General features: G+C 38.2%; 2 protein-coding genes and 1 pseudogene across 7 annotated transcripts; 1 reads left to right on the top strand and 2 right to left on the bottom strand.

Moving 5' to 3' along the window:
- Window positions 1-34736: 34736 nt before the first annotated feature.
- Window positions 34737-80717, bottom strand: NEDD1 (NEDD1 gamma-tubulin ring complex targeting factor). 6 transcript variants are annotated; one of them, XM_063694224.1, is made up of 16 exons: window positions 80491-80588; window positions 79934-80189; window positions 77886-78029; window positions 74965-75059; window positions 70568-70684; window positions 68182-68322; window positions 53050-53279; window positions 51449-51650; window positions 50869-51064; window positions 47774-47902; window positions 45688-45735; window positions 44550-44752; window positions 43503-43659; window positions 42449-42605; window positions 36796-36862; window positions 34737-36368 (listed from the first exon to the last, which is right to left on the bottom strand). In XM_063694224.1, exons 3-16 carry the CDS (start codon window positions 78019-78021, stop codon window positions 36264-36266), a joined length of 1983 nt encoding a protein of 660 aa, XP_063550294.1. In that variant the 5' UTR covers window positions 78022-78029; window positions 79934-80189; window positions 80491-80588; the 3' UTR covers window positions 34737-36263. The 6 variants fall into 6 exon arrangements, with proteins under 6 accessions (XP_063550294.1, XP_004053768.2, XP_018894951.2 ...); XM_004053720.5 differs by having other exon boundaries at window positions 80169-80189; window positions 80491-80579; XM_019039406.4 differs by lacking the exon at window positions 79934-80189 and having other exon boundaries at window positions 80491-80717.
- Window positions 80718-84775: 4058 nt separating this feature from the next.
- On the top strand, window positions 84776-86780 carry LOC101130202 (elongation factor 1-alpha 1-like; annotated as a pseudogene).
- Window positions 86781-125976: 39196 nt separating this feature from the next.
- Window positions 125977-498924, bottom strand: CFAP54 (cilia and flagella associated protein 54). The gene is made up of 68 exons (XM_055357441.2): window positions 498575-498924; window positions 488185-488290; window positions 485112-485255; window positions 482046-482217; window positions 476130-476188; window positions 470097-470240; window positions 467205-467318; window positions 466986-467087; window positions 461736-461934; window positions 449161-449342; window positions 448908-449073; window positions 447472-447557; window positions 444687-444821; window positions 442211-442361; window positions 435220-435296; window positions 428964-429092; window positions 428472-428598; window positions 418469-418555; window positions 418258-418379; window positions 406247-406423; window positions 402310-402402; window positions 401895-402080; window positions 393470-393606; window positions 390715-390862; window positions 388910-389065; window positions 384578-384700; window positions 361658-361789; window positions 359509-359623; window positions 357583-357672; window positions 356453-356579; window positions 353194-353305; window positions 352754-352854; window positions 339025-339255; window positions 335416-335558; window positions 333370-333551; window positions 331634-331861; window positions 325636-325859; window positions 325396-325531; window positions 319799-319901; window positions 304819-304971; window positions 302233-302427; window positions 299833-299920; window positions 299330-299539; window positions 295563-295629; window positions 293236-293418; window positions 290730-290816; window positions 284467-284589; window positions 279787-279840; window positions 275783-275978; window positions 266076-266155; window positions 264038-264198; window positions 244612-244717; window positions 242085-242232; window positions 241112-241269; window positions 240761-240940; window positions 240524-240650; window positions 230761-230916; window positions 228105-228210; window positions 227084-227177; window positions 220437-220535; window positions 219468-219609; window positions 199804-199977; window positions 197792-198015; window positions 192174-192344; window positions 172729-172835; window positions 166666-166804; window positions 158020-158094; window positions 125977-126298 (listed from the first exon to the last, which is right to left on the bottom strand). Exons 1-68 carry the CDS (start codon window positions 498889-498891, stop codon window positions 126179-126181), a joined length of 9486 nt encoding a protein of 3161 aa, XP_055213416.1. The 5' UTR covers window positions 498892-498924; the 3' UTR covers window positions 125977-126178.
- Window positions 498925-539701: the final 40777 nt, after the last annotated feature.

The raw sequence follows: 539701 nt of genomic DNA, 5'->3' as shown, positions 1-539701 counted from the left end.
TGAAATGGAAGAGGGATACATGCATGGATTTGCTAATTACACTTCTGCTCCATACAGATTAGCTCTGAAAGGTTCATCTATGGCTTAACTTGACTTCAGGGATATTTCTTCAAGCCCTCTCTTGATTCTTCTACACATATAGTGAACACCATTCCCAAAGCATGGTTTCTTACAGAACACACTCTGTCCTGGTGGCTGCTCTCTCTCTTTCCCATTTTAGAAGACACAAACATGAAAGTTAAACACTTTCAACACCTACCCTGTATTAGTTTCCACAATTTTCCACGCCAATATGGAAATTAGCTTCCAAAACCTAAAAAGCTTTTTCTTATAAATAGACGTTAAACAGTTTTAAATACTTACAAACAGCCCCTTTCACACCCTGTTGCCAGCTTCTTTGTGTATATGTTAACAGAGGGAAAAATAAATAAATAACAGGAAAAGAAAAATAGCCCAAAGTGGGCAGCAAGTGAAAGCTAGGAAGAAAACATAGGAAAGAAATATATGTAAATCATTGCCTGAACCCTTCGTGCTTTCTCTTCTTAGATTTTAGCTTTACACAATTCAATTTCACACTAAACACAGCAGAGATGGCTGAGACAAAGGAGGGAGACAGTGAGTTGTTTAACATACATTCTGGAAGAAAATAATGCCATTCTTTTCTGAGCAAATTCATATCAACTTTCCCACCTCTATAAATGAATAAAATCATTTTTGAATAAATAGTCATCACAAATTTAAATGTTGCAAAAATAAATCCCCCAGATGTTTTGTGTAGCTTCAAAAGTAAAAAGCTGCAAAGGCATTTACTCTGAACATAATACTGTACTCTACAAGAATACATTGAGCACCAAACACAAAATATTATTATACAGAAGATACAGCATATTTCATACTTTTTAAGGAGACCTAAGGCCTTGAGTGCAACCTCTTGGAAATATAAAGTCAGGCAAATAAACTTTTGAATACATTTAAAAAAATAATGGTTGCTGTTTGCTGGACTCTGGAGTTAAAACTGAGGAGAATTAGAGATTTTTAAGTCAGGGGCAAATTAACAACATTGGGTTTAATTTTTCATTTTTTTAAATAAAATATTATAGATGTTAAATAGTTGTTTGCAAATAATAGATTTCCATAACATCTAAATAAATATTAAATATATTAAATAAAAGTATTTCCAGTTTGGAAACCAGGAATCACAATTATAGACTATAGAGACCCCTTACTCAACAGCTTGGGTAAAACTGTAGAAACTCAAAAAAAAAAGAAAAAAAAAACCAACAAATTTTTTTGAGACAGCTGTGCCCTCTGGAGGTGGCACTTGGGAATTGAGTAAATCTCCCTAAACCAACAACAATGACTTTCCTAAAGAACTGAACACGCACTTGGAAATGCAAAGAAGGCTTAGAAGGTTTCATTCATGATCCTTTCTTTGTGTCAAACCAGTTTTCAATGAATACTAATTTAGAATTTCAATTTAAAAGTGTTCAAATGGGCACAAAACATTTTGGTAGACGGGATTAAAAGCTTGTGTTCAATATCTGGAATACAATGATTAGGAACATGCTGAATATTATGAAAAGAAAGAACAGTGGTTCCAAATCAAATATCCTCAAAACTGCTTTCGGTGAAATGCGTGGAGCTATGGCCTAGCCTCTTCCCATCCCACTTCCCCCAACTCTCAGAGACAACTTATTTTTTTTGTCCTATCTTTTTAGAATAATTCACCACCTCTGTTTTTCTGTTTTTTTATACCTGATTCCTAATAAATGGAGCTATATTTCACCATCTAGGGAATATATTATTCCAATGGGAAGAGTAAAAGATAAATATTTCTTGATGGAGTTTTAGAGAGAGAAATTAATAAAGTTGGCTTTGTGTGCTCAGAATTTCAATAGGCCAAATAAAAGATAAATAATAGAAATAATTATGCGGGTGGGGGGAGCGAAAAATATTCCCCAAAGTAGATTTTACTTGATGTTAAAAGCAGAACAAAGCCGCCACTTTTAAAGAAAGAAGAGATCTTCTTGATTGTAAATTTTGCCTTGGATGTGGGTGAATGTTGTGTTTTTAAAGAAATTAGAAGAATTAAGTAAGGGTGCCACACCGGTGGAGAGTCTAATTACTTCGGCATGAAGGAGAATAACCCAAATATCAGTGGGATGCGATTATCTTAAGCAAACAGGTTCCCGGAAGCGCGGGGAGTGCACGGCCTGCGCTGCCAGGCGGGACTGGAACAAAGAAGGTTCGGAACGAAGGATCGCAGGTTCCGGCTTCCCAGTCATTTGGGCCGCGCTTGCGTCGCAGGCTCTGGCCGTTGTCCCACAGGCAACTTCAAGCCCCAAGGCCCCTTCCTCCCTCTTCCCCAAAGGCAAGCGGTGGACCTAGAGTTCCTAGAAAGAGCCTCGCCCTTGCTGGCTTCCCGCTACCTCTGGTTCCAATCCGGGGGGCAATTCTTAACTCAAGTTCTCCTGCTCCTTCTCCCCTAAGTGCGCCGCCGACCCCTGGCTCCTTAAAGAGGCCAAGAGGTCTCCCGAGGAACAAGAGGTCTCAAGGATGACTGCCCTGAAACCACAGGTGATATCCAGGTCGCACTGAAGTGCCCGCTCAGCACTTCCAAATATGAAAGCAAACATTTAAAGACAGGCAGCTAGTTTGGAGCCGACGTGGTTAGCCCTCGCCCCTCTCCCCCTCCTTGTCCCCCAGGGCCGCGCACCTGCCCCGCACCCCAGCGCGGGTCCGCTCACCTGCGCGTCTGCTCGCGGGGCCGCTGCGCCTCCAACCGAGCGCCGACAGAGGGCGCCCACGGCGAGCCTCGCCGCCCGCAGCCCGCGCTGCTGTGGGCTTCGGTTCCAGGTGGGGTGCCCGGTAGAGCCTGGGAGATGGCAGTGTGGTCTGATGGGGGAGAGAATCTGGGTTTTGGCTATCGAGGATGAATTATTTAACTGGTCTGAAGCCTCAGGTTCCTCATCAAAGGAAATTGTCATAACACTAATATCTAAGCCAAAGTTATCAGTTATGATCGTATATTCATTCATTCATTCATTGGCAAGAAATACACTTTGAGGTCTTCACCGTGTCCCAAGCATAGTGGAGACACAAGGTGTCCCTTAGCAATCAAATTAGACCCAGCTTCTGCCCTTTTGGAAAGTACATTTGAATGGGATTCACCTGGGGTAGCATAAACGGGGCTTGGCATGTGGGTCCTCTTAGCCCACCTCCTAGGACACGCTCAGCCCTCGGAAAATGTTGGTGCTTATTAATTATTATGACGTGCTAGTGTCGACATCAAGTGCTTCCTCCTTCTGCAATACAGGGGTTTAGTTCATTCCTGGTCCCCTAGAGCTGATCACAGCCTTCTTTACGTTAATAGCTCAATGAGAGTTTGATGAATGAATGATGTGGTTGAATAAGCGCGTACCTTGAATCCCTAGAGGAGGGTGGAGGTAATGGAAGGGACAAAACCTTGCCACCTATAAAGCAAATAGCACTGGGGCTGGAGTGGAACCTTCAAGGTAACTTTCCTTCTGGAAGGGGCCTTGCATCTTTGAAAGACTGGCCACTTTCCCAAGAAAAATGAAACGTCTTTCAGCTAAGAGAGATGCGGACCTGCTCGGGGCCAATCTCCAGCACAGATCTTCCTCATTAAAAGCTTTCAATGACATTCTCGGTGTTAGCTTCCCCCTTCCCCCTTTTTAGGTATGTTTACGGGTTTCCAATGGTTTCAGGAAACCAAAAAGCTTTCCCTTGGAATTCTCCCTCAAAGGAACTGATCAGAGATGACAACTTAAACTACTGAAGGGAGTCGTATCTTTGTAAAAACAGACCCTGGACAAATGGGAATGTTCCTTTCAACTCACTATTAAGTGTTTTAAGGTATTAACTTCTCAAACAGCGTCTGAAGAAAGACAGAGTCTGTCTCCTTTTTCTATCTAGCCCAGCTGAGACTGATTTTTTCTTTAAAATAAATTTTATAAAGACGTATTCGTCTTCCATTGCTATGTAGCAAATTACCACAAATTCAGTTTAAAATACCACATATTAACTATCACACAGTGTTTGTGGATCAGGTATCTGGGCACCAGGTTCTTTTTGCAAGGTGTCACGAAGCTGCACTAAAGGTGTTGGCTAGCTGCATAGTCATCAGGAGGCTACACTAGGTAAATGGGCACTTCTATGGTCCCTCAGGTTATTAGCAGAAGTTATCTCCTTGAGGTTGTATGGCTGAGGTCTCACTGTCTTGCTAGCTGTTGGCCAAGGATTACTCTCAGCTCCAGGAGGCCACTCTGGTCCTTGCCATATGGTCCCTTCTATAGACCCTCTCACACTCCCAATCTCTCTCTCTCTCTCTTTTTTTTTTTTTTTTTTTTTTTTTGCTTTTAATGTTTTATTTTATTTTTTATGTTCCAGGGTACATGTGCAGGATGTGCAGGTTTTTTACATGGTTAAACTTGTGCCATGGTGGTTTGCTGCACCTATCAACCCGTCACCTAGATATGAAGCCCAGCATGCATGAGCTCTTTTCCCTCATGCTCTCCCAATCTCTCTTTTAAAACTCATCTGATTTGATCATCTCCTTTTTGATTAGTTCAATCCAAAATCCACTGATGAGGAGCCTAAGCATGGGAGTGGTATCCCATCATATTCATATGGGAGGGGATTACATAGGTGGCTTAGTCATTTCAGACTGCTATAACAAGTGTCATTCATTGGGGGCAAAAGAAACATTTCTTTCTCACAGTTCTGGAGGATGGGAAGTCCAGGATCGAGGTTCCCTAAGGGCCATCCAGTTGGGTTCTTATTGAGGGCCTTCTTCCTGCTTTGCAGAGGGACCTCTTGTCACTGTATCCTCACATGACAGAGGGAGAGATTCTCTCTCTCCCTTCTTTTCTTATAAGGGCCCTAGTCCCATCATGAGGGCTTCACCCTTGTGAACTAATTGCCTCCCAATGACTCTGCCTTCTAACACCATCATATTGCATATTGGGGCTTCAATATATGAATTTGGGGGTCACAAATATTCAGTCCATAGCAACAGGACAGGCACGCCAGGGGCTGGGAATCTTGCAAGTCCTCTTGGAATTCTTCCTACCACAGAAGAAAATAGAGAAAAATAAACCAAGAAAATAGAAAGTTCTAGGGATGTGCTAATTTACAGATGTCAGATTTCTACCTAAAATAACAAATGTCTGAAAGCCAGGCTGCCCGCAGGACCTAAAGTACCCCTGCTTTCTACCTGGTCTCGAGCCCCCTTGGCACCCTCCAGCTTCTCGTTCCCCTCCTCCAGGCCTGTGCATGACTGGGAGTAAGAGCCAACGCTGGAGCTCAGAGGAAAAAGGCATTTACTGGGGACCAGAGGGAAAAAAGGCCACTGATCTCCACCCCACGGTGCCTCTGACTCCAAAGCACAGCAGCAATGAAAAGTGGAGGGCTCAGGAAGCCATGCCTGGGCTCAGAGCCCAGCTCTGCCACATATTCACCATGTAACCTTTGAGGCCTAATTTCTGAATCTTCATTTCTGCATCTGCAAAATGAGCAAAAGATTTCCCCCAGGGTTGTTGTCAGCTTTGGGTGATGTAATACACCATGCTTAACACAGCACCTGTATGGTAAGAGTGAAATCATTGGGAAAAATTAAAATCCACTAAGGAAGCAGCTTAGAGAAGGAGGAGCTGCTGTTTCTCATTGCATCTACTGGGTGCTCAACACAGTGCTGGAAAGCATGAATTAGGACCTTAAGACATGTATGATCTAGTTGGAAAGACAAGGCAGTTTACCTGGTGAACAGCTTAACTTTCACAGAGAGATGGATTGTGAGTGCCAAGAGTTTTCTTTCTCAGGAAGGACTTTTCACCCAGGACCTGGATGTGCTAGGCCTCACCAGGTGTTCAAGCCAGGACTGTGGAGGCCAGATGTGCCTCAGCAGCTTGCCTTGCCATGGCCAGAACCTGTATGGTGATCAGACCTAAAGTCCTTGAAGTATCACACAAAGAAAGACCTACCCAGGAGACCCTCACAGACACACAGCCGGCCAGAAGTGCTCAGCCAGCAGTCAGGGGATGGCTCCGTTTACCTCTGCTGGGTAAGAAGGCATCAAATCAGGCTGCCTTTGAAAACCTGGTGGGACCAGAGCTGGCTAAGGATACTATATTCTTTTCCTACTACCACTGTAATAAATTGCCCCAAATTCAGTGTCTTGAAACAACATAGATTTGTTATCTTACAGTTCTGAAGAGCAGAAGTCAGAAGCCAGTTTCGCTGGGCTAACATCAAGGCATCCGCCGGGCTGCATTCTTTCTGTAAGCTCCATGGAAGGATCTGTTTCCTTGCCTCTTTCAGCATTTAAAGGCTGTTTGCACTACTTGGCTCTCGGCCCCACATCGCTGGGACCTCTGCTTCCTTCATCACGTCCCCTTCTCTGACTTTGACATTCCTGCCTCCTTCTTGCAAGGACCCTTGTGATTACATTGGGCTCACAAAGATAATCTAGGATATTCTATCTCCAGATCCTTAACTTAATCACATTGGCCAAGTCCCTTTTGCTGTAAGGTAACAGTCACAGGTTTCAGGGACTGGGATATGGACATTGCGGGGACTCATTGTTTTGCTTAGCACAAGTGCCAATTTCCTTCTTTGAGTCAGATGCCTTCCCACACTCACCGCCAATTGATTCTAAAAAAGAAAAGAAACAACTCACCTGTAGCCATTTACCTGATCTACCCCCTACAAACAAGCAAGTGAGGGATTCAACACATTTTCAAAGAACTAGGTTTGTTGAAGTTTTCAAGAGAAAAAGATGCTGTGCTGCAGACGTCACAAAGGAATAACTGATCACTGAAACCTCATTCTCAACGCACCTGGTAGGGCACCATTTAATAAGATTTGAAAACAGAACCATATTTTAACAGCACTCTAGCTTTCTTCACTCCAATGTTTGCAAACAAGTGTGATCATTGCTAGCACCTATGTTTCCCTACCCTGCTTTCTAACTGTTCTCTAAATTGACTTGATACTGCTTTTTTTTTTTTGACAGTTCAGCAACAGGCACAAATTAGTTCACTGTTACCATAGTAACGAAGGCACCTCAAAACAGAGGGAAAAAAATAAGATTACAATAAAAGGAGGAAAGGACAGTCCAAATTGGCATTCATGAGTCATTGTCCAAGTGTATTCCAGCTGGCCACGCTTTGGGAGCTGTTTCAGTAAGCACCCCCTGAGTCAGTCAGTCTGCAGGGGAAGCCTCCCACGTGAACAAGAATGCTTTTCTCCCGCAAGAAGCAATGGTTCAAAGTTTCTCGAACCTTCTACTCTCCCTTACTTATGCATTTCTGTTATTTGGATTGTCTCCTTTGTTTTTCGTCTCCTCCTGCTCTTCCCCTTCTGAACACATTAGTTACTATGGAAACATTGGTGTGAATGTCAGAAGGCTTGGCTCAGAAATGCTTCATAAAGTCAATTTATAGAATGGTCTGACATTTATCTCATGTTCAGGAAATTTAGAGAATTTGTGATATTCATACCACGGACAGGGGTGGCTGGGAAACACTGTGCTATATGTGGATTTAAAATTTTGTTTTATATACACTAAGAAAACATTAGGTTTTGTCTTTTAGGAAAAGAATAGCAACAAAAACAGGAGCCTGGTTTGCTATTTGAAATTGGACTCATTTTCCATCAGTTTGAGAAGGATTTCCACTTTCTAAGTTTGTAAGGCTGACAGGAATCTCTTGTGCCTAAATAAAGGCCTTTTCAAAAAAATGTGGTTAGTTTATTTTTTAAAACTTTAACTTGGCAATAAAACAAATGGTATTATCCGTAGTAATATACACAGGGCAGCCACACACAGAAATGTTAGTGTTCGTGCTGTAGAAATTCTCACTTTACTAAGGGGAATTTTAGGGTTAGTGTTATCGTAAAGAATAATAATTATAGCTGACAATTACAGCACATTTACTGTGTCAGGCTCCTAGGTAATTGACGTGTATTAATTCGTGTTCTCTTCATAATAAACTGAGGAGGTATGTGCTATTGTTATATTATTTTTACCCATGAGGAAGCTGAGGCATAGAGAGGGTAAGTAACTCATCGAAGTAAGCAGTGGAAACAAGAGTCACACCAAGGCAGCCCAGCTCCAGAGCCTGTGTGCTTCACCATTGTGCACAATTGCTTCTCCATGAAAAAAGTAAAATAATACTAACACATCCAGAGAGAGGGCTTTGCGTTATCAGTTCTGGACCAAAAAGACAATCTGGCATGGGCTTTAAGTATTGCATCTCTGAAGCTATTGCCCAAAACCTTAAGGCGTGCCACGTGGTAGCTGAAGATACGATGGGTTCCTAACGAATGATGGTTTGATGATGAGTACAGTTTAGGTTCAATTTGGTTTTAGACTCGCAGGCTCTTACATATTTTGTTATATAAAAGAGTAAAAATAGTTTGCTACAATAAGCGGGAAAGCTAGAAATAGCTTAAAATATATTGCACGTAATCCCGTTGTATTCCACCAGAAGAATTTTAATTACAAAGAAAATCCAGGGTCAATCTGGATCAAAAAATTTCCATTTTTTGCCACCCAGTGTTTCCCATTTCCTCTCGCGGCAGCTTCTGGTTTGTCTGAGAAAGCTCCACCTGCTCAGTTCACCTGCTTGGCCTGCCTGGTCCCAGGATGAATCAGGTGGCCCAAGCCTAACCCAATCAGGACATCACATACCCCTGACCTCAGTGACTGGTTCAAAGGTGGGCATGTGACCCAAACACAGCCAATAAAATGCCACAAGATTTTTGCTGGGAATGTTCAAACAAGAATTAAATTGAGGCAGGTCCCAGTGCTGTGGTGTTTACAACTAATTAATCACAACCAGTTACAGATTGCCTTGTTTCTTCTCCACTCCCACTGCTTCACTTGACTAGCCTAAAAAAAGAAGAAAAAAAATTGAAATGCAAAATGAGCTGCTTTAGCCATCTTTGCCATCACAAGGGGTGACCTAAAGCATACAGAGGCCATTCGACAAACAGACTGAAACCCTGGGAACAAAAGGTATGTGAAAGATTAAGAAAACCCCAGCCAAAGGCATCATTAGAGGCCTAAATACAACCGTGTCCAAAATCTGTGTACTAGACTTTTAAATTATTGAGACAGTTAGTCACATCCACTTTTTAAAAATTTAAATCTGAGCTAGTTTACAACACATTTGAGCTAGTTTACAACAAATAAAAAAAGGCCAAATTGACACAATATGAATCAATAGGTGAACTTTTAGAGCAGACACTACGTCTTGTTCACCTTGTTCACAAGCCAGTAAACCCGTCCTTATCTGAGATTCCAAAATCCATACTCTTCTGAAAACCAAAAATTTTCTTGCAACTCATTTGATAACAAAACAGATATGACAAGTATAAATATGAGGAATCTTTATCCCACTTAATGTCACTATTCCTATGTTTTGTTGCTGAACAATTAATGTTTCTGATTACAGGCTGCTGCATGGATCCTATCAAAAGTGTCATGGTGCTGGCTGAGCATGGTGGTTCACATCTGGAATCCCTGCACTTTGGGAGGCTGAGGCGGGAGGATTGCCTGAGCCCAGGAGTTTGAGACCAGCCTTAGCAAAATGGTGAGACCCTGTTTCTGCAAAAAATTAAGAAATTAGCTGGGCATAGCAGCACATGTCTTTGATCCCAGCTACTTGGGAGGCTGAGGTGGGAGGATTACTTCAACCCAAAAGGTCGAGGCTGCTGTGAGATGTGTTCAGACCTCAGCACTCCAGCCTGGGCCACACAGAGAGATCCTGTTTCAAAAAAAAAATGTTTAAAAATTGTCGTACTGTACAAGATATATAAACTCTTATCTTTAATAAATCCCCCAAAATTATAAATCTGAAGCTGCACAGACTTCAGATAAGACTGTGAACTTCTAGCCACATTATAAATTGAATGAGTTGATCTAATAAATAAGCTTCTAATTTCTAAATAGGATGAAACCTGAGTTAGCTAATGACATCATTGTGAACCACAAGATGAAGGCACCCTTTATTCCAAAATCATATTGAAAGTCAAATTGTGCTTGCATGCCAACTGACATACATCAAGCCAAACATCAGCTTGATAAATACCAGGACAAAGTGAAAATTCTTAAGTTCAGGACAAAAGCAAAAGGAATCAAATATCTCAAAGAATAGTATCAAGGAAGAGCTTTGAGAACAGATAATCTGGAAAAAGAAGAGAGCCCATTGCCTGACTCCACACCAAGTTATACCACGCTCTGCTGACACTAAATCTAAAATGGAAAAGAATTATGGGCCCGGCATGGTGGTTCACACCTGTAATCCCAGCACTTTGGGAGGCCAAGGCAGGTGGATCACCTGAGGTCAGGAGTTTGAGACCAGCCTGGCCAACATGGTGAAAACCCGTCTCTACTAAAAATACAAAAAAATTAGCCGGGCATGATGGCGGGCACCTGTAGTCCCAGATACTCAGAAGGCTGAGACAGGGGAATTGCTTGAACCCGGGGAGGCAAAGGTTGAAGTGAGCTGAGATTGCGCCATTGCACTCCAACCTGGGCGACAGAGCAAGACTCCGTCTCAAAAAAAAAAAAAAAAAATGATGATGCTGAGTGCATGTGCTTATGACATTAACTAAACTTTGAAATCCATATTCCATGTCCATGTGGGATTTACTCTAAGTCCTCCTGAGTTCTCATACTATAAGTATAAAAAATGTTATTTACTTTTTATTTGTATCTGCAGCCAAGAAAACTATCACGCTAAGTAATATCAAAAAGAGTACTGGAAATTAATTAAACATTAGGGTCATAACTCATGTGTTATTCAGCACCTAAAACAGTAGCTAGTACATAGTGTGTATTTCATATGTCCTTTATTAATAAATGAAATAAATGCTACATTCTGATACCTTTGCCGTCTGACAACATGGATAAATTGTCAATGGGACAACTGACACAGGGAGGAAAAAAACTAAAGAAGGAAAAAGACTCTCAGGGTTGGTGACTCCACTAACACAAAAGATCCTTCTGGGTCAGCCATCGTTGTAGAAAAAAAAAAAAAAGTTTAGATCAACGATCCCTAAGTTGCCTTCTAACCCTATAATCACATAATTTTTTGCATTAAAATCTAAAAGGGTACAGATAGAAGTCTATGTAACTTACTTAAAACATTGACTAATAAAGTATGGCATAATCCCCAAATTTGGAAAAGACTCTTGAAATTTGGAAGAGAAATGCACACACATACACACAGACACACACACACATATGATAGATATCTATCTTATCTATCCATATATATTTATATATAAGAAAAAATTTCTTGCATTTAGTATCTTACTACAGCTGAGAAATGCTACAAACCTGATAATTTGTCCAGCTCAAAATGGCCCACACACTGGTCTGAGAAACATTGAATCCTTATCTTCCTGTTCATGAAATTTCCAGTGACCAAACCACCGAGCTATAAGAGCCCATCTAGCTTTAAGACCTCCTCTCTCTCTAGCCATCCTCAGCACCCTGCCAATTTTTCTACCTCCATGACATTGTTCCAATCCAACCTCTCTATTTCCATAGAATAGTCCTTAAGGGCCACACCATACTCCAGTTTTCCAATCTTCCAATCTTTCTTGCATATAATTTTTTCCTCCAATCTTCCTTGCACGTGATTGCTAAATTGATTTTCCTAAGCAAAAGTTTTTCCTCCAATCTTCCTTGCACATAATTGCTACATTGATTTTTCTAAGAAAAAGGTTTGATCCCACCACTTTGTTTCAAAATGTCCAGCAGCTGCCCATGACCTCCACATTTTCCTGTTTTCTCTCTTACCTCTCCAGCTGCCCCTGTCCAATGTCCAGTACTGAAGCACTCTCCTCTACCTGTCCTTAAATTGTTGGAATCCCTTAAACCCTGGTCATAGCTCCTCTTCTTATTCTATTCTGTCGCCCTAGGTGACCTCATTACAAGGCCTTCATCAACATCTAGATGCCACTGAATCTCATTATGTATTTTTTAAATTATGGTAAAATACACACAAAATTTACCATTTGAAAGTGAACTATTCACCAGCATTGAGTACATTCACAGTGTTGCGGGACCATCATCAATATCTAGTTCCAAAATTTTGTCATCACCCTAAATAGAAACCCTGTATTCATTTCAGCAGTCACTCCCTATTCCCCCACCTTGCTAACCACTAATCTGCTTTCTGTCTCTGTAGAATTGCCTATTCTGGGTATTCTAAATACAATGTAAATGGAATAATACAATATATAGCCTTTTGTGTCTTACTTCTTCACTTAGTAGAATGTTTTCAAGGTTCATCATGTTGCAGCAGGTATCATCACTTCATCCTTTGTATGACTGGACAATATTCCATCGTATAGATATATCATTTTGTTCATTCATTCATCTGTTGATGGACATTTGGGTTGCTTTTACCTTTAAACTATTGTGAATAATGCTGCTATGAATATTAGTGTACAAGTTTTTGCTTGAATACCTGTTTTGAATTATTCAGGGTATATGCCTAGCAGTAGAATTCCTCAGTTACAATAGCATTTCTGTGTTTAACATACTGAGGTACTGCCAAATTGTTCTCTACAGTGGCTGCACCATTGTACATTCCTACAGGCAATATATGAGGGATCCAATTCTTCACATCCTTGCCAACACTTGTTATTTTCTGCTTTTTAAATTGTGGCCATTTCAGTGATGTGAATTGGTGTCTTGTGGTTTTGATCTGCACTGCCTTAATGACTAATAATGTTGAGCATCTTTTCATATGTTTGTTAGCCATTTGTATATCTTCTTTGGAAAAAATGTCTTTTTCAATCTTTTGCCCATTTTTAAATTAGGTTGACTTTTTGTTGCTGAGCTGTAAGAGTTCTTTATAAATTCTAGATACTAGACCCTTATTAGATGTATTATTTGCAACTATTTTCTCCCTTTCTACGGACTACCTTTTCACTCTCTTGATAGTGTCTTTTGATATACGTGATTTTAACTTTGACAAAGTTCAAATTATCATTTTTGTTGTTGTTGTTGTTACTTGTGTATTTTGTGTCATATATAAGAAACCATTGCCAAATCCAAGGTCATGAAGATTTGCCCCTCTGTTTTCTTCCACGAGTTTTAAAGTTACAGGTTCTAAATTTAGGTCTTTTGAATTCTCATTTTGAGTTCATTTTTGTATGTGATGTGAGGTAAGGGTCCAGCTACATCTATTTGCATGTTAATATCCACCTGTCCCAACACCATGTGTTAAAGAGACTGCTGTTTCCCCCACTCAATGGTCTTGGCACCCTTATCACAAATCATTTTACCATTGATGTGTGGGAAATGTCATTTTCGCTCACACAGACTTCTCCTCTGAGCTTAAGACCCACGTGTATATAGCAAGCCATTCAACCTTCCCCACTTAAACCCTCCCCTCATCTCCAAACTTTCCAAACATGCCCATAATTCATTGTTCTTTCTGAGCAACACCATTCATCTAGTTGTGGAAGCTAGAAACATTCCAATCTCCTCTACACTCCATAGCCAATTCCAATCAACCTCATCTCCATAAATTATCTTGAATCTGTCCAGTTATCTCAAGCTCCTCTGCCATCCATAGATCAAGTTACTGTAGTCTACCCCCTTGCACCATTAACATAATCTCCTAAGTAGAGTCATCTCCCTGGGTCTATTCTGGTGCTCTTTTAATCTATTCTCCAGACACTTTTTTTTTAAAAGATAAATTATTTCTGTCTCCTCTCTCTCTCTGTGTGTGTGTTTCTCTCTCTCTATCTCCCTCTTTCTCTTATCCTTTCCCCAAGTCTACCTGGCTTAAACTTCTTCAATGTCCTTCCATTACTCTAGGATAAAGACCAAAATGTCAATAACAGTGTGAAAGGCTCCACAAGACCTGATTCTGACCTTCCTCTCTAGCCAGATCATATACAACTCTTTACACTTCCACTTGGTAACTCCTACTCAACCTTCAAGTCTCACCTCAAATGTCACTTACTCAGGTGACCCCTGCTAGATCAGGGCCCTTTGCTAATTATTATCACAGCATATGGGACATTTTCTTTACAGAGCTTTTCAAAATTTGAAATTATATATCTATGGGATTCTTTGGTTTATATCTGTTCCCCTCTGGATTCAAACCTTCATGAAGTTCACATTTTCTAGCCTGACAAATTCAAGATGGTTCATAATCTAACCTTTCTCGTCTTATTCACAACTATTCTCTTTCGCATTCTCATCCTCAAATTCTGATAAAACCCTGTAAAATTCTGTCATTGTATTCTATTCACGCTGTTGTTTACCTGTTTCCTCTAACTCTCGTTTTTCCTGTAATTATTTTGTTATCACTCTAGCCCATTCCCATTCTTTATTCATTCATTTAAATTTAATTTATGGAGTATCTACTCTGTACTAAGTCCTGTGCTGGCGATACAGGACTGGAGATACGGAACAGAGTAAACCTTGATTCCTGATACAAAGGAAGCAGGGAATCAGGCCTACAAAAAAACAGCTTCAACCTCAGAGAAAAGCTGGTATGAAAATGACTTCTGCAAATGATTATGAGAACAAAGAAGGTAATAGCTATCTCTGCCTGAGAAAGTCGGCAAAGTTCCAATATAGAATGTGTCATTTTCGCTAGGTCTTGAAAAATGAGTAAGAATGGGAAAGGGAAGATGTTCATGCATAAGCATTCATGCAATGGTAAGTCGTGATGAAACATGTCCCCAAACCTGATGTGTTTGGGGAAGAGCAAATGGTCCAACGTGTCTGGCACAAAGAGCCTGGGCAGAGGCAGGGGGTCCAAACAAAATGTCCATGGCATTATCCCTGGACACAATTGATAGGTTCAGCCCCAACTGACTATTCTCTTCCTTCATACTAAAAGGAAACATGTAACTTCGTAATCAAATGTTACCGTATTGTAAGATAAAACAAGAGGAGTGTCTTGTAAAGTAACTCCGGCTGGATAGATCCTAGGACAGCCCCTCTGAATCCTGCTCCCTGTGTTCATGCCCTCCCTTGATTTGGGGTGGAACCTGTGACTTACTCTTAGCCAAAACAATATGACAAAGGTGAAGGAATTTTCCTGATGTAATTGCTGTCATAAATCAGTTGCTTTTGACTTATTGAAAGGGAGATTATCCTGGATGTAGGGATTGATTTATTCAGGTATGAGTCTTCAAAAGAGAAACTGGACCCTCCCAAAAACAAGAAACTCTCCTTACAAGGTTGATAATGTAGCCAGCCGTGTTGGAGAAGCTCAAGTGTCAAAAACTTCAGCCGGCCTCCAGCTGACAGCCAGCAAAAATCCAGGACCCTCAGTCATGCAGCCATAAGGAAATGAATTCTGCCAACAACCTGAATGACCTCAGAAATTAATTTCTCCCCAGTCGAGCAGCCAGATGAGAATGCAGCCCTGGCCAACACCTTAATTGTGGCCCTGTGAGACCCTGAGTAGATCGTTGAGCCATCCCAGACTCTTGATCTAGAGAAACTGTGTGATAATCTATGTGAGTTGTTTGAAGATTCTAAGTTTTGCGTGATTTATTATACAAAAATAAAACATGAATACAGACTTTAAGTTAGATCAGATGTTTTTACTGTTGTGTTGTCATGTGTTTTTTACATTTTGTCAAAATGGCTTAAATAACTAACCCTTTAGATATTTAACTGACAGAATACACTAGTTAGAACAAAATTTAAATGTGTTTCTAGCCAACTCCCAGATAATGTAAAGCGACAATATAATACTTCACCTTGATGTGCTTTACTTTACAGTAGGATGTGTAACTTTTGGTTATTGTTGTTCAGACACATTCTTAGCAGGTTTTTTCTTTTTGTTGTTGTTGGATTTTAATGAACCAGTTGCTCTCAGATAAAGAAAAAAACAAATCATAAATGTAGCAGCTTTAGGGATCAAAACACACCCATAACGAAACAAATAGGAGAGCACATTTACTGCACAACACACGATGGCACATAAAGTAGTCAACAGCCTGTTTTTATCGCAGTGTGGTCCTTGCCTTTGCAATCTGAGTCAGTATCTTCCCATATGAATAATTTTATAATAGGGAGTTGATGACCCAGTATCAAATAAATCATTGCTATGACTGATATGATCAATTTACATATAATAAGAGCAAGAGGGGATTCAGAACCTCTATGATAATTTTAAATGAAAATATTATGTTTCAGGTTATATTGCTCATCTTGATTACAAAATGAATTCACAAGTAGATAATAAACACATATGTTTACATACGTTTATTTTATAACATTATAAGTTTGTAACATTCCTTACAACTTTATGACATTATTTTCATCTTTCATAACATTATAACATTCTTCTCAACTAATACTCTAGACTTGATAAACATTTATTGTTTAAGATAATTTTGTTAAGAAGCTAATACTCCCTGTACAAAAACCTGGCAAGGGTAATTTGAAACCTAGATTGCTTATGAAAAATGGCATTGGAACTCTGAAATAAAGTACCAGAGAAAAAGATGCAACAGTAGAAAAGAAGGCTAATCCTCTCCAACCGTGTTATAGTTTAACCCCCACACTAAAAGATGAGTCAGTAGTCAAAAATAAGTAAGTCATAACAACTCACATCTATAGGTTCATAAAGGAGAGGACAGCTCAATAGATTTTCGAAGCTGTTATTCCTGTACATATCTTTAATGCTTAAAACTCTGAAAACTAGAGCTAGTGGGAAAATTATTAAGCATAAAAGTGACTTCTCAAACCAATAGACCACCTGATGTTTAACAGGTGGCTTCTAGATGCATTTCAGTTTATTCACTATATTTATCCACTATATTTAATCAGGGTCTGCTTATTTTATCTTCTAAACATTTGCTCCATTGTTTTGCTGGTTCAGGCCCATTTCTTACCTGGTCTATTGAACAATCTCCTCCCTGCCCTTGGTTTAATTCCTTTCAAATCCATTCTCCTCACTGTGGTCAGAATTATCTTTCGAAATTTGATCATGTTACAAACTGCTTAAAACCTTAGATTGGTTCCTGTTTGTCCTCAGAAAGGAATCCTAGTGCCTTGGCCTGCACCAAAGGCTGCTGGTGAGCTGACCTGGTTCATCTCTGCAACCTATATCCTGCCCTCCTGGCTCTTGCAGATCCTGTGCGTGACATCTCCAGCCTCCTCTCTGAAATAGCAACCTTCTTCCTCTCCCTCTTCACCAGGCCTATTTCTACTCATCTCTAATCCTCAGCTCACATCTTTTACCTTCTATTTTACCTCCTACTGCCTCTATAAAGCTTCGCAGATATCACTCTGCCTTTTCGGGTTGCATGTAATATCCCTCTCTGCTGCCTCCATGACACCCTGTGTGTATATTCATTCCCTGCTCCTAGCACGTTTTTATTTTATTGATATATCTGTCTTCTGTACTCAATGGGCATGCTTTTCCGTATGATCCTCAGTGTTTAGCACATAGGCGGTGACTACTGTCCACTAAATGAATGAACGAATGATGAAAGATGAAGGTGAGGGAACAAAAGAGGGCCCTGTCAGTTGAAACATGTCTACTGACGCATAGGTTGAAATAGAATCTCCTGCAGGCATTGCCCAAACTAGGGGAAAATGCTTTTGAATATTACCTACCATTAATCTTGAAAGAAACTCCAACAAAGCCAACCTTACAAATCTCAGATATACTACTCACCTACCAAAATCATTTTATACCCGTACTCAGAGGATATGCTATTCTCCTTTCAAACTTAAAAAGCCAAGCCTGGAATACAAAATGAGTGTCAGCTACATTTACCTAACAAAGTTGAAGATGGTGGCCCTATTTAAGAATCTGCTTATCTTCTAACAAGAAGAGTGAGGACAGAGATAGCTGCTCTCCTCATGCTGTAATGTACAAGCAAATGTGCCTCTGCTTAGTAGATAAAGTCTAAACTTACCCATATCATACAAAACTTGTTCTGATCTGCTCGCACCTATATTCCCAGGCTTCTTTTTCACAGGGTCTTTTGTGTGGCAGATGTTCCAGCAATTTTCTACTATTAAATTTAGACAACTTTGTTCTTTGTCAACTTTGTAAAAGAGAGTTCAATCACTACAGCAATATTTAGACATTCTGATATTCTTCAGTCTCATTTTGGCAGATAAAGATTTAGTATGATGATCATTTTTAAAATGAGAAATAAAATGTTCTCTCATTTTACTAGTATTCAAAAAATAGAGTAGGTGTCTTTTGACATAAGATGTGCTTCAAATAAATTTTGAAAAGTTCAATTTGTCTGAATGCAAAGTGAAGCATAATTGATTTTTGACATTTTAATTTTAAGTGTGCTGGTTGTCAGATTTCACTTCAATGTATCTACACATCGCAATATCTACACATCAAGGGCATGTCAACTATCTTCAAATATTGTTGTCATTTTTCTATGTTCATAATTTATTCTACTACTATAAATGCTATTATTTGATGCATAAAGAAGGAAGGATTATGATTAATCAAATTTCAGGTTTATCAAGAATACCATATACACCGCACAGAAATCAATAATTTACAACAATCTTTACATGTGTTCAACATTATTCAATAATTGATAAAATTAGATCTATATGAGATAATATTGCACCTCAGCAGAGGTCAAAGCATCATACTAGACATTGTACACATAGAGAGAATTCAGAGACAGCCCCTGCCCAGTGAGACAAATCACCCCGATTCTATAAGAACTATAAAAATAGTAGAAAATAAATGGGTGCAAAGAAGAGAGCACAATTGCCTTTAGGTCAAGGAAAAATATCACAAAAGAGGTGACATGTAAGAAGTGTCCTGAAGGATTTGTAGAGTTTTCCAGGCAGAGAAAATAGGGAAGGTGATGGCTCAGAGACACGAACAAGGATGACCTTCTCTGGAACCTGAGACTGGAATATGAGAGCGCAGGGTATGTAGAATAGTAAGAGATACATTTTCAAGGAAGGATCAGGAGGCCATATACCAAGGACCATGGATGTTTCTTGTGGACAATTACGTTTGCATTTGAAGAAGACAACTCTAGTAAGGTGTACACAACAGACAAGAAGCTAAAGGGGAAAATAGAAAATCTAGTTAGCAGGCTCTTGGAAAAATCTCAGTAAGATATGATGAAGCTCTAAACCACAACAGCTGGGATAGAGATTAGTCAAGAAGTTTACCTATTTCTGCATAAAAAAAAGGCTACAAAAAAATCTTAGTGGCATATAATGGTGTGTTTATTCTTAGCTGGACTGCTCTGGCTGGGTTTGGCTTAGCACCTTGGCCGAGACATCTCTGCTTCACTTGTTTCTCATCTTCTTTGTGGGACCAGCAGCTAGCCAAGGGAGCTTAGTGTGTATGTGTGTGATCTTTTAATGCCCATGTCAGAAGTACAAGAGAGCAGGTGATACGTACAAGACCTCATCAGTTCTAGGCTTGGAACTGGCACACCATCATTTTTCGTTTATTGGCCAAAGAAAGCCACATGACCAAACTCAAAGTCACAGAGTGGAGAAAATATATTCCACCTCTTTAGTAGTAGAAACAATAAAGTCAAATGGCAAAGGACAGGAATACAGTAGGGATGAAGGACTGGAGATAAAAATGCAACATAACACAGTCTGCCCCACAGGCAATGACTATTCATGTTCCTCCCAAATGCAATATATGCCCACTCCCATCCATCAATTCTCAAAAGTCACACCTAATCACAGCATTAGGTTCAAAGTTTAGGATCTTCTGATCTATAATCTACGTTAGGTCCAGTGGTCTCTCATCTTAATGAGAATGATTGCTGGCAGTTCTTTATAGCAGCATGAGAATGGACTCGTACAAGCCACAAAACAATGGAATAATATTTTTCAAAGTAATTAAAATAAATGATCTATAAATCTATATCCAGTGAAATCATTATTTAAAAATTAATTTAAAATAAAGACATTTTCAGATAAAAGCAGTGCATTTACCATCAATAAATCTATATTAAAGGCAAAAGAAAAATGTCCTGATGGAGGCTCAGGCATCTATGAAGAAATAACAGCCTCCACAAAGGGTAAATATGTGTTCAAGTCTAAATGAATATTGACTGTATACAACAAAAACAATGGGTAGCAGGGTATGATATATAGAATTAAAGTACTTGACAACAGTAATATCTAAGTCAGAGACATATAATTAATGTTAAAGTTTTTTAAAGTCCTTGAATTGCCCAAGAAAAGAAATATACCATTTATATTAGACTTTAAAAGTTAGATACACATACTCTACTCTCCAGAGCCACCAATTAATAGAGAAGTTTATATCTAAACCTTAAAAAATTTGTATTTATAAATAATATATACAGTATATACTACATATATATACAAAAAACTATAAACTTCTTATACAAACATACATATAGAATATATATATTCTCTTAATAGTAGGGAACATGAAATAAAATAATTTTTTATAAAAGTAAAGAGAACAAGAATAGACAGCATAAGAATTTCTGCTACTAAAAGAATGAAGTTGCTTGCAGCAGACCAATGCTGAGGAAAACTAGAGAAGTTGATTTTTCAAAAAATAATCTGTTTAAAGGCATTAGATTGATCCATAACCAACAAGGATTAAAGGAGATATGATTCTTGAGAAAATCATGAAGAACTAATAACGATCTACAGTTACTTTTTCCCTGGGAAATTTTCTAATTCTAGGCATGGACAAGAAGCTGAGAATCCTAGTTTTGCCTAAATAACAGAGAAACCAGCAAAGCTTTTAGCATTTCTCAGGAACAGAGACAAAATTGAAGACTTGAGGAACCTCATACACATGGCTGGTTTTTCCTTAAGACAGTTTCTGAATTTTGAAGCTAAAGCCTGGATGGAATAATATTTTTCAAAGTAATAAAATGTTCTGCCGTTAATGATGCTGAGAAGACAAAGATTAGAGTTTAAGACCCACCAGTAGAGGGATCTCAGAGAAAAAATTGAGTTTTTAGTTGACATCCTTAGAGGGCTGTATGGAAACAGGGTGAACTAGAGGTAGAAGGAGCCCCACCAAAACCAAAATTCAGCCTTGGCTCACCTAGAACTAAGGGTAAATCCACTCTTGAGAAGGATAAATCATCTTGAGCCACTAAGTTTATTATGAATATTGCATCTTTGTTTCTAATAGCATAGCCTTGATACCCATACTTGATAAGGATATTCTAAAAAAAAGATTAATCTCTTTCATATACATAGACGACATAATCTGAAATAATAGCAAAGCAAATCCAAGATAATGAGGATTATTCAAAGAGTGCAAGGATGATATAACATTCAAAAATCAATATGTCACATTAATAAATTTAATATATCTCAGTAGATGCTATAAAAGCATTTGATAAAACTCAGCACCCACTCATGATTTTAAAAAAAACACCAAAAACCTCTTAGTGAACTAAAAATACAAGAACATTGAATATTCCGTGTCTTTCTTCTATCAATTACTTAGATGTATTAAAATTTTCCACAAAAATTGTTGTGAAATTTGTCCTTTTTTCATGGCTATAAAATCTACTTTATTTATTTCAAGGCTATGTTATTAACCGCATGAAACATTAGAATTTTTGTGTCTTCCAGGTGAATTTAACCTTATAGCATTATGAAATATCTTCTTTATCTCCAGTAATACTGCTTGCCTTAAAATTTAGTTTTCTATTAGTGCCAGCTTTTTGCTAGTTTTTGCATGGTGTACCTTTTTCCATTATTTTAATTACTTCTTTCTGTAGCCTAGTATTTCAAAATATGTCTCATAGTTAGCACTTAGCTTGGTTTTGTTTTTTATCTAGTCTGATGACCTTTCTCTTTTATTTTATTTATTTTTTATTTATTTATTTTTTGAGACGGAGTCTCACTCTGTTGCCCAGGCTGGAGTGCAGTGGCATGATATATGGGCTCACGACAACCTCCGCCTCCCGGGTTCAAGTGATTCTCCTGCCTCAGCCTCCTTAGTAGCTGGGATTACAGGCACGCATCACCACGCCTGGCTTATTTTTGTATTTTTAGTAGAGATGGGGTTTCCCCATATTAGCCAGGCTGGTCTCAAACTCCTGACCTCAGGTGATCCGCCCGCCTCGGCCTCCCAAAGTGCTAAGATTACAGGCGTGAGCCACTGCGCCCGGCCTTGACCTTTCTCTTTTAATTGGAGGGCATTTTATTTACATGTAATGTGATTACTAATGTATTAGATTTAAGTAGAGTACCTTACCATTTTTTCCTATTTATGCAACCTATTCTTTTGTTTTGTTTTGTTTTTTGAGACGGAGTTTTGCTCTTGTTGCCCAAGCTGGAGTGCAGTGGCGCGATCTCGGCTCACTGCAATCTCTGCCTCCCAAGTTCAAGCGATTCTCATACTTCAGCCTCCCTCGTAGCTGGGATTACAGGCAAGCACCACCACACCTGGCTAATTTTTTTGTATTTTTAGTAGAAACAGGGTTTCACCATGTTGGCCAGGATGGTCTCGATCTCCTTACCCCACGATCTGCCTGCCTCAGCCTTCCAAAGTGCTGGGATTACAGGTGTGAGCCACATGCCTGGCCCCTATATCTTTTTTTATTATTAAAATATTTTTAATTTTATTGCCTGTGCTTTTGATGTCATATCTAAGGAATCGTTGTCAAATCCAGTGGCCCAAAGTTTATCCTCAATATTTTATTCTGGGAATTTAATAATTTTCTGTCTTACATTTTGGACTTTAATCCATTTTAATTTTTGTATATGGTGGAAGGTAAAGGTCCAGCTTCATTGTTTTGCATGTGAATATTCAGTTTTTCCAACACCATTTGTTGAAGAAACTGTCGTCTTCTCATTTTGTAGTCTTGGCCCTATATTTGGCCATATATGCAAGAGTTTATTTCTTGGCTCTCTGCTCTGTTCCACTGGTTTATATATTTTTATGCCAGAAACACTAAATACTGTTGCATTGTAGTATGTTTGAAATCAGGAAATGTAATAGCTCCAACTTTGTTCCTTTTTTAAGATTTTTTTTTTTTTTCTATTCAAACCCTTGAGATTCCATATGAATTTTAGGGTAACTTTTTCTATTTCTGCAAAAAATTCCATTGGGATTTTCATGGGAATTGTATCAAATCTGTACATTGCTTTGGGTAGTATGGACATTTTAGCATTTATTAAGTCATTAAATCTGTGAGCACTGTATGTCTTTCCATTTATTTCTATACTCTTTGATTTCTTTTAGCAATGTTTTGTAGCTTTCAGTATACAAGTCTTTTGCTTCCTTGGTTAATTTATTCCTAAGTACTTTATCCCTATTGATGCTACATAAACACAATTGTTTTCTTAATTTCCTTTGTGGATTTCTTGGTGGTGGTGTGTAGAAAAGCAACTGATATATGCACGGTGACTTTATATCCTACAATTTTGCTGGAATTGTTTATTAGTAATGATTTTTTTTTGTGAGATCCTTAAGGTTTTCTACATATAAGACCATGTCATCTCTGAACAGAGATAATTTTACTTCTTTTTCCATTTGGATGCCTTTTATTTCTTTTTCTTCTCTAATTGCCCTGGCTAGAACTTTCAATACTATGTTGAACAGTAATGGTGAGAGTGGGCATTCTTGCCTTGTTTCTGATTTAAAGAAAAATCTTTCAGTCTTTCATCAATGAGTAAAATGTTAGTTATGGACTTTTCAAGGATGACTTTCATTATGTTGAGGTAGTTTCCTTCTATTCCTAGTTTGTAGGGTATTTCTATTATGAAAGGATGTTGGATTTTGTCTAGAGTTTTTTCTGTATCAATTGAGGTGAACACAATTTTGTTCTTCATTTTATGTGGCATATTACACATTGATTTTTGTATGTTGGACTATCCTTGTGTCACATATAAATTACATTTGATCATGATATATGATACTTTTAATGCATTGCTGAATTTGGCTTGCTATTTTTTAAAATTTGGTTTGCTATTATTTTGTTTAGTATTTTTGCATCAACATTAATCAGTTTTGTTGGTCTCTAGTTTTCTTGTCTTTGATTGGGATATCAGTTTAATTCTAGCTTCATTGAATGAGTTTAGAAGTATTCCCTCTTTTTATTCTTTTAAAAGAGTTTGAGTAGAAGTGATACTAATTCTTTAAACGTTTGGAAGAATTATCCAATGAATCCATCTGGTCTTGGATTTTCCTTTGTGGAAAGGTTTTTGATGACTGCTTTAATCTTCTCACTAGTTTTACAGATCTATTCAAATTTTCTGTTTCTTTATGAGTCACTCTTGGTAAATTTTATGTTTCTAGGAATTCATTTTTTCTAGGTTATTCAATTTATTGGTGAATAAAACCCAACTCTTGGCGTCATTGATTTTTTTTCTATTTGATATTACATTTATCTCTGACCTAATCTTTATTTCTTTTCTTCAGCTAAATCTCGGTTTGGTATGCTCTTGTTTTTCTAGTTCCTTTGGTTATAAGGTTAGGTTATTGATCTGAGATTTTTTTTTTTTAACGTAAGCGTCTACCACTATAAATTTCCGTCTTAGAACTGCTTTGCTGCATCCCGTAAGTTTTGGTATGTTGTGTTTTCATTTTTATTTGTCTCCGAAATATTTCTTTTTACATTCCCTTGTCATTTTTTCTTTGACCCATTGATTGTTTAAAAATACGTTGTTCAATTTTTGTTTCCATATGTGTATTTTTTTTACTTCTGCTATGGATTTCTAGTTTTATTTCACTGTGGTCAGAGAAGATACTTTGTATGATTTCAGTCTTCTTAAGTGTATTAAGACTTACTATGTGATCTATCTTGGAGAGTGTTTCATGTGCACTAGAAAAAAGTATGTATTCTTCTGTTGTTAGGTGGAGTGTTCTGTATATATATCTGTCACGTCCAGTTTGTCTATAGTGTTGTTCAAGTCCTGCTCCTTTATTGATCTTTTGTCTAATTGTTCTATTCATAACTGAAAGTGAAGTATTAAAGTTCCTTGGTCTTGTTTTTGTTGTTGTTGTTGTTGTTTTTGTCTAATTTCCCCTTCAGTTCTATCAATGTTTGCTTCATATATCTGGGTGTTCTGTTAGGTGCATGTATATTTATAATTGTTATATCATTTGGGTGAATTTAACCTTTTATTATTATATAATATCCTTTTTTATCTCATTACAGTTTTTGTCTCAAAGTCTGTTTTGTCTAAGTATGGCTGTCCCTGCTCTCCTTTAGATTTCCATTTTCATGGAATATCTTTTCACTCTTTTACTTTTGGTCTGCATGTCCTTAGATCTAAAAGGAGCCCCTTGTAGACAGTATAAAGATCTTGTTCATGCATTCAACCAAACTATTGTTTTGGGGATTGTTTGTTTTGGGGTGCTTTTTCTTGAGAGAGGGGAGTCTCACTATGTCACCCAGGCTGGAGTGTAGTGGTTATTCATAGGCAAGACCATGGCACACTGTAGCCTTGAACTCTTGGGCTCAAGTGATCCTCCTGCCTCAGCCTCCCAAGTAGTTGCAAACTATTTCTTTTTAACTGATACATTTGATCCATTTACATTTAAAGTAATTATTAACAGAAGAAGACTGACAATTGCTATTTTGTTAATTATTATTACACTGGTTACATAAAACATCTTAAAGTTATAAAAATGTATTTTAATCTGATAACTTCAATCATATATAAAAACTCTTACTTCTTTATATCTCTGCATCCCTTTTTATGTTATTGATGACAATTTCCTGTTTTATATTGCAAATTCAATAACATTAATTTATGATTACTTTTCTTTTTAAATTTTATTGTGGTAAAACAGTTAACATGTGATCTACCCTATTAACAAATTTTTAAGTATATAATACATTATTGTTTACTATAGGTACAATGTTGTGCAGCAGATCTCTAGAGCTTATCCTGCTTAACTAAAACTTTATAACATTTTTGTGCTTTTTAAAAAAGATGTTATGCCAGATTTAAGTGATTTACGTACCTACATTACTACACTACAGAATTCTATATATGCCTATGTATTTACCTATACCAGGAAGTTTTAATTCTCATATGGTTTTGTGTTGCTGTTTGTCGTCCTTTGCTTCAACTTGTCAGACTCTCTTCAGTACTTCTTGTTGGGAAGGTCTAGTGATAATGAACTCCCTCAGTATTGATGAACTTTTTGTCTGGGAAAGTCTTAGTTTCTCCTTTGTTTTTGAGGGACAGTTTTGCCAGATGTAGTAGTCTTGCATGGCAGGTTTTTTTTTTTTTTTCCCCCCCTCCAGTACTTTTAATATATCATCCCACTCCCTTTTAGCCTGCAAGGTTTCTGCTGAGAAATCTGCTGATAATCTAATAGGAACTCATTTACATGTAATGAGTTACTTTTCTCCTTCTGCTTTCAAGATTCTTTGTGACTTTTGAAAATCTGATTATAATGTGCCTTGGTGTAAGTCTCTTTAGATTTATCTTAGTTGGAGTTCTTTGAGCTTCTTGAATTTGTATGTTCATTTCTCTCCTCAGATTTGGGAAATTTTCAACCATTATTTCTTCAAATAGATTCTCTGCCACTTTAGCTCTCTCCTGGGACTTCCATAATGCATATGTTTTTTCACTTTATGGTATCCCATATGTCCCTTAGGCTCTCTTCATTTTTCTTCATTCTTTTTTTTTCTGCTCCTCTGCCTCAGTAATTTCAAAAGTTTGCCTTCAAGTTTACTGATCCTTTCTTCTGCCTGGTTAAGTCTGCTGTTGAATCAAATTTTTCAATTTGGTTATTGTATTCTCCATTTACACAATGTGTTTGTTTTTTCTTCATCATTTTTCTGTATTGCTATTCCCATTTTCTTTATGCATTGTTTTCCTAATTCTGTTTAGTTGTTTATCCATGTTCTAATTCATTGAGTGTCCTTATGATGATAATTTCGCATTCTTTTTCTGGCAATTAATACCACTGTTTTAAGGAGTCAATGTCTGAAGATTTAATTTGGTCTTTTAAATGTGCCATGTTTCCATTTCTTTGTGTCATTATTTTTTGTTGGGATTTTTGGCATCTGAAGAATCAGTCAACTTTCCCAGACTGCTTTCACACAGGATAGGCTTTCTCCACTCATTCCATATAGGGATTCTGAAGATCTCCCAAGCCTTTCTGGGTATGGATCCTCTCTTGGTTTGTGTATGTTATCTCCTAGTTGAAGAGGATTGCTTGTTTCTTCTTCAAAGTTCACTCTGGATCTGTCTACTGCAGCTTCTTGAATACCATAGTGAGCCATGGCACTGGAGCTTCATCTAGAGTATCTCTTTGGTAATGCATACTCCTGAGCATTTTGATAGTCTGTTTTCAGAGCTTCAATATGAGGCCTGGTTCTTGTCAGTACTTGGATTTAGGCAAGACAGAAACCGGTCCTTGGGCAGCCACCCTAAAGGTCAGAATACTGGACATACATTCTACTCATTTCCCTCCCAGAGACAAGATGGGAGTTGAGGGGTTCCTCTCCATCACACAGTACCATGCTGGAAGAAGGGGCTCTGGTGAGAGTGTCGCCAATTTATTTTTCTACTGGGCTTTGATGTGCTTGGCTTCATGCTCTCCTGGGTTGCAGGAACATTTTAAATGGTTCTTGGATTTCTCACAGAGGCATTTGGCCTCTTTACTATTGTTAAATCCATATGTGTGTGGAAAGGAGAATTTGGTGCTTCCTCTTCTGCCATCTGGCTAACATCACTCCAACTCTTGCTTTCTTAAACCCTCCAAAAATCACCAAACACAAGCCAAAATCTTATAACAAGCCTCTCCAAAGCTCGTCTCACTGAGATGCCCCACAGTTACTTTTGGTGTGTGTTCTCCATAATTTTGACTACAGGCATGTTTCTGGTGGTCTTTGACTTTTACACTTTATTAAAAAGCTAGATATAAAGTTTTTAAGGCCACTAGCTTGAAGGATATTCAAGCAATCTGATTCTATAAGATACTGCAATTTCTGATTTTTAAAAGTAAGAAAGAGAACATGTTAAGAAATCAGTAACTTGGGAGGAGGGAGTTGAGGCACTCCTCATGAAGAAAGACAAGAACAAAAAATAAGACATTAAGTAGAGAATAATATCAGATAATTCCAGCATATCTGGCAAATCACATTATTCTGGCAACATTAAAACAGAGAAAACAAATAGGAGACTGAGGCAAAAGTTCAAATAAGAGATACAATAGGTCCTAAACCAAGATAATACATTTGTGAAAAGGAAGAGACTTGTTTCCTGAATTGAAATGCTATTAATTACTTTCTCTAGCCTAGAGGACATTATACTGGCACCTTAATATTAAGATAGAGCATTTCTACCTTCAAAACTTTAATCAATATGTTGCATAACCCTCATTAAATACTAAATTACATGTGAATTACTGCTGCAGAATGTCTCCAGAAAGAGAATGGTGAATTATTCTTGTTAACTTGGCTGTATATTTGTACTTGTTTTTAGATCATAGGGAGGTGTAGATATCAATTTACATTAATTCTTCACATAAATGTAAAATTTATGGAAAAGCAGCAGGGTAAATACACCATTAAATTTATCAACACAGTTACACAAGCAATCAATTTTGACCTATCTTTACCTTTTTATCAAACTTTGTTTCAAGAATCAGACATTTTATGACTTTTTTATCATTCCAAGGTCAAATTAAAAAGTCTGCCTAATGTATTGATCAGTACTTTCAATTTTAAAAAAAATTACATCTGAATTTGGTAACTTCATAAAACAGAATAAAATATAGTTTGATAGACTACTGGGAGAAATATATGCAGGTATCATTCAGATGACATCAGGAGATAAAATAGACAATAATGCTTGCATTTTGTGTAACTTTATGAAGTATTCTCATTTCATGCATCACTGAAGTCTGTAATGACAGTGATGGACAGTAACAAATAGATAAATCCATGCTTCCCTAATGTTACCACCACTCTTCCCCCACTCCACCACCAAACACCCAATTTATAAATGCTTGGAAAGTTTTTGCACTATGAAATGTAAAGTAAATTAGGTAGTTGTTAGTGAGAGTGCTACAGCCCTATTATTTGCAAAGGATCTTTCCTTCCAAAAAATCCAGTTTTTTATTTCTGAAATTGGATCTTGTAAATTTATGAATAACAAATATGTGAATTTTCATGTTCAAAATTTCATGTTTCATTGGTCTAGATAATTTCAGATACCTTCCTCAGCATATCTGTTACAAATGGAAATAATATTTACTAACATGTAAACAATTTATTTCAATAACTGATCAAAATATAATCAATAATATCATAGGTGCTTAAGCTTTTTAGTCATTTTTAAGTTGTTGAAACCGTTCTTCAATCTCAAAGTCAGGTCTGGTCCAAAGTGATTTTTTTTTTCTTGAAATATATTTTGAATGTTAAAAATCCACAATTTACTGGATAACAAAACGTAATAATAAGATGATCTCCACTAAATAATACTCTTATCTTCCTAACAAATGTCATTATCTACAGTGCCAGGCATTCAATAAATATGAAAAATAAGCTTTAGTAAGGGCACTACCATAGTTTCTTGCCTTTATTTCTCCAACAGTGTCTTTAGACCACACCTAGATTTTACCTTTTGAGAAAATATTGCCTTTAGAAATGTAAAACTACATTTGATAGCTTTTTCTCTTTAATAATTATGTGATCAAAGAAATTTGCTTATTTATAAATATCAAGCATCTGAGTTTCATAGGAAAATATATCAACTTCATATAGAACTTTGTAATTTTCTCTATTCAAAATATTCACCTATTAACTGTTTACTTATAAATATATACCAGGTTAGCTCCAAAAAGAACTTAAGGAAACTAAAAATTGATTAACTATAGAAATTATTAAACTAGATAAAATGTTCCAAAATAAAATTTTAAGTAAATAGAGGACTCTAATATAAAGTGCTATTCAAATTTTTAGAAACCAGAAAAAAGGTTTTCATCATAGTTCAGTTTCATATTTCCAGATGATCCCATTGTGTTTCACATTTCTTTAAAATCAAAGATTTAGGAATGTTGAAGTTGTTTACATACTCTGTATTTGTATGAGTATTAATGAAAAATGAGTAAGAGTAGACATTATCTGAATGTAATACTTACAAGTTCAATATTGATGACCCTCTTACACCTTAGCAGCTATAAATGAAACATGTAGAGCGCTACATTGAAACCCAAATTATCTATTTCATATTTTGAAAAATATGAAGTATATGAGACATAGGGAGAAAAATGGTTCCAACAAACATATAATATTAGAAGTGGTCCCTCTTTTATAGAAAAACAGACTGACACAAAATAAACGACACATATTTAAGGCACACAATTTGGAAAATTGGCATGCATACTCTAATGAAACCGTCATCACAATCAAGATAATAAACATAGTAATCACCCACAAGTTTCCCTGTGACTTTGTACAACTTTCTTCCTGCCCTTCCTCAACTGTTTCCAGGCAAACTAATGGCTGTCTCTGTAGTTAAGTTTACATTTGCTAGAAAACTAGAATCATATGGTATATACTCTTTATTGTCTGGCTGCTATTAATCAATATGATAATTTTGAGATTCATTCATGTTGTTTACATACTATAGTTTATTCCTTTCATATAGCTGGGTGGCATTACACTGTATATACCACAATTTGTTTATCCATTCATCTGCTGACAGATACTGGATTATTTCCAAATTTGGGCTATTACAAATATATCTGCTATGACCATTCATGTACAAGTCTTTGTGTGGATATGTGCTTTTATTTCTTGTAGATACATATTTAAGGAGTAGAATGCCTAGTGTGAATGGTAGGTATATGCTCAATGGTTGAAGAAACTGTCAAAACATTTCCCAAAACGTTTGACCATTTTATATTCCCAGAGTATGAAAATTCCAGTTGCTCCACATCATAGCCAACAGTTGGTATGGTCAGGCTTTTAAATTTTAGCTATTTTAATAAATATTCAGGAGTATCTCCATGTGGTTTAGCCTGCATTTCCCTAAGTGACGATGATTACAAGCACCTTTTCATTTGCATTTACCATCTTCATGTCTTTTTTTTTTTTTAGTTTTTAGCGATACTCTCACTCTGCCACCCAGGCTAGAATGCAGTGGCATGATTATAGCTCACTGCAGCCTTAAACCCCTGGGCTCAAGCAATCCTCCTGCCTCAGCCTCCTGAGTAATTGAAACCACACCACCACACCCAGCTTCATAACTTCTTTGGTGAAGTGTCTACCTCAGTCATTGTCTATGTAAAACATCGGGTTATTTTCTTCTGTCTTGAAATGCGTTTATATATTCTGAATACAAGATCTTTTTATTAGATGTATGATTGGCAAATATTTTCTCAAGGTCTGTGATTTGTCTTTTAATTATCTTACCGGTACCTTTCCAAGACTATACTTTAATTGGTCTTTGAAAATCCAATTTATATCAATTTTTACTTTTGGAGATTATTCATTTGGTGTCACATACACAAAATCTACCCCAAACATACAAAGATCTTTGTCTTATCTTCCAGAATTTTTTTTTTTTTTAGTTTTAAGTTTTACATTTAGGTCTATGATCCACTTTGAGTTTATTTTTGTAGATGGTGTGAAATATGCATCAGGGTTTTTGTTTTTGCATGTGTGTTCCAGCACAGTGTTTTGGAAAGTTTATCCTTTTTCTGGAAAGGATTACCTTTCACGTTTTAGGTTTTGAATTAGCTTTACACGTTTGTCATAATCAGTTGACTATATATGTGTGGGTGTATTTCTGAACTTTATTGTGCTACACTGATCTATGTGACTACGTTTATGCACTTTTGCATTATCTTAATAGCTTTGTAACAAGTCTAGAAATTACAGTGCTGTAATTTCTAGACCTCTACTATGCTGTTTTATTTTCCCAAAGTTGCTTTGGTTATTCTAGGTCCTTTATATATTTCCAAATTTTAGTAGCAGCTTAACAAGTTCTACCAAAAAAACCTACTAAAATTCTTATTGGGATTTTGCCGAATCTACAAATCAATGTGGGGGAAACTGATGCTGAACAATATTGAGCCTTCTAATCCATGAACATGGTATCTCTCAAGTTTACTTTCTCAGCACTGTTTCGTAGAATTCAGTGTACAGGTCTTGCATGTATTTTATCAAATTTACACTTAATGATCTCATATTTTTATGCTACTATATTTTTAGTTCCATTTTCTGATTGTTGCAAGTATATAGAAATGCAATTGAGTTCTGTAGATAGACGTATCCTGTAACGTTATTAAACTTATTAGATATTTTCATGTATTCCATTGGATTTTCTATAGTAAGAGTGGAGGCTGTTTAAAAACTTATTCCTTTGTAATCTGGATGTTGTTTCTTTTTCTTGCGAATTGCCTCAGCTAGAAATTCTAATAGAATGTTTAATAGAAGAGAACATCATATACATTTGCTTTGCCTCTGATCTTAGGGAAAAAAACATTCAGTTTTTCAGTATTAAGTTTAATGTTAGCTGCTGGGGGTTTTTGATGTCCTTTTCGTTCTCTTTTATTCCTACGTTGCTGAGTTTTTATCAAGAATGAACGTTGGGTTTTATCAAATGCTCCTTCTGCATCTATTGAGGTGATCACATAATTTTCCTGTTAGTCCGTTTAATATGGCGAATTACAATTGATTTTTAATGTTAGCCCAAATTTGCATTCTTGAGATAAACCTCACTTGGTCATATGTGTTCTCTTTTACCCATCACTGGATTCAAACTGCTAAAAAATCTCGTTTAGAACGTTTACATCTGTCTTCATGGCAAATATTGTCTAGTTTTCTTGTCATGATGCTGCCTTATTTTGGCATGAGGGTAATGTTGGTCTCAAACATTGAGTTGGAAATTCTCCCCTCCTATTTCCTGGAAGCTTTCGTAAAATATTGGGATATTGTCTTCTTTTAATCTTTGAAAGAATTCATCAGTGTAGCCATTTAGGTTTGGCATCTTATCAGAAATGTCTACAGAAATTGTGGTGATGTCAATTCTCTCATCCCCGATGTTGGTAATTTTGTCTCTTTTTCTCATTAGTCTAGCTAAAGGTTTATCATTTTTCTTGATCTTAAGGAAACAGAGGCGAAGCAGGGTGGCTCATACATACAATACCAGCACTTTGGGAGGTTGAGGTGGGAGGATCACTTGAGGCCAGGTTCAAGACCAGCCTGGGCAACATAGTGAAACGCTGCCTCTACAAAAATAAAAAAAAAAAAAAAGTTTTTAATTGCACCGATTTCCTCAACTGATTTTTTATCTCTTTATTCTCTTTTTATTTTGAAGTTCATCTGCTATTATTTTTCTAACTTCTTAAGGTGGATGCTACGCTGGGCATAGTGTCACGTACCTATAGTCCCAGCTTCTTGGGAGGCTGAGGTGGAAGGATCACTTGAACCCAGGAGTTCAAGGCTAAAGTTAGCTATTATATAATCACTTCAACCTAGACAACAGAGTGAAATTCCTGTCTCCTTAACAGAAAAAAAAAAAGGTGGAAGCTGACATCTCTGACTTGAGATCTTTCCTTTTTTAATATATACATTTAATGCTATAAATTCCCCTGTAAGTACTGCTCTAGCTGATTCCTACAAATTTTGATATTTTGTTTTCATTTGCATTCTGTTCAGTATAAAGTGGGTTTCTTGTATTCAAAACAGGTGGATTAAAAAAAAGCAAGACTCAACTGATTTTAAAAAAGGATAACCGACAATTTACATTTAATTGATACAGCTATTTAAATCTACTATCTTAGTGTTTATTTTCTATCTGTCCCATTGACTCTTTGTTCTTCTTTCAGATTTTTTTTATGACTTCATTTTATCACCTTTACTGGCTTACTAGCTATTTATTCACTGATTTTCTTTTTGTGGTTGCTTTAGGTCTTATAATACACATTCTTATCAGTTTACTCTCAGGGAATGTTATACTGCTTCACGGTCAGTATAAGAACTTTAGAGCAGTATACTTTCATTTCCATCATCCCAATCTTGATATTGTCATATATTTCACTTTACATATGTTAACCACACAACACCCTATTATTATTACTATTTTGCTTTAATCTATTGTCTTTTAAATAAATTTAAAATAGAAAAATAATTTTTATATTTACTCACATATTTACCACTTTTGGTGTTCTTCATTCCTTTGTATAGCTGCAGATTTCTATTTGGTATAATTTCCTTCTAAAGGCATTTTTTTAAATCATTTCCTGTGGTGCGAGCCTGCTTGTGATAAACTCTTAGCTTTTCTAAGTCTGAAAAAGTTATTTCATTTTTGCTTTTGGAAAATATTTTCGCTAGGTATAGAATTCTAAATTGAGCTTTTCTTTCAGTACTTTAAAGATGTTGCTCCAGTGTCTGACATTCTCTCTGTCCTTCTATGTGTTTTTTCTCTAGCTACTTAAAACAAATTCTCCCTTGTTGCTGGCTTTAAGGAATTTGATAATGATGTGCCTTGGCATAGTTTTCTTTTTATTTCTTGTGTTTGGGGTTCATTGAGTTTCTTAGGTCTCATTTGTTTCTTTCAAGGATCAATATCTGACAACTGTTTCACATATTTTCTAATTTCAGGTGGGAAGGTAAATCTCTCATATCATTTTGGCCAATGATGAAATTTCAATTTCATGTTTCCTATTTTTTGGATATAACATTCTATTTTTTATACTTACTTAGCTTTTAAATTCCATGACAAAAATGTTTCATCTGTACGCATAATTACTAAAATTATTTCATCCCACTTCTTTTAATATACATTATGTGTATTTATTTTTTTAAAAAAGCAACAGGGAAATATTAATAGATTTAAATACACCATGTAGGCAAAACACACTAATATTTATGTCTTCTAAACCTGTTAGTGATATACAAGGAAACTTGTTACAAGTCATAATGCTTTCATAATCTGTCAGGAAAAGATCACATTAACATCCCTATATGCTTCAGTACAAATGTATGCTATAAACCACACTGGGTAAAAGTAATATTCCTGTTTTTATTTTTGGAAGTAATTATTAGTGAGTTTATGCTTATTAAATATATCCTTAAAAATTTCCATCACTTCAGAAACCCATAAAGTTAGTGAGCTAAAGTTTTGTTTTTCTTTTTTTTAAATTTTAGTAAATACTTTCATCTCAGAAGACAAAATGGGGCAGAAGAGCTATACAAAGATACATAGTTTAAATCTTTGGGACAAGAGACAAGAAGGTAACCAAGTCAGTAGCCCCCCCAAGCTTCACTTAACCTAAAATTGTAGATCACAGTAGGTAGATGTATACATCTATCTATTGCCAAAGAGGTATAACTTATTTTGACAACCTTTCTAAATAATTTTATGGTAAGGCCAATAATATAAAAATATTATACACAGTACAGAAAGAATTAAAGTTAATGATAAAGACCACAAAATAAAATAATCCAAGCTTCTTACTTGGAAAAAGAAAATAGCAATAATACTATAATATTTAGTACCTAATATGAAATCTCCACTCATTATAAGTTGTCATGTTGATTGAAATTTTGCAGTACAACGTTGCATGTTACTAATGAGAAAATCACCAGATAGCTCTTGTCGAGTCCTATGAACCTTAAACATTTTTTATAGGTAAAGATATCTTAAAAATACCACCCAGGAATAAAGATTTGTCAGAAGTACAATATAGTAACATAAATGCAAAAGATATCATGTAATTTGTGCAATTCAAAATTCCAAAAATTGTCTTATCAAATGTACAATAAATAATAGTCATATTTGACTTCATCAAGTTAACAAAATAATTACTAGCCAACCCTATGTTTTATTAGTCAATGGCTTAGAAATACCAATTGCCATTTTAAAATTACTTTCTCCATAAAAATAGAAGGCATATCAAACTCTTTAAATCTCAACTAGCCCCAAAAATTTGAAAGGCAATTTGTCAATCAAGAATATATGTTAAAAAAGATGACTAAAAAACAAACATAACCAATTTTTATGCACAATTTTCTTCTCTTATGAAAAAGGGCACTTAGTGGATGGCTAAAGCTTTCAAAAAATAAAGATCCTGTTGACTTTCCTATTGGGTAGATGACATACTGTACAATTTTTAATATAAAAATATACATATTTTTAAGATGAAACAGTTGTTGGTATAAAATCCCATCACCCTTTTACTCTTACTTGAAAAACATTTTTTCCCTGGAGGCCATGAAAATAATACTGATTCTATGTAGTTCTGTGTTGCCAGAAACTTCCCAAATTACAGAACATTAAGGTATTCACTGAAATTTCAAAAGTGGGCCCGTAATCTTTTGTTTTCTTCTCGTAGTCTTTCAATTTCAGCCACTAAACTTTCATTCACTGAGTATCTTTCCAGCAAAGAATGCATTTCATTCTAGAAAAACAGGAAAATGCTTTTTAAATTATTGATATTTCACATTTATTTGGCAGGCTATGTTTAATAATATACTTTCAGCTATCATTTCTCTCATGTTCAATTAACTAGGTGAATGATATTTCTTGTACTTAACAACTTACTAGTTTGTTAATATAAATGGAAGATCGTTGGTGAAATTAGTATATTTGGAAAATTTATATTTGCACATTTAAAATGCTTTTTGCTTACTTATCAGGAAGAAAGCCATGGAAAAAAGAAGGCTTAAGTATCTCAGAGGTTAAAAAGGAGGTGACCAGTTAAAATCTATTTTACTTATTTAGTTTATAAAACTCCCTATTTATCCTAGAAACCTTTCATGGATTTTTAAAAGTTCACACAACTCTACTTTCATTTAAAATATTAAAATAAAATTTGCCATACATACCAGTTGCATATGAAACTGTTTAATCATCTCCACTTGCAAATTCACAATGTCCCTATGGCATGCCTCTCTAGGAAGAATGTAAAATACTTTTTAGAATTACAATAGTTTAACCAATTCTAGGTCATTCAAGAAACTCACTAAACTTTTTCATTTGCCAAATTACTGAATGTTAATAATTACTATAATAATAAAAATACCAATGCACTGAGCATTTATTTACTATGTGCTAGGCACTGTTTCCTTTACTTTAAATGTAAGAACTCGTTTAAAATATCTTCACAAGTAGATGCAATTATTACCTCCATTTTACAAAAGAAATAACTTAACCAGAGTAGATATAACTTGTTCAAAGTCACGCAACCAGTAAATGATGGAGCTAGGATGTAGACCCAGGCTGTTTAACTCCTGAACTCTCCGATACTATATTCCTTTATATAGAAATTGTCATTAAGACACAAACTTATCTCACAATGAAATACAGAAAATTCACTAGGTTAGAAAGATCATTTTATTATTATCAGTTTAGCTACTGAAAAAATGTACTTTCAGTACAAAGTGGCAATTTGGGTGGATATAGCATGGCTTAATAAAATGCAATTAATTCATGCCTACAAAAGAATATGTAAAAATTATGAAGTATAATAACAAAAGAAACACTCAGTCACCCACCACACAACTTATGAACTAGAACGTTACCAAATCATAGAAGCTTCCTGTGTGTTCCTGTCTGATTCTATCACTTAACTCTTGGGAAGAAGCCCAAGAAAGAAGTCATTACTCTCCTGAATTTTGTTGGACAAAGAAATGCTTTTGCTTTTTTAATACATTTGTACAACATATAATCTGTAGTCAATGTTTTCATTGTGCATGTTTTTGAGCATTACAAAAAAGGGTACCATATAGCTTATATTTAAGAAATAATTCAATATTGTTTTGAAGATTCATGTTTTATATATCTGTATATCATTGGTTTGTACTGGTGTATCTATTTTCCTGTTAATATTCTGACTGTTTTCAAGTTTTTACTATTCCAACGTTGTTATAAACAATCATGTATAATCTCCAAACCCACATGTGCCAATGTCCATTGATGATATAACCAACTGTAACTCAAGTGTATACTCAGTTTTACAAAATCATGCAAATTGTTTTCCAAAGGTAGTTATCAATGGATGTCACCAGTATAACAGAGTTCTTCTCGCTCTATATCATCATCAAGACTTAGTATTACCAGATTTTTTATATTTTCCCATTTACTCAGTGTGACACGGTAGGTATCTCATTGCATTTTTAGTTCTCTGATTAATTGTGAAGTTGAATATCTTTCCTGTGTTCATATACCATTCCTCTTCCTTGAAATGCTTTTTCATATCTTTTTCTTATTCATTTATAAGCATTCCTTACATAATCTGATCCTTTGTTATTTATATGAGAACTGCAGGTATCTTCTTATCCCTTCACTCTGTGATATGGTGTGATAAATAGTTCTTATTAATGTGCTCAAATATACTAATAATGCAGTCAAATTTACCAATGTATTTTTATAGGCAGTGCATTATTTTATTTTTAATGATTTCCTACCATGAAGTTATAAACTTTTATAAAGTCAACTTTTAATCTACATGGAACTGATTTTTCTCAATAGCATGGAATCTATACTTATTTTTTACAGGAAAAAACAAATGTCACAACACAACTTACTGATTATTCCATTTTTTGCACATAAATCTGCAATGCTACCTCTCTATTATTTCCATATATGCATAGGTTTCTTTCCAGCTTATTTCATTCCTTTGGCCAGTATGTCCTCCCTGTGCCATGCTATATATCTTAATTATAATTTAATAATTAAGTGTATTCATCTGACAAATAAGTCCCCTTCAACCTTATTCTTCTCTGAAATGTCTTAGTTATTCTTAGATTTTTTTCCTTCCATACATATTTTGGAATCACTTCATCATCTTCTTCCAAATCCCAGCTGGGATTTTAATTGGAATTGCATTCAATCTACTGACCTATTTAGGTGAACTAATATCTTTATAATCTCTCCATTTATTTAAATGTTAATGCTTTTAAACAAAAAAAATTTTTAATGTTTTTCTACAAAAATCTTCACTACCTTTGGTAGATTTATTCCCAAGTAACTTATTGTTTTTTCTGTTCTAACTATGAGGGTATTTTAAAAAATTTCCTCTTCTACTTTCAATTATAGTAAAAACGGTATTGAAAACAAACAAAAACACTGTATCAGGGAACCATTGAGGTAGCCAGGACTTGAAGGGCCATGATCTTGCAAACAAAAGACTACTAGGTAAGCTCTTCATTTACCTCTGTTTTTCCTTCTAGAGTATGTGCTGATTCCACAGTGTGGAGAAGAAACCCAGCTGAAGCAGTGGCCTGGAGGTTGAGATAGTCTCGCTGGGTGGGGGAGTATTAAGAGTTTGGGCCTACCAAGGTAGCCAAGGCTGTAAGAGCCAAGGTCTTGAAGAGGGGAGGCCTGCAGAAAACTAAGCCTGAAACTGTGCAATTTCCCCTCAAGACATCTGTTGACTTCTAAGCAATGCTCGCCCTGGGTTAGATGGCAGGAAACCAACCAAAAAACAAGTAACTAAAGAGCAGAGAAAGTATTCTGGAAGTCTTGTGATGCTGGCAAAATAGAGGCTGAAGTTTGGGACCCACCAAGGTAAAAAAGACAGTGAATACTCCAGACATTCAGCTGATGTCCTAGAAAAGACTACACACTAGGAATAAAGGCAAACTGGAAACAAACTAGTGCTAAGAAAACCTGAACCTAGTAACCAAAGGATCAAAGGGATCTGCTTGCCAAAAGAAACTTAAATCGTCTTAATAGACAACAGAAACAGATGCACAGATTTCCACTTAGGATGTATTAGGTTGGTGCAAAAGTATAATTTCTCAACTCTAACAACGAAAACAAACCTGACAACCTATAAAATCATATTGTTTTAAATTCAACCGAGAGCTGAGAATGGAAAGAAATCTAAATGAACTAAAATCCAGAAAATGAGGAGTTCCTCTTAGGAGAAAAGAGACTCATGACTAGGAGAAAAGAGACCCATCTTCATGCCCTTGACAGAGTAAAAAGAACTAGCTGAAATTTTAATAAGATTTTTAAAAGCCAAGTAAACACTGCTTGATAGTTTAGAATTCCAAGGGGTCCCAGCCACAAAGAGAGTCTCAATTTACTCACCAACTTTTTCCCACAAGCCTTCATTCAGCGCTCATGTAAAAAAAAGTAGGGACAAGTGTAACAGGAGGGCTGAGGGAGACTCCCTAAGATACAGATGCACAGAGCCTGGTAAAGCCTTAGGGCAGCAGAGAAGAACTGAGAGTAATCCCTCTAAGGCACTCCAGGCTCTCACGGAGAAGATGGCAGCCACGGGAGGATGGCTGAGAAAGAGGACCTCAATACCCTCTCTGTCCTGCCAATGATAGGTATAGATGAACACCTAGTCTGATGAACACCTAGGCAAATGGCAAAACAAGTGAATTTATGGAAATCCTCTGAGCCACTCTGGGTCTTCACTGCGTCCCAGGCAGAGGCTGCCTATGGTCAAAGGGCAGAAGAGCTGAGAGAAGTCCCTACCCACCACTCCTAGGTGCAGACATGCAGCACAGGGCAGCAAAACAAGAGGCACTGACTGTATGCCTTCACCAAACATGCTGCAGCAGCTCTGCAGGGCTGGAAGTGGGATAGACACACTTCTCCTGAGGCACAGAAAGCCAGGAACAGCTATGATAGTGAAAAACAAGCTCCAGCCACCCCAAAAGCTGGCAGCGGGGCAGAAATGCACAGCGATTTCAGAGTTGCTCCAGCACTCAGATCCCTGGGTCTGCTGAAGGAAAGGCCCTGAGCCCACTGTCCTCAAATCATCTGAAGCCAGTGGTGAACTGACACCCAAATGCTTGTTGAATAAATGGGTAATAAATAGACAGCACCCATTACTCCTGTGCTTAAAAACTCTGATGGCTCTCCATTACCTGTGCGTTAAGACCTTCACAACTGTCCCTCAGGCCTGGTCTCTTACCACGGTGCCTTCTCTCTGCAAACATTCCTAGAATGTATGATCACGTCTCTGCTCAAGCTGTTCCCACACACATCAGTATAAAATAAAATCTCTTCAGTGTACCTTTCTAAATCTGCCCCCACAGAAGAACTGCTCCCTTTCTGTGATTTCAACATCACTTTGCTCACACTGTATTATAGTCAGCTGTATCCAGACAGTTCTACTATTATGCCATAAATATTTATGCACTCCTGAAAAAAACGTATATTCTTTAACACTGTGTAATAAAAATAACAGAACTTAGGGAAAAAGGATTAGGGCAAAGCACTCAAAAACCTATGCAACTTTGTAACCAGAGCACAACAAAAACAATTAAATCCTAATAAAAATACTAACATAGTTAAAAAGACATAGTAAAAATCTAATAGATAATTATTGAATAATACCCTTACTGTGAAGAAGTGATGGTCACTTAATGGAAGAGGATAGAAGGATTGCGGCTATCAAGTTACAGAGGCAAGAGCAAAATGCCCAAAGATGGGAAATAATCACAAAATAAATACTTCTAACAGAGTACACAGCCAAGCCAAGAGGAAGTGAATAAAAAGAGATGGATGCTGACGGTGTTTGCTGCATTCAGCTGTGTTCAGGTGTACTTTATTTTGGCTGCTATTACATGAACAAACAAAATTTCCTCATCATATTGTCAACACTGTTCTATTTTACTGATCCCAAATGAATTAATTCACATTAAGAGAAACACACATGGCAGAACACACTGCACCTAGCCCAACTACATCACAAGGCCTTTGTGGCAGATCATTTGATGTATCCTTAGTATCTGGTACATATACTAGGCAGGGTAAATGCCAAAATTATAATTTTTCTTTAAAAAGTATTTTTCGACATTTAAAAATATATTTTAAAAGTATTTTAAAACATTAAAAGGAAGCATGCACCAACAAAAACTGCACATTTTCTCCAACATTCTTGCTTACGGTAATCCAAATCTGAGCTACAACATTAACTATAGGTTAGAAAGGGAAAAAGGCATCAATGATTTTAATAATTGAAGATAGCTTCCAAAAATATTGAGATGATAAAAGAAAGCAGCATTGTAGAACACATTCTTACAATGTTCACAATTCGAAGGATGAGAAAGACAAGGATAAGTCTGAGAAAGAATTTTTTTTAGATTAAGTATTACATTCTGATGCATTCTATTGGAAAATATTCAGAATTGTGCTTTAAAATATCTTTTTCTACTACATTATTGCACACAGCATACCTAATAGATCTATGAACATATTGCAGGTAAGAACCCAATTTAAGCTTACCAGAACTTGTCCACATTTTAATAATAAAAAAAGTTCACAATGGCAGTCTGCCTGCTAGACTGCCCTGCTGAGTTACCTAATAATTGTCCTAGGTAAATGTGCCTTTTCCTGGCTCATAATCAATAAATGCAGTATGAAAAGATCAACAAAACTCATTATGTTTTCTATGGCTTTAGGGTTACCAGAACCTAGACAATAGTAACCAACAACATTATCTATAGTTCTGGTTTTACATCTAAAAAAAAACAAGTAAGGTCTAGATAGAAGGAGCAGTTTCTCAATTACTACCTAAAGTCATCCAACGTTTCCTGTATCATGTTCTGAATAAAACGAATTTGAATGGAAGTCAATGGTGCATTTTGCCGGTTATTTCCAATGCTGTCGGCTATTTTTTCTGAGAGTGAACTGGCAACTCCAGCAGTGACAGAAGATGCTATCTTTGGATCTAAAATAAAGAATGAAGAAAATATTAATAGTCAACTTGGACTGAGAGACATCAAACATTTCTAAATAAGATTTGGCATGTGGAAACTTGAAAAACTGGCAAAGAAGAGTGTTCCTGTGACATTTAGAAAAATTCACTGTCTGGAATACAAATCTTAGAAACTTTCTATAACATTATTTCTAATAGTCATTTATCTATATATATAAACTGCCAGCTGTCTAATGTAATACCACATGACAGAGGGATTAATCTTGAAGAATCTATGAACCATTTCCTCTTATAAAAGATGAATGTGACAAGCTGCACCATAAACTAGATAAACCAAGACTATTAAAAACAAACAGAAGGAAAATAGGAGTAAAGTACTGCTACAGGAAAAGCCTTAGAGTTTAAGCTAATGCAATATATATCCACAGAAAACTTCAAGTAAAATATAGATATTTATATAAGAGTTGATTCTAAACAAAGGGTTGCTTTGTGTAGATAACTCTTAGAGTTAAACCAAATATTCCTTTAAATGTGATGAAGTTTGTATGGGTCTGTAGCACAAACTCTAAGGATAAGACTTTAATATGAAAGAGAAAAAGACATTTTCAGGTAGTTAACCACCCCTTTTCAAAGGGTCCTACATAATAATTCTATCTCTACCATATTAAAAACACATATTACACTGAAAATATAATTCACACCAAAAGATCAAATCAACGTACCTGAATTTAACGATTCATATCCATTTCATTGTCTTTAGTAACACTCACACAACAAAAGTGTCCATAAACTTTATACACTTTGAACATTTTTAGTCTATGATTACTCTATTTCTCCTTTACAAGTTAAATAATGGGGATGATTTTTCAATCAAACACTTTCAAACATCAGGAAGTTTCATGTACTTACTTGGAGTTGAGGATCCATTGATTGGGGGTTCACATATCAACTGGGCTTCAATTTCATTCTCTGGCTTTTCAAATTTCTCAGAATTTCTTGTTTGGTTAGATGATGGAGAGGTATTTAGATTTCCACTTTCAGCACCAGATGTGACCAACTTTGCTAACTTTATATTTAAAATAAATAATGACTTTAATATACAATTTTTTGTTTTACTCATATTACCCATATAATTTTTGCCTACTTTTCTCTTTTGTCCCAGTATGTATGTTCATAGAAATGAAGGAAAATAGGAAGAGATATAGAAGAAGAAAAAAAAAAATGAGAACTGGAGGCAAAATAAAGTAACACTTACTAATCAAAAACAATCTCAACAATAACATGATGAGGAAAAGCTCATTTACTAAGCACCTGCTGTTAAGTATCATTTAAAATAGAGATAACTGGCAAAACAAAAACAAAAACAAAAACACCACGCATGTGGTAACTAGTCAATAATATTTGCAAAATAAATCAAAAGATGTTTTTGTACTTCTTACATGGTATCTTTTCAATATCATTCTAAACAATAAATACGAAAATACAGACATATTGTACACCCAACTGGCTTGGCCTTCCTGGTAATTTTTGATCATTTTGAACCCTTACATAAAAAATTAAATTCTATATTATATATATGTATTTTAGCAGAAAGTAACAATGATAAATTCCATTCTCAGTACCATCAGTTTGCTCTAATGATTTAACCACCAACTTGATGTTGTATACTGCAATGAAATACACTTTAAAAGGATTCAGGGATAAAGTGTTCTTGCACACTTTATCAAGATATATCAAGTATCTTATCTTAGAAAAATACTGCAGCTTTCCATCTGCTGTAACCTTCAACATATCCAAGGCGAGATTTCAAAGTATTCTGTAGTTATTAAAACCTGACATCAAGACTTATGAATAAGTGCATAGCACTGCTAATAATTAGGATACATACACTGGCAGCCACCCACTTTCTACTGATAAACACATACAGTGAGTTCAGTATCATTTTCAGGCAAATACCTGTTTGAAGGAGTCTTTAGATTCCTGTTTTCCCATATATATTTTCTTAGACTCAGCTGTCAGATCACGGTTTTCATTTTCCTCTTTCCCTGGAGATCCCATAAAGACATTAAGAGGACTAGAATGCAATACTGAAGTACTTGAAGTTACTGGATTTTTTCTTGGAGGAAACACTGAGTTCAACTGCGGTAGAAAGTCAAAGCCTGGAAAAGGGAAAAACTGCATGTGCATATGGTGTCCTCCAATCTTGGACACTGAAGAAAAGCGTTTAACATGATAGGCAGATTAACATGGGAGAAGATACGGATCTGCATTCTGAAGACTGGTTTGTTTCTCAGATATACCCCGCAATTGATGTGTATTTTTGGGCAAAAGTCTTAAACTTTCTGTGACTATTTCCCGATCTACAAATGTAAATGATGATATCCATCTCCCAGAGTGGTAAGGCTTCAAAGATATTATTTGTGAAAATACTTTGAAAACAGCAAAACACAATGTTTTAGTCTGTATTAGTTCTTGATAACTGAAAACTGTTAATTTGGTATGTATCTGTGGTATGTATCTTGGAAGGCAATTTCTGAGATGTCTCCTAATGACCCCTGCCTTTGGCGTCGCTATCCTTGGGTAATCTCCTCCCTTTGAACGTGGCTTGGACCTAGTAACTTGCTTCTAACAAAAGTAATATGAAAAAGTAGTGAGATGTCACTTCCAAGATTAAGGTTATTAACATAATCTTAAGAGAGGGCTTCCATTTTGGATGCCCTCTCGAATTCTCTTGTTCACCAGCTCTGAGGTAAACCAGCTGCCATGTTGTTGGCTGACCCATATATAAAGAAGCTCATTGGCACGGAACTGATATCTCCAGCCAACAGCCATAGGAATGAGCTTGGAAACGGTTCCCTGCCCAGTTGAGTCTTAAGTTGAATGAAGCTCTGGTTGACATCCTGATTGAAGCAGGAAGATAGACTTGAAGGCAAAGGTACTCAGCCAAGTCATGCTCAGTTCTTAATACACAGAAATTATGAGATGATAAATGTTTGTTTTTTTAAGCCTCAAAGTGTTGGAGAGATTTGTTACACAGCATAGATAATACAATTCACTTTTCATTTTCACGAAAATACTTCTAAGTAGTTCTTACCATCTCCTTTGCCTATGGACTCATCACCTCCCTTGTTAACTACAGCATCTATAACAAATTAGAAAATCAAATTTTAAAACTAGTGAAAAAGAAACCATATCAATTTAGGCTTGTTATTCATTCCCCAAAGAGTTCAGAGACTAACAATCTTAAAAAGCTAAATATGAGTGAGGTTAAAGGTAGGAGAGTACTGATTTAAATTTCTCTTTTACATTATTTTAGCTTCATTCACACTTTAGCAGCAAATATGAACAGATAATTCTATAGTACAGTCATTTAATGAGGCAGCAAGGTATAGTGTAACAAGCCCAGGGGTAGGGGGTAGGTTATGGAGAGCTATAATCCAGTTCTGCCTATACCACTTAATAGCTTTGTGACCTTGGACAAGTCTCAAATGCAATTAAGTTTCAGTTTCTGCATCTATAAAATGGGGATAACGTCCCGATAAGCTCACAAAATTGCTTTGAGGATCAACTGAAATAATACAAAAATATTTTGCAAAGCAGAACGAAGTTTTATTAGTGTTTATTTCCATGGTAGAATATGTATAAGATTATTTTAATCCTGTAATATTCATTTGCCAGTCCATAACAAAAATTGTAAAATTCAAATTTAACAGGTCAATTAAAAATGAGCCAAAGTCATTAACGAATTTACCAGAAATTCAAAAGGCCAATAAACACACAATTATATCAGGAGAAATATCATCTATGTGCATGTGTGTATATGTACCCAGTAATTGCACAGCATGTACATGCACACTTTTAGAAGTTATTAGCTTCCTTATCGATACTTTGGAACCATAATGAATCTGGAGGGCGTATGACTCAAATGCTAGTAACATTTTTAAACATAGCAAAAGTAATTAAAGAAAAAAGTAATTTATTCATTTGTCTTAAAAACTATTAAAGAGAATTTAATTTATAACTCAAACACTTCCAAAAAGCCCCTTTGTACATTCTTCAATGCAAAAGTTCCTCCAGAGGAGTCTCACTGGCCAAAACTCCCAATTCAGCACTAATCCCAGAAACCTTTCTCAACTCCAGCACTAGTCACTTTTCTCTCCACCTACATCCGTCCTCTGTTTACCCTTTACAATGTAGTTTGATGTAGTTCGAGTTCTCTTCATCCTGAAAGAAAAGAATCCTTCCTCTTTCAGTTTGACTTAGCAACTTAAATAGAAATTTGCAGGCCAGGGTAAGGCAGAAGATACTCAATAATTCTGTACCACCACGTATGTATTTATTCCTTCGACTATAAAATTGTAGAAAATTTGGAAAGGAGACAATTTTAAAGTAAAAAATGAAATTGTATAAGATAATGAGTGGATGAAACAACTTCGAGATCCTGCTGTTGACATGGTACACTTATAATAATAAATACACAAATCTTTGCGGGCTTCTCTGAGTATTTTCTGAGATAAATTTGTAGAAATGGAATTACAAGGCCAAAAAGTATGAATATATTAACTCTGTCAAATTACCCTCTAGAAATGTATCCATGTTATTAATATTGCTGTTAGCAATGAGGTAACTCCATTCCACTAAGAAAAACATTATGGATGTTAGTACCAAAAAGACACACCTAAACAATGTACTTAGTTCAGACACTATGAAGAATAACAAATAATGCTTTTATTTATCAAGCTGGCAAAATTTGCTTTTTATTATGCCAACTTTTTTATGGGGTGGTGGGAGGTGTACACCTATACACACACAATTTTTTAAATTAGGAAGACTTTTTTGCATATCAAAACATCTAAAATTTTAGGAACATTAATTTAGAAGTAGATACAAGGGACAGATTGCCTATGAAGGTAAAAACTTCCTTCAAGAAACTTTTGTGGAAATTAAAATGCTAACTTGAGAGCTATTTGCGTAATTCCCAAGTGAAAATTACCAGCATATATTTTACAATGATAACATTTGAAATATCAGGGCAAAGAAAAAGATACCACCCCATGGATGGATAAAATTAGCAAACTGATCCGTGAATAGAGTTGGACTGAAGCTATTATTCACATCTTTTAGCCAGAATAAAAATATTAACTACCAGCAAGAGAACAGGATCCTCTGAACAGACTTACCATCTCTGATAGGTGAGAACATGTCACCTAAACTACTTTTCCCAGTATCATCAAAGCTGGAGAAATCCTGATTTTTTCCACTGTCTGTTTCCTTAGATAAAGTGTCCGTGTTTATGCTTCGAGGCAAACCTTATAGGAATTAGATATAAAAATCAATGTTATTACATCTAAATAAATTTTATCATAAGCTAGTTTGTAAAAATTAATGTATCACTCATATTGTTGGTAATATTACAACTATGAGCATAAGGAGAATAAAACAGAATATGACAAGAGCTAAAGTTAACCAGTATTTTCATGGAACAAAAGGTTCCTCAAAAGAAAACAGCTTATTTGTTCATACAGTAATACCTTATTTTAGCCATTTTGTTGGAATTTTTCTAAAATAATTTATATACTTTGCTGCTCTCTTAAAGTACACTGAACACAACTTACTTTGGCTATTGACTGACTCATGATCATCTACAAATGTGATTTTTTTTTGGTCTGTAAGGCATATAGAGCGATGCCTAACACACAGCAGGATTCAATTAATGTTACTTTTCTTCCCTGACTTGCAGTGAAGGGGTTTTCTGTCTTTTCTTTCACTAACAGTGGGAGCTTAACATTGCCCTCAGCATTACAGATCTCAAATGACTTCACTAACCTCCATAGTTTCAAAGAGGAAGCAAACCAGAACACCAAACTCATAAAGAATAGTAAGGTAGACGACAATAAAGAGACGGCAGCAGTTTATTTTTTCTGGCAGTGTATAAACACATGGCTTTAGGGTAGGGACCTTTTAAGAGGAGCTCAGCAGGCTCAGAAGCTTCTGTTTCATTACTGGAGTAAGGACAGTTTTAGAGGTTCAAAAATTTTGATTAAAGTCTGCCATCAGGATTGGCAGCACGTTACTGTATTACATTTTAAAAAGTGCTTTATTTGGCATCTCAGGCCCAAATGAAAAACTGAAAAGTCTGAGATGAAAACAAAGAACAGCCTGCATATCCAAAAATGCCCAAGACTGGCTAATAAATTAAACTTTTCTAATAACACCTGCTATAAAGTTAAAATATTACCAAATCATTTGTACTATTGTTGAAGAGTGTCTATAGCAAGAGTTCAGTTGTTATAAAGAAGAAATTTCCTCTCCTTTTTTCTAGGTCCTTAACATGTTTGAATGCATAACTCAGCCTCTGAAACTTTAGGAAACAGAAGTTTGGTATCATTTGAAAACAGCGCTAAAGTCCTATTCTTTTCTTCTTAAATGGTGATTTCCTTCTAAAACTAAGTACCAATAACAAGTTTAGAGAAGTTCTTTGAAATAACTAAATCAGGACAACTTCAATAGAAGCAACAGAATTTTTTTCTGAACTTTAATTTTATACAAAGCTTAAAATAATAATAGTGATGATCATGATGACCACAATGATAGTATCAACACCATAGTGTACTGAGTGCCTACCATGTGCCAGGTACTTCCAATACATTTTCTCTGATTTTCACAATAACCCTAACAGTTAAATGTCATCTTAAATGTGTACAGGAAAAAAATGAGACCCAGAAAGGTTAAGAAAATTGCCTAAAAGCATCCTGGCCGGAAGTGACAGATCTGAGACTGTGTCTACTATTCTCAATGTTTCAGAGGCAAAGAAAAATGTGTGTGTGTGAGAGAGAGAGAGAATGAGAGACAGAGAGAGGAAGAGAAAGAGAATGATGAAGCAAATGTGGCAAAATTTATAAAGTGCATCTGCCAAAGGGTAATGCTCAGGAGTTGTCTGTACTATTCTTAAAACTTTTCTGTAAGATGACAATCATTTCAAAATACAATTAATACACAAACATTGTTAATTTTGTGGGAGCAGAGCACTCACTTTGCCAGAAACATTGGGAATCTACCAAGAGTTATCGTTAATCCATGACCCTGAAAGATCCAAGTCTTTGATTTGCAAATTAATGCTGTCTTTGTTAAACAAGAGCCTTCTTACTATAAAACTAAATGAATAATGGAGAGACTTCAGAGAGTTTACAGTGAATGAGAGAATCTTTATTTTGTTTAATTTTTGAAAATTTTGAAAAAAGATAATTTTCATAATATAGTTAATTCAACATGTTGGCAGACATTACTCAAAGTTGTATTTCAAAAATAATTTCTTCCTTAAGTAGATATCAGTTGTCTTTGTCTCCAGGAGTTCCTAAATAAGAACCTAATTATTTTCCTAATATATAATGGCTCTTATATAAGGATGATACAGATGTTCACAGGAAATTTATAGTGAATACACTGACTTTAAAATACTACTCCACACTATTAAGATCAACAAATTAAAGTTTTGCTTCTACTTGGAAATAGCAAAATCATGCTAAAAAAAACACCAATAAATATTTTTGCCCAAGTATTTATCCTGAAAAATTTAAAAGACATGGATATATGTATTTCTACTGAGCACAATATTTCAGAAACATACTAGTATACCATGTAGACTTTCTAAAGTATTTGTTGCACGTTGACAGTATAGCATAACTTCTTAAAATAAAAATGAAAAGGTTTTCAGGAATTTACAGAATATTTTCTTTATTGTGAGCAAGAAATATTTGCTACAATAAGTATGAGAAAGCTTATCATATAACACATCAATAAAGTCTAAATGAATCCTGTTTCAGAACTGTTTCACCAATTACATGAGAGAAGAAGAAATCATTAAAAATTGCAACATTCTCATTTATTTTTATTTAATGAGGAGATCAAATCATAAGACAGTGTCAAAGTTTCATATTTTCTACTGGTTAATCTGAAGACACAATGAAAAGCCATTCAGTCTGTAGTAGTATTAAGGATGAATAATTTCTGAGTTAGCCTCCTTCCATTTTTAAGATAATATTTCTCACAAGAGAAGTTTAGCTAAACAATAAGGGCCTTTTAACATTTTCGAAATTAATAGCCAAAGTTACTATTTTCACTTCTTCAATGATTTTCATTTCTACTAATTTTACCTAAGTACTCAAATAAATTTGAGTTCTAGGTTCTTGAAGAATGTGCTAATTATATGCAAGCCAAAAACAAAAAACAAAAAAAAAACAAACCAACCCTCCAACAATATATAAGCAACATTTACCTGCTTTTTCTTGAACAGCAACTGTTCCTTTCCCCACAGCTGATGTCATAGGTTGTGGTAGAACTGTGGCAATGGACGTGGCGGGTGCTTCTCTGACAATTCCGGAATTCTGAACTCCTCCACTAGCAGCATTCACATTAACACTTCGTTTGTTCACTGTTGTGGGCTTATTTGAACAGCCTTTATTTAAACTTGACTGAAATGTAATGGAATATTTAAAAGCTCAGGTTACTAATGTTTTATACTATACATGAATATTTTATAAATTCCCTGTTAGATTAAAAAATATATTTTTTTCCTTGCAAATCTTAAGCTTGCTGGTGGACCTGAGTTTCCCTCTAAATCAAAATGTCTTTTAAAATACTTTTAAAAAGAGAGATATATAAGAAGAAAAAAAAAGAAAAAAAGTTTTAAAACTAAATATCAAATGGCTTTGTACTAAAATTATTATACATTACATGTAAAATCATTATGTAATTATGAAACAAAACTATACTGTTTAATTGACCACATATAATTTCCATATTCTGAGTTAGATTTATTTAATAAAATAAAAAATGCTGAAAAGAAAATGTCTCACCTTAGTAAGAACAGTGGAGTACTGAAATGCTATACACTGCACAGATGTCTTGTGAGCACTGATGGTCTTAACTGGTGATTTCAACATTCTTAAATCATATTGATATATTTTCCCCCGGGAAGATCCAATAGCCAAAGTGGCTCCATCAGGCATGAAATCTACCGCAGTTAGAGGAGTGTCAGCCACTAAAGTTTTCACTAGCCTTTGGAAAGGAGAACAAAGTATGTGTAGAAATGTTAGTGTGTACAGGTATATTAGCTTATATAAGTAACTATATACCAAAACCAGAGTTATTAACACTTCAAACTGGTCAAAGAGCACACATATCCCAAATATTTGTTTAAAGCATAATTTCAGAATTTGACTTAGAGACATTTCTAATAAAATGGCATATAGAGAACTGCTAAACATTCCATCTTACTTTTCTATTCACTTCCAATAGGTACATTCCGCATCTTATAGAAGCAGCACCTGTTTCTTTAATTATTACTCTGACAGTGAATGTAGCAGAACTGTCTATTACGCCACAAACAGGGGCTCTGGACTCAGGGTTGAGGAGGGCCTAAGTATCCACTTTCCATTTATTGACTTGCTTAGGCCTCATGAGGACTATGACCTTTCACAGGGGAGCAGCTGTTACTTTGTTCTTAGTTATATAGTCTTGGCCAAAAAGCTAAGAGGAACACAGTTCACATGCTTGATCCTTAGGAAGCTAATAAAGAAATACGGATGGTGATCTGCTGAAGCTGAGCTCTTTACTGGTGTGTCTAGTAGAAAAGAAGAATGGCTTACTGGGCTCTCAGTAAATTGTTCCATAAAAGAAGACAGCAAATAAGTCCTAACAGTAAAAATTCTAGTATCATAATAAAGGCTGACAGTGGGACCTTCCCTTGTAGTAACATTCATACTCCACATGATCTACAGACAGTGGTAAGCATCTTGAATACAACTCTATCACTCTTGCATTCTTTTGTTTTTGTTTTTTAGCTAACTAAGCATACCTAAATTTAACAAGAAGAGGGTACAGTGGGCCCAAATGCTTAGAAGATTATGTACACCAGTACATAATCAGTATTTCTCAAGTGGGTGCTCCCAGGTTGTCCCTGGTTACTACCAGGGGACATCTGACAATGTCTGGACACAATTTAGGCCATTGGTATTTAGTAAGCAGAGGCCAGGGATGCTGATGAATATCCTACAATACCCAGGACAGCCCCTCACAACAAATAATTACCCAGTCCAAAATGTCAATTGTTTCTAAACCTTCCTCTAGATAATTAATCAGTTTTAAAGCAAATTAATCATCTGGGTTAAAAACATATGCATTTTATCATATTGTGGAAAAGATGCTAAAATTAAAATGTGAAATCATTAAGATGTCATCTCTCTATGTTCATGTTTCAGAAGTACTCTAAATACTACCTGCAACCCATCTATTTTTTTCTGCATGAGAAGAAAATTCTTTCTTACTAGATTCATCAACTGTACAAACTTTAGGACCCCTGGACGTTAATCAGAGGTCTATATAAATCACAAATATGCCTGTTAATGGAATAATAGGTATTTGTTACTAAATTAAGAAATAAGCATGTCACACTTACTTCTTACTCGAAGTGTCATAGAGGATGATTCTTTTATCCAAGCCTATGGTTACAAAGAGCAATTCATTGACAGGAGAAAAACAGATGCCTGACGCTGGAGCTTTGTGTACACTGTCAAAGTTATGGTATGGACTCTGACTATTTACATCCCAGAGAGTTACTATTCCATTATCCGAAACACTGCCCAGTAGTGATTTCTTAAACAAGGAGTACTTCAAGTGCCGAACAGACTATAAAAATGAAAGAATACATTTTATGTAATTATAAGCATTCATAAGGACATTTGATAAAAGCCATATAAATTATGGCCAACCAAACTATTCACATGGGGTTTAGGATTTCTCTGATGTGTAAGAGTGACAGGTTTCAGCCAGACGTGGTGGCTCACGCCTGTAATCCCAGCACTTTGGGAGGCCGAGGCAGGTGGATCATCTGAGGTCAGGCGTTCAAGACCAGCCTGGCCAACCTAGCGAAACCCCATCTTTATTAAAAATACAAAAATTAGCTGGGCATGGTGGCAGGCGCCTGTAATTACAGCTACTTGGGAGGCTGAGGCAAGAGAACGAACCACTTGAACCTAGGAGGCGGAGGCTGCAGTGAGCCAAGATCACACTATTGTACTCCAGCCTGGGCGACAGAGTGAGACTCTGTCTTAAAAACAAAACAAAACAAAAAAACCCAACTCTGTCTTAAAAAAAAAAAAAAAGAAAAGAAAGGGTAACAAATTTCAATCATGACAACTACGGTGTCATTCAGTGGACCATAAGATGACATACCAATACCTGAAACATACCAATCAATAGCCTATTAATATTTGTCATTTTATTATCTTGGAGTATAGCTACCTCAATCTTCTCCTTTCAGAGGAAAAATATAATACATTGAGATTATCTACATTAATTCATCAGGGTTAGAACATCCATCATATATAAAAGGCCTAGTCACAGTCAAATCAACAAGTATAAGGGAATACTGGGAGAAAAAAAAAAAGCAATAATATTTTGTATTTGTTTTCTATATTTTAGATATTTTGATACATTTGTTTGAATCTGAGCGTCTGATGCACTGACAATTCAACACTTGAAGCATAATTTTAAAAAAAATTAAACCACAAAGGAAAAACTGGCAACACTCTAGACTGGGGATGGACTATATCCATTGTTTCAAAACCATTAGCCTGAGGGCAATGCTGGCCTTTCTCTAAACACAAATCCCTGCAGGTAGTGGAGATATTCTCTCTTCCTAGTTTCCATGGACCAGAATAAACAAAGATCTAGTTTGAATAAACTGATCTTAGATTAAAACTAACTGAATTTTATCTACTTTTCTTTTTTACTAAAATGTTACTGTCAAACTTGTATTGATGTTGTCATTTACTAGGCGGAGAATTGAGTACTTTACATTTAAGCTAATTTTTCCCTATGAATTTATATTCTACTTAATTCTAAAATGTCTCAAATAATATATATTAGCTCTCAACAACAACAAAAAATGTCTAGGAAATACAGAAACCAAATGCTAAGAAAAAAAAACAAAAAGGAGTTATTAGTCACCTGGCACCTAAGTTAAGACAACATGTTAACCCATTAAATTTGCCCATTTTCATATGGCTAAAGTACAAAGAGAAAATGTTGGTTTATATAATTTTTATTTTTGTTGGGAAAAAGTATATCCACTTGAATAGTCAAATCTTTTCTCTGGTCCATATTCAAGAAAAAATAAACTACATGAATGTTAACTATATAAAAGACACAGACCTACTTAGTGCATTATGTTAATGATTACAGAGTCATACACAACGTATCAAAATATAAGGCAAAACATGATTTCTAAAAAGATTTCTACAGCACTTTAGGAGTTCATATAGTTATCGTCCTTCACATGATCTAAATTTAGACTAAATACACAAGTAGAATTTTTAAAAACACCATAAAAATCACAGACCTGGTAGATTCTCAAAGTTCATAAAGTTTAACCTCTTAGCAACAGCAGGAATTTTCCTACAACATCCTTAAAACATGGTTATCCAGAATCTGTTTGCATGTATCAAGCAACAAGGAGCTTACCACTCTCTATAACACAACTTGATAACCAGTTAAAAATGTATTCTTGATCAAGACAAAACCTAAATTCTGTATCTTACTTCAAGTTCTTGGGACCTACATGGCAGCCTATTTAAAAAAAAAAAAAAAAAAGGCTAAAGATAATGATAAATGTTCCTTTCAGATAAACCTAAGTTCAGTGGACGCTCAGCAAACCTCTGTATGATTTAGGTGAATTACTTAAACTCTCCAAAACTCAGCGTTCTCATTTACATAATAGAAAACACTCTTGTTTTCCTGACACAATTATTTTGAGGATTAAATAGCATTTCTGTACAGAATCAGGTACACAGTAGCCATCACCATTTCCAGAAGTTCATAACTTACTTGCTCATCATTGCTTATGTACCCACCATTCAACCATCTTTTACATATTTTTTAAAAGACCCTTAAGTAACCACATTGAATTCTTTAAATGTCTCCAATTATTTCTGTGATAATACTAACAGAATTTCATTTCTTAACTTTCTATATCTGTTAAATCTTCTCTTTAGAATATCATTAAGATATTAGCTAAGAATCCTGGATAAACAAAACACTGATTTACTAAATTATATATATATAATTTATATATATAAATATATTTACTTGTGCGTGTGCATTATATATATCTATACATATATATATATACACATATATACATATATACACATATATATACATATATACACATATATACATATATACACATATATATACATATATATATATATATATATATATATTTTTTTTTTTTTTTTTAAGAGACAGGATTTTGCCATTTTGCCCAGGCTGGTCTCAAACTCCTGGACTCAAGCACTCCACCTGCCTCAGCTTCCCAAAGTGCTGGGATTACAGGTGTGAGCCACCGCACCTGGCCTCCAAATTATATTTAAAATAAATATTAACTTATTTCAGTATCAGCAGCACTTAAGTCATTAACTCCCTATCTTGTTCCAGACTAAACTATTTATAAGAAAAGAATTAAATCAAGAAGCTTATGGGGGGAAAAAAATCCCGGCAGTATAAGCAGCAATGCTATTTTTTCTTATACCACATTATTGTGTTAAGAATGTTGCATGTTTGTGGAGGAGGGAGATTGTTTCTAAATATAAAAAACATACCACTCATTAAGGTGGGGGGAAGGTTTCGAAAACTTATTTAGAAGTAGTTACAGACAATATATAGATGAAAAGCATGTCTGTGTTCCAATAAACTTTACAAAAATAAGTTGGCTAGACCATAGGTTATAGTTTTTCAGTCTCTACTAAGATAATTATTTAATAGAAAAAAATTTTTTTTATCACAAAGAAGAAAAACCATCCATAATCCCACCACCCAGAGAAAAGGTGGTTGACATTTTGAGGGGGTATCCTTTAAGTATTTTTCTGTGTGTATGTATGCTTCTGTGTATTCAGTAGAGTATCAACAGAAAACCTGGAATCATACTTCATTATAAACAGCCATGCCAATGTTTTCTACTTGATTTTAATAGCTGTTTAAGATATGAATGCATGAGTATACTAATTTACCTAAATAATATCATGTTAGACACTTGGGTTACTTCTGATTTGCAAGTACTCTGATTACTATCCTTTTTTAAAATTGTTAATTTATGAAAAAATTGTAATTCATTGATGTTCATGCCTTAAAGGTTCTCAGTTGAAAATATGAAATGACTATTTGTCTTTCTTCTTTTGCAAACTGCTCATTATTCTACTTTGCCTATTTTCTATTGGGCTATGAAGATTTTTAAAATACTAATTTGCAACTGCTCTTACATTGCAACTGCTCTCATACATTGTAAATACCTTCCCTATTTCATTTTAATTTTGTGAATTTTTGTCTTGCTTTTTGTCAGAAGTTTTAAATTTTTATATATTTAAATTTATCAAACTTGTTGCCAGTGACTTATAACTATACTTCTTTATATTTATGCTTAGAAAAGCCTTCCCTTTGCACGGATAAGAACATACATTCACATCATTTTCTTACTAGGCAATATAAAGCAGTAAGAAATTAATACAAACATCTTAACATACATATGAACATACACACATATATATGGCCATAAATATACATAGTATTCCTTTGACTCCATCCTATCTTCTTGATTCCCAGGGCCTTATATCAAGCACAAATCATCTGTCACCTAAGCCACTACATAGTTATCCCATTTCCATTCTCAGTGGCTTACTATCCATCCTGCACTCTGTTGCAGTAACTAACATCTTCAAACCTGAAAAATCTCAACATATTTGTCTTTTGCTTAAAATCCTTTCAATGGGAGGTCTCTGAGAAGTTACTGGTTATGGTGGTGGCAGAGTTTCTGAATGTCCGTCAATACTGTGAGTGCATGCGTACATGTGTGTGCATGTATGTGTGTGTATGTGTATGTAGAAAAGCAGGCCTGAGACTGTCTATCTTTAAAAAGTCCCACACTCAGGGTTGGTCCTTGGCTAGCATCTGCGAACTTGGGTTTTGGAAGGGGTCCCACCGCCTTAACTCGTAAGAGTGGCTCACTCACTCTGCCTAAACTTATTTGTGATAGATATGGTTTAAGGCTGAACCACAGCTGAACACCTAATTTCCTTCTGGGAGTTTGGAATTTTGGTATGTGTTAGGCAGTGGACTCCTAGATATAACCAGCCCCCCCCCCCCAATAAAAACCCTGGGCACTGACGCTCTAACTAGCTTCCCTGGTAGACAACATTTCATATATGTTGTCACAATTTGATCCTGGAAGGGGTTAAGCACATCCACTCTAGGAGAAGACCCTTGGAAGTTAACATCTGGTTTCCTATGGCCTTCACCCCATGCACTTTTCTCTTTGCTGGTTTTGCTTTGTATTCTTTCACTATAAAATAAATCATAGCCATGAGTATGACTATATACAGAATCCTGTGAGTTCTCCTAGAGAATGACCAAATCTGGTCTTAGAAATCCCCAACACAGCATGTGAGAGAGAGAGAGAGAGAGAGTGTGTGTGTGTGTGTGTGTGTGTGTGTTTTACAACAGATAATAAACTAGATGACCAAAAACTAAAATCCCACAGACAACATTTACAACAAACTAGATGATGAGGTATCCCCATGAACCCCCAAACACATGCTGAGAGGTCAAACAATTAACAGCCATAAGTCCTTCATGGTACTGGTGACTGTGCAGAAGGAAGCAGAAGGAATAACAAGGAATCTGTGACAGATCTGAGAACAGAAGCAGCCCATAACAGCCAAAAGGTATTCACAGAAAAGCATGGTGGCCAATTTTACAACCTCAGTCAAAACCCAGAATATCCACTTCATTAACAGGTCTGTGCTACAGGTTTGCAGGAAGGTCAGGACAAGAGCAGTTTAGCCCGAGAATTCCAAAACTGACCAGCCAAAGTGTGTCCCTCTCAGGTCAGAGCCCCACACTGAGGAGATCTGCTAGAAGTGGAAGCAAATCTGAACAGGATGGAGGCAACAAAGGTTCACAGACAGGTGGAAAAGTAGAGCAGAGTCAGGGAACCCCAGAAAGCAAGCAGCCATTAAAAAAAAAAAAAAAAAATATATATATATATATATATATATACATATATGTGTGTGTGTGTGTGTGTGTGTGTGTGTGTATATACATGAAAACAATAGGGAGCTCTGTGAAGTTAGAAAAGCCACTTTGACCTCCTTTTGTCTAGAAGTTCAGGGAAGCTAAAACTAATTTCACAGATATAACCCACACAAACTTATGAAAACAAAGAGAACAAGGAGAAAAACGTTCTCAACAGATGATCAGAAAGAAAAAAAAAATACAAGACATTAAGAAAAAAACATAAATTTAAAACTCAGAAAAGAGATGTCAGAACTTGGGAAAGAATTAGAAATTTTTTAAATCTCTTCAAAAATGAAGGCTAATTTAGAAGGAATTCAAAAATGAATAAACACAACAGACAATACCTTAAAGACAGGTTAAAAAGAAATTTTTTAAAATCAAAAAGAAATAACAAAAAAGTTTAAAAACACTTGAGAAAAAATGATAAACCACTGAAGATAAGCAAAGAAAATGCAACAACAAAAAATCCAAAGAGAGAAAAAGAATACTAAAAATTATAATTTAAGAAAAATTTCCAAAAATAAAAAAAGACTTGAAACTACATATTAAGAAACACACTATGGGCCGGGGGTGGTGGCTCACGCCTGTAATCCCAGCACTTTGGGAGGCCGAGGCGGGCAGATCACGAGGTCAGGAGATCGAGACCATCCTGGCCAACGTGGTGAAACCTCCATCTCTACTACAAAAACTACAAAAAATTAGCCAGGCGTGGTAGCAGGCGCCTGTAGTCGCAGCTACTCGGGAGGCTGAGGCAGGAGAATGGTGTGAACCCAGGAGGCGGAGCTTGCAGTGAGCCCAGACAGTGCCACTGCACTCCAGCCTGGGCGACAGAGCGAAACTCTGCCTCAAAAAAAAAAAAAAAAAAGAAACACACTATGTACCTAACAATAGCAATACATAATGACCAACATCAAGATATATTCTAGAAAAATTACGTGGCTTTAAAGAAAAAAAAATTTCTTTGAATAACCTAGGAATAAGAAACTAGTGACTTAAAAGGGTTTCAAAAGCTATGAAATCACATCACACATTTGAGACCAAAGATAATAGGGTAACACTTAAGCTCCTTAAAGAAAATGTAAGCCTGCTACTAAATTACGTTGAAAGAGAACTTGTACTCTCAAAGAAAAGAATCAAAAATCAGAAGATACATACTTATGAAAACAATATTAACATGTGCTCATTTTTATTATAAAAATTTGGAAAATAAAACAATAGAGGATTTTTAGGTAAATGATGGCATTGAATAATGAAATACGTCCAGTCATTAAAAATTATGGTTATGAAGACTAATAATATGAGGATACCCAGGGTAGATCACTAATGAGAACAGGCAGAAAACATGATTGGACAAACAGAATGAGTATAACTATGTGGACAGAAGACAGAGCTATACATAGAAACACTGTTAGAAAACATCTTTCAAATAGCTTTCTACTGAAGAAAATTTAGAAGAGAAAAATAGAAGGAGAAAAGTCTTTAAGAAGAAATATACAGATTATCCATTTATTTTATGCCTACACGTCAATTATAAAATTGCTCAAGAACATATTATATAGGCTAGTCAAGTGTATACACATACTACAGAAATATATAGAGAATCAAAGAAATGTTATCATATAAACATTTTATACCAATGCTCCTATATAACATAAAAAAGACCACTTCTAGATAAAAAGTCTTTGTAGTCAAAGTTTTTGAGTGCTGCAATTCTGGTATAAATATAACCAGTCAATGAAATAAACCAATTTAGAATAGATTCATTCTTGAGAAAACTATTATTTCTAAAAATGTAATTAATATTTACATTTATCAGATCTCCATACTCAAGCAGACTATTAATGCTTACAAAATCTATACATAAAACATTTCATTTAGGAAAAGCAAATGGATTTAACATATACTGAATAACATATACTGAAATGTCACAGAAAACCTACATTTAAAGATCATTTTTTAATCTAAGGAATCAATGCAATAGATTGACATTTGTAATTGCTTTGGAAAAGGCTGCAGCTTGAGAAAGGTAACACAAGTTAACCTATTTGTGAACCTAAGATGCTAAACTTGCTAAAGAGTGACATGCAATTATAACCTAAGTAGTCTGTCAGCCCAGGAGTTCTGCAGAAGCAGCAAGGCTCTTTTCCCCTGTAGAAAGACACTGTGATCCACATAAAGCTAATAACTTTAATTCAGCTCAGACATTTCAAAGTTGGATTCTAAATATACTCAGGAAATCTTATTTCAATATATACAATTCAGTATGATGCAGATTCTGTGAGATTCCACATTCCTATCACTTTCACTAAGACATTAATTTGATCATTTTTAAAGATTTGAAATTCATGATTGTTCATAGAAGCAAAAATACAAAAATTTTTAATTTAATCATAGATGTGCCCTATTTACCATTTTTCTCAATAAGTAAAATTGATCACAGAAATTGGCCTAAGTAACAGACTGAATTCAATTATGTCAACTTTTTGACAGATTTGAAATTTTTATGAACACTGTTTAAATGAACATGATATATATTACACACACACACACACACACACACACACACACACAATTTTTTTTTTTTTTTCGCTCTGTCACCCAGGCTGGAGTGCAGCAGCACAGTCATGGCTCACTGCAGCCTCAACCTCCCAGGCTCAATCCCTTCTCTCACCTCAGCCTCCTCAGTAGCTAGGACTATAGGCACGCACCACCACACCTGGCTAATTTTTGTATTTTTTGTAGAGATGGCGTTTCACCATGTTGCCCAGGCTGGTCTCCTGGGCTCAAGTGATCTGCCTGCCTTGGCCTCCCAAAGTGCTGGGATTCCAGGTGTGAACCACTGTGCCTGGCCACGATATTTTTAAACTGAACTGAATTTTGAGAAATCTTAACAAAAGTTTTTTTTAATTAATAAACATTCATTAAGTAGCAATTCGATGCTTTGGGCCACAATCAGATAAAACAGGCAGTACTGCTTGCAGGAAAAAAAACTAATTTGAAAAAAAAAAAATTCCAAAGGTTTAAATTATGCTGCCCATAAAAGGAAAACATAAGTATGTAAAATCATGAAAACTGTCTTTCCTCACTAAGAAAACTGGGACTGCATCCTTACCAGCAGAAGCCAACTTGCATTTCCTAGCCCATGTATTCTGTTTTAATGGTATAACTTATTGAAGAAAAATGAAATAAAATGGTACACAAAACAAATATAACCATTTGTTCCAGGGAAAGGGGAAAAAAACCAACAGACTCTAGTCAAATTTTTCACCCTCTTTAATGCTCTCATTTTTAAATCAGTCTAAAACACAAAATATGATCACGGGGGTCAAGTTGCAACTGGGTTTGGAGGGAACACATTAAATCTAAAGATGTTCAAACCATTTTAGAGAAGTAAATCACAAAAGGTATTTTAATGGATTGGTATTCATTAAAAGCTCACAGTAATAGCTAACATCCACTGACCTCTTACCAAATGGTAGGCAATGTGATAAACACACTCACCATCTCATTTAGCCATCAAAAAAAAAAAATCCCTTTGAAAGTATATTATTCTCACTTGAAAGATAAGGAAAAGGAGGCTTGAGAGTTAAGTAACTTGTTCAAGTTCACTGAGCTAGCTAAGGTGCTTTACTCCTAGTGCTCTCCAAATAAATGTGGGACTTACCACGTAAAGCTACATCAGAAGATCCTACAGAGATGCAGAATGCCCAAGCAGGAGGCAGCAGGCCCATGAAGATCTCAAGTTCTAGTTTATCTGATCTTAGATAAGAGATAAGCTTTGAGCATTACTGTTTTCCTAAACTAAAAGATATATTTAATTCAGTTCCCTGTGCAAAGTTATCAATGAAAATCCTTTCAAAATTAACAATACAGCAACCTATCACATAGAATTTTAAAAGATACTGGTGTGAGGAAGAGGTATAGGTACATGTTGGACTCCTGCACAAAGAGACAAGAAAATAGTGTAAAGTTTCCAGAAGCTTTTCACCCTCAAACCCTTATATATTCAGCTGCTCCTGAGCTAGATATACAAAAGAAAATGCTACCACTTCTGAAGAGCTGATATGTAAAATAGTCAATTAAGAGTTGTATGATCTGAAAGTCCTGGAATCTGTTTTCTCATTTGTAAAATGAGAACATATACCTCACAAGTTAGTAGCAAAGATTAAACGAGACAATGTAATTCAATGCAATGATCACAGTGCTGAAACACAATAAATGGTGGTAAGCATTCTATGCTGTGATAACCTCTGCTTACAATGCTCTCCAAATCCTCTCACCACATTCTCTGGTCCCTCCCCAAAAACCCAGGTCTGAATAACTTGGACTTTTCCTCAGGCTACCACTGAGACATCATTTCCTTTAAAATGCTTTTCCATTCTTCCCAAATGGCTTAGGTGTCTCTCCTTTAGGTTCCCTTGGAACTCTGCAGTTTATTGCTTTCACAGCACTCAACATTCTGTTTGGTTAACTGTATACTTATTGCTTATTGCTACTTTCATCTAGGATGAATAAATATGAATTATAGGAGCTAAATGATGTAAAACTTCCAACATAAATAGTAAAATCTGCCCATAATATACAGCACCCTAATAAGATAAAGGATATCTACAAAACAAACCTTACAATGACTATCATGCTTGGTAGTAAATTGAATGCTTCTTCCAGAATTTGGGGACAAAATAAAGATGTCCACTATCATCACTTCTATTCAACACGGGATTGGAGAGCCTAGTCAACGCAATAAAGAAAAAGTATAACATATATAAAGATTAGGAAATAAAATAAAAACTTATCATTCACAGATGACAGCCATGATAGCCTATAAACCGTAAATACAAAAAAAAAAAAAACTACAAATTCTTTCAAAAGAATCAAGACTGTCCAAACTATTAAGTGAATTTAGCAGAATTTTTGGATAAAATGACAAGACAAATATGAACTGTGTTTCTCTCTACAAGCCACAAAGAATAGGAAAATAAAATTTAACAAAAAATGCAATTAGAAACGTATCATCAAAAAATCAAATGCATGGTAATAAATCTACTAAAAGATATGCAAGCCTTCTACAGTAAAAACAAAGCACTGCTAAGAAAAATTAAAGGCTTAGATAAATAGATAGTTATACCATGTTCATGGAAGAATCAATATTGTTAAGATAGTAGTTGTTCCTAAATTGGTCCATAGATCCAATATAATCTTAATCAAAATGAAGCAGATTTTTTGTTAGAAATGGGCAAGCTGATTCTAAAATTCAGCTAGAAACGCAAAAGGCCCATAGTAGTCAAAGTGAACTTAAAAATATCACGATCTACCATAAAGCTACAATAAGCAAAACTAGTAACAGTCAAACTAGACCAAACGGAACAAAATAGAACGACTACAAACTAACATATACAGTTACCAGTTTTGCAAGAAGGCATTAATGTAATTCAGTGGGGATAGGTTGGTCTTTGTAATAAATAACATTGGTACAATTAGATATCTATAGGACCCTCTTTCACACAATACACAAAAATTAACTTGAAATGGATCATAACAAACATAAATAAGAAAAATAAAACAACAAAGCTTCTAAAAGAAAACACAGAATAGTATCTTCAAAATCTTGGGGCAGGCAAGATTCTTCAAGAGAACACAAAAAGCAACAAACATAAAAGAAAAGACCGACATATGAGACTTAACTTCATTAAATTTAAGAACTTCTGTTCACTAAAACACACACACACACACACGCAAACAGGCATACAGTTTCACACACACACACACACACACACACACACACACAGGTATTAAGGAGTAAAACAGCAAGCCATGGCTGAAGGAAGATATTTGAAACATGCATATCCCCAAAATGAATCTACCTGCAATACATAAGAAATTATAAATAAATTTTAAAAACACGAATAACCCAACATAAAAATGGGCAACAGACTTGAACAGTCATTTCACAAGAGGCATATAAAAATATACTTAACATCATTCAACATGGACAAATGCAAATTAAAACCACCATGAGACAGCACTACATAACCATCAAAGTGGCAAAAATAAGACAGATAATGCCAAGTATTAGCAAAAATGTGGAGCAACTGGATCTCACAGCCAGCTGGATTTCACTTTAGAAAATGTTTTGGCAATTTTTCATAAAGTAAAACTGTATGCCTATGCTACAATCCTGCAATTCCACTCCTAAGTATTTACTCAAAATAAATAAAAACATGTATCTTAAAAAAAGACTTGTACAAAAATATTCACGGTAGCTACCTTGTAACAGCTAAAACAAGACAATTCACTGCTCATCAACAAAAGAATGGATAAATGGTGGCCCATTCATATAAGGAAACACTACACAGAATTAATACAGTATGAACTACTATTCCATGCAACAAAGCAAATGTAATGATGACTAAAAGAAACCAGACACATATGATTCCTTGCTTTTTTTTTTCTTTTGAGACAGGGTCTCACTCTGTCACTCAGGCTGGAGTGCAGTGGCACAATCAGAACTCACTGCAGCCTCAACCTCCCAGGCTCAAGTGATCATCCTGCCTCAGCCTCCCAAGCAGCTGGGACTACTGGCATGCACCACCATGCCTGGTGAATTTCTTTATATTTTTAATAGAGATGAGGTTTTGCCACATTGCCCAAGGTGGTCTTGAACTCCTGGGCTCAAGGGATCTGCCTGCCTCAGCCTCCCAAAGTGCTGAGATTACAGGTAGCCACCGCGTCTGGCCCACATATGATTCCTTTCATAAAATATGAGGTAGAGGTAGTGACTGGAAAAGACAAAATCAAGTCCTCTGGTGTGCTGGCAATGTTCTATATCTTGATTTTGTTAGTAGTTACACCAATGTATTTACGTATACATAAAAATTCAACAAGCTGTACACTTAAGATATATGCACTGCACTTTATTGTAAGTTACACCTCAATTGTTTTAAAAAATTTAAATCTTTTACACAAAATTAGGCCAAAAGGTATAGTCAAACCTAATGTTTTCAGGAATATTCCTTCATGTCTGATTTTAATAAGAAAACTCTCTAGCAAGATACAATAAGCATAAAAATTGAAGTATAAGAATATACATAGTAGTATCTGGTCTAATTTTTATGGTATTGAAAAGTCAGTCCAAAATTTATAAATTTGTCATGCTTCTAACACACACAAAAAAAGAAAGTTACTCTATGTCCTTAAAAAAGATATTTGAACATTAATGATTTTTTTCACAATAGTTCCAAAGTTTATAGGCTTAGACTTTATGTCTCTCCTTTATCAAAATATAAATAAAAAAGAAATCACCAAAACAAAATATAGTAAGTTCCTGCTTTTATGACAATATTAGCACATTCTAAAGAGCATCCCTTTGGCAAATCATTTATCTTCATCCATAAAATGCAGAAAGCGAGATTACCTCTAAAGGCTATTTTTAATGTTCAAGGATTCTATGATTCTGACATTCAACTAATTAAAAACTCTGATTAATTTCCCTAAATACCTTCCAAAACAAGTCTTTTGTGTGACATTCAGTCTTACATCAATACTATATTCATATTTACCCTTTTCCAATCTTTTCTCACATTGGTCCTATATAAAGCCCATGCAATTTTCTTTCTCCTTATTTTTGTTAATGTGATTTCCTCCATGTAAAACATCCCTCTCCCAGCTGGGTGTGGTGGCTCATGCCTGTAATCCCAGCACTTTGGGAGACTGAGGCAGGAGGATCACTTGAGGCCAGGAGTTAAAGACCTGCCTGGACAACATACTGAGACCCTGTCTCTAATATTAAAAAAAAAAAAAAAAAAAAAAAAATTAGCCACGCTCCCACTTGAGCCCAGGAGTTGGGGCTGCAGTGAGCCATGATCATTCCCCTGCACTCCAGCATGGGCAATAGAGTAAGACTCTCTAAGAAAGAAAAAAAAATCCCTCTTCTAAAGCTTTATATTTGCCTAACAAAATCTTTGTCATCTCTAAAAATATTCATACATTCAAATATTTATTATACATCTTCTCCATGTAAGGCAAGAAACTAGAAAATAGACTGAGGACAAAGAAACAGGCCATGGTTCCACCAATAATGTGGACACGTAAAAAAGACTAACCCTGGCCGGGTGCAGTGGCTCATACCTGTAATCCTAACACTTTGGGAGGCCGAGGGAGGTGGATCACCTGAGGTCAGGAGTCCAAGACCAGCCTGGCCAACAAGGTGAAACCCCATCTCTACTAAAATACAAAAATTAGCTGGGCATGATGGTGGGTGCCTGTAATCCCAGTTACTTGGGAGACTGAGACAAGAGAATCGCTTGAACCCGGGAGACAGTGGTTGCAGTGAGCTGAGATTGCGCCACTATACTCCAGCCTGGGCAGCCGAGCGAGACTCCGCCTCAAAAAACCAAACAAACAAGCAAAAAAAGAGTAATCCCAATACAAGTTAGAAACAAATAATTGGCAAAGAGGCCAGTTTATATTGTCATAGTAAAAACAAAATCAATAAGCCTTAGACGTAGCTGAAACTCCCCAACCCTTTCAATTTTCCCTATTTTATTCCCAGATAGTCTTCTCTCAGCTGTTCTGAATCACCATAAGACTGTTTTATATCACTTACTCATAATACCATTTATAGATCTGTATTATTCCCCAATATATATGAAACTTAAAAAAGACTTTTTCCTGTATGCTTTTCATATCCACTAAATTTTTTAAGCACTAAATACTATTCAAGTAATAATTTAAAAAAACTACTTCCCAAAAGTGAAGATCTCCCATATTTTATAATAGTTATGGCCAAAGAGATTACAATTAAGTAAAAATTGAAAGAACTTGCACCTCATGGGAAATTTCTATGGCAAATTTTATGGAAAGTCAACCAAGAGTTAGGTTCCTTGAAAAACTGAATTTATTCTTTTGAACATTTTTTATAGAGGAAAAAAATTGACTTATTTTCCTTTTAAAAAGTTTCCCAAAACACTCTTATATTAACCTGAAATATATAAGCTTCGATACTTTATCATATACCTACAAAAACAAAAATACAAAACTTAAATTACTCTCTGCCTAAACACACTCAATCATTCCATGTCCACAAAACAGTATTTATGAGTGTATCTGTCTTGCAGCTGACAAAATCTGAGCTATGTGACACATTTCTATAACAGTAATGCTGTAGAAAGATTAATACCCATTTTTTACATTTAACCTATTAACAAATATTTGTATTTTATTATGCTGTATATAGTTATAGTCTAGAAGGATGTGACTATTTGATTACATAATCAAATTTATATAAGCACCATAATCTAGTATGAATTAGCTTGCTATCTGAATATTTTAAAACACTACCATTTAAAAATAGCTAAAGTTTTTCAATCAAGCATTTCAAAAACTTAAATTCACAGTCTTATGTAAGATACAATTCAAAATCTATCTTACCAATTTTACTCTGAATAAACTCATACTGTACCTGGTTACTACCATGGCCAAAAGGAGTACTAGATAAATTAGTGGTTACACTGTGTAAAATAATTTCACCACTAAGAGATCCAGAAGCAATGTAGCAATCATTCCAATTGTATGTTACACAAGTTACTTGATCTTTATGATCCTGAAAGAGAGAAATGAAAGTAAGTACACTGCCCCATAATCCTCAAACAGCCCATTTTCATGTTTCTGTAAATACCATACATTATGTATTTATCAATCTAATATTTGCTTTAACATTTTCCTCAAATATACAGAGAATTATTTTCAATAATGATAAAAATGGTCCAGGCACTTTACGAGAGAGAGAGATTATGGACAGGTAATTTTCTACATGGCATTATGTCTTCCTTAAAGAATTCACTTCCTCTGACAAATAACAGGTATTGCAAGTTGACTATTTTGAGTTTCTGCTTTAACATGAAAATGGCAGAGAATATGCTAAATGAATGATGGAGGCAAAGTGTCAGAGGAAAGAGAAAGAGCTACTGTGAATGAAGTTGGCAGAGGAAACTTTATGGAAGTCATAAAGCTGGAGTTCAACCTTAGAGAAAAGAGAAAAATCATGGGAAGGGGAAAGAAACCAGACATTGCAAAACGGAGGAGTGGGAAAAACAAATGAGCAAGGCATCTGTGAGATAACAGAAACTGCTTCCATTTGCTGAGAACCTACTAGTGCTGGGAGCTTTATATATTATTTAATGCTTAGAAAAGCCTGAGGGGCAAGGTCATTTTGCCCATTTTATAAATGAAGTACATGAGACACTGAGAGGTTAAGAAACCTGCGCAAGCTCACGTAACTGCTAAGTGACAGGGCCAGGATTCAATTCCATGTCAAACTCCAAAGCCTCTCTTCCTTCCACTATACCAGGCTGCCTCTCAAATCCAATTAGGAATACACTTTGAGGAAGTAAAACTTTCAGGTTTTAAATAAACTGAGTTCACAAGGACTATGTTTTCCAACATCAAATTAGAGATGTCTAGCAGGAGAGAAAAGTGACCAAAATTGGGAGAAGAGTTTTTAACAGGAAGATGCCATATCTCAATAATACAAACAAACTAAGCCCTGTATCTAATAATTATTTATGTAATAGCAAGAATAATAGCTATGATATTCCACTTATATTACAACTTTTTCAAGTGGTCCTTCAAGTATTTTCAGAGATTTCTTTACCTATTATTCCTTTCCCAAAACCAAGGAACACTTGCTATCTTGAGGAAAAAATGTTTGATGAAAAGAAAAAAGGAAGAGCAGACATTCTGGGTATCGTTCCTATTTGGGAAATTAAGAACATGGGGTCCAATGTAATTTCTATGACTTTATAAAGAGGCAAGTGTCTTCCTAATTTCAACTGTGGAGAATAAGTCATTCAGCAAACATTTACTAAGAACCTACTAAGTGCCAGAAATTATGTTAATCACCAGGGAGACGACTGTAGAGATCCAAAGGTAAAATATTAGATTTCCCACTATCACAAGTAGTCAAAATATTCATTAACAGAATGAATGAGGGAGCTAAACATTACGAATTTCACACCGAAAAGACAGAAAACCATCCAGAGTAATTGAGAAAGCTGAAAATGGAAAAAATCATCAAATTTTGCCATGCAGGGATGGGGTAAGTGAAGCTTACATGGGAGATGGATTAAAGAAAGTTCTTCCTCTGTGTATGTGTGTAGATATAAATATGTTTATATTTTTCATATTAAAACTTTTTTAAGACAAAAATTAATTTTAAGATCAACTTCTAAATATTAAAAAGACAATATAATGAAAAGTAGAATTCCAAAAAAAAGACCATAGACTTTCTTGTGCTGAATATTTTTATTTTCTGAAACTACAAAAAGCTAATTATTAAAGAAACATTCATTGTAAATAGTAAATTAGTTTACAAAATATTACCAAGTTAAAAATACAAATACACACACACACACACACACAAAACACAAACAAGAGCAGCCAAATATACTATGTAACTAAAAAGCTGACCCAACTCTGATTACTGTATTGAATACTATCATCACAAAACAACTCTCATTTTTTCCACCTTGCCCTGAGGAAAGATCCCTGATAACCACAAACCATAGTTTAGAAAAAAATGAGTGAAGTGGTTCATTCAAATAAGAGTAGAACTAAATAAAAAACAAGAAAAAAGTTGTAAATGTTGATCATTAATGCTACACATGTAAGAAAAAAGACATAAAAATAAGTTTTTGGCTAAATAGCACCTTTATTTTCCCTAACAAATCTTAGTTCAATTCTGAACCCTCTTATTTTTATCATAAAAGCTCAAAAATAAAAGCTTGGTAAGTACTCTAAATGCATTAAGACATCCATTTTTTCGTGAAGATTTTTTTTAAATTGCTTACCTTAAGAGATCGATGAACTCTTTTTGATTTTAAATCCCAAATATTAACAGTGTTATTTAGGCCTCCGCTTACCAAATACATAGATGTAGAATTTAAATTGACACATGTCTGTTTTTGCTATTTAAAAAAAAAAAAAAAAAAGTTACCTTAATTTAACAGAGCCCAGAGCTGACTTTCAGGTCTCATCCAACACTTAGTAAGCATATGATAAATATTGGTTAAATTAAATACTATAAACATGCTAATTTTGTACTAAAGAGCCACTCTCTCATTGTCTTTCTTCCACATGGATCCAACAGCTTTTAAGGGGGTCAAAAATGCTTCAAGGAAATCAAATAGATTTGCATTCACTTCTGTGGACCGGTGACGACACAGGAAGCTTAGAAAACACTGGCAGTCCTGGTCTCCCATCAGGGCTTGTTTGCCCATCCTATCTCCCCTTGATAAAGCCTGCTCTTGTATTTCCACAGAATATCCTACATTAAAATCAATCCCCAGCTCAAAAATGCTAAAAATAGAAGAGACTTTAAAAGAATTTCCAGTGTACAGCCCTCATTTTACCGATGGGATAAGCTTTTTTTTTTAAAGAAGTCAAGATACTTGCCCTAAGTCTTCCAGCAAATCTCCGTTAAGGAGACCAAGTCTCAGACATCAGGTCATCAAAGCCTGACTTCAACTGTTCCCCATCTCTGTAAAGACACCATCCAGTTTCTCAAGATAAAAACCCAGAATAACCCTTGATTTCTTGTTCTCCCTCCCCTCCAATCTATCAGTAAGCTCTCTAAACTCCAACCCAAGAATGAATCCCACATGGGCTCCCCTTTATCTATAGCTACTACTAACACTAACCCAAACCTTACCAAACTATGACAGCAGCTTCCTAACTGGTTTCCCTGTTTCCACTCCTGCTCTCCTATATTCCATCCTTCATAAGTAGGGTGGACTTTAAAAATGTAAATCAGATCATATCTCCTTCCTGTTTAAAAATCTTCAACGGCTTCCAATCACACCAAGAATAAACTCCAAACATTTACCTGGCTTTCGAAGTCCTATTATTTGGGCCCTACCTCATCTGTTACCATTTTCTTCCTCATCCACTAATTCTCCAGCCATACTGACCTTCCATTCCTTAAATATACAACCCTATATTTGCCTCAAGGCTTCTACACAGCTATTCTCCTTGCCTAGAAAGCTAAATTCGCTGAACCCTGTTTGAAAGACTTTCTGGTCAACAGATATCAACTTAAGTGCCACCACACTTCAAGGGACCTCCATCGGCTGGCTACCTAATGTAACTTGCTATCACAATATCTTATTTTTGTTATCTGCATGATAACTTACCAATATCTGGGTATTTTTTGTTTACTAGTTTACTGCCTGTCCCCCACCAGAATGTCAGTTTCACTAGCACAAGGCCCATATCCATGCTCCATCTTTATAGAATGGCTAAAATACAGATGTTGTCAAGTTCTTCTCAGTGAGTATCTTTGAGTGTCACCAATTTGGTGGTGCCATCAGTAACTATGCTACACAGAACAGTGTTGCATTTTTTTCCTAAGTAACCTTTAGATGCACTACGAAGTCACATTAGTTGGAACTTCCACAGTGCATCCTTGGATTCTTCAAATTCAAAGGAGATATTTCATGACTTCAAGAAAAGTTAAAAGGCAAGCTATGTAGGTTTAGGAAAATCATCTCACCTTTCTGAGCCTATGTTTCTGCATTTGAGAAACGAAAGGTAAAGACTAGATCTACTGTTCTTACTTTGAGAATCCGTGCTTCTCAGAAATATCCTCTGCTCAAAAGAGATTCTTTAAAGGGTGCATATGATCCCCTTCCTCTAGCCCTTCCCCCATTGCACGTTCAAATACTATAAACATGCTAATCTTGTACTAAAGAGCCACTCTCTTACTGTCTTCCACATGGATCCAACGGCTTTTAAGGGGGTCAAAAATGCTTCAAGGAAATCAAATAGATTTGTGTTCACTTCTGTGGACCCCAGGGTTCCTTCTAGCTCTAAAATTTTGACCAAGAGTATCAACTAACATATAAAAATAGCAAGATGCACACAACATCAATGTTTCAGTATAGTTGCTGTAATTCTCCTGCAGATACCATTCTAGGAATTGACTTTAGTTGAGGGAGACTAAGAAGCTTTAGAATCTGGTTGTCACTGCAAATCAGGACAGTTTGCTAAGAACTATCAAAACAGCCTTTAAATAAAATAGAAAAAGATGGTGTCCATTGAAGATCAATATATTGGGACTCCAATCATCACAACAACTATAATTACTCTTAAGGGCTCAAAATAAAAATTATATTTAGAGCTGGCTAACCCTGTTGATAGGTCTTTTATGATAATGTATTATTAATGCAACTAATGAACTTAAATAATTAATGTAAATTGTGTGGTTATTACAGGAATCCTGTACTGCTCAAGGTGCAAGGCAAAGGTATATTCTACTTTAAAGAGGTAAAATACAAAATCAAAGAAAATAAATATGAACTTAAAGTTCTACTCTAAAATTTTAAAATCAGTAAGATCATAATTTTCTCAAGTAGAAAAGGTCTAATGCCTCAAATAATACACGAGTAAGAGGACTTGGAAGTTACAAAAAGGTTATTAGCACATTAATATGTTTCTGTAAACATTACTAGTAAAAGCTAAAAAACCAATGTTTGCAAATATTTTCATAACTAAATTAAAATAGATTGAAAATTTGAACTCAACGAATCTTACTTTTATCCAACAGCATTATGATACAATTTGTTAACTATGGGAAAGAGGGCTAAGAATCATAGCAACTAATTTGGAATATTCACAAAACTCTTAGAATTATGTCACACTTGTAAATACCATCTGTTATTTTTATACTTTAAAAAAAAAGCTCCCAAATACTGATTCACTGATTCTAAGGCATAATGCATAACAGTACTACATATATATAGTGGTATAGTAGAAGTTGAAATTGTTTTGATATTGACATTAACAAGTTTTTTGAACATCTTAGGATACAAAGGTCCAAAGATGGTTAAGATGTTTTGCCTGCTCTTGAAGACTTCAGTCTGCCTTTTATCGACCAGAGACATTCTATGCCTTGATTTTGCTTAAGTCAGGTTAAACAGAGTGCCTCAAACTCCATTTCTACTGTTAGCACATGTTCCCTCTGTCCCAGTCTCCAACATCTGTGGGTTAGAACTGAAGTTCAGGTCAATCCCACTGGATACCTTTAGGAGAGGATTGATAAAAATCATGAGTCCTCTTTAAATTAGTTGAGCTTTTATTCAGTTGTCCTGCTGTTTTCTTTCTAATTGGGCTACTTTACCTATCCCAGTGTGTAAAATTATGACAATTCATAATAATTTAAGATCTGCTAGAAAAACTTTGAAATTTAAAAAAAAAGCTATCAACTACGATATCTTTTTATTTAAATCTTATCTTATTTAAAAAAGAAATAGCTTTCAAAGAGTGTGTGACTAGAAATGAAGAAGCCAGTATTATCCTTAATCAGAGGGATTAACTTATAAAACAAAAGGATAGGCTGGGTGTGGTGGCTCATGCCTGTAATCCCAGCACTTTGGGAGGCCGAGGTGGGCGGATCATGAGGTCAGGAGTTCAAGACCAGCCTGGCCAACATGGTGAAACCCCATCTCTACTAAAAATACAAAAATTAGCCAGGCGTGGTGGTGGGCACCTGTAATCCCTGCCACTTGAGAGGCTGAGGCAGGAGAATCGCTTGAACTGGGGAGGCAGAGGTTGCAGTGAGCTAAGATTGCACCATTGCACTCCAGCCTGGGCAACAGAGCAAGACTCCATCTCAAAAGAAAAAAAAAAAAGGATAAGGCAACAGTACGTAGTGAGAGCTTCATTTAAACGCCCTGGGACCTAAGCTCATTTTGACAAAGCCAACCTGTTTAAGGAGAGTATGGGGGAGGCTCAGACAGGCCCCTCAGTACAGGTGGACAGCACCTGAAGCAGAGAGCTACCATCAGCTGTGAGTCTGTTCCTGATGGTCCTGAGCCCAAGATCAGTAAAGCAGTGCTGTGTCATTAGAGTTTATATGCTCAGGTCAACCTAGTAACCTATGTGGGATATCGTCCTAAAATAACAGCAACAGAGATCCTCTCCCACTGAGGGAAAATGGAGAAATTAAGTGCCTAGTCAACAAAATTCAAGTCTTCAATTGTTCCCCTATATTCAAAACTATTTTACCTAAAAATACTTCAGTAAGTACACATATCTCATTTTTAAGTGTTACTATATTATTTTGAGCTTAAGTTAAAAATAATGCTTTTAAAAACCTTTATATTTAGTCGCAAGCACCACAATAAGCAATTGCCAGTCAAGCAAAACTAAGATTTTTAAAAGTTAAAAAAAAAAAAAAAAAAACACTTACCCCTTCAGCAAGCTCTAAAAGTGGAACAGGTTTACATTTGCAACTTGAGACAACTATTTTGTCGCCACTGGAAGATGCTGTTACTAAAAAGTTATCTAAATGAGGAGTTATGGAGCATCAAACAATCCATGAACATCTATAGCACTAGACTATTATAAGAATTGCAATTATAAAAGCTAACACACTAAGAAGACAAGCAATGAGTATAGCTTACAGAGTAGCTTTCAAAAATGGCTCACATTACTATTAATAATTACTAAGACTAATTCTCTTTGCTACTACTGCAGGGAAGAACTAGCCTTCTTTCTGGCTCTGCTATCACTCAAAAGCTATTTAACCCACGTGAAATACTACTCTGTTTTCAAAGAGTAGGCCAGAAGGGCTAATTTTATCCTTCAAGAATGAGAGCATGATAAAAGCAGCATCAGCAAATATCAATCAACCTTTTCATCTACAGAAACTGTTCAAGATATTTATTAACCTAGTGCTTGGTAACAATCTAAACTAGGAAGCAAACATCCACACTAGTCTCCTATTTTTCTATTTAAAAAAAAAAAGGCCCGATATTTTCCCAGAACATGAATTTTTGTGATAGAATGCTTCAATCTTAAATTAAGAATGACTATTACAGTAACTTGCAAATATTTTATAAATATGTATGGTTAAATAGGAATTGTGTTATGAGTTTTAATTTTTAAATAAAATGTAATTTTATTTACCTTCTTTTACACGAATTGTGTAAGTGGAACAATCAGTAAACACAAAACAGTAAGTACTTTAAAACTAAAATGATTAAATACAATAATATAACTAAGAATAAGAGTCTGATTTTGAGAGCCATAACAAATTAAAATATCAGAAGTTTAAATCTGTGCTTTTTAGCAATTAAAATCTGTGAGTAAAAGCAATGGAGAAAGGTTAATTAGACACTCAGAATCCCTAACTGCATTAACTTTTGAATGTTCTGTATAACTTTCAGGTATTTTGTAAACAGAGCATAGACTGTAATTTTATTATGATACATGATGCAAATCAAATAATTTCTACCTAGATATTACCATAGTGAGAAAAACCATTTCCCTTTCCTTGACTTCTTCCTCTGTTTACCACTACTTTTCTCCTTAGAATATAGAAAAAAAAGGACTGAAACATAATGTGGGTGGGTAATCTAGTTCTTTTTTATTTCTCTTGTAGTTTTAGAAATCATGAGAAAGTGAGGAACGTAAGTTAAAGGACAAGAAACAAAAAACTAATCTCTCTGGTGTCTCACATTAACCCCATTCTTGGAATCTATACTATGTGGACCCCAAGTTGCTAAGGCTGGGAACTCCTTGTTCTTCAGTAATTAACCTCCATGGAAGTGATCAAAGCCTTATTAAGAATAAGACTGTATGAAGGCTTTCAGTGCACATCTGCTCATGCAAGAAAACTGTAAGACCAATTTCCAAAAGTCATACAACACTATCTCATAGCTACATCAGTTTTGTTGTTAGACTATTAAGTAGCACATCAGTAAATGCCAACTCCTAGTAAAACTTAAAACAAAAGTCAACCAAAAAATAATCTTACTACAAATTGCTACCATTCTCTTATATAGTAAGAGGGAAAATTAAGCTCTAAACATAATGAAAATCTAAAAATAGAGAACAGCAACTTCATATACTTGTCGCTCTCTTTAAAATATTTTCCCTATTACACATCTGGAAAGTCCTTCAAAAATGTAGTCACTTCACCATGAGTTTGATTAACAGAGTACCAAAGTAATTTGTTTTACTGCAAAATCAAGGAATGATAAGGAGGTAAATTTAATTCAGTAAGAAAATTTGTCCTTCTTGTTATATACATGCAAGAATAGTAAGTCATATAAAACTTTTAATATTTTTGTTCCTGAACCAGTCACATTTTAAAGCTTTGATTTTTTTATCAGAAAGTAGAATACTTTGGTGTTGATAAAAATCAGATAAATGTTAAATCTTAATTTGTTAAGAAATAGCGTATGAGTTTCACAAAAGAAAATTTCTAACATACCAATTACATAAAACATTTTCATATAAAAGGTGATAGGAGTACTGTGGTCACAGCAGTGGTTCTCTACTGGGAGTGATTCAGGCAATTCTGGAAACGTTTTGGGTTGTCACAACTAGAGGCTATTGGTACCTAACGGGTGAAGACCAATAAACCTTCTCCACGTGGTACAACATACAGGAAAGGTCCACAACAAATTTTCTGCCCCAAAAAGTCAATAGCACAGGGTTCAGAAACCCTAGTTTACAGTCTTCACTCCCTCATTTTATTTTATCCACATTGAGGAGCTCACCAAGACAGGGAAGGTGTCAATCAGAAACATAAAAAGCTTAGAAAAGTTCAATCTAGGTAACTTTACTATGTCTGTTTAGGAAATGTAATTTTCATCACACACACAGAGAGGAAGGAAGATATGGAGAGTACATTAGTAAGATGGAGATATTGGACAATTTTTTATCTCCTCCCCAACTTGCTTCTGCCTTCAAGTTCTGTCTTTAATTTTCAGTTCAGATCCACAAATACCCAAATGTAGATGCAAAAACTCATTCCAAAACCTTTTGGAATTATTTCCACAACTACCAACCTTATTCCATTTGGTTCAATAAGAAATTTTTGATAACTAATTCTATGGTGTAGACAGAATATACTTTTTTTAATAGCAGTGTTTTCAAATGAAGTGGGTTGTAACTAAATTTTTTTTAAATGAACGCAACAGATAAAATCAGAGTGCATTCATATGATATATTGTTTTGTAAATTACTATTTTACGTTATCTATCCTTGGTAGCAATGCAAAATACATTACTCAGTATGAGGCACATGCAAAAGTTTCATTGACAGTGGTTGTTTAACCTAATAAGCGGTTTGTGTGTGTGTGTGTGTTTTTTTAAAGGATACTATTGCTGCTCCAACATATTGAGCTGATTCCATGTGGTGATGTGTGTGGGTTGAATTTATCCACCAATGTCATAGATGAAGCATCCCATATTTTAATATCATCTCCTGATGAAGCAAATCTGAGGTTTTCCTGCATGACTGCGCCTACAAATAGTTTAAAACAATGTATTTTAAAAACATTTAAGAATAGACATACTCAAAAAAAGGTCAAAATCTAATCTAAAACAAGTGGCTCTAACTCATTCATTTTTGTTCCAAACAGTGCAGTCACCAAAGCAGTTGAAGTGATTTTCCTAAAACATAAGCCAGGTCGCATTCTCTTAGCTGACCCTTCCAATGGCTCCTCACAGTAATGATAATGAAACCCAGCCTCCTTAGCCTGCCTTACATGTCCTGGCCCCCATGTAACTCTCCTCTTTCTTTTCACTGGCCTTCTCTCTGCCTCATGCAAAGGCAAAATCATTCTCACCTCAGTGTCTTTTCATTTGCTGCTCCCTGTGCCTAAGATGTTCTCCCCAGATTCCCATGGTCATCTCCTTCTCATCGTTCAGGTCTTAGCTCAAATGTTTCCTCCTATGAAAGGCCTTTCCTGACCACCCTGGCTAACGCAGTCCCTTCCTTACCTGGTAAGGGACTTACCAGTTTACCCTATATCCCAATACCTGATTTCATTTTTTTCATAGCACTTGCTAATATCTGAATTTTTTTTTTTTTTTTTTTTTTTTTTTTGGGACGGAGTTTCACTCTTGTTGTCCAGGCTGGAGTGCAATGGTGCGATCTCGGCTCACCACAACCTCCGCCTTCCAGGTTCAAGTGATTCTCCTGCCTCAGCCTCCCGACTAGCTGGGATTACCGGCATGCACCACCACGCCCGGCTAATTTTGTATTTTTAGTAGAGACGGGGTTTCTCCATGTTGGTCAGGCTGGTCTCGAACTCCTGACCTCAGGAGATCTGCCCGCCTCAGCCTCCCAAAGTGTTGGGACCATAGGCGTGAGCCACCGTGCCCAGCCACTATCTGAAATTTTTATTTGTTCTTATAATGTCTGTCTCCCCACACCAGAGTCTTGAAACATTCCTGGCACACAGCAGTTTCACAACAAATAACTACTAATAAGTAACTTCCTAATTTTTAAAAAAAGTATGATAAACTAGCATTTCTGCAGGTCAGAATCCAGTCACACCAGTTTTTCCAAAACTCTAAAATTAGCAATATGGTCAAATGAGATGCCACTAAGTCCCTATACCAATACTTGGACTACGATGCCTTCAATCATTTATTCAGAGCATACAGCTGAAACACGTAATTCTAACAAGGTGATTTCACAAACCAAGGAAGTCTAGAAAACAGAAGGCAAAGAAGCTGCTCTAGGCAGGCACTTTAAAGAGCAACAGGTAGTAATGAACGATAAGTGAGAAAAAAAGATGCTCAAAAGTACATGGGAGAAAAGGAAAGGGAGAGGGCACAGAATTATACCTCCCACACCTTCCTAGTATGGAAAGTGCAAGACTACTGCACAGCATTAGTGATGTCACAGGCAGGTCCCCGAGTCACCAATACAACAGCACACCTACGTCTAGTATAAGCCATTTCAGAGGACAAGTTAAAGACAGAATTCTAGAAACGTTTCATTCTCGAGACAAAAAGTTAATGTAATTCACTCATGTGCTTCCTTATGCTCCATTCATCCGATACAGTGCTACTAAAAGCCATTAAAGTCACCTGCAGAGATGTAACACAATGTTTGGATTTGGAGCCTTAAACATGTGTAACACGTGCCCCCTTGGTTCCCAAGTCAAGGAACAACTAATGAATTGCTGGAAAAGCGATCTCTAAGCCCTGTAACCACAACTGCAAGCTGTGTCTACCTGCATCTTAACCAGGCCTGGTGAGCTGCGGGGTGTAGTGGGTAGATCACTGAGGCCTGGGCTCAGAAAAACTGGGTTCAAACGACCTGCTCCAACTTAGGAAACACAACTCGCCGGGTGATTTAATGTTTGTTTTCCGCTCTTAAAGCGGGGCGGGGAAGAGGACCATCTGCCCACCTACCTCGGTCTTCTGAGAACTGAGCACATTTAAGGGAGAGACTTTACATCAGTCCCTCAAAGAGGGTCCCGTCGAAAGCTAGCAGTCAGGACACAAGGCGGTAACGTCGGCCTGGGTTTAGGGACAGCGGCTACAGGAACCAATTCAACTACACCACTCAGCTGAAATGAAAGTTCTCCAACTTTCAATCACCAAAAATACACTTTACTTGCAGGACAACAGCTCAACTGAGGCTAACCTGTAAAATGCATCCAAGTACCTGCCAAAAGAAAAGTACTTGAGGTTGACAAAAAAGGAGACAGACTTGTGGAGACGAGGCAAACTTCGGAGGCAGCACACCCCACAAGGCTCCGGGAGGTGCGCGACCCCGGCCCGCGCCTCCCCGCACACTTCCCAGCCCAGCGCGCCGCCGCGCCCCCGCCCAGCAACCGCTCCGGGCGCGCAAAGCCCAAGGACCTCCGCCCCGCCCTCTGAGGGGGACGGAGCGGGTCTTAGGATCGGGAGGGTGCACGGACGCGGCGGGCGGGGGCCCGCTGACCTCAGGGCCTCCGGAACCTCACCTCTCCGCAGCGACACAACAGGGGGCCGCGGCCCGCTCCGCGCTGGGCTTCCGGCTCCCGCCTGGACTGTTAAACTTCGGCGGCCGGAAGTCCCGCCCCGAGTGACGTCACGGGGCGAGGCGCTGCGTGTAGCGGTGGCTTCTGGCCGGACAGGAGTCGCGGTACAGAGGGTCTGGTCAGGGCGGCGCTGGGCATCCGCGGGGGAAGTTATCCCAGTGCCAGGGCGGGAACTGCGGGCCGGGGCGGCCCTCTCCACGCCCCAGCGACGGAGCTCCGGCCACTGTCAACTGCTTCTTTGTCATTCACTTGCTGTTTACTGTGTGCCAGGCACTGTGCTAGACTCTTGGGTGTACGGTGATGGTTTAGCCTGGGGATACAGGGGTACAGTGAATTCTCGTGGTCCTTGGCCTTGTGGAGTTTACAATCCACTATAGGAAGCTGACGTTATTAGATACTTAAATGGAAAGTGAAACTATGATAATGAAAGGTATAAGATGCACGAAGACCCATAATAAGGGAAACTATTGTGGATGTGGATTTAGGAAAGGATTCCTACATGCGATTTACAAGCCAGGAAACGCGCTCAGGCTGAGAAATAACCCAAAGAGTAGGCGTCTGCACTAACCTACTTCAAAACCCATGATCTTTCTTTCGCATCATGCTGCGAGGTCAGGAACATCAAACATCATCTGGTTGGGAATTCTTTTGAAGGGGATACTTCAAGGTGGAAAAGGAAGTTGCTGAGCCGAGTTTTCAAGTGCCCCTTCCAAAGGTCCTTTTATAGCTCTACTGACAATTTTTGCTGAGAATATTTATCATAAATATAGAGCATTTCTTCTGCAAACAGTGTTATTCTTTCATCACAACTACATGGGGTGTGTTTCTGAACTAGGGACATAAGCCCCAGTTATCTGCATTCATATTGCAGATAATTGGAAAATTCTAATAAGTGCATTTTTTCAGAGCAGAAATTGAAATCGTAGCCAAGTTATTGAGGTTCATGGGGGAGTGGCAAAAGGAGAAAGATAGCAAGCAGCAACTACCTTAATTGTACAGTCTGCAGTTCTTGAGGCTATGAAATCCAATTTGGGCAGGGAGGAGGCCCAGAAAGTTGGGAACTAAGAAAGTACAGTAAGGGAGTGGGGGCAGGGAGAATGGGAGCAAATGGAGAAAAGAAAACTTCAGACAAAAAGGGCAATTAATTAAATCTCTGAAAATTGAAGCCAGCAGGAAAATTGAGACTAGACTATATGAAAATATATATAATAATACATGTAATATAATATATACATATTATATAATACTAGTTATACATACAAAAATAGATATTTATTGAATACTTTACTAAGCACTGTATTTGTGTATATAGACGTAATGTGTATGTATGCAATATATACATAATTTCATCTTTCTAAAAACACATGAAGTATGTGCTATTATTTGTCCCCGTTTTACATATGAGGAAATAGAGGTTAAGTAACTTGTCCAAGGTTACAAGTTTAATAAATGGTAGATTCAGTAGTTAAACCTGGGACCATGAGACTGCAAAGACTGTCCCAAACCTTTATGCTATACAGTCAAGAGCCATAACACAGTGTAAAGGGCCAAATGGAAACCTCCATTCCTCTGTCCTCACTGATGCTGCGGCCTCATCAAATCTTACTGGCCCTGAAACAGTCCTGTCATTTTTGTCCGTGCCTCTGTGCCTATGTACACACTGTTTCCTCAGTTCTGTATAATAGTTTAACCAACAATAGATGCCAAATGTTAGAAGCCTTGCTAATATATGAATTATATAAACATATACAGATTTCCAAAAGTAGCCATCACGACAAAGAATATTTCTAGAGACAAAGAGAAATATTTCATAATGATAAAATGGTGAATAACCACAAGCCATTATCAATTTTAAGTGTATAGGTGAACATAAGAGAATTTTGAAATATATGAAGAATAAGTATCAAAGCTAAAGGAGGAAAAAAGCATACCCATAGTCATTGTTGGAGACTGACAGAATTTTCTCAGTAATTCATAGAACATCCAGATAAGAAAAACAAACCAGAAAAGATGTGGAAGATCTGTACACTTATCAACTATTTTAACTGACATTTATAGAACACTACAGCCAACTACTGCAGGATAAACATTCTTTTCAAATACACATAAGATGGAGCATATATTGGGCTATAAAACAAGTCAATTGATTTTTAACAGAATAAATCTAACAGACAATACTCTCTGATCACAACAGTATTAAATATAAATAAAAAAACAATAACACATCTAGAAAAGCCCCAAACGTGAAATAAAACAACCTTACTTCTAATAACCCATAGGTGAAGGAAAAAATCAAATCACAAATATTAATAATAACAGAAAATATTTGAACTGAGTGATAAGTAAAATACAATAAAAATTCATGGAAACAGCTAAATCAGTGCTTATATTATGAAATCAGTGTTTATATTATGAAAAAAGAAAAGTCCAAAATCAATGATCTATGCTCTCTCTTAAGAAACTTAGAAAGAGAACAAATTAAACACAAAGATTACGGTACAGAACAATGAAATTGAAAAAAGATGAACAGTAGAGAAAAATCAATGAAACCAAATCTGATTTTTGAAATGATTAATAAAATTGAGAAATCTCTAGCTAGACTTATCAATAAGAAAGAGAAAACACAAATTACCAATATCAAGGTTGAAAGAGAAGCCATCAATACAAATCCAAAGGATATTTACAAAAATAAGGGAATAGGATAAACAACTCCATGTCAATAAATTTGGTCACAACTAAAACAAATGAATACCTTGAAATACAAGTATTAAAACTGACACAAGAAGCAATAGATAATATGATAGCCCTATATGTACCATAAAAATTGAATTCAAAATTAAGAAAGCCATCTCACAAAGGAACCCCAGGATCAGATGGCTTTACTGTTGAATTCTATCAAACACATGAAGAAATAATTCAACATTTTAGGAAAACAGAAAAGAAGAGAATATTTGCTAAACCCATTTTTTAGAGGCAGTATTACTCTGATACTAAACCAGAAAAAGACATTATAAGAAATATCCATAATTCATATCCCTTATGCATAGAGACAAAATTATATAGATACACATATATATGCAAAGTAAATCTAGTAATTTATAAAAAGGATTATAATCAAGTGAGATTTCTTCGAGAAATCCAAGATTGGTTTAACACTCAAAAATCAATTAACATAATTCACCATATTAACAAAATGAGGGAGAAAGCCCATATAATTATATCAATAGATGAAGCAAAAACATTTTTTTTAAATTTAATATCTATCCATGATTTAAAATGCTTGACAAACTGAAAAAAACAAAGGAAGGAAACATCCTCAACTGGTTCAAGGGCGTCTACAAAAAGCCTACAGAGAGCACCTTAGTTAATGATGAAAGACTGAATGTCTTCTCCTAAGATTAACACAAGAACACCCAGTCTTACTAGTACTCCTATTCAACATTCTTCTGGAGGCCCTAGGCAGTGCAATAAGACAAGAAGATGAAAAGAAAGAGAAGAGGAAATAGGAAGAGGAGAAAGGAGGAGAAGGGAGAGGAGAAGAAGAAAACAAGTATACAGAGTGGAAGGGAAGAAGTAACTCTTTATTGCAGACAGCATGAGGGTGTACTGTACAATCATAAGGAATCCAGAAAAAAAAACTCCTAGAGCTATGTGAATTCAGCAAGTCCTATGCAAGGTCAATATACAAAAATAGAATTCTATAAACTAGCAATAAACAATCAGAAAAGTAAAAATTACAATTTCATTTCCAACAACATCCAAAAGTATGACATATTTACACATAAATGTACTAAAATATGTTCAATAATTGTGCATTGAAAACTACAAAACATTACTGAGAGAAGTTAAAGACCTAAATAATGAAGAGCTGTATCATGTTCATGAGATAGAAGACTCAATATTATTAAGATATCAGGTTTAAATAATGCAATTTGTTGTTTGTATATTATGCACCATAACTTTATTTTTAAAAAGATCTCAGGAGCAAAGAGTTCCTAATTATTAAGAAATAAAGTGATGTTCTTCACTTGTGAGAGAAAAACAAAGTTAAGTCTTAAAAAGAAAGACATAACAAAACAAAAATTGTCAAATTTAATAACACTGGCTTGAAAAGCCTTAAATATTCTCAAAAAAAAAGTTACTAAAGTTTCAAATATCAGAATGGCTTTTTTACAGTGCGTTTCCTCCCAGAACACAGGTGTCGTGAAAACCACTCCTAAAGGCTAAAATGGGAAAGGAAAAGACTCATATCAACATTGTCGTCATTGGACACATAGATTTGGTCAAGTCTGCCACCACTGATCATCTGATCAACAAATATGGTAGCATCAACAAAAGAACCATCGAAAAATCTGCTGAGAAGGAAGCTGCTGAGATGGAAAAGGGCTCCTCACCATGCCTGGGTCTTGGATAAACTGAAAGCTGACACTGAACATGGTATCACTATTGATACCTCCCCATGGAAATTTGATGTCTCAGGACACAGAGATTTTATCATAAACATGAATCCAGGCACATCTCAGGCTGACTTTCCTGTCCTGACTGTTGCTGCTGACATTGGTGAATTTGAAGGCATCTCCAAGAATGGGCAGACCCATGATCATGGTGCTCTTGCTTATACACTGGGTATGAAGCAACCAATTGTTGGTGTTAACAAAATGAATTCCACTGAGCCACCCTATGGCCAGAAGAGGAAATTGCAAAAAGTGCTTAATGCACTTACATTAAGCAAATTGGCTACAACCTGGACACAGTAACATTTGTTCCAATTTCTGGTTGGAATAGTGACAACACGCTCAAGTCACATGCTAACATGCATTGGTTCAAGGGATGGAATTCACCCATAAAGATGGCAATGCCAGTGGAACCATGCTGCTTGACACTCTGGACTGCATCCTACCACCAACTCATCCAACTAATAAGCCCTTGTGTCTACCTCTCCAGGATGTCTGCAAAACTGATGGTAGTGGTACTATGCTTGTAGGCCAAGTGGAGACTGGTGTTCTCAAACCAAATATGGTGGTCACCCTTGCTCCAGTCAATATTATAACTGAAGTAAAAGTCTGTTGAAATGCACCATGGGCCGGGTGTGGTGACTCACACCTGTAATCCCAGCACTTGGGAGGCCGAGGAGGGCAGATCACATAAGGCCAGGAGTTTGAGACCAGCCTGGCCAACATGGTGAAACCCTGACTCTACTAAAAATACAAAAATTAGCCAGACATGGTGATGCATGCCTGTAATCCCAGCTACTTGGGAGGCTGAAGTGGGAGGATCGCTTGAGCCCAGGAAGCAGAGGTTGCAGTGAGCCAAGATTGCACCACTGCACTCCAGCCTGGGCAACAGAGTGAGACTCCATCTCGAAAAAAGAAAAAAAGAAATGTACCACAAAGCTTTGAGTGAAGCTCTTCCTGGGGACAATGTGGGCTTCAATGTCAAGAATGTGTCTGTCAAAGATGTTTGTTGTGGCAAAGTTGCTAGTGACAGCAAAAATGACCCACCAATGGAAGCAGCTGGCTTCATTGTTCAGGTGATTATCCTGAGCTGTCCAGGCCATATTGGTGCTGACCATGCCCCTCTAATGAATTGTCACACATTTCACATTGCTTGCAAGTTTGCTGAGCTGAAGGAAAAGATTGATTGCTGTTATGGTAATAAGCTGGAAGATAGCCCTAAATTCTTGAAGTCTGATGATGTTGCCATTGTTGATATGGCTCCTGGAAAGCCCATGTGTGTTGAGAAGTTCTTGGACAATCCTCCTCTGGGTCGTTTTGCTGTTTGTGGTATGAGACAGACAGTTGCTGTGGATGTCATCAAAACAGTGGATCAGGCCGGGCGCGGTGGCTCATGCCTGTAATCTCAGCACTTTGGATGGCTGAGGCAGGTGGATCAGGAGGTCAGGAGATCGAGACCATCCTGGCTAACACGGTGAAACCCCATCTCTACTAAAAATACAAAAAAATTAGCTGGGTGTGGTGGCAGGTGCCTGTAGTCCCAGCTACTCAGGAGGCTGAGGCAGGAGAATGGTGTGAACCCTGGAGGTGGAGCTTGCAGTGAGCGGAGATTTTGCCACTGCACTCCAGCCTGGGCAACAGAGCGAGACACCGTCTAAAACAAAACAAAACAAAACAAACAAACAAACAAAAACAGTGAAAAAAAAAACAGTGGACCAGAAGGTTGCTGGAGCTAGCAAGGTTACCGAGTCTGCCCAGAAACCTCAGAAAGCTAAATGAATATTATCCCTAAGACCTGCCACTCCAGTCTTAATCAGTGGTGGAAGAACAGTGTCAGAACTGTTTGTTTCAATTGGCCATTTAAGTTTAATAGTAAAAGACCGGTTAATGATAACAATGCATTGCAAAACCTTCAGAAGGAAAGGAGACTGTTTTGTGGACCATGTTTGGGTTTGTGTGTTTTTTTGTTTCTTCTATTTTGTGTGTGTGGCAGTTTTAAGACATTAGTTTTTAAAATCAGTAATTTTTAATGGAATCAACTTGACTAAAAAGCTGTCACAATTTTAAGACCCATTAAAACAAAGTTTAATGAGGAAAAAAAAGAATAAGAATGACTTCCATTCTTAACAGTAACACTAGAATTTACAAGACGATAGAACAATACTTCCATATTTCTGAGCAAAAATGATTACTACTCCAAAATTATCTAGCTGTCTTATCATTCAAGTGTCAAGAAGGAATAAAAACATTTTCAGACACATAAAGTCTCAACAACTTTTCCTCCTGTGCACCTTATCAAGGAGCTACTTGAGGCCAGGAGCGGTGGCTCATACCTGTACTCCCCACCAATCAGGAGGCTGAGCTGGGAGAATTGCTGGAGCCCAGGAATTTGAGACCAGCCTGGGCAACATGGTGAGACCACATCTGTAATGAAAAGAAGCAAAAAAGCTACTTGAGGAACTGATACACCGAAACAAAGGAGTAAACCAAAACAGGAAGACAGGACATCCAATCTCAGAAAGGTAAAGAAAAATCCCAGGATGACAGGTGAGCACGGGGCCCAAAGAGCAACCAGGGCAAGGAGCAGGTTGAAAGATTCCAGTAGTGCTATCATCAGGAAGAAGAGTCACACACACACACACACACCTCACATGTCTAATTGTATTGAGAAGAGGTTACAGAACCGGGAAACAGTAGATTTGGAGCTTAATTCATGACTAGACACAGAAAACTAGAAAACCAACCAATTAACCAAATGACAAAATCAATCAATAAATAAAACCACCACTAGGGAAACAAAAAGTTGTGCAAGAAAGGAAAAGTGGTAATAACAACCATAATATACCACATAACCTGGTATGAATAGTATTTACGTAGTCATTAAAATGGGAACATGCAGTGTTAATTTAACCAAAATTATGACACAGCTATAATGGGTTGGTAGGGATAGGGGCAGTGTGTATATGTGTGTAGTTCAGGTGGAGGAGGGTGCAGAGGGAACTGATTCTTCATCTTCTATGATGGAAAGTCAATAGATAAAGCCTAAAATTGAAAAAAAATCCCAAATTAAGTTATTAGAGAGATGGAAATGAATACCAAAAGATGTCAAAGAGAAATACGTAAAACTACAGGGCTTTAAAATATAAAGTTGTTTTTTTATAAAAGCAATCCCTTGTTCCTACTTATCACCAACCACTTACCACTCCCCTAGACATCCGTTTTACCTTCGCTGTGTCCTGTTGTTTGTCATTATTGTTCTGTCAACACACATTTGTGGACCGGCTCCTGACACACTGTGCTGAGTATTGCAGTGACCAAGGTGAACCCCATCCCTAATTTGGAGAAGCTCAGATTATACCAAGGTAACAAATACGAGTGATACAAAGTTGCCAGTGCTATGATATTTATCAGAGGCTGGGGAGTGATGGTGGAGGAAGGAATTAGTTCTAGGGTTGGCTTCAAGAGGAAGCAAGATGATATACACTCAAGAAATCAAGGTTTTCAGGTACTGTTAGAGGTCCTATTATGCGAACATCTGCATCCTTTTCCCCTCCCCCTCTTTCCCACAGCCTCTGCTACCCATTGCTTAGGGAGCCTGCTGTCCCATATGGTTCTTCCTTGCATATTTTTCCCTTGAACGTTCCCATGGCTCCCTCTGGCACTTCATTCATGTTTGTGCTCAAATATCACCTCTTGAAAGATGCTTTTCCATGGACACCCTTATCTAAAATATCCCTCACACCCCATCACACTTTGTTTCCTTGCCCTATCCTAATGTATTTGTCTTCAAAGCACATATCTACAGGACATTATGCATTGATTTACTTGTACCGTTTGTTTAGTTTCTTCACTGGAATGAAGGTGCCACAAGAAGAGTAATTTTGTCCTGTTCGGTTGCCACTATCCCTGTGCTTGGAACACTGCCTGGCATGTAGTAGGCACTCAACACCTATTAACTAAATGAGTAAATGGATGAAGAATGAATGTCTCCAATCCAAATCTCTCACCTAAATGCAGACCCATGTACTCAACTGCTACCATCTTCTCTCTGCCAAGCCATTTCCCTTTTTCCCTTTCCATAACCTCTCATAGCCTCCCGAGGGCTCAAGCCAGACATTTGTGAGTCAATTCTGACTTTTTCCCCTTCCTTCCTTCTCACAAAAATCTAAAGAGGCAATCACTAACCCAAGTCCATTTTATTGTTGAGTATCTTTCAAATCTGTCCGCTGCTCAGCACCCCTACTGCTCTTATCTTGATTTAGGTTATCCTAATGACCGGATAGTTGAAACGGCCACTTCCTAACCTTCTTTCCAGTCTCCAGTCTTTCATCCCTCCAGCTCTCTTCTAAACTCCTACCATAATGAACTCCATAAAATGCAAATCCAATCTCATGACCGCTGTTCTTGAAACGTATGCCCTCAGAATAAAATCTGAACTCCTTTGCATGGCCCCCCTAGGCCCTTTGCCACTACCTGGTGCTGACTCCTCTAAATCTTCTCTGACCCCCTGGCCAGTCACACTCACCACACACACCATGTACCACCCTGCTTAGCCTTGGCCCTTGCTGCTCCCTCTGCTTAGAACATCTCCTCCTGGCTCTTAACAGTTGGACCAGATAGCAAGGGTCCTGGGGAAATTTCCTTCCCTGATGGATGCTGCCAGGGCATCCTGTGCCCACCCCTGTACACTGTAAACCATGTGTCTACTCGTTGGCTTCCTGCACTGAACTCTAAGCTCCAGAAACGTAGTGTCTGCCTATGAACATTTAGTCTTTGTGTCCCCAGTTCCTAGCATGATGCCCGACACAAAGGAGATACTTAATGAATGTCTGATGAATGAATGAATGGAGGCATGAATCTGTTTTTAGAATTTAGCAGTAAAGTAGGAAATGGATTGCCAGTGGGGAGTCTGAAAGCACACGGACTAGTTAAGAGATAATTGACATATTCTAGACAAGATGAAGAGGGCCTGGACTCAGGCAGAGGCAATGGGAATGGAAATGAGGAAGCAGAATCAAGAGACTTTTGTTAAAAAAAAAAAAAAAAGATATTTTATGAGCAAATGCAATTGATTGAGCACTGTGTATTTTCTGAAGGATGGCTCCAGTGTTTTAAATTTAAACAAAGGGCCGGAAAGCCAGTCCTACCCATGAGAAGCAATCAATCAACAAACTTCATCACAGTGAGAAGAGGTGATTGAAGTAGACAAAGAGGTTAGGGAAGCACATAGAGTTTCTGATACAGAAATAAAAGAGAGTGTTTTAACTGCCAAAGAATCAAGAGACTGACAAGGAGAGTGAAGATTTTAGTACCGAGGATGTAATAACTGGAAAAGTTTGCTTCAGCCGTTAATATGGTAATAAAATTTGCGGGCAGCCTACAATATTACACTGACTGGGAAGTTATACATTATACAAGCTGCCTTCCATTTTGATGAGACATATATAAAAGTAAGCAGGCAAGTTTCTGGGATTTATTGGGGGGAAATAACTAACTTCCAGGGCATGTCACAGGATCAGTGTAGCCTCATCCCATTTACATTTGACATCTCTAGAGCCATAACGTGATAGGGATGCTTAAGGGATCTCTGAAATGTGGAAAGATTCTATTATGACATCTGTGCTCTTAGCCAAAGTGTGGGGAAGGGAAAGAAACAGGTATTTCTTAGGAACCTACTACTGTGTAGGGTCTTGTGATTTTACATCCGCCTCCCACCTTCACATAGCTGACTTCGGGAAATTCTTTATAAGGATTATTTTCTTCAAAGACAATGAAAACTTGTAAATACAGGTTTTTTTCTAAATAGGTAATGAATACGTGTTGCAAAACGTTTAATCAATACAAAAAAGTAGAGTTAAAAATAAATCTTCTCCAGCCCCTGATGGTGAACCACAATTTCCTCTCTCTAGGACAATAACTAAAAATGATTTCTTGTGCATCTTCCAGGAATATTCTGTGCATAAGTACAATTTACATAATTCATTCAAAATTCATTCAATATACACTGAACAGCAACATTAGCTCACTACGCATCTATTCCATGCTTTATTTTTCTTTTTTACTTAGTGATATCTAGAAGAAAGCTCCCCATCTTAGGGCAGTTTGGTCTGATTCTTTTTTCGGTCCATATAATATTCTATTGTCTGGATGTATCATGTTTTATTTAGCAAAGACTCGGTGAATATTAAAGATGTTTTTCAGATATTCTTTATACATACATAATTTCTTATGCATGCAAGTAGAACTGTATATGCTAACAAGGTTCAAAAGGAATATAATATGAACAACATATGTAAGTTTCAATGTTCTAGCAGCCACATTTTTTAAAGTAAAAGAAATAAGTAAAATTAATCTTAACAGTATATTATATTTAACCCATTATATCCAAAATATGTCATTTCAACATGTAATCAATTAAAAAATGAAATATTTTACATTATTTTACTTACACTAAGGCTTTAAAATTCGGTGTGTATTTTACACTTAAATTACATATCATTTCAGATATGCCACATTTCAAGTGATCTGTAACCAAATGTGGTCACTGGCTACTATACTGGAGAGCATAGGTGTATACATTCCCAGATGGGAAATTGCTCAGAGGAGTAGTATATGGTTAAATTTTTATTTAATAAATTGCTGTTGCCAAATTGCTTTTCAGAAAAAGTTGTACCAATTTACACTTCCCTTAATAATATGCTTACTTCCCCTATCATTTACCAGTCTACTATTGAGTTTTACTTTGCATTTATGTTATATTACAAGTGAGGTTGAGCATTTTTTTTTTTTTTTTTTTTGAGACGGAGTGCAGTGACATTATCTTGGCTGACTGCAAGCTCCGCCTTCCAGGTTCACGCCATTCTTCTGCCTCAGCCTCAGCCTCCCGGCTAGCTGGGACTACAGGCGCCTGCCACCATGCCCAGCCAATTTTTTTGTACTTTTAGTATCGACAGGGTTTCACCATGTTAGCCAGGATGGTCTCGATCTCCTGACCTCGTGATCAGCCCGCCTCAGCCTCCAAAAATGCTGGGATTACAGGCATGAGCCACCGCACCTGGCCCGAGGTTGAGCATCTTTTTATATGTTTACAAGCTATTTGTATTTCATTTTCTATGGAGTATTTTATGTCTTCTGTCCATTTTTTCAATAAGTTGGTCTTTTTCTTCATTGATATATGGGAGAATGAAAATAATTTATGTGTCATAAACACTACAAAAATTTTTCCAGTTTACCCTCTTATGGCTTTGGTTATGGCATTATTTTGTCATGCAAAAATGTTTACATTTTATGCAGTCGAAATAGCAATATTTTATGGCTTCCAGATCTTGTCACGTTTATAGAGGGCTTCCTCTCTCTAAGATCATTAGAAAGTCTTTTCCATGACTTTCTTCTGATCCTCATAATAAAGTTATGAAACTGATGTTGTTATTTTTCACTTTGCAGATGAAAGAGTAGGTTCTTAGAGATATTAAACAAGCTGCCTAAAGAGACCAGCTAATAAACAGTAGAGCTAGGATTCAAATACAGTTTGTCAAATTCTAAAGATTGTGTGCTCTTTTGACTACACTATAATCAATGTAACCTGTGTTAGGTGTCTTATTACTGTCCACTTCTAAAAATTCCTTGTATTATATTAAATATATCATTGCTATTAATAATTAAACATCACATTAATACTGACACCATATTCTCACAAAACCCTACATAATCGAAATGAGCAGTTTGGGCATTCCCATGGCAGGAGGGTGATGGGTTTATCTTGGGTAGAAGAAGCCAAAGATATTGGACAGGATTGCAGCAATCAGGGAAGGCTAACACATGGGCTTGAGGACATTCACTCAGTGTCTTAAAAGAAAGGTAGAAATTGGACATGGAGAGAAAACAAAAAAATTAAAAACTGTGTTAGTCCATTTTCACATTGCTGATAAAGACATACCTGAAACTGGGAACAAAAAGAGGTTTAATTGGACTTACAGTTTTGCATGGCTGGGGAGGCCTCAGAATCATGGCAAGAGGAGAAAGGCACTTCTTACATGGCAGTGGCAAGAGAAAATAAGAAAGAAGCAAAAGTGGAAACCCCTGATAAACCCATCAGATCTTGTGAGACTTATTCAGTATCATGAGAACAGCTCAAGGAAGACCAGCCCCTATGATTCAATTACCTCCCTCTGGCTCCCTCCCACAACATGTGGGAATTCTGGGAGATACAATTCAAGTTAAGATTTGGGTGGGGACACAGCCAAACCATATCATTCCATCCTGGCCCCTCCAGATCTCATGTCCTCACATTTCAAAACCAATCATGCCTTCCCAACAGTCCCCCAAAGTCTTAACTCAATTCAGCATTAACCCAAAAGTCCATGGTCCAAAGTTTCATCTGAGACAAGGCAAGTACCTTCTACCTATGAGCCTGTAAAATCAAAAGCAAGCTAGTTACTTCCTAGATACAATAGGGGTCCTGGTATTGGGTAAATACAGCCATTCCAAATAGGATAAATTGGCCAAAACAAAGGGGTTACAGGGCCCATGCAAGTCCAAAATCCAGCAGGGCAGTCAAATTTTATAGCTCCAAAATGATCTCCTTTGACTCCAGGTCTCACATCCAGGTCATACTAATGCAAGAGGTGGGCTCCTGGTGTCTTGGGCAGCTCCACCCCTGTGGCTTTGCAGGGTACAGCCTCCCTCCCAGTTGCTTTCACAGGCTGGCATTGAGTGTCTGTGGCTTTTCCAGGTGCACAGTGCAAGCTGTCAGTGGATCTACCATTCTGAGGTCTGGAGGATGATGGCCCTCTTCTCACAGCTCCACTAAGCAGTGCCCAAGTAGGGACTCTGCATGGGGGCTGCAACCCCACATTTCCCTTACACACTGCCCTAGCAGAGGTTCTCCATGAGGGCCCCACCCTTGCAGCAAACTTTTGCCTGGGCATCGAGGTGTTTCCATGCATCTTTTGAAATCTAGGTGGAGGTCCCCAAACCTCAATTCTTGACTTCTGTGCACCCACAGGCTCAACACCACATGAAAGCTGCCAAGGCTTGGGGCTTTCACCCTCTGAAGCCACAGCCCAAGCTGTATGTTGGCCCCTTTGAGCCATGGCTAGAATGGCTGGGACATAGGGCACCACGTCCCTAGGCTGCATACAGCACAGAGACCCTGGGCCCAGCCTATGAAACCACTTTTTCCTCCTGGGCCTCCGGGCCTGTGATGGTAGGCCCTGCTGTGAAGGTTTCTGACATGGCCTGAAGACATCTTCCCAAAGATCTTGGAGATTAACATAAGGGTCCTTGCTACTTATGCAAATTTCTGCAGCTGGCTTGAATTTCTCCCCAGAAAATGGGTTTTCCCTTTCTATTGCATAGTCAGGCTGCAAATTTTCCAAACTTTTATGCTCTGCTTCCCTTATAAAACTGAATGCCTTTAACAGAGCCCAAGTCACTTCTTGAATGCTTTGCTGCTTAGAAATTTCTTCCACCAGATACCCTAAATCATCTTTCTCAAGTTCAAAGTTCCACAGATCTCTAGGGAGGGCAGGGGCAAAATGCTGCCAGTCTCTATGCTAAAACATAAAAAGAGCTACCTTTACTCCAGTTCCCAAAAAGTTCCTCATCTCCATCTGAGACCACCTGAGCCTAGACTTTATTGTCCATATTGCTATCAGCATTTTAGGCAAAGCCATTCAACAAGTCTCTAGGGAGTTCCAAACTTTCCACATTTTTCTGTCTTCTTCTGAGCCCTCCAAACTGTTCCAACCTCTGCCTGTTACTCAGTTCCAAAGTCGCTTCCACATTTTTGAGTATCTTTTCAGCAACACCCCACTCTACTGGTACCAATTTATTTTATTAGTCTGTTTTCATGCTGCTTACAAAGAGATACCCGAGACTGGGAAGAAAAAGAGGTTTAATTGGACTTACAGTTCCACATGGCTGGGGAGGCCTCAGAATCATGGCAGGAGGAGAAAGGCACTTCTTATATGGCAGTAGCAAGAGAAAATGAGAAAGATGCAAAAGCAGAAACCCCTGATAAACCCATCAGATCTCGTGAGACTTGTTCACTATCATGAGAATAGCACGGGAAAGACCGTCCCTCATGACTAAATTACCTCCCCACTGGGTCCCTCCCACAACACGTGGGAATTCTGAGAGTTATAATTCAAGTTGAGACTTGTGTGGGGACACAGCAAAACCCCATAAAAAAGCATAGAGAATGAACAGAAAACATTCTGTTCAGTTTATTGGGCTGAAAAGAGTTCAGTCTATTGGGCTGAAAGGGAGAACAAGTAACGAGTTTCAGTAAGACTGGAAAGAACCTAGACTTCCAGACCAAAGGGTTTAGACATTTTTATGTGAGTACACAGAAGTCACTGACAAGTTTTGAAAAAGACAGTGACATGATTGGAATTATGCTTCATGAAGATTAGTCTGGCTGGACTATGCAAGAGCTCCCGGAAAGAAAGGGAGGGAATGAGAGAAAGGCAGGAAAATGGAGCAGATCATTAGGGTCCTAAAGAGGAAAAAGAATCCATTTCATTATAGCATGACATGATTGTGTTTTGTTATTGTCATTTACTTTTTCCACCAAACTTTACTACAAACAACAACTTGGATTGTTTCCAAAACTTAAATTTGTCCTTAAAAATATGAATTTTTACCCTTTCAAGCTGAGGCAAATTCAAAAGAGAATCTTCCAAAATGTCTTGTTCAGTAACATCCCTGCTAGGATAGATGTACGGCCTCCCAAAGTGAATACGTTTACAAGGCTCCTGTTTTTATTTTATTCTTTCATTTTTTTAAAAAAAAATTCTTTTATTCTTTTAAAAAATGAGTCAGTTGATAATCTTATCTGATGCCAAAAACAAAGTTAAATTATCATAAGGGAGAAGAAATTCTGCCTTTCTTATGTGTGGCTTGTAGGAAATGCATACATCTTAATACATATGTTTAGTTAGTTTAGCGGTACACCAGCAGCGCAGTATCTGGGGAGCTTAGGGTCTCTGAATGCTGCAGCTTCCCCTGCTGAGCAGAGAAAAGCTTAGGTTCAGTTCCCCTTCTGGGAGTAGGGGTACATGGGTCCCTGATCCCAGCTAGCTTGGTATCCAGGTATCCTAGAATAAATACCCAGGGTCATTTGTGGGCAATCCTGCTCCTTGTGTCAGTATTTTTGTCCTTTGCTTAACCTCTAAATGTCTGTATTCCCTGTGGTTCTGCCTTTAGCCCTCTGGATTTTCATGCTATGCCTTTTTTTCTGCGAAAAAAACCATCAAAACCCATGGCTTTAGTAACTGTTTCCACTCTATTGACTCTAAATCAGACACCCCACAGGCACCTCAAACCTAAAGAAGCTACTGTAAACTCACTGTATTTAATACCTAATCTGTTCCTCCCACTACTGTATTTTTTACCTCAACCATCTGTCCCATCATTCATTCAAAAGACCATACCAGAATCCCAAGGATCATTTTTAGAGTCTCCTCTAGTATTTTCTCTCTCCCTCCACATTCCATCAATGACTAGATCACATAGATTTTACTTTTTAAGTATCCTTCAAGTCAGTTTCTACTTTTCACCTTAACCCGCTCAACCTTAGTTCAGGCTATCACTTATTCTAGTCTGGAGTAGGACTATTACCTCCCAGTAATACCTCCTGGTCTGTCTCTCTAATATATGCTCCATACTATTGCCAGAAGGAGTTACCTATAGACGAAATCTGGTCATGTCACTCCTCTCATGAACATGCTTCAATGGCTCCTCATCATTTTTAGGAGAAAGTTCCACAAAGTCATTCATTCAATTATGAAATATTTATTAATCAATTACACTGTCCCAAGTGCTGTGGGAGATGCCATAGTTAGAGAAAACAAAACAACGCATGATTTTTACTAAAAAAGCTCCTAGTTATGCTTATGTGGAAATAGGTTTCAGATTCTTTGGAGAAAGTTGTGAAACAATGGAGACTTTATTGAAATTGGCAACACAAATGCTGTGATTCAAGCTTTCTTCACCCTTTCTAATTCTACAGAAAAACAGCATCAGATAGATGATCTGTGGGGTCCCAGTCTGAGTTCTTTGCCTATTGAAGCCCCACGCTTACTTTTACTCATTCTGTTTGAACTGTGGTGAGAATTTTCTCAGAAAGATTAAAGGAGGACCTAGCGCAAAAGTGTCTTTAGCATCTCAAGGAGACTTAAACACCATTCCTCTGGATTCCTATACCTCAATGTATGCTTTGCCTGTCGGTATCCACATTGGTTCACCCTTGGGTCAGATAGCTGTCCCATGCTTTCTAAACACAAAATAAAAGATGCTGTACATCACTTGGTCTCTAATAACATGCCACAGCTTTGATGCAACATTATGGGACTATAGTATCTAATTGGCTTGGTGCGTGCTTCCTGTCTACTCCTGTAATAAAGATCGCATTAGGTTTGCTTTATGTGTATGACTTGACTTTAAATAAGAACAGTCGAACTCATTTTAAACTAGAGAAAACCTAGGAATTATGTTAGAGGGAATAACCCTTTACGTGATGAACTAATGAATATTTTTTCTTTCTAATTTTCACGAGTCTAGACACATCTTTTGTGAAGAAAAAAAATGCTTTCTGGCTGTTAATTTGACAGCTGGAAATTTTTATTCTGGTTCACCTGGACGTTAATCACTGTTTAGCTTGTGAGGAGGGAGAGAATTGTCTCAGAGAAACTATTTTTGAAGGCTGACTAACAATGGTCTGAGTGACTCATGATGCAGGAAGGTATGCGTCAAGCAGATTGTTGAAAGAGAAAAAAAGTTGTTTGATATATTTCCTCCCCTCTGCCAAAGTGTAGACAAGAAAAGGGATGCTTGAGTGCTAGTAAAATTCTGTTTTTTTATCTGAGTGCTGGTTATTAAGTGATTTCAATTCTAATAAATTCATTGAGCCATGCACTTAGGATTTGTGCAATTCTCTGCACATGTTCTACTTCAGTACTTTTTAAAAACTATAGCACTCCCTCTTCACCTGGAGGATGAATAGACCTATGTGTGTATATACACACATGCACACATACATGCTTCCCCTTCATGCAAAGGGTTTATATTTCTAAAAGCACCTTTTTGTTTTATTATATATTTTTTAGTTTTAATAGAACAAGGTCTCGCTATGTTGCCCAGGCTTGTCTCAAACTCCTGGACTCAAGCAATCCTCCTGCCTCAGCTTCCCAAAGTGCTGGGATTAGTCATGAGCCACCGTGCCTAGACTTATCTTCTATTAGACTATAAATTCTCTCTTTTTCATTAGACTGTAGGGCAAATGTCTTATTTATTGGAACTAGCACATAGAAAATACTTCATAAATACACTCTGAATGAGTGAGCAAAAGAACATATAAATCGGGGGTTCCCAACCCCCAGGCTGTGGACCGGTATTGGTCCATGGCCTGTTAGGAACCAGGCTGCACAGTAGGAGGTGAGTGGAAGAGGAGCAAGCATTTCCACCTGAGCTCCATTTCCTGTCAGATCCATGGCATTAGATTCTCAGAGGAGCGTGAACCCAATTGTGAACTGTGCATGCGAGGAATCCAGGTTGCACACTCCTTATGAGGATCTAATGCCTGATGATCTGAGGTGGAGCAGTTTCATTCTGAAACCATCCCCACCCTGGTCCATGGAAAAATAGTCTTCCATGAAACTGGTCCCTGGTGCCAAAAACGTTGGGGCCCGCTGATATAAATGACAAAACTAAAGAAATTAGAAACAGATTTTAGTGACTCAGAATAGAAATATAGTAAATTAGTATTCTCTACGTTGTAAGCAACAATTATGATCTTGTCTATCTTAGTTGTTAGCCAGGTTCAATAGGCAGTTTGAATTTCATAATCCTGGTTAAATATTTTTATTTTATTATTTATTTTTATTTTTATTTTATTATTATTTTTTGAGACAGAGTCTTGCTCTGTCACCCAGGCTGGAGTGCAGCATTGCAATCTCAGCTCACTGCAACCTCTGCCTCCGGGTTCAAGCAATTCTCCTGCCTCAGCCTCCAGAGTAGTCGGCTGATTTTTGTATTTTTAGTAGAGACAGGGTTTCACCATGTTGGACAGGCTGGTCTCGAACTCCTGACCTTGTGATCTGCCCGCCTCAGCCTCCCAAAGTTCTAGGATTACAGGTTTGAGCCACTGCACCCAGCCAGTAATGCTGGTTAAGTATTAAATATAATGTTTGACCAACCAAACCAGCCTATTCCTCAATGTTACCAAATAAATATCAAGAAGAGTAAGGTCTCTGTGACTTAGCGATAGACTTTAAGGAGTGTTGGAACCACACTACTGTAGGGTTAGAAGGGCTTAGTGCTGGAGTGGAGGACACAGCACAGCGTCCCCCTCCATGTAGAATCTGCACGTATGCCATGAGAGAGGGACCTGACATGACATGTGTCCAGTTTAGTTAGCCTGTAAGTTTTCTTCAGTCATTGTCTTAAAATAATTGGTGCTTGTACTATTAAGGACCCAATAGAACAAGTAGAATGCTTTAAAATATTTCTAGTTAATGACCTTTACTATTGTTTTCTATTCTATTAGGTTTCAGAAAGTCCCTCTGGAATAATGTATATTATACCATGATTTCAAAAGTGGGGTGGGGTGATAATACATTAGTTATTCATTTATGTATAACAAGTTACTCCAAACTGTAATGGCTCAAAACAACCATAAACTTTTATCTCTCATAGTTTCTGTGAGTTTGAAACTTAGGAGCAATTTTGCTGAGCAAATGAAGGTTCCAAAAAGGTTAAGTTACTTGCTCAAAGTTATACTGCTAATAAGTAGTCAGGCTAGGATTTGGAACCAGTTTCTAATGACCAGCAGTGACACTGGTGGCCAGGATATCAATTAGGAAGCTATAGCAATAGCTCAAGTAAAAAATAACTTAGGGAAGTTCCAACTTATAGTACAGGTAGCAGAAGCGGAAATATTTTGGCAGTTGGTTGTGGGGCCACCCTGAGAACCAGATAAGAGAGTGTCTGGCCCGAGGCACAGTGCTTTAGAAGGCTGTGTTCTGGCCACTGCTCTCCTCCCCACAGAACCAGGTCCATAGGTCTAAGGGGACTGGCCTGCCTGGAGCCCACACTCTGCCTTTTTTAAACTCAGGTACCTAAATTCCTGGAATTCCCTGCCCAGACTGCCACAGGATTCTTAGATTTTCCCTGCAGAGGCCAGACTTGCTATTTGTATACACAGCTCTGAGGCCTGAGGAGTAGCCAAGGGTGGCTGTTTGCCAAGGGTTTGGACAGAGTTTGACATTGGGAGAATGGTGGGAGGTCCACATGCATGTGTAGGCCTCACAGTGCTGGAAGGAGCCAGTGGTAAAAAGAGAGAGAAAACAGGCCACAACTGGGGGCTGTCTCTCGTCATGTAGCCTAGTCCTCTGCAGAACACAGAGGAATGTGAGAATCTGACATTATAATCTGGCCTCCCAGGTCATTATGAAGTGCATTTGTCCAGTGAGGAGGACTGAAAACATTTTAGTTAAAATAATTAGAGCTTCCTTTGTAACTTTTAAGCATTTGAATATACACTTTATGTGCCTCTTGTTTGCGCCCTGGTTGATCCAATGGGATCATACTGGAGATGTATTTTCTGGCCATATTGTTGGCTAGTTAATTCCCAAATTTGCACACTATGAACTCCTAGAAACGCTGGAGAAATATAACAAATATTCCTTTAACTTATAGCTGAGCTTGTAAGAAAGAAAAAGAAGACCCCAATGAAAGAAAGGAAGAAATAAAAACCAAGGTGGTGACCTTATGAGCTAGTACTGCAGCTTCACTGGATGAAGCTTTTGGTTTTGTTAACCTAAGGGCCTAGGTTTTAGTGCCTTGAGCCCTGGTACAACAGAGGCTGCAAGTTAGAATTGAGGTCTTTGCATAAAGCTGAGATCCTCAAGAGGCTGTAAGATGGGCAGAATAATGACTCCCCAGAGACATCCAAATCTCAATCCCTAGAACCTGTGAATATGGTATCACGCATGGCAAAAAGGAATTAAGATTACAGATGGAATGAAGGTTGCTAATCAGTTGACTAGATAACAATGAGATTATTCTGGGTTATTCTTGTGGTCCCAATGTGATCACAAGGGTACTCAAAAGTGACAGGGAAAGACCAAAGAGGTCAGAGTCATGGGATGTGACTCTGATGTAAACCATCATTGTTGGCTTTGAAGACAATGAGGTCACCAGCTAGGGAATGAGAGCTAGAGGCTGGAAAACGTAAGGAAATGTATTCTCCCCTAGAGCATCCAGAAGGAACCAGCCCTGTCATTACCTGGTTTTAGCCCAATTAGACACATTTTGGATCTGTGATCTATAGAACCATTAGATAACAAATTTGTGGTGTTTGAAGCCAAATAGTTCATGCTAATTTATGACCACAGCAATGGGAAACTAATATAGATAGACTTGATCCTCCATAGAAAGAAAGAAAAAAGAAGAAAGAAAGAAAGAAAGAAAGAAAGAAAGAAAGAAAGAAAGAAAGAAAGAAAGGGAAGAAAAATAAAGAAGAAAGAAGAGAGAGAAAGAAAGGAGAAAGAAAGAAGAAAGAAAGAGAAAGAATGAATGAATGAAAAAAAGAGGGAGGAAGGAAGAAGAGAGAAAAGAGAGAGGGAGGAAGGAAAGAAGGAAGGGGGGGAGAAGGAGGAGGAGGAAGGAAGGAAGAAAAAGAAGGAAGAGGAGGAGGAGGGAGAAGAGGAAGAGAAGAATAATTCAGCATAAACCAGATTGAGCAGACATAATAAACAGCAAGATCAATATCCCAAAAGTATCATATTATAGAAAAATATGACAGGGAAAGAAAATTAGTACGTTTTAAATGATTGGCAGCATAAAATAAATAATCCAAATCACCCAACAAGACACTGTGAGAAAAAAATGGGCAGATTTAGTGGAGAAGGAAATAGAAATTCCAGAAATAAAAAGTGAAGCCTTTGAAACAAAAAATTCTATGAATAGATTAAATGGCAGATTTGATAGAATAAAAAAGAAAATCATCAAACTGAAAGATAAGTTAGAAGTCACTATCCAGAATGCAGCCTGACAGGGGAAAAAAAGGATGGAAAATAAAAGAAAGATTAAGAAACAGAGGGCTGGTGCAGTGGCTCATGCCTGTAATCCCAGCACTTTGAGAGGCTGAGGCAGGTGGATCACCTGAGGTCAGGAGTTGGAGACCAGCCCTGCCAACATGGTGAAACCCTGACTCCACCAAAAATACAAAAATTATCCAGGCGTGGTGGCACACACCTGTAATCCCAGCTACTCAGGAGGCTGAGGCAGGAGGATTACTTTACCCTGGGAGTCAGAGGCTGCAGTGAGCCGAGATTGCGCCCATTGCACACTAGCCTGGGTGACAGAGTGAAACTCTGTCTAAAAAAACAAAAAAAAAAAAATTAAGGAACAGAGAGAATACAATGAGAAGATCCAAAACATATGTAATAAGAGTCCCCAGAGGAAAGAATAAAGTGAATGGGGGAGAAAGGATATTTGGAGAGCTTATTGTATATGTCTTAACTCCAACAGCCATATCAATTAGAGACCAATGAAGAAAATGAGATGGTAACAGTCTCTTGACATGCATGATTAAATTAAATAATAAAACCACAAATTGAATAATTATGCTCATTCTTTTCTATATTGCATACTGTGTGTTTATTCCCTGTCAAAGTATAATTTTCAAAAGTTAAAAACATGATACTTTTTAAAACATAAAATAAATATGGGTTAAGAGTTTTATTCGGCTCATTAATTAGTGAACTTATAAATGGTAAGATTTATTGAAACAGCATTTTTTAAGTGTTAGAATAATGATAGTAGGTTAGACACAAAACCTATAATAAATGATAACCTTTGGGTTATATTCACATCGCTTGCATCTCTTTGGGAAAAAATTTGTTTATATTATTATTGAAAAAGAATCACGTGAATTGTCATCAGTTTTTTTTACAAGCTTACCTCTGTCCTTAAAGAGATGTAAGATTTCCTAATCAATAGCAAACAAAATGTCAAACGAAAGTTTGGGAATCAGGTAGCCCCCTTGAAGCGGTTAACTTTATGTGTCAACTTGGCCAGGCTCTGGTACAAAGATATTTGGTCAAACATTAGTGTAGATGTTGCTGTGAAGGTATTTTTAGACGAAATTAACAATTAAATCAAAAGTCTTTCAGTGAAGCAGATTTTTCTACATGAGTGGATCTCATCTAATTGGTTGAAGGCCATCAAAGAAAAGACTGAGATTGCCCAGGGAAGAGGGAATTCTGCCTCCAGATTGCCTTTGGGTTTGAGCTGCAGTGTGAGCTCTTCCCTGGGTCTCCGGACTGCCAACCTGCTCTGTAGATTTCAATTTCATCAGTCCTCACAATTGCATGAGCTAATTTTCTCTCTCTCAGCCTCTCGTGTGTGTGTGTGTGTGTGTGTGTGTGTGTGTGTGTATACACACACACACACACATATATATATATAAACACGCACACATGCACCCACACAGTTATCAACGATATAACAACATTTTGGTCAATGATGAACTGCATACACAATGAAGTTTCCATAAGATTATAAGGGAGCTGAAAAATTCCTATCCCTTAGTGATATTGTAGCCATTGTAACATCATAGGGCAACACAATACTCCCATGTTTGTGGTGATGTGGTGATGCTGGTGTAAACAAATCTACTGCACTGCCAGTTGTATAAAAGCACATGTAATTCTATACAGTGCATAACACTTGATAATGATAATGAATATGTTACTAGTTTATATATTTACGATGGTGTACTTTTTATTGTTATTTTAGAGTGCACTCCTTGTACTGAAAAAGAAAAGTTAACTGTAAAACAGCCTCTGGCAGGCACTTCAGGAGGTATTCCAGAAGAAAGTGTTATTATCATAGGAGATAACAGCTCAATGCATGTTATTGCCCCTGAAGATCTTTCAGGAGAACAAGAGGAGGAGTTGGAAGACAGTGATATTGATGATCCTGACCCTGTGTAGGCCTAGAATAATGTATATGTTTGTGCCTTAGTTTTAAACAAAAGAGTTTAAAAAGTAAAAGAAAAAATTAAAAATAAAAGCTTATAGGATAAGGATACAAGGAAAGAAAATATTTTTTGCACAGCTGTAAATGTATCTGTGTTTTAAGCTATGTGTTATTACAAAAGAGCCAAAAAGTGAAAAAAAATAAGAAGTCTAAAAAGTACAAAAATTAGTCAGCTAAGATTACTTTATTATTGAAGAAAGAAAAATTTTTTTTATAAACCTAGTGTAGCCTTAGTGTACAGTGTTGATAAAGTCTATAGTAGCGTACAGTAATGTCCCAGGCCTTCACATTCACTTCCCACTCACTCAGTGACTCATCCAGAGCAAGCTCTAGTCGTGCAAGTTCTGTTCATGGTAAGTGCCCTATAACAGGCATACCATTTTTTATCTTTTATATCAGATTTTTACTGTACATTTTCTATGTATATATACATTTAGATACACAAGTACTTACCATTGTGTTACAATTGCCTACAGTATTCAGTACAGCAACATGCTGTGCAGGTTTGCAGCCTCAGAGCAATAGGCTATACCACATAGCCTAGGTGTGTAGTAGGCTATACCATCTAGGTTTGTCTACATACCCTCAGTGATGGAATTGGCTAATGATGCATTTCTCAGGATGTACTAAGCATTGCATGACTGTATACACACTCACATCTTATTGGTTCTGTTTCTGTGGACAACACTCACTAGTATATCCTTCCCTTAGCAAGTTAGACAATGCCAAGTACTAAACTGAAAAGATTTCCAGTAATCCATTTTGCCTATTTCAACATTTCAGATAATTCTTAACACTGCTATTGGGTTAGAAAGACTGCCACTGAATTCCATTTAAATATTTATTAACACCAAAATTAGCCCTTTGTTGTAATTTTGAGTCAGTCTCATAGTAAATTAAAAGAGAATTATACTTGAATTGGTAGTAAGAAATAATATGATTGGACTACTTAACTAAAATTGGTATAGCTAATGTATAATAGTCTACTTCCATTCTATCATAATAATTAACACCAATGCCACAACCCTAGTGTGCATTTGCAAAGATTACTACATCTTCCCTGCTCACTTTCAGTCCAACCTCCCTATTGCAGCCACTGTGATCTTAAACGCAAATCTGACCTTGCCAGTCTTTGGCTTCAAATCCTTCTGTAGCTTCGAAGCCTCCTTCTCATGGCCTCCTCAGTACTTTGTGAGCAGATGTACCTCTACCCTCTTCTCTCCAAACCCCTACACTACCACCCTAGGTTTATTCTCTAGCCAAAGTGAACTTCCCATTTCTTGAAGTTCCAGTGCAATGAACTAAGTGTTTATGTTCTTCCAAAATTCGTATGCTGAAATCCTAACCCCCAAGGCAATGGCACTAAGAGGTGGGGCTCATGGGAAGTGATTAAGTCATAAGGGTAGAGCCAACGTGATTGGATTAATGCCCTTAAAAAAGAGACCCTAGAGAGCTAAGTAGTCCCTTCCACCAAGTGAGGACACTGCTAAAAGGTCCCATCTATGAACCAGGAAACAGGCTCTTACCAGACACTGAATCTGCTGGCACTTTGATCTTGGACTTCCCAGCCTTCAGAACTGTGAGAAATCAATATCTGTTGTTTACAAGCTACCCAGTTTATGGTATTTTGTCATAGCAACCTGAACAGACTAATATAAAAACCCACACTCCACTTTGCCTTTAGGTCTCCAGATATACTATTCTGCAGGCTTAGGATATTTTCCTCCAGTTTCACAGGTTATTTCTTATTTATGTATCTGGTATTAGTTTAAAAATCGGTTGTTTTAGCCCAAGTTTCCTAGACAACAGAGCCTAAGGCAGGAAATCAGTGTGGTGCTTTATGAAGGGGGCAGGTGTATGTAATCCGAGGGCAAGCAAGTGTGAGAAAAAATTGAGAGAAGCAAGAAAGGATGTGAAATGTGTTACCACACTTGCCACTGCTTCATGACGAGCCTTGAAGAGATACGTAAGTTTTCTCATCAGATATTGGGTACTCAGTACTTCTCAGGGTAACTGTACAGAGAAACCATGCCTCAGAATGGGAGGAATGGAGAAATGGAATCTATTTGCCCTGATCCTTCCGGTCTCTTGTTTCCCACTGGACAGAATTCATCCATGTGGAGTTAAATCCTTTACACCTCAAGGTCATGCCATCTGATCCTTCCTGCAGCCTCTCAGGATACCAGATCCTACACCCAACAGTGTAGTGTGTAAGGAATCAAAATTAGCACCTTGGCATAAGGATTATTTTGAGCTGAAGATATTTGATATTCAACAGATACAGAAAGAAGCCTTCCCGGAGCTTCCTTTATTTGACTGAAAGTAGAAATTTCTGAGAAATGAGGAGCTGCCATAAATCTCTCTCGTGAAAGTTTTATGTCCAAGAAGAAGATGGAAAGTCAGTGCTGAGAGATGGCCCCACACAAACAAATGTTGCTCCTTGAGTTTTCCCTGTATATTTATCTTCTCACAGTTTGCCACCCTTGGAAGCCTAAAATCTTTTCCTTTGTCTTGTCACCTCTCTACAGATTTATTGTTCTTCATTAAGATGCTATACATACCCACATTCTAACCACATCTGTTCTGTGGGGGGCAGGCCTATACAATCATGCCTCCAAAGTCCAAGGAAGTTAAGAGGTCACCCAAAGAGGCTGACCTATCCATTTTCTCAGAAAGAAACATTTATTAATGACTTATGAACAGAAGCCATGTCTGTGTCTTGGCCGGCTTCAAGACAAGATGGTGGATCCCTGTGCCATCACCTCCCAAACCTGGGGCTTACAGAGCATAGGAAAGGGGTGACGCTGAAGGGATGTGTGGGACAATTGAAGTCTGATAATATTAAGGTTGTCTGACCTAAGGGCAAAGTAACACAAGGAACAATAGATAAACTAGAAATCTTAGAGGCCTTCGAGGAACTGGAATTAATCAGAAGTGAACATGGCAGATTAGCATCCAAGACGGAGGTTGTTTTGGCCTCCACAATCTGTCAGCGACTCATCACTGTGTTTCTCCTGTATGTATTCACTCTACATTCATTAATAAACTTTGTTATTTTTCTCTTGTTATTCTGTCTTTTGTCTGTCTAATTTGCAGGGCCCGAGCCCTTGGAGAACATAGGAGGATAGAAGAAATGTTTCTGTTTTTTCCTTTCCCTACAAGCGTTCCCAAAGTGAGTGGTAAAATGTGTTGGTTTGGATCCTCTGAGAAGCAGACATCAAGACTGGATTAGAGGCCTGGTGTTGTGGCTTGCACCTATAATCCCAGCACTTTAGGAGCCGAGGAGGGCAGACTGATTTGAGCCCAGGTGTTCAAGACCAGCCTGGGCAACATAGCAAAACTCTATCTCTACAAAAAATACAAAAAATTAGCCTGGCATGGTGGTGAATGCCTGTAGTCCCAGGTACTTGAGAGGCTGAGGTGGGAGGATCAGTTGAGCCCAGGAGTTCCAGACTGCCGTGAGCCGTGATCACGCCTCTGCACTCCAGCCTGGGTAACAAAGCAAGACCCCATCTCAAAAAAAAAAAAAAAAAAAAAAAAAATCTGGATTAGATATCCGAGAGATTTACTTGGTAAAACAACTGCACGGGAGAAAGGGGAAGGAACTTGAGAAAGCAGGGAATGTCAAACCATGATAGAGACAGGGAAGGAAGTTCCCTGGGGCACTAGGCTGATGGGGAAGCATAGTGCCCAAGTCACCCCGCAGAAGGGTCCCACATCTCACAGATATGGGCCTGCTTTGCTATCCCTGCACCACTTAGTCCCTGGCTGGGCACAGACTGGGGAGGCAGGCATCAGCACTAACACAGTGGGGTTTCAGAATGCAGAAGCTGGAGTCATGTCACTTCCATTCCACTCAGCCTGAGATCTGAGTGGTGCATTTCCTGGTCACCACAAAGAGCTGCAATCTCTAGGTGAGTGGCAGAGGCCAAGAGGGAGGGCCTGGCACTCTCAGGGCCACTGAGTGGTGGGTCCCTCGCATTGGCAGCACAGTCCAGAGTAAAGACTGAGAGAACCTGAGGTGACAAACCAGGATCTGTATTTGACACAAGAGTCAAGGCAACTCCTCTAGGAAGCCTGCCCTCATGCATACTAATCTTTCATCCTAAGTTAGGGGCTCCTGGTTTGTGCTGTGATTCTTCTATCAAAGCATTATTATACTTTATTGTAATTGTGTATTTATTAGCAGTCATTCCCGGTAGTATAAGCTCTAAGGGGGCAAGGGCCATATCTATCTTGTTCATAGTCCTCAGAAGGGGTACATCAAACAGAGTTGAACAGATGAGAGGCAGAATCTCTGGTCTCTGCCGCTCACACTTTAAAGGCTGTGCAGTGATCTGCAAACTGTTTTATACCTAACATTCACTGTCTTTAAAATGAGTCACATTTAGAGGCTATGAGGTATAAGATTATAAAAACATGTGCAATGGAATTTCTGTATTCTCAGAATTTTTGCTAAGCCCCAAAGATAAGACTAGTGGTTAATCACATTCTATTCCATTCCCACTCTAAAGAATGCAGAAAAAGAGCTTCCCATCACCCCCTTCCAAGACTTGCCAAAAATTGGCATACTTGCTCTCCCACCTCACTCATTCCTGCAACCCCACACATCCTATGCAAGCAAATGAGAGCTCATTTAACAAGGGAATTTGTTGGGAGTGGAGTGCTATGGCTTTTTGTTCTTCTCTTCTCTCTCCTTGGGTTGGGGGTGATGGAGAAGAGTGTTCTCTTTGCAAAACTGAGGGCTCTAGAGGGTAGCACAGTAGAGATCAGAGTGCTGGCAATAGGGAAAGACTGTAGTCACTTGTCAGCTTCATCTGGGGCCATCAGGTGTGGACAGAGATGTTGGGAAGAAGGATTTTTTATCCCTTGAGGTTGGGGCTGTATGTGAACATGGAGTGTGTGCTTCCTGCCTGCAGAATTCTGAAGGTGGAAGAATGCCCAAGGCAAGGATAGAAGGCAGTGGTGTGGGCAACCTGCACACTCGGTGTTTGGTGGGATAGGATGCCACAGAAGGGACACCAGCTCTGAGCATCTTGAAGGAATCCCACTCAAGAGGGCAGCCTTCTGGAACTAGGGGACCCCACAGTAAGCGGCTATGGGCGTATCACAGGGCAAGGATGTAGAAGCTGAGGAGGGATTGCAGGAGGTCAGCTGGAAGTGCACTGTTCTTTCAGGAGACATGCCCACATCCCAGCACAGTTCCGGATGGACCCAAAGATTCTCCCTGGCTCTCCCAGGACCATTGGTTGGGGGGCACCTAGGATTGCGATGAAGACCAGAGAGGGGCCATGGGATGGATCCACATCTGGGGGCCACTCAGAGGGCACAAGCAAGCTCTAAGGGCATAAGTCATGTGAGACTTTTACCCTTATCTCATGTGGCTTGTGTCCTCCTGGGCCTCACAAATGTGAAAAAAAAAATCTTTGAATTGGATTTAAGATTGAAATTTTGATTTACACTGGAGTAGACCTCATAATACTTGAAAGTAAATCTAACTCCCAAAATGGGACTTGTCCTTATATTGAAAGTGACTGGAAAACATTATGGGGATCCTGGCAAGAAAATACCCACAGTAAAGAACGGAGATTGGACAGAGCTCATCCAAAGGTAGTGGCTGGAGTAAAATAACAGGTTAGAGGGATAAGGGAAAACAAAATATTTAAACAAGTGAAATCACTGTGCAAATTTCCATTCTAGCTGTCAGAAAATAACTTCCCATTGCATTTAAAAAACACATTTAAAAAATTACATATGTTTCTATTCCTGTCTTCTGCAAAGATTTTCAGAATAGAATCTTTTGAAGTTGTAGAGTTTTGATAAAGTACTTTGGTGTTTGCTTTGTAAAATTTATAGACATCTTTTAAATTTGAGAACAGCATCTCTAAATGGTCCTTGTGCAGCATAACCAAACTCATATTTAAAATCTATATGTCACACTAAAGTAACAGCCAAGCCAAAACTAAAAACCGTATTTCAGTATGCAATATTAGGTGAGTGAACCCATCATTAAGGAGTAGACTTGGTTGCAGTTCCATCCAACACACAGCAGGATCACTGTCACCTGCCCTCCCTGCCAGACTCTGCAGGTTGATTTCTGCCTACTGCATGCCCTGTGTAATTCTGACACTCTGGGATTGAAATGTGGTTTAGCATTTTTATATCACCTTTGACTCAGAGCCTCTATGACTCTCAATTGGTTCAGTTTATGGATCATCCTTCCTCGCTCAGGCTCTTCCCTGACTCACCCTAAACATGGACCAGCCATGTGTCTGTTTCTCACAGAAGGCATCTGCGTGTAGCAGAGGAAGGGGGCTTTATGCCTCTCAGTTGCTTCTCATCTATTTTCCCTCCAGGCTCTTCCTTTTTCCATTGGCCTTCTCCATGAGTCTCCCCAAGAAATTAATTTCCCTTTACCTTGTCCTATAAAACAATTTAGACTACCACCTCCCACTTGCTCCGGGCTTCTACGTATCTATACATAAGGTGCTCTGTCAATAATGACCATTTTGTCCGAAGCTTCACCTTTGAGCAGCACTAAGAACTGTTAGAAGCTTTGCAACTTCAGCTTCTTTCTCCTTTCTCTGCTACCAGTCTCTAAAATCCCTCAGCTGAAGCAAAACATTCAGAGATAATGGAAAAATAATGGATAAGCCGCTCCCGTCCTTCACCCTCCCTAGCTTCCTGGAGAGGTTGGTGAGGGGACACGGTGTCCCCATTATGCTTAGGATGGGTCTTTAGGAGACCTCAAACGGGAAGGGGAACAATATATTTGTTTACCCACTAGATAAACTAACTTTCCCACTCCCACACTTTTGAAAGCAGACAATGCTAAGACAATTTTGGTTTCAAGTAACACGTTTTTGTCCTCTTTATTTCACATTTGCCATTTGAACTATTCCACATACATTTAATCAAGAAGTCAATGCTAATCATTAATTATGATACCAATACACCCGTTGTATTGTATTCAAATGTAACACACTTGTGGATTTCAAAGAATTTCCCTGGATTTAATTAATCCTCAGCTCCGCTAATGAAAAGCATTGCTTCTAACTCGCATGAGTGTGGGTTTCTAATCTTTTCCTTAAGGTCACCTCATTTTTCATGCAAATGTACATTTATAATTTAACATTGCAGATCTTTCACATTCCCTAGTAAGCAATTATTTTGATTACTTTATTATCTTTCTCTTTTTTCCTAGGCTATTTATGTTGGTTTCTGCCTATCATGAGCCAAGTATAATTCTAAGATTCTCTTTTACTTCCTTTATTAGCATGATCTGCATTAGCAAGGGATTCATTTTCATTCTGAAGACTGAAAACAATTTCATTATCTGATAAAAATTATCTTCTCATATGCTATAAGAGGCAATTCTCGTCATTTATGGTCTCATTAGGTATTTCATCTACCCAATACATCTTCTCAATATTTCTTCCTGGAAGTAATCATCTCGTGGCTCAACTAACAATATTTTGGACTAGGGATTCTTGTTTTTGTCTTCCTTCCCTCTTCCCGCCCCCGCCCCCCCCGCCATATAGTTACTGCATCATCTCCTCTGCGAATCCTTGCTATTTCCCTGTCTTCCTAAAACATTTTGTGGAGGCTTCATGTTAACATCTATCTGCATTGCTGCATTGTGAATTGTAAGTTCACATTTTGTTGCCTTTAATATACTATCAGCATCTTAAGGGATGGGCCACAGCTCATGGATCTTTCTGTTTTTAGAGCCCGGAACTATGTCTAATATAGAGCAAAGCTCCAAAAATGCATATTGAATAAATGAAGGACTAAATACACATGCATGCTCATTTTTACCAGAATGTAGTTTTAATTTACTTGAGAATTAATTCTTTTCAAAACGCAGGAGAGAGTAGGGAAGCCAAAGCAACTTGATAAAGAAATAGATAAACTGGACAAATTGAGAGCAAGCTGAGGAGATATACAGACCTGGAACTCACAGAGAAGATAGGAGTTAAACTGCCCTACTGGGAGCTAAAACACCTATGAAGCTGCAGCAGGCCAGTTGATCAACAGCAAAATCTCAAAGCAATATCTAGATTATTTGTATATATCATAAGAAATCAGATGGAGCAAGATCCAAGTTTGAACTGGAGGCTTCTGTGCAAGCAAGACATTGAATCATGACTACTTCTTCTCACCAAATTTCCAAAGGCTGACAGATATTGCTGAAAAATTCCTCAGTCTGTTGTCATATTCTTGATTTATTTCTCAGTTTTATCATCCCTAGAGGAGGAAAAAAGAGTAATACCTTGAATTTCATATAATTTTCCTCATTTCAGAAAGTGCATACTTCATTTCACCTCACCTGCTAACCAAAAATTATGCTCCTGCGCTAGTCCTCAACAGACCTGACCAAACCATAATGGAGTCATTAATGCTGAATGCCACATCATCAAACCAAAACTTTAAAAAAGCAGAGATCCCAAAACAGAAGAGAACAATTGTTCCTGAAAACAGAAGATTCCAGTTTACCTGAGTGAGTGTAATAAGGAAGTCCCTCTGTTTTAACTCTTACAAAAAAGCAACCTGATATTAACCAATCAGGTTTTCTTTTCTATTCTTCTGTTTCCTTGCTCCTACCTTACAAAACTCACTGTTGTGCCATTGTCCCGCAGGAGCTCTCATTCTGTTCTGCAGAATGGAGGCTGTCCCTGGTTCATGAATTGCAAATAAAAGCAAATTCGATCTATAACTAACTTTGTTGGAATTTTGTCTTTTGACACTATATGCATATTAGAAATGTAAAAAACATTGAAATACCATCCTGTGGAACTGAGATCAATTCCATGGGAGTGTCAATGGGCCCCTGTTGACTGCTTGGAGCTGGACCCATTTTAAGGAAGCAGAGTTCCCTAGAGGATTTTGATCATGTTAAGTTTAAAATTCGATTAAACTTCTAAATGGAGATGTTAAGTAGGCAGGTGGCTACAGGAATCTGGAGATAGGAGAGCACTCTGGGTTGGAGATAAAATACTGGAGGATTTTGGCATATAAATGGTACTGGATAGGGTTCTCTTGAGCGAGAGTATGGAGAAGACAAAAGAGAACATATGCTACGGAGAACCAAATTTTTTGATTAACACTCTAGTCAGGTAATCTTTGAAGTCTTGGGTCAGCAAATCATAGCCCCCAGGTAAAATGTGGACCGCTGCCTGGTTTTTGTGCAGTTCCTGAGCTAAGAATAAGAATAATTTCATATTTTTATGGTAGGGAGAAAAATACAAATAACAATATTTCATGGCACATGAAAATTATAAGAAATTCAAATTGATTTTTTAAAGTTTTATTGGAACACATCTATGCCTTTTGTTTATACGTTGTGTATGGCTGCTTTTGCACTGTAATGGCAGAGTTGACTATTTGCAGTAGAGACACAAAGCTAGATTTACTATCTTGCCCTTTATAGAAAAAGTTTGAAGACCCATGTATTGTGTGAGAATGTGTCTTGGAACTGCTATGGCCACTGTTGCTGCCAACAGGAAAACTAGACTGAAGACAAAATGTCACAAGGAAGGGGGCTACTGAGATAACTGCTGAGAAATGAATGACAGCTGAGATGTGAATCATGAACCTCTGGATTGAGTCGAGCCAGAAGCTCCTTACCTCCGGAATCTTCAGTTACATGAACAAATAAATTTCCTTTAGTGTATGACCCAGTTAAAGGTAGATTTTCTATGATCCAAAACCAAATGATTCTTAACTAATACAGTTGTAAGATCCAGATATAATCTCAGCTCTTTTTCCCTTAATATCCCCAAGCTTGACTCAAACCTCCCATTTCATAACCTATGAAAGTCTAAAACTATTCCCATGATTCCTACAAATTCCCCAAAACTTATGTTCTCATGATCCTTGTTCCAGAAATACCATGTTCATGATGCATGCAACTTTTCAACCATTCTACCTCATCACTAGCTTCTCAAACATACAAACACATTTTACGACTATCATTTTTGTGAGTTTAGTAATTTTACTTAATGTTTGAGGGATCACTGTAATGGGTCACTTAATCCACTGTACAACCTTCTGTCATCTGATGGCTATCTATTCTTTTCTTCTCTTTCTCTTTTATTTCTCCAATTTTCAAAGTAAATAAATTCCTCTCTTTGTAGGATAGGCAGCCATTCCAGTTTACCTGGAGCTGTCTTAGTTTGGGGATAGTCCCAGATTTTGCACTGAAAGTCAATCTCAGTTCTGGAAAAACTGGGAAGATTTGTGACTCTATCTCCTGTCTCAAGTAATTCTACCTGCTCCTCTGAAGCATCAAAGCCACCCACATCAATGGCTCATAGAGACCACCTACTCCAACAGACTTATCAAAATACCTTTCTAATCAAGGCACCTCTGTCCTTAAAGGGAATTACTGTACTAGATGTTAAAAAATAAAATGTCTCATCATTAAATGGAAACACATTTAGAACTATGTCATCTTAACGAAATAATGCTTTCATCATTATAAAATGTTTTATTTCACCTCTGGCAGTATCCATTTTTGAAATATACCTTAATGACAATATAGCGACACCAGCTTTCTTAAGTTCAGTGTTTCCATGGTCTTCACTTCTCCATCCTTCTATTTTCAATCTGTTGGTGTCTTTTATTTAAAATAGAACAATCTCTGTTTTTAAATGAAAGTTTTGGTCCATTTACACTTAATATAGTTAATAAAATGGTTAAATGTAAGTCTAGTGTAAGTCATCTAGATTAACAGGTTGACTTTTTTTTTTTCTTTCAGCACTTTTAAGAAGGCAACCCATTATCACTTGGTCTCCAATGTTTCTGATGAGAAGTCAGCCTTTACTCTTATTGCCCCCTTTCTTAGGACTTTGTGTTTTTTCTTCTGGTTGATTTTAATATGTTTTTCCTATTTTTGATTTTCAGAACTGTGACTATGATTTGCTTGGGTATGGTTTTCTTTTTATTTATCATGCTTGGAGTTCATTGAACTTCCCAAATCCAAAGGTGGTTCATATTTTAAATCAAATCTGAAAAAATTTTGCCATCCTTTTTTCAAAGGACTCTTTCCTTCCTATCTAGGATTTCAATTGCTTCGTATCTGGGACTGTTTCCTAACTTCCCTTCCTATCTTAGACTTCAGTTTCACACATGTCGAAACATGAATAGGCTATCGTAGCTCTGAAATTTTTGAAAATCATCTTTTTCTCAGTGCTTAGATAATTTCTACTGATCTGTCCAGAAGTGTACTATTTAAAAAAAAAATTATGTAGCACCTAATTTGCTAAGTCCATTCAATGAATTTTTAAATTTCAGATCTATTTTTCCAGTTTAAGGATTTCCATTTGGTTCTTTTTCCATTTCCATATGTATCCTGATATCCCCCATCTCTTTATCCATTATAGCAATCTTTTTCAATAGATTATTTTACATGTATATTATAGTTATTTTAAAGTCTCCATCTGCTAATTCTAACACCTGGAACTTCTGGAAATGTGTTGACTGTTTTTTTCCTAGATTGTGGATGATATTTTCCTGCTTCTTTGTATATAAGGTAATTTTTAATTATTTACTGTACATTGTGGGCAACATCGTTGAGTTTTGTTCTAGCATACAGTTAAATTACTGACAACCACTTTTATCTTATGGAGGTTTGATGAGTGGGCTTATTTTTGCTTTGCTGTTAGGCCTCATTTGTAGTCCTTGGTTCTAAAATCCTTATTCTTAAGGTATTTCCCTCCTAGGGTTTTAATGAAAAGCACAAATAATTTATTAAGTCCCTTTTCCTTGACTGGACTTGAATTACAAAATTTGTCTCTCCAGTACCATGCAGCTGTTGAAATCTCTGAGGCTTTGTTCTTTGAGCCTTTCAGCTATGACTTTCCATTGGATTCTCTGGAGTCTCATCATGTGCATGTGTTGTTGGTAGTCAGCCAACAGTTTTAGGAGAATTTGTGCACAGATTTTAGGGCTCCCCACACTGTCTCCCTCCTTGTTGAAACATTCCCTCCTTAATTTCTAACTACTCTGGCAGACCCACACCCTGACTTCTGAATCCTCAGTTCAGTCATTCAGCCTCTTCCTGATTGCACTCTGTCCCTTACGTATTTTGCAAGATGAGGTGTGTCCTCAGAGAATAGGCTGTTTAAATGTGGACCTCACCTAGTTTGTTTCCATATTTCAAGGATTACCATTCCTCTGCCTATTTTTAGTCATTCCCCAGGGACTTCAAACATCATTTTAATTCTGATTTTATGATTGTTTGCACTGTTTTTTGATCCAGAGTTCAAAATTGTTATTGGCAAATGGTAGTTCAATAAAAGCCACTCTGCTATCACCAGAAATGAACTCCTATCATTACCATAAAAAAACCAAACCAAACCAAAACAATAAATAACCTCTGATCCTTCTAGACAGAAACGAACTTCCCCCGAAGATGTATGTAATAATATAAGAATGTAATAATGGTAAGAGCTACCTGTTTTTGAGCATCCAGTATGTGTTGGACATTGTTCTAGGTGCTTTATGTATCCTAAATTTACAGACGAGAAAACTGAAGTACAGAGAAGTTAAGGAACTTGGCCAAATTCATGCAGGTGGTAAAAGGAAAGCCAGGACTATCCAATGTCATAGCTGACTCCCTCATCCATGATGCTATGCTGCTATTCACACATAGGGTAGTTGTTCCTTGATGGAAACAACTTAGAGGAGACTTAAGCTTGTAGTAGAGAATTCAACTAAGTAACTTTTATAGTTCCTTTAAACGTAATAATCTGTTTTCTTTTTTTTTTTTTTTTTTGCTTTGAGATGGAGTCTCACTCTGTCGCCAGGCTGGAGTGCGGTGGTGCGATCTCGGCTCACTGCAACTTCCACCTCCCAGATTCAAGAGATTCTCCTGTCTCAGCCTCCAGAGTAGCTGGGACTACAGGCATGCACCACCACACCCGGCTAATGTTTGTATTTTTAGTAGAGATGGGGTTTCACCATGTTGGCCAGGATGGTCTCAATCTCTTGACCTTGTGATCCGCCCACCTCGGCATCCAAAAGTGCTGGGATTAAAGGCGTGAGCCACCACGCCCAGCCTAAATGTAATAACCTTCCTTCCTTCCTTTTTTTTTTTTTTTTTTTTTTTGATGGAGTTTTGCTCTTGTTGCCCAGGCTGGAGTACAATGGCCCAATCTCGGCTCTCTGCAACCTCTGCCTCCCAGGTTCAAGCGATGCTCCTGCCTCAGCCTCCCAAGTAGCTGGGATTACAGGCATGCACCACCACACCCAGCTAATTTTGTATTTTTAGTAGAGACAGGGTTTCGCCATGTTGGTCAGGCTGGTCTCCAACTCCCGACCTCAGGTGATCCACCCGCCTCAGCCTCCCAAAGTGCTGGGATTACAGGTGTGAGCCACCGCACCCGGCCCATAATAATCTATTTTCTTACAAAAATTATAATTCCAACTCAACTAAAAGTATTAATTTTCATGTCAGAGAAATTAATTTTCCTCAATCACCAATCCAGAAATATATACATCAAATAGTATTCCCATATCGACTCAGCTCCTGCAGAAGTTTCTCTTTTCTCTACTTTTGAATTTGACTTCTAGCACCTCAAGCGGAACTATGTACTTGTGGTTACCTGAATTGCTGAAGCACTACTTGTATATTGTGTTCATTCTGGATGCAATGTCAAGATTGATCAACCAACTTATTTCAAGCAGTTCAAAGAATCAGCCTTTGAAGTCTTGAGAAATAGCCGTTTTGGTGTGTTTTTTCCATACAACCCAAAATATATTTGAAAAATATTTTTAACCAGCAACATTGTTCTAAGAAAAAAAAACACACTATTTTTCCTCGAACAAAAATTAAACTGTTTTTAAGGTCAATAAAAACATTCCTTTCCTTAATATCCCTCCCTTGCTACATGTCTCCCAAATTGTTTTAAACTAATTAGTCAGAAATGGATATTGTTTTGCAAAAATAAAATAAATGACAAATCCTTGAAAGAAAAGTCTACAGTCCTTGAAACGATCTATAAAATGTGTTTTATTTTCCTGTGGGCTGCTATTGAAGACAGTTTTTTTATGGGATGTTATTATCAGGATTCACAGGAAAAGTTATTTTCTGGAATGAGTACCAGGATCAGTAATAGCAATGCATCTCCTAAGTATGTGGTCCGTTTTTCCCTTAAAATGCTGTTGATCTATCTTGTAAAGCACTGTATTTACTTGTTAACAAGTGCTGCAGGAAAGCATACAGCCAATCTATTGTTGACTCCCAGTGAATGTAAAGGATGAATGGCACGTTAAAAAAATTAAAAGAAAAAAAAGGGCTCAACTCCTGGCTCCATCTTACATTTCTACCATGTCTTCTTTGCCTAATTTTTCTTGTCTGGTTTTAATTAATCTTACCATTGTTTTGAATGCATACTTATAAGCTACCTTAAATTTTTTTGAGCAAGTTCAAATACGAATAACTAAATGGTCTAGATTAGACTGCCACAATTTAAAAAGTAAGAACCATTGAACCATAAACAGAAATAGAAAGGAAAACGAGAATGTAAAAAAAAATTCACAAAAATATATAAAAACAGTTTGTATTCCTGTTATTGAGGGATCTTGGAAATCTCAAAAAAAAAAAAAAGATGAACATACAAGTAAAAAATTGAGCAAAGATCCTGAAGAAGCATGACAACAGAAAAATATACAGTGGACCAAAAAATGTGAAAAACATTCAACCTCAGCAGGAGTCAAATAAATATAAATCTAAACTTAAGAATAAATTTTTGTACAAAGTGGGAACATAAATTTATTTGTTTCCTTGAAATCTACCTACTTTGGTCCCTGACCTCAAGGAGAGGACAGCTATGTAAACAAGCACGTGCAAAATAGAATGAGTGTGATAAGAGCACCTATGTGTTACATGGAGACACCAGGGAGGAAGTGGTATGGACAGGTTCCATGGTGGAGGAGACATCTAGGTTGAGTCCGGAATGAAGACTTGAGGCCATTAGGTATGAGTCTTTTTTTTAAATTGATGAATAAAAATTGTATATATTTATCATGTACAAACATGTTATTCTGAAATATACATACATTGATTATTATTATAGAATAGGTAAATCGAGCCAATTAATATATGCATTTCCTCACATACTTATTTTTTGTGGTGAAAACAGTTAAGATCTTCTCTCAGCAATTTTTGAGTGTACAACACATTGTTACCAACCATAGTCATTATTTTGTGCAATAGAACTCTTGAATACATTCTTCTTGTTAAATTGAAATTTTGTATTTTTGACCAACATCTCCTCAACAGCCCCTCCTCTAGTCCCTGGTAACTACTCTCTGCTTCTACGAGTTTAACTTTTTTAGATTCCACATATAAGTGAGGTCATGCAGTATTTGTCTTTTCGTGCCTGACTTATTTAACTTAGCATAATGTCCTCCAGGTTCATCCACGTTGTGGCAAATGACATAATTTCCTTACTTTTTAAGGCGGAATAATATTTCATTACATATACACGCACATCCCACATTTTATTTAGCCATTCATTCACTGATGCAGACTTACGTTGATTCCATATCCTGGCTATTGAGAGTAATGCTGCAATGAACACAGGAGGGCAGATATCTCTTAGACATGTTGATTTCATTTCCTTTGGATATATAGCCAGTAGTTAGATCGCTGGATCAGATGTGAGCTTTTTGAAGGAAAGGACTGCCTAAGTGTCGCTGCTTGTGTACACAGTTCCTGGCATAGTACTAGAATTTGATAAATTTTTTTTAAATAAAGAGAAAGGACATTTTTGCCAGGAAGCAGAGGACCAGACTAATGAATAAGATCTATCAAATGAACAAATGTATGCTTGAATGAATGAGCTCAGTTTGTCAGAGAAATACTAATGTATCTATGAAAAAGAGATTAAATGACCAGCCTCCAAAGAACAAAATGAAGATTTAATTTTTTTCCCTCCTATGGATCATTACATATACTTTATTACTAGGAAAACAAACTCTGGACAATTCCTTTGGCCCTAATGACATTTTGATCATTCTAACTGCATTTCATCCAAACCCCAGCAGGCCTAAACATTTCCAACTTGAGCATTTTCCCAGCCAATAAGCTCTGAAAAGGCCTGTCTATGTTACACTTAGGGAATATAAACAGTTGAATTGAATCTCAATACTTTTCTGAACATTGTTTTGTTTTATTTCTGGCTACTAGGGAAAATAATTAGATAGGCTATAGAAAATGTAGTTAAATATTAACAATGGTTATTTTACAGTGGTTGACTTCTGGGTAACTTATTTTCACCTTTCAATATTTTGTAGATTTTCTACATTAGTTCGGAATTGCATTTATAATGATAAGAAAAGAAATCAGTCCAATAAATTCTTGTGAATCTTGTGGGGAAAAATTAAATTAGGCAAGTTGTGAAACTACTTACAAATCTTTGAATTTCTTAGAAATCTACTCAGTTTTCACATCATGTACAATTTAAAGGGATGGTTCAGGGTGGTTTGTACTTGGGCAGAATCTGGTTTTAGACCTATTCCATTCTAAGCTGTTAAATACAAAATGTATGAAAGTTATCTTAAATATCAAACAGGAACAAAAGCAATTCATTTGCAATTAATTTTGAATAGTTGAAAATGGTTATTTTACAGGGTTTATATATTACAGGTTATGTTACAAATTATTACTTGTTGTAAAAAATTTCCCATGCCTCTTAACCCAGCTTTTTAACTAATGAATTTAATTATGAAGAAAACTGCTGTCACTGAAACCTTCTTCTTAATCATGCCTGTACTTATGACAAAAAATATCTGTTGCTATAGAAATTTTAGAGTCAAAGTTGCAATTCATAAGGCTCTACTGAAGCGGAAAGTAGAAATAGAAAATGAGTGTTAGTAAACAGAAACTTTCTTAATATATTTTTTAACATCAAAATTATGGATGATAGATGGATTTTACAAGTAAATCTCATTTTGCATAACAGTCATGTAAAAAGTTCTGCATATATCTAATTTTGGAAAATCAAATAATTTAAAGTATAGTGAGGAACTTACAATGAATAGGAATTGAACAGGGAATCTGACTCAATTTAATTAAATATTTATTAAGGCTCTACTATCTTATATGGAAATTTAATATTTTCATAGATTGAGTTTTCTAAAATTGGGCATATGTATATAGTTTAACATTAGTTTCAAAATGATTTTTAGTTGTCATTAAAACCCAAAATAATGAAACCAGATGTGAACTACTCAGTTCCAGTCATATAATGAGATGAGAATCATAGTTCAATTTATTAGTTATTTACTGATAGGCGAGCCAATAACTATACAAAGCTTGCCAACCAACAAGATGAGGAAGGGAATCGATGTGTTTTTAATTTATGAAACACATTATGTATGCAAAAGAAGTAGAGACTAATATAACAAACATTCAGCTTAAGACAGAAAATTTTACAAAGACAAATGAAACCTCCTGAGCATTTTCCCTAGATTTCATCCTCCCTCCTTTATCCAAGAGGTGACCACAAACCTGAATTTGGTGTCAATCATTAATGAACTTGTGTTAAAAATATTCTTAGTATATATGTACTCATCCATAAATACTGTATTATGTTGTTTTGCCTGTGTTTAAGCTTTATACAAATGGTATACAATGGTATCTTCTTACATATATCCTGCAACACTTGATTTTCTTTTGCTAAACCTGCTTTTGAGATGAATCCAGATTGATATATATCTGTTATTAATCCATTTACGAATGTTGTTTAGTTATTCATTATTTACTTATTTGTAACTTCTATGAAATATTCTCTTGTATGACTATGTCACTATTTCTTTATCCATTCCACCTGATGGATATTTCATAGGTTTTCCTTTGTTTTTACTATTATAATCAATGCATCAGAAATTTGCACAAGTCTTGTTGGGCAAATGGGTGGGAGCTCATTTTGTAGAATATACCATAGCATTTCAAATGAGAGAAAATGGCAAAGAGTAGTTAAGCAGTGGACTTCTGGGTTCACTGTTTTCTCCCCTAACCCCATTAGGGGCTTGTTCAAGCCTATGCACACATAGATAATATTAAATAAATAATAATATTTAAATCTTTTTTATGGATGAAGATGTGTTGGATGACATGTATATTTCATTTAAGTTTTCAGGTTTTATGGGCATCCTATAAGTTCCATGATGCATTAGGAAAAACAATGTACGCAGTCTCAAACTGAATGTAACCTAAAGTAATGTGGAGCAGGCTCACACACTTAAGACACTCTTGAGCTACTGTTTTAAGGCTGTTATATGAAAATACAATACAAAACTATGTGTCCAAGGACACTGTTAAGAGCCAAATGAGCAGGGCACCTGGAAGTACTCTAGGAGTCCTCGGAGGCAGACACCCTTCTGCATGGTCATTTGAACTGGATGGAGGGATTTGCATGATGTTGCTCAAAAGGGGCAGGAAGGGGCAATGCAGACTGCAGGCAGAAACCAAGTTTCTGGAGAGTACATTTCTACTCTCCAGAAATTTACCACTTCCCTCCTGCAGTTCTGTGACAAACACGTTGGCTGAGCTGGGGACTGTGTAAAGTGCCTATGCGTGAAGTGAACCAAGACCACTGCATTTAAGCCTCTGAATAGCTGGCCAGTGGTCAATTTCTAAAGCAATCTCTTGGAGGTTGATATGGAGAAAGATATGGGAAGTGCTGCAGTTTTATTACCTATCACTTAGCTGCTGGCATGGGCTTCTCTTCCCTCTTTCCTGACTTCCCTCGCCTGTGTCTGTTCCCCTTCTTCTCCCCCTTTCAGTTTGCCTCCTGTCATTCTCTGTTATAATTAAAACAAATAGAAAACATTGCAGGTGTCTGCTATAAAGCATTTGCAGATACTGTATATTTTTAAAAACCAGCTGCAAATTGTGTAATTTGGTCTTTAAAAAAAACTCTGAAAGACATTTCTGGAAATAAACACATCTTTCATCCTGTAGATTTTGAATTTTCTTTTTGTTTGTACTTCAGCCCAGTTCATCATCATTTCCTTACCGCCTTGCACAGAAAGTTACAGCTTTAACCAGTGAGTGTTGCTCCTATTTTAGAAAAGATGGGGAATTTTGGAATGATGGTTTAAAACAGGGAAACTGTTACTGTATGGTCTGGTGCAGTTTTAGACAGTATTTCTCTCAGGCAAAACAACACTCAAGAATAACAGCATCTGTAAGAACTGAAAGTGAAGAAAAAGTAAAAAAAAAAAAAGTGCTGAAATGTTATCTGCAATAGTTGGAAGAGATCTGCCTTCCCCAGAGGAAACCAGTATATTAGCACAGATAACTTATAACATTGGGGACCCCCTTCCATGGATTATTGGGGCATCCATTCAGATCTGCAAGTCATTTTTTACAATCGGCCCCCAGGGCAGATGACAGGTGTCCCAGTTTTAGCTTGAACCTCAACTATGTCTTCCTCTCCCTTTACTATCCAATTTCCCAGAGCCATGGAGTGGGTAGAAGGGCAGAGGAGGCCAGCTTAGCGATGAAGAACTCAGATTCTTCCGGGAGGATTTAAATCCTGGCTCTATTTCCGACTAACTGTGATTGTTAGCCAAGTTATTTAACTGCCTTATGTTTTTGTTTCCTCGTCTATAATATGGGGTCAGTAATACTATGTGCATCGTGGTCATAATTCTTGTGAAGACAGGAGGGAGAAAATGCACTGAAGCACTTACAAATATGTGCCTGGCAGGTAAATGCTCCAGAAAGGGTAGGCAATTATGTTAGTGGTAATGATGGTGGAGTGTTGGTGATACCTCTGCCTCCCTCCTTTTTTTAGAACTCCATAGTGCCATCTTTCCTGGGTTATATCCATTCATTCATCCATCCATCCATCCATCCACCCATCCATCCATCCATCCATCCATCCATCCATCCATCCAACAAATATTATAGACCTATGTGCCAGGTATTGTTCTAGGGTTCTATAAAAATAGTACAAGCACTTACATTCACTAAAGTAAAGAAAAATGAAAAGCATCTAACTAGTAAAAACTTATTAGTGACAAAAACCAGAAGATGGGCATTTGCATTCATGGGAAATTAACATGAGGTTGAGGTAAATGGTCTTGGTTATGAGTCATGCTGTTTCCACACCTGTATTAAATGTGTAGGTACTTTGTTGGACCTTTCTTGACCTTGATAACTAGCTTTGCATAATAAATTAAACTCTCACCACTGAGAAATGCAAACCCTTCAAAGTGATCTCCAACTCAGCAAAGAAATGTGTAAACCCCAGCCTCAGACCAAAGGACTCAGAAGCCATCTTCACATAAGAGCCATTACCATCCGAATAGCTTTTCTGTTTGAATCAAACTTTATTTCATATGACGGTATAGACATCATGCAACAATTTTTCCCTTTGAATTCATGAGTAAATATTTGGTTCTTTTTCTCTTTCATTAAAAAATGGTTTCCTATCGGTCTTCTTGTCTTTTGTTTCTTTCCCTTTCATTATATCTTGCATTCTTATCTGCCCTGGAGGCCAGGCCATCATTCGTTCCACTCATTCCTTTCATTCTCCCAATATTTATTAAATGCGTACTAGTGTCAGGAACTTGTCACTTCTCTCCTCAGTCACTTGTAATGGCACCCTATTATCTACTGATTCAATCCTGAAGTCTTCATTCTAGTTCCTCCTTACAGTTTGTTTTCCATCATGACTGTGCACACTCCAGGTAGGTCACAGTCAAGTCCTTTGAATATAAACCATATGTATTTTTGTTTTTATGCCTCTGTTCTCCTCCAGTGTGCCCCCTTCTAGCAAAATTTTTTAACAAATTTTCAACTACCAAAATCTTCTTATCCTTAAATGCTTTGCTAAAGGCTTGTTTCCTCTACATATATTCTAGAACAATTCTACCTTCGCTTTTCCCAGACTTTAGAACTTCATAGATGTCTACATTTAAAAGCTTAGGTAGTAACATAAAATTTCTACTTTTTCTTATATTATCAAAGGAGACTATTTTAAAATGCCAACTGCCAGCTACTATTACCGTTGTTTCATTTTTTTTAAAAAAGACCTTTTTAATACTAGTAGGAAATTCAGAATAGAGGATGATACATTAAACCAATTTAGCTTTAGAAAAACACATTTGTGTTGTTATTTTTTAAACCATGAGTATTCATTCACTGACTAGCATCTGGGAAGTATTCACATGTGGCATTTTTAGACGCTAGACAAAATGAGTCAGAAATGCACGGTCTTTTTCCAATTTGGCAGGGAAACAATGCTCCCAGCACTCTATTATTACATCAGGCATTGTGCTAAGCACCTTATTACTTCAACTCACCTGATTAATACACACAGCAATCCTATGAGATAGATACTAACATCCCCATTTTACAGATGAAGAAATAAAACCTTACAGAATTTAAGTTAATTCTCCAAAGTAGCAAAGCTAGCAAATGGCAAAGTTACTATTTAAACCCAGGTCTATACAATTCTAAAGCTGGCACTCTAAAATTCTATGCAATATTGCCTCTCAGAAGTATAAAATATGGAAGGTCTCATTTGCTACAGATTTTTTCCCAAGCCATTTAGAGAATTTCCAAAGTTGAAATTATCACATGTCAGGGTTTAATCGAGGGTTTTTCAAGACTAGCGTTAGTGACATTTTGGGCTTGATAATTCTCTGTTGTGGGAGCCGTCTTCTGTGTTGTAGGATGTTTACTCACTGGATGCCACTAGTACTCTACCAGTGATAACAACCAAATATGTCTCCAGACACTGTCAAATGTCACCTAATGGACAAAATCACTCCCAATTGAGAACCACTGGTTTAATCCAATCTTGCTTTATGGACCTGTCCAAAAACAACCTAAACATAAATGACTCCAAACGTGAAAACAGTTGCACTGCGCATAAACTTGTTTTCTATGAATAGCTCTGTAAGATAGTTTTAATAAGCAGCAGCACTGTCATTTAATTCAGGTACAATTTAAGACATTCCTCAAAATAATAATTTTAAAGAAATTTAGCTTGTGTAAAAAACAATTTTATGTTTGTTGTTATAAGAGGACCGTTCCAAAAACTTAGCTCAAATGAAGAGAAACAACAACAATTAAATCCTGTATAAGGTTACCATGTATAGGATATTCAGGGAATAATTGACACTATCCAGTTGAAAAGGCTTCCTCCTGATAAAATGCAACCATTAGCCAGATCAAAAAGTCTCTCAAGATTGAATATAGATGGCAGTGAGATATCAAATGGGACCTGAGGAAAAACATAAAAGTGTTCATGAAATGCATTGTTTCAAACTGTTGACAAAGTTTTCAAAATACCCAAATAGCAATTTCGAATAATTTTATATGAAAGATAGCTAACTTGTGTGTCTCAGGTAAGGCACAAAGTTTCATACCTCTAAACTGCTGAAATGACACATATATCATTCTACATCCTATTAAGATTCATACATGAGCCTATAAAACAGCAAACACTTCTAAAAACATGGACTATTTGTATTTAGGTAATCATTGTACATGGTTCTAAATGTAAGACTTTTGGCCCTTCTCCTAATAAAACGCTTTCCTGCATAACAGATTGACCAGTTGGCAAATCTCCCTCTCTCATTTGGAGCATAAGTCCTGACACAGTGAAGAAGGATGCACCAGGAAGTTATGTTTGGAGATCAGTGTATCTGAAAGAGGCACCGTGTTATCATGAGCGAGAGCTAGTACAGCCAAAGTCATCCTGGGCAGGCTGAAAAATGGAAAATAAAGACTGCTTTTGTGGTCATAGAACTGGTTATTGATTGGGGGAAGGACAGGGAAGAGAGAACAAAAATGACGGAAAGAAAACAAATGTTTGCTGGGGACCCACTTCATGCCAATCTAGGTATATACTTGTGTAGAATGACCACAATGAGTTACAGCCTTGTGGGTCTGAATCCTGGTAAAAAAAAAATTAGAGAACAAGTTTTTATTAATTTCTTGTCTACTTGTTAAATGAGCCAGTCATTCATTTTATTCTTAAAAAAGCATAATGAACCTAAATGTGGGTATTGTATTTGGAGGCTGGTTTTTGTTAACTTTTTTGTCACTTTCTTGGATTAAAAAAATGATAAAGTATTCCAGTGTTTCTATAACTGCAAACAATAGGGAGGTGAATAAATAAAAACTTAATAATCTCTCCCTTCCTTGATCAATCCTAATATAATCAATGTTTCCAGATTGGAGAGTATCCTTCCAGATGGTTTTTTTCTTTTTTTAAAAAAATGGAATTATTAGGTTGCCATTATTGGCTTTTTCAATTAGCAATATGTAAGACAAATCCCTCCTTAATCAATTCAGGGAGGCAGAATAACTACATAGCGTTAAGAGTGTGCATTCTGGGGTCGGGTGTGGTGGCTCACGCCTGTAATCCCAACACTTTGGGAGGCCAAGGTGGGAGGATCACAAGGTCAGGAGTTCAAGACCAGCCTGGCCAACACAGTGAAACCCCGTCTCTACTAAAAATACAAAAAATTAACCAGGCATGGTGGTGGGTGCACATAATCCCAGCTACTCGAAAGGCTGAGGCAGGAGAATTGCTTGAACCCAGGAGGCAGAGGTTGCAGCAAGCCAAGATCATGCCATTGCACTCCAGCCCGGGTGAAACTCCATCTCAAAACAAACAAACAAACAAACAAACAAACAAACAAACAAAAACGTGCATTCTGGAGTAGGACTGCTTGTTTCAAATTCAGACCTCACCACTTACCAGCTATGTGAAACTGGGTAAAATGCTTGATCTGTTTGAACTTTAATTTCCACATGCATAAGCTAGAAATTATCTATTTTGAATTGATTTTTGTATATGGTATAAATAAGGGGTCCAGCTTCAGTCTTCCGCTTATGGCTAGCCAGCTACCCCAGCACCATTTATTGAACAGGAAGCCTTTTCCCCATTGCTTTTTTTTGTCACCTTTGTTGAAAATCAGATGGTCATAGGTATGTGGCAACATTTCTGTGTTCTCTATTCTGTTCCATTGGTCTATGTGCCTGTTTTTGTACCAGTGACATGCTGTTGTGGTTACTGTAGTCTCGTAGTGTAGCTTGAAGTCAAGTAACATAATGCCTCTAGTTTTGTTCTTTTTGCTTAAGATTTCCTTGGCTATTTAGGCCGTCTTTTGGTTCCATAATTTTAGTTCCATTAATTTTAAAATTGTTTTTTCTAGTTCTGTGAAGAATGTTGTTGGTAGTTTGACAAAGAATAGCATTGAATCTGTAAATTGCTCTGGACAGTATGGCCGTTTTAATGATATTGACTCTTCATTTCAATGAGCATGGGATGCTTTTCCATTTGTTTGTGTCTTCCCTGATTTCTTTGAGCAGTGTTCCATAATTCTCATTGCAGGGATCTTTCACCTCCATGATTAGCTGTATTCCTAGGTATTTCATTCTTTTTGTGGCAATTGTGAATAGTATTGCCTTTCCAACACTATACAAACCCTGAAAGACAACCTAGGCAATACAAAGCTGGACATGGGAATGAGCAAAGGTCTCATGACAAAGACACTAAAAACAATCACAACAAAAGCAAAAATTGGCAAGTGGGATCTAATTAAACTTAAGAGCTTCTGCATAGCAAAAGAAACTATAAGAGTAAACAGACAACCTAGAGAATGGGAGACAATATTTACAAACTATGCATCTGACGAATGTCTAATATCCAGCATCTATGAGGAACTGAAACCAAATTTACAAGAGAAAAACAATCCCACTAAAAAACGGGCAAAGGATATGAACAGACACTTCAAAAGAAGACATACATGCACCCAAGAAGAATATGAGTAAAAGCTCAACATCACTGATCATTAGAGAAATGCAAATGAAAACCACAATGAGATACTATCTCACACCTGTTATATTAAACAGTCAAAAAATAACAGATGCTAGTAAGGTTGCAGAGAAAAAGGGAACATTATACACGGTTGGTGGGAGTGTAACTTAGTTCAACCATTGTGGAAAGCAGTATGGTGATTCCTCAAAGAGCTAAAAGTGGAACTATCATTAGACCCAGTAATCCCATTACTGGTTATACACCCAGAGAAATACAAATCATTCTACCATTAAGACTTCAGACATGTGCACACAAATGTTCATTGCAACACTATTCACAATAGCAAAGACATGTGTATTGGTCCGTTTTCATACAGCTATAAAGACCTGCCTGAGACTGGGTGATTTATAAGAAAAGAGGTTTAATTGACTCACAGCTCCACATGGCTGGGGAGGACTCAGGAAACTTATAATTATGGCAGAAAGCAAAGGGAAAGCAAGCACCCTCTTCGCGGGGTGGGAGGAAAGAGAGAACAAAGGAGGAAGAGCCACTTTTAAACTATCAGATCTCATGAGAACTCACTATCACAAGAACAGCATGAGGGAAACCACTCCCATTATCCAATCACCTCCCACCAGGTCCCTCCTTGACACATGGGAATTACAATTTGAGATGAGATTTGGGTAGAGACACAGAGCCAAATCATATCAACATGGAATCAACCTAAATGCCCATCAATGACAGATTGGATAAAGAAAATGTGGTACGTATACACCATGGAATACTATGCAGCCATAAAAGAAAAACGTGATCATGTCTTTTGTGGAATATGGATGAAGCTAGAGGCTATTATCCTCAGCAAACTAACGCAGGAACAGAAAACCAAATACCACATTTTCACTTATAAGTGGAAGCTAAATTATGAGAACTTACGGACACAAAGAAGGAAACAACAGACACCAGGGTCTACTTGAGGGTAGAAGGTGGGAGGAGGCAGAGGAACAGAAAAGATAACTATTGGGTACTGGGTTTGATAAGGTTTGGCTGTGTCCCCACTCAAATCTCATCTTGAACTGTAGTTCCCATAATCCCCATGTGTCATGGGAGGGACCCGGTGGGAGGTAATTGAATCATGGGGACAGCTACCTCCACGCTGTTCTTGTGATAGTGAGTTCTCATGAGATCTGATGGTTTTATAAGGGGCTTTTCCCTCACCTTACTCTGCACTTCTCCTTGCTGCTGCCATGTGCAGAAGGATGTGTTTGCTTCCCCTCGCACCATGATTGTAAGTTTCCTGAGGCCTCCCCAGTCCTGCAGAACTGTGAGTATATTAAACCTCTTTTCTTTACAAATTACCCAGTATCAGGTATGTCTTTATTAGCAGCGTGAGAACAGACTAATACAGTAAGTTGGTAACAGAAGTGGGGTACTGTTGTAAAGATACCTGAAAATGTGGAAATGACTTTGGAAGTGAGTAACAGGCAGAGGTTGGGACAGTTTGGAGGGCTCAGAAGAGGACAGGAAAATATGGAAAAGTTAGGAACTTCCTAGAGACTTAGAGGGCTCAGAAGACAGGAAGATGTGAGAAAGTTTGGAAGTTCCTAGAGACTTGTTGAATGGCTTTGACCAAAATGCTGATAGTGATATGGACAATAAAGTCCAGGATGAGGTGGTCTCAGATGGAGATGAGGGACTTGTTGGGAACTGGAGCAAAGGTGACTTTTGTTATGCTTTAGCAAAGAGACTGGCGGCCTTTTGCCCCTGCCCTCCCTAGAGATCTGTGGAACTCTGAGCTTCAGAGAGATAATTAAGGGTATCTGGCAAAAGAAATTTCTAAGCAGCAAAGTGTTCAAGAGGAAGCAGAGCATAAAAGTTTGGAAAATTTGCAGCCTGACAATGCAATAGAAAAGAAAAACTCATTTTCTGGGGAGAAATTCAAGCCTGCTGCATAAATTTGCATAAGTAAAAAGGAGCCAAATGTTAATCACCAAGACAATGGAGAAAACATCACAATTTATGCTCCAGGGCAAGTCAGAGACCTTCGGGGCAGGCCCAGGGTCTAGGAGGGAAAAATGGTTTCAGGGGCCGGGTCCAGGATGGCCCCTCCTGTGTGCAGCCTAGGGACTTGGGGTCCTGCCTCCCAGTTGCTCCAGCCATGGCTAAAAGGGGCCATGGTACAGCTCAGGCCATGGCATCAGAGAGTGAAAGCCCCAAGCCTTGGCAGTTTCCACGTGGTGTTGAGCCTGTGGGTGCACAGAACTAAAGAATTGAGGTTTGGGAACCTCCACCTAGATTTCAGAGGATATATGGAAATGCCGGATGTCTAGGCAGAAGTATGTTGCAGACAGGGCCCTCATGGAGAACCTCTGCTAGGGCAGTACAGAAAAAAAATGTAGGGTCAGAGCTCCCATATAGAGTCCCACTGGGGCACTGCCTAGTGGAACTGTGAGAAGAGGGCCACCATCCTCCAGACCCCAGAATGGTAGATCCACTGACGGCTTGCACTGCGCACCTGGAAAAGCCACAGACACTCAACACCAGCCCATGAAAGCAGCCAAGACGGGGGCTATACCCTGCAAACGCACAGGGGCAGAACTGCCCAAGGCTGTGGGGGCCCACCTCTTGCATCAGCAAGCCCTGGGTGTGTGACATGGAGTCAAAGGAGATCATTTTGGAACTTTAAGATTTAATGACTGCCCTTTTGGATTTTGGACTTGCATGGGGCCTGTAGCCCCTTTATTTTGGCCAATTTCTCCCATTTGGAATGGGTGTATTTATCCAGTGTCTGTACCCCCATTATATCTAGGAAGTAACTAACCTTCTTTTGATTTTACAGGTTTATAGGTGGAAGGGACTTGCCTTGTCTCAGATGAGACTTTGGAGTTGGACTTTTGAGTTAATGGTGGAATGAATTAAGAATTTGGTGGACTGTTAGATGGGCCTGATTTGTGTTTTGAATTGTGAGGACATGAGATTTGGGAGGGGCCAGGGGCAGAATGAAATGGTTTGGCTGTGTCCCCACCCAAATCTCATCTTGAACTATAGTTCCCATATTCCCCATGTGTCGTGAGAGGGACCTGGTGGGAGGTAATCTAATCATGGGGGCAGTTACTGTCATACTGTTCTTGTAATAGTGAGTGAGTTCTCATGAGAGCTGATGGTTTTATCAGGGCCTTTTCCCCCACTTCACTGCACACTTCTCCTTGCTGCCCCCATGTGAAGAAGGACATGTTTGCTGCCCCTTCTGCCATGATTGTAAATCTCCTGTGGCCTCCCTGGTTCTGCAGAACTGTGATTCAATTAAACCTCTTTCCTTTACAAATTATCCAGTCTTAGATATGTATTTATTTAGAACATACTAATACAGGCTTAATTCCTCAGTGATAAAATAATCTGTACAACAAAGCCCCATAACATGAGTTTACCTATGTAACAAACCTTCACATGTATTCCGAACCTAAAATAAAAGTTAAAAAAAGACATTATAATAGTTCCTATATCATCTTGTTACAAGGATTAAATGAGTTTATTCAAATAAAACATAGAATGGTACCTGGCATACAATGATGACTCAATAAAGGCTACATATGATTATCATTATTGAACACATCCTTTTAAATGGCTACCTAACACTTCATGGACTGGCTGTATCCTGATTTATACAATCATTCCCTATAGAGGTTTTTTCCAGTTTTTATACATGCTTGCTTATTTATATATATTCTTGTATACAAGTGCTTTCAATTTTTGTACTATTGATTCTCTAAAGTTGTTTTTTAGTCATATGCCATTTACCTTTTACACCTTAACATTTATTGCCAGAATTACTTTCCAAATATGTTGGGGCAATTATCATTTCAACCAGCAATATATGAGGGTTTCCCTACACTCAAGGTAATATATTAGAGAATGTTACACATCTTTGTTGTTGTTGTTGTCGTTTTGCTATTTCGCTACTATTTTTTATTCAGAAAAATACAAGAAAAATTTTGGCAAGCTAATGTTAACTGGTTTATTAATATGTTGAAATTATATGTGTTTACCATGATTATTATGGTTGTATCTCTTTGCTACTTAATTGCACTAAATAGTCCACCTATTTTATAGTCATGAATTATCTCATGTCCGACTTAATCCTTTTAGCAGACAATCAAGGTAGGAAACAAAGAAATAATAATTAGCATGAATATATTTGTATGTTCTTTTGTGCTCTACTGCTTTCATTGTGGAATTCTTTCCATGTTAAAGATAGGAATGGCTTTTTAAAAAAAATAAAGTGGCTACGTTAATTTTACTTAACATTAAGGTTATCTTCATGACATAATTTATATACTAGATACAAATAGAGCATTTTGGTCTCTGACCTTGTCATTGAGCCTCCAGAGACAAGTGGTCATTTGTCAAAGGATGAAGATTAATTGCTTAGTTTATTTATGGAGGCCACGAGTGAAAGCAACAGATTAGAAAGATAAAATAAAGCAGTTGTCACCCAGGAGTTATTAATCCTTGTTGGTTCTCAGGAGAACACAAACTACCCTAAAATGTCAGAACCGACCCTTGTGTTATTATGCCTTCCTTTCTAGACATTCCAGGCATTTTAAGCCCATTGGTAGACAAGTCAGATGCTTCAAACTTTAGTTATTTCTATCATGCTAAAATACAGTGTTCTATATTTTCCTCTTGCCAAACACAATTCTTTTAAGTAAAAAGTAAAAATTCTTTTAAGTAAAAATTCTTCTGATTGAATTATAACTTGTAGACAGAAAAGGAGGAGAAGTCATAAATGTGCAACTTGCATATACACTTTTTTTCAAAATGAATATATTCATGTAATCATCACCCAGGTCAAGAAATAGAACATGGTCAGCACTCAAGGAGTCTCCCTGGTGCTCCCTCCTAGTCACTGACCAGGTGTGTGTATATATATGTCTTTGTTTTCACTGCATATGAATAGAATCTTGCAATATGTAATCTTTCCTGTCTGGCTTTTTTGAGTTTCATCCATGTTGTTGAATGAAGCAATAGTTTGTTCGTTCTTATTGATACATAGTTTTCATTGTATGAATGTAAAACAATTTATTCATTTTTCCAGTTGATGGCCAGTTGAGTTACTTCCAATTTTTTGGTGTTATGAATAAAAATATCTTTTGATGCATATATGTCACATTTCTATTAGGCATATACACCAGGTACATGTATATTCCTCTTTAAGCTGATATCTAAAAATAATTGGATATCTAAAAATAATGTACCTCAACAATTTTCTAATTTATATTTTCCACCACCTCCAGTTATTCCACATCTTCACAAACTCTGACAATTTCTGTTTAAAACAGTGGCTGTTCCGGTATGTTTTGCACGTGTCATATACCACCGTACTATGTTTTTAATGTCACATCCCTGAAAACTAGTAACACTGAACTTAAGTATAGGACTCTGTTGAAGTACAAGTCTTTGGTCCAATTTATATTGAGGTGTCTTTTTCTCGTTCATATATACAGAATTCTTAATATAATCTAGAAACAGGTCCTTTGTTGGGATATATATAAAAATTTCTCCCACTCTGTGGCTTGCCATTTTGCCCTCTTTATGGTATCTTAAAATATAGTCCAATCCATCAGTCTTTTCTTTATGATTGGTACTTTCAAAAGTGCATCCTATTTATGAAAGCTTTGCTAACACCAAGGTCATGAAGACAATCTCTTATTATTTCCTCTAGCTTTATTGTTTTATCTTCCACATTTATTGCCACAATCAATTTGGAATTCACTTTGTATATTCTGTAAAGTAAGGGTTGAGGTGCATTATTTTTAGATATCCAATTGACCCAACTCATTTATTGAAAAGATGAGTTACCTCTGTCATAAATCATGGGATTGCATATGTATGGATCTCTTCCTGGACTTATTATATATAAATACAACAGAGAGTCCAGATAGATGAAGAGAGAGCATTTCTATTCTATAAATATATAGAGACTATCTATCTACCTACCTACCTACCTATCCTCTCTAACTCTATTTATCTATACTTACTGCAATCTCATGCAGTGTTATTGTAGCTCTTTAATGAGATTTGATAGGTAGAAGTTCAAGTCCCTCCACTTTGTTCCTTTTAGATGGTCTTAGCTGTTCTAGGTCCTTTGTATGTCCATGTGAATTTTCTGGTACTACCATAAATGAGAGTTTAATTTTTTTAAATTTCTGATTATTGCTTCTGTTATATAGAAATAAAATTTATATTTCTAGTGATAGTACAGACAGCAACTTTGCTAAATTCACTTATTCATTCTAAGAGTTATTCTGAAGACTATTTTGGGTTTTCTATGTCCGTGAATAATGAAAGCTTTCTTTCTTTCTTTCCCATACTTACACCTGTTAAAAATTCTTCCTTTATTTCACAGGCTAAGAACTCCCATACAATGTTAATTAGAAGTGATGATAGGGTATTATTAACATATGACTAGTTGATTTTACAATTCAGGAGACAGGAAGTTTTTTTAAATGAATAGTATAGAAAAGTTGTCTGTTATTAAAACTACATCCTTATCTTTACTTATATCCTGTACTATTTTTGTTAAATTTATTCCTGGGCATTTTATAATTTTGCCACTATTTTAAAAATTTCCATTTTAAATTATTATTCCTAGAAGAAAGAAATTATTAATTTTTATATCCAGCCACTTTATCAGATTCTCTTAGTTCTAATCATTTCTAAAAACGCTTGGGTTTGGGTTTTAAAATGATAGTATTTACAAATAAATGTAAGTTTGCCTGTTATTTCTTAATATTTATGTTTACAGATTTTATTCTCTTGCCTATTACAAGAGCTAAAACTTTCAAAATAATCTGGATTCACAGAGGAGATAATGAGCTTTATTATTTGGAAAAACTGCTACTTAAATTAGGAATAGAATTAGAATTAGGAAACCATCTAAATATGGTCAGGATACATTTATGAAGCAAACATTTTACTAAATATTAAAAATTAAAAAGCCACTACCTTCGAAATCATGAAGACAAGTTTTTAAAATGTTAAGTTAGGTGAAAATGCTGAATTTATTTCATAGTCACAGCACATCAATGTCATAAATATTAAGTGAACCTGAATGTGCTTTAGGAAGTCAGAGTTATACCTTCTCCCCGGAGAGTTCAAGATTCTAAAAAAAAATAAAATTTACATAATTTTAAATAAAAGGATAGCATTAAAAGGTAAAGTATTTCTTTCGGGACCTGTATTAAAGTGAGCCCACATAACTTTTTACAAAGTGATATGGTTTTTACACTGATATGGTTTGGCTCTGTGTCCCCACCCAAATCTCATCTCAAATTGTAATCACCACCTGTCAAGGGAGGGACCTGGTGGGAGGTGATTGGATCACAGGGGTGGTTTCCTCCATGCTGTTCTTCTGATAGTGAGGGAGTTCTCAGGAGATCTGATTGCTCGATAAGTGTCTGGCATTTCCCCTGCTTGCTCTCCCTCTTGCCTGCTGCCATGCTCTCTCTCGGTTGCTTCCCCTTTGCCTTGCACCATGATTGTAAGTTTCCTGAGGCCTCCCCAGCCATGCAGAACTGTGAGTCAATTAAACCTCCTTTCTTTACAAATTACCCAGTTTCAGGTAGTATCTTTATAGCAGTGTGAGAATGAACTAATATACCCACCCATGAGACCTAGAGACTTTAAGGGACTTGCCCAAGGTCTCTCAGCTATTTAGTATCAGAGCCAGGATCCACACCTAGGAAGACAGGCTCTCAGAACCTGTCCCTCTCCAATCTGCAGCACTGCCACTCCCCTACCTGACAACTATGCTCTGAGTTCCCTCCCGCCATGTCTGTCAACCATTGGCAAGTCCAAGGCTTTCCATGAAACGCTCCTGCTTCATGCAGCCTCTCCCACTCCCCTGAATCAGACTCCTGCTCCACCCTTGGCTCAGTGCTCTCTATTTTTTTTTTTTTTTAAGACAGAGTCTCACTCTCTGGAGTGCAGTGGTGTGATCTCCGCTCACTGCAACCTCCACCTCCTGGGAGGCCATTGTCCTGCCTTAGCCTCCCGAGTAGCTGAGATAACATGCTCGGCTACTTTTTTTTTTTTTTTTTTTTTTTTTTTTTAGTAGAGACAGGGTTTCACCATGTTGGCCAGGCTAGTCTTGAACTCCTGACCTCAAGTGATCTGCCCGCCTCAGCCTCCCAAAGTGCTGGGATTACAGGCGTGAGCCACCGTGGCCGGCTGTGCTCTCTTGGCATGCTTTTCCAGCTCAGCTTTTGGAAATTTTACAGACGACTCTAGGGCTGCCATAGGGAATTAGAAATCTTTTATGTTTGCTTGCTTGTTGTAAATATCTTTGAGTCCAAATTGTCCGGGAAAGGATACCAAGGTTCCATTCCCTAGGTCAGGAAAGGCTTTGTGGAGATAAGGGAATAAAACAGACTGGCAGATAAAAGACTGTGAATTAGTTAGTTCAACTAGGTTACACTTGAAGGAGCTATTTGAAAGAAATGGTGATGATTTTGTCTGCCTAGAGAGGATGAAAGTCTGAAATAGTAAGAAGAAGGGAAAGGAAATTAATCAAGTGGGGGCATAACGAAGGGGGTTCATTAAAATCTGGCCTGAATTGAACTTGTTTGGGAAAGTTTTGAAAGCCATTAGAGAGTTAAAGGTTATTTGCCAACGCTTTATTTTATATGAGTTTCTGCATGATTACTACATTCTATCATAACAAAGATTTTATTACTTGTGCTTTTGTGTTCCAACAATTTTCCTTAATCAAAAGGAAAATCATGTAGTCTTCAAAGAATCTACGATTTTTCTCAATCCAATTAGATTTTGTTGAGCACCTACTCCGAGGCCTCTTCCTTCTCTCTGCACACTGTCAGTTACCTTTTCTTCAATTCTAAGCATTCCATGACCAAAAGAACAGAGGTGGAGGAGCCAAATTCTTACTAATCAATTAGGCATGCCTATTCTTTTAATTGATAAGTGGGATATTGAACAATTGAGAGATTTGTGATATGGATGGATTTAACTTTGCCTCCTTTCAAAAACCTTAAAGCACAGGGAGCAAGAGCCATGAAAAAAAACTTTAATAGCTTAAAGCAAATAGTATTTTCATCCAGCGTTCTCACATATGAGTTTCGCCACCATATTTTCTATTTTTTCTTAATACATCACTTTTCTCTGAAGTTAATGATTTATTGGATTTTTTTCTAGACTGGGGAAAAACACGCATTCTAAAGTAGAAAGGATAATATGATACGAGCTTACTTAAGAATCAATATCATGAATGACTGGTGATCCATCTCATAAAGGTTCCAGATGAGAGGGACATAGATATATTTGCTTTCACTGTACTTTATATGATTAAGAAAATCCCAATACCAGCAATAATAGATATTATTCTCCCCAATCTAACAGGAATAGCATCCAACTCTCAGGAAGGTAACAGGGCTTTTCCACAGCTCTGACAAACCATAGAAATTTCACACTTTGTGAAGAAAGAGATTATCTTTTCATCACCCTAACTTTTGTGTTAATAAAACTTTAAATATGACAAAAAAGGGGTTTTTTAAACATAATATGAGATCAAATGGTTATATTGGTGAGACAGTAGAAATCTTTTTTTTTTTTCTTGAGACGGAGTCTTGCTCTGTTGCCAAGCTGGAGTGCAGTGGTGCGATCTCAGCTCACTGCAACCTCCACCTCCCAGGTTCAAGTGATTCTTCCTGCTGCAACCTCCCAAGCAGCTGGGACTACAGGCACATGCCACCACACTCAGCTAATTTTTGTATTTTTAGTAGAGGTGGGGTTTCACCATGTTGGCCAGGATGGTCTCGATCTCTTGACCTCGTGATCCACCTGCCTTGGTCTCCCAAAGTGCTGGGATTACAGGTGTGAGCCACTGCGCCCAGCCAGTAGAAATCTTTTAATATTAAATACTAAATAAATAACATTATTTTGGTTGGGCACAGTGGCTCACGCCTGTAACGCATTTTGGAAGGCCGAGGCAGGCGGATCATTTGAGGTAAGGAGTTCAAGACCAGTCTGGCCAACATGGTGAAACCCTGTCTCTACTAAAAATACAAAAATTAGTCAGGTGTGGTGGTGCATGCCTGTAATGCCAACTACTCAGGAGGCTGAGGCAGGAGAATCGCTCAAACCCAGGAGGTAGAGGTCACAGTGAGCCAAGATTGTGCCATTGTACTACAGCCTGAGCAACAGAGCAAGACACCGTCTCAAAAACAAAACGAAACAAAACAAAAATAACATTATTGTAAAAGGCATTTTGCAGAGAATAAGAAAATTGGAAATTAGAAGATGTAGGAGAGAAAGCATTTGTGCAGAGAATTGGTTCAAATGTTACATTGTCTAAGAATAGAAGAATAGATTATTCTTGAATCACCATCACCATCACTACCATTGTCATTGTCACTTTACAACGACAGAGCCACAGCTGTGCCTGGCATTTCCTTGAGCTCTAGAGCAGAATGCACCTATTAATAAAGGACAGTTCTTGCTTAGACACATCATCCCACATGCACAGACAACCAAACATTTCAGCCAAACCCAAAACATTTCAATAACATGAGGGGTTCTGTCTCCCTTCTCACATCTAGGTGGATGTTTTGAACAGTGGCCTCTTTATTGGAATGCATGAGAAGCACCTCCATGAGACAGGATATATTGCAGGAAACTGCAGCCACTGAAATATTTGTTTAAAAATCAATTTCAAGTTATGTTTATTGTTTAGAGTTGTGGTATAATAAAAAATAAACATTTGGTCTTTGTCCTGGGTTCCTGGCACAGAGCTCCTAAAACAGTTGGAACTGACCATCTTTTATATACTAAGGGGTAGGGGGAGTGATTAAACCCAATCACCAATAGCTGATGATTTAATCATTCATACCCATGTAATAAAACTTCCATAAAAATGCATAAGGATGGGTTCTGGGGAGCTTCCGGGATGGTGCACAAGTAGAGCACAGGGAGGGAGGGGAGCTCACCAGGAGAGTGCTGGGAGGGAGGGCAGCTCACCAGGAGAGTGCTGGGAGGGAGGGCGGCTCACTGGGAGAGGGCATGGCTGCTTCTTGCCCCTTCCCTGTGCTCTGCCCTATGCATACCTTTTATCTGGGGTTCCTGTATCCTTTACAAATTGGTTATCATAAATAAAGCACTTCCCTGTGTTCTGCCAGCTGTTCTATCAAATTACTGAATCTGAGGGGAGGGTCCTGGCAACTCCTAAATATCTAGTTGGGCAGAAGTGTAGGCATTCTGGGAACCCCATTTGCAGCTGTCATCTGAAGTGAGGGAAGTCTCACAGGACTGAGGCCTTAACTGTGGGGTCTGTGCAAACTCTGGGTAGTTAGTATCAGAATTGAATGGAATCATTGGACACCCAGTTGGTGTCAGAAAATCATAGAATTGCTTGGTGTCAGGAAAAGCTGCACAACTGTCATACCTGGTATTATGCAAACCAGGGCAGTGCTCAGCTAGAGAATACCTTTGGGGTCACTGGTGCCTTTCCCTCCTTGGCACCCAGTCTGCACGCACAGCCCTTCATACCCTATTCCAGGCTCAGCCAAGGCACCACTTGATGAAAAGTGATAGACTTGACAGTATCACCTCCACCATGGGCATGTGCTCTTTATAGGGAACTATTTAAGAAAACCATTCTATACAACCAAAGGAGACCCTTAAGAAAATAGTGAAAGTTTAGGCCGTACATATTCAGACTTACTCTGACTGCTCAAGACTCCAAGGCCTAGAGAAAAACGCCTTTGAAATATGACACCATACTGTGTAGAAAGAACAGCAGCTCTCTTTCCCCAGGAAAGAATTTTTCAACCTGTAAAGAGCTAATAAAGGGTCCCAAACAGGGAACACTCCCTCTAAACTATCAAAAGCTCCAATTAGAGCAGGAAGCATGAGTTACACAACCAACAACCCTACAATAACCTGCACAGGGTGTAGAGGCCTGATACAAGTTCAGGGCCAGTGGTTCAGGGCTCATAACTGGGGGCTGGAAGGAAAAGTGGAAGGAAGCGGTTTCTTGGACGAAGTATTTAAGAGAAATGGCTACATTCAACGTGTTAAAAAACTAAATGTCTTTTCCTCATTCTCTGTGATTAGATGTGATTAATTATATCTTTACCTTTATTTTCAGGGAATGGTTTTAAAACTTTGCTAAGACCTCATTTTTACACTCTGAGAAAATAGTTTCTGTGAGTAACGAAGCCTGAGTTTATTGACTGGATATAGACCAGGGTCTGGCTTATGGAGTTTTATTTCGTTCATAAATTAACTGTTATGATGGAGGTCAAAAGAGAATGTGACTGAACTATGGGTCATGTTGTATAATGTATTTTTAATCCTAAGTGGGTGACACATGTATGTTTCCCCTTCCTTCTACATTAAAGAGAAACCTTAAGCCAGGAAGCATGTTTCTTAGTTCCTTCAGACTCTTCTAATTCCAATAAATAAAGATTATGTATTCATCACCAGTCAGGGATCTTCATTTTCTATTTTTTGAGTTCATTGTTGGGAAGCCGACTCTGACATGGAACTTAGCTGTCAGAAAGTTTATTAGGATTAGGGAATACCCTTGAGATCACAAGCCATGGGGAAAGGGAAGGAAGCAGAGTTAGGCAGAGGGAGAAGCTGGGCTGCAATGCAGTCACAATAAAGGGCTTTGTCAACCCCATGGGGGAATTTTGAGGCTGGGGTGGCCCTTCAGAGTGGTCCTGAATTGTGGTGGTGGTGGGGTTGGGTCTTTGTACACCCACATCAACCAGTAATTGGATGTGGGCTTCCCTCCAGAAAGAGTTCATGTCCTTCAGTTGAAAGAAGTTGCTAGAGAGGGTTGAGAGTTGAGGGCTGTCGGCCATCACATTCCCAGAGCTGAGAAAATGAAGTTTTCAATCCTGAAGGGGAGGTTTGCATGGCTCAATGCAGGAGCCACGACAGGCATGAAGATTTAATTTAGTGGTTATACTACTAATAAACAAACAGCAATATGGCTACATGCATAATACTATATAACCAATACAAGCTGTGAGAGATTTAAAGTAATAACTAAGAACTCATACCAAATTTCCAGATGTTTCTTTTCTGGGTCATGGTAAAGTAAGCCTAATACATTTCCAGCATCACTTACATTAATCTATTACTTGATTACCCTTAGGAATACTCCATGCTCTAGAATGTAAGAAAAACTAGAGATTAAAGAGGAGTAAAAATTAGATTCAAAAATAATATCTTCCTGTAAACTTAAATATGAAGAAATTCAATAATTCTACCTGAATTCTAACTTAACTTGAGAAGTTCTGTATGGAAGCTCTAGAACTTTCCATAACATTTCCAAAAGTTGAAGCTAGAAAAGCATGGGTGTCCAGAGAGCACTGAGCCAAGGGAAGGAGCAGGAAACTGAGTCAGGTGGGAGACGGAGAGGCTGCACAGAGCAGGGGCGTTTCATACAGAACCTTGGACTTGCCAGTGGTTGGCAGACACGGTGAGAAGGAGCTCAGAGCATAGTTGGGAGCTGGGGGAGTGCCCAGGTGTGGATCCTGGCTCTGACACTAACTAGCTGAGAGACTTTGGGCAACTCTTCAGGCCTCAATTTCTCACATGTAAAAAAAGGATGATAATAGTATCTATCTTAACTAGAAAAAGGAATCTGAAGCCACAGGCTTAACTTCAGAATGTACTTAGGTATTCATTTCCTACTGCTGCTGTAACAAATTTACCACAAACTTAGTGGCTTACAACAACATGAATTTATTCTCTTATAGCCCTGTAAGTTGGAAATCTGAAATCATTTCCCTGGGCTAAAGTCAAGGTGTCAGCAGGGCTGGTTCCTTCTGGAGGCTCTAAGGGGAGAATCTATTTATTTGCCTTTTTCAGCTTCTAGAGGCTGCCTGTATTTCTTGACTTGCACCCCTTTCTTCACCTTCATGGCTCATCACTCCTGTCTCTGCTTCCGTCATCACATGGTCGTCTCCTCTTCTGGTGTCAAATCTCCCTCTAGCTCCCTCTCATAAGGATACTTGTGATGACATTTAGAGATCACCTGGATCATCTGCCCCTCTCCCCATCCTTAACTTAATCACATCTGCAAAGTCCCTTTTGGCATATAAGGTAACAGATTCTGGGGGTTAGGATGTGGACCACTGTGCAGCGCCATTGTTCAACCTACCACAACATGTCTGAAATGCAATGGTTTAGTCAATAAAAATATAATATTTGTATCACATTTGCTCCAAAGAGCTTTGGTAGTTGAAGTTATTGAATTATTTCTATTTAAAAATTCATGGCATGCCTGCAAATGCCTATTGTGCCAAAAATTATTAGGTTCACTAAAGTATATACTTGCACCTCTACAATGCTCTAATCACATCCTTGTGTGTTAGATTGAGACTGATAGGGTATAAGCAAAAATTCTGACAGCTACTCCAGGCAGCCTCTCAGAAATGTTCACCCTAATTTATTGTCCAAATTAGGATTTTTTACAGAGTAAAAGGAATTTACGTATTTGTGAATCACAACTGTAACTCGACACATGTAAATTGTGATTGTGCCCGGCAAACTGGGATGTATGGTCACTCTATGTAAAAATATCCTGTAAAATCCTCTACCCCTCTTTTCTCCTGCAGTGGTTTCCTCAGAGGTCATGCAGTGCAGACAGCACAGTTACAAGTTGAAGGAGAGTGGCCCAACCCTCACTGGGCTTTGCATGAGAAAGAAACAACCCTTTATTGCCACTGAGATTTGGTGCTTATTTGTTAGCACAGCAGAACCTACTCTATCCCAACTACAACTTATGCACTGGCAAGCTTGTTCTATCCTCACTGTATTTCTGAAAAGGGGGAAATTCCATTACAGTAAAGGTGTAGTTCCATTTAAACGTCAGGGATTGGAATCTCAGCAGCAAAGTTATAACAAGAAATGGTATTACTGGCAACCTCATAACTGGGTTCCCTCCTGAAGGGCTCTGTGGACTCTGCCTGTGGGTTTTTGACCTGCGATATAGAAATGAAAAAGCCAGAGTTCTAACAATACTTGGCATTTCTTGATGCTTTTTTATGAAGGAGCTCACTGGGCCTAACTTCTAGCAACTAGGAATGGGAGGCTGTTTTTTAGAACAAAGGCTTTATAAAGAATATGAACTAAAGTTTGCATTTTGTTCCTGGGACTTCGTTGCCTAGAATCAAAGCATGACAGGCTTTGTTAGCAGCTCCCACTGCAGTAGCAAACCAGAGGACAGACCTTGTGTGTCCAGTGGAAAGAAATCCTGCTCATGCTGACTTCTTTATTCACATCAGTATACATCACTACCAGCTGCAAACTGTTCTTATAAGGCAGCCAACAGTAACTGGCAATTTCTTATAGCAACTCTAGTAAAATCTATAACTTACAAAGAAATTGCACATAAATTATTTAACTCTTTTTAGTATTTCTAACTCGAACAATTAGCCTTTGTCAGTTAATATTAATAAGATGATGTAGAGAAGCAAAGGGCAAGAAAAAAGTAGTAGGAAGGAGAGAAGAGGAAAAGGAGGAAGGGTAGTAGTAGGCAGAAGAGGAGCACTTTCGCTGAGTGCCACTGAACAGTCACTATTTACTATGTGCTAGATACCGCACAAAGCACTTTGGGCTAATGATAATTCTGTTGCCAAAATAAAATGTGATAATATTCTTAATTTTTTTTGTTCATCAAAAGGATAGTTTAATGGCTCTCCACAGAATTTAGCTGAATGAAAAAAGGCCAATCTCAAAATGTTACATACTATAAAATTCCTTTTATGCAACATTCTTGAAATGACAAAACTGCCAGTATGGAGAACAGATTGGTGGTTGCCAGGAGTTAAGGAGGGGGTGGAATTACTAAAGGACAACAGAGGGGATCCTTGCTGTGATGGAAATGTTCTCTATCCTGATTGTATCACTGTCAATATTTGGGTGTGACATGCAGCAGTTTTGCAAGATGTTACCATTGGAAGAAACTGAGTAAAGGATACACAGTAACTGTATTATTTCTTGTGACTGCATGTGAATCTCTACAATTATCTCAAAATAAATAGTTTAATTTAAAAAGGATGGTTGAAAAATAATATCAAGAATATATATATTATCTGCCACAAATACTTACCAAAAAAAGATACATATTAAAATGGTCATTTACTCTTTGAAATTTACAAACATTTAGATAGGTTAAGTAAGAGTTACTAATGAAGGGAGTTGTTAAAGGTCAAATGAACAAATGATTCATTTCACATTATTTTAAGGCTGGAAACATAAAGATGACCACAATGTATTGAATGCTTACCACTGGCATTGTACTGGCACTATACTAAATGTGTTAAACATTGCTTCTAATGTAATCCTATCGGAGAAATAGCTTTCACCAATTTATAGATAAGGAAGTGACGCCTAGGGAAATAACTTGTCCAAGGTCATACAACCAATAGGTGGCGGAACCAAGAATCAGTAAACTATGTTTTTGTCAACCAAGATACATTGCTTCAGAGACCTTCAACGAATCTAGTTGACCTGAGGTCTTTCAGGACTAATGACTTGTTCGCAAGGGCAAAACTGGGACTAGAACGCGTGCTAAGTGCTCTTCCTAACATATTATGCTACCACAAGTGGTTGAGAAAAGGACATAATGGCATTAGCAGCTTAAGATATAGGTGGAATAGATGCAAAAATCTCAAATGGCTAATGCCCAAAGTCAACAAGGGAAATGGGTAAATTCATACCTGCTTCTTCTTTATTTATTTAAATTTAAAAACATCTGTCAGGAGACTTTCCAAAGGTTTGCCAATTGACTCAGCTCTATGAGGCAAAAATTAAACATCCTCCTAAGATGAAAATATAATTCCATTGCTAAAGGTCTAGTTTTCTAACCAAGGTGAAACTTTTTGGTAAACTGAATGAAGGAAAGGAAACTAAACATTGAACTTGATTTCCAGCAAAATAGAAAGCAATGAACAGATTTGCTAATGATTCCCCTGTCTCTCACCTGCTGTGAACGTACACAAAATGACTAAACTTCAGGAAAGTGTGCCTTTGAGGCTGCAGTGCAGTTGTATCCAGAATGAGGCCAGACTTGGTTTATCAAGGAGTGCATATACTTCTCATCACGTTCACAGTAAATACACAGTATCAGGTTCATCATGATATCTCAGTTTAAATTATATCCAAGTATTATACCCCCAAATTGCACATCTAACAAAAGTGGAACTGCTACTTTGAGCACGGATAACACAAAGGCTCCAGGTTCCTTGATGAAGGACAGCATATTTCACCTTGACACCTTTGCTGGCAAATCTCTGAGAGATGAGAGTTTTGGAAATGGTATAAACAGCTTAGCCTTTTCTTAGCATTTTGAAGAGCACATTAATAGCCTGGCCTTTTCTTAAGGGCTTTCTTTTTCCCTTAGCCAAATTTGACAGTTAGAAGTGAACAGTAAGTGGATGGAATCAAAGTCAGTGCTGTGTTTTAAAAGTAGTGTGGAATGGATGTCATCTGGCATTGTCTTCAAAAGACTATAAGAATATTAAGTGGATGTCTCATGAACTTACATACAAAGGATACTCTTCACTTGAGGACAGAATGATAATGTCTCACAGAAGAAAGATGTAATTATAGATGCCCATAAAATTTATTCAGACATGTCTTGGTTTGTAAAAAAAAAAAAAAAAACAGAGAAAAGAAAGAAAGTCTGTAGCTCTCAACTTAACCAAAGGAAGTATATTAGTATAATTAATTTTTAAATAATTAGTAAATACCTACTACAGAATATGTAGAATCTTGTAAATGACAGTTTAGAGAGTACTGCCATTACTACCATTTGGGAAATCTTGTTTCAAAGAAATCAAGGGTCATACAGTAATGTAATAAAATTTGCCAATGGATATTAAATAGCCTAGCACCATCCTCTAGGATTTTACATGCTAAAAAAAGTGAAGTGGAAGCTCTTCCACATCAATAGCGTACATGCAAGCAAGTCCCATCCAGTACCCAGAAAAACTGCATAGATTATTTCAAAGGTTGCTTTGAGAATCCACCTAGTTTATCCTCTACCGTGTGGGTCTAAACACACTCAAAAATTGCCTAAGCAGGTTCCTAAGAACAGCCTCTGCTCAGAGGAGGAAAATACCTAGTTTTATTGGATGTCATGGTAGATGGCATTTTCCCCAAATGGCTACAACAATAGTTCCTAAACCACATTCCCTTCTTAAAAGTTGACTTCAAGCCCTCCAGTGAAGGAATAGAGTCTATGTCCAACCTTGAATCAGAGTGGATTCTGCACTACTGAGGAAGAATCATTATGTGATTTTAAGGCTAGGGCATGGATGGTGATAGAGCATCTACTTCGTTCTCTTGTGAGGCTCACTCTTGAAACCCTACTACCATGTTGTGAGGAGGCCCAACCAGCCACAGAGAGAGGTCACAAGTTATGTTCCAGACCATGGCCCAAGTCTGTTCTCAGCCCCCGGCCAACAACCAACAGCTGATGGCTGACAACCAGCATCAAGCACCAGACTAAATGAGCCTTCAGCAATTCCAGCCCCCAGCAGTTGAACCATCCCCAACTTTCTAGTTTTCTCAGCCAAACTACCTCATGTCCCAGGTATCTTGGAGCAGAAATAACTTACTCCACTATGCCCTTCCCAATAAGTAACCCACAGAATCCTTGACCTAATAAAATGGTGGTTGTTTTATGCCACTAAGTTTGGGGTGCTTTGTTACATAACTAAAGTAACAGGGACAGATGGGAATGGGAAGATGTGTGGTTAAATGCGATGTATGCAGCCATTCCTTGCACTTGCATTATTCCAGCCCTCTTTCATGAGTATACTCAGAGGCTTCCTTCTACACTTCGTGTTGTTCTTCTGCTACAGCCACTCCTTAGGGAATTAAATCTACTTGTAAGGGTCTCATTCCAAGTGAAATTGGATAGCTCTTAAATGAGAGTAATAGTAACTAACTATTTTGCTTACATTGTGGCAGGCACTGTTCTAAGAGTTTTACATGGATTAACTCATTTAATCCACACAACGACCTTGTAAAGTAAGTACTATTTTCATTCTTATTTTACAAACAGAGAGATCAAAGCATTGAGATTAAACAAGTTGCCTAAGATTATACAACCAGAAAATAGAGCTGAGCTGGGATTTGGAGCCAGGCAACTAGACTCTCCAGAGTCTGTCCACTAACCACACATACTGCTTCACAAATCCGGGTTCTAACTCTCTCTCAGGGACATATTAATCTAGTCCCTCCATTTGAATGAGCAAGAATCTTCAGACTGAAAAGGCTCAACAGAGCCATCTTAATATACTGACAATGGTTAACAACAGGCTCTGGAGTCTGCCCGACTCGGCTATGACAGTTACCAGCTGTGTGGCTTTGGGCAAGTCTTGTCACCTGGCCCACTTCATTCTCGCCATCTTTGTGCAAAACAATCATCCATTTTAAACACAAAACCATTGTCTTTGTATGTAAGCACAAGACACATCCCTTCCTTCTAGACTGTCAGCCTTTTGGGGTCAAGGACTCTGTCTTTCCCATCTGATATGGTTAGGCTTTGTGTTCCCACCCAAATCTCATCTTGAATCATAATCCCCAGGCATTGAGGGAGGAATCTAGTGGGAGGTGATCAGATCATAGGGGCTGTTTCCCTCATGCCATTCTTGTGATAGTGAGTGAGTTCTCATGAGATGTCACGGTTTTATAAGCAGCTCTTCCCCCCTCACTTTTTTTTTTTCCTCTCTCTCCTGCCACATGTAAGACACGCCTGCTTCCCCTTCTGCCATGATTGTAAATTTCTTGAGGCCTCCCCAGCCATGTGGAACTGTGAGTCAATTAAACCTTTTTTCTTTATAAATTACCCAGTCTCGGGCAGTTCTTTATAGCAGTATTAAAATGGACTAATACACCATCTCTGATTCCTCCAGTGAGTCCAGCCCAGTGCCTTGTACTCAGCTGCAGCTTGTAAACTGAGTTGACTTTTTTTTTTTCTAACTTTTCTCTTACTTTGTCTTTGCATCAAGGGCTTTTAGGATTTGTCTCATTCTCTTCATCCCCCTGAGCAAAACCATAAATTATACCCTACTGAGCCTACTGCCAAAGCTAAGGCTTATTTTCTGCTTCGTCTTCCAAAGGTCTTCCTAATCAGCGGAAAATGCTTTCATAAATGCCCTGATCATGTGTGTATCTTTCTAAGGATATTCTATTACTTTCCAATCATTTTCCAAAGCAATTAAAATTTGTAATTATGGGCCATAAGAGCACCCACTAACTTAACTTCATAGAGGGAACTAGTGAACCCTTCTAAAAAGATATCAGAAGTGTATCACCTTCAGAGAAATGGTGAGAGAATGCTAGAAGAACCATGGAGTGCTGCTTAATTCTCAGGCCTCTTTTCCCAACCATGTACTGTAATTGCTTCTGTCATTGTCTGTCTCCCCCACTAATCTGTGGGCCCTCTTGAAAGCAGGAACTCTGGCTTTTACTTCTGTACCCCAGGACCTAGCCCAATGGCTGGTACAAAGGTGGCACTTCACAAATGTTTACTGTACAAATAACTGAAATCAATGGCCTCAAAATCACTGTTAATGGCAGGACTAGAACTGCAGCCCAGGGCTATCTCTAGAAGATGTATCATGAGTCATTCCTGCATTTAACAAACTTTTTTTGAACATTTGTTGGGGACTAAACACTGGGCAAAGTACTGAGAATAAAACATAGCAAGACTCAATCTTATTGTATAAGACCCAACCTGCACTTGTACAGGAGACAAATATGCAAGCACATCATAATAACACATTTATTTTGATAAAAACTATTAAGTACAAAGTTATAAACCATGGGCTGGAGAGGAAATTGATGAAAAGAAAACTGTTTGAGTTAGGTTGAAATGGACTGGATGTGTTATTACTCATTTTTACATGATAACTCAGCACCAGATAAGATGCTAGCATTGCAGAGCAATCACTGCAGCTGACAGGCAGGAGTCATAGGGGCTATGAGGGGTGATAAGATATAGGTAGTCACATGACAGAATCAATATATGAGACATAAAATTAAAGGTGCAAATGCCTAAATAAAGTATGTTAACTTACTAGAATAAGAATTATTTTAGTAACCAGCATGTGGTTATCAATATCTGATCATAAACATATCAAAAATTATACTTTTGGGCTGGCACAGTGGCTCATATCTGTAATCCCAGTGCTTTGGGGGAACAAGATGGGAGGATCATTTGAGACCAAGAGTGGGAGACCAGCCTGGGCAACACGATGGGACCTCATTGCTATAAAATAAAATAGCTGGGCATGGTGGCATGTGCCTATAGTCCTAGCTAATCAGAAGACTGAGGCAGGAGAATTGCTTGAGCCTAGGAGTTTAAAGTTAAAGGGAGCTATAATCACACCACTGCACTCTAGCCTGGATGACAGAGATCTTGCCTGTAAAAAACAAAACAAAACAAAACAAAAAACATAATTTAAAAAATCGGAAATAAGAAACTATAAACGTACTAAATTCAACCATATAAAATGGAATGCACATTAATAATGTACTTGATAATGTTGTGTAAATCAATAGAATTTAACCATTATTAAGGATTTTTAGATTAAATTCAAAAAGAAAACATATTACATAGACTAATTTATGTTCAACAGGAGCTTGAGAAAAAATGGAGATATTACGCTGTAGTGATGTTTTTCAGAGTAAAGGAGAGGCATTTTTTATTACAGCATAGATTCTTAGCTGCTCCTTTCCACCTCAGCCTCTTTTGTGCTGTCAGCTGTCCTGCTAGTAATCTCACCTCCACATGCCTCTGCTCTCCTCTTGCACCTGCCCAATAAAATAACACGTTCTATTGGCATTTTCAACTCCATTCCTACACTGAGAAAGCTAAGTGTAGTTAAAGAAAGATCAAAAGCCAGGAAGCCTAGTGCCCCAACCAATTTATGACTTTTACATTTCAATGTGGCCCTCAATCCTTATATTTTCCCTGGATCAGCTTCCTCACCCATCACACTCAATGACTATGAAATTCAAGATCTTTATCTCTCTGAAGACAATTCCCTCAGCCCGCTGCCTGACTTCAACAGTAGCTAAACTTGCCTCTAGTTCACTGAATAACTTAAAACCACTGGGTGAACTCCCCAGCTTCTCCTGCCCTTCTGTTACAAACTTACATCTTTTTCCACCTTGATCTGCCATTCAGAGACCTAAAAAAAGAGGTGTTTTTCCTCTGCTTCCAGTCAACTATCCTACTTGTGCTGTGGCTATCTTTCTGTTCCCTATCATGTCACTTAGGGCTCTGCTCCATCCTTTGTCCTTCTCTCCCCTAGACAGGTAATTTCTACTGCTGCTGCTATCCTAATGATGGCAGCAGCCACTCCAGATCGCCTACCACTGCCATCACACCAGCTGCAGCAGGGAGGCATGGCTGGGGCTGCACACTCCATGGAGCCAGTGGGAGCCCCACACTCCCAGGGATAGCTGCAGCTGCCCAAACCAGGGCTGTAGACCTGGGCCTCCCACTTCATGGAACAGGCAGGATCACCACTCCAACCTCCATCCCACTAGCACACCTGCAGCTGCCCAAACTGCAGCTGTAAACTCAGGTATCCCTACATTCTTGGGGGCCCAGGAAGTCTTAGAAGTGCCTGCTCCCACTGCCTGGCTTCTCCTTGCTGTTGGCACCTGCTCCAATCACAGAGCAAAGTCGGGGCCAAGCCTGCGTGTAATGAATGGCAGCAGGAGGCAGACAGGTTCCTGGGCAGAAGGGGGCAGGTCCCTGGCAATGTCCCACTTTCAGGCCAGGGAGGGCCTGAAGGCTGGGGGCTGGGTTGCCAGTACCATTGACCAGAGTGGGGACTTGTGGTGCCTTTTCCGGGCCCACCCTTGGCCACCTATGGACCAATTGGCATGCATCCCTTCCCTCTGAGGCCCATAAAAGCCCTGGGTTCAGCCAGGGCAGAGTAGACGATGGGACAACCAGGTGCAGAGAAGAGCTACCCTCTCTGCTGATAGCAGGAGACGTCAGGATTACCAACAGCAGAGAGAAGCTACCCACTCTAGGGCCTCTTCTCTGCTGAGAGCTTCAGAGACCTGCAGAGATGCTGGGACTACCTGCTGCAAAGAGGAGTAACCCACTCCAGGGCCTATTCTCTGCTGAGAGCTGCAAACATCAGACCAACCTGCCTACAGAGAGGAGCAACCCACTCCAGAGCCTCCTCTCTGCTGAGAGTTGCAGAGACGACAGGACAACCTGCCTGCAGAGAAGAGCTTCCCACTCCAGGGTCTCCTCTCTGCTAGGAGCTAAACACTCATTGGGACACCCTGGCTGCAGAAAGGAGCTACCTGCTGCAGGTCTCCTGTGAGCTGTTCTATTGCTCAATAAAGCTCCTCTTCATCTTGCTCACCCTCCACTTGTCTGTGTACCTCATTCTTCCTAGTCATAGGATAAGAACTCAGGGCTGCCAAATGGCAGGGCTAAAAAAGCTGTAACACAAACAAGGCTGAAACATGACCTTTGCTCACCATGTTGCAGGAGAAAAGAAGGAGAGAAGAGCTGTGGCCCTTCTGGGACCCCAGGCCTGGAAGATCCCCAAGCCAAGGCTGTTACTTCTTCTTTGAGATCCTGCAGTTCCTGGCATCTCCAGGCTTCTGGGCACCACTGTGTTCCCCACTGCCAACCAAGGAAGCTGCTTCTGGTTCGCCTGGTCCAGCTGCAGCCTTGCAGAGAGCTGGCGCCCATGCCAGCACCTAGAGCTGCCTGCCACACTGCAGCAGCCAGCATGTCTGACTGCACAGTGGCCAGACCCCATGCTTGCTCACACACTCCTTGCTGCTCCACACCTGACTTGCCCTTGGCAGGCATGGGATCCAGGTCAGTAGCGTGAGCCAAGCGCAGGCTGCCATTGGGCAGAACAAGCCCAGTGGGCCTGAGCAAAACTCGGGCAAAGGCACCACTAGCCTCAGGTTTCAGGCCAGAAAACCGATACCCCAAAGATCCCATAACACTAACAGCCTCCCTTGACCGCTAATATCCTAACACCCTCCCATGACTGTGTCTCTCTCTAGCTGTTTTCTTACCCTCTCAAATCTTCTTAAAGACTAATCTACACTTTCAACCTTCACTTTCTCACCCCTACTTTCTCACCCCTTATTTACTCCTCAACTCCTTGCAGTGTCTGCTCCCATTATTCTAGTAAAACACCTACTGAGTGTAGTCTAGTTAGAAGTGTAGAGTTAAGCAGACCCATATTTGACTCCTGCCTTCTACTTTTATCAAGCTGTGAGACCTTGCACATTCTGCTAAATTTTCCTATGTATCAGTTTCCTCATCTCTAAAACAAGGATAATAATGGTAACCAACATCATAGGGCTCTTGTCATATTAAATATTTAAAATATTAAATTATTTAAAATAATGTCTGCACATGCCATGTGCTCAATAAGTATTTAATATTAGCTATTAATATTACTACTAGCAGTAGAAATATTTGCATTTTCACGACTATTATCATTATTGTTTATCAGGCACTATGCTAGGTCTGGCTAAAAATCTTGAACTAAAAAAGAAAATCCTACCAAACTCAAGCAGCCAAGACAAACTGCTTTGCAATCTCCTTATATAATATATCTGATATCTTGACCTAGGCTAACCTTTTCCACTTTCAAATCATGATCTGCTCCTACGAACCTCCTCTCCATACTGATTCTGTATGACTCTAGTTCGTTCAAATCACACGCACACACACACACGTACGTGTGTGTAACTGATTAGGCAAATTTATCTGTATCATGTGAACCAATATGAAACTATTTCATTTTTCTAACTACAGGAACTTTAATCTACACTGCCTTTGCAGCAACAAAAGTATCTATACCAATGTTCTATACGTAGCTGGTGGTCAATAATTACTGACAGATGGGAGATCTATTAAAGAACTTAGCCCATTCCATGGTCAGTCACCATGAGAACAAGAATATTTTTAGCATCATGTTTGAATCCTACCTGACAACTTAGAAACGGCAACAATTTGAACCTACACAGGCAATTAAAAATTCTTTTTATTGCTGCCTCACCAGAAATCATATGTAATGATTATTGACATTCCATGATTAATCACTACGAAGGAAAGCATGAGGCACTTGTTCCCTTCCTTCATCTTTCTGCTATTCTCAGTTTCTTTTTGTCACAAGCTGTGCATGTCAATATTTATTTTAATTAGGAAGAGTTAACATAGGCAAAGGTAATTTGTAATAGGTGTGTTCAGTAAGGAACCAAATTGCACAGCAAGATCTCCTGCTAGTGACAAAAACAGCTTCACGAAGGCATGTAATTTCATTTGCCTAACCATTTACTATCCCAGTACTGTTGGTGAGTCTTATTTTCAGTGGAAGTTAGCTGGAAGCCATCTTCCATCTTGGATGGGCAGCGCTTTCACCACTAGGATCTCATGTTGGGATCCTGCAATATAGACCTAATTCTTACAGGATTCAACAATAATCCAAATTACAGACAAAGAAAATAATACCTTTAACATTTGTCCTCTCCTTTTCTATAAATATTTCAAAACAAACTTGGATTCTAAAATTATTCTTAAAACTAGTTGACTACGGGATGAATAATTCACACATGGAGGGTAAAACCATAGTGGGGATGATGATAATAATGATTATTATTATTATTATAAATCTAATATTTCCTAAACAATTGACAAATACTGAAAATATATTATCTACTTTAATCTTCACAACAACTGTGAGAGGTTGGAATTTGTACTTTTTTACATATGAGAAAACTGAGGCTTAGAGAAGTTAAATAACTTGCCCAAGTTCACACAACTAACAAGACTCAAGGCCGAGATTCCAACCTAGACCTGTCAGAAACCAAGGCCTATTGACATTATAAATTGTACATTTTATTATAACAAATTCTTTTTTATAACCTCTATGTTTTTTTTTTTTTTACAAAAGAAAAAGCTTTAAAGCACTTATAGTTCCATGTGGCTGGGAGGCCTCACAATCATGGTGGAAGGCAAGGAGGAGCAAGTCATGTCTTACATGGATGACAGCAGGCAAAGAGAGAGAGCTCATGCAGGGAAACCCCCATTTTTAAAACCATCAGATCTCATGAGACTTATTCACTATCAGGAGAACAGCATGGGAAAGAACCGCCCCTATGATTCAATTACCTCCCACTGGGTTCCTCTCATGAAACACGGGAATTGTGGGAGTTACAATTCAAGATGAGACCTATTTTTAACCACAATTTATCCAAAATTAGACTTAAGCTTGATTTTATTATCAGTGGTCTACCACAGTAAGTCTATACATTTCCATAATAAACAATTAAGTTCCCTGTTTAAAAAGTGGGAAAAGGACATAAATGGCCAAATGAATAAGTTAAGCAAAGACTAAATTTCAGATGTTCAAAACGAAAGGAAATTCAATTCAACTCAAGAACCAATGACCAAGAGATGTGGTGTACAAGGCACTGTAAGAACTCACAGATGAAGATAGCATCACCTCTGACCCCAGGAAGCTAATGAACTAATGGGAAAAATACAGTATAATATTTCACGTCTTACTTCAAATGTCACTTCCTCAGAGAAGTCTTCAGTCTTCCCTGACCACCCTATCTAAGCTGTGACCCCATTCCCTGTCACTCTCCGTCACAGGGACCAGCAAACCTTTTCTGTAAAGGGTGACATAATAAATAAGTTAGGCTTTGTAGGCCATACAGTCTCTGCCAAAATTACCCAACTCTGCTTTTGTAGTGTGAACGCAACTATAGATCATAAGCAAATGAATTAACAAGGCTGTGTCCAATAAAACTGTATTTATAAAACATGCAGTCACCAGATACAGCTCATAGGCTGTAGTTTGCTGACCCCTACTTTAACATATGTTTTCTTCCTGCATAGCACTTAACAAAATCTAAAATTATCTCATTTATTGATTTGTTTACTGTCTATTTCCTGCCACAAAAATAGTAGCTCTAGGAGAGTGGAATCTTTGTTGCTGGTTCACACCTAGCTCTTCAGTGCACAGAAAGGAGTTTCTGACACAGAGATAGTTCTTCTAAACATCTGTCAGCTGACTAAATCAATAAATACCATTTTGCTAAAGGAGAAACACGAATGCCAACCAACACAAGAACTATACTTAGCCTTACTAACAATAAAAATACAATAATGATATACTATTTTCCACTTGTCACACTTTCAACCATTAGAAGAGGAGGAGGAAAACTAGTGTAGATGGGCTGGGCTCAGCGGCTCACACCTGTAATCCCAGCACATTTGGAAACCAAGGCAGGTGGATCACTTGAGGTCAGAAGTACAAGACCAGCTTGGTCAACATGGTGAAACCCTATCGCTACTAAAAAAAAAAAATTAGCCAGGTGTGGGGCGCTTGCCTGTAGTCCCAGCTGCTCAAAAGGCTGAGGCAGGAGAATCACTTGAACCCAGCAAGTGGAGGTTGCAGTGAGCCAAGATCACACCACTGCACTCCAGCCTGGGTGACAGAGCAAGATTCCATCTCAAGAAAAACAAAAAACAAACCCAGAAAACTAGGAGAGATGAATATGTGGGTAAATGGTCCTCTCATCTACTATTGATAGGAGAGAAATGTTGGTGCCACATTTCTGGAGGATTAATTTGCTGTAATATATCAAAATGTATAGACCAATTTTAAAATGTGTGAATAATTGAAGAGATATTTATCTAAAGAAGATACGCAAATGGTCAATAAGCCCATGAAAAGATGCTCAACATCATTAGTCATTAAGGAAATGCAAATCAAAATCACAATAAGATACCACTTCACACCCACTAGGATGACTACTATTAAACACACACACACAAACAGAAAATAAAAAGTCTTGGAGAGAATGCAGAGAAATTGGAACCTCTATGCATTGTTGGTGGTAGTATAAAATTGTACAGCTGCTCAGGAAAACTATTTGGAAATGCTTCGAAAGGTTAAACATAGAATTACCATATGATTCAGCAATTGTGCTAAAGATTTGAAATCAAGGCTTCAGATTTGTACGCTAACGTTCATAGCAATATTACTTACAATAGCCAAAAGTGGAAACAACCCAAATGTCCAGTAACAGGTAAATCCATGAAGAAAAGTGGTATATACATACAATGGAATATTAGTCAATCTTAAGAAGGAATAAAATACTAGGACATGTTACAATGCAGATAACTTTGAAAACATTATGCTAAGTGAAATAAGCCAGACACTAAAAGACAAATATTGGATGATTCTAATATGAGATACCTAGAATAGACAAATTCGTAGAGACAGAAAGTAGAATAGAGGTTACCAGGAGCTGGGGTGGTGGGGGAGGAGGAATTGAGGAGTTATTGTTTAATGGATATAAAGTTTCTATTTGGAATGATGAAAATTTCTGGACAGTGATAGACAGTGGTGACGGTTGCACAACATTGTGAATATACTTAAGGCCACTGAACTGTACACTTAAAATGGTTAAAACTTTAAATTTTATATTATATATATTTTATAATAAAAATGTACGTATACTTTTTTACTCCAAATCCAATCCCTAAGAATTAATTCTGAAGAGGTAATACAGAAGAATGAAATATGTATGTACTAGGATCAATCAACTGCAGAACCCATCAATAAAGATCTAGCTATGTAAATGGCACCTGACAGAACAAATACATAAAAGAAACCATTATGCAGGCATTATATATGACAAAGTAGACTTTTCACATAAAAATTATCCATAAAATTATTATTTGATGAAAAAAGCAAGTGACAGAATGCATGTAAAGTATGATACCATTGATATAAAAATTCTAAAGTTTATCTGTACATAGGGAAAATTCTAGATATACTCTAAATATTAATAGGGGTTATTCTGTGAATTGTAGATTTGAGGTGACTTTAAAAATTATCCTCTTTATAGTTCTTTGTATTAGTTGAATGTTTTTTGAACACAGAATTTTTTTAACCAAAATAATGTGTTATTGTAAACTCATGTTTATCACTTTTTCACATTAATAAGGAGGGTTAGGCCCTTGATACTTACAATTAGATGTTTTCTATATTTCCATTTCATAGCAATAATACTTGTGAGTGAATTAGATACAATTTTAAAGGAGAAATACATACCTCAGATAGCGGTGTTGGCTCTTTATCATTCAAAAACAGAGATGCTATTTCAGAGCAACATTGAATAATCGTGTCCTGGAAATAAGAAGATAGTAATACAGTGAGGTTGATATTATTAGAAACCTAAATATTACCTATTTAATTATAAACTATTTCATTTGTCTTTTCTTGATCATTACCTAACCTTTGTTCCCAGGATAAGACAGAGGGCTCAGAAATCATAACCCCTTAAGTAATTAGGCTTTTTTGAATTGTATCTAATTGTACAAAATAAGATTTTGAAAATAATTATTTTTCTAAATAAGGTTTTGAAAAATTACTTTTCTTCTGAGAAGAGAGCCCTGGAATGAAGAGTTTCAGATCCCTGAAAGGGCTTGCAGCAGAGAAGAATGACTGGGAATTATGGAAGACAGGGGAAGAGCGAATGAAAAGGAAGAGAGTCAATAGCATGACGACACTGCCCACAGCCCTGCTGCATGGATGCAGCCATGTTCATGTGTGGACACCCAATCCACAAGGGACCTACCCATAGACAGGTTGAATCTGTCAGATTCCCTATCATATGATTTTATGTAAGGAAGAACAACAGAAGAGACATACAATCAGTACTGACTGCATGAGCTGAAAGGTCCACATGCGGAGTTGGAGAAGGCAGCCATTAGGCCAATGTGGGAGAAGACAGAGGAGAAGATAGAGATGAGTGAGAACCCATGCCACCTGCAGGACTGAGCACAGTCTTGGCTCCTGATCCGCCAGTTCAAATTTCTGTGAGTTTCAGGTTCCAGTCTTTGTCTATGCATGACCATACTCAACTCATACTGACAAACACTACCTCCCTACCAAACCTAAATGACTTGAGTTAGTGTAAGTAGTTTTTTCCTCACTTACAACTGAAGAAGTCATAACTACATAATTGTCAGAGATTAACTATGCCAACTTCACAATGTTACCAGTGTCTACTACTGAAGGAAGCAAAAATTTGCTTTTCTGATAATATATATAATATATAATTATATATTAATAATACATTAAATATATAATTATATATTATATAAAATATTAATATATTATATATAATAATTAATAACATAATGTATAATATATTATATAAAATATTAATATATTATATATAATAATTAATAATATAATATATAATATATTAATATGTATTATATATAACTATATATTATATTATTATTATATATAATATATATGATATATATGATATATAATTATATATTATATATTAATATGTATTATATATAATTATATATGATATATAATAACATATAATAAAATATAATTATATATCATATATAATATATTAATATGTATTTTTAATATATTATATATAAATATATAATATATAATAAAATATATTAATATGTATTAAATATAATTATATGTGATATATAATTATATATAATATAATATATTAATATGTATTATATATAATTATATATCATATATAATTATATTTAATATATTAATATGTATCATATATAATTATATATGATATATAATTATATATTATATAATATATTAATATGTATTATATATAATTATATACGATATATAATTATATGTTATATAATATATTAATATGTATTATATATAATTTATATAATATATAATTATATATTATATAATATATTAATATGTATTATATATAATTATATATGATATATAATTATATATTATATAATATATTAATATGTATTATATAAGAATTATATATTCTGTTATATATTAATTTATATATTATAATATGTAATATATTTAATATATAACATATATCATGATTTATTATATAATGTAATATTTATATAATACATATAATCTATATTATATATTATACATTATATATTATATATTAAAATTATATATATAATTAATATAATATATTATATATTTATATATCATGATATATATTATATATTATTTACATATTACATATTATATAATATACAGTAAATAACATATATGGTATATAATATATATTGTATATTATATATATTTGTTATATATATTGAATATATATAACAATATATTGAATATATATAACTATATATATTCAAGAATATATATATTGAAGACACTATATATATATTCAATATATATATTGTCCTCAGTATATATATTCAATATATAGTGTCTTCAATATATATATTCAATATATATAGTGTCTTCAATATATATATTGCCATATATATATATAGCCATATATATATATATATATATATGTCCTGAATATATTTGTTAAGTTGAATTGAATTATCTATGGTTTTAGAACGCTGACATTTGGCCTTTTCCTTGTTTTTGCATTTGTTTAAACTTAGATACAATGGAGTTTTGGGGCTTTGAGTTCGGGTGTTGTTTGCTTTTTTATTTCAAGGGTTTAACCAGTATTGGTTAGTTATTTAAAAATTAATGTACTTTTATCATTTTAGTATTCTAAATGCTGGTAAATGCGTGTGTATATATAAAATATATATAATATATTAATATATATTATTAATTTATATATTAATATATTGTTATATATTAATTTATATATTAATATAGTATGTTACATATTAATATATATGAATATATTCTGTTATATAGTTATATATGAATATATATTAATATATTCTGTTATATATTAATTTATATAGTATATATTATATTATATATTAATTTATATATTTATATATTACAATATGTAATATATAATATATTATATAATATGTAATATATATCCTGATATTTATTATATATTGTGATATTTATATATTATATAATTAATATAATATATAATATATCATGATATATATTATATATAATATATTATAGCATGATATATTATATATAATATATATTATAGCGTGATATATATTATATATTATATTATATATGATATGTAAATAATATATAGCATATATATAATTATTCTATATAAATATATAATATATATAATTCTATATAATATATATTTATATATAGTAAATAATATACATGTTATATAATATATAATTATATATGTTATATAATATATAACATGTTATATATAATGTTATATAATATATGTTATATTATATATAATATGTTATATAATATATAATATGTTATATAATATATATGTTATATAATATATAATATGTTATATAATATATGTTATATGATATATAATATGTTATATAATATATATGTTATATAATATATAATATGTTATATAATATATATGTTATATAATATATAATATGTTATATAATATATATGTTATATAATATATAATACGTTATATAATATATAATATGTTATATAATATATATGTTATATAATATATAATATGTTATATAGTATATGTTATATAATATATAATATGTTATATAATATATATGTTATATTATATATACTGTTATATATAATATGTTATATTACATATGTTATATTATATATATTATATATAGTATGTTATATTGTATATAATATGTTACATTGTATATAATGTTATATTGTATATATGTTATATTGTATATAATGTTATATTGTATATAATATGTTATATTGTATATAATATGTTATATTATATATAATATGTTATATTTGTCATAAGGCCTAGTAAAAATAATTGTTTAGGAAATATTAGCTATATAATAATAATCATCATCATTATTATCATCATCCCCACTACGGTTTTACCCTCCATGTGTGAATTATTCATCCCCTAGTCAACTAGTTTTAAGAATAATTTTAGAATCCAAGTTTGTTTTGAAATATTTATAGAAAAGGAGAGGACAAATGTTAAAGGTATTATTTTCTTTGTCTGTAATTTGGATTATTGTTGAATCCTGTAAGAATTAGGTCTATATTGCAGGATCCCAACATGAGATCCTAGATCCTAGATCTTATATGAGATCCTTATATTCTTAAGACAGAGCTACTGGGTGGCTGGGCTCATTAGGAATGACATCTGGGTACCTATGGCCATACTCGTACATTGATTAAGCTCCTCTGTGACAGGGACCTGGTTATATTGATGTCTGTATATTCTCACCTCCTCAAGCCTGGAAACAGTTTGCACATAATAGTTCCTCAAAAAGAATTTGTGAATTGATGCTAATTTCCAATTGTATCTTGCTCTGTGTTCTCACAGTACTTTAATAGTTGGGATATACTCCCTATATATTAATTTTAATTGTCTTACAATCACGCATTTCATAAATGTTTGCTGAACTAACCTTAGGTGACTTGGCAAACATATTCTAAACTTTTCATATCAGTATGCTATCATTCCAAATAAGGTGTATGCATCTTTAAAATCAGGGTGGTTTGCATCTTCCATATGCTTTAGAACACTTGACAGGCTCTGAACACTCCCGTTAACTGTGAATGACAGATTAAAATAACTCAGCCATTCACAGCCAGTGTTGTTCACTTTAGAAAAAAGGATACACAAGGTTTTCAAGCCAACAGTGATTGGAACACCTGTTCTGTAGCCCTCCCAATACATCTTAAATCAATATATGTGTTCTGAAGTTCTTGGCTTATTCTGGACCCTAGGGTTTTGGGGGGATATACATAAAAGGGAGTGAAGAAGAAAACAAGATTCACTACCTTCCCCCCATATCAACCAAGGACACATTTTCTGCACCCTTATATTCAATAACCCACCAACAATCTATACTGTTAATAAAAATAAATAGATTATGGAAGCTATGAAATCCTGTCCAATTCCAGACCAGAATTGATCTCTTTTAGAAGTGTCCTACTTCTAATTAGCTCCATGTGAAGGTTGTCATGACAACAAACTAGCAGATTTAGTCAATGGAATTTATTTGATACAACCCAGAATCGAGCTTTTTTTTTTTTTTAAATAAAGTGCTCATTAGTATTGAGGAAAAAAGGAAAATGTATATGTAATTTCATTTCTCAACTTTCAAACGCTGTGAGCTAATTTGCTTGCCAATTCACCTAAACGAATATTAGTGTTCCTTCTGTCTGGTGATATTCTTCCATATGTAGAACTAACGGAGCCAGAAAATACCTAAAATGACCCACGTTAAAGCTGAAGAAACACTTTCTAGGTTGGAGAATAAAACAAATTCAAAAACACAAAGAAGAACGTTAAGAGTGAAAAGAGTTTGTTCTACTTGAGGATTGATCCAGGCACACCCACCATTTCAGTTGGAACAGGAAAGCAAGCCATAAGCCTTTCTTAAGGCAAGGTAGGTCCTCCAGATTCCTCCCTCCACTTATCTTCAGACACCACCATACCCTCGACCTCATTTATTTCTTATTTGTTTATATTTATAGTCAACCTCTTGACTCAGATGCTGGGTTCATTTTGATGAATTTGATACCTACGTCTGCCCACCAAAGATGTTTTGGTGACTCTCAGTCCACCCAAAGAGCCCATCTCTCCATCTCAGAGCAGGATTTGAATGAAAAGATCATTTTGGAGTTGAGAGGCAAATTAGCTCCAGGAAAAGCTAAGAGACGGACCTTCAGTAGTAAAGCTGAGTGGCAGAGGGTACAATCTAGAATCCTTACTCTATCAGATGCTCATTCTCCTGCCTCAGACAATCTAAGCTGAAAATGGGTTCAGAGGAAAATAATCATTTTCCATATATGAACTATATAGTAGTGAATTTAGGGACAATTTCAGCAAAGAATATTCTAGACCATGGCTCAAAAACAGCAATATGGTAAATTTGGTATGTGGCTTAAAAACTGTCATTGTAGGTATTCTACAAAAGAAGTATAAAAATAGAGAGCTGAATTATTTTTGGAAATAGACATGAAAGGGCAATCATGCACTTTATAAAATAAACCTATATCTACAGTTATAGCTATAAAACCTCCCAAGTTTGAGATAGTTTGAGTTATCTGATATATTGAGGGATTTATTATAAGCACTCAGTACATCATTAAGCATCATAATTCATGTTGCAACATTGGAGGACACTGAAAAGGATGTTCAACCAAAATTCTAAGACATCTGCCCCATGATATACCTAGGCACAGAGCACAGAAGTCATAAATGCTGAAAAGTGGCATTTTGCAAAGGCTAACTGTACTTGCACAGTAGATTCTCTTACGGTTAGGCTTGCTGCTTTTACAATAATGAAAAATGCATTCATTCACTCTACTGATGAATTCAAACGAAAATGCCAACAAGTACCTTCTAAATATCAGGAAAGTTGCTGACTTTTACACTTTCACATAATGAAAGTGTATAGATGAGGTAAACAAGAAAACAAAGCCAAACCAATAATATTCTTTCAGAACTAAAAATATTTTGTTACTGACACCCAATTAAATATTCCTAGCAGAAAATTATTTAAGTCAAAAAGATATACTAGACCAAAAATAGAGAGAAGATCCTAAAAGCAGGAGAGATGGGTACAATTAAGTGCTTCCTCTGCTCTGATATCAGCAGAGTGAGGCAAGAGTCTGTGTCTCCCATTGCTCTCACGAGACCATAAGCTCCTAAGGGCTCTCTCTGTGTCTTGTTCATCCCCGATTCCCACGCCATGGCAAGTAGGAGGCATGCAAAAGATGTTGAATGAAGAAATGATGAATAAAATTTGTTTCGTAGGCAAGAGTTCTGGAAAAGTGAGGCTGGGACCCAAGTAGCTGGGAACTCAACCCAAAAAGTGTCACAAGGAGGGCCCAGAAGCAGAGCTATGCAGCAGGCATGAGGGCATTCAGTCTTCAACTGCAACAGGAGGGTGGGAGGCTCCAGAGGAAAATGCATTTGAGACATTATTTGATAAATATGAATACTTCAGTAAAAAATCTATGGATGAACATATGAAAGTTCTGATGTAATGACTGAGAAAATATAAAGAATAAAGACAAGTCAAGAAAAATCCAAACACAAAAGAAAGGAAAATAACTATTGTACACTACTTGACTCAGCTGTGAACATCATTTACAGGGTCATAACACTGAATATTGATTTAATTAAATTTTGTGAGATAACAATACATAGAAGAGAAGGGAAAAGAAGAAGTTGGGAAGAAGTATAAGTGAGCTAAATCCATATATATCAGACAGGGAATCAATACATATTGTCTAAAATTGATACCTCCAGAAAAAACAATAATTTCTGGCTTTCAGCATGATTCATCATTTTGTCTGGCTTTCTGTCTTCCAAACTGGTGGCACAATTGTTGGTACAGCATATAAATTATTTGGCTAATGAACAAACTGTTAGTGGAAGTGATATGATGGAAGTTTTATGAGCCAGTGTGTAATGTGCCCCTTCTTTCCCTCCTGCCACAGTGACTGGTGATGTTCCATGATAAATGTGCCACCCACCTGGATGCTGGCATGAGGAGACATGAAGCAGGTCCCCAGCTGACTCACTCAGATTTGGAGGCTTTTCATTACCCCATCTTTCATGACTGATACTGAATATTATTTGTAGGTGTGAAAGCAAATAACAAATGTAGCAGCTAAAAGTGGAAAGTGGTTGCCTCTGCAGAGCGGAATTGTGGAGTGAGCAGAGGTTGGGCAGCAGATTGCCTTTTTTCGTTTTAAGCCATTTACATCTATCTTTTAAACAGCTAGAATAAGTACAGAATACATCTCTCAAGAAATTAAGGTACAAATGGTAATTTAAAGAACAGGTAATTAGGGGAGAACATATATTCCCTACCCTTCTCATTTCCATAAAGGGTAAGGAATTTCCATATCTCTCCCAAAGAAGACAAGACACTTCCAGCTTCTTTTGGATTTACCCACAAAAGAGTAGAGTGACTTATCTCATCAGTGAGTTTGGGAAAAGCAACAGAGCATGCTAGGCTCAGCCCCTTCTGGGCTATCTTTGTTTATACTTTTTGGAGGCACCCTGCCTGCAGAACTATAATTCTCTGCTCTCTGTGCAGTAAGCTTGAGTGGGGCAGAAGGGAAATGGGGAAACCCTGTGGTTACACAGGTGTGCCAGATGACTGCATGACTAGGTGGGCAAGTCTGGCTAATTCAGGGGTAAAATATTAGTGTGCTCATGTGGCCACAGATCTAAAGCCAAGTTCACTAATCAGCTTTATCAGTAATGATGCTGACATTTTGGTCTCCATATAACTGTCTCCTGTGTCCCAGGAGAACTCAGAACTCAGGAGGGGACAGAAAACCCCCATCTCCTCCAAAATACAAACATCGGTCATCAGAAAAACAACTCAGCTGTGTGATCAGACTTAATAGCATACTATACGGAAAACAGCCTTTTTTGTTAGAAAAAATATAGGTAATATAAAAAGTCTGAAAAAATATGCTTATCTATATTTTCTAGTTTTTCTTCACATATTATTTGGGAAATAAAAGTTTTTAAATAATAGATTTAGAGTGAAAAAAGATAAAAGTAATATTGCAAAGTCACAAAGCATTATTTCTTAGGATTCACAGCTATAGCTGAACGATTTATCTGGATTCGTTTGTGTTCATTCACCATCAAATTCTTGTAATTCGTATGCTTAGAAGACCTTCAGACCTTCAGAAGACACACTACATATGTGTCAAAAAGTTGAGTCATGTCTCGTACTCTGAATAAACTAGAGGCAGAAGAATTACAGAGTTTAAGTCCAGTTACGTAGTTCTGCTTTGAGGATATAAAAGATAATCTATAGCAATGTCATTTTCCATTATTTAACAACTTACTTCCATTTCATTATCAACTGATTCCTCTTCCACTTCTACTTCATATATGTTTTCATTTGAGGTAATTTCAGGAGCTGCTGGCAATGATAGTTCAGCTATTTGAGCAAGATTAGATAATTTCTCATGAATTGCAATAACCCTGAAAATAACAAATATATATGTATTTTATTTGAAGAGTTAAGAAAGGTATTTATGGCCGGGCGTGGTGGCTCACACCTGTAATCCCAGCACTTCGGGAGGCCGAGGTGGGCGGATCACGAGGTCAGGAGATTGAGACCATCCTGGCTAACATGGTGAAACCCCGTCTCTACTAAAAATACAAAAAATTAGCCAGATGTGGTGGCAGGCGCCTGTAGTCCCAGCTACTCAGGAGGCTGAGGCAGGAGAATGGCGTGAACCTGGGAGGCAGAGCTTGCAGTGAGCGGAGATTGCGCCACTGCACTCCAGCCTGGGCGACAGAGCGAGACAGAAAAAAAAAAAAAAAAAAAAAAGAAAGAAAGGTATTTATTTGCAGAATCAATAACTTGTATAAAGTAAGCCCTCAGTTATTTAATGATTAGATTTCTGATATGGCCAAGCATCATTCATTCAGTAATTCCCTTTATTCAAGAAACATGAGCAAAGAGACACAGTCTTAACTTTCATTATGTTTATGGTCTTGTCATACATGCAGATAAAAATATAATTAGAAATTGCAAAAGCACAATAAAAAAGGCACACATCTAAAATATTGCTGAAGATGAAAATAAAGAAAATAATTATCTATGTGGTGAAACAAAATCTAGGCAATAACAAAAGATTGACTCCTATGGAAGTCTTAATGCCATGCTCTGACTATCCAGCTGACCTGCAGGTAAGAATTATGACAAGTTAGCAATGACTCTAAAAGGTCAGTCAAGGGACCCATAACAATTCAGTGTATTGCATGTGTGTCGGGAATGGGAGTGAAGAGGGTGGAAGAAGGGAGGTAGGGAGAAGAATCAAGAAAAATGGAAAAGTAAAAGCCAAAGGAGGGCACTAGCAATGATGCTGAAGACAGGGTTCACACGCCAGTTAACAGTGATGCCCTGAAGGCAGAGTGGACCAGGGGAGTGGGGGCAGAAGGTGAAAAGGCTTACAGTTGAAGAAGGCAAACAGCCACCTGCATGGCCCCAGTGACTCCACACTATAGGCACAACACACATGTGCATACATGTGTTTACATATGTGTGTGCACATGCATGTCTCCATTCAAGGAAGGAAGAAAATTTTTATCCAAAAGAAGCAAATGATCCCAAAAACAAACTGACATCAAGAACATAGGCAAAAATGTCAATTTTCCAATTTTCCACAGCATCCTCATCTGCACCACTGTGCAACACTTGATTATCCTAATGATAGCTCTCAGCAATAAAAAGTTAAAAATGTAATTACATATAAGAGGATTTGAATTTATATAGTATGCCTTAGAAACTTTTCTGTTAAAAAGGCAACAGTTAAATGCAAAGATTTGTTGTTAAAGTTTACTTGAAAAACTTACCCATTAAAAAATGGGTCATCCTATACACCAATAATAGACAAACAGAGAGCCAAATCATGAGTGAACTCCCATTCACAATTGCTTCAAAGAGAATAAAATGCCTAGGAACACAACTTTCAAGGGATGTGAAGGACCTCTTCAAGGAGAACTACAAACCACTGCTCAAGGAAATAAGAGAGGACACAAACAAATGGAAAAACATTCCATGATCATGGATAGGAAGAATCAATATCGTGAAAATGGCCATACTGCCCAAAGTAATTCATAGATTCAATGCTATTCCCATCAAGCTACCATTGACTTTCTTCACAGAATTAGAAAAAAACTACTTTAAATTTCATATGGAACCAAAAAAGAGCCTGTACAGCCAAGACAGTACTAAGCAAAAAGAACAAAGCTGGAGGCATCACGCTACCTGACTTCAAACTGTACTACAAGGCTACAGTAACCCAAACAGCATGGTACTGGTACCAAAACAGATACATAGACCAGTGGAACAGAACAGAGAACCCAGAAATAACACCACACATCTACAACCATTTGATCTTCAACAAACCTGCCAAAAACAATCAATGGGGAAAGGATTCCCTGTTTAATAAATGGTATTGGGAAAACTGGCTAGCTATATGCAGAAAACTGAAACTGGACCCCTTCCTTACACCTTATACAAAAATTAACTCAAGATGGATTAAAGACTTAAATGTAAAACCTAAAACCATAAAAACCCCAAAAGAAAACCTAGGCAATACCATTCAGGACACAGGCATGGGCAAAGACTTCATGACTAAAATACCAAAAGCAATTGCAACAAAAGCCAAAATTGATAAATGGAATCTAATTAAACTAAAGAGTTTCTGCACAGCAAAAGAAACTACAGGCAACCTACAGAGTGAACAGGCAACCTACAGAACAGGAGAAAATTTTTGCAATCTATCCATCTGACAAAGGTCTAATATCCAGAATCTACAAAGAACTTAAACAAATTTACAAGAAAAAAACAAACAACCCCATCAAAGAGTGGGAAAAGGATATAAAAGACACTTCTCAAAAAAAGACATTTAGGCAGCCAACAAACATATGAAAAAAAGCTCATCATCACTGGTCATTAGAGAAATGCGAATCAAAACCACAGTGAGATACCATCTCACACCAGTTAAAATGGCAATCATTAAATAGTCAAGAAACAACAGACGCTGGAGAGGATGTGGAAAAACAGGAACACTTTTATACTGTTGGTGGGAGTGTAAATTAGTTCAACCATTATGGAAGACAGTGTGGCAATTCCTCAAGGATGTAGAACCAGAAATACCATTTGACCCAGCAATCCCATTACTGGGTATATACCCAAAGGATCATAACTCATTCTACTATAAAGAAATATGCACATGTATGTTTACTGCAGCACTATTTACAATAGCAAAGACTTGGAATCAACCCAAATGCCCATCAATGATAGACTGGATAAACAAAAAATGGCACATATACACCATGGAATACTAGCAGCCATAAAAAAAGAGTGAGTTCATGTCCTCTGCAAGGACATGTATGAAACTGGAAACCATCATCCTCAGCAAACTGACACAGGAACAGAAAACCAAACCCTGCATGTTCTCACTTATAAGTGGGAGCTGAACAATGAGAACACATGGACACAGGGAGGGGAACATCACACACTAGGGCCTGTTGGTGGTTTGGGGACAAGGGGAAGGAGAGCATTAGGACAAATACCTAATGCATGTGGGGCTTAAAACCTAGATGACAGGTTGATAGGTGCAGCAAACTGCCATGGTACGTGTATACCTATGTAACAAACCTGCACGTTCTGTACATGTATCCCAGAACTTAAAGTAAAACTTAAAAAAAAATAGGTCATCTCCAATAATGCTGGAAAAGGTGCCTGATGCATTGGAGAGAAAAGAAGATGAGGAGGCGAAAGACTTGATGAGTCATGCTTGGTTCCTTCAAACTCTAGCCATGAAACCTTAGACTACTCACTTAATCTCTCTGACCCTGAGGTTCCTTCTACTGTAAGACTGGAATAAGAAAATCTACTTCATCCAATTCATAAGGCTTTTGTAAGGATGAAATGACATAAGTACGTATGTTCTTAACCACAAGTAACCACATGAAGGAAAGATAGTATTCTAAAACGCCATTCTTTTATTCTAATACCTAGAGAAAGAAGTCTTATTTGTCTTCCACAAATAGTATAGCTTCCCTTTATAATACTTGGGATTCTAGGAAGGATAAACCGTTCTTTGACATTTGGGTTTCAGATTGTACATGAGTGTCCAGAACTTCACTGCCTGTGCTGGCAGAGTAAATGGCCCCATCTAGCTCCACAAAGAGCAATCTGGGACCAGGCAAAGCAGGCTGAGTCCTCATGCAAACAGCAACATCAGATGACTTGAATCTTGGTGTGAGGCCTGGACCCCATGACTGCATCTGCCTACATCTTGCTCCCTCCCTTTGTGCTCTGGCATGCATTTGCCCCTCACTTCCCTGTCCTCCCACGTACTTCTTCATTTCTGTCCTCCAGGTCAACGCCTGTTCCAGCTTTTTAAACCTTGGCACTACAAACAAGCATCTACCATCCCGTCTGGGCTCCCCACAGCCGCTGCTCTCATATACTGACTCCTAGGCACTCTCTCCCAGGGTCTGCCGTGGCCTGGAGGGCAGGACCCAGTTGTAAGTAGAAACATGGATGACTGTAGGTTTAAAGGCAGAGACAGTAGGCAAGGAACTTGATTTTGGTCACAACAGCACAATTTAGATAGAACTAAACAGAAGGCTTTATGTCTGTTCATTGAGAACACTATTGTTTCCTTTGTTGCTGTAAAAAAATGCAAAGGAATAAAATACACTTTTTCTTATGAGAACTTAACTAGGAGATGAGGAAGTGAATGATAAAACGAGGATGTCCCAATTTGCAGGTTATCCAAGTTTCTTCTTCTCTGGCCTATTTTTTCTGACCTGTTTTACTCCTACTTTGCCTTCCAAAGGATGATCAGGACCAACTTCCCATGTACTAATCTTGAGCCTCATAAGAACACAAGGAATGCCACCCAGGATGAGAGAAATAGTTTATTTTCACAGTGCCACCAAAGGACAAGGAGATAAAAGATTGTTGGGCATGGTCCTCTGTGATGGCCTCAGTGGCTGAGGCTTGTCACTAATTTTAGTAACCCTACTATTGATCAGAAGTACACCAAAATTCAAAACTTTTTGGAATAAAAAAAAGCTTATCAGTTTGATGACTTTCTACTTTATAGAAATTATAATCATTTTCATCATATGGGGCTGGAAAAAATCTACATTTCTGGATTTACAAAGCAAGTGCAGAATTACCTGATTTTGTTGCTTAGCTATGCTGGTCTGTAGCCTGTACCTAAGTTTTTGACCATTTCACTTGGGAAAGAAGAAAGGAAAGGGAAAGGAAAAGGAAAAGAAGGAAGAAAATAAATTGACTGAATGAAAATATAGAGGAGAGGAGTGGAGGGAAGGAAAGGAAGAACAGGAGAGAAGAGGAGAAAAGAAGAAAAGAAAGAAAAGAAGGAACAAATAAATTGACTGAACAATTGAAAATATGCCCAGCACTTGAAACAGCCTTTGTCTCTTTCATGGTGATGCCAAGAAGTCATTCAAAATGAAAATCATGGAACATAAACAAGACTCTCGAAGGACAAAGAAACACTAATTCTCTGTTTACCAAGCCATTGATGGAACAGGCGTTAGTGATGGAACAGACGTTAGTGGTTAAGCTTTTCAAAGCATGTTCACACACTGTCTATCTTGGTCCTGACAATAACCCTGAAAGGCAGGCAGAGCAGTTATGATCATTTCCATCCTACAATGGAGGAAATGGAGGCTAAGGTCAGAAGGGCAATGAACAATGGAGTCAAAAATAAACTAAGTAATAAATGAAAAAACAACAACAGGGAAATTGGTAAAGTGAAACAGGAAGAGAGAAACGAGGCATGAGCAAAAAGTTAAGAGAGATGACCTGTCTGATGGAGAGGGAGGAAAACAACCTAGATGAAGCAGAGACTTCTGTTTGGGCACAGAGGGAAAGGTGGGCCAAGGGAGGTAGTGGAGTTTGGGCTTAATTTTGAAACTCCATACAAAGCCACATTAAATTATTTTTTAACCACACTGAAACTACAGGCAAAATATAGTACAGACAACATCCTTGTGCTCTCTGTAATCTCTATGAAGCATGTATGAACTGTTCCTTCAGCAACCCTCAGTACTATTATTAGTATTATTCCCATTTTACTATAAGGAAACTGAAGTACAGAGGTTACATAAACTGCCCAAGGTTGTGAAGGTAATAAGGGGCACAACTGGTATTTGAATGAAGCAGGCAGGATTCAGAGTTCATGCTCTTAAGCACTGCAATATAATATTCCTCTAAACAAAAGGAAGATTCTTCTAGAAGTGCCTTTTAGCAGGTCTCCTATGCTACACCTTGCCAATTACGGAAAGAGTCTATTCTCATGAGAAATAACAACAAAGACAATTCGAGTTGTGGAATTTTTACTTGCCTATTCAGTGGAATCCATAAAGAGCCAACACATGTACTGTTATAAGTGGAATGTCTAACATCTGAAATCTTCAGAGGCTTCAAATTATATGCATACAACAATAAAACCTATAAGAAAAATAAAAGGGGTATAAAATGTGACATCAAAATTAGAGTTTAGCTCAAAAACTACAGCATTAGTTCACAAAATAATATCACTGTACTTTGAAAAGTATTTGTTTAGAAGAGAAAAATTGGGTTTTCAATTCACCTGAAAGAGAAACGATGTGAACCAGAATTGTACAAAGGTTGTAGGATGAAAATAAATACTATTTGGTAACAATATGATATTATTTTTGAAGAGCGACATTTTGTATTGCAATTAAGTTTATATTTCAGCTTTTGAAGGCCCTCTACAGTAAGTATTAAGCATACACCTGGTAAATAGCCAACTTTGTTCCTTGTTACTTCTCAATGTGTACCGTTCCCATAAGTGGGCATAGTCATTTCTATGAGTTCACTTACGCTGTTGCCTTCCTCTTCTCTCCATTTATCCAATCCACACACAGCTTTCTAGCCACCACAGCTAAGATGAAACGTCCCTTGATGATTCATGCTCTAGTAATTTCCCTGTTGTTTGGATTCTGACAATTCTTAGAGTCAGTTGCATATGTTATAGCACCTACTTAGTTATGGATTTGTAGCATTTGAGAGTCACAGAAGCTTAGAGATAATCTGGTCTAATTCCTTCACTTCAGATATAAGAAAGCTATTGTTCAGAGCTGCCAGTCAAAACCGAGTAATTAGGCATATTGAGGCTCAGAGAACAGAGCCCCAAAGTAACAAAGGACGTTAGAAGGCCTTAGAAACTACCTCAGAACCAAGACCTTTTAACCCAGCACAGGTAGGGGCTCTCTCAGGAGGTTCCCGTATCTGCCTGAGAAAACTTCTTCCAAAAGACGTACAATAGTCTTGAAGCTCCCTTTCTAGGAATCTCATTAAATAACCAAGAAAGATTAAGAACCAGAGAGGAGAAAAGACTAAAAGTCATCACCATGCCCACACAGAGTTTTTGTCTATTCTTCTGAGGGCAGCTTGGAGAGATTGCCTGGGAGACTTTATCTGCATAATCGGACAACTTTTGTTTGCAGTGTTGTGCTACCCCTCTTCTTCCCATAACTTCCCACAAGCTATTGTCTGTTCTTGGTCCCATTTAAACAGATCATTCAAAAACTATGGTCTACCCTTTGGGTCCATTCAGTTCCGGTAAAAATCATTGATGACTCCTCAAAATTGCCCATATCCCCAACTTCCTCTCCCTGAAGAAAGAAACCTGAAGAAGGGTATATAAGCTTCTGAATCTCTCTGGGTAACTGGGTAATCATTCTCTTGCTATTTTCCTGTGCTTATACACATTACTAAATTTGTATGCTTTTTCTCCTGTTAAGCTATCTATAGTCAGTATTATTTTGGTAGACTTTATTAGACCCAAATCTTTAGAAGAGGAGGAAAAAACTCTCTTCACCCCTAAAAGCACATGCCTTTACCTCTCCTTCCTCACAAAGTAAACTAAGATAAGAGTAAAGGTATTTTTAAAAGGCGTAAGTACACAAGGACAGAAAGAACACAAGAGGAGATGAAGCAGACAAAAGATGTTAGCAACACTATGAAGGACAGAAAGCACCTGGAAGAATAAAACTGACTCAGCAGAGAGGAAAGGCTGTGTCCTAAGTGTTTTCAGAGGGGTTGCCAACAACAAGCATGACTGAGAACACTGAGAAGCTCAGGAACTGGAGGCTCAGGTACCTTTAAAGGCAGGAGTAGGTGGTACTGCAAACAGGGAGTAACATTAGACAACCTCCCTTTCATCTGGGTGGGTACAACCTGGAGACTCCTCCTTTCCCTTGCCTCCTCTCTCCCGGCTGAACTTCTTCTATTTTGCTCTCTGCTCATGTTAAATCAGAGAGGATCTATGCTAAGGGACGTCAGGTACAGTGCTCAGGTGCTTTACTAAAAACATTGGAATTAAGTGAAAGTCTGTGTTCTGAATGAGAGACATCCTGCTACCCCACAACAGCCCCTTCTCAGAACGTAGTAAATTAGGCAGGAGTCTAACAGAATTGTCTTTGGGGAAACTGATATGTCAAAAAGAAAAGACCTACAGGTATTGAAATTTCATCATCCTCCAGTGAAACTACTGGCTCCTTCTGCAGTTATCCTGTAATGAGGCCCACAAGTCAATATCTAACTAAATATGCTTTTTAGTGTTTCACTTCAAACATAAGTGGACAGTCAAGAGTCACTAGACAGGAAATGAAAGGCAAAAACTAAAACTAACAGAAGGGAAATTGCAGAATAAGATACAAGACAAAGATCAGGAGAAAACTCCAATGAAACCGTAATTAATATCCTCAGATAGAAGAAAGACAATATTGTATCTGTGAAACAAGAACAGGATACTAACAAAATGGGACAATCAGAGAACAAGGAAGACCACTTAAAAATAAAAATATGATCAAAACAACTAAATAATCAAGAAAAGATTCAAAATATAAAGTTGAATCCATCTCCCCAAAAGTGAAACCTAAATTTAAAAACGTAGATAATAGGGAAAAAAATGAGAAAAGTAAACACTTAATCCAATTGGTTCAATATCTGAATAATAGAAATTCCAAAAGGTACTAAGATAATCAGAGGGAGGAAATTATTAAATAAAAAAAGTCCATGAACTGAAGAATATTACTTTCCATTTTGAAAGGGCCACCCTAAATATCCAGCACAACAGATGAAAGACTCACACCAATGCGCATGATGGAATTTCAGTACATATGGGACAGAGGGAAGACTGAGAGCTAGCAGAGTCACAAATAAAGAACTAGGAATCAGAATGGGATCAGACTTCTCAACAGCAATGCAAGATTGCCAGAGACAGTGGAATAATGCCCCTCACATTTTCAGGGAAAATAACTGTCAGCCTAGAATTTTGTGCCAAGAAAACAATGAATTAAGCATTAAAATAAAGATCTTTTGTTGGACATTCAAGGTCTTTTTACCTCCTGGGTAATCTCAGTTAGTTTGCTGCAACCCTGTTAGCATATAAGGGGAATGTAGTCATGGTATTGGCCCTTGGACAAACCTGAATAAAATGTGTTAACCCGTAATTAATGCAGTCCTGTTCTAGGGTCTGAAACACACCAGGGAGCAGCCTGTAACATCTGGTCTGCATTTTTTATAGAAAATGTGCATACTAATGATTGGCAGCTGGATCTATTATCTTCACTTCTATTATTAAGTCTGGGCTCACACGTGTTTTTGACTACATAAACAGAGATATAAAATGCTCCTCCTCAGATAAGAGAGCAGCTTGAGACCACGATATGCCATATTTTGGTGGTTTATAATCCATAAATGAACTGTGTCCTATGTGACTGAGACTCTGAAAGCTGCCCCTGGATATCTTGAGTGTCTCAAATGATCACCTGTGCTTTCTTTAACCTTCCATGCCTTATCCTTTCTTTGTGAAGTCTCGTGAGTACTCTGAAAAATTAGAACCTCTAATACACCCTTTTTCAGGAAGCTGGAAGATGTGTTCATCTGACACAAGAGAGTAACTCAAGACAGAAACAGGAGACCCAGGGAACCCAACTTAGAGAGAGGGGAAGGAATTTGCAATAGGGTGACGAATGGGACTCTTAAGATGATAGTTGAGCCATAAGAGCAATCAGTGCAGAGCATGTCTCTGAAGAAGAAAAACAATGGAACTGAAAGATATGCTGATGAGTTTGACCAAATGGAGAAGACTGTATAGTTCTTTGAAAGTTTGGGAATTAGAGATTATTCCCAAACTTTCAAAAAGGCAAAAGACTGACTCTAAGTGAAAGATAAGACAACTTTTTTCTTCAGGAAAGAAGAAGGCAGAAATAAAGGAAGCAGTAACCTATTTGGCTTAGCCATGAATGATACTTACATAGTCATAATGCAAACACAGACTATGGGCAAGTCAACATTCATGCCTCTGGCTTCTTCATTTGTGAAATGGAGATGTGTAATCCCTATTCCATGAATCGGTGGTGTGAGGACTCAATGAGTCCATGTGAAGTGCTTAGAGCAATAATAATTCTCTAAGGCATTATTTTAGCTCATGATCACTCCTGGCTCCTTACCCTTCTTTGGTGCTTCATTCTTCATATTCTCTTAGACCTACTGCTAATCCCAAGATGACTTCCCATTCGATCTCCCAGCCAGTACTTGCCTAATCCACTAATACTTAGTTCTATTCCCAGCTTGTCTTCAGTCTTCAAGGGGCCAGTTTCACCCTGTATCACCTTCATACTTCAGGGTGGACTCAGGAGGAGAAATACACTCATGATGGAACTTTCAATGCTCCCTTACTCACTTCTGCAAAGACTAGTTTTTCAATGGCAAAGAAGTGATATGGTTTTGAAAAACACTGAGGACTATTGAATTTAAAATGTGTCTTATGTTTAGAATCCCTTATAGCCCAGGAATAAGTGAAAGACGAGCTCTCTTGTACTAGGTGGAGTTGATTGCCTGACTTCCTCATCTTTGTATCTTAATCACCTAAGAAAATACCTGGCATATGGTATGTACTCAATACATGTTTTATTAATTAGTAAGCAGCTAAATTATATGTGTTTGTAAAGAAATCAATAGTAGGGATGAGAAAAGTTTGGTTCTCATTCCTGTTTATGTCACTAAGGAGTTGCAGCATTGGTCAAGTCACTTTACCCACATGGGACCTTACTTCCTCATCGGTAATATGTGAGCATTGAATAGATGTTCTCTTAGCTTCTTTTCAGTTCTGAACTTTGCCTTGGGTGGTACCAAGAGAAGTCAGAGAAGGTTTCCAATGGAACCTACTATATGATGCAGCAATGGAGAATCATCATTAGAACTGTAAGCTGCATTAGTAGCAATGGCACAGACCAGTGCTTCTCAAACTTGAATGTGCATAATACTTGGGAGATACTATTAAAATGCATATTCTGACTCAGTGGGTCTGAATTGAGAGTCTACATTTCTAATGAACTTCCAGGGGATGCTAGTGCTGCTGGTTCTCAGCCACACTTTGAGTCGCAACGGCCATTTCAAATGTCAGTCCCTATCTCCCTTAAACAGCTTTTGCCTTCCCAAGCTCCCTGAAGCTGGATGTTATTTTGGGCCCCATCTGAAGGATCAGGCTCTAGCTAATTGCATGGTCAACCAGGCCCAAAATCCAGAGCACCTCAAAGGGAATCCCTGGGCCTCTGCACGGTCCCTGAGTTACAGCACTCCCAACATCTAAGTTGATCACTGGGCTTCTGCTTTTATTATGACTTGGTAGTTTTCCCAGGAACCCTAAGTCTTCCTTCAGTATCCTGCTAGGACTGAGCTTGTCTTAAAATGCACAGCTTGTTTGTTTGGGAACCTGAAACAGAGTATAGCTTTTATTAGGGGTATAAAGTCTTCCAGAAAAGAGTACTAGGTCCACATCTCTTATTTGTAGACTGGCCGGATTCCTGCACTAAATAAACATACCTCCAAATACCGTTTCAGTTCCATTCAAGTTTGTGTTTTCACTTGACAGAGTCTTGCTCTTCAACGCTGTGCTTGCTCAGACTTCCTGCACTTGATCATCCTTATCCATCTGAGTCTTCTATGGCCTTTGAATACTTTGCCTTGGACTGTCCAACTACACTCAATAAAACAGCCTTTGTTTTTTTCCAACTTTCTTTTTATGTTGTTATTATGTATATACATATATATATATTTGGCTAGTGACAAAGTCTTGGCTTTTAGAGTACTCATCACCTAAATAGTGAACATTGTACCCAATAGGTAATTTTTCAACCCTTACCCATCTCCCACCCTCCCACTCTTTGTAGTTTCCAATGTCTATTATTCCACTGTGCATGTCCATGTTTACTCATTGTTTAGCTTCCAATTCTAAGTGAGAAGATGTGCTATTTGGCTGAGTTATTTTAGTTAGGATAATGGCCTCCAGTTACATCCATGTTACTACAAAAGACATGATTCATTATTTTTTATGGCTGAGTAGTTCTTTATCCAGTCCTCTATTGATGGACACGTAGGTTAATTCCATATATTTGCTACTGTAAATAGTGATGCAATAAACATACAAGTACAGGTATCTTTTTGATATAATAATTTATTTCCCTTTGGATATACACCCAGTCGTAGAACTGCTGAATCCAATGGTGGTTCAATTTTTAGTTACCTGAGAAATCTCTCTACTTTTTTCCATAAAGATTGTACTAATTTACATTCCCACCAACAGTGTTATAGAAGTATTCCATCTTCTCCACATTCTTGCCAATATCTGTTTTTTTTAAAAATTTTTAATAATAGTCATTCTGACTGGTGTTAAGATGATATCTTATTGTCATTTTAATATTCATTCCTCTGATGATTAGTGATGTTGAGCACTTTTTTACATGTTTGTTGAAAACTTGTATATTTTCTCTTGAAAAATATATGTTCATGTTTTTGGCCACTTTTTAATGGTTTTTTTTTCTTGTTGAGCTGCTTGAGTTCCTTGTAGATTCTAGATATTAGATCTTTGTTAGATACATAGTTCGCAACTTTTTCCCATTCTGCAAGTTGTCTGTTTACTCTCGTGACTATTTCCTTTGCTGTGTAGCTTTTTAGTTTAATTAAGTCCCACTTGTCTATTTTTTGTTGTTGTTGCATTTGATTTTGAGGACTTGGTCATAAATGTTTTGCCTAGGCCAATGTCCAGGAGAATTTTTTAGGTTTTCTTGTTGGATTTTTTTAATAGTTTCAGGTCTTATGACCTAAAGGTCATTAATCCATCTTCAGTTCTGTATCTGGTGAGATGTATGGGTCTAGTTTCATTCTTCTGCAAATGGCTGTCCAATTTTCCCAGCACCGTTTATTAAACAGGGTGTCCTTTCCTTAGAGTATATTTTTGTTAACTTTGTCGAAGACCAGTTGGTTAAGGGTATACGGTTTTACTTCTGGGCTCTCTAGTCTTTTCATTGATGTATGTGTCTATTTTTTATACCAGTACCATGTTGTTTTGGTTACTATAACCTTGTAGCATAATTTGAAGTGAGGTAATGTGATGCCTCCAGGTTTTTCTTTTGGCTTAGAATTGCTTTGGCTATTCCAGCTGTTTTTTTGTTCCATATGAATTTTAGGATTTTTTTTTTCTAATTATCTGTGAAAAATATTGAACCTGTAGATTGCTTTGGGCAGTATGGTCATTTTAATAATATTGATGCTCCCAAACCATGAAGATGGAATGTTTTTCCATGTTTGTGTCATCTACACTTTCTTTCATCAGTGTTTAGTAGCTCTCTTTTTAGAGACCTTTCATGTCCTTGGTTAAATATATTCCTAGATATTGTTTTATGTAGTTATTACAAATGTGATTGCCTTCTTGATTTGGTCCTCGGCTAGATCATTATTGGTATATAGAAATGCTACTGATTTCTTTTGTATACTGAAGCTTTACAAAATTCATCTATCAAACTAAGAGGTTTTTTGGTGAAGACTTTAGGATTTTTTAGTTTTAAGATCAGCAAACAGAAGTGATTTGACTTCTTCTTTTCCAATTTGTATGTCTTTAATAGTTTTCTCTTGCCTGATAGCTGTGGTGAGAAATTCCAGTACTATCTTAAATAAGAATGGTGAAAATGGGCATCCTTTCCTTGTTCCAGCTTTCAGAGGCTTTGTTCATTCTTTTTTCTTATTTCTGTCTGACAGGAGTATTTCAAAAGACCCATATTCAAGTTCTGAGATTCTTTCTTCTGCTTGCTCTAGTGTGTCACTAAAGCTTTCAACTGTATTCTGTATTTCCTTCAATGAATTTTTTAGTTCAGAAATTCTTTTTTTTAAAGATATTTATCTCCTTGGTAAATTTTTCATTCATATTCTGAATTGATTTTCTGATTTCTTTGTATTGGTTTTCAGATTTTTCCTGCATTTCATTGAGGTTCTTTCAAACCAATATTTTGAATTCTTTAGCTGGCATTTCAGGGAATTATTTTGATTAGGATTTATTGCTGGATGACTGTTGTGGTCCTTTGGTTGTATAGTATGTCCTGCTTTTTCATGTTTACTATGTCCTTCCATTGATATGTGCATCTGATGTAGCAGTTGCTTGTTCCAATTTTATGAAATTGCTTTTGTAGGGGACAATTATTTTTTCCTGAGGGTGTATATATGTTGTTGGTTGAGTAGGCTATTTTGGCTTTGATTTTGGGTGACTGCAATAGTGCAAACTTTGTGTTACTTCTTTGACAATACACAAGGTCAGTGGTATCCCTGGTTTCCTTGGTGGCTTAGGGTAGAGTTATTAGTTGAGGTTGTGGTGAAGTTTTGCTGCAGATCTGGACACAAACTAAGCCGCCTCCAGACCCCACTGGTGGCAGCAGTGGGGTAAATGTGCTTGTTTTTAAGCCTCAGAACAGGTTTCACAGGCTCCAGTGTTAGTGAATCCTGGAGGGCTGATTCATGGGCTTCTAGGTGGCTTGCTTAGAAGTTAGTAGCAGGAATGAGATTCCATCCCATTCCAGCTAGAATGGTGATCATTAAAAAGTCAGGAAACAACAGAGGCTGTGGAGAAATAGAAACACTTTTACACTGTTCGTGCAGTGTAAATCAGTTCAACTATTGTGGAAGACAGTGTGGCAATTCCTCAAGGATCTGGAACCAGAAATACCATTTGACCCAGCAATCCCATTACTGGGTATATACCCAAAGGATTATAAATCATTCTACTGTAAAGACACATGCACACGTGTGTTTACTGCGGCACTATTTACAATAGCAAAAACTTGGAACCAACCCAAATGCCCATCAATGATAGACTGGATAAAGAAAATGTGGCACATATACACCATGGAATACTATGCAGCCATTAAAAAGAATGAGTTCATGTCCTTTGCAGGGACATGGATGAAGCTGGAAACCACTTTCTCAGCAAACTAACACAGCAACAGAAAACCAAACACCACATGTTCTCACTCATAAGTGGGAGTTGAACAATGAGAACACATGGACACAGGGAGGGGAACAGCACACACTGGGGCCTGTCGGTGGGTAGGGAGCAGGGGGAGGGAGAGCATTAGGACAAATACCTAACGCACGTGGGTCTTAAAACCTAGATGACAGGTTGATGGGTGCAGCAAACCGGTTGATAGGTGCAGCAAACCGCCAGGGCACATGTATACCTATGTAACAAACATGCATGTTCTGCAAATGTATACAAGAACTTAAAGTATAATAACAATAATAATAATAATAATAATAATAATAATAATAATAATAATAAAGAAGTTAGTAGTGGGAGTAGTCGGCCAGATGTGTGGGCAGGTTCTCAAGCCCCTAGGCAGCTGGTGTCATATGGGTGGTGGCTATAGCACTGATGGAGCAACCCACTAGGACCCAAGGAGTCTGTGTTGGTGTTCTTGGTAGCTGAAATGGATTGAGTGGACTAGTCCTCAGTCTCACAGTTGCCCATAGCAGGGCAGTGGGTGTTGTCCTAAGTGTGCTTAGGATAGTTTGCTCTCCCCTGTTCCTCCCTTAGCTGGGTGGGCCTTGAACTCGGCCCAAGAGTAAGGTATAGCCCAACATTAAACTCTCAAAATGGTGCCAGCTGTGGCTTTGTGACCAGAGTGGGTGGCGTGGTGTCCCCCCTCAGGAAAGCAGCATGGGCAAGAATCTGTGAGGTATGCAGTCTGCTTGAGTCTTGATCTCACAGCAGGCTGTAGCAGGGTGGTGGGTATTGTTCTAGGTATGCATAGGAGAGATTGGTTTTCTTGTCCCTCCTTGGTCAGGCAGCAGCTGCTGCCACATCAACTCAAACTCGTTCTGAAGTTGGGGCACAGCCCAGCGTTAAACTCTCAAAACAGCACCTTAGGCCTGCAATCAGGGAGGGCAGGACCCTTCCCAGCCATGCAATGTGAGCAAGAAGCTGTAGGAAGTGTGGTCCGCTCACTTCTCAGTTTCACAGCAGCCCATTGGAGGGCAGTGAGTATTATCCTAGATATGCATAGGAGAGCCTAGTTTCCTGACCCTCCTTGGCCAGCTGGCAGCTACAGCCATGTCAGCCCAAACTCAGCCCACACAACAACCTTTGTAGCAGCAATGATTCCCTCCAAATTAGTTGTCAGGTGCCCAAAGGAAGGGCCAGCTACTGATTCCTTATTACCCCTCCTCCCTATTAGCTGTGACTTGTATTCCTTGAGCCTTCCCAAGTTATAAACATAATTCAAATTTATTCTGTTCCTCAAATGGGCTGGATCCTCCTAGGAATGCTGGATCCTAAAAAGAGCAGGAAGATGAGACAGGATAAAGCTAAAAGTCCTAAGGTACGATCTGGAGACAAATTTGGTCAATCAAACCTTTAGCCGTGGTTACATCTTCTTACAGTTAAACTGTAGTAGTATGTCTCTCTGACTTAAATAAACCACCCTTTGCAGCTATTTTTAAAGCCATTGTCTGGGAGGTTCATTAAAATGATAGTCCCTGGCAGCTTAGTTGGTATTTCTCCGTATAAGATTTTGAAATTGTTCAAAAGATGCTCAGTTTGTACAAAGTTCCAATGAATAGCTTGTAATGCGGTTCTATTATATTCTATTAAAGATAATTTTGTCAACCAGGATAGAATAATTTCTACCTCGTATACTCAAGAAGCTAAGATTTTCAAAGCTGTGAACTTAACTCCAAAGTATTGTGGCATGGAGTATTAGCCCTCTGAATTATTGAAAAATGTCATATCAAAATCCCCAATGCTGGGATTTCAACTCTGCTGCCACCAGCATCCCTAGTTCCTATTGGTATTTATGCTTCAATGTGGTGAATAAACTAAAGGGACCAAGTGGGTGGATCAAGGGATGTTAAATTGCAACGTCACACAATGATTCTTTTTGTCCCTGAAAACTCCAAAGCTCCAAGTCAGTTATTAATTTTCATTACCATCCTTTCAAGAAGCTAGAAGTGCCTATAGCCAGGACCATCATCTGAGGACTCAATATGGCACCATGCTCAGATGTGCAGACTCTGGAGTCAGATTGCTTCAGTCCTGACTCCTTGCCCACTAATATTCTTCCATCCTGTGTCTCACTTCCTTTTTTGTAAAAGGGGGCTAATGAAAGCGTTTATCTTATAGAGTTGCTGTGAAATGATGTAAGTAAAGTGCTTGGAACATAGTGAGTTCTACATTAGTTTTCTCTCTTATTATTATCTTGTGGGTTTCATGAGCTTCAGCCAGTTATTCGACATTAAACTCAATGCTAAAATCCTAAAACGATGAGTAGATGAATGCTTAAATACACCCATATTTAAATCAAACAAATTTCAGCTTTTTCTTCCAAAATGATAAAATCTGGAGTCTGAGATCTAGTGCATCTAGGTCAGTGTTTCTTGACTTTTTGACTGAACATTATGGCAGCAACTACATCTTTTATCATGACCCAATACATACATGCTTATTGTCAAAGGGGAAAAATATTCTCAAACTAAAAAATGGAAAAATGGTGTGTTCTGCATCTTTTCTTGTGACTAGAGAAAATCACTCAAGCAATTTGCTTAAATCTGAATTTTTTAGTTGGTGTTCTGCTTCTGATCTCTGCTTGACACTAGTTCATGCTTCTATGTTAATTGTCAGACACAACTGTTGATGGATAAAACCTTGTTACACTAATTGTCAGCCACAAAGATATTCTTAGCATTTGCTTCTTAGATGTTGTTTTGTTTTGTTTTTCCAATAGCAGCATACAGACAACTCAAATTATCCTGCCGCAAACTGCCCTTGTAATAACTGATATGGATATGGTGTTTCTGTGACCTTGTGAAATAAACTTTATGCTTTCTTCCTCTTTTTAAAACTAACTGCTTAGGTAAACATTCTGTTTCCCGACTATGTATTCCTCCCATTTCCAAACCCTCTCTGAATGGATATAATCTTTTATTAGCTCCTTGCCAGCAAGTAAATAAAATTTGACGTATGCTGAAGACCAACCTAAGAAATTTTGTTTTTAACAATATATACCATAAAATGGAAGTTTCAGGAAACATTTTTATATGCAGAGCATTCTAGTGTTTTTTGTGTTTCATTTCTTTTTAAAAAATGCTCTTTATGATTCACTATACTCCTTGACCCATTACTATTTTTAATCATAATTTGAAAACTACTGCACTACATTCCCCTAAAAGAGACTAGAAATTCATTATTTTTAAATGTATATGGAACATCTGGCAAGGATTTAACTGGAAGGGAGAGTACTTTTAAAATATGTGAAATAGCATGAAAGGTATCTGGAGAGTTATATGCTAAAGTTTCTCTTTTGTATCTGGATAGGAAGAGAATTATAATTGACCAAGAGTTAGTAGCAGATTTCCAGCCTAAGGTAGCAGAATGAAGGGGCCAAAGTGAGAAATGGTGCTGGAGAACAAAGAGAGGCAGGCCCAGGAGGTTTCATGATTTGACATGGGTCACATGAGTCAAGGAGTTGCAGAAGCTACCAGAGGCGCAGCTAGAGGGGACAGCACTCAAGAGCTGGGAAGTGCAAGAATAGACCAATGCAGAACACAAAAAGCAAATAAAAATGCTGAACACGGCAAAACTATAAGGCAAATGTTTTATGGGGAAAAGCCTGAGGCTCTTCTTACACAAAGCAGCAATCAAAGGAATTCTATAGTGGAATGTCCCTCTGTGAAAGGCTATATTGACCAACTGCTGCGTTTTTAAAAGCTTGACCCATTTTCAAGGCTATCCTAAAATCTGAATTACTGTTCAATCTCCAGTAATTCATGGATTGATACTGAACTGCTCCTAAATACTTGTCCCCTCCTTCCTTCTATCCTCCAATTAGCCCTATTGCAAATGTCCATCCATATGGATATAGATATGAATAAAGGTATAGATAATGGATATAAATATAAGGATAACATACATTAAAATAAATTATATCTATGATACAAATTTGTAAACTGCATTTAGAGGCAAACTAAGGTTTTCTCTTATTTGCTGTGTACTTAAATTTTGCTGGTTAGGCACAGTTTACTCTCTTTTCTGCAGAATGTTGGAAGCTAAAGTATCTATAAGGAGATATTGTTGATAAACATTAAAGGTGCCTTTAAATAATGATTACCAAGTATACTTCATGTATATTTGAAGCTATTAAACTTTAAAAGAATAATAATTTAAAAATAACTTCACATAATAATGACAACTACTCTTTATTGAGGTTAGGAGTTTATAGTTACCTCTAATTACAGATGAGGGTAACCTTGATGCAGAAAAGTTAACTAATCTACTCAAGATCACAAAACTGTTAAGTGGCAGAGATGAGATTCAAACCTAGGCAGTTTAGTTCCAGAGTATGTGTTCTTACCCACTAAAATAAAAAGAAGACCATTCTCAGTACAACTGGGCAAAAAACAAAGAGGAAAATCTCAAAAGAAACTGGTTAAAGAAGTCCTAAAACTTCCAAAGCAGCAACGGCTTAACTCTCAACAGCAAAAATGGAAATGAGTAGATGAGGTTTTGAATGTGTTGAAACAACATGATTTCTGACCTTAAATTATCTACCCCATGAAAATTTATTTTATAAATAAATGTAAAATAATGACACGTACAGGCAATCAAAAATTGGAAGTGTTTGCCTCCAGAAGATCCTCACGAAAGGAAATTCTAAAGCATGTACTTCAACAGAAAGAAGTAATCCTAGAAGAAACGTCTAAAATGCAAGAGGGAGTAAAAAACAAACCAAATAGTAAATATGTAGGAGATTAATTTAAAAAACAAACATTTCTTGTATAAAACAAGAAAAACAAATAAAAATAATACTATTATTTTGGGTTAAAAAGGAAAATGTACAGTAATGTCATGTAAGTCATTAGGGGAGTAAATATACATCAATGTAGATTTTAATAAGTTAAGTACGTATGTTGTCCTGAAGGTAACCACTAAAAGCACAGAAAGAATGAATAATTTCAAAACTTATAGTGAAAAAATGAATGATAAAGAAATCAATCCAAAAGTAGATATTAAAGGAGAGGAAAAACAACAAAATCCAGGACAAGCAAAAGCAAGGTAGATTTAAACCAAATATATTAGTATTTACATTAATGGATTATTCAGTCAGAAGGTAATATTGTTAGACAATATTTTTAAATATCCAAGAACATACCTTTTATAAGAAGCAAAATTTAAACACAGGTACATGGAAGGGTTGAAAGCAAATGGCTGGAAAAATATTACTATGAAAATAATAAGCAAAATAAAGCCACTTTCCTAAGTTAGCATCAGATAAAGCAGGCTTTATGGGAAAATGAACATTATTACAAAAAGGTCATGTAATTTAAAAAGCATAATTAAGAAAAGTACTATTATCAAAATGATAAAATGTTCAATTCACCAAGATGATACAACAGCTATCAATCTGATTGCACCCAAGAACACAGCCTCAAATTAAGTAAAGCAAAATTTGAGAGAACTGTAAGAAAAAACTAAACAATGACAATCATAGTGAAAGATTTAAACATACTTCTCTTAGTAATTAATTTTTTTAAAAAAGGCAGACGAAATGGAAAAATCAGCAAGCATATGGATGATTTGAACAAGACTGGCCAAACTCACCTACTACACATAAATACTTCCTCAACAACTGAAGAGTACATATTCCTTTAAAGAGCAACAGATTACTTACACAATTAACACTTTCCTGGTGAAAAAAAAAATCGAGTTTCAACAAATAGTAATCACACTAAAATTTTTTATTACCACAAAACAACACAATCTGGGAATAGATAACAAAAGATAACTAGAAAAGCTCCACATAGTTTGGAATTTTAGAAACACTTGTCAAAATAGTCCATGAGCCAAAGGAGAAATCGTAATGAAAATTTTACAAAACTATTTTTAACTGATTGATGATGATGTCAACACTATAATAAAAAACTTGTGGGACGCAGCCAAAACAATGTTTAGAGAGAAAGTCATAGCTTCAAAATGCATATATTAGGTAAGAAAAAGCTGAATACTGAGCTAAACATTTATTGCAATAAGTCAGCAGCTAGGAAAATAACACAAAAAAGTAGAAAAAGATATATTAACCAAAACTAACTAAAAACTTCAAGAAAAAGAGGAGAATACACAAATAACCAATATAAGAAATGAAAAAGTGTACATCATTACAAACACATTAAATAGACTTAAAATATGAGAGGAATTTTAAATAAAATGGTCAAATTCCTAGAACAGCAACTTAAAATTGACTCAGAAGAAACAGACAACCCGAAATGTCTTGTAAACAAAAATGATAGAATATTTAAAACTTGGTTTAACACAGGCACAAACTACCAGAGAAGATATTGGCCGAATCAGAACTGACACCACTTCCAAAAACCAGTACACTAGTACTATTGCTTAAAGACTGCATAAAACTATTAAGAATGATATCGCTATTTCTCAGAAAGAAAACAGTAGGTTCAGCTGGCTTTACTGATGAGTTCTAACAAACAATCAAATAAAAAAAGGTACTCCAAATTTACACAAACTTCTCCAGAAAATAGTAAAACACAATATATTTATCAATTCATTTTATGATTCTAGCAAAATCGTGATACGAAAAACATCTGACAAGAATAGTATAAAAGCATAATAAGAGGAAGAATGGCATATAGGAGATAGGCCAAACTTGCAGTTCCCACTCAAATGGACAGAGCAGCCTGTGGAGACTCACAAGAACTAACACAGGAACATACCAGGAAAGCTGAGATAATCCACTGACCCTCTGAAGGAAGTGGCTTGCTGCTGCAGGCCCCATAAGATAGCCAAAACTGTGAGTGCCCAATGTGTGAGAGGGGGAATGTCCACCCTCAAACAAACATCCTCACTGGGGAATCTGAGGGTCCATATCACAGGAGAAGGATGTGACCTTACCTGGAGCTGAGACAAATTTAGAGAGCCAAGCAAAATACAGGGTGGAGGAAGCAGCAGGAAGAGCCCTGTGGGCACTCTCAGTCCCCAGGGAAGACATTTCTAACTTGATCTCGCAGGGATCCTTGGGGAGGGCTGCCAGTGGAATTGGGGAAAGACCACAGGGATAAGAACACTTCCAGCTGAACTTTGTAACAATTTCAACCAAATATAAAGTTTCCTGGACAGAATCTGGAGGAGGGGGCAAATGGGGAGTGCAGACACAAGCACAGAAGTAGAGGGGCTCGAAACCTGAAAGTCCTGCTTTTTTTCTTAGCGGGGAGGCTTGTAGTCTGGGGCATGTTCTCAGCCCTGCTCACCAGCTGCCTAGAAATAAACTCACTGACATTGGGAGGGCCCGGTGGGAGTGAGACTGGCCTTTTGGGCCACGTGGGAGCTGGGTGAGGCCTGTCACTGCCAGCTTTCCTCCACTTCCCTGGCAACCTGTATGATGCAGCAGAGGCAGCCATAATCTCCCCGAGAACGTAACTCTATCCACCTGAGAACCACACCATCATCTCCCACAGCAGCCACAGCAAGCCCTGCCCAAGGAGAGTCTAGGCTTAGACACGCCTAACCCTGCACCCACCTAATTGTTTTTCTATACCACTCTGGTAGCCAAAGACAAAGGACATAATCTCTTCAGAGCTCTATGTCCCCATCCACCACCTGAGAAACCCAAATATTTATCCAGGCAACCCTAGGGCAACCTTGTATCTTACCTATACTATCACAGCTGATGCTCTCTTGAAAGCACCACCTCCTCGCTGGAGGCCAACCAACACAAAACCAGTGCACTAAAAAAAATACAATCAAGGACCGTCACAGAATCCACTTCACTGCCGTACTACCTCCACCAGAGCAGGTGCTGGTATCCATGGCTGAGAGACCTGAAGGTGGATCATATTACAGGACTCTTTGCAGACACTCCTCTGTACCAGCCCAGAGCCCGGTAGCTTCAATGGGTGGCTAGACCCAGAAGAGAAATAACAATCACTGCAGTTCAGTTCTCAGGAAGCTCCATCCCTAAGGGAAGGGGGAGAACACCACATCAACGGAGCACCCCATGGGACAAAAGAATCTCAACAGAAGCCCTTGAGTCCCAGATCTTCCCTCTGACCTAGTCTACCCAAATGAGAAGAAACCAGAAAAACAATTCTGGTAATATGACAAAACAAGATTCTTTAACACCCCCAGAAGATCCCTCTGGCTCACCAGCAATCGATCCAAACCAAGAAGAAATTTCTGAATTGCCAGAAAAAGAACTCAGAAGGTTGATTATGAAGCTACTCAAGGAGGCACCAGAGAAAGGTAAATACCAATTTAAAGAAATGTTTTAAATGTTACAAGATATGGATGGAAAAATCTTCAGAGAAATAGATAGCATAAATAAAAAACAATGACAAAGCCTGGAAATGAAGGACACACTTAAAGAAATGCAAAATACAATGGAAAGTCTCAACAATAGAATCCAACAAGTATAAGAAAGAATTTCAGAGCTCAAAGACACGGCTTTCAAATTAACCCAATCCAACAAAGACAAAAAAAAAAAAAAAGAATAAAAAAAGAACAACATCTCCAAGAAGTTTGGGATTATGTTAAACAACTAAACCTAAGAATAATTAATACTGCTGAGAAAGAAGAGAAATCTAAAAGTTTGGAAAACTTATTTGAGGAAACAATCAAGGAAAATGTCGCTGGCCTTACTAGAGATCTAGACATCCAAATACAAGAAGCTCAAAGAACACCATGAAAATTCATTGCAAAAGTATCACCATCTAAGCACATAGTCATCAGGTTAGCTAAAGTCAATATGAAGGAAAGAATCTTAAGAGCTGTGACACAAAAGTATCAGATAACATATAAAGGAAAATCTACAAGATTAATAGCAGATTTCTCAGCAGAAACCCTACCAAGCTAGAAAAGATTTGGGTCTTATCTTTAGCCTCCTTAAACAAAACAATTGTCAGCCAAGAATTTTGCACCCAGTGAAACTAAGCTTCATAAATGAAGGAAATATACACTCTTTTTCAGACAAACAAATGCTGAATCTACAAGGAACTCAAACAAACTAGCAAGAAAAAAGAAAAAATCCCATCAAAAAGTGGGCTAAGGACATGAATAGACAATTCTCAAAAGAAGATATACAAATGGCCAACAAACATGAAAAAATGCTCAACATCACTAATGATCAGGAAAATACAAATCAAAACAACAACAATGCAAATACCATCTTGTTCCTGCAGGAATGGCCATAATCAAAAAATCAAAAAATAATAGATGTTGGCATGGATGTGGTGAAAAGGGAACACTTTCACACTGCTGGTAGAAATGTAAACTAGTACAACCACTATGGAAAACAGTGTGGAAATTCCCTAAAGAATTAAAAGTAGATCTACCATTTGATCTAGCAATCCCACTACTGACTATCTACCCAGAGGAAAAAAGTCATTATACAAAGAAAAAAAAATACTTGCACACCAACGTTTATAGCAGCACAATTCACAATTGCAAAAATATGAAATCAGCCCAGATGCCCATCAATCAGTGAGTGGATAAAGAAAATGTGATATATATATATGCACACATACACACCATGGAATACTAATGAGCCATAAAAAGGAATGAAAAAATGGCATTCACAGCAACCTGGATGGAATTGGAGACTGTTATTCTAAGTGAAGTAACTCAGGAATGGAAAACCAAACATCATATGTTCTCACTCATGAGATAGGAGCTAACCTATGAGGATGCAAATGTATAAGAATGATACAATAGACTTTGGGGGCTCGGGGGAGAGGGTGGAGGAGGGGTGAGGCAGGGTACAGCGTACATTGCCTGGGTGATGGGTGCACCAAAATCTCAGAAATCACTACTAAAGAACTTATCCATGTAACCAAAAACCACCTGTTCCTCAAAAACCTATCGAAATTAAAAAATAATAAAATTTAAAAAAGAATAGTATAAAAATAGCCCAATATTACTCAGGAAAACAGAGGTGAAAATTTAATACAAATAATAGCAAACTGAATCCAGCAAAATAAATATATCATGACCAATTTGAGTTTATCTCAGAAACACAACATTGATCTAACATTATAAAATCAATTAAATATTAAAAAGAAAAATTATAAAAATCATCTTAATAGATACAGTAAAATATTCATGGTAAATATTCTTAGCAAAATAGCAGTAAAAAAATTCTTTAACATGATAAAGAATAACTACCAAAAAAAAGTTAAGCATCATATATAATGGTGACACACTGAAAATTTTCCCTATGGGATCAGATAAAGAAAAATGATCAGCCTGAATCAGACTTTCCCAGATTTCTTGGTTATTTTCAAATTTATTCTACTAGACAATGTAGATTATATATTGATACCTGTTCTCATCTATATGATAAGAGAATGTCCTCTACTCTCCAAGTTATAATGGCTTAGTTAAGCTTTATATATAAATGAAATATTGAGTTCTATAATTACATTACATACCATAGGTTCTGTCTCCTTGGGAGGTCTATCCAGGGGAGGAATGTACCACTGAAAGCAAAGTTCTTTGTTTGAAGCTTGCGTTACCATTTCTATTGGCGTTATGTCCACACAAGATGAGCTTGAAACAGGCTTAAAAGATAAAATGGATTGTACAGAACTATCGCGATACAACTAGGGAACAAACAAAAACATCAGTTTAATTACTGGTAATAAATTTGTTACATATATAAAACAAATTATTTGGCTATATTGAAAAATTCTGGGATTGTCTCAGCTTGTTTTATGGAGGTAAATCTTAAAACTAACCCTGGCTTACTACAGAGAAGATTCTCCTACGGTAAAAATATGCTGGCCAGGCGCGGTGGCTCACGCCTGTAATCCCAGCACTTTGGGAGGCAGAGGCAGGTGGATCACACAGTCAGGAGTTCGAGACCAGTCTTGCCAACATGGTGAAACCTCGCCTCTATTAAAGAAATACAAAAATTAGCCGGGCATGGTGGCATGTGCCTGTAATCCCAGCTACTCAGGAGGCTGAGGCAGGAGAATTGCTTGAACCTGGGAGGCAGAGGTTGCAGTGAGCTGAGATTGTGCCACTGCACTCCAGATTGGGCGACAGGGCAAGACTCCATCTCAAAAAAAAAAAAAAGAAAAAGAAAAGAAAATGCTTCAGAACCCAGTGAACTCAACAAATCTCTTCCACTCTGGTAAGTCTTACAGGGTGAAGATCTAGCAGGGAAAACGCCCATGCCACCATTTCAGTCTCAACATTACCACTGTTTCTAGGAACACCTATTTGGTTTCTGTTTTTTTCACTGGTGAATATACTAAGGGTGTGGTTATAAATTACTATTTATTTTTCCAATAGTATTTTTTTGCAATGCCATATGGAAAATAAGACATATTTTGCTCCAAAGTCTAAAATCCATTGCTGTAAAACCCACTTGCTCTGAAAAGTTAAAATCCTCCTCTCCTTAAATGAATGTGGCTGATTTGTAAGTTTGGTCCTTGATGAATGTGGGGCCAGCTTCTTTTATGCAACTTTGGTCACTGAATGAGGAATCTTCAAGAAATATAAATGTATAGAATGCAATTGCCAATTTGATAAATTACTTAATTAGTTGTTTAAGGTAGCTGAAAAAGCAAAGCATGGTTGCTAATGATCAACAAAACAATAAGCTAGCCATAGAGATAATAAAGGTAAAAACAATATTTCAAGTCTTAAAAAAGGACCTTCTGAGGTTGCAGTGAGCCGATATCACGCCACTGCACTGCAGCCTGGGCAACAGAGTGAGACTCCGTCTCAAAAAAAAAAAAAAAAAAAACAGGCATTCTTCAATGAAGTGCAAACTACTTTCCATATTAACTTCTTGTTATACCCAAGCTTGTAGCATGGCAGCTGGGAATTGGTCCCTCTACTTCAGTCTTTTTGATATCTAAGGCCTGTCAAGGTTTGAGGACCAAGGAGTATTTGTCAGTGGCCAGAAAGAAATGCCTGGTGTTTCTATAAGACTTTGTCCCTCCCATTATTTCTGAGCCTATTCAAGATATAATATGACTGTGAATGTTAAGTCTTCAAAATAAAATAAAAACGGAAACAAAAACACTGACCTTTCAAGTTGTCTACTGATAAAAGAAAAAATGTTTTGACTGAAAGGTAATATTAAATGTGAAAAGTTTTCTAAATGTCTAGAGACAATCATAAGAGGCTATTATAAACCAGAATCTTTGCTTCTAAAAGCATGATCAAAATACACAATAAGCAAGATTAGCAGGGTTAAATCATCATTTGTAAGTGCTTAATTAAGAATAATTTTATGTCAGGCAGTTCATCAAAAAAAATCAAGTAAATAATTAATTCAAAAAATAATTTCTTAAATTTCTTCATATCTGAGTGATTTTCAGAGGTTCTGACAACTATTTTAGCAAACAATTCATATTCAATAACTAGATAAGTATTGAAAAGTAAAAATACCTTTTATTTCAATATGTGCATTGTTTATTAGCACAGTAGTCTAATAATGATAAATTATAAACATAAGTCAATATCAAAATAGGTATTTAATATTCCATTACCTTTCAAATACTATAATATGTAGTTGCTAAGAGGATTCATTACATATGCTAATTGATGAATTATACACTGAGTACTTTTATTCTATTTTTTTTTTTTTTTGTTCTTTGAAAGAAATAAAACAACAGGCCTACCAGGAGAACCTTGGTTTGCCACAGTCCTATAAACAATAAAGCAGCTTACACTAGTCAGATTTTTAACCTTACAACTGACTGTATTCAAGCATAGAGTTCAAGCATGAATAACTCAGCATTACGCACAGTTTTAATCATATTCTTTTTGGGGAATTTGTAATGTAACTTGTTTGCCACCTTTGTTTTTCCATCACAAAGCTCCGAAAGACTTGACAACATGCAGAATCACACAACTGATGAGCACAACACGGAGCAATGATTGTTCTGGAAAGGCATCTACTTCTTTGTGGGGGAAAGTAGGTTTAAGTATCAAATTATGGAATGAGTTTGATTGAAATAGCCTCCTGAGTGATTAAAGGTTCAAAAATGTTATTATAAAAATCAGCCAAGCTTGGAGTTTATATATATATATATAAAAATCCGAAAGGCTTTATGCTCATTAGCTGTCTACCCCAGTGAAACGAACACATGATGAGGTGGCTTCACCTGTCAGGCAAGAGACAATGATCTCCAGAGCTGATTTTCCTGGGGAGTGTTACACTAATTATATCAAAAAAGAGCAAACAGGGTGAAACAACTCTTTGATAACACTGCTGCCATTAGAAATGTCACTTGTATTTACAATGTATTCAAGCTTGAACATTTGGAGCATAATCTTTAGGAAATGGGTAATGATAGGCTGCCCTTAATACTAAAATACTCAAGCAGAGCTCCTTGTAGAACAGTATTTAAGAAATCACACCTATTAGTTTCCGAACTCTTACATAATATTCACAAGAATAGATCAGTTGAAACTACTGTTCTCAGTCTTCCCGTCCTCTGCCTCCTACTCCAAAATGCCTGAGGTATCTGTGACACCTGGCAGTAATCCTCAAAAGTAGTCTCAGTTCCCAGGAGGGGTGAATCTGAATCTGGTGTTAGATGGCAATGATTTCATTCTACTCCCACTGTGCCCTTCTGTGTGCAGGGCCAGACATTAACATTACCTTCCTGGCCTGTTCACGTCCTCACTCACTCCTTCCCATGGGGGAGTGTTACTTGATTGCTGAATCTGGGAAAAAGAACTTTGGGCATGCCTATTTCTGTGCTTTCTTCCTGGGAGTAAAATGCTTGCAGGAAGTGAACACTCTCTGCTCCTCACGCAACAGATTTTAAGGAGCCTGTCCCCACGTGAGGAGCCTGAAATGACCCAGTAATATGAGGCCAGATTGGAAAATCTGTCTACTTTGGTACTCATTACTAGGAAGATCATTTCACTAATAAATATAAACCACATCCTATAATATCAACTTCATCACTCATAAAGATGAGCATTTTTAAATCCCAATCTGTTTTACTCTTTTCTCTTATTTCCTGAATGATTTAGAATCTGGGCACAGAATGGGGTTGCTGAGCATCGGGCATGCCACAATATCCCAGTATCTAGGAGAGAGGAAGTCGTTTGAAAAATCTTCCAGTGTGCTTTCAGTACATTGCACTGAGGGCCACTGCATAACACCAACTGAGAATCATTTCTTTAACTGGATTCTTAAAAATATCTTAATAGGTTTTTCCACTACTTTTAAAAACTTACAATTTATTAACAGTCATCTGACTCTCTTGAGTAGGGAAAGAATGTTCAAAAGAGTGATTTTTTAAAAAAAATGTATAATTTAATCTACCCAAAACATAAGGTTGCTATATTCTAGTAGGATAAGATAAGCAAGGGTCACCATTCTGGAACAAGCCACATTTTCAGTTCTCTGGGAACTTCTCTGGGAGAGTTGGTAACAGTAACATGAACATATCTTATATGGGAAAATCTATAGCTATAAAAATTAAAGAGTTCAATGGTGAAGTCCAAAGTAGAGATAATTCAAAATAAATCAGTGATTTTTTTCTAGTTTTGAAAGAATTCTGTACAACTTATTCATTTCACAGATATGTATTGGAAACTTACAATATGCTGTGTCCACTTGAGTTTTCTACAAGAATCTCAAATTCTGTATCTACGAAGCAGAAAAATGTGCTCATCCTCCTGCCTCCCCTGTATGTGCTAATGATGTCACCATGCACTAATGATCACAGACAGAAGTTCCAAATGGTACAAGAGGCTCTAGTCATTTCCTCTTCACTTTCCAGATCCAAAGAGTCACAAAACTGTTTTTGTTGTTGTTGTTTTCAGTGTTACTTAAGCAAATATGTTTTACAGCCATCTCTTCCTTTCCATTCTTGTGTCATAAGCTTCATGACTTCATCACCTCTTTCTTAAATAACTCACTTTTTCGGGAGGCTGAGACAGGAGAATCGCTTGAACCCAGAAGGCAGAGGCGGCAGTGAGCCAAGATCACACTATTGCACTCCAGCCTGGGCAACAGAGAGAGACTCTGTCTCAAAAAAAAAAACAAAAAACAAAAAAACACCTCACTTTTTCATCTATCCTTTGCCAATCAGCCCTATTGAGAGTATTGAAAGTAAAACTAAGATATACTAATTTTCACATTATTTCTGCTAGTATTAATCCTGCGATTTTCTCTTAGAAAGCATCTCTGAAATAAAGTAACTTTCTTCTGTTTTAACCCTGTCACTGTTTCTCTACTACCACACTGAGACTATATATACAGGGACTATGCTTTATCCATCCTTTCTTTCTCCACCAACTAACAGTATCTCTGGCACACAGTAGGTATTCAACATAGGTTGGTTGAATACCAAATTTCAAATACATATTCTTATTTTTAAGTAAAATCCTTTACTTTTTCAGTGTCTTTTAACACATTCATTTTGGAAGTTTATCCAAACTACTACTATTCAAGACTTCAGTAGCTTTAATTTTGAAAAATCTCCATTTATATTCCTCTTTTTATGTCTCTACAATCAATACCTTAAAAAGTTTCCATATTACATATCTTGGGAAAATGTATCCAATTTAATAACACTTTTCCAAATAAAAAGTCTTCACACTTTTAATTTATTTTAAAGTGTTACCTCTATTATTTATTTACACTCACAATTGCAAAAGGTACTCACAATGAATAATTTTTATCACACATTTAAAACCAAAGTACAGAAACTGGGCACAGATTTAGACACTCTCAGTCTAGTTTTCTTATAGGGTGATGATACTGAAATTTGTGTAACTTTTTGGCAAAATGGTTGCTTGAGAGATGCTGTTTTGTGCAGGAATATAGAAACTTCTGAGGCATTTTAAAAGACTTATGAGAACAAGACTGAACAATTGAAATGTGAACTGTACTAAAATCCCAGGATGTTTGGTTAGCCTATCCACATGGTAACACAGGAACTAGCCTTCCCTAGAACTCTGAGAGAAGTAGAAATCTGTGCCAGCATGGAAGCTAATGTGCTTCCTTCTGAAATATAATGATGATTCCAAGAAGTTTTATGTAAATATATCATGTTTCAAAAAACGTTACCTTGGCAGATGATTCACGTAAGTCTTTTTCTGAAAGAGGGGGATTTTCCAGTTGACAAAGAAGTTCTTTTGGAAATTCATCAATACAAGAAGAAGAATACAGCTGTAAGAATTTTTTAAGGAAAAAATGCACTTCTTTCTGGCGCAAAATCAACTCAGAGTTGTAAAGGGATGTGAGAATTGTATCATCTGGCAAAGAAATTCCAGATACTGGTGTTGCAGATGCTTAAGAAAGAAAAATACCTTAGTTTAGGTTCATGTTAGAAAATGGGATGATCTCAATATTGCTGGTATTTGCTCACTAACCACTATCGTTACATATTCCCACCTCTGCTAGAGGCTGCCAATGATGTCCCTCTGTTTTTAGGGCTTATACACTACTGGAATTGTTTCTTGCCACAGAAGGAAAGAAAATTTCAGGCCAGGCGCAGTGGCTTATGCCTATAATCCCAGCACTTTGGGAGGCTGAGGTGGGAGGATCACCTGAGGTCAGGAGTTTGAGACCAGCCTAGCCAAAATAGCAAAACCCTATCTCTACTAAAAATATAAAAATTAGCTGGGCATGGCGGCACACGCCTGTAATCCCAGCTACTCAGAAGCCTGAGGCAGAAGAATCACTTGAACCCAGGAGGCGAAGGTTGCAGTGAGCCAAGATTGCAGCATTGCACACCAGCCTGGGTGACAAAAAAAAAAAAAAAAAGATTAAAAAAAAGAAAATTTCAGAGGCACATGAGGGTAATGCTTAGTTTTAGGTATTAACAATGGTGCCATATATTCCACGTACCTATTTTCTTTTGGGTTCCCCCTAAAACAGATCCTAAGGTAAGAATTTGTAGACAGTTTATTTGAAAAGTCATTTCAAGAAGCACAAGTGAGGGAATGGATAAAGTGTGACAGAGAAAACAAAAAGAGCCAATAAGGGTGAGTAAATGAGTGGGCTACAGCCTTGGGCAGTGAGGGCTCAGTCCCACTGGGAACCTTCTGACAAACCACGTAGAACTGTCCCGTCGAGAGACTGATAAGCTGGTATGTTTAACTAGGAGCTCCCTACCTCAATAGCTGAAGGTTACTCCTGTGTCTGTGGAAACCCTGTCTGCAGGCTGGTCAAACCTCAGTAGCTTCAAAGAAAGCCCAGGGCAGAAAAGCAGTAAGACATGGCACTTGTGGTGGGAAGTGCCAGCAGGTGAATTCAGAGGTGAGCAGAGTGGCTGAGGGGCAAGGGATCACCAGGGCTGGCTGCACTGGCTCTTGTCCATGTCCTTTCCCTCTGAACTTCCCTTGCTCTAGCCCCCATCACCATGAATCTTTTCGTCCTGACACCTTTCAGAGGGCTTGTGAGCTCCTGGTAACTGTGCTTAGCAACTCTGTGACTCAGCCTATTTGCCCTTTTGGTTTCCCCATCACTGTGCCCTGGCATGGGTCAAATTGTCTTTTCTGACTGTTTGCACTGATGGGCAACACTGGATCACCAACATCATGAGCATAGATAAAACATAACAATGTCACACAATCACAAGAGGGACTGATGTGAAGCAGATTTTATCAGTTTTTCTGGATATTTTTTAGATAGCACCAATGATTAAAAAAAAAAAACTCCACGGAATTAATATGCCATCTGAAGTCATGCATTTCTTCCCTCTGACATACCGGCTACTGGACCACTCTTTCTCTAAAGCCAAAATGTCATCTTGTTCATTTCATAAACTGTCACATTGGAATCACTAGTTCTTAACTTTGGCAGTGGTCTTGGAAAGCCTCTGGATGCCTCCTTATCATGATGTTTTTAAACATATGAAATAATATATATAGAATTTCTAAAGAAACCAATTACATTGAAGTACTATTCTATCCAAAGATGCATGTATCCCAGGTTAAGAACCCATGAAATTTTCATCTTCTGATGACAGTCACTCAGAAAGATGTCAAAAGTATCTTATAATTCTCAACAAGAAACATGACTTAAACGGGAATTAGAAAGAAATATGTTCCCTCTTAACACATCAAAAAACCTACCTAGCAGTTTGCTCAGATTATTAATCCTCTGAAGGTGAATATAGTAGCGCAGTAGAAGGATCCATGTAATATCCACTTTGGTCTGAGTCTTTTTTCTACCATCTGTGCTGTCACACACATCATCATTTTGGTACAAAAATGTACAGGAGGTCTGGAAGAGGACTTGGTAGTTATCTGAAAGTGAAAAACTTTTTTTGTAATACAATATTATATTATGCTTTCCTTGAAAAACAATCATGAACAGAAAAAAAGCACAGCTCATAAAGGAAATGCTGACACATGATACTATGTTCAATTTAAAAGTCTTTTGTACCAGGCAGACACCAAACACCAAGTTAAAAGACCAACCACAGACTGAGGAAAGATATTTAAAATATATATATATATGAACTCTCTTTCTCTAATATGTGTAAACACCTTGCATCAATCAACAAACAAATGTCAAGCAACACAATTTCAACAGGCAATTCATAGAAAAAGTGGACAAAGAATATCAACAGGCAATTCATAGAAAAGTAAACCCAAGTGACCAAAATTTTTAGCATCACTAAAAATTAGAAAAATGCAAATTAAAATGAAATAGCATTTCATATCCCTTAGGAACTGATAGACACCAAAATCTGAAAATAATAAATATTGATAATAACGTGAATAAATTGGAATGTTCACACATTATTTGTGAGAGCAATTCACAATTATTTGGAAAACAATTTGGCAAGATCTAAGAAAACTGAAAATGCAGATACCCATATATGTGTACCAACAGTTTTGCACAAAGTGTTGTTTGCAATATTAAAAAAGGAAACTTTAAAACATAAACAGGAGTCTAATCATTTGAAGCCATTTAAAGTGAATGAATTACATCTACAAGGGAGAAAATATAGTGTGGAGTCTCAGTTCAAATCCCAGCTATACACTCACTAGCGTGTAACCTTGAATCTCTCTGTGCCTTGGGCCTCTCTGGGCTTTTGATTTTCTGACTCTTACTTTTCTTTTTTTTTTTTCTTTTGAGATGGAGTTTTGCTTTTGTTGCCCAGGCTGGAGTGCAATGGCACAATCTTGGCTCACCGCAACCTTCTCCCCCCGGGTTCAAGCGATTCTCCTGCCTCAGCCTCCCGAGTAACTGGGATTACAGGCATGCGCCACCATGTCTGGCTAATTTTGTGTTTTTAGTAGAAATGGCGTTTCTCCATGTTGGTCAGGCTGGTCTTGAACTCCCACCTCAGGTGATTCACCTGCCTCGGCCTTCCAAAATGCTGGGATTACAGGCATGGGCCACTGCGCCCGACCTCTTACTTTTCTTTAAAATGGGCATTATAAGAGTAATGATGGATAGATCCTGAAAACGTACAATGAGTTAACAAACAGGTTCCAGGTGATAAAGAGTATGATACCATTTATGTAAGTTTGAAAACAATATGATTATTTGTATCATTTACATATATACATGCACATAAATAACATTTGATTAGAATAGTGGTTGTCTCTGGGAAGCGAAAAAAGGAAGATAAATATTCTATGGTTAATGGCCTATGCATGTTTTCTTGAATAAGATGAATCTCCATGTACTCACCACCCACTTTGGATTACAAATTCCCAGTACTTTGGGAGTATCTTATAAGCCTCTCTCTAATTCCATTTCACTCTCGCTGCCTGAGCTCATGTCCCAGAAATAATCACTGTCCAAAATTTAGTGTTACTAATCCCACATCTGTCCTTCACTCTTTAAACATATATATTACATAACATGTAATAAATAAAACATTGTTAACTTTATCTTTTTAGAACTTTATAGGAAGAGAATCATACTGCATGCATTTATCTATGATTTTCTTTTTCCTTTAAACATTGTGCTTTGAAAATTCAGCCAGGCTAATGCAGGTAGCTGTTATTTACTGATATTTTTTGTTATTATGTAGTATTTCAGTATAGGAATATACCACAATTTATATATCTATTCTACTATTGATGGACATGTGATTTCTTTTTAATTTTGTTTTATTTTGGTCTTTACTGTTATGAATAAGGCTGCTTTAAATATTTAAGTACACATTGTCTGGTGCACGCATGCACAAATTACCTGGATGTGGAATCACTAGGTTGTTCTTTTTTAGGTATCTTTTGACCAATCTTGCCTTTTGTTCTTTCATATAAATTTTGGCATCACTTTGTCAAATTCCACAAAATAAAACTACTGAACTACTGAACTACATTAAATCTATCGATCATTTTTAGAATACTTGGCATTTGTCAATACTGAGTCTTCTTAACTATAAACATGATATGTTTTCTTATCTCCTTCAATGAAATTTTATAATTTGTTTCACAACTTTGGTTAGATTAATCCCTAGAGGTCTTATATATTTTTGTAGCTACTGTAATAACATCTTTTTAAAATACGTTTTCTGTTAAAAATATATAGAAATAAAATCTTACATCCAGTAACCTTGCTAAATATTTTTATTGCCTGTACTTCTTGGGAAGTGTCTATGTGAATAATTTGCAGTGAATGATGGTTTTTTTCTTCTTTCCCATTCTTTGTACTTCTTATTTCTTTTCCTTATATTATTGTGCAGGGTAGGACTTCCAGAACAATTGTGAATCAAAGTAATAATAGCATTTTCTTACTCTTGATTTTAAAGGGAATAGTTTTGGCATCTGAATATTTACTATAAATACAGTAGGCATGTTTTCCCACTTGTAATTTTTTCAGATTAATATTTTTTTAATTCCCAGTTTTAGAATCATAAATGGTTGTTGAATTTTATTGAATTTTTCTGTACCTATTTGAGATGATTATTATTTTTCTCTTTCAATCTATTAAAGTAGTGGCTTAGTTCAACAGATTTTCTGATGTTGAATTACATTTGCATTCCTGGAAAAATCCAATTTGACATGATGTATCTTTTAATATGCTGCTTATTTTGATCAAAGTCAAACATTTACATAATCAAAAATAAAATTCCCTCTCCCAGAGACAAGCATTTTAACCATTTGTACTTTAGTTCTTCTAGTAGTTAGTTCCAACTCTTAAAATAATTTCCTTATACCATTTTCTTAAACTATCAGTTTTAGAAAATATAACTAGTGACTTTTTCTGTAACATGAAATATTAGTTCATAAAACCACTCTTCTTCACTTCAAAATGTTTATAGTTATATCACCATTTTTAGTTCCCCTATTTTTATATATCAACAATGTTCTAAAAGCTCTTTCTGGTTCCTCTAAATACAGGTCATATCTCTTGATGCCTTCCTTTGTGTTCTAATAGTACCTGCACACCTTTGTGGCCTTCTCCTTGCTGGGTTTTCTATTTCCAAAGTTGGTAACATTTACATTCCGTTGTATACCCATAACAAACCCTTCATTGTTTTGTCAATAAGTTGAAAATCAATAAACAATACTTACATTATTATGATTGTATAGGAATTGTTTGCTTCAATATGATCAAATTACTTTCACTAAGGGTCACTGTCAAACCTTGTGACCCACAAAGGATAAAATTCTCAGCACAAAGGTCTAATGGATTGTTTTTACTCACGCCAGTCTCTAAATAAGGCCATATTCCAATTTGCTTCATATTTGGACCATGAATTCGTAAAGAATATTTTTCCCTAGAATTTCTGAATGTCTTTTCTTCCTTGTTGAGAGAAGTAATATTTGCACTTTTCACCGTATTCCTAGTATCATCTAGCTTTTTAGTCATTCTAGACTCCATTCATGCTGTTGAAGACATACTTGAGATCACAAACCTGCCACTCCAGTTTGTGCTGACGTATTTCTAGACTACTGCATAGCTGGCAACACTGAGGGCCCTTTCCTCTCTTCTTCCTTTCCTTTCTTTTTTCTATATTACATCTACTTCTTTCTTCATTTGCAAGCCTGTGTGCTGGGGCGCATTCTCAAGAAACTTTGTTTTAAAAAAGTTCACCAAAAGTAAACCACTGGAGTCTTTACAAGGAAGGCCCTTGTACTTGATTGGTCATTTAGTGAAATACATAATTTTAGTGGACACTCATTTTTCCCTTAAATTCAAAGGCCTTGCTCTGTGGCTTTCTAGCATCTACTATTGCTGGTGAGAAGCCTGATGCTAGTCAAATTCTCATTCCTTTCTAGCTGGCCTGAACTTCCCCATCTGGGATATTTTTTATCAACTCCTCGTTATCTGTGATGATTTAAAATTTCATTTTGGACCTAGGTCTAGTCTTTTTCATTCATGCTGCTTGGAACACAATAGGCCTTTTCAACTTGAACTGATCGCTGTTCAATCCTGCAAACTATTCTTGTATTTGTTTCTGTGTACTTCCTATTTTTTCCTTTATCTCTATCTTGAATATCAGTTAGTTGAAAGTTGAAACTTCTTTGCTGAGTCAGTCCTTTTCTCTTTCTCTCTCCCTCTCCTCTCTCTCACCCCACATAGTGGACACTTGATTTATGAGAGATGTAACACTGCAGTGTTGTAAAGAAGGGGTCTTTTTCGATACACTGTTCTGGGTTAAATATATATCCATACAGAAAAAAAGTTAATCTTAATTTCAGCCTCACACTATACACAAAAATAGATTCTGGGTGAACTGTAGATCTAACTGTGAAAGATTAAAAATGATAAAAACATAGAAGGTACCTTTATGATTTTTGTTTAGGAAAAGATTTCTAAAACTGAACACAAAAAGCATACAAACCATTATAAGGATTAATTAACTGGGCATAAAAATTATAAACTTTGGATAATCAAAAGAAACTACTACTGAATAAAAAGGTAAAACAAAGAATGGGAAAAGATATTTGCAACACATATAATCTACCAAAGGGTCATATCCAGAGTATATCAAGAATGCCTCCATATCTCTAAGCCAAAGACAGAAAACTCCCAGGAAAAATAGGCATCGTTTTAGAAAAAGTTCACCCCCAAAAACTATGCAAAAGCCAATATACCATATATAATAGTGTTCAATCTCTTTTGTCATCAAAATAAATTTTAAATTAAGACCACTTAATCTTAATTGCAATCTAGACTACTGCATAGCTGGCAACACTGAGGGCCCTTTCCTCTCTTCCTTTCTTTTTTCTATATTACATCTACTTCTTTCTTCATTTGCAACCCTTTGTGCTGGGGTGTATTCTCAAGTACCTTTCTTTTTTAAAAAGTTCACCAAAAATAACTACTGTAGTCTTTATAAGGCCCTGTACTTGATTGATCAGGTAGTGAAATATATAATTAATATATATGTTAATATATAAATTAATATATAAATAATAAACATATAATTCATATAAGATTTCATGTAGTGAAATCTTAATTGCAATTAAAATTAAGTGGTCTTCTTGGCAATACCCACTAAGGCTAAAAACATGCATGTCTTATGATCAGCAATTCCATTCCTTGGCATATCATAAAAACGCATACGTCTGTGCACAAAAATGTCACATACAAATATATTCATAGCAGCATTATTCATAACCCCAAATGTTTACCAACAGTAGAATGGACACTAAATTGTGCTATTATGCCCACCAAAAGGATGAATCACACAAACATAGGGGTGAACAGAAGTCAGACAAAAAGACTATATGATTTCATTTACACAAAATTCAAAAGCTGGCCAAACTATCTGTTACAAATCAGAAGGAAAAGAGGTTGCTAGGGGCCAGAAGGGAACATGATGTAGACTTCTGGGGCGCTGGTCTTATTCTATTTCTTGACCTAGTGATGGTTACATGGGTGTTTCCTTTGTGTTAATTAATGAAGCTGTAAATTCATAATTTGTGGTTTTTTGTTTTTTTTTTTTTTGCGATGGAGATTCACTCTTGTTGCCCAGGCTGGAGTGCGATGGCACGATCTCAGCTCATTGCAACCTCTGCCTCCTGGGTCCAAGAGATTCTCCCGCCTCAGCCTCCCAGTAGCTGGGATTACAGGTGCCTGCCCCCACGCCTGGCTAATTTTTGTATTTTTAGTAGAGACAGGGTTTCACCATGTTGGCCAGGTTGGTCTTGAACTCCTGATCTCAGGTGATCCACCCACCTCAGACTCCCAATGTGCTGGGATTATAGGCATGAGCCATCACGCCCGGCCATGATTTGTGTTCTTTTCTGTATATATTTTATAATAGAGTAAAATGCTTATTTTTTAAAAAACAATTTTGTGGTGACTTCCAATTTGAAGACATTCATATAATCTTGGCACATCCCTTTTTCCCCCTGAAAATTATCGCAAGACAAGAAAGAAAACAAGTAACAAAAACACAAATTCCATTTTCAGTAAATCAGAGAAGAGCTAAAAATCCTAAGCCACAAAATGTGTGGAATAATGTCCAAAGCAATTGTCATCAAGTAGAATGTGTAAAGAAGGAGACAGGTGATGCTACTAAGATGTAAATCTCAGGAAGAAACTGCAAAGCATACTTCTTGATGGTGAGCTGTGCACTTTTGAGTAGTATTATAGTGCCAGTCAAGTTGAAGAATTATTTTGAGAACAATTGTTCATAGTTTAAAGAAAAAAGATTTTAAAATTATAAACCTATATGTGATGAGCCAAAAAAATTATTTGTTGCAGCCTTTCAAACTCAAAGCTAGATAAATGCATTAGTTAGAGAAATGTACACAAAAACCTAGAGACTAATAAAATTTTATACAGTTGACACTGATGAATGCACATCCTGAGGTCTAAGACCTAAATATTCCATTCGCAGTAATCACCCATGGAAAAAAATTTAGCCGATGAAATCATGGCACTTTTCAATAATAAAATAACTTGTTAGATTTCAAATGTAGCTGCAAACATAAAGACTCAGTTCATAACTCATCTGCAGAATTATACTTTTGCCTTGTAAATGGCTCAAAACTTTTTAAAGAAGCATGCCTAGATTACCTTTTGTTTTTATTTTTAAAATTTGTACGGGTACATAACAGTTGTACTACAAATGGCTCAAATTTACAGATGTGGCTAGACTTGCAGTTTTGCTTATATTTGTCTAACAGTATCAGCACCAACTATTCAAAGATCTCTTCCTATGTGAATGATTGGCAACTTTTTCTGAATCTAATGGTTTATCCCGGAACAAATGTGTTAGCATTTGGCATTGATGGCACAAAGGCAATGGTAAGTTTAATGGCCAGTGCCTTAGCAGAAATGTAGGAAGGTAGTGACACCAAACCATCCTAGCAGTGCTTGCATTCTTCACTGCCATGCCCTCATAGTAGAATGAACACATTGATTCAAATGTCAGTTTCACTTAAGAATATCCTTGATGGGCCAGGCGCAGTGGCTCACACCTGTAATCCCAGCACTTTGGGAGGCCGAGGTGGGTGGATCTCCTGAGATCAGGAGTTCGAGACCAGCCTGACCAACATGGAGAAACTCCGTCTCTACTAAAAATACAAAATTAGCCGGGCATGGTGGTGCATGCCTGTAATCCCAGCTACTCAGGAGGCTGAGGCAGGAGAATCACTTGAACCCAGGAGGCGGAGGTTGCAGGGAGGCGAGATTGCGCCATTGAACTCCAGCAGCCTGGGCAACAAGAGCAAAACTCCATCTCAAAAAAAAAAAAAAAAAGAATATCCTTGATGAAGCAGTAAAAGTTGTTAATGTTATTAACTACTGACCCTTGAGCACACACTTTTTTCATCTTTTCTGTGATAAAATGGGAAGCACACAAAAAACACTCCTGCTGCATACTGAAGTACAATGGCTGTCTCCAGGAAATGCACTTAAGGGATTCTTTGAGTTGCAAGCTGAATGAACACTTTTACTTTTTTTTTCATGGACTGCCATTTTTACTGAAAGAACAGCTGACAAGACAAAATGTTTTCAGACTTAGGTAGGAGGCAAACATTTGTTCAAAAATGAAAGAAGTATACCTGACTTCCAGGGAAATAACTGACAGGTGTGCTGCCAAAGATAAAATTCAAGTTTTGAAGTAACGATTTAGAATTTTGGAAAACATATCTACCACTATGAACTTTTCAATACTTAGAATTTTCTGATAGGAATTGTGGTGATATTTTAACATTTTTTATATTGTCCAATAAAATGTATACATGTTTAGAAGACCTGTATATTTGAAGTCCATATTTTCCAAATGCCTAATATACAATGTTACAAAATCACGCATGGGTAAAAGATGTCATTCAACAGCAAGACAGACTAATGTATTTTGATATAACAGAGTTCAAAAAGCTTAATGATATAATTTCAGATTCTACTTTGGAATGAACTTTTAAGAAACTACCACTTACGCAGTTCTGGTTTAGTTTCAAAGAAGACTATCCACAATTATCTGAAAAGGCTGTTGAAATACTCCTCCATTTTCTAACTACATATCTGTGTGAGGCTGGATTTTTTAAAAAATTATTTCAACCAAAACATTATATTGCAGCAGATTGGCTGCAGAAGTAGGTGTGAGAATTCAACTATCTTTTATTGGGTCAGACATTAATGAGATCTGTAATATGCTATTTATGTTAATTTGTAATGAGTTTATTACTATTCTTTTTAAATTAATTAATAAACTTCAATTTTTCAGCTTTAATTTCTAATAGAACTGTATTGTTTTCTATACTAATAGATTTGTCTAATTTTTTTTTTACCTAAAGTAAATCTGGGTAAATTATATTTTCCCAGGAAATTACAAGTTATATAGAAGTTTTCAAATTTGCTTAAAGTTGAACCAAAAAAATCTTTGAAAATTTAATTTCTTAACATCATTGATTACTTTCTTCTTATCATTTGTGAGAAGTTTTCTTTTTGCTATAACTAATTTTCCTGAAAAAGTTGGCTAATAGTTTTTCCCCTAAAATTACAACTTTCTAATTTTATTGGTTTTGTTTCCTAATTTATTGTATACATATTGTAAAGTGATCTGAAATAATAACATCAAACATACCCCACATATCAATACATTTACATTTAAATCACCTATTACAAGAAAAATACTATCAGGTCTTATAACAAAGAAAACCCAACTCTATGCCCTATGTAAAAGCATATTTAAAATAAAATTATTTCAAAAGTTTGAAAATAAAAACATGCAAAAATGTGTAGCAGGAAAATGTAAACCAAAAGAAAGCAATATTTGTGATCTCAGTATTAGACAAGGTAGAATTCTGGCCAAAAAGTGAAACAAAAGCGGGACCTTTATAATGTTAAAGGGTGTCATTCACAATAAAGATATAATACTTAAGAATATTCATAGTCCAAGTAACATCTTGTCAACAAAAACAAAAACTACAGATATGAGAGGAGGAACAATTATGTGAGCAGCAGAGGACCTCTGTTCACCTTGTCCAGGTGTTGTCAAACTCTAGCCCATGGGCAAAATCTGGCCACACGTGTTTATGTGGGACTCATGAGCTAAAAATGGTTTTTACATTTTTAATGGTTGGAAAAAAATTAAAAGAATAATATTTTGTGTTACATGAAAATCATATGAAACTTAAATGTCAATGTCCACAGTAAAGTTTTTTTTGGGTGGAGAATGGAATCTCACTCTGTTGCTCGGGCTGGAGTGCAGTAGCGCCATCTCAGCTCACTGCAACCTCCACCTCCTAGGTTCAAGTGATTCTCCTGCCTCAGCCTCCCGAGTAGCTGGGATTACAGGTGCTCGCCACTATGCCCAGCTAATTTTTTGTATTTTTAGTAGAAACGGGGTTTCACCATGTTGGCCAGGCTGATCTCGAACTCCTGACCTCATGATTTGCCCACCTCGGCTTCCCAAAGTGCCAGGATTACAGGCGTGAGTCACCGCGCCCGGCCCACAGTAAAGTTTTAATGGAACACAGCCATGCTCATTCATTTACACTGTGACTATGGTTCCTTTTATGCTACAATAGCAAGTTGAGTAGGTTCAGCAGAGACCATAAAGACTTAAATAAGTAGACTTAAATATTTACTATCTGACTATTTACAGAAAATATTTGGTGACTTCAAACTTGTTCATGGATGACCAAGTGGAGAAAATATCTAAGGATAATAAAGTAAATATAGTGGCATCAGTAGCCTCTGTACATAAAAACAACTAATAGAAATAATTTTTTTAAATTATAATACAATAAGAAGATAACATCTCTAAAAATAAACCTAACCAGAAAAGTACAAGACTTATTTGAAGAAAATGTTAAAACACCCTAAGGGATGTGAACTACAAAATATAAAGGGCATATAATATTCTTGGTTAAGATGATTCAGTAGAATAAAAATGTAAGTTATTTCTAAGTTAATGTCTAAATATATCGTAATCCCAATAAAAATACAGCAGGACTTTTTTGAACTAGACAAGCTGCTTCCAGACTTAACACATAAAAAAGCCACAAGAGAGAGTAATTAATGGGGACTTATCCTTATATTAAGTATATTTTTATAAGGTTACAAAAATTTTAAAAATGTATTGAAACCAGAATGGACAGATCAATTAGAACGGAAAGAAAAGTACAGAAATGGGGTAGCCATCTGGACCAATTAAATTTATATCCACATGTCACATTTTACATATTCCAAATAGATTTCTATAAGTTATTTAAAGAATCTGAGTAGGGAGGACTTTTCTAACTATGACAGAAATCCAAAATCTATCAAAAAGATTAATAATTTCTACTATATAGAAATAAATAACTTCTTCATGGAACAGAACTATCACGTAAAATGTTAAGTAACAACTGAAAAATTAGAAAGCTATATTTACAAATATCACAACTAAAATGTTGATTTTCATAATAAAGGACTTCTACAAATACTTAAAGGCCAAATTTTTTTTTAATCGGGAAAGATTATGAGCAGAGAGTTCACAAAAAGATGTTCAAGCTTAGTCCTCACAAGAGATGTGCAAATTAAATTTGAACCTCTTTTTCTCCCACCATGTCAACAAAAGTTTAAAAGATGTTTATAATGTACCTTTGTCAGCAAGGGTGTTGAAAAAAGACCATTTATTAACTGCTGACAGGAGTACAAAGTGGCATAACCTTTTTAGAATGATTTTGGCAAAAAATATCAAATTTTCAAATGAAATCACCCTTTGATCTAGACATTTGCTTTATGGGAATTGACCCAATAGATATACTAGCCTATGTACCAAATGATACAAATGTATAAGATGTACAGATGAATGTAATAGCAAAAGAGTAGAAACAACATAAATAGCTATCAAAGAGACTAATGAATTTAATTATACTGGACCTATATAAAGGAATATTATACAGCCATAAAAAAGCTGCTTATGTGATGATTTGAAGAAAATTGTCAAGATACATTTATATTAATTTAAAGAAAAAAGAGCAAGGAGCATTATTATGTGTACAGTTATACCACTATTTGTATTTTTAAGGGAAAAATATGTCAATGTATCAGTGCATATACCAGGTTGGTTCACTCAACACCCATCTTAAACTCCAAATGTGTTTTTCTATATTGAAGAAATTATGAAGATAAAAATGACACTTCCCAAATTTCCTTGCAACTATTGTCCTGGATGGGATTTTAGGTATTATAAATTCAGCGCATTCATGCAAGACTTGGAGGTGGAACTGGGTTAAGCAGTGAGGGAGACAGGTGATTCAAGGCATCTCTTCGGCTGGTGTGATTCTGGCAGAAAAAGTGTGGTTTTTAAGCCTACAGCTGAGCAGAAGCTCTCTATTCTTCAGACAAATTCCTGATCTACAGTTTCCTTTATAGGAAACAAACAAAAGCTGTGCCTTGGTGGTCCAGTTACATGTGGCTTAGTCATTTCTGGACACAGCCTAGAATTTGTTTCTTTAGCTCTCCCATTGAATTTGAAAGTCCTTTGATAAATCTCATTCTATTTGAATGAACTGGAGTGGATTCTGACCTCTACAATGGAACTCTGACAGTTGATATAAGCATGTAACATCTCTGGTGGGGAACACAAGAAAACGACTCTGGTAGGCAGAATGATGGTCCCCTAAAGATGTTCATGTCTAATCCCCAGAATCTGTGAATATGTTAGATACAGGGCAAAGGAGAATTAAGATTGCAGACCAGGCCGGGCACGGTGGCTCATGCCTGTAATCCCAGCACTTTGGGAAGCTCAGGCATGTGGGTCAGGAGTTCAAGACCAGCCTGGCCAACATGGTGAAACCCTGTCTCTACTAAAAATACAAAAATTAGCCGGGCATGGTTGTGGGTGCCTGTAATCCCAGCTACTCAGAAGGCTGAGGCAGGAGAATTGCTTGAACTCAGGAGGCGGAGATTGCAGTGAGTCAAGATTATGCCATTGCACTCCAGCCTGGGCAGTATGCCATTGCACTCCAGCCTGGGCAACAAGAGCAAAACTTCATCTCAAAAAAATAAAAAAAAATAAAAAAAAAAAAAAATTGCCCACCAATCACCTATCAACTGACTTTGAGATAAGGAGATTATCCTGGGTTATCCAGGTGGGCCTAATGTAATCACAGGGTCTATATGCAGAAACGAAGTCAGATGAGTACGTTTCAGGTCAGAGAGATTTGGAGATGCTACGCTGCTGGCTTGGAAGATAAAGGGAGGGGCCATGAGCCAAGGAATTCAGGTGGCCTCTAGAAGCTGGGAAATGCAAGGAAACAGATTCTCCCTCAGAACTTTTAGAATAATGTAACCCTGGTGACACCTGAATTAGCCCAATAAGACCTATTTTGGACTTCTGATCTCCAGAACCAAACGACAATAAATTTGTGGTAATTCGTTACAGCAGGAATAGGACACTAATAGACTGGTAATAATTGATTGCTTCTGGGGGGAACCGAGAACTGGACACTTGCAGAGAAGATGGAAAGATACCCTTTCGTATCTTTTGAGTTTTGATTCTTGAGAATAAATTACCTATTCAAAAAAATGAATTAAACTAAAAGAAAAAAACACTCCATACATATTAGACCAATGTAATCTGATCTTTAATGCTGCAGAGAAAAACTAAGAACAGTTCAGTGTTTGTTCCTTTTTAGAAAACTTTCTTTTTCTGACTGAATACTTACAATTATTTTCTCTTCCTAACCCAAAGGTGTTACCAGAGTTTGTCCAGATACAATTTGTACTATAACCATCTTCAGAAGAATTGGGGAAGATGGAGGAAGAGTCCCTTCTGTCCTGCATGGAGGAGGATCCCTTTGCAATCGCTTCCCATCAGCCCAGGCCATTGCTCCCTGGGTTTCACTGGTTCTGGGCCAGTATTTAAAATGCCAATTTCCATGTATCATTCAGGTGGTGTGAATTACAACCTTACAACCTAAAGTGGGGTTTTTTTGTTGTTGTTTTTTGTTTGTTTGTTTGTTTTTTGTTTTTGAGGCGGAGTCTCGCTCTTTTGCCCAGGCCGGAGTGCAGTGGCGCTATCTCGGCTCACTGCAAGCTCCGCCTCCCGGGTTCACGCCATTCTCCTGCCTCAGCCTCCCGAGTAGCTGGGACTACAGGCGCCCACCACCGTGCCTGGCTAATTTTTTTGTATTTTTAGTAGAGACGGGGTTTCACCGTGTTAGCCAGGATGGTCTCCATCTCCTGACCTCGTGATCCGCCCGCCTTGGCCTCCCAAAGTGCTGGGATTACAGGCGTCAGCCACTGCGCCCGGGCCTAAAGTGGGTTTTAATGTGGGCATTTGTGCTGTTTCCCTGAATCTACTCAAACCAGTGGACAGTGTATTTCTAGTCCTCAGTTTGTGGACCAGCCCACTCTGAATCCCCATTTATATAGTTAGCTGGTTTCTGACTTTTCCTACCTGCAGGGCCCTCTTTCCAGACTGCTCCTTGAGTCTGGTACTGAAGTCCCAGTTCCATCTGTTAAGGCCTAATTCGAATCCCACTCCAGTGAAGTCCTCAGGTCCAGGCCCTGCTACAAATCCCCAATTTGCTTTGGCAATTTGGAATTTTCCTTTCCTGGTTTCAAGCTTAGCTACAAATTAAAACAATTTTTGTACTATTTACCCACCACTGTTATGTGTTTGGATTGGGAAGGGCAGAGGCATCACTCATGTCAACTCCATCCAAGCAGTCCAGCAGGCTGACTAGAAGCATCAATTCTGCATTTTAAGTTCCTGGCAATACTTTCTTATCACACCCAACATAAAGCTTAACAGCAGAGCCTTTAGAATTGGATAGATCAGGATTTGAATTAGTAGTGGAATAGTACACAAGTTACATAACCTCTCTGAATGAGCACCTTGCCTCATTTATAAATGTGCATAATGACACTCCCACAGGATTTTCCTGAAACATAAATGAAATCAAGTAAGATAGCTGTGGCACACAGCATCAGGTGCCACTCATCCCCTTATTATCTGGCACTTCCTGAGTCATAGCTTTCTGCTGTCGTGTGAATCTTGATGGCCTGGGCCCTGCTAAGGGTAGCAAACAATCTTGTTGAGTCTCCTGCAGTTCACTGAAGGGTAAATTTTCCTCTCAGTCTCCAGGACAGCATTCCACTGTGCTCTTCTAAGAATGTTTTCTCTCACATGAGCCATCTGTTGTTTCTTATTTTACATTGTTGACTCTGTCTAAATAAACAGGGTCTCCTCCTACCTAGTACCTGACAACTGACAGGGTGTGTGCTCTCCTCTTAGCCATGGTACTGTCCCTTCTCAGATTTCAGTGATCAGTGTATGAATCTCTGAGTGGAGTTTCTGGACTCTTGCAGGCATTTGACCAAGACAAGTCTGCTTCACTGAGGCTGGTCCTTGTCATGACCCAATTGTCTCATCTGTAATACTCGGATGCAACACACACACACACAAATTCACACACACACACACACACACATGCCACCTTCACTACCACAGATGATTTTTCTCCATTCCCACCTATAAGTAGTATAATTATTTGGGATTTGAGTAGTAATATACCAATCCAGTTCCCCTACTATGGGGAATTGTGTGTTAGAGGAATAGGAAAACAGAAGATAATAGTAGAGGAATTGCATCCCACTTTTTAATTAGTTGTTATCGACCCTGTATCTCTGCACCAGGTGCAAGGTGGTATGGGAGGGAAAAATCAGATTTCTTTTCAGGCTGGAAGGTTTGCTCTGTTTCAAGAGGCAAAACATACATTAAAGCCCAGTTGTGATTCTTAGCTCTGCTCCATAGATCTCTTTTTGTATTCTGACAATAGGTTCACTGTAAGGTAATGGATGTGCTTTGGTCAAGGATAGGCCAAAGTAGGGTGTTTACGTTCTGCGGGACTCAGTGAGTTTAGAGCGCAGGTGTATAACTCTATTTGTTATCACAGCCATGTAGCCATGGGAAGGCTCATCATTTGGCTGTGAGCCACTACTGTCTATAAAAGGTATAATTGCCATGTTGACACTGTATAGGTGCACTCATGCCCAGAGAAAGAGAGAGTTAATCTGCTCACCCTGAAGGGAGAGCTGGCTGCGCAGCTGTGTGTGGCAGTGGCCACAGCAAGCAGCCAAGACAGAGCAGTCTGTCTAAGAGAGCTGCTGCTGAGAGAGCTGCTGAATAAAGCTGTACTTCACATACCTACAACCCCCCGAACGTTCTTTCAGCTCCCTGCTCCCCATCCACCCACACCCCTCCGACCTCAGCATGGGCTGGAAACTGACCCTGGACCTAACGTTCACTGACATTACTTTTTAGCAAGACAGGCATTTATAGTTTTCTGTGTATATTGTTTATGTAGTAGTAAGAGGCTGCATCTGGGACCAGTAATCCTAAATGTTACTTTGAATTCAAAATTTAAATACAGAATTTAATAATTTTAATCCCAGCTGAAATTTTTATCAAGGCCACAAGAAAATCAAGACAAAATGATAGAGTATATACTTGAATATAACTGGGCCCAAAGTAGGTAGCATGAAATAAAGGTTTCTTTGCATTGAATTTAAACATGGCCCCACATTGCCAGTGCCAACATCTCAAGGTGTCTGTTCCTACAGAGAATACCTCAGTAATTGTACTAGGTGCATCACTTTAACTCTCTTACTGTGCTATAGATGTCATACAATTGCTCTCTGGTCCTGGCAGGATGATCTATAGTCCACTCTCCACACATGACTAGTCCATTCTGTCATCATGCTCCTGTCATCAATTGCTCTGTTGATAAAATTTGCTTCCCCTGAGTCAATTTACACCTGCCCCATAATATACCTCTCCCAGAAAACAACGCTCTTAATTAACTCATATGCCATCCTGCCTGTGTCCAGCTCCCCTCAGAAGGCATAGATGGATTTAGCTTGTGGCACTTTAATCTGCCTTCATTATTATGCTCTGCTTCTTTTTTTGTTTTGTTTTTCTTTTTGTTTTGTTTTGTTTTTTGAGAGAGAGTCTCACTCTGTCACCCAGGCTGGAGTGCAGTGAGTGGCGTGATCTCGGCTCACTGCAACCTCTGCCTCCCAGGTTCAATCCATTATCCTGCCTCAGCCTCCCTAGTAGCTGGAATTATAGGCGCCCACCACCATACCCGGCTAATTTTTGTATTTTTAGTAGAGATCGGGTTTTGCCATGTTGGCCAGGCTGGTCTTGAACTCCTGGCCTCAAGTGATCCACCCTTCTTGGCCTTCCAAAGTGCCAGGATTATAGCCATAACCCACCGCACCCAGCCTATTATGCTGTTCTTAAAAGATGAATTTTGTTTTTTCTATTTTATTTTTTGAGACAGAGTCTCACTTTGTTACTGAGGCTGGAGTGCAATGGTGCGATCTTGGCTCACTGCAACCTCCACCTTCTGGGTTCAAGCGATTCTCCTGTCTCACCCTCCTGAGTAGTTGGGACTACAGGTGTGCAGCAGCACACCCGGCTGATTTTTGTATTTTCAGTAGAGATGGGGTTTCACCATGTTGCCCAGGGTGGTCTCAAACTCCTGACCTCAAATAATCCACCCACCTTAGCCTCCCAAAGTGCTGGGATTACAGGCATGAGCCACTGCACCTGGCCAAAAAATGAATGTCTATCATTTCAGGGTATATGCCTGTTCTGATTGCCCATGACTAGAAGCTGATGGAAGGTAAGACCTGCTTCCTTGAGGTGTTCTCTGACTCTTCCTTCTCTCTAAATGTAAATATCTGGTACAGTACTCTGCATACAGTAACAGTAAATGTTGTCCATCACCTCATGTGTAGATCAACGCTAGTATTGTTTAAAGCTAAGATTACTGAGGAGGTTTTTTGCTGGATGCTAATTTATGCTAATGCAAGGAAAATCAAACAAGTTTTATTTGTTGTTGTTAAGGAATTTTGCCCTTTAGCAAGCCATTATAATATGAACCTCATTGCCCTCTGGGTATTAGTGGCAACCAAGTGGGAATTCAGAACCTCCTTCTAACCCCAACACTGAAGTGAGGGAAGTCATCAACATGAATTAATTATCAGCCTGCCAGGAAAGGACTGGAAGGCAAAATTATTATTCTTAAGGCAAGGCAAAATGCAAAACAGATTGGATTTTAAAATTTGGTAATTTCGTAGTTAAAATAGTAAAGAAGGGCTAATGGTATAAAATGGAAACTGAAAAAATGTAGTATGCTATGAAAGCCACTGACACGGAACAAGAAAGCTTAGGTTCTAGTATTAAACTGAGATGAAGACTACCTACTCAACTGGATCAACAAACATGGTTTTGTTTAGAGGATGCCATTTTCCACTGTGTGCCCTTGGCTGACATCATTAATTAATCACAGCAGCTTTTTCGTGTCTTTTCTATGGTTCTTTCCTCTGAACCATACAGAGGTTCTTCTCAGGTAGCCATTGGCCATTGAATTTGTCATATGTGATAGTTTGGATTATCATTTAGCAAACATCCATGCCTCTCTCCCTTCCTGTACAAGCAGTGTATATTTCCCTAGCTCACTGATATTGGACTTGGCCCTATGACTTGCTGTGGCCAATGGGATGGGATGTGAAGAAAGGCCTTAAATGCATTTGTGTGATTTGGTTTGTGGCTCTTTTGCTCTGGTATCTACCATGAGAAGATCATGCCCCAGCTAACCACTGTCTCTTTAGCTTGAGCCTCACTCGTGACAAATGTACATAAGAATGCACCTGAACCCGACCTACAGCCTGAAGCAGAACACATGAGCTGAGTGGAAGAATGAGTTCCTGTTGTTGTAGGCCACTGAGTTTTAGGGTCCATCTTGGATGAAACTTATTGGTCATCCCTGCCCCAAAAACTGGGAAAACACAAGGAAATGACTAGGATAAAGTAAACACATCATTCAGAAGTAATAAGGAGGCAGTATGAAGAAGCAATAGCCATATTGGAAGTTTCAGTCATCGTCTTAGATTTTGACTAATCTCTCAGTCTACGGACAAGAGACTGAGCGATTAGCCTCAGATTCTAGAGTAGATTAGTTTCTAATGAGGCTGAGAGAAATGAAATGGTTTTGGAGAGCTAGGATGTCAACTGAATCTCTTGATTATTAATACTGTACAATAATGTGTGCTTCTAAGAGAGATGCTTTCCTGGCATTCTGAACCAGGGAGAATTGAGCTGCCAAACAGTGTTAAGCAAAGAAGTGGTGACCAGCTCCTCCTGGCTGCTGGGCTGCCGAACTGCCCTGTGTAGGGTCAATGGCTTTGTCCCCAGAGAACCCACCTATGGGAACCTTAAAGAAGAGCAAGCACCCAGTCTGACGTTCAGGCTGTGGCTCAGAAAGCCAATAAAGCAAAATTCTCCCAGGCACAAAGGAAATAAAAATAAGAAAACAAAGCCTCAGCGTAAAAAAATCTATAAAATAGTTTGCAAAATAATTTGGGACACCTATGCTTCAGAAAAGAGCCAAAGAGGGGGACGTTAGACATTAACACTTTAACTAAGGCTGACCCAACAATGCAGCAGAGTAAGACGCTGTCTACAGATGTGATTCCCGAAGTATTAGGAAGATCACTCCCAAAGGAGAAGGTTAAAACTCGTCTCCTTTGGCTCAATGCTGGCCTAGCACCAAGCAAAATTAGAGGTGGATGTTAGTGAAATGTCAGTCTGGAAGTAAGACTAGTATCTTGCTTCTTAGCACCTATCCAAGTGCTTAGCACACAAGAAGCACTCAATAAATATTTTTTGAGTGAAATAATGGAAAAACACATAAATGAATGTTAAATGCCTGTTACCAGTTATCTGATATAGAGGTTTATATTATAGTTTACTATCAAAGGAGTAACTAAGCAAAAACATAAACAGTATTGCAGTCCAGTTTAAATTTTGCTAATTTCTTTCATTAATTCATTTAACAAATGTTGATATTGAATGTCTGCTATGTGCAAGCACTGTGCAATTTGCTGTAGATGAAAACTGAATATATGAAGACCCTGCCCTCAGGTAGCTGATGATAATTTAATGAGAGAAAGAGCTTAAACACACAATCAAACATACATACAAATATAAAATCACTAAGGAAAAGAAGAGGGAGGCATATCAGAGTGGGAGAGTGCATGTAGATTGTGGATGAAAGGATCAGAGAGGCAAACAGTCCCAAAAGGTCCCACTTGATATGTGTGAACTGGAAAAGAAACAGATGTAAAATATCATTTTTTTAAAAGAACATGGATCTGAAATGCAGCAGCTGACTGAGTAACAGGTACACATGTGCAGTGAGCTAAGAGCCCTCTATTTTGGCCCTAGGACCCCTAGAAGTGCCCGCAAACATTATCCCATCTAAGCTAAAAGCCAACAAATTACAATTAAATCTTTGAAACTTGATTCTATATTACATATGTCAGTTTTTTTGCATAATATGTAGACATCCAAACATACCAAGCAAATAATCTGTATACGAAGACAAAAGATCCAGAGCAGCAAATTCTGGGATATTTGGTAATGCCACTTGGTTAACTTTATGCATTCTAGTATTCTTCTTTCCAATAAGTAAGTTAATTGCCAGCACAGCTTCACTGACCTACAATTAATGCATAAATTAGAATTATAAATGTAAGCTTTCTAATTCATAGATTATCTATTAGGTAAATAATGTGAAAAAAGTGAATTCATAAAATAATATTCCATATACATTGGAGGAAAAAATAAAGACAACCTGAAAAAATAATATGTGATCCCTGATATGTAGAATATATCATATTCAAACAAATAATTTAGGGTTGACAATTTAATTAATGCATAAGTCACTTTAAATAAGCTACCTTACCTAGCTATGACAGACAGTTGCCAAAATGTCAAATAGGTACACATGTATATCTGCCAATAGTTTCACTGAGAAAAGGTGAAACAAAGAGAACTAAGTCTGGCTAATAGAGAGATTGAAAACACTAAACATAACTAGTATTTCTAATCTTTCCAAAGAAACATAATTGGCACAAATCCCAAATAATGTAATTTTTTTTTCTTTTTTTCTTTTGAGACAGGATCTCACTCTGTTGCCCAGCCTGGAGTGCAGTGGTGGGATCTCAGCTCACTGCAGCCTCGACCTCCCAGAGTCAAGCAATCCTTTTGCCTCAGCCTTCTGTGTAGCTGAGACTATAGGCATGCCACCATGCCCAGCTAATTTTTAAATTTTTTGTAGAGATGGGCTCTTGCTATGTTGTCCAGACTGGTCTCAACCTCCTGGATTCAAGTGATCCTCCTGCCTCAGCCTCCCAAAGTGCTGGGATAACAGGCGTGAGGTATCACACCCAATTCCTTTCTCTTTTACAGGTATATTGTGTTCTTTAAAGGCAGAGAATACAGATATGACAGTAAAAAGAAAGATTAAACAAAAATCACACCAACCTGTGCAGCAGCTCTTATTGCAATCCAGGCTAATGAACTGTACATTTCAAATTTATTTGCTGATGTTTCTTTAACAGAACTACTTCTTCTGAGAGGAGGCTAAAAATATGGCAAATGTGTTATGATATAAAGTTTTGTGATAACTCTTCTCATCTTCTGAAGATGACATTTTACTGAAATGCTATGTAGTCACTAAGGATAATAATGTATCTATTGACATGAGAAGATATTCGAAATACATTGAGGAAAGAAAAGTGTAGGTTACAAAATTGTATGAAAAGTACAATCCTTCTTTTTAAAAAATATGCACACACATACATTCCCTGTACATAAAAGCAGAGAAAATTATTAACAGCAGTTATCCCAAGTTTTAAGGTAGTTAAATTATTCTTATCATTTTTTTCTAATTTTCTATAATGAATTTGAATTATTTGTGTAATAAGTTAATAAAAATTATATATATACATTTTTGAGACATAGTCTTGCTCTGTCACACAGGCTGGAGTGCAACAACACAATCTCAGCTCACTGAAACCTCTGCCTCCCAGGTTCAAACAGTTTTTTCTGCCTCAGACTCCCAAGTAGCTGGGACTACATGCATGCACCACCACACCCAGCTAGTTTTTGTATTTTTTGTAGAAACAAGGTGTCACCATGTTGCCCAGGCTGGTCTTGATCTCCTGAGCTCAGGTGATCGGCCCACCTCAACCTTCCAAAGTGCTGGGATTACAGGCATGTGTCACTATACCCATCCAAAAATGGCATCTTAAGTAAAATTAAGTGCCATTATAATAGGAAACCTATAAGTTGAATATATTGTGTAACAGCATCAGAAATTACAACATTGCTTAAAGATTTTGGCAGTATTTGCTATCATATTTCCTGCTAAGAAAAATATTAAAGATATAGTATTATCATAAAGTTCCATAGAATAGCAAAACAAACAAACAATGATTGAGGATTTTTTTTTTTACCATGGGGGTTTCTTTAATAAAGAATGAATATATATTTTAAAAATATATATTCAGTTTTTAAACATAGAAAGTCAATGCTACAGAAGTGAACAGAAGAAAACTCCACCAGTAGCTAGTATCTGTTGTACATTTTTAAAGACAACTAAAATAAGTAGTAGTAGTTTCTTAAGATTTAAAGCATCTGGATGGAGCTAACAATTCAATTAGCCCCACGGGTGCTAATTCTTTGATGCCCATATTTTGACCAATTCTTTAATTTTCAATGAACCTGCAGAATAAAACAAACAATAACAAAAGTATCTTTATTTTACTTCTGGCTAGAAGACTCCCAGAGAAAAAGAAAGGCCGTGTACAATGCTGATGTCAAAGCAACAAGTATAAGGCATAAATGTGGCCTAGCTTAGCTCTAGCATTAAGCCTGGGAGAAGATGACACCTGGAAAGATCTACCTATGGGGAAATCTAAGCAATATAGCCCCGTTCCAAGATAAAAAAAAAGAAAAAAAAAACCCTAATCATTAGCTGTAATGGGACTAATCTGGAGAAACAATTGCTAGCTTACTGACAACATAAGCATGGGCAATTTATCTACTTAAATTCTGGTAACAAGACTAACAGGCATGTAATGAAGAATAGAGAACAACATTAAATAACTATAATGTAAGACCAACTAGTGACCCAGCCATTCAAAGAAAAAAGAAGTCAACTCGAATGGAAAGGAAACCTTTATTGAGGAAGTTGGGCTTGAGCCCACCATAGAAAAATTTGGAGTGGACAAAGAATATGGTGGGCATTTTCCAGATGGGGGAGATGTTCGACATTGCACAGGAGATTCTAGTTTATGTAAACAGGAAAGAAAACCCGGGCAGGGGGTGTGGAATGCATGTAGATTGGAAGTGAAGAAGTAAAGTGTCTTTCTTTTCAGAAGACATGATCCTATATGTAGAAAATCCTAAGGAATACACAAACAGACACACAAACACAATTAACATTATTAAACTTGTTTAGCAAGGTCACAGGATGCAAAACAATGAATACACACAAATGAACTGTATTTTTATATACTAGCGATAAGCAATCTAAAAATTAAAATAAAAATCCCTTTGACAATAGAAATAACAAAAATGTATAAGACTCGTACACTAAAAAGACAAAACTTTGTTGAGAGAAATTAAGGTCAGAATAAATGAAGAGACAGTCCATATTCATTAATTAGAGGACTTAATATTGTTAAGATGGCAACAAAAATCTCCTTAGTTTTTTTTGCAGAAATTGACAAGCAGATCCTAAAATAGATAGTGAAATGCAAAGGAGTCAAAGTAGCCAAAACAGTTTTGAAAAGGAAGAATATAGTTGGAACATGCACTTTACAATTTCAAAACTTACTAAAAGCTGCAGGAACCAAGACGGTGGAAACTCAAGTAAAGGTAGATTTAGAGGTCAATGAAACAGGATTGAAAATCCAGGAATAAACATTTGCATTTATAATTAATTTTCAACAAAAGTGCCAAAGCAATCCAACGAGAAAAGGATAAGTCTTTGCAACAAATGGTGCTGAGACAACAGCATATTCATGGACAAAAAGATGAATTTAGAATTTAGAATCTTACCTCACACTCTACCCAAGTATTAACTCAAAATGGATCACAGACTTAAATGTAAAAGTTAAAACTATACAACTTCTAGAAGAAAACATATAAGAAAATCTTCAACATCTGCAGTTAGACAAAGGGTGCTAGATATGCCGCAAAAAAACCCCACAATCTATAAAAGAAAAAAATGACAATTTGGACTTCATTAAAATTTAAAAACTCTGTGCCTCCAAAGACACTACTAACAATATGAAAGGACAAGCGACTAACCAGGAGAAAATATTTGCAAATCATTTATTTGATAGGGGCCTTGTATCTAGAATACATATATTTTTAAAAAAGAAAACTCTCAAAGCTAATGACAAAAAAAGACAAATGACCCAATAAAAATGGGCAAAAGATCTGAATAGACATTTCCCCAAAGAAGATACACAAATGGCCAATAAGCACATGAAAAGATCTAAGCATCATTAGCCACCAGAGGAATGCAAATCAAAACCACAGTGAGATACCACTTCATACCTACTAGCATGGGTACTACCAAAAAGGTAGATAATAACAAGTGTTAGCAAGGATGTGGAAAAATTGCAACCTTCATATACTGCTGGTAAGGATGTAAAATGGTAGAGCCACCTTTGAAAACAATCTGACAGATCATCAAAAGGCTAAACATAGAGTTGCCATATAACCCAGCAATTTCACTCTTAGGTATATACTCAAAAGAATTGAAAACATATGTCCACAAAAAAATTTGTATATGAATGTGCAAAACATCATTTATCAAAACAGCCAAAAAGTGAAAACAATTCAAAGGTCCATCAACTACTGAATGGATAAAGAAAAAAAAAGTGGCATATCCATATAATGAAACACTATTCAGCAACAACAACAACAAAACTACCGTTACACACTACAACATGGGTCAACCTATGAAACATTATAGTGGGTGAAAGAAGCAGGCATAAACAAGACAAAATCTATCATTCTATTAGCTGGGCATGGCGGTGCATGCCTGTAGTCCGAGCTACTCGGGAAGCTGAGGCAGGAGAATTGCTTGAACCCAGGAGGCGGAGGTTGCAGTGAGCCTAGATCACGCCACTGCACTCCAGTCTAGGCATCAGAGCAAGACTCTGTCTCAGAAAAACTAAAATAAAATCTATCATTCTATCTACATGAAATGTCTGGAAAAGGCAAATCTATAGAGACAGAAAACAGTTTGGTGGTTTCATGGGACTAGGGGTGGGAACAGGATTGACTGCAAATAGGCATAAGGGATCTTTCTTGGGATGATGAAAATGTTCTAAAACTGGATAGTGGTGATTGTTGCACAACTCTGTAAATTTACTAAACATCTGTGGACTGCAGTCTTAAAATGCATTAATTTCATGGATGGAAATTATACCTCAAGTTTTTTTTTAAATGTATGCATGCTGATCTCTCTGTGGACTGTTTTCTCCCACATAACTACTTGGAGAACTCCACTTATCCTTCAAAATGTACTTCATCTGTGAAGCCTTCTCCAGCATTTCCCCAAAACAGTATTAGTCCCTACTTTGCCCCACTTCTCCACCTTGACAAATTGTGATTATAGTCCTTGTCACATTGCAATACAATTATTTATCTCTCTTGCTAGACTCTGTGCTCCTTAGGAAAAGAAAGTGGTTAACGTACATTAAGCCCTCAGTAAGTGTTCAGTTCATGAGTAAATAAATGAATGTTTAAGAAATAGTGATTTCAACTTAGGCATCAATTATTGAGTACCTGCTATTAACAAAATAGAAAGAAGAATAAAGATGTTTAGCTGATGTTACATAACGAGAAATAATAGTTCCATTTATATAAGTACTTATTACATACAAGCCCATTATCTTGTTTAATTCTCAGAGCCACTCTAAGAGGTAAGGATCCTCATCTCCATTTCACAGGCGAGGAAACTAGGCTTAGAAAGACCTCAGTCACATAGCTAGTAAGTTGTGAAGCTAGGATTCAAACCCACACAGGTACTATGGTCAATCTGCTGTATGGACACTACATAAAAGTGAAACAATAGTGCTTCCTTTTAAGGGCTTATACTGTGTTGTCTTTATTAGGACATATTTCAAATGTTATATTTCCATGGTCTGAATATGTCTGCATGAATTTTTTTAATTGGTTTTGGCTGTTTTCTGTGCTTCTAATAATTCTATGACTTGCTAAAATATTTATACTATGTCGAAACATACAGAAAATAATGATCATATTGTAAGGAATTACACTACTGTTTTCATTCAGATCCTAACTTCTTTATGTTCTTAATTATAAGCACTTCTCTAGTAAGGGCCAGAAAGCTGATATATTATCATCCTAGCATCCTATTAATTTGTATTGCCACCTGCTATAAAAACAAGGGTTTTTTTTTCTGTTACTGGAAATAAACATGTTTATCGAACAACACAAAGTAACTTTTTCTAGTTTGCAATTATTTTGATTAAAAAAAGAGGGGCCATTTACCTAAGGCAGCTGCCATATGAATAATTCAATTGACTGAGACTCTATTTGCCTAAAGGTTTTAAATCATGTTTATGCTGTCTCAAAAATTAAAGATTTGATGCCAACATTTTCTGAAAAGATCTCTGGGAGGGTCAAATGATTATTCAATAAGGATGAAACAGAAAAGCCCACTAAAATTTTAAAAACAAAAAATAAAATTACTGGGTTCATATACCTCAAACCCACCCAAATTATTCCTGCATCTGGGATCTCCCTGAGTCTAGACCCTTGGTCCTCACGTGTGGCCCACAGACCAGCGGCATCAGCATCACCTGGGAGGCTCATTAGAAATGCCAAATCTCAGAGCCCATCCCTGATTTACTGAATCAGATTCTGCCATTTCACAAGATTTTCAGAGGTGTTTCCACATCTTAGTTTGGAAGCACTGCTCTAGCTACAAGATGCGACCCCTCTGCAACTCTTTGCTGGAGTCCCTCCTCATCCATTAAACCCTACTTCAAACATCACCCCTTCTCAGGTCATTCATTGAAAATCCCACCAATGCAAGTTATTCCTAGCTCCAAATTTCACTACCTAAGTCACCCCCTAATATGGTTTGGCTGTGTCCTCACCCAAATCTCATCTTGAATTGTAGCTCCCAAAATTCCCACACATTGTGGGAGCGACCTGGTGGGAGATAACTGAATCATGGGACAGTTTCTCCCATACTGTTCTCATGGTAGTGAATAAATCTCAGGAGATCTGATGGTTTTATAAGGGGAAACCCCTTTCACTTGGTTCTCATTCTTTCTTTGTCTGCTGCCATGTAAGATGTGACTTTTGCCTTCCACCATGATTGTGAGGCCTCCCCAGCCACATGGAACTGTGAGTCCATTAAATCTCTTTCCTTTATAATTACTCAGTCTCAGGTATGTCTTTATTAGCAGCGTGAAAATGAACTAATACATGCCCTTCCCCTCCTTCTCCCTCATTTCCTCCCACCTTTCCTCCTCTGATCTCCTTCCTTTACTGGTTTATTATCTGTTTTCCTCTACTGAAAGGCAAGCTCCATGAGAACAGGGAACAAGTTTGTTTTAGACACTGCTTTAACATCTTCCTCTATAAGAGTACCTGGATCATAGTAGATGCTCAATAGATACGTGATGAATGAATGAATGATTCTATCAAGAGGTAATCTGTTTATAGGCCATATCAGTATTGAAAACTTCACTTGTCCATCTGTTTAACCAATATGTCATTTCTTGAATTTTCCTGATCAATACTAATGACTCATTCATTGCCTTGCATTTATGTTATCCATGAAACATAACTGTATATTTATATATTAAGTATATATTTATGTACAGTTACATTTCATGGATAACATTTTCACAGGCAGAAATGTGTATATAAAAATAATTTCCAAAGCCCTATATAAAATGTCCAAAGAGATATCTCTTTGTAACATAGTTACAAGTGTAACTACAAAGCGATGAATTAATTTCTCCAAGCCACACAGGAAAATCAGCCTCATTATTTCAATAGCACAGTGTTACCAAAATAGCAAGCTCAAAGGCAATTAACTCATAATTTCTAATAAAATAGACTCTTACCTTAAGTGTTAATGGTGATCCTGAAATTTTTATCTTTGGCTTCTTCAGATGAAAATACAATAGAGCCATTTCTAGGTAGGAGTCTCTTATCAATCTAAAATGATATAGCACTGTACTTATTAAATAGCTTCACCATGCATAATCATTGGTATCATTTGCCAACAGTTTCTGAGCTGATGAAAGGTAAAAACTGGCAAAACCAGCATCTGTCACAAACACACACCCTCTTTTCATAGCACTTTTGACCACAGATACTAGCATCTTCCTCCCTACTAAAATTGGAAGTTCTTGAAGAGAGCTTAGCACTCTGCCTTTTCCTGTGGTGGCAACACTCCATGCTATAACTGCCAGGAAGCCTGGCATCAAGACCATTCTGGAATATTCTAGCACACAAGACACTGAATCAGTGAAGGTCAGGGCTGGAGGAATTTGCCTTGAAAATGGAGGCCCCTCTCTATCCTCCTACACTAATTAAAATAGAAAGAAATACATAGAGTTATGCAATGCAGAAAGCAGTGATTTGGTATGGGTTAGGTCTATGTATTCACTATCAAATCTGTCAGCTGGGGATCAGTGCACCTGGATCAGTGCCGTTGTAATAAAGGTGGCTTACTCAATATTGAGGTGATATTCATACAGAATTAAGAATTAAGTTGGCCAGTCCTGGTCCTGATGACCAGAGTGAACAGCCACATGAACTGCTTCTAGACACAATTGCACATTTAGGGAAGGACCTTCCAGTTTAGAAGCCAGTCATCCTGAGGAGGCTCCAGCAATCCTGGGACTGACAGGAGATCTGGTTACAGGCCAATATGCCACTATGAGGACAGCCATCATTTACCATTACTTTAAAGGAGGCTTTGGGTCAGAACAAAGAGCAACAAGCTTGAGATGGACCCCATGAACTAGCCCTGCTTTCAGAGGGCATCCCAATCAATCCAGCCTTGAGTGGTCAATGTACTACAAGAACATGGGGCTCAAGCCAAACACACACAGCTACAACAACGGAATATCTTTTTACCCTGAGTTTTGATCATTTTTCAGGCTTAGTTGTATAGCTTCATATAAACTCTCAAGTTGAAAACTTGGAGATTTCTCTTCCATTAGTATTTGACGTTCTATTTTGCCTGAAAGAAGAAAAAGATACAAAGATGGTTTTTCCTTTTTCTAGCACTTAGAACTTAAGAACAAATATTTCATGCTGGAAATTCAGAATATTTGATGTGCTGTCCTTTTGTATGTCTGTCTATTTCTTCCAGAAGGTAAGCCAGTGAGGAAAGACCCATTGCCTCCTTCTTCAGAACTCTCAGGCTTCCCCTGCATTCAGGAAGCAACATGAGGCAAGCCTTCTTTGGCTTGCCCTACACAACTGGTCTTCCCATCTTCCCACCTAACTTCTCTCTCCATTCCCTTACTTTGTGCTTCTCCCTCCTCCTGTATCTTACATTCCCTTTTTTGACATGCATTCTCCTCCTTCCCCTGTCTCCTTCACAGATATCATAGAAAACATCTGCCCTCCCATGTTCATTGTAGCATTATTCACATTATTCACAATAGCCAAGACATGGAATCAATCTAAGTAACCTTTGACAGGTGCATGGATAAAGAAAACGTGATATGGCTGGCCGTGGTGGCTCACGCTTGTAATCCCAGCACTTTGGGAGGCTGAGGAGGGCGGATCACAAGGTCAGGAGTTCGAGACCAGCCTGCCCAACATGGTGAAACGCCATCTCTACTAAAAATACAAAAATTAGCCTGGCATGGTGGTGCACGCCTGTAATCCCAGCCACTCAGGAGGCTGAGGCAGGAGAATCACTTGAACCTGGGAGGTGGAGGTTGCAGTGAGCCGAGATCACACCACTGCACTCCAGCCTGGGTGACAGAGTGAGACTTAGTCTCAAAAAAAAAAGGAAAAAAGAAAAGAAAATGTGATATATATACACAACGGAATACTATTTAAAATAGAAAGAAATCCTGTTATTTGAAGACCTCATGGATGAACCTGGAGGACATTATTCTCAGTGAAATAAGCCAGGCACATAAAGACAAATATTGCGTGATCTCACTTAACTGAAGAATCTTAAAAAGTCAGGGATGGTGGGGGAATAGGGAGATATTGGTCAAAGGGTACAAAGTTTCAGTTAAATGGGAGGAATAAGTTCTGGAGACCTATTGTACAACATGGTGACTATAATTAATAATAATTATAGATTTTAAATGCTTTCACCACAAAAAAATGATAAGTATGTGAAGTGATGGATATGCTAATTAGCTTGATTTAATCATGCCACAATATATACATGTATCAAAAACGTCACACTATACCCCATAAATATATACAATTGCTTTGTCAGTTAAAAATAAATTGAAAACACTTTTAAAATTTTAGAAAAATCACAAACCTAAGGAGAAAAAATAAATCCTAAAAAGTCAGCAAATGGCTGAAAACTCTCTATGATAATGCAAATGTGCTGGCCCTCAAAGCTCCCAGCCCTCATGGTGAGCTGCAGTCTTCAAATATAGGCATTAGCAGGCTGGGCCTGGTGGCTCATGCTTGCAATCCCAGCACTTTGGGAGGCCAAGGGGGGTGGATAGCTTGAGGTCAGGAGTTCAAGATCAGCCTGGCCAACATAGTGAAACCCCATCTCTACTAAAAATAACAAAAATTAGCCAAGTGTGGTGGTGCATGCCTATGGTCCCAGTTACTCAGTAGGCTGAGGAAGGAGAATTGCTTGAACCCGTGAGGCGAAGGTTGCAGTGAGCCAAGATCATGCCACTGCACTCCAGCCTGGGCAACACAGCGAGACTACACCTCAAAAAAAAAAAATGTAGGCACTAGCAGAGCACATGGGTAGCAACAAGGATGGGAAAGGAAACTTCTATAATCACTATAGAAAGGATTCACAGCTTTCATGCAGCCTGTGGAAAGGGCACAGAGCTCGCCAATGTTGAGCTCACATCTGGGCACTATCATTTAGTGGCTGTTGACTTTTGGAAAGTCACTTAACCAGACCACACCTAATTTTCCTCATCATCAAGCAGGATTTGTCATGCCTACCTTGCAGAGCTCTTTTAAGAATTAGCACTATGAGATACATATTGAACATACTGAATACAGCACCTAGCATTTAGTAGATACTCAGTAAATGATAGCAATCATCCTTATCTTTTTCTCAGAGGTAAAATGCCCACAATAAAATTATATAAATGTATTGAGGAAATAGGTGTTATATATAAGTTTTAAGTATAGGTGTGCTATATCTATTTAATTTCAATGAGTATGTATCTCTTACTTATAAAAATTAACCAAAATGTTTAGCTAAGTAATGAAATGATGCAGAAAAAATGTCTTCCAAGCATTATTTAAGTAATATTATTTATAGCTAAGAGGCTATGCTGCCATTTTTCAGTCAAACCTGAAACTTTGTGTAAGAAGAATCAATTACAATTATAAAAGAAATGAAGCAGTAGTACTTTTTTCTTTCTAGACATAAAATAAGCAGCATTCTTTTACCTAAGACTGGATTTGGTGGAGGTACCATTGTGTTAATCATCTCTAAGCCCTTTGTATGTTTGTAATTTTTATAGTCAGGGACCAGATTTTCAAGAATCCTGTTGTTGATAGAAAAAAGAATTCCATAAATTTTATCATAGTTCTGACCCCAGATGCATTTTACCTTTCTGAAAAAGGATTTCAGCTTCCACCTCATGTTCCTCCACTGCTGTTGTTCTACAGAGCTTCAGTGCCACATCAAACAGATGAAGAGCAGGTAACCACTTCGAGGGGTCCTTCCTTTTATTCTTGTAATATACTTGCTTGGCCACTGTATGTCCTAAAAGAAAAACAGTTGGGTGGGGAAGAACAAAAAAATACACAGCGTTTATAACAAGCCTCCAAGTTACCAGACTGCTCTCACAGTAATGAAATCTATCAAGAACTTTGGTAGTTTTTACAGTTTTTAGCATCCAAGACATGTTTTAAAGACATATAATGCCCAATATTTCAATGAACTACAGTAATAACCCTTTGAAATTTTTTCTTTGATACATTTCTAACATGTTTTCTCATTTTTTAAATGAAGAATAATCTCTCAAAACCCTTTCCTTCTAAAATTCACAATGCTCTACAGAACAACTTTCATGCTGCTAAGATGAGGTTGTTAATAGGGAAACACCCGGAAATTTTATGTTGTTCCCAATAAAATTTGCAAATATTAATGGGCAGTAATTTTCTTTCTATTAAGCATTATAGTGGTTACTTGCTTTGTGTGTTTTGTTTTGTTTTGTTTTGTCATCTCCACTAGACAGCAAACCCATGATAGACAAGGGCTACATGCTATGCTTTTTATTAGGCCCCATCATTATTTAACATGTTTTTACTTAAAAAACCATTGTATGGAAGAGACATTAGACTTTATCTGTGTGACCCCAGAGCCAGACAGGCAGACATTTATTCAACAAATATTTTCTAAGTGCTTAGGTACTTGATAAAAATGAAAAAAGAAAATAATAAGAGCTAAGATTTATTAAATGTGTCCTACATTCCAGCCACCCTCTGAAGGACTTAAATGCATTACTCATATGATCCCCGCAACTCTGAGTGGGCACCATTACCAAGCTTATTTGACAGAGGACAAAGCAGTAGCTCAGTGAGGTTTCAGCAACTCACCCAAGGTTAGATGGCTGGTAAACAGAAGAGCCATAATTTGAACCTAGGCAGTCTGGCTCCAGGGCCCACACTCTAAACTACAACATTGCACTATCTCTTAAGAGGGAGGTCATGAAGCCTAGTGTTTTGTTTAATGGAGAATATGAATAGCCAGACAGGCAATCAAAATACTGCATGGCCAATTGTGTAGCAGAGAAAGCACGGGGCACTTTGCTAGCAGGCCCAGATTGGGGGAGGTTAGGGAAACCATCCCAGAGAATGTGGCTGTCTAGGCTAAAAGCAGATGAACACCTTCTCTTTGGTAATTTTAAAGAACAAAAAAGTTGGCATAAAGAGGAGAATGGAAGTAGGAGAAATAATTAATTGATCGGATAATTGAACACACAATAAAGCAATATAAACAGAAAGGCAGTGTAGGACTCTGATACAGATACTGAATTCTAGCTGAAGTGCTGGATCCTGGCCAGTCATTGGTGCTACCATATCACTGAGGCTTTGAACAAGTCCCCACATGCCTTCCAAGCCTTGAGCGTCCTCTGAAAAAATGATTGAAATATTGGGTATTACATGTCTTTAAAACATTTCTTGGCTACTAAATGCTAAAAAATAAAATGCAGCAGAACTACAAAATCGTGAGGTATCTTTAGGTTCCGAAATTTTCTAATTCCAAGTTGCTATGCCCTACAAAGGATATATTTTTTTAAACCTAGAACTTTTTGTAAACTTTTAATTCAGGCATGTGCTATGTGAATGGCAGGATGATGGACAGCCTCAATCTCTCTCTCTGTCTCTCTCTCTCTCTCTCTCTCTCATCCAGGAAGAAGTTACTGAGTCCTTACTCTGAACCAGGCGGGATGGCAGCACACTGATGAGAATACGGAGATGACAAAGTGAATACGGAGAAGAAGAATATGGAGAGGAAAAGCCTTTGATTCTGGGAGGCTCCCAGGAGAGTAAGGAGGCCAGGCATGGAACAGGAAGAACAGCTGACACCTACAAAGCTCTTAAAACAAGTGAGGAGGTGCCCTTCTAAATATGTTAAGCACGCCACTCACGTCATCTCAGAGGCTAATGACATTGGCACTCACCCACATTTTATAGGAGAGGAAATGAAAACAAGGGAAGTTAAATGACTTGTTCAAGGGGATTGAATTGAATAAGAATTCTTTCTTAGAGACCACACTCTTAACTTCAACAATTATCAACTGTGATTAGATCCCAGGCTAGAAGGGAAATAAAAGATATGCTAATTTGTTCAGCACAACCATATTTCAACATCTCCCCTTTTTGTATATTTCACTTATTGTTTCAAATTATACCAAATATCAATATAAGACAAAAATAACAAATACTTCATGGCATCATGCCCCATATATGTATATATAATATATATTTGTACTATACAGTTTATATTATATATTAGTGCCATATGATATGATACATAATATGGTATGATATACAATATGATAATGGCACTAATATATAAAAAAATACTTGAATTGTCTTCTAGATTTTTGTTAAAATTAGAATTGTTACAGGGATTATGAACTCTTTTCTCTCCCTAACTAGATAATAAGCTTCTTGAGGGCAGAGATGAGGACTGGCTTCCTAGTATGTCTCCACTTCCCAGCACCATTCTTGCATATAAGTGGCCCTCGATGAATGTTTGCTGATTGAATAAACATAAGAAATGTAAGTAACTTTCATTCACTCCTATCATAGAATCAGTAATCTACTTTTTCATGTAATAAGGAAGCTCAAGGTTCAGTCATTAATTAAAAAAAAGATTTTAAATAACCATGATGCTTATTTTTGTCTTATAAAAATAATCTCTAAATGCCTTTTTCTATCAGAAACTTTCACATGAAAAAAAATTTTAAGTAGCCCATTTGTGTGACACAATCTATACTATAAAGGAAAATTATCAAGAAAGCATCAAGTCACAGCTGATTTTATGCTTTATAATATTTAAGTGCTCCTTTTTCCAGTAAATATCAACTCTGTGAAAAAGACGTTGTAAAACTGATGTTGTTTTGACAGAAAAGCTGCTTTGGGTTTTGTTTTTTAAGTCTGTGTTTAATATAATACACCAGGAAGCAAGCTGTTCAGCCTTAAGTGACTCTAAAACACGGCAACAGTATTGTCATTGAGTGGTGACACATCCTCAAGATTAGTAAGTCAGAAAAGTACAGAATATATTTGATTTAACACAATCTGTACAATTTAACACAATCTGTATTTTAAGCTCCTGTAGAAATCAAATGTCCTGATAATTGAAGAAACTGTAGACTGAAAATAGAGAAAAATAGCTCTCATGAGATCAACAAGCTGGAAGGAATTCAAGAGGCCAATTAAGTCAGCCTAACTTTATAAAGGAGGAAACTTAATATAAAGGCGAAGTAATTTATGTCAAGTAATAAAATCATATGTGATGATGATCATCAACATATAACAATGATCAATAATAATAACGAGAGGGAGGAACAGAAGGGAGATGGGAGATTCTGCACAGCTGATAGCTTGGGCATGCCCTTGCTGCCCTCCCTTTCCCAATCTAATCCAATGATCAGCTTCTCCAGAGCTGCTGCTGCTGCTGCTGCTGCTGCTGCTGCAGGAGACAGGTGGGTCCTAGAAGGTGACGGGTAAGAACAGACAGAGCTGGTACTGGATCTTCTGCACTCTGGGATGGACAAGAGCCTGGGAACCAGGGGCAGGCAGCCTTGGATCAAAGATCAGGGACAGCATCCAAAAAGAGCTTGGAACAAGGTCTCTAGCTCCAAAGAGTGACAGCTCTGGCTGGCTGCCTTCTTGGTTTTCCAAGACCTGTGAGGGGCTTGAAGGTGGCCTGAGTCCTCTTCACTCCTGAAACTAAAGAATATTGGCCTTTGCTGCTTCTCCTGGTGCTTCACAGGGAATTGAACTTTTGAAGTCTGGTATATAGCCAACCCATATAGGCAGAACTAGCTATTCTTAAGCACCACTTGCAGCATGGCCACTACTGAAATTAATCCAACAGCTAGACATGACCCACAATAAACAGACAAAGTAAAATAGCCTGGCAAAAAAGATCCAGCAGCTGACAAGAGGAAGAATAAATATAACCCCCAGAAAAGGTGGCAGTAGTAAAATAAAACTGATTAAAATTCAGATGACAAATCAAAAAAGTAAGAGCATGTATAGAGATATAAAGTTTTCAGATAATTTTGAGAAGATGGTCAATGCTGAAACCTAAATTAATAATCAGAAAGATCAAGCAGAAGTAAAAGTAGTTCAAGTTATAGATGACAAAAATAAATGGAAATTATAAAGGAAAACGTAATAGACTTAGAAGACAGATCAAGACTTGACATATAAATAATAATAGTCAACACTCAATAGTGCTTACTATGGCCCAGGCACTGGTCTAGGCATTTAACATCTTCTTAACAATCCTATCAAGTAAGTGCCATTATTATCCCCTGAATGTTTGTGTCCCTTTAAAATTCATATGCTGAAATGTAACCCCCACATGATGCTATTAGAGGCAGAGACTTTGGGAGGTGATTAGGTCATGAGGGCTCTGCCCTCCTGCATGAGATTACTGTCCTTGTAAAAGACAAGAAGACAGACTTGTCCTCATAAAAGACAAACTTGAGAAAGCCCGTCTGCCCCTTCCACCATGTAAGGACACATAGAAGGTGCCATCTACAAAGCAGAGCCATCCCTCACCAGACACCAAATCTACCACTCCATTATTCTCTTGGACTTCCCAAACTCCAGAGCTGTGAACAATAGGTTTCCGCTGTTTATAAATTATTCAGTCTAAGGTATTTTGTTACAGCAGTCAAACAGACTACTGTAAAAACTCCCATTTTTGAGATGAGGAAAGTAAGGCACAAAGAAGTTAAATCACATGCTTGAGATTTGAACCTAGGCCAGATGACTCTCGATGTACTAGTAACTGAAGAAGAAGAAAGAACAGAGAGTGACTAGGCAATAATTAAGCAAGAAGAAATTTTCTGACAGCTGGAAAGAGACTTATCTGCAGATTGAAAGTGCTCACTGATTTCTAGGCAGAGAAAGAAAAGGCATATACCCAGACATATGCTGGTAAAATTCCTGAGCTACAGAGACAAAAGAGAAAATCCTGTAAGTTTTCAGAAAGAAAGAACGAATTTCTTACCAAAAGAAAATGAAAATTAGACTGACACTGCAGTTCTCATTTGAGACACTCAAAGCTAGACGTGATGGAATAATTTCTAATAAACCCTGAGAAAAAACAGCCACACCCAAAGATTCTGGTACTGAGTTGGGAGCACATCATTCACCTGTCAGAGTGCAAGAAAGGTATTTGCAGAGAACATGGAATCAGAATATAATCTGAGGAAAACACTTAAAAAGAAAGAGAAAAGGATTCAATCAACAACCTATGAAGTAGAACAGAGACTGAAAGACTCTGAAGGCTTTGAAGATGAACAAAAAGAAGGAGGGGAGAAGAACAGTAGCACTTTCTCAGTGGTACAATGACTAGGATTAGATATTAGAAACTAGAAACAGAGTTTCTTTAAAAAGGAAAGAACTAGTTCAAAGGAAAAGCATCAGGATGCTTTGCTTAAAAAGTACTAAATTGTCTCAGTAAAATCTGGGAGCTAGAGACAGTAGGAGAGAAGGAGCGAAACTTCTAGATATCTCTAGATGGTGAGTTTATTTCTTAAACTTTTAAAGTAGGAAGGTAAAATTCATCTACAGTCTCATCTAATTGGGGATGGCCTATGAGGGAAACATAAATTCATCTAAAGTCCCATCTAACTGGGGATGGCCTATGAGGGAAACAGGTAAGAGCCTCTTGGTGAGAGGAAAGTTGGATCTGGGTATTACAGTAGGGAACCACATGTCTGAGTCTGCAGACTGGGAAAGGAAAAGTACAATGAATGTCTAAAATAACAGAAAAAAAAAGGTCATAAAAACAAATTGATCAAACTGACAAAGATAAAGAAACTAAAGTAAAATAAGTAGTAAAGATAAAGTAAGATGTAAGAAATAACAGCAACTGTACTACCATTTAGTGCATGACTGTTGTGTGCCAGGCACTGTTTAATACTATATATATTTGATTTCATTTCATTATGTCAAATATATAGGGCAAATAGCCTACCTCCATTTTGCAGATAAGGCATGAAGTCTAAGAGCTTGGATAACTTCTAAGATCAGACAACTAAGAAATAGTAATGCCAAGATTCAGGCCTGGGTCCTCTAGATACCAAATCTTCATCTAACCAGCTTGCTCTGCAGTTTCCTATTTCTAATAACCTGTGTGTTAGTCTTTTTTCCACAGCACTGTCCACTAGTTTTTCTTCAAATATTTGAAAAGGAGCTAACATTTACTGAGCACATACTATCTGCTGGAAATGGTACTTGGTGCTAAATGCTTAATTTTCATTAGGTTTGTACCTTGACCGAAACATATTTCTTGAACAATTTTTTTGTTACAAAAGTTATATGTGTTCATTGTAGTTCATTATAGCAGATTAAAGGAGAGAGAGAAGCAAAAAGAAGACAATAAACATCATCCATAATCACATCTGCCAAGGGGAGTCCCTATTTTCCAATGATATTTTGATGTATACAATGAATATTTTGTAATGTTGTGTTATATATGTTCCAATGTAGTGTGAACACCTTTCCATTGTATAAAAATTATTCTGCAACATTATTATTAGTGGTTGCATAGTAGTCTAATGGATGAATGAAATCTGAAAGCACCATTATTGATTGATTGCTTGATTTCAGAAACTGTGCTAGGTGGCCGGGATATCAGATGAACAAAACAAAATTGTTGCCTTAAGAAGCTTATGTCGTAATGGAGGCTTCAAACAAGCAAGTAAATTGTCCTTAACAACCAACATGGTAAGCGTTACAATAAGAATAATCAATTAGAAGGGGGTTGAGGCACATCACCCAGTCTTGGGGTTCAGGAAAAGTTTCCTGGAAGAAGTGATGCTTAACTGAGATCTGAAGAATGGACAGAGTTTAAGGAAATGTATTTGCATGTGTGGGAGCCAGTGAGTAGTGGGGAGGAGAGGGAAGAGAATGATATGGTAGGAATGGGATTTCAGGGGAAGATTATTCCTAATGGAGAAAATCGCATGTGCAAAGGTGTAAAGCATGCAGCACCGCATGCATCACGTGCAGTCACAGTGATTCAGTGTGACCAGAGGGTTGGGTGGGAAGGGGCACAGGTCAGCATGGACCACATCATAAGAAGCCTTTTAAGCCAGAACAAATAGAGATTGTTTACTTAAAGGACAGACTAGGGAAATAGAAAGGTAATTATGGATAGGAAACCAGAGAGGGAGATGGAAAATTGGGAGAATGCAGCACCTGAGAATCCAGAGAGCAGAGTTTCAGGAAGTTGTGATTAGTGTCAGCAATGTCAAATGCTTTGGAGGGTCTGGAAACTACATGTTGGAATTATAGATTAAGTCCTTGGTGATGAACTCAAGAGTGATTTCTCTGGTCCAAATCCAGAATGAAGTGGGGTGAGGGGTGAATGAGAGGGGAGGAAAGAAAAGGAAGAGAGCAGACTCTACCCTTAAGGAGTCTGGCTGGAAGGATGTTTTGTGAGAATGACAGAGGCTTACAGTAGGTTTGTTATTGTTTTTTGTTTGTTTGTTTAGTTTGGTTTTTTACTGGTGGATATTTGAAAATATGTACAAACTGAGGGAAAGAGGGAAAAGGATGTGTTGAGTAAGGAAGGTAGAAAATATGTGAGAGAGGGGTAAAAGTGCCAAAGCAAGGTCCCCAGGAAGGACAGAGACAACTAGGAGCTACAGCAAGGCCAAAAGGCTCAGCAGCATTGATAAAGGGGTAGGCTCCTCCCCTGAGAAAAGAGAGAGGCAGAAGGAAGCTGGAGTCATTAACCATGCTCGCAAAGCAGAGTTAGGCTGATACACGGTTTTCCCACTGCAGGGAAACTATACCATCCACCTGGGATTGAAAATACTATTATCAGCCAGTCCACTAGTTAAGGCACTACTAACTAGAGTATTGTGAAGGAACATAAGATGCTGTCCCTTCAAGGGACCTTGACTCATAAAATTATGAAGACTTTTGACAATTCCTATATTTGTAAGACACAAGTTTATTTCTTCAACTTTTACAAACGAGTTATCAGAGCTTCCAAAAAAAAAGAATATCACCTTCATTAACACTTTTATTTAAGCTATTTTTATTGACAAATGGGATCTAATTAAACTAAAGAGCTTCCGCACAGCAAAAGAAACTATCATCAGAATGAACAGACAACCTACAGAATGGGAGAAAATCTTTGCAATCTACCCATCTGACAAAGGTCTAATATTCAGAGTATACAAAGAACTCAAACAAATTTACAAGAAAAAAAAACATTAAAAAATGGGCAAAGGACATAAACAGACATTTCTCAAAAGACATGCATGCAGCCAGCAAACATGAAAAAAAGCTCAACATCACTGATCATTAGAGAAATCCAAATCAAAACCACAACGAGATACTATTTCACACCAGTCAGAATGGCTATTACTAAAAAGTCAAAAAACAACAGATGCTGGCAAGGTTGCAGAGAAAAAGGAATGCTTTTACACTGTTGGTGGGAGTGTAAATTAGTTCAACCACTGTGGAGACAGTGTGGTGATTCCTCAAAGACTAGGGGCAGAAATACCATTTGACCCAGCAATCTAATTACTAAGTAATACCCAAAGGAATATAAATCACTCTATTCTAAAAATATATGCAAGCATATGTGCACTGCAGCACTATTCACAATAGAGAAGACATGGAATCAACCTAAATGCCCATCAATGATAGACTGGATAAAGAAAATGTGGTACATATACACCATGGAATATTATGCAGCCATAAAAAGGAACGAGATCATGTCCTATGGATGGAGTTGGAAGCCATTATCCTCAGCAAACTAACGCAAGAACAGAAAACCAAACACCGCATGTTCTCACTTATAAGTGGGAGCTGAATGATGAGAACACATGGACACGTCGAGGGGGAATGACACACACTAGGACCTACTGGGGGGTAGAGCGAGGGAGAGCATCAGGAAGAATGGCCAATGAATGCTGGGCTTAATACCTAGGTGATAGGATGATCTGTTCAGGAAACCATCATGGCACACATTTCCCCCATATAGCAAACCTGCACATCCTGCACATGTACCCCTAAACTTAAAATAAATGTTGAAGAAAGAATATAAATAATAAAAAATAAACTATTTTTTTGTTCACAGGCATTAAATTAGCATTTTTAAAGATATAAGAACTTCATAACATCAGTTATAAAATACATAATGCATTTAACACATTCCTTTCCAAAATCTTCTTTAACAGTTAGTTATAATTTAAATATGCTAGACAACAGATTATTTAAGAAACGTATTTTGTGTTTGTAGGATTTTTTTCAGTAAAGTTACTGAATTGCATGGTAATTTTGAAGTAAATTATGTGGGCATAATTTTAATCCAAAAGACTGATGACCTGGATAAAGTGCAATAGTCTAGACCAAGCAGTTATGCATGTTATATTATGGTAATCAACCACATACTTTATTCATATATAAAGACCATCTATACATCACACAGTCTGGCATATGATAAGTGATCAAAAACTATTGGTTAAATAAATGGAGCCTAAGTATTCATAAATATTGCCTCTTTTAAATGCACTCATATGATAGCCTGCCTAAAAATAACTTAAAAAGTTTTATCAGTTATTCTAGGGCAATATAAGTTTAAATGTTCTTACCAATTCTCATTTTTATTTTGGCCAATAACATGACATGGGGAAGATAAATATTTTTCAAAGGCTGTAATGGATTTGCATATTTAGTGTTTGATGAACTAAATTCAATTGTTTCTCCAAAAGCTAGCATCTATTAAAAAAAACAAACATTGTAATGAGCAATTAGTTGACGTGGTTTGGAATAGGAGGAAAGAGAGAAAAGTAAGTTTCTATGTCTCGCAGACACAAAAGCATTCTCACCTGTTCAGTTAGAATGCTATGAGCCCGAGTTAACAAATTTAATTTTCCTGTTTTTGAAAAGGGAGATTCCTTGAATTTCTCAGCTTTGGTTAAGTCATCCAGCAAAACTAGGCTTCTTGCCAGGGTTAGCCGTGATTGAGGAGAAATAAATTCATTTCCTTCCAGCAAATGTATTATATCCTATTAAAATAAAAGTATTCATTTTGATAGTACTGTTTCCAATTCACTGAAACAAGAGTTGGACATGTTAATTGTTATGCATTCAGTACCTAGTGGAATTTGAAATTCTCTCCTTTTGTTCTAACTGGAATCCCTCCCTGACTATAAATACGAACAAAGTTTCCTTTCTACCTGAAGGTTTGTTATGATGTCTGCCTTTAAATGCTTTTCTTGTAGGCCAAGAATTACAGCTTGCGTCAAGAATTCAGCCTGCAGTTCCGTGTCGCCTGCGCTTTTTGCCTCCATACACACTTCATTGATGAGGCTCAGGCAATCTGTCATATCATCCTCTAAAATAAACAAGTGTGGTTATTTAAAATGCATTGAGAAAGTCAGAAGTTATACATGTGTGATAGCCCCAACTTTCATCACAGAAATACTGCATAATATCAAAGAACAGGGGAGTATATTAAGATGGAAAACAGACTCTACATGAAACATGGAAAATAAATGTGTTGTAATTTGGGGGAAAGTACTTTAGGACTTTCCAGTGCTGCAAAAATGATGATATTGCATGAGATAATTTAATTTGGAAGATGGATAGAAATGAGTGAATAGATAGGTATACAAATAGATAATGATTAATCACTGCAAGAACTAACATTTACATGTGCCAAGCTGTGATCTAAGAACAGTATAAATTTAACCCACTTAATTCTGACTATAATCCTATAAAGTAGGTACAATTGTCTCCATTTTACAGGGTAGGAAACTGAGTAAGGGGGATTTAAGAGACTTGGCCAAGAAAGGCTTGGCAAGGAAGTGGTGGATCCAATATTTGAACCCAAGTGGGTTGGCTCCAGTAATCTGTGCTCTTCACTCCTACACTTAGTTGCCTTCCCAGATGACAAGAAGACCTGGTCATTCATATTATGAAATTGCTTTATCTGTTTTGCGTACATTAGTAAGATATAAGCCATTTTCAATGATACAAAGGTCTGTTAAAAATATTCTTATATATTAATAACCTGAATTTTTAATTCTATAAGCAGATCAAGCTAGAAAGTTATAAAACATTAACATAATAAAATATATCCCAATAAACCCCTCTTCACCTATGTAAAATTAATTTTTATGAAAACATTGATTAAGCAAATGTTTGTACCTTTCACAATTCCAATGCCATGAATCTGTGCAACAAATGCAGTCACCAATGCTAAGCGGCACCTCAACCACAGATGAATGTTGAAATATTCTCGGGCATTTAGGGAAATAGGATCTAAAAACTCATTGTCATCTTTATTTTCAGTGGCCTAAACAATATTAAAATGATGGTTATCTTTCCATTTAATATTGTCAAGGTTCTAGCCTAAGACTAAATGTAATGTAAGTTTAAAAGGCATCTGGTATCATTCCACAGTATTATAATTTTAAATTTAGAAATGATTCTTGCACATTCTATAAAATATAAAAAATATTCAAAACAAAATCACCCACAATCCAACAATCCTCTATTAACATTTTAGCATACTGCTTTTCAGCTTTCCTTTTCTCTCTGTACCCATTGTTGAAAAATAGTTTTGCAGTGTGAATTTCTCACTGCAAATTATATTATCAGCAGTTTCTATGTCATTAAAAGTTTTTGTAAATGTCATTTTAAGGGCTAAAAAATAAATAATATTCACTAATATCCATTTAGTTATTATGTGTCAGGTACTGTGCTACACGCTTCTTATATATTATCTCATTTAATCCTCCTAACAGCCAAAGAGGTATTATAATCATTTCCATTTTACAGTTGGGAGAACTGAGACCTAGGAAGGTTACCTATCTTGCCTAAACACTGTCATATTTTGACGGAGGTGGGATTCCAACTTATGTCTTCCTGCCTTCAGAGTCCACAGTCTTAATCCACTGTGTCATGCTGCTGTATGCTGCTCATATACCAAACAGGTATTATAATTAATTTGCCACCCTCAATATTACACTTTACAAAGAGGTGACAAATGTCCAGAGCTACTGAGAGCTAGGAGAGATGTGCAAAGAAAGCTATTTCTGGGGGAGTGGAGTCCATCGTAGACACTAGGAACTTTAAAATCATTTAGAACAACTGTCATTTGTTCTAAGTATTTCCTGCTATGCATCTCTGACAGCTCCTCATGTCCAACCAATCAGCAACATGTGCTAGCCAGGAGTAGCTAATGGGGCCTAAAGGGGCTCAAATGCAGGTGGGTGGTACAGGAAGAGTAGGGCAAGTTGTTCCCCGGAAACAAGGGTAAGCAGTCAACAGGCCCAGCGCGGTGGCTCACACCTGTAATCTCAGCACTTTGGGAGGCCAAGGCAGGTGAATAACCTGAGGTCAGGAGTTCGAGACCAGCCTGACCAATATGGTGAAACTCTCTACTAAAAATACAAAAATTAGACAGGCATGGTGGCAGACACCTCTAGTCCCAGCTACTCAGGAGGCTGAGTCAGGAGAATTGCTTGAACCCAGGAGGCAGAGGTTGCAGTAAGCCGACACTGTGCCACTGCATTCCAGGTTGGGCGACAGAGCGAGACTCCATCTCAAAAAAAAAACCAAAAAACCAAGAGTAAGCAGTCGACAGAGGCCCACAGGGAGGATAGTGATTCAAATGGGCACAAGAAGTACTCAAAGAGTCTAGTATGTAGATTAGCAATACAGAAAAAAATGTCCATCAGTATAACTTAATCACTTAATGCTCAGATTTCCTGTCACTAATGAAAAGATAGGTCACATTAATCTCAATCAGGGTTTCTCAACGTCAGCACTACTGACCTATTTAGGGCCAGATAACTGCTGTGGAGGGCTGTCCTGTAGATTAAAGGAAGTTTAGCAACTTCCCTGGCCTCTACCTAGCAGATGCCAGTAGCACCCGCCTCCACCCAGTTGTGACAACCTAAAATATCTCCAGACATTGCCAAATTTCCCCCGGGAGGCAAAATCACCCCCAATTGACAATCATTATTCTAAGTCAATTTTTAGAGTTAGATTGCTTTATAGCATTTTTATTGCTTTCAATATAGTAAGAAATGAGTCTCTATTGAGGACAATTAGTTTTGCTAATTTGTAATGATGCTAGATATTAGCGATTTTATTAGTAATACTTGAAATAATGAGCAAGGGTTCTATATCATGAATCTTTATATTTCAGTCCTAAACAATTCTGTTTTGTTAAATTACTTGGTCTTATCAAAGTCTAATCAGAGAATATGTGACATTAGTTGTCAGATTTGAGAGCTTGAATGGAAGATTCTAACTATGAGGAATCCAAAGCAGGAAACAGCCCAGGTATCTGACTGGCAATGCTAAGGCAATAGATTCAAAAGCGGAATGAGGAGCAAGTCTTGGGAAACAACTTTATTTGCTAGGTAGATAAAAGCTAGATTAATATAATGGTACATCTGGGACTTTGGATTGGACTTTAGTAATTATTATATCCCAATTCCATTAGTTCACAAATGAGATGACCAATTTTTTTTTAAATTAAGAGATTTGTCCAAAGTATACCAATAAATAAATAGCATTAATAGGACCTAAATCTTTTTACTCCAAATTCAATGTTTTTTCTACTTTACTCCTTTGCTTCATCTAAATAATTAGACAATTTCCTAGCATGCCAATAGTTCTTATATGATAAGTATTGTAAGAACAGACATTAAGTCACACTTACAGAAGTTCCTGGAGAGACAGGATTCTCTGTGTCATCCTGTACTACCTTCTTTTTAAAAAGTTTTGAATCCTGGAGAAGTGTAAGTGTAGAAAATACTATTGCAGCACTAAAATAGAAAATATATTTTAAATGTTATCAGTATTATATTTGTGGCATCTGTATGTTATTTCCTAAATCACTTTCTCCAAAAAACATTCTCACACCCCCACCAACAACCCCCAAAACTGTTAGGTGCCATTTCTGCAGGCCCTAATAGTACCCTGGTCTTAACCACACACTAGTACTTGTCATATTTCATTGCCTGAGTATTGCTTCACAGCTAATTTGTCTTATTCCCTATTGAAATTGAGCATCTACCATAGTGATTGAGACATAATAGAAACTAAAAAATATTTTTAAATGAAAATGAGTGAATAGAAGAATAAAGGAGTGACGTTTCCAAGATCTAAAACAAAATGTATTGGCAATCTCATTTTCATAAAATGAGTATATATGTATTTTATGTACATCAGAATGTGATTCTCCAGCTTTCTGAGGTCATGGAACTATGTTACCTAATGCTATTACACTTAGAAATTCAAGCTAAATTATTGCTTAATCTCTGTCTAGCAGTGCCAGAAAGGAAACGTACTCTGTCAAGAAAATGGAGGCCAGGAGTTAGGAATTCTTCACTTCCTGATGCTCCATACATAAATTTGTCTGTATTTTAAGCCATTATATCCTCCTCCCCTGTAGAATAGTAAATTTATCATTGCATCGCACTTCTTCAAAATATTTTAATGATATATATTAAGAGCTGTCTTCTTTTGAAAATGTATTCCAAAACAAAATTCAAAATACAGAACAACCTGTATGCCTGAAGATGTTCATCACACACACATTAAAAAAAAACTGGATGAAGGCCGAAATATATCCATCCAATTTCCCCACTTAACAGCTCCACTTGAATAGTTAATCGACAGTCACATTTAACAGGTGTTATGAGTTGAATTTTGTCTCCCCAAAAGGTATGTTGAGGTCCTAACCCCCTGTACCTCAAAATGTGACCTTACTTGGAAATAAGTTCGTTACAGAAGCAACCAAGTTAAAATGAGGACATTAGGCTGGGTCGTAATCCAATATGACCGGTGTTTCTGTAAAAAGGGAGATTTGGGCCGGGTGCAGTGGCTCACGCCTGTAATCCCAGCACTTTGGGAGGCTGAGGCGGGCAGATCACGAAGTCAGAAGATCAAGGCCATCCTGGCTAACACGGTGAAACCCAGTCTCTACTAAAAATACAAAAATTTAGCCAGGCGTGGTGGCACGCGTCTGTAGTCCTAGCTACTTGGGAGGCTGAGGCAGGAGAATCGCTTGAATCCAGGAGGCGGAGGTTGCAGTGAGCCGAGATCACTCCATTGCACTCCAGCCCGGCGACAGAGTGAGACCCCGTTTCAAAAAAAAAAAAAAAAAAAAAAAGGAGATTTAGACATAGACGTGCACGGAGGGAAGGTTATGTGAGGACACACAGGGAGAAGACGGCCATGCAACAGGACTGATGCACCTACAAGCCGAGGAACGCCAAGGACCGCCAGCAAATGCCAGAAGCTGGAAGAGGCAAGGAAGGATTCTCCCCTAAAGCCATTAGAACAAGTGTGACCCCATTGACACCTCGATTTCAGAAGTCTTGCCTCTAGGACTGTGAGACAATAAAATTCCTTGCTTTCAGCCACCCAGTTTTTGGTACTTTGCTACAACAGTCTTAGGAAACCAGTAACAGCAAGTTAAAAGCAGACCCCCTCACTTCCATCTCCTCCACCCAAACCCACTCCTCATCCGTGTCCTCCATCCAACACGCAGAACCCAGAAGTTGCCATGGCTTCCCCTCTGTGAGTCGCACTTCATGTTCAATCCATCAACAGGCTTCACCTTCCAAATAGGGCTCCTCATCTCCTCCACTGCTAACGCCTTCGTTCAAGCCACGATCATCTCCAGGCTGGATGACCACAGTAGCCTCCTAACCAGTTTTCTGCCATGACTCTTGCCTTTGCAGTCCTGGTCTCCACACAGCAGCCACAGTGATCTCTTCAAGCTGTAAATCAGATTTACATGTTCCAGGGCCCTCCCCCATCCCCAGCCTGCCTTCCATGCTCTCTCCTCCTTCGGATCCGTTACTGAGATTCTGATGCAGTGTATGTTCAGCTTCATCAGTGTCCATGGATCCTATAAGAAGGCTCCCAGAAGGGGTACATATGCTCAGTGTTTAAATTACATTTCTATACAGGTCTATTGATCTATATTTTTGGTCAATATATCTCATGCCTGTAATCCCAGCACTTTGGGAGGCTGAGGCGGGCATACCACGAGGTCAGGAGTTCAAGACCAGCCTGGTCAACACGGTGAAACCCCGTCTCTACTAAAAATACAAAAATTAGCTGGGTATAGTGGCAGGCACCTGTAATCCCACCTACTCAGGAGGCTGAGGCAGGAGGATGGTCTGAACCCGGGAGGCAGAGGTTGCAGTGAGCCAAGATGGCGCCACTGTACTCCAGCCTGGGTGACAGGGCAAGACTCTGTCTCAAAAAAAAAAAAAAAAATATATATGTATATATACACACAGATATATATATAAATAAAACATAATATATAATATATCTATTAAAAACTGAAAATATTGTGCTAACATTGGCCACAGAAATTGTCTCCTTTTTTTCCCACAATCTTTTTTAAAAAAAGATAATAACTGGTATTTACCAAGCGTTTGCCACCTGACAGGTACTATATTAAGCACTTCCTGTGAATAAATTCATTCACTCCCCACCACAAGTCTACAAGGTTATAGATACAAGTTGAGTATCCCATATCCAAAAATCCAAAATTCTTCAAAATCTAAAGCTTTCTGAGTGCTGACATGACACTCAGGAAATGCTTGTCGGGGCATTTCAGATTTCAAATTTTCAGATTTGGGATGCTCAACTAGAATAATGCAAAAATTCCAAAATCCCCCCAAAAATCTGAAATCTGAAACACTTCTTGCCTCAGGCATTTCGAATGTGGGATACTCAACGTGTACTATTTATCATCCCTATTTTCCAGATTAGAAAATGAAGACACAGAAATGTTAAATAACTTGATCCAAGTCACACAGCTAGAAACAGGAGCCAGGTTCAAAACTCAGGCAATCAGCCCCGGAGCCTGTACTCTTATCTGTCACTCTATGACACCATCACTGTCTTTTCACAGTTTCTACCAAGTTTGGTTTTGTTGAATTTTTGCTATCCATATAGTGTTAGTATCATATTTATGGCCGTTATATAGTCACTGTTGACTGTACCTTTCATCAATATCAATGGGCCTCTTGGTGCAGTTCAATGCCTTTTGCCTTGCATCCTACTTAGCATAATATTGATATTGCCGTCTTTGTTTCTTTATCTTTTCTTAGTATCTTTGATAACTGAAAATCCTTTTAGTTTTAAAGATGTCTGGACCATTTTTGACAGTGATTTATAGTTCAATTTTATATCTACTACTTCAAGTAGCATTCTTCTTCTGTTCTAAGAAAAGCATCAAACATCCCATCCTTCTGGGACATTATTTTCCTTCCTCTGCCTACCCCCTTTTCTTAGTTCTTAGTGAGGGCTTCCATATTCTTTCATGACCCTGCCTCCTTGGCCATGGTGCTTGGGACCAGGGATGGGCATATGAGCCAAGCTGGGCCAATCAGAGCACTTCCCTGGTATCTGAACCTGAAGCAAGAGACAGTCTTGTGCTCTCTCTCTGGTAAATATGGGGCATTAGAAGTCTTGATCTAGTGGCAGACATGTATCCAGCACTGTAGAGGAAGCCAGTCTGATCAAATAAAGCTAACACATAATGCTGAAAGAGAGAAGATGGAACGAGGTGATTCCAGGAGCACTCAAGCCTTTGCTCTCAGTAAACCCTCAGGCCCATCCTTACCTCTGCCTTCCCCAGCTTTGTATTCACATGAATCAGAAAATTTCCCCTTTTGGCTGATTTGGCTTAAGTTGCCATTCTGTCACTTGCAACCAAAAAATCCTCACAAATCCAGTATGTTTCAACAATTTTACATTTATGGGCATAATTAACATGCCTTGTTTTCTTCTATTATTTTATGCTTTCTGAGTGTATTCTTCCTTTTTCCTTTGTTTTGTGTCTTCTGCCATAAGACTATTTCCCTTTTATTTTCCACACTGATTTGAAATATATATATTCTGGTTTAGATTCTAATAGCAGTTATGTTTAATATTTTCCAAAACACACTTCTCCATTAATCCATCTTAAAAACATAATTTCTCTACTCTGCTTCTCTATTTCTCAATGTATAAAATGAACCAACATATTTTTATTCCCTACATATAGGATGAAGAATTTCATAATTTTTAATTACCCTATCTCTCCCACATCTACTTGGTTATTAAAATCTGATATATTATCCCCAGGTCATTGTTAGTTATCTTTATACTCTATCACCTTTTTCAGGAATTAGTTTTGACATCTGTATTCAGTTATGCAAACTTATCATTATTTACACTGAGCCCAAACTAGCTCCAGTGCCCACCACCAGTCATTTTTACAGAATCACTGCCTCATTTCTCAGTCTTAACTGTGAGATGGATCTCTTCTGTTGGCTGGAGTAGTTCCTTAAGCCTCTGCACAGTGTTAGGGTATCTGCCGAGGTTTTTGGATGGTGAACCCCTTCTGAGTTATGTGCTTAGAAGGTAGAGGGACCACTCTTCTTTCCTGGCCCACGATGCTGTTCCTTTCAGGGGATAAAGTGGATGTAGATGATCCCTTGTGGTTCTGACTCCATCTTCATCTATGGGTTACATTTGAAAAAAAGTTTTCCCATTTCTTGCAAAAGTTGAATTACTATGCTTAGTTTTCAATTCTATTAAAGCTTTTGTATTTTTCTATCTCCGTGGGGAACATGTCTTTCAATGGGAAGTTGGTGGAGAACCTATCAAGGAATATTACCCCAATGCTATTTTTCAGGTAGAAATCTGGACCTCATTCATTGCTTTAACTTCACTTTGTAAGCAGATAGATATTTTTCCAGGTGTATACATACTAGTTATAATTTCTTCTTTTTAATGAAAAGTTTATGGTATTTGACCATTTATCAACAGTCTCTTTTTATCAATTTTATCAGTAATTTTATGTAAAAATGAAAGGAACTATTTGTCATATTTACTTGAAGTAAAAATCTTGTTTTTCTATGTATTGTTGGTGTAATGATTTTTGTTGTTATTGTACTTATAAAAATTAAAATATTTCACAGATTAAATCAGTTGACATTTTTCTTTGTAGTCAGTTGTAATTTTGGAAATATATATTTCTAGAGATTCTGTTATTTAATTGTATTTTTTTCTACTTAAAAAAACTTTTTAGTTCATGTGAAATAACCTAATGTTTAAGAATTCATACACTGGAGAGAGAGAGGTCAAATTCCACTTTTCCCATATATTAACTGTGTGATCTTGGGAACCCCAATTATCAATCTCATTATCTATAAAGCAGTAATGATGACAATAACAGTGCAAACTTCATGACATGAGATTATTATAAGGGTTAAATAAGATCCTTTCATAAAAATAAAGATCTTATTTAATCCTTATAATAATCCAAAAGTACATAATGAGCATCTGCTATGGGCCAGGGAGAAATCTGGGGGCTATGAATATAGCAGTAAAGAAGACAAACAAGAATCCCTGCCCTCGTGGAACTGACATTCTAGAAAGCGTGGAGTGTGCTTAGCAAATAGGAGTGCTTGGCAAACAGAGGCACATAATGCATGCTAGCTATTATCATTATTAGTGTATTGAATTGGCCAGGAGAGGTGGGGAGAGACTAAATTGATTTTTTTTCTAATTTGTTAAATAACATCCCAATTTCTTAGCAGTTACTGAATTTTAAACTCTCAAGATTTTGCTGAGCCATTAAAATGGTTTAGATATTTGTAGAAAATTTTCTAAGATACTGTAATTAACTTGTTTTTTATTTAAAATAAAACTAACCAAGAAAATAACAACAACAACAAACATAGCATGGAGTCAGTGTGTGCACAGGAAACGTGCCCTCCCCACACTCTTCCTCCCTCAAAGCTACACACATTTCTGAGGCACCTCATTTACTCAGTAGTTTCCAAGGCCAACTCAGCATGGCTGATAGAAAACCCTGGAAAAAGGAAATGGTACCCATTCCATTCTTCTCATCTTGAAACCCAAATTCTGATTTTAAGAGAAACAAGGTATGAGGTTTGGCATCTTGCTAACCCAAAAACTTAATGAATAAAATATAAGACATACCAGTATGTCCTAATCCACTCGGTACTGCTTAGTTGCAGAATGGAAAATTTCTAGTTTCTCCACTACACTAGACAGATAGAAAGTATGTGAGGATTACCTACTGCCAACAGTCTAAAATCCCAAAAGAAGAAAGTTTCAGTCTGACACAAAATTAAAAGGCCCAAATATTTTTCCATTTAAACAATAGATTAAATGTAAAGGAGAATAGTAAGGAACACTTATTTAAAAAAAAAAAAAAAAACCCCCACAGGATTTTGAAAGAAAGAGGCAGCCCTAGAAGTAGAAATACAATTTGAATAACTTTGATCCCATTTATTTCTTATTAACATTCATGACAAAAATGGTCAGTTTGTTCTCATAAAATCCATGCAACTCACTCTACCTGTCACCCTAGGGAATGTGCCTTTCAATTTCCTTGACACATAATTTTATTAGAAGTATCATGAAATGTCAAGCTAACCATCATTTAGAAAAGGGACTGTCCAACACTCTCAGCAGTACCCAAACAGAAGCTCACAGGGGGTAAAGTTCACATGAGAAAAACTCATTCATCTTGACAGTAGGCTTCCCCTAAATGACAACTCTGCTCCAAAAAGGCAATAACATCAAAGTTTTTTGCAGGTTTTGTCCCAAGGGCCAGGTTCATGTATTTAAAATAGGAGCAATTCTGATATACTTGCACACTATTTGCATATGTCTATCTGGTTTTCAAATTAAAGTTCTATTATGACGGTCCTTTCTATGGCCATTTTGTAATTTTTAGTTTCTCATTTCATTCTTCCTCCCTAAAAAGAATAAAAACCACTCATATCCTTCATACCAAAAGGGTATAGGATACACAGAGAGCTGGGGAAAGAATGAAGGTAATGATAAATATTTTCTAGGGCTGCTGTTGCTCTCTGACACATAGTTTGGAAAAAAAAACAGTTCTATAGAGAATTATATACTAAAAATGTCTTCTCCCTTCAAACTCCAATGGGGGAAATGGTATGTTATTACACTGAGCATATTCTACCATCAACTACCATGTGTCCTTAAAGATAGCTATACATATGACAATATTCTAAGCCAGTGGTTCTCAAGCTTTTTATTCTCAGCACCTCTTTATACCTCTAAAAATTATTGAGAACCCAAAAGAGCTCCGTCGACATTTGCCAACATTAGAAATTCAGCTAAAAATGTCTTAATTTCCTTAACATTTATTAATTCCTCTTAAAATAAAAATAGTAAACCTATTACATATTAACATAAATAAAATATTTTATGCAAACAACTATATTTTCATAAAAATTCATGAGAAGAATGCCATGAATCTCTTTAATGTCTTGTTTAATAAAAAACAAGCTACCAAGTGGCCAGGCATGGTGGCTCATGCTTGTAATCCCAGCACTTTGGGAGGCCAAGGCGGGTGGATCTCTTGAGGCCAGAAGTTTGAGACCAGCCTGGCCAACATGGTGAAACCCCATCTCTACTAAAAATACAAAAATTAGCCAGTAGCACACACTACAGTGTGCACCTGTAGTCCCAGCTACTCGGGAAGCTGAGACAGGAGAATCGCTTGAACCCAGGAGGCAGAGGTTGCGGTGAGCTGAGATCCTGCTACTGCACTCCAGCCTGGGTGACACAGCAAGACTCTGTCTGAAAACACACCACACACACACACACACACACACACAAACATACACACCCCTACTTAACAGAAGATTGTTCATATCTTTTTCTACACTCAGTCTTTCGTAAAATATTGTTTTGGTTGAGGTGTATGAAGATTAGGCGTCACACAGTCATTGGAAATGGGAGAAGTATTTGACTAGCTGCTTCAAATAACTGTTTTAATGTTCTTCTTTGATACTACACCAATGTAGTATCAAAATGACAATTATCATGTGACAAGTGATCTTTTTTTAAAGTTTGTTGCAATGTAGAATCTAATACCACATATTGCTGAACTTTTCCTACTTTTTTCCATTAAAATCTACTGCTCTATCTTGTTCACTAGGATTTTGTAACATTATGCATAAGTCATTTAGGAAATATTGTCTCCCTGAGTTATAGAGATCCCCCAAATGTTGAAGCATTTTATTATACAATATTTTTAAAAGTCATGTTTTTAGTATTTCTACCAATCTGACAGGAAAAAAATCTAAATATTAGAAAATTGTCAAGCTCATGGTGGCTCATACAAGTTTCCCAAACTTCTAGTTTTCCTGTGAAAGTTTAAATTCTATCATCGGCAACAAATACTATCAGTTCTTTCCCTAGAAGTGGCATACTCACTTGGCTCATTTTCAATAAAATATTTGCCAAATACTCAAGTCTGAATAACCACAGTTTGTCCATTGTTTTTCAAATGAAAATGGTATTCCATGAAGAAAGCAGCCTGTCCAACTCTCAATTCAACTCACACATTTTTCTTCAAGTCAACCATAGCTTTCATAAGCAGCAGACATACCTAGGCATATTTCCCATAAGACGTTAAAAATATATATCCAAGGATAGGGATTTATAAGTGCAAGATTTTACTGCCTCGCCAGGGGCATTCTTAAGCGAAACTGGCATTTTTTTAAATTACAAGTGTGTAGGAATGAAGACAGCAGTGACTACTAGTACAGTTTGGGGCTGCTGCTTTGATTCATGGTGAGGCGCCAGAAGTCTTATCATTATTGCTTCTGCAGCATCAGTGTGAACGACACAGTGAATAATGCAAATGCTGTCTTAGTTTTATTAATATGGTTCTGACCTCATGTACACCCCCATGCTCAGGGGGTCTGGGAGACACCCCCAGAGATGTGCAGACCACACTTTCAGAATCACTGCTCCAAACATACTTTACAGATTTTCATCACCCCTTAAAAACTACAAAAATTATAAATCTCCCAACTCCTCTGCTGTCATCTAGATTTAGATGTGGTTAGTCATGGAACAGCCTTCAGTTAAAGCTTGTAGGCTTATACTGATGAGATGATTATATGTTTCCAATCAAAGCAAACGAGGATTTCTGCTGAATTGATTTCCCCTTTGGGAAACATATAAGTGGGATTCTCCTGTTTAAAGAGAATGACAGTCTAAAAGTCTTAAATGTAACTCCTCTTCCAAATTTCAATTTGAATGGGGTTTAATGTATGGAATTTCATTATAAATGAAAAAAATAAGGAGAGAAAAAAACAATATTTTTCATCTAACTTGATCATTTCTTTTCTCTTTCAGTGACTATATTTTTTCATTTATAGAATTTCTATTTTGCTGTTTTCCAAATTTATCTGTTCCTTTTTTATGTTGTCTCATTGTTTCTTTGTAGATTCTCTTCTATCCTTCCTATCTTTGAACAGTTTGTTTCTTGGGCTGTGAAGTCTGCCATTTATTGTGTCTGCTAACTCTCTGTTATAGCTGTTTCTTCATCTGATTTATAATATTTGACTCGGTGCTATCTTTGGTGGGAGTTACTTTCCATAGAAGTCTTGCATTTCCTGGGTTAACCTCTATGAGACTGTTCAGGGTATGCCTCTGCTCCAGCTCTATGATGTCAGGACCTTTTTAAATTAACTTCTCAGGGTTTCTGCATTTCATGGATGATGTCAATTTGGACCCCACAATTTCTAATGGCATCAGCCTGGGGAACTGATTTCCCTTGGGTGACTTTTTCCATCTGTGTCCCTGGCAGGCAGCTAGTCCCCTGGCTAGCCTCCAGAGACTATTCTGTATTCCCAAACTAGAAGATAACTTCATTCTGTATTAGAGAAAAAGAGAAGACTGGACTGTGCTCCTACTCGACTGTGTGCCAATCATATCAGAACATCACATTTGCTCTCTGTACTGGGTCTTTTTCATTATCATCTCTCATTTCAAGAGAATTTGTCTTGACCCTACTTCTACCAACTGCAGTCACCCTCTTTCTCTACTCCCCTTCATAGTAAAACCCTTCTAAAGAATCATTTTGGAGGAGCCAAGATGGCCAAATAGGAACAGCTCCGGTCTACAGCTCCCAGCGTGAGCGACGCAGAAGACGGGTGATCTCTGCATTTCCATCTGAGGTACGGGGTTCATCTCACTAGGGAGTGCCAGACAGTGGGCGCAGGACAGTGGGTGCAGCGCGCCGTGCACGAGCCGAAGCAGGGTGAGGCATTGCCTCACTCGGGAAGCGCAAGGGGTCAGGGAGTTCCTTTTCCTGGTTAAGGAAAGGGGTGACAGACAGGCACCTGGAAAATCGGGTCACTCCCACCCGAATACTGCGCTTTTCCGATGGGCTTAGGAAACAGCGCACCAGGAGAATTATATCCCGCACCTGGCTCGGAGGGTCCTACGCCCACGGAGTCTCGCTGATTGCTAGCACAGCAGTATGAGATCAAACTGCAAGGCAGCAGCGAGGCTGGGGGAGGGGCGCCCGCCATTGCTCAGGCTTCCTTAGGTAAACAAAGCAGCTGGGAAGCTCGAACTGGGTGGAGCCCACCACAGCTCAAGGAGGCCTGCCGGCCTTTGTAGGCTCCACCTCTGGGGGCAGGGCACAGACAAACAAAAAGACAGCAGTAACCTCTGCAGACTTAAATGTCCCTGTCTGACAGCTTTGAAGAGAGCAGTGGTTCTCCCAGCACGCAGCTGGAGATCTGAGAACGGGCAGACTGCCTCCTCAAGTGGGTCCCCGACCCCTGACCCCCGAGCAGCCTAACTGGGAGGCACCCCCAGTAGGGGCAGACTGACACCTCACATGGCCGGGTACTCCTCTGAGACAAAACTTCCAGAGGAACAATCAGACAGCAGCATTCCTGGTTCATGAAAATCCGCGGTTCTACAGACACCGCTGCTGATACCCAGGCAAACTCCAACAGACCTGCAGCTGAGGGTCCTGTCTGTTAGAAGGAAAACTAACAGAAAGGACATCCACACCAAAAACCCATCTGTACATCACCAAAATCAAAGACCAAAAGTAGATAAAACCACAAAGATGGTGAAAAAACAGAGCAGAAAAACTGGAAACTCTAAAAAGCAGAGCACCTCTCCTCCTCCAAAGGAATGCAGTTCCTCACCAGCAATGGAACAAAGCTGGACGGAGAATGACTTTGACAAGGTGAGAGAAGGCTTCAGACGATCAAACTACTCCGAGCTACAGGAGGAAATTCAAACCAAAGGCAAAGAAGTTGAAAACTTTGAAAAAAATTTAGACAAATGTATAACTAGAATAACCAATACAGAGAAGTGCTTAAAGGAGCTGATGGAGCTGAAAGCCAAGGCTCGAGAACTACGTGAAGAATGCAGAAGCCTCAGGAGCTGATGCGATCAACTGGAAGAAAGGGTATCAGTGATGGAAGATGAAATGAATGAAATGAAGCAAGAAGGGAAGTTTAGAGAAAAAAGAATAAAAAGAAACAAACAAAGCCTCCAAGAAATATGGGACTATGTGAAAAGACCAAATCTGCATCTGACTGGTGTACCTGAAAGTGACGGGGAGAATGGAACCAAGTTGGAAAACACTCTGCAGGATATTATCCAGGAGAACTTCCCCAATCTAGCAAGGCAGGCCAACATTCAGATTCAGGGCATACAGAGAATGCCACAAAGATACTCCTCGAGAAGAGCAACTCCAAGACACATAATTGTCAGATTCACCAAAGTTGAAATGAAGGAAAAAATGTTAAGGGCAGTCAGAGAGAAAGGTTGCGTTACCCACAAAGGGAAGCCCATCAGACTAATAGCAGATCTCTCAGCAGAAACTCTACAAGCCAGAAGAGACTGGGGGCCAATATTCAACATTCTTAAAGAAAAGAATTTTCAACCCAGAATTTCATATCCAGCCAAACTAAGCTTCATAAGTGAAGGAGAAATAAAATCCTTTACAGACAAGCAAATGCTGAGAGCTTTTGTCACCACCAGGCCTGCCCTAAAAGAGCTCCTGAAGGAAGCACTAAACATGGAAAGGAACAACCGGTACCAGCCGCTGCAAAATAATGCCAAAATGTAAAGACCATCAAGACTAGGAAGAAACTGCATCAACTAACAAGCAAAATAACCAGCTAACATCATAATGACAGGACCAAATTCACACATAACAATATTAACTATAAAGGTAAATGGACTAAATGCTCCAATTAAAAGACACAGACTGGCAAATTGGATAAAAAGTCAAGACCCATCAGTCTGCTGTATTCAGGAAACCCATCTCACGTGCAGAGACACACATAGGCTCAAAATAAAAGGATGGAGGAAGATCTACCAAGCAAACGGAAAACAAAAAAAGGCAGGGGTTGCAATCCTAGTCTCTGATAAAACAGACTTTAAACCAACAAAGATCAAAAGAGACAAAGAAGGCCATTACATAATGGTAAAGGGATCAATTCAACAAGAAGAGCTAACTATCCTAAATATATATGCAGCCAATACAGGAGCACCCAGATTCATCAAGCAAGTCCTGAGTGACCTACAAAGAGACTTAGATTCCCACACAATAATAATGGGAGACTTTAACACCCCACTGTCAACATTAGACAGATCAACGAGACAGAAAGTCAACAAGGATACCCAGGAATTGAACTCAGCTCTGCACCAAGCGGACCTAATAGACATCTACAGAACTCTCCACCACAAATCAACAGAATATACATTTTTTTCAGCACCACAACACACCTATTCCAAAATTGACCACATACTTGGAAGTAAAGCTCTCCCCAGCAAATGTAAAAGAACAGAAATTATAACAAACTGTCTCTCAGACCACAGTGCAATCAAACTAGAACTCAGGATTAAGAAACTCACTCAAAACCACTCAACTACATGGAAACTGAACAACCTGCTCCTGAATGACTACTGGGTACATAACGAAATGAAGGCAGAAATAAAGATGTTCTTTGAAACCAACAAGAACAAAGACACAACATACCAGAATCTCTGGGACGCATTCAAAGCAGTGTGTAGAGGGAAATTTATAGCACTAAATGCCCACAAGAGAAAGCAGGAAAGATCCAAAATTGACACCCTAACATCACAATTAAAAGAACTAGAAAAGCAAGAGCAAACACATTCAAAAGCTAGCAGAAGGCAAGAAATAACTAAAATCAGAGCAGAACTGAAGGAAATAGAGACACAAAAAACCCTTCAAAAAATTAATGAATCCAGGAGTCGGTTTTTTGAAAGGATCAACAAAATTGATAGACCGCTAGCAAGACTAATAAAGAAAAAAAGAGAGAAAAATCAAATAGACGCAATAAAAAATGATAAAGGGGATATCACCACCGATCCCACAGAAATACAAACTACCATCAGAGAATACTACAAACACCTCTACGCAAATAAACTAGAAAATCTAGAAGAAATGGATAAATTCCTAGACACATACACTCTCCCAAGACTAAACCAGGAAGAAGTTGAATCTCTGAATAGACCAATAACAGGCTCTGAAATTGTGGCAATAATCAATAGCTTACCAACCAAAAAGAGTCCAGGACCAGATGGATTCACAGCCGAATTCTACCAGAGGTACAAGGAGGAACTGGTACCATTCCTTCTGAAACTATTCCAATCAATGGAAAAAGAGGGAATCCTCCCTAACTCATTTTATGAGGCCAGCATCATCCTGATACCAAAGCCGGGCAGAGACACAACCAAAAAAGAGAATTTTAGACCAATATCCCTGATGAACATTGATGCAAAAATCCTCAATAAAATACTGGCAAACCAAATCCAGCAGCACATCAAAAAGCTTATCCACCATGATCAAGTGGGCTTCATCCCTGGGATGCAAGGCTGGTTCAATATACGCAAATCAATAAATGTAATCCAGCATATAAACAGAACCAAAGACAAAAACCACATGATTATCTCAACAGATGCCGAAAAGGCCTTTGACAAAATTCAACAACCCTTCATGCTAAAAACTCTCAATAAATTAGGTGTTGATGGGACGTATCTCAAAATAATAAGAGCTATCTATGACAAACCCACAGCCAATATCATACTGAATGGGCAAAAACCAGAAGCATTCCCTTTGAAAACTGGCAGAAGACAGGGATGCCCTCTCTCACCACTCCTATTCAACACAGTGTTGGAAGTTCTGGCCAGGGCAATCAGGCAGGAGAAGGAAATAAAGGGTATTCAATTAGGAAAGTAAGAAGTCAAATTGTCCCTGTTTGCAGAAGACATGATTGTATATCTAGAAGACCCCATCATCTCAGCCCAAAATCTCCTTAAGCTGATAAGCAACTTCAGCAAAGTCTCAGGATACAAAATCAATGTGCAAAAATCACAAGCATTCTTATACACCAATAACAGACAAACAGAGAGCCAAATCATGAGTGAACTCCCATTCACAATTGCTTCAAAGAGAATAAAATACTTAGGAATCCAAATTACAAGGGATGTGAAGGACCTCTTCAAGGAGAACTACAAACCACTGCTCAGTGAAATAAAAGAGGATACAAACAAATGGAAGAACATTCCATGCTCATGGGTAGGAAGAATCAATGTCGTGAAAATGCTCATACTGCCCGAGGTAATTTATAGATTCAATGCCATCCCCATCAAGCTACCAATGACTTTCTTCACAGAATTGGAAAAAACTACTTTAAAGTTCATATGGAACCAAAAAAGAGCCCGCATCTCCAAGTCAATCCTAAGCCAAAAGAACAAAGCTGGAGGCATCATGCTACCTGACTTCAAACTATACTACAAGGCTACAGTAACCAAAACAGCATGGTAGTGGTAACAAAACAGAGATATAGATCAATGGAACAGAACAGAGCCCTCAGAAATAACACCACATATCTACAACTATCTGATCTTTGACAAACCTGACAAAAACAAGCAATGGGGAAAGGATTCCCTATTTAATAAATGGTGCTGGGAAAACTGGCTAGCTATATGGAGAAAGCTGAAACTGGATCCCTTCCTTACACCTTATACAAAAATTAATTCAAGATGGATTAAAGACTTAAACATTAGACCTAAAGCCATAAAAACCCTAGAAGAAAACCTAGGCATTACCATTCAGGAAACAGGCATGGGCAAGGACTTCATGTCTAAAACACCAATAGCAATGGCAACAAAAGCCAAAATTGACAAATGGGGTCTAATTAAACTAAAGAGCTTCTGCACAGCAAAAGAAACTACCATCAGAGTGAACAGGCAACCTACAAAATGGAAGAAAATTTTCGCAACCTACTCATCTGACAAAGGGCTAATATCCAGAATCTACAATGAACTCAAACAAATTTACAGGAAAAAAACAAACAATCCCATCAAAAAGTGGGCAAAGGATATGAACAGACACTTCTCAAAAGAAGATATTCATGCAGCCAAAAGACACCTGAAAAAATGCTCATCATCACTGGCCATCAGAGAAATGCAAATCAAAACCACAATGAGATACCATCTCACACCAGTTAGAATGGCAATCATTAAAAAGTCAGGAAACAACAGGTGCTGGAGAGGATGTGGAGAAATAGGAACACTTTTACACTGTTGGTGGGACTGTAAACTAGTTCAACCATTGTGGAAGTCAGTGTGGCGATTCCTCAGGGATCTAGAACTAGAAATACCATTTGACACAGCCATCCCATTACTGGGTATATACCCAATAGCAATAGCAAAGACTTGGAACCAACCCAAATGTCCAACAATGATAGACTGGATTAAGAAAATGTGGCACATATACACCATGGAATACTATGCAGCCATAAAAATGATGAGATCATGTCCTTCGTAGAGACATGGATGAAATTGGAAATCATCATTCTCAGTAAACTATTGCAAGGACAAAAAACCAAACACCGCATGTTCTCACTCATAGATGAGAACTGAACACTGAGAACACATGGACACAGGAAGGGGAACATCACACTCTGGGGACTGTTGTGGGGTGGGGGAACGGGGGAGGGATAGCATTAGGAGATATACCTAATGCTAAATGACGAGTTAATGGGTGCAGCACACCAGCATGGCACATGTATACATATGTAACTAACCTGCACACTGTGCACATGTACCCTAAAACTTAAAGTATAATAATAATAATTTAAAAAAAGAAAAAAAAAAGAATCATCTTTATTTGTGGGCTCCAATTTCTCTCTTCCCATTCTCTCATAAACAACTCTAAACATAATCTTTCCCAAGCATCTTCTAAAGTTACTCCTGTGAAGGTCACCATTGGCCTCCATGCTAAATCCAGGGGTCAACTCTCTATCCTTACCTTACTCAATCTATCAGAAGCTTGTGGCAAAGTTGGTCACTCCATTCTCCTTGACCACTTTCTTCACTTGGCTTTCAGGATTCCATAATCTCTTGGTTTTCTTCTATCTTACTGGTCACTTCTTCTCAGTCCCCTTTCTGGTTCCTCATTTTCTCCCCAGTCTCGTAAAGTTGGAGTACAAAACTCAGGGCTTGATCCTTGGTCCTTTTCTCTCTTCCATCGATTTATACCCCCTAATGGAGCTCATCCAGTATTAAAATTCTGTCTTTATTTTTTTTAGTTGTTATACTGTACTTTTAAATTTGTATTATTCTTATCATTGTATTTTTATTGATGCTTAATAGACATATATACTTCCAGGGTACATTAAATATTTTGATACATTACATAATGTGTAATAATTAAATAGCAGTGATTGGTATATCCATCACCTTACACATTTATCTTTTCTTTATGCTGGGAACATTTGAATAACACTGTCTATATTCTAAAGACTCTCAGAATACTTGACATCTTCAATTGTACATCTAAGGGACATCTCAAACTACATACATCCATATTTTAACTCCTGACGTTTCCCCTAAATAAGCTGCACCCCTACAACCTCCCCATTTCAGTTAATGACCACTTCTTTTTTGACTCCTCTCTTTTTCTCACAACTTACATCCAATATCTATAAAACAGAATGGCTCTACCTTCAAAATTTACTCACAATCCAAATACTTCTCATTACCTCCAGTGCTATCACACTGGTAGGAAACACCACCATATTTCTGTTATTATAATAGCCTCCTTAATTCATCTCCTTGCTTTCACACCCTTTTCCTCTTATAATCAATTCTCACACTAGCAGCAAGAGCCATCCCTTTACAATGAAAATCAGATCATGTCACTCCTCTGCTCAAAACTCTACAATGACTCCCCACTTCACTCAAAGTCAGTCTTTACCCTGGCCAAAAGGTCCTAGGTGATCTCCTTGTCCACCAGTTACCTCTTTGCCGATCTCCCTTGCAACTCTGCCCCTCACTCACTCCACCCCAGCCACAAGAGGCCTGGAGTTGTCCCTCAAACATGTATCAGGCATGTTTCCACGGCCTGTAACACTTTGTCCATAGATATTTGCATGGATAATTCTCTCATTTAAGTACTTTGTTCAGATGTCACCTCATCAATGAAGCCTTCCCTGACCACCCAAAATGTGGTTCAGATGTCACGACTGATCCCACATACACACACATCAAGAGGGTATGAAAGCGGGTACTGCTCACATAATGAGACCTTGCAAGAAGATCAGAGCAGGTTCCCAAACAGGTGGGAAAATGTATGGAGAAAGCAAGGAAAAGAGACTGGCTTGGAGTTTGATGGTGGTTGGCAGGTGGCACTGAGTTAAGAGTTCCTGCACATGGGCCAGGACTTACATGGTTTGAACTTTCCACTAACACCAAAGGAGGGAACAGATGGGCTTTCTTATCTGCTTGCTCAGGCCAGGGGCAGAAAGAGAAGGGGAGTGGTCGGGCTTGAAAGCTGTCAGCCATTGAACATCAAAATGGAGTCACACTCTTTATTACAACCACACGATTTTAAAATGGTAACTCGTCCCCCTCCAACCTCTACTCCTTATATTCTCCATAGCACTTATCATTTTTGCCCACACTCTGTAATTTACTTGTGTTTATAGTTTATTGTCAGCATGTTTATTATCTATTAGAATATAGGGCAAGATTTTGGACAATATTGTCATATATTTTGTCTAGATTGTATATATGAGTATTGGGCCACTGATACTTGCCAGGAGCTTAGAACAGTGCCTAGCATATTGAAAGTGCACAAACTTATTTTTTAAACGAATTAATGAATGATAAGAAATGTATGCATTATTAGATGAATCATTATTGAATGTGTCAGAGGACCTCATGATAGAAGTGTTTATCACAAATGGCATGGAGAAACTCTTGAATGTGGATGTCCATATTATTAAATATGAAAAAAGCGCTATAATAATATTTTTACTACTCTACCTGACTGCTTATATATCTGTGAGCATATGGATACAGAAATTGTATTCTATGCATCTTTATATCTTCACTGCCTAGGATCAGAGCCTGGCAGTGAGAGAGTTAACAGATACTGGTTGACTAAATAAATAAATCGACGAACAAACTAAATGAAAGAGCTAACACTAACAATTGCAGCACATTTAAATAATTAGCCACCTACAACAGTTTATTAAACAGTTCAGTGCAATATGATGCAGAAACTGTTACTTTTTCAAAATAGGTTTGTTTTTAATATTTTAATTCAATGTTTTAGAAAAAAAAACACTCCATAGCTTTTACTTGTAAAAAGGTTTAGTCTTTTTAAAAAGTAAATTAAATGTATAAAAAAATCAAAGCATTGTTAATTTGTTCATTCTATATATGAAATTAAACAACCCAGCTGTGTGCCTTCATAAAATAATTGCTTTATTGAGAACTGTAATTTTTTTTTTTTTTTTTTTTTGAGACAGAGTCTTGCTCTGTCATCCAGGCTGGAGTACAGTGGGGCAATCTCAGCTCACTGCAACCTCTGCCTCCCGGGCTCAAGTGATTCTCCTGCCTTAGCCTCCCGAGTAGCTGGGATTACAGGTGCCACCACAAAGCCTGGTTAATTTTCATATTTTAGTAGAGACAGGGTTTCTTCGTGTTGGCCAGCCTGGTCTCCAACTCCTGGCCTCAAGTGATCTGCCCACCTCAGCCTCCCAAAGTGCTGGGATTACAGGCACGAGACACCACACCCAGCCAGAGCTATAATTTTAAGTGAAATCATGTATGAAAACTTCCCTGAATAATAAAAAGCAAGCATACTATGGATATAGGAATTTCTAAAACTTACATAAAATTTAAGTCTATTTAATAAACTAGGGTGAAGGAACTCTCTTCAAAGGTATCCCTCCCCTGTGCATGGAGAGACGCACCTGTATGCCGCCCGGTGCCTCTGCAGAGCAACTGCAGCCAGCTGAAGCCGGGCCTCCACCACAATCTCCAGCTCACCAGCGGAGCACTGAGACAGGGTCTTCTGTTCCACCTCGGACAGAAGGAAGTTTAGCCTGTCCTCAGCTTCCATCAGTAACATCGACTAAGGAAAGGATACCATACATCACGTGAGTTCAGAAATAATACAAATACTGTCTCTTTCTTCTTTAGCAAATATTTTTCATGTACTGAAAAGTAACAATGAATGGAAGGCCAAAAAGGAACTTGGTATCTAATTATCAGAGAAGAGAGTTCAGCAAAAAGGAAAAAGGCAACAGAAAACGAAAAGGAAAGTGAAAGCAAGCGTCAGCATGCATGACAGTGACCTTTTCTTGTGTGCACAGCTGGTGCTTACTATTCACAGTAGTTATATTCTATAAAGTTCTTGCAAACACTGATTACTGGATACTGAGCCATTGCTCCTAGGGGAGACATGGAGAAAAGTACCCAAGAGCCTCTGGTCACAACATTTTCATTAACTGCTCAATACACAGCCTTGTTTAATGTGTGTTTATGGCTAAGGATATATAACAGTATATTTAATATACACTGTTAATTTGCTAACCTTGAACTCACAGCCAATAGCACTCACTTCTGAAGGAAGCTTATCTAACACACATAGTTTCTCCATAAGGGACACCACAGCCCTCTTAACTTAGAAATGCTCCACAGCACTTCAGCACTATGCTGGAGGGTCATTGTAAATATTGACAAAAATTCAAAAAGCATGGTACTAAATAGACCGTGAAAAGGACACTTGTTTACAGTATGAGAGTGGCAACAAAAAGTCAGAGCATCTCCTTGTTCAACTCAGCTGGGAATGTGTGCATTGGGCAGCTCAAATTTTTCTGTGCTCTGCGTGTGTTCACGAATAGCCAATAGAGTGCCAAGAGTATTGATTTTCAGGCTACAAATAAATTTCAGTAGATCTGCAAATTAGCAAACACAGAATCTGTGAATAATGCGAATCAACTGTATTTCAAGTTAAAGTATGGTCACCTAGTTGGTAATGTGAAGATAATGAGATTTTTACAGTAGACAGTCAATAGTAAATAGCAACCTAACATGGCAGAAGATAAAGGGACCAACCAATCTTTCAAGTGACAGGCCACTAAAAATGTATTTGTGCAGAGCAGTGAATATTATATAAATATTAGGGCAATTCAGTATCATGTTTAAGAACATGGATTTTGAATCAAAAAGATGTAGTCCTTCTCCTGGATCTATATTTTATTAGTTGTATGATATTAGTCAAATTCTTAGATGTCTAAGCCTCAGTTTTCTCATGGTTCAGCACAGCACAGTTCAAAATGATTGCTACCTACATCATAAAGTTATAAAAATTAAATAATCATGCAAAAGCTGTTGTTGCCATTGTCATCACTATTATTGGGAAATGATAAACAGGGGATGGAATACTCATATCCCACCAAATAATGAATCATGTTTCTTTGTTTTTTTTTTTGAAATGGAGTTTCGCTCTTTTTGCCCAGAGTAGAATGCAGTGGCGTGATCTTGACTCACTGCAACCTCCGCCTCCTGGGTTCAAGCGATTCTCCTGCCTCAGCCTCCTGAGTAGCTAGAATTACAGGCATGCGCCATCACGCCCAGCTAATTTTGTATTTTTAGTAGAGACAGGATTTCTCCATGTTGGTCAGGCTGGTCTTGAACTCCCGACCTCAGGTGATCCGCCCACCTCGGCCTCCCAAAGTGCTGGGATTACAGGTGTGAGCCACCGTGCCCAGCCGAATCATATTTTCTGAAGCACCTTAATCAGGTTGTGAAGTCAAAGCTGGACACCACTGGACATCTACTTTTCTCATGAGGAGTAAACTCCACCTCTGGCTCCAACCCATTCTTACACAAGAAAAGGTAACTGCTCTCACAAGAGCAAGCATAACTCTGAAAGCAGGCCCATCCAGGGCCTAATAGTGGATTTTTGGTAACTAACTTACGGTTTGAAAACAGTTTCAAACTTACCTTTAGCATGCTAAGAGTGATCTCATCTTTAAGTTTTGTAAGATTATAAAATGAACTTCCATCATCCTTTGAATATATCTCTATAAAGACACAAAATTTTGGAAGGACCAAGGATATCTATGGTTAGTTTAAATATTAATTCTAGGTTTATTTTATTTTATTTTGAGACAGGGTCTGGCTCTGTCACCCAGGCTGGAGCACAGTGGCACAATCTCAGCTCACTGCAACCTTCACCTCCTGGGATCAAGCCATCTTCTCACCTCAGCCTCCCAAGTAGCTGGGACTATGGGCACACACCACCATGCCCGGCTAATTTTTGTATTTTTTGTAGAGATGGGGTTTCACTATGTTGCCTAGGCTAGTCTTGAACTCCTGAGCTCAAGTGATCTGCCCACCTCGGCCTCCCAAAGTGCTGGGATTATAGGCATGAGCCACTGCACCCATCCTAATTCTATTAATAGTTTTTAAAACTCATCATTCACAGGAAAACTATCCATAAGTTTAATAATTTTTTAAAAAACACAATGATAATATAGAAACACGGGAATATAGAAACATATTCCTGTATCAAATAGTCCCTAATGTCATATATTAGAAGGCTGAAGCTGATTCTTACAACAAATCAGACAATTCTGAAAGAATTTTTTAGGTATTTAGTGATGTTATTCAAGTTATTGGCTACTGATATAGTTTTTCCTCTTCTGGGATCCCAGGACTCCTGAAAGCCCTCTTCCAGATATTTCTAACATTTCAATAAGATCTCCGTGGAAGCATCAGTTCTGCTGATGTGAACAAGCCCCTCAGTCTAAGAGCTGAGCGTGAGACCAGTTGGAAGAGCATAATCCACAATACTCAAATATCTATTTCAAAATCTCCATCCACGATCCAAAGCCTGCTCTTACTCTGAACAGGGGAGAAGTGAGAGAATTCAGATCACAGTCTTTGCCTGCTTCATTCAACTGGGCTTCTAGACTGTGGGAGAGAAAGATAAACCACAAATCATTTGACTACAAATGACAGAAAAATATATCCACCTGAAGAAATTAAGTTTGTTAAGTGCAAAGAAAAATTCTGAAATAACATGGAACTCAATACACTGAACTTCCTCTCCTCTTTCAACAGCAACACTTCCCTACCTGGCTAGTCTCCTAAATTATGAGGGTCTGAATCTAGGGGTCATCTGAGGATGAGGGAGGGCTAGGGCTCTTGGAAGGCCCAGCAGGAGGATCTGGGACTGGGCTTTTTCACCCAAGGGAGAAAGTAAGAATGACAGAGACAATGATGGAGACAAACCAAATGCCTGCACATGGTACAAAAGAAGCCTGGAATGCATGTTACCATACAAAAGACCCTAGGAAGAGTTTAACCTAGACATTTTCATGAACCCATGTGTGATAAAATTAACATGGGTCCCACATGAGTGTTCTCCTCTAGAATAAAAAGAAGAGCTAGACAGATAGGCCATCCATAGGCGAAGAGATATAGGAGTCCTGATGCCTTAGGAAGGCTACTTACCTGCCTGCCACTCTACATCTCACTGACTTCACCTTCTCCATTGCACAGCTGATACCAACAAAACAGGAACCCCAATGGGATGACCAGCAAAAATAACACCATATCTAGGATCTGTGTTTCAGACTAATCATGTTCACTTATATGCATACTCCTCTCCTTTCTGAGCACCTGGCAAGCTATACTTCCTGGCCTCTTTGCAGTTAAATTCGGTCTTATCCAATTACATAAGAATTCCAGACTAAATTCCAGAGTTCCATTTAAGGGCTCATGTGCCACCCTATGGCTTTCTAGGCAAGGTCAGAGCAGAGTGTTTCAGATGGTGTGCCTCCAGGATAGCAGCACTTGGGTACCTGAGTGGCTCTGCAAAACACAGCCCCTTGTCAATCTGAGCAAGAACTAAACCCTTGCTGTGTTAAGCCATGATATTTAAAGACTGATTTGTTATGACAGACCAGCTTAGCCTGACTTCTACAGGGGCTCAGTAGGCAAGAAAAGGAAACTCAAATGGGAAACAGAACTGCTAGGAGCAAGCATGACAATTTGAACCCAAAATAATAAGAACACTTATGGAAGTGCAAGCAGAGTACCAAAAAATGCTTTCTGGAACTAAATGCTTTGTCAAAATGCAGATTCTTTCAATGCTCAGGCAGGTTTCAGGCAGATGTGCTTCCAGCAAAATCCCTGATCTAAAAGAATTAAGAGAAACATCTCCAATCAAAAAATCAAATTTTCTAAAATAAAAGAAATAGATCTCTTATCCGCATTTATGGAAGCCAGAAGACTAGGATTAACATCTAGAAATACTGAGGAAACGATAGAAAATCTACATATTTAATTCTAAACCAGTAATTATATATGTAAAAAGTTAGTACTAAATAAAGTTATTGAAATTGAATGGACATGCTAAGGGAAAACTAATAAGAATCTAGAATTAAAATCAACTAAAATCAGGAGTTGGATGTGAAGTGAGGTGATGTCACCTGCTGAAGGGAAAAGCACGAGAGAAAAAGGGAAACTGAAAGTTTTTCAAAGTCTTTAATTTGAATGGAGTAGCCTGGTAAGTGAACTAGCTGCTATGTTATCTACAAGTGATAGTAGAGAATATGGGCCTAATTGTGAACTCCAGGAAGGGAACATAAAAAGGGCACAAAATATGAAAAAAATGAGAAAATATATTATGTTCTTGGGTGGGAAGACAATAAAAATATATAAATTACATTAAAATTAATACAAGCATCTCAACGAATTCCAATGAAAAAGCCAAAAGTGCCTTTTGTCTTTTGTTATCATAGTTTTCTTGTTTAGAATCAGATTGAATTACCTTGAAGTATGCACGTAGAATATTCCTAAGAATAGATGAGGAAAATAGGAAAAAGTGAAGGGTGAATAGTGATGACCTTAACAGACAAAAGTACTAATATTTTTCCAGATTGTTCTTTCAGGAATCATGAATCCAGCAATACTTCACCCCTTCTAGAACCCACAATCCATTGACACTACCAGTGTTTCACTGTTCCCTTTCCCTCTCTTCCCCCTGCCATCTCATCCCTCCTTACCCAGTTTTAGTTCCTTAGTCCATCAAACATAATCACTCTTGCAAACACCTTAAATTTCCTTGCCTATCTCTCCTTTATGGCACCCACCTGGTCAATCCCCAAGCCCCTGCAAATCCAATTCTCTGTTGACATTGGCCCCTGAATTTTAATGTGGCTGGGAAAAAACGATGCTAACTCTTCTCACTTTAAATTCATACCAGAAATACAAAAAGGCTCTGCAAGCTGCCCAGAAGTCCTGCTCCATTTCCCTAGTCCATCTGCCCTCCTACGCTCTAAGACAACTACTTCATCCCTTCTCTTCTCTCCTTAAATCTCCAACATTTTCTCCCTGCTTCTCACTCAGTTGATGTCTTTGTTTCCTGTTCCAATGAAGAAACCACAGAAATTAGCAAATAACTTGCAAACATACCCACAATACATCTCTCCATCCATTAGCATGTGAACCTATACACTCTGCCCTTCAACTTGTCATTATAGGTGAATTTTATGTTGCCATGCAGGGCCAAACCCTCCATTTGAGTACTAGTTCCATTCCCATTTTGCCTACTTAAGGATATCATGTTAGATATCTCCTCACTCCACACCTTGCACCATCATTATTTTCCCTCTTTCTATTTGATGATTCCCATCAAAACAAAAACAGACTGCTACTTTTTCAGTTTTTTTTTAAACCCTCTTTTGTCCCTTTCAGCAGCCTCCCCATTTATCTCCATTCACTCTGATTCCCCTGCACACATTCTGTTTGATTCCACTCCAATAAGGGTTAGTTCAACAAAGTTTATCTTCTAGATTCTTCAATGACATTCCTTTTGTTAAGTCCAACCTCCATCCTCCTTGGCCTTTTGATTCAATTGAACACTCCTTCCTCCTCAAAACACCTTGTTCACTCATCCTTTCTCAGTCTCCTTTGTGGATTCTTCCTCATTTATTTGACCTCTTGCTGATGAACCCAAGCATTTATTCCTTCACCTGTCTCTTCTCCATCTAAACTCATTGCCATGGAGATGACGTGTGGTCTTAGGCCTTTAAATACCGTCTATAGACTAATGATTGGGAAACATTTCTTCAGTGTGGACTTCTCTCCTGAGCTCCAGAATCATATCTCAAACTATCTACTCTTTAGTTCCTCTCAGGTGCTTAATAGGCATCCCACACTTAACATGCCTCAAAGTGAACTTCTGATCTTCCCTTTCAAATCTTTTTGACTCCACCTTCAAGGTATATCCAGAATCTGGCTACTTCTCACCAACTCCACTGCTACTACTCTTGTTGAAGCCAACATAAGTTCTAACTTGAATTATTCAATAGCCTTGTAAAAAGAAATATGATTATGCTCTTATATATTCACCCTGTTCATTCCCCTAACCCCATAGCCTAACCTAGTCTCAATACAGAAACCAGAGTTAGGCTTTAGAAACTTTTAATTCTTCCTCTTAAAATTTTTCCAGTGGTATTCCAACTCACTCAGAATAAAAGCCAAATATTTTATTATGACTTTCAAATCCTTTCATAATCACTCTGTTATCTCCCTGACAGCATCTCCTGGAACTTTCACCTTTGTTCACTGGGCTCCAGCTGTTCCTCAAGCATGCCAGGCACACGCCCATCTCAGGGTCTCGGTATTTGTTCCCTTTATCTAGAATACTCTTCCTCAGAAACTCACATCTCATTCCCTCTCCTCTTTTAGACCTGTGCTCAAATATCATCTGTTTATTAAGACTTTTCCTGATAACCCTATTTTAAATCACACCCCACTCCTGCACTCCCTAACCCCCTTTCCTGCTTTCCAAAGCACTTGTTACCATGTAACCCACAATGCCTTTATTCATTTAATTTATGTATTTTTCTACCATAACAAGTTTTAAGAGAGTATTTTTTGTGTTTATTTTCACTGTTATATTCTCAATTCTCAAACAACATAGGAGGTAATAAATAGTTTTCAGTTATAAAATCAAATTAACTATTTTATTAACACAGGAAGCCAGGAAAATCAGTAGTCCAAAATAGAGAATCAAGAATCATACCCTATTTCACTTAACATAATGTCCTCCAGTTCTATCCATGTTGCTACAAATGACAGGAGTTCATTCTTTTTTATGGCTGAATAATATTTCATTGTGTATATATATCATATTTCCTTTATCCATTCATCCACTGCTGGACACTTAGGTTGATTCCATATCTTGGCTATTGTTAGCAGTGCTGCAATAAACATGGCAGTGCAGGTATCCCTTTGATAAACTGATTTTCTTTTCTTTTGGATATACAGAAAAGATTTCTGGATCATACAGTAGCTCTACTTTCAGTTTTTTGAGGAATGACCATACTGTTTTCAATAGTTGCTGTACTAATTTACATTCCCACCAACAGTATATGAGCATTTTCCTTTCTCCACATCCTCACCAGCATCTGCTGTTTTCTGTCTTTTTGGTAAAAGCCATTTTAACTGGGGTGTGATTATATCTCATTGTGGTTTTGATTTGCATTTTCCTGATTATTAGTGATGTTAAGTATTTTCTCATATGCTTTTTGGCCATTTATATGCCTTCTTTTGATAAATATCTATCCAGGTCTTTTGCCTACTTTTTATTTGAATTACTTGTGTTTCTTTTGCTATTGGGTTGTTTGAGTTAATTATATGTTAAGTGAAATAAGCCAGGCACAGAAAGAAAAACATTGCCTGTTCTCACTCATATGTGAGAGCTAAGAAAAGAATTGTTTTCATGGAGGTAGAGAGAACGGTGGTTACTAGAGGCTGGGAAGGGGAGATGGGAAGGAGGGATGAAGAGAAATTCATTAATGGGTACAAACATACAATTAGATAGAAGAAATAAATTCTGGTGTTTGATAGCACAGTAGGGTGATTACAGTTAACGAGAATATATAGTATATTCCAAAACAGAAGAGAAGATTCAGAATGTTCCCAACACAAAGAAATGACAAGTGTTTGAGGTAATGGATATCCCAATTACCCTGATTTGATCATTACACATTTTATGTGTATATAAAAAAACATATACCCCACATACATGTACAACTATTACATATTAAATTTAAAGCTGTAAAATGAAAAAAGAATCATAACCTGGTACATATGAGAATTTATTATATAATGAATTTCTTATTTCAGTGAGGAAAGGATAGATTTTTTAAATAAATAATGACACACTAGCTATTCATCTAAACTTACAAAGGATATAACATCTCAGGGAAAAGAGACGTCCAAAGTCTGAAACGCAGTAAGTAATGGTGAGCAAAGAAAACAGCAAATAAGTAGGTAAAGCTAAACAACTATTGAATGGAAAAAAAATAATATAATGTATAACTATCAAACTAACAAAAAAAATTAAAACCTAAAGCTATCAAATCATAAAAGTAGGAAAGGGTGATCAGAACAAAATGATCTATGAAGACGGTAGAGATACTAACTAACTTTAAACTTTAAGTTAAATATGACACATCAATTTCATTCCTAGATATATAGAAGCTCTTACTCATAAGCACTCAGAGACATGTATAATAATGTTTATAGAAAACAGTCTAAATGTCTATCATCAGTACATGAAGAAATAAAGTGAAAATAAAGGAACCACAGCTACAAACATAAATACAGATAAATCTCGAAAACACATTGTTCAGGAGATTAACTTCTGGCATCCCAATGTGAAGAGCTCTATTAACCCACTTTACCATTAAATTAGTAAAAATTATTGGTTTTTTTTAATGCTTAAAGTCTCTGGAAATGATTCTAAGGCCATACAGCAAATGATTAAACATCTAGTCAAGAACACTTACTAAAATGTGGTGAGAACAGTACTGCAAGTCTGTGGTATTTGGAGAAAGATGACTACTTCTCTTCCCTCTGCCTGTTCAGTGAGATGGAAACTTCACTTCAAACTGGCACAACTAAGCAGACAGGGTTCCTTTGTTCCACCCAGCCTCACCACCTTGTGGGACAGAGTCTCTAGCTTAAGCAAAGTAACACTGAGAACACAGGAGCCCCTCTAAGTCTTTTTCCCAACTCGTAAGTGTAGTGAACAAAGAAAATAATAAAGATTGAAATAGATAATAATAAAACAGAGAACAGAAGAAAAAGTAGAAGAAATCAACAAAATTGAAAAACCTATAGGTAGACTGAGAAAGAAAAAGGGAGAAGACTCAAATTAATAGAACGGGAAATGAAAGAGGAAACATTACTACTAACCTTACAGAATTTAAAAAAAGAATTATAAAGGAATACTATGAAAAAATTGTATGCCAATAAATTAAATAACACAGATGAAATGGATGAATTCCTAGAAAGACACAAACTACCAAAACTGAGTCAAGAAATAGATAATTTTAAGAGAACTACAAGTAAAGAGATTGAATTGCTAATCAAAATGCTATCCACAAATATAAGTTCAAGCTCAGATGTCTTCACTGTTGAATTCTACCAAACATTTAAAGAAGAGTTAATATCAATTCTTCACAAACTCTTCTAAAATATAAAAGAGGAGGGAACACTTCCCAACTCATTCTATGAGGCTATATTAATTATGCCTTTACATTTTCTGTATGTCTCAAGACCAGCCTGGCCAACATGATAAAACCCGTCTCTACTAAAAATACAAAAACTTAGCTGGGCATGGTGGCAGGAACCTGTAATCCCAGTTACCCAGGAGACTGAGGCAGGAGAATTGCTTGAACTTGGGAGGCGGAGGTTGCAGTAAGCCTAGATGACACCATTGCACTCCAGCCTGGGTGACAAGAGCAAAACTCCATCTCAAAAAAAAAAAAAATTCTGTATGTCTGATGTAGAAATGATAACATTTGGGGCCTTGCTGACCTCCCAGTTCCTAGAGATGGTAAAAGACTCACCTGTGAGCACACCTTTCATGTGCAAACTAAAGAGCCCATGCCCCCACCACCTCCTTTATTAGGCTCTTACCCCAGGCAACCCTTCCCCTGCCCTAATCACCCCAAGACCAGTTATCAGATATCTAAAGACAGCCCCTATGCCCCCAGGGCTCACTGAAATTATTCAAACTAAAATTATTCAAATACTAAGCCTGTTCACTCTGCTTTACCCATCCATTTGCATAGCAAACACAGTAAAGGCTCTTGCTCATGTTTCCCTTGCACTGCCCTCTGCCTCCTGAGACGCAGCCAAGCTCTCCTGTGTTCCCTTCTCCCACAGTGGTGTGGCACACCCTTCCTCTTGGAAACTGTAACTATTTTTTCAGTAGCAGTCATCTGATCTGTTGGTCTCACCATACCTGAATAATAAAACCTACATTTTAAAATAGAGGCCCCAGAATTACTCTGATATCAAAACTAGACAAAGACACTACAAGAAAACTGCAGACCAGTATCTCTTATGAGTATGAATGCAATCATTTTCAACAAAATGCTAGCAAACAGAATCTAACAAGTAAAAAGAATTATTGGCCACATGCAGTGGCTCACACCTGTAATCCCAGCACTTTGGGAGGCAGACACAGGCAGATCACTTGAGATCAGGAGTTCAAGCCTGGCCAACATGGTGAAACCTTGTCTCTACGAAAACCACAAAAAATTAGCTGGGCGTGGTGGCAGGCGCCTATTGTCCCAATTACTTTGGAGGCTGAGGCAGGAGAATCACTTGAACCCAGAAGCAGAGGTTGCAATGAGCTGAGCTTGCACCACTGTGCTCCAGCCTGGGCAACAGAGTAAGACTCCATCTCAAAAACAATAATAATAATAATAATAATAAACCATGATCAAGTGGGACTTATCCCAAGAATGTAAGGTTGGTTAAACGACCAAAAATCAGTTAATGTAACACACCATATCAATAGAATAAAAAGCAAGAACCACATAATCATCCCAATAGATGCAGATAGAGCATTGAATAGAATTCAACACCCTTTCAATGATAAAAATCACTTGACAAACTAAGAATAGAAGAGAAATTGCTCAACCTGATAAAGCATATCTATGAAAAACCCACAGTTAACATCATACTGAATGGTAAAAATCACCTATTTTTAAGGCAACATCTAATACAATTGAAAATTTCCCTGTGGCCCATAAATCCCATCCATGGGTTATATACCCCATAGAAAGATATACTATGTCATCTGGGTATGTTGCACTGTGGCAATGTTCCTTGGAAACGAAGTGCATGTGCACCAGTGGAGGTGCACATTTCTTCTTATTCAATCATTCCTCTATTGGTGCACATGCACTTTGTTGCCAAGGAACATTCATGGGGGATGATCATGGCCTAGAATACTATACAGTCAATATAATGGACCAAAGCAAAGCAGCAGACTTGGAGTGATTTCAATGAAGTTTTTCTGCATGGGAAATACCAGATGCAGAAAAGTGTGAATATACCATTTTGTAAATAAATGATAAATCCTATCCTATCATGTATGTGTATACATATGATAGTGTATTATATAGAAAGCATATGAATATGGATATATATATATATAAACATGTATGTGTATGCATACACCTAGACATAAGTACATATGTGTGTCATTATATAAGCATAGAGAAAACTGTGGAAGAATATATACTGTATCATTTATATAGATTAGTGGGGGCTGGGAGAACAGTTAGGGAAAGGGAGGAGAAAGAGAAATAAGCAAAAAATAAAACAATTACCTTTCAAGTTTGGTAGGTTTGGTTTGCTCTTGTTGGTAATTACTGTCTTAAATTTATTTTCTGGGACACAATTTATTGTCGCAGCCACACTTAGGAAAAAGTATGCTTTAACAAAATTAAACTTATTTAAGAGATGTGGTTGGCCAATTGTAACCAGAATTGCAGGCAAGCCTTTATTTCTTAATTCATCAATTGCCTAAAAAATGGAAAAAAGGAAAAAGAGCAAATTAGAAAAATACTTTTTCAGATATTATTATATTCATTCTTTTGCAGTCCACATTTGGTGTTGGATGAAGGGATATAGGGCTGGGCATGGGGTATTGTAAATGGGAGGTCTACTGAGAGAGACATGTAACATCGGAACCATCTCAACAGTTCAACAATGCTTCTGCTGTTCCCCACCAATTTCTAACCTGTGCCTCATGAGGCCAGCTCTGCCATCGTGGCAGAGTAAACCTGGTGCTCAGAGTGAAGGATGGGATCCTTTATCAAAACAGACAAACTGAAAGCTCATTAGACACACACATCGGCTACTCTGCTTTAGTGTAAGTAAATCAGAGATACTATGACAGGAACAGGAAAAGATGGGCAGACAAGCAATCTCCCTACCCAGCTTAGAGTCCACCATCAATCATTAGAACCCCTTCTCATATACACCCTCAACTCCCTGGGTCCTCACCTATCCAAACACACTTCCTTAGCAAAATCACAGCTCTAACTCTGAAATCCAACTCTGAGCCCTCTTATGGTCTGCATCCCTGGGGTGGAAAACGGCTGGAGAAAATCACACAATCACACAAATTGTCCCATTTTAAGTACCCAACCAAACCTCAACGCTGCCTGGTAATATTCCAATATTTTGCCAGTCCATTCACCCTCTCTTTCTTAGACAACCATTTTGCGCCCTTCTCTCCTCTAAATTCTAACCCTTCCTTCCCTGGTTTCCTCCCAGCCAATGACCTTGCTTCCTCCACTTCACTAGGAAAACTGAAGCAGTCAGAGTAGAGCAAACTCCTCCATCTGTTTCACCCACCTGAGCATCTGCCCCCAACAGCTCTACCTTCCTTTCTGCTACCTAAGGCTGGCATTACCACTTAGGCCTTCACTCCTTTCTCCAATGGGCTACTCAGCCATTCTCTCCTATATCATAAATATGCTAATCTCTGCAGAAACATTCCTATCAGCACACAGCCATGCTTCATCTCCTCCATTTTAATAACCCAAAAACTCTCTATATCCCAGCTTCCTTCTCCAGCCACTACCCCATTCTTTCCTCCCCTTCACAGCAACACTCTGAAGAGTTCCAGTTTCTCTCCTTTCATTTGCTCCTAAACCCACTCCATCCCTACGTCTTAACCCTCTGGTCAAATCCACTGATGGCCTACACTTGGCTAAATCTAATGGTCAATTATCAGTCTTTGAATACCATGTAACTTCTGACCTGATGCCATTATTTTATATGCCAATTAAGCTGTCACATGCCATCAACTATAAAATGCATTCTGATTTTAGAGACATTAAATGTGAAAAAAAATTCAAGTTAAAGACTCAGTGTATTATTGTATTTGATTCATCATCAAAATTTGATACTACTGATCACCCACTCTTTCCAAACACGCTTTCTCCTCTTGGCTTTCAGGCCACCACACTCCCTTGGTTTCCTTCCTATCCTACTGGCCTCTCCTTTTCTGTCTTCTTTGCTGGTTCTTCTTCTTCTCCTATACCTCTTAATATTGGACTGTCCTGGAACTCAGTGCTCTTCCTTCTCCTCACTCCCTCCCCTTAGGTGATCTTAATCAGGCTCATGGTTTTAATTTCATCTGAATGCTGATGAAATCACAACTTTTTCGCTGTAGCTCCAACCTCTCTTCTGAACTCCAAATTCACAGAATCAACTTCTGACTCAATTCCTCCACTTGGATGTCTAACAGATATCTCAAACTCAACATCTCTAAACTCAGTATCTCCAGCACACACACATGTGCGCACACAAACACACACACACACATACACACACAATGTAAGCACTTTGAGGTTTGGGAATTTGTATTATGGTTGACTGATGTATTTGACTGACAGCATCAGAACAGTACCTGGCACATGGTGGGCTCAACAGATTAGGAAAAGTAATCCCTTTATGGCATAAATCAGTCAGGACACACTTCTGCTCAAAACTCTCCAGTGGCTCTTCATTTTGCTCAGATAACAGCCTAGTTACAATGGCCCTACAACCCCTTCTCAATTTGACCTCTCTGACCTTATCTCCTACTGCTCCCATCATTCACAGAGCTCTAGCCACACTGGCTTAGATGTCCCTCGCCAAGCTAGGCAATCTTGTCTCAGGGCCTTTTCACTTACCTTTCGCTCTTTTTAGATTGTTCCTTCTCCAGATTTCATATGACTTGCACCTTTAGCTGTTTCAGGTCTATTTACAAAAGCCACTTCAGTGAAGACTAACCTGATTACCCCTTTTTAAAATTACCATCTCCAACCTAGCCCCATGCTCCCAATTCCCTTTATGCACAGCTGCATTTATTTTCTCCCACAGCATGGTTCTCCGTCTAATGCACTATATAATTTACATATTTATAATATATTTACTTATATATCATGCTTTATTACTAGTCTTGCCCATTAAAATACAAGCTCCATGAGAGCTTGGAGTTTTTCTGTATTGTTGATTGACTAATGTTGATTGACAGCATCAGAACTAATGTTGATTGGCAGCCTATTGCCTTGCACACAATAGGCTCTTGATTTTGTTGTTGAATTAATACATAAGGCAGATGTTGGGGCTATCTATTCTAGAAAAAAAAAAGAGAAACTATTTGCCTTACGTAAACAAAAAAATTCCATTGTTTGGAAGAGCTTGAAGCATGAAACTTCAGATTGGTTGGGAGAAGGTTTCTCTTGTCTTTTCTCTCTACAGCAAACAGTGATTTAATGAGCCTTGACAATTACACACAAACACTTGAGGATCAAAAGAAGATTAATTAGTAATACTATTTAACACTCCCTTCTTTCCCTTTATGCAAAAAAACATAAAGTATAATCTGAAGAGTCTTAAGCAGACCAACGGTACTGTTTTAACTAACTAGCTAATAGAAACTGAGTTTCCATTATACTGTTAGTCTCTTTTTGAATAAAAAGAAATCATCAGACAGACATTCTTTTTATACCAAAAACTACTCCCTAAGGAAGTGTTTTAGGATGCTCTAGCGTTTAAGATGGGAAAGAAAGAAATATTCTTAGACACCCCAAGGTCTTGGAACACTAAAATGAAATAAGAATATGTATTTCTATCTTCCTAATACCAGTTATTTCATTTCAGGCAAATTGCTTACAAATTACAACAAATTTTTAGGAAAAAAAAAAACAATGAATCATCTGAAGGATAATTAAAAGTGAACTTTGTGGAATAAAATGCACAATAATAGAAAAGTAATAAGATTACAACATTTAATAAAAGTTAGATACAGTCCTATTAAAATTATGGAAGACAAAAATAAAGCAATTTTGAGAAAATATCTCTCAAAATTATTTAATTAAAAATAAATACCTTACTTAATGCTGTTTCCTAGCACTTAAAAAAATAAAAACCATGTGTATATATCTGCATTAACTGTCGTCTGGTTCTATGAACTCCTTCCCCATCCATAGCCCCCTTTAACAATGGTTGTGCCACCACTCTTTTGCTCTAACACTTTCTAGGAGAGATAGACTGCCAATATGCCTAAGTTTTTTAAAATTATTATTTCAAGATATTCAAATATTACTAGGTCATCAAGTGCTTAAGTCCCAATCATTCCATTAGTGACAGGAACAAATGTATTTAGATGGGCAGTAGAATCCTCTTTTTGTGAAAGATACTGGGAAAAAAAAAGAAAAGAATATTACATAGCAGATTTTCAGAATCAAAGACTGTATCAACCAAATAGATTAGAATGACTCAAAAATTATCCACACTTAGGAAAACCATGTTTATAAAATATTATTATCCTTACCTGTATATTTTCTTTACTGGTAAGAGGTTTTCCTGAGTCAAATGATTGAAAGATCTGTCAAAATACAAAATAGTAACAGCAAGAACAAGATTACTTGAGTATTCTTTTAAATAAAACATTTAATGTGTTCTAAAATTATTTTAATTATCATTTTTATTGAAAAAGTAATTTATGCTCTAGTCAGAAAAAATAAGTATTGTATAAAGTAAAAATCATATATAAGTCAACTTCTTTTAAGAAATACAATGTTAATATTTGATGTTTTTCCTACTAACTTCTTTTTGATGTATTTTAAATAAATATATATATATATATATATATATATATATATTTTTTTTTTTTTTTTTTAGACCGAGTCTCGCTCTGTCACCCAGGCTGGAGTGCAGTGGCGCCATCTCAGCTCACTGCAAGCTCCACCTCCCGGGTTCACACCATCCTCCTGCCTCAGCCTCCCGAGTAGCTGGGACTACAGGTGCCCGCCACTATGCCCAGCTAATTTTTTGTATTTTTAGTAGACACGGGGTTTCACCATGTTAGCCAGGATGGTCTTGATATCTGACCTCGTGATCTGCCCACCTCGGCCTCCCAAAGTGCTGGGATTATAGGCGTGAGCCACTGCGCCTGGCCGATGTATTTTAAATTTTTAAAAATAGATTTCTATTCCATGTTCACTAAACATTACATCATAATTTTCTTCCCATATCATTATTTGTAAACTTCAGTCTAATGTGTAGGTGATACTTTATCCTATGAATGTAGCCTAATAACCTCTTTCCTATTGCTAGATATCTGAGGGAGCCACTTCCCCATCATTATCCCATCATTCAGCCCTAGTTTAAATAACACTGATGACTATTTTGTTTATATTTCTGATTATTGCCTTAGGATAGATTCCTGGAAGCAGAATTTCTGGGTCAAAAGATATGAATATACTGAGAAAATTGAAAGAGTCTGGCTCAATTTACACTCCCACCCACATTGTATGAAAATGTCAGAATTATTGCACTTTTAACAACAGTGAGTATTATCACTTAAAAAAATCGTTATCGGTTTGAGATAAAATTGTATTGCTATTCAGAATAAATATTTTTGTTTTTTTTTCCTTTTTGGTGTATTACTTGTCATTATATTTGGCTCTAAATATAATGTTGCATTAGGAAACATTTAGTTTATTTGCCACAGGAGACTGATGTATCTAGTAGGATGCATCTCTCTTGGTATAGAAGGCCCTTTTTAAAAGATTCCCATTGGTAGAATCCGACAGTGATGTCCCTCTGCCCCTCCCTCATCCCCCTTGGTCACCAGGAAGTCACCAGCAGCTTCCATGGACAGGTTGCTCACATGTAGATGGTGTTCTACTCAAGTACCTGTAGCTCTTTGCCTGGCCATAAGAATGTTCAGGAGAGGCTAGAAGTGCAGAGAATAAATCTTACCAAAGAAGAACAGAAGTGTTCTACCCAGTCTCTCTGAGAGCCCCAGTTACCCATATCGGTGACCTTCTCGTTCACACTCTCTGGATTGGTTTTCCCCTATCTAGCTTCCCTGCTAGCTCACCTTACTTCCTAGAATCACTTCCCAAAGACACTATTGTTCCCAAATCCTACTCTCAGGATCTGCTTTTAAGGGAACCTCCCAAAACGATACATCACAGATAGCTTTTATTGAAAAAGTATTGGTGTTTTAAAAATTTTTCCCTTCTTTGAAGATATTCTTTATTACCCATAATACATTGAAAAGTGAGTAACTGAATCCAAGGGGAAATCCTTGGTGGTATAAATTAAAGAGAGTTTAATAATGGGACTTTCGATTTGATGATAAGAGCAGAATACCAATATGAGTATAATGTTAAAATACAGAATTTTTTTAAAGGCCTGTGAAAAGTTCAATAGTAATCTGTAGGACTTTTTCAGTTACTTCTTTTACAAGTGAAACTTAATTCATTAATCCGTTCTTTAAATAACTAGCCTGCAGCTTAATAACATTGGCACCTATTTTAATTATAAATCCTGAACACATTTCCTCTTTTAATTACACTTTTGAAATTCCCAACTGAAGCTGGAAAGCTGCAAATTAACTTTGAGAATACAAAATCTGAAATCAGAATCTACTGGGAGATAGATTCACCCATACATTTATCTTATGAAAACTAGTTGATAAAAATGAAGTTTGGAATCTACTTGTAGAAATTAGCTTCTGAACTTTTGTTTATTTATTTCAGTGAAAGCAGTGACCATTGAAAACTCTCTCTTGTTTCTCATCCTACCCAACTGGTTTCTCTTTCCTTCTCATCCTCCTGGACTCTAAATGTGAGTGACCCTAATGTCTAGTCCTCTGACTTCTGCTTTTCTCTATCTGCCTCATCCCCAGCTGAATTCATCTAGTTCCGTGATTTTAAATCTCTCTTCTAGCATTCCCAAATGTGTCCCTGCAACCCCAAACTCTCCCCTGAATTCCAGACCCTATATGATCTGCACCTAACTATGCTGCATTTCCACCTGGATGTCTACTGGGACTCTCATACTTAACATGTTCAACCCCTATCTGGAGCAGTATTCCCCATCTCAGTACACGAAAAAATCTTCCTACCAGTTGCTCAGGTTGAACACTCTGTAGTCATCCTTGCCTCCTTTCTCTTACATCCTGTATCCAAACCATTATCAGCAAATGCAGCTGGCTGTACCTTCACAACACACCCAGAACCAGACTGCTGTTCACTCCCTTCGGCACAATCATCTCAATCACTATTATGCCCCACCCAGATTATCGGCAACAGCCTCCTAACTGGTGTCCCAATGTATACCCCTGCCCACCCACAGCCTCTTCCCCAATAGTAAGCAGTGTCCTTTCATATTTAATTCCTATCACGTCACTTCTCTGCTCAAAACTGCGCAGTTTCCCATCTTATTTAGAGAAAATTCCAGTCCTTATCAAGCCCTATGAGGTCTTACATGATCTGACTCCTAGGTCCCTCCTCCTCCTCCTCCTCCTCCTCCTCCTCCTCATTGCAGCCTCACTTTGCCTACTTGGTTTTCCTCAACCACATCTTGCAAGCATCCCTTTTAGAACCTTTGCCCTTGCAGTTCCTCCTACTTGGAAGGTTGTTCCCTCAGATCTTTCCATGGCTCACTTCCCTCAAAACTTGCTTATTATAGAGATTCTCCAAACCACTTTGAATAAAACAGCACTCCACTGCCCTGGTCACTCTCCATCCCCTCAACTCTGTTTGATTGTCCTTGACAGCTGTGTATATACCTGACATATACTTATGTGCTTAATGTATTTGGTGTTTGTCTTCCTCACTGGACTGTAAGCTCCAGGAAAGCAGGAGCCCCCCTGCTGTCTTTCTACTGCTCTATCTCCATGCCTGGAATGGCATCTGTATTCAGTAAGCACTCAAAAAATATTTTTTTAACTAATTAAAGTGTAATTAACTGAGGAGCAAGCAAGAAAATATTGCTAATTTAATCCAGGTAAGATGATGCTTAATTTATGCCACAGAAAATGAGCAAAACAGTCAAATCAACTGACTCCAATCTCTCTCTCTTTCCCCTCTCTATGTGTATCTCTCTATCCATCTATCTATCAATCTCACACAGATATATGCATATATATGGATGTATATACATACATACTCATGCACATACATGTATCCAATTGCCTAATAAACATCCCTCTTGGGATGTTCTGTGGATAGCCTCACCCCCTATTACAATAAATTATAATGCTGTAGCAGTCATATGGAGTAATAAGCAGGTGCATTTTAGGGGAATACTCTGAAGTAATGATCATATTATATGTAAATATAATGTCAGCTTATGCTAGTGGTTTTCAAGACTTATAGCTCATTCTCCAGGTTGCTTTAGGTCCTCCAAATTTGAATCCAACCAGCTGGTATTGTGCCTATCAGTCTCACTCTTCACACACACACTCTCTCCCAGGCAAACTGACTTGCTACCTTCTCCCATTTCCTTTATTGCTGGTCTAGGAGGGTCCAAGCATCTGCCTGAAGCATGATCACCCAGTGATTCCCAGACCACCATGAAGACTAAAAGAGAGGAAAATAATAGCTCCCTCTGATTTAATTTATGCTTTAAACATCAACTCCAGTATTCATTTTCAAGGATGCTTCAATTATCCAGTTTATAAATACAAATTAAACAAGCCAGGTAAAAACCATCTCCTAAAATCAAAAAAGGTTAGACAATATGGAGGAATGTTCTCTCCTCACAGAAATCAGAAGAAATTTGAACACATTCTTAAAACTTTGGTATAAAGTATGAAAATCAAAGAGATCCAAATAAGACATAAGGAAAGACTATTTTGATTTAAAATATTAACCAGAAATTATAATGTTAGACTCAAAAAACTAAGCAGTAGTGGCTGATAAATGTGCCTAGTGAGACTGCCCACGGTAACTATAATAAAAAGCAACATGCAGCGTCCCTGAGCCAGAATTCGATTGCAAAAACTACTCCAAAACCATGCTCCCTCCCCCATGACACTCTTCCAACCCAGACAAATGAAACCTCATAAAATCCTGATGTTAGTTGTAACCAGGCTTAACAAAGAGGGCTAAAATACCAGAGATTGTAAATACACTTTCGTGGGAATGTTCCTTACATTTTAGGAATGTATCCCTCATAGGTAAAGAAATTGCTTTGAATCAAATTGTCAGGTTACCTTCATTTTTCCAGTAGCTTTATAGCCTGCAGGTATTGGACAAGGCATGTTTTTTCCATAGAAAATTTGGGATATCTCATAAAAGGCTTCAGAAAAGAATCTCAAATCTATAAGGATTTCTATCTGTAAAGGAAAGGAAATAATGAGGTACTTAATTAAACAATTTGTTTTACTTAGAAAACAAAAGTATAGAGAAAATCGTCAACTTTCTGAGATCCAAAATTTCTGCTTAATGTTGGTAATGCATTATGAATTAATGTTTACTAGACACAGTGGAGAGAGATGCGTGTGTCTATGTGTATGCCCATATACATGTGCAATGGACCAAGAAGCTAACAACAGCAGGCGGCTGTTCAAAACAATGGACATTTATCAGATGCTGCTTACTTCATCAGAGGCAAACACATTAATATTTTTATAATATGATAGCTGTATAAAAGTTTTTTTAATGATTTTTTTTGTTCCCATTACTAACTATAGCTCAAAAGAAAAACAAAACAAAAACACTCCTAATGTTCTCCAGCCCAACGAGGCAAGTCAAACTGGGAGACTAACTCCACAATGTATCAACATAGAGACAACTACTAATTTTCTTTTATTTTTAACTTTTATTTTAAGTTCAGGGGTACCTGTGCAGGTTTGTTACATAGGTAAATTGCATGTCATAGGGGTTTGGTATACAGATTATTTCATCACCCAGGTAATAAGTATGAGGCAGGAGAATAGGGTCTGAAGGAAGGGAATCTAAGGCTGTCTCACGCCAACTTCCTTGAACTAAATTGAAAGGAAAACCCTAACTTTCCACGCCTGAGTAACAAAAGGACCAGAGGTTACTCCCTTTGGAAACCCCCACCTTTTCTGCGGGGCAGATAGGAAACTGGCTGTCCGCAACCAATCAGACTGATTGCAGACGAGTCTTCGTTTGCATAGAAGTATAACTTTGTTACTTCACCCTAGCCTCTGATTGGTTGCCTTTTGCAACCAATCAGATGTTTGCACAGGAGAGTAACCTTTTTAACTTACTTCAGTCTCTGGTTGGCTGCTTTCTGCAACCAATCAGACTGATTGTGGGCTACCACTTCATTTACATGAGGTGAGCATGAAGTGGCCATGGGAATAGGGGACATTTGGACCCAAGAAGATTCTGTATCCAGACCCTTGAGCCGCTGCTCACGCCCACTCCCGCACTGTGGAGTGTACTTTCATTTTCAATGAACCTCTGCTTTCATTCTTTTCTTGTTTCATTCTTTCTTTGCTTTGCTGGACGTTTTGTCCAGTTCTTTGTTCAAAACGCCAAGAACCTGAACAACTTGCAGTCACAGCCCTCTACTGGTGACAAGTATGGTACCCAATTGTTATTTTTTTGATCCTCACCTCCTCTCACCCTGCACCCTCAAGCAGGCCCTGGCGTCTATTGTTCCCTTCTTTGTGTCCATGTGTCCTTAATATTTAGTTCCTGCTTATAAGTGAGAACATGTGGTATTTGGTTTTCTGTTCCTGGGTTAGTTTGCTTAGGATAATGGCCTCCAGCTCAGCTCCATGCAGGTTGCTGCAAAGGACATGATCTCATTCTTTTTTATGACTGCATATTATTCCATGGTGTATATGTACCACATTTTATCTAGTCTATCAATGATAGGCATTTAGGTTTATTTCATGTCTTTGCTATTGTGAATAGTGCTACAATGAACAATTTTCTTATCCATAATTAATGGCCACTGTTAATTTTAAATACATATATTTAAAAATATTAATCAATTTATAGCTATATATTTTATATGGCTTAATTTGAATATAATCCAGCAGGATCATCAATCAGAAAATTATAGAAAAAGGAGTTCTTACTTAAATTTGTTCAACATATTTATGGAGCACCACATATGTACCAAGCCCTCTTGGAGGTTATGTTCCATTGGGATGCATGTTTATCTAAGTTTCAGTGACACATGAAGATATACACAACATACAAAGGGATACAGGGTACTCACAAATGCTATTTTCAAGACTGTGGTCAGGAAGGAATTCTCTGTGAAGGAAACCTTCAAGAGAAGATTTGGGAATGGCATTAAAGGAGACAGACATGAAAATCTGCTAAGGGACCTTAGTGTAGAGGCTATATGGCAGGACTCAGGGAGCAAGGGGAGGAGGTCAGGAGGTGAATGTGAATGCTGGCCAAGAAAGGTCAAGTAGAACCTGAAGACCAGAGTAGGGATTTTGCACGTTATTCTCTGTGTGATAAGGAGTTATTGGAGAGTTTTAAACAGGACAGGGCCCTGACCTGACTTAAATTGTGAAAGCTATCTAGTGACTTTGTAGAGAATAGAGAAGGGTAAATGTGGAAGCAGAGAATAAAGTACGAAATTAGATTAACATGTAAATACATAACATAGGAAAAGAAAACTCCATTTATCCTTAGCATGTCCACCCATCATACTCTCTGTTTCCCATTTATTATTATCTTAGGAATCTCAAGAGTGTGTGAATTTTAAAGAAATAAAAAGGTGGGCTAGTGGGAAATTGGATACATAAATAACATGAAAATAAAATATAAAAGATCAAGAAAATATTATTAATAAGAAAGAGAAAATTACTTGTCTATTGAGTTGCATACTTTGGTCTTTGCCTAAGACACCTTGGGGTCTAATCTCCCCAGTGCCATATAATATCAAAGGAGGTTCGGGGGAGACATATAAACTCTTTCAGGTTTCTAGATGACCATTTTTCTCATTACCCGTAGGAGGAAACACTTCCCCATATCTGTATGTGGTTAGTTTCCTTGAGTCTTGACTATAAGATTTCTGAACATGGACTCTTTCTGGCTTCAGTTTATCATACCAATCTGACCATTTGAAAAATCAATTGGGTAAATAATGGACATATATTTTCAGAGGTGACCAACACTGCAAACACAAACAAGCCAGACAGCAAAAAGAACTACCCATAAATCAACCATTCACTCACACGAATATAGAATCATTGGTACCCTTTCTAGGTTTGATGTGTTGACAGTGACAAATCTTTCAAGATGTTGGCAGTTCTAAAGTGAAGCCAGGCCAGCTGATCATGAAGAGGTCTTAAAGCTTTCCCTGAAAGACACTAGGGCACTATAGAAACTTCAGAGTGTGATCTATTGCTCTTTGATTTGTCAGGAAGCATCATTGCGTGTTATTTCCTGACTATGACTTTTCTCTCTTCCAACTCCCTGACCCCAGTTTACTTCAGAAAGGTCAGGCAAACTCTGCTCACACAGGCTGTCATTCCTTCCTCTGTATAATCCATCATTTGTCCTCTTTCATTGCTTCTTTCAAAACCCTAGTCTGGTTTTTCAATCCTACTATGCCAATAAGATCCCACTGCTTACTCTACTCCTGACACTGCTACCAGATACCAGATATGATCATGTCATTCTCCTGATCCAATTTCTATAATTAATTAATTATAGAAAATAATAAGATTCTATATAAATTCTATAATTAATTCTCCAACCCAGTTCTCCAGAATTGAGTCCACAGTTCTTCTCAGGTTTTTATGCTACTCTAGGACAAAAACAGCTACCAAGTGCTAACAATATGATTAAAAAAAAAGTCATCTAACCATTTTGTTCCAGATTATGTCCTTTGGTGCCCCTCTAGATCTCCTCTTGTTGAGTTATGATCATTGCAACCCTTTCATGCTTCTTGCCTCTTAAGGACAGACCAGACTGTACATGTTACACAATTCGGATATTGCAATCTCTTCATTTCTCTCATGGCTCCACCTCCAAATTACATCTCTTCAGAGTTGGGAATTCAAGACTAGGTCCCTGGTAGTCTCAATGTCATCGACCTCTGGTATACTCATGTTATCTTCTACAACCTGCCTACCCAAAACCTCCACTCTAGTGTAACTGAACCACCCCGCCCGCTAAACAAATCAATATTTTCTCACCTATCTTTCACACTGACTGCCAAGAAATGTTCCCTTTTTCCTCTCTCCTGCTCCATGAATTCTACTCTTTTCAAGTCTAAATCTTACCTACTTATGAAACCTAAAGACTCAAAGCCATTTTTTCCTCTTTCGAACTCCTGGAGAGTGTTCATCACACTCATTTGGAAATGACCGAGTGGCAGGTACCAACATTATTGTCTTGGGTATACATTCTGTCTTTCTTCTCAGTTTTCACTTCCTTATAAGCAAGGACCATTGGTTACATTTTTTTGACTGGAGTTACTAACATGGTGCTTTTAAATAGGAAGTACTCAATAAATGTTGTTTTAGAGTTACATCAATAAATATCTACCAAGTATTTTCTAGGTGAGTTCCCACTAAACACTATAGAGAGTGGACAGTAGGCACTTGATAAATGTCTGCAGATTTTAAATTCAATAGTTAATTACTGAATTTCAACTATGTGAATGTATTACTCAAGATACTACAGGGAATTAAAAGATGAATAAGATACTGATCCTAGCCTCAAGAATTTTGCAATATTGAAGAGAACATTATCTTTTGTAAAAAAGAGAGAAAAGTTACATGGAGTTTCTTTTAAAAGTGTTGGAATTCAAAAGCAAGAGAACTCATAAGAGTTCAGTAACTCAGAGAGGGTGATTGAGAAATTTTCATGATCAGTAACAAATTATTTATTCCCAGGTTAAAATCATTAATAATCAGCACTAGAATTCTTAATTTCTTTACTTAGAAATAGCATGCAACAAACTATTTGGGTCTGAAAATATAGGCCCCAGGGCAGGGTTTAGACACGAAGCGAAATTCAAATGGAAGTTTAATTTTCCCTTATTAGAAAATGGGATAAATTTGGGGACAAAAGGCAGAGAGTATTTCCACAAAAGCAGAAGTATGAATGAAGCCAGTGGTGTGTTGGAGCCCACTCACTCCAATTTGCAAGAGCTGACTGTGCACATCTTGTCCCCGATTCCATCGTTAGAGATGTCTTGTCGGTAGCTTGAAGTCAGACATAGTGGGAGTATTCACACCATGGATGGAAATTGAAAATGCCACAAATGAAACTTTTGAGGTGTTTTTTTTGTTTTTTTTTTGTTTTGTTTTTTTTGACACGGAGTCTCGCCCTGTCGCCCAGGCTGGAGTGCAGTGGTGCAATCTCAGCTCACTGCAACCTCCTCCTTCCAGTTTCAAGTGATTCTCCTGCGTCAGCCTCCAGAGTAGCTGGGATTTCAGGCGCCTGCCACCACATCCGGCCAATTTTTTATCTTTAGTAGAGATGGGGTTTCACCATGTTGGCCAGGCTGGTCTCGAACTCCTGACCTGGTGATCCACCCACCCCGGCCTCCCAAAGTGCTGGGATTACAGGCATGAGACGTCATGCCCAGCCTTGAGGTTTTTTTTTCAGAGCCAATTGTGACATTTACCAGCCCATAGCTGATTACTCCATTCAGTTGGAGGCAAAAGCATGAGATGATGGCCAAGAAAGATTTTAAGCTCAAGAAAGCCAAATGTTCTATCTTCAATTGTTTGTTTTGCCTCAACTTAAATTTCTCTGTCTTCCTAATTTTTAGTAAAGTCCACTATAGAAAAAAGGGTGAATATATGTTGTGTGTGTATGTGTGTGCATGTGTGTGTGTGTGCGTAAGATATAAAATAGAGTTGAATTCTATATTAGAGTTGAGGAAGTACAGAACTGGGAGCATATTTGTTGGATATTGAGATTATCCACGTACAAAACAAATTCAACAACAGTGGGAGCTGGCAACATGGGTGATTAGGAAAGAGAGCAGAGAGAACAAGGTGCTTCCCACTCCATGTGGTGTTCAAGCCAATCAATCACACATGAATCTCAAAGGCAGAGAACCTTAACTGACTTCTGGATTACAGGATTTTTTGTAATTTAGCATCTATCTGATCTTGTTAATTCAATTACCTGTGCATTGAAAAATTCTTGTGTACCATGATATCCATAAAGGCTCTTAGGAATAAATTCACAGAAGCTCAGAAAACTGGTTCAGTTGGTCTTCACCAGGAAGCCAGTCTCTCAGAAGTGGTGATTTCCAGGCCAGTTGGTGTTGGGTGAGCCTTATTTCCATGTGCAGCTGTTCCTCACTTTACTGTGGCCCATGCATAAAATAATCTACACCTTTCTGACTGGCTCTTTCTCGTACTTTATTATAATAATGGGTAAGTTATTTCTTACATCAGTGTAATGCCATGTTATTATCAGCTTGTTATTATAAGTCCTAGAATCAAATTAATACATGACAATATCCTTAATAGTTCAAGAATATCAAATGTCTTAAAAGTTTGTAACATACCTTGAGGATTCTTGCTTCTAGATTTCTTGTTACGTCTTGACAAATTCCAGAAACAAAATATTGATACAATGCAAGGAGAGGCAGAACCTATCAGGAGAAAAACACTCTTTGTTTCAAAATATATTTTATCAAACTAATAACCTAATAATCAAATTTAGCCAAATCTTAAATATAGGATATGTTATATACTGATTTACTTTCCATGCTAGGAAACTATACTGTTGAAAATAAGTGAAATAATCTATCTAGCACATGCTTCATAAGTTTAACGGAACTTTAAGATGCTATCAGAGACTTACAGTTCCCAGTAGATGCCATTTGGTACCCCAAACCTAGGTTGCACATCTCTTTAAGAAGGAAGAGGTTAAAATCCAATCAATTATCTTCCTTGAAAATAATTAACTCAACATAAATATATGAATCACTGTGGCCTGTGGAAAAATTCTAGCAAATGAGCTACCAAATAAATGGAAAATTTAAAGCAAAGGAACTCAATCTCTGCTCCCTAACTGGATCCTACTTATTCATTTCAATGCCAGCTGCTTTTTGTCTTCAATTAGAATTTGTCTATCAACAAAAAAGATTTATAACATGCCTATTATGTGTTAGGAACCGTTGAATGAGAACAAAATCTAACAAGTCCCTGCCTTCACATAGCATATATTCTACTGGTTAAAACCCAAGCTTACTCTTCTTGTAATATTTTTATTTTCCTAGAATTCACCCCAAGTTCAATTGCTCTTGAAGTCCCATGGATATATGTGTAGGCTTATAGACCATCAATATTTCAAATGGCCCAACCACGATCCATCCAGAGAAAGATGTGGAGAGGACAGTTTTGCCTAACACTGGAACAGCTCCTGACCTCAAATCAAACCTGAAGCTCAGCTCCTGCAACTGTAGCCTTCCCTGCCAAAGGAAGATGGAGTGGAAGGCAGATTGGGATCCCCATTAGTTAGCAAACTATTTCCCATAGCTCCACAGCTCTGGGTCACATAGCAAATTTTATATTCCACAGAAGTCCCCTTAGCCACTGGGCTTCTTCTGGAGAAGGTTAATGTAATACAAAATGGAAACTGTTTACTTCTTGCAATTTCAGCTGGGGAACCTCTAATTGTCAGTCAACTGGCAGCTGCTAATAGCAACAGCTTTTTAAAAGGATTAGAACTGGTCTTAAATGATTTCAAACATAATACAATACATTTTTCTATAACTATGCCCTACAAACATAACACAATACCTTTTTCCACAATTAATGCAGCACAAAACATTAAAAGTTGGCGATTATCTTTGAGATTTAGTTTCTTTTCTTTAGTAAGAAATAAAAACACACCATTTTATTGCTGCCAATTGCTCAATTATTCAGAAAAACATTCTCAATTTCTTCAGCTTTAGAGAAAAAAAAACCTCATTTCTTTTCCAGCACAGTGATATGTATTATATATGAATATGACTAGGCAGCTAAAGGTTACCCAGGGGATAGAACTATTTCTTCAACCCAGAAATGAATCCCTTTAACAGTGAGAGGGGCACCATTTTGTTATTTTTAAAAAATAAACAATTTCTCATCAAGTCTGCCAAGTGTTAAATGCACTTATCAATCTCTTTACTTTAATACATGGTTTTATAAGTTAACAATTCATATCAGGGGGCACTAAATATTTTCAATATAAAGAGAGAGTTGAATTCAGAAGAACAAATATACCGAGAGAATAGAAAAAAATATATGGGGGAAAAAAGTAAGAAGGTATGAAAATCATGGAGGAAAGGGAAAAAAGCAGAAAAGGAGAAAGAATAGATGTAAAGAAGCAAACAAAGGAGAAAAAGAGATGCGAAAAAATAAGGAAAGAACATAAAGAAAGAAAAAAGATGAAATAATGGAGGAAAATATAAAATGGCCAACAATTCTAATAGAACATACTAATTTTTTTAATGCAACCAGCTTCAAATTTATGACATACACTGTGATTTCTTTCCCCAAAGGAGAGAAGAGCTGTACTTGGATTTTTTTTTTATTTCCTAGGACATTAAGAAATGTCTGTCTTTTATCTCATACTTAGAACCTATTTTTCTCTTAGATGCACCCTTGACAGAGAAAAGACAAGAGACATAAAGATAAACTTATCTCAATAAAGAAACACTCTCACAGTTTTGGGACTGATATAACCTGAACAACTTAATGCAGTGGCTTACAAGTACACTAGATTTTTGTGTTTGAGATCAGTGATGCATTCTGATCAATTTCACCAACTAACTTAAGAAAAAAATATAAAGTAACATAGTAAAAGGAGAAAAAGTCAAATAGACTGCTTTTGTATCCAAAATGCAAAGAAAGAATATTAATTAATACATTTTAGTTTGAAGTGTAAGTAAGAATCCTACATATATAGAGTTTAAAAGCTAAACAGTAACTGACCAAAAGAACATTAGCAAAATTTTAAAAGTATGAGGTAAGTGGAGCAAAATATCCCAGTGATATATAATTTTGATTTTACAAATTACTTACTATTAGGTTTTGCCTAACAAAGTGCAGTTCACGTATAATGTAATACAGACTTGCAATTACAGAGCAAATGTCAGCCCTGTATCTATCTGAGAAGAGTTCAATGCCTGGGAGAAGCTGAGTGATTTCATATTGAGCATAGCAACATTCAGCTTTGGGATGTGGAAGTGTGGTTCTAAGCAAACCCTGAAAATGAAAAAAAGTGAAATATAAAGAGCTATAGATAGCATTTTCAATAATGAAACAAAAAAGATAAATACATGTATTGCTTTATAAAATGCTTAGTATATGCCTAGCACACTGTACTTTGTAATAAATGGTACTTATCATTTATATTATCATCATTACAAGTTCCAAATGCTTTTATCACTCCAGATGGGCTTTTTAAATTCCATGGTAGTTGGATACTTCTTATTTTCAAAGAAATTATCATTATATTAAATTATGTTTTGTTGAGGGTCAATCTTATGTTAAGCACTGCTGGTAAATTCCTTATAAACATTATCTCATTTAATGTTATTTTAACCTGCTCTTAGAAGGATTATTATGTCACAAATGATACAATTGAGGCTTAAACAACTTATCTGAAGTCACACAGCTAACGATGGCAGAAAGGAGATTCAAAGTCATGTCTATTTAGCTAAAAAACAAACAAACAAACAAACAACAACAAAAAAACTATGTTCTTTCCACTATACCAAGCTATAAGTAGAGGAAATGACTACTTGTTTCAGAAGTCTCAATCAGGCAGAGGTAATTCCAAACTTTTACCTGCTTAAATGAAAAGATTATTGTTTAATTTGACCAATAGTTTTTGGTAATTTATGTAACCAACATTACACTAGATGTTGGGGAAACAAGATGAACACACAAAACACATTTTTCATTTAAGGGTGCTTCTTTTGTTATTTTAACAATTAGAATTTCTTAATGACAAATGCATCATGAAATTATTTTAATGTACATATCAGAAAGAATTTCAATCCAATGGCTTATTAAGGTCATGAGATATCCTATTCTAAAATACTTTGTAGTTGTTGAAATTTTTACTATCACAAATTTGTTTTAAAATCATAAAAAGAATTAATAGGCTTTTAAAATAAATCCCACCAGCTAATTTTTATTTTAGGTATAGTATTACTAAGAAATAATACACATATTGTCCACATTAAGCAGAAAGTTAAATATTTGTTAAAACACGTATTTTCTAAAACATAAACAGCATTATCTTCAAGAACAAGGAGTATCAGAAGGTAAAGAATGCGACGTAAGAAGTCAGAGTCGGGTCATTTCCTTTACACCCTTGCCTTCTGTACTTCTTCCCTTTGAAGCCCAGGCAAGAGTCATAAGGAACATAAGAAAATTGAAAAGTCTGGCCTTCCATTCAGAGAAGCCCGTCCTGAAGAACTCACTTATTTAGATTTCATAAGCTGTGAGACTTCTCTGATACACAGAACAAGAGTGCCCATCCTTCAAAGTAAATAGAACCTTTAGTAGATTACAAAGGCCCCTGGTTACATTTTGGAATTTCAAAATGTCTTGTATTTCAGATAAAAGCTCCTTTCTTCTTCAGTGAAGGCAAACCAAAATTCCGAGAACTGCAAGCATACCTCTCCTGTAGTCTTCAAGTTATTTTTCACCTTTATCATAAGATAGATTTTATATCATATAACCAAGCAAAACTGAATTTAGAGATGAGGTAACCTAAGGCAACTATTTGAAGTCAGACTGGCCTCATACTGATTACTAGTAACATGATCTTCCTAATGACAGGAGACTCAGTTTCCCCATCTGTAAAACTCCTTCTTCTGCAGTGTAAAGGAGAAAACTGACTCTGTTAAATATTAAAGGTGGGCCAGGCATGGTGGCTCACCCCTATAATCCCAGCACTTTGGGAGGCCAAGACGGGTGGATCACCTGAGGTCAGGAGTTTGAGACCAGCCTGGCCAACATGGTAAACCCTAGCTCTACTAAAAATACCAGAAATTAGCTGGGTGTGGTGGTGCGCGCCTGTAGTCCCAGCCACTTATGAGGCTGAGGCACAAGAATCGCTTGAACCCGGGAGGCAGAGGTCGCAGTGAGCTGAGATCACACCACTGCACTCCAGCCTGGCTGACAGAGTGAGACTCTGTCTCAAAAAAGAAAAAAAAAAAATTAAAGGTGAAAGTCTCACAGGGGTTCAGCCAGCAAGAGAAAGACAGGCTTGTCATATTTAATCAAGATTCATGTTATTTTGCTACCTGTGAGTTTTCTGAATATGATAAACTTTTTTTACTGATCCAATGAATGGTTGTGCTACCATGGAAAAACATACATACATAGAGTGTTACCTGAAAGAGTAACGCAGACAAAATGCAACAGTCAGTTTTCTTTTCAACATTCAATGACTTAATAAATCTAAGTAAGTATAAGAAAAAAAAATTGATTAGTAGAAATTTTCCAAAAACATTTTGATATAAATGTCTTTACATATATATCTAGAACACAAAAAGTATAAGAAAAATACATACATATAAATATATAAGAAAATAGAAGGAAAATATATAAAAGAAGATAAAAAATCCCCTATAATCCTACTGCCTAAATATGATTACTAGTAACATTTTAGTCAATTTCCTTACATGTACTTTTTCTGTATATAATTATACACACGGAGAAACATATACATACATATTAAGACTAGAATTATGCAATACATACTACTTTATAAACAAATTTTTCATTCACAGACATAACGAACTATATCATTATTCTAAAGAACTTTAATGTTTTATCATACAGATGTGCCATAACATAAAAATATGAATCTCCACTTTGGCATTTTCCAGTGCTGAGGTAAACATTGTTATGCCTACACTTTTGAGCACTTATCCTATTGGTTCCACTGAATGAACCCCTGGACGTGGAAGTTTTTGGTAAAAGGGGGTGCACAGTAAAGGCTTTTGATGAGTGCAGTTAAATCATTCCCCCTGAAGACTGAAGCGTTGTATTTTCTCTCTAGCTGTTTATTGTGGAGCCATTCACAACATTAAGTATCTCCACCAAACATTAATGTCTCTCCATTTACAACTCTTTCATTTTATGTCCCTTAGAAGAAGAGTTCGAGTGTTCTATATATGAGTCTTAAAATTCACATTTGCAACTACAAACCACATTACCTTCTCCTAAGTCTTTCTTAGATAAAACCAGTCAGGTTCACTACATTAACAACAATGTTAATGTAGTCTACCTCAGTTCAGCTTCACTGTGTGGATCTTCAAGTGTGGTATTTTACAGGGCGGGAAGAAGAGTTTCCTCTACTCAGGGAGTCTAGGAAAACAGCCAAAGCCCCCGTAGAATGACATCTCCTACGGCAGTCAGACTTCCGGCTGGGAAACCAGGAAATGACTTTCTGTTTGTTGAAAATCACTTGGTAATAACTTCAGAAGCTCAGAGAAGCGGAGGTGCCCTCTGGCAGGAAGGCTGTAGCTGTTCCTTTCCAAGCTGTTCCTTTCCTTGGCTTTTCCATTCCCAATTGCCAAGCTCCAATAAGTCACAAGCTCAGATTTTGTTGAGAGAGAGAGAAAGAGAGAAAATTGTGTGTGTGTGTGTGTGTGTGTGTGTGTGTGTGTGTGTGTGTGTGTGTGTATTCTATCCCAGGAGCACAAAAAAATCAGAGGTCTAAATCTTTGACGTTTAATACTTTTAAAGCAGTACTTTCTTACTTCCTTGACTGAAGATGCTAATCTGAAAGCAATGTGATCACTACCTAGGAACAGTTAAGTTTTAAGTGTGCTCTACAGCTTAAAACACTATGCAGGTTGTTGCTCACCACCTCCGACAGGTAAGCTAAAGAGGTAACTGTAACTGGAGAGATGAAGGAAACCTACACCTCTAATCCCTCCACACTTTTCAAATTTCTCATGTTAATCAGAAATTTGAAATACTTAAGATATTTGTGAGTGCTAGCTATGCGTAAGCCATTCTTGAAGACATTCACATGTGTTATGTGTGGTAGGCTAAATAATGGTCCCCTAAAGATATTCATGCCCTAATCTCCAGAACCTATGAATATGTGACCTTACAGGGCAACAAAGTCTTCGCAGATGTGATTAAATTAAGGCCACTGAGATGAGGAAGATTATCCTGGATCGTCACGATGGCCCTTATAAGAGAAAGGCAGGAGGGTCAGAGACAGAGAAGGAGATGTGAAGATGGAAGAAAATATGAGAGACAGACAGAGAGAGGCAGGTGTGGGGGAAAGATGCTCAGCTGTTGGTCTTGAAGACAGAAGGTGGGGCCATGAGCCAAGGAATGCAAGAGACCTCAAGAAGCTGGAAAAGATAAGGAATCAGCTTCTCCCCAGGAGCCTCCAGAGGAAGCACAGACCTGATGACACACTGATTTTATGATTTCTGAACTCCATAACTGTAAAATAATAAACCTGTTTTGTTTTAAGCCGCTAGGTTTAGGGTAATTTGTTACAGCAGCAAAAAGGACACTAATACAGTATGTATTATGGGCTAAATTGTATCCCCTAGAAATTCATATGTTGAAGTCCTAACTCTTAGTGATATAGTTTGAATATACGTCCCCACCAAATCTCATGCTAAACTGTTATCCCCAGTATTGGAGGTGGGGTCTGACAGGAGGTGTTAGGATCGTGGTGGTGGATCCCTCATGAATGGCTTAGTGCCATCCCCTTGGTGATGAGTGAGTTCACATCACATCTGGTTGTTTAAAAGAGTGTGGCACCTCCCACTCTTTCTCGCTCCCATTCTTGCCATGTGAGATGCGGGCTCCCATATTCAAATACGGCCTTCCATCATAATTGAAAGCTTCCTGAGGCCTCCCCAGAAACCCAGCAGATGCTGGTACCATGCTCTCTGTAGAGCCTGCAGAACCACGAACCAATTAAACCTCTTTTCTTTATAAATTACTCAGTCTTGGGTATTTCTTTGTAGCAAAGCAAGAACAGCCTAACACACCCAGTAACCTCAGATTGTGACCATGCTTGGAGACAGGGCATTGAAAGAGGTAAGTAACTAAGTGAAAATGAGGCCACAGAGGTGGGCCCTAATCCAATATGACTGGTAACCATATAAGAAGAGGAGATTAGGATATTGACATGCTGAGGAAAGACCACATGTGGACACAGTGACCTTTCTACAAGCCAAGAAGAGAGGCTTCAGAAGAAACCAATTAACCAACACCTTGTTCTCCAACTTCTAGCCTTCAGAATCATGAGATAACAAAGTTATGTTGTTTAAGCCACTCAGTCTGTGGTACTTTGTTATGATAGCCCTAGCAAACTGATGCAGTATAGCATGTAATTTTTACCACCTTGGCTTAGAGATGAGGACACTGAGGCTCAGAAGGAATGTGAAACTTGTTGAAAGTAACTGGTTTCTAGTACACTTTTGAATGAGGCCCATGCCTGACTGCCTCCACGCTGTTTTCCTGCTTCCTCACCAACTGTTCATTCATTTGACCACGCAACAAGTCATTGTTGAGCCAGACGCCGTGGCTCACGCCTGTAATCCCAGCACTTTGGGAAGCTGAGGTGGGCAGATCACCGGAAGTCAGGAGTTCCAGACCAGCCTGGCCAACATGGTGAAAATCCTGTCTCTACTAAAAATACAAAAGAATTCTCTGGGCATGGTGGTGGCCACCTGTAATCCCAGCTACTCGGGAGGCTGAGGCAGGAGAATCTCTTGAACCCAGGAGACGGAGGTTGCAGTGAGCCGAGATCAAGCCACTGCACTCCAGCCAAGGCAACAGAGACTCCGTCTCAAAAAAAAACCAAACAACACCAAAAAAACTAAGTAGTTATTGAATGCCAGCTGCATATCTGGCACTTGGGATCCATGAGTAAGCAAAGCAAACACCTGGGCCCAGACACTGATATTTTGGGGCAAGAGTTGTGTTACAGGAAGAAGAGATAATCATAAGCAATAAACATCACAAATAAGTAAATAAACTGTAAGGCCCTGTATGATATGGACATAACCTCCCAGAAATCCAGTGTGTATGAGGCACAGCACTTTGCATGGCACAGGAGGGCACCCCACAAGGAAGCTGTTAGTTAGTATGCAGATCCTTCCATCCTCACACTCACTGTGCTATCTTTGCTGATATGACTGCTCCTTGCAAACACCCCCAGATGCCAACTCTTGACAGAAACTCCTCACTGTAGTCTTTGAAACCCGGAGGTGAATGACTGTTGGTGACATTGGTGAGTGAGGGGCCAAATTCTTTCCACGTGTGTAGCACGTCTGGTTTTCTGAATATGTCATCAAGAGCTTGACACCAACACTTAAAAGCAGCCCTAAAACAGAGACAAAGCATCAAGCAGTAAGTTTTCTGAGACCCATTATTAAATCTATCTTCCAGAAGGGAAAGCAAATACACCGAAGCAACATCAATTAACATACGTATAACTATAATACATTCACTGTTCTTAATGGTTTCTCTCAGGTAGCATTTGATGAATAAAATGTAGCAATGTAGTATTGTTGAAGAACTAAAATTTATGAAAGACAATGTTTTTTCATTAAAAACTTCTTCAAACAAGCAAATAAAAAACCTTTGCCCTTGTTCTACAGACTTCTAAAAATCTACCTTTTCTTTTCTGCGAAGATGAGAAGACTTCCAAGTGAATGCAACGCTTGAACTTTAAGACTTCTTTGATTGCTGGCTTGGAGAACATCTATATTTTTAATCAAGTAAAAGAACAAATGTCAGTTCCTAGAAAAATATTTTTTTATATTTGCAAGAATATTTTAAACTGCACTATTCCTTAACTGTGTAGATTGCAATAAGCAAACTGCAAGTTAACAGCGCCTTCAAATGTCACACGATATATACACAAAGAGAGCGAGCAAACGTTCTGTTTGATTACAGAGTGAAAGACTGGCTCTAACAGATAGTAATAATGGGGCATCATGGAGAATAAAACTCAGGTAGAGACAGGAGAAGAAAAACTTAGAAATGGCATGCAAGGGAGAATGGCTGGGTATGTATAGGAATGATGGGCATGACTGGAGTATAGTTTTCTGGAGAGGGTGAACTGAGTCTGAAGTGGGAGGCAGTGGTCAGATTCTGAGGGCCTCTGACTGCCACTTGGAGAAATGTGGATGTTATCCTATAGCAGATGGAAAGGCTCAAAGGGTTTGTTTTTTAGCAGACATGTCACAAGATCACCACATATCAGATTTCTCCTTTTACCTGAAGGCAGAAAATATCTTTAATATCACATAATTGGACAGGCAAGGTAGCTCATGCCTATAATCCTAGCACTTTGGGAGGCCAAACCGGGCAGATCACCTGAGGTCAGAAGTTCAAGACCAGCCTGGTCAATATGGTGAAACCCCGTCTCTACTAAAAATACAAAAATTACCCAAGTGTGATGGCACATGCCTGTAATCCCAGCTACTTGGTAGGCCAAGGCAAAAGAATTGCTTGAACCCTGGAGGTGGAGGTTGCAGTGAGCCAAGATCGTGCCACTGTACTCCAGCCTGGGCAACAGAGTGAGACTCCATCTCAAAAAACAACAACAACAAAATCACACAATTTTTTTTTCTAATGAATGCATGCATTCTGGGATGTGTAGCCAAAAACCCCAACCAACATGGCAGTGGTTTCTAACGAGGACAATGCTGTTCTCTAGAGGCTATTTTAGAAATGTGAGAAAGGGTTTTGCTAGATGTCACAATGGGGGCATCTCTTGGTAACTCATAGGTTAAGACCAAAGATGTCAGATGGCCTGCAAGGCACAGAAACTTCCCCTACAGTGAAGGAAGAGATGATAAGCCTGTTTATAACTATCTGAATCTCACATCGAACCTCGTTTTCCACATAAAAACGGTATTTCTGCATGATTTCTAAATGTCCATGATTTCTGAATTTTCCAGACATTGCAACCACTGTAGTACTTTGTTTTGCTCAGGACTTTACCAAGATTAATTTACCATTTTAGAAAATCATGTCACAAAACTTAACCATGTTGATAGTATTTGAGTCACCAATACAACATACCTGTCTCTGTCTGCATGTGCAACTGTCACATTCATGGTGATTCCATATCCAGGATATAAGCATCTGGTTATTTCTTTACAGCTTCTAATGCCTGAGCATTTACATACCAACAAACTGATTCTTTTATTATAAAGTGATGCTATTTCTCCCCTATTTTTATATTTAGAGCTTCATAATAATTTGTTTCAAAATAATGTGTATAAGAAGAATATATTAAATACAAATTTTATTTCAGGAAATAAAAGGGGCATCATAAAATGTCTGTTAGGAAAAAAGAGAACATTGGGTCTATCGTATGGGTTAAGAATATACTACTGAAGCTGTAGAAAAGCAAATCAAGGGAAAGACAAGGAAAATGGAATTAGATGGGACCAGAAAAAAAGAACATCATCTCCATCCCCACAAAGAGTTCACAGCTCCAGTGAAAGAGGGATAAACAGAAGGGTGGCCTAGAATCTCACAATAGTGATGGCCAAGCTAAGAAAATGGGTAAACAGAGGAGGCTGGAAGCTTCTTCTGTCTCCAGGCTGTTCTGTCACTGCTGCAGGGATATAGGTTCTTTTATCTTTCTTTTAAAAGTAAGATTTCAGGACCAGATGCAATCTCAGCATTAATGCAGAAGATCATATTGAAAATGGAGACATAGCCGGGTACAGTGGCTCACTCCTGTACCAGCGTTTTGGGAGGCTCAGGTGGGCTTATAGCTTGAGCCCAAGAGTTCAAGATCAGTCTGGGCAACATGGCAAAACTCTATCTCTACAAAAAATATAAAAATTAGTCAGGTGTCGTGGTGTGAGCCTGCGGTCCCAGCTGCTTGGGAGACTGAAGTGGGAGGATGGATTGAGCCCAGAAGGTTGAGGCTGTGATCACACAGTGAGCTGTGATCGCACCACTGCACTCCAGCCTGGATGACAAAATGAGACCTTGTCTCAAAAAAAAAAAAAAAAAATTAAAGAAAATGAGTACATAATGGCTAACTCTTACCAATAGTTTGGTGATAAGAAGAAATTACAAGTCCAAGTTGTGAATATGGAAGTTTGCTTTTCTCCACGGAACTAAAAACTCTGAAGTGCTCCTGAGAAAGGTCAGGGGGTATTGACATATGCATCTCCTCTGTCCCCAGGCAAAATTCCACCTTTCCAGAAGTACATTTTGAATCATTTATTTCTCCTTTCTCTCCTAAATTCATGAAAAATAAAAATAATAAATCAATTTAAAATGTAGAAAGAAGGGAAGTTGGGAGGGAAGGTAGAGAAAATGGAAAGCAAAAAGAAAGGAAATATTTTGTATATAGCTGAGACATTTTTGCAGTTTGAGGGACACTATTTCCTTAAACTTAGTATCCAGGATCATAACTGAAGACCCTAGGTATGTGTGGATAGGCTCCATGTCTGCGTTATCTCACCAAAAGCACTACAGAGGGGCTGGGCACAATGGCTCACGCCTATAATCCCAGCACTTTGGGAGGCAGAGGCGGGTGGATCACCTGAGGTCAGGAGTTTGAGATCAGCCTGGCCAACATGGTGAAATCTTGTCTCTACTAAAAATAAATTAGCCGGGCGTGGTGGCGCATGTCTATAGTCCCAGCTACTCGGGAGGCTGAGGCAGGAGAATCCCTTGAACCAGGAGGCAGAGGCTGAGGCAGGAGAATCGCTTGAACCCAGGAGGCAGAGTTTGCAGTAAGCCAAGATCGTGCCACTGCACTCCAGCCTGGGCAAGACAGCAAGACTCCATCCAAAAAAAAAAAAAAGCACTACAGAGGACTGTCAGCCAGAAAGCAAATATTGAGATAAAGCTTTGCTTCTTGTGGGGACTGGTGGAAGTTGGATAGTTTGAGTTTGCCTTTTTTAAATAGCTTCCAACAGTAAGGTGTTAGTGTGCCTCTGGGCCAGAAACCTCTGGGATAGAAGCAACACACAGGTAGTTCTGGCCTGAGACAAAAAAAAAAAAAGGAAAAACCTTGTCTCTTTATAAGATCAGAGAAGACATGAGAGAAAAATCTATATTCTAGGGGAAGTAGTTAAAAGTAATAGAGAAAGAAGCTAGTATAGATTTTGAAGTCTACAGCCTGAGGACTAGAGATAAACTACTGAAAATATTTTGGTACCAGGTGAGATTCAGAGCGAGTTGGTATAAACCATTCCTAGGAATTGCATTTGCCTTTTTATTTATGCCCTTACCCACTTTGTGTGTGTGTGTGGGGGGGGGGTGCTTTTCTGTTTTGTTTTGTTCTGTTTCGTTTTGAGACAGTCTCGCTTTGTCACCAGGCTGGAGTGCAGTGGCACAATCTCGGCTCACTGCAACCTCTGCCCCCCCGGTTCAAGTGATTCTCATGCCTCAGCCTCCTGAGTAGCTGGAATTACAGGTGCACGCCACCACAACGGTTAATTTTTGTATTTTTACTAGAGACAGGGTTTCACTATGTTGGCCAGGCTGGTCTCTAACTCCTAACCTCAAATGATCTGCCCTCCTTGGCCTCCCAAAGTGCTGGGATTACAGGCATGAGCCACTGCGCCCAGCCAGCCTTACCCATTGTTAATGTATGGAGCAATTAAAAGAAGCCAAACAGGATATGAAGAACTAATTTAACATAATGTGAGTCTGCAGACAATATAACCAAAAACTATGGATACATATCATAGAAAGTGTGGGGGGTGGGCAACAACATCGAACAAATAAATATGTAAATAAATAAAACTCTGTCTGCATTTGTAAAAACAATTGGTCAAATTTCTAAAAGATCATTTCAGTGGAAATTAGCATTTTAATTAAGTATAAGTTTAAATCTGTTTTTAATAACTTTATACTAGTTTACATGTATTTGTCTATTATTTAAATTTATTCTTATTATTCTGACCAATTTGAATAGCAAGAATCATAAATATAAAACAGGATTTTTAAAAATTCTAAATAACTTAAGTATAGATAGTTCAGGATTTTTCCAGCCTAAATTTGAATGTACTCTTCTCTGAGGTTACCATTTAATCACTCAAAGCCCAGCTTTGCTTGAATTCACAAGCAGATAGATGTTACAAGAGAAAACAAATAAATGCAATGCAACCAACAATAGTGAATATCTTGCTTTAAGCTAAAATAAAACCCCTCAGAGCAAAATCTATAGTATTAATAAGAAATCTTGTTGATGCTTGCTTTAAAAGGTACCCATTTCTTTGCCACTGATAAAGTAGTGTTTTGGTAAAAGGTTCTAGTTAACTCAGTGTGATTCAATCTGTCTACTTATGAAGTAAAACAAGACCATAGTGCCACACCTAAAGAAAACTGTAAGAAGAACATAAATGTACAGAATCAAAAATTAATGAATATTGTCACATCTAATACACTCAAGAGAGTTTGATAGTTTCACAGAAAGCATAAAAGCGAGTGAGTGAGAAAGTGCATTGGTTAAAGTGTAAGACACAGAATAGATCCACTGGACAAGAGGAAAGTGAAAGGCATCAGGGAGTGTTGCATGTACACGGGGAGGGAAGAATGAGAGGGCAGAAGAGGGACATCCGCAGGGTGGTCACCCCACATAAAGAAAGATTCAGAGATACAGAACATGCATTTTACCTTGTGTCTGTGCAAGAAATAATGAAAGCAACTTTCTGCTGTGTCGGATTGATCTGTTATGGTATTTGGATTTTTCCAGTGTCTCTCTAAAACACCTCAAGGTGTCTGTCACGTCCACAGGCACACAGACAAGCGCTTTGGCTCGGCTGTATTCTGAAAGGAAAGAAAAGAGGAATATTGGGGATGAAATGCTGCACCAAGCCAAGGTAAGAGCCAGCAAGTTTATAATTCAGAGAATTTCTTGGTGCCAACCTAAAGCCGCTAAATTCAAAGCCCCCAGATCTGCAGCAGGTGTTTCAACATTCAGATCAATTTTTTTTTCTTTTAGTATACCAGAAGGTCCTTTAAAAAAAAAAAAAAAAAAAGCTTGGAAAACTTTTGATTCTTATGAAATGCAAATAACTTTAGATCTTGCCAATTTTCCCCATGAAGCCTCCTTTTTCTTTTGCTGATCATAAAAAATGAAATAATCTACACCTTTTCAGCAGCCTCTTCAAAGCAAAGGTGCCTTGGGAAAGAGACAAAAAGAAGAAACAAAGAAAGGAAGAAATAAAGTTGCTTGGAGATGGGCATCTGCTCTCTGAAGGGAAGGAAAAGACAGATTCCTAATACTGAAAGGTGCAGAGGAAAGGAAGAGGGGGACCCAGGAGTGGGTATAGAACTAACCAACTGTCCTGAAAAGTGCCCAGAAAGGGGAGATAGTGGGAGAGAGTTGCTTCCAGGTCTCTGAAGAGTGAGTGAGGGCCTGGGACTTCAGCTGCAGCATTGCTGCATACATCATGAAGCAGGACCAAGAGAGAGGAATCACAGTTTGCAGGACTGAAAACAAAAGAATGTATTTCTTCAACAAGTTGAACAAGTGGACGCCCCCCTGTAAAATCTAAGGTCTTAACAGTATAGCAACTTACATGGTAAGTTGGAAGAGGTTAAGAGGCATGGTCTTTGCCCTCAAGAAATTCACTATCTAGCTGAAGGGATGGGACACTCCAACACTGGAGTAATAAAGTCACATTTGCAGGGAATATTTGGTTACATGCCAAAATAAGGGAAAGATGGAAGACAGAGATCAGTGTAGGCAGGAAAAGGTGAGCAACAAAGACCTTGTGGAAGAGAAGATAGGCCAGCTGTGCCTTCGAGGATAGGGAAAACTTGATTAGGACAAAAGAGACAAGTGGCTCTAGATAGTTAGAATAAGAACAGGAATAGCTAGGCAGGGTGAGGCAGCTCACACCTGTAATCCCAGCACTTTCGGAGGCCGTGGCAGGTGGATCACTTGAGGTCAGGAGTTTGAGACCATCCTGGCCAACACAGCGAAACCCCGTCTCTACTAAAAATACAAAAATTAGCTAGGCATGATGGTGCATGCCTGTAATCCCAGCAACTGAAGAGGCTGAGGCAGGGGAAATCACTTGAACCTGGGAGGTGGAGGTTGCAGTGAACCAAGATTGCGCCACTGCACTCCAGCCTGGTTGACTATGTCTCAGAAAAAAAATTAATTAAAAATACAAAAACGAAGGGGTATAGAAGTTAACCACTTCTAAAGGTTAATCTCAGTTGATCCTCACAACACCTTAAAAATGGTCAGGAGTAGAAATCACTGATGCTTTACAAAGGAGGAAAAGTGAAGTTGAGGGGTATGAACTTGTTTGAAGCCCTCAAGAAGAGATGAATGGAAGAACCGGTGTTCAAGCCCAGTGCCTTCCCCAGATGATTCACCAAAGGACAACAAATCTTGGGTAACAGACAATGAATCAGATTTGTAACCCAGATTTGGGCACAGAGATGCCTCGAGAATAGGATGGGAATAAGCCTAAAGAAAGTTAATAAGGGAAGAAACCTGGAGTCATTATGAGCCCAGGGAGCAGGGAGGTCCTGATGGAATAAGTAACACAGGGTTACTTTCTGTGGCCACAGAGACAGCATCTTTCAACATACCCTAATGTCCAGAAATCCTGGAGGCTTCAGTCAAACCAGGGACATGGCCGCATTGACAGAAGTAACTGTTTCCCCTGCAAATTCAGTCTTGACACAATTCCCTATCACACGTTTAAGAGAATCAAATACTTAGGCCAAAGTGGCTCTTGTGAACTCCCTGGAAGCTCTCATTCTTCTTCATTACCAGTTTCAGTCTCCTGTCTGCTCTGCCCTGTCCCCACCATCTCCCTCCTTAGTGTCCCTCTCTGCTAAGCCATGCCCAGTCTTGCATGGTCCCAGGCAGGCAGACCTCCTACTCCTCATGCCCCCACCCTCATCCACAACACCCCGAAGATTGTAGGTTTCTGCTCTGTGTCTCTATTTTTCTTAGAAGAATTCATGAGCTTGGCTTTTATCTTTTTCTCCTTAGAGAGTGAGATCAGGAAAAGAAGTTAAGCAAATATCTCAGTCAGTTGAAACTGCTAATGAGAAATTACCACAGACTGGGTGGATTATAAACAACAGAAATTTATTTCTCATCAGGTGCTGTGGCTCATGCCTGTAATCCCAGCACTTTGGGAGGATGAGGCAGGGAGGATCCCTTGAAGCCAGGAGTTCAAGACAGGCCTGGACAATAAAGCAAGACCCTGTCTCTACAAAAAAAAAATAAAATAAGTTAGCTGGGTGCACGGGCATGTGCCTGTAGTCCTAGCTACTTGGGAGGCTGAAGTGGGAGGATCACCCGAGCCCAGGAGTTCCAGGCTACAGTGAGCTATGATCATGCTATTGCACTCCAGCCTGGGTGACAGAGTGAGACCTTGTCTCAAAAAAAAAGAAAAGAAAAGAAATTTATTTTGCACAGACATTTGGGGCTAGAAGTCTAAGATCAGGAGACCAGAATGGTAGGATTCTGGTGAGGGCCCTCTCCCTGGCTCGCAGACGGTTACCTTCTCATTGGTCCTCCCTCCCATGATAGAAGCAGGCTACAGAGCAACCTGGGGTCTCTTTTGTAAAGACACCAAGCTGGGTGTGGTGGCTCATGCCTGTAATCTCAGCTCTTTGGGAGACCAAGGCAGATGGATCACCTCAGGTCAGGAGACAAGGTGAAACCCCGTCTCTACTAAAAATACAAAAATTAGCCAGGTCTTGTGGCAGGCGCCTGTAGTCCCAGCTACTCAGGAGGCTGAGGCAGGAGAATCGCTTGAACCCCAGAGGTGGAGGTTGCAGTGAGCTGAGATTGTGCCGCTGCACTCCAGCCTGAGCGATGGAATGAAACTCCATCTCAAAAAAAATAACTAAATAAAAGTAAAGACACCAATGCCATTCATAAGGGCTCCACCCTCATGACCTAATTTATCCTCCAAAGGACCCACCTCCTAAGATCATCATATTAGGGGTGAGGATTTTAACATTTAGGTGGGGGGGACCACAAATATTCAGCCCATAACAGCAAGCAAATGAAAGGAGGAAAGCTGGAAGCCCCCACATATAATAATATGAGATAGTTACCTTCTCTAAGCCATAGTTTTAAATATCTGTTAAAACTGGGATGATAATTCTTCCTTCATTAACTTTTCTCAGGCTTGTCCCTGTCCTATTTATTTCCAGAGCATCCCTCTCACCGAAATCAGGATGGCTCAGAGGGTTACTATTTTAACCTGTGTGTGGAGGTGCAGAGTGTCTAGCACAGAGCCTGTCATGGAGTAAGCATTCAGCAGATGAAGGCTCACATCATGACTACTGGTCATGTATTTTTTTTTATTATACTTTAAGTTTTAGGGTACATGTGTACAACATGCAGGTTTGTTACGTATGTATACATGTGCCATGTTGGTGTGCTGCACCCACTAACTCGTCATTTAGCATTACGTATATCTCCTAATGCTATCCCTCCCCTGCCCCCCACCCCACAACAGGCCCCGGTGTGTGATGTTCCCCTTCCTGTGTCCATGTGTTCTCATCGTTCAATTCCCACCTGTGAGTGAGAATATGTGGTGTTTGGTTTTTTGTCCTTGCGATAGTTTGCTGAGAATGATGGTTTCCAGCTTCATCCATGTCCCTACAAAGGACATGAACTCATCATTTTTTATGGCTGCATAGTATTCCATGGTGTATATGTGCCACATTTTCTTAATCCAGTCTATCATTTTTGGACATTTGGCTTGGTTCCAAGTCTTTGCTATTGTGAATAGTGCTGCGATAAATATATTTATGCATGTGTCTTTATAGCAGCATGATTTATAATCCTTTGGGTATATACCCAGTAATGGGATAGCTGGGTCAAATGGTATTTCTAGTTCTAGATCCCTAAGGAATCGCCACACTGACTTCCACAATGGTTGAACTAGTTTACATTCCCACCAACGATGTAAAAGTGTTCCTATTTCTCCACATCCTCTCCAGCACCTGTCGTTTCCTGACTTTTTAATGATCGCCATTCTAACTGGTGTGAGATGGTATCTCATTGTGGTTTTGATTTGCACTTCTCTGATGGCCAGTGATCATGAGCATTTTTTCATGTGTCTTTTGGCTGCATAAATATCTTCTTTTGAGAAGTGTCTGCTCATATCCTTTGCCCACTTGTTGATGGGGTTGTTTGTTTTCTTCTTGTAAATTTGTTTGAGTTCATTGTAGATTCTGGATATCAGCCCTTTGTCAGATGAGTAGATTGCAAAAATTTTCTCCCATTCTGTAGGTTGCCTGTTCACTCTGATGGTAGTTTCTTTTGCTGTGCAGAAGCTCTTTAGTTTAATTAGATCCCATTTGTCAATTTTGGCTTTTGTTGCCATTGCTATTGGTGTTTTACACATGAAGTCCTTGCCCATGCCTATGACCTGAATGGTATTGCCTAGGTTTTCTAATAGGGCTTTTATGGTTTTAGGTCTAAAATTTAAGTCTTTAATCCATCTCAAATTAATTTTGGTATAAGGTGTAAGGAAGGGATCCAGTTTCAGCTTTCTACATATGGCTAGCCAGTTTTCCCAGCATCATTTATTAAATAGGTATAAATTGAGTGCTCACAAGTACTAGGCACTGTGCCTGGCACCAAAGGGAGACACAAGTGAACAAAACAGACATAGTCTCTATTCTCACCAAGCTTACATTCTAGAATAAAATCTGAAAATTTTTATTTATAATAAGAACAGTCTGAATAAAATCATCCCACTACTTTTTTATCTGGCTGATAAATAATTCCTCTTCGTGTTCTTCCTAAACTATATTTCACTTTCTTTTTCTCCCCTTTTTTCAAGCCCTGCATATCTTTTTCCTGGTTGTCTAATTAGGGTTCTGTTGGTGGTGGTGTGGCTGTCTACATGAGATAAATGATGCAAAGCAATGAGGAGGCGGCATTAGCTTCAGGGCCCTTATCTTGACAGTTCTGCCTCAAGGGGTTTCCTCTCTGAAAACGTCCATGGATAATTTAAGAAGCTATTCCAAAGGCACTAATAGCCTCAACAGTTTGAAATAGGTAAGAAAGAAGAAGGAGGAGAAGAAGCAAAAAAAAAAAAAAAAAAAAGAAAAACATTGTGTCTTTCATTGTACCACTCTAGAAATGAAAGCTGAAATGCCAATGACTCCTGAGAAAGGGGTCCACCACGGAAGGATCCCAGCAAGTGATGTGAAATTTGGGCTGCTTCCTACACTCGAGGCCACATCAATCCAAATGCCCAAAGGCACTAATCAAACACACCTGCCAAAGGGCTGAAAATTCCAACACACCTGAGGACTGAATAACTCTACCAGAGAACTTAAACACCAGTAAGGTCAAAACTCAAGAGAGCGATCCCAGGCAGAATGCAAAAACAGCTTCAATAAAAGGCATATCCATGGAGTTATCTCCCCTATGGAGCTTAACAAGCAGGCAAGTTACTCACCCATACAAGAATATCTATAAAGTGAGGTGTTCTCACTTCTCCAAATCCCGCAGAGACTACACCAAATTACATATGCATTATTAAATAGTTGAAGGGAGAATAGGATGCTGTTAAATAATGAGTACACCAAATGTTCCTAGGCACTGGAGCATTGCAATATCTATTCTGAAGAATTAAATGTATCGCATCACCACTAAATGCCATTATGCCGAAAGAAAATCTACGATGGTCTAAAGCAGCGATCTGGTGTGGAAACCATCATGAGTACTCTGTCTTTTAAAAGAATTGCAAACATATCAGGGTGATGACATACATAAGACCCAACATGCTTATAAATATGTTGATGATCTGAGTTCAGTATACTGGAAAAATTCAGCATTCTAAAACTTTGCCAAATAAACCCAAGAGCATAGAACAAAAAACATTCCCAATAACAGAGGTCCTAAAATCTTAGAAAGAGCTACAAGTTGGATGCTAACCTTTTAATGATAACAATTCCATGTGAAACCTATAATTAATATACAGGATCATCTAAAAATTACCACACTATCACAGTAAGTCAGAATAAAGTGTCTGTCTTCAGTGACCACTGAAATACAGCAAACTTCTTCTTGAATGCTGTAAATTTAGAGGCAATTCCAATCTGAAAGGGAGCAACGGAGAAGAGGCCTGGTAGCACAGTGGAGCACTCAAGGATTGAGTAATTAAAGCAGGGTTTGAATCACAGGCCCACCACTTACTAGTAATGTTTAATTTTCTCATGTGTAATATAAGCATAATAATATCTACCTCCTTTGACTGTAAAAATTAAAGAAGCTAAATATAGTTCTAGCTCAATAAATTATTACTGTCATTACAGTATTTAGAAAATTTTATCTATTCAAATATTCCTGTTCTAATGATTGTTCAAACTGTCTGTGCCTCTACCACCATTGAGAATCAACCCAAAGGATTACTGTAGCCTGACTGCACTTCCCTTCCCTTCTGTCCCACTGCCACCCTCTTGCCTTTCCAAATGTAACTTTAACAGGAGGCAAACAAAGTGCTTTTCTGATATATTGCACCTATCATCAGTAAACATCTACAGGTACACAGGTCTAGAATTTTACTAGATATGTTTTTCTTATCCCTTTGATGCTAGTCATCATTTTGATAACAACCATTTTTCACATATTTTCTCACATTTGTAGCAACTCTTTGTAAGAGGGAAGGGATAACATAAATCACATTTTGAGTTATGGATCCCAAAGTAGGAGAATTCCCCAGGTTTCACAGACAAGCTCAATAAAAGAACACACCCAGGAAGAATTATACTCTGAAAAAAACTCATCACACATGATTGACCATAAGAAGGTGGTCTTCCCATTGTTTCTGACTATGAGGGGTAATCTGATTATCATTGGCAGTAACACCTACAAATTCGTGGTCACCAATCTCACTCATTGGACCCTCTAAATTACTCTACAACCCTTCTCCCTTCCTTTCTCCTATGACCTTATCAGTCAGCCCACTCTTTCATTTCTTCTGAAATCTCCAACCCAATCAACATTGGCTATACTCGCAGCCCCTTGCTTCATTGAGAAAATTTCCAGTACCCAATGAGAATGCTTTCCATCTCTACCTTTACCACCTACACACTTCCCTGCTTGGGTTTATCCTTTCCTTTCTTTCTGCCTTAGCAGAAAAGATGTCTCACCCTCCTGTCTAAGCATAATCCCCCTGTATCCCACTCTCTCTCTCTGCCTTTTGTCTCCTCAAGGTCCTTGCTCTTCGAATACTTTTCTCTCCTATCTATAAGCTCTCCCTCTTTACTGGCTTTTTCTAGTTAATATGTAAATATCCTTTTTTTATTGTATTAAAAAGACATACAAACAAAACAAAGCCCTCCTGAGCCACCGCCCCCAGCTCTACATTTCCTACCAGTTCCTGACGGTGCTAAGTTACTTGAAAAGCAATTCTCTATTCAATTTCTTTCTTTCTTTCTCTCTCTCTCTCTTTCTTTCTTTCTCTTTCCTTCTCTCTCTCTCTCTCTTTTTTTTTGAGACAAGAGTTTCACTCTTGTCATGCAGGCTGGAGTGCAATGGCACGATCTTGGCGTGGTGGCAGGTGCCTGTAATCCCAGCTACTCAGGAGGATGAGGCAGGAGAATCGCTTGAACCCAGGAGATGGAGGTTGCAGTGAGCTGGGATAGCACTACTACTCTCCAGCCTGGAGCAAGACTTCATCTAAATAAATAAATAAATAAATAAATACTGAATGCTCAGGGTAAGCCTCATTGAAAAGATGAGAGGTACATAACAACATAAAGAAGATGATGAGCTCATTAGTCAGACATCTGAATTGAGAAAGAGCATTTCAGGAAGAGAAAACAGCTAGAACAAGGCCCTATGTTGGCAGTGTCACAGCAAAAAGGCTGGTGACAATGACCACCTAAACTGCCAAACACAACGGTCCGTCCTCATCTTATGTGACTTCTCTCTCTCTATGATAGTTGACTGCTTCCTTTTCCTTAGCACTGTCTCTTGCCTTGGCCTTGTTTATACTACTCTCCTGTTACATTTCCCAGCTCTTAGGCCTCATCCCAATCTCTTTCAAGTCCTGCTCTTCCTCTGTTTGTTCCCATGACAGTCATTAGGGCCTTCACACACTCTGTACCTCTTTATCCTGAGTACAGCATAGGAACATACTTGTCTACCCCTTTTGAAGTTAGGTGTGGCCATGTGACTGTGGTCAATGAAATGTCAACAGACATGACCTGTGTCACTTTCAAGTCACAGCTTTAAGAGCTAGAGCAAGATTTACAACATCTTTTTCCTGCCTGAAAAATAGAGACAATAACAAACCTACCTCATCAGGTGACTGTAAGCTAATATTCACAAAGCATTCATAAGAGTCCCTGATGTGCAATGCATAATTATAATTCTTTTATTGGGGTTGTTATAGTAATTAAACATGATAATCCATGTAAAGCCCTTAATATAAAGCATACATTATAGGTACATATGGTCTGGCAAAGGCTGTGCCCATAGCCCGTGCCTCTACAGGGGTTCACCATATGCCTCTCTGTATACACTCCTAGAAGATAACATTAAAATTATGTTTTCTGACTTGGAAACAACCCACGGAAGCTTGCACCAAGCTGGAGATTCCACCATGATGAGCAGCCCAGGATTCAACCTCACTGAACACAGTAGCATGCACAGGAAACAGACTTTCCATTGTGTTAAAGCAATGACACTTGTTTGTTACTGCTGTATAGCCGAAGCCTATTTTGACTGACGCAGCTTCCTAAATGTTGGTGCTATCCAGGACGCCATCCTCAAGTTTATGCTCCATGTAACTCTCCCTGGGTGACCTCATCCAAACCCTTGACTTCAACCACCACCAATATATTGATGACTAAAATACAAATCTCCAATCTGCTCTCTCCTGAGTGCCGCATTAGTATCCAACCATACACTGGATAGCTCTACTCATTGTCATCCAAATTTGGATGAACTACATCCAAGCAAGTAATTCCAAAGTGACCTTTTCCTCTAACCTGCCCCTCTCCAGTTTTCCTGTCTGGGTGAAGGCATCATCATCCATCTGGCTACCCAAGCCAGAAACCAAGGCGACTTGAACTCCTCCCTTCCTCACCCATCCGCCACCTCCAGCCAGTGTGGATCACAGTCCTGTGGACATCCTCTGTCTCTCCTTCACATCTGTCCCCTCCTCTATGCTGACCACCCAAGTCCAGGCTTTCATCATCTCTACTTTAAGACACAAGAAAGCAGTGGCCACTCTCCTACTTCCATTTGGTCTCCTTTCAATCTGTTTCCCACGCAGCTGACAAAGGTTTTCAAAAACACGCAAATATAACACTTTTTGGTCTTTGGGCTAAGATCAAGTGAAAAGAATGCCAATATGGTCATTTCACTTTCTTTCTTTAAATCCTTTTAACTAGCTCCCCTCAGTTCTCCAGATAAAACTAGATCTCTATCCTTCCCTCTAAGAGAGTTTATTATCTAATTTCTGCCAACCTTTCTAACCTCAGCTTTTGCCTTTTCCTTTGCTGTTAGCCCCACTGGATTTCTTACAGTCTCACAAAAGCAGGTGCTAGCTGTTAACTATTATTGTTTATGGCAGCAGCAGTAGTAATAACATTACATATCTTATCACTCTATACTATAATCTCTGGGTTTTTTATTCATCTCCTTTAATGGACCCTAAACTCCTGGGCAACAAATCTTTAGTCTTATTCATCTTCATATCCTCAGTACATAGTACAGGCACTTCACACATAGCAGATACTCAGTAAATGTTTGCTGAATGACTAGCTGACTGGCTCCATAAATAAATGAATGAATGCTTACATTTATACCCGTATACAAACATAAAATGAACAGATGAATAAGTGAAAGAATCCTAACACTTCAAAGGGAAAACTTACATGGCTTTTTGATACCAGAAACAGAGACACATGAAAAATGCAATTTAGAGAAAGTATTATTTCCATTTTCATCTCATTCTATTGCATCATTCCTACAAGCTGCATGGCCAAAAACATTCCAAAAGGGCTTAATACAATTTGGCTATGTCCCCACACAAATCTCATCTTGAATTGTAGCTCCCATAATCCCCATGTGTCATGGGAAGAACCCAGTGGAAGGTAATTGAATCATGGGGGTTGGTTTTTCCCCTGCTGTTCTCATGATAATGAATAAGTCTCATGAGATCTGATGGTTTTATAAATGGGAGTTCCCCTGCACACACTCTCTTGCCTGCCACCATATAAGATGTGCCTTTGCCCCTCCTTCTCCTTCCACCATGATTGTGAGGCCTCGTGGAACTGAGTCTGCTAAACTTCTTTTTCTTTATAAATTATCCAGTCTTGGGTAAGTCTTTATTAGCAGCATGAGAATGGCCTAATACAGTAAACTGGTACCAGGTAGTGGGGTGCTGCTATAAAGATACCTGAAAATGTGAAATCAACTATGGAACTGGGTAACAGGCAGAGGTTGGAACAGTTTGGAGGGCTCGGAAGAAGACAGGAAAATGTGGGAAACTTTGGAACTTCCTAGAGATTTAGAGGGCTCAGAAGAAATGAAGATGTGGGAAAGTCTGGAACTTCCTAGAGACTTGTTGAATGGCTTTGACTAAAATGTTGATAGTGATATGGACAACAAAGTCCAGGCTGAGGTGGTCTCAGATGGAGATGAGGAACTTGTTGGAAACTGGAGTAAAGGTCACTCTTGCTATGCAAAGAGACTGGCAGCATTTTGCCCCTGCCCTAAAGATCTGTGGAACTTTGAACTTGAGAGATGACTTAGTGTATCTGGCAGAAGAAATTTCTAAGGAGTAAAGTGTTCAAGAGGTGACAGAGCATAAACGTTGGGAAAATTTACAGCCTGACAATGCAGTACAAAAGAAAAACCCATTTTCTGAGGAGAAATTCAAGCAGTCTACAGAAATTTGCATAAGTAACAAGGATCCAAATGTTACTCACCAAGGCAATGGGGAAAATGTCTCCACATCATGTCAGAGACCTTCGCAGCAGCCCCTCCCATCACAGACCCAAAGGCCTACCAGAGAAAAATGATTTCCTGGGCCAGGTCAAGGGCCCCACTGCTGTGTGCAGCCTAGGGATTTGGTGCCCTTCATCCCAGCTGCTCCAGCCATAGCTAGAAGGGGTTAAGGTACAGCTCGGGCCATGGCTTCAGAGGGTGCAAGCCCCAAGCTTTGGAAGTTTCCACATGGTGTTGAGTCTGCAGGTGCACAGAAGTCAAGAACTGAGATTTGGGACATCCAGCTAGATTTCAGAGGATATATGGAAACACCTGAATGTCCAGGCAGAAGTTTGCTGCAGGGGTGGGTCCCTCATGGAGAACCTCTGTCAGGGTAGTCAGAAGGGAAATGTGGAGTTGGAGCCCCCACACAGAGTCTCCACTGGGGTACTGCCTAGTGGAGCTGTGAGAAGAGGGCCACCATCCTCCGGACCTCAAAATGATAGATCCAGTGACAGCTTGCACTGTGTGCACAGAAAATCCACAGACACTCAACACCAGCCTGTGACAGCAGTCGGGAGGGAGGCCATACCCTGCAAACCCACAAGGCTGTAGGGGCCCACCTCTTGCATCAGCATGGCCTGGATGTAAGACATGGAGTCAAGGGTAATCATTTTGGAACTTTAAGGTTTAATGACTGCCTTATTGGATTTTGGATTTACTTGTTTTGGCCAATTTCTCCATTTGGAATGGGTGTATTTGTCCAATGCCTGTACCCCCACTGTATCTAGGAAGTAACTAACTTGCTTTTGATTTTACAGGCTCATAGGCTGAAGGACTTGCCTTGCCTCAGATGAGACTTTGGACTGTGGACTTTTGAGTTAATTCTGAAATAAGTTAAAACTTTGGGGGACTGTTGGGAAGGCATGATTGGTTTTGAAATGTGAGGACATGAGATTTGGGAGGGGTCAGGGGCAGAATGATATGGTTTGCCTGTGTCCCCACCCAAATCTCATCTTGAATTGTAGCTTCCATAATCCCCACATGTGGTGGGAGGGACCCAGTGGGAGGTAACTGAATCATCAGGGTGGATTTTCCCATGCTGTTCTCATGATAGTGAATAAGTCTCACCATATCTGATGGTTTATAAAGGGCAGTTCCCCTGCACATGCTCTCCAGCTTGCCACCATGTAAGATGTGCCTTTGCTCCTCCTTTGCCTTCTGCCGTGATTGTGTGGCCTCTCCAGCCATCTGGAACTGTGAATTCATTAAACTTCTTTTTGTTTATAAATTATCCAGTCCCAGGTATGTCTTTATGAGCAGCATGAGAACTGACTAATCCAGGGCTTATCAGTTAAAAGCAAAGAAGTCATGACATTCCCAAATCTTCTCCTGTGCTCCAGTTAAAAGGTCTACAACTTAACCATAGTAAAACCAATAGAATAATCTATATTGATTATGGAAATGGAAGCTATTATGGGAGGTGAAACAGAATAAGGAAAATAGCAAAAGGCCAAATACCAAAAGCATTCATAAATAAGATAAAAAGAAGAAAAAAATGTGCAAAACAACCTTTTTCCATCTTTGTTTTTGCCCATCAATATCCCTTTTCCTTTTATTTCTCTTATCTAACTTACAGATTGAACTTTTTAAAAATGCATTTTACAAAAAGAATAAAATATTTAGGAATACAGCTAACTATGGAAGTGAAAGTTCTCTAAAAGAACCACAAACCACTGCTCAAAGAAATCAGAGATGACACAAACAAATGGAAAAACATTCCATGCTCATGGATAGGAAGAATCAATATCATTAAAACAGTCATATTGCCCAAAGCAATTTATAGATTCACTGCTATTCCTAATGAACTACCATTGAGATTCTTCACAGAATAAGAAAAACCTATTTGAAAACTCATGTGGAACCAAAAAAGAGCCTGAATAGCCAAGACAATACTAAGCAAAAAGGACAAAGCTGGAGGCATCACACTACCTGACTTCAAACTATGCTACAGGGCTACAGTAACCAAAACAGCATGATGCTGGTACAAAAGAGACACATACACCAGTGGAACAGAATACAGAGCTGAGAAATAAGACTGCACATCTAAAACTATCTAATCTTTAACAAACTTGACAAAACAAGCAATAGGAAAAAAATTCCCTATTCAATAAATGGTGCTGGGATAACTGGCTGGCCATACATAGAAGATTGAAACTAAACCCCTTCCTTACACTATATACATAAACTAACTCAAGATGGATTAAAGACTTAATTGCAAAACCCAAAACTATAGAAGCCCTGGAAGACAACCTAGGCAATACCATTCAGGACATAGGCACAGGCAAAGATTTCATGATAAAGATGTCAAAAGCAATTGCAACAAAAGCAAAAACTGACAAATGGGATCTAATTAAACTAAACAGCTTTTGCACAGCAAAAGAAACTATCAACATTGTAAACAGATATATCTCCCTATGGTGGGAGACAATTTTTCCAAACTATGCATCCAACAAAGGTCTAATACCCAGCATCTATAAGGAACTTAAGCAAATTTACAAGAAAAAAACAAACAACCCCATTAAAAAGTGGGCAAAAGACATGAACAGAGAGTTCTCAAAAAAAAAAAAACATACATGTGGCCAACAATCATATGAAAAAAAGCTCAGTATCACTGATCATTGGAGAAATGCAAATATAAACAACAATGAGATACCATCTCACACCAGTCAGAATGTCTGCTAGTAAAAAGTAAAAAAACAACAGATGCTGGCAAGGTTGTGGAGAAAAAGGAACGCTTATACATTGTTAGTGGGAGTGTAAATTAGTTCAACCATTGTGGAAAACAGTGATGCAATTCCTGAAAGACCTAAAAACAGAAATACCATTTGACCTAGCAATCCCATTATGGGATATACATATATATATATATATATATATATATATATATATATATATATATATCCAAAGGAATATAAATTGTTCTATTATAAAGACACACACACACACACACACACACATACGTTCTTGGTAGAGCACAGCTGGAAGAACATTAGACAAATTATACAGAGCAATTAGCAAAGAAGTGGAATGAACCTAAGTGCCCATCAATGATAGACTGGATAAAGAAAATGTGAGACATATACACCATGGAATACTATGCAGTCATAAAAAAGAATTAGATCATGTCCTTGGCAGGAACATGGATGGAGCTGCAGGTCATTATCCTTAGGAAATTAATGCAGGAACAGAAAACCAAATACCACATGTCCTCACTTATAAGTAGGAGCTAAATAATAAGAACACATGGACACATAGAGGAGAATAACACACACTCTGGCCTATCAGAGGGTGAAGAGGATGGAGAGGATCAGGAAAAATCACTAATGGGTCCTAGGCTTAACAGCTGGGTGATAAAATAATGTGTACAACAAGCCCCCATGACACAAGTTTACCTATGTAACAAACCTGCACATGGACCCCTGCACTTAAAAGTTTAAAATAAAAATAAATAAAATGTGTTTTAATCCCCCTTAAGTAACATTTATAGCAAGATGGCAAAAATCAAATGCATTATTTTTAGTCAACTAAACCTGCAAAATACATTTTTACAAACATACTAATTATGGAAGGTTTGACATGCAGAACACAATGGCAAACCTCGATTTAGAGAAAATAAACGTTCAAGCTAAGATTGGTTCTGACCTGAAGAGATAAGCATTTTTAGCAAATCTGTGCAGTTGCTTGTTTCTTCAATGGTTGAAGAATTAATCTTAAGCTGCTTCCCAATGAAATTTCGGCAGGTTATCTTTAAAAAGAAAGGTGAAAACAAATATTAGTCGGGTATTTATAGTTAAAAATTTCGCTTACTTGAAATGTTTCTCTCATTTTTTATTTATCAGAATAAAGAGATACATAACAATGCTACAAAAAAAGCTGGCAGAATAGCATCTAATCATGAGAACTTTCATGAAAAAAAGCAGCTCCATAATTTTTCATATTTCTTTTGTACAGCACAGCTGGAAGAACGTTAGGCAAATTATGTAGAGCAATTAGAATATGATTTCCTAATATTCTATAAATTCACTGGTCTAAATATATCTTCCATTATATAAGTTAAAAAATAATCTGCTTTCCCAATGGCAGATTTTTCCACCCTACTTATAATTAATGCAATTTTATTTTCCCTGGCGAAGTTTTTCAGAACTAACTTCCTCTGTAGTATTTTGATAATTTATTTTCTAACAGATATGAGTCCTAAGATAATAAAATATCTGAAAACAGAAAAGTTTTAAAAAGACAAAAATTATTTTAAGGGCCCAAGACCCTCTTCTCTTCATTTCTTCACTCCCATCCCTTGAACTAACCTATCACTCAAAATACAGTCCTCCTGGAACCCCAGTCTGATATAGACACTTCTTCTTTATTGTCCCTTGTGAGTAGTACTTTTATAATGAGAAGTAAATGCAGCCTAATAAAATACAAATTTCTTCCCACAACTTCATAACGCCCTACTTGATCTAGTCTTTTCTATTTCTCCAGCTTCATTAAACGGATCTTTACTGAACACCTATTATGTGCCAAACACTGTTACAAGAAGAAGGGATGATGTAGCAGAGAACAAAATAAAAACTCTTACTCTTGTGAAACATCTTAGTGGGAGAAGACAGATAATAAACAAATAGTGTGGTACATTATATAGTATATTAAAGAATTGCAAATGCTCTAGAGAGGCATAGAGCAAAAAGGCACATAGTTGTAAATATGGTAGTGTGGAATAGCCTCACAGAGAATGTAAAATTTAGCAAAGATTGGGAAAAGGTGAGGGATCCAATGTGGATGTTTGGGGAGCAGCACTCCAAGCAGGGGCAACAGCAAATACAAAGACCCTGAGACAGGAACAGCTCACACAACAGTGCGGTGAAAACCTGCCTGGGAGTAATAGGACAGGAGTTACTGGAGAGATCGGGGGATATGTTATATAGGATAAGTTATATTAAGGTCATGATAAAGATGTTCACTTTACTCTGAATAGGGTGGGAAGCCACCATAGGGTTTTAAACAGAGGTGTGACAGAACCTGACTTGGGGTTTAAAAGGTGATTGTATCTGATGCATTAAGAATAGATTACAGGCTGGGTGTGGTGGTTCACACCTGTAATCCCAGCACTCTGGGAGGCCAAGGCAGGTGGATCACCTGAGGTCAGGAGTTCAAGACCAACCTGGTCAACATGGTGAAACCCCATCTCTACTAAAAATACAAAAATCAGCCAGGTGTGGTGGCTCACACCTGTAATCCCAGGTACTCAGGAAGCTGAGGCATGAAAATCGCTTCAACCTAGGAGGCAGAGGTTGCAGCGAGGCAAGATCGCTCCACTGCACTCCAGCCTGGGTGACAGACTAAGACTCCATCTCAAAACAACAACAACAAAAAGAATATATTATAGGCTGAAAGTGGGGTTCAGGGTGATTAGGAAGTCACTGCATTAACCCAAGCAAATACAACAAGGGTTTGGATAATAAACAAATAGTGAGGTGCATTCTATAGTAATTAAAGAGGGAGTGTTGGAGGTAGCGAGCAGTGCTCCAATTTGGATTGTATTTTGAGGGTAGAGCTCTTGGTAACCAGTTGGAAGTGGGGTGTGAGAGCAAGAGAGGAGGCAGGGATGTCTCCAAGGTGTCTGGCAGCCAGGACAGGAGGCTTGTCATTGACTGAAGAAGACTTAGCAGCACAGGCTTGTTTGAGATATGCTAAATTTAGAAATTGTATTCTTCATCTAAGAAATGATGATGATTGGGCAGTGTGATGATTTTTTAATGGATCAACTTGGTTATGGCTAAACTATGAGGAGGAAAGAGAGGGAAGCATCTACTTTCTGGCATACACACAATTCACCCCAGTTATTCCATCAAACTAGGTGCTACTGTGAAGGGATTTTGCAGATACTAATTAAATTGACTTTAAACAAGGGAGATTACTGTCAGTGGACCTGACCTAAGCAGATGAGTCTGACATGCCCGCAGTCTCCAGGACTTCAAACACCAGCAGCAGCTGCTTCTACAACTGTCCTCTACTGGCTGGATCTTCCCTCACTGACTGCCTATGAGTAACAGCCTCTGTTCATCTGGGGTTCCTTCCTGCTCATGATCCTGACTGCCTGCCCTATGGATTTGAAGCTTGCTTAGCTGGCCTCCACAATCATATAAGCCAAATTCTTGTAGTAAATCCTTTGATGGATAGCCAGCTAGCTAGCTAGCTAGACAGATGTGATACTGTAAAGTATATATTTGGTCTTGTCCCTGTTTCTTGACATACAACTCCTAAAATCCTTGGAATCTCCAAAGTGGTATCTTTTTGTATGCTAATAAGTTGATTGACGGCTGGCAACCCCTAGGTAGCTTCAGGATAGGGGCTGCTCACCAGAAAGACCACGGCAGGATAAGAACTTTCAGCCCTATTCCCCAACCTCTGCAAAGAAGAGAGGGGTGAAAGGTTAAGCTGATCGTCAATGGCCAATGATTTAATCAATTGTGCTTCCATAATGAAACCTCCATAAAAAAAAAACCCAAAGGACTGGGTTTAGGGAGCTTCTGGATAGCTGAACATGTGGAGGTTCCCGGAGGCTGGTGGATCCATGAAAGCTCTGTGCCCCTTCCCCTCTGCCTCACCCTATGTATCTCTTCATCTGTATCTTTTGTAATTTTCTTTATAATAAACTGGCGAATGTAAGCAAGTGTTTCTCTGAGTTCTGTGAGCCACTCTAGCAAATTAATTGAACCCAAGGAGTGGGTCATAGGAACCCTAATTTGTCACCTGTCAGTCAGAAGCACAGGTCACAACCTGGGGCTTGAGATCAACACTGGAAGGCAGAACAGAGCCCCCAACCTCTGGGGTCTGATGCTATCTCCACGTAGATTGTATAGAAATTGCATTGAAAGACACCCAGCTGGTGTCCACTGCAGAACTGATTTCTTGCTTAGTGGTGGGGAGAAATTCCCACACATCTGGTGTCAGAATCATGTTGTAAGAGCATAATGGGAGACATTGAGTTTATTTTTTCCCCTCCAGAGATAAGATAGACTTGTCTTACTAGTTTTGCTCTTCTGGTTGAACTTTGGCTGATATAGGCAGTTAGATATATCAACACAAAATTCAGGAGAAAGATCTAGAATGCAGATGTAATTACAAAATTCATCATCATAGAGATGGTACTTAGACACATAGATTGAATTAACTCACTATGGAAGAGTATGTGGATGGAGAAGAAAAGGGGTCCAAGAACATAGTCTTGGGGTACACTCACATTGGGACACTGGGGAGAAGAAGAAGCAACAAAAAATCCTCGGAAGGAGCAGCCTCCTCTTTCTCCCACGCCCCTTGTTTGCTACACTTCAGCCATGCAGGCCTTCTTTCTGTCCCACTGCAGGGCATGGGCCATTCTTTTTCTCTTGGGCTGCAATGTTCTTTCCCTAGATCACTGTATGGCTGGCCCCTCTCATCAAATGCCATCATCTCCAAGAGGTCTTCTAGATCACCCTCACTAAAGTTACCACCTCTCACCCAGTTCATCTCTAGTCCGTTGACTTATTTTCTTCAGAGACCTTATAATGATTATAAGTCTTTCTACTCATCTGTTTACATGTTTATTTTCTGGCCCTATTTCCAACCCTCTGAAATTAAATTTTATGAAACAGGAACTCAGAACTGTATTCTCACAACACAGAATATGCAGGAGGCAAGGTTACCACTGGGCCATAAGGAACCTTTGTGAGAAGAAGAAAATGGAGTCCTTGCTGGCTGGATGCAACACCTCAAGCACATAGGCCGGTGTGGCAAGGAGGGGCTGGATTTCAGGCCCCACGTATGCCAGGGGCCCTTGGGCAGGTCACCCACAGTACAACTGTATGCAATGGGTCTGATTGGGTAGTCAATGCACTTTGTTAAATTAGTCAATGGAAAAATGTACTTATCTCTTTTCTCTGCCTGATTCAAGATATACCATGACTTTCAAGGGCCCCTGGGTACTTTTGCCTTCATGAGTCTATTTCTCCATTGAAAAATATTAAAAATGATATTTTATAATTGTGTTGGTATAAATACAAGAATATGAAAGTAGAAATTCAAACATTTTATTTTCCCTGAAAGTTATTTTTTTCTTATTTTAAAAGAAATTAAAACATTTAGTGGGCCCCTGAAAGTATTGTTGGCTCTAGATTACAGTGGCTCACGCCTGTAATCCCAGCACTTTGGGAGGCTGAGGTGGGAGGATCACTTGAGGTCAGCAGTTTGAGACCATCCTGGCCAACATGGTGAAACCCTGTCTCTACTAAAAATACAAAAATTAGCCGGGCGTGGTGGCAGTCACCTGTAATCCCAGCTACTCGGAAGGCTGAGGCAGGAGAATCACTTGAACCCAGGAGGTGTTGAGATCAACATTGGAAATTGGGGCAGAACCCCCCAATTTCAGATCCCTCTGGGATCTGATGCTATCTCCAGGTACATTGTGTAGAAACTGAATTGAAAGACACGCAGGAACCTGGGAGGCGGAGGCTGCAGTGAGCCGAGACCGTGCCATTGCACTCCAGCCTGGGCAACAAGAGTGAAACTCTGTTTCAAAAAAAGAGAGACACCCAGCTGGTGTCCACTGCAGAACTGATTTCCTGCTTAGTGGTGGGGAGAAATTCCCACACATCTGGTGTCAGAATCATGTTGTGCGGGCACAGTGGGAGACACTGAATTTATTTCTTCCCCTCCAGAGATAAAATAGCCCTGTCTTTACGAGTTTTGCTCCCCTGATTGAACCCTGGCTGATACAGGCAGTTAGATATATCAACACAAAATTTAGGAAAAAGATCTACAGTGGAGATGTAATTTTAAAAGTCATCATCATAGAGATGTACTTAGAGCCACAGACTGAATTAACACACTAAGGAAGAGGCGGAGGTTGCAGTGAGCTGAGATTATACCACTGCACTCCAGCCTAGGTGACAGAGTCAGACTTCGTCTAAAACAAAAACAAAAACAAAAAAAAAGTATTGTGGGCTCTAGACACCATCCCCATTGTGCTTTATGGCTAAGTTAGTCTTGGCCTGATATGAACTTCTTGTGGACAGGGACTTAGTTCCTGTTTGCCTTGACTGCAGGCTCTCAATAATGTTTGTTGATTTGAATGATAAATGCCAGTAAGTGGAAATACTAAAGCAGAAATAATAAGATTTATCTGACTTCTAAATCTTTGTATTTTATATGTGGACTAATTAGAAATCACAACAGCATGAATAATAGAACTAACTTAAACTTACCTTCTCTCCATATTCAGCCTCATACCTTGCACAAGGTTGTTGGGTAATATCTGGGCCCTTGAACTTCTGTATTCTCAGCAGAAGCTGGCGCTGTGCATACACCAGAAGTGGTGTCACTTGTTCTGTATACCTCTCACTAGACAGGGGTAAAGAATACAGTAAAAAGAAAACATTAGTTAAAAGACTTTTTTTTTTCAATGAAGTCTGCTACTTTTAATTGCCCTTAACAGCAGTACTTACTGTGAAACTGTATTGAACTGAATGGCAAGAGATACTAGTGTTTCCCATTTTTCCACTTGATATAAAACTTCCAGAGATTTTAATACAAAGTCGTGGATCCATTTCAAATCAACCACATTTACATCATCCAAAGGATGCTCAAAGGTAAGACTAGAACCACCATTGTCATTTTTAATATTCCCATAACAACTTGGAACACTGAATTCTCCTTTGTCTTCAATAGGCTGCAAGTAGCACAGTGAAAAAAAAATGTGTAATTTCAGATTTTACTGCATATTTTTTCTGAAAACTGAATGTAATAAAAATGTAACATGGAAAAGAACTCAACTGAAAAGAAAAAATATTTTTCTTATGCAAGTCAAAGCTTGATAATTTGATGCAGTATTATCCAGTAAAGCTTGCTGTGATGATGGAAACGTGCTACATATTTGTGCTGTTCATTATCGTTCCCTATAGCCACTAGAAACCTGCAGCTACCAAGCTTTTGAAATGTGATTAGTGCAACTGAATTTTTAATTTCGTTTAATTTTAATTCATTCAAGTTTAAATTTAAATAGCCACATATGGCTAATGTTTACCATATTGGACAACACAGATTACCGTCTATTGTTCTTGGTATACAGTCACTATCCATTTAAGTAAGGATATAAAATCAATTATGATAAGATTTTTAGGAAAAAACCGGACTTTAGTATAAACACATAATGAAGTTCCCTAATACATTGGTTACATTTGTTAATTTATACAATAATATGTCCATTCCTAGATGCGAATGTCACACCTATGGAGGAGGAAAGCATCAAGGAGACCCTCTTTTTGCCTAAAGAGTTACTATGTACCAATAGTGTGCATGTCCTGTGAGTTCCTGACACATTTGTGTATACCTCTGGAAATTCTTAAGGCAAAACAAAGCCTCTTAGATCCATATAAGGGCCAGATTATAGCCCAAAACAGTTGGGTAACTCAAGTCCAGCCTTCCCATCCCAATAATACCACTAAAAGTAACCTATATACATGGGTGTGAAGTATCAACAAAAGTAGAGGATAAACATCCCCTCTAACAAGAGCTGCAGTCCTTGAAGTTAGAAGAGACTTTGGAAGTCATCGGACTGTGAAATGCAATATGCACACCTGAAGTCAGGCTGTGTAGGTAAGAATAGCAGGTGTAGCACCAGTGACTTACATGAATTTGCATCCTCAGCACAGTGCCCAGCACATGGGACATACTTTTAAAAAGTAGTTGACATTTTATTTATGTTATGAGCTCAATCACTGTAATTCACTGATTCTACAGTAAGTCTTCTAGGAGCACAGATGTGCTATCAGTTAGTCATGCCTATGCCTTATTTCTGGGATGAAGGACAGGGAAGTCCTCTGTAGTTATTACATTATCTAATATAGTGTATATCAACAATGAAGCTGAGGGCCAGGCATGGTGGCTCATGCCTGTAATCCCAGCACTTCGGGAGGCCGAGGAGGGCAGATCAACTGAGGTCGGGAGTTTGAGACCAGCCTGACCAACATGGAGAAACCCTGTCTCTACTAAAAATACAAAATTAGCTCGGTGTGGTGGCGCATGCCTGTAATCTCAGCTACTCAGGAGGCTGAGGCAGGAGAATGAATCGCTTGAACCCAGGAGGTGGAGGTTGTGGTGAGTCGAGATTGTGCCATTGTCTCCAGCCTGGGCAACAAGAGCAAAACTCCGTCTCAAAAAAAAAAACCAACAAAGCTGATATTTTATCCCAATTGCCTTGTTCAGCACCCATCTCTCAGCTGATCCCAATCCAAAAGGGTGGGGGGGGAAGAAGTGTCTATTGACCTCCTAAATTTGGCAACACTGAGAAATAAACAACACTGAGAAATGAACAAGACTGACATTTGGAGATCAAAATAGCATATGGAGATTGAGGTTTCTGGCACAGCCAAGGCCAGACTCTTTTAAGTTTTGAAGATTTTGTATGGGCCATGTGTGATTTTTAAAAAACTTTTTATTAAAGAAAATTTCTAACACTTACAAAAGTAGGGAAAATAATATAATGAAGCCCATGTACCCACCACCAGCTGCAATAATTATCAACTCTTAGGACATACTCACTTCCCCCATTATTTTGAATTATATCCCCAAAATTATATTAATTAATCTATAAATATTTTAGTATTTATCTCTAAAAAATAAAAATTAGTTATACAAAAACATAACTACAATACTATAATCCTAACTAAAAAAAAGAAATTAGCAGAAATTCCTTTAAATCATTATTGAATAATTATACTGAAGAGTGTTTATATTTCCCTTATTGCCTTACAGATTTTTTTAACTGTACGTGTTAGTTAGATTAAAATAAGGTCCAAACATTGTAATTGGTTATGTCTCTTGTCTTTTTTAATTTATAGATTTCATCTCCTCCTTTATTAAATTTTTTGTTAAAAAAATCAGATTGTTTTCCTGTAGAGTTCCCATAATCTGAATTTTACTGAGGATATTCCTGTAATTTCATTTAAAATGTTCTGCTGTCCACTGTATTTTCTACAAATTGTGGGATAAATGTAAGTATTCTACCTGATTCCAGTTAGATTTCTGTGTTTTGGCAAGTGTACTCCATAAGGTGCTCTTGATCCTCCAATTCATTCATTAAGAATTACAGAAACCTAGTAATTCTAATTCCAACATCCTTTCTTCATTTATTACCTGGATACTTTTGTAAAGAAAAATTCCTCTTCATCAACTATTTGGTCATCCTCAAATATAGTTCACATAGGAGGTAAGGTAGTCAAGCTTTTTTTTTTTTCCAAAGAAGCCCTGTTTCCTTTAGTGATAAATGTATTTAAATGCAACAATCTAGGTCCTAGAGTTGACATTTCTTTTTGAAACCTCTGAACTGCTTTGACTCCTTTGGTGGAAAAAAGAAACCATATATATGGGTCTATTTTCAGATTCTATTTGTTCCATTGATATATTTCTCTCTTTAGGTCAGTATCATACTCTCCTAATTACCATAGCTTTAGTAAGCCTTGATATCACATATATAGTGAATCCTCCAATTTGTTCTTTTTAAAAAAATTTTTTTTTGGCCATTCACATTTTTTTGCATTTGCTTATAAATTTTAAAATGAATTTCAATTCATACCCCAAAGAATGCCTATTGGGATTTTCACTGAGATTTCACTGAATTGACAAATCTATGTTCATGAGGGATATTAGTTCATACTTTTCCAGTTGGTATTTGTTAGGGTTAAGCTGGTCTCATTTCTTAAAAAAAAAAAAAAAAAAAAAAATTAAGTGAAATGAGCCAGACACAAAAAGACAAATATTGTATGCTCTCACTTATATGTGGCAGCTAAAAAATGTGAACATATGGAGGTTAACAGTGGAAAGGTAGATAGCAAAGACTGGGAAGGGTGGGGGTTACAGGTGAGAGGTGAGAGGAGAGGATGAAGACAAGTGAGTGAGTTAAAGGAGCAGTAAGATAAAAGGAGTAAATGCAATACTTCACGAAAATGTACTGTACTTGGGTGATGGGCACCCTGAATACCCTGGCTTGATCACAACCCATTGTATGCATATAACAAATTTTCTCATGTACCCCATAAATTTTTACAAATAAAAATCATTGGTATAAAATGTATTATTTCTTCCATGTGTGTTTGCTCAAATTTTCCGAAGAAATATTGTGGGTCTGGAATTTTCTTTACGTGAAGGTTTCTGATTATGAAGTCAAGTTTGTTAGTACATTTAGGGCAATTCATATTTTCTGTTTCTTCTTGTGTCAGATTGTTAAGTTGTGCTTTCCAATAAATATGTCCATTTCACCTAAGTGATCAAATTTATTAACAAAAATTGATCATATTTCCTTTTTTAATATCTATAGGATTTGTAGTTATATCCCTCCTCCACTACTAATATGAGTAACTTGTGCTTTTCTCACTTTTTTTCTTCATCAGTATTTCTATGAGTATACTAGATTTAATAATTTTTAATTTAAAAGATCAAATTTTGACTTTATTGTTTTTGCTTTATATTTATCTAATTGATTTCTGCTCTTATGATTTCTTTTATTTCTTTTTATTATTTCCTTTCTTCTCTTTAGTTTAGATTTAATTTGCTCTTCTTTTTCTATATACAAACATTTAGATAATTGATATTATATGTTTTTTCTTTCCTATTAAGCATTGAAAGCTATAAATTTCCATCTATGCCCTGCTTCATTTGAATGCCATACATTTTGATGTGTTATTATTAGTTTCAAATATTCTCTAATTTCTCTTGTATTTTCTTCTTTGACTCATGGGGTATTTGGAATTGTATTATTTAATTTCCAGATATTTGGAGATTTTTCTTCCTATATTATGGCAAACCGTTTATAATTTAATTCTGTAATGGTCAAAGAACATACTCTTCAAGAGTTCAGTCTTACATTTTTGAAGACTTATTTTTGACTCTGCATATGACCCATCTCAGTGAACACATCATGTGCACTTATGCTCTGTTTCCATTCCACCTGGGTTTACGGTACCACAGTTGTGACAGGCCACCTAATCTTCTGACTGACCAGGTATAAATTCAGGGGTTTCCATAGCCCCTTCAATTTGATAATTCACTAGAATGACTCATAGAACTCACTGAAAGCACTGTACTTACAATTACAGTTTTATTGTAAAGAAAACTCAGGAACAGCCTAGTGAAGAGGTACATGGAGTGAAGTCTGAGAGGGTCCCTGGCACAGAGCTGCCACGCCCTCTCCCTGTGGAATCAGGGCATGTCACCCTCCTGACACGTCAATGTGTTTATCATCCAGGAAGTTCTTCAAGCTTTGGATGTCCAGAATGTATTTTGAATTTTTCTTATTAGGTACATACATATTTATGATTGGCATGTCTTCCTGATTAACTGAGGTTCTTCTTAACACGAAATGTCCCTCTTTATCTCTCATAATGCTCCTTGATTTATATTATCTTGTCTAACAATATAGACTCATCGGCTTTTTTATCTTTATTGTTCTCATGGTATATCTCTTTCCATATTTTTATTTTCAATCTACCTCTTTCTTTATATTCAGAGTGCTTCTCTTGGTAGACGGGTACAAGTGTCTTGCTTTTTTATCCAGTCAGACAATCTCTACCCTTTATTTGGCATCTTTAACCCACTAATAGTAAATACAGTTATTGACATCATTGAGTTAGAGTGAATGTTTTCTACTTGTTTTCTCTTTGTCCCATGTTTTTTGTTCCTTTGTTCCTTCTTCCCTGCCTTCTTTTGAGTTAATTGAGCATTACTTAGTCTTCCCTTTTACTTCGTTGACTTTTCAGCTATGTCTCTTTTTCACTAGTTACTCAAGGGATCATTAAATACATCCTTATCACTTAGAGTTAATATTGTACCACTTTATATAAAGTGTAAAAACCTTAATAATTTACCCTCTTTGTCTTTTCTGCCATTGCTAAATATTTTCCTCTAGAAATGTTATAAGCCTCATGGCACAACGTGTGTATGTGTTTACTAATTTTCAATGTGTTTAGGTTATATTCTATTTATATTACTTCAACTTTATTTCCATGCTTTAAACAACAGTGTGATAAATTTTAAACGGCTGTAAATTCTAGCAGACCAGAATAATAGAACAGGACAGAGAAGCGGTGGAATAAAGATCAGCCGATCACATCTTTATTCAAGCTATGTGATCTTCCTTGGAATCTATTTCTTTATCTGGCAAAAAATTGTTATAAGGATTAAGTGCATTAAGGCAAATTTATGTAGGGGCTGGAGTTCAGTTCATGCTACTTTCCCTTCCCTATAACAAGCTAAATTGTCAGGCTAAGCTATTGTTAGTTAACATCAATGCAAGTTATATATTGTAAACAAAATTATAATGAGAAGCAAATGAAATGTAGACAAACCAAATGAGAAATCAAAAAAAAAAACAGTTTCTACTTATACCAAGACGCACAGTACGATATTTTTAACTGAATATAATAAAAATAATTACCAAAGTGTCTTTACCTTAATAGAACTGGTATTTTGTAGTTGTATTAACATGTCAATAAGTAATTCTGCTCCCAAATAGAATGGTAAAACAGAGGTGCAGAGGAAACCATCTTGGCTAATAGGAAATGTTTTATCAAGATCCACTGCCTGTTTAAGAAGTATTTGTAGTTCCTGAGTAAAGTTCCATAAGGCCCGACAGCAGTTCTGAAGCAGAGTCCAATAGCCACCACGATGAGCAAGAACCTATAACAAACACAAAATTTAAAAGATCCCAAAGTTCCAAAAGTTACAGATCTCTGAACAACTTCATCTTTTTCCAAATATTATGTGTCAATAGTAAAAATAACTAACATCATTTGTTAGGGTCACTTACATGAGTTAGACACTGTTATATGCATTATCTCATTTACTTCTAACAAAGATTTCCATGAAGTAAGTGTGCACTAGGTACTAGTATTTTACCCAATTTACAGATGAGGAAATGGAGTCATGGGTTCAGCATGGCTAACCCATTGTTCTAGGTGCTGGGAATTCAGCAGCGAGCAAGGGAAACTGGGTCTGCCCTCATGCTGCTTACGTTCATTTTGGGAGATGGACACTAGAAAAGTAGACATATAAAAACATAATTTCAAGCAATAAGAAGTTTTATAAAGAAAAATAAAGCAGAAATGAGTTGGAACCTGACAGAGCATTACAGGACAGGTTGCTTTAGACAGGGTGGTCAGGAAAGAAGTCCTCTCTGATGAGATAGCATTTGAGCAAACATCTGAATATTGAACAAGTCACGTGAAAGTGGCAGTGAGGGTGTGGGGTGGAGAAGAGCATTTGAGGCTCAGGGAACAGCAAGGTGAAACTGAGGGCTGAGGATGGAACAAACTAAGTGCTTTCAAGACTGCTGACCCATGGGAGTGAGCTAAACAACAGCAAGAGTAAGAGGAGCTGAGTTCTGCAAGGTGCTCAGGACCAGCTCTTCCAGGGCCCTGAAGCTGGAGGCCAGGATAGGATTCGATGCTTATGGTCAAAGCAGGTGATCCAGGTTTACATTACATTATGTAAAAATCACTCTGTCCACTCCACGGGGCATATGAGAACCTGTCTTCCTTTCTTATCTAGAAAGGATAGATTTCTCCTTACCTCTTGAGGAGTTTAAAGTATATGCCCTTCCTGCTGTGAAAAAAAGAAACTGGTTTCTTTGTAGCTAACAATTCCAATTCTGGGTTTAATCATGTCTCATATAATATTTAAGAAGAAAAAGAAAGAAAAGCATTTGAGAGAACATGGAAGTGATGGGAAGAAGGAGACCGGGGGCAAGGGCAGGGTTCTCTTAGAGCCTAGAAAGATCTTTCCCTGTCCTAGAAAGAAAAGAGAGATCTATGGTACCCCCAAGAGAGATCAAGTCCCCATAGAGGAACCCCTTGCATTATGAGAGAACCCCATGTCTCGGCAGAGAGGTGCATGCATATTCATAGGAACTGCATGAACAGGGACAAAGAACACCTGGGCTCTGGGTGGATGGCTGACAATGACTAAAGAAGCTTCCCCCCTCTGCCTGACAACTGGACAACACATGCCCTCAGTATCACTGCAGGTACACCTCAAAAGTGACTTAGGATACACCCAGCAAGATGAGGTCTCAAAGTCACAACTAAAATTATGTATAGTAAGAAAATAAACACAATGTATCTTAAACGCCCAAGTTGGTGGGCTGAAATTTATGTCTACTACACTGCAAACAAGAAAGATTGCATTACCATTGCTCTCCTGCAGTATAAAAAGATTTTCATAAAATGATCCATTACACACAAATTTGCTCCTCGGTCCTTTTCTTTAGCACTAGAACCTGATTGAGAGTCTGAGTCATAAACTGTTTGTGTCTTGGACATATTTTCATCACTCATTATGGAATTAATAAATGTAGAAAATTCTTCAGCATCTACAGTACAAAAATAAGATATGACATGATTAAAAACATAGAATTAAGTTCCAGAAAACACAGTAGGTGATAAGGATCAAGTGAGTAACTCAGATAACAAATGCTACATAAATTTGGAGAAAGGACAAGACTATCAGAGATACAATGAACCAGGGAAAGTTTCTAGAGAAGGAGGTATTTGGGTCTTAAAGAATGGGCATGATTTAGCTATATGGGGAAACACAGAGAACGTCATTTCAGACAAAGTCGATGGCAAAAGGAACAATGCAGAAGTAGGAATGTACATGTTTTTTGAAAGGAAAAATAGAAAATACTACTGTCCTTTCATTTCCTCCCAAACAGGCCATTCCTAAGACAATATATCAGAAAGTGAGCTGCACCTCTGGAGTTAGGCAGTGCAGCAACCTCGGCCATGCATTCCCCTGCTGGTGTGGCATAAAAAAGAAGGCTTTCTCCTGCCACCAACTTTCTCTTAGAACCCTGCATTAGATAGTAAGTCTCGGTAGCAAAATATTCTATTGCCAATTTCATGGTAGGTCTTAGGTAGAGAGCCAGTTTTAAAAAAAGAAAAACTCAGGAAGCTATATACAACAATCTATATTCAAAAACCAGACTCTATGGCTATGGAATTCACTTTCAAATACTTCACTATACATAGTATGATATGCACATACCTGTGAAATCTAATCTACATCCTAGAAGAAATCAGAAAGCATGCCAAGTACCTCAAACATAAATCAACACTCCTGGGGCATTAACTGGCATACCAAGAACTCTGGTTGGCAATAAATCCCATAGCACTTAAAATGTCATTACTAAAAGTCTATATGAGTTTGTAAGAGCCTAAAGGCATTAGAAATAAATTTTTATTTGTGAAATGAACCATATCATTGGTTAGAAAGTGTCCAGGTTCCATCATCTTTGCAGGAAAGGGGTGTGGAAATTAGTCAGGTTCGTCAGACTACAGTTTCCAGAGCACACCCTGATCAAGAACCCTGTTTTCGGCTGGGCGCAGTGGCTCACGCCTGTAATTCCAACACTTTGGGAGGCAGAGGCAGGTGGATCACAAGGTCAGGAGTTGGAGACCAGCCTGGCCAACATAGTGAAACCCCGTCTTTACTAAAAATACAAAAAATTAGCCAGGCATGGTGGCACATGCCTGTAATCCCAGCTACTTGGGAGGCTGAGGCAGGAGAATCGCTTGAATTCAGGAGGCGGAGGTTGCAGCCAGCCGAGATCGCCACTGCACTCCAGCCCAGGTGATAGCGTGAGACTCCGTCTCCAAAAAAAAAAAAAAAAAAGAACCCTGTTTACCTGCACGTCTCTACCTTTTGGAGCCCCCTGTCACCTGACTAGATAACAAAGCTTCATTCATCTTAGAGTGAGCTTTCTTGGAAGATGCTGGTTGGAAATCCTAGGGCAATAGTGGATTCCCCTGAATACAAAATCAGCTATCATGATAGTTTGGGTGACTGCTTGTATTAGTATGTTTGATGGATTTTGCTTGGGAACTTATTTACACTAAAACATAATACCTGATAGCAAGTCTTCACCTATCTTGAACCACCAAAGGCTATGAATATTTAATTTAAAACATTATATTTGCTGAACAATCTAATTGGCTAAGGTTAAAATACAAAATAGATATTTCCAAATATATGCAATAATATCATAAGAATATAGAAATTTTTTTAAACAGAGCAAACAAGAATCTCCTACAAAATATCAAAACTCAACTAAATTGCTGGTCCTTTGGAAAACTGGGTGTATATGTTTGTGTGTCCACAATGTGTATGTGTGCTGTGTTGTTTAGTGAATAAAAATCTAGAGGTAATTTAATAATAAACTAACATGTTTATTTTACCTGATGGTAAGTTGGCCTTTCTTTTTTTGGCTGTAAGAAGGAAATCAAGCATTGCTTTATAATTTTCTACAGTCAATTTTCTTGTTGGTAATACTGTTCCTGAATTATACAGTGAAAACATGTTAGGATCACATGATCGGAAACTGCAAGGGGGGAAAAATCATATTAAAAAACAATATAAGCAAAATTGAATTAAATCTGTCAAATGCAATCTATTTTTATTTTTAAAACATTTGTGAGTACTCCCAAATTTTAAATCATGAAGGGTTTTGGCACTTAATCAAAGCCCAACATTTTTTCACTAACTTTTAAAATTATGCAATGTAATTTTGCTCTTAGGAATTTTAACATCAATATATATTTCTCTGAAAGGGCTCTTGAAAATGGGAATAAAAATATCTGTGCCAACTCTGTGAGCTCTGAAACGATAATTTATTTCAACTTAAAACCATCTGATTTGAACAGAACTCAATGACAATGCTTACTATATATAGTAATGTGTCCATAACCAATGGCATTTCTTTCTTTTTTTTTTTTTTTTTTTTTTTGAGACAGAGTCTCGCTCTGTCGCCCAGACTGGAGTGCAGTGGCGCGATATCGGCTCACTGCAAGCTCTGCCTCCTGGGTTCATGCCATTCTCCTGCCTCAGACTCCAGAGTAGCTGGGACTACAGGCGCCCACCACCACGCCTGGCTAATTTTTTGTATTTTTAGTAGAGACAGTGTTTCAGCGTGTTAGCCAGGATGGTCTCGATCTCCTGACCTCATGATCCGCCCACCTCGGCCTCCCAAAGTACTGGGATTACAGGTGTGAGCCACTGCATGCAGCCGTCATTTCTTTTTTAAAATAAGGTCTAGGCATTGAACAGTCTTGCATCAAAAATAATAAATAGTTTATATTCATTATTCTTTTTTTATTATTATACTTTAAGTTTTAGGGTACATGTGTACAACGTGCAGGTTTGTTACATATGTATACATGTGCCATGTTGGTGTGCTGCACCCATTAACTCGTCATTTAACATCAGGTATATCTCCTAATGCTATCCCTCCCCCCTCCCACCACCCCACAACAGGCCCCGGTGTGTGATGTTCCCCTTCCTGTGTCCATGTGTTCTCACTGTTCAATTCCCACCTATGAGTGAGAACATGAGGTGTTTGATTTTTCGTCCTTGCGATAGTTTGCTGAGAATGATAGTTTCCAGCTTCATCCATGTCCCTACAAAGGACATGAACTCATCCTTTTTTACGGCTGCATAGTATTCCATGTTGTATATGTGCCACATTTTCTTAATCCAGTCTATCATTGTTGGACACTTGGCTTGGTTCCAAGTCTTTGCTATTGTGAATAGTGCTGCAATAAACGTACGTGTGCATGTGTCTTTATAGCAGCATGATTTATAATCCTTTGGGTATATACCCAGTAATAGGATGGCTGGGTCAAATGGTATTTCTAGTTCTAGATCCCTGAGGAATCGCCACACTGACTTCCACAAAGGTTGAACTAGTTTACATACAGTCCCACCAACAGCGTAAAAGTGTTCCTATTTCTCCACATCCTCTCCAGCACCTCTTATTTCCTGACTTTTTAATGATCGCCATTCTAACTGGTGTGAGATGGTATCTCATTGTGGTTTTGATTTGCATTTTTCTGATGGCCAGTGATGACGAGCATTTTTTCATGTGTCTTTTGGCTGCATAAATGTATTCTTTTGTGAAATGTCTGTTCATATCCTTCACCCACTTGTTGATGGGGTTGTTTGTTTTCTTGTAAATTTGTTTGAGTTCATTGTAGATTCTGGATATTAGCCCTTTGTCACATGAGTAGATTGCAAAAATTTTCTCCCATTCTGTAGGTTGCCTGTTCACTCTGATGGTAGTTTCTTTTGCTGTGCAGAAGCTCTTTAGTTTAATTAGATCCCATTTGTCAATTTTGGCTTTTGTTGCCATTGCTTTTGGTGTTTCAGACATGAAGTCCTTGCCCATGCCTATGTCCTGAATGGTATTGCCTAGGTTTTCTTCTAGGGTTTTTATGGTTTTAGGTCTAACATTTAAGTCTTTAATCCATCTTGAATTAATTTTTGTATAAGGTGTAAGGAAGGGATCCAGTTTCAGCTTTCTACATATGGCTAGCCAGTTTTCCCAGCACCATTTATTAAATAGGGAATCCTTTCCCCATTTTTTGTTTTTGTCAGGTTTGTCAAAGATCAGATAGTTGTAGATATGTGACATTATTTCTGAGGGCTCTGTTCTGTTCCATTGGTCTATATCTCTGTTTTGGTACCAGTACCATGCTGTTTTGGTTACTGTAGCCTTGTAGTATAGTTTGCAGTCAGGTAGCGTGATGCCTCCAGCTTTGTTCTTTTGGCTTAGGATTGACTTGGAGACGCGGGCTCTTTTTTGGTTCCATACGAACTTTAAAGTAGTTTTTTCCCAATTCTGTGAAGAAAGTCATTGGTAGCTTGATGGGGATGGCATTGAATCTATAAATTACCTAGGCAGTATGGCCATTTTCACGATATTGATTCTTCCTATCCCTAAGCATTGAATGTTCTTCCACTGGTTTGTATCCTCTTTTATTTCATTGAGCAGTGGTTTGTAGTTCTTGAAGAGGTCCTTCACATCCCTTGTAAGTTGGATTCCTGGGTATTTTATTCTCTTTGAAGCAATTGTGAATGGGAGTTCACTCATGAATTGGCTCTTTGTTTGTCTGTTATTGGTGTATAAGAATGCTTGTGCTTTTTGCTCATTGATTTTGTATCTTTTTAATAGCTACACAGTATTCCATATTATGTATGTATCTTCTATTTTTATCTCTCACAGCACTTAGCCAAAGACACTGAGTAAGTGCTTAAAAATGTCTGTTGAGTTAATGATAGAAAATTGACATTGGGTGAGTAAATATGATCTTAAAGTATGCCTCTATGAAACAGACATTTGCCTAATGCCTACTAATATCTACATTTATTCTATAATTCATATTAAACTTCTCTTGCAATTACATTTTACCCTTGCACTGAAAGCTAGATCAACAAACATATTCAAGCTACAATCAAATTATCACTTATATCCAGCACATAATTGTGAAAGATTCTGAGATTTAAACTTAAGAAATAAACCAATGGTTAGTGATATGGTTTGGCTCTCTGTCCCCACCCAAAGCTCACCTTGAATTCTAATAATCCCCATGTGTCAACGGCAGGACCAGGTGGAGGTAACTGAATCATGTGGGCAGTTTTCCCCATGCTGTTCTCATGATAATGAGTCTCACAAGATCTGATCGTTTTATGAGCATATGGTATTTCCCTTGCACTTCTCTCTCCTGCCACCATGTGTAGAAGGACGTGTTTGCTTCCCCTTCTACCATGATTATGTTTCTTGAGCCCTCCCCAATGGAACTGTGAGTTAAATTAAACCTTCTTCCTTTATAAATTACCAGTCTCGGGAAGTTCTTTATAGCAGCGTGAGAACAGACTAATAGAGCCAGTATAAAGATAGAAGCACTCTGTAAACCTCCTTAAGTTGTTAGCACCATTGGAGCTCTGAATATACAAATACAATCCATGTTCATGAAACTAAAAAAGTATTTTTCATCAGCAATATACTATACCTGACCATCATATGTGATGTGCCAAATTTCATCTTCGTACACTCCCATAGCTTTTGTAAAACCAGGTTAAAGTGTGCACCTGCTAGATACAGGTTCATCTGAGCTCTCCAGGGCATCTCTTCAAGTGATAGACGATGGAACCTCTTTCTTTTAACATAACTTAATATTAGAGGATTCAAGTAATCCATCAGGTATCGTTGTGCTGCTTTCCTAACACTGGTTCTCCTATTTCTGCCAAGGGAGAAAGAAGTTTTGAAATTACACAAGAACTTTCAGATATTTAATAAAGAAGAATCATTCCAATTTGGAAAGAATACATCAATAAGTCACTTGACTGCCCTTATGCAAATGTTTCTGGCTTATTTATCATTTCTGCAGTGCTAGAAATATGAACCAGGGTGGTTAAAAAAAAAGGCACAGGGATAAGCACCAGGGACAAAGACACCATGTATTGCCTTCAACTCTCTCTGAAGTCTGTGTCCTTAGCTAAAACCAACCAGAGCTTTTATTTTTTCATAACCAAAAGGCCACTGAGATTAGACAACAAAATTAGGATATGATGTTCACATTCATCAACAAAATTCAATATTAAACAAGAAAATCATTTCTCTATATTGGTCTTAAGGAAAAAACAATGCAGCAATATTTTGTCTAACATTAGTTAGACTCTAGAGGAAATAAAACATCAGTTGAATATAGCTGAGATGACTTCATAACTGCATATTCAATATGCTCCAGAAAAAAATACACTCAAATTTTAGCTAATAGTTTAGATTTCAAGTATTATATATATTCAATTTTTAAAAATCATCCCTATCAAAACTTAAAGTAGTCCAATAACTTGCACAGTTATATAGTTGTTTATAGAGCATATTGTTCCAAGCATATTTTCAGCTTTTTTTGTTCTGTTAGCAGTGTTGCTACCCTATTGGTCAGCACCAATCTACCTGATTTATGTTGGTCACTTATATATTGTTCAGAATCTAAATCAACACACACACACATACACACATACAATAAAAAAAGAATGATGGATAGGAAGAAGGCAGGCAGATGTTGTTGAAACAGAGGAGGAAACATTTGAAGAAAGGAAGGAGTGCAGCTTCCTTTTGATGTGTAGTGTTTACATTATCACTCAGTTCTAAATATGTTTTAGTTTATTGATGATTTGCTTTTAATCCAAGAGTTTTAGGGCTTTTTGTCATTGTTTAGTTGGTTTTAGTGATGTTATTTGGTTTCCCAATAAATGTGAATCTTTTTAATAGCTGTATCCTGAAAGTTAAAAATATAATTTCCAAAATGAAAATCAATCTTGTCCCCATGTGAGTAGATCAATTCTCCTCAAAAGGCCAAGATGAGTCAACAATCGGTTGCATCTTCCTTGCTGTGGAGAGTGCGATAGTTCAGGGAGATCAGCGACAGGACAGGCTTCCTCCAGGTATCTTGGCAAGGTAATGACAGACTCCAGGTGGCTCAGAAGGGAATTCACATCCAGCCCACAGAGGGTACAGAATGCTTTTCCTCCTTTCATCTGAACAGTTCTTAACATTCAGGGTGCTCCAATAACCTGATTTGTGTCTCCATGAGCAACAAGTCTCAGGACACCCAAGAGACAGAGAGAGAGCTCCACAAGGACAATCAGCAGAAATCCTCAGTGATGTGAAGCCATAAGAGGAAGCAGATAAACACCTGAATTAAAAAATATTTAGAAATCCTGAAACTACCTTCTATACATTCTAGCTTAAGGAAATAAGCTAGCATATTGACATTAGCAGAACCAGGATTCTCACCATTAGGGAAAAGAGTTACAATTAGAAAAAGAGAAAACGCTGGAAAGTATCCTGTGGTTTTCAACTGGAATTCCACTTATTAGAATGAATTTATGGTTTTAGATACAGAGAGATAGAGAGAGAGAGAGAGAGATTTATATAGCTATATTTAGATAGATATGTTTAGATAGACAATAAGATAGATTTAGATAGATAAATTTATCTGAACAAATACATTTCCCAGCTCAGCCTTTTGAGAGGACCTGGAAGCAAAGCCACATCAGTAGCCCTCACAACTTAGATTCTAAATACCACTTCTCACTACAAGAAATCAATTGACTCAAGGGCTGTACAAGGTGTGTACAAGATGAACATATTGTAGTAAGAAGTAGCTCAAAAAAATGATGGAAGCATGTCAAAAACTGAAGAGCTAGCCTGGAAGAGCTCCTGCTAGCCAAATCTAGAGCAATTTGAGAATTAAAATAAACAATAATGTTAATTTGATAAAGAATATCCACAGAACAAAACCTACCACAAATACCACTTTTTTTTTTTTTATACTTTAAGTTTTAGGGTAAATGTGCACAACATGCAGGTTTGTTACATATGTATACATGTGCCATGTTGGTGTGCTGCACCCATTAACTCGTCATTTAACATCAGGTATATCTCCTAATGCTATCCCTCCCCCCTCCCACCACCCCACAACAGGCCCCAGTGTGTGATGTTCTCCTTCCTGTGTCCATGTGTTCTCATTGTTCAATTCCCACCTATGAGTGAGAACATGCCATGTTTGGTTTTTTGTCCTTGTGACAATTTGCTGAGAATGATAGTTTCCAGCTTCATCCATGTCCCTACGAAGGACACGAACTCATCATTTTTTATGGCTGCATAGTATTCCATGGCGTATATGTGCCACATTTTCTTAATCCAGTCTATCATTTTTGGACATTTGGCTTGGTTCCAAGTCTTTGCTATTGTGAATAGTGCCACAATAAACATACGTGTGCATGTGTCTTTATAGCAGCATGATTTATAATCCTTTGGGTATATACCCAGTAATGGGATGGCTGGGTCAAATGGTATTTCTAGTTCTAGATCCCTGAGGAATCGCCACACTGACTTCCACAAAGGTTGAACTAGTTTACAGTCCCACCAACTGTGTAAAAGTGTTCCTATTTCTCCACATCCTCTCCAGCACCTCTTGTTTCCTGACTTTTTAATGATCGCCATTCTAACTGGTGTGAGATGGTATCTCATTGTGGTTTTGATTTGCATTTCTCTGATGGCCAGTGATGATGAGCATTTTTTCATGTGTCTTTTGGCTGCATGAATATCTTCTTTTGAGAAGTGTCTGTTCATATCCCTTGCCCACTTGTTGATGGGGTTGTTTGTTTTTTTCTTGTAAATTTGTTTGAGTTCATTGTAGATTCTGGATATTAGCCCTTTGTCAGATAAGTAGATTGCAAAAATTTTCTCCCATTCTGTAGGTTGCCTGTTCACTCTGATGGTAGCTTCTTTTTGCTGTGCAGAAGCTCTTTAGTTTAATTAGATCCCATTTGTCAATTTTGGCTTTTGTTGCCATTGCTTTTGGTGTTTTAGACATGAAGTCCTTGCACATGCCTATGTCCTGAATGGTATTGCCTAGGTTTTCTTATAGGGTTTTTATGGTTTTAGGTTTAACATTTAAGTCTTTAATCCATCTTGAATTAATTTTTGTATCAGGTGTAAGGAAGGGATCCAGTTTCAGCTTTCTACATATGGCTAGCCAGTTTTCCCAGCACCATTTATTAAATAGGGAATCCTTTCCCCATTGCTTGTTTTTCTCAGGTTTGTCAAAGATCAGATAGCTGTAGATATGTGGCATTACTTCTGGGAGATCTGTTCTGCTCCATTAGTCTGTATCTCTGTTTTGGTACCAGTACCATGCTGTTTTGGTTACTGTAGCCTTGTAGTATAGTTTGAAGTTAGGTAGCGTGATGCCTCCAGCTTTGTTCTTTTGGCTTAGGATTGACTTGGCAATGCAGGCTCTTTTTTGGTTCTATATGAACTTTAAAGTAGGTTTCTCCAATTCTGTGAAGAAAGTCATTGGTAGCTTGATGGGGATGGCATTGAATCTATAAATTACCTTGGGCAGTATGGCCATTTTCACAATATTGATTCTTTGTACCCATAAGCATGGAATGTTCTTCCATTGGTTTTTATCCTCTTTTATTTCATTGAGCAGTGGTTTGTAGTTCTCCTTGAAGAGGTCCTTTGCATCCCTTGTAAGTTGGATTCCTAGGTATTTTATCCTCTTTGAAGCAATTGCGAATGGGAGTTCACTCATGATTTGGCTGTTTGTCTGTTATTGTTGTATAAAAATACTTGTGATTTTTGCACACTGATTTCGTATCCTGAGACTTTGCTGAAGTTCCTATCAGCTTAAGGAGATTTTGGGCTGAGACAATGGGGTTTTCTAGATATACAATCATGTCATCTGCAAACAGGGACAATTTGACTTCCTCTTTTCCTAATTGAATACCCTTTATTTCCTTCTCCTGCCTGATTGCCCTGGCCAGAACTTCCAACACTATGTTAAATAGGAGTGGTGAGAGAGGGCATCCTTGTCTTGTGCCAGTTTTCAAAGGGAATGCTTCCAGTTTTTGCCCATTCAGTATGATATTGGCTGTGGGTTTGTCATAGATAGCTCTTATTATTTTGAGATATGTCCCATCAATACCTAATTTATTGAGAGTTTTTAGCAAGAGTATTGTTGAATTTTGTCAAAGGCCTTTTCTGCATCTATTGAGATAATCATGTGGTTTTTGTCTTTGGTTCTGTTTATATGCTGGATTACATTTATTGATTTGCGTATATTGAACCAGCCTTGCATCCCAGGGATGAAGCCCACTTGATCATGGTGGATAAGCTTTTTGATGTGCTGCTGGATTCCGTTTGCCAGTATTTTATTGAGGATTTTTGCATCGATGTTCATCAGGGATATTGCTCTAAAATTCTCTTTTTTTGTTGTGTCTCTGCCAGGCTTTGGTATCAGGATGATGCTGGCCTCATAAAATGAGTTAGGGAGGATTCCCTCTTTTTCTATTGATTGGAATAGTTTCAGAAGGAATGGTACCAGCTCCTCCTTGTACCTCTGGTAGAATTCGGCTGTGAATCCATCTGGTCCTGGACTTTTTTTGGTTGGTAAGCTATTAATTATTGCCTCAATTTCAGAGCCTGTTATTGGTCTATTCAATGATTCAACTTCTTCCTGGTTTAGTCTTGGGAGAGTGTATGTGTCAAGGAATTTATCCATTTCTTCTAGATTTTCTAGTTTATTTGCATAGAGGTGTTTATAGTATTCTCCGATGGTAGTTTGTATTTCTGTGGGATCGGTGGTGATATCCCCTTTATCATTTTTTATTGCATCCATTTGATTCTTCTCTCTTTTCTTCTTTACTAGTCTTGCTATCGGTCTATCAATTTTGTTGATCTTTTCAAAAAACCAGCTCCCGGATTCATTGATACCAGAATCTCTGGGACACATTCAAAGCAGTGTGTAGAGGGAAATTTATAGCACTAAATGCCCACAAGAGAAAGCAAGAAAGATCTAAAATTGACACCCTAACATCACAATTAAAACAACTAGAGAAGCAAGAGCAAACACATTCAAAAGCCAGCAGACGGCAAGAAATAACCAAGATCACAGCAGAACTGAAGGAAATAGAGACACAAATACCATTCTTAATGCTAAAATGTTGAAAACGTGAAAGCGTTCCCTATGAAGTGGGAATCAGACAAACATGCCCACTAACATCATTTTTGTTTTAGCACTGTATTGATGGGCCTAGCCAGAACAATAAGGAAGAAAAAGGAAAAGGGGAAAAGGATTGGAAAGTCAATATACAAAAATAACTCTATTTCTACATACCATCAATAGACAAAGAGTTCTAAAAGAATCATTTCCGGTAGCTTCAAAAACATACCTAGAAATTAATCAAAGCAATGATATATAAGATCTATTCACAAGAAGCAGAACTTACAAAGATAATTTAAAAACATATAGAACTAAATGAGAATGAAAACAATTTTAGTAAAAATTGTAGGATGCAGGCCAGGTGCAGTGGCTCATGCCTGTAATCCCAGCACTTTGAGAGGCTGAGGCAGGAGGATCACTTGGGCCCCGGAGTTCAAGACCAGCCTGGGCAACATAGCGAGTCCATCTCTACAATTGAAAAAAAAAAAAATTAGCCAGGTGTGGTGGTACATGCCTGCAGTCCTAGCTACTCAGGAGACTGAAGTAGGAGGATCGCACTTAAGCCCAGGATTTTGAGGCTGCAGTGAGCTATGATGGTACCACTGCACTCCAGCCTGGATAACCAAAAAAAAAAAAAAATACACACACACACACACACACACACACACATACATATGCATATATATATATATGATGCAGCTAAAATATTTAGAAGAAAACTTAAATGTTTATGTTTTCTGGATTCCAAGCAACCCCAACTATACTTCCAGCAAGTTCTTTGTTTTTAAATTACCATTGTACAGTGTGTGTCACTTCATGACAGGGATACATTCTGAGAAATATTTCGTTAAGCTATTTTATTGTTGTTTGAACATCATAGGGTGTTCTTACACAAACCTAAATGGTATAGCCTACTACACACCTAGGCTACAAACCTCTACAGCAGATTAGGGTAATAAATACTGTAGGCAATTATGACAAGATGGTATTTGTACATCTAAACATAGAAAAGGTACGGTGATAATATGATTTTATAATTGTATAGGACCACTGTTGTACATGCAGTCCATCATTGATCAAAATGTTATGCAACACGTGAATGTAATTTCAATCTTTCCTCATTAATTATTTTTCAGTTTCTCCTTCAGATTTTTAAATGTATAGAATCTTTTTGGTTAACTTTTCAAAAATTGGTTTCTACCTTAATTGCATTGTAATAAAATATGGTTCATATGATTCCAATTACTTGAAATTTCTTGAGACTTGCTTTAGAGCCAATAGTATAAATACTCTATGCATGATTAAAAACAACAGTCATTCTCCAGTTGTTAGCTAACTGTAGCACTTTTTTCTCAAAAATTTATAATCAGTTTGTCAATTTCCACCAAAAGAAAATCCCAAGATTATATGAGGTAAGCATTCTACTTTGAAAGTTAGAAAAGGAACAACTAAATTCGCCAAAAGAAAGAAGGTAGGTACCCAAGAGAAATGAAAATATGTCTAAACCAAAGCTTTACATGAATGTTCACAGCAGTATTATTTATAATAGCCAAAAAGTGGATTAACTGATCCAAAAGTCTATCAACCGATCAAAGGATAGACAAAATGTGATGTATCCATACCATGAAATATTATGCAGCAATAAAGAAATGTAATACTGAGACATGCCACATGGATAATCCTGGAAAACACGATGCTAAGTGAAAGAAGCCAGTGGCAAAGGACCACATATTATATGATTACACATACGTGAAACAGCCGGAATAGGCAAATCTGTAGAAACAGGAAGTGGATTCATGGTTGCCTCAAGCTGAGGGAAAGGAGTTGGATGTGAGGGAGTGATAGTTAAGGGGTGCAGGGTTTCTTTCTGGGTAAATGAAAATGTACTAAAATTGAGTGGGGTGATGATTAAACTCTGTGACTGTAACAAAAGCCACTGAAGTATGTCACTGGGGTAAATTGTTGGCATGTGACTTATTATCTCAATAAAGCTGTTTTTTGTTTGTTTGTTTGTTTGTTTGTTTGTTTTTCCTCGGACTCCTGAGTAGCTGGGATTACAGGCGTGTGCCACCATGCCCAGCTAATTTTTGTATTTTTAGTAGAGACGGGGTTTCACCATGCTGGTCAGGCTGGTCTCGAACTCCTGACCTTGTTATCTGCCTACCTCAGCTTCCCAAAGTTCTAGGATTACAAGCATGAGCCACCACGCCTGCCAATAAAGCTGTTTTTTAAAAGGAAGATGGAAAGTAATAAACATAAAAGCAAAGGTAATGAAAAAGAAAATCAAGACAATAGAAAGGATCAACAAAGACAAAGTTTGGTTCTTTGCAAAGACTAAAAAATAGACAAACCTCTGGCAAAACAAATGACAAAAATACGAGAGAGGACAAAGATTAATGAATTTAGGAATGAAACACAGGATGTAACTATAGATATAGCAGAGAGTCAAAAGTTAATATGAGAGTATAACTTTTTATGAATAAATATGAAAACTTAGATAAAATGGACAATTTTTTAGATAAAATGGACAATTTTTTAGAAAAATATAATTCATCAAAAGGAACTCAAAAAAGATTACAGACTCAAAGAGACATAGTAATCTCAAAGAAATTGAATCTGTTAGTAAAAATGTGCAGGGATGGTGTGGTATAATAAAAATACATATTTGGTACCTGTCCCGTGGTTTCTGGCACAGAGAGGTCTTCAAACCCTTGGAATTTCCAGAGTGAAAGAAATGTGTTACTCACAGAAAGTCCCTGTGGAACCTATGTAAGTCTATGCTAAGGAGGCGACTCAGGGTAGAGCCTCTAGATAGCCTCAGGATATAGGTTATCTTAATCATCACCAAACACATGATTAGAGGGTGAGACCTTTCAGCCCCACCCCTCCCACCTCCTGGAGGGGAGGGTGGCTGCAAGCCAGGTTATGAAAAGTCTTGAACTCGGAGGTTCAGGGTGCTTCCAGGTAGGTACAACCACAAGCTAGGAGGGTGGTGCCCTCAACTCCACAGGGACAGTAGCTCCTGTGCTCAGGAGCTGTCTGGACTTTGCCCTTGGTATGTACCTTCTGATGCGGCTGTTCATTTGTATCTTTTATATTAAGCTAGTAAACATTTAAGGTGTTTTTCTGAGTTTTGTGAGCTATTGTAGCAAATTTTCGAATCTGAGGAGGGAATCTCTGAATTTATAGTCAGCTAGGCAGAAGTGTGGGTATCCTGGTATCACATTTGTGAGTGGCCTCTGAAGTGGTGGCAGTGTTGTGGAACCAAGCCCTTTAACTTGTGGGATGTGCTGCTAACTCTATGTCGACAGTGTCAGCATTTAATTGTCTTTTTGTACTATAGTTATACAGGATGTTATCCTAAGGAGAAATTCCATGAAGTGCATATGGGGCTGCTCCGCTGGTGCTGGAGAATTGGTTGGTGCTGGAAAACACCACATGGTTTGTGTCAGAAGTGGTATGAGCAAAAGATACTACACATCATTTAACATTTATGTAATAATGTAGTTTATCGCACGATCATATTAAAGAAGAAAAAAATCAATGAAAAAGAAATATTCAACAAAATTAAACTTAATTTATAACAAAACTCTTAGAAAATAAAAAATGGAAGACAATTTCCTAAATGTGATAAAGGGCTTCATCCCAAATCCCAAAGCAAATATGGTACTTAGAAGGGAAACAATAAATATATTTTTAAAATTCATATTATAGACAAGTTTATTCTAAAATGTATATGAAATGGTACAAGAAATAGATCTTTAAAATTCGTGTTACAGACAAGCTTATTCTAAAATGTATATGAAATGGTACAGATCCTAGAGTAGCTAAAACAACTTTGTAAAAAAATAAAGTGGAAAGAATCACTCTACTTGATTTTAAGGTTTACTCTATAACAACAGTAATCAAGAAAGGGAATGTGGTATTGGCAGAGGGAGGCACATAGATCAATGGAACAGAATACAGAACGCAGAAATAGATCTGCACAAATACGTCCAGCTGATTTTTTACAAAGGTACAAAAGTGATTCAATGGAAGAAGGATAGTCTTTTCAAGAAATGACATTGGAGCAATTAGATATCCGCAGGTAAAAACATGAAGTTCAATCTAAACCTCACATCTTATGCAAAAAAATTAACTCAAAATGAATCACAACTTAAATGGAAAACATGAAACCATAAAACTTAGCAGGGGAAAAAAAGGACCTACGATTAGGCAAAAAGTTTTTAGATTTGCCATCAAAAGCACAACCCATTAAAGGAAAAATTGATAAGCTGGACCTCATCAAGATTTAAAAATTGTGCTCTGCAAAAGAATCTGTGAAGAGGATGAGAAGACAAGCCACATACTGGGAAAAAGTATTTGCCAATAACATATGCAACAAAGGCCTTGTATCTAGAATATATAAAGAATTCTCAAAATTCAACAGAAAAATAAAAACAATCCAATGAGAAAATGAGCAAAAGACATAAACAGATATTTCACTAAAGAGGATATACAGATGGCAAGTAAGCATATAAAAAGATGTTTGGCCGGGCACGGTGGCTCACGCTTGTAATCCCAGCACTTTGGGAGGCTGAAGTGAGTAGATCATGAGGTCAGGAGTTCAAGACCAGCCTGACCAACATAGTGAAACCCCGTCTCTACTAAAAATACAAAAATTAGTCAAGCGTGGTGGTGCATGCCTGTAATCCCATCTACTCAGGAGGCTGAGACAGGAGAATCACTTGAACCGGGGAGGCGGAGGTTGCAGTAAGCCAAGATCGTGCCACTGCACTCCAGCCTGGGTGACAGAGTGAGACTCCATCTCAAAAAAGAAAAAAAAAAAAAGATGTTCACTATCATTAGCCATTAGAAAAATGCAAATTAAGGCCATGAGATATCACTACACACCTATTTTAATAGCTAAAATTTAAAAACCAGTAATAATACTCAATGCTGGAAAGCATGAGTAGAAACTAGATCACTCATATACTGTTGATGGGAATGTAAAAATGTGCAGCCAGTCTGCAAAAGAGTGGAGGATGCCTTACAAAATTAAACATGCTTACTATTTGACCAAGCAATTGCACTCTTGGGTATTTATCACAGAGAAATGAAGATTTATGTTTATATAAAAACTGCACATGAATGCTCATCACAGCATTATTCCTAATAGTCAAATGCTATTGGATTAGAAACAATCTAAATGCTCTTCAATAGGTAAATGGTAATAAACTATGGAAGATTTATGCCATGGAATACTACTAAGCAATAATAAGTGAACTCGTGGATACACACAACTTGGGTGACTCTCAAGGGAATTATGCTAAGTGAAACAAAAAGCCTCAAAAGGTTACATACTGTGGTGGTCATACAAATTCTACAGATTGCATAGAATATACACACAGACACACAAACACACACACATGTGCATGCAAACTTGCTGTAATCCAAATAAGTTCAGTGGATTATATCAATGTCAATTTCCTGGTTGTGATATTGTACTATAGTTGTACAGCTATCATTAGAAACTGGATGAAGGGTATATGGGATCTCTCTGTATTATTTCTTATAACTGCACATGAATCTATAATTATCTGGAAATAAGAAAGTTTTAAATATGCATGTTACAACAAGGATGTCCACAATCACAAACTCTTTTCCTGATTAAACTTGAAGTCCTAGCCTGTAGGCTAAACACGAAAAGGAAAGAAGAGTCTGGAGCATTAGAAAGGAATAAGCAAAACATTATCTCTTCAGATTATGACTGTCCACACACACACACAAAAAAACTGTATCTACAAATAAATTATCAAGTTGTTTAGAAGATCAGTATGCAAAAAAATCAACTATACACCTATACAAAGAATAGAAAAATTCAAAAATGTAATTTTAAAATATAATTTACACTAATATCAAAAAACAGTTCCTTGATGTATCTAACAAAAGATATATAACGCGGTTATGGAGAAAATCATAGAAATTTATTGAAAGGCATTAAAGACCTAAGAAAGTGATCTGTCTACTAACAGAAAAACACAACAGTGTAAAAATAAATAAATAAATAATTTTTAAAAACCTTCCTATACCAATACATACATTCAATTCTATCTTTATCAAAATCATAATAGAGTTTTTTGTATTAATCAAAAAACCATTCCATTTTGTGGAAGAATACCCAAGACTTGCACGAAGGAAAAGAATATTCTGGAGAAACTTGTTCTTCAGACAGCAAAACTCAATTTAAAACTAGAGTAATTATGATGGTTTGATATTGACTCAGGAATAAGTTAATAGACTAATCAAACAGAGAAGAGATCCCAAAGCTACATATATGAAAACTTGCTAAGTGATAAAGTTAACAGTGACAATACAATACATTACTCAATAAATTGTGCCGGCCAACTGAATACCTGCAACAAAACTAAAAAAAGAGAGTGAAAGGGACTCATCTTCTCACCATACACAAAAACAAATCAATGAAATTCCTAAATGTGAAAATCAAAAATTTAAATTTACAGAGAGAATATCTTTACTATCCCAGATTAGGAATTTCCAAAACAATAAAGGGAAACATTGATATATTTGACTCCATTAAGAATTAAAACTTTTGAATTAATTATTAAAAAACTTTAAAATGTGAACTGATGAGCCACAAACTGGGAGAAGCATTAGCATCCAAACTTATAAAATTAAATAAGAAAACAAAAGTTTTTAAATGTGCAACGGATACAAACAAGCAGTCCTGAGACTGGAAAAACCCTTGGGCCAAATAAAAATATGAAAAGATGCCTAACCTTAGGAATCAAAGAAATGAAAATTGAAACGAGATAAAATTTCATACCACATAGTTCCACAAAAATGTGATAATAATATCAAGTGTTGGTGAAGACCTTGAATAACGGAAATTTTTCACAACATTGATACAAATTTAAGAGCAACTTAGCAATATCTAGTAATGCTAAAATGTTCGTATCTTGAAAACCGCAACGCTGTGTATTTACCCTACAGAAACTCTCACACATACATAAGGAGATATATACAAGAATGTCCTTTGTAACATTGTTTAAAACAGTGAAAAGTTAGAAAGAATTTAAATGTTTATTTATGAGAGACTGAATAAATCATTTAAAAAATTTATTATACAATATATAATATATATTATATGATATGCATAATATATATTGTTTATTATGCATGTTAAATTGTGTTATTTATATTTATGTGTAGTATTATGCACACAGAAATATGTATACAATAATATAACGCATTACACTATTATATAATTTATTATATGATATTTATTTAGTATATAATGAAATACCATTCAGCAGTGAAATTAATAAAGTAGACTTACGTATAAGTGACATTTCAAAAAATCACAAACATAATATTGAGAGAAAAAAGGCAAATTTCCAAAGCAAATTGGAAAAAAATTACAGCATGCATTATTTGGGGCTATATACATATGTGGTTGACATATGAATTCACTCATCAGCATAATAAACACGAAATTTTGGCATAGTATTATTTCCAGGATAGAGGAAAACAGAAATGCATACCAAGACGGGTACACAGGGATTTCAACTGTGTTTGAAAGGTTTTACGTGTTAAGCTGCATAGTTGTTATATTATTTTTATACCTATCTAAAATATGTCATAATTTAAATAAAGAAAATGAAGGAATAATCAAAGAGATAGTAGGCAAATGCAAATAAAAACAAAGTGGAATTGGTTCTATTAATATCTATGTGGTGTAAATTAAAATCAAAATCACTAAACAGGTATAGAAAAACATTAGATAATGAAGGTAAGATATATAAAGAATGTATAAGAATAAAAAATTCTTACACATGTGTACTTATAATGTGTACTTATAAAAACAGAAACTAAACATTTTGCCATAATATATTTTATAATCAAGAACTTTAGGTTCACTGATAATTTACCAATTTGTTCTCCTAACCACCCTATCTAAACTATTGCCACCACCACCTTCATGCCAAGCCAAATATTCTTTATTATTTCATTTACTTTATAACATTTATCACCATTTTTAACTGTCTTGTTTATTTAGGTGTTTACTTGTTTACTATGCTTTTTTCATTAGTATGTAAGTTCCTTGAAGGCAGTGATTTCACCTGTCTGGTCCACCAGTGTATCCCTAGTACCCAAAATAATGCCCAACACATAGTTACCCTCAAGTAAACTTTTATTGAATTAATTAATTAGTGAATACCTTTCATGTGCCACCATTTCAGAAATAGCTGGATTTTTAAAAATGAAATCTCTTAGAGTTTCCTTTTTTTTACTTCTTATTCTTTGTTGCATTTCTGCACTCTTAATAGAGGAGATAAAATGTTACAAGTTAAACTTTGAACACAGTAGTATAATTTATTCATATTCTAATGCTTATCTCTTGACATTGAAATACAGTAGTTTATAACCTCAATTAAAATTACTATGAAAGGCAACAGAAGTACCCCCGTAGACAAAAAAATCTGATTATAACAATATCTACATGTTAATCTAAAAGTTGTATTGTGTAATTATAAAATTATGCTTGTTAGTATATCCTTCTGTTTCATATTATAATGGGTTTAAATGTAGCCAATCATCTCTAGATACATGAATCTCTTAATTTCATTACCTAAAATTCAAAACTCATAGGAAACTTACTCTTCCAATTTCCATTACTGCAGCTTTCAACTTCAAAGATTTGTTTGCTTTTTTATTCAAAGCACTGTCCTTATATTTCACTTTTATTAGTCCAAGTAGAGACTCATTTCTCCTAATAAAAAAGATAAAGTCAGTCAAAAAGACCTGCAAAAATTCGCAGAACTACCCCAAAGTAATATGTCTTTAAAGTTTTCACTGAAAGTATACAAGAATATCTAAAACTGCTTGTGTCCTATGCATAAATTTGACTGTGATATCTCTGTTCAGCATGAAATAGCTGGTCTCTCAAAAGAGCAAAGTGTAAATCATATCATAAAATGTGAGTATCAATGAAGATGTTGAATAATAGAAACTTTTCACAACATTGATAAAAGTTTAAGAGCAACTGAGCAATATCCACTAATGTTAAAATGTTCATATCTTGGAAACTACAGCCCTGTATATTTACAGAAACTCTCACACATGCATAAGGACACATGTATAAGAATGTCCTTTGCAGCACTGTTTATAATAATAAAAAATTAGGAAGAATTTAAATGCCTATTTACAGGAGACTGAATAAATAAGTTTTAAAATGTATTACACAATGTATAGGCTGGGCGTGGTGGCTCACGTCTGTAATCCCAGCACTTTGGGAGGCTGAGGCGGGTGGATCACGAGGTCAGGAGATAGAGACCATCCTGGCTAACAGGGTGAAACCCTGTCTCTACTAAAAATACAAAAAAAAAAAAAATTAGTTGGGCATGGTGGCAGGCGCCTACTGTAGTCCCAGCTACTTGGGAGGCTGAGGCAGGAAAATGGTGTGAACTCGGGAGGTGGAGCTTGCAGTGAGCCAAGATCGCGCCACTGCACACCAGCCTGGGCGACAGACCAAGACTCTGTCTCAAAAAAAAATAATAATAAAATGTATTACACAATGTATAATAGAGAATATGTTGTATATTATAATCGTATAATAAAAGCACCCATAGGGCTTTCTATAGGGAAAAAGAGGAGTTGAAGGCATGATGTACATGGAACAGAACTGGATTGAAAATAAAGTAACGATGGACACTTCTTCCCTTATAACTCAGAGAATACTGTAAAAGTAACCCTAGACAAGCTTCCTTGCTTCCAACAGATTTCAGTCTCTTTGGTTCCATCTTTTGCAGGCTCCCAGCCACTGCTGCCCTCTGAATACCAACAGGAACTGAGCTGACCTTTTACCAATACTATAATCTCTCACTGTCCCTTTATTGACACTTGCCTATTTTTCCTGAAATTTCTATTTTTTTTGAATTTATATTTCTTCATAAGTACTAGCCAGGTACACCAAAACTGCTTAACATGATAAATGGGATCCCAAAACTTGAATAAAATGTAGGGTCTTATTAATGCAAGGCTAATGACATGACGGGGTAAGCCTGGATAGCTAGTTCCAGGGGTTGGAACTTGACCCAAATCCATCTTGGTCCCTTCACTCCAGTTTTGATGAAGATAATCCTAATCCCATGGTTGTCTGGAACCCCAGTTCAGCTGTAACAATCTAAGAATCACCCAGTTAGTTGACATTCGTTTGGGCAAATGTTTTGCTGCCTAAATTAGAAGCCTTTGATCAATGACCATAAGGGACTTGGGGAGCCATCCTCCACGACTTGCAGCCTAAGACTGCCTTCCATTTCCAACCAGCTACGTCTCTTCTCTACAGCCTCTCCTCTCTCTCTCCCTCACTACCAGGGTGCTTGACCTGGTGGTTATGTTCTTCCAGAAAGAGATGGGAAGGAGAGGAGGTCACACTTAGACTACAGTCTTTGCCACCATCTCAGCATTCTCCTCCACGCACAGCAGAACCTTCATCCTTTGAATAAATTAAACTCCTCCACTCCTTGATCTGTTCACTGCTCTGTGGAGCTCTGACTGACTGCTTTTCATTCTGATAAATAGTATTTTAAAATTTTTATTCAAGTCAACGTTACTGAGGACTTGTTCATTGTTTTAACTATTTATACAGCCATGTGTCACTTAGCAGTAGGGATACATTCTGAGAAATACTTTGTTAGGGAATTTTTCATTGTGTGAACATCATAGAGTGTACTTATGCAAACCTAGATGGTACCACCTGCTACACATCTTCGTGATATAGTACAGCCTATTGCTCCTAGACTACAAACGCATACAGCATGTTACTATACTGAACGCTGTAGGCGATGTTGTAACATAATAGTATTTATGTATCTAAACATATCCAAACATGGAAAAAGTACAGTATAAATACAGTATTATAATCTTATACTCCTCTTCCAGAATATCTCTTATTCTTAAGTTAGACTTCCACAGCCAGCCCTCCACATTTGCCTGCACACTGAAAGTATCTTCTGTTTTTCTTTGGAATCAAGAACATTATTTAACCCTCCTAAATATCTAATTTTAGCTGTTTTTAAAAAAATTTAATAGAACTCTAATTCTGAACAATTCTGTTATTATCACGGCCTGTTTCATTTAATATAAGCAATTTTTTCTTTTATCTTTTGAAAATATGAAGCATATACATACTCTAAGCTTCTGTTCTAATAAATGAAGTACCTATTTTAGGAAGAATATCTTTCTGTATGTTTTTAAGGGAATGCTTCTCTTTTGCTGCCATTTCAAAAACAGGTTTCATGTTACTGTTTACTTTTATTAAAATGGGATGGACAGATCAATGCCCAGTGAAGAAAAGCCCACTCTCAGTTGATAAAAGAAAAGTTGGATTCATTTGGCATGTCTCATAATTGGTGTGAAGCACTATCATTTTATTTGGGAGCAAAGAGAATCATTCAGGCTTACAGAATAGGAGGGGCAGCTTTAAGGTTTACTGCTTTTATTTGAGGAACTCCCTCTTCACATATACAAATGGAAACCTCAAGAAATGGCTCTATTTGTTACCATAGAAGAATTACAAACACGTGGTAAATGACCAAAACTGGAGCCAAAACCTTGTGTGAGAAAGAACTGACGGCCTAGAGATACTATTATCCATCCTGACTCAATAGCAAAAGACTTAATCTGTTTCCAGCTAGAGACCTGAACATGCTCTATTCTCATTTGTGAGTACATTGTATATATATTTTTATTTTTAGTTATTTATTTACACAGACATGAATTTTCACTATCTCTTAGGCAGTGGTTTTAACTGTATATACTCCACTCTCTTTTTCATCTACCTTATATTTCTTAAAACTGACAATGATATTCATTTTTTAAAGTTGTTAACATGTATAACACTGATAATTCCAAGTACCTTTTCAAGAAGTCATGGACAGGAGTTGTTACCTCTACCATAAGGTGAAATTTTTCCTCATTCATGCATTTTAGCATAACTTGTGTAAAGAATTCCAGAAATCTTGGTTTTTGCTTAAATTTCATAACTGTAATAACAAGGAAGTTCATATATAGTTAACAATATACTCAATTATTAGTACCAAAGGGTTGCCAGTGCTAGCAGTCATTTTGTTCCAACAGGCAAGTTTATTAATCTGCTTTTTAGATTTCTCCATTTTAAAAAGTATATAGGAATAAATGTGGTGTGAACTATTGTTTTTCTAATATCAATGAATCCTTTACAGTCTATATTAAATTTAGTTTCTAAATATCTCAGCACTGAGAAAGATTTCATTAAGGTCACTTCTAATGTATGACTAACTGGGGGAAAAAATTGTTGATAATTATCATAACTAGTAATCCTAATTTTTATTATATTTCACTCTGAATTAATCAATTATGTTGCCATTTCTCATTAGCTAAACTTGAAATTCACTAATACATTTTTCTTTTTTTTTTTTTTTTGTTTTTTGAGACAGAGTCTCACTCTGTCGCCCAGGCTGGAGTGTAGTGGCACGATCTCAGCTCACTACAACCTCTGCCTCCCAAGTTCAAGTGATTCTCCTGCCTCAGCCTCCTGAGAAGCTGGGATTACAGGCACCCACCACCCAACACGTGGATAATTTTTGTATTTTTAGTAGAGACGGGGCTTCACCATGTTGCCCAGGCTGGTCTCAAACTCCTGACCTCAGGTGATCTGCCTGCCTTGGCCTCCCAAAGTGCTGAGATTACAGGCGTGAGCTTCTGTGCCCAGTCACTAATATGTTTTTCAATGCCTTAGTTTTTGTAAGCTTCATAATAACACCATTCACTACCAAAATAAGCCACCATCAAGATTCTGTCTTTCCAGACTTTAAATCAGGTACCTCTTTAGGTCTCTTTCATTACTTGGCAATCACGATTCTGCATTATTCTGAGTGGGTAAGAATTCAAAATATTCTGCCTAAAACAGGTGAAATCTTCAAGCAGACAACAGAAACAAAATCCACAGAATTAATTCTCTTCAGTGATAAATCGAGTGAACAGCATATACACATCCAGTTCACCTACCTTCTTTCACGGCACCTTTGACCGGCCAATTCAAAACTACAGGATAAAGAAATATAGGGTCCTCTCCTCCTGAGAGTTCAGATGTAACATCTAAGGTTAAAAAATTCAAAAGTTGTATGTTCTGTTTAGTAACCCAAAATACAAATTTTTTGAGTAATTCACAATAACAATTCTTTAAAAGAGATGACAAAACAGGAAAATACTATTTATTCTAAATTATGTGCCTTAAAATAGCAATTATAGCATTACATTTTGGAAATAAAAATAATCTGATGAAATTATTTGCTTCACATTTCCCCCTAAAAGCTAAGGGGTCCACCACCAAATAGGTAAAGAGTTTCCAAGGCATGATTCTCTCTTTTTCAACAGCTGTCATATATCAGCAAACCCAAGACTCAGAAATCTACCAATTACATTTACCCCATTTTAGCAAAATTATCTTTAAAAGGCAGTAAAGTATAACACAGTCACTGCTGGAGCCAGACTGGCTGGGTTCAAATTCTAACTATGACATTTTTTAGTTATGAAACCTTGGAAAGTTATTTAGCTTCTTTGTGCCTCAGTTTCCTTATCTTTATAATGGAGATAATAATAGTACCTTCTTATGGCTCTTATATACAGGTTGCATGAGTTTTAATGTGTATATTTTATAAAAATAGTATATTTTGTAAAATAGTGACTGGCACGCAGAAAACACTGTACAAAACTATCATTTTATTATTGTTTTTGAATTTACTATTCTTTTTCTAACCATTAGACCACCAGGGAAAATTTATTATTTAGCTAGTTATAGCTCATTGTGCTTCTTGGTAAAATATTTTTACTGATATTATGAAAATAAATAATTCACATTTCTAGAACACTGTATATTTTAAGGAATTATACTTTATATATATAATAAGATGATTACAGCTTTCCCAAAGCTAGGTTAACTAATTATGGGAATAATCAAATACTTAGTTCAATTCATAAATCCATGCTTGAAACAAGCATGGAACATATTAAAAGAGAGAGAGCCAAGTCAGCGAAGCCCACAAGATAGAACAGAGGCACACAGTAGGAGAGGTGAGGTAGGGACATGGAATTCTACAAGTGTAGCCTTATCCCCAAAAGCCATGGGGCAAAAGTAGAGCCTCGTACTTGGTTTAAGGCTCAAATTTGGATACTCTCTTGTTCTAGAAGATTTGAAGTACCTGCTTTTTAAAAATGTGACAATACTAATCATCACCAGAAACTAACTCAATTTCCCAAGTAGCCTTCCAGGCTGCAAACTCCAAAATACCAATCATTGCATTAACACATTGGTTTATTATGAAATTACTACAGTACAACGACCTAAAATTAAACTAATCTTTCACTCTGCTTTCTACTCTGGAAGGCATTGGTTCAAACCACTTACACATTAACAACACTCACACTATTCCTTTATTTCTCAGTTGCATTTCTGACTTCAAAGCAGTGATTTTTGTGCCACCCATAACCCCCTCCCACTCTCCCACCAAGGATACCCAGATGGTTGTCACAACTAGGGGGTGGTGTGCTGTGCTTCTGTGAGTAGAGGCCAGGGATGCTACTCAATATCATACAGTGCCAAGGACAGTCCCCCACAACAAAGAACTACCTGGCCCAAAATGCTGATAGTGTCGAGGTTGAGAAAACTTGCTTTAGAGTCAGAAGACACAGGCTCAAGTCCAAGCCAGCTATGTAATCCTAAGTAAATCACTTAATCTTTATGAGTCACATCTGTAAAAAGTGGTTAGCAATCCCTTATTAACAGGGTATTGTTAGGATTAATGATATAAAAGCACTGTGTAAACCTTAAAGGGTTTACCAAATGCTAATCTCATCGTAATCCTTTGAACTAAATAGTTTCTCGTTTTAAAAAACTTAATGCTAAATGGAAGTATACAGAAAACAAATGATTACATTGCTTTGTCAGTTTGAGTAGGTGTGTCTCCAACAAGGCCAGCTGTTCATTTATCTTTTCAGGCAGTAGTATCTGCTGTGGCTTCTTAGTCTTTAAAGACTTCTTAGAAGAATCCTAAAAACATTGGTTAAACGTCAAAATGTACTTTAACGTGTTGCAACAACTGTCATTTTCAAAAAATATTCTTTAAATTATGTTTTCATACTTTCATACTTGGTAGATAAAACTACGATCTACATAACAATATTAATTAACAACAATGAATAATAACAGTTATTGTGCTCTAATTAAATGTAGACATAGTGCTGTGTTTCACGGAGATTGACCAAAATGCTGCTTCTTTTCTCTCTCCCTTTCTCCCAGTAACTTCCACCTACCTAACCAGCCCCCTCCAAAACCTGCATTCTCAAAGCAGCTGAGGCTATGTCTCTAAAAATCTTGAAAAGACAATTCCCAGCCTGCCCTCAGAAATGTATCCCTTTATTCTCTTTTCCCTTTCTTTTTCCCAGAAGGAGCTTCTTTACAACTAAGCTAATTGCCTTTGTTACTTTGCCTTTCATTGAAACTTAAGGGGATCAGCAATTAGTGGATTAAGAATCAGCCTGTCTGCCCACTCAGGCTCACTACCATGTTTTCTCTGTCTGAGCCTGAGAACTGACCTGTTAATGTCTCTTGTTCAAAAAAAAAAACTTCCAAGCCCCTTTAGGCTTAAAGGAACCTTGAGTAGCTCTAATAATTTCTGACTCCTATAAATTAACAATCTCTACAATCTTGGATGGAAGAATCACAACGTTCTGCTGGACTGTAAGCTTCAAGAAGAGAGGCATGAGGCCTGTCCTACTATGATGTGGAAGGCCCTGAGTCAAAGCCTGGGTGACATAAAGGGGCTGATAGACTCTGAGAGTAGACACTGCATGGCACAAAAACAAACAAACAAACAAACAAAACCCTCATATTGCTTCCAGCTTAATCAAAAATCCCTCTAGACAAAACATCCTTCCAACTAGGAAAAAAAAAGTATTATAGCTTAAAAAGTCATCCAGTAAAACAGTGGTGATTTTTAAAAGATTTTTTTTGGCAAACAAATGCTTACTTGGAAATTCAAGATATCACAGAGATAGAAATGGAGCTACTCTAACTTAGACAGAGTCAGGGATGAGAGTCTCTACTCCCACCCAAGCCATGGGAGGGACTTCAAGTAATTTCTAGTGCCCTCAGAAACCCAATGAACTGGCCAGGCACTGTGGCTCACACCTGTAATCCCAGAACTTTGGAAGGCCAAGGTGGGAGGATCACCTGAGGTCAGGAGTTCAGGACCAGCCTGGCCAATATGGTGAAACCCCATCTCTACTAAAAATACAAAAATTAGCCAGGTGTGGTGTCATACACCTATAATCCTAGCTACTCAGAGGCTGAGGCAGAAGAATCACTTGAACCGAGGAGGTGGAGGCTACGGTGAGGCAAGATTGCATCACTGCACTCCAGCTTAGACTATAGAGTGAGACTGTGTCAAGAAAGAAAGAAAGAGAGAGAGAGAGAGAGAGAGGGCGGGTGGGCGGGCAGGCAGGCCAGTGAACTAAGTAACATTTCAAAACTTGATCTACAAAACTACATAGTTTCAAGGAAAGGCAATAAGCATAAGCTCTTGTAAGACTCATGCTTGGAAGGCAGATATTAAAAGTTAATCTCAAAAATTAGCAGTCTCATAAAGAAGAGAACGCGGGTGTCACAATGAGTTTCAGAAATCTACTTTGAACACAAAGTAAAAAAACTCTGATATGTATTTGCTACATTCAATGATCCACCCAGAACAATAAAATCTTAGATTTGGAAGAGACTTTAGAGAGCTTTTAAGTCCAGTGTCCAACTGGGTGTAAGAAGCCTCTATTATCATTAACTGATGGTCGGGACTGGTGATGGGGACTATTCAGTATGCTAGCAGAGATTCCTTTTTCATTTTCTGGACTATAACTAAAAAAAAAAAAAAAACAAACAAAACCCAAAAGCTCTTTACTATAATACTTTACTTATATGTAAATATAACAAATGTAAAACTTACCAATTTTCTAATATGTTTAATAATACTACATTACCCCTAAAAGATGCAAACTAAACATAGGTTTAAAAATGAGAAACAAAAACAATTACCTCCTCTGGCATTTCTTCTTGTTCATTACTACCATCAAACAGAGACTTGCATCCTGGTGTGATGTCCAACATTTTTTTCCCATAATTTATAATCATTACTGCCAGGTCATATTCCCTCCATGAACGAAGAATCTAATTTAAAATATTTATTAATTATCTCTGTTGGGCATTCTTGTCTATTTTCAAGTATAACGCATCATTTTTCATAAATTCAAAAGCCCCATAGAGTTTTCAGTCTAAGAATCCCCCTTTTATTTTTAAAAAAACCATAAGTTTATCTCCAGATCGTATTAACACATTGAGTCCAACTAAAGATGCATAATTCAACTATTTTAAGTAAAGGACTAATAACGGGATCTCATCAATAACAAATTTCCCATATCTCTGGGCCACACAGCCATATACCTTCTGATACAGTGAGTTAACTATTAAGAAAACAATTCCTTTCAAAAAATCCATATTTAAAAAGTCATTTGTAAAGGCCACATCACCACCACTTCTTATCTTGAGTTGCTTTCTATAGGAAATGGCACAACTACCAACCTCATGATGTCTTAAGGAGCATTTATATCACTAAGTGATTTACAAGACATTCTGCTAGAGGACTAGGCTAGATAGAAGCTGTTTTTGGCAGATTCCCCATCAACCCTAGGGGAAGTGTGCACTGTAGTCGTAAGGGGAAGAGGCCTATTTAGCCTCTCTCACATCCCCTAATACCAGTTCTTTGGCCTTATCTATTCTGGCCCTTACCTACCTTTCTAAAGTAATCTTCCACCACTCATCTCCTTGTACTTTAATCTTACAAAATATTGAGCCAATTATAAAATCTGACAGTCACCATTGTGTTACAGGACTTCATGTCTTCCCACAGCTGAGCCACTTCCCAGAACAGCTGTCTGCACCTTGTTTATACAGCTTCACCTTGCCATTAAAACCTTGGCTCTAGCATCAACTTCAGAAAAGCTGCCCTGGCCAGCAATCTGATTTGCATATATTCTGCTGTAGGGAAGGGTCAAAAAAGGGGACACACTAATTGTGGGCCTCTTAGGGCAACTAGGAGTATAAATAAGTTAGTGTGAATTTGTTATATGTAGATATATTCTGTTGAGTATGTTAGTATTTAAGACAAGTGTATTAGTTTGTTCTCACACTTATAATAAAGACATACCCAAGACGGGGTAATTTACAAAGGAAAGAGGTTTAATTGACCCACAATTTAACAGGGCTGGCGAGGCCTCACAATCACGGCTGAAGGTGAATGAGGGGCAAAGTCATGTCTTACATGGTGGCAAGCAAGAGGGCCTGTATAGGGGAACTCCCTTTATAAAAAAGTCGGATCTCATGAGACTTATTCACTATCACCAGAACAGCGCAGGAAAGACCCGCCCCCATGATTCAATTACTTCACACCAGGTCCCTCCTACGACATGTGGGAATTATAGGAGCTACAATTCAAGATGAGATTTGGGTGGGGAGACAGTCAAACCATATCAATAAATAACAACTGTTACTTCTCATGCAGGGAAGGGATATATAAAGTGGCTGAACAATAATGAGTGGCTGCTTAGACCTGAGAAGCCCTATCTAATGCTAAGAACTGGAACACGTTATCTTTGGGACTAGGGCAAAGGCACTAAACTAATAGTGACTGTGGAACAGAGTGTGGGAAAGAAAGTGCCAAATAAATTTTGTGAGTTTTTTAAAAAATTTTTATTTGTTTACTTATTTTATATTTTGTAGAGGCAGGGTCTCTAAAAATCCCATGCCTGGGATTATAGGCATGAGTCACCATGTCCGGCCAAAATAAATTTTGAATAGGTAGGTAGGGTTAGGTCATGCAAAACCTTGAATGCTCAGCAAAACAGTCAAATCTCATTATGAAATGTATATGAGCGGGAGAAAGTTTTCCTATAAGGAAATAGAATCGAGCTAAGTTTTGCTATAAGAAAACAGAAACAAGTCTGCTCTCCACTCTACTTAATTTTGCTTTCTGACATATTTAGGTCCTAAGCTTACAGATAACTGGGCAATCTTTTCCCCTTCTTTTAATATGCTAGTAGAAAATAATAAATGATAAGAATTTTTTCCAGCCAAAGGAAAAACAGAGGACCAATTCTATTTAACATACCAAATGATGAACAGAAACAGAGTATGCCAGATGTTTAGCATAACAATTTTTAAATCATGCAAAAGTAATGACACATTGAAGATGGCAAATCTCACAAGTGGCATGTTAGAAAAAAATACTGATGCTTAAAGAAGAAAGACTCAACCATCTGAAAAGATTACCAATTTTTAAAACAGAACAGAGAAAAGAAACAGAGCCATTTGACTAATCAGGTTTTACATGTCCTAAGAGAAAATCCAACGTTGTTTATATCAAATGAACACCTGAAATCTGGGATTCAGGGTTAGTCCAGGATCCTGGAACTGTAGGCTAGACAGGAGGAAGCTTCTAGAATGGCAATTCTCAACATATTAGGGACAAAATCAAGTCAAATATCAAAATCGTGACATTAATATATTACTTGTTTTTGAATGTTTTCAGAACACATTCAGGCTGGTCGCCGTGGCTTATGCCTGTAATCCCAGCATTTTGGGAAGTGCAGGCAGGTGGATTGCATGAGCTCAGGAGTTCGAGACCAGCCTGAGCAACATGGCAAAACCCTGTCTCTACAAAAAATACAAAAATTAGCCAGGTGTGGTGACACATGGCTGTAGTCCCAGCTACTCAGAGGCTGATATGCGAGGATTGCTTGAGCCAGGGAGGTGGAGATTGCAGTGAGCTGAGATCATGCCTGATCTCTGTCTCAGAAACAAACAAACAAACACACATTCAGGGTCATTTCTACAGTAACATCACTTGGATTTCAATGATTCCCCAAATGGGAGAAGAAGGGGGTGGGGGTCCTGGCCAGCAAGTCAGGAAATGCACAGAGTCAGCTAGAAGCTGGTGTGTGCTAAGAGAGAAAATTCATCCAAAGCTGAGAAAGGTAGCACGTGAATTCAAGGAGGTCAACCTCCACTGGGTCCCAAATGCTGGTTGGAAGTCCAATTTATTCTAGGTCAGCATTCTCTCCCATCTTCTTCAGTGGCTGGCCCAAACCCACCCATTCTCAAATCTTTGAAACCCACCCTTACCCATCTCCTCCTGTCAGCAAATGACCTTGCTTCCTGTCCACAGAGGAAATGTTAAGGGAAGTAGCTTCTCTCCCATCCACAAACCTATCATCACACGTCTGTAACTACAACCACCCTTCCCTCCTTGAGAGACGAGAAGCGAATCTCCTGTCCAGACTAACCCCTCCCACATGTGCTGGGATCTCACTGCCTCATGCTTTCAGGGATCCTGCTCTAGTCCTCACACCACCTCTCTCAAGTCTTCATCCTTTCCCTTTCCCTTTCCTGGTCCCTCCTCATCAGTATTTCAATGTTTTGGAGTATGTCGATAAGCTGAATTGGTTTTTTTGGATTGTTTTAGCAGAAGTTGCCATTGGCAAGATGCAAACCACAAGCTGCCTTGAAATAGAGTTTCTTTCTTTCTTCTGGAAGACATTGCAGTAGCCCCTGTTAGTTACTTAAACGTAAGTAGTTGTGTTCAGTGCCCTGGAAAGAGAGTGTAACCTGGCCTTCCCTTATTTGAAAAAGACACCCCTCCCCTGGAAATACTCATTGATGGAAGAGCTTTTTGGGGGTCGGAGTAGGCCAAGCAGATAAATATATTCTTTTTTTTTTTTTTTTTGAGACAAAGTCTTGCTCTGTCGCCCAGGCTGGAGTGCAGTGGCATAATCTCGGCTCACTGCAAGCTCTGCCTCCCGGGTTCACGCCATTCTCCTGCCTCAGCCTCCCGAGTAGCTGGGACTACATGTGCCTGCCACCTCGCCTGGCTAATTTTTTGTATTTTTAGTAAAGACAGGGTTGCACCATGTTAGCCAGGATGGTCTCGATCTCCTGACCTCGTGATCAGCCCAGCTTGGCCTCCCAAAGTGCTGGGATTACAGGCGTGAGCCACCACGCCCCGCCCGCAGATAAATATATTCTAAAGAAAAGTAACCTTGGAAGATAGACTTTGGGCCCAGCACAACAAGAATTAATGTGTGTGTGATTGTAGCACTGGAAAAAGAAAAGGGTGCTTTGGATTGCATGGGACCCCTGCTTTCAATGGTGTCACCATGTGACAATGACAGAACTAACAGCAGCAGGAATGTTCTTGAGGTTGGGAGGGATTAGGAATGACAGAATAGCTTTAGACTAATCAAACTCTTCAGTTATCCCTCCTGTCTAGTATTTGGAAGAAGGATTGACCTCTTGGACTAAGTGTACCCTTGAAATTGTTAGATAATTCTCTCCCCTTCTCACTCTATGCACCGTCCCCTGGTGGTAGCATCTATTTCTACTGCTTCAATTGCAGTCCTGATACTAACGACTTCTTTGTCTTTACATACATTTCATATCTCCCGAGCTCCAGGCTGATAGGTCCTGTTATATAAAGGCCACTTCTTTGGATATCCTATCGACTCCAAAATTCAATCTGTTTAAAACTCATTACCTTCTCCCCCTTCACTACACAAAGTTACTCCTCATGCAGGGTTCAATGAGTAGTGTTATATTCACCCAGCTGCCCAGACCAGGTAGCTGAATATTACCACTGCCTCTTCCCTCTCCCTCCTTTATTCTTATCTATTTAGAGTTTCAGATTCTCAATTCTATCTCATACATAACTGATGAATCCTTTCCATTCTCTCTACCTCCACTTTTTCCATACCAGTTTAGTTTATCTTCTCTCTGAACTCATCTCTGCCTCAGGTCTTATCTCCTCTAATTATTAGCTGTTGTACAACAAGAACAATTTCTTTTTTCTAAAATACAAATCTCCTTATGTCATTCCTGGGTGTGAAACCCTTCAATGGCACCTCCCTGACCCCAAAAGATGGCCATTTATCACCTGGTACCTGTCCATTGCTCAACCTTTTAAGACAACTGAAATATTGCATTATATCCTCCATGATAAAAGATAAATTTGATTATTTATCATATTTTCCCAACCTAATATTTGCCTTTGAGCTTTCCTTATAGTGTCTTGCCATAAAAATGTTTTAATCATCATGTAATCTAATTATCTTTTTCTGTTTATCTTTTTCTTTTTACACTTTAAGTTCTAGGGTACATGTGCACAACATGCAGTTTTGTTACATATGTCTACACGTGCCATGTTGGTGTGCTGCACCCATTAACTCGTCATTTACATTAGATATATCTCCTAATGCTATCCCTCCCCCCTCCCACCACCCCACAACAGGCCCCGGTGTGTGATGTTCCCTTTCCTGTGTCCAAGTGTTCTCATCGTTCAATTCCCACCTATGAGTGAGAATATGCGGTGTTTGGATTTTTGTCCTTCTGATAGTTTGCTGAGAATGATGGTTTCCAGCTTCATCCATGTCCCCACAAAGGACATGAACTCATCCTTTTTTATGGCTACATAGTATTCCATGGTGTATATGTGCCACATTTCTTAATCCCATCTATCATTGTTGGACATTTGGGTTGGTTCCAAGTCTTTGCTATTGTGAATAGTGCCACAATAAACATACGTGTGCATGTGTCTTTATAGCAGCATGATTTATAATCCTTTGGGTATATACCCAGTAATGGGATGGCTGGGTCAAATGGTATTTCTAGTTCTAGATACCTGAGGAATCGCCACACTGTCTTCCACAATGGTTGAACTAGTTTACAGTCCCACCAACTGTGTAAAAGTGTTCCTATTTCTCCACATCCTCTCCAGCACCTCTTGTTTCCTGACTTTTTAATGATCACCATTCTAACTGGTGTGAGATGGTATCTCATTGTGGTTTTGATTTGCATTTCTCTGATGGCCAGTGATGATGAGCATTTTTTCAGGTGTCTTTTGGCTGCATAAATGTCTTCTTTTGAGAAGTGTCTATTCATGTCCTTCCTCCACTTGTTGATGGGGTTGTTTATTTTTTTCTTGTAAACTTGTTTGAGTTCTTTGTAGATTCCAGATATTAGCCCTTTGTCAGATGGATAGATTGCAAAAATTTTCTCCCATTCTGTAGGTTGCCTGTTCACTCTGATGGTAGTTTCTTTTTGCTGTGCAGAAGCTCTTTAGTTTAATTAGATCCCATTTGTCAATTTTGGCTTTTGTTGCCATTGCTATTGGTGTTTTAGACATGAAGTCCTTGCCCATGCCTATTTCCTGAATGGTATTGCCGAGGTTTTCTTCTAGGGTTTTTATGGTTTTAGGTCTAACATTTAAGTCTTTAATCCATCTTGAATTAATTTTTGTGTAAGGTGTAAGGAAGGGATCCAGTTTCAGCTTTCTACATATGGCTAGCCAGTTTTCCCAGCACCATTTATTAAATAGGGAATCCTTTCCCCATTTTTTGTTTTTGTCAGGTTTGTCAAAGATCAGATGGTTGTAGATGTGTGGTATTATTTCTGAGGGCTCTGTTCTGTTCCATTGGTCTATATCTCTGTTTTGGTACCAGTACCATGCTGTTTTGGTTACTGTAGCCTTGTAGTATAGTTTGCAGTCAGGTAGTGTGATGCCTCCAGCTTTGTTCTTTTGGCTTAGGATTGACTTGGAGATGCGGGCTCTTTTTTGGTTCCATACGAACTTTAAAGTAGTTTTTTTCCAATTCTGTGAAGAAAGTCATTGGTAGCTTGATGGGGATGGCATTGAATCTATAAATTACCTTGGGCAGTATGGCCATTTTCACAATATTGATTCTTCCTATCCATGAGCATGGAATGTTCTTCCATTTGTTTGTGTCCTCTTTTATTTCATTGAGCAGTGGTTTGTAGTTCTCCTTGAAGAGGTCCTTCCCATCCCTTGTAAGTTGGATTTCTAGGTATTTTATTCTCTTTGAAGCAATTGTGAATGGGAGTTCACTCATGATTTGGCTCTCTGTTTGTCTGTTATTGGTGTATAAGAATACTTGTGATTTTTGCACATTGATTTTGTATCCTGAGACTTTGCTGAAGTTGCTTATCAGCTTAAGGAGATTTTGGGCTGAGATGATGAGGTTTTCTAGATATACAATCATGTCATCTGCAAACAGGGACAATTTGACTTCCTCTTTTCCTAATTGAATACCCTTTATTTCTTTCTCCTGCCTGATTGCCCTGGCCAAAACTTCCAACACTATGTTGAATAGGTGTGGTGAGAGAGGGCATCCCTGTCTTGTGTCAGTTTTCAAAGGGAATGCTTCCAGTTTTTGCCCATTCCGTATGATACTGGCTGTGGGTTTGTCATAAATAGCTCTTATTATTTTGAGATATGTCCCATAAATACCTAATTTATTGAGAGTTTTTAGCATGAAGGGCTGTTGAATTTTGTCGAAGGCCTTTTCTGCATCTATTGAGATAATCGTGTGGTTTTTGTCTTTGGTTCTATTTATATGCTGGATTATGTTTATTGATTTGCATATGTTGAACCAGCCTTGCATCCCAGGGATGAAGCCCACTTGATCATGGTGGATAAGCTTTTTGATGTGCTGCTGGATTCCGTTTGCCAGTATTTTATTGAGGATTTTCACATCGATGCTCATCAGGGATATTGGTCTAAAATTCTCTTTTTTTGTTGTGTCTCTGCCAGGCTTTGGTATCAGGATGATGCTGGCCTCATAAAAAGAGTTAGGGAGGATTCCCTCTTTTTCTATTGATTGGAATAGTTTCAGAAGGAATGGTACCAGCTCCTCCTTGTACCTCTGGTAGAATTCGGCTGTGAATACATCTGGTCCTGGACTTTTTTTGGTTGGTAGGCTATTAATTATTGCCTCAATTTCAGAGCCTGTTCTATTCATGGATTCAACTTCTTCCTGGTTTAGTCTTGGGAGGGTCTATGTGTCCAGGAATTTATCCATTTCTTCTAGATTTTCTAGTATATTTGCTTATAGGTGTTTATAGTATTCTCTGCTGATAGTTTGTATCTCTGTGGGATAGGTGGTGATATCCCCTTTATCATTTTTTATTGTGTCTATTTGATTCTTCTCTCTTTTATTCTTTATTAGTCTTGGTAGTGGTCTATCAATTTTGTTGATCTTTTCAAAAAACCAGCTCCTGGATTCATTGATTTTTTGAAGGTTTTTTTGCATCTCTATCTCCTTCAGTTCTACTCTGATCTTAGTTATTTCTTGTCTTCTGCTGGCTTTTGAATGTGTTTGCTCTTGCTTCTCTAGTTCTTTTAATTGTGATGCTAGGGTGTCAATTTTAGATCTTTCCTGCTTTCTCTTGTGCGCATTTAGTGCTATAAATTTCCCTCTACACACTTCCTTAAATGTGTCCCAGATATACTGGTATGTTGTGTCTATGTTCTCATTGGTTTCAAAGAACATCTTTATTTCTCCCTTCATTTCGTTATGTACCCAGTAGTCATTCAGGAGCAGGTTGTTCAGTTTCCATGTAGTTGAGCAGTTTTGAGTGAGTTTTTAATCTTGAGTTCTTGTTTGATTGCACTGTGGTCTGAGAGACAGCTGTTATAATTTCTGTTCTTTTACATTTGCTAAGGAGTGCTTTACTTCCAACTATGTGGTCAATTTTGGAATAAGTGCAATGTGGTGCTGAGAATAATGTATATTCTGTTGATTTGGGGTGGAGAGTTCTGTAGATGTCTATTAGGTCTGCCGGGTGCAGAGCTGAGTTCAATTCCTGTATATCCTTTTTAACTTTCTGTCTCATTGATCTGTCTAAAGTTGACAGTGTGGTGTTACGGTCTCCCATTATTATTATGTGGGAGTCTAAGTCTCTTTGTAGGTCTCTAAGGACTTGCTTTACGAATCTGGGTGCTCCTGTATTGGGTGCATATATATTTAGAATAGTTAGCTCTTCTTGTTTAATTGATCCCTTTACCATTATGCAATGGTCTTCTTTGTCTCTTTTGATCTCTGTTGGGTTACTAGGATTGCAACTCCTTCCTTTTTATGTTTTCCATGTGCTTAGTAGATCTTCCTCCATCCCTTCATTTTGAGCCTATGTGTGTCTCTGCATGTGAGATGGGTCTCCTGAATACAGCACACCAGTAGGTCTTGACTCTTTATCCAACTTGCCAGTCTGTGTCTTTTAATTGGAGCACTTAGCCCATTTACATTTAAGGTTAATATTGCTATGTGTGAATTTGATCATGTTATTATAATGCTAGCTGGTTATTTTGCCCGTTAATTGATGCACTTTCTTCATAGTGTCAATGGTCTTTACAATTTGGCATGTTTTTGCAGTGGCTGGTACCAGTTCTTCCTTTCTATGTTTAGTGCTTCCTTCAGGAGCTCTTGTAAGGGAGGCCTGGTGGTGACAGAATCTCTCAGCATTTACTTGTCTGTAAGGGATTTTATTTCTCCTTACTTATGAAGCTTAGTTTGGCTGGATATGAAATTCTGGGTTGAAAATTCTTTTCTTTAAGAATGTTCAGTATTGTCCCCCACTCTCTTCTGGCTTGTAGGGTTTCTGCCAAGAGATCCACTGTTAGTCTGATGGGTTTCCCTTTGTGGGTAACCCTACCTTTCTCTCTGGCTTAACATTTTTTCCTTCATTTCAACTTTGGTGAGTCTGACCATTATGTGTCTTGGAGTTGCTCTTCTTGAGGAGTATCTTTGTGGCGTTCTCTGTAACCCTGAATTTGAATGCTGGCCTGCCTTGCTAGGTTGGGGAAGTTCTCCTGGATAATAACCTGCAGAGTGTTTTCCAACTTGGTTCCATTCTCCCCGTCACTTTCAGGTACACCAATCAGACGTAGATCTGGTCTTTTCACATAGTCCCATATTTCTTGGAGGCTTTGTTCATTTCTTTTTACTCTTTTTTCTCTAAACTTCTCTTCTCACTTCATTTCATTCATTTGATCTTCAATCACTGTTGATCGAATCAACTTCAATCCAGTTGATCAAATCGACTACTGAAGCTTGTGCATTCATCACGTAGTTCTCGTGTCATGGTTTTCAGCTCCATCGGGTCATTTAAGGACTTCTCTACACTGGTTATTCTAGTTAGCCATTTGTCTAATCTTCTTTCAAGGTTTTTAGCTTCTTTGCGATGGGTTTGAACTTCCTCCTTTAGCTTGGAGAAGTTTGATCATCTGAAGCCTTCTTCTCTCAACTCGTCAAAGTCATTCTCCGTCCAGTTTTTTTCCACTGCTGGTGAGGAGCTGCATTCCTTTGGAGGGAGAGAGGCACTCTGATTTTTAGAATTTTCAGCTTTTCTGCTATGTTTTTTCCCCATCTTTGTGGTTTTATGTAACTTTGGTCTTTGATGATGGTGACGTACAGATGGGGTTTTGGTGTGGATGTCCTTTCTGTTTGTTAGTTTTTCTTCTAACAGTCAGGACCCTCAGCTGCAGGTCTGTTGGAGTTTGCTGGAGGTCCACTCCAGACCCTGTTTGCCTGGGTATCAGCAGCGGAGGCTGCAGAACAGCAAATATTGCTGAACAGCGAATGTTGCTGCCTGATCGTTCCTCCGGAAGCTTCGTCTAAGAGGGATACCCAGCCATGTGAGGTGTCAGTCTGCCCCTACTGGGGGTTGCCTCCCAGTTAGGCTACTCAGGGGTCAGGGTCCCACTTGAGGAGGCAGTCTGTCCGTTCTCAGATCTCAAACTCCATGCTGGGAGAACCACTACTCTCTTCAAAGCTGTCAGACAGGGAAATTTAAGTCTGCAGAGGTTTCTACTGCCTTTTGTTCGACTATGCCCTGCCCCCAAAGGTGGAATCTACAGAGGCAGGCAGGCCTCCTTGAGCTGCGGTGGGCTCCACCCAGTTCGAACTTCCCAGCCACTTTGTTTACCCACTGAAGCCTCAGCAATGGCGGGTGCCCCTCCCCCAGCCTCGCTGCCACCTTGCAGCTCTATCTCAGACTGCTGTGCTAGCAATGAGTGAGGCTCTGTGGGCGTGGGACCCTCCGAGCCGTGGGCGTGGGACCCTCCGAGCCATGCGTGGGATATAATCTCCTGGTGTGCCGTTTGCTAAGACTGTTGGAAAAGCACAGTATTAGGGTGGGAGTGACCCGATTTTCCAGGTGCCGTCTGTCACAGCTTCCCTTGGCTAGGAAACAGAATTCCCTGACCCCTTGTGCTTCCCGGGTAAGACAATGCCTCACCCTGCTTCGGCTCACACTCAGTGGGCTGCACCCACTGTCCGACAAGCCCCAGTGAGATGAACCCAGTACCTCAGTTGGAAATGCAGAAATCACCCATCTTCTGCATTGCTCACGCTGGGAGATGTAGGCTGGAGCTGTTCCTATTCAGCCATCTTGGAAGCCCCCACCCCCCCATAACTCCCTGTTTATCTTTTGAATTTTGCGGCTTATCAAAGAAAGTGTCCCCTGACTCCAAGGCCGTATAAATATCCTTAAATCCACCTAGACTTCATTTTGTTTATAGCATGAGACAAGGTTCTGGCTTTGTTTACTTTCAGATGGAGAGTCAAGTTATACCAGCACCTTTCATTAAATAAACTATTATAACACACTATCATTTTCTCAATGAATCAAATTGCTACCTTTGTCATATATTAATTTCTTCTGTAGACTTAGGGGCCATTCCTGGACTGTCTATTCTATTGCACTGAACTGTTTGCCCGTCACTCTGTGACATCATTTTTTTATTAAAGTGGTCTTATGGCAAACTTTAATATCTATTGAGAACTTTTAAATTAATCAGTTTCAGAGAAACCCAATTAGAATTCTAATTAGAACTGTATTAAATTTAAATATTATTTTAGGAAGGATCTGCACTTCTGTGACAATAAGTCTACCTGTTCAGGAACTTGGTGTGACCTGCCTATATTCAGATCTTATTTTGTGTCCCTCAGTAAGATCCCACGGTTCTTTTATTTAGATTCTTTAACATTTTGTTAAGTTTTAAATATTGTGTATTATGAGTGGTATATCTTACCCTCTCCATTTCTAACTATTGCTAGTATTTTTAAAAACCTATCATTTTGTAAGTGTATTACATAGAATCACTTTACATATTCTCTTTGTAATCTTAATAATTTTTTTACCAGATCTTCATGGGGTTTTGAGACCAGTACAATTACAGATAAATTATACTTTTCTAATATTATAAAATTATTTTCTATCCTTATCTAGAATATGAGAAAGAACCTCTAAAAATACTGAATCTCACTGTTAGGAGTCAGCATCTATTTCCTGTGGCTGATTTTTAAAGAAATGGCTCCAGAAAATTGCCATTCAGTATGATATTTGCTGTAAAATGTTGGTAAATGTCTTTGTCATTATTCAATAGCTTCTTTCCTTTCCTAATTTATTAGAAATTTTATTAGGAAAGGTTACTAAGTGTTATCAAATGCCTTTGTGGCATTTTTCATATAATCTTATTTGTCTCCTTTACCTTGCTATTGCAAAAAATTCAAGTTTTGTTTTAATTCAGACTCGATTTTTAATACTTGACAATGAGACTGTCCTAAGACCAGAAAGTGACCAAATGCCATTCAGGAGCAGAGAAGGGTGATCTGACAGAATAGATTTGAAGGACACTACATAAACACTCTCTGTTCTGATTAATATTTTGGGCCCTGAACTCTGCTTTTTCTGATATGAAAATTGCCACTCCTCCTTTGTTTGCATTTTCCCAGTACCACTGTCTATCCATTCATTTTTTTCAAGCATTGCTTGTCATCGTGTTTTAGGACTGTTTCTTGAAATAGTATACATTTGAACCTAACTTTTTAGCCCATCTGGTAATTTCTGTCTTCTGAATTCCTTCACATTCAGTGAAGTGATCAATATACTTAATTATATTCCTTCCATCTTATATCTTCTCTTTTTCCTTCTTACTTTTGCTGAAAATTAGCCATTTTTTCTCCCTGTCAGTTTTTCCTGTTCCTGTTTTCTCTCTCTTATTCCTCTCTGTTCATTTTTTCCTCCCTGTCAGTTTAGAAGTCCTACTATGCAGCTGGGCGTGGTGGCTCACACCTGTAATCCCAGCAGTTTGGGAGGGTGTGGCGGGTGAATGACCTGAGGTCAGAAGTTTGAGACCAACCTGGACCACATGGTGAAACCCAGTCTCTACTAAAAATACAAAAATTAGGCGGGCATAGTGGTGCATGCCTGTAATCCCAGCTACTCAGGAGGCTGAGGCATGAGAATCACTTGAACTGGAGAGGCAGAGGTTGCAGTGAGCTGAGATTGAGCCACTGCACTCCAGCCTGGGTGATAGAGTGAGACTCTGCCTCAAAAAAAAAAAAAAAAAAAGTCCTACTATGCTGTAAAGTTCTGCTCATGGTTACATATTTCTCTGAGTCACCTTTAAATATGTATATAGAGAGACACATTTATATTCTATCAAAAAATAATAATTTTATATGTATGTGTGTGTGTGTGTGTGTGTGTGTATATATATATATGCATATATAAAACGCACAACCATGCACCAAAAATCTTTACCTGCTCATACCTCTCCTTACGCCAAACAGGATGGAAGTTTTAGGTCTAGGTTACTAATAAATTTTTCTTTCAAGAATGACTCTTCTATTTAAAGAATACCTACTTAGCATTTATATTACAAAGTCCTAGTCACATCATTATTATCTAATTAATTTTAATAATACATATATTGCAAGATTCATTGCTCCCATTATTCCTCTCCTTTTCGTCTTTCCCTGTCTTGGGATTTCTGTTCTGAATCAATTGTCATTTGATAGAGTATTTCCTCAAGTGTTTTCCTCAGATAAGTACATGGGCAGAATACTTTTTAAATGCCCGCACTTCTGAAAATGTTTATTTTGCCCTGACAAATGAATGATATCTTTCCTGGATATTAATTTTTGGACCTCGGTCTTTTTCCCTCAGGATTCTACAAATGTTGTTCCAGTGTTTTAACTTCTAGCATCACTGATTAAAAAAAAAAAGTCTGAAGCTAATTGATTCTCTTTCCATTGCAAATAAATGTTCTTTGGGTCACAAAACTTTAAGATTTGTCCTTATCCTTTGACTTCAGGGATTTCACCCACATGTATTTCCATATGTATTCTTATATTAATCCTGCCTGGGACTCAGGAAGCCTATTCCTTCTGCATTTGCTTTTCTTTTCTACCTCCAGACTTCTTTCGTTTTCATGTTATGACTTCTGGATCTGCCTTTTGAATTCATTTACCACCTCTAGGTAATTCTGTACTATGTTGGAAGGGGTATTTCTTGAGCTTTCAGATTTGACTCAAGAAATACCATAACCATAATCTTCATCTATTTGATTTTTTAATCAAAAATCAAATTCATTTGTTCAGTTACAGAAGGGTTATAATTTGTTTGTTTTCTTTTAGATCACATGATTGTATCTTCTTAAAAGTGTTCTCTGCGTTTTTTTTTTTAACCAAGCCTTCTCTAGTCTTTTTCCAACATGATGAGAGTAAAAACACAATGATTTTGGTGTCTGGCTTGCTCTTCTTTCCTTGGAGTATTGAGTCTCCTTCAGTGAGTAATTGCTTTTTTCTTCCTGCTAATGGCTTATGTTCCCTCAGCATCTACACAGACCAGGTCATAGCAGTCTCTCCAGCACTGGTAAGTCAGTGAGCAATGGAACGAATATTATTTCCTGCTCTTGAGGTCAGGCCATGAACAGAGAGCAAATAATGGCTTCTTTGCTAAGGTGGAGGGTAGAAGCCTCTCTGTTGCAAGACCTCCACAGAAGCAAGCTTACATCCTAACTAAAGCAATGGCTCAAATGAGCTCACCTACACAGCATTCTTCCAGATCTCTGATCAAACTGCAAAGGTCCTATGAGAACCACATAAAAACAGGCAGGCAGATATGGACCTTCTTTGAGGGAATCACTGGATTCTGTCAATGAAAGCCTTTGAGGAACCACACAATGCTGGTCTTTGAGCCAAGCAATGAGAACAAACAAGCTGACCTCTCTGCCTCTTGTCTCAGTTCCTTCTCGTTTCCAAGGTGAATGAGGTTCCATAAAAAGCCTTTTTCTCAGATATTCTGGCCTAAGATACCCCCTCCAGCCTTTACCAACTGGCCTGCTCAGGCTACTATAATCTGCCAAAATAAAAACTGAAAAAGAGAAAAGTCTGGGATGTGTGATTAAGCTGCTGTCTATTCAGAATTCCTCATCTCTTTACCTTAAAACAAATAGCCTTCCTGCAAGCCTTTGAGCTACAATAAATACTTTCTAGTATTTCTTCTCATTAAAGCCTAAATAAATTTAGTTAACTATTTTAATTGTTTTCCCATATTTTTGTAACAAACACAAAACACGTGGGAATACAGTGATTCTGTTTACAGACAACGCTAAGCACGACTATGGCTATATAGACCTCTTACAATAACTCTCAAGTCAACAGGTTGGGAATCCATTGCTCCACATGAATGGTCTGCCCTGCTGAAACCTGCCCACTCAACTGTAGGCTAAAATTGGTCATGAACCTCTAAGTCTATTCACTTGCATAGTCCTTCATGCCCTCTGCCAACAAAGCTGTTCCTCCTCCATCTGTCTCAGCTCTACTCTTCCTCTTACTACAGGGTCATCCCGTCTAAAATAGGCTCAGCTCCATAAATCTATCTCCTTTAACTGCTTTTCTTTTTGCTTATAACACTTAAAGCTTCATGAAATTGTATTTTATGCGTATGTTTGTTTTTTGTCACCACCCCACCCCCCACCCCCACTAAATCACAAGCTCTGTGAGATGATGTTGGTTTCTTTTTAAATAAAGAATGCCTACAGGTAGGTACACCTAATCTCTAGTTTGTCTCAGGACCCAACAAACCTTGTCTTACATTCAACCAATTCACCAATTATTTTACCTGCTTGGTCTCAGTAGGCATTTGAGTTTGTAACTCTTGCTCAGAGCATACCTAAGTCTCATCCCAAGAGCGAAGCCTCCCCCAATCATCCTATCCCTTAGTGGTCATCTTCCTGCATCCCTGTTGTGTCACCACCATCCGTTCATCACCTAAGCTAGAAACCTGGGTGTCATTCATGATTCATTCTTCTCCTCCTACAATTACTACGGACTTCTCTTTAATTCTTCAGGCATATGTCAAGAGCCCAAACCAGTGCCTGACACAAATAGGTAATCGTAAATACATATTGAATGAAGGAATGAAACAAAAATGAAAAATCTGTTTCTATTCTGACCACACTCTTGCCTATGTCTTCTCCTGGGTTGAGATGTCCAGATACAGCACTCTTGACTGGCACAGTCTGAATTCACCTCTCCAGTTTGTCCTTTGTTGAGTTCAGGGTCCCGCACACCAATCTCAGGATTGTCCTTAGAGTCTGCCTAGTCAGCCCTTTCCTTCAGGCCTAACATTATTGTTTACATTCTAATGTCATGAGATTAACACACCCCTCCATTACTGACTGACTCTTCACTTCTAATCCAGCTGTTTGGTTTCTTGATACCTTCTAAGCCCCACTACCTCAATGGCTGGGTTAAGATACTTAAAGTCTGCCTGCAGGTTCCACTAAAATCACAACCTGATAAGATGATATGCAGGTTTACTGCAGTATAATAAATATATAATTAATGTTTTAGGGTTTAAACAAATATGTTCTGTGTGACCATATATAATGCCTATAAAATATACAAATGCAGTTGCTTCCAAGATGGCTGAATCAGAACAGCTCCAGTCTACAGCTCCAAGCAAGATCAACGCAGAAGACAGGTGATTGCTGCATTTCCAACTGAGGTACCTGGTTTATCTCATTGGGACTGGTTGGACAGTGGGTGCAGCCCATGGAGGGCCAGCCAAAGCAGGGCAGGGCGTCACCTCACCCAGAAAGCACAAGGGTTTGGGGGATTTACCTTTCCGAGACAAGGGAAGCCATGAGTGACTATACCTGGAGGAACGGTACACCTCTGCCCAAATACTGTGCTTTTCCCATGGTCTTTGCAACCAGCAGACCAGGAGATTCCCTCCCATGCCTGGCTTGGCAGGTCCCATGCCCATGGAGCCTTGCTCGCTGCTAGCACAGCAGTCTGAGATCAACCTGGGAGGCTAGAGCTTGGCAGGCAGAAGGACATCCACCACTGCTGAGGCTTGAGTAGGTGGTTCTATGCTCACAGTGTAAACAAAGTGGCAGGGAAGCTCAAACTGGGCAGAGCCCACCACACTCAGCAAGGCCTACTGCCTCTCTAGATTCCACCTCTAGGGGCAGGGCATATCTGAATAAAAGGCAGCAGACAGCTTTGGCAGACTTAAATGTCCCTGCCTGACAGCTCTGAAGAGAGCAGTGGTTCTCCCAGCATGGTGACTGAGCTCCGATAATGGACAGACTGCCTCCTCAAGTGGGTCCCTGACCCCTATGTAACCTGACTGGGAGTCACCTCCTGCCAGTAGGGCCAACAGACACCTCATACAGGCAGGTGCCCCTCTGGAACGAAGCTTCCAGAGGAACAATCAGGCAGCAATATTTGCTGTTCTGCGGCCTCCACTGGTGATACCCAGGCAAACAGAGTCTGGAGTGGACCTCCAGCAAACTCCAACAGAACTGCAGCTGAGGGGCCTATTAGAAGGAAAACTAACAAATGAAAGGAATAGCATCAACATCAACAAAAAGGGCATCCACACCAAAACCCCATTTGTAGGTCACCAACATCAAAGACCAAAGTTAGATAAAACCACAAAGATGGGGAGAAACCAGAGCAGAAGGGCTGAAAATTCCAAAAAACAGAATGCCTCTTCTCCAAAGGAACACAACTCCTCACCAGCAAGGAAACAAAACCAGATGGAGAATGAGTTTGATGAGTTCACAGAAGTAGGCTTCAGAAGGTCAGTAATAACAAACTTCTCCAAGCTAAAGGAACACGTTCTAACCCACCGCAAGGAAGCTAAAAACCTTGAAAAAAGGTTAGACGAACGGCTAACTAGAATAAACAGTGTAGAGAAGTCCTTAAACGACCTGATGTAGCTGAAAACCACAGTACGAGAACTGTGTGAAGCATAAACAAGCTTCAGTAGCCGATTCGATCAAGTAGAAGAAAGGATATCGTGATTGAAAGTCAAAGTAATGAAATAAAGGGAGAAGACAAGATTAGAGAAAAAAGAGTAAAAAGAAACGAACAAAGCCTACAAGAAATATGGGACTATGTGAAAAGACCAGATCTACGTCTGATTGGTGTACCTGAAAGTGACGGGAGAATGGAACGAAGTTGGAAAACACTCTGCAAGTTATTATCCAGGAGAACTTCCCCAACCTAGCAAGGCAGGCCAGCATTCAAATTCAGGAAATACAGAGAACGCCACAAAGATACTCCTCAAGAAAAGCAACTCCAAGACACATAATGGTCAGATTCACCAAAGTTGAAATGAAGGAAAAAATGTTAAGGGCAGCCAGAGAGAAAGGTAGGGTTACCCACAAAGGGAAACCCATCAGACTAACAGTGGATCTCTTGGCAGAAACCCTACAAGCCAGAAGAGAGTGGGGGACAATACTGAACATTCTTAAAGAAAAGAATTTTCAACCCAGAATTTCATATCCAGCCAAACTAAGCTTCATAAGTAAGGAGAAATAAAATCCCTTACAGACAAGTAAATGCTGAGAGATTCTGTCACCACCAGGCCTCCCTTACAAGAGCTCCTGAAGGAAGCACTAAACATAGAAAGGAAGAACTGGTACCAGCCACTGCAAAAACATGCCAAATTGTAAAGACCATTGACACTATGAAGAAAGTGCATCAATTAACGAGCAAAATAACCAGCTAGCATTGTAATGACATGATCAAATTCACACATAACAAAATTAACCTTAAATGTAAATGGGCTAAGTGCTCCAATTAAAAGACACAGACTGGCAAATTGGATAAAGGGTCAAGACCCACTGGTGTGCTGTATTCAGGAGACCCATCTTACATGCAAAGACACACACAGTCCCAAAATAAAGGGATGGAGGAAGATCTACCAAGCAAACAGAAAGCAAAAAAAAGCAGGGGTTGCAATCCTGGTCTCTGATAAAACTGACTTTAAACCAACAAAGATCAAAAGAGACAAAGAAGGCCATTAAATAATGGTAAAGGGATCAATTCAACAAAATGAGGTAACTATCCTAAATATATATGCACCCAATACAGGAGCACCCAGATTCATAAAGCAAGCTCTTAGAGACCTACAAAGAGACTTAGACTCCCACACAATAATGATGGCAGACTTTAACACCCCACTGTCAATATTAGACTGATCAATGAGAGAGAAAATTAACAAGCATATCAAGGACTTGAACTCATCTCTGGAACAAGGAGACCTAATAGACATCCACAGAACTCTCCACCCCAAATCAACAGAATATACATTCTTATCGGCACCACATCGCACTTATTCTAAAATTGACCACGTAATTGGAGGTAAAACACTCCTCAGCAAATGTAAAAGAACAGAAATCACAATAAACTGTCTCTCAGAGCAGAGTGCAATCAAATTAGAACTTGGGATTAAGAAACTCACTCAAAATTGCACAACTACATGGAAACTGAACAACCTGCTCCTGAATGACTGCTGGGTAAATAACAAAATGAAGGCAGAAATAAAGATCTTCTTTGAAAGCAATGAGAACAAAGACAAAACATATCAGAATCTCTGGCACATATTTAAAGCAATGTGTAGAGGGAAATTTATAGCACTAAATGCCCACAAGAGAAAGCAGGGAAGATCTAAAATTGACACCCTAACATCACAATTAAAAGAAATAGAGAAGCAAGAGCAAACACACTCAAAAGCTAGCAGAAGACAAGAAATAGCTAAGATCAGAGTAGAACTGAAGGAGATAGAGACACAAAAAAGCCTTCAAAAAAATCAATGAATCCAGGAGCTCGTTTTTTGAAAAGATCAACAGAATTGATAGACTGCTAGCGAGACTAATAAAGAAGAAAAGAGAGAAGAATCAAATAGACGCAATAAAAAATGATAAAGGGGATATCACCACCAATCCCACAGAAATACAAACTACCAGCAGAGAATACTATAAACACCTCTATGCAAATAAACTAGAAAATCTAGAAGAAATGGATAAATTCCTGGACACATAGACCCTCTCAGGACTAAACAAGGAAGAAGTTGAATCTCTGAATACATCAATAACAGGTTCTGAAATTGAGGTAATAATTAATAGCATACCAACCAAAAAAAAGTCCAGGACCAGATGGATTCACAGCCGAATTCTACCAGAGGTACAAGGAGGAGCTGGTACCATTCCTTCTGAAACTATTCCAATCAACAGAAAAAGAGGGAATCCTCCCTAACTCATTTTATGAGATCAGCATCATCCTGATACCAAAGCCTAGCAGAGACACAACAAAAAAGAGAATTTCAGGCCATTATCCCTGATGAACATCGATGTGAAAATCCTCAATAAAATATTGGCAAACCAAATCCAGCAGCACATCAAAAAGCTTATCCATCACGATCAAGTGGGCTTCATCCCTGGGATGCAAGGCTAGTTCAACATACACAAATCAGTAAATGTAATCTATCACATAAACAGAACCAAGGACAAAAACCACATGATTATCTCAATAGATGCAGAAAAGGCCTTCGACAAAATTCAACAGCCCTTCATGTCAAAAACTCTCAATAAACTAGATATTGATAAAATGTATCTCAAAATAATAAGAGCTATTTATGACAAACCCACAGCCAATATCACTGAATGGGCAAAACTGGAAGCATTCCCTTTGAAAACTGGCACAAGACAAGGATGCCCTCTCTCACCAGTCCTATTCAACATAGTATTGGAAATTCTGGCCAGGTCAATTGGGTAAGAGAAAGAAATAAAGGGTATTCAATTAGGAAAAGAGGAAGTCAAATTGTCTCTGTTTGCAGATGACATGATTGTATATTTAGAAAACCCCGTCATCTCAGCCCAAAATCTCCTTAAGCTGATAAGCAGATTCAGCAAAGTCTCAGAATACAAAATCAATGTGCAAAAATCACAAGCATTCCTATACACCATTAACAGACAAACAGAGAGTCAAATCATGAGTGAACTCCCATTCACAAATGCTACAAAGAGAATAAAATACCTAGGAATCCAAAGGACAACTACAAACCACTGCTCAACAAAATAAAAGAGGACACAAACAAATAGAAGAACATTCCATGCTCATGGATAGGAAGAATCAATATTGTGAAAATGGCCATATTGCCCAAGGTAGTTTATAGATTCAGTGCCATCCCCATCAAGCTACCAATGACTTTCTTCACAGAATTGGGAAAAAACTACTTTAAGTTTTATATAAAACCAAAAAAGAGCCCACATAGCCAAGACAATCCTAAGCAAAAAGAACAAAGCTGGAGGCATCACTCTACCTGACTTCAAATTATACTACAAGGCTACAGTAACCAAAACAGCATGGTACTGGTACCAAAACAGATACATAGGCCAATGGACTCAGAAATAACACCACACATCTACAACCATCTGATCTTTGACAAACCTGACAAAAATAAGCAGTGGGGAAAGGATTCCCTATTTAATAAATGGTGCTGGGAAAACTGGCTAGCCGTATGTAGAAAGCTGAAACTGGATTCCTTCTTTACACCTTACACAAAAATTAACTCAAGATGGATTAAAGACTTAAATGTAAGACCTGAAACCATAAAAACCCTACAAGAAAACTGGCAATACCATTCAGGACATAGGCATGGGCAAAGACTTCATGACTAAAACACCAAAAGCAATGGCAACAAAAGCCAAAATAGAAAAAGGGAATCTAATTAAAGAACTTCTGCACAGCAAAAGAAACTACCATCAGAGTGAACAGGCAACCTACAGAATGGGAGAAAATTTTTGCAATCTATCCATCTGACAAAGGGCTAATATCTAGAATCTATGAAGAACTTAAACAAATTTACAAGAAAAAAACAAACAACCCCAAAAAGTGGGCAAAGGATATGAACAGACACTTCTCAAAAGAAGACATTTATGCAGCCAACAGACACATGGAAAAATGCTCATCATCACTGGTCATCAGAGAAATGCAAATCAAAACCACAATGAGATACCATCTCACACCAGTTAGAATGGCGATCATTAAAAAGTCAGGAAACAACAGATCCTGGAGAAGTTGTGGAGAAATACAACGTTTTTACACTGTTGATGGGAGTGTAAATTAGTTCAACCATTGTGGAAGACAGTGTGGCAATTCCTCAAGGATCTAGAACTAGAAATACCATTTGACCCGGTGATCCCATTATTGGGTATATATCTAAAGGATTCGAAATCATTCTGCTATAAAGACACATGCACACGTATGTTTATTGTGGCACTATTCACGATAGCAAACACTTGGAACCAACCCAAATGTCCACCAATAATAGACTGGATAAAGAACATGTGGCACATATACACCATGGAATACTATGCAGCCATAAAAAAGGATGAGTTCATGTCCTTTGCAGGGACATGGATGAAGCTGGAAACCATCATTCTCAGCAAAATATCACAAGGACAGAAAACCAAACACCATATGGTCTCACTCATAAGTGGGAGCTGAACAATGAGAACACATTGACACAGGAAGGGGAACATCACACATCAGGGCCTATTGGGGGGTGGGGGGCTGGGGGAGGGATAGTATTAGGAGAAATACCTAATGTAAATGACGAGTTGATGGGTGCAGCAAACCAACATGGCACATGTATACCTATGTAACAAACCTGCACGTTGTGCACATGTAGCCTAGAACTTAAAGTATAATAATAAATATATATATATAGATATACTAATGCTATTTCAATAACATCAAGTTTTAGTTTGTGAAGCACCACAGTTTCATCAAAAAGTTCAACAACAGATTGCTATTCTATAATGTTTGGCCTCTACATTTGCTTTTGATCTAAAAATGCTTTTGGGGTGCCATTTTTAAAAGTGTTCTTATTGTGATTAAAAGTAGACTTTCCAAATCATCATTGCTCCTAAATATTATAATACTAGATAAAGAATGAGATAAATACCTTTGTTATGTAGAAAATACAACAAGCTATCATGTGTTGTATACTTTCAAAGCTCGCAGTATGTTTCTTCGAGCAGACAATACTTGGTAGTCCTTGCAAAACCACTATACACTTTATCAGGATCTAAAAATTAGAATCACAATGATTTTTGTTTTAAAATGTCATCCTTACCCATTTCATTAGAAAATGTTCCATTCAAATAATGCAAGCTTTAAGACATAAAATTTTGTTATCAATAATTATTGATAAATTGTTTATTAGGAATAAAGGAGAGTACACTGAGATAAAGTTGATACATTCAATTTTGAGATTAGTCCTTCACCTACAGCAACTTGAAAATCAGTGGAAAGAATAAAATAAAAACACAAATGACTATAAAGCAAAGCATATTTTGATAAGTATCATAAAAGGTATAGTCAGAATGTGACATGTATTTGAAAAACTATCACATCCAGGTATAGAAGGACCTTGAAAAACCAAATGGAAGCTTATATGGCATATTAAATATTACACAGTGATTCCAGGTACTTGAAATAATAGTTTCCTTTAAAATTAAAACCAAACATTCATATCTCAGGAAATCAACTAATACTGGTACTTACTTCATATTCTCCTTACTTCATATTATATAATCTTAAATTTGATCAAGAGCTAGACGAATAAGTTTAGCTTTTCAAAAGTAGCGTGAGATTGCATCAATCATTCACCATTTAGATTAACCCAAAGGACAAATTAATATATGAATGTTGGTTCTTTGGGGGCACATTAATTGCTTCAAGCTCTCATTCTAACAATACTGTTACTATTGTTACAGTACACTCATCTCTAAGACTTTTTAAATTCCTCCCCACCCTAATCGGCCTCTCCCATGCTACCATATCATATCCCTAAATCATGTGAACACCCTAGTAGTTTTGGAGTTTTCCCGAAGCTCATATAAATATAAATACATACATGTATATAAAAACATGATGTACCTAGGAGGGTTGTTGTTTTACAAAATGGGATTTATAAATACTTCTCTGAAGTGTGTATTTTTTCCTTCAACCATATCTTTGGTTGTGAACATTTCTCACCAGACATGGTTTTTGGACAACTATGTCTGGTAAGAAATGCTCTAAGTCTACAGGTATAGCTCTAATTCATTGTTTGTTTCTAATGGCTGCATAATATTATTTGGTGTGGATCAGCCATTATTTACTCAGCCTTTTCTAGGACTTCATGGTGCACATTTTCATGGTTGTACAATCTGGGGGTACTGTTACTTCTCTTTGTCACCAGCTTTTTTGCCAACAACAAGAATGTCACAGTAAATACCCTTTTACATGCTCAGTTGCCAACTATGATTAGCAATCAAGATGCTGGCTTTGAGATGATACCCAGTGAAGATGAGATACCATCCTCCAGAACACAGTATACATTCTAAACCAATGACAGTATGTAGCACTGTGTCCCAGTAGGTTCCTCAGGTCCAGGAACCAAGAGGTGGAACTAGGAGTGACATTATTTCAAATGGAGGTTTTATTCTATAAGATAAATTACTAACAGAAGAATTGCTGTGTCAGATAAATGTATTTTTAATTTTATTAAAATTTTATTCTATAGGATAAATTACTAGCAGAGGGACTACTGTGTCAGGTATATTTGTTTTTAATCTTGCTTAAAATTAGATTTAATTTAATTTAAATTAAAATTACTTTACCAAAATTCAAATGCTTGTAACAATTCACATTTCCCCCATGTATGAATGAGAATGCAATTGCCCCACATCTTCACCAGCAAATCTTTTCAATCCTGCCAGTGATATTACATTGTTAATTTAATGTGAATTTCTATGAGTATTTAGAATTTGAGCATCTTTTCATATGTTTCTCACTCACTTGGATTTGCTCTCCTGTGAACTGCTTATTCATATCCTGTGCCTATTTTTCTATTAGGTTATTGTCAGTTTGTAAGACTTTTTGTTATACATGTATATATACTTGCCCTCTGTCGCATTTGGAGATAATTTTTTTCCAAATCTATAAATGTTCTTCTATCTTTGTTATAGTCCTTTTTGTTACACATAGGTTCTTTGTTGCTGTTAGAAGTTCAGTCTTGGTTAGAAATGTTTCCCCCCAAACCCCGGACTGCACACGTCATCTCCTGGGAAATTTTTTCCTAAAGTTTTTGCTTTATTTTACACTTAAGTCTTTGATAAATCTGGACTTTTTGTATATGGTACAAATAGGGGTCAAACTCTATTTTCTCTCAGATGAATATCCAGGCATTTTACCATCATTTAGTAAAAATGTCCATTCTCTTTCCACTGAATGGGAATGACAACTCTGTCATATATTACATTCTCATATATATTAAGGCCTATTTCTGGAAACTACCCTCTGTTCTACTGATCTTTTCCAATTCCAAACAATACAATTCAATCAGAGACTTCTTTCCTAAGACTTCCCATAGCTATAATCCATTCTCTAGCCAAAGGTATCCTGAATCAGTGGGATTCTAGAAAGTAACAATGGACTACCATAAACTCAGCCAACTGAGCAGCTGCTGTTCCCAATGTGGTATCTTTGCTAAGCTAATACATATTAAAAGGTATGCATTGATATAGCTAACGTTTTCTTTTCTATCCAAGTTCTCATTAACATTGGACAGATGAAAGTATGCATTTCAAGTCTTGTCCCAAGACAATGAATATTCTTATCACTTCTGACATAATTTTATGTGAAAGGATATGAACTTTCTGGACATTCCTCAAAACAAAACATTGGGCCACTATATCAATGACATCGTGTTACTCAGACTTAAAGATAAAGAAATGTGAAGTACATTGAAGACCTTGATAAACACCTTCCAATGGGTAAAAATAGACTCAGTGAAGATTCAGAGGGCTGCTACATTAAATATCTGGGGGAGGCTGGGATACCCCCTCCAAAGTAGGTCTGACATCTGGCATCTCTCACCTTTAAAAAGAAAGACCACACCAGGTCGGCACCTTTGGGTTTTGGATGAACCATACTCCACACTTGAGAGAACTGCTCCATCTATTTACAACTGACCCAGAAGGCTGTCAACTATGAGTCTAGATTTTAGACTCTGGAGGCAGATCTCCAGCAGCTGTAGGGAATGTAGGAGAAGGAGACACACCTATGCGCCGTAGAGCCCCTCCAAGGTGAATCTTTTTTAAGTTACTCAAGCTGTCTAGTTAGTCTTCTCGATCATGTACTAAAAATGTTTGGACTTTGTGTGAGTTCACTCACATCTTCTAGGATGACAAAAAATGTGTCAGTGATGATCATGATGCTGACAATGACAGTCACAATGACGGCGATAACTTTCTGCAAGTCTCAGCAGCAAAATCTTACATCTCTCATTACTTTCCTGTGGTAAGCAGAATTCTAAGATGGTCCCCAAGATTCTTCCCCCTGGTGTACATGCCCTGTATGATTCCTTCCCCTTGAGTGTGGGTGGGGCTCCTGAATGTGATAAGCTCATCAGTCTCATGATTACATTACCCTAGATGAGGCTCCTCACAGCATACTGGAGGAGACTCTCCAACAGCCTTGAAAAGGCAAAGGGCCATGATGTGGAAGGGCCATGTGGCAAGGAATTAGTAGTTGGCCTTTAGGAGCTAAGGACCTCCTATGTAAAACCTCAAGGAAATGAATTCTATCAATAACAGTGAACTCAGAAAAGGACCTCAAGCCTCAGACGAAATCACAGCCCTGGCCAAGACTTTGATTTCAACCTCATAAGACCCTAAACAGAAGACCCAGCTAACCCATATTCAACCTCTTAACCCACAGAAACTATAAGAACGTGAATGAGTGTCCTGTCAAGCCACTAAATCCATGGTGATATGTTAAGAAACATGAAAAACTATATAATCCCTTCAGCCAGGTCTCAGCTACCCTTTTCCTGTAAATCCTAACTCCTCCATCACCAAGACACCAGGTATTTTGTCTTGGGTCTCCCACCATGTTTTTCTCCAGATGATGAATTTAACAATATGCCTTGAATAAATGTTGTTTCTGACACTACAAGAACATAAAAATTAAAATAACTTTAAAGCTCTAGAAAGGTAAATTGCCAATATTTAAATATGGACAGGAACAGGGATGAATATTTTCAGAGAAACCTATTTTATGTCCTTATCTATATGTGCCCAGACATATAATTTGTTAAAGTGTTTTTCAGTTAACTCCTAAAATTTCATAATACTGATTCCTGACCTATTTGCCCTTTATAAGAGATACATGGCTTTTCTTTTCTAAAATGAATTGTTAAGTTGCCTTTATAAAGATTCCCTTCTCTTGGGGAGAGGAATACCCTTACCTGTACAACAGGTACCAAAACAATATTGTGATAAATTATGGGAGCAAGAAGTCCATAACATTGAGTCACAGCTTGAAGGGCATAGCTGGAATCATTTAGGAAGTTGCTAAGTTCCAATGCCACTGATACTCTCTCACATTCAATCAGTCTGGCGATCTGTAAAGAAACAGGCATTGTTACTCAGATTCAACATAGGTCCTTAGCGTACGTGTCTCTACGGAGAATGGGTAGAAAATGTGATCCCTCTGGCTAAAAACAACATGAGTGTTTGTATTTTAAAAAATCTAAATCCAGAAACAACTCTAACTCTCCAATAATGCTACCTATAGATAGCACGATCTTAGAATTAAACTTCAAAATTTTTCATAAAACAATACAAGTACCATAACAGAAACCAGATTTTTATCAATAAGCTAAAAACTTGGCTATATTTTTATGTTTAAAAAATCTAGTTTTCAAAAATATAAATTATATTAACAATTAAAATATATAACATCTCTATAATATTGCCCCCATTTGATTAACAGGTTCTCATTTCCTTTTTTGATTTGAAAGAAAATGGTAAATTTTCAGTAAACCAAGCTAACCTCCTATTATGCTTCTGCTAATTATACTTCTGCTATTTAAATTTAAATGATAGTAAAATGTAAAGTTAAGGTTTTGAGAGTAAATGCCACTTAAAAAGAATAGTTAGCCTTTCTTACTCCTCTTTTTCCTTTCCTGGGGAAAGATTTCATTATTTTTCTATATATATATATATTCAAGATTATGTATAAAGAAACTGAGTGGTAACCAGAAATTTCCATGTAGTCAGTTTTTACTAAAATGGTAGTCTAGCATTCTGGAATTCATTGAAGTACTTGAAAATTGTCTTTGTTTTCAGATTGAATATGCTGAAAGAAGAAACTGAAGGCAATTTAGTAGGAACAGTTGAGATGGTTGTGAGTACTTGGGCTCTACAGGACAGTGAACTTGTCTTGGGCAAAGAATCATTTTTTCCACTTTTATATCCCCAGAAACTGGCATAGTCCCATGTAACAATGTCTTGGTTAATTAATTAATTAGTTAATGGATGGGTAGGAAATAGCAACTGTAAAAAACATAGACAGCTAAAACCTCCATACCTAAAGAAGGAAAGAGAGAAAGAAAAGTGAACTTCAAGCAGGAATGAAAAAAAAAAAATGTAGGATCATTACTAAATGCAAGAGCATTATAGAGTTGCAGATGTACATACAGCAATGTTCATAACCACACTGAGAATCTATCAATAGGAGATAGGTTACATTCCTGCCTCCATGAAGACAATATTATAATTGAAACAAATGTGACAGATTGATATATAACAGCATGAAAATATGTGCAAGATAGATTATAAAAGTGTTAAAAAGGCAAGTTGCAGAATAGCAAGTAGATCATAATCCCATTTTCATAAATAATAATAACAGATTTGTCTAGGCATATGTTCTTAAATTAGAGAAATTATATGAAAGCAAAATTGTTGTATTCTTAGAGATAATAAGATTACAACGGGTTTCACTTTATACATTATATATTTTCAAATGTCTGAAATATATAATACTTTTACACACAGGGGGAAAAGAGATAAATTGAAAAGAAGAGAAAAAAACACGAACTCAGGCCTGTGAAACTTAAATGAAATATCACATAAAGTAGCATAATCATACAATGTCCTTTCAGTCCATTCACCAGACAAGCTATGCAATCACTCAAAAAACATGACCTTAAAACATCAAGAAAAAAATACAGTGAATCTGACATGTTTTTAGTCACTTTAATTCACTTACTTGTTGAGATGGGAAAATCTCATTGCCTTTAATATTATCACAGAAAAGATTTTCTTCTTTAATTTTGATGTCACTTGTTACAAAAATATTTCTAAGAAAAAGGTACAAGAGGATTGAAGAAGTCTCTGCCAAAATATCTGAATGTAATCTGCAATATGAAGTAAATGGCAGGTATAAATATAAATTGATTTAGCAGGTCAACTGGTCTTTTTACATTGATTTGTTCTCAGTATCTACACAAAGATCCCAAAAAAGCAACAAAAGTATTTAGAACAGCTATTCTTGCACAGACAAGCTCACAACTAAGAAAATTAAACTACTGAAATATTATGTCACAGATACACAAAATTAATTAGTGGCAATTTTGGGGGTTCTAATACATAAAGTTATTTTTCATCAAGATAACAAAATCACTATAGATTTTCAGAATCTAGATGTCACTGTCCAATTTTTCTATCTCTGTGACAACGATCACTTACTGATTTTGCTCACTCATTCTTTCTTTCATTCACGCTAACTAACAACTGATGAATGCCTACTATGTACAAGACACTGTTCTAGACCCTTAGGTATAAAGATGAATCAAATGGAACCTTTAGCCACTAGGAGTGGGCTTCAGTACAAATTCATGTTCGATTACATCAACTGAGTCATTACTGCATCTCAATAACAATTCCATTTATCCCTGATGTCTCCTTGTTCACATTCCCCACAAAAAAAAAATATTTCTAAATCCTTTGTTCTTTCCACCCCATAAGCTCTTATGTCCTCCAGGCTCGACCACCATAGTGTTATCATCACCTACATTTTCTTCTTCAGTCTCTCCCTCTCTACTGGCTGCCTTTTCTCCACACTCCACAATTCTTTCCTTCAGCCTGCCTCCCCACTAAGCTTCTGCCTGCTCTCCTCCTCTTTACCACCAAACTTCACATGAGTGGTCTTTGCTTGTTAGGATTTTTCATTTTCTTTTTTTTCCTTAGCTAACTGCAAAATGATTTCTGGCCTATCATGCTACAAAAGTGGCTCTCTTGAATTCACCAATGGCCTGCTAATTGCCAACTCTTCTTCATTTGTGTTCTACTCAACCCTCTCTGTGGCATTTTATTGAGCAGCTGCTCTGCCTGACCTGGTACTGATATTTAATATCTCTGGCCAGTCCCTCTTTGGTGATACTTTCACTTTCCCTAGCAATGCACTTTCTTGGACTTTCATTTTCTGGACAGCTTCTTTTCAATATCCTTCCTTGGTTCCATCTCCTAATTCTGCTCCCTAAATGTTAAGCAATGCCTAGGGTTCAATTCCGGCCTTCTGTCTTTTCTGTTAAACAGTCGTTTCCTGGGAGATACCATTCATTTTCAAGATCTTGATGATGAACTCAATGGACAATTTCTAAATCTGTATCTCTAGCCTTGATGCTCTCCTGAGTGTCAGCACTAGATAAATAAACCTACTGGCATCTCATATTCACAAAGGCATCCTCCTGGAAAACCAAACTCAAAATATTCTCAATGAAATTAATCATCTTCCTCTAAGAACTTGTTCTACCTCTCATATCCCCTTAGTAAATGTCACAGACTTCTCAGTCAGTTAACACTAGAAATCCCAGTCACTTTTCACTCCTTTCTCTCTTATCCCCACAAGTCGCATAATATCTAAGTCCTGTCTCTTCCTCCTCTAAAATGCCTCTGAAACCCATACCCCCATAGCGCATAGCATCCTTGTACATAGAAAATGCTAAGTCTGCATTTGTTTATTTGAATGGAATTATCAACGCCTTGCCTGAAGCAATATTTGCATATTTAAGCTCATTATTTTTTATTGAGGAATGAAGGGTTGTCTCCTTATTTTAAAACTTTCAGGCATTAACAACCAGGTGAGGGAGATTCTTGTTGCTTTTGAATTTGTTGAGACCGCCTGAAATTACAGTAATGCTCATTTCTGAGCCTGCTTCAAAACTTTGTTCTTTTAAGGGAAATGGCAGTAAAGACAAAGGATAGTAATTTTATATGGCTTCTACTGGCCTATTTGCAGTTGCCAATGGTGTAATCCTGGGAGCCCCTTCTAGCAAAAGAAAAGCCTTCTTACCCTAACAGTCAACCTGTCAGACCATAACCTTAACCCCAATTTGACCTTTCTCTGGTATAAAAGTTCCCAATGAATATTTGTGTTTTATGATATAACTGATATTACTTTGGTTTGTAGTTGGTATTTTTATTTCATAACCTTCAACCTTATGCCTCTAGTGTTTTTGCTGACTCTAGAAAGAAAGTTTCTTGGCCAGGAATGGTGGCTTATGCCTGTAATCTCAGCACTTTGGAAGGCTGAGGTGGGCAGATCACTTGAGGCCAGGAGTTCGAGATGAGTCTGGCCAGCATGGCAAAACCCCATCTCTACTAAAAATACAAAAATTAGCAGGGCGTGGTGGTGCGCACCTGTAATCCCAGCTACTCGGGAGGCTGAGCCATGAGAATCACCTCAGCCCAGGAGGCAGAGGTTGCTGTGAGCCAAGATCATGCCACTGCACTCCAGCCTGGGTGACAGAGTGAGTGAGTATTAAAAAAAAGAAAGAAAGAAAGAAAGAAAGTTTCTAACAAGCACATGAGACCTTGCAATGCATACTCTTATTACAATAGTTATTAGAAATGATTGTATATGGACTATCTGAACATGATATTAAAAATAATTCCAGGCTTTGCATCCAGCATCTATATTTTCAATAAGCAAATTAATATTTTAGAAGAATATTTCTAATTACCTTCTCTGTGTAATAGTAATTATATTGCTTAAACAAATAACAGATTGTTCATCCTGAAGTGGCGAAGAAACAAAATAATCCCAAACTGGTGAGAAAACTTTCTTAGCCAATTCATAGTTACCAACTTGATAAGCAACCTATAACAAAAAGCACATATTTATGTAATAGTTTTATTCGTGAATGAATGTTTTAAACAATAATTCTTAAAATATACAATCTATGACAGCATTTTATAAGGTGCTATCACACGCTCATTTCAGACACAATCATTCACATTTGCTGTTCTGTTCTACAGTGCCATAGTCAGGTAATGGCCAATGGCAAGGGAGACAGATACATTTTTGAAATCTCTTTTATTTCTAAATTGCATGGAAATTTGAAACTCTATAAGGATGTTTCAAATCCTCATAAGCAAAACAAAGCTCACATCTGAGCCAAATTAATTTCATTTCCATCTATCTCAGCAGTGCACTCCATTTATTATAGATACTGTTATAATGAACAATCTGTTCCAAGAGAAACAATCAGATTTCCCAAACCCAATATGTGAAAAATACTTCATTCTTTTCTGGTTCTGACTGATACTTTCAGAGCTTCTGTGCAACAAAAAGTTCACGAGCTGAAAAGAGCATAGAATAAAACAGAGAAGCTTTCCAAGAAGACATTATATGTTCTAAGTTTAACAAATTTAACATTAGGCAAAATAAATAATTTCACTGGTGAAGCCTAGAAGTTCAAAAGAAAAAAACTGACTTACCTATTTTTTATGGTAGAATATATTTCTTTAAAGACGTTCCTAAAAAGCACTCCATTTAAATATGTAAATAACAATATAAAATCTCACCAAATGAGTTCTACACTGCTTCAAATCCTTTATGGAAACAGCTAAGGTATAAAGTATAAATGCATTCATGGAATGAAGTAAGTGAATGACAAGTTACTAGAATATTCTCCACTCCAGGGAATAACTTAGAGGGCCAGAACTCTCAAATCTGCCAATGAATACTCATGATCTCCAACCAGTAAGCTTTTATGAAGTTTCTAGTCCGTGTTAGGCACTGTAGAGATAGACTCTTCAAAGTTTAGATAGAGATGGTATCAAACTCTATGAAACTGGAATTAGGTTAAAGGCATAAAACCCATAACATCACAGAAAAACTACAAAGAATAACATAATAATTGCAGAGGCTTTAGAAAAGGAGACACGAAGATTTCAAGGAAAAGGCAGGGCTTGAGTTGAACCCTAAGGCAGAGATAAGATTCAGATCGGCACAGTTAAAACAGAATCTCCAAAAGGTCCAGTAATGGAAATGACTCTAAAATACATTTAAGAGAGACTGGAGAGGCAGGTCAGAGTTTGAAAAAAGAAAAAAAGTAGACATTTCATCCCTGCAAGGTCTGAGATGAAAAAAAAAATGAAAAGAAACAAGTGGGTAATAAGATTGGACAAGTTCAAGTGAGACATGATTTCAGAAGGCCTTGAAAATCAGATGGAAGAATTTAAAGGTGTCAAGTACTGGACTAAGCACTTTATGTGCATTGCTGTATTTATTCTTCATCAAAGTTCTACGAAGTGAGCTCTATTGCCATCCCTATTTGTGAATGAGGAAACCAGAACATTGAAAAGTAGAATAATTTGTACAGAGCCTGACAGTCAGTAAAAATAGTGAAGCCAAGTCTTCGAGTGGTTAATGAGTCACTTTTCTGGGCTACATTAATCAAATGACTCAACTGTACTAAGTGGTCACTGAAATATAAATACATATAATTAAAATATATAATTATTAAGGTTTATCATGGAAAGCAATAACAGATGATGTGTAAGAGGGTTGGTGGAACTATAATTAACTGTTCTTTTCTTGTAAAATGTATCCTTTTTAAAATAATGTTCTTTGTTCCATCAGTTAACACTGCAAAACAGGAAAAGATACCGTGATTAAAATTAAGGTTTATAAAATCATGAGGTTTTGTGAGGTTTCTTTAACAGAGGAGTGCCATTACATGAGCATGTTCAAAAATGGTTAACCTGGTCCTGGTAGTGATGTGCAGAACAGATTTTAGAGGGGCTGAATGAAAATGAGAAAGAAGCACTAAAAGACTAATGAAATAATTAAGTACAGTAGATACCTCCTCTTTGATGCCTGACCTTCGCTTGGCTTCCAGAACTCCACTCTTGGTTTTCCTTTTGCTTCTTTTCCTCGACCTCTTTATATTGGTATGCCCCAGGGTTCACTCTGTGAACTGCTCCTCTTTTCTGTCTACCCTCATTTCTTATTGATACCACCTAGTCCTATAGTTTTATCACTCTCAAATCCCTCTCCTGCCCAGACCCCTTCCCCAAACTCCAGATTCATACATCTAACTGACTACTCAACAATTCTCTCCATATACACTAAACACCTTACCTCAACATGCCTGGAACTGAACTGATCTCCCACTCCCCCGAACCTCCACCACCCACAGCCTTCCACAACTCAGTTGATGTCAACTCTGTCCTTTCAATTGGTCAGCTAATACCTTAGGGTCATCTTTTATTTTTCTCTTTATGGACTCTTGTTAGCTCCTCCTTCAAAACATGTCCAAACACTGACTACTTCTCACCACATCAGCTACTACCACACTAGCCAAGCCACCTTCACCTCTCACTGGGTTACAGAAGTGGATGGTGCTGCCACTCTACCCCCTTACGTTCTATCTCCAATGTAGCAGCCACGGTGAACCTTTAAAAACAGGAGTCACATTACATCATACCACTACTCCAAACTGTCCAGTCACTGTCCACTTCACTCAAGTCAAAAGCCAAAGTCCCTGTAATGCCCTGGAAGTCTTTTCATGATCTGCTCCCCATCTACCCACTCACGTCTTAGCTCTTTGACCTGTCCTTTTACTCTCCATGGGTCCCTCTGCTCCAGTCACACAAGCCTCCTGCTGTTTACCAAGCATACCAGCTATGCTTCTGAAAACCTTAGGGCTTTTGCTCTAGCTGTTCCTTCTGTAAATGCTCTTCCCCCAGAGAGCCATTCCCTCATCTCCTTCAAGTCTCTACTTAAATCTCACCTTCCTTGATCACCCTATTTAATATTGTAATCTACCTTCCATTCCCCTACTTCACATTTCCAATTCATTTTACATACTCCACTTGGTTTTTCCATAGCATTCATTATCTTCTGAAATACTAGATAATTTACTTGTTTACTGTGGTCATTGTTTATTACCTATCTCCTACCATGGCATTCTGTTCACGTTGCTTAGAACAGCAGTTCTCAAAGTATGGTCCCTGGGCCTCAGCATCACCCAGGAACTTGTTAGAAATGCAAATTCCTAGACCCAAACTCAGGCCTAGTGAATCATAAACTCTGGCAGTGGCACCCAGCAATCTGCTTAACCAGTACTCCAAGTTATTCCTATGTGCACTCAAGTTTTAGAGTCACTAACCTGGGGCAATGCCTGGCACAGAGTAAGCACTCAAATAATGTGTTGAGTGAATTTAAAAATCCTCTTTTCCTGATAATATCCCTCTACCCACAGAGAAGGACACCCAGCAGTTGTACTAGACTATAACAAGGTTGTTAGAGACTCCCCTGCAAAGCAAGATGGGCCCCCATCCAAAGTTTGGTTCTGACGTTAAGACTGACGACACTCCATACAGCAGGAAAATTTGAGAGAAAGTATATTGCTTACACAAGGGACTTCTTGGGAAAGCTTGGCAGGCACATGACTGGGCTGGCTTGGGCAAAGCAGAGGGAGAAAGCAGGTTGGGCCTTCATAGGAGTTGAGAGATAGGACTGGGGAAAGTCCATGCTGGCTGTAAGGTTTAAATTTCCTGCTGCCACAAAATAAGAAGGAGAGCTCATAGGCCTTCTTATCATCCTGCCCAGATGTGGGGCCAAAGGCAAAAAGAAAGGTGAGGTTTAAAAACAAGTTGCAGCCAGGCGCTGTGGCTCATGCCTGTATCCCAGCATTTTGGGAGGCCAATGTGGGCAGATCACCTGAGGTCAGGAGTTCATGACCAGTCTTAGGTCTGTGAAGTGGGGGAATGGAAGGTAGATTACAATATTAAATAGGGTGATCAAGGAAGGTGAGATTTAAGCAGAGACTTGAAGGAGATGAGGGAATGGCTCTCTGGGGGAAGAGCATTTGCAGAAGGAACAGCTAGAGTAAAAGCCCTAACGTTTTCAAACAACACGATGAAATCCTATCTCTTCTAAAAATACAAAAATTAGCCAGGTATGGTGGCACACGCCTGTAATCCCAGCTACACAGGAGGCTGAGGCAGGAGAATAGGGCTTGAACACGGGAGGCGGAGGTTGCAGTAAGCTGAGATCGCACCACTGCACTCCAGCCTGGGCAACAGAGTGAGACTCCAACTCAAAGAAAAATAAATAAATAATAAAAAGAAGTCAATAAAAAATAAAAACAAGTCACAAGTCAGTTGTCAAACATCGAAAATGAGATCAGCGGCATTCCAGCCTGGGCAACAGAGTAAGACCATTTCAAAAACATAAAAAAAGAGAGAGAGAGATCAGACTCTTTATTATACTGGGTGGGCCAATCACATTCTCTTTCCCAGGAATTTGGAGCCACAGTTAGAGGCCAGTCAGCTGATCTCCATTTATAGCTTAAATTGAGGGATATATAAAAACTCAGGAACTGCCACCTTTCCTCCAAAGATGGAGAAGTAATGAAAGCTAATGTTTAGAGAAAAATACAAGAAAGCAGACGCACAGGGTGAACCAGAAGTATGAGACCTAGAGCTGCTTGGACTCTGCTGCATTCCCAGGGCCTAGCTGCATTACCCCAAGCTGAGCTGGTTCCATGACTTGCAATCAGGGTTTTAACTGAAACTATAAGTCAGAATTATCTAAACAAGTATTACTGTCATCGTAATGAGATTGATGAAAAAAAAACATATTTCAAAGGATGAAGTGATGACGTCTAGCATATAACCTGGCACAAGATAAACACTGACTAAATGATTCATCCATAAATAATAGATGAGTGGAAAGAGTGGTAATCTTCAGTTAGAGGATGAGAGGGAAAAGAAGAGTTAAAACTCTTTTTGTTGTTATTGTTGTTTTTAAGACAGGGTCTCGCTCTGTCACTCAGGCTGAAATGCAGTGGCATAATCTTGGCTCACTGCAACCTCCACCTCCTGGGCCCAAGCAATCCTCCCGCCTCAGCCTCCTAAGTAGCTGGGATTACAGGTGCGTGCCACCACATCTGGCTAATTTTTGTATTTTTAATAGAGACAGGGTTTCACCATGTTGCCCAGGCTGGTCTTGAACTCCTGACCTCAAGCAATCTGCCTCCCTCAGCCTCCCGAAGTGCTGGGATTACAGGCGTGAGCCACTACACTGGGCCTATTTTTTTTTATTTGAATAAAAAATAAAATAGACAAAAGACAAACCATTATTAATAAAAGGGGTTTTGATTAATAATGGGTTTTAATGAATTCACATACAAAGTGGGAGTCGTGTGAACTTCATTTCCCCTTCACCTGCCACCATCATGATTGCTGACAAAGCATTCATGTTCCAACATCACACTCTACTGCCAATACAGATCATGAAGACCTGCTGATTAACACCAACACAGGGAGAGAATAAAAAGAAAATTGATAGAGGAAGAGGTAAAGACAGTGAAAGGGAAGGAAGAGGGTTAAAGAGAAGAGGAGCTCTCTAAGGAGCAGAGGGTCACTTAATAGATTGGAGAGATGCAGGCTCTAGGAGACTTGGCACATGTTAGGTGTCCAATACGTGACTTCCTGGAACCTGGACAGAGCAGTCCAAAGGCATGAGCTGGTCCAAGTGTCAGGCTTGACATCTGCTACCTGAGCAACCTTGGGTACATTTCTTAACCTCCCTGAGACACCCTTTTAGGGATACAGTGGGTTAGGCAGAGGAAGGATTAAATTAATCTGTTCCCTCAACTGTAAAAGAAAAGTAATCATACTACCTCATGGAGTTATTATAATAAGTGGAATAATAAATTTTAAATGCTTGGTACACAGTAGTTCTTAAATAAACGATATTCCTCCTTTTCTTATCTCAGTAAGCCATTGTGCCCACTCACTACTTGATTTGGTAGTTCAACAATTCACTCAAATATGGCATTTTGTCTTACATCCATTTTACAGATAGGAAAATTGAGACCAATTTGCCTAAAATCAGTCTCCAAGGTCAAGATCAGAATCCTGCTCACAGATTTCTACTCTTCTACATTTATATCATATTTTCCAGTCATTTTCTACTTAACGAGGAGGAATAAAAAGAAACAGTCTAAAAAGAAGAGAAAATAGCCACAGAAAATAGATAATTCAAAAAGTTTCCTCAAAAAAAATTTCCAGATACACTAAACTAATAGCCTTCTACATTTAGGGAAAGCCTAGTACAGATTCACTTGATTTTATTAATATTTACAGAATAATGCTGAGTAAAAAGTACAACCTAAAGTCCCAAAAGCCAAGTTAATCACAGGCATTTAGTGAAATGTCTCCATGCTTTACTATCAAATATTTATAATAATATGTTTTAAAGAAAAGAACTGTCCTGAAACTAGAAACTAACCACTCTCATGAAAATTAGATTGCACTTACAAAATAGAGGTACATTAACTTGCTGAAACTTAAAAGCTTAAACTTAAGTTATAAATTAAGGAGGTTTAATAAGTGAGAAAGCTTTGCTTTAGCCTCTTAACATTATGAGACAGAATGCACATAAACCATCATAAATAAACTACAGAACTGCAAATATAGTGTCAGTAAAGAAACACAGGTCATTACTTCATGACACTACTCATTATCCCAGCAGTATAGCTCTGACTTAGTTTTATTAACTTTCAATGAAAGTTCTACCAAATTAAGCCCAAGAGTCAAACCACTCCCTGGAGAAAAATTAGGCCTTGATGAAATATTCAGTTCCTCACAATAACTCCATCACTGCAAATTAGGGAATATATTAGATTCCAAAGATACCAAAACATCAGAAAACCATGAGCCAGTATGACACGCTAAACCAATACTAGACAAATCCTAGTAATTCTCTCAATTTAATTTTCTTTGAAAAATATGATATATAATGCCACTAAGATCTTATCTTATAATACTAATCAACTATTAAGAGAAAATAGAATAGAAATATGACAAAATTTAGAAAAGCCATCAGCTCTACAGTCAAGAATAGGCTTAAAATTAGATACTTGAGACCTAGGTCAATGAGTCACTCTTCCTAGCATCCTCTTCACTGGTGACATGTTTTAAGTCAGGCAACAACTATTTCGACAAAAAACATTAATTCATGAGTATATCCCTAACTAAAAACAATACTATTTATTCAATGCCTACTGTATGATAATATTTGACAGGCATAATTCCATTTAATACTCATAATACCTCTGGGAAGTAGCTACTACTGCTACTCTTGCTTCACAGATGAAAATTACTTGTCCACTATCACATGGCTGTGATAGTGTGAGGAGCTGGAATTTGAACTCAGGTCTCTCTGCCTCTACTGATCCAGAAGTTTTACTTTTATAAATTTACCCTAAGAAAGTAATCATGGATGTAGGTAAAGATTTATATACAAAGTTGGGCATCATAGCTTTGTTTATAATAGCAAAAGACTGGAAAGTATCTAGATGTTTAGCAATGGAGAATTACTAACAAACTATTATATATCCATAAGATTCAATGCCATGGAACCATTAAAAATTATGTTTTGGAAGAATACTTAATGGAATACAGCAATGTCAATTATATGTTAAGTGAAAATATCAGGATGTAAAATAATATGTATACTACGATTTAAATTATATATTGTACATAAATTCATATACACATGTGTGCATGTATATATATATTAATTAGATAGATAAATAGGCAGATAGATACACAAAAATAAAAGGATATCTCTGGATTAGGGTTTCTCAATCTTGACACCACTGACATTTTATGCTGCATAATTCTTTGCTATGGGGGCTATCCGGTACATTGTAGGATGTTTATCAGCCTCCCTGGCCTCTACTCACTAGATGCCAGTAGCACTACTCTAGTTTGTGACAACTGAAAATTTCTCTATACATTGACAAAATTGCCCCAGGGTAAGAACTCTGCTACTCTGGATGATAGGATAACAGATAACATTTATTTTCTTCTTTATGCATTTCAGTGTTTTCCAGCATTTCTAAAATTAATATATATGTGTTACATTTGTAATCCAGGGGAAAAAATGTTATTGTCAAAAAGCAAATTTACTAATAAAAGAAGGAATGATTCATATTTTATGAGACAAAACTGTAGTAATGGAAAATATGTGTTATAGGAGCTTTAGAATATCTGCTGTGATTTTTATTTCCATCAGAAATTACTTCGTAACTGCTTAATGGAAAAAAAAACATAGTGGAAAAAATTAGCAGAAATCTCTTCTACCTGTGTCAGGAACATCCGAGCAGTAATAGTAGAAAGAGGGGGATAAACCAGGATTGGTTTAGTTGTCTCCCCAACAGCACCACCGACAAGCTTTCCGTTGTTAGAATAGGCAGCAACTGCAAATACATACTTTTCATTGGTTTCTAAACCTTTCACTTCAAAAACGCTTTTACCATCAGCTGGTATCTATTAAGAAAAATATATTTCAAGTTATATATGAAAAATTAAAATAACATGACTTTTAAAATACAATTAAGTAAACCTTATATTTAAAAAAAAACCTTTCTTTCACTGTTGGATTTTAGTTATGATTCAAGTGGAAATTAGAGAGACTCACCAAAACAATGACTTCATTTAAAAATTTAATTATCATTAAAGGCTTCAGTAAGATTTCCTGATGTTTAATTTGACGTACCGCTTCTCCTGAATTTGGGAGATGATTATTGTTTAGCCGTACTTTTCCATAACTTCCTTCTGCTTTGCAACCCAAAATGCAGTACCAGGAGACCTGCCGAGGAGAAAAATGAGCCTGTTTAAAAGGCATTCTTTAATATCAATGTAACAAAAAAAATACTTTTCTAAATAAAAATGTAATGATTCAAGTTTTAAAACATGAAATCCAAGTTTACAAATATACTTAGGTTTAATCTTTAAAGAGTAAAAGTAACCTTAGCTAGTTTACTGAGGCAATTAAGACTAAGATATTATTCATTATTAATTATTTTAACCACCATTAATTGAACAGTTCCTACTGCTAAGTACTGTTAGGAAATTTACAGATATTTTCTAATATGCACAACTCTATGAGATGGGATTACTATTATCATTTTGCTTCACAGGAAATGGAGATGCAGAGATGTTAAATAACTTTGCCCAAGATCAGACAGATAGTGGCAGGGGTTGACTCCTAAAATGACTTTGTCTTGATGTAAAAAAAAAAGATTAACACTCAAATGATTTTCATATTTTACATGATAATGTATGACAAAAAAAAGCAAGTGGAAAGAGAAGCAAGATACTAAAATATATTATTTTAAATAAAATATAAAAATACATATGAAAAAGCCTAGAAGAAAACACCCCTAAATAAGAACAGCAGTAGGATTTGGATGATAAAATGGTAAGATGATACGTAAATAACGGGCCAATTTTTTTCTCCAATTTATACATTTTCTGAAACATGATATTACTTTGATAATTTTTATATTTAGTTTAATTTTATATTTTAAATATAAACATTAGACATAAATCAAACATAAAATATAAATCCCACAGAAACAACAAAATTTAACCTTGATTAAATAGTTAAACAATGATCCTTTCGCCGAGGTGTCAAGATAATGAAGATTCATTATTGGAATGAACTATTCTCCCTACAGAGAAAAAGGGAGCTAGGTGACACCTGACGGGGTAGTATTATGAACAAGCCATACTGCTGAGGGTTATAGGGGTCATGGCTGTGTCATTACCTTCTTCCCAGAGGCAACTCCTAAACTACAAGGCAAGCTAGAAAGAAGGAAAAATACAATTGCCTCTAAAAAAAATACAATTGTCTCTAAATACAACTACCTCTTACAGCTTGTGCCTGCTACTCCTTCCTCCAGGTCAACAGAAAAATACTAACGATGTCCAATTGACACAAGTGGTTCTCAACACTGACTGTGCTCCAGAATTACTTCTTTAAAATACAAATTTGTATAGAATCAACCATTTTTGTAAATTACAGATACCCAAGCCTGTCTAGCTTCAATGAATTAGAATTTCTGATGCAAGTTTCCGCATCTTTGTCTTTCCAAAGAACATTTCTCAGGTGACTGTGATATGCACAACTGATTAAAAAGCACTAGTCAAAGGCAGAACAGGACAAAGAGAACACAGAAGGAACCTGAAGCTGGAGAGTAGGGTAGAAAAAAAAAAATCAGATGAATCTCAGAAAAAAAAAAAAAATGCAAAACTAACTTCCTTTGATTTCCCATGCAAAAAGATACTATTTTTCAAAGAAGAAAAAAGGCAGAAAGACTATCTTCCATGATTTATATCACTATTGCTCCAAGTTCTATTATATAAACCAGAATTTGGAGGGTAAAATTCTCTCTAAAAGCATTTTTACAAGCAGGCTTTATATTTTTATTTTGTTCCACAGATGAAGACATATCAGTTTATGTAACTCTAAGAAACAATGTGTAATTAGAATCTACATAAGGGTAGAGACATCATGAACAAATCAGTACTAACTTTAGAACAGTTTATATGTAATATAAATAACATTAGCATTTTCAACTACAAAAGTAGATTTTAATGAAATGAATGCCTCAACAAGAGATTTTGAGAAAACAAAAGATGGCTGAAGCCTCAACCCAGAAAACTTATTTAAGCCCATAGCACCATCTAGTGCTGATGAGAAGGTAACAGATGGTGATAATTTCCTGGAACTCTCTAAATGAACATAATACACATAAACTTCCCATAATGTCCTCATTGATGAGTCCTAAAACTATAGGCCAAATATAAGACTCTTATATCTTCCTATTTCCAAGAATTATGAAATGAAATAAACTAATCATTAAATTAAAGTACATAAAGAATAAGATTTTGGTTAAAGAAACCCAAATATTTGAACAAAAGCAAACAAAAACTCTTAGTAAAGCACGTGGTCTTAGTTCTGTACTAATTTTCCAAAATCAGTGAAGCTCTATTCTTAAACAGATTCCAAAAATCCAAAGTTTAACTTTAAAACCAGTATCAACAGCAGTAATGCATCTGTCATAGCACAGTTAGGTATAAGATGAATGTCACTTCTATTCCCCTCCTCTCACAATTATAAAGCACTATGAAGGTTGTCATCAGTTCTCACTGATGTCCATTTGCCATTCCTGAAGCTGCTCAAAGTATGCAAGCACATTTAATCCATATTTATCTTTATACCTCAATTACCTCGCACAGAGCTTGACAGATTACAGGCACTCAATAAATGCTCATTGGGCAGAATCCACAAAAAATATCACCAAATAATGTAATCACAGTCTATCGTTTCATTATTTTTTGTTTTTTTAGATAGTATTTCGCTCTGTCTCCCAGGCTGGAATGTCATGGCGTGATCTCGGCTCACTGCAACCTCCACCTCCCAGGTTCAAGCGATTCTCCTGCCTCAGCCTCCTGAGTAGCTGGGATTACAGGTGCCTGCCACAACGCCCAGCTAATTTTTTGTATTTTTAGTAAAGACAGGGTTTTACCATGTTGGCCAGGATGGTCTCGAACCCCTGACCTCAGGTAATCTGCCTGCCTCAGCCTCCCAAAGTACTGGGATTACAGGCTTGAGCCATCGCGCTTAGCCCATTACTTGTTTTGAGTAAGCTTTACTACTTAACATTTAATACAAGAAGTGGAAAGATATCAGCTAATATGCCAAGAATATTATACATTATCTCATTTAATTTTCACAATAAACACACTTTCCAAATGAAAAAAAAAAACTCAGGAAATGTATTTAGCTTTCTTAAGGTCAGACTTCCAGGAAAGGTTGGAGCTAGAATTATAAACCTAAATCTGTCTGACTCCAAAGCCTGTGTTCTCTCTACTATACCAAGTTGACATAACTTCAAGCAGAACATCCTAAAGAGAATCAAAGATACAAAGATAAAACTTTATTTTTATGTAACATCAAAGAGCATGTTGTTGATCATCCCAAAGAGGAAAGTGTAGTTTGTAAAATATAAATTAGGTAGAACCAAATTCTTGTGAAGAAACTGAATCTCAAGTTTTAGTCACATATAGGCCAAGTTCTGAGGCATCAGGGATGGGAGAAAAAGCTCACCTTCCAATAAATACACAAAGATGTATGGTGTATAATACGGTTGGAATTGTCCTTTGCTTGTGTTGAAAGAATCTACAGTTACTTGGAAGGACTTTGGGCAGAACCTCTAGACTCATCACCCCTAAATTTTACACACTCTGCTGCCTCATACCATCACTGACTCTGAAGTAACTTCTACCCTCTTCAAATGTCTGATTCCACTTCAAGTGAGACTTCCATCTTGAGCACACGAGGATGTCAGCATATGCTGTGTCATGGTGACAAGGATACTTACAAGGAGGTGCTTCTCTACTGTTTCTCCTAACAATATATTTGGGTATAGCAATGCAATACAGAGCATAACATAAATATAACAGCATAAGTGGCAACAAGTCATGGAGAAACTGAGTATAGATAAGACATTGGAATATTAATCCAGTGTTCAGTGCTTATGAATAAGACTATCCAGTTCCTAAAAGCAATCAAAGTATGAATCATGGTAGTTATAAAAGTACTTATGTTGCTTTGCATGAGGCAAAAATTTTACTGGACACCATACCTTAACCTCTGAAGTAAATGGAGCAGGTTTGAGTGTCACAGAACAATGAGTTCGAGACAGCAGGATAGGTGGAGGGGGGACTCTGCTTTTCTTTCTTTTTGAACTTTCCAAATATTTCTGATAGGAATATAGGGCATTTTGTTCAGCTTCAATCCCCTGAATTAAGGAATATGCTTCCTATAATGAAATATGAAAATAGAAAAATATATGTCAAGAGCTTAAACTCTATTTACGTTTATAGAATTCTAGTGATGTTAAACAATGTTATATTTTTATATGCAGTTTTTCAAGCCTCAGAGGCTCAAATATATACATATATATTTCAACTATTTAACGATTTTGCAAAAGTAAAAGATGCCTACTAAATAAGATTAATCATGATCACCAATGGCATTATATTTGTGTATCTTATATGTTTATCATTATTATCATACATGAATATGAGGTATTACATTTTTAAATTGAACCTTTTGAATATCTACCATATTTCATTTTCCCTAAAAGGTTCATACCACAATCATCTGCATTTATGCTGATGAATTACACAGCTACCCTAATTCAGCTGAAGTGTGACTCTCAAATAATAAGAATATTGGTATATGTGGTTTATGAAATAAATATTATTGAGAGTTTCTTTTTATCAGCAAGAAGAAATAAAATAGAAAAACCATATTCTGTGAAGCTGATGGAAAGGCAACCACTTTTTAAAAAGGTTATATGCAGAGAGATAACACATAAAACAAAAGAGAAATATAAAAATCAGACCTAAATAACATTTCAAAAGTAGGGCTAAATACATAAGCAATAATAATAATGCATGTAAATGGGTTACAATTCCTTTTAAATTAAAAGGCAAAGACTCTCTGAGCTCTAAGTAAAAACCCATGTAAAGATTAAAATTAAAGTGTTGATAAAGAAAGAATAGTCTTTTCTACAAATGGTGCTAGGACAATTGGACATTACATGCAAAAGAATAAAGTTCAACTCCTACTTCACACCATAGGCAAATATTAACTTAAAATGAAATAGACATTCAGATGTAAGAGCTAAGATTATAAAACTCTTAGAAGAAAATATATGACCAAATCTTTGTGACCTTGAGTTACACAATGGCATTTGGAAGATTCAATGCAATGATGCATTTAAAATGCTTAGTGTTTGGAACAGAGTAAGCAGTCAATAAATGTTAGACATTGATTATGATTCTGATTATGATTACTCCTCCTCCTCCTCTTTCTTTCATTTTAAGCACTCTGGAACATTCTGTTTTGCCATATCAGAACTATTATTATTACTCTTTCACTTAAAGTGTTCTGGAACACCGAAAGCACACTGACAAAGGAAAAAGTAGATAAGGTGGACTTCATCAAAATCAAAAGCATTTGTGTTTCTAAGGATACCATTAAGAAAGTGAAAAGACAGCCTACAGAATGGAAGAAAATGTTTTCAAATCATGTATCTGATAAAAGACTTGTATTCAGCACTTATATGCACTGTTATAACTGAGAATTTTTATAACTCAATAATAAAAAGGAAAATAACTCCTTTTAAATATGGGCAAAGAATGTGAATACACATTTCTCCAGAAGAGACACAAATAGCCAATAAGCACATGAAAAGATGTTCAACGTCATTAGTCATTAGGGATGAAAATACAAAATCAGCAAACTGACTCAAAAAGCAGGAACCTAAACACAGAAATAATAATGTTCAAAGAAACTGGAAATGTTATCCAAAAATTGTTTCATATAAAAGCGTCAGGCTCAAATGAGTTCATAAACAAAATATTTTAAATCTCAAAGAACTGATCATTCCTATGCCATTTTAAATGTTTCCAAATACAGAGAGAAACAGATATCCTCTCAAATAATGTTATAAAACTATTTTAACTTTGATAACTGTCTGAAAAACGACTACACATAAAAACACAGACCAGTCATTTCACAAATACAAATGCAGACACCTTAAATAAAATACATAAAATACTAATACATTTACTCTAACAATATACTAACAAAATAATGAACCGTAATAATATTGTCTTTTTCCCAGGAATGCAAGGACAGTTTAACATTAGGAAGTATATAAATATAATTTAATATATCCATAAATTAAATGAGAAAAAACATGATCATAGCAGTCAATGGCCAAAAAGACATTTCAAACATTTTTTAACATTCATTACAGATTTTTTTAAGTCAATAAATTAGAAAAGCTCTTTTTAGCATTATTTAAAAATATTAATTTTAGCCAATAACCAAAATATTACTAGCACAAAATAGCACTCTTAGTGCTAAGAGTGAAGCACTAATAGAATTATCAATAAAAGCCACAAAGAATGCCACTATTCCATTTTATTCTGGAAGTTCTAGTTAATTCAACAAACATAAGAGAAGAGATCCTGGAAATGAAAAGACAATATGTCTGTCTACCAAATTTCAAATGTATTTCATTCTGACAGAAAAAAACCTGTGCTGTTTCTCCTACAGAAGACATGTTGAGGTTGAAGTTTCCATTTGGAAACCTGAGCCTCAAGCTCAAATGGGAAGGTAAAAAACTGGAGATAGGATCTGAGTACGCGTTGGAGTCATATTTAAAGCTGAGTGAGGAAACCAGCTCCCTGTAGGAGCAGAGATTATAAAACTATAACATCATATATTTTTTCTAAAATAATGAAACCTGGTCGAAATTGAGATCAGAATTAACTTCTCATTTTTCTTTTTTATTGGAAATGGTTGACGTTAAGATCTAAAATCATTAATCGTGATTAAAATGTATCCATGATGATGAATAGTTTTTTAATTCCACTTGTTCGGTGCCAGGATGCCTTGAGAAATGTTTCTGCATATGCAGGTCAAGAATCTTAGGCATCTGCAAAGACAATCATTCCTTCCTATGGGAAGGGAAGTGTTACATGGTAACCATGTTTCTAGAGCCTGCATACCAGTCCTTCCAAGGTATTTAGACCTAAAAGCTAATTTATATACACACATGATGTATCAGTGTAACTGTTTGAATCACTGAATGAATGAATCAAGGAGATAGGATGACATCTGTCTCCTCCATTGCCTCCACTTTTTCACTCATTCAACCAAACTAATTTTTAAAAATTATAACAAATGGATGGACAAAAGGGTCAGGGCTAGATGGTGAGGGAGCAATGTCATAAAAGGCCGTAAAAGAGCCAGTGAGGCCCAGAGCACACAATCAGCACAGGGCTGGGCAGAGGCTCATTCCCTCTTCACCCTCTTCCACAGACAACAGAGCAGCTTTGGCTCCCTGAGGGGACGAATGTACCACAGAACAGGACTCCCTTGAAGGGCACCAAAAGGTGAGAGCCTTGATGAGGAAGAGGCCAGAGACAGAAAAGATAAGTGGATTTCCCCAGGTAGCTGTGGAAAAACTTTGAGGGAAGAAAGTCCTACCTGAACAAAAAGGAGATAAAACGCTATTATATTTTGAACATTAAACATTAATGTGTCTTCATTCGCATCACAGGCTGTAGAGACCAAGATATTTCAGGTTACATAAGAACAGACAAAATCAGCCTAAGGAAAAATTATGCAACACAAGGAAAGGAGACCAATGCCCCCACTTCCCTTGGAAATTTGGAGACATATCCTTCCTCGGGATTATGTTTGCAGCCTGTAAAATATACCAGCGGCACTGGCCCACTGGCCCTTATATTCAAGCAGACTGCCTTTGACCCCCATCTCCACTGACCAGCCAGCCTCTCTGGGCTCCAAATTTGATCTCAAAATTTGCCTTGGTAGTTCCTGATTCAGTGAACCAACTGAACACTAGCACCTTCTGACTTAATTCTTGCATCTTCTTTCTGCACATCAATGAATCCAACTGAGGTAAAAAAAAACTTTCTGTGTTCTGCCATGGCTATAACATAGACATTTCTCAACTGGGCTGTTGATCAGTATCATCTATGGAGTTTATTTAAAAATCAGAAGGGTCCATTTCTACCCCAAAATAGAAATCTCCAGGACTGGAGCTTGAACATCTGCATTATTTACAAACACCAAGGATAATTCCAAACTACAGCAAGAACTGGGAACCACAGATTCAGGTGAGTAAATCTCCTTTTCCCTCCTGCCTTTCTCCCAGTCTCTTTCTAGTCTCTTCAACCTCCAGTCTTCTAGTCCTTCAATGGCTCCTCTAATACTTGCCAGATAAAGTGCAAACTTTTCCAAAGCCCTTTTCATTCTGATCATGACATTTTCTAGCCTTATCCCCCTTTCTACTCTTTCCCTCTCTCATACCTACCTCTCTGTTCAACCTAACCTCTGAAACCATAAAAAAAAAAAATCACTCATTCCCTAAAATGCTGTTATTTCACGCCTCAGAATTGCCCACGGATTTCATTCTTTCTGGAACATCTCACGTCCTCTTCTCTGCTTTAAGATCCACACAAATATCACCTCCTCTGACATCTTCCAAGATAGCCCATGTATTTAAATAAGCCATTTCCTTCATTACATAGTATCTTTATTTTAGCAGGTATTACATAATATGTTACCTCTGTACTTGACTGTCCACACCCTCTAAACACTGGTCTTGGCAGGAAGGACAGTGCTTTGTTTATCTCTTTAAGTTCAATCAATGTGTTTGGAATATAAGACACACAAAATTATGAAAGAAAAGGGTAATCTTTATTACAGTGTCTTTTAAGATGGCATATTTAAAATGTTCTGATTGGCTCTTGATCAATTTTAACTTTAGACCCCTAACTCAGATCCCATGGCCCAATTTGAAATAGGTTAACAGAAGTACTAAAGTTTTAAGTGAATGGTGACAAAAGAAAAGTTTATAACAAAGCCCTTGATTTAGGCAAATCAGATAAATTCCATAACAGAATTCAGGGCAAACCCTAATGCTAGTTAAAAACTAGAATCCTAATTTAAGGCAGCCAATTCATTGAGCTGCTAATAAGATTTTGTTTATGAGAAAGTGCCTGGGGCTTTTTAAAGGGGTTCTTCAACTAGAAAAAGGGAAGTAACATCAGAAAATCCCAAAAAAAAAATCAAGAAGGAAAAATTCCCATGAAACCAACACTACTTAGTCATGAGAAAGTGTTATCAATATGGACCTGAATGTTGTCTATAATAGCAGTGCTCTAGAACACCAACCTACTACAATTGCAAAACCTAGACAAACCATTCTCTAATCACAGGTCAAGAAGTAGACTTTCCATGACGTATCAATAATGAAAAATAACTATATCCTCACATCTTGTACTATCTACCACAGTGCCTAGCAAATTAGAAAGGTTCAGTAACTTTGAAAAAAGAAATAAGCCTTTACCTATCACGGGGACTCAGCCAAGGAATCTCGATGGAAAGGGACTTGCCCACCAACTCACAATAAAAATAAGCTCTAAGGTGTTCTTTCAATGGTGGTTTCCACTGCAGTGTGCCACCAAAACCACAGTATTGAAGTCCAAAGTATTTTTGTCTGAATGTAAATTTCTCTGCGTATAGTTTCCCTTAGAGAAAATGAAACCTGCCTCTCTTCAGAAGTTACTCAATGCTTATAAGGACAGATTGATGTTAAATACATTTGACACAGGCTTGACATCCACAGTGCAGCAAAACACTAATGGAAAGATGCAATGGAATCTTGAGGGTGTGACTAAAACATATGTAATCAACTATCACATGACTGGAATGATAAAGTACCATATTTCCTACGTATCTGGTAGACCTCCCTGAGGTATATTCTGGGTTCTCAACATTATAATGTACATTGCAGAAAAAGATGAAAAGTAGATTAAGTCATATCCAAGAATCCTGAGAAGGAATGTTGCTTAGAATAAAATATACAAGTAATAAGATAAATCTAAGAGAAAATACAGAAAGAAATGTGTAGTCTGATGGAGGAAAATATATATAAAGCACCAAAAAGTAGTTCAAACAGAATGTCTCAGAGTACTTAAAGTGAAAGAGAAATAATAATAGTTCTGATATGACAAAACTGAATGAAAAGCAGAGTAATAATAATAATAATGGCTAACATTTATTGACTGCTTACTCTGTTCCAAACACTAAGCATTTTATATGCATCATTACATTGAATCTTCCCAAGAATCCCTGTTTCACAGATGAAGAAATTGAATCTTAAGAGAGCATAAATAACTTGACAGGTCATACAGCTAATCACTGGTAGAACCAGAACTCTAATCCAAGATCCTTATACTCCTAACCACTATGCTATCTTGTCTTAATAAAAAACTAAGTTAAAAGAAGTTTGGAAAGGCAACCTGGATTAAGTTTCCTATGCAATACCCTTAAATCACTTAAAAGAGAAAAAAATCCAAAATGTAGATATGCTAAATATTATGTTAGCAGTTTGAAGCCTGGGAGTCAAAACATGGCCTCATAAGAGGAGGGGTCAGAATTAGAAGTTGGCTCGTTGATTTAAAAAAAAAAAAGAAAAGAAAAGAAAAAAAGACTTGAGCACACAATTACAAAGAGCTGAGGCTGGGCACAGTGGCTCATGCCTGTAGTCCCAGCACTTTGGGAGACTGAGGAAAGCGGACCGCTTGAACCCAGGATTTCGAGACCATGCTGGGCAACATGACAAAACCGCATCTTTACAAAAAAATACAAACAGCCAGGCATGGTAGCATGGGTCTGTGGTTCTAGCTACTCAGGAGGCTGAGGTAGCAGAATGGCTGAACCCAGGAGGTCGAGGCTGCAGTGAGCCATACACACCACTGCACTGCAGCCAGGCTGACAGAGCAAGACCCTGTCTCATAAATAAATAAAAATAAAAATAAATTTTTAAAAGCCTATGTATATTCTTCCCCCCTAAAAAAATCAGATAGAATTGATTTGACTTGAAATGCTACAAAATAGGAAAAACAATTAAATCCAACTACTGCTAATATAGTCAATAGACTGGTATTTAGGGGATATCAAGAAATAAATTCAGGAAGTATTAAAGCCAGGGGTTATTAGAACTGCTAATACCCCTGAATTTCTTCGTTAGTTCTGGTCCAAAATGGTACCATAAATTAGATTCTGTGTTGATTATAAACAATAACCTGCTAAATCATAATGCTCCTTTGCTTAGAGTGGAATTTGGAATTGTTGAAATGATCTGAACTACAGATTTGTTTAGGTTCCTACAAATAGTACTAGAAGAAAACTAGATGAAACAACTGGGTTTCTTTGCAAGAGAAACAACTGGAAAACCTGGCTTGGACAAAAGTAGCCCCAGAGAGGAAGGAGGGTCTACGAAACACAGTTATAATGGTGTAATCAGAATACAGCTGTGAGGATGAATGAATTGCCAACATTTCCTTAGAGAAGACAAACTTATTTTCCTAAGCAATAATTTTCTACATTAGGGTGTACAAAACTAAGGTCTTTTAGTCTTTGTATCCCTCTACTCAAGACTGGAAGGAGCAGTCAACTGGCCCAGCTGGCATCACTAGTTTTCCTCTTGAGGACCAGTCCCACCTGATTACATCTGATACAGAAAAAGAAATTCTCAAAAGATGAGTTTGGAAGGGGAAAGGGATGCTGTACAGAAAACAACAGCATCCTCGAAACCGCCAACACTTGGATGGAGGAGCATTTCTGCCTCTTTCTATGAGAAATTACATCTACAAAGACACTGAATGTTCTGTTAGTGGACTAAGAGCAATGACATAAGCCACATAATGAATACTATATTTGACTAGAAGTAGAAGATCAAGGACATCCAGTATGGATCCTAGGTGCAATCCTTTAATATAATCCTATGGAATAATATATAAAAAGCCAAAATGGACTTCCAGAGGTCAAATAACCAAGACAAGAAAATGGAAAAATGAATCCCCATAATTTAAAAAAAAAAAAGCCAGTCATCTCACTTGGAAAGCTAATGAGTTATTATCAAAGGTTTGTCCCTCATTTGTGGGAATAAATTGGTCCATCTTAACTGATTAGAAATAAAACAGACACCTAATGAGATTATCCAGATCCACAGAGTCAGAAAATTTCTGAAAAACAGAGACAGGATATGAATTATTTAAGAGTTCTAAAGAGACTCAGGCTTTTCAAACCTTTTTATGATATCAGGTGACACATCAATTACTGATTTGGGGATAATTTTATTACAAGATCATGATATTGTAAAACATTCTGTAACGTACCCCAGTTGAGAATGATTGCCAAGGGAAATAAATGTATTTGTCTTCTTTAAAAAAGAAAGAAAGTTTGGCAATTATTTGAGCCATAACATCATTGTTTAGGAGAGTACCCTGAGGACTGATCATTAAGCCTTAACACTTAGATAAAACCACCACTGAGGAGCAGACACGGCTATAGAAGATTTCAGGACTTCTAAATAAATATTCGACATGTTCCTCGTTGGTGAAAATTCTTTAGAGGGCTCCTCATAAAAAATAGAGCCTCTTAATGCATCTCAAGAGTCTATCCTAATAGGACATTATACTCACAATTTTTTCTGGAATTAAAATAGTTTCACTTTTTAAAAAATAGAAGAAATTTTGTAAATTTTACATTTTTTAAAAAAGAAAACAAAAAAAGAGCTGAGAAGATCTCTGAAAAAAAAAAATCGTCCATGTATATTCTTCCCTCCCTAAAAAAAAAAAAAAAAAAAAAAAAAGCAAATAGAACTGATTTGACTTGAAATGCTACAAAATAGGAAAAATAATTAAATCCAATTACTGCTAACACAGTTAATAGACCGGTATTTAGGAGACATCAAGACATAAGTTCGGGAAATATTAAAGCCAAAATTCCTTAGAACTTCCAGTACCCCTGAGCTTCTTCATTTGTTCTGGTCCAAATGTTCGAGCCATAACATCGTTGTTTAAGAGAGTACCATAGGGATTGATCATTAAGCCTTAACACTTGGATTAAAACTACCACTGAGGAGCAGAGGTGGCCAAAGAAGATGTTCCTGCCCACACTGGAAACTTGAGACATCCAGGTATCTCGGTCCCGGTATGTTCCCTGGTCTCAGTGGCAGGAGGCAGACACATACAGGGGAACCGGCACACTATGGCAGTACAAAGACCAGATTCAGTCATCATAAAACAAGAGGAAACCTCTCTTCAGGCTCTAAGAAGACCCAAGATTAGTAGTAAGACCAATATTTCTAAAATAAAGATAAGGTTTATTTGCCATAAAAATAGGACTGAAGTACCAGTGTCCTCCAAGCACTAGACAATAGCAAACAGCCATGGAAGCATCAGCTGAGAAAATGGATCTGAACACACCCCAGAAGTCTTCCAACAAAGACCAGACACCACTTGGCCTTGTGATCTCAGACCACCCAACACCACCATCCAACTTCCTCATTCAAATTCTGGAAATTCAAATTTAACCAGGCTCTTCCCTAATACTCCCAGGACAGACTTCCTCACCTTGAACATTGATAGCATCTGTCTATCCAAAATTCTTAGCTTGGCGAAAAATACTTCTTATGAACACATCTTTACTTCCTCTCTGGTCTCCCGTGCTACTATCCTCTCCCCCACCCGACTCCTACCCTTATTGCATCTAAGCTTCTCTCTCACAGAATGACCTGTAGAACTACAAGCACTCTATGACATTTCTCGCCTTGGGACCTTGGCACATTTGTTCTCTCTGCCTGGAATGTCCTTTCTACTGTTTGCGCTCCTATTTCTCTGGCTCTTTCAGTATTCAAATTCAAGCCATCTGTCTTTCAGCATTCAACTTCACGTGATTTCTCCTGGATGTTTCCTTAAACATTCCCCACTATTGAGTTAGGTACTCCCCTGTTAATTTTCCCTAGCCCTCTTGCAATTAAAGCACATATTTACTTGTCTATGTTTCCACAGACTGGATTTTTATATGAATAAATCCAGGGACCACAAAGGCAGAACCACAAAAAGAAGGTAAATCAATCAATATTTGTTGAATAAATAAAAGATTCCCCCCTTCTATACTCAGCATACTACCAGGCACATAGTGAACTTCCAATACATAATTGTGAAATGGATCAAAATTATTTGTTAGATGGATGAATAGATTGACAGATAACAAGTAAGTGCTACATACCAGGAATCTTGAATTTCAGTATTCTACTTTCTAACCTCAAACACCTATCCTTCTAGCTCCCTCAGACCCTCATTTTCTGGTCCTTGATCTGACCTCATAAAGATGTCCAGTCTCTTGATATTTCCATAGACACCAAGTCTTTAAATGCCTTCATGCCTTCCCTCCCTACTCAATCTGTATCCACATTTTTAAAGCCATAAACTTTTAACTCATACCTTCATTTTTTTTAAAAAAAAATCTAATCCTCCACAAATGTCTGCTGTCACAAATATTCTGCTGTCATTAAGAACACCACATCAGGATAATGTCATACCACCATGTGGATCAAGATGTCTAAAAATTCATGGTCTCCAACTTCAGCTAGAACTTGGTGATGCTGGCCGGTCCCTTTACTTGGAGTCAACTCCCTCATCCATTCCTCCCCACTCTCCACATTATCTTTACTTTCCCAGTTCAATTTTCCACCCTCATGCTCCATTGATGGCAGATATCCTTGCCTCCCACTGCATCCGACAGAGGTAAGAAGGTGTATTAGTTTGTTCTCACACTGCTAATAAAGACATACCCGAGACTGGGTAATTTATAAAGAAAAGAGATTTAAAAGAGACTCACAGTTTTGCATGGCTGGGTAGGCCTTGGGAAACTTACAATCATGGCAGAAGAGGAAGCAAACACATCCTTCTTCACATGTCAGCAGGAGAGAGAAGAATGAGTGCCCAGTGAAGGGGCAAGCCTTTTATTAAACTATCAGATCTCGTGAGAACTAACTCACTTTCATGAGAACAGGATGGAGGAAACCTCCCCCGTTATTCAATTATCTCCACCTGGTCCCTCCCACAACACATAGGGATTATGGGAACTACTATTTAAGATGAGATTTGGGTAGGGACACAGTCAAAGCATATCAAAAGGCATCAACTCAACTCCGACTTCACACCAACAAACTTTTCTTATCTACATCTGTCTGTTCCTCCTTCCCTTCTGTATCAAAAGATGAGGTGTCTGCCCTGCAGCCCACCCATCATTGAAGATGAATCCCTTTATCTGTGCTTTCAAAATCATCCTCTATAGGCCTTGGCTCTGTGTATTAACCTTTCCCTCTTATTATCTTCAATTTCTCTTTGTTCTGGCACTTCATTTTTAGCATACTATTATGCTAAATTTTCTCATTAAACCCCTTTAGCTCCATATCCCCCTCCTAGCTTTGACCTACTTTTTTCCTTCTCTTATCAGCCAAGACATAGCATTATTCTGTACATCTTCATACGTCATTCACTCAGCCAATGCCAGCATACCAAGGGTCTGACTCTACCAAAAAAAATTTTTTTTAATATTCTGGCATGGAGGCATGTCTGTAGTCCCACCCACTGGAAGGCTGGCTGAGGTGGTAGGACCATTTAAACCCAGGAGTTCAAAGCTGCAGTGATCTAGGACTGCGCCACTGCATTCCAGCCTAGTTGACAGATGAGACCCTGTCTCAAAAAATAAACACATAAAATCAACATATAATGAATTAGCAAGAAGGCAGAAGAATTTCCAGGCCAGAGTGAGACCTGATTAAAAATATCAACAAGGGGATTGGTCCATAAATTAGCAGTATCTATCTAAGAGAGAAGGTACCTCAGCCAATGGACTTTAAGAATTTTAATTCCATTGTAAAGAATACATTAAGCTGGTAAAGTGTCACCCCAATTCTATAATTTCCCTCATTTTGAGTCCTTCTGATTTTATTTGTCTTCTCATGTAGATTGCATGAAGTTCTGATAAAAAGAGAATCTCTCATTTCAGAATTCAGAACTGGAGGTACGAATTAGTTCCCCTGGTCAGGACGAATTATATATAGTGAATCTGAAAGTTCATAATTAAATGTTAAGGGCAACACATTATTTTTAATAAAGGAAATGAATCATTCATTTTAACAGAAATTTTATGTCAGGATTAAAAGAAGAAATGAAATACTGTTACCATCAAAAGTTCCCATGAAGATGTAGAAGTTGCATCTTTCTCGAATATTAAAAGAGCTTTCTGCATTAAGTAAATTGCTTTGGATAATGTATTCTTCTTTATTTTATTCATTATATTTAATTCTATAAAAACAAACATTTTACCAAAAAGGTGAGATTAAAAACTATCTTCCAAATTTTTTGGAAATACCAGTTATCCCAATTTTAATTACCTGTAAAACAATCAGTGCTTCCAGATTGTTTTAACTTTTCCGGACCCTTGGTAGAAATATCTTTGCTAACAGTTGGAGTCTGCAAAACTGAAGAAGAAGACGACTGTCATAACAGTTAAGTATGTATCCAAGACAGGAAATATTTTTTAAATACTAAGGAGTAACTATTCATAAAGCTACTGCTTCCTCTGTCATGTCATTTTTTTCATTAATAGACAAAAATTCATATAAATCTACTATAATGCAGTTTTATCAAATCCTCTTTTATTTGCCACAGTATACCTCAGGACAGAAGAAATTCCAAATTATAAAAATATTTGATTTTCTATCTCATCTTGAATAAAGTCATCCTGAGAATTGATAGAATCCAACCTACTTCTGTTGACTTTACCTTTTCACAGAAGTACAGATGGCAAGTCCTGATACCAATACCAATAAGCTGTCAAACTCTGTCCTCAACACCCCTTCTAGAAAAACTGTTTCATCCAAGGTCCCTTTAAGAGCTCTGGGTACCACACGAAGACCTCCACTCTCTTCCAGCTGTGGCTGATGAAATCAGAGCCTCTCTCAAGATTTTGAACTAAAACACGAACTTGCCAGTTGTTGATACTGGTATACAATTGGGACTGACCATCATGGTGGTTCAGTAAAGACAGGAATGTGGATGAGGGGAAAAAAGGATACAACTATATACAACTATACTAGCCCAGGGAGATGGAAACTGTAGCACTGATTCTTGATTTTCAGGTCTGGTCCTTAAGAGACCTGGTAATATTTTGGTCCTTCGAGATATGCGAGGGTAGCTATAGTAACCTTACAATAAACCCCTTTTACTGAGTTTTAATTATTTGTGCTAATGCACATGAGCCACCATGTGATGGTAATTGATTCATGAAAAGATGTTAACATACACCATTGAAGAATAGAAGGCATCTGCAGTGGCAAAGGGTAAGGAAACATCTGCATGGAGATAGCAATGCAGAGCAGAAAATAGTGCATCATTCTCTCAATACCAAGGATATTATAAATGCTAATTAAGCTTTACTGATTATAATCATTGGAGATAAGAAGGATGAGACTGCAAAAAAATTCTGAATGCCAGATACAGATGCATCATATTTATGTCATGGACATCAACAGGCAACCATTACTGAATAAGAATGCTAATGTAGGGAACATCAGTCTGGCAACAGCATGCTAAAGAAAGACAAGGTAGGGGAACAAAGTGATCAGCTGTGCTAGGATGGCAATTCAATAAAGCCAAGAAAAAAATCAAGGAAACCCAGAGATATTGCAAGGAAATAATAACTAATTCCATTTACATTTGAACTCAAGTCTTGCATCAATATCTTTAAGTGGTCTATGATCAAAACTCATTTGGTCTTCAAAGATTTATGGATGACAATTAGAGGACGAGGTATTAGGAACTCCATATGTTAAAAAAAACTCTAATCCTCCACTAAAGGAAATAATACAGTTACTATGTGAGAATCATGGGCTAGTTTCTTAAAACCTGACACAAAAATTCTATTTACATTTTGAAACATATTTCTGAACCAAATATTTTCAGCCCAAAACATGTTCAAGGTTATTATGCTAAGTAATTCATTTATGTATTAGAAAAAACTTTATCAAATTTTCAATTTATACTTGATGACACAGAGATATTTTAATTATTACTTGCTTCCCTCTACACCCAGCAGGTCATAGAAGAAGTAGTTTTTGAAACTATGTAAGTGTTTAAAATAAAATGTAAAAAGATGAAGAGTATAAAAAAATAAAAGGATGGGGAAAAAAGGAAATTTTATATAAACAGAATACAGGCAGGGCATAGTGGCTCACACCTGTAACCCCAGCACTTTGGGAAGCCAAGGTGGGCAGATCGTTTGAGGTCAGGAGTTCCGAGACCAGCCTGGCCAACATGGCAAAACCCCATCTCTACTAAAAAAAAATACAAAAATTAGCCAGGTGTGGTGGCACATGCCTATAGTCCCAGCTACTTGAGAGGCTGAGGCAGGAGAATCACTTGAACCTCGGAGGCAGAGGTTCCAGTGAGCTGAGATAACGTCACTGCACTCCAGCCTAGGTGACAGAGGGAGACTGTCTCAAAAAAAAAAAAAAAATGAATGCAAATACAAAAAAAGGGTCACAAGTATGTATCAAATTGAAAAAAAAATTTAAAAATAGAATTCAAGTAAATTTGGACACAGTTCTCTGATGTATGACATTTTCTAGAGACAAAATGAACCGCAAAGAAATCCTTAATTTACTTAGTAGGTTTTTAATAGTGGTATTGGCTTAATAATTTTGAAAGTAATTTGTTAATTTGCCAGGATAAAACAAATGAGTAATTACATTGATGTTGTTAGGAACCAGAATGCTCAATATGGGAGAAGGAAAATACAAAAATGGAGAAGGTGAGGAGAAACCCTTTAGTGTTAGAATTGGAGATATCAAAAAGAACTTGTGGTCAGGCGCAGGGGCTCACACCTGTAATCCCAGCACTTTGGGAGGCTGAGGCAGGCAGATCACTTGAGGTCAGGAGTTCAAAGCCAGCCTGGCCAACATGGTGAAACCCCATCTCCACTAAGAGTACAAAAATTAGCTGGGCATGTTGGCACATGCCTGTAGTCCCAGCTACTTGGGAAACTAAGACAGGAGAATTGCTTGAACCGAGGAGGCCGAGGTTGCAGTGAGCTGAGATCGCAGCACTGGGTGATTGCACCACTCCAGCCTGGGTGACAGAGTAAGCCTCCATCTCAAAAAAAAAAAAAAAAAAAAGAACTTGTGATTTAAATATATATACGTGTGTGTGTGTGTATTTCTTAGCTCTATCTACTAAAAGGAGCCATTGACATCTCAATAGCATTGAGTACTCTTAGCTTACAGATCTTGGTTTCTAAATACCATTTCCTACCTAAAGGTACCAAATATCATTGGAAAAATAGCTTATTCCAGATCTAGGGGTAGAGAAAGCAAAAGATAGGTCAAGAATATTTTGTTGCACAGAAAGCAAAAAAAATCTCAAAGAATAATGGGGGCTGTATTAGTCTGTTTTCATGCTGCTGATAAAGACATACCTGAGACTGGGCAATTTATACAGAAAAAGGGGTTTAATGGACTTACAGTTCCATGTGGCTAATGAAACCTCACAATCATGGCAGAAGGCAAAGAGGAACAAGTCACATCTCACATGGACGGCAGTAGGCAGAGAGAGAACTTGTGGAGGGGAACTCCTTTTATAAAACCATCAGATCTTGTGAGACTTATTCACTATCATAAGAATGGCATGGGAAAGACTTGCCCCCATTATTCAATTACCTCCAACAGGGCTGCTCCCACAACATGTGGGAATTCAAGATGAGATTTGGGTGGGGAAACAGCCAAACCAAATCAGGGACATATCAAAGGAACACAGGATCCAGTGTGAAGGGCCTCCCTCCCACTGGCAAAATTTATGACTTTGAGCATCACAAAGAACAATGATGGCAAGTGACTTTAAAAGATTAGTAAAAAAGGAATCTGATCCATAGTGTTACTCAAAAAATTAAAAGAGGCAAAGCAGGGACAGCTCTTGTTTACAAAAGAATGTTACCAAATAAATCTAGAAGGAATAATTCAATTAGAAAATCATCACGTACAACCACTGTAATAATTAATTCAGGAAGGATCACCAATGGAGGGAGTAAGACCATTGGGTGAAAGTCTGTTGGGGAACAGGATATTCATTCCTACATCACCAACAGCACCAATTACTTTTTCACTACAAAGGGGAGAGGGACATTTACAATGCAGAGATCTGGCAGACATCAGCTTAATAAAACGATAGCACTTTGCCTCACCAATAATAAAACAAATAGCCGATGTGTGCAATCTAATGTGATACAATGGAATATAAACAGCATCACCTGCATGATCATGAGGAAACTACTAGGAAAGATCAGATTGTGGAACATGTCTTCAAAAATATCAATGTTATGAAAGAAAAAAAAGAAGTTGGAGGAGTTATTCTAGATTGAAGAAGAATATGACAGCCAAATGCAATAAGTGATTTTTGATTACTTCTTAGATCATTTTAAATAAAATCCATTTTCCCCAAAAAGGATATTTGGGAACAATTATAGCAACTTGAAAATTAGATGCATAATAGAGTATGTTCTCAGACATATGAGAGCTAAAAAAAATAGTTTACCTCATGGAGGTAGAGAGTCGAATGATGCTTAACAGAGGCTGGGAAGGGATTGGGGGTAGGGGGATAATCAGAGATTGGTTAATGAGTACAAACATATTGTTAGATAGAAGAAAAAAGTTCCAGTGTTCAATAGGACAATAGGGTGGCTATAGTTAACAATAATTTATTATACATTTCAAAATAGCTAGAAGATTTGAGATGTTCTCAACACAAATAACTGATAAATGTTTGAGATGATGAATATCCTAATTACCCTGGGTTGAGTTTTGTACATTGTATGCACGTGTTAAAATATTTCATGTACCCCACAAATATGTACAATTATTATATACCAATTAAAAATGTAAAACTATAAAACATTTAGAAGAAAACATAAGAAAATCTTCATGATCTGGGGTTAGGTAAGGAGTTCTTAGACGAGACACCAAAATCACATTACATAAAAGTAAATAAATGATCAATTGGATGCTAAAAAATAATTGACTACATAATCAATAATATTATTATATCAGTGTTACCCTTCTTCGGAGTGATAATGGTATTATGGTTATTTGAGAGAATGTCCTCATTATTAGGTGACAAATGCTACAGTTTTCAGGGGTAAAATATAATGTCTGCAACTTCTCAGCCTATGGATATGTGCATGTATATGTATATATCTCTACACGTACATAATATGATATTGATATAATAGGTATATACATCTACAGATGTATATAGATGTATAAATATATGTATTTATATGTGCATGTAAAGAGAAAGACAGTAAACATAGCAAAATGGTCATGATTGGTGGATTTAGGTGAAGGTTATGTGGATAGTCACTACACTATTCTTTCAACTTTCTGAAGGCTCAAAAATTGTTAAATAAAAAGTTGGAGGGAACAGTTTACCACAGTTAACTTTTTAATTTTTAACTTTTATGGGTACATAGTAGGTGTATATATTTATGGGGTACATGAGATGTTTTGATACAGATATGCAATGCATAATAATCACATCATGGAAAATGGGGTATCCGTCCCCTCAAGCATTTATCTTTTGTATTACAAACAATTCAAATATACTCTTCTAGTTATTTTTAAATGTATAATTAAATTTTTTTTTGAGATGGAGCCTCGCCCTGTCACCCAGGCTGGAGCGCAGTGGCGTGATCCTGGCTCACTGCAACCTCCGCCTCCGAGGTTCAAGCTATTCTCCTGCCTCAGCCTCCCAAGTAGCTGGGATTACAGGCATGCACCACCACGCTCAGCTGATTTTTGTATTTTTAGTAGAGACTGGGTTTCACCATGTTGGCCAGGCTGATCTCAAACTCCTGACCTCAAGTGATCCACCCACCTCTGACTCCCAGAGTGCTGAGATTACCGGCATGAGCCACAGTGCCCAGCCTTACTTCGCTGATTGTATCCTTTGCTGTGCAGAAGCTTTTTAACTTGATATGATCCTATTTGTCCATTTTGCTTTGGTTGCCTGTTCTTAAGGGGTATTGCTCAAGAAATTTTTTCCCAGACCAATGTCCTGGAGATTTTCCCCAATGGTATCTTGGAGTAGTTTTATAGTTTGAGGTCTTAGATTTAAGTCTTTAATCTATTTTGATTTGATTTTTGTATATGGTGAGAGAGAGAGGGGTCTAGTTTCATTCTTTTGCATATGAATATCCAGTTTTCCCGCCATCATTATTGAAAAGACTGTCTTTTCTCCAGTGTATGTTTGTCAAAATGAGTTCACTGTAGGTGTGTGAATTTGTTTCTGGGTTCTCTATTTTGTTCTATGGGTTTATGTGACTGTTTTTATGCCAGTACCACGCTGCTTTGGTTACTATAGCTCTGTAGTATAATTTGAAGTCAGGTAATGTGATTCCTCCAGTAAAGTTGTATCCTGCAACTTTACTTAATTTGTTTATCAGTTCTAACAGTTTTTTGTGGAGTCTTTGGGGTTTTCCAAATATAAGATGGTTATCATCTGCAAACAAGGATAATCTGACTTTCCAATGTGGATGCCCTTTCTTTCTTTCTCTTGTCTGATTGCTCTAGCTAGGACTTCCAGTACTATGTCGAATGTTAATTCTTTTGTCAACCTAGGAAAATTTTCAATTTTTAAATTACCTTTGAATATTTTATTTTATAAATACAAAAATATATTTATCACGTATGTATGTTTTAAATCACATTAATATCATGAACACATGTAAACCACCACCCAGCACCAGAACTGGAACATTAGCAGTAACTTACATCTACCTATATGCTTTTCCTTCCTATGCCATCTCCCTGCCACCTCCACAAAGGAACCACTGTCCTAAACTCAAGGTCATTCTTTTTAATTTTACAGATAGAGAGTGTCAATAAAATCTGGAAATGCAGATGAGTTATACAGAATGTCTTCAAAGGACATATGTCTATGTTTCCAGACTTTATGGACTACCTGCATACCTGATAACTATAGTTTTCCTTATATGATAAATTTATGTATATGCAGGTCACTTTTTAATATACAGTTTTATCAATTATTATGTTACTTATTATATATAATATATAATAAGCCTTAAGAATCCCAAGGTTTCATTTTTGAGCTTGATTTAAAACATCCTACTGAATGTAGTCTTTCATTTTATTTTTTTCTGACCCCATCCTCCCATCACACTGAATGTAGTCTTTTAAAACTTACTGTTTTAAAACAAAAATTATGTTTCTAGAATTCATCCACATTGGTAATTTTCATTGCCATGTGATATTCCCTTACATGAATATATCACAGTTTCTTTATCAATTCTCTATTAATGGACACTTGGGTTGTTTCCAGTTTTTTGCTATTATGAACACTGCTTCTACAAGCATCCTTCTATCTGCAGTTGGTGTACATGTTCAAGAAATTTTACAGGGTATGTACCTATGAGTGACATTGCTGGGTCATAATTTAGATTAATGTTTAACTTTACAAAATAATTACACTGGCCATAACTTCTTCTTTTCTATGAAGTTCTCCTTGTTTCTTTTGCTTATTGTCTTATTATTTGTCTTATTATTGATGTTTTGGAATTTTTGTACATTGTTCATGCTAATCGTTAGTAAATTGCCACTAGACAAAGAGATGGCATGAGAAGGAAGATTCAATTGGTCCTTGTTGCCTTTGAAGATAGAAGGTGGTCATGAGCCAAAGAATGCAGGTAGCGTCTAGAAGCTGGAAAAGACAAGGAAACAAGTTCTCCCCCAGAGCCTCCAGAAAGGAATACAGCTTGGTTGACACCTTGATTTTATTATTATTTAACTTTTGCTTTAAGTTTGGGGGTACATGTGCAGGTTTGTTGCATAGGTAAACTCATGTCATGGGAGTTTGTTATACAGATTATTTTGTTACCCAGGTATCAAGCCTAGTATCATTAGTCATTTTTCCAGACCTTCTCCCTCATCCCACCCTCCACCCTCAGAAAGGCCCCAGTGTCTGTTGTTCCCCTCTATGTGTCCATGTGTTCTTATCATTTAGCTCTTGCTTATAAGTGACAACATACAGTATTTGGTTTTCTATCCCTGCATTAGTTTGCTAAGGATAATAGCCTCCAGCTCCATCCATGTTCCTGCAAAGGATATGATCTTGTTCCTTTTTATGGCTGCATAGTATTCTATAGTGTGTATTTACCACGTTTTCTTTATCCAGTCTACCATTGACGGGCATTTAGGTTAATTCCATGTCTTTGCTATTCTGAATAGTGCTGCAATGAACATACATGTGCATGTGACACCTTGATTTTGGCTCAGTGAGATGCAGTTCAGGTTTCTGACTCCAGAACTGTAAGATAACATATTTGTGTTGTTTCAATGCACTCAAGTTCGTAGTAATTTGTTACAGCAATAATGGCAAACTAATACAATTGTGAAAAATGTATAGGGGACTTGGAAGGGAGAAGTAAAAGCATTTAATTTGAAAAAAAAAGAAAAGAAATATAAATTGCAAATATTTCTCCTAGGTGTGGTGTGGTTTTGGGGTTTTATTTACTTATTTATTTTTTTGCTTTCCTTATCTTTAAAATTTTTTAATGATGAGAATTTATTTATATTAATGCAGCCAAATGTATTAATGTATTCATTTTTTTCTTTTAGGATCAGCACTTTTTGAATCTTGTTTAAGAAGATCTTCCCTACTCCAAGCTTAGAAATATATTCTACCATATCTTCTTCTAAAAGTTTTTTTTTTTTTTTTTTTTTTTGAGATGGAGTCTGGCTCTGTCGCCCAGGCTGGAGTGCAGTGGCGCAATCTCAGCTCACTGCAAGCTCCGCCTCCCAGGTTCACGCCATTCTCCTGCCTCAGCCTCCCGAGTAGCTGGGACTACAGGCGCCCGCCACCACGCCCGGCTAATTTTTTGTATTTTTAGCAGAGACGGGGTTTCACCATGTTAGCCAGGATGGTCTCGATCTCCTGACCTCGTGATCCGCCCGCCTCGGCCTCCCAAAGTGTCTAAAAGTTTTTAAGATTTTTTTTTTACATTTAACTCTTTGGTACATCTGGAAGATATTTTTGTGTATGGGAAGGTAAGAAATGTAATTTGGTTTTATCCATATGGATATCCAATTATCCAATGAATATGAGGTATTCTAGCACTTTGAAATAAATCTTGACTTATGTTAGAGCGAGATCCCCTACACTCACCTGATGTTTTTTTCCTTCAGCAATGTCTTAGCTATTTATGTCTTCTACCTACATTTTGTAAAAAGATTGTAAAGGTCTACCCAAAAAAATCCTATTGGAATTTTTATTGAAATTGCATTGAGTCTATAGATCTATTTGAATAAAACTGAAATCAGAATAATCTTTCTGATTATTTGGTCTTCTTATCAATAAACACAATCTACCTTCATTTACATAGTTCTTTAACATTTTTCAGTAAAGTCTTACAATTTTTTGCATACTTGTAGCTCTTTGGTTAGATTGAAACCCTTGGTACCTTACAGATTTTTTTGATATAAAAATGATGTCTTTTTATTATATTTGCTAACTGCTGTTGTATAGAAATATAATTACATATTATATATTACATATTATATATTATGTATTATATATTATTATTTTTGTATATACTGATAGATTCTTTTGCATTTTCTAGGTAGACAATCATATAATCTGGAAAGAACAGTTTTGTTTCTTCTTTTCCAATCCTTATATCTTTATTTTTCTTATCTTCTTGCATTGGCTAGAATTCTCAGTATAAATATTTTTTTCATCTTCCTGCACCAATCAGCAGTGTGTCTACTCTGCTCACTCTTAAATTAACCAGCATTTGAATAAATCTATTTAGCTGTATATACAATATGATTTGAATGCTTTACACGCCCCTTCCAGGAACTCATCTCTGACTTTCTTATTTGATATAGATATTTCTGTGTGCCCATAATACTCTGAGCCCACCCCTATTACAAAATGTATCAACCTCAACTGATATGGTTGGCTTACTCATCTAGAAGCTCAAAAGTAGAGACTGTCTTATTGGCACCTAGCCTAATACGATGCCTGGATTTTAGTAGATACTCAGTAAATGTTTGCTTGGTTGAATTAACAAAAAATAATTTACTATAACACAAATAAACATAATTAATTAACTTTTTAAGAAGTTTACTAACTGATTTAATATGCAAAGTGTAAAGCAATAAGGAAAGATTTAATTATGTTTCTATTGATATTAATTAGGGAAGTAGAAAAAAATGAAATTTATCTGAAAACTTCAGTCAACAAGAACACAGTTTTCAAATTAAATTGATTCTGTACTGGAGTCTGGCTTAAAATTGATTCAGAATGGTTACTTGCTTTAGTGACTACTACCTTGCAATTTGTCCAGAAGCACAACAGCTATTCGATGCTGAGCTTGAATTAGTTCAAGATGCAAATCCATCATGAAACTATTTGAGGCAAGTGGTTTGTAAGTATCTCCATCTATATGGTGGGTACACTTTGGTCCAACAGAGTTGAAATAAAAAGAAATATAGTTATCAAAACACACAAAAATAGCTGTATACTATTATCACTCAAGTTATCATCATCTTATTTGTAACCATTACATTCTGCTCACTTCTCAGCCCTTTGCAGTTTGCTTAAACACTAATAAATATGCCCTTAGAATTCATCAGTGTCCTCTTCATTAACAAATTCAAAGACTCCTCATTCTCCTAGCTCTCTTCTGGGAAGAGGGAAATATATTTCTGGCCTATGAGAGGTAAGCCACCACAAGTCATGCTTTACTTACCTACTTTCAAGACCAGTTTTCTTCCCAGTTAACTAAAACTTCAATCTAATTTAAGACTCTTCCATTCTTACCTTGGCATAGCAGTGGTCAATTACTGATGATCCATTTGGCAAAGAGGTTAACATGCAATTCAAATTTATTCCACCGATTGCTCTGTCAAGAAGTTTATAAGCAAAAAGTAACTGTTCCACAGGATTTTTCTAAAATAATTTTATAAACAAAAAAGAAAAATAAAACTTAAGGGAAAATCAAATGCAACATTTCCAATTTTTGACAATAATTCGAAACCACATAACAGAAATTTAAATAGTCTATCTAACACTAACAATGTTATGTCTCTAACTACATGTATTTATCTGTGACTAAATGTGGAGTGCTATCAATATGGGTGACAATAATAAATAAATTTCACCATTTTTCCAAATACAAATTAAACCTTTCACAAACATGTATTAACATATATAACTTCCATTTATGGTTTGCATAATTCTGATTGTACTAAATGTACTGGTACATTTTTAAAAGAGTTCACATAGTTTGTCACTTTCATATACCTAATTTGAAAAAGATTTTTTAAAACAATTTCAGAATCTCAGACTAGAAATTTAGTCCATCAACCCAACAGTCTATATTAGTCGACATCATGATTTTCAAAAACTAAACACTTTTTAATGTAATCATTCTCACAGAGAGACAAATATAGAGAATAACGTAAAGAGCAACCAGCTTTGCCCAAACTTTCAAATTTTCCATATTTTTCCAGATTTTTTAAGGAAATAAAGCATACAGATATATGCATGTTATATATATATAACTATATATATTACTATACATATATTACTATATATATAACTATACATATATTACTATATATAACTATATATATAGTTAACTGACCACAGTGCCACTACTCTTCTCTGCCCCAGAGGTAGCCACTGTCCTTGAATTTGGTTTTACTATTTTGTGCATGTTTTTAAACTTTTACTACATGTGTATGTATCCTTAACCATATGCAATATCACTTTGCATATTTTTAATTCTCTTTTATAAAACTCTGTAGGCTCCTTTTAAAACTCAACCATATGTTGTTGAAACTTATTCCTGCTGGTATATGTAACTCAATGGGTCAGTCAGGGATTGGTTATGAACACAAAACTACGCTACATATTTCAAGCAAAAGAAGACTTAATACACAGAATTAGAAGTGTTCATCACCATTGCAAGGCATGAAAGAGCCAAGCTCAGGAAAGCTGCCAGTGACAATTTTGCTTCATGCAATTCTCAAGAGTTTGCTCAGAAGCCTCTGTGAACCTAAGAATCTAGGAGGCAGCTGACAACAACCTCAAGCACCTACTACACTGAAGCAGGTGAATTGCAAGAGTTTGCTCAGCATGCCTGGTAAACTCATATCATCTATTTGCCACTATGGATTAAGAACTATCTCTTCTCTTCTGAATTACAAATTCATGCAAATACCCCTCATTGGAAGACTAATTTAAAACTGTACAGAAATGAGATGCTGGAAATATAGTTCCAGGTTTCCCCCCTATAATGCGAAGGTAACTATAGAAGGGAATTGCAATGATGCCAAGTTTACTCTAGTATAAGCCTACTCCAGTTCATTTATCCTCACAGCTACAATGAAATGGTGTTACTTGGAGGAATATGTCCCAATTTATCCACTCTTCTGCCAACGGACATTTAGATTACTATTACTAAGGCCAGGCGTGGTGGCTCACGCCTGTAACCCCAACACTTGGGGAGGCCAAGGCAGGAGGTCACCTGAGGTCAGGAGTTCAAGACCAGCCTGGCCAAAACTGTGAAACCGTGTCCCTACCAAAAAATACAAAAATTAGCCAGGCATGATGGTGCGGACCTGTAGTCCCACATACTTGGGAGACTGAGGCATGAGAATCACTTGAACCCGGAAGGCAGAGCTGCAGTGAGCCCTGATCATGCCACTGCACTCCAGCCTGGGTAACAGAGTGAGACCCTGTTTCAAAAAACAACAAAAAAAAGATTACTATTACTAAATATGCTGCAATGTATTGTACTTGTCTGTGAATAAACACAAAGTTGATACTTTCTTTTATTCTTTTTTTTTTTTTTTTTTTGAGATGTAGTTTTGCTCTTGTTGCCCAGGTTGGAGCGCAATGGCGTGATCTCAGCTCACTGCAACCTCTGCCTCCCAGGTTCAAGCAATTCTCCTGCCTCAGCCTTCCAAGCAGCTGGAATAACAGGCATGCACCACCATGCCCAGCTAATTTTGTATTTTTAGTAGACATGGGGTTTCTCCATGTTGGTCAGGCTTGTCTCGAACTCCTGACCTCAGGTGATCCACCCGCCTTGGCCTCCAAAAGTGCTGGGATTACAGGCGTGAGCCACCACGCCCAGCCCAAAGTTCATACTTTCTTTACAGTTCTTACACCTTTTCTCTGCTTTCTTTTTTTACCCATCTGTCTAAGACTTCCAGGACATGCTGAACAGAAGAATGACAGAGAGCTTTATGTGGTTACACCACTATTAAAGGGCTTCTTTTAATCTTTTACCATAGGTATAGCATTTACTCAAGGTCTTTGGATGACACCCTTATTAGATACAGAGGTTCTTGTATATTCCTAACTACTAAGAGTTATTTTTTTTAAGGATGGTTGCTTTTAAAGAGGATGGTTGTTGAATATTATCAAATGCTTTTTTTGCATCTCTTTGTCTAAGTGAAGTAGTCACGTTTTCCTTTCATTAGCTAATGCAATGTATTGCATTATATATTTCTAGTGTTAAATCATCCTGGCATTCCTAGAATATAAACAATTTTATACTATATATACATACAGACACACACACACACACACACACCCATTCAAGAATCGCAGGCTCAGGAAGGTTCTTAAGTAACCCAAGTAGTGTAAATTCAAATTAAAAACCTACTTGAGGGCAGGCCCCAAGGTTATAAATCATTAGGAGGAGGAATTTTCTCCTACCCACTCCTCTTCTCACTACCCAAATTGAGGTATCTCCTTATATACATAGGCAGAGGCGGGTTTTTCTGGGTTTGGGGAGGGTTTTTTGTCTTGTTTTGTTATGCAACAGGGTCTCACTCCAGCCTAGAATGGAGTACAGTGGCACGATCTTGCCTCACTGCAGCCTTGATTTCCCGGGCTCAGGCGATCCTCCCACCTCAGCCTCCCAAGTAGCTAGGACTACAGGCACATGTCATCACACCCAGCTAATTTTTGTATTTTTTTTGCAGAGTCATGGTTTCACCATATTGCCCAGGCTGGTCTCAATCTTCTGGGCTCAAGCGATCCACCCACCTTGGCCTCCCCAAAGGGCTAGGATAAAAGGCGTGAGTCACCATACCCAGGCCAGAGTTTTTTTCTAGTCTACCTTTTCCTAGGACATAATCTTTTGTAGGTTCTAACTTTACATATGAGTCTCCTTTCCAACCCCCATCTTTCATGTGCCCAAGCCTCATCTCTTGTCCCTGGATGGTGGTTAAAAATCTAAGTATATCTGTATAATAACTTTGCCCATCAACCTACTGCAGCATCTACTCATAAACTTCCATGCTAGTTTTCAGTTCCCTTTTCTATTTTGGCCCCTGGGATTTACCCAACTTTCTCATGAGCTCTGCAACATGCTTGAGGATATTTGTTCAAATCTGTCCAAAATCTCTAAGTGTTTTCTCCCAGAAGGATGTTCAGCTCATCTTGCCATTTCTCTAGAAACAGAAGTCTCTAAAGATATCCCTTTTTCTTATTGTTTTATTTTTTGAGACAGAGTCTCACTTTTTTGCCCAGACTGGAGTGCAGTGGTGCGATCTCGGCTCACTGCAACCTACGCCTCCCAGATTCAAGCAATTCTCACACCTCAGCCTCCCAAGTAGCTGGGACTACAGGCAGGCACCACAATGCCTGGCTAATTTTTGTGTTTTTAGTAAAGACAGGGTTTCGCCATGTTGGCCAGGCTGGTCTCAAACTTCTGATATTAAGCGATCTGCCCACCTCGGCCTCCCAAAGTGCTGGGATTACAGGTGTGAACCGCCACGCCCAGCCAGGATATCTTTTTAACATCAAAAAATTTCAAAGACCCCACACGCTCACATTCTATCATCATCATCATCACCATCACTACCACCACCATCATCATCTTTCCCAGGTATAGGGCTAAATGCTTTACTAATAATCTTTTAGTTGCCATAGCCCAGTATAAGGTGGATACAAATTAGTTATAATTTTATAACCCATTTGTTGAAGAAAGAAATGCTCTGTGTTCAGTAAAACTTTGAAATAAGTTTTCTTTCATTTAATCACAATAGTGTCTCATACATTTTTTAAATAGTAGCATGCATATATGCAAGTTATATAATTTATCCCACCTACAGACTCTGCTGGGTGAACATATGAATTGTGAATTCTCCTTACAATAAACCGTCATTTTTCCCCCCAACTCCATTCCCCTATCAGTGAGTCTAAAAACCCTAAGTTGAGATTCAGTGCTTTACATAAGATATAAGAGAAAAACAGCAGCTATCATGTGCCAGGTACTAGTTTCCACATTACAATATCTCATTTAAACTATATAACAATTCAGTGGAATAGGTACTATTATAATTTTCCAGATGAGGACACTTATACTCAAAAAGACAAAATAATTCATTCAGCATCACACAAATAGTCAATATCAGAGTCCAGACTCAACTACAGGTTTCCACACCAAATGCTGTGCTCTTCGACCATGCCAAAGAAAATATGTCTACCATATGCCCAGTACAGCTGAGCAGATTGTGTATTGCATAACTTTAGGGGGTAAAATTCACACTGTTGTCATCACAGACTTCTCTGTATTTATTTTGACGATTTCCCAGCAGATGGTAATAAATCATCTTTAAGAGAGGGTACATTTTTCTTATTTAAATAAATAACAGTTCACAAACGGTCTCGTTTCTTTGTTGTGGGAAAATTGCCACCTTAAAAGAAATCCATTTCATATAGTGGTTTTAATTGCCAGAAAATTTCTCTCTCAAGGTAAAATCTAGCACTTTGTACCTATGAGTAGGATTTCTATGTCTGCCCTACTCTGCCTCAGAGAATAAGTGCTAGCCCATAAGCCAGTGATTCTCAAACTCTAATGTCCTTAAAAATCTACCAGAGAGGCCAGGCACAGTAGCTCACACCTGTAATCCCAGCACTTTGGGAGGCCGAGGTGGGCGGATCACGAGGTCAGGAGATCGAGACCATCCTGGCTAACATGGTGAAACCCCACCTCCACTAAAAATACAAAAAATTAGCTGGGTGTGGTGGCACATGCCTGTAGTCTCAGCTACTCAGGAGGCTGAGGCAGGAGACTGGCTTGAACCTGGAAGGCAGAGGTTGCAGTGAGCCAAGATCGCGCTACTGCACTCCAGCCTGGGCAACAGAGCAAGACTCCATCTCAAAAAAAAAAAAAATCTACCGGAGGAACTTTTAAGAATCTCACACCTGAAGTTGTGATTGCATATGTCTGGAGTGAGAGATAGGAAGCTGCATATTTAGCAGACACTGTAAGTGATCCCTGGGAAAAACATTGGCAGACAGCTATTATGCCACCTCAATCTCTTATGCATGTCAGTCTCTGTTCTCAATTTAAGATTTCTCAAATCTAGCTCTCTTCAGAAGACACAAGACAGCATAAAGTACTCAGTTGGCATCCCCTGAAACTTAGCATTAGAAGAGGAACGTGCATTTGAGAAAGTAAATTCAGAACGACCCCACAGTCCTCCTGTACATTCATGATGGCATTTGATTGGTACCATTTCTTAGGACTTTATCTATTATACCAAGTATGGAAGAGAATAGATAAAATAACACTTTTAAAATTAGCACTTGTTCTTCTATTTCAGGGGCCTCCCAAATATAAATGTGAGGGGGTGTGGCATGTTATTAAAAACCAAGTAAAGTCATTTATATCTATGCATTATATAAATATCTTTTATACAAATATCTTGAAGACATTATTATTTAGGATAGGAGTTACTCCTAGGTAGGGGAAAGGCAAGGTGATCAAGAGAGGGTAGCAGAGGAGGTGAGTTTTATCTATACTAGGAATATTTTGTTTCTTAAGCTAGCATATGAGGAAATGGTAAATTATAATGGGGCTTCATTACAATATTCTTCATAAAAGGTAGAAAAATGTCCCTATAGTTCTCAATATATAAAGCCATACAATCCTCAAATTTTAAACATTCAAAATTATTTCTACAATTAACCATTATGCATTTACAAATTTAATATTATTTGAAAATAAAATTTCATGTTTCACCTAAATTTTCTAAATATGTAGTAATACCTGTAATATTGGAAGAATTTCTGTGATCCCTTTTGGAGCTCCAGGGAATTTGTTAGTCCCTTCTCTTAAAGGTACATCTGGAAAAGAAAGGAAGGAGGAAGGGAATGAAGGATGGAGGGGAAGGGAGAAGAGGAGATGAAAGAAAGGAAAAGTAGGAAGAGGAAGAGGACAGGGCAAGAGCGAGGAGGAAACGAAAGAAGAAGGAAGGACCAGAGAAATAAAAAGGAGGAAAGAGAAAAATGGAAATATAGCAGTGAATCATAATCATAAAAAACTTTATGCTAAATTAATTACTTTTTAATTACCGATAATCTCAGAAATGATTCAACACTAGAATGTGACTAAGCATCAAATTATTTCTTCCATGTAATTAAATTTTTTCTTCTGTAAGGTAATTTAAAAAAATCTTGTAACAAACCAAATCAAATATTTATCAACAAGTCAATATCATCTTTCTCTATATTCTATAAGGTCCATTTAAAATCTTTCAGAGGCCAGGTGCGGTGGCTTACACCTGTAATCCCAGCACTTTGGGATGCCGAGGCAAGTAGATCACCTGAGGTCAGGAGTTCAAGACCAGCCTGGCCAACATGATGAAACCCCACCTCTACTAAAAATACAAAAATTAGCCAGGCATGGTGGCGCGTGCCTGTAATCCCAGCTACTGGGAGGTGCTGAGGCAGGAGAATTGCTTGAACCCGGGAGGCGGAGGTTGCAGTGAGCGAAGATCATGCCACTGCACTCCAGCCTGGGTGACAGAGTGAGACTTCATCTCAAAAAATAAATAAATAAATATAAAAGCTTTCAGAAGATAGCATAGAAACCCTATCAATTTGGACAAATATCAGAGAAGACTTGTACTTTATGTTTTATGTGGCAACAAGGTGTTAAGAATAATATTCTTAGAAGTTATAAGAATTTATATATCTAAATAGGGACAACTCCTCATTACATAAATACAGAAGTTTTCAAATTTATAAATGGATTATGCTCCAATATTGATCAGCTCTTCAGAAATGAAACATTTTAACAATCAATAACTTAAATTTTATTTAGCCCATTTATAATGATATAAAACAATAATCTCCCCCACAGTAACTAGCAAATAAAACAATAACATTAAGTAAGAAATAGACTTTTTTTTTTTTTTTGACATGGAGTCTCACACTGTTGACCAGGCTAGAGGGCAGTGGCATGATCTCGGCTCACTGTAACCTCTGCCTCCCAGGTTCAGGTGATTCTCCTGCCTCAGCCTCCCGAGCAGCTGGGACTACAGGCACATGCCACCGTGCTCGGCTAATTTTTGTATTTTTAGTAGAGGCAGGGTTTCACCATGTTGACCATACTGGTCTTGAACTCCTGACCTCATGTGGTCCACCTGGCTTGGCCTACCAAAATGCTGGGATTACAGGCATGAGCCACTGCACCTGGCCAGAAATAGACATTTTTAAAAAGTAATCAGTAATGCATAATGTAGAAAAATTCTCTTGGCTGAAGGAAAGCTGGAAACTATATATTTTTAAATCTACAAGCTAAGAAGATGGTGGAAAATAAATAAATAAATAAATAAATAAATAAACAAACAAACAAATACATGGCCAGGATCTTGGGAAGGAAGTGTGGAGAAAAAAACAAACTATTTTTCCGTGCTTTCATGCCACAACAATCAACACAGATTTCTGTGACCAAGTGTAGAGTGGGGGGTCCCCGCATACCAAACACGAAATCAATTCTGCAGTGGACACCAGCTGGGCATTCTCCAACCCTGTTCACTTCCAACACTACCTTGCAGATAGAGTCAGATCACACAGATTGAGGACTCAGTCCCATAAGACTGCTGTTTTCCCCACTCTGCTCCCTGCTTCCAATGCTGACCATAAGCCCCAGCTTGTTTTACCTGTGCTTCTGACCAGCTGGCTACAAACTAAGGTTCCCGTGACCCCCTCCCTGGGTCTGATTAATTTGCAACAGTGGCTCACAGAATTCAGGGAAACAGTTATGTTTATCATTTTATCATAAAGGCTATTACAAAGGATACAGATAAAGAAATACATAGCATAAGGCATAAAGGAAGGGGCATGGCGCTTCCATGCCCTCCCAGGACCACCATCCTCCAGGAACCTCCAAGTGCTCAGCTATCCAGAAGTTCTCTGTACCATGTCCTCATGGAACTTTTATGGAGACTTCATTAGATATGCATAATTGATGGATGGATGGATGTACAGCTGTGCAGAAATGCGATTGGACAAAAAGGGTAAGATCTAATAACCTTTAGAAACCCATTGCTATGATTTGAATATTTGTCTCCTCCAAACTCATGCTGAAATTTAATCCTCAATGTGGCAGTATTGAGAGATGGATCCCATAAGAGATGACTGGGTCACAGAGGCTCTCCTCACATGAATAGGTTAACTCATTCATAGACTAATGGATTAACAGGTTAACGGATTGATGAGTTATCATGGGAGTAGGACCGGTGACTTTATTTTTTTTTGGAAATATATTGTTTGTTTTTTAAAAAATATCTTACACTCATATTTTACTTACTGGCCCTGTTTTATGTCAGTTCAGAGTTTTGTATCTTTTTTTATTTATTATACTTTAAGTTCTGGGTACATGTGCAGAATATGCAGGTTTGTTACATACGTATACACGTGCCATGGTGGTTTGCTGCACCCATCAACCCGTTATCTGTATTAGGTAGTTCTCCTAATGCTATCCTTCCCCTAGCTCCCCACCCCCTGACTGGACTGGTGACTTTATAAGAAGAGGAAGAGGTCGGGTGCAGTGGCTCATACCTGTAATCTCAGCACTTTGGGAGGCCGAGGTGGGTGGATCACCTGAGGTCAGGAGTTCAAGACCAGCCTGGCCAACATGGTGAAACCCTGTCTCTACTAAAAATACAAAAAAATTGCTGGGTGTGGTGGCTCGTGCCTATAATCCCAGCTACTCAGGAGGCTGAGGCAAAAGAATCACTTGAACCCAGGAGGCGGAGGCTGCAGTGAGCCAAGATCGTGCCACCGCACTCCAGCCTGGGTGAAAGAGCGAGACTCCGTCTCAAAGGGAAAAAAAAAAAAAAGGAAGAGATACCTGAGGTAGCTTCCTCAGCCCCCGTCACTGATGCTCTATGCCACCTCAGAGACTGCAGAAAGTCTCCGTGAGTAAGAAAGCCCTCACCAGATGCAGCCCCTAGACTTTGCACTTCTCAGCCTCCACAACTGTAAGAAATAAGGTCCTTTCCTTTATAAATTACTCAGTTTCAGGTATTCTGTTATAAGTAACAGAAAATGGACTAAGATACCCAGCAAGGCCTGTCTGTTCAGACTCTTCCTGGCCTCTCTGTGCCACGTTCCTTCCTCCTGGGTATGGGGCAGGACCCCTTCTGAAATGAGTCTTACGTCCTACAGTCAGACAAGGTAGGTCAAAGAATTTCTTTATGATCAGCTCGAAGACAGAGAGGCAGGAGAAGATTAGAGTATATTTTCAGTTTCTATGGCCATCCTTGGAGAGAAAAAGGAGCAGGAGAAAGGAGGAAAGTAGAAAGTCAGAGAGAGAGAGAGATATTCTGTTTTCTGAGGTCTGCTTCTGAGGCCTAAAGTGCCCCAACATTATAACAAAAGACTCTCTTTCACTTTTATTGCTCCAAAGCTGTTCTGAAGCTACTTCATGAACCAAGGACAAAAAGCCACTCTTTAACAAAAGGTATGCTTATTGTTTTAGTCACTTAGGAAATAAGAACTATGGGAGTCATGAGCCAGGAACTGTGGACAACAATAATTATTTATATATATATAAAACATACAAAATATATGTGTTCATTGATGGTTTATGTTATTGGGAAGGTTTCCAGTCAACAGCAGGCTATTAGAGTTAAGTTTTGGAGAAGCCAAAACATGGATTTAGGATGGGTGCCCCTAACCCTCATATTGTTCAAGGGTCAACTGCATATATATCATATATCATAGTATCACAGAGTCACATCTGAATATTGGAAAGGGAGGCCAGAGTATAGAACACATTAGAGCTACTTTTCCCACTGGGGCTTATATCAATTCTGGAGAGAGAAGCTGAGAAACTGAGTGATACCTCTGATAGCCTTGAGAGAAAAGCAACAGGGATTGGGATCCAGGGCCCAGCAAGGATGAGAAGCAAAAGAGACTGCATCCTAGAAGTTAGGGTGAACTGAAAATAGATCTTCAAGGAGAAAGCATTTCAGCTTCAAAATATCTTAATCCCTCAAACTGGAATAATGGGATCCTAGAGTATTAGTGCCTTTCATGCATCTAGTAAAAGCAAGCATAAATCTTCCCCAGGAAAAGAAAACATCATCCAAAGCCTCAATTATTTCTACAAAATGCTTAGCAATAATAATGTCCATTACACACTCAAAAATAACCAGACTAGCCAAACAGGTGTGAGGTTAAGTTCTTCATTGAAGACTTCAGTATAATAAATGCAAAAGGAATGAAAGAAGTTAGGAGTCCCTCCTGGCTTCTTACCCCCAGTCTCCTAGCAGCCCTTCACCAATGACAGATAAAAGCCGTAGAAATACAACTTCATTGTATTTGTTCTGTATGGGATCCTAGAGGTCCCTCATGGGAACAGGCCCTGAACTCACAACAGCAGCCTTCTCATTAACTTACCATGCATTACATGGGGCTTCCTTTCCTCTGCTGTCTCACTTCTCCACTGTGCTTCCCTGGATAAGGACCCAAATAAACTACTTCACTCAAATCATTGTCTCAGAATCTCCTTCTGGGGAACCAACCTAGACCTGAACTCACAGATAAATCTTTATAGCCCAAAAAGTGGGATAACTAGGCATTGTGTGCCTCCTGATTCAACGCAAGGGAGTAAACAGCACTACCTATGAAGTACTGTTGCTGAAAAATAAGACAATTGGCAAGAATTCTTCTTAACAAAGTATCAGCAGAATCTAAGTAAGCATCCAGCTCTAACTACCAGGTGAGAAGCAAGTTAATCAACATCACATGGAGGGAAATGGCCAAATCCAGAATGTGGAAAATCCCACAGGATAATGACTCAGTTTCTTCAAAAGATAAATGTCTTGAAAGGGGAGTATGAAGGAGAGAAACCATTAGAGATTAGAGAGATTTAAGAGACATGTCAAGAAAATACAATGTGTGGGCCTTGTTTGGATTCTGATTGGAACAAACCAACTTTAAAAGATATTTTTTAATACAATCAGGGACATCGGAATTATTCCCCATTTTGTAAGATATAATAATAATGGCACTGTGGTTTTATGTTTTGAAAAATCCTTATCTGTCAGATAAATAGCTAGATACACACATACACATGGTGGGGTGGTATTTGCTGGAAGAATTACGTGTCTGTTTTAAAATACTCAGAGAGGGGAAAATGTTGCAGGGAGAGATGAAATGAGATTGAAAATATGTTGATAATTATTGGTGCCGGACGATGCATACATGGTGATTTATTTTTTCTCTCCACCTTATATTTAAAGTTCTGCATAACAAAAGTTTTTAAAAGGAAAAAAAGCATTTTAATCCAGGACATTTCAGAAATATAACCTGAGGCCAGTGAATGTGTTCGATGGCCAGAGACTTTTAACTGATGGTTGTCAAACTTTGATCTATATCAAATTCACCTGAGAAGCTAATAAAGACTAAAAAGGTCCAGGCTAGCTGAAGTAGGACAGAGCTTGGGCCTTGCAGGTTTAACAAGCTTTCAGGTGATATTGATAACAATCAAAATATGAGAACCATGGCTCTAAAATTCCATCTGCAAGGCCACACTCAACAGCGGAGGACAGGCAGAGCCAGATTCGTGAATCTCCAAGTAAACAGTAACTTTATTACGAAGTCCTCCAGATGTCATACATGCTCTATAAGTGGGGTGAAACAGCAAAGTAAACACCCTCCATGGACTCCTCCACATTATTCCCCACCCCATGAACTATAGTACAGGGCTGCAACCAGAGGCAGAACAAAGAACAAGGAGGTCAGAGCAGAAGGCCATCCTTTGAGAGAAGACATCTCCTGAATGGAGAAGAGAAAGGGGTTGAGACAGGAAGAATGGGGGCTGGTGGGGAGGGGGTGCTAGGAAACGAAAGCAAAAAGAGGAAGATGATAAGGATAAGAAGAAAAAGAGAAAGGGGAGGAGAAACAATAAATGAAGAAAGAATTTTAAAAGGAAGGAATTAGAAGAAAGAAAATAGAAAAGGAGATAGAAAGTAGAATGACACTGATCCATTCAACACTTACTTGATCTCCTGCGCTGTGTCAGATGATGTGGTGGGTGCCAAGAATATGACAGTGTCCAAAACATAGTCTTCCTTCAAGCATTCACTCTTATGGGAAATGGAAGGGGAGGAAAAACGAAGGAAGATAAAAGAGAGGAGAGGTGGCTGGGTGCGGTGGCTCACATCTGTAATCCCAGCCCTTTGGGAGGCCAGGGCAGGCAGATCACTTGAGGTCAGAAGTTCGAAAGCAGTGTGGTCAACATGGTGAAACCCTGTCTCTACTAAAAATACAAAAATTAGCCAGGCATGGTGGCCAGCACCTGTAATCCCAGCTACTTGGGAGGCTGAGGCAGGAGAATCGCTTGAACCTGGGAGATGGAGGTTGCAGTGAGCTGAGATTGTGCCACTGCACTCCAGCCTGGGCAACACAGCAAAACTCCGTCTCAAAAAAAAAAAAAAAAAAAAGGGAGAGAAAGTGAAAAAAGAAAGAAAGAGAAGGGACTAAGGGGGAGTAGGCAGTAATTAGGAACAGAGAAAAGGAATATGAGAAGACAAAAAGGGTTTTGTCCTTCACTGAATCAGAGAGCATGAAACCTTAACATCCACTTGATGAAACTATCTTATTATCTATCTCTAATTATAAATCCTCAATGAAGCATAATATTGAAGTGCCTAGTTTCCATTAGTAGGAGTTATCCTGTATTTGATATCATACCTATATATTTGTATTTATATATGTATACAATTTTTCAGCCAACATTTTACCTAGAGATTGTTTAAATTTTCTTCCTGGGCTTCCTAAAGATTCCAATATTTCAATTAACCGTAATGTGACTTCTGCCACTACCACAATGTCAATGTCTTCCATTTTGTAGCAGTGAATTACTTCATTTATCTGCCACAGAAGATAAATCCACTAAAAAGAGAAAATACACAGCAAAATTAATTAAAAGTATATGAAACTGTAGAAACAGTCACATTTTTCAAAACTTATACTTCCTTGAAACAACCATCTTCTAATCATATGGAAATGTTACACAGGTACCCCTCCTTATTAACGCCTTAATTATAAATAACATAAAACTCAGTAATCCTTTTAAAATGATATTTAGTAATCAATCTGTTTATATAAATTCATAAAGTAGATCCATTTAAGTTTAGAGTCTGCACATCTATAGCCATTATGGCAAATTTATGATCTGTTATTTGTATATATCAGTGAATAGTATCTGTATCCTCAAAGTTCTCACTGTCCCTTTGAAGCAGCTATTATGATTACTATCAACATCCTCCTTATGAGTGGGGAAGCAGGTGTTTCAGGCTCCATATCAGGTGCCTTAGATTGTCTTTCATGGCCGGGCACGGTGGTTCACGCCTGTAATCCCAGCACTTTGAGAGGCTGAGGCGGGTGGATCACTAGGTCAGGAGTTCGAGACTAGCCTGGCCTATATGGTGAAACCCTGTCTCTATTAAAAATACAAAAAATAGCCAGCGTATTGGCGCACACCTGTAATCCCAGCTACTCTGAAGCCTGAGGCAGGAGAATCGCTTGAACCCGGGAGGTGGAGATTGCAGTGGGCCAGGATCGTGCCTCTGCACTCCAGCCTGGGCAAAAGAGCGAGTCTCTGTCTCAAAAAAAAAGAGAAAGAAAGAAATTGTCTTTCATGCCTGTATCCCCAAAGCTTAGCACATAAAACCAACTATCACATTTTGGGACCTGAGATTATAAAACGGTATTTATGTACTCACATTATTACTTAACAGAGTACATGATAAAAATCACACCTATGCACACTAATGTAGCTAATCTTATGCAGCTTCCAAATTACCAAAGCTACAATATTTGTTATTATTAAATTTTTTCTCCTAAGTTTCCAGGTTATAATATTCAAATGCTCACCCTTCTCCCTCCTATAAAGTAGCTCTTTTAAATGGTCTAAATATATTATTGCAGAGGGGAGAAAACCTGACACTCTTACGTCTCTGTATTCTCTATTATTAATCTTCTTTTTGAATTGATCCAAGCTCATATGACCTCAGATACACTATATTTATTTTTATTTTTATTTATTTTTTTTGAGACAGAGTTTCACTCTGTTGCCCAGGCTAGAGTGCAGTGGTGTGATCTCGGCTCACTGCAACCTCCACCTCCTGGGTTCAAGCAATCCTCCTGCCTCAGCCTCCTGAGTAGCTGGGACTACAGGCACACACCACCATGTCCAGCTAATTTTTGTATTTTTAGTAGAGACGGGGTTTCACCATGTTGACCAGGCTGGTCTCAAACTCCTGACCTCGGGTGATCCACCTGCCTCAGCCTCCCAGAGTTCTGGGATTACAGGTGTCAGCCCCTGTGCCTGGCCCATACTATATTTATTCTTCACTTAAAAGCTTGAAGCCAGGCGCAGGGGCTCACATTTGTAATCCCAGCACTTTGAGAGACCAAAGCAGGTAGATCACGAGGTCAGGAGTTCAAGACTAGCCTGGCCAAGATGGTGAAAACCCATCTCTACTAAAAATACAAAAATTAGCCGGCCGTGGTGGTGGATGCCCGTAATCGCAGCTACTCCAGAAGCTGAGGCAGGAGAATCACTTGAACCCGGCAGGCAGAGGTTGCAGTTAGCCAATGCACTCCAGCCTGAGTGACAGAGCAAGACTCCATCTCAAAAAAAAAAAAAAAACCTGAAAAGGCCAGGCGTGGTGGCTCATGCCTATAATAATCCAAACACTTTGGGAGGCTGAGATGAGCAGATTGCTTGAACCTGGGAGTTTGTGACCAGCCTGGGCAACGTGGTAAAACCCCATCTCTACAAAAAATAAAACAAAATTGCGGGGCATGGTGGTGTATGCCTGTAGTCCCAGCTACTAGGGAGGCTGAGCTTTGGAGGATCACTTGAGCCCAGGAGGCAGAGGTTGCAGTGAGCCAAGATCACAGTACCATACTACTCCAGCCTCCAGGACAGAGCAAGACTCTGCCAAAAAAAAAAAAAAAAAAAAAAAAAAAAGGCCTGAAACACCTCTTCGCTCCTCACAACAAACAAAATTAGAACAGGAGTGCAGGGAACACACATTAAAAGAAAGGGTCACTCAGCACTAGAAAGAATATCTTCTTTATATATGTATATATGCAAATGAAAGTCATTAACCAGGTGAAAAATAGGAAAAATTTAGATTTGAAATGTGTATGGCAACTTGAATAAGCAATAGCAAAAAAAACACGTGAAAGGGAATGCAAAAGGAATACTTTGTTAGTACTGATTTTCTGGGTGAATTTTGCATAGTCATTTCTGGATATATTGAGCCGCTGAATTCCTAATTTGCATTTCTGCCATAGGAACATTATCGTGTCCACAACAATTTCTTTATCAGGTTGAACATCCTAAAAACAAAAGTGAGAAGGTAAATGAGTAGGAATAATAAAATACATGTATATAACATTTACTGTGTGCTGAGAAACACTCTAAGAGCTTTACAAATACTAACATGTCGAATCGTCATAATGACCCTATGAGAGGAGTCCTAGTATGATCCTCCCCATTTTACAGAGGAGCAAACTGAAACACAAGGAGATTAAGTGATTTTCCCCAACATGAAATGACTAAAGAGTGGCAGATGGGAGGGATTCAAACCTAAGTAGTCTAGCTCCAGAGTCCTCACTCTTTTTTTTTTGAAACAGGGCCTCACTCTGTCACTCAGGCTGGAGTGCAGTGGCAAGATCTCGGCTCGCAATCTCACCTCCACATCCCAGCAGGTTCAAGTGATTCTCATGCCTCAGCTTCCCAAGTAGCTAGGAATACAGGTGCACACCACCACACCCAGCTCATTTTTGTATTTTTAGTAGATATGGAGTTTCACCATGTTGGCCAGGCTGGTCTCGAACTCCTGGCCTCAAGTGATCCACCTGCCTTGCCATCCCAAAGTGCTGGGATTACAGTGTGAGCCACCGTGACCCACCTAGATCCATCACTCTTAATGAATGCTCTATGCTCTTCTGACTCTCTAAAAAGAAAATTCCCAAACATTTTTAGGCAAGTCTGCAAACCAATTACTCCCACCCGACTGTGAAATTTACATATACTTTTCTCTTTTTAAAATTCTTGCATTAAAATAATAAGGAATTGGACAGGCGCAGTGGCTCAGACCTATAATCCCAGCACTTTGGGAGGCCAAGGCGTGTGGATCACCTGAGGTCAGGAGTTCAAGACCAGCCTGGCAAACATGGCGAAACCCTATCTCTACTAAAAATATAAAAAGTAGCTGGGCATGGTGTCGTGTGCCTGTAGTCCCAGCTACTTGGGAGGCTGAGCCACAAGAATCGCTTGAACCCGGGAGAAAGAGGTTGTGGTGAGCCAAAATTGCACCACTGTACTCCAGCTTGGCAACAGAGCAAGACTCTGTCTCAAAAATAATAATAATAAGGAATTGGAGCAGGAGGAGATGAACTAGTAACTAGAGAAGCAATGGGGAGTTGGGAAAGTGTAAAGACAAGAAGGAAAGGGAAAAGCTGAACAGAACCTCACACTGGGTGTCAACTGATGAGCCAGAATGAGTATGTTTTCTCTCATCCAAGTTACTTGCCTTTGCAAAAGAAAATTATTATTCATTATAGCTAAACTAGAAAAATGAGTTTATGATTAAAATATACCAAACCTGGAGCTCTCTGAGGCTGCTCTAAGACCTAATTTGCATATGTAGCACCTTCCTGCAATGTTTGGGAATACGACAGATATCAATAAATGTTTATTGAATTGAATTGAATTGAACTAAGACATATATCATTTTAGCAAAACAGATAAATGAGGGCCAGGCACAGTGGCTCACACACCTGTAATCCCAGCACATTGGGAGGCTGAGGTGGGCGGATCATCTGAGGTCAGGATTTCGAGACCAGCCTGTCCAACATGGGGAAACCCATCTCTACTAAAAATACAAAAACTAGCCAAACATGGTGGCACACACCTGTAATCCCAGCTACTAGGAAGGCTGAGGCAGAAAAATCACTTGAAACTGGGAGGCAGAGGTTGGAGTGAGCTGAGATCACACCACTGCACTCCAGCATGGGTGACAGAGTGAGACTCTGTCTCAAAAAAAAAAGAAAAAGAAAAAGAAAAAGAAAAACAGATAAAGGAAAGTTCCCTACCTTTTTAAGCCTTGATCGCTATTTTTTTGGTTAGCTCTCCCACTGTAATAATTTATTTACTGCCAAAATTAAATTGTGCTTCACTTACCTGGGCAAAAGTTAATACAGTGCTCTATAACTGTGGTTTACATACTTTTTAAAAATGACAATATAACCAAATTTTCAAATGAAATTTCATCAGAATCCCAGTGTTATATACAAAAGTAACAAAAACAGATTAGGAAGCTACTACTTAAAGCTGGGCTTCTCCATTATCCTCAGCAAACTAACACAGGAACAGAAAACCAAACACCACATTCTCTTGTAAGTAGGAGGTGCAGCAAACCACCACCGCACATGTTTACTTATGTAACAAACCTGCATGTCCTGCACATGTACTCCGGAACTTAAAATAAAAATTAAAAACAAATAAATTAATTTAAAAAACAAAACAAAGTTAGGTTTCTGAGGATCCCTGAAATTTGTTTAATAACCATTGCTATATTATAATAGTTTTACCTGAACACTGGTACCCTCTTATAGGTCATTTTAAAGTACTGGCCATTGTGTGCAAAGTGACTTCCAATAATAACAAGGCTTTGTACTCATGGACTGAAAGCAGTATTTCATTAAACATATTAACTCTTCCTAAAAACCACTGCCTCATTTCCTTCATTATTAGAAACACAGCCTGAGAATTTCCCAAAAAGGAAGACACTCAAAATGACAACAATAATAAAAAGAAACTTAAAACTACAAGTCAGAATCTAACTTAATCCTATATTCTAATGATTAAACAAAATAAAATTTTAGCAAGGCATAATTCTTGTGATACTTTAAATTCGGCCTTAAGTTAGGCACAAAAACCTCCTTCCACACTAATAAAAATTATTTAAAATAGCTATTTCACCTGGGGAGCAGTGCAGACACAGACATACAAGGTTGCTGCCAAATGGAAAATATCCTCTGAATATCCACAAGTCTTCAAACAAGTATCTAAGTTCATAAAGTAGAGGAAAATGAAACAAAAAAATCACTTACAAAATTTCAAATAGAAAAGGCACAGAAACACAAATATGCTAAAAAAAATGACACAAATGATAGGCGGGCAAATATCATGTTAATAAGACAAATTAAATACTTCTATATGAAAACTAATCTTGGCTGGGCGCAGTGGCTTATGCCTGTCATCCCAGCACTTTGGGAGGCTGAGGCAGACGGATCACTTGAGGTCAGGAGTTTGAGACCAGCCTGGCTAACATGGTGAAACCCTGTCTCTACTAAAAACATAAAAATTAGCTGGGCATGGTGGCAAGTCACTGTAATCCTACCTACTCGGGAGGCTGAGGCAGGAGAACCCAGGAGGCAGAAGTTACACTGAGCCAAGATCGTGCCACTGCACTTCAGCCTGGGCAACAGAGTGAGACTGTGACTCAAAATAAATAAATAAATAAACACACACACACACACACACACACACACACACACACACACTGTGACTCAAAAAAATAAATAAATAAATAAACACACACACACACACACACACACACACACACACACAGAGAAAACAAAACTAATCTTAGTGGCTCTAATCCAATTAAAATAGACCATTATCATAAATCCAACATTCCAACATTTGTATGCTATGTCCAAAAAGAAACTGAAGAGGCTTATAATATTAAAATGCACATAAAATATGGTAGTTGAAAGAAAAATAATAAAAATATTGATTCAGAAATCACTAGAAGACATATATATCATTACTTGGTACAAATTACTTACTGCAACTGATAAGCCATGCAGTGTCTTAAGAACATGGCAAAACATTAAAAACCTGGAATTAAATAGTTCTCTTTGGTGTAAAAAGCAGACACGGCAGGTTTTCAACTATACACACAATAACTTTTAGGATTTGAAAAGTCCTAGAATGGCAAACACTGCAGGCTGGAAAGAGACAGGAGATTACCAAACCTTCCCTTCCTAACATGAACTGATGACTTTGTCCTCTGATTCACTGCCTTACGGGCCTCCCTCTTATCCAACTAAGCCGGAAGGTAAATAGAAACTCATTCCCCTACTCAAAACTGTCACTCAGAATATAATCTAGCATCCTTACAAAGCCCAGGAACTACATCATCTAGCGCCTAGCTACTTCTCTAACCTTGTCACCTACCACACTCGGTCACACATACCCCCATGCCATTCCTGCAATCACCAAACACACTCTTGTCTCAGGGCCTTTGTACCTCTTGCTCCCTCCGCCTTCAACGTTCTTTCTCTCACCATATCTATAAAAGAGCATATTTCGTCAAACTAAATTTTTTGAACAAACAAATAAATACTTACCATGAACAGCAATTTTTTTTAAATAAATTTGAGCTGACTGTCCTTCTTTATAGTTTTCCAAAGGAAAGATCAAACCTTTGTTTCTCTTCACGTTGATTAGTGGTTCCATTGCAATCAGAAGAGTTAAATCCTTCTCTGCTTTCTTTGACTCTGGATCATCCTGCCTCTTGGGGAAGTATATCCCACACGTTAATTAGTAATTGGATGTCATTTTAACAAAAAAAAACCAGGAGGATAATTTTGCATATATTACCTGGAGAAAATAAATAAGATGTACAGCAGAAGATTCAAATAAACTCCACTCCTCATAGGTAAAAGCTAATTTTATAAATTTCACAGCAGCATCCACAGAAATAACATCTTTTCTTCCTATCATAAGTTCCAGAAGAGATGTTTTTGGAAAATCAAGCATTCCATCTGCACCAATATTTGACACTAGGAAAAGAAGAAGAGAGTTTTGAATATCACTCATGCAAATAAATATTTATTAAATATTCACTATAGACACTTTCAGGCACCAGGAAAACACAATCCCTGCTTTCATAAGATTTACGTTCTAGTGGGGGAAACAAGAAATCTTAGTGGGCAAATACAGGGTGGTGCTTTGGGGACAAATAGGAAGGGCATCCAACACAGATGTGAGGAAAGAGGGCAGTTAGGGAAGGATACTCAGGGGAAAGAGAATGGAATCTCAAACACAAAATGAGCAAGAGTTCCTAGATACAGGTTGGAAACTTGGGAAAGAGATCTAAAATGGGGATAGAGCTTTTAGAGTTATCATTATACATCCGCAGTAAATAGTAGATTCAGCCATGGATCATGTTGCCTTGCACAGAATAATAAGAAACACCAACATTTAAGAGAAGAGCAGAGGGAATAAAGGCTGCAAAGGTGAGTGTTTAGAAAGAAAGGAGTACTCAACAGTAACACATACATACAGAAAGTAAAGAAGAAAAGGACTAGCCAGGCTTATTGGCGTGCACCTATAGTCTCTGTTACTCAGAAGGCTGAAGCAGGAGGATAACTTGAGCTCAGGAGTTTGAGTCCAGCCTGAGAAATATAGCAAGACCCTGACTCTCAAAAAAAAAAAAAAGAAAGAAAAGAAAAGAAAAGTAACTGAAAGTAACTGAAAGTGACCCCTGGATTGAGCAATAAGGTTGTCCATGACATTCTTAGTAGAGTGCTAGAGTCTGCCCACTGTATAAGTAGAAAGAAAATACTTAGGAACAATGAAAACAGACAATAGCGTCAATAAATCTGGCTGTACCAAGAAGAAGACCTATAGGGAGGAAGCTGAAAGAAAACATGGAGGCCCAGTCACAGTGGCTTACGTCTGTAATCCCAGCACTTTGGGAGGCCAAGGCAGGTGGATGACTTGAGCCCAGGAGTTCGAGACCAGCCTGGGCAACATGGAGTAACCCCAACTCTACAAAAAATACAAAAATTAGCCAGGTATGGTGGCACATGCCTGTATTCACAGCTACTCAGGAGGCTGAGGTAGGAGGATCACTAGAGCCCAGGAGGTCCAGGTTACAGTGAAGAATGATCGCACCATTGCACTCCAGCCTGGGTGACAGAGTGAGACCCTGTCTCAAAAAAAAAAAGGACATGGTATAATGGGACCACTTGGACACTTGGAGGGATTAGGCTTAAAGACACAAAGAGAAACATCCCCTCTCCTCCATTTAAATGAGAGATAGTGGGAAAGGATCAATATGCATGAGGGTAAATTTGGGGGTTTGGGTGAAGAAAGTCAAGGAAATTCTTATCTAAAACTTGTATTTTTCTTAGGAAGAGAAGTGCCCAAACTACGGCACCAGAAATTCCCTGCATTCAGATGGGCATTCGCATACACATGTGCACCCACATGTGTGCACACACACACACACTAAACTCAGCTAAAGGCATAGGAGCTAACTCTAGGCTTTTCTCCCTCCTCTCAGGTGGACACTGAGGCCAAGTCAGCTAATTGTTCCAAGAAGGAAAGCTCATGGGAAAAGAAAATTAAAAGCAAAAACATCTTGAAAGAAAAACCACAAATGAAGCATCCTTTACCACAAGAAGCAGGAAAATGGAAAAGCACAAACAAGAATTTAAGTGAAAGTGTTCTCTCAGAAAAATAAAAGAGGATATTAGAAACATGAGGCAAGAACAACTGCTGTGAAAAAAGAACCAAGTGGATTCAAGGTATAAAGTATATCATCATCGATGGCCGGGTGCGATGGCTCATGCCTGTAATCCCAGCACCTTGGGAGGCCAAGGCAGGCAGATCACCTGGGGTCAGGAGTTTGAGACCAGCCTGGCCAACATGGTGGAACCCCATCTCTACTAAAAATACAAAAAATTGGCCCGGCGTGGTGGTGCACACCTGTAGTCCCAAGTACTCGGGAGGCTGAGGCAGGAGAATCGTTTGAACCCGGGAGGCAGAGGCTGCAGTGAGCTGAGATGGTGCCACTGCACTCCAGCCCAGGCAACAGAGCAAGACTCTGTCTCAAACAAACAAACAAACAACAAAAATAACAAAAAAGTATATCATTGTTGAAACAAATAATTAAATAGGTAAACAGAAGAGTAGAACAGAGAGAATCAAAGATCAAATTCGTGACCTGAAAAATCAGATAGAGGAAGCTTCCCAGAATGCAACAGAATAAAGACATGAAAAGAATAAAATAAATAAGACATGGAGGGAGGAGCCAAGATGGCCGAATAGGAACAGCTCCGGTCTACAGCTCCCAGCCTGAGCGACGCAGAAGACGGTGATTTCTGCATTTCCATCTGAGGTAATGGGTTCATCTCACTAGGGAGTGCCAGACAGTGGGCGCAGGTCAGTGGGTGTGCGCACCATGCACGAGCCAAAGCAGGGCGAGGCATTGCCTCACTTGGGAAGCGCAAGGGGTCAGGGGGTTCCCTTTCCGAGTCAAAGAAAGGGGTGACGGACGGCACCTGAAAAATCGGGTCACTCCCACCCAAATACTGCACTTTTCCGATGGGCTTAAAAAACGGCGCACCACGAGATTATATCCCGCACCTGGCTCGGAGGGTCCTACACCCACAGAGTCTCGCTGATTGCTAGCACAGCAGTCTGAGATCAAACTGCAAGGCGGCAGCAAGGCTGGGGGAGGGGCGCCCACCATTGCCCAGGCTTGCTTAGGTAAACAAAGTAGCCCGGAAGCTGGAACTGGGTGGAGCCCACCACAGCTCAAGGAGGCCTGCCTGCCTCTGTAGGCTCCACCTCTGGGGGCAGGGCACAGACAAACAAAAAGACAGCAGTAACCTCTGCAGACTTAAATGTCCCTGTCTGACAGCTTTGAAGAGAGCAGTGGTTCTCCCAGCACACAGCTGGAGATCTGAGAACGGGCAGACTGCCTCCTCAAGTGGGTCCCTGACCCCTGACCCCCGAGCAGCCTAACTGGGAGGCACCCCCCAGCAGGGGCACACTGACACCTCACACGGCAGGGTATTCCAACAGACCTGCAGCTGAGGGTCCTGTCTGTTAGAAGGAAAACTAACAAACAGAAAGGACATCCACACCAACAACCCATCTGTACATCACCACCATCAAAGACCAAAAGTAGATAAAACCACAAAGATGGGGAAAAAACAGAGCAGAAAAACTGGAAACTCTAAAACGCAGAGTGCCTCTCCTCCTCCAAAGGAACACAGTTCCTCACCAGCAACGGAACAAACCTGGATGGAGAATGACTTTGACGAGCTGAGAGAAGAAGGCTTCAGACGATCAAATTACTCTGAGCTACGGGAGGACATTCAAACCAAAGGCAAAGAAGTTGAAAACTTTGAAAAAAATTTAGAAGAATGTATAACTAGAATAACCAATACAGAGAAGTGCTTAAAGGAGTTGATGGAGCTGAAAACCAAGGCTCGAGAACTACGTGAAGAATGCAGAAGCCTCAGGAGCCGATGCGATCAACGGGAAGAAAGGGTATCAGCGATGGAAGATGAAATGAATGAAATGAAGCGAGAAGGGAAGTTTAGAGAAAAAAGAATAAAAAGAAATGAGCAAAGCCTCCAAGAAATATGGGACTATGTGAAAAGACCAAATCTACATCTGATTGGTGTACCTGAAGGTGATGGGGAGAATGGAACCAAGTTGGAAAACACTCTGCAGGATATTATCCAGGAGAACTTCCCCAATCTAGCAAGGCAGGCCAACGTTCAGATTCAGGGAATACAGAGAATGCCACAAAGATACTCCTCGAGAAGAGCAACTCCAAAACACATAATTGTCAGATTCACCAAAGTTGAAATGAAGGAAAAAATGTTAAGGGCAGCCAGAGAGAAAGTCGGGTTACCCACAAAGGGAAGCCCATCAGACTAACAGCGGATCTCTCGGCAGAAACCCTACAAGCCAGAAGAGAGTGGGGGCCAATATTCAACATTCTTAAAGAAAAGAATTTTCAACTCAGAATTTCATATCCAGCCAAACTAAGCTTCATAAGTGAAGGAGAAATAAAATACTTTACAGACAAGCAAATGCTGAGAGATTTTGTCACCACCAGGCCTGCCCTAAAAGAGCTCCTGAAGGAAGCGCTAAACATGGAAAGGAACAACCGGTACCAGCTGCTGCAAAATAATGCCAAAATGTAAAGACCATCAAGACTAGGAAGAAACTGCATCAACTAACGAGCAAAATAACCAGCTAGCATCATAATGACAGGATCAAATTCACACATAACAATATTAACTTTAAATGTAAATGGACTAAATGCTCCAATTAAAAGACACAGACTGGCAAATTGGATAAAGAGTCAAGACCCATCAGTGTGCTGTATTCAGGAAACCCATCTCACGTGCAGAGACACACATAGGCTCAAAATAAAAGGATGGAGGAAGATCTACCAAGCAAATGGAAAACAAAAAAAGGCAGGGGTTGCAATCCTAGTCTCTGATGAAACAGACTTTAAACCAACAAAGATCAAAAGAGATAAAGAAGGCCATTACATAATGGTAAAGGGATCAATTCAACAAGAAGAGCTAACTATCCTAAATATATATGCACCCAATACAGGAGCACCAAGATTCATCAAGCAAGTCCTGAGTGACCTACAAAGATACTTAGACTCCCACACATTAATAATGGGAGACTTTAACACCCCACTGTCAACATTAGACAGATCAACGAGACAGAAAGTCAACAAGGATACCCAGGAATTGAACTCAGCTCTGCACCAAGCAGACCTAATAGACATCTACAGAACTCTCCACCCCAAATCAACAGAATATACATTTTTTTCAGCACCACACCACACCTATTCCAAAATTGACCACATACTTGGAAGTAAAGCTCTCCCCAGCAAATGTAAAAGAACAGAAATTATAACAAACTGTCTCTCAGACCACAGTGCAATCAAACTAGAACTCAGGATTAAGAATCTCACTCAAAACCGTTCAACTACATGGAAACTGAACAACCTGCTCCTGAATGACTACTGGGTACATAACGAAATGAAGGCAGAAATAAAGATGTTCTTTGAAACCAACGAGAACAAAGACACAACATACCAGAATCTCTGGGACGCATTCAAAGCAGTGTGTAGAGGGAAATTTATAGCACTAAATGCCCACAAGAGAAAGCAGGAAAGATCCAAAATTGACACCCTAACATCACAATTAAAAGAACTAGAAAAGTAAGAGCAAACACATTCAAAAGCTAGCAGAAGGCAAGAAATAACTAAAATCAGAGCAGAACTGAAGGAAATAGAGATACAAAAAACCCTTCAAAAAATTAATGAATCCAGGAGCTGGTTTTTTGAAAGGATCAACAAAATTGATAGACCGCTAGCAAGACTAATAAAGAAAAAAAGAGAGAAGAATCAAATAGACACAATAAAAAATGATAAAGGGGATATCACCACCGATCCCACAGAAATACAAACCACCATCAGAGAATACTACAAACACCTCTATGCAAATAAACTAGAAAATCTAGAAGAAATGGATAAATTCCTCAACACATACACTCTCCCAAGACTAAACCAGGAAGAAGTTGAATCTCTGAATAGACCAATAACAGGAGCTGAAATTGTGGCAATAATCAATAGCTTACCAACCAAAAAGAGTCCAGGACCAGATGGATTCACAGCCGAATTCTACCAGAGGTACAAGGAGGAACTGGTACCATTCCTTCTGAAACTATTCCCATCAATAGAAAAAGAGGGAATCCTCCCTAACTCTTTTTATGAGGCCAGCATCATTCTGATACCAAAGCCAGGCAGAGACACAACCAAAAAAGAGAATTTTAGACCAATATCCTTGATGAACATTGATGCAAAAATCCTCAATAAAATACTGGCAAAACGAATCCAGCAGCACATCAAAAAGCTTATTCACCATGATCAAGTGGGCTTCATCCCTGGGATGCAAGGCTGGTTCAATATACGCAAATCAATAAATGTAATCCAGCATATAAACAGAGCCAAAGACAAAAAACCACATGATTATCTCAATAGATGCAGAAAAAGCCTTTGACAAAATTCAACAACGCTTCATGCTAAAAACTCAATAAATTAGATATTGATGGGACGTATTTCAAAATAATAAAAGCTATCTATGACAAACCCACAGCCAATATCATACTGAATAGGCAAAAACTGGAAGCATTCCCTTTGAAAACTGGCACAAGACAGGGATGCCCTCTCTCACCACTCCTATTCAATATAGTGTTGGAAGTTCTGGCCAGGGCAATCAGGCAGGAGAAGGAAATAAAAGGTATTCAATTAGGAAAAGAGGAAGTCATTTAAATTGTCCCTGTTTGCAGATGACATGATTGTATATCTAGAAAACCCCATTGTCTCAGCCCAAAATCTCCTTAAGCTGATAAGCAACTTCAGCAAAGTCTCAGGATACAAAATCTATGTACAAAAATCACAAGCATTCTTATACACCAACAACAGACAAACAGAGAGCCAAATCATGAGTGAACTCCCATTCACAATTGCTTCAAAGAGAATAAAATACCTAGTAATCCAACTTACAAGGGATGTGAAGGACCTCTTCAAGGAGAACTACAAACCACTGCTCAAGGAAATAAAAGAGGATACAAACAAATGGAAGAACATTCCATGCTCATGGGTAGGAAGAATCAATATCGTGAAAATGGCCATACTGCCAAGGTAATTTACAGATTCAATGCCATCCCCACCAAGCTACCAATGACTTTCTTCACAGAATTGGAAAAAACTACTTTAAAGTTCATATGGAACCAAAAAAGAGCCTGCATCGCCAAGGCAATCCTAAGCCAAAAGAACAAAGCTGGAGGCATCACACTACCTGACTTCAAACCATACTACAAGGCTACAGTAACCAAAACAGCATGGTACTGGTACCAAAACAGAGATATAGATCAATGGAACAGAACAGAGCCCTCAGAAATAACGCCGCATATCTACAACTATCTGATCTTTGACAAACCTGAGAAAAACAAGTAATGGGGAAAGGATTCCCTATTTAATAAATGGTGCTGGGAAAAGTGGCTAGCCATATGTAGAAAGCTGAAACTGGATCCCTTCCTTACACCTTATACAAAAATCAATTCAAGATGGATTAAAGACTTAAACGTTAGACCTAAAACCATAAAAACCCTAGAAGAAAACCTAGGCATTACCATTCAGGACATAGGCATGGGCAAGGACTTCATGTCTAAAACAACAAAAGCAATGGCAACAAAAGACAAAATTGACAAATGGGATCTAATTAAACTAAAGAGCTTCTGCACAGCAAAAGAAACTACCATCAGAGTGAACAGGCAACCTACAAAATGGGAGAAAATTTTCACAACCTACTCATCTGACAAAGGGCTAATATCCAGAATCTACAATGAACTCAAACAAATTTACAAGAAAAAAACAAACAACCCCATCAAAAAGTGGGCGAAGGACATGAACAGACGCTTCTCAAAAGAAGACATTTATGCAGCCAAAAAACACATGAAAAAATGCTCATCATCACTGGCCATCAGAGAAATGCAAATCAAAACCACAATGAGATACCATCTCACACCAGTTAGAATGGCAATCATTAAGAAGTCAGGAAACAACAGGTGCTGGAGAGGATGTGGAGAAATAGGAACACTTTTACACTGTTGGTGGGACTGTAAACTAGTTCAACCATTGTGGAAGTCAGTGTGGCGATTCCTTAGGGATCTAGAACTGGAAATACCATTTGACCCAGCCATCCTATTACTGGGTATATACCCAAAGGACTATAAATCATGCTGCTATAAAGACACATGCACACGTATGTTTATTGTGGCACTATTCACAATAGCAAAGACTTGGAACCAACCCAAATGTCCAACAATGATAGACTGGATTAAGAAAATGCGGCACATATACACCATGGAATACTATGCAGCCATAAAAAATGATGAGTTCATGTCCTTTTTAGGGACATGGATGAAATTGGATATCATCATTCTCAGTAAACTATCGCAAGAACAAAAAAACCAAACACTGCATATTCTCACTCATAGGTGGGAATTGAACAATGAGATCACATGGACACAGGAAGGGGATCACATGGACTGTTGTGGGGTGGGGGGAGGGGTGAGGGATAGCACTGGGAGATATACCTAATGCTAGATGACGAGTTAGTGGGTGCAGCGCACCAGCATGGCACATGTATACATATGTAACTAACCTGCACAATGTGCACATGTACCCTAGAACTTAAAGTATAATAATAAAAAAAAAAAGACATGGAGGATGAACATCTATCCTGTTAACATCTGTCTAATGGCATCTTCAATGCCTTGAAGGATTTTTTTTTAAATAATGAATATAAGGAAAGAAATTTAAAAGTAACATGAAAAAATGAAAGAAAGATATGACCTCAAAGTATCTGCTGCATTACTAAACCCACCCCTAGATCCAGTAGAATAAAATGTAAGAATGTCATAAGAAAGAGAAAATTGTAAAAGATACATCTATAAAACAACAAGATTTAAACTGACATTAGACTTCTCAACAGAAACACTATATATACAAGATTATTAAAAAAAGCATCAAAATCTTAAAGAAACTTGTAAGCAAACTATTATATCCAGCCAAACTACTTCAAAATTGTTAGAGTTTGTATTTCAGCAAAAAGAAATGAATTTAGAAAGAAGCAATGAAAAATGGGAAGTAATGATGAGGAGAAAAAAATATTAATAAAGGTATTTTCTGTCTTAAAAAGCAATGACCAGGACTTGTATTCAGAACATAAAAAGAGCTCTCAAAACTCAAGAGAAATAATTAACAATCCAATTAGAAAGTGAACAAAAGACACTAGAGAAAAAGAGAGTATACAGATGGGAAATAAACACATGAAAAACTGTTTAACATCTTTAGCCATTAGGGATATGCAAATTAAAGTCACAGTGGGATATTACTACACACCTATCAGAATGGCTAAAATAAAAAAGTAATGATACACCAAATTCTGTCAAGGATGTCCAGAAACTGGATCATTCACACATTGCTGGTGGAAATATAGTAGAGTCACCCTGGAGAATAGTATGACAGTTTCTCACAAAACTAAATACGAACTTATCATATATCCAATCCAGCAATTGCACTGTTGAGCATTTTATTCCAGAGAAATGAAAACTTACCTTCACACAAAAACTTGTACTCAACTGTTCATAGCAGCTTTATTTCTAGTAGCCAAAAACTGGAAATAATTCAAACGTCCTTCAAAGGGTAAGTGGTTAAACAAACTGTGGTGTATCCATACCATAAAATAATACTCAGCAGTAACAAGTGAAAAAAAAATTTTTTTGAGACAGAGTCTTGTTCTGTCGCCCAGGCTGGAGTGCAGTGGTGGTGGTGTGATCTCCATTCACTGCAACCTCTGACTCCTGGATTCAAATGATTCTCTTGCCTCAGCCTCCCAAGTAGCTGGGACTACAGGCACATGCCATGACACCTGGCTAATTCTTGTACTTTTAGTAGAGACAGAGTTTCGCCATGTTAGCCAGGCTGGTCTTGAACTCCTGGGCTCAAGGGATCAGCTCGTCTTGGCCTCCCAAAGGGCTGGGGTTACAGGCATGAGCCACGGTACCCCGCCAAGTGAACTATTAATACACACAACCTGGATACATCTCAAGAGAATTATGCTGAGTGAAAAAACAGACAACACACATACGACCACCTAATTTATGACTAAGGGATACTGCAGCCAACGAAAGGAAGTTATCTTCAATAAATGGTGCTGTGTCAACTGAATATACATATAGAAGTACATAAATCTTGATTTCTACTTCGTATAAACAAAAAAGATCTAATTTCTAATTATAGACCTCATAAACTTAAGGAAGAAACAATAAAACTTATGGAAGAAAACATACGAGAATATATTTACGACATTGGGGTAGCTGAAACTTCTTAACCACGACACACAAAGGATCAACTATATAGGATATATTGATAAATTGGACTATATTAAAATTAAGAATTTCTGTTCCCCAATGGATATCATTAAGAGAATGAAAAGGCAAGCCATCAAGTAAGAAATGATATTTTCAATACATGTATTCAATAAAGGAATTATATCCAGAATATATAAAGAATTCCTATGAATCGACAGAAAAAAGGACAAAAGGTTAAAATAGGCACCTCACAAAATAGGATATCCAATAGTGAAAAAAGTATATGAAAAGATGTTTAACTTTATTAGTCATCAGAGAAATTTAAGTTTATACTGCAACACCACTGAATTCACACCAAAATGGACAAAATGAGAAAGACAGATAATACTAAGTGTCAGAGAGAATTTGGAGTAATGGAACCCTGATAAAATGTTGATGGGTGTGCAAACTAAAAAAAACCACTTTGTAAAACAGTATCCAATGAAGCAACATAGGAATATCCCATGCTCTTGCAAATCCACACCAACAGAAATGCATAGCAGATGTTTAACATACTTCTCTGAGTAATTCATAAAATAAAAAGACAAAAACTATCAGTAGGGATAGAGAAGATCTAACCACATGATTTACTAGCTTAACTTAATCAACATATATATAAAGCAATGCATCCAACAACAACAAAAAATACATAGTCTTTCAAGTACACACAGACTATTTACCAAAGCTGGTCATTTGCTAGGCCATAAAGCCTATCTTAACAAATGTTCGCAGTTCCAAATAATACATAATGTGCTCTCTGACCATAGTGTAATTAACATAGAAATCAGTAACCAAAAGATAATTAGAAAATCTCCCATATTTTGGTTCATAACCCATATATCAAAGAATAAATCACACTGCGTATTAGAAAATATTCTTACTCCAATAGTAATAAAGATATGATATATCAAAACTTCAGATACAAAGCTAAAGCTGAATTTAGAACAAATGTCTTAATATGCATTTAATGTAAATAATAACAAATCCTAAAAATCAATGATCTAAGCTTCCAAGTCAATAAGTTTTTTAAATCAGTAAAGCAAACCCAAGAAAGTATAATAAAGGAAGTAATGAAGAGCAAAAATCAATAATATGGAAAATGGACATACAATAGGGAAGATCAACAAGGTCAAATATTGTTTCTTTGCAAAGACTAATGAAATTGGTGGACCCCTGGTGAAATTGATGAAATAAGAGAGAAAGCAAACTGACCAATACTGAAAAGAAAATCTGAAAAATTTTATATCTATGGAGGAAATTGAATTCATCGTTTAAAATATTCCCATACAAAAAATTCCAGGTACAGATGGCTGCACCAGAAAATTCAACTAAACATGTAGGAAGAAATAACACCAATATGACACAAACATTTACAGATCATGGAGAAAGAGGGCATACTTCTCAACTCATTTTACGAGGCTAATATGACCTCATGAGCAAAACCTAAAAATAACATTACAAGAAAGAAAAGTCTCTCCCATCAACAGAGAAGCAGAAATAAGCAATCCATACAATCGACCACATTAATAGAAATAAATGAGAAAGCCATTTGATCGACTCAGTAAATCTCAATAAATTCAGAGAAAGCTCTTGCTAAAATTAAACTATTCAAGATTAAAAACAACAACAACAAAAAAAACACTTAACAAACCAGGAATAAAAGAAACATCTGTGATCTGCAAAAGGGTATCTATAAAAATTATTCTGTAGATATCTCAAATAATGGCAAAATGTTGAAAGCTTTCCAACAGAGGAAAAAAATGAGACAAGGGAGTCTGCTATCACCACTTCTTCCCATGTGTTATTGGAGATCCTAGCCAGTGCAACCATCAAGAAATGCAAGAAAAGAGAAATTAAAAGATTAAGGATTGGACAGAAATAAGTCATTCATAGATGACTGTATATACAAAACAAGTCCCCCCAAAAATCTACTAATACATTATTTGAAATATCAATTGACCTTCGCAAGGTTGCTGAATTCAAGATCAATATAAATTATATCAGCTTGGCACAGTGGCTCACACCTGTAATTCCAGCACTTTAGGAGGCTGAGATGGGTGGACTGCTTGTCCCAGGAGTTCGAGACCAGACTGGGAAACACGGTGAGACCCCGTCTCTACAAAAAATACAAAAATTAGCCAGGTGTGGTGGCATGCACCTGTAGTCCCAGCTACTTGGGAGGCTAAGAAGGGAGGATCACTTGAGCCCAGGAAGTTGACGCTGCAATGTGAGCCATGATCACACCACTGCACTCCAGTCTGGGTGACAAAGAGAGACCTTATCTCAAAAACAAACAAACAACCAAACAAAAAAAAAAACAATATAAATGTTATCAGTTTCCTATGTATGGACTACCATGCTAAAATTTTTGTTACTCATGTGTACCATTCTATCATAAAACAATATCTTAACATCTTATTTACTTATCAAAAGTTCTTTTCCTGCCATAAACAATTCTGAGACAACATCATGAATCTCCACTTCATCTGTAACAGTGGGTCCAGTTTGCAGTATTCGCCTATTTGAATCAGAAAGAGCTTCCAAGACAGCCAGAAACCGGGATGCAGTGCTATCAAACATCTCATCCAGTAGCCGCTCTGTGACAGTTCGTGGCCATGATAACTGAAATTGAGAAAAAAAGAAGTTCAGTCCATTTGTTAAAGCTATTATATTGTGGGCGCAATGGCTCATGCCTATAATCCCAACACTTTGGGAGGCCAAGGCAGGAGGATTGCTTGACCCAAGGAGTTCAAGACCACCTGGGCAACACAGTGAGACCCCCATTTCAACAAAAAAATTTCAAAATTGGCCAGGCATGTTGGAATGTGCTTGTAGTCCCAGCTACTTGGGAGGCTGAGGTGGGAGGATCACCTGAGCCCAGGGAGGTAGAGGCTGCAGCAAGCTAAGGTCATGCCACTGCACTCCAGCCTGGGTGACAGAGTGAGACCCTGTCTCAGGCAAAAAAAAAAAAAAAAAAGCCTGTTATAAGGCAAAGAAAAGTAAGGCATGCTTACAATGCTAAAACAGAGAGCAGTTGGTCTAACAATTAGATACCTGCTTTTACGGTTTTTCATTTTTTGAGATGTCACTCCAGATCTCATTAGAGATATCATGCTGCCATTACATCAAAGACTTTGTTGTTTCTTCATATGCTTGTGTTTCCAAGGCAGCATTAAAAGGTTGTTTATTATGGTTTGCTTATTAAGCAAGCATATATCTCCATATGCTTTATAGTATCTTCATTATAGCCTTCGGAACTGATATTCAAACTTTGGTTACCTAAGAATCACTCAGGGGTGCTTTGTAGATTCAAGACCAAATTTCCAGAGATTTTGTGTGTCTGGACACTTTGAATAAGTGTTTAGGACACTTTTAATGAGCACCACAGGATATTCTCATGCAGAAGGTCTTCAAGCCAAAATTTGAAACAGTATTTAGTAGTATAAATCACAAGGTTTGTGGTAATTAACCCTAAGAAAGAATTGATCAGCTTTATGCTAACAGGCTAGTGACTGTTTAGAATCTGCTGTGGGTTCCCGGTCATTCTGCTTTGTACTGGCCCAAAATGACTGCACTTCCTGCACATGCTTCCTGCCACACTTCATTCCTCTCTCCATCAAATGACCTGTTCTCTGCATTTAGTTTGCCAGTAAATAAGAACCGTAGTTTTAGTAGGCTTTTCTAGAATCCTTATCCAGCTGGAAGATTTCCTCATAATTCCCTTGCTTTTATTTCTCTTCTTAGGGCAAAGTCAGAAAGACAGAAAAACAAAAGCAGGGAAAAAGTTGCCTTGAACTACTTTCCAGCAAGCACTAGCTTCCCTACTCATAAGCTTCTGTACCTTTTCAATCCATAGATCAAGTGACGTTAAAAATTTCAACAAGGGGCTGGGCGCGGTGGCTCACGCCTGTAATCCCAGCACTTTGGGAGGCCGGGTGGATCACAAGGTCAGGAGTTCGAGACCAGCCTGGCCAATATGGTGAAACCTCATCTCTACTAAAAATACACAAATTAGCCAGGCATGGTGGCGCGCACCTGTAGTCCCAGTTACTTGGGAGGCTGAGGCAGAATAATCGCTTGAACCCAGGAGGCAGAGGTTGCAGTGAGCCAAGATCATGCCATTGCACTACAGCCTAGGTGACAGAGTGAGACTCCATCTCAAAAAAATTTCAACAAAACTTGAACTTCATGCCCTGCCTTCTCTTTTCTTACAGAGGTAAGAGTTTTTCCTAAGATTTTTATTTAGGTTAAAACAGAGCTTTTAAAAATACATATTGAAACAGCATAATTAACTTTATAATAATTAGAAGTATTCAAAATGAAATGATAAAACCCAAATGAATAAAAGAATGAAATTATTTATAAAAACATCATAGAAAAACTAGCAAAAAGAATGGAATATTTATCAGAGCTGTAAATGAAATATTAACTAAAAGATTTTGAAATATAAATATTTAAAAGATCTATAAAAAAGAATTAAAGCTGAAGCAATAAGGAAAACAATGGATTGTCAAGTATGAAAAGCAAAATAATAATATCTATAAAAATAATGAGCTCATTCAAGTATATTTTAAAAATTAAAATCCCTAGTAAATAAATGGTCAAAGACTGTGAAAAATAATTCACACAATGAAAGAAAAGTTGGCTCAAAGAAATAAAGCTAAAATGGCAAGCCATCTTATGAAAACTGAATTAACAAAAAAAAAATTTTAAACAAATAATAATATGAAAATAATAACAGCTTGTGATAAAATTGGTACTTGCAAGTTGTCACCTTGAAAATAGGAATACTCATTTTGGAAGTCAAGTTGGCAATATATATCAAGGGAAATAAAGTGTTTATGTCCTTCAATTCCATAATCCTACACCTGGAATTTTATCCACAGAAAATAAAAGAAAGAAAAAAAATAAGCATGTCTGAAGATGTGGATGATGTCAATACTTATAATAGCAAAAAATAATTTGAAAGAACTAAAATAATAATGATAAAATATTAGACAAATTACGACACATATACTGCATAGGATATATTATCTTATTTAAAATGTCAGTATGAATGAAAATCTGAATGGCACAACTGTACAGTCTGGTTCCATCTTTAAATACTACAGTCTCCATGACATCTACTCTAGGAGATGTATTATGTTAATTTCCCAACATCAAGCGCCTATTCCTAGTCAAGCTCTGTTTATCACTGACCCCCAGCAAATTTTGCCTACTCTGGCTTCTAAGCTATGACCATGCTCTGATCCTTCACTTGGAATGTTTTTCTCTATTCTCCCTGTCTAGCCAAATTCTGCCCATTATCCCAAGGCCCTTCAAAAAGCCAGGGCTGCAATTTAATATTTCTATATTCCACTATACTTGAAACCACAGTAGATACTCAATACATGGTTGTTGAATTAATAAAAAATAAATAAACAATGATAGCTAATATTTACTGAGGACCTACTTCTTACCTGCCAGCAACATTCTAAGGGCTTTACATGTAACTCATTTCATCCTCACCATTATTATTTATTTCTTAATATTTATCACAAGCTATAATTATTTATTTATTTATGATATAATTCTCCACTAGAATGTAATCCTCATCTATTTTGTTCACATAGCAGGTACTTAAAAAATATTTATTGAATAAATCACTAACTAATCAATCATTAGGAGTCTGAATTAGTAGTCCTTTAAAAGAATCTTTTGAGAGTCAAAATGATTTACTGTAAGTTAACAACTTACAAACCCAGAAATGTTTTAGAAAATATGTTCAACGCATATTGAAATTAATTTATTTAGTAGAAACATAATAAAATTATTTCATACACAGAAAACAGGACATTCTGCAAAATATGCCAAGGTAACATAGGATGACGTTATAAAAAGGATGTGTTGACTAGCTTCTGAAACAACTACTCACTAAACAATTACAATTTTTTCTTAAAAAAAAAAATCACCAGAACTTTTCATTCAACAATTATCTTAAGGGAAATCAGATACAAATTAGTTTTTAATGTAATTTTATCTGGAATTTTAAACATTTTTCTTCGAAAATGTATTTAGTTTTGCTACCAGGATAACTGTTAAGTCCTAATAATATTCTAAGTAACAACAGTCTTGCAACTTTGGATATTTAAATTTGGTTGCTCAGAGAAAAAAATGCCGGGGAGAAAAAAAAAATTGTTCCCTGTCCTTTTACAAAGACTATAGCAACACTACTTAATACCAGATGCAGGCAGCTTAAAAGCTTATCCAAGGAATTGCCTATAATTTAATTAATATACTCGCCAATTAATATACTGTTGGTTAGTAAGGGATATAGCTTAAAAGGGATGTATAAAATGTACCTGTGGGCTCAGTAGTCAATATTGTCACTAAGTAGCAATGGAAAGGTACCATGTCCAAAAACTTATTTGTATTTAAACATAGTAATTCATTTAAAAGAAAGAAAAAGGATTACTCCTAAATGTGTTAAGAAGAAATGAGGAAAGAGAGTAGCAGTGACTGGAGTAGAGGCCAAGCGCTGGACTTAGAGGTGCTTGTTCTGGTTCTGCCAGCGGCTGCCTTTGTGACCTTGAGCCAGTCATTTAAATATTGCAGGCTTTATTTTCCCAACTGTAATATAAAAGGACTGAACCAGATGATTTCCCAAATCCTTTCCAGGTTCTGAGATTTGATACACCTCTTCTGTAAGAAACTGCTCATCTCCTTCCCCCCAGATTCATTTTCAATCTCTACACGGAAGCTCGCAGAAGAGGGTGTATATCCATCTAGAACAGTCAGGGAGAGCTTCAAAACGATACAGAACTGGGCCCTGGGGGATATTAAGAGTCAGGAAGGCAAAGGGAAGAAGAAGAAAAAGACAAGGGGAAGAAAAAGGGCCAAGGGCCCCACAGGTGTAACTTTGCCTACTCCCTGCCCTGTGATCATCTTTACTACTGTTTGCCAAATAGGCTTGTGGTTGGGAGGGGCTGTGTGACTGGTTATGACATGTGAGAAGAACAGACTCACGTCACTTCCATGTTGAGCATCAATGCCCATGCAAGGTCCCCCAGAACTCTCTTTAATCCCCTCTGGCCAAATGACCAGCAATGTTTGAAATGAAGGCTGCTCTTCAGCCTGGCCCTGAGCAGCTTTTGTAAGGCAGAGCCCCTGATAACTAAAATAACATATGACTCCAGTAGGCAATAAATTGTTGTTTTAAGCCACCTGAGGTACGGGTGTTGTTTGTTGCTACTGGATAACCTAGCTCCTGAACATTCCCAAGGGTGAAACCTAAGGCTGATGAGAAAAGGTGCCTCCATCTTCTCCACAGCCTCAAAGCCTGCTCGCCTGCTCAGCTAACCCTAAGCGGTCAAAGACAAAGGCAAGCGCAGAACCACTCAGAGGCCTATTCATTTGCAAGAGCCAGTTCATTGAAATCTTTCACAGGCTCCTCTTCAGCCTCTTGTCCTTTAAGGCTGCAAAACTGGGATTGTGCTAAGACACAAAAGCTTTGAGAAAGAGATGAAGCGAGGCTACGTGCAAACTAGAAAAACATTCTTCTCTCTATATACCCATTAGGGCAGAGAACTGGGGGCAGAATTTAATAATGAGTGACTAGGCTTGAAAGACATAGGAGCATAATACAAATATACTGCAAAAAGAGTCTTAAAGAGAGAAGACATGTTTAGACTTACAGTTTGTACTTCCCTTAGGTTAATTCTTATCTTAGGTCTAAAGACAGCTTTGTTTTTTCTTCTAGATTCAAAGACTCCTCTTTTGAAGATCATCACTGCCATCTGCCTCAAAAAGCAGAATTATACACGAAATAACAATGAGATGCACTTCCCAACTACTAAGTATTTAATCAGCTGTAGAGTGTGGTAAATTTCTTTTATTTCATGAAATTTTTATACCTTCATTGTGGCCTCTCGAAAATATCTTCGCGATTCTTCCTGGGATTTTGAGGAACTCATTAATTCCAGTTGCCTTAACTCATCAATTTTAGCCAAAGCACGCCGAGCAAATGCCTACATGTGATTAAAATAAATTTAATTCATAAATCAGAATATAGTGATTAAAATGTATAAAGACAATGTTTTGTTCTCCCAGGCATTTGATTTAATCTGTGAATTAAGCTCTAGGTTAATGCTGACTCCTTTTATCCAGTCTATCATTTTCTTTAAGAACCACTAAACTCTCTAATAAACTGTGAGATAAGGTAACTTTAGGAATTATGAAATTTTAAAAAGGAAAGCTGAAATATCACTTAAACAGTAGCTCCATACAGATTATCGCTTCTCAGCATTTGGCATTGCACGTCCTCATGTGCGCGCGCACACACACACACACACACACACACACACACGTCCTCAGTTGCTCTTCTCAAATCCTAACCTTCCTATCATGACATGCTGTATTATCTACCTAACTGTTCACATTGACCACCAAATTGTGACTTCCTGAAAGGATCTTACTCATTTTTGTGTCTCCAATACGCAGCACACTGTATTTAATAAATATCTGAAGGAAGGAAGAAGGGAGGCTTTCTTATTTAATCATATCACCATTATTATAATCCTCTAGAGATAACCAATGAGTTCAAAGGAGTTATTAAGAACTCAATAACGAGAACTCATATCCCTTATTTCACCAACTCTTTGAAATATTTCATTCATCATTTATAATTTTTAATGAAGATGCTTCTAGACCAACCACAATATTAACATATATGAAGGGTTACATTTTCCAATAAAGAAAAATCCCAATAGGGATCAAATGGCCAAAACGCTATAAAAGTTCCATTCCCTAATAATCTTAATAGCTATAGAACAAAATATGCCACCACTAGTACACTGAAGTTAACTATATATATACATGATGAGTTGTCTTTCTGGAATGTATCTTGAGCTACACAAGTAACCCGTGAAGGTTAAATTAGGCTGTTCTGCCCATGTGCCACCAGCATCAAACCCTTCAGAATTAGTTCAGGCAGGAAAAACTAAATGGAATTGTGAATTAGCCAGATGATTTATTTATGGTCGTTAACAAGATATGAATAGGCATGTGCACAGCCATGAAGGCAGTCCTACACAAGACTTCCAGCCAAAGAGATTGACTAGAGCAGAAATCCAGCTTACGCCCCACATACCAAACCATGCACCCTTGTGCAGGAACGTGTTGGCCCAAAGGAAGGGGTGCTTATTTCTCATTCTCACCAAGGCCCCATCCACTGACCAAGCCAGGTGTCACATAATGTAGAGAAGGTGCCTTTTTCAAATTGATACATGGGCACTCTACAGGCCAATAGAAGCTCTGGAGTGATATATATATAAATTTATGTGTATATAAATTTTTTTGAGACGGCGTTTCACTCTTGTTGCCCAGGCTGGAGTGCAATGGTGCGATCTCAGCTTACTGCAATCTCAGCCTCCTGAGTAGCTGGGACTACAGGTGCACACCACCATGCCTGACTAATTTTTGTATTTTTAGTAGAGACAGGGTTTCACCATGTTGGTCAAGCTGGTCTCGAACTCCTGATCTCAGGTGATCCACCCGCCTTAGCCTCCCAAAGTGCTGGGATTACAGGCATGAACCACCATGCCCAGCCTGAAGTTAAGTTATATTTCAAGTACTCAATCAAAATGAAATGAAAGAAGGAAAAACAAAAAATAGAGTGTATTAAATGGTCATTAGAAGGTGTATTCAATTAGCTTGGCATAGTGGTGTGTGTCTGTAGTCCCAGATACTCCAGAGATTAAGACTGCAGTGAGCCGTGATCAGACCACTGCACTCCAGCCTGGGCAACAGAGCAAGACTCTGTATTAAAAAAATAAAGAAAGAAAACAAAAGAAAAACAAAGTGTATTAAATGGTGGTTAGCAGAGAAAAGCAAGACAAGAGTGTATATACTAAGTGATAAGGAACACAAACCTAAACGAGGAGGGAAGGTGGCTTGTATTCAAGAGCAAAGAGAGGATGGAAAGACAACAGAGAGAAGTTTTTGAGATCTATTGCATAGCATGGTGATCATAGTTAACAATAACGTATTGCATATTTCAAAATTGTTAGTAAATAGATTTTAAGTGTTCTCACTACAAGAAAAAGGTATGTGAGAAGATGAATATGTTAATTAGCTTAATCATTCCACAGTGCATACATTCAACAAAACATCACACTGTACCTCATAAGTATATACAATTATTATTTGTCATTTAAAAATAAAAATCTTAATTTTTAAAATTCCAAAAATCTTACTCAGAAACGGAGCAAAGAAGGTGAAAATGAATAGAGAATAAAGGAGAGAGCAGAAAGGAGGGTGAGAGAGAAAAACAATGGAAAAGCCAAGCCAATTTGTGCAAATAAAGCTGAACTTTTGTCTTTTCTTCATTTCAATTCTTTGGTTGGGTTTTGTTTTTCCCCTGGCAGGCATCTAAGGAAGAAAATGCTGGATATGCTCTATTTTAAAATATTGGGCCTGGACACAGTGGCTCACGCCTGTAATCCTAGCATTTTGAGAAGCCAAAGCAGGCAGATCACCTGAGGTCAGGAGTTCGAAATCAGCCTGATCAACATGGCAAAACCCTGTCTCTACTAAAAATACAAAAATTAGCCGGGCATGGGTGGCGCATGCCTGTAATCCCAGCTACCCAGGAGGCTGAGGCAGGAGAATCGCTTGAACCTGGGAGGTGGATGTTGCAGTGAGCCGAGATCACATCACTGCACTCCATCCAGCCTGGGCAACAAAGCCAGATTTCATCTCAAAAAAAAAAAACAAACTCGACTCCTCAGAGTTAAAAAGCAGCATACCTCTCCGTGAATCCCGGCATGGCAGTCATAGCAGCACTGGCAAACAGCTGTGTAGAGAGTAGTGCGCCATGTCAAGTACCTGAGTGACAGGAGCGGGACCAAGGACTCCATACACATGCTGGCCCACAGGAGATACTCTAAGGCCTGCAAAATAAAGGGCACCGTTGGATTTGTTTTCATTTCAAGTTAATAATGATAATTGTATTAAATATAATCAAATTCTAAGTTGTGAGCACAAGTTGCTGATTACTTAAACCAAAAATACCATAAATAATGTGTCAAGAAGAAACAAGCATTTAAAAAGTAAAAGATAATTTAAGAGCTCAAAATCTCAAGCCATTTTGGAAGACATCCTAAAATGTCTTTTTTGTTTGTTTGTTTGTTTGTTTTTAGACAGAGTCTTGCTCTGTCACCCAGGCTGAAGTGCAATGGCACAATCGTGGCTTACTGCAACCTCCGCCCCCTGGGTTCAATTGATTCTCATGCCTCAGCCTCCTAAGTAACTGGAACTACAGGTGTGCACCACCACACCTGGCTAATTTTTCTATTTTAGTAGAGAGGGGCTTTTACCACGTTGACCAAGCTGGTCTTGAACTCCTGACCTCAAGTGATCCACCTGCCTCGGCCTCCCAAAGTGCTGGAATTACAGGCATGAGCCACTGCACCCGGCCTGTCTTGTCTTATTATAAGCCTCTCCGCTCATTTTTATTAACATTTACCATGTCAACAGTAGTCTAGGAATTAACTCCAATGATACAATTGTTATTTGTTGGCCTGGAACCAGTATATGATTCTGAAGATTAGCTGGTATAGGAGGTAAGGAAAATGAAAAAGGCTTACAGCCTGGGGCCTGTGATGCTTAGTAGAAATGGTCCAAGATTAGAATCAAATAAACCTGGATTTTGGTCCCAATTTTACCACCTAGTGGCTGGATCATTTTACCTCTTTAGGCCTCAATTTTCTCATCTGTAAAATGGGTATTTTTTCACATTACAATAGTGCTGTTATGGAGAAAGAGACAACGTACATGACATGCTAGGAAAATACTTCCATAATCTAAAATAAAATCCACCTTAATATACCTCCAGTGCATTGGTCCTCATGTCTTCCAGAACAGCACAAAGCAATCCAGAACTCACTTCTAAATTACAGCCATCCAGAAATCTAAAAACACTTATGTAGCCTGCCCTCTCCCTCAGCTCTCTCGTCCAGGGTAAATATCCCCAAGTACTTCCATCCCTCACGGAACTGCACTGCCCTTCTCCACCATGATTGGCCTTCTGTGGCTTTACCCCAGGTTGCCAGCATCCTTTCAGGGTGTATGGCTAGACCACAGTACAGTGAATGCTTTCAGTCCCTGGTTGTGGACACTGTACCTCTTCTAAATTAGACTAAGGTTGATTCATTGCTGTTTTTGTTGTTGCTGTCATTGTTATTGTTGTGAACTTTGTGAACTGATATGAAATTAATCATATCACCAAAAACCCTCGAATTTTTCTCACATTTGCTGCTCCCTAACAATCTCTATTTCAGATTTTTGCATTTAGATTGTTGTGGTTTGGGTTGGGTGGTATATGATTAAGCCATGCCTAAATTTCCCCTTTAAATGCACATCTTTCTAAAATCCTTCAGGACTCCTGGTATTAGAAATTCCACATTTCAAAATAAAAATAGCTTCAGTTAACAATTGTTCACATTGTATTTGATTTGTTTATGGAAAATCAAAGTTTTTTATGCCAGAAGGGATCTTAAAAGTAACCTTAAAAGCTTGACTCCATGAGGCTAAACTCACTCTAATCAAAAGAGCTGGGGCTGAAACTCAGGTCTTTGAACTCCCAAATGCAGTGTTCTTTCCACTACACAGAGAAGCCCTGACAAAGGGGAGAAGCTCACCATAAACCACTTAGGGTTATGAAAAACTATTTTTCAAGTTTAAACAGGAAAAGCCATTTTCAAAATATGATTCAATTTGTAGCATTTTTTTCTTACCCTTAAAAGCTACAAATAATTGTTTCTATTAATTAAAAAATTTAATAGGATACATCAGGACTATTCTCTTCATGGAAAAAAAAAAAAAACTTTAAAAAGTCAAATGATATCCATATCTAAGACATGGCCCCAGTAAGAGCATGTTGCAGGTGTTGAGCAGGAAATATACATACGATTAAATCAGCTCAGCCACAGGATGGCGCTGCAGCCTCATTTATATCAGCTTACACCATTTAAAGAAAATGACAAGCAATTTCAAAGTTAGGACTTAAAGTCTGTGTAATGGTACGTGAAATAATCTGACAGTAACTGTTCAAGCCACATACATTGTCAAACCATTTCAGTTTCATAGTAAAATGAAACAGAAATCAATCGTTTCTTAGAATGAACAGATTCTAGATGTATTCTTTAATGTTTGCTGAGTACTATACTACAGTTTTAAATGCCATCAAAGAAACTAAATTATTCCATAAACAAAAGCAAAATGGTCATATGTCTTCAGGGAAAGAGGTTTCAGAAGTCCGACCACCCTCTATTCCCTAAGCTTATGCTGGTGACCTGCTGCAGCACTAAATTAGGTGTTTCTCACCTACGGAAGAGCCCCTGGTTAGTTTTGGTTTTCAGGATGTCTTTAGGAAGATAGGGTTATATCAGAAAATATCAACTCCTTCCCTGCAGCTTCTCCATTTGAGTATGTAAACCAAAAATAGAATGGGTCATGACAGGATTCCATTTAGTCAACAGACATGCATTATTCTAATGGTAGAGTGACACTGCCCCTGGTCTCAGCACATCTCTGACTAGATGTGTGACCCTGAGCAAAGTAACTTTTCCCAGCCTCAGCTTCCTTATCTATTATATAAGATAGAGGTAATGGCCGGACGCAGTGGCTCACGCCTGTAATCCCAGCACTTTGGGAGGCCGAGGCGGGTGGATCACAAGGTCAGGAGATCAAGATCATCCTGGCTAACAAGGTGAAACCCTGTCTCTACTAAAAATACAAAAAATTAGCTGGGCGTGGGGGCGGACGCCTGTAGTCCCAGCTACTCGGGAGGCTGAGGCAGAAGAACGGCGTGAACCCGGGAGGTGGAGCTTGCAGTGAGCCAAGACCACGCCACTGCACTCCAGCCTGGGCGACAGAGCGAGACTCCATATCAAAAAAACAAAACAAAACAAAAGATAGAGGTAATAACAGCACCTTTCTCAAAGTGGTGGTGTGAAGATTAAATGAGATGACAAATGAAAGTGCTTACAAGCATACTTGATGACGGTAGGCATTCATTCAATCAATGTTAATGATGATGATGCTAGTGCCCACCTCATAAGCCTTTCACAGGACCTAGCACGTAGTATAGATTCAATAATAACAAAAGCTAGCCATCATGCCTAGATCCTATAAAAACGGGAGTTTAGACAGCATGAGGAGCCCAGGTCTATTTCTCCTTCCGTCTTAGGCTATAACATACTTGAACTCTGAAGTCACTACAGTATTCAAATCCCTCAGACCCAGGACATCTCACACACGGTGGGACCTCCAAAGACTTGTCTCCATTAAATGGACCCATCAAATCCATTTTTAGCCTCAGCTTAGGAATCAATTTACCAGCTGGAGGTTTGGGAATTACTGGTGAAAATTATTAATTTCCTTGAAACAGAAAGAATGTCATTCAGATCTTCAGGTGCCAAATGTACAACCACCCACCCCTCCCCCAAAATTATTGCATCCCTCACCTCCCATTGCCATCCCACAAGACTGGCACCACAGAACTATACTCATTTTGGGCCAGGCACCGTGGCTCACGCCTGTAATCCCAGCATTTTGGAAGGCTTGAGGCGGGAAGATCACTGGAGGTCAGGAGTTCAAGACCAGCCTAGCCAATATGATGAAACCCCATCTCTACTAAAAATACAAAAAATTAGCCTGGCATGGTGATGGGTGCCTGTAATCCCAGCTACTCAGGGGGCTGTGGCAGGAGAATCACTTGAACCCAGGAGGCAGAGCTTGCAGTGAGCTAAGATGGCGCCACTGCACCCAGCCTGGGCAACAGAGCAAGACTCAGTCTCAAAAAAAAAAAAAAAAGAACTATACTCATTTTAGTCTCATTTTACAGGCGATTTAAGTTTTGAAATATAATGAACAAAAGAATAATTTTCGTGGCAAAATTTATGTACCCTGTGCTTTTATTAATTCATATAAAATATTATCGGTTCCCATGGTTTCCTTATGGTTGAAAAACTGAAGATTTATCTCCTAATAAGATTAGAATACCTATTTAATCAGCATGGCAAAATACTCAACTATCCTTATTTTATCAGAGACTAACTCAAGGTATATGAGGCAGAGAAGAAATGTCTTACAAAGGTTATGAATAAGAAATTATTTTAAGATGACTGTCACTTTAAAATTCTCTCAGTGTTAACAAGCACAAACACTAACAGTCAAATGTTGGCACAGACATTTCTGTCCTTCAAAGCTTTGGCAGCAAGCACTGCAGCAGACCAAACTATGATGGTCCTGTGAAGCCATGTTTGTTGTTGTTACACCAAGCGCAACCAGAGTATGCAAATTCTCTTTAGGAAATCATCTGGAACTGAATGTAGCATCATTGCAATAGTCTGCGGGCCAAGTTTACATTAGACCTGGGAGAGTCCCCCTTCAATTTAATTCACACTCAGAAAGCTGGCACAGAGCTTCTTCAAGTCACTGTCTGTCATAGAGTTTTTTAATTTGAGAAGCAAAACAGAGAGAGAACACATAATTAATGTTATCCATTGAGCATGCAAATTTCTTTACTTCCATTTTTATTTTTCAAATGTTGTCAACTTTTAAGATACTTGGCTATGCTTTGAGGAAATAAGAAAAAACATATCTCTCCTGAGTGTTAGAATATTCAGGGTAAGGTTCTGCATGGAATAAAGAATAAAGTAGTCATGTTTCAGATGCCAGCAACAACTCAAGCAGGGTCTCAACGGGAGTATATTCACCCTTCTTGGCCTACATTCCAATAACTGGAAAACTAATACAGGGAATAAATATGTCTCCCGCGGACAAAAATGCTACCAACATTGTAGGGAAGTCAATAGAAGTGTCAGCAACTTCCTCAAGCTAACACTGAGCAGTGACTACTGGTAAGTAAGAATCTTGTTATAAAATAAAGTCTCCTTGCCTTCGTCATGCAACTGGTTGGCGTTTAAGTGTGCATTCACCCGATTAGCATGCAGGCCAGAAGTGGAAGCACTTCAGGCAGAATGAAATCCAAGCTCCGTATCATGACATAAAGGGGGTAACCGTAGTTTATCATCCAAACCAGGACACCTTTTTTTAATTTTCTATTTTTTTTTATTTGAGACACAGTCTTGCTCTGTCACCCAGGCTAGAGTGCAAAGTGGCATGATCTTGGCTCTCTGCAACCTCCGCCTCCCAGGCTCAAGCAATCTTCCCACCTCAGCCTCCCAAGTAGCTGGGACTACAGGCATGTGCCACCAGGTCCGGCTAATTTTTGTATTTTTTGTAAAGACAGGGTTTTGCCATGTTGGCCAGGCTGGTCTCAAACTCCTGGCCTCAAGTGATCTGCCAGTCTAGGTCTCCTGAAGTGCTGGGATTACAGGTGTAAGCTACTGCGCCCGGCCCAGGCCACTTTTACTAGTAAAAGTGGGCACTACTGATAATTACTAACAGGACAACAGGCATAAACCGGGACTTTCCTGGGCAAGCCAGGATGGATGGTCACCCTACCTAAAGCTATAGTAACCAGATGGATGTTCACTATCAAGCGTGACAAGCATGACTATCTGAGAGACAGAGAATACTAACATTTTCAGGAATTTCCTTTCTTTTCATTAAATCATCTATATTTTTACATATGATCCTTATTAAAGCAAAACTAAGAATAATAAGGCTATATAATATATATTTACTAAATTTTATATTATATAATTCTCCAAATATTCCTTGTTTAACATTCAATATACTGTGTAATGAAAGCCTTAAGAAAAATAAAACAGGAAATAGAGGGGAAAATATTTTGTCAGTACATTTCATACCTTGGAAGACTGACCTATGACCATCAGTTTTCTGCAAATGGTGTAAATATAAATGGTACCTGGATGGAGAAAACGATTGTTAACATGTTTTACAGTCAAATGATAGAAATTTTATATTCCAATTTCTGTGGTTCAAGTCTGTAGTTCCCAAAACAAGTGATCTTATGAGGAAGTCTGATAATGGTATATAGAGTTATACTCATCATAATTTTTCTTGTAACTTGTAAACAAAATCATTAAAATAATTAACATGGCCGTATTTTAAATATGTTGACACAGGAATCTTCTAGTCTCATTTTACAGGCCATTTAACTTTTGAAGTATAATGAACAAAAGAATAATTCTAGTGGCATAATTTACGTACCCTGTGCTTTCATTAATTCATATAAAATATTACTGGTTCCCAGCTGTGTACAGTGGCTACGCCTGTAATCCCAGCACTTTGGGAGCCTGAGGCGGGAGGATCACGAGGTCAGGAGCTCAAGACCAGCCTGTCCAATATGGCAAAACCCCGTTTCTACTAATAATACAAAAATTAGCCGGGCTTGGTGGCGTGCACCTGTAGTCCCAGCTACTTGGGAGACTGAGGCAGAAAAATCACTTGAACCTGGGAGGCAGAGGTTGCAGTGAGCCGAGATCATGCCACTGCACTCTAGCCTGGGCGACAGAGCAAGACTCCATCTCAAATATATACATACATATATATATATATATATATATATATAAATTGGTTCCCATGGTTTCCTTATCGTTGAAAAACTAAAGATTTATCTCCAGATAAGATCAGAATACATATTTAATCAGCATGGCAAAATAACAAGGAAACTCATAATAATTTAAAAATCATAATGCATAACAGGGCACGTTATATTCACTCTCAGACTCATATAACATTTTTCCTATTATCAAGGTGTGTCCTACTAGCATTCTAGTGAAAAAATAGCATTTCCAACACCTAAGTAAGGACACATGCTTTTGTGTCAGACCATTAATTAAAAGAGGATAGAAGGCTGGAGGGAGGGTTGAAGAGAGGAGTGGGGAACATCACCATACTTCTCTCTGTATACAAGCAGTTTATCAATCTATAAACATACCCAAAAGATGGTAACATGCTTTAAAAAGGCATGTAATTTTAACAGATAGTCTAAATATTTTCTATAAAGTATCTAATATTCGTAACCATAAAAACTCAACAATTATGAATTCTATGTTCAGGTTTAAACTTTTAAGTTTCTGATGGCCGGGCGCCGTGGCTCACGCCTGTAATCCCAGCACTTTGGGAGGCTGAGGCAGGCAAAACACCTGAGATCAGGAATTCGAGACCAGCCTGGCCAACATGGAGAAAACCCATCTCTACTAAAAATACAAAATTAGTTGGGCATGATGGTGTGCACCTGTAATCCCAGCCGGGCGTGGTGTCTCACACCTGTAATCCCAGCACTTTGGGAGGCTGAAGGGGGCAAAACACCTGAGGTCAGGAATTCGAGACCAGCCTGGCCAACGTGGAGAAACCCCATCTCTACTAAAAACACAAAAGTAGCTGGGCTGATGGTGTGCACCTGTAATCCCAGCTACTCAGGAGCCTGAGGCAGGAGAATTGCCTAAGCCCAGGTGACAGAGATTGCAGTGAGCCAAGATTGCGCCATTGCACTGCAGCCTGGGTGACAGAGCGAGTCTCCATCTCAAAAAAATAAATAAATAAAAAGTTTGTGAGAAAATGGCAACTGCACCAAAACATCTATTACTTGATTAGAACACAACTATAAGCACAATAAACATCAATTACACAAATCAGTGACCCCCAAAATTGAATAAAATTTAAATTTAAATGTATAGTACCCTAAATTTCATAGAGAATGCAATTGGTCCTTAACATTCAGGGACTCGGCATTATTCATGTGACTACCCCCAGCACCTGCAGTTATTCATTCCACTGAAGATCCACTGGGGAAGAAACCACTCGACTAATAACAGCTCAAGCTCAGCAGACTTATCTCAACGAGGCTTTGTTGACCTCTACTCTTCATCTTTTTCATTTCTTTTTTTTTTTTTTTGAGATAAGAGTCTCGCTCTGTCACCCAGGCTGGACTACAGTGGTGCAATCTCAGCTCACCGTGACCTCCACCTCCCGGGTTCAAGTGATTCCCGTGCCTCAGGCTCTCAAGTAGCTGGGATTACAGGCGCTCGCCACCACGCTCAGCTAATTTTTGTATTTTTAGTAGAGACAGGGGTCTCGCCATGTTGGCCAGGCTGGTCTCAAACTCCTGACCTCAAGTAATCTGGCTTCCCAAAGTGCTGTGATGAGAAGCGTGAGCCACCATTCCTGGCCTCTACTTTTCATCTTTAAAAATAAAATTGTCTAAGTGTTTCTTTGCAGGAAAAAAAATAGTCACCAAGTAAAAATATGCACAGGAAACACATGCCTGTCCACAAAACATGTGATGAGGATGTAAGCCAGGAGCCTGTATAAACATGCCAGTAACGGGGAACTGGGGAATTGAGGAAGGCCTCAGGAGACTGCCCTCAAGAATGACAAGGGCCCTCTGTATTTCAAAAAGGTGCCTTTCACCTTTCCAGCACTAAAAGGTTCTGACTGTAACTAAGTCCTTTGACAGTTCAAGATCTTGGCATGGCTCACAAATTCCTGCTGCAAAAGCCAGACTCAGAGAGTAAATGGTATCAGATGGAACACAGACTGAATCTTTATGATCTCAGGGTATTTCTGGCAGTTTATTTCCTTTGTTCCCTTTTTTTTTTTTTTTTTTTGAGATGGAGTCTTGCTCTGTTGCCCAGGCTGGAGGGAAGTGGCATGATCTCGGCTCACTATAACCTCTGCTCCCCGGGTTCAAGCAATTCTCCTGCCTCAGCCTCCCAAGTAGCTGAGATTATAGGCACACGCCACCACACCCGGCCAATTTTTGTATTCTTAGTAGAGATGGGGTTTCACTACGTTGGCCAGGCTGGTCTTTCACCTGGGCCTCCCAAAGTGCTAGGATTACAGGCGTGAGCCACCATGCTGGCCCTGTTTCATTTTTAACCAAGTCCCTAATAGGAATTTATTGCCTGGTCTTGTGAGTCCTTTTCATTAAAAATGGCCACCATCAAAATAATCTAGTTGAGGGTCTAAATTAGTTGGGTTCACTTTAGTTGAAAAGTAAGGTATTACTTAATATCCATACACCCAATTAGATTTTTTTTTTTTTTGAGATGGAGACTTGCTCTGTCACCCAAGCTGGAGTGCAGTGGCATGATCTTGGCTCACTGCAACCTCCGCCTCCCAGGTTCAAGCAATTCTCCTGCCTCAGCCTCCCGAGTAACTGGGATTACAGGCATGCACCACCACACCCGGATAATTTTTGTACTTTTAGTAGAGACCCAGTTTCACCATGTTAGCCAGGCTGGTCTTGAACTCCTGACCTCAGGTGATCTGCCTGCCTTGGCCTCTCAAAGTGCTAGGATTACAGGTGTGAGCCACTGTGTGCAGCCTAAATTTTTATTTAAAAACCAAGATTGGTTAAATATTTGAAGAAACCAAGGGTGTGTATGTATAACAGTCAATTAAAAGTAAATAGAGTAAATGTCTAACTGAAAAGGTCAAATGTATTTTGATAAGTTATCAAGGCACATTTGACATTTTCAGTCAAATATAGTTTTGACTACTTAAATTCCAAATTGTCAAAACTTCAGGGTCTTTGCACTTGCTGATCCCCCAGGTGGAATGCCCTTCCACCAAATACCCAGAAGTTTCACTATCCAAACTCCTTCAGGTCTTTGTTCCTCTGTCATCTCAGCAGCCCAGTCCCTCCTCTCTCTATCCCCTTCTGGCTTTGACTTTTCTCCATAGCCTCGTCACTATCTGACACAATTCAGTTTTGATTTGTTTAGCATCTCCCTGCAATGGAAGTCAGCATGAGAATGTGGTTTTTGTCTACTGTCCACTCCTGTGTCCCTAGCACCTAGAACAATGCCTAGCATATGGTAGGCATTCAGTAAGTCAGAGAATAAATTAAAACAGGAAGAGTAGTTACTGAAACTAAGTATGTGTATCTCCCAGAACCCAGTAATTCCACTCCTAGGCACAGATCCCAGAAAACTCTTGCACAGGTCTATAAAAGGACATGTGTAAGGATATTCATTGCAGAATTATTTGTGCAATTACAGAGGTCAGGCAAACCAGGTGCTCATTGCCATGCCTGTATGGATATCTGCAATATAATTCAGCAGGCAGAATTAATGAATTAGATTTACATACAGGAACTTAGCTAGATTCTAAAACCCCACAATATTCAGCAGGAAAAAAAAAGGAAACAATAAAATCTAGAGCACAATGCCATGTGTATTAAAAAAGAGAAAAGGAAAAAAGCACATACCAAGAAAAGGATATCAAGGATACAGAAATAATCTTTTTAAAAAAAATAATAATAATATTGAGAGGCCGGGCACGGTGGCTCACGCCTGTAATTCCAGCACTTTGGGAGGTGGAGGCGGGCGGATTGCCTGAGGTCAGGAGTTCAAGACCAGCCTGGCTACCATGGTAAAAACCCGTCTCTATTAAAAATACAAAAATTAGCCGGGTGTGGTGGGGCGTGCCTGTCATCCCAGCTACTCGGGAGGCTGAGGCAGGAGAATCGCTTGAACCCAGTAGGTGGAGGTTGCAGTGAGCCAAGATCGTGCCACTGGACTCCAGCCTGGGCAACACAGCGAGACTCCATCTCAAAAAAAAAAAAAGATTATTGAGAGAAATGTAATCCCAGTGCTTTGGAAGGCTGATGCAGAATGGCTTAAGCCCAGGAGTTCAAGGCTCAAGGCTGCAGTGATCGTGCCACACTGCACTCCACTCTGGGTGAGAAAGTGAGACCCTGTCTCAGACAAAAAAAAAAAAAAAAAAAAAGACTATGTTTGGGTTGTGATCTTAAAAGGAGTAAAGACAGGGAATCATACTCATTTCCACCACTCAAACAAGGGCTGACCACAGGGCTCAACCACTGGGCCTAACATGGAACTGCTGCTCCTTCTCTGTCCCTGCCAAGATGTGTGAGAGATGGCAGTGGTGGCGCAGGTAACATCGAATCTCTGGAGGATGATCAGACACAAAAGCTTAATAATCACTGGACTGAAAAAATCTCATCAAAGTTGGCCTCAACTCTGGCAGCAAATGTACAGTCTGATTTCAATCAAAATGTCAAAACATGACTTGGGGGTGGGTGAGAAAGGAAAAGGCTAGAAAATATACTTTCAGTTGCCATGGATGAGGGAAAATCCAATATGTTTCCTTGAAGTTATTTGATCCTGTCTTATGCACATCGAACACACTGTCATTATTTTCCTTTTAAAAATATATTATCCAGAGAACAATGCAGTAAGTTGCAACTTTAAAATAGAGAAAAGCAAGTATTACATTTTTTAGCTGAGAGTCATTTCTTCAGACATACACATAATGTACATATGTGTGTGTTCATGTATGAGTGTGTGTGTGTGTGTGTGTGTGTGTGTGTGTTCCTCAGCAGTCCTCACTCAAAATAAAAGTAGGAGGAGGTCACTTTGTAGAAACCCAAAGCCAAGTTGTTTGAGGACAGGGCCAGTAAATGGGTGATGCTTAGAACCAATCTAACCTGCACTGGTTCTTTGACCCTTCTCCACCTATATTTACTTGTTAACTGCGGCCCTGCTTTTTGAACACCCAACAGTGATTATTCCCACAGTCTCTGACCCTTTCCCCAGTGAAAACCCAAAGATATGCTTTATCCATCCCAATTTACGAGGACAAACATGTCACACAAATGTTGAAAAAAATACAATCATCCTATTATGAAATGCGTATGTTTTAAATCACAAGGTACTCAAGCTACTGTCAAACTTAGCACTGAAATAACTTTCTGAAAGACACAATGGAAAATAAAATACATCAGCATATACCATTGAAGATAATCCAGCAAAGATGCTCTTGTGGCAGAGCCACTTGCATGATGAGCCTTAAGGAGGACAAGATATGCAGACACTGGACCACAGATTCTTTATTCTTCAGGTTTTCATCACTGTCGCAGACCAGCTGGTAGTTGCACATATTTTTGCCACTCAAAGCATGAAACTGAAACACATGGGAAAATAGAAATAGAAATAGAAATAACTGGCCAGGAACAGTAGCTCACACCTGTAATCCCAGCACTTAGGGAGGCCAAGGTGGGCAAATCACCTGAGGTCAGGAGTTCGAGACCAGCCTGGCCAACATGATGAAATCCTGTCTCTACTAAAAATACAAAAATTAGCTGGGCGTGGTGGCACATGCATGTAATCCCAGCTACTCAGGAGGCTGAGGCAGGAGAATCGTTTGAACCTGGGAGGCAGAGGTTGCAGTGAGCCAAGATCGTGCCACTGCATTCCAGCCTGGGTGACAAGAGAGAAACTCCATCTCAAAAAACAAAGAAAAGAAAGAAAAAGAAGAAAGAAATAGAAATAACTTAGGAAAGCATTTCTCAAAATGTAAAAAACTAAAATGGAAACAATTATGGATAATTAATTTAACAGATTAGTTTCTTTAAAATAGATAAGTTTCTTTAAAACATCCATCTAGTTAAGACTAGCTTTCCTTAGTCACAAGAAATTCAGAAAGAAAAAAAAATCCTATTACCACAAATACAGAATTGAATCAATTTTTTTTTTTTTTTTTTTTTTTTTTGAGACGGAGTCTCGCTCTGTCTCCCAGGCTGGAGCGCAGTGGCTGACCTCGGCTCACTGCAAGCTCCACCTCCTGGGTTCACGCCATTCTCCTGCCTCAGCCTCCTGAGTAGCTGGGACTACAGGTGCCCGCCACCAAGCCCAGTTATTTTTTTGTATTTTTAGTAGAGACGGGGTTTCACCGTGTTAGCCAGGATGGTCCCGATCTCCTGACCTCGTCATCCGCCCGCCTCGGCCTCCCAAAGTGCTGGGATTACAGGCGTGAGCCACCGCGCCCAGCCAGAATTGAATCAATTGTTGTAAGCTCCCCAGTGGCATTTTAACTTATTTATTAATTCAGATGTGATTATAACCATTTACACAATTCACTCAACAAACGTTTCTTGAGCACCTCTATTAGCCACACTCTGCTAGGCAACAGGGACTCTAGGATGAGGAAGAAATGGACACTGCTCTTAGAGGAGGGAAAACAGTTACAGGCTCATGCATCCAGGATCATGCAGCATTGAAGGGACTGCTGTGGTCACTGAATTGAAAGTATTTTGTAAGGTCGGATGAGATGGTTTAAAATAAAGAAGTGAGGCCAAGGCAGGCAGATCACTTGAGGTCAGGAGTTCGAGACCAGCCTGGCCAACATGGAGAAACCCCATCTCTACTAAAAATACAAAAATTAGCCAGGCATGGTGGTGCGCACCTGTAATCCCAGATACTCAGGAAGTTGAGGCAGGTGAACCACCTGGGCCCAGGAGGCGGAGGTTGCAGTGAGCCAAGACTGCAACACTGCACTCCAGCTTGGGCAACAGAGTGAGCCTCGGTCTCAAAAAAAAAAAAAAAAAGTGAGGCTATTATAGGGGTGACCCAGGCCCAGAAAAAGAGAGAGAGCATTCCATGTATTCCAAGGAATTTGGACTTTAGCCAAAAGGCAAAGTCAATGGGTAGTGGAACAAAATGACAGGTTTCTACTTTGGAAATTAATTGGCCAGGCATGGTGGCTCACACCTGTAATCCCAGCACTTTGGGAGGCCAAGGAGAGAGGATCATGAGGTCAGGAGTTTGAGACCAGCCTGACCAACATGGTGAAACCCCGTCTCTACTAAAAATACACAAATTAGCCGGGCATGGTGGTACGCACCTGTAATCCCAACTACTAAGGAGGCTGAGGCAGGAGAATCGCTTGAACCTAGGAGGCAGAGGTTGCAGTGAGCTGAGATCATGCCACTGCACTCCAGCCTGGGCAACAGAACAAGACTCCAAAGAAAAAGAAGAAAAGAAAGGAAAGAAAGGAAGAAAAGAAAGAAAGAGAAGGAAAGAAAAAGAAAGAAAGAGAGAGAGAGAAAGAAAGAAGAAAGGGAAAGAAAGAAAGAAAGAGAGAGAGAAAGAAAAAGAAAGAAAGAGGAAGAAAGAAAAATAAATTCTGGCAAAATATGAAAACAAAAAGCAGAAGGTAGGGAGTCAAGGCTACAAAAAGGGGAGTAGGAGAGACCTTTTCCCTAACGGGGTGCCAACCTACATCGCCCAGTATTCTCATTCACGTACCTATGGTACAGCCAAATTGAACTGTTCAATTGTCTCCTAAACATGCCTTGAGAGTTTCTGCTTATTAACCACATACGGTTCCCAAGGCCTTGAACAGTCCTCAAGTTTGAAGTAACATAGATTTAGAGTCAGACTGATCAGGGTTCAAACACCAACCCTGCCCATTGCTTTAAGTGGGCTAATAAACTTCCATTTCCTAATCTGTAAAAGAGGCACCTCTTAGGACTTTAATGAGGCTGCAAGATGATAATTCATACAACGTATTTAGAAGAGTACTCAGCACATGAAAACTGCTCAACCAGTGAATCAATGGTAGTAATTAACAAAATACTGGTATACTAGAAATAAAGTATAAATATTTTATATCAATAGATTTATGTTTAATCTCAAGAGTCGCTTTTTTATACTATGTGATAAGCTTTATTTTTCTCTTCTGTAAAATAGGGATAATAGTATGTAACTCATAAAATTACTTTATCAAATTTGCTTTCCAAAGCACTTTATAAACTAAATGCACTCTACAAGTATTAGTCATTAAATAACAACTGCTACATGAATGAGTGACTGCAGTGACTTAATCTCCAAAGCATCCTTACAAAGCTTGATAAGTTCACTTTCTTATCCAGCACTGAAAGTATTTATTAAGCAACTTATAGCACACAGCTAGATGCTATGCTAAGCCAACAAAAGACATTTAGAAGCTGTCAACTAAAAGATACATTGCATAGCTAATCATAAATTATAGCTATTTCAGCTGCTCTTTCATCTTACTGTAAGTCCAGCAGTTTTATCTTTAAAGCCTTTTGGGAAAAAGGTAGCTTTGAATTGAGTTACATCCACTTTATTCTCATCAAAATTGGTATTGAACTGCTGAAGATATCTTCCATAGCATTGTAAAAGGGCCAGTTTGTATTCCTGAAACAAAAGGAGTACTTGATTAAAGTTCCAAAATATCATTTAGCTTATCATTATTAGGTAATATTCATATTATTCCTAATAGTTTCAATGTTGATTATTACAATTATACCATTACTACTGGCTCCATTTTCCAAAAACATAGTATGTGACAGACATTGCACTATACAATGTATGTGCATTATTTCATCTAATTCTCCTCACAATGAGCCTATGTGAGATGGGACCATCATGACCACAAGGATGAGAATATTTACTATGGCACTGTGCATGGTAATACCTACAAATACTCAAAATCCAGGTTCCAAAATTCGGCGTCATCAGATCATGGTAACCCACATACCTAGAGAGGTGGATGAGTAGTCTTGCTTCTCTGATACCTCATAGGCTCGAAAAAGAAAAGAAACGAAGAGCGAGCGAGTGAGAGAGAAACAAAGGAAGGAAAGAAAGAAGGAAGGGAGGGAGGGAGGGAGAGAGGAAGGGAGGAAGGGAAAGGAAGGAAGGAGGGAAGGGAGAGAGGGAGGGAGGAAGGCAGGAAGGAAGGAAGGGAAAGAAGGGGAAGGGAAAGGAAAGGAAAAGAAAACGGAAGAGAAGGGGAAAGGAAAGGAAGGGGGAAGAAAGGAAGTGAAAGAAAGAGAGAGAGAAAGAAAGGAAGAAAAAAAAGGAAAGGAAAGGAAGAAAGAGAAAGAGAGAGGGAGGGAAGGAGGAAGGAAAAAATAAAGGGAGGGAGGGAAAGAAAGAAAGAGAGGAGAGAGAGAAAGAAGGAAGGAAGGAGAGATAGAAAGAAAGAAAGAAAGAGAGAGAGAGAAAGGAAGGGAGGGAGAGAGGAAGGAAAGGAAGGGAGAGGGAGGGAGAGAGGAAGGAAGAGAGGAACAAAGAGGGAACCAAAGAAGAGAAAATAGAAGAAAAAACTGCAGAGTGAGGTGAGCTACTTGCCTCTCTTTCATCTGTCAACAGACTCTAAAGCTGCATCAGGACAAACAAAAAGCATTTGAGCAGTGGGATTTTTATTCATTCAAATTCATGCTTATGTTCCCATCACAGAATCAGATGCCCCATTTCTGTAACCCACAGGGCTCAGTTACCTGGAGGGTTTCAGGGCAGGGGACATAAGCAGTGCTTTCAAAATGAGTCACTTGCAACCCTTCCTCAGCTCCCTCCCCCACAACTTCATCCCCAGGAAAAGCAACTGCCCAAGGTTGAACTGGCTGTCCAGTTACCTAGCCCCTTGGGAGGCATCTTCAGTCAAACACTGTTTTGTTTAAATTTCTGTTAAAGATTTGTTTTTTGCTCACTAATCCTGAATCTTTTCTGCTCTAACTTGAGTCATATAATAAATTCAAATCTAGGTTTAAAAAAAAATTTCCACAAGATGATCTTTACTACAACTAAAATAAAAATAGGGCCTAGAAACCAAAGTAACAAGTTCGTTTTCAGAATTATAAATACCTTTTTTTTTTTTTTTTTTTTTTAGGGACCGTGTTTCGCCATGTTGCCCAGGCTTGTCTCAAACTCCTGGGCTCAAGCAAGCAATCTGCCCTCCTCAGCCTACCAAAGTTCTGGGATTACAGGTGTGAGCCACCATGCCCAGCCTGGCCAACATTCCCTTCAGTGAAAAGTAGATAAAACTTTTTCTTTGTTCCTTTAATTAAATATTAAAATATCCTATCTAGGCCTTTCTATCTAAAACATTCTGAATCCTTAGCTACCAGCCATCTTTAACTTGCTTTATCAGCTTCTAACATACACCTCCCTCCTCCCTCCACTAATATCCACTCCACCCACACAGACATTTCTCAAACAACCCTACACTGTGCTTTTTATTTGTATTACCAGCTTCTTATACTGAAAAGTATAAGGATGGAAAGGGGGCTATCTTCTAATTCTTGTCAAAACTCTTATTCCACTTACATGAATAAAGCTTCCAAGTTGAATCTCACCCAGGTTTCTTTTCTGTAGCTTATCAAGCCCTGTATTTTCAAGTTTCTAAGACCCATGGTCCATTTATGTGGAACTATGGTTATTCTCTAGTTTTGGCAGAAGAAAATAGATCTTAGTTCTTCATTATGAAGTTCCACCACTCATATCCTCTATTTGGTAAATTTGTCTCCCAGACCAAGAGGATTAAAGTCCAGAAAATAGAGAGGGGAAAAATGAAGTTGAGAAACTGAAGATTGAGAAAACACTGAACGCTGCCCACAGCTGGCCTAAGATCCCATTGTCTGACGTTCACATAACTTAGAATAATCTGGACCTAGGCCAGAGTTTAAGGGGGAAACTCACATGATCATTAACGGAAAACCCAGCCATGCTGTGGTCTCAGCAAACCAAGTCCACCGGTCCACAGCATTCCAAGCCCTAGACATTCAGGTAGAACTAAAAGTAGGACACAAACTCAGTCTGGAATACAATACTGAGCAAGAAACAGGGTATGTATGGAATGACTGTTATAATTACATACAGCAAAACATTAAGAAAGAGTTGAAAGAGTTTAATAAACAGGGCACTGAAGCAGGCAACAGAGCTGCAAGGCCAAGAGCCCTGAAGGTTGACCACTGGGCAAGGCCAGCCATATGAAAAACAACAGGAAGTGGTGTCTGGGCTCCTTTGTATAAGGTAGGAACACGATGATTCAGCACTTCCTGTTGTGCGCCTACCACACCCTCTGTTAACCCGGCCACCCTCCTGCCCATCCACAGCCAGCTGCCTGGCTGTCCAGGAATGTCTCACCTCTGGGAAATCTCAACTACAAAATTAAAAAGCAACACTTTTTTGGTTACTGTGCCTTATTAAAATTTTTATGTACTCATTTATTTTTTTCTAAGAGAAAAATCAAAACATGTAAAATAGGAAGGGTATCAGACTAAATACTGTAATAATATTTGGCCAAATGAATTTCTTTTTGGCTCTTTCCTGCAGAGGCACTTACTTTCATTTGACAAAGGCTATCTCCAACCTTCAGAAGCTTTTCGTTGTAATAGTCTGCTGGCAGCCTGGGGGCGTATTTAGTCCAGATATTAAACAAAGAAGTGGCACTGTAAAAATCATAAAATAAAATGACATTGTCAAAGTCTGCAGGAAACCCCAATTAATTTGCAAGCAATCCTTTAAAACTTACCTTATGCTAAAGACTTTCCAATGTGCCTTATTGTTAATGTCCAATTATTAATAATAAATGTAATTAGTTAAAATTATTGCTTCCTACGTACCAAGCATTGATTGCAGCCCTTTACATATTTTTTTTTAGATACTTTACTTCATAGAGCAATTTTAAGTTCACAACAGAATTGAGCAGAAGGTTCTGAGATTTCTCATATATACCCTGTGCCCCCAAACATGCACAGCCCTCCCCATTATCAACATCTCCGCTAGAATGGTACCTTTGTTGTGATGAACCTACACTGACACATTATCACCCAAAGTCCATAGTTTAGGGTTCACTGTTGGTGTCATCCATTCCATGAGTTTGGACAAATGTATATAATGTCTATCCACTGTGAAAATATCAGAGAGTAGATTCACTATCCTAAAAATCATCCGTGCTCCACTTATTCATCCCTCCTTTCCCGCTTAATCTCTGTTAACCACTGATATTTTTACTGTCTCCATAGTTATGCCTTTTCCAAAATGTCATAGTTGGAATCGTATAGTAGGAAACCTTTTCAGATTGGCTTCTTTCACTTAGCAATATGCATCTAAGTTTCCTCCATGTCTTTTCATGGCTTGATAGCTCATTTCTTTTTAGCACTGAATAATATTCCATTGTCTGGATGCATTACAGTTTATTTATCCACGCACATTCTGAATGACATCTTGGTTGCTTACAAGTTTTGGCAATTATGAATAAGGCTGCTAGAAATACTGATGTGCAGGGGGTTTTTTGTTTTGTTTTTGAGATGGAGTCTTGCTCCTGTCACACAGGCTGGAGCGCAGTGGCACGATCTTGGCTCACTGCAACCTCCACCTCTGGGGTTCAAGCAATTCTCCTTCCTCAGCCTCCCGAGTAGCTGGGATTACAGGCGTGCACCACCATGCCTGGCTGATTTTTGTATTTTTAGTAGAGACAGGGTTTCACCATGTGGGCCAGGCTGGTCTCAAACTCCTGACCTCAGGTAATCCACCCGCCTAGGCCACCCAAAGTGCTAGTATTACAGGCATGAGCCACCACTCCCAGCCCAATGTGCAGGTTTTTATATGGACATAAGTTTTCAATTCCTTTGGGTAAATACCAAGGATCACAAGGGGTGAATGTTATGGTAAGAATATGTTTAATTTTGTAAGAAACCACCTGTCTTCCAAAGTGGCTGTACTATTTTGCATTCCCACCAGCAATCAATGAGAGACTTCATTGCTCCACACCCTTACCGGCATTTGGTGTTGTCGGTGTTCTAGATTTTAGCCTTCCTAATAGGCATGTAGGGTATCTTATTGTTGCTTTAATTTGCATTCCCCTGATTACATATGATGTGGAGCATATTTTCATATGTTTATTTGCCATCTGTATGTCTTCTTTGGTGAGGTATCTGTTAAGGTCTTTGGCCCATTTTTAAAATCAGGTTGTTGGCCAGGCACAGTGGCTCATGCCTGTAATCCCAGCACTTTGGGAGGCCAAGACAGGTGGATCATTTGAGGTCAGGAGTTTGAGACCAGCCTGTCCAACATGGTGAACATGGTGAAACCCCGTCTCTACTAAAAATACAAAAATTAGCCAGGCATGGTGGCGCACATCTGTAGTCCCTGCTACTCAGGAGGAGAATCATTTGAACTCATGAGGTGGAGATTGCAGTGAGCTGAGATCAGGCCACTGCACTCCAGCCTGGGCAAAAGAGCAAGACTCCATCTCAAAAAAATTAGTAAATAAATAAATAAATAAAAATTTTTTAAAAAGTAAAATCAGGTTGTTGTTATTGCTGAGTTTTCAGAGTTCTTCGTATATTTTGGACAACAGTCCTTTATCAAATATGTCTTTTGCAAATATTTTCTCCCAGTTTGTGGCTTATCCTTTCATTCCCTTGACAGTATCTTTCATAGAGCAGAAATTTTTAATTTTAATGAAGTCCAACTTATCAATTCTTTCTTTCATGGATCATGCCTTGGTAATGTATATTCAAACTCATCACCAAACCCAAGGTCACCTAGATTCTCTCCTATGTTATCTACTAGGAGTTTATTTTTTATTTTTTGTTTTGAGATGGAGTCTCACTCTGTCACCAGGCTTGAGTGCAGTGGTGCCATCTCAGCTCACTGCAACCTCTGCCTCCTGGATTCAAGTGATTCTCCTGCCTCAGCCTCCCGAGTAGCTGGGACTACAGGCACGCACCACCACACCCAGCTAATTTTTGTATTTTTAATAGAGATGGGTTTTCACCATGTTGACCAGGATGGTCTCAATCTCTTGACCTTGTGATCCACCTGCCTAGGCCTCCCCAGGTGCTGGGATTACAGGCGTGAGCCACGGTGCCCGGCCAGGAGTTTCATAATACTGCATTTTACATTTAGGTAGGTGATCCATTTTGAGTTAATTTTTGTGAAGGGCGTACGGTCTGTGTCTAGATTCATTTTTTGGCATGTGGATATCCAGTTGTTCCAGGACCATTTATTGAAGACACTGTTCTCCACTGAATTGACTTTGCTCGCTTGCCAAAGATCAGTTTGTTGCCAGAAAAGGGGTTTTGATCCAGACCCCAAGAGAGGGCTCTTGGATCTCGCACAGGAAGGAATTCAAGACAAGTCACAGACTGCAGTGGGAAGAGATCATTTATTGAAAGCTACTCAGTTACAGAGTCGGGCAACCTCAGAAAGCAGGAAGATGAACACACTATCTTTGTTTTAAACTCTTCTTATATAGGGGTCTTGTCTACGTAAAAAGCCAAGCTAAGTTAGGTCTACATGCAGGTAGGCCAACAGTGTGACGAAATTTATTACTCTGTTGATTTAAAGGAAACTATCCTCAATGTTTTCATGTGCAGTACGTCAAGGCATAGCTACAATTATCTTGAAGGCATATATTGTTATGGGTACTGGGACATCTGGACTTTCTGCTGTTGTAGGTGCTTGTCTTTGCAGGTATCTTTAGGCTGTTTCTTCAACTGTAAAAAATTGATGACCATGGGTCACGCCTGGCAAGGAATGTGCCTTGCTAATTTTAAAATGGAGTTAATTTTAAAATGCCATTACTCTGGCTCTCTTATGCTCCTGTTTCCCTAACAAGTTGGCTATATTTATGTGAGTCTATTTCTGAGCTGTGTATATTGTTCCACAGATTTGTCTATTCTTTCACCAATGTCACACTATCTTGAATACTGTAGCTTTATAGTAAGTCTTGAAGTTGAGTCGTGTCAGTCCTCCAACTTTCTTCTTCTCCTTCAATGCTGTGTTAGCTATTTTGGGTCTTTTGCCTATATGTGTACCTTTTTTCACTTCATTTTCACAACTCCAAGAAAGGTAATATCAATATCCCAAAGATACAGTTGATTAAGCTGAGGCTCAGTGCATCTATGCTCTTAACGACTACATGAATGAGCTTGCCAGTCTTCTGGAAAGTAAACTCCCTGAGGTCAAGGACCTCAACAATATTATTCATTGCCCAGCCCCAACAGTAGTGAATACCTACTACATGTAGGTACTCAATAAATATCTGCTGAAAGATGAATGAATGAATAAAGGATCGGGAAGAAAACATTATTTGTTCTTGTTTTATTTTTTCTTATGAAGGGCTCAGGGCTCAAATAGCCGGTCAATCCACTTAGAGCTATACTTCCCTCCACCAAGTAAAATAAAAACAAAACAAACAGCATTTTCAAAATGGTTTCTAACCAGAGTTTCAAACAGTAGCAGATCATTGCCTATTTTATTCATTCATTTAGTTAACATTTATTTCTTTCCTCTCTCCCAGAAATTATATATGTCTCTAGGAAAAATCCGAATATCCCTTAACAGGTGTCCAATCCTATCTCATAAATTTCTAGATAAGACTGAATATTTGTGACCCCTCCCCCACTGCCCCCCAATTCATATGTTGAAATCCTAACCTCCAGTGTGGTTGTATTTGGAAACAGGGCCTCTAAGGAAGCAATTAAGGTTAAATGAAATCATAAGATTAGTACTCTGGCCTGATGGAATTAATGTCCCTACAAGAAGAGACTCCAGAGAGCTTGCTCTTTTGTGATATGGTCATAAATTGTTTACAGTCTCCATGCTTGAGGACAAAGCAGCCTTCCACAAACCAGGAGAGGAGTCCTCATGAGAAACCAACCCTGCTGGACCTTGATCTGGGACTTCCAGCCTTCAGACTGTGAAAAATAAATAAATTTCTGTTGTTTAAGCCACCTGGTCTATAGTATTTTGTTATGGCAGCCTGAGGGGGCTAATACAGGACCTAAACTTAAGAACTGAAGATGGCTCTAATACTTATGATGTATGTGTTGGAGTAATAATGGAACATCTAAACAGAAACCTGTCAATTAATTCATTTGGGTAATTAAATAATATTGATTGAGTCACTGATTGAGTGAAGGAGACAATGCATTCCTCTTTCATGAACTGATTAATAATATATTTAGGTAGAAAAATATATGCATATACCAAGTAATAAATAACAATGCCAAATAAATATAGCAAATATAAACCACAGACATTTAAAAGGGGAGAGGTGTTTTGTTTGCTTTATTACCTCTTTCACTTTCATTTGCTGCTTCACGAAATGTCACGGTATGTGAATAAATATAATGAATCCAAGAAATTCACCAAGTCTTACTAGAAGTCTTAAATTATGTAGATGAAATAGTTAATTCTTCTAAACCTTACAGATGAGATAATGATGACTAGGTTTGTTACTCATAAAAGAAAAATACCAGCTTTGTTAAATCAATCAAGATTATATAATAAGAAAGAAAAAATGTCTTTTTTTGTTGAACCCTAAGTTCAGGTTAAGGCTGCTCATTGGGAATAGCTTACATAATGATTAAACCAAAAATATATAATATATACTATAGAATGTACATCATTTGAGAAGAAAATGTTAATGTACTTGGGATTGCTGACTGTTGCTAGATATGTAAAATGTTCTAAAACAGAAAATCAGCCAGGCACGATGGCTCATGCCTGTAATCCCAGCACTTTGGGAGGCCAGGGTGGGCAGATCGCTTGAGGTCAGGAGTTCAAGACCAGCCTGGGAAACATCACGAAACCCCGTCTCTACTAAAAAAAAAACAAAAATTAGCCGGGTGTGGTGACACGCACCTACAGTCCAGCTACCAACGAGGCTGAGGCATGTGAATTGTCTGATTGACTGAACCCGGGAGGCGGACGTAGCAGTGAGCCAAGATCTGGCTACTGCACTCCAGCCTGGGCGACAGAACAAGACACTGTCTCAAAAAAGAAAAAGGAAGGAAGGAAGGAAGGAAAGAAGGAAGGAAGGAAGGAAGAAGAAAAGAAAAGAAAATCATAACTATATAAGCAGAATACCTCAATCTTATGTGCTTATAGCAAAAGCACATTTTTAAAAATGTATCATACTCTTATTTAAAGATATTTCTAGTATGACAATAATTTATATTTTAAATACTATGAATTGTATGCTTATGGAAGTTTCCATAGTTATAAGGAGAAACAAATTTTGATATAAAAAATAACCATCTGTCGTCTAGGCGCAGTGGCTCACGCCTGCAATCCCAACACTTTGGGAGGCCAAAGCGGTCAGATCACGAGGTCAAGATATCGAGACCATCCTGGCCAACATGGTGAAACTCCGTCTCTACTAAAAATACAAAAATTAGCTGGGTGTGGTAGCTTGCGCCTGTAGTCCCAGCTACTTGGGAGGCTAAGGCAGGAGAATCACTTGAACCCCGGAGGCAGAGGATGCAGTGAGCTGAGATTGCACCACTGCATTCCAGCCTTGTTGACAGAGTGAGACTGTCTCAAAAAAAAAAAAAATTACATAAGGGTAATCCTTTGCCAAAACTACCCAATGGAATAAATGCAAACTCTTTAAAATGGCCTCTAAAACCTTCCAAAGTCCTATTATTCCCCTAAATCTCACCTCATACTGTTGTACCTCTTTCACTCTGCTTCTGCTAAATGGGATTCTGTCCATTCCTCCGAAGTAGGAATGGATCTGTTCTGCCAAGGATCTTCCTGCATTTTTGTCCCCCTATTCATCCTCTCTGTTTGGCTAGTCAAATCCCTGGTGTCCTTCTAATCTCAGCTTAATGGCACCTCCCTTACCAATCATTCGAAAGCAAGTCCCCACTACATTCTCTTTAAGCCTCTGCTTTAAGTGTCATCTACTCTGACCACCTTATTGAAAATTGCAACTTCCTATCTTCCACTCCATAACCTCTTCTCTTTTTCTTTTTTTTTTAAATTTCTAATGGGAATAGATTATCTTCTTTTTCTCTCTAGCATTTATCATTTCTTTGTTTTGTTTTTTTGTTTGTTTGTTTGAGACGGAGTCTCACTCTGTCGCCTGGGCTGGAGCGCACTGGCGCGATCTTGGCTCAATGCAACCTCCGCTTCCCAGGTTCAAGTGATTCTCCTGCGTCGGCCTGCCAAGTAGCTGGGATTACAGGCGCCCACCACCACGCCCGACTAATTTTTTGTATTTTTAGTAGAGACAGGGTTTCACTATGTTGGCCAGGCTGGTCTCAAATACCTGACCTCGCAATCCAGCCTCTCAAAGTGCTGGGATTGCAGGCATGAGCCACCGCACCCAGCTGCATTTATCATTCCTAAATTACCATAAAATACACATAATTGATGTTTATTGTCTAGTTCCCTCTCTAGACTATAAAGTCTGAGAAGGCAGAGACTTTTGTCTGGTTCACTGCTGTAGCCAGAGTGCCTAGTAGGAAGCCTGACACATATAAGTGCTCAGCAGTTACTTTCATAGCATTTGTTGTTTGTGAATTGACTGACTCATTGAACATCTATCTCCCTCTCTAGACTATAAGCTCCATGAATACTGACTCCCATATCTATTTTGTTCACCACTGTGTAACCAGTGTCAAGTACATTGCCTCACACATAGCAGGCACTCAGTAAAAATTATTGTATAAATAAAGGCCAAAATTGTGTGAGAGGTTGGACTGTTAAGGCACATGTCAATCCAACGCTTGTGATTCTTACAGTCTTGTTAAAGATGGCGCAGATACTGTACTTATAGACTGGCCCATGTCTACTTTCCTATATGTAATATTCACAATTACTGAGAATATAAGGATAATAACTCTTTTTTTTTTTTTTTTTGAGACAGAGTCTCATTCTGTCATCCAGGGTGGAGTGCAGCGGCATGATCTCGGCACACTGGCAACCTCCACCTCCTGGGTTCAAGCGATTCTCGTGCCTCAGCCTCCTGAGTAGCTGGGATTACAGGCGCACACCACCACGCCCGGCTAATTTTTGTATTTTTTAGTAGAGACAGAGTTTCGCCATGTTGGCCAGGCTGATCTTGAACTCCTGACTGCAGGTGATCTGCCCGCCTCAGCCTCCCAGAGTGCTGGGATTACAGGTGTAAGCCATTGCACCAGGCCAAGGATAATAACTCTTGAATCCTTTCAATACTAAATATTTATTGAATGTTTACTATGTCCCAACCCCCAGGCTAAGTGCCAGAAATACAGCAATGAAAAAGAGACACATTATCCAAAGTCACCAGGGAGCTTACATCCTAATGAGACAGACAATACACAAGAAAACAAATCGATTAAAAAATATAAACCTATGAGTGAATCTGCATTCGATAGGAAAGGCCACTCTAAGAGGTGACAACTGAGCTGAGGCCTGAAAAAAGGAGCCAGATTTTTGAAAAGCTTGGGGAAGAACATTCAGATAACAAAGATGGCAAATATAAAGGCTCTGGGGTGAGAAACACTAGGACCTGTTTCTCTGGAAAGTCCTGAGAGAGAAGTGAGGGATGAGCTGAGCTCAGAAAGGCAGGCAGGGTCAACACCTCAGCCCCTGGAGAGTATCAGAATTCTTAAGTTTATTCCAAAAGCAATGGGAAGCAATAGAAAGACTTTAGATAAGATTTGTAAAGATCATCCTGACCGCTAGGTGAAGGATAGATTGGAGACAGAGTGGCTGCAGGGAAAATGTGAAATGGTGGTGGTTTGGACTGGAACGCTGGTAGTGGAGATGGGGAGATGAAGTTCAAAGATAAAAACCATTTAAATATAAATGTATAAGCCAGGCAAGGTGGCTCATGCCTGTAACCCCAGCAATCTGTGAGGCCAAGGCGGGTGGATCACCTGAGGTCAGGAGTTTGAGACCAGCCTGGCCAACATGGCGAAACCCCATCTCTACTAAAAATACAAAAATTAGCCGGGCGTGGTAGCAGGCGCCTGTAGTCCCAGCTACTCAGGAGGCTGAGGCACAAGAATCGCTTAAACCTGGGAGGCAGAGGTTGCAGTAAGCTGAGATCGCAGCACTGCACTCCAGCCTGGGGTACAGAGTGAGACTCCCTATCAATAAATAAATAAATAAAGCATATAGAGTAGGTATATAATGGGCTTTCCTTGGTCAATTCTTGGTTCTCATCTTACTTGGCCAGTCAGCAGAATTTGCCACAGTTGATCATTCCTTTCTTCCTGAAATACTTTCTCTACCTGCTTCTAGTACACCAGGCACTTAATGGTTTTCCACTGGCCCCTCCTCCTTAGTCTCTGTTGGTTTCTTCTTATTGCCTCTCCCTGTCCATGCTGGAGCATCCCAGGGCTCAATCCTTGGACTCTTCCCTTCTCCATTTACACACACCCCCCCTCCCTTAGCTATTCATCAGGTGTCATCATTTAAATATCATATGAATCCCAAATGTATATCTCATCTGACTTCCAGATTCAAATGTCCAACTACTACATAGTAGCTCCACCGGGATGCTGAATCACATCTCAATTTTTATAAAAGTAAACTCTTGATCTCCCTCCCTCTTGCTCTTCCCACAATACAATTCCACCCCAGGTCTCTCCCATCTGCCATTCTCCCTGTGTGACCTACTTTTTGCACAAAAATCCTCATCAACTGCTCCCATATCTTTCTCATCTGTCTCAAAAGCAACTTTTCCTGACCTTCCCTAACCATGCTTCCCACCACCCCATTTAAAATTGCAACACTCAGGCCAGGCGCAGTGGCTCATGCCTGTAATCCAATACTTTGGGAGGTCAAGGTGGGAGGATCCCTTGAGCCCCCGAGTTCAAGGTTTCAGTGAGCCAGGATTGAGCCACTGCACAACAGCCTGTGCAAGAGTGAGACCCTGTCTCAAAAAAAAAAGATAAAATTGCAACATCCATCTCATATCCTCCATCACCATTCCCTGTTCTATTTTTCTCCCTAGCAGTCAACTCCTTGTAAGATTATTTACTTACATATTTGTTTAGTGGTTGTTTATACCCACAAAAACATATGCTCTATAAGGACATGGATTCTTATATGTTTTGTTAACTTGATGTTTTCCTAGTTCCTTGAACAGTACTTGATATACAGTATGTGCTCAATAAATAGTTGTTATATGCATAAATAAAAAATATTTTATTTTATTTATTTATTATTATTATTTTTTGAGAAGGAGTCTTGCTCTGTCGCCCAGGCTGGAGTGTAGCGGCACGATCCCAGCTCACTGCAACCTCTGCCTCCCGGGTTCAAGCAATTCTCCTGCCTCAGCCTCCTGAGTAGCTGGGAGTACAGGCATGTGCCACCATGCCCAGCTAATTTTTGTATTTTGTATTCATGTATAAATTTTTGGCTCGCTCAAGGGTTTCACAACTTTCCATGTTATGAGTATATAAATTTGTATATGGAGAAAAAGGAATAACTTTGAGGTAGCTCAGGTTCATGAAGCTAGCTCTTGATACAATGAAGTATGTCATCCTGTGAACATGTGCACTTTAATTCCTTCTTATACTGCTATTAGGATTACAGTGACTTTTTCTTAATTTTGCTATTCATTCTGCGCAACTGTTTGCCTTTTTTGGGAGTTCTATCACCATGTTATTACTGCAAACTGCAAACTCTTTTTAAGGTTCTTTCCTGCTTATGTTACCATCTTTCTTTTCTGGTCAAATAACAAATGGTGAGTTATGAAACATTTCTGTGTAGATTTTTATTTTGACCTGAGCAGGAAGCCAAGATATAACAGCTCCCAGGAATTAAGGATTGTTAAGAGAGACGAGTCTCCACTTCTTAAACTTTGTCTCTCCTGGGCCCTTCAGCCAGCCCCTGCGTCGGCAACGCTGAACCATCTCTGGGGCCACCACCTGCATCCTCCAGCCCTTTCCAGGGGTCCCTCCTCTGGCCGGCGCCCTCCCCAGTGCCCCGCCAGCGCTTACCAACGCCGGCGGAATTCGTGCTTCTCTTCCTCCGTGGTGGCTAAAGCCTTCTTTTTCCTCATAAAGCCTAACAACTCCTGGATCTCCTTCTCACAAGAGGCCAGGAGCGGGTTTTTCGCGTCCAGCGGCCCATAAAACACGGCTAGGGGCAATGAGTCCTCGGGGCAGGTCCACTGAAGCAGCGAGCTCCGGGAGCTCCCCTTCGACTCTGGGGGCGACCTCGAAGTCGCGGTGGAGGTCGGCGGAAGTTCTAGCAGCGACCCCGAGGTGGTAGAGTCGTCTGACGGAGGGCTCGAGGGGGCGCCCTGCGCCGCCATATTGACGCGCCCCGACCCACCTGGAGTATGTGTACACGCGGTTGCCTGGCGACGGTCTCGTGGCAACCGGGCATCCCGTGCGCATTCCGAGAAACACAGCGGCCCCTGGAGGGCAGAGCGAGAAAGAACCAGGTCCAGAAAAGAATGATGCTCCTGAGGGTGTTGCCTGGTTGTGAGCTGGCACCGCTGTATGAAATGCGAACAGAGAATGTTCTGAGCAGAGCGCTGGCAAATATTAGAGCCAAAAATTTAAGGTCACAAATCCAGACTATACTCTTTATCCATGTTGGCCACTTAATAACGATAATGATGACGACCATGACCATTAACGTGTGTCAGGCATTAAGCATTTGAAACATGTACTTTCATTTATCTCATTTAATCATCATAACTACTTTACAACTTAAGATACTATTAGTATATCCATCCCACAGTTTAGGAAACCAAAGCTCAAGGAGGTTAAGTCATTTGACAAAAGTCAGCGTACAACCGTAGCGTCAGCGACCAGGTCCTCCAAAGGGATCTTGTGACTCCAAAGCCTGTGCTCAAAATGAATAGGCTGTATTGATCACTCCCCAAAACAAAGCTTATTAATCAAATTAAAATTAGAGAAATATCTGACAAGCAGTTTAAGAATCAAATACAGTTGGCCCTCCAAATCTCGGGTTCTTCATCTGTGGATTCAAGCAACCCCAGACTGTAAATATTCAGAACAAAATTAGAAATAACAATACAACAATAAAAATAACACAAAAATACAACTATTGACATGGCATTTATACTGTATTAGGTATTACTAGTTATCTAGAGATGATTTAAAACATCCTGAAGGATGTGCACAAATTATATGCAAATACTACAGCATTTCATATCAGAGGCTTGAGCATCCACAGATTTTGGTATCTGCAGGTGTCCCCCACAGATAGCCAGGGAGTACTGTATATGCAGCTGATCCATTCTCTTTCCTCTATCTGTACCTTGAGGTCTGTAACTGTGGACATGATGTCTGTGCCTCTAATAATTATGATTACATCTATTTATGCACATTCCAGCCTTACTTTAATTATCTCTATATTCTAAATTAATGTGCATTTTGCTCAACCTTAACCATAGGACATTAATACATACTAGTGGCCTGAAGTGTTAACTCTCAAAATACTTTGCATTTTAAACAGGGCTTTTAGGAGACTTTACTTCTGATGGGGAAACTACAGACCTCCAGGGAAATACTTGGGGAGTTTATTCTTTCCCTGTGTATTATAGGCAAAAGTCAGAGTTAAATTTATTAAAGTATGAGTATTGAGAAAATGGAGAACCTTCTTTTCTTATAAATTATGCAACACAATAAATTATCTAAGAGAAGAACCAGAAATATTTGGTGGCTTAGAAAAATCGGTCTTTAACCCTGAAAATTGTTACCAGTTCTATCACACTTAAATAAAGACAGTGACCCTAACACCCTGTGAACCCAATTTTCCATTTCAGACTAAGAAGCTTATTGGACCACAGCCTGATATCTTTCAAGTCTGACCTAATTTCATGCAGGCTCTGTGGGCCTGTGCTAATTTGTGAGGCTGGCCTAATATGTCATGTCTACTGTACCCTAATATTCTTTGAAGGAAAATAATTTTGCTCATCGGCGCAGTTAATTATAGCCAGAGAAACTTCCTGGCAAGCAGTGAGATGCAATGACACCTCACTGTAGGAGTCCAATTCTCTAATCAGGATGTAGATATCATCCTTTGATCAACAAAGATTTTATCTTGTTCTCTAAGTGAACAATAAAAATTGTAAGCCTTTAAAGAATGTAGTCCTAGAGAAATAATTCATCACTGGGCATTTACAAAAATATTAATAGACATTTTTAAAAGTCGGCTTGGTAAATTCTCTTTTTTCTCATCTTTTTCTTGTTCTAACATGGCAGACTTGTCCATTGCAGATCAAAAACTGGTGTAATTTGCCACTGAGTGCTTTATATTGATGAAAGTGAAACAGCAGGATAAAATTAATTAAAGTGGTCACAGAAAAGGAAAGAAAAAAATAAAAGACAAAGTGGTGTTTTTCCTTCTAATCTGGCTACTCTCACAAACAAACTTCATCATAGGGCAGACACTTACATTTCAAAGTCACTGGTAAAAGAAAATGTGACTAAGCAAATTCAAATACCTGAATTATGAAACATTGCATCTTAGTCACTTTCCTCCTTGCACACACTAAAGCTAACAATGCTTAACTTGCAGTAGTTTTTGGAAGCTTGTCTGAATATTTAAATGGGTGTTATATTCTGAATCATCATTATGATAAGATGGAAGTTTACATTTTATTTAGTTTAAATTGAATTGGCTGGGTGTGGTGGCTCACGCCTGTAATCCCAGCACTTCAGGAGGCTCAGATGGGCAAATCACTTGAGGTCAGGAGTTCGAGACCAGCCTAGCCAACATGTTGAAATCCCGTCTTTACTGAAAACACAAAAATTAGCTGGGCGTGGTGTCGGACACCTGTAACCCCAGCTACTCAGGAGGCTGAAGCAGGAGAATCGCCTGAACCCAGGAGGTGGAGGTTGCAGTGAGCCGAGATCATGCCACTTCACTCCAGCCTTAGCGACAGAGCTAGACCCCATCTCAAAATAAATAAATAAATAAATAAATAATAAAAATAAAATAAATTGAATTCGAGGCATTTTTAACATTTTAGAGGTGTTATCTTCCTTGTAATTAGATGCAGCCATTATAATATCTTTTCTCTTTCCTTGTCACTTTGCTTTATTCTTCTCACTGTAATGAAAGAATGGAGCTGTGCAACTATTGTGTCTGACAAGCCTAAGTACTGTAAATAGCTTCCTTATAAATAATGTAAATTGCTATTTCTTATCATTAACATCTTCGCAGGCTGCAGGGATGCTTTTTGCCCATTTGAAAGTCTTTTTTATCTAAAGCTACTGACTGTTAAAGAATATGCAAGGTTAGTGCTCTTTCAATTCTCAGTTTAGTTGTTAATCATTTGGACTATCCCAAATAGATACAATATATATGATCTACCTAATATGTAGACTTTTTAAAACTTCTTCATCCATTTATTCAGATAAATGCAACTATTTTGTTAGTGTCCATACAAGGCATAGATGAATCCATACATTCCCTACAGGAAGCAGATAACACAAACTCAAATAATCATAATTAAAAGGCATGCTATGGATTAGCTGGACATGGTGGCATGTGCCTGTAATCCCTACTACTTAGGAGGCTGAGGCAGGAGAATCACTTGATCCCAGGAGGTGAGGTTGCAGTGAGCCGAGATCGCGCCACTGCACCCCAGGCTGGGCGACAAAGTGAGACTCCATCTCAAAGAAAAAAAAAAAAAAAAAAGAAAAAGAAAGAAAGAGAGAAAAGAAAGAAAGAAAGAAAAGAAAAGAGAAAAGAAAGGAAAGGAAAAGAAAAGAAAAAAGAAAAGAAAAGGCATGCTGTGGAATGTGCTGTGAGAAAGGTTTAAGAAATATGGGACCGCCAGGTGTGGTCACTCACGCCTGTGATCTCAATACTTTGGGAGGCCGAGGTGGGTGGATTGCTTGAGGCCAGGAGTTTGAGACCAGCCTGGGCAACATAGTGAGACCCTGTCTCTGATTTTTAAAAAAAAATTTTTTTTAATTAGCCTGGCATGGTCACATGCACCTGAAATCCCAGCTACTCAAGAGGCTGAGGCAGAAAGATCACTTGAGCCAGGAGTTTGAGGCTGCAGCGAGCTATAATCACCCCACTGTATTCCAGTCTGAGCTACAGAGCAAGATCTTTTCTCAAAAAAAAAGAGAGGGGAGGGGAGGGGCAGGGAGGGGAGGGGAGGGGAGGGGAGGGCGAGGGGGAAGGAAGACTGTGGGAGTTCTAAGATGAATCTCGGAACTGGAAAGAGAACAGAGAATTCTAGAGGAGATGATGTTTTAGCCCCAGACCGTAAATGCCTCTCACTCACAGAAAGACCCTTGCAACAAGCATTTACCTTCTTACCATGGTAACCTAGCACCCAAACCTGGCACCTGGCACAGAGTACAACTCAATACATCTTTGTTGGAATGAGCAAATGAAGAAAAAAAAAAAAGATGAAGAGCATTTAGAAGGATATGCCTGACTGAGAGAAAAGCCTGAGTAAGGTACAAAGCCATAAACACACACAGCAAGTCTAAATAAACAAGCTGTCTAGTGCGGTGAGCCACAGGCTGCCATAGATCCAGAGGCAGAAGATGAGGCAGAAAGGGAAGTGTGATCAAATACAATGGGGAGTTGGAAGGTATGCTAAGTAATTCTGACTTGGTTTTGACTTGGTTCTGTATTCAGGAGAGAGGTTTTGTGGTTTTGTTTTGGTTTTGAGACAGATTTTCACTCTTATCGCCCAGGCTGGAGTGCAATGGCGCAATCTCAACTCACTGCAACCTCTGCCTCCCGGGTTCAAGTGATTCTCCTGCCTCAGCCTCCCAAGTAGCTGGGATTACGGGCGCCCACCACCACGCCCAGCTAATTTTTGTGTTTTTTAGTAGAGATGGGGCTTCACCATGTTGGCCAGGCTGGTCTCGAACTCCTGACCTCAGGTGATCCACCTGCCTCAGCCTCCCAAAGTGCTGGGATTACAGCCGTGAGCCACTGCATCCGGCCAAGAGAGGCTTTGTTTAAAAACAAACAAACAAAAAAAAAACAGTACATTAAAGATGTTAAAAGCCCACGCAGTGGCTCACACCTGTAATCCCAGTGAAACGGAAAAGTTCCCTTGTCCCCCTTGCAGGGCGTGCGATGGGGGTGTGGCTCGCTTCTTGAGTGCCCCGCTGCTCAGACCTCTAGGGGAGTATACAGACAGGCAGGCTGTGGGGTTCTGACCCCAAGGCAGTGTCTAGGAGTGAATGTTTACAGCTGAAGCCCCAGTGGGCATGTGTTTCAGGGTGCTCTTTTAGTTTAGTCATCCATAGGCAGCTTGCTAGCTCAGTTAGACCCCTGCCTTATGGCAAGGACAGAGGGCTTTCTGTATCCCGGGGTTCTTGCCTTGGCGTACGGGAAGAATCGGATCACACGTGGGCCTGGGGAATGAGTGCAAGGTTTTATTGAATGGAAGTAGCTCTCAGCAGATGGGGGAGCCAGAAGGGAGATGGCTTTCCCCTGGAGTCGGGCTGCTTAGCGGCCTGGGCTCTCCTCCGACTGCCCCAGCCAAACTCTGCCTCGTTCTGCCAGTGGATGGCCGTGCGGCGTGCCAACGTCTATCGGTGTGCTGTTCCGCTGGCATGCTCTCTTTGACATCCTCTCGACATCCAGCCTCTTGTGTCTTTTTCAACCGATGTGTTCCTCTCCATGTCCAGCCACCTGTAGGTCTGCCTGCTAGGGTCTTCGGGGTTTTTATAGGCACAGGATAGAGGCGTGGCAGGCCAGGGTTGTCTTGGGAAATGCAACATTTGGGCATGAAGGCAGGAGTGCCTGTCCTCACCTAGGTCCATGGGCACAGGCCGGGGATGGAGCCTTCTCCAGGGACCATGCCCTTCCTTTCCCAGCACTTCCCTTCCACCCTTCCCTATCACCAGCACTTTGGGAGGCGGAGGCAGGCAGATCACTTGAGGCCAGAAATTCGAGAACAGCCTGACCAACATGGTGAAACCTAGTCTCTACTAAAAACACAAAATTAGCCGGGCGTGGTGGCAGGTGCCTGTAAGCCCAGCTGCTCAGGAGGCTGAGGCAGGAGAATCGCTTGAACCCAGGAGATGGAGTTTGCAGTGAGCCAAGATGGCACCATTGCACTCCAGCCTGGGCAACAGAGCAAAACTCTGTGTCATAAATAAATAAATGCCCAAATTCTGAGGCCAAAGAGCTTGGTTTGAATCCTCACTTCTTCCAAGTTACTTAACCTCATTGTGCCCCATTTTCTTAATCCATAAACCAGGTGCTGGGTTCTCAGGACATATGCAATGAATCCAGTATAACATCCCTACTTCCTTGAGCCTTCCGACCTTTTCTTCAATATGATATCAAGGAAGTTCTGTTATCTCCACTTCATTTGATGTGGAACATTATCAGATCAATGCTTCAAGAAGTCATCTCATTAAGTTATTAGGAATTCTGAATCATGGGTGAGTATTCCCATATTAATGAATTCTACCCTCGTCACTTTTGCATTCTGTGCCCCGGTCTAACATATTCAAGACTCACTCCTACACATGTTCTCTGCAGTTTCAGCTACTACTTATTAGCCAGATCCCACAATTCCTTTGCCATGTAAGCAATTTCTTCTTAGAGCAGAGCTTGTAATTTCCTGCTCAGGCTGTGCTGAAACCTGACTTTCCTTTCCAGCCAGAAGGCAATGAAGTGTATTGGGGGCACATCTTGAGGAAAACAAGTCTCATCATGAAAGGCACCTGCTTCAGATTAGGTCATTATATGTTCCCCCAGGCAAGCAGAGCTTGTTTTTCTCTGGCAAATGGTTAGGGGCTATTTTTGCAAGTATAGGGGGCTCAGAGAAATTTAGAGGTTCAAAGTTCTTGGGCTTGTCTACCTAAATGTTTCCACTTCAGGTCTCTCGGCCTCCACCTTTTCTTGGACTTTCTGCTGTATAATCAGATCCTGGACCCGGTCTTTAGCAAAATCTACCCTGCAGCTGTCCTAAGCTGCAATAGAGGCACTGTCTTTCAGAGCATGCCTTCAGTTGTGAATTAACTGCTCTAAGACAATCAGGTCCCTGTTGCCGTCAGATAGGTGACAATTCAACTCTAAAATCCCATCCTGAGTGTCCAATTTTTTTCTTTTTTTTTTTCTTTTTAGATGGAGTTTCGCTCTTGTTGCCCAGGCTGGAGTGCAATGGCGCTATCTCGGCTCACCACAACCTCTGCCTCCCCAGTTCAAGAGATTCTCCTGCCTCAGCCTCCCAAGTAGCTGGGATTACAGGCAGGCACCACCACGGGGTTTCTGCATGTTGGTCAGGCTGGTCTCGAACTCCCTACCTCAGGTGATCTACCCGCCTCGGCCTCCCAAACTACTGGGATTACAGGCGTGAGCTACCACGCCCAGCCGAGTGTCCACTTTTTAAGCCTCACTTTATTGTGTTAACCTGAGTTTCCTAAAAATCAAGAGTTTAAGGCAAAGGCTTAAGTGCTAGTGCTTCACTTAGTAGTGTAATTTCCGTGAAGCAAGAATGAAGAGAAAAGAAAGTGGGACAGGGACAGATGAAAAGAAGTACAATGCCGGCCTTCTTCACATCATGAAGAAACACAACAAGTTGCTCAGTCATGCGGGATGTGTCCCAACAGGCTATCTACATCTCTATATACTACATCTTAGAGGAGTTTGTAAGAGGAAAAGGTAGAGAGAAAATATACCTGCTGCCCTTCTCCTGGTCAAGATTCACCACTCTACTTTCAGGTTGGATCACCTTGCCCCTTCGGCAGCTACTGACGATGCCAAATCTCATACCTTGTGATATAGTGTTTCATCCCAGTTCAAAAGCAGTGAAAGGGCCAGGCACGGTGGCTCACACCTACAATCCCAACACTTTGGGAGGCCAAGGCGGGCAGATCACCTGAGACCAGGAGTTCAAAACCAGCCTGGCCAACATGTGAAACCCCATCTCTGCTAAAAATATAACAATTAGCCAGGAGTGGTGGCAGGTGCCTGTAATTCCAGCTACTCGGGAGGCTGAAGCAGGAGAATCACTTGAACCCAGGAGGTGGAGGCTGCAGTGAGCTGAGATCATGCCACTGCACTCCAGCCTGGGTGACAGAGCAAGACTCCGTCTCAACAACAACAACAAAAACAACAACAACAACAACAACAAAAGCAGTGAAAGGAACTGGGCACAGTGGCACATGGCTATAGTCCCAGCTACTTAGGAGGCCAAGGTGGGAGGATCATTTGAACCCAAGAGTTCAAGTCCAACCTTGGCAACATAGTGAGACCCCATCTCAATTTTTTTTTAAAAGTGGTGAAAGGAGCCAAAAATGCCACATAGTGGCCTCAGGTGGTGGAACCAAGCAGGCCAGGATGGGGTTTCTCCAACCTGGAGGCAGTCATCAGAGCAGTTGCTGGAAAGCAGCAAGTGGTAGAGGGCCTAGAAGGTCGGTGAAGACAGAAAACCCAAGGCTTTGCATAAGGTGTGTCTAGTATACAAGTCCTCTTGGATGCTAATGCCAGCAACACCCCAAGGAAAAGAGAGCAGCAAGATGGAAGGAGCCTGGATTCCTTCACACTGTGAAGCCCTGGTATGAGTCCTAGACCACTCACCCAACTTACTATGTGAGAGGAAAATAAACTTTCAGCAGACAGGCGCGGTGGCTCACACCTGTAATCCCAGCACTTTGGGAGGCTGAGGCGGGCGGATCATGAGGTCAGGAGATTGAGACCGTCTTGGCCAACATGGTAAAACCCCGTCTCTACTAAAATACAAAAAATTAGCCGGGCGTGGTGATGTGTGCCTGTAATCCCAGCTACCTAGGAGGCTGAGGCAGGGGAATCTCTTGAACCCGGGAGGCAGAGGTTGTAGTGAGCTGAGATGGCACCACTGCACTCCAGCTTGACGACAGAGCAAGACTCCATCTCGAAAAATAAAATAAAATAAGCAAACATAAGTAAATAAATAAGTAAACTTTCACCTTGTTTCAGGTACTGGGATTGGAGGTTTTTGTAGGAGGTGCTAACCCTTTACTACAACTATTGTACCCTATCACTTAGAAGTTTTATTTCTTGGGCCAGGTGCAGTGATTCACACCTGTAATCTCAGCACTTTGGGAGGTGAAGGCGGGTGGATCACCTGAGGTCAGGAGTTCGACACCAGCCTGGCCAACATGGTGAAACTCCGTCTCTACTAAAAATATAAAATTAGCCAGGCGTGGTGGCAGGCACCTGTAATCCCATCTACTTGGGAGGCTGAGGCAGGAGAATCACTTGAACCAGGGAGGTGGAGGTTGGAATGAGCCGACATCACACCACTGCACTCCAACCAGGGCAACAAGAGCAAAACTCCATCCCAAAAAAAAAAAAAAGAAATTTTATTTCTTCAAATCAGCTTTAGAAATCACACATATGCATAAAGATGCATATACAGATATATACAGAACATACAGCAGATGTTTATTGCTAACCTTAAATGCTTACAATAGTAAAGCATTAAAAAAAATCACTGGGTGCGGTGGCTCACACCTGTAATCCCAGCACTTTGGGAGGCCAAGGCAGGCAGATCACCTGAGGTCAGGAGTTCAAGACCAGCCTGACCAACATGGAGAAACCCCATCTCTAGCTAATACAAAATTAGCTGGGTGTGGTGGTGCATGCCTGTAATCCCAGCCATTCAGGAGGCTGAGGCAGGAGAATTGTTTGAACCCAGGAGGCGGAGGTTGCAATGAGCCGAGATCGCGCCATTGTACTCCAGCCTGGGCAACAAGAGTGAAACTCTGTCTCAAAAACAAAAACAAAAAAAACACAATATAAATGTACATCAATAGAGTAATGCATAGATAAACTATAGTTTAGCTATAGTATTGAATAGTACTCAGCATCCAAAGGGAATGTAGTGGGTTTTTATGTCTTAACATAAAAATATTTTTAAGACTTTTTTAAATCAAAAAATTGCAATATAATGTAAACAGTACACGAACATTTATCTATATGTACCACAAAAATGATACTATAATATTTGTGTTTATATGTATGTTTGTATGTATTATGAGAGAGGGAAGAAAAGAGAGAGAGATCAAAAGTGAGAGTGAAAATAAATGTGTTGAGAAGTTCTGAAAGAAAACCCAATACATTGTTAACAGTGGTTACATTTTGGAATGAACTGAAATTGAAAATATAGGATCAAATGAGATTTTAAACTTGTCTGTATTGTTTTCCCTTTTTTTAACTTTTATTTTAAGTTCAAGGGTACATGTGCAGGATGTGCAGATTTGTTACATAGGTAAACATGTGTCACGCGGGTTTAAGAAAGACCTTCCTGTATTACTTGTGTAATTAAAAGTTAATTTTAAAATATAAAAGTCAATGTAGGGCCAGGTGTGGTGGCTCATGCCTGTAATCCCAGCACTTTGGGAGGCCGAGGCGGGCAGATCACTTGAGGTCAGGAGTTCAAGACCAGTCTGGCCAACATGGTGAGACCCCATCTCTACCAAAAAAAAAAAATAATAATAATACAAAAAAAAGTCAATGTAAAAGTAAAACTATTAACAGTTTGTTATGCCAGGAAGATGGGATTACAAGGAATCTTTGCTCCATGTTCTTTTCTGTACCTCAAAATTTTTCTACAATGAAAATATACTACCTTTGTTGTAAAATAAAATACTTTTTTATGGCAGGGGGTGGGGGACAGAATGTCACTATGTTGCCCAGGCTGGAGTGCAATGGCACAATCTCAACTCACTGCAACATCCGCCTCCCAGGTTCAAGCGATTCTCATACCTCAGCCTCCTGAATAGCTGGGACTACAGGTGTGTGCCACAACACCCAGATAATTTTTGTGTTTTTAGTAGAGACAGGGTTTCACCATGTTGGTCAGGCTGGTCTTGAACTCCTGACCTCATTATCCACCCACCCCGGAATCCCAAAGAGGTGGAATTACAGGCGTGAGCCACTGCGCCTGGCTAAAATACTTTTTTACCTAAAGCGTAAAAATATAGACACATGACAACAGTACTGTAAACTAAAAATAAGACTTCTATAGACTTTATTAGACAAAATTTCCACTAACTGCATTATTCTGGTGAAAGCATTTAGGAGCACATTCTTGGACTATATACTATTTGTTTCATTTATTGAATCTCAAAAAAAAAGCAGAAAATATTTTGACTCATTTATGCAGTTTTAAGACCAAACTCCAAGACTTAGGGTCTACACGAACCCCCAAAATAGGCATAATGCTTTAAATGTACATCTTACCTCTCACTTGGATCGTCTTTCCCAGCTTTCTTCTTTAAACATGAATTTAAAGAACAGGCAGGGTATGGTGGCTTGCACCTGTAATCTCAGGACTTTGGGAGGCCAAGGCAGGAGGATTGTTTGAGGCTAGCAGTTCAAGACCAGCCTTGGCAACATAATGAGAATCTATCTCTACAAAAAATACAAAAACTAGCCAGGTGTGGTGGCGTGCATCTGTAGCCCTAGCTACTTGGGAGTCTGAGGTGGGAGGATTTGTTGAGCCCAGGACTTGGAGGTTGCTGTGAGCTGTGATCACGCCACTGCATTCCTGCCTGGGCAACAGAGTGAGAGCTTGTCTCTAAAAAAAAATAATAAAAAACAAAGAGTACAACTCTGTGCTTACAACAAGGCAGGAAGCAAAGGGGGGATATGCAAATAGAGATTGCAATCCACAATGCTAGCTTCCCTAAGGAAAAGCTTAAGCAGAGTGTAAATTGGAAGAGCACTGAGAGGAGAATGTTCTTGGGATCTTATCTGTCATATAACATGCTGATCAAAGAAAAACTGAACGTTTTATCTGACTCTCTGAGTTGGTGAGAAAACCCCAGTCTAATGATTTCCAAAGCTTTTTACTATAATGAGCGGTAAGAAATACAAAGAGTATAATGATTATACTTTTAATTTGGTTCTTGCCAGAAGGCTGATTGTTAATTGCCGTTGATTTTGTCTGTTACCAAATTGGGATGAGAAACAGTTGTATCTTTCAATTCTGCAAAGTCCCAGAGTTTTTGGACTGTTTCATTCTTCTTTGTTTGAAAATCAGATACTATAATTATTTTCTGAGCCCCTCTCTTTTTTGTATTACCCTGGCAAATATAACCACTAGCAACCAACACATTTTTTATTCCCCAACCCTTCACCTAAAGCTCCAAGTTTTTTGTTTGTTTGTTTGTTTGTTTTTGTTTTTTGAGACGGAATCTTGCTCTGTTGCCCAGGCTGCAGTGCAGTGGCACGATCTTGGCTCACTGCAACCTCCACTTCCCAGGTTCAAGGGATTCTCCTGTCTCAGCCTCCCAAGTAGCTGGGATTCCAGGCATGTGCTACTGTGCCCAGCTAATTTTTTGTATTTTTAGTAGAGACAGGGTTTCACCATGTTGTCCAAGATGATCTTGAACTTCTGATCTCAGATGATCTTGCCCGCCTCAGCCTTCCAAAGTGCTGAGCCAGGTGTGAGCCACCGTGCCCCCAAATTTATTAAGTATGTTAATACTTAATAATAATAATAATAAATACTTAATAAACACTACCAAAGTATTGCAGGTAACAGTTTTACTAAATGTTTCATCACTGAATAGCATGAGTTGCCATCTTTCTAGGCTCCCATGAACAGTTTCCTTGCTGCTCACTATCTGGTTCTGTCAGGGAAACAGGAGCATAAGAGAGCCAGGGTGACACCATTTTCAAATCAACTCCATCTTAAAACTTACAAGTCACGGCTGGGCGCGGCGGCTCACGCCTGTAATCCCAGCACTTTGGGAGGCAGAGGCGGGCGGATCACGAGGTCAGGAGACCGAGACCATCCTGGTTAACACGGTGAAACCCCGTCCCTGCTAAAAATACAAAAAATTAGCCGGCCGCGGTGGCGGGCGCCTGTAGTCCCAGCTACTCAGGAGGCTGAGGCAGGAAAATGGCGTGAACCCGGGAGGCAGAGTTTGCAATGAGGCCAGATCGCGCCACTGCACTCTGGCCTGGGCGAAAGAGCAAGACTCCGTCTCAAAAAAAAAAACAAAAAAAACTTACAAGGCACATTCCTTGCCAGTCACGACCCATGGCCATAAGATGTCTAAGGCTTAGGAAGCAGTTTAGTAACACCTGCAAGGACAAACTTCTATGAACACACAATGTCCAGATGTCCCGATACCCATAACAACATATGCTTTCAAGATAACTGGAGTTATGCTTTGATGTACTTACACACTAGAATGTCAAAGATAGTTTTCTTTAAATGAATAGAATAATAAATTTTGTCATGCTGTCAGCCCACCCAACATAGACATAGCTTAGTTTGGTCTTTACATAGTCAAGACCCCTGTATAAGTATAATAAAACTTAAAGACAAGGCATTCCTCCGCTTGCTTTCTGAGGGCACCGTACTCTGTATCTGAGTAACTTTCAATAAACTATCTCTTCTCATTACACTCTGCGACTCACCTTGAATTCCTTCCTGTGTTACATCCAAGAACTCTCTCTTGGAGTCTGGATCAATAGCCCATTTTCCGGCAACATCTCTGTAGCCAGTGCCATACATTGTAAGTTTTTCATTACCCCAACATCCCAATTCCAGTACAAAACACTATGAAACACTACAACAGTCTCCTTAGGCTAAATTATGCTACAGTAACAAACAATCCCATATCCCCGTGGCTTGCAAAAACAAAGTTTTATCCCTTGCTCACATTCCTGAATAATGTGGGTCCCAGGCTGAAGGACCAAGCCATATCTGGGACATTGCCAGCCTCAGGGCAGAGGGGAGAAAATGATGGAGGAACAATTCAGGGCATCTTAAAGCTTTGTCTCCAAAGTGGCACCCAGCACTTGCACTCACATTTCATTTTCTAAATCAACTCAAATGATCAAGGCTGCTCTCAGTGGGGCTGAGCAGTATAATCCCCCACAGGGAGAAGCACCTACTATTTTGAACAATAATACAATCTACCAGAGTATCTTAAATTTAACATCATTCAAAGTAACAAATATCTTTTTCCCAACTTACTCCTCTCTCCTTTCTCGGTCTCTCAGCAAGTAACAGATGCCATTAGTGGAGGCTCCAGAATTTTCATACTAGAAGAGGGTTAAAAGCAATTAATGTCTTGCTAGAAGAGGGCTGTGGCAATTAGGTTAGAAGGAAGAGCTAGGAAACTAGTTTTGAAGCTGCATCTTGTTTTTTTGTTTGTTTGTTTTTAAGACGAAGTCTTGCACTGTTGCCCAGGCTGGAGTGCAGTGGCACGATCTCCACTCACTGCAACCTCCGCCTCCCAGGTTCAAGCGATTCTCCTGCCTCTGCCTCCTGAGTAGCTGGGATTACAGGCACCTGCCACCACTCCCCGCTAATTTTTTGTATTTTTTTTAGTAGAGATGGGGTTTCACTATGTTGGCCAGGCTGGTCTTGAACTCCTGACCGCGTGATCTGCCCGCCTTGGCCTTATAAGCCAACACATTGTTTTCATTTAGATCGTATGATCATTTAAGTTGGCTTGATAGAGCTGATGGAAATTATGAAGTGGCCAATGTTCCCTCAACTCACCCCCTTTGCCCTTCACTGGATACCACCATTCAGTTACCCAAGCAAGAACAATGATATCTTTGAATCCTCTTATTCCATTTCCAGTCCCAGTCTCTAGACCCGTACTTGTCCAATTCAACAGTCACTAGCTACATGTGACTAATGAGCACTTGAAATGTGGCTTACCCACATTTAGATGTGCTATAAGTGTAAAATACACAACCGATTTTAAAGACTTTGTATAAAAACGACATGTATATCTTCATAAAATTTTATATTGATTATATATATATATATATATTTTTTTTTTTTTTTTTTTTGAGATGGAGTTTCGCTCTTGTTGCCCAGGCTGGAGTACAATGGCATGATCTCGGCTCACTGCAATCTCTGCCTCCCAGGTTCAAGCAATTCTCCTGACTCAGCCTCCCAATTAGCTGGGATTACAGGCATGTGCCACCACGCCCAGCTAATTTTTTTTGTATTTTTAATAGAGAGGAGTGTTTCCCCATGTTGGTCAGGCTGGTCTTGAACTCCCAACCTTCAGGTGATCCACCTGCCTCGGCCTCCCAAACTGCTAGGATTACAGGCATGAGCCACTGCGCCTGGCCATATTGATGACATTTTTAAATGACAATATTTTGAGCATATTTGATTAAATAAATAAATTATTAAAATGAAGACTACTTCTTTTTACCTTTTTTAGGTGGCTACTAGACAATTTTAAATTACACACATGGCTCTCATTTTCGGCTTGCATTGTATTTCTATTGAACATTGCTACTCTAGGCTGTCTTTTCCTCTTCATCTCCACTGTCCCAGCCTTAACTTAGGCCTTCATCCTGCTTCAAAAGGTTTTTGGGAGGGTTTTGTGTTTTTCGTTTTGTTTTGGTTGGTTTTGGTTTTGATTTTGAGACAGGGTCTTGCTCTGCACCCGCGGCGTAGTGCAGTGGCATGATCACAGATCACTGAAGCCTCAATCTCCCGGGTTAAAGCAATTCTCTCACCTCAGCCTTCCCAGTAGCTGGGACCACTGGCACGTGCCACCATGTCTGGCCTTCAGTGAGGTTTCTGCAAAAACCTCCTAATCACTTTTTCTGCCTCCAGTCTGGCCTCTCTCAAACCCATTCTTCAAAGTGGCCAGAATGATCTTTTTAAAATGCAAATCAAATCACGCAAACTCAACCAGTTTGACATCCTTTCATAGGTCTCCATTGCCTTTAATTTTGTATCTCCATACAGAAAGCCCTCCCTAATGATCTAGACACTGGTTTTCAACCTAGGGTCCTTCTAGCCCTGGAATACACCAAGACTTTCCAAATGTATGGGCATGTCTGATTTCAGGAGAGTCCATTTCCAGATCCTTGACTTTTGTATTCTCTGCATGTTTATTTACCTTTGAAGGCACTTGCACTCAAAGTTCTCTTCTCTTCTCTCCTTCCCTTTCACCATTGCTCTAATCTCCTAACAAAACAAAGGCATCTGGAATCTTACTATGAGGCATTGATGGAACAATTAAACAATTTATTTAAGCAAGGCACATTACAGCCTCCCTACACATTGTAAGATGTATTGCCAATATAATATTTATAATATGCTATACACTTATTTTAAAATATGCAATAAAATACAGAATTTGGGGAATATTTTTACGGGGTAAAGTAAACAAAAAGTTTGAAGACAACTATGTAGTTCATCTGTCATGACACCTCACCCACGCTACCCATACCACCACTAGCACCACCACCCCACAACGCTCACACCTTCCTATGTTCAGCTTGATTCCGGGGGCTCAGCCTATCAGCCAATCTCAGCCTGGTAGCCTCAGAACATCCTCCCTCACTCTTTCCCCAGTTCATTATCACTTCTTGTTTCTGCTTTTTTCATGGCATCATCAGAAGAGGTTACTTTTCAGTTTTGCTATGCAGGGAGTTCTTTGAATTTTCTCTTATTATGTGAACTTTGACTTTTATTGCACTTTATGAAATGACCTTGAAGGAAGATGCAGGTATTATTTATCTGTTCAACTTTCATTATCATTGGAGTACTCTTTGCCAAGACTTCTCTTCTTTTAGCAGTCAAAGAAAGCTGTTTGTTTTTCCCAAATTGGCATAATCTTTTTTTTTTTTTGAGATGGAGTCTGGTTCTGTCACCCAGACTGGAATGCAGTGGCACCATCTCAGCTCGGGGCAACCTCCATCTCCTGGGTTCAAGCAATTCTCCTGCCTCAGACTCTCGAGTGGCTGAATACAGGTGCACATCACCACTTGCGGCTAATTTTGTACTTTTTTTTTAGCAGAGACACAGTTTCACCATGTTGTCCAGGCTGGTCTCAAACTCCTTACCTTAAGTGACGTGCCCGCCTCAGCCTCCCAAAGTACTGGTATTACAGGCGTAAGCCACCGCGCCCAGCCCCTACAATGTATTTTTTTTTCTTCTTTTTTTTGAGACAGTGTCTTGCTCTTGTGACTCAGGCTGGAGTGCAGTGGCATGATCTCGGCACACTGCAACCTCTGCCTCCTGGGTTCAAGCGATTCTCCTGCCTCAGCCTCTTGAGTAGCTGGGATTACAGGCACCTGCCACCATGCCCAGCTAAGTTTTGTATTTTTAGTGGAGACGGGGTTTCATCATGTTGGCCAGGCTGGTCCCGAACTCCTGACCTCAGGTGACCCACTGGCTTCGGCCTCCCAAAGTGCTGGGACTACAGGCGTGAGCCACCACGCCCACATGATTAGTTTTAAGTGTTGCTGAAACATCTGTTTCACATAGTTATTACTCAGGATTTAAAACAAAAAACAAGAGACACCAAGATCTGTTAAATTCACATAGTAAATAAACAGACATGTTTACCTTGTGCTGTTTAGATTGACAGCTGCTGCTTATTCGTTCCCTCATTGTGGTTGTTCTCCGCTGTCACTAAATTCACTGCCAAGGTCACTGTGGGAACAGTCACAGGGCATATAAAAGAGTGGTTAGGGATGTGGGCTCCAGGGCCAGAGTGTCTGATTTAGTGGCATTGGTTGTGTAACCTGGAAAATTCACTGAACCTCTCTGTGCATCAGTTTTCTCATCTGTAAACCGGGGATAATAAGGACAGTAACTACCTCATAGAGTTGTTATGAGGGTTAAATTAATAAAACTATTGAAGTGCCTAAAATGGTGTCTGGCACAGAATATGCACTGAATAAATAACAACATTTTTTAAAAGTATGTGGGTCAATATCATATTTGACACAACCCTTAATGACTTCAGAATTCCCTTCATGATCCTGAATATTTTCAAGCTAACATATCAAACTTCTGGATTTTAACCAATAATCCATGTTTCTTGCATTGTTAAACGATAAATAAAAATTGACACTAAATTCTTCAAACCCAGAAATTCCAAAACTTTTATGTCCTCAGGGACTCACTGTGTCCTGAAGTGCAAGGATGTGGACTATGGGCCCTGGACCAAATGATTAAGTTCAAATCTGACACCACAACATTGCTTGCTGTGGAACTCTGACCAAGTAACTTAACTGGCTATGCTTCAGTTGACTCATCAGTGAAATGGGGAGTGCTAGACATTTGCCTGTTTGCTTCCAAATCCATTCCTTCCCTACCCCTTCTCTGCTCTGTGTCACAGGGAACTTCATGTCCCATGCCCTTCCCAATCGGGTTCTAGTTTGATTTGGTCAATAAGAGGCACCGGTAAAAAATTTGAGAGTGAAAGAAAGAGAGAAGCCAGAGTGTTTGTCTCTATGTCCTCAATAGCTTAGGGCAGCAGCTCTAACAGCCTGATCCCTGTATGACTCCAGTTCCCACTGGCCAGGCTCTCTGTGATCGTGGTTTGGATGAGCAACTCCTGGCCTCCCTTTGTCCCTCTGGCATGCCTTCCTGCTGTTATTAATGTCTAGGATGCCTCATTGTCCTCTATTTGGCTTTGCGGCCCCCCATATAACTAATTACCCACATTAAATTCCTATTCTTGCTATTTAAAATAATTTATTGTGGAATTTTGCCTCCAGAAAGATGGAGTGGATATACTTTTCCCTATTCTTCCAACAAAGTACAGATAAACATCTTGGACAGTATGTGTAAAAAAGGGGCCAGGCACGGTGGCTCACACCTGTAATCCCAGCATTTTGGGAGGCCAAGGCGGGTGGATCACGACGTCAGGAGTTCAAGACTACCCTGGCCAAGAGACCAGCCTGGTCAATATGGTGAAACCCTGTCTCTACTAAAAATACAAAAATTAGCCAAGCTTGGTAGCAGGTGCCTGTAATCCCAGCTACTTGGGAGGCTGAGGCAGGAGAATTACTTGCACCTGGGAGGTGGAGGTTGCAGTGAGCCAAGATCTCACCATTGCACTCCAGCCTGGGCAATAGAGTGAGACTCCAACTCAAAAAAAAAAAACAAAAAGCAGACTCTGAAAGGAGGGACCCAAGCAACAAGATGGCAGTGAGTTTTCTTTTTGCTTCACATATTCCAGGTGGGGTGCTAGAGAAGCTGGCAACCTAGAAACTCCAATGGAAGCAAGAAGAAGAAAAAAAATAAGGCAAGGAAAGCCTGCTCTTCCCAGACAAAGGACCTGGAAAGGGGTAGCTTAGCAAGACCATAAGCTTGTAGACAGTAACCATTCTATTCTAGCCAAATACCGCAGAAGAAACTGCAACTCCCACTTTCAGCCCCACCAGCAATGAACAAATGAGGAGCCTAGACTTTTCACCCTGGATGTAACAAGGTGCCTCAACTACCTCCAGAGAGGCCTAGTAAGAAATCAGGGTATTTCTCCTCATCTGGTGGTAATAAGGCACCCTTCCCTTTCCTGACTGTGATTGTGTCAGCAGAGGGCTAGTGGAGGATCAGGATTTTCATACCCAACCAGTGGTAACAAAGCCACTCTCTCAGGGAATCAGTGTGTGGAAACAGTAGCAAGGTACTCTTGTCCCTTTCAGCCATGCTGATATCAACAGAGACCCAATGGGGACTTTGACTTCCCATGACCAACCATCAATAAAGGAGAACCTTCTCCTGCCAAAGTGGTATCAGAGGAAGCTGCTAAAACAGAAGATTTAAATAACATACAGTGTCTCATAATATAATTGCAAAAATGTCCAAGTTTCATTTAAAAATCATTCATCATACCAACAACAAAGAATATCCTAATCTGAATTTTTAAAAAATTAGCAGACACCAACATGACACAAATGTTAAAATTCTCAGACAAGAATTATAAATCAGCCATCATAAGAATGAGTCAGTGAACAATTACATGCAAACTTGAAACAAATGAAAACATAGGAAGTCTCAGCAAAGAAATAGAAGTTATAAAGAACAATCAAATGGAAATTTTTGAACTGAAAAATATAACAAATGAAATAAAAACAACTTGCTGGATAGGCTCAACAGTAAAATAGAGAGGAAAGAGGAAAGAACCAATGAACTTGAAGAATAAAACAAATTACCCAATTAGAACATCAGACAGAAAGTACACTGAAAAAAAAAAAAAGGAATAGTCTAAAGACATGAACGTATGTAATAAAAAAGCTAATAAACTTGGTTTATCTAAACAAAATAAATCCAAAGAAATCCACACCAAGACACATCACGGTCAAACTTCCAAAAACTAAAAACAAAGAAAAAAATCTGAAAGCAGCTACAGTGAAACAATACCTTATCAATAGGATAAAAACAATTTGAAAGACAATATATTTCACACCAAAAAGTGTGAATGCCATAAAGAAGTAGCACAGCATTTTCCAGGTACTGAAAACAAACAAAATACGGCCAACCCAAAATTCTATATCCAGTGAAAATATCCTTCAGAAATGAAGGAGAAACACTTTGGAAGGCCGAGCTGGGTGGGTCACCTGAGGTCAGGAGTTTGAGACCAGCCTGGCCAACATGGGGAAACCCCGTCTCTACTAAAAATACAAAAATTAGCTGGGTGTGGTGGCGGGTGCCTGTAATCCCAGCTACTCAGGAGGCTGAGGCAGAAGAATCTCTTAAACTTAGGAGGCAGAGGTTGCAGTGAGCCTGGATTGTGCCATTGCACTCCAGCCTGGGCGACAAGAGCGAAACTCTGTTCGCCCCGCAAAAATAAATAATAAATAATAAAATTATATGGAGCATGGTCTGTGACCAAAATGGACTCAAACTAGAAATAAATAGCAGAAAAATAACAGAAAAATCTCCTAACACTTGGAAACTAAACGACACAGTGCTAAATAATTCATCAAAGAGGAAGTCTCACATGAAATCAAAATATGCATTGAACTAAAAGAAAGTGAAAATACAACATATCAAAACTTATGGGACCTGGGCAATGTAGTACTGACACATTAAATTTACAGCACTGAATGATTACATTCTAAAGGAGGAAAAGTCTCAGATTGATAATCCAAACTCTCCTCTCAAAAAACTAGAAAAAGAGGAGCAAAATAAACCCAAAGCAAACAGAGAGGAAGAAATAATAAATATTAGAGCAGAAATCAATGAAATTTAAAAAACTGATTGGACTTGACTAACACAAAGGCATAAATTTAAACTTAGTGCACATATTTGTTGTGAGGATTAAATGAATTGATATGTGCAAAATGTTTATAACAGTATGCACCCAGCCGGGCGCAGTGGCTCATGCCTGTAATCCTAACAGTTTGGGAGGCCGAGGCGGGCGGATTACCTGAGGTCAGGAGTTCAAGACCAGCCTGGCTAACATGGTGAAACCCCAGCTCTACTAAAATACAAAAATTAGCCGGGCATGATGGCGGGTGCCTGTAATCCCAGCTACTTGGGAGGCTGAGACGGGAGAATCACTTGAACCCGGGCGATGGTGGTTGCAGTGAGCCAAGATCATACCATTGCACTCCAGTCTGGGTGGCTGACGGACACGCCATCGCAAAAAAAAAAAAAAAAACAGTACGCACCTTAAAGTAAATGCTCAATAAATGTTAGTTTTTATCATTTGTTAACAAAATATATGAGTGAGAACAATTGGAGCAAGATGTTATAAGAGCCACTAATTTTTTGAATAAAAATATAAAAGAGCAATTGTTAAGGTGACAAGTTTATTCTTTCAAAAGAGTTGTTTTGGGGACCCTACCAACTCACAAAGAAACGTTACATTTCTGTTTATCTACTATCATATTTTCAATTCTCATCTTCATAATAAACCCTATTCACAGTATCATGAGTACAATGCTAAAATCACTAGGTTCAGCTGAGTGCAGTGGCTCACGCCTGTAATCCCAGCACTTTAGGAGGTTGAGACGGGCAGATCACGAGGTCAGGGGTTCGAGACCAGCCTGGCCAATATGATGAAACCCCATCTCTACTAGAAATACAAAAATTAGTTGGGCACAGGGGCACGCGCCTGTAGTCCCAGCTACTCAGAAGGCTGAGGCAGGAGAATCGCTGGAACCCATGATGCAGAGGTTGCAGTGAGCTGAGATCGCACCACTGCACTCCAGCCTGGGCGACAGAGCAAGACTCTGTCTCAAAAAAGAAAAAAAAAAAATCACTAGGTTCACTGTCAACAAAACCAGTTTGTTTTTTTTTCCAGTTCCTCATCACATATTAATGTCTTTCAACTCTCTGGGTGTGAAGTTAAAATCAGTGAAACACTGATAAACTTGATAGCGAGGCCAGGGATTGTGCGTGTGTATTAATTGTTGTATCCCAAATGCTTAGAACAATGCTTGACACTTAGTAGTTACTCCACAAATATTTGTTGAATGAATGGATGAGTGAATAAGCACAGAAAAATGAATGACCAATGTGAAAGGTAAAGGAAAATGGAAGATTTGAACATAAATTCAAAGTTTCAAGCCTGACCACCTGCACGAATTCTAATGATTTTAGCAGTCAAGATAAGAACTGTAAGAGATGGCTTGAGGCACTTGCTATACAACTTTCAGGCAGGTAGCCAGTGCATGTAAACTTCCTGTACTCCAAAAACCATTCCCCACTCACCCAGCAGTCTTGTATGAAATGACCTCATCACCAGTCATGGTTGATTGGACCAGGGATAAACACTTGACCCAGTTGGATCAATCGGATTCTTTCTCCTGGGGAATCTGAAACTGAGATTCTGTTGGGCATAGTAGAACTGAATATACAGGTGGTCAATTTCTGTCAAGAGCTTGGAGAAGCAGAGAAAGCCAGTCTGGAGAGAGAGAAATATGATGTCTCAGAAAAGCAAAGGCAGAAGCTGGAGAGAGAAGATTGCCTATGTTAGTGAGAGTTTTCTGGTCTTGATTGTAATCCCTCCAGAGGTCCAGCTGCTTTCCTGCCTTTGTTTCTGGATATCCTCCCAACAAATTCACCTTGTTGGGGAAAAGGGCAAGTAATTAGATTTGTTTTCTTATGCACTTAAGCAAAAATCATTGATTAGACATGGAGGAAGGTGATTGATTCATTTTTGGACATGTTAAATCTGATTTCCTTTTTCAGAAATATTGATATATTTGACCATAGTTGTTCTACACTTTTCTTCATTATATCTTTTGTTTGTTTGTTTTTTGAGATGGAGTTTCACTGTTGTTGCCCAGGCTGGAGTGCAATGGCGCGATCTCAGCTCACCGCAACCTCTGCTTCCTGGGTTCAAACGATTCTCCTGCCTCAGCCTCCCAAGTAGCTGGGATTACAGGCATGCACTACCACGCCTGGCTAATTTTGTAATTTTAGCAGAGACAGGGTTTCTCCATGTTGGTCAGGCTGGTCTTGATCTCCCAACCTTAGATGATCTGCCTGCCTTAGCCTCCCAAAGTGCTGGGATTATAGGCATGTTCTTCATTATATCTTTAATAAGTTTCCAGGCCTTGTTCTTCCTGTCCTTTTAGAAGATATTTAATATTACAACAAAGTATATTTTTTCTACCTTAACCTCAAAAGAGAAAATATCCTTAACTTTCTAAATCTATGAGTACATTATAGTCTCCATCTGTTTATAGTGAATAATCCTGAAGAAGGAATAGCTTTCAAGAAGGGAATGATCATCAGAGACAAACACTGCAGACAGAGGGTTTTTCTCTTGTACTCATGTCTACAGACAAGATGTTATTCTCTTGGAACAGAAGAAAAATGGAACAGAAGACGTGTAGAGAGCAGGGAAATTTGAGCTACAGAATATTATACAAGCAGTGAAATGCATGTCATTTTCTAATTGCTTCGTGATGTCAACACCTCTTCACAATACCTTGCAAAGAAAGTCTGCAAATTTCAAACCACCTCTTTGCAAAGTGATTTCTTTATGTCACTAGGCTGCACATACTCACAGCCCACGCTCTTTCAGTTGCTAAGTGCACTGGATTGCCACAGTATGTTCCAGAGGCTCCAGATTGCTCTCAAATGTGAAAGATGTGCTACTAATTGGAAGCAAAGTTCTTGCCTTTCAAATACAATATTATCTAAAAACAAAGAAACAGTACCTACTGGATTTCAACCAGTTCAAATTAAAACGAGTTTCCCAAAGCAAGGGAAAGCTCATAAACTCTAAAATTCAATAAAGTGATCTTACAACTTGGAACTCAGAGATGATTTATAGATTAGTTTCATATTATTAGCTTCCCTTTATTAGGAATGAAAATCATAATATGCCACTACAAATATTTATTCTTAATATGCACTGATAACTTCTATTGATGGGATGTGTTACCAGAGGCTTTGAGTTTTTTTAAGTCAATAACATAAATGAAATATTAGGTAGTTTAAGGCTGTGATGAAAAAAGAAGAGGAAACAGCTATGGCAAGAAATAAGGAAGAACATTTACACTTTAGGGGTATATATACATAAATTTGACAAACATTTATTGAGTGAGAGCACTATAACAGAGTAGGGACCAATTATAGATATAAACTGCAATCCCTAGACCTGAAGAATGTGGAGTCTGCTAGAAGAGATTGGCCATTCTTCCATATAATAAGTTTTCATCAAGTATTTGCCATAATCAAGATGTTTTGCTGGGTACTAAATATTAATTGTTGCATTGTAGCACTGCATCACTTCAACATATGTCATCAAACTTGTAAACTTTTACTTTAAGATTTGTGTTGCAAACAATGTATGTTTTTTTGGAAAGTCCAAACCATACAGAAACGAAAAGTAAAAGACTCTCCATAACTCCCACTCCTACATGGGGTCACCACCACCATTAGTTTTTTTTCTTTTTCTTTTCTTTTTTTTTTTTTGAGACGGAGTCTCGCTCTGTCACCCAGGCTGGAGTGCGGTGGCATGATCTCGGCTCGCTGCAACCTCCGCCTCCCAGGTTCACGCCATTCTCCTGCCTCAGCCTCCCGAGTAGCTGGGACTACAGGCACCTGCCACCACGCCCGGCTAATTTTTTTTTTTTGTATTTTTAGTAGAGACGGGGTTTCACCATGTTAGCCAGGATGGTCTTGATCTCCTGACCTCAAGTGATCCACCCATCTCAGCCTCCCAAAGTGCTGGGATTACAGGTGTGAGCCACCACGCCCGGCCCTACCATATTTTATGGTATCTTTTCACACTTTTAAAAATAAGCACATACAAATACAAATACTTAAAAAAATATATAGGATTGTACTATACACAGAGCCAGTACAGCATAGTGCTTGAGAGCATAGGCTTTCAGCACCACCTTGATTCAAATCCCAGCTCCACCAGTACTAGCTATGTTATATTTTGCAAGTTACTACACATCTCAGTGCCAAAATATTCCAGTCTTTAAAATGGGAATAATATTAGTACATAGCATTGTTGTGAAAATTAACACTCACTCACTGAAAGCAGAACCTGGCATACCGCAAAAACTCAGCTGATGTTAGCTATTCTCCTTCAGTTTGTGTTATTTTACTCAATATTATATTGTGGACCTTCTTTCTCCACTTCTTTTTTTTTTTTTTAAGACTGGATAGTATTTCATGGTAAGAATTTGTTTTAATACATGCAATACATTCTCCTGTTATTATACATACAGACTGCCCCAGTATATTCACAAAGAATGCTGCAAATATTTTTATGCCTAAACTTGAATGTTTCAGAAGAGTAAATGCCTAGAAAAGAAATGGATGGGGCTGAGCGCGGTGGCTCACGCCTGTAATCCCAGCACTTTGGGAGGCCGAGGTGGGCGGATCACGAGGTCAGAAGATCGAGACCATCCTGGTTAACATGGTGAAACCCTGTCTCAACTAAAAAAAAAAAAATTACAAAAAATTAGCCAGGAGTGGTGGCGGGCGCCTGTAGTCCCAGCTACTCGGGAGGCTGAGGCAGGAGAATGGTGTGAACCTGGGAGGCGGAACTTGCAGTGAGCCGAGATCATGCCACTGCACTCCAGCCTGGGAGACAGAGCAAGACTCTGTCTCAAAAAAAAAAAAAAGAAATGGATGGGCGGGTCATGGTGGTTCATGCCTATAATCAGCACTTTGGGAGGCCAAGGTGGGTGGATCACCTGAACTCAGGAATTCAAGACCAGCCTGGCCAACATGGTGAAACCCCATCTCTACTAAAAATACAAAAATTTAGCTGGGTGCAGTGGTGAGTGCCTATAATCCTAGCTACTAGAGAGGCTGAAGCAGGAGAGTCACTTGAACCCAGAAGGCGAAGGTTGCAGTGAGCCAAGATTGCACCACTGCAGTCCAGCCTGGGCAACAGAGTGAGACCCTGTCTCAAAAAAAAAAAAAAAAAAAAGGATGGATCAAAACGGATAAATATTTTAAAGATTATTCTGGATACTTCTGAATTTCCCTTCTAAAATGTGCCAATTTATATTCCCATCATAATATATGGAAGTGACCTTTTCTGTGTGTGTGGGTGTGTACACGTGCACGCATGCGAGCACATGAAGGTAAGGGCTAAAAAATGATTATGAAAATATCCTCCTATATTTTCTTATGGTACTGTTACTATTTTGTGTTTCATGTTTGGATTTTTAATAACCTAGATTTTTAGGTATGAAATAAAGTAGAAATCTAACTTTATTTTTGTCCATCTGTGTAGCCAATTGTTTTATTACTATTTATTGAGCCAGTATATCCATTCCCAACTCATTCAAAATGTCACTTATTAGATAATGAATTTGCATATATGCATAGTTTAGTTTCTACTCACGGTTATTTTCTACTGACAATATTTCTACCAAAAATTTTCTACCACAAGTGTTAACTTGTTTTTCTCTGACAGTACCACATTGCTTTAATTACTACAATGTTGTAGTATATTTTAATATCTGTTTACATCACATTTATTTTAAAATGTATTCCGGCACTCTTATTGTTGCAGATTATGGCAGAGATAGTCAGCTGAGCACCCAAAATTTATCCTCTTCTTTTCAAATGTAGTGTTCTTGCCAGAAAGCAGCAGCTGCCTAGCTAGGGACTTTCTTTCTTCTTTTTTCTTTTTTTTTTTTTTTTTTTTGAGACGGAGTCTTGCTCTGTCACCCAGGCTGGGGTGCAGTGGCGTGATCTCGGCTCACTGCAAGTTCTGCCTCCCGGGTTCATGCCATTCATCTGCCTCAGCCTCCAAAGTAGCTGGGACTACATGCACCCACCACCACGCCCTGCTAATTTTTTTTTTGTATTTTTTTTGTATTTTTAGTAGAGATGGGGCTTCACTGTGTTAGCCAGGATGGTCTCGATCTCCTGACCTCGTGATCCGCCTGCCTCGGCCTCCCAAAGTGCTGAGATTACAGGCGTGAGCCACCTCGCCCAGCCTTCTTTTTTCTTTCCTTTTCTTTTCTTTTCTCTCTTTTTTTTTGAGATGGAGTCTTGCTCTGTTGCCTGGACTGGAGTGCAGTGGCGTGATCTCCACTCACTGCAACCTCTGCCTCCCAGCTTCAAGCAATTCTCCTGCCTCAGCCTCCTGAGTAGCTGGGATTACAGGCATGCACCACCACGCCCAGCAATTTTTTTGTATTTTTAGTAGAGACATGGTTTCCCCATGCTGGCCATGCTGGTCTTGAACTCCTGACCTCAGGCAGTCCACCTGCCTAGGCCTCCCAAAGTGCTGGGATTACAGGCATGAGTCACCATGCCCAGCCAGGGGACTACCTTTCTCAGTGTCCCTTACACTTAGCTAGGGCCATGTGGCTAACTCTTGCCAATTGTATGTGAGCAAATACAATATGTGTCACTTCCAGGTAGAAGGGATGGGGAAGCAGGTATGCCTTCCTCATTGCCCTATCTAAGGACCTAAGAGGATGCCAGAGCCACAGAATAGAAGATGCCTGGCTTCCAAAATGATCTTATGGAAGCCTCCCTGACCAGGAACTCTTGCATTGGTGTGTGAGGTGAGTGAGAAATAAACTCTTCATTGTAATAAGTCATAAGGTTTGAGAATTTATCTAATACCTTAACTAAGATGCAGATGGTGTATTGCCAAATGACTTTTCAAAAGTCCAGTAAGGATTTTAACTGAGATCACATTTTATTTCTAGATTAGGTTAAGGAGAACCGACATCTTAACAATACTGACTTTTCACATCTGGGAGAAATCGCATCTTTCCATTTGTTCTGGTCTTTTTATAGCCTTCAATAAAGTTTTGTTGTTTTCTTTATACAGATTCTAAACATTTCTTAAGTTTATTCTCATATGAGTTTTATACCTTTCTTGTATTGTGGCTACAGTTACATTTTCCATTTGATTATTGTTTGTACATAGAATGTTTGCTTTTGTAAGTTTATCTTCTGTCATCTTACAGGATCTGGTTAGTGATATTGACTCATTGGTTTCATTTCTTGCATTATTTATAGCAAATAATGACAGTTTTGCCTCATCCTTCCTAACAGCGTTTATTTCTTTTATATTATTGCATTAGCTGGGATCTTGAACACAATATTGAAAAATAGCAGTGGTAGCTTCATTTTCCTGTTCTTCTCTTTAAATAAAATCCTCTAAGTAGTTAATCATTACATTTAATATGTATTTTCTTTTTTTGTTTTGTTTTGTTTTGAGACAAGGTCTCCCTCTGTCACCCAGTCTGTAGTGCATGGAGTGCAGTGGCACAATCACAGTTTACTGCAGCCTTGAACTCCTGGAGCTCAGATGATCCTCCCACCTTAGCCACCTGAACCCAGGGAGGTGCACGCCACCATGCCTAGCTAATTTTGGTGGTTTTTGTAGAGACGGAGTTTGGCCATGTTGCTCAGGCTGGTCTTGAACTCCTGGGCTCAAGTGATCCACTCACCTTGGCCTCCCAAAGTGCTGGGATTACAGTGCTAGGATTACAGGCGTGAGCTACTGCTCCTGGCCTATAATGTTTCGTAATGATTTCTGATAAATGTCTTTTATCAATTTATAGAAATCTCTATTACTACCTTTTAAAAAGATTTTTTTTTTTGCATGGTTAAATCAAGGTAGATCTTGAATTTTTTTTTTTTTGACAGGGTCTCATTCTGTCACCCAGGCTGGCATGATATTGGCTCACTGCAATCCCTCTGCCCCCCAGCTTCAAGTGATTCTCCTGCACTGGCCTCCCAAGTAGCTGGGATTGCAGGTGCATGCCACCATGCCTGGCTAATTTAATCTTGAATTTTATCCAAATACCTTTCCCCTCTCTGTTTAGATAATTTATAATTTTCTTTTTCTTTCTTTTTTTTTTTTTTTTGATACAAAGTCTCGCTCTTGTTCCCCAGGCTGGAGTGCAATGGTGTGATCTCGGCTCACTGCAACCTCCGCCTCCCAGGTTCAAGCAATTCTCCTGCCTCAGCCTCCTGCGTAGCTGGGATTACAGGCACCTGCCACTATGCCTGGCTAATTTTTGTATTTTTAGTAGAGACGGGGTTTCACCATGTTGGCCAAGGCTGGTCTTGAACTCCTGACCTCAGGTGATCTGCCTGCCTCGGCCTTCTTCTTATCAAGAATATTTTACCTTGTAGAACAAAGTTTAAAAATTCTATCCTTTTCTATAATCTATAAAGTTAAACATGACATTTCTTCCTTGATGATTTGAAAAACTTACTTGTAAAATCACTGAAGGAGAGTACCTTTTGGTAGAGAAAGTTCTTTATTTTCCACTTTTTCTGTAGTTACTGAATTATTCAAGTTTCCTACTCCTTCCTGAATTTTTAAATCATTTTTACTTCCCTAGAGAAGTACAAATTTCACTTATTTTTCCAAAGCTTTCTTTTTAAAGTTTCATATAATATTCTCTTAATTTTTAAAAGTTTTACCTGTCTTTGTAGCTTCATGCCTTTTCACATTATTAATATTGCTTATCTAAATCTTTTCTTTTTTTCTCTCATTGCATAGTCCAAAGTTTGTTTCTTTGAATTGGTTGTTTTCAAAAAAACCAGCTTTTATTCCAAAAGTCCAAAAAGCATGGAAATAAAGGAGAAATCATGTATTTCTTTTCTTTTAGATTAAAATGTTGATACATTGCTTAAAACTTAGAGTTGCTTCACCTAAAAAGAACTGTCTAGAGGTCAAAGAAAATCATATCAGACACAGTAGTTGACATTTATGCTATCTGAATACGTTTATTTTATGGGCCTAACTGGGCATTCCATATGTTCAAGTTTGTGGATTGTTTTATTCTATTCTTCCAAGTGCTTATTTATTTTTGGTCCGCTTTATCTGTCAGTTTCTGGGAGAGATGTATTTTAAAGTTTTCCACCATTATTATAATTTCTTCAAATTTTGTTTGTCTTCCTAACAGTTCTTTGTTCCATATAGTTTAATGTTATATTGTTGAGATGATACTGCTCTTTGATTACATCTTTTAATGGGTATTATCTTTATCAACCTAAATTTTTTCTGTTTTGTGGATACTTTCTGCACTGGGAGCAACATGTTAAAATGTAACCCTAACACTTGCCAGTGGTTTAGTCAGGGTAGGCAAAAAGCCCACTGAAATTTGAATGCCAGACTTCCCAAAACCTTATATATTAATAACTTCAGATTTAGCTCTATTCGGAGGGACTGTGCCTTATGAGCACAGTTCTTCCATGCAGGCAAACCAGAAGTTCACTTTTTTTTTCTTTTTCTTTTTCTTTTCTTTATTTCTTTTTTTTTTTTTTTTTTTTTGACAGGGTCTCACTGGAGTACAGTGGCATGATCAGTACTCAATGCAGCCTCAACCTCTTGGGCTCAAGGATCCTCCCACTTCAGCCTCCTGAGTAGTTGGGACCATAGGCATGCGCCACCACACCCAGCTAATTTTTTATTTTTATTTTTGTAGAAACAGAGTCTCACTATGTTGCCCAGGCTGGTCTCAGACTCCTGACTTCAAAGTGATCCTCCCACCTCGGCCTCCCAAAGTGCTGGAATTACAGGCATGAGCCATGGTGTTCAGCCCCTGATGTTCACTTTTTTGCATTACATATCTAGTTCAGTTTATCATTACTTCACACATTCTCAACCCATTTAACAGTTCATCTGCTGTTTATGTGAGTTGGACTTTGAGTGACAGACAGACTGAAGCTGCTATAGTATTATCAAATTCAATCTTTTCCATTCTTGCAGAGATTGCTGTTATCTACCTTCTATTTGTATATGTTTGAACCCAAAATGCCAAAATCCAAGTGTAAATTTTGTGATGAATTTTCTGAGCAGTAGACTTGTATTAAAAAAAGAAAAATTCATTTTGAAGTTCTCAGTATGCAAATGGTCATTCAATATAAAAAAAGGTGAAAGTCAGATAAAAGTTGGTATATTAACAGCTAAGCATAATAGATATATTATTTCCTCACCTAGTATCAAAGAAAGTCACAGAATAACAATTTTTGACTAAGAGAAATTCAGATGAATAAGATAAAATAATTGAAGTAAAAGTCATAATTACCTTGCATACCACATATTAAATTTCTCAGCTCAGATGTTCTAGTTGCCCCATTGCATGAAAGAACTTGTTGAGGTAGGGCGCGGTGGATCAAGCCTGTAATCCCAGCACTTTGGGAGGCCGAGGCATGTGGATCGTCTGAGATCAAGAGTTTGAGACAAGCCTGACCAACACGGAGAAACTCCATCTCTACTAAAAATACAAAATTAGCCAGGCGTGGTGGCACACGCCTGTAATCCCAGCTACTTGAGAGGCTGAGGCAGGAGAATCGCTTGAACCTGGGAGGTGGAGATTGCGGTGAGCAGAGATCGTGCCATTGCACTCCAGCCTGGGCAAGAAGAGTGAAACTCCATCTCAAAAAACAAAACAAAAAAAAAACTTGTTGAAATGTTTTTTACGCCGGGCGCGGTGGCTCACGCCTGTAATCCCAGCACTTTGAGGGGCCAAAGCAGGCGGATCACGAGGTCAGGAGATCTAGACCATGCTGGCTAACCCAGTGAAACCCCATCTCTACTAAAAATACAAAAAATTAGCAGGGCGTGGTGGTGGCCACCTGTGGTCCCAGCTGCTCGGGTGGCTGAGGCAGAAGAATGGTGTGAACCCAGGAGGTGGAGCTTGCAGTGAGCCTAGATCGCGCCACTGCACTCCAGCCTGGGCGACAGAGCAAGACTGTCTCAAAAAAAAAAAAAAAGCGTTTTTTTAAAACTGACTAAATATTTATCTTTTGAAGTGTCCAGGCTGTTCATAAAATGAGCAACATCATTTATGGACAGGAAAAGAAATTCCAATTTAAAATGCATAATTATTGGCCCAGCCTGGTGGTTCATGCCTGTAATTCTAGCACTTTGGGAGGCTGAGGCAAGAGGATCCCTTGAGCCCAGGAGTTTGAGACCAGTCTGGGCAACACAGGGAGACCCTGTCTCTAATTTTTAAAAAAATAAAAGAAAGAAAGTAAAATGGATAGTTATTATTATGGCACTTGCCATGGGTATCTTTTGAAATGGATTTTCTTTTTCTTTTCTCTTTTCTTTTCTTTCTTTTTTTTTTTTTAAGACATGGAATCTCACTCTGTCGCCCAGGCTGGAATGCAGTGGTGCAATTCCAGTTTACTGCATCTTCCACCTCCTGGGCTCAAGGATCTTCCCTCCTCAGCCTCCAGAGTAGCTGGGACCACAGGTGTATGCCTGGCTAATTTTTTTTTTTTTTTTTTTTTTTTTTTTGGTAGAGATGGGCTCTCGCTATGTTGCCCAGGCTGGTCTTGAACTACTGGGCTCAAGCGATCGTCCCATCACGGCCTCCCAGAGTGCTGGGATTACAGGCATGAGCCACCATGCCCAGCCATGAAATGAATTTCATCCCTTGAAAAATCCTATTCTTTAATATGGATGTAGCTAAATACTCTTCCAGCACAGCAGTAAGTGAAATCATCATGCGTAGTGTTAAAGAAGAGGGAAATAAAAAATAAATGACAATGTTCTTTTTTTGTCAATTTTTTTTTTTTTTTTTTTTTTTTTTTTTTTGAGACTGAGTCTTGCCCTGTTGCCCAGGCTGGAGTGTAGTGGCGCGATCTTGGCTCACTGCAACCTCCGCCTCCCGGGTTCACGCCATTCTCCTGCCTCTGCCTCCCGAGCAGCTGGGACTACAGGCGCCTGCCACCACGTCCGGCTAATTTTGTGCATTTTTAGTGGAAACGGGGTTTCACTGTGTTAGCCAGGATGGTCTCGATCTCCTGACTTCGTGATCCACCCGTATCGGCCTCCCAAAGCGCTGGGATTATAGGCGTTAGCCATCACACCCGGCCGTCAGTGTTTTTAAAACTTATTGATCACAGCATAATCCTGAAAACTGGAAAAGAAGTTAAGCCATGAAATATTGGTACTGTGTGCTTCATCAAATCAAACTTGAAAAACAAGTCTCAAAATTCTCAACTTGATACCAATATATGTTCAATATACTGGCTCATAAATTAAAGTTGAGTATATTTTCTCATTAATGATTGTTCAGGCCGGGTGAAGTGGCTCACACCTGTAATCCCAGCACTTTGGGAGGCCAAGGCAGGTGGGTCACTTGAGACCAGGAGTTTGAAAGCAGCTTGGCCAATATGGTGAGACCCTGTCTCTAACAAAAATACAAAAATTAGCCGGGCATGGTGGTGCACGCCTGTAATCCCAGCTACTCAGGAGGCTGAGGCAGAAGAATCACTTGAACCCGGGAGGTGGAGGTTGCAGTGAGCCAAGATCGTGCCACTGCACTCCAGCCTGGGCAACAGAGTGAGATTCTGTCTCAAAAAAAAAAGAAAGTTCAATGGACAAATAAATGAAATAAATTGGTGTGACTACTAAATTGGTAGAAGTTCTGTTATGTAAGTGGAACATAAGCTGTAACTGCAAGAAATTTTATAAACAAATTATGCATAAGAAAGAATTATTAAGGAGAGCCAAGGGAAACATAATTAAAGGAAGAAGTGTGTAATTTAGATACTTATCATTTATTTCAGATAAATGAGAAATAAGGCCAGGCATTGTAGTTCACGCCTGCAGTCCCAGAACTTTGGGAGGCCAAGGCAAGAGGATCGCTTGGGCCCAGGAGTTCAAGACCAGCCTGGGCAACATAGTGAGACCTCACCTCTATGTAAAAAAAATAAAAATAAAAAGATGCCAATCAGGAGGCTGAGGTGGGAGGATTATTGAACCCAGGAGGTCGAGGCTGCAGTTAGCTGTGATGGTGCCACTCTGCTCCAGCCTGAGTAATAGAGCAAGACCCTGTGTCAAAAAAAAAAAAAAAGAAAGAAAGAAAGAAAGAAAAAGTAATTTTTAGCATAAGTATGTCCCATTCAATATTTTTTAGTCTGATGTCCATATGCATAGGTAATTAGAAATAATTAAAATTTAACTGGATGTCTTATATTTGTATTTGCTTGATCAGGCAACCCTAAGGGAGGGGCAATTATTTTTTTAATTTCCTAGAACTTAGATTGCGTCTTTTAAAAATAGCAGCCTCTTTTTGTTTTACGGTTGTAATAAGTCCGTATGGATCGCTCTGTTTTCTGCATTAATTTTGTTGCCTCACAGGGAATTTCTTTTCTTTCTATGGTGTGGTATCCTGCTTTCATGCTGTTGCTTTTCCTCGAATGTTTGTGACTTCTTGGTTATGTATTCACACTTATAATTTTAGATTTAGATTGACCTATTTAGGTAGCTGGAGCATTTCAGCTCGTGACATTCCTTGTTTTCTTGGCAATTAATGCAATTCCTGGGGAGGGGAGAGAGACTATGTGGCCAAGCAGGCTTTTCTTTAGGGGGCGTAGGTAGCTTGCTTTCCAAATACAGGTGCTCCCCATTCCTTAAGACCAGGAAAAAGATGTCCTGGTTTGCCCGCCACAGTGACAGGTTATACCTCTTTTTCTGGCATAATTATTAATAGTGCTTTCTTTCACTCCAAAGTGTCCCATTTTAGACAATAGATTACATTTTCATCTTTCATACAACAGATGGAAGTTAACTGGGATATTGTCCCATTTCTCTCTCTGGCCCCAGCACCTGCCTTGGGAGTATTTGGCAGCAAATATCCCAGTTAATTTAGAGAACAGAACTCATAGCTTTAATCTGGGGGCAAATGCTACAGCAAGCACTCAGAGAATAAAAGACTGATACGGTTACCCCACAGCTCTGTAATTAATTATCCTGTTGGCTGCCTGCCTTTGCCCTTATTACTTAGGATCTTAGGTTTCCTTATCAGGGGTCATCAGAACTATTGTCTTTCACCTAAATAGGATTGCAGATTTTTGTATCCCTGATGCATGTTATCATCCATGTCCACCCCATCTGCTTTACTATTCCACATTAAATTTATCATAGCACTTATAATGTTACCTATAGTAACAATAATTATAGGTGAGATGTGAAAACATTTTGGGTCAGGCACGTTCAAAGCTCATGACTTGTATTAATCCTCACAGGAACAACACTATGAGTGGGTTGTATTATCTCTGTTTTCCAAATATGAAAATTGAGGCATAGATCGGGTAATTTACTCAAGGGCCAGAAGACACAAAGAGAGTAAGCAACTTACCAAGAACCCAGCTCTCACGTTCATATTCTCAATGGCCACCTGAATCCCTCATGTGTAATGACAGTCCTCTTCCAGGCTGATATAGTTTGGATGTTTGTCCCTTCCAAATCTCTTGTTGAAATGTGATTCCTAGAATCGGAAATGGAGCCTGGTGGGAAGCCTTTGGTTCATGGGGCGTACGTAGCCTTTATGAATGGCTTGGTGTCCTCACCACGGTAATGAGTGACATATCACTCTATTAGTTCAAGCGAGAGCTGATTGTTTAAAAGACTTTGCTCCCTCTCTCACTATGTGACACGCTGGCGCCCCCTTCACCTTCTACCATGAGTGAAAGCTTCCTGAGGTCCTGACTAGAAGCAGATGCTGACACCATGCTTCTTGTACAATCTGCAGAATGATGAGCCAAAATAAACCTCTTTTCTTTATAAATTACCCAGCCTTGGCTGGGCGCAATGGCTCATGCATGTAATCCCAGCACTTTGGGAGGCTGAGGCAGGTGGATCACCTGAGGTCAGGAGTTGGAGACCAGCCTGGCCAACATGGTGAAACCCCGTCTCTACTAAAAATACAAAAATCAGCCAAGTGTGGTGGCGGGCGCCTGTAATCCCAGCTACTTGGGAGACTGAGGCAGAAGGTGGAGGTTGCAGTAAGCCAATATCACGCCACTGCACTCCAGCCTGAGGGACAAAGCGAGACTCCATCTCTAAATAAATAAATAAATAAATTACCCAGGCTTGGATATTATTTTATAGCAACACAAAATGGACTCATACACAGGAGTATGAGTGCTTGGGGTTTAGCACTTCTATATTAATTTGATTATTTCTGCAGGGTTTTGGAAAGGAAGGAAAGGTTAACACATGCGCTCGGTTAACTATCATAAACCAGAAGCGTTTCAAATTTTGTTTCAAACTCAGGTGTTGTGCCTTGTTGAATTAAAGAAGGTTCTGGTCCAAATGATTTGTTGTCATGCAATCAGCTTCAACCTATTAGTCAAACATTCACACGCTACTTCCCACTGCCTTATCAATCTAGAAAGCTAGATGAAGATCTGTCACAAAAGCAGGAAAGGTGCCGTGGAGATTTCTACATGACCCTGGACACTCAGCTGCAGGTACATTATGGGCCACTCCAGGGTCATAATAGAGCATCCTTTTATAGTTAATAATCCAAAAATCATATTATTTTAAATCAGAAAGGGGCAGTAACAACCAAGGCCAATCCATCATTTTGCAAATAAGAAATTCCAAAGAGATCAAGTGACTTCCCCATCATCATATTAGCTATTTACTGTAATTAGTGATAAGGCCAGAATTACCACCCAGTGTCCTAACTAACCCAGAGTTCCATTTCATTCTGTCTCATTGCCTCTACTTGGTTGCTTTGGGAACAAAATGAAATATCATCAGAATCATATTATTGCATGTCTAGAAAGGGTTGTTTTACGTAGGTTTGATCTAAATATTCTGGACCCAAATATTATGGACCCAACAAAACATTCTTTTGTAAAACTTACTATCTCAAATTTAAAGGAAGCCTTTAAAAATTGGTTGCCGTATCTGTTGGGGCTCTCTACATTATTTTTCAGAGTTTTCTGTGATATGTGTGCTGGTACAATAAACCATGATTATTTTCACCCCCAGCATAGCACTGACTTTTATTTATTCAAATATGTTAACATTTTCATCTCAACTGACTCACTTATCAGGAGCAACAGGCTTTTAGGCCACTGCCTGGAATAATCCATATCACTCCTCTGCTGGGTAAAATAAATAATATTTCTCCACTGTAAGGCTCATGAACTTTGAAAGTGAATGCTTTTTAGCTGGGTGCAGTGGCTCACGCCTGTAATCCCAACACTTTGGGAGGCCAAGGTGAGCAGGAGTTTGAGATCAGGAGTTTGAGACCAGCCTGGCTAACATGGTAAAACCCCATCTCTACTAAAAATACAAAAAAACTAGCCAGGCATGGTGGTGCGAGCCTGTAGTCCCAGCTACTCAGGAGGCTGAGGCAGGAGAATGGCTTGTACCCAGGAGGCAGAGGTTGCCGTGAGCCGAGATTGCGCCACTGCACTCCATCCTGGGCAATAGAGGGAGACTCCGTCTCAAAAATAAAATAAAATAAAAAGAATACAAAAAATTAGCCGGGCATGGTTGCACACACACTTGTAGTCCCAGCTTCTTGGGAGGCTAAGGCACAAGAATCGCTTGAACCCGGGAGGCAGAGGTTGCAGTGAGCCAAGATCATGGCAGTGCACTCCAGCCTGGACGACAGAGTGAGACTCTGTCTCTAAAAAAAAAAAAAGAAAGAAACAAAAAGAAAGAAAACTGAATGCTTTTCTATTTGTCTTTGTTTTACTGTTTTTTGATAGTCATAGGCTTTCTATGTTACAGATGCATTCTAAAAATTGCAATATTTGAAAGGTTTAAAAAATGGGGTGTGAAGGGGAGCTGGGCACAGTGGCTCACGCCTGTAATCCCAGCACTTTGGGAGGCTCAGGCGGGTGGATCACCTGAGGTCAGGAGTTTGAGACCAGCCTGGCCAACATGGCAAAACCCTGTCTCTACTAAAAATACAAAAAAACTAGCCGGGCATGGTGGTGCGAGCCTGTAGTCCCAGCTACTCAGGAGGCTGAGCCAGGAGAATCGCTTGTACCCAGGAGGCAGAGGTTGCAGTGAGCTAAGACTGCGTCACTGCACTCCATCCTGGGCAATAGAGGGAGACTCCGTCTCAAAAAAATTTAAAAATACCAGAAATTAGCCGGGCATGGTTGCACACACACCTGTAGTACCAGCTGCTTAGGAGGCTAACGCACGAGAATCGCTTGTACCCAGGAGGCGGAGGTTACAGTGAGCCAAGATCATGCCGGTGCACTCCAGCCTGGGCGATAGAGTGAGACTCTGTCTCCAAAAAAAAAAAAAAAAAGGAAAAGAAACAAAAAGAAAACTGAATGCTTTTCTATTTTTATTGTTTTTCTTTGTTTTATTGTTTTTTGATAGTCATAGGCTTTCTGTGTTACAGATGCATTCTAAAAATTGCAATATTTGAAAGGTTTAAAAAATGGGGTATGGGCCGGGCGCAGTGGCTCACGCCTGTAATCCCAGCACTTTGGGAGGCTGAGGCAGGCAGATCACAAGGTCAGGAGATCGAGACCATCCTGGCTAACACGGTGAAACCCCGTCTCTACTAAAAATACAAAAAAAATGAGCCAGGCGTGGTGGTGGGTGCCTGTAGTCCCAGCTACTCGGGAGGCTGAGGTAGGAGAATGGCTTGAACCCGGGAGGCGGAGGTTGCAGTGAGCCAAGATCGCGCAACTGTACTCCAGCCTAGGTGACAGAGCGAGACTCTGTCTGAAAAAAAAAAAAAAAAAAAAAGGGATATGAAGGGAGGCTGGGCACGGTGACTCACGCCTGTAATCCCAGCACTTTGGGAGGCTCAGTTGGGTGGATCACCTGAGGTCAGGAGTTCCAGACCAGCCTGGGCAACATGGTGAAACCCTGTTTCTACTAAAAATACAAAAATTAGCCAGGCGTGGTGGTGGGTACCTATAATCCCAACTACTTGGGAGGCTGAGGCAGGAGAATCACTTTAACCCAGGAGGTTGAGGTTGCAGTGAGCCGAGACTGCACCACTGCACTCCAGCCTGGGCAACAAGAGTGAAACTCCATTAAAAAAAAAAAAAAAAAGCGGGGTGTGGGGGCAGGAATGAAGAAAAAGGGAGATAAATAAGAGATATTTCACAATTTGTTAATAGATAAATGAATATTTCACATTTCACATTCTAAAGAAATAAAAATAGCCTTCTTGTCCAGGACCAAAAGATGTAGAAAGAAAAAGGAAAAATAAAAATCAGCTGATTAGTTTTTATCACTTGTTATAAGGAAGAAATAGCTAATGACACTAAATACTCTCTATTTAGAAGCATGTTAGAAATTAAATTCTAGGCCAGTGCGGTGGCTCATGCCTGTAATCCCAGCACTTTGGGAGGCCAAGGTGGGCAGATCACGAGGGCAAGAGATTGAGACCATCCTGGCCAACATGGTGAAACCCCGTCTCTACCAAAAATACAAAAATTAGCTGGGCATGGTGGTGCACGACTGTAGTCCCGGCTACTTGGGAGGCTGAGGCAGGAGAATCACTTGCACTCGGGAGTTGGAGGTTGCAGTGAGCCAAGATCACGCCACTGTACTGCAGCCTGGCAACAGAGCAAGACTCTGTTTAAAAAAAAAAAAAAAGAAATTAAATTCTAAAAAGCCCATTGCTCATAGCTCTAAGTTCAAGATTAAAGCAATAATTCATGTTAATTAATGCCTGTCCCTCTATCTTCTCTCCTTAATTGTCTCCAGCTAAGAAAGTATCAGAGCTGGAAAATCCACCATTACCATTTCCAACTCAAATGGGCTTCCAGGACACCCAGGTTGTCCTTAATTCCCTCTGCAGATGTACCTCCTTGTAATCCGCAAAAGCCCTCATTCCACCCCATTCCCAATTACCTGGCCAGCCATTTGCCTGTTGCTACTGAAGTCTCTAGTTCCTCCTCCTCAAGGGCACCAGAGTAACATTCAACCTAACATCCTGCCTGCACTCCTGCTCATCTTAGCTAAAACAACACCTTTTCCTGTTTTATTTTCCTAGTAGCTATATTTTCTGTATATATAAAAAAAAGTTATCTTGTTTGTTTACACATTTGCTGTCAGTTCTTGTTACAGAGAATGGTGTTTATCTCTTCTACTCAACATGTAACTCCAGTTTCTAGAACAATGCCTGACACTTAGGAGGTGCTTGAAAATATTTGTTGAATGAGTAATTCTACTTAACTCCCTTGAAGCTTCAAAGCATCTTGGGGCCAGGTGTGGTGGCTCATACCTATAATCCCAACACTTTGGGAGGGCAAGGGGAGAGGATGACTTCATCCCAGGAGTTTGAGACCAGCCTGGGCAACAAAGTGAGACTCCATTTCTACAAAAAATAAAATAATTAGCCAGGCATGGCAGCATGCACCTATAGTCCTTGCTAGTCTGGAGGCTGAAGTGGGGGGATCACTTGAACCCAGGAGTTTGAGGCTGCAGTAAGCTCTGATCGCACCACTGCACTCCAGTAGAGAACTAGGCCTTGTGTTTTAAAAAATAAATAAATAAATAAATGAAAAGCATCTTGGGCTCAAGGAGCTTCTTTATTGTTCCATAACAGCTAGCAACTCTCACACTCTGTCCATTTCATCTTCACCTGGAAATGCCCCACCTCTGAAATTGTAAACCCCACAGACATTTGCTCCAGTTATTAATTCCTTTTTCTCTCTTTCTCTGGTACATTCTCTACTGCCTTACTCCCAACAGCCCAGGATTCTAATCGTAACACAAATGCTCCACCAATTCCATCTAATGGTTTACCTCTCACTTCCCTCTATGGCTAAGGTTAGTAAAAGGGTAGCTGATACCCCACTAGTTTCATTTCCCCTTCTCCCACTCTCTTTCAACCCAGGCACTCTGGCATCAGTTTCCACCACTCTACCAAAACTGCCTTTGCCAACGTCACCACCCCACGATCCCATCACATTGTAAAAAAAAAATTTAACTTACTTAAAAAAAAAAGTACTCTAATACCAAGTGTTAGGAATAAATGGGAAAACAAGAACTTTTATACAGCTGGAGTAAAAATCGGTACACCAGCCTGGGTAACAAAGTGAGACCTCATCTCTACAAAAAAAAAAAAAACAACATTAGCCAGGCATGGTAATACATGCCTGTGGTCCCAGCAACACAAGAAGTTGAGGCAGGAGGATCACTTGAGACTAGGAAGTCGAGGCTGCAGTAAGCCATAATCACACCACTGCACTCCAGCTTGGGCAACAGAGGGAGACC

Source organism: Gorilla gorilla, chromosome 10 (genome assembly GCF_029281585.2).
Source record: "Gorilla gorilla gorilla isolate KB3781 chromosome 10, NHGRI_mGorGor1-v2.1_pri, whole genome shotgun sequence".
Classification (NCBI taxonomy): Eukaryota; Metazoa; Chordata; class Mammalia; order Primates; family Hominidae; genus Gorilla; species Gorilla gorilla.
The sequence above is the reverse complement of the archived record's forward strand: the minus strand, read 5'-3'. Positions and strand labels throughout refer to the sequence as shown.

Excerpts from the sequence above, each read along its gene's own strand:
- NEDD1 (XM_004053720.5), bottom strand. Across the intron at positions 68,323-70,567 it reads GAGTTCATCGATCTCTTAAG|GATCATAAAGATCAAGTAAC; the intron begins GTAAGCAATTTA and ends TCTCTCTTTCAG. Across the intron at positions 47,903-50,868 it reads TGCTGTTCAAGAAAAAGCAG|GTTTGCCTCGAAGCATAAAC; the intron begins GTAAATGTTGCT and ends AATTCCTATAAG.
- CFAP54 (XM_055357441.2), bottom strand. The coding sequence starts at position 498,891 with ATGGCGGCGCAGGGCGCCCCCTCGAGCCCTCCGTCAGACGACTCTACC. Across the intron at positions 485,256-488,184 it reads ATAGCCTTTGTCAAATGAAA|GAATACAAACTGGCCCTTTT; the intron begins GTAAGTGCCTCT and ends CTTTTGTTTCAG. Across the intron at positions 333,552-335,415 it reads AAAGGCCAACTTACCATCAG|ATGCTGAAGAATTTTCTACA; the intron begins GTAAAATAAACA and ends TTTGTACTGTAG.